Here is a 576,716-nt window from a genome sequence, read left to right on the forward strand (position 1 = left end):
TGTCTACACAGCGGTACCATACAGTGCCCAAACAACATTACTATATAATGTACTAAACTATAGCCCCTCATGGACGCACACTATCTATGTGGGGCTTATTGTAGTAGATTATATGGCCCTGCTATGTAGACACTGTAGGGACAGTACCCAGCTCTCCAGTCCTCTGCTGGTGACATGGGTCCAGGTCATGGTGACAGAAGGCCTGGGTCTCTAACCCAGTCCAAGGGTCCTCACCCAGCTTTCCCAGCCTCCTGAACAGCAGAGGGGTCTCTAGCTAGGCTTACAAGGGCAGCACAACCAGACAGGGCTGACAACCTGTGCTGGGGCTTCCATGGAGACCATATTGGTTGTCACCCAGCTTTCCCAGAGACTAGGCTCTCTGCCGTCAGCACTGCTACATGTGCACAGGTCTGACTCCCAGCTGCTAACTAAACGTGGCTTATAGCAAGTCCTTTCATGCAGACAGCCCTGAGGGAGGGTGGAGAGGGAGGCAGGGAGGAAGGAGTGTGTCTCCTGTGCGGGGGGAGGGGACCAGTGCAGGCAACAGCCGCTCTCACACACAGTAGTGAGACATCCCCGACACTTTATCCGTCAATCAGGCTTAATGGGGTATAAAAGCCCCGTGCAAGCAGGCAGGCAGCGAGCAGCCCAGAAAGTTACCCGCCTGCCCTGTGACCGGGGGGCATCGCACTGACTATGCGTCCGTGACGGTCAGCTGGCCGCAGCCTGGCACTCTCCTGGTGGGCACTGCTGCTGCTGCTGTCATCGACTCCCAGAAGTGGATGGTAAACTTTGCAAGGGACTGGCACGGAGGCATCAGCATGGATTGGAGGTGTCTGGGCAAGCTGCTACTTCTGCCAGTGCAGATAGTCCTGTGTGTGCTGAAGGCAGCCGTCTGCCTGGTAGTGCCCACCCGGCTGAGAGATCTGCGTGGGGACACCGTGCTCATCACTGGCGGGGGCAGGGGCATAGGGAGGCACTTAGCCAGGGAGTTTGCCAAGCAAAGAGCTAAGAAGGTAAGTGGTGCCCATATTACACATAGGCTAGCAGTCTGTATGATGTGTGCTGTGCCCGCTGCGGGGATGAATGCCCAAGCTGGCATGGTCTGGGCAATATATATATAATCACTGCTAGAAGCCCTGGTATGATGAACCACCGAATAGTAGAGAAGTGTTAGTAGCCTGCCCACAGACTGGCATTGTGCAAGGAGCACTGGCATGGCTTACCATTTTGTTGCATAGTCTGCGCAGCACCCGCTTAATGGAAAGCATACCCAGGCTGGCATATGTTTAATGTCAACATAAGAAGCATTGGCATGACCTTGTATGTCAGTGCCTACCAAGACTGTCACCAGTACTTGCAGTAATGCATACCCAGACTGGCACTGGCATTAGGTGCATCACCTTCAGTAACTGCCACCAATACTTACTCTGATGCTTACCCAGACTGACACTGGCATGATTTAGGGATGTTTGGTTTCAATACAAGAGACTGACATATGCATGGCATGGCATACCACCGATTTGCATGGCAGTCTCTGTTTCCTTCACTTACAGTGCAGAGCCAGGTTGGCACAGTTATAAAACTGATGTGATCTGCAACATATGTTGTAATGCACATCAATACTTGCATTAGCTAAGCAGGAATAGGGCACATTGGCACTAGCTGCTACCCAGGCTATTGTCTGCAGATAGCATGGCATTACCTCTAGACCATAACTGTTTACTCCAATGCAGTTTCTATGGCACTGTGTGGGTTAAACTGTCTATTAATAAGAAGAGGGTATAATGTATATATATATATTTTTTTTTTCTTAACCCCTGAAACAGATTCCCATTGGTCATCTATAGCCAACTTTACCCCTGGCATCTGTTGCCTCTTGGCTGCAACCAGCTGAGTTGACTTTGTTGTGTAGACTTTGTTCTCCCATTCTTGACCCCAGCCCAGGTCCTAGAGTGAGCAGACCTGTCTGGCAGCTTGTGGGTTATTCAGTTCTTATGTCTGCTTGGATAGTTGAAGACGAGCCAAGGCGGTCTGAGATCACTTACACCTTCTTTGCCTGTCTTAAGTGGCGTCAAGGTTTAGACAGGAGAGGTGACTGAAGACTGAGGTCATCTGGAAAAGCCCCAAACTGCATTGAGTCTTCAGGGCAGGTTACCACCCTGAGCACTACATTGAGTCACTTTCAGTCCTGCCCCTGTGAAATGTTTGGTTTGCATGTTGCTCGGTACAAGGTCCAGGTTGAGGACGCAACATGATCTCTAGACCCTTATGTTTGATTTCTATCTCTGTACTGAGAATTAACTACCCGCTTGTTGCAGTCAGGTGCTTCAACCTCATGATCCAGTCCAGAAATAGATCTGGGCGGGACATAAGATCTTGTCAGAGAGGAGGACCCAGTATTTAAAGAGAGAACAACCCCAGGCAGTCCTTCCATCATTCATTCATGATAGTCTTCCTATTTCAGAAGAATGTATACCTGACGCCATATGTGGTGGGCCTGCAAGCGTCGCCACAAAAATAGTTTGTCTTCCTTACGTCAATACTTGAGGAACTTTTTGTAGGATTTGGAAGATCGTAGGAGTATTTAGACAGTGATTATTGGTCTTAGGGTACTTTCACACTAGTGTTTTTATAGTTTCCCGCATAGAGTTCCGTCCTAGGGGCTCTATACCGGAAAATAACTGATCAGTTTTATCCCCATGAATGGCGAGCAATCCGTTCAGGATGTCTTTAGTTCAGTCTTTTTGACTGATCAGGATGGAGAAAATACTGCAGCATGCTGCGGTTTTATCTCCGGCCAAAAAAACGGAACACATGCCGGATCCGTATTTTTATTTTTTTTACATTGGACTGTATTAGTGCTGGATCAGGCATTCAAAGTACCGGAATGTAAAAGAATAAATGCCGGATCCGTTTTTCCGGATGAAACCGGAAAGACTGATCTGGTATTTTTAAGACCGATCAGGATCCTGATCAGTCTTAGGCCCCATTCACACGTCCGCAATTTCGTTTCGCATTTTGCGGAATGGAATTGCGGACCTATTCATTTCTTTGGGGCTGTACGGTGTGCGGCCTGGCTCCGGAAATGCGGACCCACACTTCCGGGTCCGCATTTCCGTTCCCAAAAAAGATAGAACATGTCTTATTCTTGTCCGCAATTGCGGACAAGAATAGGCATATTCTATTAGTGCCGTCGATGTGCGGTCCGAAAAATGCGGAACGTACATTGCCCGTGTCTGTGTTTTGTGGATCCGTAAAACACACTACAGACGTGTGAATGGACCCTTAAAATGCCATCAGTTGGCATACGTTTTGACGGATCCAGCAGGCAGTTCCGGTGACGGAACTGCCTGCCGGATTCCTCTGCCGCAAGTGTGACAGTAGCCTTACACAAGCACTGCTTATGGGAGAAAGTTTTCATTTCACCCGATCCTTGTCTCCCCCGACATCACCTGTTTTGGAAGAGGCAGGAGCTTCCCACACGCTTTGGCATGTCGGCCGAACTCCACGTGTTCGGCTGACTTATTTTAAAACGGCACCACACGTCCATAGGTTGTATATGGTATTACAACTCAGTCTAAAGGTGCCCATACACCTTCAATGGCAGTCATCCAAACACTCAGCTGATGGTTACCTTTCCAACACCCCACTACACCCTCTGTTTGACCAAGCCTGAGAGATGAAAGCCGCTGGCAGGCACCTTCAGCATCAGCTTATCTTCCAGAAGAACAAAAGGATTGGGTGTTAAAATTCAACATGCCCTTTTCTTCCCCAACATCATCAGTCAAGCTAGAATCTGGAGCTCTCCATAAACATTAGATTATCGGCAGGTTCGGCCAGCAATAGTTTATGGGGGTCTTAACTCCAGTGCAGCTGAGTTGCAGTATCAGGCACAACATATGGACAAGCATGGTGCAGGTGTCTGGAAGAAAGCAGCCAAGATAATTCTAATTCTGGACAACCCATTACAGTGTCAGGTCTACTTGACACAGATCCAGTTTTACTCTCAGATGTTCAAAGCTTGGCATAGTCAAGCACTGATACCTACTGACTTCAGTGGAGCCCTTGATGGAAATCCATGAGCCGGGGAGTGTGTGCCAGATGGTTTTCATCCTTCTCCTTTGCAGTGACTCAAGTGGTCAGTGCTCAGTGTTTATATCATGTCTGGTTTATGAGCTTCAGAAGCTACATGTGAATGGCCTCTAATGTAACTACAATATAAGCTCTCGTTGCTTTGGCAGTTGTCCTGCTCTTGGCACTTACTTACTAGTTGGGGGCCTTCTGTCTGTAGGTGATCTGATGTCAGGATTTTGGGTGGTAATTTTTGTAAATATCTGCTCAGTTTGAAGTACATATCATTTGTCTATATGTTATAGTGTTGCAGAAGCATCGATTTTCCGATGTATTAGAGCCTCCTGTTTTGGCATTGGGAATTCTCAACTCTCTTTCCAGAATTCTTCTGCTTGTAGATGGTGCAACTTATTCTGGGCATATGATTAGGGGGATTGCATAAATAACAATTCCCTAATTATGGCTTCATTGCAGTCCACAGAGACACTTGTGCCTGGTTACTATTACTATCACTGGGCTGCACAGTTCTTCCTTACAATTTGGGTCAAGATTTTAGGATCCAACCATGTAGACGGCTAGACTTGGTATAATTGCTGTGCTGTCATGATATCTAAACTGTGGTTCTCGATTCATAGGACAGCAACATTTTGGATATCAAAGATGTTTAGCTGCTTCAAGTCAGTGTGACTGACCGTCTCTTCTTGAAATAGCCTGCATGTCTGGATTGGTGGTCTGTGTTGCCAGCAGAGGGCAGAACAGAAATAGTTGCTTTCAGCAAAAATATACAGTGGGAACATGGACCATCAATACAGGGATATAAATGACCCTTCCTTTAATGTAACAAACCTACCCAAGGACATTTTAATTTATCTAGTCACTGATAATATACTGCAGTATGATGACAGGGGCAACTTTAAAGATAGTCATACAGAGTAGATGACTGTTGGCCACTTTCAGCAGGACCAGCTGGCCGTCTGATGTGTATCAGGGGTGTCCTAAACCGCCCCCCTCCTTCAGCAACAAATTCTGGATTTCCTTGTTCTCAAGGGACATAAGCTACCACCAGAAGAGTCTGGTAGTGGCATATTCCTCTCTTCCCATTAAGAACACATGCACACTCAGCCCAGCGACATGTGTATGGGGGAGTCAGGGTAAAGATTCAACAGAAACTGGTGAGGGACATGGTGTGGATGAAGTTGCACAGGCACAATAAGGTATTTGCTGGCAAAACCAGAAAATTGTTAATGGGATGTGCAGACCCTCAAATATCTATTGTAGGTAGCAGTAGACAATATGCAAGCATCAGCTTTCAATGGGGAAAATCTTCTTTATTGGTAGCATCTTGATACATTTGGCCTTTTATCTGCTCTTTTCAGTTTCGAAGGACACTCTTTCATGCTATTGGCAACTTGATGTACTTTTTTATATTATATATATATTTTGTTCTGGAGCCTCAAAAATATTAGGCTTGCAATGAAATTCAGCAGCAAGGAACCATTCATTCAACTGGTACCCTCAACTCAAGAGATTAAACTTCTCATGAGTCTCCTTTGTGGTCTGAAGGAATGCTGCCCAAAAAATATATTTTCCAAGTCTCTTGGATGATATATCACCAAAAATGATAGCCAAGAAAGACGCCAACCAATGTCGTAAATAAATAAAATGGACTTAGTTATAAATCTAGTGTCGTACCCCTTACAGATTTACAGGAAAATCCCTTGAAGAGTGACTGGAACATGTTTTATGGACAAGCATGCCTCTCATTTCATATGTAGGAAACTTCACTCCCAGGAACTTCACACTGGCATAAAGGGGCATTGTTTGAGGCAACCGCATGTGGAGGCAATTATTTGAAACTTGCTCTTGTGATCTTGCGAATCCATTGAGATTTTCTTCCCTTGCTAATGAATTGTAGCACAAGGCTTAAAGAGTTCTTTAGCTGCAGCATGTCGCTTTCCTTGTCTCCTGTGACGAGTGTCATTTTTAACTGCACTTCTATGAAGGTCTGGGAACGGAAGGTGTGAAACGTAACCTGCCATCCTCGTAAATGTACTTTTCTCAGTGAGTTGTGAACAGTCTGTCTTCACAGCTACCAAAGTTATTTTAAGCTGGTGAACACATGGAACCTACACCCGCACTGAAGGATTTTGCACAAACTAAAGAATAAAGTGATCTTTATACTGGGATTTTTTAGAAAATGTGGTAATAGGAGATGGAAATATAAAGGCAAGATCCTCATGGACACCATGATACTTGATATAATATTTATATTTAGCAACCAAGTTGACTGGTTTAGAATTGTTGTTGACTGGCAGCATTAGGGTTCAGGGCTTGAACTCAACAAGGGCAACGTCAACATGGAGGCTGTGTGTTCTTCCAGTGTTTGGTAAGTTCTTCAGGTTCTCACTCTCCAAAATCCATGCCAGTAGCTCAACTGGTCCAAGAGTGTGTGAGGTAGTGTTTAAAAAAGAGTTTTTCTCCTTTTTTCATACTGATGGCCTATCCTCAAGATAGGGTGTTAATATGAGATCGGCAGGGGCCTAAGCACAGCTCAGTACCATTAAAATGGGGCTGACCTGTGTTACCAAGCACAATCGCTATCCAATGGACCGCGCTGTGCTTGGTATGCTACAAGGAGGCCGCGGTGCTCACCAGATCTCCAGTAAGCACCGAAGCAACTAATTGGCAGGGGTGCTAGGAGTCGAAACCCTTCCGATCTCATATTGGTGACCTATCCTGAGATAGATGTATGGAACCTTATATGCATACATACAGTGGCGTACATCACCCATTGGCTCACATGTTAACCCAAAAAATGTTTACTACGTCCTGGACATCTGGCTGTGGGCTGAGTTCCCCACTCTCCCTTCTGTGTCACCAAACTTGTAACTGAAGGGAGACTACAAAGGTATGTAGCTTCCAATCCTTTTATAGAGTTATGTAGTGATCTAGTTTAACTCCAGTACAAGAACATGGAAATATCCTTTAAAACTGTAAAGCTAGCCATACTCGTTAGATGCTATCATCCAAATGAGCCCTTTTGTTGACGGATTTCTGTGCATGCCCAGCCCTAAAGGAAATGCTTCACCAAAAATGTTTTCTGCCAGTTAGGGCCCATTCAGATGGCCGTAGTGCTTTGCGGATCCGCATAACATGGTTGCGGCCATGTCCGGTCTGCAAATTGCGGGACGCACATGGCCGGTATCCATAATAGAAAATGCCTATTCTTGTCCGCGATTGCGGACAAGAATAGGACATGTTCTATCTTTTATGCGGAGCCAGCGGTACGGAATAATGGATGTGGACAGCACACGGTGTTGGTTTAGTAGGAGTTTTTTTTCTCCCAGGCTGTGAGCTCTGCACTGCGATTGGCCAGCGCTACAGCCTAGGGAGAAGGAGACACCCAGGAGAACGAGGGCAGACACCGCCTACTATACCAAGTGGCCGAACATACCGGAGGGCATAGCAGGAGAACGAGCGCCGCCCAGGGATAATAGTAAGTGCAGTGAGATCCCTGAGCGCCGCTGTACAGATCATGACACTTAGTTCACAATGTTTTGCCAGATAAAGGTCTTCTTTAAAGATCAAGTAAAAGTTACTGCCGTTTAAGGACCCGCAGGCATAGCACCTGACCGCCCGCTCCCGCCCGCATAGCAACAAATCAGGCCCGATTATTTGATAACGGGATTCGTCGACAACGAATCCCGTTATGGAATATTATCGATAACTTTGATTAATCGTTGCAGCCCTAATGCTTTGTGCAGAGGTCATTGTACAAGGGAAGAAAAGATAAACTGTGACAATCCCCTATTGTGAATGCGGATCGCGTCTTTTCTTTCATTCTAATATTGTCTGTAATTATATCACCTCTATGTATAGATTAGCAGATAGCTGCTGTAAAGAGATCTGTACAGACCAAGAAGTAGCGCCTAATACTAGGCATAGTGGCCAGTGCAAAAACTGCAGGATTGTATGGTTTTTGTTTAAATATAGATATTGACATGGAAATTTAAAAAAACATCATCAAAAATTCTTAAAAAATATGTTAAACATAAAAATGTGATTTAAACAATAGGTTATTTTCTGGTGACACATTCCCTTTAATCTGCTAATGAAATGCACAAAAGTTTAAAAACGAAACAGGAACTTTGTTGAGCTCAGTACACGGCCAGCTGATGTCAGACTATCTGTAGCTCACAGCCTTGTCAATGAAAATACATTTTCCTGTTATCTTGAATGTACTTCTAAATGAAGAGTATTTGGTTTCAGAAAACCTAAAAATGTCCTTGCATAGACAGGTTCTTGATGTACAGGTGAAACTCGAAAAAATTTGAATATCGTGCAAACGTCCATTTATTTCAGTAAGGCCTCATGCACACGACCGTTTTTTTTTAAGGTCCGCAAAAACGGGGTCCGTAGGTCCGTGATCCGTGACCGTTTTTTCGTCCGTGGGTCTTCCTTGTTTTTTGGAGGATCCACGGACATGAAAAATGAAAAAAAAATCTAAGTCAAGTTTGCCATTGAAATAATAGGAAAAAACGGACACGGATCACGGACACGGATGACAATCTTGTGTGCATCCGTGATTTTCACGGACCCATTGACTTGAATGAGTCCGTGAACCGTTGGCCGTGAAAAAAATAGGACAGGTCGTATTTTTTTCACGGCCAGGAAAAACGGATCACGGATGCGGCTGCCAAACGGTGCAGTTTCCGATTTTTCCACGGACCCATTGAAAGTCAATGGGTCCGCAAAAAAAAACTGAAAACGGCACAACGGCCACGGATGCACACAACGGTCGTGTGCATGAGGCCTAATGCAAACTAAAAAGAATTGCATCAATGCAGCTTAAAATTAGAATTTTGTGAAAAGGTTCAATATCCCCGCCTCAAAGTGTCACACTCTAGACAGCTAATTAATCCTTACCCCCTGAGCAAAGGCTACCTCAAAATTGTGACTTTGGGGTTTTTATAAGCTGTAAGTCATATTCCTCCAAATTACAACAAGTAAAGGCTTGAAATATCTCGCTTTGCATGTAATGAGACTCATATGTTAGTTTCCCCTTTTAAGTTGCATTACTGAAATAAATGAACTTTGCACGAGATTCAAATTTTTCAAGTGTCACCTGTACATTACTTTGAAGACTAATGTCACTGAGTGTAGATAAACCACAGTCTGTGACCAAGGACAGCCAGCAGAATTTGAATGGAATTCTGGATATAGATGGAAATATGCTGAAACCAGAAAACTTATGGCCCCAATACACTTTAGTTTATTCTCGGCCTAAGGCTACTTTCACACTGGCGTTTTGGTTTTCCGTTTGTGAGACTCGTTCAGGGCTCTCACAAGCGACTAAAACAGATCAGTTTTGCCCTAATGCATTCTGAATGGATAATGATCCTATCAGAATGCATCAGTTTGCCTCCGTTCTGTCTCCATTCCGCTCTGGAGGCGGACGCTGCTTGCAGCGTTTTGGTGTCCGTCTGAAGAAACTGAGCCAAACGGATCCGTTCTGACACACAATGTAAGTCAATGGGGACGGATTTCTTTTCTATGACACAATCTGGCACAATAGAAAATGGATCCGTCCTCCATTAACGTTCAATGGTGTTCAAGGATCCGTCTTGGCTATGTTAAAGATGATACAAACTGATCCGTTCTCTGAACAGATCCGTATGTCCAGATCCATGACGGATCCGGCCACCAAACGCGAGTGTGAAAGTAGCCTAACTGGCAAAGAATGTCGGGTTTGGACAACAGTCTAATGTGTGTGGGGAGCTCCCGAGAGTAGGTTGTAACATTGGCTTCTGATCACATCTACTGATAGCTGATGCCATTGAAAAAATATATAAAAAACTGCAATATGTCAGCCTTAAACTTCTCATCCTTTTTGGATCCAATTCAAGTTGTGGCAGGAAAAAAACCTTTAGGTCAGCAAAAGTACAGGAACTTTGACCTGAAAGAGTTGAAATCCAAACCATGGTTCTCCACTTCCAGTAATATCTTCAGCTGTTTCAGAAAGGCATATCATTAGTAAATGGTCTTTGACAATTGCAGGCTCCGATTTACAATTCCTTCCCTTCATTTCCTACATGCTCTGTTTTATCCTGTAGTCGTCAATAATTGTTACTGACAAAACGTTTCATGAAGGTTCCCCTGGAGGCCTTGAATTTGATGACCGTTTTCTTAACTTCCTTTCTTGTCCTTGTGCTCCTATTAACAACCAGTCAGAGAATTGCAGATAATTGTCCTCAATTTAAGATAACAAGGATACGAATGCACCCCCTCTATCCGTCCCCTTCTAGAGGAAAGGGGTATTGAGTTGTGTCAAGGATTTAAGTCCTCCAGTTTTGACAATGATCCAGGACTACGCAGTTCATTCCACGGGGAAAGAAGCTTTGAGCCTTCCAGTAATTTATGGATCCTATTGATTTTTTTCACAGTACATTGAGTTTGAATTATCAAGTGCTGAAGCCAGGCTATTTGTCTATAAAAATACCATTACGGATATTAGTCCTGAAATGGCTTTCTAAATGCCAGTGGGTGCGTTCTGCACAGGAGTGAACTCTGCAGGGCAGCACTCATTCACAACAACAAGGATTTGTGACCTTGGTTTTCATTTAGCATTAAATCAAACTATAATATATATATGTATATATATATATATATATATATATATATGTGTAATCTAGTTATAGCCTGTGATATATTTGTTAACCTTCTACATAGATGTGATTGATGGTCTTATAAAAGGGATTATTCTGTGGAAGACTAATTATCTAGATGCACTTTTCTGAGTTGTCCTGTACTGTTCATTCAGCCAGATATTGTTCCCTTTATAGGTTTAGAAAAACATGGCCACTGTCTTTTAAAAACCACGCCACACCTGTCTATTGGTTGCATTTGGTATTGCAGCTCAGCTGCATTGACGTTAAAGGAGTGTAGCGGGAGTAAAATATTGGTGATCTCTCCTCAGAATAGGTCATCAGTATCTGATCAATGGGGGGGGGGGGGGGCACACACCTTTCATGGACAGTTGTGGAACTATTTCTGGAATAAAGTGGGTATATTTTTTTCTAAACCTGTACAACCCCTTTAAACTGGCCATACGTATAAGGTAAGAAGACAGCTAAATCGTTTTCAGAAGTAGGCTGATGAGTGGTCGTATGTATGGCTGCTTTAAAGAGATTGTCCACTCTCTTACTATTGATGGCCTATCCTCATGATAGGCCATCAATATCTGATTGGCGGGGTCCAAAACCCCTTTCACACCATTGATTAGATGTTTGCGGAGCAAGAACTAGACTTCTCCGTTAATTGTGCAGTCGACAGATCTTGTAACTGCAGCACTGGTCCCATTCACTTCAATGGGAACAGTGTGCACTAACCTGCTCTGCCCACTGCACAACAGACAGAGGTGTGGACTTCCAGCACAGGCTTGACTGAAGCCAAGGGGTGCAGGATGTCAGACCTACTGCCGATGAGATCATGACCTATCCTGAGGATAGGCCATCAATAGTAAAGGCAAGGGCAGCCCCATTAACCACTGGCATAAATTTCTTCATATTCAGCTTCTCTATTCCTGTTCTCTTTGTCTTTGTCTTTGTACATGTTCTATAGGGTTCTTCTAGTTTATTCATGAACCAAGAGGATCAGGATGAAGAATCCGGAAGATAATATTTACATTTTATTGTTTAAAGTGTGGGGAAGTGCATGGGATTTTTGTACAGACCTATAAAATGCAGAATGTTAACCATAAAATCTTCACTTCATAAGTAATTCTGCCTCTGAGGCCACAATTTATGGGGACTTTTCTGGAGTAGCAATTTAACACCCTTTCTTTTTCTTTTTTATTGTTTTGAAAAATAGACTTTCATTCCTTTGAAGCCCCTTTTATTCTATTTTTAGTCTACATCTTTAAGTTGCTAATTTCTTCTTCGCCTTCAAGAGCTTTGCTTCCTGCATAGGAAAGTCCATGGGTGACTTGCTTTCAGTACAGCAAAGAAAGGGAAGCATAGGTAATGAAGAATCAGTAGTGATGGCCTCTCAGCAGTGTGGAGATTTTGTAAACGGTCATTATTGGGCATGAACTCTCCAAGATAGTTTTTAGAAAACTTCAGCTGACATTCAGTGTAAATTAAATAGGAACCCACGGAGTTACATTCTTAATTGTAGATGTGTGTTTCTCCCGTAAAAATCTTTTATATTTTAGAAGATTTGCTCATTGAACTTAAAACAAGTACATTATATCATGATGTCATTACCAATAAAACCTATTACCATAATTTCCATAGACTTCTACTGGTGTGACTATTGTTGTAATGGTATCATAAAAATGGCTCCTTTAGCGAGTGCTATGTCACCAACGAATTAAATCATACAAGGAGTGACTTAATGGAAATTTGGAATGTGTTGTTCTCTTGGTTTCTTAAGCCCCGCACAAGCAGTAGTCTAGTTCTTCTTTTCAATATGTGCACTATTGACTAGTTTTACTTGTAGTCTTTTGACTGTGTCTTTACCTCACCTCTAAAAAATTATCACCTGATTTCAAAGGACTTCAAAAGCTTAGAGGGTTTTGTTAGGCCAGTGTGACCCAAAGATTACAGTCTTATCTTATTTAAAGAGTTGACTGACTGTTTTATAAAGAGGCCTTGAACTCTAACAGCCTTTGATGTTGTCCTGACTGTCTTTATACAGAAAGCAGCTCCCTGTCTCCAAGAGGTAGATGTAATGTGTTAAAACCTCTTGAAGCATTGAGCCATTGACCATTTGGGAAGGCCAGTGTGTAAACTGAACTACTGGCCAGACGGTTGTTAGGCAGCCATGAATGCATTTTAAACTGTCTTCTGAAATTCCAGTGAATTAAGCTGGCATCCTTGCAAGTTCCATGGAAGACCTTGCAAGTACCATGGAATTCTAGACTCTCCTTTGCGGCCTCCTGCTTCAGTGGAACCTAGATGGGATAGGATTGGTTTTCCCTCACATTCTTTTCCTCAGGATAAGTTCATAGAAGAGTTACATGATTGGATGCATCTAAACTTCAGAATGACCTTGTGCCCAGTTAAGATGATGCATATCTTTCCTATACAAACATATGGTACATTGCTGCACATGCTTAACAGATTTTGGATTCTATGGAGGACATTTATTAAGACCGGAGAATTATACGCCGGTGTTAATCCCTCTGTGGAGCCGGTGGATGCGCCAAAGTTATGTAGAGGCGCAGGCCTCTACATAACTTTGGCTCTTGCTGCCGCTGGCCATGCGACATGCTTTAACTTATGCCAGCTCCCTTGCTGGCGTAGTTTTAGGCCATTTTCCATGTCATAAACTGGCATGGAAAATGAATGAGATGGACTGGCCGGCCTGTTCTCTTCCCTGCCACCTTTTCCTGCCACCATGCAAAAGTAGCTTGAGCGGGGTAAAGTCACAGATCTTGTCGCAAAATCTGCGAACTAATTATGCCAAAACTGGCGTAAATGAGATAATAAATGACCACCTATGTGTGTTCAAGTTTAGGTCAAGCGCGTCCTGTATTTTTGTTTATCGACATAGAACTTGCTTTGATAACTTACTGAGGAACTAGTTAAAAAAAAAAAAATCATAACTGAGGGGGCTGTCCACATCCTTACCATATTTGTACTTTGGCAATGAATTCAATTATAAGAATTCTTGAGCTGGGACCCTTACTGATGCCAGGAACAAAGAGTCTTATTATTGCATTAACTGTTAAACCTTGCCAACTGGCTGTTCATAGCTACAGAAAACTGTAGTAGCCCATTGTCTAGGTCTCTAGGACACCATTTTGGGGTTAGTTAGCTCAACTCTACCAATGTAACATGACTGACATACACTCAGATATGGAAAACCCCATTACTAGGATCACAGATATCAGTCATTCAGTCTTAAAATAATACACAGTATATGGGATTGGTTTTGGAGCTGTTGGTATGAAAAGATGTTGAAAGCTTATAGCTGTAGGCCATAATTTATACAGGGCTCATTCCATCATTTGTATAATCGAATTGTGTAGAGTGATTCCAGGAATGATTGTAACAGTTCTCTAGAGTCTAAAAAAAATCTTTCGAATTAAAGGCAATTTTAATTTCCCAAAGGGAAGATGAAAGGAACAAATCATGGCTGGGTCTAATTATTCAGTATCCTGCACTTATTAATCACAGGTTACATTTATACTCTTCTGATAAAGGGATTCAGGTGACCTCTTTATGAAGACTTTTTCTATATTTTAACATGTAATATGTGGTTTTAAGAAGTAGCCACCTAAAGTTGGATTGATGTGTTTATAATTTTCCAGAATAAACACATTTTGCTGCTGTTGTGGTCTTTCGCCTTCTCAATGATGGGTTAATGTCTGGGGTTGGCAAAGCTAATATGTGGTGTCTTCCCACAGTGATCTATTTTAGCTAGTTACCAATGCAGTGCCAGGGGTGATTACACAACATATAATTTGTACCAAGCAGTACCAGATTATATCACATGGTCCAGTAGATTTTATTTTAGCTCTCAAAATGGCTAACGCCCATGTGTCTACTTTTTTGGATTGCTAACACCTAACACCCGTCAACTACTTTTCAGGAACTGAAAGTGTCATTTCCCACCAGTTTTTATGACTTCCAAAAACCTATCCTGTGTCAAATACTTGGTGCGCAAGACACATAAAATGAGGGGAGAATATAAAAGTGCAGGGGCATCAAAGGCTTGCACTGTCTCCATTGTCTCTCTTTTTGTGAAGCTCTTGTGGTTTGGTCAGTGACACTTTAGCCCCTGTGTGAGTCTGCGTAGAGCAGGAGAGAGAGAGTTGGCACCTTCTCATTTACAGCCCAGGGTTCATCGGCAGGTCAGCCAACTCTTAATGACATCACTACACTTGTTTACCACTCTCGGAGGAAGTGCAGCAATGATGGTCTCCAGTACTTAGCAATGACTATGTCTGCACCAGCTTTGCCAGACAGTGCATGGACAAGGTAACGGCACCAGATCTCCTACAACAAATGGCTGGCACCGGTCCAACCCATCCAGCCTCATGATTAGCAAGTTGACTGATGCCTTCTATTCCTCATTTTCTTCAATGACGTATTCTTCTATAACTACTGAAGCTTCTAAGGATTTACAGTGACAGGGTGCTTAGCCATGATGGTCTCATGTGTCATAAAATTACGCTTCTTTAAACATTGCCCCTACAATTATGTATTTAGTTTTACCAGGTTTCAATGTAAGAAAAAGCAATAGACCGGACTATAAAATAATACGCTGGACACACTTATAGCAATAGGCATATCCTACATAGCTGCACTTGCAAATAACTCATGTCCTCTGATTAGGTTAAATCTTTCAAGATTGTGATAAGTTAAAATTTTACTTTTCATGACTGTTGACAGCCCCTTACTTTTACTAGAATAGCCCAGGTTCCAACATGGTTGATGGACCTGATATGGCATCTTTTTATTTTTTTTAAGCTACTTCTGCAGGCACCATCTGAACTTATCGTGCCTTTTCCATGAGTAAAAAATATTCTCTAGATGTAAACATTTTGTTACATTTCTATAACCAAGCGTTATGACTCAGTTTTCAATGGTTTTCTGATGCATGGCCAGCACCATCACACAACTGGTGGATGTAGCATTACCTCCCCATTTGATTCAGTATTACACGTTTTTGAGACCCTGGATACTGTAGGTAGGCTGCACTTTCTGTGACCCTAACCTGTGTTAATAGGATTGCAAAAGTTGACTCCTACTTGACCTTTTTTTTTTGCAAACAACCGACCCACACCCTCAATTGTTTTAATAATTCTACAAAAGAATGGGAATGTGAGGCTTAATCTACACTTGTGCATATTCAGGACTGGTCAATGGCAGGCCTTGTCACCTCCACAATACTGTATTTGGATAACAATGGTCGAGAGAAGTAAGTGCTTTTACAGTGTAGTTGAAACTAATTGCAAAGTGTTAGCAGATTAGTGGTTATTAGCATTAAACCCTTACATTTGCTTTATTGTTGACTGGACCTTACTGATTGTATCATCTGAATGATGCTTATCTATCAGGGTTCTCTAAATGAATCTCGGTAAGAATGTTCTGAAGAAAGCCACCTAGAACATTTTATTGCTCATTTGGAGCTATATCTTTTTATGGTATCAAAAGTCTTTGTACTAAAGGTCTTTATTTTTTAATTTGAGAACATATGAAAATGGCACAACACAAATAGGAGCTCATAGCATCATTGGCTTAGTGACCCCCACAATCACAGGTCCAGAGGCATGTGTTGAAGCCCATCACATTTTTTGACACTGCACCGCTTTTGCCTGATGGCTGGGTCCAGTATAGCAGAGTCATGGTTCATGGCTGAGAACAGTGAAACCACTGAGCAGCGCCATGTCACTCTTCATTTTCATCATCAGTTGAGGTCTTTCCCTCACCTACCCCACATTATAATGGCCTAGACTAGGGAAAGGTATTCAGTGTTAAATGTGCAAAAGGCCTCTAAAAGTTTCATTCACCCTGGCATCGAGGCTTTCATTTGCAATAGGAGCCTGGCATAAATTACTGGATTTGTCATGTGATGCCAACTGGAACCACATTGACTTATTAATGGGTCTTTTTGGTTCTGATGATGTTTCTTGACCTTAAGGACCTCATGCACACAAACGTTTTGGTCCGCATCCGAGCCGCAAATTTTGTGGCTCGGGTGCGGACCCATTCACTTCAATAGGGCCGCAAGAGATGCGACAGCACTCCGTGTGCTCTCCGCATCCGTTCCTCCGTTCCGCTGGCCCCGCAAAAAAAATATAACCTGTCCTATTCTTGTCCGTTTTGCGGACAATAATAGGCATTTCTACAATGGGCCGCCCGTTCCGTTCCGCAAATTGCGGGAGGCACCTGGGCAGCTTCCGCTTTTTGCAGATTCGCAATTTGCGGACCGCAAAAAACGGAATGGTCGTGTGCATGTAGCCTAAGGCCACATGTCCGCATCCGTTGCTCCGTTCCGTGGCCCCGCAAAAAAATGTAGCATGTCCTATTCTTGTCCGTTTTGTGGACAAGAATAGGCATTTCTACAATGGGCCGCCCATTCCGTTCCGCAAGTTGCGGAAAGAACACTGGCGGCTTCGGTTTTTTGCTGATCCGCGGTTTGCATGAGGCAATGAGGCCTAAAAGTAATGGAAACCTCAACAAAACCCTGTGGGAAGCAGTAGTGTGAACTAATTCTTTGTCTATTGACTAAGGAGTAATTGACTGTGTTGGGCTTTTCCTATCCATGCCTCTTGTCTCCAAGATGCAGTAGCGTATCAACCCTCTCACGTTCATAGATTTAGCTTGGATGTTAGGACAAGTCATGGTAGAGATATTATATTAAATATTTTATAACGTAGAATATTCAATACATTGTTTTCTTATTCTTCCATCTAGAAGAGGAATGAAGCTCCTATCACATGGCCACTTTGCTATGAAACAGATCATGTGCTCATATTTGAACAATGTTTAGTACATTTGAGGCAGCGCTGCTCTTTCTAGCTTGATTATGCCAGTATTCTTTTTTTTTTTTTTACTTTAGTCTGGATGGACAGGATAAGATAACATAGTTTCCTATTTTAACTGGCTTCCTGTAGTTGACATTCAGACGGAAGCTGGTGTTAAATTGTAGTCCAGACAATACATGGCTGTCCAGCTAGGAGGAGACCAAATTCATTTCTAAAGCTGAGACACCTGCAGTTATTTAAAATTTTCCTTCTCTTGTGCCAACATTGTATGTAAAAACTAACTTAAAAGACATAAAAATGTAATAGATTTACACTGAAGGGGAAAACTTCTATGTTTACAGCAAATGCTTGCCAAGATGGCCTAATAGGGATAGTTTAAAAAAGTACAGTTTTTAATACACTGCATCCACAGGCATATCTTGAAACGTTTATCATGTGCCTTTTGTAAAATCTTATGATGCAGAGGGGCCTTTAAGTTCCATGGTACCACTGCTACCCCTGCTCCTGCTATATCTACGCTTTTAAAACACTTTTTAAACTGCAGGTGGCCATACACGCTAGAATACTGTCAGCTGAACCATTCGGTTATCTATTGGTTGTTCCAACTTTCCCCTGATGGCAGATGTGAAAAGTTGGATCTTGCATGTTTGATTTCAATATGCCTGGTCTGTTTGTACCCCGGTGGATAAGCCACTGTCAGAGTCATTGGCAGGCTGGGCATCCTTGGACCCACCAGCGGAAATTATTGTTGAGGCCTAATCCCCCTATATCGTCATCAAAGGTTAATAGGTTTTTGAATCAAAGAAATAGACCCTAGTGGCAAGTGACTGGATCCAAAGGAAGCCAAATGTTTATTTCTCTCCTGGACCTTTGGGGCCCACTAGATATCCTCTGCTACTCTTGTGGACAAGTCCATGGTCCCTGGTCAGAGGTGCTTGATATTAGCTTTTTGCACACATGCTTTATCCTCATGACAGATAATGAGATGTAATCAACATCCATGCACAATCCTTATTTATTTTATTTTTTTCATACCGGGTGATTCAATGCATTTGTGCACATTGTGGAGTAGGCCTTGCCCGGTGAACTGACTGACAGTAACTAGAGAAGCTCCATTTGATTACATAAATTCTTCAAAAATAAGATATATAGAAATGGACGTAACTACAGCCAATAATGTGGGTTTTCTGATATATTGTGCTATTTCATACCTTTAATTGCTACTGATGCTTTTTTATTTTTATTTTCCTATACTAGGTGTTTTGGCCCTATAAATTATAGGTATGCCCTTGTATACAGATGAAAGCAGCTTTTTACCATTCGCCATTATATAGCATTTTACCAAATCCACAACCCTATCAAACCAGTTTGTGCTAATTAAAAGAGGTGGTGGAGGAGGGGAACTCTGGGAATAGTTTCAGGTGGCCTCTAGGATCATTGCCATCTACTCCGGTTTGATTATCAGGTGGCTTACATTGTCCACTTTGGAATAATACTTGCACATTCCACCTGCATTGAGGGCGGTTAGCCCCCCTGGGGTCAGTAAGAGGTGACATCAGGGCAGAATGCTTTTCAGGGCAGTCCTGACTCTACAGGGATTTGCCGCCTCACCGGGCCGCTGGCCTAGTCAATTTTCTGGTCAGTAATTATTTGAAAGAAGAGTGTGTCTTGTTCAGTAGGGAGGTAATCAAAGAGAAATTCATCTGGATCTCGTCCAGGAGAAAAGAAGATATCTGTCCATGAACTTTACAAAGTGTACAAAACTTTTTTCTTATTTTTAATTTTAACATATTTTTCCTTTTACCTGAAACAACTGCAGTGAAATCACATTTCCTGTCAACTGTAATGAAACCTTTATTACCGAACGTGCCTGTCCTGTAGGTGACCGGTGTATTGTTCATTTTTACGAGGTCATTCACTGTGTGGTGTAAACGAAAAAGTCTCTTTGTTCCTTTTTAATCCTGGAGCAATACAGACAGTGAACTTTTGCCCTATATGTTAGAAAACATCTGGTAGTTATAATGAAGACATGGTGACCTTCATGTACTGCATGAATGAGGCGGATATGATCAGATTCGGGGGCAGGGAGGTGGCACTGTGATTGCACTGATGATGTTTAAGCACATAGACTTATTTCTAGGTAATTTATCCTCATATCGGGCATGTGTCATGCGAGACATGAAGGACTTCTTTGGTATTAAAGTAGTTGGCCACTTTCTGGTTACTGTTGACCAATGTATTTCACGAATTTAAGATGATTATGTGGCACTTATTAATATAGCCTTTGTTGAAATTCTGTGCCACTTTCTATATTTCCTAAGCAGTGCCCTAATTGTTTCCCAAGTATTGTGTGCTGTTCCACACAAAATTCCATAAAATGGCTGCTGATGGAGGTCATGTGACCAGGCAAATCCCCTTCATGTGATGTCTTCTACATTCAAGTACACTGCATCTGCCATCTGCATTTCACTGTTGGGAGTTTAGTTCAGGTACAGGTGTGTTTGAATGGAGAAGGCTGAGGATGTATCTGGTCACATGACTCTCCGTCAGCCGTCATATTATGGACAGAACCTCTATGGGGACAGCAGAGAACATTTACCCAACATGGGGATATGACTTATAAAGTTATTAGCAACCCTCTGGTTCAAGAAAAAATTATATTAACTGGGGAAGAAGCAAAATACTTACAGTTCTTTTCTGGAACTGGAGGATCACTTTGAGGCCAGGCGCCTTGTTTAACATGGGACATGAGTCTGGTATTGCACAGCTCAAGTTATAGGGACATATCTGTAATACCATATCCAACCTGTGGACAGGTTTGGTGCTGTTTTTGGAAGTAAACAGTCGTGTCCTGAAAAACTCAAACATTTTACAGACAACAGTGCTTTTATTTTACTTGTTGAAGCAGAACATTTCATTTTATTTCAGTTCTTAAAGTATAATACAGTTCCTCATGTCTGCCACTTTCTTCCTAATGATAACTGCAATAAAAGAAATTAACTGTATTTGCCATGAGGAAAGCATTAGCTGAATTATCAGTATATCTATGATCTATGTATAACTTTAAAATCTTTGATTGTGACCTAGCCTTGGGCCAGTTTTGCTATTATCCAGATGCCTACAAATGCAGTAGGTAAGAATGCTATGAAGCTCCTCTGATGGTCTGGATCGCAAATAGCTCCTTTACTGGGTTGATCAGGTTTATAGCATGCTTGAGGCCATGGAATCGTAAACCTACTATATAGATTTGTCTGAAGAGATATCTGCTTTGTGCATTGTTTTACTACAATAGCACAGAAAGTGCTGCTGTAGAACCAAAATTTGCATGCAATAGTATGTCTACGTAGTCTATCCTTACGTTCTTTTTATGGCCACAATAAGGTGGTAATAGACCTACTTGCCTGAAGATAATCAGGAATTTAAATAGTAGTAAACAGGCTTTGATCCTGATCCTGGCCAGAGCACAGTGCCACATGATCAAAATCCAATATGGTCACCTACAGGGAACAAATTGGCCACTGTCACTTCTTGAATCATGTTGACATGTTGGAACAAGCCACACAACAGTACTATTACATCAGAGGTGCCCATCCTTTGGCTCTCTAGCTGTTTCAAAAACTACATCTCCCAGCATGCCTTGACAACTACAAGATGTCAGGATGTGCTGGGAGTTGTAGTTTTTCAACAGGTTTACAGAACACTGCTATAAGAGTAGCATCCTCTAGAGCAGTGGCTCCAACCTGTGGCAAAACTACAACTCCCAGTATGTCAAGTGCAGAAGAGTTGGGAACCCTCCATATGGTCGGCCAGTCCCACCAAAATCGAATATGTATGGCTAGCTTCTTTGAAAGGATCACAGCTCTTAAATGGGTTTTCCAAGATTTCATTACTGGTGACCTATCCTCAGGATAGATCATCAGTATCTGATTGGTGGTAGTCCGACACAGCTGTTTGAGAAGGCACTGTGAGAGCCATGGCTTTCTCTCAGCTTTTCCTAGGCCAGTGACCACATGTTCATCGGTCACATGGCCTAGGCCAGGGGTAGGCAACCTCCGGCTCCCAGCTGTTGTGAAACTACAATTCCCAGCATGCTCCATTCATTTCTATGAGAGTTCTTAGAAGAGCAGAGCAAGTATGCATACTGGGAGTTGTAGTTTTACAACAGCTGGGAGCCGGAGGTTGCCTACCCCTGGCCTAGGCTAAGTGAATGGGGCTGAGCAGGATTAAGCACAGCCTCTATACCAGTGTTTTCCAACCAGTGTGCCTCCAGCTGTTGCAAAACTACATCTCCCAGCATGCCTTGACGGCCTTTGGCTGTGCGGGCATGCTGGGAGTTGTAGTTTTGCAACAGCTGGAGGCACACTGGTTGGGAAACGCTGTGCTTGGTAAGCTGCGAGAAGGCCGTGGCAGTCACCGGAGCAGCAGTGCCTTCTCAAACAGCTGATTCAGTGGGAGTCCCGGGTGTTGAACCCCCACCAATCAGGTACTGATGACCTATCCTGACAATAGGTCATCAGTAAAAAAAAAATCTCTGAAAATCCTTTTAATCTAAAAGTCCTTCATTAGAGCAGAAATCCTCAAAACATCATTGTAACAGTGCATCCACAATGTATATCTAATTTATTATTATATATATATTTTTTTTAAGATCATTTTATGGGGGAGAACAGAAAAATGCCTCAAAGAAACAGCTGAAGAAATAAAGCAAATGGGGGCTGAATGCCATTATTTTGTTTGTGACTGTTGGCAATAGAGAAGAAGTTTACCAGCAAGCAAAAGCAGGTCAGGGAAAAGGTAAGACCCAACGGTGTACGTACATAGAGGCAGCCCATATGGTGACTGGGGGGTCCTATTTCGGGCTTTTCCAATTTAATGGGAAGGAGAAACTTGACAGGGATGTTGTCTCTACAAGGCAAAAGGTACTAGGGTACGTTGTATCGTACCTTTTGTGTGAACCCACCCACTTCACTTCCGAGACCTGCAGAGCAAGTACCATTAAGCTATGTAATTGGAACTTTTTATTGTGACTTTGAAGTAGGCTCATGAAGATGAGATGGGGCATACAAGGGCTACCTTTCTCAGGTGGATGTACCATTCTGGTAGTGTTAAACCGCTCCTGAAGGGTACCTTTTTTAATTGCTATGGGGCTAGCTTCCTCTATATGCTCTGCACCCAAGACCACTGTGGATACCAGGGAATTTCTTATTGGGACCTAACACTTTAACTTATATATGATCCTTCCCAGTGCAGATGCATTAGATTATACTTTCATTTAGCTTGAGCCATATAATAATTTATTCTGTATTTCATGCACTTATTATTATTTTTTAGGTGGGTGATGTCACCATTTTAGTAAATAATGCTGCAGTGGTTCATGGGAAGAGCCTAATGGACAGCGATGACGATGCTCTTCTGAAGTCCCAGCACATAAACACATTAGGACAGTTTTGGGTGAGTTGTTTTTCTACAGCCTCCATTATTAAAACACTCTGGGTGGGGGGATTGTTAAGACCTGATCTTAACCTGTTCCCTGGAGTAACAGTCAACAAATATATTAAGGAGAACACACCTCTTAATAAGTTTGGCACTTCTGTGGGGAGTATGTGCACCAAAGAACCAAATTTGTGCCTGCTGTCAACAAGTGTAGATTTGCGCATATTTTTTTTAACTTGTAAATTATGGTAAATCTGTATGGCTATGGGAGGCCACAAGCCAGGGAGGCTTGTGGCCTCCCATAGCCCCACAGATGTACCATTACAATTTAGAGGGACTAAACCCCACTCAATCTATTTACATTTTTTGGTCACTTAAAAAGTTTCATTTTGAAATCTACTTCAGTATTAGAAATGTACTCTGCCCTGAACTGAATTAGCAAAGCATGCAAGAGTATCTTTATTATTACTGTTGTACATTCTGGAATGTCTGGAGACTGCACACCAAAGGGCAATCATGTCTGAAGATGAAGAAGTGTAGTGAAGAGTCTGTGTATACTTGAAGATAAGTTGGGATTACAACCTTTGAGCATAGATATAATGTGTCCAAGAGACCCAAACCCCCAATAATTCAACTTAGTTTAGCATAGGGTTCCATGTTGATATAAGTTCAGTAGAGTCGTGAGGGGTCTCGATGTCCCACTCATGTATAATGTGCCTATTATACTACGTATGGTTAAATGTTGGGGGAAAATGGTTCAATTATTTTTCTATAGTAATAATTTGGCATGGGTTTGTTCAGTGGACCTATCTGAAATGTAGCCTGCACTATCAGTGTCTTTTTGGTACCTGCTGTGTATAATATAATCTTTCACTGATATTTTGTCTTCTTGCAGACGACTAAAGCTTTCCTGCCACGCATGTTGGAATTACAGAATGGACACATTGTTTGCATAAACTCTGTGCTGGCCTTATCAGCAATCCCTGGTGCCATTGACTACTGCACTTCTAAAGCCTCCTCTTTTGCTTTTATGGAAAGCCTGACCTTGGGGCTGTTGGATTGCCCGGGTGTCAACGCAACAACAGTATTACCCTTTCATACGAACACTGAAATGTTTCAAGGAATGCGAGTCAGGTTTGTGCAGATTCCATATTTTGGAGGCTTGTTGGGTTTCATTCAGTGGAGACCATGTTTATGATGAAGCAGATGGCACGTTTCCACTGCAGAAAAGTGAGGTGAGATTAGTAGGTCCTCATTGAGGGTTGGAGTCTCTTTGAGAACCAACTGGTTAATTTCAAGCAATTTAGTTAGTGCAGCAGAGTAAGCCTACTGACTTTCCTTATGACAATCTAGTGCAGAAAATGAAATGGCTAATCACAAATTGAGCCTTGCTACGTGTACAGTAGACATCAATGCACTTGCTTAGGGAACCTAGGACAAAGATATATTGACTTTTTAAACCATATCCTGTTCTCATCGAGTGATCTAATGACATTTGAGGTCCCCACCTAAGAAATTTTGGGTCCGATCCAGAATAATCATCGTGAGTCAATGCACTGTACTTAATTTACAGCCGCTGATACGTGAGCTCTATTCATTACTGTGATTTGGAGAGTGAGGCAGACATCCAATAAATGTCAAAATGCAAAGTGTTACAGTCACACCCAATAAAATGCCCATGTCCCCTGGATCCTCTTGGCCATGGAGCAGTGCCATGACTCATTATCTTGTTTCTAGTTATGCTAGACATAACTGCATAAATATATTGTTTTCTTATTTTCTAGGTTTCCAAATCTATTCCCTCCTCTGAAGCCAGAAACTGTAGCTAGGAGGACAGTGGAAGCTGTTCAGAAGAATCACGCTCTTGTTACTGCTCCCTTGGACAATGCACCTTCTTGTCATCCTTAAAAGGTAAGGAGACCACTAGTTGTGGTAGGAAGCTCATGATGGGCTCCTCAAGGTCTACAAATTCCTTTATGTGTAAAGTGGTTTCTGCTAGAGCTGTAACCTGTAACCACTGGGGCCCCACTGTTGAACCGAATGGGGGCTCACTATACCAAGACAAAATCCAACAGAAAGAATTCAAGGCATGAAGAGCTTATGATAATTTTTCTTGGTGATTTGGTCTTAAAATTTCTACTGCCCTTCTATGAGCCGCAGTTGTAACTGGTGAATGGAGGTAGAGTTCCTTTTAGCTGCTAAGGCCTACAATTCCTGGCAGTTATGTCCATAATTACCGCACATTAGAAGCTGATTCTCATTATTAAAGCTGTTCATGGCTCGTTAGAACCTCAGTGGGTGGAAATGGTAAAGCCACAGATTTAAAGCCTACCAGGCCATAGTCTGCATCGATCTGGCAGGTGCTCCCATCATTCACATCAGTCTAGCACTGTACAGATGTAGCAGACTTTATTTAGTCATATAGCACTTGGTTTAATTTAGTTCTTGCATTGCAGCTCAAGCTGACTATACGACATGTTAGCATATCCTGCAGATTGTGATGAGACCTTCTGATAATTTAATGCATATAAAAAAAATAATTTAGGGTGTCCTTTAGCTAATTTGTATCAGAGAGTCATGACTCTCCCCAAAGGCATGTTAGATTTCCAGGGGGAGATGAGCCACCACCAGAGGGGTCTGACAGCAGATTTTTAGCCCTCTCCCCCATAAAAAACATGCACGCTTGAACATCTTAAGATGAGCTATAGCAAATTTGTCTCAATTACATTTGTATGATTAGCATATTTGATAGGCCCTTCATTCCCTCTGCTCCTCCTCAGATTACCATGCCTCTTTCTGACATTTTATTTCCTTCACAGGTGTTTTGTCTTCTTAAGTTCTGTTGAAGGCCTCTTTCAGCATCCTGTGTTCTCATCTTATTTTTGTCAGCAGTAAGACCAGTAGCATTTCCTTCCCCTTTTGTAGACACAAAACCACAGGTCGTTTCAGTTTCAGTGTCCTTTCTTCCCCACATCAGCCATGATATAGTTTGTTTATTTTGTGTTTCTGCAGCATTCTTCCCCAGTCGGCACTTGAAGAAATCCATAGGTTTTCTGGATCTTATACTTGTATGAACACGTTTAAAGGGAGAACATAGATTCAGCTGAAGAATAAAGAAATAGTTAATAAAGCAGAAATGGAGACCCCTCCCTAAAAACCATCCAGACCATGGTTGTGAAGCATCGAGTCTTCGGATCTACAAATGCTTTTGAAGCAACGTTGATCTTCGAGATCACAGACATTGCAGTACGGCCTCTGTTCAGGCCCTGATATTGCTGAACTGTAACGTACCTGGAGGTTAAAGGCCGATTTTACGTTTTGAACTTTTTTAATAGAATTTTATTGTTTAAATCGACCAATAGTGTAAAGCTTCACACATCTCTTTTAAAGTTCTGTGTTTTAATTGGGTTATTCTACTGGTCACGTGTGGAATCTCATCTCCACTTTTCAGTCCTCCAAAAATACAATAGTTGATTAGCTTTGCTGTTCCAACATTTTATTCTTAAGTGTGTGTGTGTCTCTTTGGGTATATTCACATGCGTTAGATTTGTTGCATATATTTCTGCAGTGGAAAATGTGTTCCATACATCTAAATGGGGTTGTTTGGATGGCAATTACATGGATTTCCAGAAGCCCCTTTCAGGTGCCATGTGTGAATTCACCCTCATTGTGAGGTTTCTTTTTTTCTGGTATTCCCCTTTCTATATGTCTTTACCTCATCCACTTTGTCACGTGTTTTGTTAAAATATTTTTAGGTGTTTCTGTGTATGTTTGTTTTTGGTTTTTTTCCTTTCTGGTCTACAATTTTACTTTTTATGTTTTTATTTTTTATGATCTGTATATTTTTAGAACGTTTCTGGGTATTTTTGTCTTAAATGTTTTTTCTGTGCTTTTTGTGAGTTTTCTTCATTCCCTCTACAAAGCAATCACTGTTCTACTTCAACTTACAGTCAAGTAGTTTTATTATTATTTTTTTATAACTAACCTTCTTGGGGGGCAGTTGTTTTTTAAGGGCTTGAAGAAGAAAATCAGGTTTTGTACAGTTTTAAGTCCTATTTAAAAATAGCGAGAAGGAACCATTTGTTCGCACTTTGACATTCATGTAGATATAGATCACAAATGTCAAAAATGACAATAAATCTTGCATTGTATACAGCGTTTTCACCAGAGCAACACAAGTGCCACAGTCTGTTTTAGTTACTTGTTTGTTGAATTACTGAAATTAAAATATTTGAAAATAATATTAATGAGGAGTCTCTTATGTTTTATAATGAAAATAATGAAATGATGTGCTGTAAGAAAAATATAGAAATGGTACATCAACATTTTATTGGCCACTTATTTTACATAGGGACATAATTTCATCCAAATTTAACAGAAATATAAATTCTTCCTCTTGATTGTAGTTTGATATACAGAATTAGGGCTATGTATGTACTTTTTTTTTGCAGTATGTTGAAGGAGTTTTCAGAGATTTTGATATTGATGACCTATCCTCAGGATACCAATCCAAAGAAGATACGTGATCAATATCAGATTGGTGAGGGTCTGACACTCAGGACACCCTGTTGATCAACTGTTGGAGGTGATCGCAGCACTCAAGCCTCCACACAGCTTACTAAACACAGCTCTGTACATTTGATTGCGGCTGTGCTTGGAATGATGGCTCAGCTCCATTCACTTGAGTTGTGCCTAGACCATGTGACCGATAGATGTGGCGTCACTGCCTTTAGGAAGTATCTGCAGTGCTCACTGGGGTATGTGGCTTCTTCAAACAGCTGATCGACGGGGGGTGCCAGGAGTGGTACCCCCCCCCACTCCCCGATCTGATATTGATGACCTATCCTGAGGTCATCAAGATTAAACTCTTATAGAACCCCTTTAAAGAGCTCCCCTAAAACAACTGAAAAGGGATGGCAAATTCAGGATCAGTTGACGGATGCATCATGATCAAACAACTAATTCCCATTAGAGAGCACACAGATATTAGACCTTGTATTACATAATGTTGCTGGCAGGCTTTAGCGCTTATGCACACAAAGACTTGGAGCCTCTAATGTAAATCTGTGTATGACACATATGGAGGTATTTTCTGCTGGTTCCTGTGCAGGAGAAACCATTGCCTGCTACATTAGAGTTTGCTTGAACAGATATATTTACCCCTAGAAACTGTACATACAACAGCAGCACAAGTAGGGTGTATGGCTCAATGTGTCCGTGTATCAGCCCGTCTGTCAGGACCCAGCAATACCAGGATGAACAATGCTACTATGTCTCATCTACGAATCATAAAAGATAAGATTAAAAAAAGGTCTATGGATGCCTGCAGCATATTTACCAATGAAGTTGTTATCATTCAATTGCCTATAATATGTTAGTCACGTGTTGCTCATGGAGCTCTTTTTTGTGTTTCTTTACTCTTTAACCCCCATGAAGAGACTGCACATATGATATTGTCCTGGGTTCCAGCAATGACCTAGGTTACCACAAATCTGCTCTAACAGAACACATTCATTTTTTTGCAGTAAGGCCTCATTCACACGTCAGTGTTTCGGTCAGTGATTTCCATCAGTGATTGTGAGCCAATACCAGGTGCGGCTCTAAACACAGAACTTTTGCAGATATTTCCTTTTACCTTCTGTCTGTGGAGGCTCCTGGTTTTGGCTCACAATCACTGGTGGAAATTACTGACCAAAATACTGATGTATGAATTAGGCATAACTCTCCAGGGCTTGAGAGACTGGCAACAGAAAAGCTTCTATTCCATCAGCATTGCATGTCTAAGGCAAAGGCAAGTGCATTTATAATACTGAGGCAGCGTGGCTGGCACATTGGCATCTTCATTCTCTAGCAGATATAATGCTGTGGGCACTGCTGTGTGGTTTTTACAATTTTATGTATAATTCTCTGTGGTAACCATGGTTAGATAGAGAGGTGCATCTCAATAAATTAGAATTTCATCAAAAAGTTTATTTATTTCAGTAATTAAATTCAAAAAGTAAAACTCATATTATGTAGATTCATTACACACAGAGTAATCTATTTAAAATGTTTATTTCTTGATGATTATGGATTACAGCTAATGAAACCCCAAAAGTCTCATATTAGTATCTCTCATAGTATCTCAGAAAATTAGACTAGTGTGAAAAAGTTCAATATTGTAGACTTATGGTGTCAAACTCTAATCAGCTAATCAACACAAAACACCTGTAAATGTTTCCTAAGCCTTTAGATAGTCCCTCAGTCTGGTTCAGTAAGCTACACAATCATGGGGAAGACTGCTGACTTAACAGTTGTCCAGAAGACAGTTATTGACACTCTCTACAAGGAGGGTAAACAAAAAAAAAGGCCATTAGAAGCTGGCTGTTTACACAGTGATGTACCCAAGTATATTGATGGAAGGTTTAGTGGAAGGAAAAATTGTGGTAAAAAAAAAAGATGCACAAGCAACAGGGATGTTATCTACAGTACAGTTGATGCATTATTTATTTTGTACTGTTGCAGCCTGTATTATATGTCAGAGATGCATTCACAATTCTGCTGGTGGTCAACAGGCTTATTGTCACGCACACAACTATCATCTCATGGATGAACATTCATACAAATGCTCCTTATTGGTAGTTGCACCAGTTAAAGGTTCCACCTGATCACCTGACAAATAAGCAATCATGCAGCATCTTTCATGCGGCACATTGCCCTGTGTAATCAGGGATGTGGTGGCAAAAAACAATTTGGGTCGCCCTTGTGCCTGAATTTAAGTGCACACAAGATATTTACATCATCCTTGCCAATGGGGGATGGCGAGGACTAGGTGGGGGTGTAGCAGGGCCTATCAGCCCTGGCAAATTTACCAGCATTTAGACCAGTTCCAAAATGTAAATGAAAACTGAAATCTAATCCAGTCCTGGGCTCAAGTAGGTTTCAATCTAGGCAGGCTGCTGGAGGCTGCTGGAGGATGCACCTAGTTTATGGCAAGGCCTGTGGCTCGTCATAAATTAACCGCATCCATCAGCAGCACAGGGGGACCAGTGTAAAATGCTGGTCTTTGTTAAATGACCCCTAATGAATCTATGTGGGGATGAATTGAGTGGGTCACGGTTGCCTACCAGGTGCTCTCCACAAGGAGAAATAGTAGCCCCCAAATCCTGACAAAGGCCTCTCACTCAGTTAAAGGGGTATTCCTATTACATTGTTATCCCCTATCCACAAGATGGCCGAGCGCTGAACTCGGCTATCTGCAGACCTCCCATATAAATAAATGCATGACCAACCGTTCCATTCATTTTAGGGGGCTGCTGTCACGCTTCGGTGTGGGATGGAAACACCACACTGAGGATAGGAGGGGACAGGGAATCAGGCCTGAGAACCAGTAAAGGAAGATGGACACCTTCTAGTGAAAACCCTAACCAAAATCCTGACTGACTACCGGTATGAACAGACCCCAAAGGTAGGTGAGTTCATACGCAGGAATACCTGGAGTCCTATCTAGCCTTCCTCCAAAATGAAGGACGAACAGGAGTCTCCTTCAGGCCTAACACAAACAATTGGGAAATGCAACACACAGAACCCAAACAAAATACAAAAGGGAAAGGAAAGACTTCAAAGAAGCAATGGAAGCACCAGGAACTCAGAGGAGATCCAACCACAATCTATCCAAAGGTCCAAACAGAAGCTATAAACCGCACAGCATTGTGGGAGAAGCAACTATAAATAGAGAAGGTTAAATTACCCTAATAGCCACACCTGGGGAAAGAAGGTGTGGCAAGCACCAGAAACAACACAGACGTCATTTGATCCAAACGGAAACATGTGAGATCAAACCATGTGTTGCCAGTCTCACGGATCTCCTGCCACCTGTTGAGGGAACGTCCGTTACAGCTGCAGGATGTATGGGGCTCCCATTCTTGTGATTGGTGGGGGGCCCAGCGGTTGGACCCCCACCAATCTAATACTTATCCCCTTTGCACCGATGAGGAGCAGTTACTCCAAAACAGCTGTCTGCAGTTGAGGCACTGGCTTAGCCATTATCCTAAATTTTGTCTAGAGGCCTGTTTAAAATGTAAAAACATTGACTTATAGAACAGCTAACTTACCTCTGGAGGCATAAGAGGCTCAGCCTTCTTTTCTTTTTGGAAAGAGCGCTAATTTATGCGCCTTTTTCCTAGAGGAGCATTGCATGACCTTTAAAACTCCTGATGCCTATTGGGTGCTCTCCACAAAGAGAAATACTATCCCCCCCCCCCTTCCTGGATGATTGGGAACAAACAGTTTGTTTCCTATCATTGCTCTGTGCATCAACCCATGTAAATAAACACTTAGTTTTCCCTTCATTAGATTACCATACAGAGTCTGTGGTAAATATGACAATACCCAGAATGTAAATCGCCAGAATTGACTCTGTGCAAATACTGCACTCTTATGGGAGATTTTAACTGGCATAATTGTCAATGCAGCTCTGGAGAATTATACAGACTTTAGTTCAGGATCCTTATAAATAGTGAAATGTATTTATTTTTAAGTCACTGTACTTTTTATGTAGATTCATTGTTCTGTGGCCTATATTACTTTACAGGGTCTGATCTGTGGTCTATATTTATTTTTGGTGTATGATGAAAGGGGTCATATGTTCTGTTTGTGATTCAGATGCTGTAGAGTAGGGAATGTCCTATATACAGTAAATGGGCATATGACCAAAAATGTTGCCTGGCCCATTGCTTCGTAAGGCCCTTTTCAGAATCTCTGATATCTCTTCTATAAAGTTGAATAAATAGTATTTTCACTTTTATGGCCAGTCTTCCATATTTCACCATACCTACTTGTTTCTTATGAACTGCTTGTCACCCAATTACCTCTTAGATATTTCTGTTTTGGTAGGCCATGCACATGGTCTACTGAAGAATGCCTCATCTCTTTAGATGCTTGGAGGTTGCAAGAGCTTGGAGAAGATCTCATTCATATAAAACATCCCAGAGCTGGTTGATTTGTCGCTCATGTTAATTCCAAAGGAAATATTAAGTTATTATAACCTCCAATCAGTTGTGGTCTTGTCCTCTATAGAATCAGTGGAAAATGTGTAATGGTTCTCAAGTGAGAGAGTTTTCCATCTTATAGTTCTAGCCTTTTAGATGTTACTGTATGAAGTGCTGTTTGTGTGATTCTTCTGACAGTGTTTTATGGCCATTTCTAGATGTTAATGGGTTATATCAACAACATAGAGATGAACAGATAAAAGAGAACATGACAAGTGCACAGATCGCACTGCGGGAATATGCAGCCAGTTGCCCCAGTTGTGGATAAGAATAAGAATTCCTGAGCCTCAATGATAATGCTGTTTTGCTTGCACAGTTATTTTTTTTTATTATTCCATGGAAAGAAGTCAAACAGAAAGAATTCCCTATCGGTTTCCATCCTTGATGTCGTTTTTTTTTTATGTACCCAGGTCACATGGAGGGGGATCTGATGCTGACATGAGCCTGCTGGGGGGGCAAGGGGAAGGGCATAATGGGGGCTAGGTTCAGACCAGGGTTAGCCAAATAGTGGATAAATTAAGCAGGACAAACAGACAGCTCACCTCTCCATGAACTCTTTGCCCAGCTAACCTGCTCCTCACCCGGCCCAGCACAGGTGGAGTACAGCCAGTGCACAAGTCAATCAGCACTCCTACAGCCTGCTATTACATTCACAAAATGTACTCTCCTCCGGGAGACAATTGCTTTTGGCTTCATTAACGCCTCCCCAGGAACAGCCTGAAATATCCAAGGAATGCAAATATCAGAAGAATGCAAAGACAGAATGTAAAATTCAGCCACAACCAACCAAATGTCTAGTTTAATTTTCAGTGCTCAGCAGTAATGGCATTAAGCAGCATGGGGCTAATTCTGTGGAGGACCAGACTATCCTCCATGGGCCCAGATTCTAACAATGTCAGTTCCAGCAAAAGGCAACCTGCTATGAAGCTGACTTTGTCCAGTGGACCATCCTCAGTAATTGACCGCTATGGTATGTCAAGTACATGTGTATGTGTATGTTTGCACTCACACAGAGAAAGGCTGTCAATTGATTGACTCCATCTCCTGGACTCATAAGCCCAGAACCACCAGGGACATCACAAGGTTTATGCAATCTCTTCCCAAAAAGCTATTACCTGTAAATATATATCTTCTCAGCTTGTCTATGCTCCTGTAACTAGGGGCAGGTTCACAGTGACAAGTTCTCTTTAAGATCACTCTACATGTGACCTGATTCCAGTATTAAATGAATTTTCCCGGAGGAAAATATTGATCACCTATCCTCAGGATAGGTTATCAACATCAGATTGGTGGGGTCTAACACCCAGCACCCCCACTGATCATCTGTTTGAAGAGGCTTTGGGACTTCTAAGGTCTGTTCCTAGGCTAGTTACATCACGTTCATTGGTCACATAGCCTATGGGCAACTGAATGGGCCTGAGCTTCAATCCCAAGCACAGTGAGTGACTATGCAATGTACAGTCCTCTGCTTGGTAAGTTGTGAGGAGGCCGCAGCATTTGTCTGAAGTTGCATTGATCAGCAGGGATGCCGAGAGTAAGACCTCCATCGATCTGCTATTGAGGACCTATCCTGGAAAACACCTTTAATAAGTGTTTCTAGTTCATGATCAGCTGAGAATGTCGCTTCCTTGGGAGGGTTTGCAAGCAATTCCAGTGGTAATGGCCCTAGCCTTTCCTTTCTTCATAGATCTAAATGTGACTTTACAAGCCAGAGAAAAGTCAGATGAATCTGGGGACTCTCTCCCAAAAGCAGATGTTGGCAAAAAAGAAAGATATGGCATGTTGGATTTGAACATGCTTGATCCTTTGTTACCATAAGGGATAAGCCAACACCAGATACTACTTTTTCCCTCTCCCCAAAGGTCAAGCCAAGCATATATGTGTATAGGGATGTTGGATAGAATAGCTTTTCACCAAGCCAGTGTTTGTGAGGCCACTATTGAAGATGTATGGTGTCACTGGTAGTTCACATGGAGTCCGGTTAAATTTGAGGATGGTCATGAGTCACTGTCGATCATTGAAGATGGGCTCAGGGAAGGATGTAGCTTCTCATACTGTAAACAGGTAAACAAATGGTCCCAACATTTGTACTACAGCAGCGAATATAATATGATTTCTGGTGACACCAGACAGATCTTTTCAGAACTGAGATTATGTAAGATGTTATTTTATTATACACAATTATCCTCAGAACTTAGAACTAGGAAATTTGCCCAGTGCTAAATTCTTGCAGGTTATGAAGGTACAATTTATAACTTGGCAATAACAAAGAATTTCATACCAGAATAGTCATTTTTTAACAGAAAATCTCTGAAAAAATTAAGTGTTAGTGGGCCAGTTATTATCACTTAGTGATTTTTTTATATTAATAATGTATTCAGAAAGTTCAGAAGGTTAAGGCCTTGTGCTAAAATAAAATAAAAAATCAAGTTTCCCCAAATCAATCAGCACTCAACACCCCATAACGAAAAAGTGCATTTTGCTAATGTTTGCAAATTAACTAAAAAGAACAAACTAAAATTTCATATGGACATAAGTATTCAGACCCTTTGCTATGACACTTGATATTTAGCTCTGAACACCTCCCATTTCTCTTGGTCATCTTTGAGATATTTCTACACTTCGATTGGAGTCCACCTGTGGTAAATCCAGTTGATTGAACATGATTTAGAAAGATACACCTCAGTCTATATGAGGTCTCACAGCTGACAATGTATAACCATAAACCAAGCTGTAAGGAGGAAAGAACTGCGTGTAGAGCCCAGAGACAGGATTGTGTGAAGGCACAGATCTGGAAAAGGGGGCAAAAAAAATTCTGCTGCACTGAAAGTTCACAGGAACACGGTGGTCTCCATAATTCTTAAATAGAATACATTTTGAATGACCAGGATTTTTCCTAGAGCTGGTCACCCCACTGAAATAAGTAATCAAGGAGAAGGGTCTTGGTAAGGGTGGTAACCAAAAACCCAGTGGTCACTATGGTTATGATCTAGAGATCCTGCGTGTAGATCAGAGAAACCTCCAGAAGGTAAACCATCAATAAAGGCTCATGGAAGCCCTTTTGGAGCTTGCAAAAAGCAACTAAATGACTTAGACTGTGAAACACAAGATTCTCTGGTCTGATGAAGCCAAGATTGAACTTTTTGGCCTCAATTTTAAGCGTCGGTTCAGGAGACCAGGCACTGCTAATCACCTGCCCAATACCATACCTAAAGTGAAGCATGGTGGTGGCAGCATCATGCTGTGAGAGTGTTTTTCAGTGCCTGAGACAGGGAAGCTGGTCAGGGTGTAGGGAAAGCTGAATAGAGCAAAGTGCAATGATATTCTTAATGAAAACCTGATCGGGAGTGCCCTGAGCCAAAGGTTCACCTTCCAATAAGACAATTGCCCTAAGCGCACCACCAAGACAACATAGGAGTGGCTTAGAGACCACTCTACAAATGTCCTTGAGTGTCCCAGCCAGAGCCCTGACTTGAACCTAATCTCTGGAGAGACCTGAACGCTCAACGATCATCCCCGTCCAGCTTGACAGAGCTTGAGAGGATCTGCAGAGAACAATGGCAGAACATCCCCAAATCCAGGTTTGAAAACCTTGTGGCATCATACCCAAGAAGACTGGAGGCTGTAATCATTGCCAAAAGGTGCTTTCACTAAGTCATCAGTAAAGGGACTTATGTCAATGCAAGATTTTACTTTTTACTTTTTTTTTATATATTAGGAAAGATTTCTAACTTCTGTTTTCACTTTGTCATTATGAGGTATTGAGTGCAGAATGACGAAAAACTGGAACTTTATTTTATTTTAGGACAAGCCGCACAGTTTGAAGATTTTCCAAATGCATAGTATATGCTCACAGCTAAAATATTTTCATCATGAATTTTATTTCTGGTTAAACATGTACACTTTTGCAACAATTTTTATTGCACTGATGGATTTAACCCCTTCAGGATTTTCCATTTTTGCATTTTCATTTTTTAACCCTGCCTGGAGCCATATCTTTTTTTTTTTTCATTAATATAGCCATATGAGGGCTTGTTTTTTGTAAGAAAAGCTGTACTTTTAAATGGAAACTTTATATTGGGTGGAATTGGAAAAAAAATCACAATTCCACCACAGAGGCAGCAGTTGTGTGGCATCAGGCGAGTTGCAGCATCAGAATAGTGGCTGAAGCACATGCCAGAAGTAACAGGCCATTTTTCACAATGTTCTGGTGTGGCAGTCAGAACACGATGCCAGAATGATCTAGTCTGATGCATCAGGCACCAATGTATGGATATCCTGGCTAATCCATGCCTGATTCATCTTTATAAAAGGTTAATCTTTCAACATTTTGTGTTGAAAGGCGCGTTCTCTTTGGGGTAACTATGCCCCCTGCTGCACTAAACACCCGCTCTGATGCACACTACTGGCCGGGAAGGAAAACTTGTCCAGGGCAAACTCGGACAGTTGCGGCCACAATTCAAGTTTGGCTGCCCAGTTGTCCAGGGGATCTTGGATCTGGGGTGACAGGGTGCACGGCAAGTATGCCACCACCTACTGGTTTAGGTTCTGCTCCATGTCCTGCTGCTGGCTGGTTTCTTTAGTTGGGGGGGGGGGGGGGGTGAAGAAATGTGCTCATCAGAGACTCAAGTTACTGCTGACAGAACAACATATGCAGCGACCAATAGCAGTTGAGTTTATTAACCCCTTTTAGCAGGTGTAAAAAAAGGCTCCCATTTAGGCTCGATAGCGAGGGTCTAACATCGAGTAGAGCCAGTAGTCATTCCACTGCTAAATGGTGATAATGTGGCTGACACTACGCAAGCAACTCAGCATGCATCTAGACATTTCCGCAAGGGAATCAGAGGGACTACATGCCTCCATCTCCACTTAATAATACCAAAGTCTGTTGGGATCATCTGCCTGGTCTTCCTCATTGCCCTCTAGCTACTCATGCCCCTTCTGCTCCTCTCCTGTCACTTGGGCAGATAAACCACCTATTTCTGTACACAATTCATGGGCGTTAATGTCCTCGTCCTCATTCTCCTACTTCACCAGTTCAGCCTCCACAGGGCTCAGGTGGCCATTAGATGTACGGGCAACATTTCCTGTCGCCTGGCCAGCCAAATTTATCAGCATCTGCTCCAGGACATGAAGTAGAGAAATGACATCATTTGTCCCATAGTTCTGGCAAGTGACAAAAAAAGTGGCCTCCTCAAAGGGCCTAAGCAAATGGCAGATTACACAGGGGAGTACCCCTGTCTGCCTGCATCATCAAGAAATCGTTCACGGCCTTCCTCTTCTCATATAGTCGGTCGAACATGTGGAGGTGGAGTTCCAACGTGCGGAAACGTTGCATATAAGGTGATGTTGGGAAACACTATTCTGCTTTTGCAGCTCAAGGAGGGCATGGACAGTAAGAGTGGCATGCACACAGTTTTCAAGACATCTTGAAGTTGGGTGGAAGACTTCAGGAACCGGGTTACAACCAGATTAAAGACGTGCACCATTCAGGGCGGATGGATCAGCTCAGCTTGACGCAGCGCCGACAAAATGTTCTTCCCGTTATTGGTGACCATGGCTCAGATTCTTCAGCTGGCGAGTAGACAGCCAGGATTTTATTTCTTAGTTGATGACGAGGAGCAGTTCCTCCCTGATGTGATTCCATTTGCCCAGGCTGTCCAAGTGCAGAAAACATAAAAACTGCCATGCTCTGCATAGGTGGTATGCTGGAGGACCACTCTGAACTGTGTCTACAGTGGGGGTTGAGGACAAGGTGGAGGATGAGGAGGCAGAGGCAGAGGCAGAGGAGGACATTTGCTCCGGAAACATAGCATGAGAACGCAGAGGCTGCATTGCCATCACCTGGCCAAGTTGCTGGTGTGCCTGTGCAGGAACCACATTTACCCTGTGGGCCATAAAGGACATATATTGTACTTGACCATAGTTATAGCTTCACACGCCGACACTGTCAAGAACTGTACTAGACACCGACAGGCTCAAGGAATGGCCAAACTTCTGCTGTAGGTACGTATGCAGGGCTGGTACAGAATTTTTAGAGAAGTAAGAAGTTTATAGCTTGGTTCTCTCCACTTTGGCTCGGCACAAGCCATCAGTTCTCTGAAATGTGCAGAGTCAACCACGTGGAAAGGGAGGGACTTTAGTATCAGCACCTTGGCCAGGATCACGTTTAGCTTCTGGATGAGTGCACACATACTGTTGTCCTTTTGCTAACGCCTCAGTGATCGATTGCTGGCGCAACGTGTGATGGAAAGAGTAATAGTAGGAGGAGCATCAGGATCAGTAGATGATGGTAAGGAAACAAAGCTCCCTTATGCTGATGTGGTTGAGCCCTGACTGCTGCAGAAGGGGTGCGGGCATCTGGGAGATGCGTTAGGATGTACCACTACATTAGCACCACGGTTTTCCCAGGCCACATTATAGTGACTCTCCATGTGTTGACGCAGGGCCATGGTTCCAACATTGGCACCCTGGCCGTGCTTCACCTTCTGCCCTCAGATCCTACATACGGCCACGCTGACATCCTGAAGCGACTTACGCCCACCACTCTGTGCTGACTGCCTGCCACTGCCTCTATGAAGCTGTGCACCACTAGTTGTTTTGGTACAGGCAGGCTCCTGAGTAGCAGACGGTCTACCCCTGGTATGTTTGGCTGCAAATCTCACACTGCTGCCACCCTGCTGGATTACGGCCACACTTGCACCCTGCTGGCTCAGCTGCACGCTGACACCCGGCCCATCTTCACAAAGCTCCCACATGCGATCGGCTACATCATCATCCACTACTGTCTGCTCATCACTTATGTCACCCTCCCCAGTCTCATGGCCTAATCCCTGACCACTGGCAACACCTTCCCCCACGAGACTGTCACCATCGCTACTTGCACGCCTACAAGAGGAAGCAATGGACCTCTACTTCAAATGTGGGCTGGCCAGTATCTGCTGACTGTCCTCAATAATATCTTCCTAGCTGAAAAGCGGAGTAGAGCCGGCAGCATACATTACTTGCAGAAGGAGCAGCAAAGGAAAAAGGCAGCTTCAGGACAGATGAGGTCACAGAGCTTGTTCCTTGGGACATGCTAACCAAGTGTGGTGTCAGACTCCTGGCTGTGGGTGTCTGATGTCAGTTGAGATGATCCATCCAAAAGGTACAACACAAATGGATAGCACATACGCATTTTGTGTCCGCATCCAGAGCGGAATGGAGGCGGAACGGAGCCAAACTGATGCATTCTGAACGGATCCTTATCCATTCAGAATGCATTGGGGCTGAACTGATCCGTTTTGGGCTGCTTGTGAGAGCCCAGAAACGGATCTCACAAGCGGACCCAGAAAGGCCAGTGTGAAAGTAGCCTTATTTAACCCTGATACAGTCTCCTGCTAATTAAAATCACCTGGACTGGGAGAAGTGCTGACACCCAAATGCAAAGAGCAAAGACTACTCAAATATCCAAAGGGGGAACAGAAATGGATCGCGCATTCACATGCTATGCTTTGATCTAGTAATAACTGCTTCTCGGCATAATTTACAGTTGCAAGGAAAAGTATGTGAACCCTTTGGAATGATATGGATTTCTGAACAAATTGGTCATAATATGTGATCTGATCTTGATCTAAGTCACAACAACAGACAATCACAGTCTTCTTAAACTAATAACACACAAATAATTAAATGTTACCATGTTTTTATTGAACACACCATGTAAACATTCACAGTGCAGATGGAAAAAGTATGTGAACCCCTAGACAAATGACATCTCCAAGAGCTAATTGGAGTGAGGTGTCAGCCAACTGGAGTCCAGTCAATGAGATGAGATTGGAGGTGTTGGTTACAGCTGCCCTGCCCTATAAAAAACACACACCAGTTCTGGGTTTGCTTTTCACAAGAAGCATTGCCTGATGTGAATGATGCCTCGCACAAAAGAGCTCTCAGAAGACCTACGATTAAGAATTGTTGACTTGCATAAAGCTGGAAAGAGTTAAAAAAAAGTATCTCCAAAAGCCTTGCTGTTCATCAGTCCACGGTAAGACAAATTGTCTATAAATGGAGAAAGTTCAGCACTGCTGCTACTCTCCCTAGGAGTGGCCGTCCTGTAAAGATGACTGCAAGAGCACAGCGCAGACTGCTCAATGAGGTGAAAAAGAATCCTAGAGTGTCAGCTAAAGACTTACAAAAGTCTCTGGCATATGCTAACATCCCTGTTAGCGAATCTACTATACGTAAAACATTAAACAAGAATTGATTTCATGGGAGGATACCACAGAAGAAGCCACTGCTGTCCAAAAAAAACATTTCTGCACGTTTACAGTTTGCACAAGGGCCCCTGGATGTTCCACAGCAGTACTGGCAATATATTCTGTGGACAGATGAAACCAAAGTTGAGTTTGGAAGAAACACACAATACTATGTGTGGAGAAAAAGAGGCACAGCACACCAACATCAAAACCTCATCCCAACTGTGAAGTATTGTGGTGGGGGCATCATGGTTTGGGGCTGCTTTGCTGGGTCAGGGTCTGGCCGGATTGCTATCATCGAAGGAAAAATGAATTCCCAAGTTTATAAATACATTTTGCAGGAGAACTTAAGGCCATCTGTCCACCAGCTGAAGCTCAACAGAAGATGGGTGTTGCAACACGACAATGACCCAAAGCATAGAAGTAAATAAACAACAAAATGGCTTAAACAGAAGAAAATACGCCTTCTGGAGTGGCCCAGTCAGAGTCCTGACCTCAACCCGATTGAGATGCTGTGGCATGACCTCAAGAAAGCGATTCACACCAGACATCCCAAGAATATTGCTGAACTGAAACAGTTCTGTAAAGAGGAATGGTCAAGAATTGCTCCTGACCGTTGTGCACGTCTGATCTGCAACTATAGGAAACGTTTGGTTGAAGTTATTGCTGCCAAAGGAGGTTCAACCAGTTATTAAATCCAAGGTTTCACATACTTTTTCCACCTGCACTGTGAATGTTTACATGGTGTGTTCAATAAAAACATGGTAACATTTAATTCTTGTGTGTTATTAGTTTAAGCAGACTGTGATTGTCTATTGTTGTGACTTAGATGAAGATCAGATCACATTTTATGACCAATTTGTGCAGAAATCCATATCATTCCAAAGGGTTCACATACTTTTTCTTGCAACTGTAAATCCCTTCTCAGTGCAAGATATAGTATACAGCTCCCAATGCTGCATGCTATACATGAGGCATTAGTATACAATTTGATCAAAAATGTTATACTAATGCGCGGTGGTGTGGTCAGTGGCTTATGCTTTTTGATCAAATGCTCTACCACTACCATCACCATATCCATTACCAATCCCATGCTCCTCTCAGCACTTCCCCTGCGGGTCACTGCACAGTTGCAAGAAAAAAATAAGTTAATCCTTTGGAATTAACAGAATTTCTGCAAAAGAATCAAACTCACTACACACAAAGTTATACTGTGCATGTATTTTAGTGAGCACATAGAGTCCAATTTTTTTCCCCAGGACGCTGTGGATGATCTTCACCAGTTCTCTGGAATGCTCTATCCCAAGCAATTGGGATAATTAACAACATTCCCAGTTTTAGGTGCTCCCTAAATCACATAGGAATGCTTGTTAACATTTATCTAGCAGTGTAAAAGTCCCGCTGATTACCCAATGAATTAGTTAAACGCTCATTCATCAAGTAATTGGATCGTTTGTGTAGGCATCTAAATCATCGTTTGCTAGCAGCAGATCGTGCTGTGTAAACAGCATCCGCTGCCGGCAAAAAATGAGTCAGTATGGGAAATGCAGACTTCTCCTCCACTGATGAGCAAGCGGGACCGCTTTGTTCCCGACAATTGCATGCTGTATCGTCCTGTGCAAGGGACTTTTCGCAATCAGATCTCATCATATTAGTAATCAATTCAGAAATCCAGGAGATTGCAAATGATTCACTTATTTTTTCTTGTAGATATATGGATAGGTGTTTTCTTTCATCTTGCCTGTGATAATAATGAGATGACTGCTGAAAAATGGTCTCCTCAGAACTGTGGGAGCATGGTCGCTCATTGATAAGCACTGGTGCCTTGAAGCGCTGAGTTCCTACATTCGAATCCGACCAAGGACAACATCTGGATGGAGTTTGTATGTTCTCGCCGTGTTTGTGTGGGTTTCCTCCGGGTTCTCCAGTTTCCTCCCACACTCCAAAGATTCACTGTTAGGGACCTTAGATTGTAAGCCCCATTGGCTCAGCTTGATGCTAATGTCCGTAAAGCGCTGTGGAATATAGTAGCGCTATAAAAACTGAGTAAAAAATAAACAGAAAGTGTCAGCAAATGCATAGGCGTACCATCCAGTGTGAAAATTGCAGCATTTTTAGGATTTTTCTTTACATAACATAAAAACTTGGTAGGTTTCAGGGTTGGTGGGACCCTAATTTTTATGTATAACCATGTACGAATAAATCGAGACAAAACATTTAATAAAGTGCTGCTTAGGATTATCAATATAACTGCAATTATTTCATCAAAAGGGGTTGTCATCCAGCTTTCTAAGAGGAGCTGTGGGGTTTCCCTCTGGTAGACAGGATTAGCGGACGCAGTATAGAGGCAACAACAAGTTCTTTGGATCAAACAGTTCAGTGTTTTATTCACACTTTAGGGAAGTGACAAAACAAGCAGTCATAATAAAGCAAGAAAGATACCTTGTGGTGTTGGTGGTAATTCACACTATGCGGCCATTCTGCCTCAAAGAGTCCTTGAGCATAGCAGCACCAACCTGTTTTCACGCCAAACTGGTAGCAAGCCTTCATCCAGACACAAGGCTCCCAGCTCCCAACACAGAGACCTGGCTTCTGAGCCCAGCTGCCTATTTAAGGACAGCCAGGTGCTGCCAAAACCAGGACCGGCACTTAAAATCTGGTCTGGTATTTGACCTCACCCGGCTCTAAATCAGCCCAGCAGCACATGCTGGGAGGAAAATACCTGTTTTCCCAGACCAAACCTCTCACTGTGTCACAAAGCTTATACATATATTACATGAAACAGTATGCAGTAAGCTCCTAAGCTCCCTCTAGTGGCAGGCTAACAAAAGTTTATAATTTAGCTGTATGATTATGCAGGGGATTTGGAGCTCTGTATCAGAAACATGGACCTCTGACCACTATGAAAATAGAAATGAATCAGCACAGATTCACCTTAAAAGAATATCATAATAATAAAATGAGGAGATCCACTTTGAGGTTACAAGAACATGAAAAACAAGACATTGGGAGAAAAAATACTGCAAAATTGTGTAATTCATTATAGGACATAGGTAAAGAAAGCATACAAAATTCTCATCAAGAACTGAACATATGCCAGTGTAAAACTGTATTAACGCAAAACAGATAAGAATCTGCAACACCCAGGTTTGGGCTTCGTTCGATTTGACTTGGCGTGCACATATTCCGTGCAATTTACTATGAGTCAAAGTAATCTTTGTTCCCACTATTTGGCAAAGTATCTCAGTTCCGAATCAAGAGGGAAAATATCGCCATATAAAACAATATAATGTATTGTAGCTCCAAGCAGGCAGCAATATGGAGCACACTGATTAAATGAGACTTGTTCCTGGTGCACATGACGGCAGATGTTGGACAATAATTATGGGTACTCCAAGCAGCAAGAATCGGGGTGTGCCCGTATTATAGGAGTTTCTGTATGCACTGTGTGACAAAAGTAAGATTAGTCACGGGCACATTGTGACCTCTAATCCTGACTCTACCCAGGAATGTGCTAGGAGGGTAGGGCTCTGAGGAGTGCCCCATATATTAGAATGGGGCTTAAAGGGGATCCCCCATTACAACTTATCCCCTTTCCACAGGATAGGGAAAAAGTGACTGATTGGCGAGGGTCTGACCGCTGGGGCCCCCAGTGATCACAAGAACTGTTTGAATGAAGCAGCGGACATACATATGTGGTTGTACTCGGGTATTCCCTTAGTCCCTTAGAGCTGAATGGAGCGTGGATACACTTGCCTGTCTGCCGCTCTACACCTTGTATCTGGAATTGCATCTCAGCTCAGGTGTGACATTCTTTTTGGAACAAAGCAGCCATGTTTTTCTAATCCTGTACAGCCCCCTCAATGTGTGCCTTCTGTACTTAAAGGGATTGTCTAACTTAATATATTGCTGGCATGTTACCATGGTGGGGTTCAATTGGTGGAGGGAACGTTGCTAAGAAGGCTCCATGTTCCTTTAGTTTTTGCAAAATGTTTCCCACTGGCTCCTGGTATTGCCCATACGGCTCAGGTAGGTGAGTGTTAGGTCCCCGAGCTACTTGAGAAACCTTGGTGCGGAGCTCGGGCTCAGACATGTTCTCCTAGTAGGACATGTTGGCTATTCTCTCAATTTTATCATCAGTTTGAGGGCTTAGTAAGTCTGCAGAGTGCACCTGTCTTTGCTATTATTATATTGTGACAGTGGTGCTAGGAAAGCAACAGGCCATCAAACGCATTGATGGCATACACTACTGATATGGCATCAACTCCTTTAATTTCATGTCATTACACAGCAGTCAATATAAACAAGCAATATTAACCTACAACAAGGCAGCTCTGTCAATTAAGACAGCTATAGTGACCACTTGTACCACATCCAGAGTAAACCAAAAACAAAACAAGTGGAGTATTGTATCAAAAAATATATCATTTATTATAAAATATAAAAAATGGGGAACAACGGAATGTTGTCATACAGTACACGGAGAAGCACAGGGTGAGTCAATACAAAAAGACACCATGAAAATACGCAAAGTCATACGCAATTAGGTACGGTCAAGTGTAGGACAAAGCTAGGGCTCTGGGAAACCAGTAAGGTATTGCATATACTGTTCACCCAATTGAGGGTATGGTACACCCAGTACCACAAACAAGAACTAAACCCAGAGTCGTAGCTGCATACACTAATGATGTTAACATCACCATCAACCCCATATAATCATAAATGATGACTAGGCTGGGGTGGAAGTAGATGTGAATGATACAATAGATGTACATGAATAGTACCATAGGTATGCGCCTAAGTGCATGGGGCCCAGCAAGAACACGTGCAAGGGAACCATACATACAGTCTGAGTCAAGCTAAATGCAGACCGTACCTGAGGACATGGTGAAAGTTGAGTGACAGACCCTGGGCGCGGGACCTCGACGCGCGTTTCACCTCACGGCTTCGTCAGGAGGCGTGAGGTGAAACGCGCGTCGAGGTCCCGCGCCCAGGGTCTGTCACTCAACTTTCACCATGTCCTCAGGTACGGTCTGCATTTAGCTTGACTCAGACTGTATGTATGGTTCCCTTGCACGTGTTCTTGCTGGGCCCCATGCACTTAGGCGCATACCTATGGTACTATTCATGTACATCTATTGTATCATTCACATCTACTTCCACCCCAGCCTAGTCATCATTTATGATTATATGGGGTTGATGGTGATGTTAACATCATTAGTGTATGCAGCTACGACTCTGGGTTTAGTTCTTGTTTGTGGTACTGGGTGTACCATACCCTCAATTGGGTGAACAGTATATGCAATACCTTACTGGTTTCCCAGAGCCCTAGCTTTGTCCTACACTTGACCGTACCTAATTGCGTATGACTTTGCGTATTTTCATGGTGTCTTTTTGTATTGACTCACCCTGTGCTTCTCCGTGTACTGTATGACAACATTCCGTTGTTCCCCATTTTTTATATTTTATAATAAATGATATATTTTTTGATACAATACTCCACTTGTTTTTTTTTTTTTTTTTTTATATAAACAAGCAATGCTGCAGTGTAAAGCCTGAAGGAAAGAAAAAGTACTGCCTGCTGGCGGCCTGCAGGGAGTTAACATGCACATTTAGTATCATGTGGCTTTTTAAATATTAGAGAATCACTCCCATTCATTTTGCTGCACATCAAGTTCCCTAATTCACTGGATGCGGAAATAATGAGATGAATGTTATCCTGAATAATCAATTATTACGCTATTGGTGTTACCCGCCACAGTCATAGCGGATTAATTATTAGAATATGGTCCTATGGTTGATTGTTCAAGTTAGCGTAATACAAGGCGGTGAAGATAAACTGCTGGACATTACAACTGATCACTGATCTTTCACAAGTCACTGTAGCAGTACCTCCCAACTTTTCAATAGCCCAAGGAGGACTTTTTTTCTTTGTACCTATTGTAGGAGAGTACCTGGGGTGGTAGTAGACGGGAGGTACGTGCCACCGGGGGTCCTGGCCCCGGTGGAGTAAGAGCCAGAAAAGTGCATTTTGCAGCGGGTATGCTGTTAACACAGCGGATCCGGGCCGGCTCTTATTGGGAGCAGGCAGATATGCGGGCGGGTGCCTGTCTCCCCACGGTCCAGGCCAGGTTTTGCAGGGAAGGGTTAAAACCTGACCAGCAACAAGGGTGTGGTGTGCAATGTGAAGCTTCTGTGTTCTCTGGCTGTGAGAGTGAGAAGTGGAGGTGACCTGGGCTGTGTGCTGAGGCCTGTGGAGGACTGTGCAGGATCCTGCAGCTGAAACCAGGAGGGATCCGTGTCCTGTGGCTAGAAGCAAGACCCATGGACTTACTTCACCAAGGAGAAAAAGGTGACATTACTCCTGGCTTTAAATAGACTTTGCTTTATGTGACTGAAACAGGCCTCAAGTAGCCTGCAGCAGGGACTTCCTGTGTTTGAACTATTATTTTGCTGTTGTGTGTGACCACCCTCCCTATGAACTGCACCGTCTTTCACAAATATGCACCGTGTGAATAAACAAAGCATCGTGTTTTACACCAAGACCATTCTGTGTTGCCTCTATACTGCACTCGCTACCACTGCCTACCAGAGCGGATCCCCACAATTGGTGGCTTCAGCGGGCAAACGGCAGTGAGGCCGGAAATTGTGTTGTTTGGACTGTATGTCATATATTGAGCCGGCAAGTTTTGTGGCTCCAGATAAGATGGAGGAGGCCATTAGACACTTGGTGCAAAGTAATGAGGAGGCTACTCGGAGACATGAGGAAGCCCTGAGAGACCAGCGGCAGTTGAATAGTTTACTGGCCCAGCAACTGGCGACTATGCAGGAGTCCATGCGTGTGTTACAACAACAAGCCGACCCGGGGGGACCGCAGTCCTACCTGCTGCCCGGGATAAGGTGCGCTCAGCATTAAGAAAGATGGGCCCCGAAGAGGATATCGAGGCGTTCCTGATGGTCTTCGAACGCACTGCGGAACAGGAAAGGTTACCGGCAGAACAGTGGGCCGAAGTAGTGGCGCCATTTTTAGTGGGAGACGCACAAAAGGCCTACTTCGACCTCAGTCAGGAGGAAGCCAAAATCTATAAGAGGCTGAAGGGGGAGGTGTTGGCTCGTCTTGGGGTTAATACCTATGTGCGTGCACATCGAGTCTACCGGTGGGCCTTCTCCGAGTCCCGGCCTGCTCGGTCCCAGGCCTATGACCTGTTACACCTGGTAAGAAAATGGCTGCAGCCTGAGACATTGAGCCCCTCGCAGATGGTGGAACGGGTGGTGGTCGATCGTTTGGTGCGCACACTGCCAAGGGCCATACAGCGCTGGGTTGGTCAGGGAGACCCCGGCGACCTGGATGAGTTAGTAAGCCTTGTCGAGAGGTATGTGGCAACCCAGGACTTGGTGCGGGACTCAACGCAGGCGCAGGAATCCCGTCGGGCTCCCTCTCAGGCTAGGGATCCGGAAAAAGGGACCCAACCACAAAGGGGGGGGAAGGCTAGTCCTACTCCAGGGAAGAGAGACCGGGGAGGGACCACGGGGATTCAATGTTGGCACTGCCACGGCCTGGGACATAGGGCAGCGAACTGTCCTCAAACACCTGAACCCATGGACTGCGGGTTCGCTCGCCGGTCCTCTTTCTTTGCCCGGCCTGTATGTACCGCGGATGCCAGGCCGACCACCGATATGCCACCTCTGTGCCAAGTCTTGGTCAATGGGCATCCGATTAATGCTTTGCTGGACTCTGGGAGCCTGGTGACCCTAGTGCATGAGTCCTTAGTGTCTGAGACACTCCCAGAGAAGCAAACCCTGTCCATTGTCTGTATCCATGGGGACCGCCGGGAGTACCCCACTGCCAGGGTTACCATGTCCGTGTTGGGCAAAGAGGTGCAGCATGTCGTCGGAGTGGGACGCCAAATCCCTTATGCCGCCATACTGGGAAGGGATTTTCCTTTGTTCTGGACTCTATGGAAGAGCAATATGCCTTCCCTTAGGGACAGACGACAATCGGGCCCAGTGCCCGAGGATCCCGATGCAGGGATACCAGCTGTAGGGGTCACCACATCACCTGTAGAGTGTCATCCCGACAGGTTTCCCCTAGAGGTGTTGGCAGGCGAATCCGTGGAAACCCCGTCCATCCCGGACCTGGAGGTATCCCGTGACACGTTCGGGACCGCCCAGCTCCAGGATCCGACATTATTACGGGCGAGGGAAGGGGTGACAGTGGTAAATGGGGTGGCTCAGCACCCAGGGGCCGACTCAGTGTTTCCCCATCTGGCTTTTAACCAGGACCTGCTGTATAGGGTGGACAAAGTGCAGCACGAGGTAGTGGAGCAGCTGGTGGTACCCCAGCCATACCGCCGTGTGGTACTGGACTTGGCCCACTCCCACGTGCTGGGAGGACATTTGGGCGTAAAAAAAACCCAAGAGCGGATTCTGCAAAGGTTCTATTGGCCCGGGGTTTATGAGGAGGTCAAAAGGTTTTGCCAATCCTGTCCAGTGTGTCAGATGACGAGCCCCCAGCCCCACTATCGCAGTCCCCTAGTACCCATGCCCATCATAGAGGTCCCCTTCGAAAGAATAGGGATGGATCTGGTAGGCCCCATAAACAAGTCGGCCAGAGGGCACCAGCATATCTTGGTGGTCTTAGACTATGCCACCAGATATCCTGAAGCGATCCCACTACGTCATACTTCTGCTAAGCTCATAGCTAAAGAACTCATGGGTATGTTCGCAAGGGTGGGGATTCCAAAAGAGATCCTGACCGACCAGGGGACGCCCTTCATGTCTAAGGTGACGAGGGAGCTCTGCAAGCTTTTAGGGGTTAAACGGTTGCACACGTCCGTATACCATCCTCAGACCGACGGACTAGTGGAACGCTTTAACAAAACCCTAAAAACTATGCTTAAAAGAACCGTAGCCAAAGACGGAAAGGATTGGGACCTGTTGCTGCCGTACGTATTGTTCGCAGTGCGAGAAGTGCCCCAGGCATCTACGGGATTCTCGCCCTTCGAGCTATTATACGGTCGACGGCCAAGAGGGTTGCTGGACATCGCTAAAGAGGCGTGGGAGCAACAGCCCACCCCCCACAAGAGTATTATAGAGCATATAGAAAAGATGCAGGACCGTATAGAGACAGTCCTACCAATCGTCCGGGAACACATGGAAGCCGCCCAACTGGCACAGAGCCGGGTATACAACCGGAGTGCCCAGGTCCGGACATTTAACCCGGGTGACCGGGTACTGGTGCTAGTCCCCACCATTGACAGTAAGTTTTTGGCACGGTGGCAAGGTCCCTACGAGGTGAAAGAGAAGGTAGGGTCAGTGAATTACAAGATATCCCAGCCAGGTCGGCGGAAGCCAGAACAGGTATATCATGTAAATTTACTGAAATCGTGGAGAGATAGGGAGTGTCTCATTGGGGACAGCCCAAGCACTGTCTTGTCTGCGTGGAAGATCCCAGCTCCACTCGAGGTCCCGGAGGGCACCTCCGCGGTAAAGATAGCGGGTGGTCTGTCGACTAAACAAGCTCAGGAAGCCAAAGAGTTGGTGAGGAGAAATAGGGACGTATTCTCTGAGCTTCCTGGTCGAACTTCGGTAGTCCGACATGACATCGTCACCGAGCCCCACGTCAGGGTACGGTTAAAGCCGTATAGTGTACCGGAGGCCCGGCGACAGGCCATTTCAGAAGAAGTAAGGTCCATGTTGAGGTTAGGGGTGATTGAGGAGTCAAGGAGCGAGTGGGCCAGCCCCATAGTCCTCATCCCAAAACCTGACGGTACTCTGCGCTTCTGCAATGACTTTAGAAAGCTCAACGAAGTGTCGAAATTCGATGCCTACCCCATGCCCCGGGTAGACGAGCTCATAGAACGGCTAGGGAAAGCTCGCTATTTCTCAGTCCTCGACCTCACAAAAGGATATTGGCAGGTGCCTCTCACGGAGGCGGCAAAGGAGAAGACTGCCTTTGTCACCCCCGAGGGGTTATTTCAGTACCAAGTTTTGCCCTTTGGCCTACATGGCGCTCCAGCCACCTTCCAGCGATTGATGGACGTCATCCTACGGCCCCATCGTCCATATGCTTCGGCATATCTGGACGACATCATCGTGTTTAGCCAGGACTGGGAGAGTCACCTGCCCAAGGTACAGGCCGTAGTCGATTCACTTAAAAAAGCTGGACTGACGGCCAACCCAAAAAAGTGTTCGCTCGGGTTCGAGGAGGTCCGGTACCTGGGATACGTGATTGGGCGGGGAGTTGTCAAACCCCAGGTAGACAAGGTTGAGGCTATCAAGAGCTGGCCCAGACCTCTTACCACCAAGCAAGTACGTTCGTTCCTAGGGATGATAGGATATTACATGCGCTTTATCCCCAACTTTGCCACAGTAGCGGCCCCATTGACAAGACTTTTAAAGGGGAGGAAGACGGTGATGGTCCGCTGGGATGAGCAGGCGGAGGAGGCATTCTCCCGTTTGAAGTCGGCTCTGTGTGGGTCCCCGGTTTTGGTGACACCCGACTTCACACGGGAATTTGTCGTTCAGACGGACGCCTCTGGAGTGGGCCTAGGGGCAGTACTCTCTCAGGAAATCAGTGGGGAGGAACACCCTGTTGTCTTCCTGAGTCGCAAACTCACCCCAGCGGAGACCAGGTACAGCGTGGTAGAGAGAGAATGCCTGGCCATTAAGTGGGCCCTCGAGTCCCTTAGGTACTATCTGTTAGGGAGAAGGTTCCGTCTGGTGACCGACCATTCCCCTCTCCAGTGGATGAGCCGGGCCAAGGAGGGGAGTGCCCGGGTCACCAGATGGTTCTTGTCCCTCCAGAATTTTAAGTTCAGTGTCGAACACAGGGCAGGCCGCTTACAGGGGAATGCCGATGCCCTGTCCCGGGTACACTGTTGTACATGTGTCCAACCCCTCAGGATTGAACAGGGTGTGCAACCCTTCAGGGTTGAACAAAGGGGGGGGATATGTAGGAGAGTACCTAGGGTGGTAGTAGACGGGAGGTAAGTGCCACTGGGGGTCCTGGCCCCGGTGGAGTAAGAGCCAGAAAAGTGCATTTTGCAGCGGGTATGCTGTTAACACAGCGGATCCGGGCCGGCTCTTATTGGGAGCAGGCAGATATGCGGGCGGGTGCCTGTCTCCCCACGGTCCAGGCCAGGTTTTGCAGGGAAGGGTTAAAACCTGACCAGCAACAAGGGTGTGGTGTGCAATGTGAAGCTTCTGTGTTCTCTGGCTGTGAGAGTGAGAAGTGGAGGTGAGCTGGGCTGTGTGCTGAGGCCTGTGGAGGACTGTGCAGGATCCTGCAGCTGAAACCAGGAGGGATCCGTGTCCTGTGGCTAGAAGCAAGACCCATGGACTTACTTCACCAAGGAGAAAAAGGTGACATTACTCCTGGCTTTAAATAGACTTTGCTTTATGTGACTGAAACAGGCCTCAAGTAGCCTGCAGCAGGGACTTCCTGTGTTTGAACTATTATTTTGCTGTTGTGTTTGACCACCCTCCCTATGAACTGTACCGTCTTTCACAAATATGCACCGTGTGAATAAACAAAGCATCGTGTTTTACACCAAGACCATTCTGTGTTGCCTCTATACTGCACTCGCTACCACTGCCTACCAGAGCGGATCCCCACAGCCCCCACACAGTAACAGTGCTCCAAACATAGCAAGAATGCTCCTTTAAAGTGTCAATACTGTAAGAATGTCCTCTTAGTGCCCCTGACACAGTGTGATGACCCCTTAGTGCCTCCCCATACAGTATGATGCCCCGAGTTCCCCCATGCAGTATGATGCCCCCTTAGTGTCCCCCTAACAGTATAAAGTTCCCAAAGCGCCCCCCACACAGTTTGAGTCCTACATAAGTGCCCCACACACAATATGAGGCCCCCATACACAGTGATGATACCTTAGTTTGAATACTGACCTGTCCCACAATGAGCAGTGCAGAGCAGGACTGATCTGTTCTCCGGTCTTGGTGAAGCAGGAGTGATGATGTCAGGGCAGTTTCTAGGTAAAATTACTGCTTAAACTGCTAAAAGTCGCAGGCAGAGTGGTACAGGAGAACTGCAGTATAAAGGAAGGCAATACCCTTAGAAGAGCAGTCATGAAATACAATCATCAATAATGTGCAAAACCAAAAAACTGTCATGTTAGCATTTATTAACTAACTAAAACCCAATCACAGCAGGTCTCAACTAGCACATAGTGTCAATAGTGATCCTTATTAGAAATAATGTCCCCCACAGTGGCCCCCATTTTCATGTCCCCCACAGTGGCCCCCATTTTCATGTCCCACTGTCCCCACAGTGGCCCCCATTTTTATGTCCCACTGTCCCCACAGTGGCCCCCATTTTCATGTCCCCCACAGTGGCCCCCATTTTTATGTTCCCCGCATCGCCCCCCCCCCCCGCAGTGTCTCCTCAGTGTAAAAAATGTGTAACCACATTGCACGGTCACGGTGACGCACCCACTGTCCAGGTCTGTCCCACAGACTCAGGCTCTCACAGCAGGCTTCTTTCTCAGCACTGCTCTGGGCAGGCGGTAACAGGCAGGCAGTGCGGGCGGCGGCGCTCACTCACTGTACGTCACGTGCCTGCGCCGCCTAGTGGGAGGAGCAGGCACGTGACGTCAGTGAGTGCTGCCCACACGTACCGGAGCTGAGTGACTGGTGAGGTACGGACACGGTAATTAAGAGAGGAGCGCAGGTCGCAGGGCAGGAGAGATCTGATGGAGGGAGCCAGGGCGCAGAAGAGTCAACAAGAGGGCGCACTACGCGGTGGCCCTGCCGGCGCTCCCCTTCTGACAGCGCCCCGGCCCGCCCGGTCCAAGAAACGGCCCTGTGTCAGTGTATTGCGCCTACCTGGGTTGAACCACCAGCGGCAGAAGAATAGTGGAGCAGGTAGCTGACGGCTCCCTGCTTCACCATTGTGTTTAACTCTATATGTGCCCTGAAGTCACACATACAGTTGAAGCCGGGACATGTGGCAGCTGTCCCAAGAGCAGCAGAACAGAAGTTGAAATTTGAGACAATCTTGCTGTATCCAGGATAGTTGAGAGGCATGCTGTCATAGATTCTTGCTGACCAGCAGACGTAGCATAGCATGTGATGTGCCCACTGATGTCACTTCCCAGGACCACCTAAAGCCAAAGGTGAAAAATCACCACACTATAGGTTTGACAATTGCTTTCTGTATGAGCTCTTTGGTATGTGCGCATATTCTTCCTCTCCTCTCTGGTTCTCAGTGATTATGCTTTTTCTCTGGGGTTAGATGATCAGACACTTGGATACATTTGGGTGGTAAGTTGTATGACCGAGCAATAAACCGTGATAGTGTAGTGCAGAATTGTAAAAAGTGGTCTGGTCATTAGGGGTGTTTAAGCTAGGGGAGCTGAAGTGGTAAAATAACATAAAATACGTAAAGATAAAAAATAATAATCTTGATCTAGGAGGACCAGGTCCATATGGAGAAGGAGGCTGAGGAGGTGGTGGATGTGGCGGTGTAGGTGGCGGTGGAGGAGGAGGAAGTAGCCTACACTGCTTTTTGGTTTAAAATTTATTTATATTTTTTCAAATTAGGGTACACCCCAAAACATTGGGAAATATAACCCTCCAGTCATGCTAAACACACATTCAGACAATACACTAGCTGCAGGGCAGGCCAGCACCTCCGAGGCGTAAAGGGCAAGCTGAGGCCATGTGCCCAATATGGAGACCCAGAAGTTGCAGGGGCTGACCCCTGTCAGTCAGTTCGTGTAGGCGTGTGCACACTTACTGCCCCACCATGTCGCACGTCCCCGTGATGTTCACAATCCAATTTGATATCTGCTCTGTCAACTTTTGATGTTCTTTTATGCGCCTACCATGGTGATCACGGGTGGCGGGGAATCAGGGTTCCAGGCCGGAGAGGGAGCGTGAGAAAGAGAGACCACATCCAAGGGAGGATACATTTTTTCAAATTTAAAATTAGAGTTGAAATATGGGAAAAATTATTAAAGCATAAAAGTGTGACAACTTTTTAAAGTTTAAGCATTGAATGTAAGGATGTGGTGCGCATTAATTACTGAATAATTTATTAAATTTTATTCCCTGTCACCTATGCATAGCAGGTAAAATTGTATAATGTCAACCCAATAATGTAACAGAAAAATTATTGAAATTTATTAAGCTGTCAACTAGGTAGAGGAGGGGTATATTACACCCAAAAATTGGTGAATTTCACAAAAAAATTTAACTGACAATTTATTTTTATTTTTTTCGGTCTACTAGGTATAGGAGTGGTACATCACACCCAAAAATTGGTGAATTTCACCAGAATATATAACTGACAATTTTTTTTTAACCTGTCTACTAGGTAGAGCAGTGGTACTATACACCCATAAATTTCTTTATTTCACCAGAAAATGTAACTGACAATTTTTTTTACCGTTCCACTAGGTATAGCAGTGGTACTATACACACCAAAATTGGTGAATTTCACCCGAAAATGTAAATGACAATTTTTTTTTTTTACCGGTCTACTAGGTATAGCAGTGGTACTATACACCCAAAAATTGGTGAATTTCATCAGAAAATGTTAATGACAAAGTAGTGAAATGATAAAAAAATATAAAACACGTACAAAAAAAAAAATGGATTTATGAGGTGGAGTTCCATATGGAGTAGGAGTTTGAGGAGGCGGTGGACATAGCGGAGTAGGTGGAAGCGGCGGTGGAGGAGGACGAGATAGCCAACACAGGTTTTTGGTTTTAATTTAATTTTGTAAAATTAGGGTACACTCCAATATCCAAAATACAAACATGAACAATTGCGCTGCAGTATAACAATGGCTGCTTAGTGCCGGTATACATGTCTATTCTGCACAAGGTATGGACAAGTCCTGAGGAATACATGCCTGGTTCATTTTAATGAACGTGAGCTTGTCCACATTGGCTGTAGACAGGCGGCTGCGCTTGTCTGTAATGACGCCCCCTGCCGTGCTAAACACACGTTCAGATAATACACTGGCTGCAGGGCAGGCCGGCACTTCCAAGGCGTAAAGGGCAAGCTCAGGCCATGTGCCCAATTTGGAGACTCAGAAGTTGAAGGGGGCAGACCCGTCATTCAGTACGTGAAGGGGTGTGCACACATACTGCTCCACCATGTTGGTGAAATGCTGCCTCCTGCTAAGACGTTCCATATCAGCTGGTGGTGCTGGTTGTTGTGGCGTGCTGACAAAGCTTTTCCACATTTCGGCCATGCTAATCCTGCCTTCTGAGGTGCTGGCGGTGCCCCAGCTGCATTGGCGACCTCTTCCTCGTCCTCTGCCTTCGCCTTGTGCCCCCGCTGTCAGGTGGGAATTCCACCAGCAGTGCGTCTACCAGCGTGCGCTTGTACTCGTGCATCTTACGATCACGCTCCAGTGACGGAATTGAGGACGGTACGTTGTCCTTGTAACGGGGGTCCAGCAGCGTGGCCACCCAGTAATCAGCACAAGTTAGAATGTGGGCAACTCGGCGGTCGTTGCGGAGACACTGCAGCATGTAATCGCTCATGTGTGCCAGGCTGCCCAGAGGCAACGAAAAGCTGTCCTCTGTGGGAGGTGTATCGTCTGTGTCCTCTGTGATGCACCAGTGATGGCCATGAGCTGGTCTGGATGCCACCTTGCTGTGAACATGGTTCCTCCTCCTCCATCTCCTCCTCCTCCTCCTCCACCTCCTCATCCTCTAGAACTGTGCCCTGGCTGGACAATTGTGTACCTTGGATTTGTGGGTGCAGGAACCCACCCTCGGAGCCACTTGGGAATGACTGGCCGGAAACCCTACAAAATGATCCCTCTTCCTCCTCCTGTGCCACATCCTCTTTCATCATCGCCAGGAGCGTTATTTCAAGGAGGCCTAGAAGTGGGATAGTAACGCTGAGAACGGCGTTATCGGCACTGGCCATGTTGGTGGAGTACTCGAAACAGCGCAACAAGGAACACAGGTCTCGCATGGAGGCCCAGTCATTGGTGGTGAAGTGGTGCTGTTCTGCCGAGCGACTCACCCGTGTGTGCTACAGCTGAAACTCCACTATCGCCTGATGCTGCTCGCACAGTCTGGCCAGCATGTGCAAAGTGGAGTTCCACCTTGTGGGCACGTCGCATATGAGGCGGTGAGCAGGAAGGCCGAAGTTACGCTGCAGCACTGACAGGGGAGCAGCAGCAGGGCGAGAACGCCGAAAGCATGCACAGATTGCCCGCACTTTATGCAGCAGCTCTGACATGTCGGGGTAATTTTTAAGGAATCTCTGCACCACCAAATTCAGCACATGCGCCAGGCAAGGGATGTGCGTCAAACCGGCTAGTCCCAGAGCTGCTACGAGATTTCGCCCATTATCGCACACCACCAGGCCGGGCTTGAGGCTGACACAAACCACTCATCGGTCTGTTGTTGAAGGCCCATCCACAGCTCCTGCGCGGTGTGGGGTTTGTCCCCCAAACAGATACATTTTAAAACTGCCTGCTGTCGTTTACCCCTGGCTGTGCTGAAGTTGGTGGTGTAGGTGGTACGCTGAGTGGATGAGGAGCTGGTAGAGGATGAGGAAGCAGAGTAGGAGGAGGAAGCAACAGGAGGCAAACTGAAGCGCCCCCTGTAATCCTCGGTGGTAGAAGGACATGCGCCAAACTGCTATCCGCCTCAGGCCCAGCCGCCACTGCATTTACCCAGTGTGCTGTTATGGAGATATAACGGCCCTGACCGTGCTTACTGGTCCACCTATCCCTAGTCAGGTGCACCTTGCCACAGATGGCGTTGCGCAGTGCACACCTGGTTTTGTCCCCTACTTGGTTGTGAAGGGAAGGGATGGCTCGCCTTGAAAAGTAGTGGCGGCTGGGCACGACGTACTGTGGGACAACCACGGAATGACAGCATTTCAAAGGCAAGTAATTTAGAAATGCTGGCATTCAGGGCTAGGGATCGCGGGTGGGTAGGGGGGTACTTCCTCTTCCTCTCCAGCGTTTGGGATATGGAGAGCTGAACGCTTCTGTGGGACATTGTGGAGATGCTTGGTGACCCAGGTGTTGGTGTTGCTGGCAGATCCTCTGTTTGCAGGGTGCCAGATGGCACTGTCACTCCAGAGGTGGATGAAGAGGCCGCGACTGCAGGAGAAGAGGAAGCAGGAGGAGCCAGAGACCTTTCTTGGTTTTTGAGGTGTCTACTCCACTGCAGCTCGTGCTTTGCACTTAAATGCCTGGTCATGCAGGTTGTGCTCAGGTTGAGAACGTTTATGCCTCGCTTCAGGCTCTGATTGCACAGCGTGCAAACCACTCGTGTCTTGTCGTCAGCACATTGTCTGAAGAACTGCCACGCCAGGGAACTCCTTGGAGCTGGCTTTGGTGTGCTCGGTCCCTTGCTGCGGTGGGCAGTAGGAGTCGTACTGTCACGAGGACGGCCGCCCCGCTTTTGCACCATGCTCCCTCCTCTGCTGTGCTGGTGGCTCTGTGCGACCACCGCCACTTCCTTCGAACTACATAGGTCACTGGCATGACCTTGATTCCATGTGGGGTCGAGGACCTCATCGTCCTCCACATCATCTTCCACCCAGTCTTCACCCCTGCCTTCCTTGTCGGTCTGCACACTTTCGAAAGCCCCAGCAGTTGGCACCTGTGTTTCGTCATCATCCGAGACGTGCTGCGATGGTCCTCCCATGTACTCATCTTGAAAGATAAGTGGATGGGTATCGGTGCACTCAATCTCTTCCATTTCTGGGGCAGGGCTAGGTGGATGGTCCTGGGAAACCCTGCTAACAGAGTCATCAAAAAGCAGAAGAGACTGCTGCATGACTTGGGGCTCAGACTGCTTGGCTGATTTGCAAGGGGGGGGGGGGGGGTGAAAGACTGATGGACATCGGCTGCAGGTGCAAACTGTGGTCTTTCAGCAGGAGACTGGGTGGGAGACAATGTGAAGGAACTGGATCCACTGTCAGCAACCCAATCTACTAACGCCTGTACTTGTTCAGGCCTCACCATTCGTAGAGCAGCATTAGGCCCGACCAAATACCGCTGCAGGTTTTGTCGCCTAATCACACCTGAGAAAGGGGTTTCACTTGTGCGTGTAGCTGGCACAGATCGACCGCGTCCTCTCCCTGCAACAGGAGCTCCACCAGCAGCACCACGACCTGGGCCACGTCCCTTATTTGACGCTTTCCTCATATTTTTCGAATTTAGGATCTTGCCCTAAATGGGTGTTTAATTAATAGTAGAATAGAACGAAAGTATGTAAAGGGAGTATCTCACAGGGCCTGAACCAGTGTAGGCCTGAAGTAAATATATCTTTGCCCAAAATGGCTGTATTTCAAATGGCTGTATTTCAAATCCCTGAATCAAACCACTGTATGTAGAGGGAGTATCTCACATGGTCTGAACCACTGTAGGCCTGAAGTAAATATATCTTTGCACAAAATGGCTGTATTTCAAATGCCTGATTCAAACCCCTGTATGTAGAGGGGGTATCTCACACGGTCTGAACCACTGTAGGCCTGAAGTAAATATATCTTTGCACAAAATGGCTGTATTTCAAATGCCTGATTCAAACCCCTGTATGTAGAGGGGGTATCTCACAGGGCCTGAACCAGTGTAGACCTGAAGTAAATATATCTTTGCACAAAATGTCTGTATTTCAAATTGCTGTATTTCAAATGCCTGATTCAAACCCCTGTATGTAGAGGGGGTATCTCACACTGTCTAAACCACTGTAGGCCTGAAGTAAATATTTCTTTGCCCAAAATGGCTGTATTTTAAATGGCTGTTTTTCCAATGCTTGATTCAAACCCATGTATGTAGAGGGGGTATCTCACATGGTCTGAACCACTGTAGGCCTGAAGTAAATATATCTTTGCACAAAATGGCTGTATTTCAAATGGCGGTATTTCAAATCCCTGAATCAAACCCCTGTATGTAGAGGATGTTTCTCACAGGGCCTGAACCACTGTAGGCCTGAAGTAAATATATCTTTGCCCAAAATGGCTGTATTTTAAATGGCTGTATTTCAAATGCCTGATTCAAACCCCTGTATGTAGAGGGGTATCTCACACGGTCTGAACCAGTGTAAGCCTGAAGTAAATATATCTTTGCCCAAAATGGCTGTATTTCAAATGCCTGATTCAAACCCCTGTATGTAGAGGGGATATCTCACACGGTCTGAACCAGTGTAGGCTTGAAGTAAATATATCTTTGCACAAAATGGCTGTATTTCTAATGCCTGATTCAAACCCCTGTATGTAGAGGGGTATTGTCACGGATGGTGTTACAAAAAACTAGAAGACACAAATGAAGATCCGACTGACTTGATCCAAAACTAAGGAACAAAAGGGTAAGCCCTGTAACAGCCCTAGCTCTCTCCCTTACTGCTCAGCCTATGCAAAAATCTCAATGGTAGATAATTGCATACCCTCGTTCCTCGACTGTATGACACCTGAACACCCTATAATAGTGAGGGGACACGACCCCCGGCTCCCTACACTTAATACGGAGGGAGTCAGGGTCACCTAGGATCAAGCCCACAGGAAAACAGACTTATCTTGTGGAAGCAGCAGTAACAGCTTCTAGCATCAGCACACTCCAGGAAGTTGTATAAACCGCAAGGTAAGGCAGTATGGGGAGGAGATATATAGGGAGGCAATCACTGCTAATAGATGACAGCTGGGAGAGGAAGGAGAGATGTCCAAACGAAAGCAAAACAAAAGAAGATCATGCAGAAGGTACTGAAGAACGTCTAACAGAACTTCTCAAAGATCTGGTGGTGACAGGTATCTCACACGGTCTGAACCAGTGTAGGCCTGAAGTAAATATATCTTTGCCCAAAATGGCTGTATTTCAAATGGCTGTATTTCAAATCCCTGATTCAAACCCCTGTATGTAGAGGGGATATCTCACACGGTCTGAACCAGATCTGGAAAATACAGTTTTTTGAAAAAAATGTGTGTTTTTCAAACCACAGAAAATGCTGGGTGTATTTCTACCTTAAATTGCACCCTGACTAATACAGATGTTGTAGATTGCCAAAAAAGTATTTTTTTGGTAACAGAATATGAAAGCTGTATATATTAAACTTGAATTTAACACTTGCAGATCTGGAAAATACTGTTTTTTGAAAAAAAAAGTGTTTTTTTCAAACCACAGAAAATGATGGGTGTATTTCTACCTTAAATTGCACACTGACTAAGGCCTCCTGCACACGACAGTATTTTTTAACGTCCCGCAAAACGTGGTTCCGTTGTACCGTGATCCGTGTCCGTTTTTTCTTCCGTGGGTCTTCCGTGATTTTTGGAGGATCAACGGACATGAAAAATGAAAATAAAATCGAAGTCAAGTTTGCCATTGAAATGATAGGAAAAAACGGACACGGATCACGGACGCGGATGACAATCTTGTGTGCATCCGTGATTTTCACGGACCCATTGACTTGAATGGGTCCGTGAACCGTTGGCCGTGAAAAAAATAGGACAGGTCATATTTTTTTCACGGCCAGGAAACACGGATCACGGACGCGGCTGCCAAACGGTGCAGTTTCCGTTTTTTCCACGGACCCATTGAAAGTCAATGGGACCGCAGAAAAACACGTTAAACGGGCCAACGGCCACGGGTGCACACAACGGTCGTGTGCAGGAGGCCTTAGGCCTCATGCACACGACCGTTTTTTTTTAAGGTCCGCAAAAACTGGGTCCGTAGGTCCGTGATCCGTGACCGTTTTTTCGTCCGTGGGTCTTCCTTGTTTTTTGGAGGATCCACGGACATGAAAAATGAAAGAAAAATCTAAGTCAAGTTTGCCATTGAAATGATAGGAAAAAACGGACACGGATCACGGACACGGATGACAATCTTGTGTGCATCCGTGATTTTTCACGGACCCATTGACTTGAATGGGTCCGTGAACCGTTGGCCGTGAAAAAAATAGGACAGGTCATATTTTTTTCACGGCCAGGAAACACGGATCACGGATGCGGCTGCCAAACTGTGCATTTTCCGATTTTTCCACGGACCCATTGAAAGTCAATGGGTCCGTGAAAAAAAACGGAAAACGGCACAACGGCCACGGATGCACACAACGGTCGTGTGCATGAGGCCTTATACAGATGTTGTATATTGCCAAAAAAGTCATTTTTTTTGGTAACAGAATATGAAAGCTGTATATATTAAACTTGAATTTAACACTTGCAGATCTGGAAAATACTGTTTTTTGAAAAAAAAAGGGTTTTTCAAATCACAGAAAATGATGGGTGTATTTCTACCTTAAATTGTACACTGACTATTAAAGATGTTGTAGATTGCCAAAAAAGTCTTTTTTTGGTAACAGAATATAAAAGCTGTAAATATAATAAACTTGAATTTAACACTTGCAGATCTGGAAAATACTGTTTTTTGAAGAAAAAAAAGTGTGTTTTTCAAACCACAGAAAATGATGGGTGTATTGTGCACACTGACTAACCCAGATGTTGTAGATTGCCCAAAAAGTCTTTTTTTGGTAACAGAATATGAAAGCTGTATATATTAAACTTGAATTTAACACTTGCAGACCTGTAAAATACTGTTTTTTGAAAAAAAAAAAGTGTGTTCTTCAAACCTGATGGGTGTATTTCTACCTTCAATTGCACACTGACTAATCCAGATTAGTAGTTTGCCCCCCAAAAATTGTAAATTTGCAATGTGCCAAAAGCTCAGATGCAGTGCTGGTGCACTGAGCATGCATAAAATGGCCGTGGCCGCCACCCACCTAACTAACTAACAGAATTATAAAAGTTTTTTTTTTTGGTCAATGGCCTCAGGGCAGGGTAAAACGATTGTGTCCTGCACCCGCACAACTATTTCTAGGTAGATAGCTGAGTTAGATTCTCTCCTATTGTGTCCCTGAAATCACAAGTCCAGCAGCATCCTCTCCCTACACTTGTAACAGCAGAGTGACATGCAGCGCTACGTGACTCAAGCTTATATAGAGCCTGGGTCACATGCTGCTCTGGCCAATCACAGCCATGCCATTAGTAGGCATGGCTGTGATGGCCTCTTGGGGCAAGTAGTATGACGCTTGTTGATTGGCTGCCGTGCAGCCTTTCAAAAAGTGCCAAGAAAGCGCCGAACACCGAACCCAAACTCTTATGGAAATGTTCGGGTTCGGGTCCGGGTCCGGGGTTCAAAAATTCTAAAGTTTGGTACGAACCCGAACTTTACAGTTCGGGTTCGCTCAACCCTAGTTATGACCACGTTGCTTCCACCAATGGTGGCTGTGCTTATACACAATAGGAAAAGGTGCTGGCCTCTCTCGGGCTTTTTCCTATAGTGTGCAAGCAAGGCCTCCACTGCTGGATTGATTGGAGGTTGTAAACCCTGGAAACGAGCAGTGTATGTGATGGAAAAAATTAATCCAGCCAGCAAAGGAGACAATATGGACAATCACAATACATTAGTAAGTGCTTTGTAATAACTTTGTCTACATGATAAATGCCATTTGCTGAAGTGAGACAACCCTTTTCAGGCAGGGCTACAACCAGACTTTTTATAACACTTGTGAGTGATTTTTATTGAATGACATCTATAGTGCATAGCAATAAATTGACTTGCATGCAATCTTGTGTATGTTGGGTTTGTTGTCTGAAGATGTATAGGTCTGTATGGAGATGTAGACCCAAATCAATAGAACATTTTAAATTTTTAAGACCTATTGCAAATTACGTGGGTCATTTTAAATGCACTGGAACAATTAAATATTGGGTGTGGAAGTATACATAGCCTTTAAAGGGGTTTTCCAGTAGTAATATATTCATGACCTATCTACAAGATAGTTCATCAATATCTGATCAGCAGGGGTCTAAATCCGAACACTGCCACTGATCATCTGTATGAAGACCACGGCACTCTGAAAAACCCCTTTAAGGGTCCATTCACATGTCCGTAGTTTATTGCAGATCCGCAAATTTCGGATCCGCAATACACCCGGACGGCACCCCATAGAACTGCCTATTCTTGTCCACAATTGCAGACAAGAATAGGACATGTTCTATTTTTTTTCCGGAGCCGCGGACCGTAAGATCAGGGGCACGTTCCGGAAATGCGGATGTGGACAGCACACTGTGTGCTGTCCGCATCCATTCCTGCCCCATAGAGAATTTGCGAAACGGATGAGGACCCATTGTACGGACATGTGAATGGACCCTAATGGTATGTATGAGCTGAACGAGAAATACAGTTTACCTCTAAGTTTTGGAGAGTCATCTGCAAATTGTTGGATGTCAAACTGGACTTTCTCAGCCTATTATCCAAAATCCAATGGTGAGGTGGGGCATATTAACCCCTTTACGACTGCCATACGGCTATATACATGTATTTTGCAGATCAGAGTCTGAAATCAAGTGCCATATCCTCAGTGCCCCCAATATGTGAGCCCCCTGCCCCGATCTGTGCCCTCTTCTGTGCGCCCTCCCTCCAGCTTTGCCAGATGTAAACGGTGTATGTGCCAGCAACTTTGCCCGCCCCCGTCTTCCCCCATCCATGTCCCCTGCCCATCTGGGCCCCCTCCGCAGCCCTCATCTGTGCCCCCTGCTGTATCTGATGGCGGTCGCTCTGTTCCTGAGCCGCCACCATCAGCAGCGAGTGTCAGCTGTATGCTGACACTCTGCTGTAACCCCTTAGATGCCACTCTCAGCAATGGCAGTGGCCTGATGGTTGCCATGGCCTTGCAAAGGCGTCCAGTGTTGCCATCTATCAGTGTAAAACTGATAGTATTATACTTTGCAATGCAAGAGCACTGCAAACTATAGTACAGCCATCAGCCCCACTGGATCTTCAAGATCCAGGTGGGACTTGATAAAAAAAGTGTGAAAATAAAAAAGTTAAAAAAATAAATAAAAATGTAAATTCAAAATAAAATAAATTGCCTTTTCCTATATCCGCTAATTTATAAGAGATTACAAAATGAAAAAAAAAATAAACTACACATATTAGGTATCACCGCGTCCGTAACGACCGACTCTATAAATATATCACATGATCCACCCCGTCCGATAAACACCATAAAAATAAAAAAAAGGTGTAAAAAAAGCCATTTTTGTCACCTTACATCACAAAAAGTGCAACACCAAGCGATCAAAAAGGCGTATGTGTCACAAAATGGTACCAATAAAACTGTCACCTCATCCCGCCAAAAATTAGCCCCTACATGAGAAAATCTGTTAAAAAATAAAAAAAACTATAGCTTAGAACGTCAAGACACTAAAACATAATTTTTTTTGTTTCAAATATGCTATTATTGTGTTAAAGTGAAATAAAATAAAAAAAGTATACATTTTAGGTATCGCCACGTTTGTAACAACCAGCTCTATAAAAATATCACATGACCTAACCCCTCAGGTGAACACTGTAAAAAAACAACAACAAACAGTGCCAACAAAAAGGCATTTTTTGTTACCTTACATCACAAAAATTGCAACACCAAGCGATCAGAAAGGCATATGCCCCCCAAAATAGTACCAATCTAACTGTTATCTCATCCTGCAAAAAATGAGACGCTGAGACGACTGGTCAAAAAATAAAAAGCTATGGCTCTCAGACTATGGAGACACTAAAACATTATTTTTTTTGTTTCAAAAATGCTATTATTGGGTAAAAAATAAATAAGAAAAAGCATACATATAAGGTATGGCCACGTCCGTAATGATCTGCTCTCTTAAAATATGACACATGACCTAACCCCTCAGGTGAACACTGAATAAATAAATAAAAACTGTTCCAAAACAACTAATTTTTTGGTCACCTTGTCCCATAAAGTGTAATAATGAATGATCAAAAAAATCTAAAATGGTACCAGTAAAAACGTCAACTCTTTCTGCAAAAAACGAGCCCCTGCACAAGATGATCGGCAGAAAAATAAATAAAATAAGGCGTTCATAAGGCTTTATTATGTAAAACTGAAACAAAGTAAAGTAGACATAATTGATATCATTGCATCCGTAACAACCTGCTCTATAAAAATAGCACATGATCTACTCTGTCAGATGAATCTTGTGAAAAAAATAGAACAGTGCCAAAACAGCCATTTTTTGGTTACCTTGCCTCACAAAAAACGTAATATAGAGCAATTAAAAATCATATGTACCCCAAAATAGTACCAATAAAACTGGCACCTTATCCCTAGTTTCCAAAATGGGGTCACTTTTTGGGAATTCCTACTGTAAGAGTGCATCAGTGGGGCTTTAAATGGGACATGGCATCTAAAAACCAGTCCAGCAAAATCTGCCTTACAAAAACCATATGGCGCTCCTTTTCTTCTGCGCCCTGCTGTGTGCCCTTACATCAGTTTACGACCACATGTGGGGTGTTTCTGTAAACCGCAGAATCAGGGTAATAAATATTGAGTTTTGTTTGGGTGTTAACCCTCAATGTGTTAAAGAGAAAAATGGATTAAAATGGAAAATCTGCCCAAAAAGTGAAATCTAGAAATTTCAACTCCATTTTCCTTTAATTCTTGTGGAACACCTAAAGGGTTAACAAAGTGTGTAAAATCAGTTTTGAGTAACTTAAGGGGTATAGTTTCTGCAATGGCGTCATTTTCGGGGGGTTTCCACTATGTAAGCCCCACAAAGTGACTTCAGACCTAAACTGGTCCTTAAAAAGTGGGTTTTGGATTTATTTATTTTTTTAATTAAGAATTGCTTCTAAAATTCTAAGCTTTCTAACGTCCTAAAAAAATAAAATGACATTTACAAAATGATGCCAACATAAAGTAGACATATGGGGAATGTTAAGTAATAATTATTTTATGAGTTATCACTTTCTGTTTTAAAAGCAGAGAAATAGAAATTTAGAAAATTGCAAATTTGGGATTTTTTCATAAATAAAGGTGAAATATATTGACTCAAATTTATGACTATCACAAAGTTCAATGTGTCACGAGAAAACAATCTCAGAATGGTTTAGATAAGTAAAAGCGTTCCAAAGCTATTACCACATAAAGTGACACATGTCAGATTTGCAAAATTAGACGTGGTGATGGGGGCATCAATGACGCTTGGTCATGAAAGGGTTAATAATACACTGGTCAACTAAATACAACTATTAACTTCAGTCACAATGATTTGGGCTGCTTTACTCCTCTGAGAAGAGTTTTCTTTCAAAAACCATTCTAGCAAATCCTCCGATAAGACTTTTTTCATAGTGTATTCTCTTCCCGTGATCATCTCCTCTGGAGCTCCAGTATCAACAACTTCACTCACATCTGGCAAGAGACCAAAACTTCTCTACTTCAGACTCAAGGTACCCTTGTAAAAATAGGCACCTTGTTTCATAGGTCCTTTCAATGTATTGAGACAGTTTAATTCAGTCTGCTATAAATTGCACCTTCCTGCATCTTTATGTATTTCTAATTCCTTCAGTGTCTCCCTCCTCAAGCCAGTTGTGTTTAATCATTTTTTCCAAAGGTTATGTTCCTGATTCTGCTCTTGTTAGCACTGAAGACATATTCAAAGTCAAGAATATTCTGGACACAAAGAAAATCTGAGGAAAAACCTTCTTCTTGGTGAACTGGAAGGGCTATGGTCCAGAAGAACGATCTTAGGAGCTGGCCAAAAACAATAATACTTCTGTTCTTCTGAAAAGATTCCAGCAGCAATCTGGACAAAAAAAGACAGGGCGTATGGGAGGGTACTGTACAGCGGCAACCATGAGCCTCTGCTGTCCCACTTACCCTGTCCAGTGGCGCAGACCTGCCTCCTGCTGCCCTCTTCTTGGTGGGTCTGGCCACCGGTCTGCTATATCTCTCCACATAGGAACGCTGCCCAAAGCTTCTTAAAGGGTCAATGCATACACCCTCATCTTCACCAGCCAATGGCTGGCAACTATGGGAGACTTTAGACACCTTTCCCTGTTGGAAGGTGTCTGAGCAATAGGTTCCATAGAGTGCTAGTTCCTGCAAAGGTGTGCTGAATTAATTTGTCTGTCCATATACTGACCTGTGCCTGTTTACTGGACTCTGACCCACCACTAACTGGCCGCATTGTACTTGGCTTCTGTATTGACCCTTCATTGCCTGCCCTAATCTTTGGTCATTTACCACATGGGCATTAACCTGGCTGACATTAGCGATGTGCTAATGTAAGGGAACATAACCATCTTAATCCCATCTCACTACGTGCCCCCGTTATTAAGGAAAAAAAAAACTTTTTTATATGCAAATGAGCCTCTAGGGGCTCAGTTTTCCCACCTCTGGCCACACCCTGAAGTGTCACAATTTTAGGGTTTGATGTGTTTTGGTGTAAACTTGTTGATAATAGTCTAGACTGATTCTTCTTATTCCTATGGTTTGTTTTTATTGAAAATAATAATTTCTACAATGTTTTCAAACCATATTCATTTCTATCCTTTACAAATCAATATTGTCCAAGTCTAAATTTCATTTAAAACAGCTGACTGCAGTCCAAAAATTTTCAATCACTTCAAAAATGTTCATTTAATTCACATAAATCAAGATACGAATTTCATCTTATTAAAACCCATCGTAGGCAGAATTAAGTGGATGTATATCATTACCATACAAAGACATTGTCTGCTATTCTATAAATTACCAACCCTAAAGTGGGCATATATCAAAAACTAAAAAGGGGAAAGTGTCCTGGTGGACCGCCATATATTTCAATGAATCCAATTTGTTTTAATTTATTTGTTTTAATATCAGCTACTTTTTGTATTAAACGCTCGATTCTTAAATTTATAGGTATTTTCTGCTCCATAAAAACCTCACTGCCATTTGCCACTTGTGCAAATCACAAAAATGCCACCACTACTGCCTCATCGGCTGCTGTGAACCTCATAGACAAGAATGGAATTTATGTCCTTCCTGAGTAATACGTCACCTATATATTCAGTAACAGGATTGCAGCAATTAAAGGCCTTAAGTAACCTTGCTGGTTATTTATGATCACTTTCCAAAGCCTCGGAAAATGAACTTTAGGAACTTCAGTGCTCATGGTGCGATGGTGAACACTGAGAAAGTCCAGCATTCAGCAAATCCATTGTATTGTGATGACAGGAAGATTCTGTTACACCACACTTCAGCTGCCAGCTTGCTGCAGGCACTCAATTCATCATGGTGGGCTGTTGGATCACAAGCCAGTGAAACTCAGCCTGGCGTGTTATTTTAGTCTTAGAAGACTGTGAGATAAACGGGGCATGAACCGGCCCCCTGGTAGGGTGTCGACCCCTGGCGCCCTCATTAAAGTGTCAATCAAAAAGAGTAATGGAACAGAGGGAAAGAATCCCAGCTCCGTGAACTTCCATTGTTTTCAAACTGTGAGACTTTTACAAGCCAAAATCTAAACAGCTTTTTTCAGAGGGTTTCTTCTCTCACTGCAGAAATTCCATGCCTACTCAGGTTGTGTCACTAGGACATTCCTCCTGGCTACTTTATAGATAAGAGGCTTGCACAGAAGCTCAGACTCCTGGACCTTGGCTACAAAGGATCCACTGCTAGATCCCAGGCCAAAGACTAGTGCCATACACTATTGACTTTTGAAGGCCAATTAGGCTGATTGTTGGCGCCTGTTCATGGCATGAAAGATTACGACAGATGCAGATTGAAAGCAGATTGGAGTCTGATGTGATGAATTTTTTGAGTCTATAAAGGAGACTCTGTTTTTAGGTACTATGTTCTGATGCTAAACTTGTCTGAAACCACAAGTGTGCAGGATTACCAACTTCTGAGTGACCACCAAGTGACTGACATTGCTGACCCCGTACAAAACATACTCTAGAATAGTAAAACTAACACATGGAAAGAGGCCTAAAGCATCTACAATACATACAGTCTGACAGCCCAGGGTGAGTTAGTTAGGCCCCTGGCTGCCATGTATAACCATTGTTCACAACAATTGCTTTGAGAGAGTTGGTGACTCGTAGACAAAGAACTACCATTCCCTTTGGTCAAATTTTTTAGGTTGCTATTGACTGTTGGCATCTGAGAATGGTTGGGAGCAATGGTACATTTCAGCCATTGCTTGAGGAAGGTTGTGGATTATGCGGACACAATTCTGGTGCCATCACTGTGCTTTAAATGTACGGTACAGAGCATAAAAATATACAACCTCAATTCCAAAAAAGTCGTGAGGCCGTGTAAAATGTAAATAAAAACAGAATGCAATAATCTGCAAATCTCATAAAAATATATTTTATTCTTAAAATACATAGCAGATTTGAAACAGACATTTTACCATTTCATGAGAAAAAATGGCAACAACGTAACTCAAAAGTTGGGACAGGGCAACAAAAGGCTATAAAGGTAAGTGATACTAATAAAAAACAACTGGAGGAGCAATTTGCTACTAAGTCCCACAACTGAATATAAAAAGAGCATGTTAGAGATTGTAAGAAGGTGCAAGGAATCAACGTGGATGATAGGTACGTGTTACCGAAGTTCCTGGCCTCGGTGGAGTAAGAGCCGGTTTTTATGTGTCAGCAACAGTTGCTGTTTGACACCTTAATACTTAGTATGGCTGTATAGCTGATCCGGGACGACTCTTACTGGGAAGTAGTCAAAGTGCTGGGTGGGTGACTACTCCCCATGTTCCAGGCCGGGTTTTGCTAGGCCTAAAAACCAGCCAGCACTGCCAGGTGAGGAGGATTACCTCAGTCTGACAGTGAAGCTCAGGAGGTGTGTGTGTGCTGGGATTCTGAGGCTTGTGCCATGCTGGAGGGCTGAGACCCGTCTGTAAGGGAAATGGGCCCCCTAAAAGCCTGCTATGAACTGCTGGAGGCAGAACTGCCAACAAGGTGATTTTTGCTATGTGGACTTTCCATTGTGTGTGAACTAACACCAAGACTGCAAAGTGACGTTTTGTTTTTGCTTTATGTGTGAATAAACACGGAAGTTTGATGTTAGAACTGGTAATTTGCCTCTGTACTGCGTCCGCACACCCTGTCTACCAGAGCGAATCCCCACAAGATGCACAATCTCTCAGTAGCAAATATAGGCAGAGGCTCACCAATCTGCAAAAAAAAACTGCATGTAAAAATTGTGGAACAATTTCTGAAAAATGTTTCTTTAATGTAAAATTGTGAAGACTTTGAATATCCCACCAGTTACTGTACATAATATCAAAATATTCAGACAATCGGCAAAAATCCATGTGTGAACGAGACAAGGCCGAGAGTCAATATTGGATGTTTGTGATCTATGGGCCCTCAGGCAGCACTGCATTAAAACAGGCATGACTCTGTATTAGAAATCACTGCATGGGCTCAAGAACATGTCCAGAAATCATTGTCAACACAGTTCACCATCTAATCCACAAATGAAAGTTAAAGCTATATTATGTCAGTTCCTAGCGCAGTGCCTGCACCCAGAGAAGAGGACCAGGGAGTGGTAACAGGGGCGTACATAGAAATCATTGGGCCCCATAGCAAGAATCTGAATTGGGCCCCCTAATTCCACCCACTACCCATCCCTGGCCCATCCTACCATCTGCCCTTTTGTGTTTTTTTTTGTTGTTTTTTTTTTCCCGTTAAGGAGTTCACCATACAGGTTCTTTTTTTTAATAGTGAAGACATTTTCGGGCACGGCAATACATAATGATTTTTTTTAATTGTTTATATATTTTTATATGTAAAATTGGTGTTATTTAAACGTTTAATATATCAGTGTTTTTTTATTTTATTATATTTTCACTTTATTTTTACTATTAATCTATAAAAAAATTTACTATTAATTGATCGTGGGACCTAAGAGGTTAAATTACTAGGGGGCGGTGCACTGTCCTGAGTCCTCTGAATAATAATGAGCCTTATAGAATAGTGTTCCCCAACCCTGCAGAAACTCTGCTTTCTGCTGCCCTCTTCCCCCCACTAACCATCCCCCCATGACACAGTCCTCTAAATTAGCAATTCAACTGCAGAGCTCATTGGGAGAGGGGAAGGGGGGGGGGGGGGGCTGGAGCACACTCTCCTCCTGATTCCTCTATATAATAACCCTTATAGAACAGTGAACCCCCCAACCCTGCAGGAACTCTTCTTGCTGCGGCTGCTGCCCTTTTCCCACAATACCCACCCCCCACCACACCCTATGAACTTTTTTAAACCTAGAGTCTGTCACTCACTGCTGTGAGTGTGCAACTTACTTTGTCCTTGGTGGCAGATTGGCAGTGGCACACAACAGGCCAGGGGCATGCCAGTGATGCTGGGGGCTGGTTGGAGTTGGGACTTGGATCTCAGTGGAACTGGTGGCAGTATGAGGCAGGTGGTGGCAGTGGCAGCTGCAGCGCGTGACGTGAGCGCGGTAAGCACAAGACTGCCGTCCTGCCCATCCACCCGCCTGCACAGTTTTGCTCTGTCTTCTGAGCCTGCGACTTGCACACTGGTCAATCAGCTGCAGGAGCTTTGCACCACTAAATGCTGATTGGCCAGTGCAGTGCGAGTGCCCAGCAAACAGAGGAGAATGAGCGGAATTGCGGTATGTCACTGGCTGGGTCGGGTTGGGGGGGGGGGGGGCTGAGCAGAGGGGAAGCAGGGCCCGCCCAAGCTTCAGATAGGGACTCGGGATGAATGCAAAACTACAGACATAGGAGCGGAGCCTTCCATGCACTCCGGGCCCCCCCTTGCCAAGGTCCCCATAGCAGCTGCGTGCGCTGCCTATATTGGCGGTACGCCACTGAGTGGTAAGTAATGACAGCACTATACTTACTGCCCTGGAGGCCTCCTTCTGTACTAATCAGTGCTTCCCCAATAGAAGAATTAATTAGTAACAATTAGTTGATTTTGTTTTTTTTACTAAAACAAATTTGTGTCCCTTGCCTAGCTTCGCCAACCCGTGGTCCCAGCCTTGACTGTACTACTGATGTATTACTGCAGATAACAGTCCAAGATCCTGGAAGCAGATTTCCATTAAAGCACCGCCCCTCAGGCCCAGCACTAGGCAAAACTATTTTACCTCTGTACAGTAATGTACCGTCAGGTCTTGAAAATCATGTGTTATACATAAAATACTTTCACTGGCTGTGTGCTAATCTAGTAGTTTTATGACTGATTTGAATAGTAATGCTACCTGAAGCAAGACAATGTCTCCTTTATTCCGCCATGTCCTTCCAATATACCATATGTACAGCTAAGGATTTTGTTAGTCTAGACAGAACTTGTAAACTGAAAGTGTGAAGAATTTTAATATCATCTAAAAGAAAAAAGTACCTTTCATATTACAGGTAATGTAATGTTTACACTATACCGGGCCCAAAAAATTTGCCTGATGGTTGAGAAAACACCATATAACGACTTTATTATACGTGCTAGAAATGACTCATCTACTCATTTTCGGGCATAAGCAGTTTTTTCCTTTTTAGCAAAATACCGTACTGTGTAGTTCCCAGGGCGGCCATAAATTTACAAAGGAGGTTGCCTGTTATTATAAAGTAACTTTAAAACCGCACAATTATAAATTAAAATGCCTGGTTAGAGTGGTCAGACTTCTTGTACTGAAATTCGAGTTCTACTTGTAAAAACATCCCAGGCTGTGGAAATTGAGCTTACAAATTATTATCTGTGGGTTTCAGAAGGAGCTTGATCTAAACTGCTGATTAAAAAATTCCTGTCTCCCATTTTACAGAATATATATAAAGGTAATGTAAGGCTTCGTGTACACTTTTTCTTTTCCCCCATTCTTCATTTGGACCAGTCACTAACTTTTCAAAAAACTTTTGGTATGCCATAGAGACATATCAAAAGTTTTCATCGATGAGTGCTGAAAAACCCACCAATCTCTAGAACAAAGGGAGAGAAGCACGCATATCACTCTCCTCACTGCAGAGGACAGAATCTATGGAGTCCGTTTTGTGCAAAGGAGAAAAAAAGCTGAATATGTGTCTGAGTTTTTTGAAAAGTTAGAGGAAGAGTTGAGGAGCAAAAGGATGAAGCAAGTAGCTGATGGCTGGGTTTCCAAATTTGGCTTGGACTAGAACATGTACACTGTCATACTAAAGTTTCATACAACCCTTATAGATGTAAACATCTATAAGGGCCATACTGATCCATTTTTCTTTATCAAAGCCTCAAGTTGTGCACATTAACTACATAATATCAGGGTTTTCTATTTCCCTCTTGAAAATTATGAATCTAACTAGCCATGAAATATGTACAAGAAGGATATTTGGCAATGATGATGTAGATTACATTCTGTGGTCCTATGGACTGGGTGGTTGAACTTTCATGCTCTGCATTTTCTGCAGCACCTCAACCGTAACATATGATAAATGGAATTAAAGGTTAAGAGGTTGAATTAGGTTAAAGTTATGTTCCCATGATGAAGTCAAACAAAGGGCCTAAGAAGAAGAGCCACATCTCTAAGAAATATTTATAGTTTTGATCGGAAGACAGAATCAATACAGAATCAAGATTAGCCCATAGACTTCTATTGAACCTGGCTTGTGCGATATGCATGCTCTTCTCTCCCCTCCTAGAGATCGGTGGGGAGCTGAGTGCTGAGACCTAAACTTTTGATGTCTCTATGATATATGAAATGTTTTTTTTAAACTTAGTAGAATAAATTAGAGTGGAAGATAAAAGGAGCAGATGATTGAGTTCAGGTAAACTGCCATACTATGGTTTCATACAACCTTGGAGCTGTAGAACTCTATAAGGGCCATACTAATCTATTCAGAGATGGTGGAAATTAGATGTATAGTAGCTGGGCCAGTGCTGGTGGTTTTGGACTACCCACTGATAAATCATCTTGTAAAAGAATCTCTGTCTTTCTGGTTTTCAATTTTATTTTTTAGGGAGAGTATCAACAAATACAGAAAGAAATACAAACAGAAAAGAGTAGCAAGGGAAAATACATTCCATATTATGGGTAAGACTGACATCAATATGACTAGGTGGCATATACAGGGTGGCCCACGAAAAAGTAGCCTGCCTCCAATATCTCCAAATCAAATAGGCAGTTTGATTTGTAGATCTTGGAGGCAGGCTACTTTTTCATGGGCCCCCCTGTAAAAGGTAGAGAAGTATTATGGAGCGAAAGTGAGAAGTTCAAAGAGATTGTGCTTCCTTAAAAAAAAAAGAGTCCGGTTGTAGATAAATTCTAAGCAGAGTAGCAAAATACAAAATACAACATAGAATTTGCATTTGGAAATGGTAAGACTATGATACGATGGGGTAAAGGGTGGTAAGGAGAGAAAACAGGTCAAGGAATTTAAAGGGAACCTGTCACCTCCCAAAACCATCCCAAGCCGCCAGTAGTACCTGCCTCCTTGCTTCAAGTCAAGGTAACAACGCCCCCTTTCCTGCCGCTTCGCTGTGACTGACAGCGCTTATGCAGAGTTCTGACGGCCGTCACAGCAAAGGGGCAGGGAAGGGGGCGTGGTTACCGTGATATGAAGCAAGGAGGCCGCTGCCTCCTTGACTTCAAGCATGTGTGGAGAAGTGCACCGGGCAGGGGGTAAAACAATGTTTTCAGTACTTTTGCTGCATCTGCCTTCAGGAAGAAAGGCATCATCAGAAACATGTTGCTGGCTAGACGCAGGTACTGATGGCAGCTTAGGATGGTTTTGGGAGGTGACAGGTTCTCTATAAGCCCCTGAAGTCAGAAAGGTGCTTCTTGTATAAGGAAGATATGGTTAGCCTTATAAAGCCACAGGGTGGTAGGTTGGTTCCGGTGATAGGGTATCAGAGATTTTGCAGTGGAAGTCAGATAAAGAAACAGTATCTTTGTTTAGGAGGGACATTGTTTAATCTGATGTTAATATCTGGGGTAAGTGTCACAGGGCGGGACAGATTAGTTCAGTTATGGAACGGATATCTTCAGGACAGGACAAGCTCCACCGCATATGTAAATATGTTCTAGAGTGTGTTCTAGCATTTCCAACAGAGATCTGAGCCTAAACATCCCATTTTTTTCAAAGTCTGACAGGTGTGAGGTACCATCTAGAGATCAATCTTGTATGAGTTTTCTTGAAGCTTTATACCACAGGAGATCCGGGATGAGAAGAGGAACAATTGTTTGGTATCCAAATCAGAAAGACACGTGTTTAGGTCTTTCTACCACCTAGATACAAATGGCCTCAGATAGTAGGTGCTTGGGGAGAGAGTGGCAATTATGCTAGCCATTCACTATTCGCATTTGGTCAATGTTTGGACCACTTTGCTAGGTAGGTGATATGGTGTAGTGAGAGCTTTGAGATATTTTTTTTTTGTAGATGGTGGAGGAACTCAAGGGGTGATAAAAGTGAGTGGTACTGTGAGTAATTATCCTGATCAAAAAATGACGTCATGGGGATTAAGAGTAGCGAGTTGGATTTCCAAAGTGTATTGGCATATTTGAGTGAGTAGAGGTCATAGATGTTTGAGATTTTCAGCAGAGGGTAGAGTATGGGCTAAGAGAGGATTTAAATTTATTCCAGATCTTGTTTGTGATTTTCGTGATGTCATTAGCTAAATGGAGATTGCAGTATGGTATTCTCAGATCTTCATAGGAGAGGGAAACCAAAAGGGAGAAGTGTTCAAGATATAACCATAGTTTATTGTAAAGATGCCAGTCTGTCTTATCAGTCCTATGCCACCTCTTAGTTTGTGTTGAGTAAGGGTCTTAAATTGGAGGCATGGTCTTTTCTATTTCAAAAGGTATGTAGTGTTGAGTCTCTGGAGATGGAGGAATTAAGAAGCTAGGATGGGTATAGGAATAGTCTAGAATAGATAATGAATTTTGAGGAAGAGAATAGACTTAAGGAACTTTTTCCTGCCCATCCATGACAGGAAGGAAGGGAGCAAGAATCTATGAATCAAATGTATTTTGGGGATAAGCAGTGTATAATTTAAGGTGTATAAATCTTTCAGAGAAGGGGTTATCTTTAAACTCAAGTAGGTGAAATGGGAGGTGGGCCATTGATATAGAAAGATATCGTCTTAATGTGTTGCAGTTCTGGTTGTGGGATATTTAGACTTAGAGCTTCTGATTCTGAGAACTTCATCTTAACCACTTCAACCCCCCTAGCTGAAACCCCCTTAATGACCAGGCCACTTTTTACACTTCTGCACTACACTACTTTCACCGTTTATTGCTTGGTCATGCAACTTACCACCCAAATGAATTTTACCTCCTTTTCTTCTCACTAATAGAGCTTTCATTTGGTGGTATTTCATTGCTGCTGACATTTTAACTTTTTTGTTATTAATCGAAATTTAACGATTTTTGTTGCAAAAAAATGAAATTTTTCACTTTCAGTTGTAAAATTTTGCAAAAACAACGACATCCATATATAAATTTTTCGCTAAATTTATTGTTCTACATGTCTTTGATTAAAAAAAAATGTTTGGGTAAAAAAAAAAAATGGTTTACAAACTATGGTACAAAAATGTGAAATTCCGCTTTTTGAAACAGCTCTGACTTTCTGAGCACCTGTCATGTTTCCTGAGGTTCTACAATGGCCAGACAGTACAAACACCCCACAAATGACCCCATTTCGGAAAGAAGACACCCTAAGGTATTCACTGATGGGCATAGTGAGTTCATAGAACTTTTAATTTTTTGTCACAAGTTAGCGGAAAATGATGATTTATTTTTTATTTTATTTTTTTCTTACAAAGTCTCATATTCCACTAACTTGTGACAAAAAATAAAAAATTCTAGGAACTCGCCATGCCCCTCACGGAATACCCTGAGGTGTCTTCTTTCCAAAATGGGGTCACTTGTGGGGTAGTTATACTGCCCTGGCATTTTAGGGGCCCATATCCGTGAGAAGTAGTTTGCAAAAATGACCGGTGAAATCAGAAAGGTGCTCTTTGGAATGTGTGCCCCTTTGCCCACCTAGGCTGCAAAAAAGTGTCACACATCTGGTATCGCCGTACTCAGGAGAAGTTGGGGAATGTGTTTTGGGGTGTCATTTTACATACACTAGGTGCAGAATTATTAGGCAAATGAGTATTTTGACCACATCATCCTCTTTATGCATGTTGTCTTACTCCAAGCTGTATAGGCTCGACAGCCTACTACCAATTAAGCATATTAGGTGATGTGCATCTCTGTAATGAGAAGGGGTGTGGTCTAATGACATCAACACCCTATATCAGGTGTGCATAATTATTAGGCAACTTCCTTTTCTTTGGCAAAATGGGTCAAAAGAAGGACTTGACAGGCTCAGAAAAGTCAAAAATAGTGAGATATCTTGCAGAGGGATGCAGCACTCTTAAAATTGCAAAGCTTCTGAAGCGTGATCATCGAACAATCAAGCGTTTCATTCAAAATAGTCAACAGGGTCGCAAGAAGCGTGTGGAAAAACCAAGGTGCAAAATAACTGCCCATGAACTGAGAAAAGTCAAGCGTGCAGCTGCCAAGATGCCACTTGCCACCAGTTTGGCCATATTTCAGAGCTGCAACATCACTGGAGTGCCCAAAAGCACAAGGTGTGCAATACTCAGAGACATGGCCAAGGTAAGAAAGGCTGAAAGACGACCACCACTGAACAAGACACACAAGCTGAAACGTCAAGACTGGGCCAAGAAATATCTCAAGACTGATTTTTCTAAGGTTTTATGGACTGATGAAATGAGAGTGAGTCTTGATGGGCCAGATGGCTGGATTGGTAAAGGGCAGAGAGCTCCAGTCCGACTCAGACGCCAGCAAGGTGGAGGTGGAGTACTGGTTTGGGCTGGTATCATCAAAGATGAGCTTGTGGGGCCTTTTTGGGTTGAGGATGGAGTCAAGCTCAACTCCCAGTCCTACTGCCAGTTTCTGGAAGACACCTTCTTCAAGCAGTGGTACAGGAAGAAGTCTGCAAGGTAAGAAAAACATGATTTTCATGCAGGACAATGCTCCATCACACGTGTCCAAGTACTCCACAACGTGGCTGGCAAGAAAGGGTATAAAAGAAGAAAATCTAATGACATGGCCTCCTTGTTCACCTGATCTGAACCCCATTGAGAACCTGTGGTCCATCATCAAATGTGAGATTTACAAGGAGGGAAAACAGTACACCTCTCTGAACAGTGTCTGGGAGGCTGTGGTTGCTGCTGCACGCAATGTTGATGGTGAACAGATCAAAACACTGACAGAATCCATGGATGGCAGGCTTTTGAGTGTCCTTGCAAAGAAAGGTGGCTATATTGGTCACTGATTTGTTTTATTTTTGAATGTCAGAAATGTATATTTGTGAATGTTGAGATGTTATATTGGTTTCACTGGTAAAAATAAATAATTGAAATGGGTATATATTTGTTTTTTGTTAAGTTGCCTAATAATTATGTACAGTAATAGTCACCTGCACACACAGATATCCCCCTAAAATAGCTAAAACTAAAAACAAACTAAAAACTACTTCCAAAAATATTCAGCTTTGATATTAATGAGTTTTTTGGGTTCATTGAGAACATGGTTGTTGTTCAATAATAAAATTAATCCTCAAAAATACAACTTGCCTAATAATTCTGCACTCCCTGTATACCCATGCTGGGTGAAAGAAATATCTTGGCAAAAGACAACTTTGTATAAAAAAAATGGGAAATGTTGTCTTTTGCCAAGATATTTCTCTCACCCAGCATGGGTATATGTAAAATGACACCCCAAAACACATTCCCCAACTTCTCCTGAGTATGGCGATACCAGATGTGTGACACTTTTTTGCCGCCTAGGTGGGCAAAGGGGCACACATTCCAAAGAGCACCTTTCGGATTTCACCGGTCATTTTTTACAGATTTTGATTGCAAACTACTTCTCACGCATATGGGCCCCTAAAATTCCAGGGCAGTATAACTACCCCACAAGTGAACTTATTTTGGAAAGAAGACACCCCAGGGTATTCCGTGAGGGGCATGGCGAGTTCCTAGAATTTTTTATTTTTTGTCACAATTTAGTGGAATATGAGACTTTGTAAGAAAAAATAAATAAAAAAATAATAATTTTTCGCTAACTTGTGACAAAAAATAAAAAATTCTAGGAACTCGCCATGCCCCTCACGGAATACCCTGAGGTGTCTTCTTTCCAAAATGAGGTCACTTGTGGGGTAGTTATACTGCCCTGGCATTCTAGGGGCCCTAATGTGTGGTAAGTAGTTTGCAATCAAAATGTTTAAAAAATGACCTGTAAAATCCTAAAGGTGCTCTTTGGAATGTGTGCCCCTTTGCCCACCTAGGCGGCAAAAAAGTGTCACACATTTGGTATCGCCGTACTCAGGAGAAGTTGGGGAATGTGTTTTGGGGTGTCATTTTACATATACCCATGCTGGGTGAGAGAAATATCTTGGCAAAAGACAACTTTTCCCATTTTTTTTATACAAAGTTGGCATTTGACCAAGATATTTCTCTCACCCAGCATGGGTATATGTAAAATTACACCCTAAAACACATTCCCCAACTTCTCCTGAGTACGGCGATACCAGATGTGTGACACTTTTTTGCAGCCTAGATGCGCAAAGCGGCCCAAATTCCTTTTAGGAGGGCATTTTTAGACATTTGGATCCCAGACGACTTCTCACGCTTTCGGGCCCCTAAAATGCCAGGGCAGTATAAATACCCCACATGTGACCCCATTTTGGAAAGAAGACACCCCAAGGTATTCAATGAGGGGCATGGCGAGTTCATAGAATTTTTTTTTTTTTGGCACAAGTTAGCGGAAATAGATTTCTTTAGTATTTTCTCACAAAGTCTCCCTTTCCGCTAACTTGGGACAAAAATTTAAATCTTTCATGGACTCCATATGCCCCTCACGGAATACCTTGGGGTGTCTTTTTTCCGAAATGGGGTCACATGTGGGGTATTTATACTGCCCTGGCATTTTAGGGGCCCTAAAGCGTGAGAAGAAGTCTGGAATATAAATGTCTAAAAAATTTTACGCATTTGGATTCCGTGAGGGGTATGGTGAGTTCATGTGAGATTTAATTTTTTGACACAAGTTAGTGGAATATGAGACTTTGTAAGAAAAAAATAAAAATAAAAATAAAAAATAAAATTTCTGAATGGAGCCTTACAGGGGGGTGATCAATGACAGGATGGTGATCACCCATATAGACTCCCTGATCACCCCCTGTCATTGATCACCCCCCTGTCATTGATCTCCCCCCTGTAAGGCTCCATTCAGACGTCCGTATGATTTTTACGGATCCACGGATACATGGATCGGATCCGCAAAACACATACGGACGTCTGAATGGAGCCTTACAGGGGGGGTGATCAATGACAGGGGGTGATCAATGACAGGGGGGTGATCAATGACATGGGGTGATCAGGGAGTATATATGAGGTGATCACCCCCCTGTCATTGATCACCCCCCTGTAAGGCTCCATTCAGACGTTCGTATGTGTTTTGCGGATCCGATCCATGTATCCGTGGATCCGTAAAATTCATACGGACGTCTGAATGGAGCCTTACAGGGGGGTGATCAATGACAGGGGGGTGATCAATGACAGGGGGGTGATCAGGGAGTCTATATGGGGTGATCAGTGGTTCATAAGGGGTTAATAAGTGACAGGGGGGGTGTAGTGTAGTGGTGTTTGGTGCTACTTATTACTGAGCTACCTGTGTCCTCTGGTGGTCGATCCAAGCAAAAGGGACCACCAGAGGACCAGGTAGCAGGTATATTAGACGCTGTTATCAAAACAGCGTCTAATATACCTGTTAGGGGTTAAAAAAATCGCATCTCCAGCCTGCCAACGAACGATCGCCGCTGGCAGGCTGGAGATCCACTCGCTTACCTTCCGTTCCTGTGAACGCGCGCGCCTGTGTGCGCGCGTTCACAGGAAATCTCGGCTATCGCGGGAGGACGCGTATATGCGTCCACCCAGAAGAGCAGGGCCGCCGCCAGGACGCAATCCTGCGTACGGCGGTCTTGAGCAGGTTAAAGGGGTATTCCTATCTCAGACAATGGTGGCATATCGCTAGGATATGCCCCCATTGTCTGATAGGTGCGGGTCCCACACCTACAACGAGGCGGGAAGAGTTGTAGCTGGAGGACCCCGGATTTCATGGGGTCCGTTTACCACAAAGCGCTGCTCCCATAGAAGTGAATTAGAGCGCACTGCTCATGCGCGGCCCATGCTCCCATTCATTTCTATGGGGCAGACGGCAATAATTTCGGAGGCCCTATAGAAATGAATAGAGGGCGGCTGCGCATGCACTCTCCGTTCATTTCCCGGCTCCGGTCTCATTGTAGATGCGGGTCCCACCACTGGAACCCGCACCTATCAGACAATAGTGGCATATCCTAGCGATATGCTCCCATTGCCTGAGATGGGAAAACCCCTTTAAAGTCTGAAAGAGGCAGCTAACACGTTCCTCAGGGAGGAGCATGCGGGCGGACGTACACAGGTAAAGTCTGCACACCCCCTCCGGCTGCATGAGCTCCCAGCCAAGATGGAGCCGGCGGTGCTCAAGTCCTGAAGCCGCTCGAGGTGACGCTCGCTGGCCGCCCTGGAAGCTGCTTTGAGGGAGAGGCTGCTGGTAGAGGGGCCGCATTGAATGCACTGAACGACACTTTGGAATGAGTCCTGCTCCTGCTTTCGATCTGCCTGCCCGGTGCTTGGTATTGCCCAGCCTCCTGCCATCACTCTGATCGAGCTGCCGAAGTGCTGTTTGCTTCTTCCCTGCTACCTGCTGGAGACTGCTTTCCTCTATACCTGAAGTGAGTACACAGTAGGGCCCAGAGATTGGGGACGTGTGAAGCTGTGTAAATGCCAGACGATTGAAGGTGGACTGGGCCGGTTGTGAGTACTTCTTCCCTCCCGCCCTCTAATCCTTGGAAGTGTGGGGAGCTATATGCGGTGTTGATAGAGCCGTGCAATTGATAGCTGAAGTAAATACCGACGGGGTGCGGGATTGGGGGGGAGTTGAGAGGGCCATGATAATAGGTCCTAAATTACATATGGGACCGAGTGGTTCCTCCCCCTCCGTGACCGGCACCCAGAATCTGGAGTACAGCAGAGATGGAGGAGGGTGGTTGGTGGATGACGTTGGGGCCGGCGGTATAAAAAGGAAAGGCTGTTAACCCCTACTAAGAAGCTAACCTCTATGGATTTGGATGACTAAACCTTAATAAACCTTAACAAGCTGTTGTAGTTTGTTAGAGGGGCAAATGGAATCATAAGGTTGTGTGTGGAAGACTGGATAACAGCCTGATATGATATAAACAACAAATTAACCTGACTAACCCAATTAATATAACTAGTTTGGAGTTGCGACTGGTTATTGGATGGCTGGTGAATTCTATGTTATTAAGTACTTGGATCTGTAGAACTTATAAGGAGCAGAATTTTTAATTAACTATTGTTGGTGTACCGTGCTAAAAGCCAAATGATGATTTGTTGATGGTCCATTGCCACATGAAAATGGGTCTGGAAGCTTATTCATATATGATGTAGATTATCGCATGTTACTTATGAGGGCTGTATGTTAAGTTTCATTCTCTGCACTCCTATAAGAGTAAAAATATAGGACTTCTGGGGGGGGGGGGGGAGAGGATGGAGTGACAGGGAGCGGGGAAGAGGGCTAAGGGGCAGCTGGAGCTTAATACTTCAGTTTCCCCTAAGCAAAAAAAAACTTGAGAGATTCAGGCAGCTCTTGTTGACCAACATGCGAGGTCAGATTAGCCCCAGAGAAAAGAAAAGAGAGGAAGCTGCTCTGGGTCAGGAGGGCGAATCTTTTATAGAGGAGAGCCCTGGCCGGGCGCAGCAAAGGGCGAGTTTTCAGTCTGTGGAGAGAGGCAATACACAAATGAAGGAGATAGAGGAAATTGCCTAAAAAAAATGAGGAACAGGCTCCTAGCCTGCAGGACATATTTCAAGAAATAAAAAAATGCAATATGGCGATACAGGACCTCCATCTCCAGACTGGAAACATTAGGGAGTCGGTGGGGCTTCTTAGAGCTGATCTACAAAAGTACAAAGATAAGGCTGATAGAGGTTGAGAAAAGAACTTTGGAAGTGGAGGACCTATTGCATTTAACCGTTAAAGAAAAAGAATGTTTAAAGGAAGAAAATAGGGAATTAAAAAGCAAATTAGTACATCTAGAAAATAAGTCTAGGAGGGTCAACCTGAGCAGTCTAGGAATTCATGAGGGCGCGGAGGGGCAAGACCCCCGCGCCTTCATGCAAACGTGGTTGAGGGAGAAATTGGGGCAGGACATTTCTGACTATAAAAATTTTCTGGAACAGGCATACAGATTGTCAGGGAAGATACCCCCTCCCAGGTTCTAGACTGAGAGTAATCATCCTTAGTTTATTATCAGTTAGGGACAAGGAAGAGATATTACATAGGTCAAGGACGAGAGGGAGGCTAGAATATTTAGGCACACCAGTAATGCTATTCTCTGACTATGCAAAGGAACGGCAAATGAAAGAAGTCGGTTTATTGAGGTGAAAAAAATGCTGAGTTTAAACAACGTGAAATATTCTATGGTGTTCCCGGCTAAGTTAAGGATTGAGTGGGAAAACAAAACGTGTTTTTTTGACACAGCAGAAGCAGTTGGAGAATGGGCTAGAGAAAAGATAAAGAGCTGAGCGACAATTGGGCTGGGGGCGGGCCGAGAGGGGGGAATGCTAGGTTAGAGAACCAGGGCCTAGGCTATCCTGGCTCATTTAGTAGGGATGGAAGGTGGGATATGTGCGTCGATGTGTGGGTTTCCTTAGTTATTTTTTTTTCCTCTCCTCCTCTCTTCCCTCGCTCTCCCTTATCAGGCTCCCTCTCCCTCCCGTCCCTCAGGACCCGAACTTGAAGGCCATCTAGATAATGGATAGACCAAAGGACAAACTATATGAGAATCATTTCGTGGAACATAAGGGGCTTAAGCAGGGGTATAAAGAGAGTTGCTGTCTTTGATGCAATACATAGGTTTCTCCCTGCTATAGTCTGCCTGCAAGAAACACAGCTGACGGGAGAGACGATGACTGGGGTCTCCAGGCCGTGGGTGCGGCACTTCTTCCACTCAGTGTACTCTTCATATGCGAGAGAGGTGAGCATATTAATATATTAATACATCGGGATATAGATATAAAAATATTGCAAGTAGATGTAGATAGGGAGGGGCACTATGTCGTACTTGACTGTATACTGGAAGGTAGAGCATGGATAATAGCCAGTGTGTACATACCACCACCCTTTAAATTGGACGTCCTATTAAAAATACATGATATTGCACTTAAGGCGGGGGATAAATCACTATTAGTGGTGGGGGATTTTAACAATGTTATAGACACAAGATTAGATAGATGTAGAATAGGTAAAACGCAAGTTCTGGGTACGGGATCAAAATAAAAAAATATCACAAATGAGATGGGATGGATTGATATTTGGAGGGTCATGTATCCAAAACTAAGGAAATACTCATGTTTTTCGAAGACCCATAGGAGCTTATCACAAATTGATTTAGCTTTCACTAAAAATAAAATCACAATCCAATTAATATAAACAGAAAAAAAAGAAGAAGAAGGATGAACATAAATATGGGATGGATTACTATGATGGATACACACAGTAAGATCCTAAAGGAAAAAATTGAGTTCTTTGATATAAATGAGGGATCAGCAGCAGTCAACATGGTATGGGAGACCGCAAAGGCCTTTATCAGAGGGATTATTATAAAATATACAATATTATTTAAGAAAGAAATGAGAGAGAAAATAAATAAATTGGAAAAAAAGTATATTGAGAACCCCACAGAGCAAAACTATAATGCCTGGACAGAGAAAGCTTCCAAATTAAAAGATTAACTAGTTTTGTTGGCAGAACACCAAAAAGAAAACTATGTAAGGGATAACTATATTCATGCACATATACCGGGGAAAAAGTTAGCGTCTTTGGTAGCGGCCCAAACAAAAAAAAAACAACTACATTCATTGCTTAGTAGCTTCATCGGGTTATAAAATCACTGAAGAAATGGCTAAAGTAGATCTGCTTAAAGGGGCTCTGTCACCAGTTTCTGACCCCCACTTTTAAAAATATGGTTCTGTGCATGGAGCCCTTGTGATTCCTATTGTGGTCTTATAAGCTAAATCTGCAGGCTCATTTAGTTAAAAAAAACGTTTTATCTAACCTGTCAGTCATTTTGTTAAGGTGCCCAGGGCGTTGCTCATGGCTTGAAGATGCCGCCCGCCGCCGCCGTTCATGCCCAGCTCCTCCTCTGTTCTCATCAGCGCCACCTGAAAATACTTAGATACGCCTCCGGCTCTCCCTCACTCCCCCCTCCTTCTTTTCTAAGATCCCGCGCGTGCGGCAGTGTTTGCGTTATCGGGAGGTTGAGCGAAGTGCCCGCGCATGCGCACTTCGCTCAATGAGGCTGAACGGAAAAGTCTGCACGGGCGCATCAGGCACAGGCCTGTGCGCACGCGCGGGATCTTAGAAAAGAAGGAGGGGGGAGTGAGGGAGAGCCGGAGGCGTATCTAAGTATTTTCAGGCGGCGCTGATGAGAACAGAGGAGGAGCTGGGCACGAGCGGCGGGCGGCATCTTCAAGCCATGAGCAACGCCCTGGGCACCTTAACAAGATGACTGACAGGTTAGATAAAACGTTTTTTTAACTAAATGAGCCTGCAGATTTAGCTTATAAGACCACAATAGGAATCACAAGGGCTCCATGCACAGAACCATATTTTTAAAAGTGGGGGTCAGAAACTGGTGACAGAGTCCCTTTAAAGAATATTTTCTATGGTAGTAAAATAAATAAAAACCTGGCCCAGATACAACAGTTTTTGGATGGAATTATTATCTCCAGGTTAACAATAGATCAAAGTAAGATCTTGGAAGCCCCCTTAACCCCCCTGGAAGTTAACGAAACACTATCTAGGATAACCAAGAATAAGGCCCCAGGAATAGATGGTATCCCATTCGAGGTATATGTCCAATATAAAGAAATTTTGATACCCAAAATGCTTATGATATGGGAGACTTCGAGGCAGATTGGGAAACTGCCAGATACCCTGCGAGAAGCGCTAATCACACTCATTGTAAAACCTGGAAAGGACCCAGTCTTTCTGGAGTCATATCGTCCAATTTCACTAATTAATACTGACAATAAAATATTGGCTAGAATTTTGGCAGCTAGACTAGGGAGGGTGGTCTCGGCTCTTGTCCATGAGGATCAATCGGGGTTCATGTCAGGGAAAACCACAACTGATAATATTATGAGATATTTTGCGAATATCCAGTTTAAACCCACAAACTGCGGAGAACGGTTGATTGTAACTATAGATGCCTCAAAGGCTTTCTACATGGTGGAATGGCCCTTTTTGATTGGTACAATGCGGAAAATGGGCTTTGGCGAAAACTTAGTCTCCTGGATAAAGTTATTATACACTACGTGCAGAATTATTAGGCAAATGAGTATTTTGACCACATCATCCTCTCTATGCATGTTGTCTTACTCCAAGCTGTATAGGCTCGAAAGCCTACTACCAATTAAGCATATTAGGTGATGTGCATCTCTGTAATGAGAAGGGGTGTGGTCTAATGACATCAACACCCTATATCAGGTGTGCATAATTATTAGGCAACTTCCTTTCCTTTGGCAAAATGGGTCAAAAGAAGGACTTGACAGGCTCAGAAAAGTCAAAAATAGTGAGATATCTTGCAGAGGGATGCAGCACTCTTAAAATTGCAAAGCTTCTGAAGCATGATCATCGAACAATCAAGCGTTTCATTAAAAATAGTCAACAGGGTCGCAAGAAGCGTGTGGAAAAACCAAGGCGCAAAATAACTGCCCATGAACTGAGAAAAGTCAAGCGTGCAGCTGCCAAGATGCCACTTGCCACCAGTTTGGCCATATTTCAGAGCTGCAACATCACTGGAGTGCCCAAAAGCACAAGGTGTGCAATACTCAGAGACATGGCCAAGGTAAGAAAGGCTGAAAGACGACCACCACTGAACAAGACACACAAGCTGAAACGTCAAGACTGGGCCAAGAAATATTTCAACAAGGGTCAGCCGGCACTCCGTTTGTAGGCGTGGTGCACGAGTCCAGGGCCGAAGTCCCGGTACAAGCAAAGGAAAAGACCGGCACTCACTTTTTCTTCAAAATTTTTTCTCTTTATTCGCCACACATCAAATGTTCAGTGACGCGCGTTTCGGCTCTGCTGCGAGCCTTTCTCAAACCAATGGCATATAACAAAATCAAACAGTATACGTGATTTAAAGAGGACCTTTCACTACTCTACAAACTAAAAACTAACCATACCTGTGGGCAGAGCGGCGCCCAGGGGTCCCCCTGCACTTACTAGTAAGTCTGGGCGCCGCTCCGTTCGCCCGGTATAGGCTCCGGTGTTTGCGCTCCCTCTGACTGATTTCTTGTAGGAGGCGTGTCCCTTGCTGCACTGCTGGCCAATCGCAGCGCACAGCTCATAGCCAGGCTATGAGCTGTGCGCTGCGATTGGCCAGCAGTGCAGCAAGGGACACGCCTCCTACAAGAAATCAGTCAGAGGGAGCGCAGACACCGGAGCCTATACCGGGCGAACGGAGCGGTGCCCAGACTTACTAGTAAGTGCAGGGGGACCCCTGGGCGCCGCTCTGCCCACAGGTATAGTTAGTTTTTAGTTTGTAGAGTAGTGAAAGGTCCTCTTTAAATAGACCGCCACAGCGGAAATGACATCATGTAGTCATGGTGATTTAGACAAACAAATGGACTAAAAAAGAAAAAAAGAGCAAGAAGGGGAGGGAACAAAAGGAAAAACAAAGTAACAATTTAAATAATCAGATACACGTGAGAAGCGGCCCAATCGCAACAGCATCAATGAAAATGGTAGCAATTATAGATTCTTATAAAATTCTCTAGATAATCGTAGTAGCTTGCAATTCAGATGATGCGGTTGGGGAGTTCCTCACGTTTTCTGTAAAAATACAAGAAGACAAAGTATAAACTTAACATACACTTAAAAAGAACGAACATTTACAGGAAGCTATGGAGATCATACTCCAATATAGGGCTGAAACGATTATTCGAATAACTCGATTAAATCGAGTCAAAAAATTCATCGATGCAGTTTCCCTGCATCGAGGAATCGTTTACATCACGTGATCACGGAGCGGGAGTGAAATTAAGCGTCTCACTCACCGCTTCCGTGTCCTCCGGAGGCCAGAGAGGCAGGACTGAGCCGGCCGGCACAGCTGAGGAGGAGGAGGAGGGAGTCTCTCCCTCCCCACTGTGCGCGGCTGCCGCTGAAGACCAAGTAGGAGGAGGAGGGGAGGGACTGAGTAGGAGGAGGAGGGGAGGGGAGGGACTGTGGCCACTGCGCCACCAATGAATGTGCCGGCCATATCCCACAGGGTCCCCCTCCTCCCCCCCATCATTGGTGGCAGTGTCAGTTCCGATCGGAGCCCCAGCAGTGTAATGCTGGGGCTCCGATCGGTTACCATGGCAGCCAGGAGTCACGCTACTGAAGCCCTGGCTGCCATGGTATGTTAGTGAGCAGAGAGCAGCGCATTATACTCACGTGCGCTGTGGCCGCCGGTCGCTCCTTCTTCTGTCTGTGCGGCGGATTGCTAATGCTTACAGCATTAGCAATGCGCCGCACAGACCTATGAGAAGGAGCGACCGCCGGCCACAGCGCACGTGAGTATAATGCGCTGCTCTCTGCTCACTAACATACCATGGCAGCCAGGACTTAAGCAGCGTCCTGGCTGCTATGGTAACCGATCGGAGCCCCAGCATTACACTGCTGGGGCTCCGATCGGAACTGACACTGCCAGCAATGATGGGGGGGAGGAGGGGGACCCTGTGGCCACTGCCACCAATGATTAATACTGGGGAGGGAGGGAGGGAGGGAGGGAGGGGGGGTTGCGTTACCAGAGGGGGCATATCAGAGGCTGGGGGGGGCAGATCAGAGGCTGGGGGGAGGGGGGAGGCAGATCAGAGGCTGGGGGGAGGCAGATCAGAGGCTGGGGGGAGGGGGGAGGCAGATCAGAGGCTGGGGGGAGGGGGGAGGCAGATCAGAGGCTGGGGGGAGGGGGGAGGCAGATCAGAGGCTGGGGGGAGGGGGGAGGCAGATCAGAGGCTGGGGGGAGGCAGATCAGAGGCTGGGGGGGGGGAGGCAGATCAGAGGCTGGGGGGGGAGGCAGATCAGAGGCTGGGGGGGAGGCAGATCAGAGGCTGGGGGGGGGAGGCAGATCAGAGGCTGGGGGGGAGGCAGATCAGAGGCTGGGGGGGGGAGGCAGATCAGAGGCTGGGGGGGGAGGCAGATCAGAGGCTGGGGGGGAGGCAGATCAGAGGCTGGGGGGGGGAGGCAGATCAGAGGCTGGGGGGGGAGGCAGATCAGAGGCTGGGGGGGGAGGCAGATCAGAGGCTGGGGGGGGGGAGGCAGATCAGAGGCTGGGGGGAGGCAGATCAGAGGCTGGGGGGGGGAGGCAGATCAGAGGCTGGGGGGGGAGGCAGATCAGAGGCTGGGGGGGGGAGGCAGATCAGAGGCTGGGGGGGGGAGGCAGATCAGAGGCTGGGGGGGGAGGCAGATCAGAGGCTGGGGGGGGAGGCAGATCAGAGGCTGGGGGGGGAGGCAGATCAGAGGCTGGGGGGGGAGGCAGATCAGAGGCTGGGGGGGGAGGCAGATCAGAGGCTGGGGGGGGGAGGCAGATCAGAGGCTGGGGGGGGGAGGCAGATCAGAGGCTGGGGGGGGAGGCAGATCAGAGGCTGGGGGGGAGGCAGATCAGAGGCTGGGGGGGGAGGCAGATCAGAGGCTGGGGGGGAGGCAGATCAGAGGCTGGGGGGGGGAGCCAGATCAGAGGCGGGGGCAAGCAGATCAGAGGGCGGGGGCAAGCAGATCAGAGGCTGGGGGGAGGCAGATGGAGAGAGAGTGGTTAATGGAGGCTGCAAGCACCACCTTGGCATGTATAAAGTTATTGGTTTAGAGGGGTTAATGAAGGCACCTCCAAGGTGCTTTCATTAACCCCTTCAAACCAATAGCTTTATACATACCTAATTACGTACGTTACTTTAAGTAGCTTTTTCTTATTAGATTACTCGATGAATCGAGAAATATAATCGATAGAATACTCGATTACAAAAATATTCGTTTACTGCAGCCCTACTCCAATAGGATTCACGCTTCTTTAACATTTTCAATCGATTACCACCTCTTCGAGGTTGTTGTACCTGCTCAATAATTTGAAAGCGCAATTGCGCAATATTGTGCTTACAGCGATCGAAATGGTAAGGGACCGGTAAGAGTAAATTGTTTTTTCTAATAGTGGACTTGTGCTTGGAGAAGCGATCCTTCATTCGCATGGATGTTTCACCTATATATAACAATCCACAAGGGCACTTGAGTAAATATATGATAAAACTGCTATTACATGTGAAGAGGCCTCGAACTGGAAAGCGCTTGCCTGTATGGGGATGCGTAAAATATTCCCCTTTGATTACACTTGAACAGTGTATACACCCTAGGCAAGGGAATGTGCCCTTTCTAGGAGTAGATAGAGTCTTCTGACGCTTCTCAGTTTGAGCACTGCCCACACTACCATATACTGCGAATGTTTTTATTACGTTTGTAACACAATAATGGAGGACTTTTAAATTCCTCAATAGAGGGATAAGCTCTGGACAAAATGTTCCAATGCTTAGAGAAAATAAAACGACACTTGTTAACCCATGGATGGAACTTGGTGACAAATGGTATACGTGACCCCCTGGACTCCTGTTTAGGGGTCAAGGAGGTAACCCTACCCCTCTCACTATCCAGCAGTGCTGTGGGATATCCTCTATTCTCAAATCTCATAGACATTTCATCAAGACGTTTTTCTTTCACTTCAGTATTGGAAACAATCCTACGTACCCTTTGAAACTGGGAATGGGGTAATGCTTTCTTTACTGTAGAAGGATGATAGCTAGAGAAATGGAGAAGGGAATTTCTGTCCGTATTTTTAATATACAGATCAGTCACAATTGACCCACTTGCACCCTTAATGACCAGGGTGTCCAAAAAATTAATCTCATGATCACTATAATGCAGAGTAAACTGCAGCTCGGGCCAAATCGAATTTAAATAATCTGAAAAGGCACGAAGGGATCGAATGCCGCCCCGCCATACACAAAACACGTCATCGACGAATCTTCGCCAAAAAATACAATGGATTTTAAACAGATCATTGCTGTAAATATGTTTGTCTTCAAACCATGACATGTATGAATTTGCATATGGCGGTGCGGCATTCGAGCCCATCGCGGTCCCACAGCACTGCTGGTAGTAGGTATCCTGAAATAAAAAATAATTTTCAGTTAGAATAATTTCAAGTAGCTTCAAGAAGAATTCTTTAGCGCCTTCACTGTGAGAGGAGAAGGATAAAAGCCACTCAACAGCCCGTATACCCTTCCAGTGAACAATAGAAGTGTACAGAGAACAAACATCAAAGGTTACTAATAAATCATCATCCTGTAACACCAGGGTTCCAACCTCACGCAAAAATTGATTCGTATCAAGCAGGAAAGACGGCATATTTTTAGTCAGGGGTGTCATAACCTTTTCAAGTAAAATAGCTGGTGGAGACAAAATAGAGTCAGTCAAAGCCACAATAGGCCGACCCGGCGGCTGAGTCAAAGATTTGTGCACTTTGGGCAGTGTATAAAACACCGGTGTTACAGGATGATGATTAATCAGATATTCCCCCGATTTGGGATCAATAATCTGCTGTGAAATAAATATATCAACCAAAGTACACAATTTCCTTTTAATAATATATACCGGATCGCCATCCAATGGACGATATACATCAGTATTGGCCAGCTGACCCAGAATCTCATTGACATAATACTCCTTGTCCATCAGGATAAGAGCACCCCCCTTGTCTGCAGGCTTGAAAATCAGGCTACCGTCCTCCAATAGGTTTTCAATAGCCTGTCTTTCAAGTCGCGACAAGTTGTGGTTCACATGGAATCCACTTTGTCGTATTTCCTGTAAAGATTTTGACATGTCACGTTGGACCAATAAAATAAATGTTTCAACAGGATGATAGCATTTTGGTGGTTGAAAATGACTCTTAGTTCTCAGTCCAAAGTCCTTCAATGATAAGCAAGTATCACTGGTCGTTGCTGTACCTGCGCATATTTCAACACTGGTAGATTGCAAGCCTGAGAAGTGTGCCTTAAGTCGAAGATTCCTAAAAAAGCGCTGACAGTCCATGTCAAATTCAAAACTGTCCAGCGGACTAGTAGGGCGGTCTATTTAAATCACGTATACTGTTTGATTTTGTTATATGCCATTGGTTTGAGAAAGGCTCGCAGCAGAGCCGAAACGCGCGTCACTGAACATTTGATGTGTGGCGAATAAAGAGAAAAAATTTTGAAGAAAAAGTGAGTGCCGGTCTTTTCCTTTGCTTGGGCCAAGAAATATGTCAAGACTGATTTTTCTAAGGTTTTATGGACTGATGAAATGAGAGTGAGTCTTGATGGGCCAGATGGCTGGATTGGTAAAGGGCAGAGAGCTCCAGTCCGACTGTGGAGTACTGGTTTGGGCTGGTATCATCAAAGATGAGCTTGTGGGGCCTTTTTGGGTTGAGGATGGAGTCAAGCTCAACTCCCAGTCCTACTGCCAGTTTCTGGAAGACACCTTCTTCAAGCAGTGGTACAGGAAGAAGTCTGCAAGGTAAGAAAAACATGATTTTCATGCAGGACAATGCTCCATCACACACGTCCAAGTACTCCACAACGTGGCTGGCAAGAAAGGGTATAAAAGAAGAAAATCTAATGACATGGCCTCCTTGTTCACCTGATCTGAACCCCATTGAGAACCTGTGGTCCATCATCAAATGTGAGATTTACAAGGAGGGAAAACAGTACACCTCTCTGAACAGTGTCTGGGAGGCTGTGGTTGCTGCTGCACGCAATGTTGATGGTGAACAGATCAAAACACTGACAGAATCCATGGATGGCAGGCTTTTCAGTGTCCTTGCAAAGAAAGGTGGCTATATTGGTCACTGATTTGTTTTTGTTTTGTTTTTGAATGTCAGAAATGTATATTTGTGAATGTTGAGATGTTATATTGGTTTCACTGGTAAATAAATAATTTAAATGGGTATATATTTGTTTTTTGTTAAGTTGCCTAATAATTATGTACAGTAATAGTCACCTGCACACACAGATATCCCCCTAATATAGCTAAAACTAAAAACAAACTAAAAACTACTTCCAAAAATATTCAGCTTTGATATTAATGAGTTTTTTGGGTTCATTGAGAACATGGTTGTTGTTCAATAATAAAATTAATCCTCAAGAATACAACTTGCCTAATAATTCTGCACTCCCTGTATACTGAAATTTCTGCTAGGGTGATAGTAAATGGAGAATATTCCAGTAGTATACATATTGGCAAAGGGGTCAGACAGGGATGCCCCCTACTATTCGCTATAGCTATGGAGCCGCATGCTGATATGATCAGACAAGATAACGATATAGTGGGGTTTAGGTATGGTACTTACGAGGAAAAAATTGCTTTATATGCAGATGATATTATGCTGTTTGTGGGTTCACATGGATCACTTTCCAGGATTTTTCAGGTATTTGAACAGTTTGGTAAATATGCAGGCCTCAGAATAAATTGGTCTAAATCAGCATGTGTCCCGATTGATCCTCTGAACAATTTTAGACCAGGGTTTAGACCAGTTAAGTCGCTTAATGAACCTGTCAAATATCTAGGCATTCAGATTACTCCTAAACCTAAGGATTATGTTCAGCTGGTCCCTAAAATACAAGAAATTAGGAAGAAAATAGATGTCTGGAAAAGACTCTATGTTTTGATGGTTGGTCGTATCTCTCTGCTAAAAATGTGTCTACTACCTGCTCTTAACTACATTTTGTGGAATACACCGGTGGTGATCCCTAAAAGATATTTCAAATTAATAACCAGTCTATTAACGGATTTAATATGGCGCGGGAAAAAACCGAGGATAAAGGCACAAATAATGTGTATCCAGGAGAACGAGGGCAGTCTATCAGTACCAGATTTGGAACTCTATTACATCTCCGGTAATATAAAAAATATAATAACATGGGGCAACACGCAAAGATATAAGAGTTTAATAGCAGGGATTAATAAAAGATTGGAGAAATGTTATATTTTTCAAATATTGGAAACAGGTATACTGACGCAACAGGAAGGTAATAAGATATCTCTAATTGATTTGATGGCATACACCTGGAAGGTGGTACGAGACTTATGGCCCCAGAGTGGTATCCATTCTGATACTATACTGTGGGATAATATTTATCTCACAGAATTAAAATCGATTGAACAAAAAATTTGGTGGAAACATGGAATTTATAAACTAGGCCCGGTATGGGATGAAGGGGATATAATTCCCTATGAAAAACTTAAAGACAATTGTCACCTGATAAATACAGAATTTAGGTTTTTTCACTTCCAACTAAAACAGGTTCTGAATAAGACGATAGGAAAAGGAACACAAATAAACGCCCTACCGCAGCCGTTAGTCAATATTACTAAATTAATGCCAGGGAAGAAACTGGTTTCAAGAATATACCAACGCTTGCTACACCAGAGGACAAAGAGAAGAGCAGTGGAGAGTTTAATGAACAAATGGCAGCCGGATTTAGATATTCAACGGGGAGATTTTTGGGATCTGGCCATACAGGAAAAAAATAAGTCTCAAGGAATTTCTCTCATAGAATTATTCAATTTAACATACTGTATCGACCTTATTATTCTCCTAAGATGTTAATGAAGTGCTATAAGTTCAAAGAGTTTAGGTGCCCAAAATGTAGGGAGTTAGGAGTAGACGATATACATGTGTTATGGACATGTGTAAAAATTCAAGAATACTGGGAAAATGTCTATGAAAATATAGAGGAACACCACAAGTTTAAAGTGCCAAGGCAATTTGAAAACTGTATTATGGGGGTAATGGATGGAGTGGAAGTCCCCCAACATCGAGAGATAGCCTCCAAACTTTTATTTCAGGCAAGGAAATGCATTGTTGGGCATTGGGGGGGGGGGGGGGAGTGCTGCTCCCACGGTCAAAGAATGGGAGAGGTCCATCAGAGTCTCGCTTGTTGGGGAGGAATTCCATTTGGTAGGCAAGAAAAAAATGGATTTGCTAGGTTATGGCAAAGCTGGTTAAGTAAAAAATGAGGCTTCGGAGGGTGGGGGGGACGCGGTGAGGTTGAGAGGAGGGGAAATTTCCCTTTTTTTTTCTTCACGGCGTGCAAGGGAGGGGGGAGGGGCAATATATACAAACATGTAAAATGGAATATCAATAATTAGATATGGATGTAAAAATGCTATTTATTGAAAAATTGTGATATGATTGGAAAAAATATAATAAAGATCTATGATAAAAAAATAAAGATTTGGAAAGACAGCATTGTTTATGGAAAAAATGTGTTGTAATCTAGGAAACGCTTATGTAGGATTAGAGAGAATAAGCAATATATCGTCTGCATATGCAGCTGTGTGGTGCGTAATGTTGTGAGATTGAAAGCCTTGAATCTCTGGTTCTTCCCTAATCAATTGAAGTAAGAGTTCAAAAGTCAGGACACATAGAATAAGGGAGAGGGGCAGCCTTGTCTTGTCGCATTTTCAATGGAAAATATTTTGTAAAGATGACCATTGACCTGAAGCTTGGCAACTAGTTTAGTGTACACATAAAACACAGCAGCAATTAATTGGGGAAGGGGGGGGGGGGGGTGTTAAAATGTAGAAGGACTTGATAAAGGTTCAAACTGTGCTACTTTTGTTGTGTTTTGTGATTTGCAGGAGATGAAGGACACATATAGTGTTGTCTTTACCTTCCCTACCCATTAAAAACGACACTTGATCAAAGAGCACATTATCTGGCCAAGTGACCCAACATACATTTTTTTAAGGAAGAATATAGACCTGTAGCTGCCACATTGCGCAGGGTCTTTTCACTTATGTATTAGTGAGAAGTATTGAGCTGAATATTGTTAGGAGGTGAGGCAGTAGTTTAACTTGAAAAGTTTTGTAGTATGTGCTAGGTAAACTGTCGGGAAAGGTGATCTGTCAGGCACTTCGACAGAATAACTGGAACATTGTCTTCTGAAAACAGTTTGAGTAGGTCAGCATGTGTGGACTCAGGGAGAGAAGGGAGGTTGAGGCTAGAGAGAAAGTCCCTAAAATGCTGAGTGAGAATCCCAGTCTTACTAATGCAAATCATTCATGGTGTGATAAAACAGCTCAACATGAGATGTCTACCACTGTATTACAACTACTACTTTGGTAACACAATTCTTGCAATTTTCCTTCAAACCCCATCTGGAATTGTGTCTATGTTTTATTAGTGATTTTATTTGTTTCTTTTTAGTTTTATATTTATGGGTTGGGAAAAAAAATTGCCTGCTAAGGCTAAGTTCACAATTGGTGGACACCAAGAGCACCAGACAGAGCCCATTGACTATTATAAAGTTCGTAGAGTTTCTGCCATTTTTTGTGCACAGATATCCTCTGCTATTACATATTTGAATGGTATTTCTATAGTGCAATAACAGAACCTTTAAAGGGGTTGTCCGAGTTATATCAATATATGTTAAGGTGGCTTATAACAGTATTAAAAACACATTTGTAATTTACTCACAATATTTATTCTGCCGTGTTTCACCATGGCAGATGCGGGTCACGTGACCCCTGACGTCATCCACCAGGCTCCGTTGCTGATGTCTCGTGTACAGGCTTCTCCCTGCTTTAAGGTGTGGCCCGGCTCTGTACACGAAACGTCAGAGTCTTGTGTGCCCGCCCCCCTCTCTCTCCTTTGGCTGCCCGGCTCCTGAGGGATCGAGCATGCGCGATCCTTACCAGTGGCAGCAGCCGTGTGGAAAGATTCAATGGTGTGCACGCTCCCTCTCGGTGATCCACCAGTGTGCCCGTTCCCCTGCCTCTGGCGATCTTTACCAGCCTCAGCAAGTTACCATTTCCCTACTCCACCGGCCATCAGAAACAAAACCTCCCCCAGGAACATCACAAAGTGAATTATTGTCCATCATATAGATATAGCTGTGATATAGCTGTCATATAGCTTAGATACATACAGTACAGACCAAAAGTTTGGACACACCTTCTCATTCAAAGAGTTTTCTTTATTTTCATGACCTATGAAAATTGTAGATTCACACTGAAGGCATCAAAACTATGAATTAACACATGTGGAATTATATACATAACAAAAAAGTGTGAAACAACTGAAAATATGTCATATTCTAGGTTCTTCAAAGTAGCCACCTTTTGCTTTGATTACTGCTTTGCACACTCTTGGCATTCTCTTGATGAGCTTCAAGAGGTAGTCACCTGAAATGGTCTTCCAACAGTCTTGAAGGAGTTCCCAGAGATGCTTAGCACTTGTTGGCCCTTTTGCCTTCACTCTGCGGTCCAGCTCACCCCAAACCATCTCGATTGGGTTCAGGTCCGGTGACTGTGGAGGCCAGGTCATCTGGCGCAGCACCCCATCACTCTCCTTCATGGTCAAATAGCCCTTACACAGCCTGGAGGTGTGTTTGGGGTCATTGTCCTGTTGAAAAATAAATGATGGTCCAACTAAACGCAAACCGGATGGAATAGCATGCCGCTGCAAGATGCTGTGGTAGCCATGCTGGTTCAGTATGCCTTCAATTTTGAATAAATCCCCAACAGTGTCACCAGCAAAGCACCCCCACACCATCACACCTCCTCCTCCATGCTTCACGGTGGGAACCAGGCATGTAGAGTCCATCCGTTCACCTTTTCTGCGTCGCACAAAGACACGGTGGTTGGAACCAAAGATCTCAAATTTGGACTCATCAGACCAAAGCACAGATTTCCACTGGTCTAATGTCCATTCCTTGTGTTCTTTAGCCCAAACAAGTCTCTTCTGCTTGTTGCCTGTCCTTAGCAGTGGTTTCCTAGCAGATATTCTACCATGAAGGCCTGATTCACACAGTCTCCTCTTAACAGTTGTTCTAGAGATGTGTCTGCTGCTAGAACTCTGTGTGGCATTGACCTGGTCTCTAATCTGAGCTGCTGTTAACCTGCGATTTCTGAGGCTGGTGACTCGGATGAACTTATCCTCCGCAGCAGAGGTGACTCTTGGTCTTCCTTTCCTGGGGCGGTCCGCATGTGAGCCAGTTTCTTTGTAGCGCTTGATGGTTTTTGTGACTGCACTTGGGGACACTTTCAAAGTTTTCCCAATTTTTCGGACTGACTGACCTTCATTTCTTAAAGTAATGATGGCCACTCGTTTTTCTTTACTTAGCTGCTTTTTTCTTGCCATAATACAAATTCTAACAGTCTATTCAGTAGGACTATCAGCTGTGTATCCACCTGACTTCTCCACAACGCAACTGATGGTCCCAACCCCATTTATAAGGCAAGAAATCCCACTTATTAAACCTGACAGGGCACACCTGTGAAGTGAAAACCATTTCAGGTGACTACCTCTTGAAGCTCATCAAGAGAATGCCAAGAGTGTGCAAAGCAGTAATCAAAGCAAAAGGTGGCTACTTTGAAGAACCTAGAATATGACATATTTTCAGTTGTTTCACACTTTTTTGTTATGTATATAATTCCACATGTGTTAATTCATAGTTTTGATGCCTTCAGTGTGAATCTACAATTTTCATAGTCATGAAAATAAAGAAAACTCTTTGAATGAGAAGGTGTGTCCAAACTTTTGGTCTGTACTGTATAGCTTAGATAGATATAGCTTAGATAGATACAGTTCTGATCAAAAGTTTAAGACGACCTGAAAAATGGCAAAAAAACATATTTTGCATTGTTGGATCTTAACACGGTTCCAAGTAGAGCTTCAACATGCAACAAGAAGAAATGAGAGTGAGACAAAACATTTTTTGAGCATTTAATTAATTGAAAATAACGATTAAACTGAAATAGGCTGTTTTTCAGCTGATCAAAAAAACTCTCCCTTTTTAAAAGTGGTCGGGTTGTTGAACTGCATAAGCAGGGTCTCTCACAGCGCGCCATCACTGCTGAGGTGGGACGCAGTAAGACAGTCATTTGGAATTTCTTAAATGATCCTGAGGGTTATGGAACAAAATAGTCAAATAGAAGATCCAAAAAAATTTCACCAGCACTGAGCCGGAGGATCCAATTGGCTGTCCGTCAAGACACTGGATGATCCTCGACCCAAATTAAGGTCCTTACTGGTGCTGACTGCAGCCCCATAACCAGACGGCATCTGAGACTGAGGGGCTTCAAAAACAAAAAACATCTTCAAAGACCTCGTCTCCGTGAACGCCACAGAACTGCTTGTTTGGACTTTGCAAGAGAGCACCAAACATGGGACATTCAAAGGTGGAAGAATGTTTTATTCTCTGATGAGAAGAAATTTAACCTTGATGGTCCTGATGGTTTTCAACATTACTGGCATGACAAGCAGATCCCACCTGAGATGTTTTCTACGTGCCACAGTGGAGGGGGCGCCATAATGGTCTGGGGTGCTTTTTCCTTTAGTGGAACAATGGAGCTTCAGGAAGTGCAGGGGCGTCAAACGGCCGCTGGCTATGTCCAGATGTTGCAGAGAGCATTCCTCATGACTAAGGGCCCTCGTCTGTGTGGTAACGACTGGGTTTTTCAACAGGACCATGCTACAGTACACAATGGCCGCAGGTCAAGGGACTTCTTCCAGGAGAATAACATCACTCTTTTGGCCCATCCTGTGTGTTCCCCTGATCTAAATCCAATTGAGAACCTTTGGGGATGGATGGCAAGGGAAGTTTACAAAAATAGACAACAGTTCCAGACAGTAGATGGCCTTCGTGCGGCCGTCTTCACCACTTGGAGAAATGTTCCCACTCACCTCATGGAAACGCTTGCATCAAGCATGCTGAAACGAATTTTTTAAGTGATAAACAATAACGGCGGAGCTACTCATTACTGAGTTCTTGTTTGGAAGTTGGATTTCTGTTTGGGGGGGGGGGGGTGTTTTGGAGGTGTGGTCCTAAACTTTTGATCAGCTGAAAAACAGCCTGTTTCAGTTTATTCGTTGTTTTCATTAAATTGAATGCTCAAAAAATATTTTGTCTCACTCCCATTTCTTCTTGTTACATGTTGAAGCTCTACTTGGAACCTTGTTAAGATCCAGCCATGCTAAATATGATTTTTTTGGCATTTTTCAAGTGGTCTTAAACTTTTGATCAGGACTGTATAGCTGTGATATAGCTTAGATAGATATAGCTGTCATATAGCTTAGATACATATAGCTGTCATATAGCTTAGATACATATAGCTGCCATATAGCTTAGATAGATATAGCTGTCATATAGCTTAGATAGATATACAGTGGGATGCGAAAGTTTGGGCAACCTTGCTGATCGTCATGATTTTCCTGTATAAATCGTTGGTTGTTACGATAAAAAATGTCAGTTAAATATATCATATAGGAGACACACACAGTGATATTTGAGAAGTGAAATTAAGTTTATTGGATTTACAGAAAGCGTGCTATAAATGTTTAAACAAAATTAGGCAGGTGCAGAAATTTGGGCACCACAAAAAATAAATTAAATCAATATTTAGTAGATCCTCCTTTTGCAGAAATTGCAGCCTCTAAACGCTTCCTGTAGGTTCCAATGAGAGTCTAGATTCTGGTTGACGGTATTGTGGACCATTCCTCTTTACAAAACATCTTAAGTTCATTCAGGTTTGATGGCTTCCGAGCATGGACAGCTCTCTTTAAGTCACACCACAGATTTTCAATTATATTCAGGTCTGGGGACTGAGATGGCCATTCCAGAACGTTGTACTTGTCCTTCTGCATAAATGCCTTAGTGGATTTTGAGCAGTGTTTAGGGCCGTTGTCTTGTTGAAAGATCCAGCCCCGGCGCAGCTTCAGCTTTGTCACTGATTCCTGGACATTGGTCTCCAGAATCTGCTGATACTGAGTGGAATCCATGCGTCCCTCAACTTTGACAAGATTCCCAATCCCTGCACTGGCCACACAGCCCCACAGCATGATGGAACCACCACCATATTTTACTGTAGATAGGTGTTTTTCTTGGAGTGCTGTGTTATTTTTCCTCCATGCATAACGCCCCTTGTTATGGCCAAATAACTCAATTTTAATTTCATCAGTCCACAACACCTTATTCCAAAATGAAGCCGGCTTGTCCAAATGTGCTTTAGCCCACCTCAAGCGGCACTTTTTGTGCTGTGGGCGGAGAAAAGGCACCTCTGCATCCCTCTCGCATACAGCATCTCCTTGTGTAAAGTGCGCCGAATGGGTAAACGATGCACAGTGACTCCATCTGCAGCAAGATGATGTTGTAGGTCTTTGGTGCTGGTCTGTGGGTTGACTCTGACTGTTGTCACCATTCGTCGCTTCTGTCTATCCGAGATTTTTCTTGGTCTGCCACTTTGAGCCTTAACTTGAACTGAGCCTGTGGTCTTCCATTTCCTCAATATGTTCCTAACTGTGGAAACAGACAGCGGAAATCTCTGAGACAGCTTTCTGTATCCTTCCCCTAAACCATGAGGGTGAACAATCTTTGTCTTCAGGTCATTCGAGAGTTGTTTTGAGACCCCCACGTTGCTACTCTTCAGAGAAAATTAAAAGAAGAGGGAAACTTACAATTGACCCCCTTAAATACTCTTTCTCATAATTGGATTCACCTGTGTATGTAGGTCAGGGGTCACTGAGCTTACCAAGCCAATTTGAGTTCCAATAATTAGTTCTAAAGATTTTGGAATCAATAAAATGACAACGGTGCCCAAATTTATGCACTTGCCAAATTTTGTTTAAACAATTATAGCACACTTTCTGTAAATCCAATAAACTTCATTTCACTTCTCAAATATCACTGTGTGTGTCTCCTATATGATATATTTAACTGACATTTTTTATCGTAACAACCAACGATTTATACAGGAAAATCATGACGATTAACAAGGTTGCCCAAACTTTCGCATCCCACTGTAGCTGTCATATAGCATAGATACATATAGCTGTGATATAGCTTAGATACATATAGCTGTCATATAGCTTAGATACATATACAGACGTGGACAAAATTGTTGGTACCCTTTGGTCAATGAAAGAAAAAGTCACAATGGTCACAGAAATAACTTTAATCTGACAAAAGTAATAATAAATTAAAATTCTATAAATGTTAACCAATGAAAGTCAGACATTGTTTTTCAACCATGCTTCAACAGAATTATGTAAAAAAATAAACTCATGAAACAGGCATGGACAAAAATGATGGTACCCCTAGAAAACACAGAACATAATGTGACCAAAGGGACATGTTAATTCAAGGTGTGTCCACTAATTAGCATCACAGGTGTCTACAACCTTGTAATCAGCCATTGGGCCTATATATATGGCTCCAGGTAATCACTGTGTTGTTTGGTGATATGGTGTGTACCACACTCGACATGGACCAGAGGAAGCAAAGGAAAGAGCTGTCTCAAGAGATCAGAAAGAAAATTATAGACAAGCATGTTAAAGGTAAAGGCTATAAGACCATCTCCAAGCAACTAGATGTTCCTGTGAGTACAGTTGCACATATTATTCATAAGTTTAAGATCCATGGGACTGTAGCCAACCTCCCTGGACGTGGCCGCAGGAGGAAAATTGATGACAAATCTAAGAGACGGATAATCCGAATGGTAACAAAAGAGCCTAGAAAGACTTCTAAAGAGATTCAAGGTGAACTTCATGCTCAAGGAACATCAGTGTCAGATCGCACCATCCGTCGTTGTTTGAGCCAAAGTGGACTACATGGGAGACGACCAAGGAGGACACCATTGTTGAAAACGAATCATAAAAAAGCAAGACTGGAATATGCCAAACTACATGTTGACAAGCCACAAAGCTTCTGGGAGAATGTCCTGTGGACAGATGAGACAAAAATCGAAGTTTTTGCCAAGGCACATCAGCTGTATGTTCACAGACGAAAAAATGAAGCATATCAAGAAAAGAACACTGTCCCTACTGTGAAACATGGAGGAGGCTCTGTTATGTTCTGGGGCTGCTTTGCTGCGTCTGGCACAGGGTGTCTTGAATCTGTGCAGGGTACAATGAAATCTCAAGACTATCAAGGAATTCTAGAGAGAAATGTACTAGCCAGTGTCAGAAAGCTTGGTCTCAGTCGCAGGTCATGGGTCTTGCAACAGGACAATGACCCAAAACACACCGCTAAAAACACCCAAGAATGGCTAAGAGGAAAAAATTGGACTATTCTAAAGTGGCCTTCTATGAGCCCTGACCTCAATCCTATTGAGCATCTTTGGAAGGAGCTGAAACATGCAGTCTGGAAAAGGCACCCTTCAAACCGGACACAACTGGAGCAGTTTGCTCATGAGGAGTGGGCCAAAATACCTGCTGAGAGGTGCAGATGTCTCATTGACAGTTACAGGAAGCGTTTGATTGCAGTGATTGCCTCAAAAGGTTGCGCAACAAAATATTAAGTTAGGGGTACCATCATTTTTGTCCATGCCTGTTTCATGAGTTTATTTTTTTACATAATTCTGTTGAAGCATGGTTGAAAAACAATGTCTGACTTTCATTGGTTAACATTTATAGAATTTTAATTTATTATTACTTTTGTCAGATTAAAGTTATTTCTGTGACCATTGTGACTTTTTCTTTCATTGACCAAAGGGTACCAACAATTTTGTCCACGTCTGTAGCTGTCATATAGCTTAGATACATATAGCTGCCATATAGCTTAGATACATATAGCTGCCATATAGCTTAGATAGATATAGCCATCATAATATCTGCCATGTAGCTTAGATACATATAGGTTTCATATAGCTTAGCTACATATAGATGTCATATAGCTCAGATACATATAGCTGCCATATAGCTTAGATACATATAGCTGTCATATAGCTTAGATACATATAGCTGTCATATAGCTTAGATACATATAGCCGTCATATAGCTTAGATAAATATAGCCAGGGGCGTAGCTATAAGGGGGTGCAGAGGTAGCAGTCGCTACCGGGCCCAGGAGCCTGAGGGGGCCCAAATACCCTTGTGGTGCATAAGACACCAGTATTATAGAAAGTGCATGCTGGTCAAGTTACACCTCTGGCTCCAGGGGGTGCCGTTTAAATTTTTGCCTCGGGCAGCACGAAGGCTTTGTGCTTCCTGCCCCTGGCCACAAAGCACTAAGGGAAGGGGGGCCCCAATCTGAACTCTTGCACCAGGGCCCATGAGCCATTAGCTACGCCCCTGCATATAGCTGTCATATAGCTCAGATACATATAGCTGTCATATAGCAATGTGACTGGAAGATCTTCTGCCTGTGTGAGCTAGGAGATGATTATGTGACTGTGTTTTTTATGCAAAGTGCAGAGCAGGGGGCGGGGAAGGGCAGATTATTCACAGCCCACAAATATTCATGAGGGAGAGCTCAGGCATTGTTGTTACACTGCCCCCACCGCTTTGCTGCAGCATGTAAACATAGCAATAATAACAGAACCATGCAAATGTGTAAGTATGAGTTTTTCTCTTAAGAAATCAAGCTTAACTAATGTATATGTATGTCCTGATGAGTTTTATAATTTTTATATTTTTTTCCCATAACTCGGATAACCCCTTTAAGTTATTACATATTAAGGAACACAGTTATCCAACACTCATATTAACAAGTAATTACTCATTACTATTAGAACCTGATTTAGCAGCAATAATTGCAACACCTCCCATACACTTCAGTGCAGAGGACGTTCGAATGTATAAATACTTCAGGACCTTCTCTTTATTGAGATAACACTTTTGTGGCATGTCCAAGTAACATCAACTTGAAGTAAAGTTGTGGCTCACTGGGTTGACTATGATTTCAGTATATACAGACTATGCACAGTTTTTTTTTTAAGTTGCAAAATCATATTTCGATCTTGTGCAATAAACAGTGCAATAGTACTCTCCAGAGAGAAATTATTCAGCATAAAGGTCAGAAGACATACAAACAGAACATCTTTGGTTAACCTGCAGGTCACCAATACAGCTGTTGAAGTGGAGGAGACTGTGAAACAAATTGGCATTTGGCCAATGTAAAGAAATTGTACGGCAAAGAGAACAAAAAAAAACCCTCTCATTAACTTCTATCAGAGGAACCTCGAACCTTGACACAGGTTTAAAGTTTATGTTAACTTAAGATAAGCCCTGTAGAATTAACAAAGGAAAATTCTACCTTGTATTGTCATATATTATTTTTTAGGGTGGCCACACAGAGACTAGAATTAGTAGAAATGTAATAAAAGAATAAATGAAAAAGTAAAATATATGATATGCAAAATAATAGGCACATGTAGACACTTTTAGTGATCTCCACATGTGAGGACTCAAGGCTGTGAGATGATTTTCTCTTGCTCCACCTAGAGGTGTACTATGGACCTACAGCTGAACATACAAGGAACTTTTCCTGATCCTACCTCCTAACAAGTCCCTTTTAGTTGGGATTTTTATAATCTAGTAGAACTGTTTCCAAATCTTGCTTGTTTTATTCAGTTTATAGGAATAAAATAAAATTTATTCTATATTTCAATTGTGTAAATCAGATGTATACACTAATGGAGAAATTAATCATATTAACTTAGAGGTTATTATTTGTATAATGAAACTTTCAAACATATCCGTCTGCATATATTTTTAATGGTTTTCAGTATCTCTTCTTGCTGTGATTCAATTGTGAAGTTTTCTACTTCTTTGGAATAAAAAATAAATAAATCCTGTCTAGGTCAAGTGACGAGCACTGGATCGCTGGATCTGTCATCTATTTTGGCACCACTCTGGTACCAAGCACCCTAAGCAAATGCCCGGCAGTCCATAGCTCAGATATATGTCACTGTAACATAGGGATCATGTACGGGTGACATTGTAGCAAGTTGTTAAGCACCGCTGCATTGCATTTACAGGGGTCATGGGATTGCATAATTATTTTTTTTTTAGGAACTCCAGCTTCCATCCCCCACCCTACACATTGCCTATACTGCAAAAACCAAGGTGTCCATGAAAATATACCCTAAACCAGGGGTGGGCAACCTGCGGAACTCCAGATGTTGTGAAACTACAGTTCCCAGCATGCTCTATTTATTTCTATGAGAGTTCTGAAGAGCAGAGCAAGTATGCATGCTGGGAGTTGTAGTTTCACAACAGCTAGAGTGCCGCAGATTGCCCACCCCTGCGCTTAATCTGTGTGTATGTCTGACACCGGCCTGTGAGCACTGGTAGGACAAGGAATGCATGGATTCAATGACTGAAGAATATGCTGGTATGTGAGTACAGGATAGTACATTGTGAAATTGGCAAAAAATTGTGATGTATCTTGTAGACTATCGAAGATGGTTTGGTTTTCTTTGTAATATCATGCGGCCAAGTGAACTCTCACATCTGTGTCTGGTTATTCCACACTTAACTCGACCAAGACATTTCCAATTCTGATTCTCCAACTGAATAATAATTCGGTGGAAATAACGAAGAACTGGTCATTTCTGAGTGATCCCATATGAAAGACATTTATACTTCAGGGTTTCCTGAATCACAGTAACAATTGGGAACTACTAAATCTAATACAGGGAAAGGGCAGAATCCCAAGACAAACCGACACATTGATATAATGAAGAATTTCACTGAAACAGGCTCCTTTTACATTAGAGCAACAAAGGTTAATCCCTAAAGTTGCTGTTGATAGATCTCATTTGAATACATATCTGTATTTAGTACTTTGACTGTACTAGTGCGTACTGCTGTACAAGAGACATTCAATAACTTTGTAATACTTCAGGTAGCTCTGCTCATTACACAGTATCAATAGTGTATTCATACAATAATCAGACTATTTGGATATAGTTTTAGATAATTGTTGGATTTTACTAGTTTATGACGTAAAGTCATTATTTTATGAAAGACACGGAGGCGAGTATTAAGCATAATCTCTCTTTACTGACAGCCACAGCAGCAAAGAAAAAATGAAACCAAATTAACATATTGCCATAGCAACAGTCCCTTCCCACCTTAGTCCCCTATATAATGTCCACCAGTCCATAGTACTTCCTCTTTCTTGGCGAATGCCACTCCAACCGGAACGGACACTGGACATTCCAAACTGAACCTCATGAAACTGGAACCAGCAGAACTGGAAAACCCGGAAGGGACAACAACCGAACCGTCCTCCGGAACACCAGGAAAAGGGCGCACTCCTCTGAATTCGCAACCATCGAACTGGAACAGGAAGAAGCTACCCCACAGGAAAATGGGTGTAACCCACCAGCGGACTCATCCTGCAAAGAGAATAAAATGCATGAAAGGAAATGCTCCATCCGTACGAAACGTGCAAACACGACAAACCAGCAAAATCAACAATAATAAAGATTAGCACAAATGAAACTGCACATAATAAATAAGCAATAACCCAAGGGAGGGAAGACACCCCAGGGCAGGCAATACTCGCCTCCGTGTCTTTCATAAAATCATGACTTTACGTCATAAACTAGTAAAATCCAACAATTTTATTTCATGACACGGAGGCTTCTATTGCAAGTTTAAAGCTGTAAAATAACAGAAGAAAAGGCATGCAGAGAAGGGCGAAACCACACGCCGTGCCACGCACCAACCAGTCCATGATCCCCAGGCCGCTCTATAGGCCCTCCTGGTGCCAGGAGCCCACAATTGCTCTAAGAGTCTTCTAGCTGCGTCCGAAAGATCCTCGCCTTGGCAGAGACGCCCGATATTCTGCAGGCCAGCAGACGGAGAGATCCCTCCAGCAACAGTGGATGTCGCGCGCCTCCGGAGTCTAAGAGAAGTTCTGGGCAGTCTGGGAGAAGCAATGGTGGCAGGATGAGCAGGTCCAGCAGGTGAGGAAACCATGACTGGGAGGTCCAAAACGGCACAATCCACACCAACTCTGCTTGCTGACAACGCACCTGAGTCAGCACCCGGGGAAGCATCGCAAACAGTGGGAATGTGTAGAGGAGAGGCCCGTGCCAATCTTGCAGGAATGCGTCTACCGCCTCCGCGTCTGGATCCGGGCGCCAACTGAAAAAACGTGGTAACCGAGCGTTCAACCGAGAGGCAAACAAGTCGATACAGAATGGACCCCAGAGGGAGGAGATGTCTGAGAACACCAGCCCATCTAACTTCCAATCGCTGCCATCCCTGAGGTATCGAGAGTTCCAGTCCGCCTGGACATTCTGCAGACCAGGCAGATACTCCGCAACCACCGTAACCTCCTGGTTGAGACAGAAAGACCAGAACTCCTTGGCCAAATGAGATAGCATACTCGAATGGTTACCCCTTATGGAATTGACATATCGGACAGCAGACACGTTGTCCATACGTAGGCGAATGCAGGCACTGGCAATGTTCTTGGCAAAACTGCAGATGGCAAACGACCTGGCCAACAGCAACAGGGCGTTGATATGGAGTGAGGCTTCCTCCTGAGACCAACGTCCTCCAAAGGAGACTCCGTCGCAGTGGGCCCCCCACCTGAGCAGGCTGACGTCCGAGTCGATCGTGAAATCCGGATGCAGACCGCAGATCGCCTTCCCATTCCAAGCTTGAAGGTTCGAGATCCACCAACGCAACTCGTCTCGAGTCTCCAAATCCAGCGAGATCATATCCGCGTATGAGGCACCGGTCTGAAGGTGTGCATGCTTCAGGCGCTGAAGAGCCCGGTAATGGAGAGGGGCCGGAAACACCGCTTGAATGGAGGAGGAGAGGAGTCCTATGATCCGCGCCAGATGGCGAAGTGTAATCCGAGGGGTAACCAGCGTCTTGCGCAGTTCCTTGCGGATGGACCGGAGCTTCGACTGAGGAAGGCTGAGAGTTTCCGAGACGGAATCCACCGAGAAACCGAGGAATTCCATAACCCTGGAGGGGATTAACGAAGACTTCTCGTAGTTGATGAGGAAGCCCAATCGGGATAAGAGATCCATCGTTACCTGTAACTGTGAGAGAAGGATAGTGGGATCCTGAGCCAGTAGAAGGATGTCGTCCAGGTAGATGATCAACCTGATCCCGCGACTGCGGAGCCAAGCCACAACCGGACGCATGATCTTGGTGAAGCACCAAGGAGCCGACGACAGGCCGAAGGGAAGGCAAGAGAAACGCTATACTTGTGCTCTCCAAAGGAAACTGAGAAGGTACCGAGACCGGGACGGTGAGATAGGCATCCTTCAGATCTAATTTCACCATCCAATCTCCCTGGAGGAGGAGATCCCTGAGGAGGTGAATGCCCTCCATCTTGAAGTGCCTGTAATGCACAAATCCGTTTAGAGGCTTGAGATTTATGATGGGGCGCATCTGCCCTCCTTTCTTACATACGAGGAAAATACTGCTGAGCAGGCCCTCTGTAGGGTACGGGACCAGCTCGATGGCGCTTTTGTGAAGGAGTTCTGTGAGTTCCTTGTCTATGGCCCGAGACGCGGCCCTGGAGGATGGGATAGGAGGGGGAAAAGGAAGATGGTGTGGGAACTGCACCAGTTCTATCTGGAAGCCCCGGATTGTGGATAACACCCAACTGTCTGACGTGATTGATTCCCAGACATGAGAAAAATGTTGGAGTCTGCCCCCTACACAAACTGGAGAAGAAGGAAGACGAGGGACACTTACCAAGGGAACCTTGGAACTTCCTCTGAAAGGCCTGCGGCTAGGTGCACCTCGGGACGGGAAGAAACCCTGCGATTGCCTGGTGTCCTGGAATGAGGATCGCTGAGTGAAGGGTCTTTGACCGTAGGAGCCTCTGCCCGCACCACGGGCGTGGAATGAAGAGCGGCCGGCCGAACGGCCCCTGAAACTGCCGGCCCTCGAGGAAAAACGGCCCTGGAACACCCTCCTCATGGACGACTGTGCCTTGTCCAGAGCCGTAAAAGCACCAACGAATTTGCCCATGTCCTTTATGAAGGACTCTCCAAACAGGAGGCCCTGTGCCTCTCTCCCGGCCTCTCTTAAATAGAATAGCCTTATGCCGTTCGATTGACAGGGAACTATTCACATTGCCCGCTATACATATGGCCCGTTGGACCCACCCCCGGAGTTCCTCCGGATCCACGGGCGTATTAGCCTCTCTGGCGATTTCCGCCATCTCAAAAATCTTTCTCAAAGGGCCGAAAACATCCAGGAGTTTGTCCTGGCACACTTTTAGGGCCGACTCCAGCCCCCTTCTGGGGTTCCACCCTGACTTCGCTAAAAACTGGACTATTTTGGGATCCACAGACTGAGTCTCGCAAACCTTGTTCGCAACTATGGGTCTTGGGCACTCGGCCTTCAATTTGTTGCGAGCCTCCTGAGGCCTCTTTCACACTTGCGTTGTCCGGATCCGGCGTGTACTCCACTTGCCGGAATTACACGCCGGATCCGGAAAAACGCAAGTGTACTGAAAGCATTTGAAGACGGATCCGTCTTCAAAATGCTTTCAGTGTTACTATGGCATCCAGGACGCTATTAAAGTCCTGGTTGCCATAGTAGGAGCGGGGGAGCGGTATACTTACAGTCCGTGCGGCTCCTGGGGCGCTCCAGAATGACGTCAGAGCGCCCCATGCGCATGGATGACGTGCCATGCGATCACGTGATCCATGCGCTTGGGGAGCCCTGATGTCACTCTGGAGCGCCCCGGGAGCCGCACGGATGGTAAGTATACTGCTCCCCGCTACACTTTACCATGGCTGCCAGGACTTTAGCGTCCCGGCAGCCATGGTAACCACTGCGGCAATGCTCCGAAACGACGTTTAGCTTAAGGCCGGATCCGGATCAATGCCTTTCAATGGGCATTAATTCCAGATCCGGCCTTGCGGCAAGTCTTCAGGATTTTTGTCCGGAGCAAAAAGCGCAGCATGCTGCGGTATTTTCTCCGGCCAAGAAACGTTCCGTTCCGGAACTGAAGACATCCTGATGCATCCTGAACGGATTTCACTCCATTCAGAATGCATTAGGATAAAACTGATCAGGATTCTTCCGGCATAGAGCCCCGACGACGGAACTCTATGCCGGAAGACAAGAACGCAAGTGTGAAAGAGCCCTTAGTCAGAGGGCAACGAACACGCGCTTCAAGGTATTGAGCCACGTGGTCAAGGGGAAGCAATTCGGCAGATCTAGGGTGGTGGAGACTGTCGGGATCGAAAAGGGGTTCCCCTAGAGGATCGGTTAAGACACCAGACGGCCCCTGCAATGCGTCCGAAGACGAAGCGCCAGGAGGCGTCGGGGTGGGTGTTGGAGTAGGGTCAGCAGGGGCAGAATCAGACAGATCTTCCTCGGGGAAATCCATGTCCTCAAACCTTGCCTCCTCCTCAGAGTTGACCTCAGAGTCGATCTCTAATTCAGTTTGTGCTCTGGCACACTTCCAATTCCTCGCCCGTTCTGCCTGGCGGGATGAGGCTCTTTTGCGCGAGGTCGCGCTCTCTGGGGTGGCATTAGACTCACCAATCAAAAGGGTTCTGGAGGCGTGAGCAACAGACGATTCGGGCTGTGCAATGTCACTGGAGACACTAGGGCGAGCTGAGAGGGCATCAGAAATGGATTTGGTGAGGGAGTGGGTTACGGACCCCATAGCGGCCATGATGGCTTCAGAAACAGAGCGCTGGAAAGCATCCGCAGAGAAAACGGTGCCACCAGGTGCAGGTGCAGGAGAAGAGACCTGTGTGTCTCTGCCTGCCTCTAAAACCTGTGAGGGGGGATGGCCAGTTGGGTGAGACATCACTGCAGTTAAATATGCACAGTATGGATGCAAGGATCCGACTATACCAGCCAGAGGGGCAGCCTAATAGGGCTAAACAAATCCAGAGGACAGCAAAAAAAAAAACTGTGGGATATGGCCTAACAGGGACAAGCTAACCTGAGGGCAATAAAAGAAAAAACTCACAGTGGGTAGTCACCCAGCTAGTGAGCAGATGCTAGGAGAGGCAGCCGGACAGCGAGAGGGCGCAGGGCGAAAGGCGTGGCCAGAAACCGGAAGGAGGGGAAAGCCACGCCAGAGGGAAGAAGACAGAGCCAGAGAAAGGAGCCGATAAGAAAAAGACTACAACAAAATGGCCGCCGAAACAACGCAGCCGGCCGAAATCCCGCGAGACTACGGTACAGCGCAGAAGACGGCGGGAAAGCTGGGTGAATAGAGAAGCGAGGAAAGAAACAAGTCCGTAGACCAAGCGCTCGGCCTCCCCACCCAAGTAAGTGGAAAGGGAAAGGAGAAACATACAATTAACCCCTTTGGACCCCCCCCTGCTGCTGTGGCTGTCAGTAAAGAGAGATTATGCAATAGAGCCTCCGTGTCTTGAAATAAAATTAGGTTTTCGTGCGTCAAGGAGTCACTGTACTTCCACACAATTTCATTTCATGTAATAGAGAATGGTGCAACTAGCAAATTTCTAAATCACTTCATTTAAAAAATCTGTTAAAAAACTGTAAAGTCATGGCCACTAGGGGTCTCACGTCCACCTAACTTGCAGTCCACTGCCTGTTAGGTAAGATCTATCTCTAGTAACAGAGACACCGAAAATGGCTGGGGGTGGGGGTGTCAGAGCTAGCTGAGCTCCTGAGCCTGATAAAAGAACTGCTTCTACACTACTTCTGAAGATTATAGGAGCCTCATGTGTGTCTGTGTGATTTTCCCCCTCCGTATCAGCTTTCTGAGCTCCCTAGAAGAAAATAAACATAATGGGAAGTAAGGGAAGTGAGGTTACTGCATATTCTACTGGCATATTACAAAGAAGAGAGACGCTCTCTGCTTTTGAGAGAAATGTATCTAGCTGTGCAGCTGAAGAAGGGAATAATATGGCTGAGGAAGACATGAGGGAAGCCCCAAAAAAAAGACGTGCTCCTTCATAGTTATGTTTCTACAGTGAAACTTTTTTTTTTTGAAAGCTCAAGAACATTTTACGTCGACGTGAACTGTATACTCACAAAGGATAAAAATAAGCAGTAGGATCCATCAACAGCATCGTACGTGACTGTTAACCTATTCCAAACAGTAACAGATTCTATGCTACATTATGCAAAAAAGATATAAAATATGTCATAAGCAGGAAATCAATATTGCAATGTATTCTAGATGAGATTTTTTGGGGTATTATAGAACTAAAATTGCTCAAATGGTAGCAGTACCTGATCACAAGAAAATTATGAGGACACCAGTTAAGGAAAATCCTTGTAATTGTTAGAATTCTGTGATATAAACTAAAAGAACATTTCACTTGTCTTGTCACTTTTCAAAAGTGGCAAGAAAATTGGGTAGGGCTATAGCCAGGAAAGGTTATGGGCTCCCACAGCCCGCTGTACGCCATAGATTTAAATAGGTCTGACTGAATACCAGCATTTATGACAGGTAGTGGCCGGATCCCCGCAGGTTCCTATTCAGTCAGCGGGCTCCAGTGGAGAACGGCCGTATCCAGACAACTGTCACGGACGGTGTACAGGAAACAAGACAAAGCAACATGCATATATAACTCACTGGATCCAAAGCTAAGGAGCCAAAAGGGGGACCCCTGCACAAGACCTGGCACTTTCCCTGGCTGCTCAGCCTATGCAAAGATCCCAAAGGTGGATGGTTGCATATCCACGTACCTCGACTATATAACCCCTGAACACCCTACAATAGTGAGGGGACACGACCACCGGCTCCCTACACCAGACACGGAGGGAGTCAGGGTCACCTGGGATCCAGCAAACAGAAAATAACAGATAAATGTACAGCACTTAACTTTGTAGCAGACTGGGGAACAGGATCAGCATGCACACACACTCCAGGAAGAAGTATAAGCATCCAGTGATGCATTATGGGGCGGAATTTAAAGGGATGCAATCAGTCCAACTACATGACAGCTGAGAGAGGCTAACGAGATGAGGAACTGAACATCACAACAAAGAAAACTCAAGGAGGAAGTTCTGAAAGGCTTCTGTCAGAGCTTCTCAGCTGTCTGGTTGTGACAGTACCCCTCCCTCTACGAGTGGACTCCGGACACTCAGAGCCCACCTTCTCAGGATGGGACCTATGGAAAGCCCTGATGAGACGAGAGGCCTTAATGTCCGTCACTGGGACCCACATCCTCTGCTCAGGACCATAACCCTCCCAATGAACAAGGTACTGGAGAGAACCGCGGACAAGACGAGAATCCACAATCCTAGAGACCTGAAATTCAAGATTCCCATCAACCATAATCGGAGGAGGAGGCAAAGGCGAGGGTACAATGGGTTGAACATAAGGTTTCAATAAGGACTTATGAAAAACATTATGGATCTTCCAAGTCTGAGGAAGATCAAGACGGTAGGCAACAGGATTGATGACAGACAGGATTTTGTAAGGCCCAATAAACCTAGGACCCAACTTCCAGGAGGGAACCTTCAATTTGATATTCTTGGTAGACAACCACACCAGATCACCAACATTCAGGTCCGGACCAAGCACACGTCTCTTATCTGCCACACGCTTATATCTCTCACTCGTGCTCTTTAGATTATCCTGAATCTTTTGCCAAATAGATGACAAAGACGAGGAGAATCTGTCCTCATCAGGTAAACCAGAAGACCCCTCTCCTGAGAAAGTCCCAAACTGCGGATGAAACCCATATGCACCAAAAAATGGTGACTTATCAGAGGACTCCTGACGACGGTTATTTAAAGCAAACTCAGCAAGGGACAAAAAAGAACACCAATCCTCCTGATTCTCTGCCACAAAACAGCGCAGATATGTCTCCAGATTCTGATTGACGCGCTCCGTCTGGCCATTCGACTGCGGGTGGAAAGCAGAAGAGAATGACAAGCGAACCCCCAAGCGAGAACAGAAAGCCTTCCAGAATCTGGAAACAAACTGCGTGCCCCTATCAGAGACTATGTCTGAAGGAATACCGTGCAATTTGACAATGTGATCAATAAATGCCTGCGCCAGCGTCTTAGCATTGGGCAAACCAGGAAAAGGGATGAAATGCACCATTTTGCTAAAACGGTCCACCACCACCAGAATCACAGTCTTCCCCGAGGAACGGGGCAGGTCCGTTATGAAGTCCATGGACAGATGTGTCCAAGGACGGGAAGGAATGGGTAAGGGAAGGAGAGGACCTGATGGCCGTGAATGAGGGACTTTGGCACGAGCGCAAGTCTCGCAGGCTGCCACAAAACCCTCAACCGACTTACGAAGCGCAGGCCACCAGAATCTCCGAGCGATGAGATCCACTGTGGCTCTTGCTCCCGGGTGCCCAGCAAGGACCGTATCGTGGTGTTCCTTAAAAATCTTGTGTCTTAAAGCGAGAGGCACAAACAACCTCCCAGGAGGACAAAGATCAGGAGCCTCTGACTGGGCTGCCTGCACCTCTGCCTCCAATTCAGAAAAAAGAGCAGAGACCACCACACCTTCGGCCAAAATGGGACGCGGGTCTTCAAAATTCTCGCCTCCCGGAAAACAACGTGACAGGGCATCTGCCTTCACATTCTTAACCCCAGGGCGGAACGTGACAACAAAATTAAATCTTGAAAAGAACAAAGACCATCTGGCCTGTCTCGGGTTCAGACGCTTGGCTGACTCCAAGTAGGCCAGATTTTTATGGTCAGTAAACACGGTAATAGGGTGTCTGGCTCCCTCTAGCCAATGGCGCCATTCCTCAAAAGCCAACTTGATGGCCAACAATTCCCTATCTCCCACATCGTAATTTCTCTCTGCGGAGGAGAGTTTTTTCGAGAAAAAGGCACACGGTCGCCATTTGGCAGGAGAGGAACCCTGAGACAAGACCGCACCCACACCCACCTCCGAAGCATCAACCTCAACTATGAAGGGTAAAGAAATATCAGGTTGCACCAAGATGGGAGCGGAAGCAAAACTCTCCTTGATATTAGAAAAAGCCTTACGCGCCTCTACCGACCAAGAAGAAAAATCTACCCCCTTTCTGGTCATATCAGTGAGTGGTTTAACAATAGAGGAATAATTCAAAATAAACTTCCTGTAATAATTGGCAAAGCCCAAAAAAGGCATCAGCGCCTTCTGATTCTCAGGAAGCTCCCACTCAAGCACAGCGCGGACCTTCTCGGGGTCCATGCGAAAACCAGAAGCGGAGAGAAGAAACCCCAGAAATTGAATTTCTGGAACCGCAAACACACATTTTTCCAGTTTCGCATATAATTTATTCTCCCGCAGAATGAGCAAGACCTGACGTAAATGTTCCTTATGAGTTTTGAAATCAGGAGAAAAAATCTAAATGTCATCCAAATACACTAATACAAATTTTCCCATCAAATGATAAAAAATGCTGTTCACGAAATGCTGAAAAACGTCTGGGGCATTCATCAAACCAAAAGGCATAACCAAATTTTCAAAATGGCCCTCAGGGGTATTGAAGGCCGTCTTCCATTCGTCTCCTTCTCTGACCCTGACCAGGTTGTATGCCCCTCTTAGATCTAATTTGGAAAAGACTTTAGCCCCAACAACCTGGTTAAACAGGTCCGGGATCAGAGGAAGTGGATAAGGGTCCCGAATAGTGATACTGTTCAGCTCCCTGAAATCCAGACAAGGTCTTAAAGAACCAACAGCGGCAACAGGTGACTTCGAGGGTCGTATGTGTCCTTTTCTCAGACTCTCAGAGATATAAGCACGCATAGCGATCCTTTCAGGTTGAGAAAGATTGTATAAACGAGATTTAGGCAGCTTGGTGCCTGGGATGAGATTAATAGGGCAATCGTACTCACTGTGCGGGGGCAAATCCTGAACTCCACTCTCAGAGAAGACATCCGAAAATTCAGAGAGAAAAGATGGTACAGTCTTAGTAGCAACCTCAGAAACAGATGTCGTGAGGCAATTCTCTCTGCAAAAGTCACTCCAACCATTTATTTGCCTCGCTTGCCAATCAATGGTGGGATTATGTTTAGTGAGCCAGGGTAGCCACAACACTAGAGGAGTAGGCAAACCGCTAAGGACAAAACATGACACATCCTCAACATGAGCATCACTCACAATTAAACGGATATTGTGAACTATGCCCTTTAATGATTTCTGAGAAAGTGGAGCGGAATCAATAGCAAAAACAGGAATATCCTTTCCCAAAGTGCACACCTGGAAACCATGAGTTATTGCAAATTGATTATCAATGAGATTGACAGCTGCTCCACTATCCACAAAAATCTCACAAAAAATGCTCTTGCTCTCTAGCACCACCCTAGCAGGCAGGACAAAATGGGAACTACAAGCAAACGGAAAACCTTCAATTTCCGCCTCAACCCTGCCAATAGTAACAGACGGAACATTTTTTAAAGATTTTTTCCTCTTTGTTTCTTTATTACTCCCAGAGAACTGCCTGAATCTCTTAGAGGGACAAACATTTGCCAAATGATTTATACCTCCACAACAAAAACAAACCCTCCCATGCGGGCTGAATCTTCTATTGTCAGAGGCAATCAACCCCAACTGCATGGGCTCCTGCTCAGAAGGGGCTGACAGCGACTGAGACCCCTGCGCACAAAATGGGACCGCTGCACTGTCCTGGGACTGAGTATGACAGGAAGGAGAGATCTCTCCTCTCTCTCTAAGACGCCTGTCAATACGAACGGCCTGAGACATAGCAGAGTCCAAGGAAATAGGCCTTTCATGAAAGGCAAACGCATCTTTCAATCCCTCTGAAAGACCATGGCAAAATTGACTTCGGAGTGCAGCATCGTTCCAACCAGTATCAGCTGCCCATCTCCGAAATTCTGAGCAGTATATCTCTGCGGATTGTTTACCCTGGCATAATAGACGTAGTCTAGACTCAGCCAGAGCAATACGATCCGGATCATCATATACAGTCATGTGAAAAAATTAGGACACCCTTTGAAAGCATGTGGTTTTTTGTAACATTTTTAATAAAAGGTTATTTCATCTCCGTTTCAACAATACAGAGAGATTAAAGTAATCCAACTAAACAAAGAAAACTGAAGAAAAGTCTTTTCAAGATTTCTGTAAATGTCATTCTACAAAAATGCCTATTCTAACTGAGGAAAAAGATAGGACACCCTCACATGTATTCCCTCTTAAATTGGCTCAGATCTCACACAGGTATATCACACCAGGTGCACATAATTAGTAGATCGTTACTCTGCATGTTGAATGAGGCTTGCCCTATTTAAACCTCAGACATTTAGTTTGGTGTGCTCCTGACTGTTGAAGTGAGAGTGAGCACCATGGTGAGAGCAAAAGAGCTGTCAGAGGACTTCAGAAAAAAGATTGTAGCAGCCTATGAGTCTGGGAAGGGATTTAAAAAGATCTCAAAAGATTTTGAAATCAGCCATTCCACTGTCCGGAAGATAGTCTACAAGTGGAGGGCTTTCAAAACAACTGCCAACATGCCCAGGACTGGTCGCCCCAGCAAGTTCACCCCAAGAGCAGACCGCAAGATGCTAAAAGAGGTCTCCAAAAACCCTAAAGTGTCATCTCGAGAACTACAGCAGGCTCTGGCTACTGTTGATGTAGAAGTACATGCCTCTACAATCAGAAAGAGACTGTACAAGTTTAACTTGCATGGGAGGTGTGCAAGGAGGAAACCTTTGCTTTCCAAGAGAAACATCGAGGCCAGACTGACATTTGCCAGAGATAAAGTTGACAAAGACCAGGACTTCTGGAATAATGTTCTTTGGACAGATGAGTCCAAAATTGAATTATTTGGACACAACAGCAGAGGACATGTTTGGCGTAAACCAAACACAGCATTCCAAGAAAAGAACCTCATACCAACTGTGAAGCATGGAGGTGGAAGTGTCATGGTTTGGGGCTGCTTTGCTGCAGCAGGACCTGGTCAGCTCACCATCATAGAATCCACGATGAATTCTACTGTGTATCAGAAGGTGCTTGAAGAACATGTGAGACCATCAGTTAGAAAATTAAAGCTGAAGCGGAACTGGACCATGCAACACGACAATGACCCAAAACATACTAGTAAATCAACCAAAGATTGGCTGAAAAAGAAGAAATGGAGAGTCCTGGAATGGCCAAGTCAAAGTCCAGATTTGAATCCCATTGAGATGCTGTGGGGTGACTTGAAAAGGGCTGTACGTGCAAGAAACCCCTCAAACATCTCACAGCTGAAAAAGTTCTGCATTGAGGAGTGGGGTAAAATTTCCTCAGACCGATGTCGAAGACTGGTAGATGGCTACAAGAACCGTCTCACTGCAGTTATTTCAGCCAAAGGAGGTAACACTCGCTATTAGGGGCAAGGGTGTCCTATCTTTTTCCTCAGTTAGAATAGGCATTTTTGTAGAATGACATTTACAGAAGATCTTGAAAAGACTTTTCTTCAGTTTTCTTTGTTTAGTCGGATTACTTTAATCTCTCTGTATTGTTGAAACGGAGATGAAATAACCTTTTATTAAAAATGTTACAAAAAACCACATGCTTTCAAAGGGTGTCCTAATTTTTTCACATGACTGTATCTGACCCAGGGCTAAAAAGAATTAATCCACTGAACGTCGTGCCCCCACTGGCAGCGAAAAGGCCCAGGACTGAGCGTTATCCCTGAGCAGCGATATAATGATCCCCACCCTCCGTTCCTCATCACCAGAGGAATGGGGAAGTAGACAAAAATGGAGTTTGCAAGCCTGTCTAAAACGCACAAAATTCTCACTACCCCCGGAGAACGTATCCGGAAGCGAGATCTTAGGCTCAGAACAAACTCCATGAACGTAAGCAGAAACGGTCACCTCAAACTGAGAGACAGTTTTCCGGAGATCTTCTACCTCCAGTGAAAGACCCTGCATGCGGTCAATCAAGGTTGAAACCGGATTCATGCTTAAGACGGTTTTGGCGGCTTATAATGTCACGGACGGTGTACAGGAAACAAGACAAAGCAACATGCATATATGACTCACTGGATCCAAAGCTAAGGAACCAAAAGGGGGACCCCTGCACAAGACCTGGCACTTTCCCTGGCTGCTCAGCCTATGCAAAGATCCCAAAGGTGGATGGTTGCATATCCACGTACCTCGACTATATAACCCTTGAACACCCTACAATAGTGAGGGGACACGACCACCGGCTCCCTACACCAGACACGGAGGGAGTCAGGTTCACCTGGGATCCAGCAAACAGAAAATAACAGATAAATGTACAGCACTTAACTTTGTAGCAGACTGGGGAACAGGATCAGCATGCAAGAAGTATAAGCCGCCCAGTGATGCATTATGGGGCGGAATTTAAAGGGATGCAATCAGTCCAACTACATGTCAGCTGAGAGAGGCTAACGAGATGAGGAACTGAACATCACAACAAAGAAAACTCAAGGAGGAGGTTCTGAAATGCTTCTGTCAGAGCTTCTCAGCTGTCTGGTTGTGACAACAACTCCTCTGTAGGAACAGTCTGCCGCATTTCTTTAGTGCAAGTGTGAAAGTAGCTTTGGTATATCTTTCCTTGTTGGTAAGCAGGATATTAATTGTTGGTAGGCAGACCATAACTTAATAACAGACATACCACTACTTGTCAGTAGGCAAGCCTTTACTTATTCATAGACCAGCTACTTCCTGTTGGTAGGCAGACCATTACTTGATGGTAGGCAGGACATTGCTTATTGATATTCAGCACACTGTTTGATGGTAGGCAGGCAATTACTTATTCATAGACAGGCTACTACTTTTCGGTAGGCAGACAATTACTTTTTGGTAGGAAGGCCATTACTTATTATTAGACAGGCCAATACTTGCTGGTAGGTAAGTAATTACTTGTTCGCAGGATGGCCATTACTTATTGTAGGAAGCCCATTATTTATTGATTGACAGGCCATTATTTATTGATAGACAACCCATTACTTTTTGATAGACAAGCCACTACTTGTTGGTAGGCAGGCCATTACTTCTTGGTAGGCAGGCGATTAACAACTGGTAGACAGGCCATGTTTAACAGGAGGCAGGCTGTTACTTAAGGATAGAAAAGCTATTACCCATTAGTAGGCAGGCCAATAATTGTTGCTCGCAGGGTATTACTTGTCAGTAGGCAGGCAGGCCTGCCATTATAAGTATTATTATAGTATTTAATCCTCAGTATACTATGTCAAAACCATCAGGAATATGAAGTCCTTGCTCCAGTCTGTGGACACTGTTTATAAATGGAAAAAAAAGTCCCCTTAAATTCCATCTTTTAATCTCGCTGCTGTCCTTTCACTGACCCGGGCATTTTCTGAGGGGAGACACATACTTGCTGTTTGCTTCATACTTTTTATGTGGTGTGTATTTTTTCAAAGGAAAAGCAGAGTAAGAGCACAGCGGGCTGCGGCCAGGGACGCATGGTAACAATTAGATCTGTCAGGAAACAGATTCTTAGGAAAACCAGACAAGGAGGCAATTTTTTGACTAATAGTATTCAGTGGCCTTTAGCCTTCAATTAATCCTAATAGACCGGTTCAAATTGTACAGTAGAGGTATGTACCTCATAGCTCTCCAGCTGCCGCAGAAGTACAAATCCCAGCATGCCTTACTAGCTAGAACGCCACATGTTGCTAAGCTTTGTTGTAATGAAAAATATATGCGTGGACAAGAAGGCCATTTCTAACTACAATACTTGTAAAGGAGAGCTTTAAGACAGCATATGATAGCATTAACAGATAAGGTAGGTCAGATTGCCCGAGAGGCAAATCTGCTTAATAAGACCAATAGCACTGCATGTACTTACCACTCTGTGAAAGCTGTCTGGGAATGCTAAGAGACTGCCCACGTTAGAGTTGTAATTGCAGTTTTGGTTGTCACTCAGAAATAGATACACAGAATACTTACAAAATATTCTAACTTGACAGAAGAGGGAGAGCATGTCATTACTAGATCCAAGGTTATGTGTTAATTCTGAAACCCGGCAGTAGGAGATCTTCTCCACTGGCATCTTCAGTTAGGGCTGTACTTTACTGGACCTCATTGTGGGTGGAACCTGTTGTGATTTCAGAACCCAGGCCAGCAGAGATGCTCTGGTGGGCCAGTTCAAGCCTGGGTTTAATATACTGTACCTATCTCCACAGCAATGATTAAAATGCCCTACCGTAATTCCACCATATGTAAACATTTGTAGGTGCAAGGTAATATTTTACTAACCATATACTACAGTATGCAGGTAAAATCTTGAGCATCAACACCCATACGGGCCTGCTGAACATCTCATTTGATGATCACCAGCAGTTGCTTTTTCTTTCCTGTGCTGCTATAAGCCCTGTTAAAGGCTTTCTATTAGCGTTTTTAATCATAGGTCCAGTTCAAATTCGTTCTATCACAAAAGCAGTCATGTGGTTGGAGATGGTTAGGGTTCAAGTCAAGACTAGTTGAGAGTAGATTGTGTGGGACCCTCCACAAAATTGGATGCTTAGAATTCTCTAGACTGTCCCATCACTGCAACTGAAATTTATAGCCAACCCATGACAAAAAAGCCAAGGACCACTGTTTTCTTCCACAGCACTATGAATCTGATCAGGAACCATTCTTTCATAATCTGCCAAATTTAGATTTGTCTGTTGGACTGCCAGATGTTGGACAACAACAAGCCTCAGGTGGAGTTGTGTAAAGCACATTGGCATCTGGTGATACAGCAATGTGGTTTACACAACTCCACCTGATGCTTGTTGTTGTCCATGTTGACTAGGTTAATGTATGGCATTGCAAACCCTGATTGATAAAGTTCATCAGAAACAGTTCTTGGGCTGATCTTCAATTTTTGGAAACTAAGCAACTTTTACATACTATGCTCTTTGGCATTTGATGGTCCTGTTCCTCAAGCTTGTTTGGCCTACTGCTTCATGTCGGAGATGATTCCACTTCACAAGAACATCACTTAAGGTGGCAATACTAAGTGGAACAATGACGGCAGAACCTGCTGATTTCGACTGGAATGGCCAACCTTTTAATGTTTATGGTGGTGTCTCGACTGTACCAAGACAGCTTATGCCCAATGCTTTTGTTTTGATAGGGAGATTAGTCACCACCAGATGCGTCTGGCAGCAGCTTACTTCCCTCTGAGAATGGATGCACACATGATCAAGCTGTATGTGCAAGTGTGTGGGGCAGTTGGGAGAAATAGCTATGTAAAGTGTATGGCCACATTTACAGTATACTGGGCCTGCTCTATCAGGTCAGAAATCTCATGTACTATTTCTAAAGGCAGATTCCAATGATGTGGAAGGTAGAAAGTCACTAAGCTCTTTAAGAAAGTCTATCTACTGATAATGTCTATGAACCCACTGTAAATTGTGTAAATGTTGTAAATGTGCATACTTGACATGTGCATGCTAAACATTATCTGTCCTACACTCCCTGAATATGGCCCTGTAGGATACCCAGAACCTAATGGCTGCTTACGACCGCCAGCCTCTACTTTGAAGATCATCCAATGACTATGCAGTTGATTGGAATATAAAACTTCAGTCTTTATTGTGTGCGAGTTTTAAATACAAACCAGAGACAATATCATATGCTACGTATAGCACATTCAATATATAAGCAGACATGAATCCCCAGTCATAGGACGTGTCGTTCTGCAGAGTCGAAAAGATCTTGTGCAAGTTATCAAATAAGTTCTATCTGCAACAAATGTGAGGCGTTACACAATGCAGGTTTCATATTTCATATATTTACATCATACCACAGATGTACATATTTACAGGCTTAGCAAAATAAAGGAATTTCTTCAAAATTGGTTCAAAGGCATATATTTATAATTATATTCCATATTAAATAGTTATTACCCACAATATAAATTAGCCCCCCACCCCACCTCCGTATACTGGAAAGGTAGTAGTGTTCTCCACACAATGATAGCAGTACTGTAATCATAGGCATATATATGCTGACAAATTGACCCGGCAACATATGTATACACCTGTATGTTACAAGAGATTGCATGTTCGTGTGAACCTGGCAGGGCGATGCTTGGAGTTCTGTGCTTCTCATTAATAGTTCAAGTCCAAGTTCTCCTGTTCCTCTGTCTGTCTTAACATCAGTTGCTGCTCGTAGTACAGACTCTTTGCGTAATTTATCTCTTGGGATATTTTTACAGCAAGTGCTTCAGATTTTATATGGACCTGAAAAAAGAAAAGCCGAAACAAACGTTAGAGTTGCATATTTTCCCAGAAACTGCACCACTCTTGTGAAAGGCTATGTCTGGTATAGGAACCATTAAAGTGAATGGGGTTATACTGCAATGCAAGTCATGACCCATAGCTATAAGAATGGCTATGCTTCTGGAAAATGAAAACCCGAACACCATTTTCTAATCTCATTCGATCCCTTTCAATCATCATAAACCGACTGCTGCTTGTGATTTGATTTGACAAAAGGATTATGGCTATTGTCCAATGAATGTTCAAAAGATGCAGTCCCTCAAATGCCACACTGTTATTGTATCAACTCATGCCTATTTTGTGACTTAAAGGGGTATTCCAGCTTAGACAAATCTTTAAATTAGGCCAGGACTGCGCTGTATCTAAACAAAGAAATCCACTCGCCCGCTTCCTGACGTTCGGTTCCAGTGCAGAGGTTCCACTCATTGATGCTTCTGGTCTCAGGCCTGTACCCATTTGGACCAGTTAACGTGGGCCAATGAATGGCCTCAGTGGTGATCCCAAGAGGCATCAGTAATGTGCTGGTTGAGTACACAATGCCACCAGTCATTGGCTGCAATGGTGCAAATAACCTGTCTGGATGTGTACATACCTAGAACCAGAAGCATCACTGAGCCTATGCACTGGAACCAAGCAGCAGGTAATAAGTAGATAGGATTTTTGTAAAAATCTGGAATAACTTTTTAATGGTGATGCCCATCTTTGCATCCAATTTTACAAAAAATAAAAAAATAATGTATCTTTGCAAATACTCTTGATTAAAAATTGACAGTTTTGTGCACACAGCTCCTATGCAGACCTATGTGTATCTCTGGTTGTAGACTAGAAACAAACCTTGTGTAGTCTGATCTAAGTAATGGAAGGGACCTTAAAACTTCTAAGCCTTGGGGAACTTAGTCAACAAAAACTGCTGATAATTTCTCTAAAGTTAGCAGCTCTGAAATAATTTTTTGCTAAAAATTAGTGCACAAAAAAGGACCTGTATACAGTCAATAGAAATAACTTCTTACCATGGGTTTCTGGTGTGATGGCCCTGGAATAGCTATCCCACTACTTGTTGTTTCAGCTTTTTTAGTTAGCTGAACATATATTTTCCCATGGTCCTTTGAAACAAGACAGTGGTATAGATCGTCATACTTAATTTCCAAAAAGATTGCATCGCGATCTACATACTCTCCCCATTTAAGAAAGTAGACAGCTTTGGATGAGATGAGCACACAGTAGCTGTCTATATGTTCCACAGCGATGAAACTGTGAAGTAAAAGAAAGAGAATGTGATTCAAACCTAGAAGACCACTCACTTACATAACTGAACAGTAAGACTCCATTTTGAAGCCCACTATCTACAAAAGTTTTCTCCAACCTGCGACTCTCCAGCTGTTGCAAAACTACAACCTCTGGCATGCCACAGCAGCTGCTAGTTGTAGTTTTCAACAGCTGGAAAGTCACAGGTTGAAATCCTCTGATCTACACAAAGACATGTATGCCATTAAGGCCTCATGCACACAACAGTATTTTTTTGCGGTCCGCAAACAGGAGTTCCATGATCCGTTTTTGTTTCCGTGTGTCTTCCTTTATTTTTGGAGGATCACCAGACATGAAGGAAAGTAATGAAAGTAAAAAAAAAAAATCTAAGTCAAGTTTGCCATGCAAATGATAGGAAAAAAACGGACGCGGATGACAATCTTGTGTGCCTCCGTGTTTTTTCACAGACCCATTGACTTGAATGGGTCTGCGAACCGTTGTCCGTGAAAAAAATAGGACAGGTCCTATTTTTTTCACGGACTGGAAACACTGATCACGGACGACAAACGGTGCATTAGCAGAGTTTTCCACGGACCCATTGAAAGTCAATGGGTCCGCAGAAAATCACGGAAAACGGAACAACGGTCGTGTGCATGAGGCCTAAAAGGAATCTGTCAGCTCTAGAACCCCCCCCCCTTCCCCCAAACCAGAGTAAGCGGTGTTTAGTGTAAGTGGTGCTGAGTCCGGTTATGTAATTTTTATCTTCATACTCCCCTCCATTACGACACTGTGCTCCCACAAACCAGCAGTAAAACGCATTCACTGGACTCCTCTTTGACTGTGTTTGATCCAGCCGGCACTAGGTTACCAGTTACTCATGCGCGCATCTAGGGAAGGCTTCCCAAATACACTTATTGCAAAAAGACTGCCACTTGCTTCATGCAGTTAAACATTTTATTATCTTGTCAGTCTGAATACATGTGACCCTTGTCGGCTCAGGCACGAGTATGTTTGGGGAAGGCTCGTGCCTGAGCCGAAAGGTGTATGCAGACAGATAATAAAACCTAAAGCTAAATGTTTTTGCAATAAAAGAACTCCTCTTTGAGTCCTCTCCATTATGTGCTTGGGAGTCCTCTCAAAGCATTTTAATATGCAAGCGAGTATGAAGATAAAAATTGCATGACTGGACTCAGCACCACTTATACTATAGACCACTTACTTTAGTTTGGGGTGGGGGGTTCCAGAGCTGACAGATTGCCTTTAAGTGCATGTTGCCCTGTCAGCAGGGGCAACAAAAAGCCACTTTACCTTGGCCAAAGATACAGGGTCAAGGCCATGATAACCTTCTAAATAGCAAAATATCTCGCAAACACATATAAATAGGAATATGGAAAGAAGACTGGCCATGAGAATTTCAATATGCCCAAACCTTAGTTACCACGTTATATGATAGTGGCTTATCCCTTTCTCTAGGTAGAAATAAACATGCCAGCTCAACTAAGCCATGTGTGCAAGTTTACGGGGGTGGGGGTGTTCAACTTACACCTATCTTATGTAATATTGTTACGGCTGTGCATTATTGCACAACTATGTCCTATAAACCAATGACAGGTTTCTGGTGGGTGTATAGTGGATACAGAATTCCACATTATCATTTATCTGTGAATATGTTGTACCCTCAATAAAATAAGTACCATTCCCCGGCCCAAAAGAAGTTTTTTTAATTTTTGTATTTTTTTTTTTTAGAGATGTGTTTCAGTGGAAAGATGTCTCCTGGCAGATCTCTGGTACTTACAACTCATCCTGGATGCTGTCTGTCAGTCTGAACAACTGCTCCTGTCCCTCAGCTTGAGTTTCGGAGTACCTTGGAAGAAGGCCTTGAGGACTTGTGCAACAGCGTGGCCGCCTTACCCTCTGAACTTGCATCCTACAAAAAGACAAAAATGTTTAGACTATAAGATATTCATTTAGATGAAAGACTGTATGGTGGACACCACCGGACAAGGGCAAAATGCTGTAAACTGAAGAATAGTTGAGCATTTTAATGCATTTTGGAAAGAACCTGAGACTCTGCTGTAAAAAACTGCCAAAGTTTTGTACCTTAAAAGGTTCAGAGCCAAGTTGTAAAGAAAAGCCACCCAACACATACTCAAGAGTTTCCGTAACTGGCTTTTACTACCGGCAAATATGACATTAATCCAATGCAAAGGGGAGAACAAAGAATGCCAATGAACCCTCTCAATGAAATATAACTCTCTCTCTCTCCCCCCTCTGTTCTATTGATTTAAAAGAAAAGGCCATAAAATATATTCTTGCATATGGAATAGAGTTCAATGGGCTCCCGAAAACTTTTTAGTATTAAGTTAAAAGGAATGTATACAGAGTAAACGGGGGGAGAGGGGAAAATCAGGGCCGAGAACAAAGATACTTCTGTATCCAGAAACTCTTGGTAGCATAACTTTCAACTTGGTAATAGAATTTGTCACTAAGGACCCTCAAGTGTAATGGGGTTTTACACTTATTTCTCCAAGTGTTAGACTGAACAGCATGGATTGTCACAGTCCATCACTGCCTGCCAAACAGGTTGGTTTGGTCTGGAAGACGAGCCACATTCCACACTATGTGATATTTTTTTTCTTTTTTTTCTTATAAACTACAGTCTGTTCCGCTGTCTCAAGTTTCTTTCTGTAAATAATAAGGAACACTGATGAATCTAAAAAAAAAAAAAAAAAATTGAAAATTTGAAAAGCAGAGCAAACTGTAGTGTGGCTCACATCTGTGTTACATTAAACGTGCACTCAATAGATTTTCTGATTCTTTTTTAATGAGCACACAAAGGCAATACAAGCCAGAAATGCCCCAATGTCTGCTGGTCGCAGCGGGGGAGAGCATGGCTCAATGAAGAGACAAAAAGAGACTGGGGATGGTGTCAGAAAGTTCAAGCACGGGTACAGAGCCTAACTGTGAAGAAGAGCAAATGTAGAGGCTTCAGCCAGAGACTGTTTAACACAAGTGTCCATACTCCATGGTGAGCACTGCAAAATGTGAGGACAGCAGAAGCCAATGAAAAATCAACATGTTCATTGGAGTTTTAGAAGTCCTCAAGATGACTTATAAAAAATAAAAAGGGAAGATTTTTCTTGATTTTGACTCATTATAGATGTAAAACTTCTGGATTAGATTGTCATACAGAGTCCTGGACATTGGAAGTCTTGATATTTGTGCTTTACCACCAGGAAAAAGACTATTACAACTTCTCAGATAGCCCTACTCCAACATCATGTCATCCCATGGAAGGTGGACCGGTCAAATCTTACTGTATATTATACATATTAAGAGCTCATTCACACGACAGTATCCGTTTTTGCGGATCACAAATTGCGGATCTTCAAAACACAGAAAATCCTCCACCATGACTGAAATGCCTATTCTTGTCTACAAATACGGGCAAGAATAAGACATGTTCTATCCTTTTTGCGGGGCCACGGAACAGACATTTGGATGTGGACAGCATACAGTGTGCTGTCTGCATCTTTTGCAACCCCATTGAAATGAATGGGTCTGCATCCGATCTGCAAAATTGCGTAACGGATGCGGACAGAAAAATATGGTTGTGTGAATGGGCCCTAAGTTTAATATTTTAGAACAGAATACAGATCGACTTACCAAAACAAAAATTATAGGCAATTCCACATCAGGAAAAATTGCAAAGAATTTTGATCACATAAGGGTCCATACACAGGATTGTGCATCCTGCACTCTCTCGTTCTGGAGGTTACAAATGCCTTTCCTTGTCTGCAAAATTGACAAGATTAGGACATGTGATTTTTTTGCAGGCCCGCGGAACGGAAACACAAATGTGGACAGGCCACGGTGTGCTGTCCACATGGTTTGTGGCCCCATTGAAATGATTGGATTGGATGCAGACCAAAAATACGGTCGTGTGAATGAAACCTTAGCTTGTAGATTGTGAGAACCTAATTCTCTGTCACTGTGCTGAAAATTTGTCAGTCCATACTCGAGCAGAAAGCAGGGACTGCCATAAAGCAACCAATGTCTGCTCAAGGGCCATCAAAAAGATTGCATGGAAATTGTGTAATTTTAGTCCTTCTTCTGTATCAGAACACTCCCCTCTTGTACGAGGTTACGTTCGAAAATTGCTAGTCACTAAAATGTAACCTTAAAGGGGTATTCCGGTTGTTAGAAGTTATCCCCTATCCACAGGGGTTAACTATCAATTGGTGGGGGTGCTACTGCTGGGACCCCCACAGATTATGAGAACGGGGGCAGTATAATCCCTGCAGCTCCCCTGAAATGAATGAAGTGGCCAGTTGTTCTTGTGATCAGTGGGAGTCCCAGCGGTAGGACTCCCACCGATCTCATAGTTATCCCCTATCCACAATCCCTCCAAAAATAAGAGATCATAGGATGTCCTACTGCTAGGACTCCCAGGAATCAGCTGTAATCTGTAGGGAAAACTGTCTGCAAGTGTTCATTTTTCTGCAGCGCCACTATGGACAAAATAATGCATTAGGCCACCTTCACACAGTGTTTGGTGATCTTCATCAGTGACCGTGAGAAAAAAAAAAACAGCCGCCAGTCTCTGACACCGAACAGGAGCAGATCTTTCCAGTTTTGGCTCACAATCACTGATGGAAATCACTGACCAAACACTGAAGTGTGAAAGCAGCCTTGCATGGTCAAAACTTACATCAATAGGTTATCACGTTAATGCATGTGAGGTCACTCTGAGATCTCCAATTAATTGCTCAAGATCCTAAATAATTTAGAGTTGCTACTGCTAGAAAAAAACACCACGCAGCAAAAAAAAACAAAAAAACTTTTAGTCTACTACTGGGCAAAAACCATTTGTCCTATACTAAATTGAGTGTGCGGATTACAAATCCGAAGTCAGAATTGTTGCAACACGTAATGAAATTTTGCTATGCATAAGTATGCCTAAATGAATTAAGCACTTGGAAAGCACTGAATAATTTTAAACAGAACAAGTTTTAATCCAACAATTACCTGATCTACATCAAAGTTTGCGTATGTAATGGAATAACAAAAATTTCAAAAAGTCTCGTTTTTTTTTGTTTAAAAGTCTTACTTGAGCAAGGCCCAGTACTGTGAAAAGGGCTTCAGGCATTTGCTTTTGCATTTGTGAACGGTCATATTTTCCCGTTGCAAAAACCAGCAGTAGTCCCCCATCATGTTGGGATTCCAGCGGCTTTGATACCTGTTCTCCATTGTAGAAATATCTTTATGGAACCGCTCTCTATGTTCGTCACTTATGTGTCCCAAATTGGGTGGGAAAAAGTCAAGATGGGAATGTAAGAAATGCACTTTCAATGACATTCGGCAGCCAAGTGGTTCAGATGCTGTAAGCATGTTGTCTACTAATTCAGCATAGTTTGCAGCTCGTCTGTTCCCAAGGAAGTTCTGCACTACGAGCACAAATGCATCCCCAAGCTGCAAGTTCCAGAGGGTTGAGTTGTGTTCTGAATTTGTCATCATGCATTAGTTTGTTGATTTTGGGGCCAATAAAAAGTCTGGCCTTTATTTTAGCATCAGTTTTCAGTGTGCTAAAGTTCTCCTTCAAATACTGGAAACAATTTCCATCACAATCAAGTGCAATTACAAAATCTTTCATTAAACCAAGCTTAAAGGGGTTGTCCAGGTTCAGAGCTGAACCCGGACATACCCTTATTTTCACCCCGGCAGCCCTCCTGAGCCTGGCATCGGAGCATCTCATGCTCCGATACGCTCCCGTGCCCTGCGCTAGATCGCGCAGGGCACAGGCCCAGCAGTGTGTTCGGTGACGTCACCGGCTCTGAGGGGCGGGCTTTAGCTCTACCCTAGCCGTTTTACTGGCTAGGGCAGAGCCAAATCCCGCCCATCAGTGCCGGTGACGTCACCGGGGTTCCTGTCAGCCCCATAGAGAGCCCCGGTACGTCACCGGAACTCAGAAAAATGCCTTTGCCCTGCGCGATTTAGCGCGGGGCAAAGGAGAGCATCGGAGCATGAACTGCTCCGATGCTCATGTCAGGGGGGCTGCCGGGGTGAAAATGGAGGGATGTCCAGGTTCAGCTTTGAACCTGGACAACCCCTTTAATGTAAAGTGGCTGAAGATAAACTTGAAGTGGATCGACCAGTGATTTGTGTTGTGCATTGTACTGACTAACAGTGTGCTCGACTCTGAGAGGCCACTGTCTCATTTTGTAATGATTGTTGTCATCACGACTGTTCCATAGGCACAAGAAACACATATGCTTTGTGTACCCTAACTGTAGGCCAAGCAGCAGTGCTACCACTTTCAGGTCAGCACAAATTTTCCATTTATGTTCTGAGTATTTGATCATTTTCAAAATTAACTCCATAGAAGCATGGGTCTCTTTCATTCCAACTGCATGAGCCAATGGATCAGATGGTTTTTCGTTACCATTGTGCAACAAGACAGCTTTCAAACTTGTTTTGCTAGAGTCTATGACTAGCCTCCATTCATCGGGAACATATGTACCATCTAACTCCATCATAAGATCATTTACATCAGTACAGAAACAGACATCGCTTTCCATTGCATAGTATGCAGCTAAGGCTACTTTCACACCTGCGTTCAGGTGTCCGCTCGTGAGCTCCGTTTGAAGGGGCTCACAAGCGGCCCTGAACGCAGCCGTCTGGCCCTAATGCATTCTCAGTGGAGGCGGATACACTGAGAATGCATCCGTCTGCCAGCGCTCCGCTCAGTGAGCGGACACCTGAACGCTGCAAGCAGCGTTCAGGTGTCCGCCTGGCCGTGCGGAGGCGAGCGGATCCGTCCAGACTTATAATGGAAGTCAATGGGGACGGATCCGCTTGAAGATGACACCATATGGCTCAATCTTCAAGCGGATCCGTCCCCCGTTGACTTTCAATGTAAAGTCTGAACGCATCCGCTCAGGCTACTTTCACACTTAGAAATTTTTCTAAGTTATAATGCAGACGGATCCGTTCTGAACGGATGCAAACGTCTGCATTATAGGAGCGGATCCGTCTGATGAAACATCAGACGGACCCGCTCCGAACGCTAGTGTGAAAGTAGCCTAACTTGTCTGGATCGTTAACACATTTGCGTTTATTCATCTTAAGTTTCAAAACTGATAGCACTATAACAGATCACTTTATCAAAATCTGTCCAGCTTATATACTTACTGCTGACATCAGCCTGAGTGCGTCCGAACAGGTCTGGACATGTCCATTGGAATATCTCCAATATAATGCATTAATACTATAACTGAATAGGCTTTGCATGTTTAAAATCTAGACGTGTCAGCCAAATTCAAAGTTCATATTCGGAATCAGCATGCTCATTTTAGTATAAATCACATGTTTTTCTCTCAGTAGCAAAATCATTGTTGCGTGGTGTATAATTAGAGTTAATAATTTAGAGTTGCTAGAAAAACTAATTAAACCATTTGGAATTATTTGTATTTCTTCATTGTACTAATAAAATGTGATTTGATTATTATCTAATGGCTGGTTTATAGGGGGGATGATCACCCAATGACTGTGCAAAATACTTTTTCATCGGTTAAACAATAGTTTATGCGGACACCTAAATTATCGTTTCTGAGCGGGAGATTATGTTGTCTAAATAGCGATCTACTGCCCTGAAACAATGCAGCTGTATGAGGACGAGTGAAAGTGGCTATCCACACCGTGGAGGCGATTGCTGTATGTAAATGCAGCTCTTCATCCTCACTGAATGAGCAGGCAGTTTTTGGGAAGGAACACTTCTTTCCCGACAAATGTGTGCTCAATCGCTGCATGTAAATGCAGAGTAAGGCACAATTATGGACCTAATAACACCCAATAACAGTTGCATCATTCATGCCTTTTATTGAGTACATTGAATAAACCTCAACAGTGCAGAAAGAAAAAGTAAATTAAACCTTAACCCCTTAAGGACTCAGCCCTATTTCATCTTAAAGACCCGGCCATTTTTTGCAAATCTGACCAGTGTCACTTAGTGGTGATAACTTTAAAACGCTTTGACTTATCCAGGCAATTCTGAGATAGTTTTTTTTGTCACATATTGTACTTTATGACACTGGTAAAATGAAGTAAAAAAATATAAATTTTTATTTATAAGAAAATACCAAATTTACAATTTTTTTTTTTTTAAATTGCAAATTTCCAAGTTTCAATTTCTCTACTTCTATAATACATAGTAATACCTCCGAAAATAGTTATTACTTTACATTCCCCATATGTCTACTTCATGTATGGATCATTTTGGGAATATCATTTTATTTTTTGGGGATGTTACAAGGCTTAGAAGTTTAGAAGCAAATCTTGAAAAAAAAAAATTTTTAGGGACCAGTTCAGGTCTGAAGTCACTTTGCGAGGCTTACATAATAGAAACCACCTAAAAATGACCCCATTCTATAAATTACACCCCTCAAGGAATTCAAAACTGATTTTACAAACGTCGTTAACCCTTTAGGTGTTCCACAAGAATTAATGGAAAATAGAGATACAATTTCAAAATTTCACTTTTTTGGCAGATTTTCCATTTTAATATTTTTTTTACTTTTACAAAGCAAGGGTTAACAGCCAAACAAAACTCAATATTTATGGCCCTGATTCTGTACTTTACAGAAACACGCCATATGTGGTCGTAAACTACTGTACAGGCACACAGCAGGGCGCAGAAGGAAAGGAATGCCATACGGTTTTTGGAAGGCAGAATTTGCTGGACTGTTTTTTTTGACACCATGTCCCATTTGAAGCCCCCTGATGCACTCCTAGAGTAGAAACTCCAAAAAAGTGGCCCCATTTTAGAAACTACGGGATAGGGTGGCAGTATTGTTGGTACTAGTTTAGGGTACATATGATTTTTGGTTGCTCTATATTACACTTTTTATAAGGCAGGATAACGAGAAATAGCAGTTTTGGCACAGTTTTTATTTTTTTGTTGTTTACATCTGACAGGTTAGATCATGTGATATTTGTTGTCAAGGATGCGGCGATACCTAATATGTATACTTTTTTTTATGTAAGTTTTACACAATGATTTCTTTTTTGAAGCAAAAAAAAAATCATGTTTTAGTGTTTCCATAGTCTGAGAGCCATAATTTTTTTCAGTTTTTGGGCGATTACCTTGGGTAGTATAAGATTTTTGCGGGATGAGATGACGGTTTTATTGGCACTATTTTGGGGTGCGTGTGACTTTTTGATCGCTTGCTATTACACTTTTTGTGATGTAAGGTGACAAAAAATGGTTTATTTAGCACAGTCTATTTATTTATTTTTTTACGGTGTTCATCTGAGGGATTAGGTCATATGATAATAGAGCCGGTCGATACGAACGAGGCGATACCTAATATGTATACTTTTTTTTCCCCCCTATTTTTTTTTACTTTATTTGTGGAAAATTACATTTTTGTTTATTTTTACTTAATACTTTTAATTTTGGGGGGGGGGAAACTTTGTTTTTTAAACTTTTTTTCACTTTATTTTTTGTCCCACTTTGTGACTCGAACTTTTGGGGGTCTAATCCTTTACAATGCATTCCAATACTTCTGTATTGGAATGCATTGGCTGTATGAGTAATACTGTGTGTATTACTAATACAGCTTCCGGCCCGTGAGATCCAGGGGGCTGGATCTTATAGGTTCGTCACCGGAAGGCAGCGCGATGCCTTCCTTAGGCATCGCGCTGCCTTCCTTAGGCATCGGGTCCCCCCTACAGCCGCATGGGGACCCAATGGCACGCCCGATCACCGCCGCAGGCACAGGTAAAAGCCTCAAACCACAGGGACCCTCCTGCGCATTTAGCCAAGGTGCCTGCTCAATGATTTGAGCAGGCACCAGGATCCGATCACCGCCTGCCGGGCGGCGGTGATCGGAACAACACATGACGTACCAGTACGTCATGGGTCCTTAAGGACTCGGGGAAACATGCCGTACCAGTACGTCCTAAGTCCTTAAGGGGTTAATTGAATAACGTAGAGATTACTCTTTACTAGAAATCATCTCCACCAAATGTCTTCTGTAGCTGAAAAGATTTGCACAAAACTGTAGAGAGGAATTCAGGACCATTCCTCCCGGCAAACTGGTTTTGGTTCATGAATATTTTTGGGTTACCTTGCATGCACAGGCCTCTTCGGGTCATGTTTAAACATTAACCCTTAAGGTTAAAGGGGTTGTCATGGCTTTTTTTTTCATTTCCCCGACCTACCAGTAAGCCCTTATGCACACGACCGCAGTACTTGCGGCCTGGATGCAGACCCATTTACTTTAATGGGGCCGCAAAAGAAACATCTGTTGCTCCGTTCTGTGGTCCGCAAAAAATATATAACCTGTCCTATTCTTGGCCATTTCGCAGACAAAAATAGGCAGTTATATTAAAAGCTGTCAGCACCATCCGTGTTTTGCGGATCCGCAATTTGCAGACCGCAAAACACACAACGATCGTGTGCATGAGGCCTAACTGTGAAGAGATCTATACTAACTTGTTTCCTGCCACTCTGTTCCAGATCCCGGCTGTGCTCACTAGATTTCTGGTCCCTGTCATTCAACTACTGCATGGAGGAGTCATGTGTGCAGCTGAAGCCAATGATCGGCCTCAGCAGTGATGTGTCCCCAAGCAGCATGTTACTGCTGGGTCACATGCCACTTGGTGACAGGTCAACTCCTAGGTCAGTCATTGGCTGCAGCAGTGCATATGGCCCGTGTGCATACAGAGTTGACAGATGTGGACCAAAAGTCCAGTGAAGATAGTCCAGGAGCTACGGAACTAGAACAAAGTAGGTAAGTGTAGGTCTTACAGGTACTGCTGGTAGGGAAGAGAGCGGGTTTAAAGAAGACATAAAAAAAGTCCTTAAAAGTCCTTTTCTATGCAATGATTAGTTAATTTACGGTACTTGTGTGCTTTGGGTCACTGTCTAGCATCACCCAACATCTCTTCAGCTTGGGATAAGGGACTGTTGCCCTTCCATTCTTCTCTAAAATGTTCGGATACAACATAGAATTAGTTGTTTCCTCAGTGCGACTCACAAGGTGTCCAGGTCCTGAGGCAGCAAAGCAGCTCCAAGCAATGATGCTCCCTCCACCATGCTTCACATATAGGATCAGATTTTGGTGTTGGTGTTTCCTCCAAATATAACATTATGCAATTGTGCCAAAATGTTCCACTTTTGTTTCATTTGTCTATAGAACTGTAGAGGGAAGTGGTAAATTTATGCATATATATGTACAGTACAGACCAAAAGTTTGGACACACCTTCTCATTCAAAGAGTTTTCTTTATTTTCATGACTATGAAAATTGTAGATTCACACTGAAGGCATCAAAACTATTAATTAACACATGTGGAATTATATACATAACAAAAAAGTGTGAAACAACTGAAAATATGTCATATTCTAGGTTCTTCAAAGTAGCCACCTTTTGCTTTGATTACTGCTTTGCACACTCTTGGCATTCTCTTGATGAGCTTCAAGAGGTAGTCACCTGAAATGGTTTTCACTTCACAGGTGTGCCCTGTCAGGTTTAATAAGTGGGATTTCTTGCCTTATAAATGGGGTTGGGACCATCAGTTGCGTTGTGGAGAAGTCAGGTGGATACACAGCTGATAGTCCTACTGAATAGACTGTTAGAATTTGTATTATGGCAAGAAAAAAGCAGCTAAGTAAAGAAAAACGAGTGGCCATCATTACTTAAAAATGTCAGTCCGAAAAATTGGGAAAACTTTGAAAGTGTCCCCAAGTGCAGTCACAAAAACCATCAAGCGCTACAAAGAAACTGGCTCACATGCGGACCGCCCCAGGAAAGGAAGACCAAGAGTCACCTCTGCTGCGGAGGATAAGTTCATCCGAGTCACCAGCCTCAGAAATCGCAGGTTAACAGCAGCTCAGATTAGAGACCAGGTCAATGCCACACAGAGTTCTAGCAGCAGACACATCTCTAGAACAACTGTTAAGAGGAGACTGTGTGAATCAGGCCTTCATGGTAGAATATCTACTAGGAAACCACTGCTAAGGACAGGCAACAAGCAGAAGAGACTTGTTTGGGCTAAAGAACACAAGGAATGGACATTAGACCAGGGGAAATCTGTGCTTTGGTCTGATGAGTCCAAATTTGAGATCTTTGGTTCCAACCACCGTGTCTTTGTGAGACGCAGTAAAGGTGAACGGATGGACTCTACATGCCTGGTTCCCACCGTGAAGCATGGAGGAGGTGTGATGGTGTGGGGGTACTTTGCTGGTGACACTATTGGGGATTTATTCAAAATTGAAGGCATACTGAACCAGCATGGCTACCACAGCATCTTGCCGTTGCATGCTATTCCATCTGGTTTGCGTTTTAGTTGGACCATCATTTATTTTTCAACAGGACAATGACCCCAAACACACCTCCAGGCTGTGTAAGGGCTATTTGACCATGAAGGAGAGTGATGGGGTGTTGCGCCAGATGACCTGGCCTCCACAGTCACCGGACCTGAACCCAATCGAGATGGTTTGGGGTGAGCTGGACCGCAGAGTGAAAGCAAAAGGGCCAACAAGTGCTAAGCATCTCTGGGAACTCCTTCAAGACTGTTGGAAGACCATTTCAGGTGACTACCTCTTGAAGCTCATCAAGAGAATGCCAAGAGTGTGCAAAGCAGTAATCAAAGCAAAAGGTGGCTACTTTGAAGAACCTGGAATATGACATATTTTCAGTAGTTTCACACTTTTTTGTTATGTATATAATTCCACATGTGTTAATTCATAGTTTTGATGCCTTCAGTGTGAATCTACAATTTTCATAGGTCATGAAAATAAAGAAAACTCTTTGAATGAGAAAGTGTGTCCAAACTTTTGGTCTGTACTGTATATATGTCTCCAGTAAGATATATATACAAACCGGATTCCAAAAAAGTTGGGACACTATACAAATCGTGAATAAAAACTGAATGCAATGATGTGGAGGTACCAACTTCTAATATTTTATTCAGAATAGAACATAAATCACGGAACAAAAGTTTAAACTGAGAAAATGTACCATTTTAAGGGAAAAATATGTTGAATCAGAATTTCACGGTGTCAACAAATCCCCAAAAAGTTGGGACAAGGCCATTTTCACCACTGTGTGGCACATCCCCTTCTTCTTACAACACTCAACAGACGTCTGGGGACCGAGGAGACCAGTTTCTCAAGTTTAGAAATAGGAATGCTCTCCCATTCTTGTCTAATACAGGCCTCTAACTGTTCAATCGTCTTGGGCCTTCTTTGTTGCATCTTCCTCTTTATGATGCGCCAAATGTTCTCTATAGGTGAAAGATCTGGACTGCAGACTGGCCATTTCAGTACCCGGATCCTTCTCCTACGCAGCCATGATGTTGTGATTGATGCAGAATGTGGTCTGGCATTATCTTGTTGAAAAATGCAGGGTCTTCCCTGAAAGAGATGACGTCTGGATGGGAGCATATGTTGTTCTAGAACCTGAATATATTTTTCTGCATTGATGGTGCCTTTCCAGACATGCAAGCTGCCCATGCCACACGCACTCATGCAACCCCATACCATCAGAGATGCAAGCTTCTGAACTGAGCGTTGATAACAACTTGGGTTGTACTTGTCCTCTTTGGTCCGGATTTCATGGCGTCCCAGATTTCCAAAAAGAACTTTGAATCGTGGCTTGTCTGACCACAGAACAGTCTTCCATTTTGCCACACTCCATTTTAAATGATCCCTGGCCCAGCGAAAACGCCTAAGCTTGTGGATCTTGCTTAGAAATGGCTTCTTCTTTGCACTGTAGAGTTTCAGCTGGCAACGGCGGATGGCACGTGGATTGTGTTCACTGACAATGGTTTCTGGAAGTATTCCTGAGCCCATTCTGTGATTTCCTTTACAGTAGCATTCCTGTTTGTGGTGCAGTGTCGTTTAAGGGCCCGGAGATCACGGGCATCCAGTATGGTTTTACGGCCTTGACCCTTACGCACAGAGATTGTTCCATATTCTCTGAACCTTCGGATGATGTTATGCACAGTTGATGATGATAGATGCAAAGTCTTTGCAATTTTTCGCTGGGTAACACCTTTCTGATATTGCTCCACTATCTTTCTGCGCAACATTGTGGGAATTGATGATCCTCTACCCATCTTGGCTTCTGAGAGACACTGCCACTCTGAGAAGCTCTTTTTATACCCAATCATGTTGCCAATTGACCTAATTAGTGTTAATTGGTCTTCCAGCTCTTCGTTATGCTCAAATTTACTTTTTCCAGCCTCTTATTGCTACTTGTCCCAACTTTTTGGGGATTTGTTGACACCGTGAAAATTTGAATCAACGTATTTTTCCTTTAAAATGATACATTTACTGGGATTAAACGTTTGATCTGTCATCTACGTTCTATTACAAATAAAATATTGACATTTGCCATCTCCACATCATTGCATTCAGTTTTATTCACAATTTGTTTAGTGTCCCAACTTTTTTGGAATCCGGTTTGTACATATATATATATATTTGCCCTGAACAGCCAGTGTGGGGGTCCCAGTCCCCAGGCTATGTGTGTGTGTGTGTATATATATATATATATATATATATATATATATATATATATAGATATATATATATATACTTTGGTGCCCATGCCAGTTGCTATATGTTGGCGAGACTTCACTAGATTTTAAAACCAGAATAAACCAACATAGATATACTATCCGTAAAAAACGCATGGACCTTCCAGTTCCAAAACATTTTACGGACATGGGTCACAAAGAACGAGATCTGAGGTGCATACTAATAGATCACGTCCCCACTCCTCGTAGTGGTGGCAATAGACATACATTACTAAAAAAATCTGTTGGATTGCCAGACTAAATACATTAAGACCCCAAGGGTTAAATGTAGACTATAAACCCTGGCTATTGTCCTGAGTGGGCATTTTCTGGTTTTGCTTGCTTGCTCCCTATTGGGAGTTTGTTTGTTAGTGCCCCCTGCTTAAACAACAGGGTGATTTTATTAATTTTCTTATATTCTGTTCTTCTCACTTGCTTCTAGAATCACGATGAGGATTTGGCCCTTCTGTAAGGAGTGAGCGGTGGGATACTGGTCAACTGGATTAAGATGGTGCCTGAATGGTTGCACTAATAAATTTAGACGATGTGATTCTGCAATGCTATTTTGGTACTTTTCAGTTATTATGATAATTTTGTACATATATACTTTGGCCCTGGGAGCTACTCTTACGCTACGTGAGCTACATTTCTTGTCCTCACCTTTTATACCACTCGCATGAGGTTTGCTATACATAGCATTGTTATGGCATTTGCTCAGTGTTGAATACATATGATTTGCATTTTGCGGTCGAGTGTCCGGACTGTGAGACATCAGGAATTAGCATGAATTTAAGAGGTTGGTGACACTAGGGGCTTGAGGATGGTTCCTTTACTGTCATGTTAGACGTCCAGGAATGGCAGCTCGCTGACAGATTGGATATTCGAACTTGTGGTTATGTGTGATTAACATGTGCCATATTTGTTGGACTCCTCGTAAGACTAGGGGGTTCTTGAATAACAATAATAATATTGAGTGACTTGTGTATTTACATTGGAGACTTGCGGTACTACCACCATGGATACGCTGTATCCCCTCATTAACACTACGGTACAGCCGTGCAATATGTCACTAATTTGCACCTCTCATGTCCACTGCTGATCCAGTCTCACGGTACCGATGACCGGACCGATGTCTCTGCAAGTTATTGTGTGTTGCTGGATCTAGCCTTATAATGCTTCTGTTTCTTGACGATCCCTTGCGATTGGTTGCTAGGACGCTTGTAGTGAAGCGTGCGCTCCACGGTCCGGTGGAACGCTTGATGCCTCGCGATGGTTCCGGTCACGTGGTCGCACTTGCGATCATGTGCACGATCACATGACCTGGAAGCTCTGAAAGGTCCTATGACATGCGCAATATAATGATCAGTACGCCGGGATCCATGTGGACCACCTCCATCGCCAACTCCAGGACCTGCCTCATCAGTGTGTTTTTAAGGTACACCTGTACACTTTTGGTCAATATGAAGACCTTCACACATGTTTTTTATCGCAATTAGGATAATGAAGTATGAATTTATTACTGTAATGATGAATTTATGAAGTGGCATCGGTGGCCACATCACTATACTGTGTTTTATTACGAAATGAGAATGTAAAAGTATATAGATATTGTTTTTATACTGGTATTTTGGGATAACTGAATTTGATTAATGTAATTGATTTGATTATTACTTAACTATGTAAAGCTGTATAAATAGGCACAATGCACTACCTACTATGTCACTGCTTGAGAAAGACTCAGAAAGCGGATCGAAATGTCGCGGGCCTTTTCTACCTTTTTACGCCTTGGAAGTGCTGTGGAATTTTTTCATTTATCTTCATTGGAGGTGGATCGCCCCCACAGCCACTGGCACTCCGACCGCACCTTACAGACAGCTGTGCTGCCCACACCTTTCTACCTTTATATACACACACATATATATGTCCCTGTATTTACATACATATCTATATATATACTTATATTTTATGCCCCCAATCAAGGGTGTCCCCTCTCCGCCGCTGATGAATCCTCTTGCAGGCACAGGCCAGCGCGCCTGCAGGGGGGAGATGCCGCCCGGATAACTTTACAAATGTGTCCAGTTGCGGGCACATCAAAAGACAGAGGATCAAAGAGATCCTCTGCCTTTTGCTAAATAACTCTGACAAGGCCGGAGATGTTTGGCAAATCAAGGGCAGGGGAACAAAGGGCTCCCCTGCCCTTGTATGCCGCGTACCTCCGGCGCTGTAATTACAGTGCCAGAGGTACACAGTCACTTCAAAGGCAAGAGAATCAAAGCGATCCTCCGCCTGGTAGCGCCCTGGGATGCGCGGGCTGGTGCGGTAATGTCATATCGGGAGCAAGCGCCGCCGGATTTAAATAGTCAGGCGGCGGAGCGCTCATCAGTTGAGCCCAGCAGCCTCACTGAAAAGCAAGAATCATCCCCTGGAAAACGAGCATAAGTAGAATCATCCCCTGGAAAACCAGCCTAAGTGAGGATCATCCCCTAGGAACGAGCATTAACCCCTGGATAGCTGAGTAACCCTTTCCCTACCCCCTAGACCAATGACCATTAAGCCCTGCATTCCCTGAAATCTTAACTAATGCACTAACTATCCCTAATCCCTGAAATATTCACCCCTGCAGTGCCTACCCCTAATCCCTGCAATATATCATTTACCCCTACCTTGCCATATCCCTGTATTACCCTATACCACCAACGCAGTACCCCCTTTTTTTTTTATATCCCATTAATCCTTGCAATACCCGGTCCCTGCATTTACCCCTACAGTGCCCTTACATTTCTCACAGCTACTCATTGCCATTATTGTAATTAACCCCTTTTATCTCGTAGGGTCAGTTTATAGCCAGGTGGAAGGTTGCTGCTGTTATGTGTGTATGTTTAAGCTAGATTTGGGGTGGAATTATAGTTGGGATTGTATCGGATTGTATAGTGTTAGTATAATTAGGTTTATTTTAGTGCTGTTAGTGTATAGTGTGTATAGTGTATTAACGTGTGTATATATCACATTTTTTGTGGTATCCTAATCACAGTAGGAGTTATAAAGACTTAACTAATCCTCTGTTAGGTCATGATCACCAAATGAGCAGCTTTCTGCTCCACTTTATAAATAAAGGTATTGTTTTTATGAACATGCTATATTCTTTTCTATACGCCTAATATTAATTGATGACGTGTCAACCATCCATACTATCAAATTTATTTTTCCTTAAATAGATTTGGGGTGGAATTAAAGTTGGGATTGTATAGTGTTAGTATAATTAGGTTTATTATAGTGCTGTTAGTGTATAGTGTATTTACATGTGCATCTATATATATATAGATATATATATATATATATATATAAAAAAAGGGAAAAGTGTGGCAGCACCAATTCACAATTTGGATAACGGGTGCTATGTCCAGGGTTGTCACTGCTTACCCATGAAATGTAGACGAAAACGGACAGCACATCCAGTAGAAAAAGTAGAAGTTTATTAGGAGTGGCACAGTGAGGCGACGTTTCGGCTCAAAACACAGAGCCTTTCTCAAGCATGCTTGATATATAAAACCATATACGACCCAAGAAGATGTACAACAGTGACTTAAAAAGATTAAAATAGACAAATCGCCGGGACCGGATGGCACACATCCCCGTATCCTAAGATAATTAAGTAATCTCATAGCCAGACTCTTATTTCTGATATTTGCAGACTCTATACTGACAGGGAATGTCCCACAGGATTGGCGCATGGCAAATGTGGTGCCAATATTTAAAAAGGGTCCAAAAACAGAGCCTGGAAACTATAGGCCGGTAAGTTTAACATCTGTTGTGGGTAAACTGTTTGAAGGTTTTCTAAGAGATGCTATCTTAGAGCATCTCAACGGAAAGAAGCAAATAACGCCATATCAGCATAGCTTCGTGAGGGATCGGTCATGCCAAACAAATTTGATCAGTTTCTATGAGGAGGTAAGTTCTAGACTTGACAGCGGCGAATCAATGGAGGTCGTATATCTGGACTTCTCCAAAGCATTTGACACTGTACCACATAAAAGGTTAGTATATAAAATGAGAATGCTCGGACTAGGAGAAAATGTCTGTATGTGGGTAAGTAACTGGCTGAGGGATAGAAAACAGAGGGTGGTTATTAATGGTAAATACTCAGATTGGGTCACTGTCACTAGTGGAGTACCTCAGGGGTCAGTATTGGGCCCTATTCTCTTCAATATATTTATTAATGATCTTGTAGAAGGCTTACATAGTAAAGTATCAATTTTCGCAGGTGACACTAAACTGTGTAAAGTAATTAACACTGATGAGGACAGTATACTACTACAGAGGGATCTGGATAGTGTGCAGGCTTGGGCAGATAAGTGGCAGATGAGGTTTAACACTGACAAATGTACAGTTATGCACATGGGAAAGAATAATCCAAGTCACCCGTACATACTAAATGGTAAAACACTCGGTAACACTGGCATGAAAAAGGATCTAGGAATTTAAATAAACAGAAAACTAAGCTGCAAAAACCAGTGTCAGTCAGCTGCTGCCAAGGCCAATAAGATAATAGGTTGCATCAGAAGGGGCATAGATGCCTGTGATGAGAACATAGTCCTACCACTTTACAAATCACTAGTCAGACCGCACATGGAGTACTGTGTACAGATCTGGGCTCCTGTAAACAAGGCAGACATAGCAAAGCTGGAGAAGGTCCAGAGGAGGGCAACTAAAGTAATAACTGGAATGGGGTAACTACAGTACCATGAAAGATTATCAAAATTAGGGTTATTCACTTTAGAAAAAAAGACGACTGAGGGGAGATCTAATTACTATGTATAAATATATCAGGGGTCAGTACAGAGATCTATCCCATCATCTATTTATCCCCAGGACTATGACTGTGACGAGGGGACATCCTCTGCGTCTGGAGGAAAGAAGGTTTGTACACAAACATAGAAGAGGATTCTTTACGGTAAGAGCAGTGAGACTATGGAGCTCTCTGCCTGATGAGGTGGTGATGGTGAGTACAATAAAGGAATTCAAGAGGGACCTGGATGTATTTCTGGAGTGTAATAATATTACAGGCTATAGCTACTAGAGAGGGGTCGTTGATCCAGGGAGTTATTCTGATTTCCTGATTGGAGTCGGGAAGGAATTTTTTTTCCCCTAAAGTGGGGAAAATTAGCTTCTACCTCACAGTTTTTTTTTTGCCTTCCTCTGGATCAACTTGCAGGATGACAGGCCGAACCGGATAGAAAATGTCTTTTTTCATCCTTATGTACTATGTTACTATATATAACCATTAATATAAATATATATAGTGTGACACAGTGAAGGGTATTGTCTGGGAAAACAGGTATTTTCCTCCCAATGTGTGCTGCTGGACTGATTGGTGGCCAGGTGGGGTCAAACACAGGCTTGGATCTCAGGCGCTGGTCCATGGTTTTGGCAACACCTAGCTGTCTTAAAAGACAGCTGGGATCAGCAGAGGGGATCTCTGTGTTGGGATCTGAGGCTTGTGCCGAGTTGGAGGGCTGAGACCCAGGTGTAGGGGACACAGGCCTCCTAAAGCCTGCTTATGGACTTGTGGAGGGAGAACTGCCAGCAGGGTGTTAACACCCAGGAGATAAGGTGACTTTTTTGCTTTATGAACTTTTCGTGTGTGTGTGAACAAACACCAAGACTGTAAAGTGACTTGCGTTTTGTGCTATACCTTATGTTTGAATAAACACAAACAAGTTTTGCTTTACAAACTGGTTTTTGCCTTTGTACGGCATCCACTTACCCTGCCTACCAGAGCGAATCCCCACATTAGATATAGCAGACATAATTGACTGTAGAAGTGTTATTAGTTTAATAAATATTTTATTATTAAATTATTAAAATACAGCTTATAGTCTTTTGTAGTCACCGCAATACAGCACACGCATTTCAGGAAATAGTTAGAGCAACAGGGAGAATAAGGAAATAGGCGGAGAATAGGCGGAGCTGGATAAGCCTATTTATGAATATTAATTATTGATATTAACCCAAAATAATAATTCATTTTTCCAGAAGTATTGTGGATCATGCAGGTGGTCTTGTGAAAATTTGAGAGCGGCAGCATTGTTTTATTTGGACAGCAATGGCTTTCAGCTGATTCAAACAGTATTGTTTCTCCATTGTGGATGGAAATGAAAGAGTGTGATACTTAGGCCTCATGCACACGACCGCTGTTGTGTTCCGTTCCGCAAAATAGGATTCCGTTGTTCCGTTTCCGTGTGTCTTCCTTTATTTTTGGAGGACCACCAGACATAAAGGAATGTAAAAAAAAAAAAGTCTAAGACAGGTTTGCCATGCAAATGATAGGAAAAAAACGGCCGCGGATGACAATCTTGTGTGCCTCAGCGTTTTTCAGCGGTCCCATTGACTTGAAAGGGTCCACGAACCGTTTTCCGCGAAAATAATAGGACAGGTTATATTTTGAGACAGCAGAGGAACTGAAAAAAATTGTTTTATTGTCCTATGCATTTTTTATGTTCCCAGATACAGATTTAGCTTTGCTTCACTATTTGGGAAAATTATTTTATAATGATTGCTGGAAGCCTGGCTTCCTACACGCCTGCCAATATCAGAAGAATCAGTTATGGCACGGTCATGTTTTAGTTTTGGAAGCCAAAGCCAGGAGTGATTTAAAAACAGGAGACCTGGTTATATCTGTCCTTTATACTTTCTCGCCTTTTGTAGTCCACTCCTGATTTTGGGTTCCAAGACTGCATCAGGAAACCTGACCTAACCCTGCAACCGGAACCCACTTCATGGATGCCTTGAGTCTATCACGGCAGGAGTTACTCTTAGGCTCCATTCACACGTCCGCAACGTGTTTTGCGGATCCACAAAACACGCAAAGCAGCAATGTGCGTTCAGCATTTTGCGGACCGCACATCGCCGGCACTAATAGAATATGCCTGTCATAGGACATGTTATATTTTTTTTGCATAACGGAAGTGCGGACCCGGAAGTGCGGATCCGCAATTCCGTGTCCGGGCAGCACATCGTGCTGCCCCCATAGGAATGAGTGGGTCCACAATTCCGTTCTGCAAAATGCGGAACAAAATTGCGGACGTGTGAATGGAGCCTTACATAGTAGCTTTCTGGCTCATAGAGGGTCCTAAGTAAGGGAACTCCCTCTATGTCATTTTTATAATTTCGTCCACTCCATTTGGTCCACCACTGTATCCCCTTTTGTTTGATTCATAGTCTCTGAGTTTCTAGAGCCAGTAGCGATGACACAGAGGAACCTAGATGTACCAAATGAAGTGGCCCTACCCAGGCTGCACAAAATAAAAAAAATGACAAATTTAAAATTAAGCAGCGGAGGACCAATTTTTGAAAAAATAAGGCAGGGCTATGTTTTGGGGGTCTACTTTAAATTGCATTTTAATTACTTTAAAACTTTTGATTTTGGAGGTGACCAACTCCTTTTAATCTAGTTGTATACTAAGGTTGCTTAGTGCAAAAAAGGGTAAAATTAATACTAACCCTATATTGGGCAAATGATATTTAATTAAATTCCCTAAGGCATCATCATAGGTTCACAAAAGGTAAACCTATGCTTATCGAACAAATATACATATCTTACATAAAAAGAACCTGTTCTACTACATGACGGCACATTATGATCCATGTCAGCAGAGGTGTCTTCATACAGCCTGGAAAATGTAAAGCGTTCAGTTGCATAAGGGAAACTAAAAAAAAATTATCCACTTGAGAGCCAAGTAGATAATTAACACAGCGCTGTAATGAATCATTCATGGCAATATACTTGATGGATTTCATAATCACGACCATATGACACACTGATGGAGAGGCTTCCACTGTATTAATACACACAGTGCCAGAATAGTTCAGCTCCTTATTATGGATTTATCAAGTAGAGAGAAGACTCTCTACAGGGATAAAGATGTCTGGCACAGAAGAGATGTGACCCTGTTTGGACCACACACACGGCACATGTACAAGGTGCTCACCACAACATTCGTTAAAGGCTATGTTGTTTTGAATCTATAAAATACAAAAGCTTTATAAATAGTCTTTTTTTTTTTTATCTGCTGTTTTATGCACACAGATCCTAGGCAGACTGAGGTGCGTCCACTGTTACAGACTACAATTAAACCTTCACTGTCCCACAGGCTACATGAAGAGATGTAGGTTCCACAATTCCTCTGTTCTAGAATTTCCTACAATAAAAGGCTCTGTCTAATTACAGATGCCTTTAAAGGAGCACAAAACCTAGAAATGAAGATTAAAAGGGAACAAGAAATACATCTGATCTCATTGTTCTGTAGAGAACAATGCTGATTTCTTCCATCTTACAGTAGCTGACAGGGGCAGCGCTTAGAAAGTGGAGTCCCTTCTGAAGGTATCGTTCACCAGAGTGCTTAGTAACCAGATTGTTACTTTTACCATACACATGAATAATGAAAGACGAGGGCGGCACTCACCGGTACTTGCAGAGTGGTTTCTTTATTCCACGTGATAAAAGGTAGGGAGCAGACTTACATGCATATGTGCATCAGCAGCGCTTAGAAAGGTGGCGGAGTTGAAAGGCTACGGATACCTTTGAGGCAATTTTTTTCTAATTTTGCGCTCAATTTTTTTTCCCGTTGGAATTTTTTCAGCCATTTTAAAGTTGCAGGGATTAAAAATCAGTCAGTATCACTTATCAGTCCGGTCAGCTCATGGCTTACTAAAGCCTTATCTCTGATTTCAAGCCATATTCTTATTTGTTTGATAACAGTTTAGCTATAATGAGTGTTTATGAGGTCAAGACATCAGAGATAAGGCTTCACATGAGTCATAAGCTCTGAAAATAACCGAGCATGCGTGTCCTAGAGTTAGAACCTGCATTTGGGGATATGCCCTGATAGGAATGTCCATGATAGGAAAATCTCTTAAAGGGTTTTTCCAAGATTTAGATTCACTTCTGTGGAGCTGAGTGCCGTACCAAGCAGAGCGCTGTGCTTGGTAAGCTACGAGAAGGACGCAGCAATCACAGGAGCGCCAATGCCTTCTCAAACAGCTAATCAGTGGGAGTCCCAGGGGTCAGACCACACCCGATCAGATACTGATGACCTATCCTGAGGATAGGTCATCAGTATCAAACTCTCACAAATCCCCTTTAAGGAAATTATTCAGTACAGAGTGTACAAGCTAAACACAACAAGCTGTAAGAAGGACATTCATGTAAACCACTGGTATCCTAAGCTAGGCTAAGAAAAAATTAAGATTGAAGAGATATTTCTTAATTGCCGTTGCTGTGACTAGCCGCTAGTTGTCAGAGTATACTGGGGTTTATATTTCTGAACAGCACTGGTTGGAGATCTCCAATACAGACCTGATTCTGAGAACCTGTGGACTGAATGCCCTGCGGTTCCTGAACACGAAGGAAATAAATTAGATGTCAAATCCTGTTTTATTCCTTTGCGCTCATTATCATGTTACAGTGAGCAGTACATCAGAGCAGAACGTGGCGCTGTATAATTGACTTTTGCCTCATTGCTATTCCACCATTAATGATGAAAAGAAAAAGTGCTGCTCTAAAGAAGGATAAAGTATGTGTCTGTGTGAGATCCTTGACAAATTAATGGAAGCTTATCTCAAAATTTCCATTTTACAGCATATATAATGTCAACCAGAGACTGATCGCCATCTCTGCCGAGAACAGAGACTACAGCACACTCTGCTCCTGCAGGGAAGCTTAACACAAAACAGTCACATCTAGCCTGGATTCAATAGACCATTTGGAAACATGTGAAGCAAATAGTCCTCAGCACTAGAAGGTTTTTTTTTTTTTTGTTTTTTTTATAAAGGGTGTTTATTTTTACCTCTCTATCCATCTGTTTGAAGAAGTCAAGATTGCCTAAGCATGTGGCTCCAGATGACTTCATGTAATGTTTTTTTTGGTTATGGTGTAGACAGTTCTGATTTTAAGGTTCGCGCGTTCGTCTGACAGGTATTCCTCTTGACCTTCCAATACACATGCAGGCTTATAGGAGACATTATCTCCCTTAAAAACAAAGGATCAGACAAGTAGAAATTCAACATATCTGATCCCTTTTCTCCCCTGATATAGGCCAAATGAAGGTCAGTCAAACATCTAATACACATTAGATGGTCAACCCTGTTCAACTAAAGTCACCAGATTCGGCTGACAGTCTAATGTGTATAGTTACCTTTAGGTTTAGCAGGTCAAGCTTTAGCTGGGGCCATTTTAGCATATGCTACCCTCAGAATGTACCTTAACTTTTACAATGATAACCAAGAGTGGGCAAATTAAGGGCTCATGCATGTGGCCAAAGACTCTGTCGACCCATAGAGGTCTATATTATGGACCCCTGTTCAGCTGTGTAGTGGGGCCTCCAAGATGAGAAGGAACATTGAGGTACAGTATAGTCCCATGGAAAATTACAGGATGGGGTATGTCAATATATAACATACACTATTTGTCTTTCCCCTGACAACCACCTTAGGAGGAGAGTCTGTAGGCCCCTATACACAGACAACAGGTAAAATTGGTGGTATCAGATGATTAATATTAAGATGCATAGAGTTGGCTGCTGCACCCTGCCCATGCTGTCTGAGGGGCCAAAAGGCCTTATGCACATAGGAAGACAGGCTTTAAAAAATGCCACATGGTTGGTTTGGGCCCTTTAACCTAGTTGAATTGTATTTGTGAAGTATGGAGCCTCAAAGGGTCTCCTTATCATAGCAGGTAACAGAGGTCTCACCAAAGCCGTGAAGTGGAAATCACTAGAACATACAGTTACAGTATCTTACAGCAGAGTGGATCTCCTACTTGGACACTGACACTGTGTAAAACTTATCTTGTTTTGGGATTTTTTTCATAAGGGGCAGATATACTAAGACTGGTATTACAAATGCCAATCTTATTATAGTCAGTCAGCAATTAAAGGAGTTGTCCATGTTATTTTTTATTGATGACCTATAATCAAATCGGCAGGAGTCTGACACCCAACACACCCGCTGATCAGCTGGTTGAAGAGAAGGCGCGAGCCGTACTAGCGCTGCCTTTTCTTCATTATTTACCTGCTCACCGTGACATTGCAGCGGTGAGCAGGTGTATCTACAAGAAGCCGTCCCATACACTTGAATATTACAGAGCTGTCCCATAGAAATGAATGAGATGACTTCTTGTAATTACCTGCTCACCACAATAAAGAGAAGGCAGTGCTGTCATGGCGCACGTCTTCTCTTCAACCAGCTGTTCGGTGGGGTAGCTGGGAGTCATAGTCCGGCCAATTTGATATTAACTACATATCCTGACGATAGGTCATCAATAAAAATAACTTGGACAACCCCTTTGGGAAAGTTAGCGCATCTCCAGGCAGTCCGAGCGTCAGAAATTAAAATCTATGCCAGCTATGAGCTGGTATAAATCTAAACTATCATTTACGCCAATGTCTAGTGTAAATTACAGTAAATTTGTCAGGCCACGGCCCCTCCCACTAAGGTCCTTCCTCTTTTGAAAAGTGTCGAGAAAAGTGAAAAGTTGTAAATTATAGCCATAATATGTGACTTTTTTTTAATGCCACAATAGAGATGTAAAATGATTGGTAAATGTCCCTCAATGTCTTTGCCTTTAGTAGATAAATTAGAGTAGGTTTTTATACCAAAAAAGCTACTATAGGGGTCCTGACATTCCTGCTTTAGCAATAACTTGCATCCCCCTGTAATAACAATTCTGGAGCATTTTATTCCTGCTAGGGGCTATGTATGAATTGCTAGCAGTTTGCAATGAAGGTACTGCTGGGTGTCACCAGTTGGGGTTGTGTCCCTGCACAGTCTGACCTAGCTGGACCTTCACTACAGACTGCTAGTAATTAATTTATAACTTCTAACAGGAATAAAATAGGAATGGCACAGAGTCATAAGAATAGATATTCCATTTAAGGAGAGGTTACAGGTCCTCTTTAATTATCTACTGTCTGAGATGGTGATGAGCTCTATGGGAGACAGATATCAGTCTTGCTTAAAAAATGTGGAAGAATTTCCAATTTTCCCCTCAAGAGGTGGTAGTACAAGTTGCTGTACACAACCTCCATGATCTTCCTATGGTAATAACAGCTCGTCGTTCCAGGGGAGCAGTGGGGGGTGGGGGTGTTCGGTTTTCATACACGTGTGCCTGATGGTAAATTCTAGGTCTTCCAGGCATATCCACTAGTTGCTCAGCGTACATCTGTATTCCCTTCTCCTCAATAAACCGTAAAGTAGTTGATTCAGAACGAGTTCCCCTGAGTGCCAATTCGTGTTGCTCTTTAATCCACTTGACATGTTTTGCTATTGTTTCTGGCAATTAAACCCTGTTATTCAACAAAGGCACATTTGACCTCCTATCCTTAAGCTTGTTGAGTCACTGGATTGCAGAGGGAGCAGAAGAAGTAGGAGCAGCAAATCCTAAATAAAATAAGATCTCACGTCTGTTTATGGTATGTGCGCATTTATAATATGAGATCACTAAAAAAAGGGAAATATTAACCGAGAAAAACCTTGTAATCATGGAACGGAAATTGAAGGAAGCTTCAGCTGCAAATTACTGGCAGAGTCATTACTGGCCCGTGATGCAAAATTTGCATAAATATACTAAGTGCCATTTATAATACTGGTGTCTTTTTAAAGAGGACCTTTCACGGTTTTGTTTTATTCTAGATAAATACGTTTACTTGTGGGGTACCCCCCCCCCCCCATGCTGCCACCCTGAATGGTTTTTTTTTATATCGCTCCTGCGCCCCCCTGTAGTTTTCCCGCTCAGTATGTTAATACTGAGCATCGGTACAGGGAGGAGGCGATGCCAGGGTTTCTCAATGGGCGTCTCCTTCTCCCTGGCTGTGCCGCAATCCAATCACAGCGGAGAGCGTCACAGCCAGGGAGAAAAAAAAAAAAAACTCGCCTTCTCCCTGGCTGTGACGCTCTCCGCTGTGATTGGACCACGGCACAGCCAGGGAGAAGGAGACGTCCATTGAGGAACCCTGGCGTCTCCTCCTACCTGTACCGATGCTCATGTATTAATATACTGAGCGGGAAAACTACAGGGGGCCACAGGAGCGATATTTTAATAAAACATTCAGGGTGGCAGCATCCTGGAAGTAAAGGTATTTATCTAGAATAAAAATTAAAAAAAACGTGAAAGGTCCTCTTTAAGTTCCAAAGTGGCCTTTGGGTCCCATAAGATATCAGGTCTGGTTGTGACTGCTACCTCTTCACCCTCTACACTTCTGGTTACTGGGCAGATAAAGAACAGTGAAAAACACTAGTTGTACTGTCCCAGCTATGGCTCTCATTTAGCATCCATTATAATTGTATTGTGTTATATTTGTTATCCACTATAATAAGTGTACATTGATGGACATTGGTATATTTGGTTTATGTAAGTTATCTATGATTGTATTTCATTATAACATTCATCTTGAACTCCTTCTCATATCCCGTGTTTGTCAGACATGAATCACAGAGCTGGAGAGAGGATTTTCTTTCAACTTCTATGATTTCTAAGTGATTTCTCAAGTTACATTCGATAAATTATCTAAAAGGCATATCCATTGCCCTCCCTGGCCCCATCCTCTTTATCCAGCTATCTACCCGTCTCACTACTCCCATTCGCATCAAAACTCATAGAACAACATGTCCATCCTGAACTGTCCTCCCACCTCTCATCCCACTCACTTTTTGATCAGATGCAATTCGGGTTCAGACTTAACCATTCCACTGAAATTGCCCTAACCAAAGTTGCCAACAATCTGCTAACTTCCAAAGCTAAACGTCACTACTATGTGCTCCTCCTCCTTGACCTGTCCTCTGCCTTTGACACGGTTGACCACTCTCTCGGCATCAAAGACCTGGCCCTCTCCTGGATCTACTTGTACCTCATCAACAGAGCCTTCAGTGTTTCCCATTCATCCAGCAGCTCCTCATCACGCCCCCTTCTCTGTTGATATCTCTCAAGGCTCTGTCCTAGGGGTCCCCTACTTTTCTCTATTTATACATTTGGCCTGGGACAGCTGATAGAGTCCTACGGCTTCCAATACCACCTCTATGCTGACGACACTCAAATCTAATTCTCTGGCCCAGATGTCACTTTCCTGCTATTCAGAATCTCAGCAGGTCTGTCAGCTATATCTTCATTCTTTGCCTCCCGCTTTCTAAAACTCAACATTCGAGAAAACTGAATTCATTGTATTTCCCCCATGTTACTCAGCTCCCCTACCTAACCTATCTATTACAGTTTATAGCACAATGCTTTCTCCAGTCTTGCAGGTCCGTTGCCTAGGATAACATTTGATTCTGCCCTGTCCTTTAAGCCACTCACCCAAATCCTCACCTCCACCTGCCGCTTACTTCCTCACCCCTGAGTCAACTAAAATGCAAGTGCATGTCCTCATAATCTCCAGCCTGGACTACTGCAACATTCTCCTCTGTGGCCTTCCATCTAGAACTCTCACTCCCCTCCAATGTATTCTCAACTCTGCTGACCGTTTAATACACCTTTCCTCTCGTTTCTCCTCTGCCTCCCTCTCTGCCAATCTCTTCACTGGCTTCCCATTGCCTAGTGAATTCAGTTTAAAATACTAACTACATATAAGACCGGCCACAACCAGTTCCCTACTTACATCTCTGACCTACTTTCTCGATACAACCCCACATGCAATCTCCGATCCTCACAGGAGCTAATTTTCTGTTCTCCTCTCATCTATTCTTCACACAATCAACCACAAAATTTCTCACGTGCGTCTCCTGTACTCTGGAACTCGCTATCCCAGCACATCAGACGCTCCCCCAACTTCCAAACATTTAAAAGTAAACTGCGAAACCACCTCTTCAGGAAAACCTGAATAAGCCACCACACAGCAAAAAGAGCCACATTTACCCCCACAGACTGTGTTCTTCCTCCTTCCCTTGTAGATTGTAAGCTCTTGCGGGAAGGATCCTCTCCCCCCTCTGTTCCAGTCTGTTAATAGTTCTTTGTTTATTGTATTATGCACTTGTAACCCCCTCTTGATGTACAGCGCCATGGAATTAATGGCGCTTTAACATTAATAATAATAATTGCATCTACCTCACTGGAATTCTACATACAACTGGTGTTGCTAATGGAATAATTATAGCAAGTTCACTATCTTCCATTGATTGTAAAAAAAAAATTGCCACTCACACTTATCATAAACTTCTCTCACAGAGGCAGAATACTAGTTAACAGGGTAGTCCAGCAGGGATTTTAGGGGCGCCACACAGGAAATGCCTGTGCAGCCAATCACTGGCTGAGTTGGGTCACTGCTGTGGCCACTATTTGGTTGAACAGGCATGTCTCATGCATTATCAAGAGACTTTTTTTTTTTTTGAACTAGTGAGTCTTTTGCCAGCACATGTATTGTTATGTTAGCTTTATTTTCAAAATCAACAAAGAAAGAATCTAATAAATAAAAAAATAACACACCCAGATAAAAATGTTGGATTGCTGCAAAACTTGGCATGCAGTTATGTCTCAGACAGATATGTAAATGATTACAGGTTTGGTCTTACCACAAGAGGGCATAAAAGTGCTTCCCCCACTGCCCTTTTCAGAGGATATTTTTGGGTAGTGTTTCTCTTGCTGAGAGATCAATGACTGCTATATAGATGCACTCATATTTTGGCAAGTTGACAGACTTTGAAAAGGGGGCATCATTAAACTGAGAGAAGCATGATGTTCGTTTCAACTAACTGCCAGCCTTCTACGCCGTTTTGACCTAGGAAATGTTGGGAGCAGTGGTTGTGTGAGGGCACACACACGGTCCAGAGAGAGCACCAGTAGAGTGGATCGTTGGATCTGCCAACAAGCACGAGCAGCTCCCACAGTTTTGTTGTCCACCATAGAGACACAGGTGGCATCTTCATTACACACCTGTCTCTGTCCAGATAATTTCCAGGCTCTTAACAGAAGGAAATTTGGTGTCATGGTGTCCATTACATGCGTTGCCATTGACAGCCAGCCACTGTCACCTTTATTTGTAATAGTGTCGGGAATGAGAAACATTGACTGTTATGAATGGGAACTGTATAGTCTTCAGCAACAAATCCAGGTTTTGTTTATGATCCGACGACTGTTGGGTTTGAGTATGGAGGCCTTGTGGTGAGAGCTTTAATCCTGTCTTTGCTGTGGAGCGACACATAGCCCCTACTGCTGCTGTGAAGATCTGGGGAGCCATGGCATACGGCAGTCAGTCACTCCTAATAGCGATACGAGGGACAGTAATAGATCAGCAATAAGGGAAGGACATCCTCTCATGGCAGGGCTTTCATCCTGTAAAATGCTGGGTCTTTAAACAGAAACCTGACAGATTTCATTATAGTCAATCAGGTTATTTTTGGTGTTCTGGTGCAGAACAAATGGAAACTGAAGTGCTGGTGTGAACCCATCTTAGGAGGAAATATCGTCACTCATGTTCCAAAAGCTTTCTGGCTGTTACCCATATGTGTTCATTTTAAAATTTTTTTTTTTTTACTTGCATGGGTACCTATAATATTTTACTATATAAATAATATAATGATGGCGTAGCCAGACTGGATTCTGCAAGATGTCCACAAAACAGTCTGAAATCACTACTGTGAAATAGTGCTACTCATAATATCCAATCTGAAACCAGACAGCTCCTTCCACAGGTTCCTTTGGCTAATTTCACATCTTCCTATTCTAATACATAGAAGTTTAGGCATTAACTAGAATCCATTCATGATAGGCATATAACATATAAAACATTAATATTGTGCACAGGGGTGTAGCTAAAAGCTCATGGGCCCTGGTGCAAGAGTTCAGCTTGGGCCCCCCGTCCCTCAGTGCTTGTTGGCAAGGGGCAGGAGAGCACATAGCCTTCCAGCTGCCTGAGGTAAACATGCCAAATTCTTGACTTAACCCCCTCCCTCCAGCCAGAGGTGTTACATGACCAGCATGCACTTTCTATAATACCGGTGTCTTATGCGGCACAAGGGTCTTTGGGCCCCCTCAGGCTCCTGGGCCCGGTAGCGACTGCTACCTCTGCACCCCCTATAGCTACGCCCCTGAATGTGCATAAAGTTTAACCATCCTTTCAGAATAAGCTGTATTTTTTGTCACACTATACTTGGCCATTATATTGTATTCAATACAGATGAGCGAATTTACGCTTATGAAATTATTCACCCTTCATTTGGTGGTAAAAGGTGAATTGCGTTATGGATTCCGTTACCACGGGCCCTAACGCAATTCTATGACTGAATGCATAACGGAATGCCTTTAGAGGCATTCCGTCATAATAGAAGTCTATGGGCTGCATAACTAATCCGTCCCGTTTCCGTTATGCAGGGGAGGACTCATCCTTAACCACTTGAATGGAAATGAGCTGCAATACCAGACACAGTCTATAAACAGGAGTGGCGCTGTTTCTGGGGAAAGAAAGCAAACTCTTTTTTTTCTAATTCTGGATAGCTCCCTTAAATTCTACAAACTTCCTATAAAATAAAGCTCTAATCATAAACTGGATGATGTGTAGACTATCATCCCCATCAGGATCTAACTGTCCTCGGTCGCTGCATGTAAATAATTCATACTTTGCTCCATTTCGAACAGTGTGTTCTGTGGAGAAAAACTACTGCAAACAAGTGGAAATAACACTAAAATCAAGTTTTTTGTGCCATTTTGCAATGGCAGCAAGAGCAAACTAAAAATAAAAAAAGTAACGTAAAAAAATCCCAAAACATAATGTTTTTATAAAGTCACGAGTAAAAAAATAAGCAATTGGGAATGACCGAGGCGAGAGCAGTAGGGGTGGAGGAGGAACACACATGCTTGTCAGTGCTCTCACTGTAATTGTTACTGAAAGATGCCTTTTATGAATTGCTGGAGTGTATATTACATGCAGTGTGAGAGGGTTAAATAGCGCAGCCTCAACTCTTTATAAACTTTTGCCCTTTGGATGTGTACTTATTGGCTGCGGTACAAGTTTTCAGCTGTATAACACGCCTTAACTATATGGTTCAACTGCCGGTCAGGCTTAGGGGCTGGCAGTCGGCCAAACCGCAATCAACGTGACACACATATCCCCCCTCTTCTTCTCAGATCATCCTCAAGCTTTCTAGCTGCATTTCACCTATTGCCCCCCACCACTTCTTTCACTTAGGGGTAAAAACAGAGACCCAAAAGCATATAAGCTGCAAATATTGGCCGTGGCCAGCCCATGCGGGCCTCCTTTGTTTGGCAAGTGAGCGGGCTGCGCTCTTCAGTGGCTTGCGAGGTCCTTAGTTCAGTTTACTGTACTTATTCGTTCTTTGAAAGTTGAAGAGTTCAATAATAGGGCAAAAGGAGAGGACACGTGTAAAATGCTATCCCAGCAGGCACTGGAATCCAATATGCGGCCTCCCGTCTGCTCATGAAAACAGAACATTAAGGCTTAACGCTACGGTATTCTCGTCATAAAGTCAAGTCATTAAGCTTATTAGATGTGGGAGGTCATGAGAAGATTCCAGGAAAACATACAGGGATCGAAATAGAAACATAACTGTGTTTAGTGAGGAAGTCTGACTTCCTTTTAATTCTATATTTACTGCTGCTTATATAGCACAAACATATTCCATGGTGCTGTACAAAGATTAGCATCTTTTACCGCAGTTCCTGTCCCCAGTGGGGCTTACAATTTTAATTCCATATCACACACTAGGGACAATCCCATGGTGTACCAAGTAAACTATAGGTATATTTTAGGATGCGTCAGGAAACCAGAGAAACCAAACATGTGGAGAACATCCAAACTTCATGCAGATGTATCAAATCCAGGTCACCAGTGCTTCAAGGCTAATCAATGAGCCCCCTACAACACATATCAAACTGTAACTAAGAACATACAGTCAAAAACCAAATAGACTTACAGGGTCCTGATAAAAAATTGGGGATGGTCAGGTATGGCATGTGAGTTCAAAAATAACCCACAAAAACAAGTACACTCAACTGCTCTGATCTTCCTGGTTTCCATGGCACGTCTCCGTCCCTGCCTGGCCGTAAGTGTGACGTGCCAATTATCCACACACCAATACCAATCAGTAGCCTCAGAGGTGACGCGCAGGCATAGCACATGACCACGGAAGCCACAGATTGGCCAGCAGCGGTGACATGCAAGGAACTGGCACTTCACATGTATGGGCAGACAGGGAGTGGTGTGGATGGAGGTGCACCGTAAGAACTGGGGTCCTGGTATGGAATCCAACCTGAGGCCACTGCAATATGTCGTTAATGATCATCATTAATTGTTGTATCGTAAGACTGACTGAAAGTCAGTGAATATTTCATTAAACGCGAAGAGGTTAGATTGCTGGGGGTCTTGCCTCTGCAATCCCTAGAACAAAATGGAAAGAAGGTCTGCTCAGCTTTTTCTGGGTGGCTGCATGGTTGGCAATAGTAACTCATCAATTTAATTATATGCCACCAATGTCCAACTGTTGGTGATCCTAGACGATCATTATAGTCTTTGGCAGGGGGCACTTAGGTTGGTCCTCCACTTGAAGGCATATCCTAGCAATATGTTATTAAGAACTATAATGAAACAACCTCTTTAATTTGCCCCAGGGAACATCAAAGGGGTTCTCTGGGAATAATTTTAAATGGTTGCCAGCAACCTGTTCTAGAATATGAGCAGGACTGGTTGTCTCCACATAAAGAGCTGCCTGAGGTGGGGTGAGGCCTCACTATATTGTTCGAATAAAGATGGTAATAATGTGATCCTGCCTACAATATGCCATCATGGCTGAGCAGCCTGCTCATATTCCAGGAGCGGTTGCTAGCAGCCATTTTAAACCATTCCTGAAGAACCCTTTTAAATGCAAAGCGAATGATTCACACAAGGTAAGGTAGTGCAATAAATGCTGGTATATCAACAATCATGCAACTCTTCTCTACATGCGACTGGATTAGATTACTGACGGGCCATTCCCTAGATTAATGCCTTCATCTGCTTTTTCCCCGATTCATCTTTAAATGGCTTCATCTAAATCACTCAGAATGAAATCGTTCAATAGTTCCCTGCAAGGAGGCTACAACTGTGAAATCTTCAAAGTGAAGCGAGTGCGGGAGGGTAAAGGAGCAGGTCCCCTCTGCAGTGCACAAACAGATATGTAGCCATATACTATAAACATGTGTGCACCAGGTTGTACAGTGATACTGAACAAATGTAAGTATTGGTGGGAATGACCATTTAAATCCCTCATCACTACAGGCCAATTGATGGGAGAGCAGGATTCCTCCAACGGCCACACATACAAAGACAAGGCCAAGAACAAGGCAGTGCAAAGGGCCGCTAACAGATGGGTCCTTAATAGGGTATCAAGGCATTCACACAATGTGGACTCTTTTCTATGTTTTTAATATGATGATGAAATAAAGGAATTACTGTTTTATGATAAATTTGGACAGTGCATGATTTGGGGTATCCATACTTTTGTTGTAGGAGTTGTGTTTTGATGTATGTGGCATTTATATAAGTATTCTTGTTCTGCACTATCAGTCTGTAAAATTTCAATGGTCTGGCGCTCAAAAGACAACATCCACTGGTCTGTACTAGAAAACTGTTGGATCCAGTGATGGCTATCCTCCGACACTCCAGCTGTAGTGAAACTACGACTCCCAGCATGCTCCATTCATTTCTATGGAGTTCTGAGAACAGCCAAGCAAGTATACATCTTGGCAGTCGTAGTTTTACCACAGCTGGAGTGCCTGAGGTTAGCCATCACAGGACTAGACCATTCAGGACAGACAATTGGGATCCAGGATTTTGATCCAAGATGTCCTATACGTGGTAGTCACTAGCAAAATCTGATAGTCTGGAATCAACAAGATCCCATTGCAGCACCAAATGCGTATAACAATACACGAGTGTATATAAAAACTGTGTATGTGTAATTGGCGCACTATTGCTCAACAAGCAGGAATGTAGGAGAAAAATGTGACCTCTACCGTCAGTGCAGCACAGAATGATATATGCCTGGTGGCCTGAGCAGAACGGGACACCTCTCCCTGCTGATATGTCCACAGTTTATTGCCAACAAATATAAAACAAAAAATAGAAGCGCCTTTTCATTAGTATAAGGTTACGAAAATATTTTTTTCCTAAAAAGAATGTTAGTAATGACTGCGGTACTTATTCCAGGCCCGGTACGGTACTGTGCGAGGGACAACAAACAGCTAGGAATCTATTTACTTAGAAAGCACATACCAAATTCTTCAGCACAATCTCTGCGTATCTCAATGCATCCATTCGCAGGATGTGCCAATCATAACACTGGGTATTTATGTCTAAGCACATCTAAACTGGTCCGACATTATATGTGGCACCACAAAGTTAAAGGGGTTGTCCGGGTTCAGAGCTGAACCCGGACATACCTCCATTTTCACCCAGGCAGCCCCCCTGACTTGAGCATCGGAGCAGTTCATGCTCCGATGCTCTTTTGCCCTGCGATAAATTGCGCAGGGCAAAGGCATTTTCAGGAGTTCCGGTGACGTACCGGGCTCTCCATAGGGCTTCCAGGAAGCCCGGTGACGTCACCAGCACTGATTGGCAGGCTTTGGCTCTCCCCTAGCCAGTAAAACGGCTAGGGCAGCGCTAAAGCACGCCCATCAGAGCCGGTGACGTTATCGAACACACTGCCGGGTGGAAGCCTCTGCCCGGGAGTGTGTTATTGTAAACAAAAGAGCCCTTGCCCTGCACAATCCAGTGTAGGGCAAGGGAGCACATCGGAGCATAAGATGCTCCGATGCTAATATCAGGTGGGTTGCCTGGGTGAAATATGGGTATGTCCGGGTTCAGCTCTGAACCCGGACAACCCCTTTAAGGTAAAACTCTGGTCTGAGTTTATTGATCAAGCTGATAACAACACATTGACTGGTCAACCAGTGCCCTTGTTGTGGAGGCCATTTACAGACCAAACAGAATACGAGAAAATAATGCTTACCATACGTTTCAGACAGCTATCTCTTATGACCTCCCCCCGCTCATACACATGCATGCTTAGCTCTTCTGAGTGCATGAGATCTGAATGAGGAGATAAGAATAAGCTGCTGCCTGGCACCTCTGGTGCTGGCTAGTCTCCCCTAGAGAACAAAAGGATTGGGTGTGTTGAAGTCAAACTGCCTTTGAGGATGTCCTCATACATACTAGATGATTACTGGTACCAATGAAATTGGCAGGCTCAACAGACATGAATGTAGTGTGCATGGCCAGCTTAAAGAGTTATTCTGGTTTGTATCAACGTCCTTTAAAATAATCATTTATGAAGGTAGCTGTAATTTTGTAATTATTTCTTTAACCTTTATTGCTCCTCTCTTCTGGTCAGGGCTGTTGTCACATGACCATGTCCATGCAGCTCTCATTTCCTGTGCTGTTATGTCCACAGGCGTGGCAAAGCAGCTACAGGTGCAACATCTATGTAACAGGAGTGTCTATGTAACTAGCTGGGTGGGAGGAGCTATAAATTAGCTGGGGCAGAGAAAGAAGAAGTGCATCATGGGTTTGGTTGGATACAGCAACAGGAAGTGCTACATAAATGGATTGCTTTACATGATTGAAAACAGGTAAGGAGAGTCCAAATTAAAAGAAACAAAAAGCATTAGGCCTAGTTCACACAACTTTTTTTTTTTTTTTTTCCCAAGTGTACGGGCCGTTTTTTTGTGTTCCGTATACGGAACCATTCATTTCAATGGTTCCGCAAAAAAACCAGAATGTACTCCGTATGCATTCCGTTTCCGTATTTCCGTTTCGTTGAAAGATAGAACATGTCTTATTATTGCCCGCAAATCACGTTCCGTGGCTCCATTCATTTCAATGGGTCCGCAAAAAAAACGGAACACATACGGAAATGCATACATATGTCTTCCGTATCCGTTCCGTTTTTCTGAGCCATCTATCAAAAATGTTATGCCCGTCCAATTTTTTATATGTAATTACTGTATACTGTACATGGCATATGGAAAAATGGAACGGAAAAAACGGAACAGAAACAAAAAAACGGAAAAACGGATCCGTGAAAACGGACCGCAAAACACTGAAAAAGCCATACGTTCGTGTGAACTAGGCCTAAGGAACATGCACATGGAGTAGGCAAATAGATGAACAAATCTGGTAAATGCTATAATAATTCTGGAAAACCCCTTTAACCACTACAAGACCGCCGTACGCAGGGTTGTGTCTTTGTGGCGGCCCTGTTATTCCTCCTGGACGTGCCTGGGCGTCATCTCGCGAGACGCGAGATTTCCTGTGAACGCGCGCACACAGGAACTGCAGGTAAACTAGCTGATCTACAGCCTGCCAGCGGCGATCGTTCGCTGGCAGGATGTAGATGCGATTTTTTTAACCCCTAAAAGGTATATTAGATGCTGTTTTGATAACAGCGTCTAATATACCCGCTACCTGGTCCTCTGGTGGTCCCTTTTGCTTAGATCGACCACCAGAGGACACAGGCAGCTCTGTAAAGTAGCACCAAACACCACTACACTACACTACACCCCCCCTGTCACCTATTAACCCCTTATTAACCCCCTGATCACCCCATATAGACTCCCTGATCACCCCCCTGTCATTGTTCACCCCCCTGGAAGGCTCCATTCAGATGTCCGTATGTGTTTTGCAGATCCGCAGTGTCCGTGTTTTGTGGATCAACGGATCCGCAAAACACATACAGACGTCTGAATCGAGCCTTATAGGGGGGTGATCAATGACAGGGGGGTGATCACCCCATATAGACTCCCTGATCACCCCCCTGTAAGGCTCCATTCAGACATCCGTATGCGTTTTGCGGATCCGATCCAATGACCACAACAGATAAAATAATTTTGAGACATATTAGGAATCTAAGCAGAGACCAATTCCATCAGGTGCTCGACGTAGAAATGCAGTCAAACACTGATATGGGGGATTTCCGAGCACAGACGGAAGAGGGATTGGCCTAGCTAGCAAAGTCTTGAATGATTTAATTTCAAACATTAGCTTATCACTAGCATATGTTAGGCTCTGTTCACATTGCGTTATAACATTAGATTTGGCATATGCATGGAGAAATCTTACAATGATGTCACCAAACCACTAACCAAATGTACTGTATGGCAAAAAGGTGTCCTTTTGGCTACAGTACACCATGAGATACATGGTGCCATACCTGTTTTGTTTAGTGTATGTACTAACGTACTTCAATACAGATACATTCAGTAAAAAGACTTCACAATGGGACGTATAGGTGAAGGATACTATTCTAAGCCTATGCATATAATACATCTGTCAGAGGTACCGGTATATGCTGGGAAATACTCCTGGTCTAGACCCCCCATACAGAAGACTCAAACATGATTTGAGCAGAGCTTTAAAGGTTTCCATACCAACAAATAGAAAACTGAATTGAAATAACTAAGGGAAGTCATCACACTACCGTAGTGTTTTTTCATATAAAATCTAAATATAAGTCAGGCACGCCTCATTCCAGACATCATGAAGAAGAAAAAACAAATCAACATGCAGAAAATCTCATTAAACTAGAACAACAGAGACATCGAGAGCTAGACAACAAGGTGTTCAGGAATGTAGCAAGCGAACCAAATTAAAGGCACAGAGCCAAGCATACCTAAACCAGCTTGATCTAATATGAGAAGGCGTAACTTTAATATCCGTATCAAAATTTCCATACCATGTCAGGACTGATCTACATGAAATATTATACAGTTACCGTCTAGCCAAATGTCACACGTTTTCTCTGTGATCTGCTATTCCTGGCTCGGAGTCATTCTCACCTGAGCTCTTCATCAGTCTGGAAGGTAGGATAATATAGTGTGAAGAGAAACACTCCTCACACAACTTATAGCTTAATTGCAGGCATTGAAAGAGAGCCCCTAAACCAGGGATTCCCAACCTGCGGCCCTCCAGCTGTTGCAAAACTACAACTTCCAGCATGCCTGGACAGCATACAGCTGTCACGGCGCTGTGTGGGTAGACAACTCCACACCGACCACAAGAGAGAAGGGAAAAGGTACTATGCTGGGAAACCAAGGAAAGCGACCTAGTGAATCCCTATACCGAGCCCTGACTACGATCAGTATGAACAGACCTTGATGGCATGAATGTTCATATGGTGGAACCTAGGGCCCTATCTGACCCTAAGGGGCCCTGGAAATAGTGTCAGGACCAGAGATGACCTGTTCCTTCCCAGATGAAGGAACAGGAGACTCCCTCAGGCCTAATACCAAAGGGTAGGGGAAAACAACAAACAAGAAAGAAAAGGAAAGACACATAACTCCGAAGTATGCGGACAAGCAGGAACTCATAGAAGAATCAACACCAGCACTTACAACATCCAAATGGAGCTATCTACCGCATAGCATGATGGGTGCGGCCAGACTAAATAGAGGAGCTGGAATGACCACTTAAGCTACACCTGAGACTAGAGGTGTGGTCATACTCAGCAACAAACCTTCTTTGATTAGGCTTACTTGAGAAACTCAAAGTTCAAAGCTCGGTGGGCTTTCCTGGCAAAGCATGCTCTATCATCTCCTCCCTTCTCAAACACCAAATGGTGAGATATTTTAAATACAGTTTTCCCTCAAGTTACAATATTAATTGGTTCTGGGACGACCATTTTAAGTTGAAACCATTGTATCCTAAGACTATTGTATCTTGAGAGACCACTCTATCTAGATACCTATCTGGAAACTGCAAGTTGTGAGCGCTGTATAGGCCTCTTCAGACCCGCTACCTTCCATAGCTCCTACAACCATGATGTAATATTGTTCACCGGTTAAAAAATCAGTGCGTGTGTGTGTGTGTGTGTGTGTGTAAGGGCATTTATAAATACAGTCATTTTTTTACTGTCTTTATTTTTTATTTTACACTGCCGATGCTACCAGAAGATGCTCCTGATTTATGACAGGGGTGTGCGCCTTATCGTTAATTAGGCACATTTTTTGTAGTTCTTTTTCACAAGCTGGAAAATCTACGCCAGTGGTTGGCATAGTTTTTCTGCTAATTATTGTAAATTTGCTGTTCCACTACTCCTTTGTGTCGAAGGTAGCATACAGTTGCAAGAAAAAGTATGTGAACCCTTTGGAATGATATGGATTTCTGCACAAATTGGTCATAAAATGTGATCTGATCTTCATCTAAGTCACAACAATAGACAATCTCAGTCTGCTTAAACTAATAACACACAAAGAATTAATGGTTTTTATTGAACACACCATGTAAACATTCATAATGCAGGTGGAAAAAGTATGTGAACCCCTAGACTAATGACATCTCCAAGAGCTAATTAGAGTGAGGTGTCAGCCAACTGGAGTCCAATCAGTGAGATGAGATTGGAGGTGTTGGTTACAGCTGCCCTGCCCTATAAAAAACACACACCAGTTCTGGGTTTGCTTTTCACAAGAAGCATTGCCTGATGTGAATGATGCCTCGCACAAAAGAGCTCTCAGATAACCTACGATTAAGAATTGTTGACTTGCATAAAGCGGTTATAAAAGTATCTCCAAAACCCTTGCTGTTCATCAGTCCACGGTAAGTCAAATTGTCTATAAATGGAGAAAGTTCAGCACTGCTGCTCCTCTCCTTAGGAGTGGCCGTCCTGTAAAGATGACTGCAAGAGCACAGCGCAAACTGCTCAATGAGGTGAAGAAGAATCCTATCCTAATTCTTCTTAAACAGAAGAAAATACGCCTTCTGGAGTGGCCCAGTCACAGTCCTGACCTCAACCCGATTGAGATGCTGTGGCATGACCTCAAGAAAGCGATTCACACCAGACATCCCAAGAATATTGCTGAACTGAAACAGTTCTGTAAAGAGGAATGGTCAAGAATTACTCCTGACCGTTGTGGACGTCTGATCTGCAACTACAGGAAACGTTTGGTTGAAGTTATTGCTGCCAAAGGAGGTTCAACCAGTTATTAAATCCAGGGGTTCACATACTTTTTCCACCTGCACTGTGAATGTTTACATGGTGTGTTCAATAAAACATGGCATTTAATTATTTGTGTATTATTAGTTTAAGCAGACTGTGATTGTCTATTGTTGTGACTTAGATGAAAATCAGATCACATTTTATGATCAATTTGTGCAGAAATCCATATCATTCCAAAGGGTTCACATACTTTGTCTTGCAACTGTAAAACCACCTGAGCAACAAATATTGTCACACAGGCATTTTAAAAGTTGCAAAAAGGGGTCATGTGACAATTTTACACCAAAAAGAGACATAAAACTATTCGTCAATGACCCCCAGCTTCCTTAGTCAGACTTTGCACGTGGACATTCTGTTTAGGATAATGTAAGGCAGGCATCCTCAAACTACAGGCCCTCCAGCTGTTGTAAAACTACAACTCCCACAATGCCCTGCTGTAGGCTGATACCTGTAGGTTGTTCGGGCATGCTGGGAGTTGTAGTTTTGCAACAGCTGGAGGGCCGCAGTTTGAGGATGCCTGATGTAAGGGATCCCAGGTTTTCAGCCCTATCAGGGCTGTTGGAAGTCCTAGGTTGGGTCTGCAGAGTAGTCTCTGACTGTGGAAGCAAGCAGGGGAAGCGCAAATCCAAAACTAAGTCAAGGGTCAGTACCGGAGGACAGGAAGAAAGACATCACAGCCAAATCAGAAGCCGAAATTGCAGATAGAGGCAGAGAGGATCAAATGATGAGAGTACAACAAGTAGCAGATCGGCAGGCAAATGGAAAGTCAGTCAGTCAAAATGAGGTCATAATAGGCATAAATAGGCAAAGCGAATGGAGCCCAATACATAAAAATAGCACAGAAACAAAATATACGTATCAGGTTGCAAACACTCATTGGTACAAGGAAAGACAGTAGAGTGCTAGGCACTCCGATTGGACTTTTAGTTGTACTCACTGAGTGACCATATGTTCTTCGTACACGCAACGCGGCAATACCACCAGCATCAACGGGAAGATTGGAGCAGTGGGGGCTAGCTGGAGCTCCTCTAGATAAGCATACTACACTCAGTCCCTGAGACTCATCTTCTGGAATTGTACATCTAGTGCTGTGCCTTATCAACTTTGTTAAATGGGTTGTCCAGGATAAAAAAAAAAACAAGGCTGCCTTATTCCAAAACAGCAACAAATATCCATGGGTTGTGTCTGGTATTGCAGTGCTGTTTTTGGAAAAAAGAAGCAATGTTTTTGTAATCCTGACGTGGACACCCCTTTAATAGGAAGAAAAAGGCACAATATAATGCAATGAATATCATTTGAATATTCTGCTGTGAACGTCACAGGATGCATTTACAGCACATTAATATGAGCCATTTCTCTCCTTTGCCCTTATGAGAATGTGTCACTCTGCACAATGCAGCGGTCTTATTGAACGTCCTTGGGCTCATCGGGATTACACTGAGTAAAGAAATACAGATGTCTCGCAGGTATTTTGGCAACTGCACTCCAGCCTGAAATGTAGTTCCACCGTCATGTGGGGTTACTGGCTGAACTCTGCTTGAACTGGAGCAGAATATCATTTACAGTACACACAAACAATTGTGCTATGATCACCTGCTTTAGACGGAGGGTTCAAAGTAAGTTCGTGTCCCTGCACACCTTTCTTATTCCCCTCTCTTCACAGTACATTTCCTGAAAACAACCAGAGCGAGCCACAGAAAGGAAATAGCAAGAAGACAGCTATAGAGTCCTGTGCTAGAACTCGGCACCCGCATAGGCCCAAAGGTCCTAGCAGCAAAAATGATACTGGGTCCGCAAACCCATCAGGAGAAGAAATAGGGGGAATTTATCATTATGCTTATGCAAGTTTTCTGGCAAAAAATAAAAGTTGCAAACCCTGTGTTTGTGAGTTTTTAAAAATCACTGTGACAAAATTTAGCCGCAAGTGGCGTTTTTACGCCGCCCTTGCCAGCGGGCTCGGCATGTTTATTTTCTTTTACGCCAGTTTTTGGGTCAGATACACAAAGCAGAACTGAATTCCAGCAGATTTTTACATCTCAAAATGATGTAAGTTTTTTGACGTGTTTTTCAGGTACATTTTTTACTTTATTAAATTCTATAACACTTTTCCCACAAGCGTGTATGAGCACATCTCAAATGGTGCTTCCCATTCATTTGAATGGGAAAATCAGCGCTGATTCTGCCGCATGATAGGGACAATCTTTTTTACACACTTCAAGCAGATTTTTTTTTTTTTACACGTGTAGAATGAATGGGTGGCTGTTTTGAGGGGTTTTGTGGAACAGATTTTGAGGCAGAAATGACCCGTGTCTATTCAGGATTGGAGCCCTGCAAAGTGGTGGCTGGAGGACTCTGGCCCAGCCAAGCACTCTCCCCATAGATGTGAATGGGAGCGCACTGCGCATGACCGGCCACAGCTCCCATTCACTTCTTTGGGCTTGATGGAAATAGCCGAGCCAGCACTCGGCTATTTAAGTGGCCCTATAGAAAATTAATAGAAGACAGCTGCGCATGCGCAGTGCCCCTTCCACCACTTTCGGTGCCCCATTCTTGATATATCCTAGAGATATGCCCCCATTGTCTGTGATGAGACAGCCCCTTTAGGCACATCCTCTGGCAACACAAGAGGATATAAAGACCTGAGTACCACATGGCAGTCTTAATAAATCTCCCCCTGTTTTGTCATATGTGATTATATATAGGATCTTTAGACAATATTATATAACTGGGATCTGGGTCAAGGTTCAGTACAATAGATCCACCATCAGATATGAACTGACTATTATAAAACACTATGATACAGTAAGTTCAGTTCGGGGAGCCATGGTCTGTCCGGGAGACCCAGCAGACACACGGATCATGTTTCCCGGGACAACCACAGTCGTATGTATTTAGCATAAAGTCATCTACTCCTAGACTACCATTTCTGTTGTTACATATCGAGGGGAAATGGGGCGAGAGAGAAACCTATATTTTCAATCCTTTTTTTAATGTCTGAAATGAATCTTAAAAATTACAAAAACTTTTACTATCTACCCCCAAAGCCTATATACAAACATAAGATTAAGATTAAAAAAAAAAACAACACACTTTTTTCTGCTAAATACACTTCATCACTTAGACCACCGTAACGCAGCAGGTTTGAACCCACTGTGCCACTGAATGGATGTGACTTGGGGATATTCTTGAGGTCATTGTCTTGTATTCACTTTTTCAACCCTGTACAGGAATCTGGACCTTGCTGCAGTGGCCACCTGGCCATTATCTCTAGGAGTTGTCTCTGTCCAAAGGCTGTGGACTCAAGCGGGTCAAGAGACACCGATGTGTGGTACCAAGGGGGAGGCAAAGACATAGTCAGAGGGTAAGCCGAGGTCAGCACAGGCAGAAGTCATGTATTATGTTAAACAGGCAATAGGTCATGGAAGGTGGCATTGGGTCAATACAGTGATCAAGCAGAGGTAAGGCATGGAAGGTCAGAATACACAATAAATCCACTTTTGAAGGAAACAGATAAGCCAGGAACCTTTTGCTCAAGCCCCTTTTCATAGGGAAAGGTGTCATATATACCCCATCCCTTTAAGTGCAGGGAGGAACGTATGGGAGTGTGCACCAGTCAGATCAGGAGGAAGGAGGCTGCGTGGCCATGAGAGGTATGGAATGTGGTTCAGCAGGAGGGTTGAGAATTGTCCAATAGAAGAGGGAAGACATGGACCACCGGCATTACAACCACCTTTGTAATGCACCTGGCAAGCTCAGTAAAATTTAAAGGTGGTGCCTACTTTGGATAAATGAAGCATCACACCGTACCCAATAAAATCTAAGAACTGCCACTGAGTGACAGCCCCAGAGTGAGGGACAGTTTTGCAGCCACTCTATGCCCTGGCACAACTTCGGATCCCCCACCCTGAGTAAACAAATCAGTCATGGCACAGGTACTATGGACAGCAATGCCCCTATGTAGCGGATCCTGACTCATCAAGTAGATTTTTTTTAGTTTTAGGATTATTTATGTGGTGTTGAAGCACAGTTTGTTTTATTTGAGGGTCATGTACAGCGATCACATTCAGAACATGTGTTGCTTTTTAAAAAGTCTCTCTCAGGAGAAATATCACTCTTAAAACAACAACCTTAGATGGCAATTAAATACTTTGGGATGAGTTATATGGTACTGACGTGTTAAACGTCTGAAGACAATGTTCATATCAGTGATTCTTTCAGCGGCTCCGGAGCCCTGAGTCAGTATGCAGCTAATGAGGACATGGCGGGATATATGATGAATATGTGCTACATTTAACAGTCCATAAGAAATTCGAATCTGATGCTTTTCACACCCATTCTTGATATTCTGCAGCATCTCTCAAAGCTGTGAAAATGTCTGTGGAGTCGACAACATTAATGTAACGCTATCTTCCTGTGGAGTCTTCCTTATTTGGGGGACGAAAATATAATTAGCCAATTTAGTCCATATTAATGAAACAATGAGAAAATCAGACCAACTTCAAGATTTAGGCTCCATTCACACGTCCGCAATTTCGTTCCGCATTTTGTGGAACGGAATTGCGGACCCATTTATTTCTATGGGGCAGCACGATGTGCTGCCCGGACACGGAATTGCGGATCCGCACTTCCATTCCGCAAAAAAATAGAACATGTCCTATTCTTATCCGCAATTGCGGACAAGAACAGGCATATTCTATTAGTGCTGACAATGTGCGGTCTGCAAAATGCGGAACGCACATTGCCGCTGTCCGTGTTTTGCAGATCCGCAAAACGCGTTGCGGACGTGTGAATGGAGCCTTATGGCAAGGTTCAGAAAGATCCTCAAAGAAAGAACAAATGCCCATCAGCTCTTAGCATACTCTCTTCCCAGAATTCCATTGACGCACTGCCTGGCCTATAAGACTCCTCACGCCGATTAGGTGCTCTCCATAAGGAGATACAGGGGGACATTTATTAATCGCTAAGCTGGCGGTGGTTCTGCCGAAGTTATAAAGAGACGCTGGCCTCCATAACTTCAGCAGATCCTTCGCCAGTTCTAAAAGTAAGACAGCTTACGAGTCTTACATTTAGACCATTTTCTACATCTAAAACAGGCGTAATACTTTTTTAGACCTGGCATGAGTAAAGTGTTGCGCCAAAATCTGCGCCTGAAATACGCCTAATATAGGCATATTACAGCTTAATAAATGACCCCCATAGTATCCCAAAAAAAAGGACAGGCACTGATCTCATCTTGATCCCCTTAATTTTCACCAGGGGCCCGCTGAAAAGCTAGATATGGCTAAGTTGGTCTCCTTGGCAGAGAAGCTGGGGAAGGTTTCTGCTGCAGCAAGCTGCCTCTCAGCTAGATGCAAATAAAATACCGTTATTTCCATTAACCCCTTACTGAACACACTAACACAGAATGGATACCTCCTTGTACACATATAGGAAATGTGCCACTGTTATTTTTCCATGCTTTAGAATATGACGAGGAGCAGAATAATGGATGGGGTACCAGTATTCCTTATTTTCTTGTTTTTATTGCCAAGTCCACAGAATGCAGTATGTGCTCATATAAAACAGTGGCAGAATGAATGAAACCTAACAATCCTAAAGAAACTGAAAGGAGGGGGGGGGGGGGGATGCAGCTGCAGTTTCTTTCTACACAAACTTTTGTGATAGTCATGTTATTACAGGAGAGTGCGAGCAGTAAGGCCTCTTTCACATCAGTGAGTTTTCCATCTGGATGTGATGCGGGTTTATCACAAGCACTGTTTATTACCGATCATCTCTGCATTCAGGAAAAATTGCAGCATGCCCTATATTGTGTGTTATAGTTCAGTTATTATTTTTTATTTTATTGAAAAGTAGAAGTAGACAGCCTTTACGCTTAAAAATGTTTCTTATTGTGCATATGAGTCTGTATCCGCTCTGCCAAGATTACATTCTCAGGGAATGTTCAACTGGGGGAAAAATTACCTTTCCATGAAAGGCATTAAGTATTTTCTTCCATGCAGAGAGACGACTCTTCAGGCAATTGCCAGGATTTAAAACGTTTTTTTCTCAACGTGTTAGACAAAAAGGTAAATTTACTTAGATGTGGATTATCCAGAATGTGGCATATTTTCAATAACCATACCAGGATATGCAGTCTTTGCCTTAGAGAACATATTATATATAGAAGGAGTGGTTGGAATCAAATCGAATCGAATGAAATATTCTATGTGTGACTGTAACGATGATACATGTAAGTGATTACAATATCAGAGGGAATGGAGAAGTTTACTGGGGAAAACTGTACAACCTAAAGGTGGCTCTAGGACCTTGTTGGGCTGCCTCTAGCCTGGATACAAGATGAGATATGGTTGGGCATGGAGCCACACAGGTTCTGTATGGTATCCAGTGGCGTTTGTCCACAGATGTTGCAGCTGGGCCTGTAGATCCTGCACACTCGTAGGTTGCCAAAACTGGCGTGCCAGCTGGTCCCAAAAATGATTGGTTGATGATAAATCTGTTGACCGGACAGGCCAAGGAAGTGTTGTAATCTGGTGGAGACATCCCTGGGAACCCTTGATCTGTGTGGGCGACTATTATTCTGCTGAAGGATGCCAGTTAGAAGCCCTGTCATGAAAAAAACACATGTGGCTGCAGGATGTCCTGCACACATCTCTGAGCTGTTGGTGTCCCTCATATAAATATTGTGACTGACTGTTGCAAGCGATGGCTCCCCAGATCATCACACCGTTCATGGCACCATTGGAAACAAAGGCGATGGTGGCTGGCTGTCAATTGTAGGACATATAATGGGCGCCGTAACACCAAACCTCCTTCTGCTTACCACTTGGAAATGGTCTGGGCAGAGACAGGGGTGTGCAACAAAGGCGCTACCTGTGTCTGGATGGTGGACAACAAAACTGTGGGAGCTGCTTGTGCTGGTGAGCAAATTAAATTTTACTCTCTACTGGTGGTTCGTATAAACCATCCGAAGCCTGTTTGTCGAGTGTGATTGCCCTCGCTAAGGCCCTACTCCTAGCACCGCCTTAACAGCTAGGTCAGAACAGCCTACATGGCAGGCAATTCGTCAAAACGACTATCGTGCTTCTCTCTGTCCAAAGAAGTCCTCCCTCTCAGTCTGTCAACTGGCCAAAATGTCCTTGAGTACATCACAGAGGCCTCTCAGCAAGAGATAAACTACCCAAAAGTAGCATCTGAGAGTCCTTTTACACGGTCTTGGGGCAAGAACCAGTGTCTTGCCACAAGACCACACCATTAATCCTTACCATAACTGCATGCCAAGTTTTTCTTGGTGTGTTATTTTTTGTTGTTGTCAATGAATGTATAGTTACCCACATTCCTTTCTGCTCATTCTGCATCATAAAAACTGAGGCAGCCTGAAATCTAGTCTCAAACTCTCAAGCTCCTGCAGTTTGCCCCAATATTTTACACTAAAGCTCTTCTTCTTTACATTACAGCATGCCGTTTAAAGGGTTTGTAGCCCTAGTAGGTTTTTTTATGTTTTCAACTACAAGATGTATTGAGTGTAGTGTTGATTCGCGAATATTGGCACTTCGAGAATTCACGAAGATTTAGAATATACTGCTATACCTTCGTAATCGTGAATATTCTAGATATTTTTCAACAGTAACCTCCCTTCTTGTTTTTGGGCCAATGAGAAGGCTGCAATGTCTTTGTCTGAGGTTAGCAACATCTCTAGTAACCAATAGGAAAGCTGCCTACCCCTTACTATATAGGAACCTCCCCAGCAGCCATTTTCTGCAGTTTTTTGCAGTTCCGAGAGAGAGAGCAGTGTCATTGCTGTGCTCTGTGATTTCATCTGGATCCTATTCCTTATCCAATTACATTAGATAGATAGCTAGATAGCTGATAATAGAATACAGATAGTGTCAAGAAATTTCTAGCAGCTTGAAATATGTAGCAAAAGTGACCCACGCCTGTATTGCATGCGCATATTACATTGCCGATTTTCGCAATCAAGAAAATAATGACTGGAGATCACGAATTCTAGATCTTGCGAATATTAGGCCAAAAATGTGCGAAATATCACGAAAACAAATATTGCCTATGCTGCTCATCACCAATTACACGGCTGGTCTCAGTCAGCTAGCCTTTTTTCCTATCCCCTATTGAGGCATCTGGACACTATACATGGGAGTCACCCTTTTGAAACTTCTATGAGCCAGAGGGAGAAGATGCTAACTATTAGAAGCTCCCGCTCTGGCAGATCTTGTCCATTTATTACTTGGTTGGCCACGGATATGAACGTACGCCCTGTAATACTACTATCCCACAGTTGCCGCTGCGGAGGTAATGTTTGGCTTTGCATAACTTCCTCTTGCTATAGTTAAGTTGGAAGAACTTGGTTCAACTGTGATCAGCTGATCACTGGGTTTCTGAATATATTTTATTCCAAATTCATTAAATATTGGATTATAATACTTTACAACACATTTTGCCAAAAAAAGAAAGAGAAAAAATAAACCTAGAGAAGATATGGTTGAATCATGTTGTCCCAAGGCACTTCTTCTATTCCAGAAAAATATTATACATTTTATTTTTCCACGGGGACTAAAGAGGTTTCATACTTGGGCTGTAATAAGAACTGTATTGTTCAGGGCTTCGGAGGGCTGGGGAGAATTCAAGAGTTCAGCCAAACAGAAGGAAAAATCCTTTCATTAATGATAAGACTTCCAAAGCCCAAGAAATAGCAAAGTTGAAATAAAGATATTGCCAAGCTTTACTGGTACTAAATTCACAACTCTTGCCAAAAGGTGATGCCACCCATGTTACGCCATAAATAAGGCTTTGAACAGCGTGCGCCAATGGCAGATAATAGCGCATTGCACCGACTGAGCAGGCAACGATTGGGAAGGAACCGATCTAACCCGGTAGCTGCCTGCTCGTCAAAGGAGGTGAGAGCAGCATTTACATGCAGCAACCACCTCCACTATATAAGGAAAAGGGAATCGCTGTTTACAAAAAAACATCTGCTGCTTAGAAACTATGATTTTGGCGTCTGCGTAAACGATTATTTTACCTGATGAACTAGCGTTTATGTATGAATGTTTGTTCCCAGATCTGCCCGTGTAAAGGAACTGTAACAAACGGTAAAGGAGAACAGAAGACTATGTCCTTTACCACAACTGGCTCTCATTACCTCGACTGGTTCTACAAACTTTCTTTAGCCTTTCCAAGAAGACACAAAATGCAAATATCAACTAATTGGGGGTCATTTACAAAGACCGGCCTTATAAGCCGGTCTCTGTTTTCCCCCCTGCACTGACAAAGTAAACACAGCATTTATGACGGGTCGTGTGCCTCGTCATAAATAGGCGCAACTCCGGCAGTCCGTGTGCCTGTAGTAATAACTACTCAAGAAGCCGAAGCCGAAGTCCCAGCCTGCAACTCCCAAGTGGCGGATACGGCATAAAAAACCCACATAAAAAACTAAATAGTGTTGCAGGGACGTTTAAGAGGTTACAAATAGTTGCAACGTCTTAAGTTCTGCTGTGCAATAGAGAAGAAACAAGAGGCTGTGTTTCACAGCCATAAACATTAGATACAAATTAGCTTAAAATGAAGATAATCTCACTTTTAAAAATACATTTTCATTTCAAATAGCCAAGTAAGGAATTCTGAGGCAACTGGGTGAAAGTCTCCCATTTAGGACCCTTATTTATTATCCAGGGTGGCTCTGGAGGGCTCAGCATACCCACACATTACATTGGCAGCCCATAGCTTACAATGGGAACTATGTCATTATTTCTCCTGAGGCGGTGTACCAGTTTCCCCCAAAGAATACAGCTTATTGCATGGGGAGATTTATCATCTCCCATGCGCCTGAAAAGTGGCATTCAAAAAACTGAAAACTATTGGGGTCATTTATCAAACTGGTGTAGAGTAGAACTGGCTTAGTTGCCCATAGCAACCAGATTTCACCTTTCATTTTCCAAAGGAGCTGTCAAAAATGAAAGGTGGAATCTGATTGGTTGCTATGGGCAACTAAGCCAGTTCTACTTTACATCAGTTTGATAAATGACCTAATATGTAATTGTGGCTTTTCAAAGAATCGTTGCATTTCTGGGATTTTACGCCGCCCTTTCCCTAAAGGAGTCCTGACAGGGGCAGGGAGGGGGCTTGGCCAGCCGCTCCGACAAATTAATCTTCATTTACGCAAATGAAGCCAGAAGTCTACAGCCGCTCTGAGCTGACGTAGATTTCAGTCTAGACTGCAGGAGGATGCGCCTAATGCAGGAAACGCTGGTCTTGATAAACCTCCCCCTATGTGATTAGCTTTCTGCTGTTGGCCTTAGTAGCAAATAGACAATGTCTAAAGCCGACAACCATATCCTGACCGAGATCATGAAAAACCTGCCCAAAGTTAGAATTTGTGTTAGGCCTCTTTCACACGGGTGAGTTTTCCACGCGGGTCCAATGCGTGAGCTGAATGCATTGCACCCGCACTGAATCCTGACCCATTCATTTCTATGGGGCTGTGCACATGAGCGGTGATTTTCACGCATCACTTGTGCGTTGCGTGAAAATTACAGCATGCTCTATATTGTGCGATTTTCACACAACGCAGGCCCCATAGAAGTGAATGGGGCTGCGTAAAAATCGCAAGCAAGTGCGGATGTGGTGCGATTTTCATGCATGGCTGTTAGGGAGACGATCAGGATGGGGTCCCGATCTTTATTATTTTCCCTTATAACATGGTTATAAAAGGAAAATAAAAGCATTCTTAATACAGAATGCTTAGTAAATTAGGGATGGAGGGGTTAAAAAATAATAAACAAATTTAACTCACCCCATCCACTTGGTTGCGTAGCGGATCTCCTTTCTTCAGGACCTGGGTAAAGGACCTTAGATGACGTCACTACGCTCATCACATTGTCCATCACCATGGTGATGGACCATGTGATGAGCGCGGTGACATCATCAAAGGTCCTTTACCCAGGTCCTGAAGAAAGAAGAGGAGATCCGCTACATGACCAAGTGGATGGGGTGAGTTAAATTGGTTTATCATTTTTAACCCCTCAATGGACATTTTACTAAGCATTCTGTATTAAGAATGCTATTATTTTCCCTTATAACCATGTTATAAGGGAAAATAATAAAATCTACAGAACACCTAACCTAAACCTGAACTTCTGTGAAGAAGTTCGGGTACCAAACATGCCGATTTTTCTCACGCACGTGTAAAACGCATTAAAACGCTTTGCACTCGCGCGGAAAAATGAAGCATTTTCCCACATCCTATCCGGCCCTCACACGCGACGCCCGGTGAAAGAGGCCTTAAAGTAATAATAGATCCTATACTCATAACCATTTAATTTGGTCTGGCACCATATACAGCTGAGGCCAGTTATTGGCTGCAGTAGTCATAGTAGTAGCGGGGTAACATTCCCACTGCAGCCAAGAAAACATACCGGAGTGACGGATGCGGTGTCGCTTAAATAGGTTTAAATAAATATAGAATCTTTGATGATTTTTTTCCTGCTTTTTTGCCAAAACATCCACCAGCTGTGAACCTAGCCTAAACTGCCTGCAAAAGTTACTCCCCAAGATAATACTCTTTGGTAAATTTGATTTAAAGCATACCTCTCATTTCACTCATTAGAAAAAAAAACTGCCCGAGAATCCCAACTGCACCCACCATTAAGCAGGCCCGCTTTGCTCACCACTATTCTGGGGCCGTCAATGTCTATTTAAATCTTGGCTACCACTTGGATGAGGGGACAGGATCATACTGCAGCGTATACCAGTGCAATGATACCGCTGTCCTCACTTCCGGCCTTACTGGAAACTACAGGGCGAAGAACTCCAAGACCTGTATAGCCAGTGGAGTGACGAGGAGACTGATGAAAATTAGAGTCAGCGGGCAGGCTGAACTTTGGCAGATCGCATGCTGTGGTAAGAAGGAAGAAATCCGTATACACAAAGAACTGACTGGTAGGTAGATTTCTTTGACAACAAAAAGCAGACAGTGGCAGGCATTTATCAAGCGTTTTATGCCTCTGTTGTGGCGTAAAAAAGTCACAAATGATGGGGAGTGCAATATTTGCCCCATAATAGTATTATGCCTTAGTAGGCATAAGGGAAAATTAAGATAATTTTAGAGACCCTTTAAAGGGAACCCGTCACATTGAACATGGTGTCTGAGCTAAAGGCCGCATGTTATAGTGCAGAGGAGGGCTGAGCAGATTGATATATAGTGTTATGATATAACCTGTATTTCATCCATTTACTCGGTGGTTAGGCAGCGTCTTTTGTGTTTTGTTTGAGGCACATTTCTGTTTATTTCTGATTTTACTGCTGTGAGGTTTACCTCGCTGCCAAATAAACAAATGTAGAAAACGTGCTAGAACCAGACGATTTTCCGCTGTAAACCTTGTACTCTGTTTGACTCTGCTGTGGAATTTCAAAAGTGGCTTCTCACTTTCAGCCGGGGCCATGTTTGTGACTTGAAATGCTATTTAGGTTAAAAAATCTTGTGTGACATTTTGTAGGCCCTGTGGGCACTTTATAAATCAAGCTGTTAGAAAACAAGAAAGACCTGGCAGCATCAGCCTTCTGGGAGGGAGAACAAAAAGTGACCGTGGCTTGACAAACAGCGAGTGGAGCCAGCAAAGAGTCATTTGGAGCAGCATTAGAACTGGATTCCAAACCACACATAGCTGAGGAATGAACAAATGCCCCGGGGATTATGGCGCAGCTCTGCCAAATGAAGTTAAAACACTTTGTTGTCCTCCGTTTCCCACCTCCCTGCAGGATCCTGCAGCCATTTAGACTTCTTGTTCCGCCACAGTGAATGTATGCGTGTGGCAAATATATCCAGGGATGTATACAGTAAAATGGCTAAAAGTACAGCCCATAGTTATTAACTGTATCTTTACAAATATACCGGTATCTCTCTTTCAAGTAATACATTCCTAATATGATTTTTACCAATAGTCATTAGATATACAGATTTTCGAAAAAGGGTCAGCCACCCCTACCTCCACCTCCAAAACAGAGTCATGGGAAGGGCATTATCAATTCTCAAGGTCAAGTCCAACTAAATTCTATCTAGGAATTGATTCAAACAACATACAGGTCCTTCTAAAAAAATTAGCATATTGTGATAAAGTTCATTATTTTCTGTAATGTACTGATAAACATTAGACTTTCATATATTTTAGATTCATTACACACAACTGAAGTAGTACAAGCCTTTTATTGTTTTAATATTGATGATTTTGGCATACAGCTCATGAAAACCCCAAATTCCTATCTAAAAAAATTAGCATATTTCATCCGACCAATAAAAGAAAAGTGTTTTTAATACAAAAAAAGTCAACCTTCAAATAATTATGTTCAGTTATGCACTAAATACTTGGTCGGGAATCCTTTTGCAGAAATGACTGCTTCAATGCGGCGTGGCATGGAGGCAATCAGCCTGTGGCACTGCTGAGGTGTTATGGAGGCCCAGGATGCTTCCATAGTGGCCTTAAGCTCATCCAGAGTGTTGGGTCTTGCTTCTCTCTACTTTCTCTTCCCAATATCCCACAGATTCTCTATAGGGTTCAGGTCAGGAGAGTTGGCAGGCCAATTCAGCACAGTAATACCATGGTCAGTAAACCATTTACCAGTGGTTTTGGCACTGTGAGCAGGTGCCAGGTCGTGCTGAAAAATGAAATCTTCATCTCCATAAAGCTTTTCAGCAGATGGAAGCATGAAGTGCTCCAAAATCTCCTGATAGCTAGCTGCATTGACCCTGCCCTTGATAAAACACAGTGGACCAACACCAGCAGCTGACATGGCACCCCAGACCATCACTGACTGTGGGTACTTGACACTGGACTTCAGGCATTTTGGCATTTCCCTCTCCCCAGTCTTCCTCCAGACTCTGGCACCTTGATTTCCGAATGACATGCAAAATTTGCTTTCATCCGAAAAAAGTACTTTGGACCACTGAGCAACAGTCCAGTGCTGCTTCTCTGTAGCCCAGGTCAGGCGCTTCTGCCGCTGTTTCTGGTTCAAAAGTGGCTTGACCTGGGGAATGCGGCACCTGTAGCCAATTTCCTGCACACGCCTGTACACGGTGGCTCTGGATGTTTCTACTCCAGACTCAGTCCACTGCTTCCGCAGGTCCCCCAAGGTCTGGAATCGGTCCTTCCTCCACAATCTTCCTCAGGGTCCGGTCACCTCTTCTCGTTGTGCAGCGTTTTCTGCCACACTTTTTCCTTCCCACAGACTTCCCACTGAGGTGCCTTGATACAGCACTCTGGGAACAGCCTATTCGTTCAGAAATTTCTTTCTGTGTCTTACCCTCTTGCTTGAGGGTGTCAATGATGGCCTTCTGGACAGCAGTCAGGTCGGCAGTCTTACCCATGATTGCAGGTTTTGAGTAATGAACCAGGCTGGGAGTTTTTAAAAGCCTCAGGAATCTTTGGCAGGTGTTTAGAGTTAATTAGTTGATTCAGATGATTAGGTTAATAGCTCGTTTAGAGAACCTTTTCATGATATGCAAATTTTTAGAGATAGGAATTTTGGGTTTTCATGAGCTGTATGCCAAAATCATCAATATTAAAACAATAAAAGGCTTGAACTACTTCAGTTGTGTGTAATGAATCTAAAATATATGAAAGTCTAATGTTTATCAGTACATTACAGAAAATAATGAACTTTATCACAATATGCTAATTTTTTTTAGAAGGACCTGTACATGGAGGCACAATGCATTGTATTGTGTGTGGGGAAAGTTAAGAAGATCCACTTCCTACTTGGACATGAGGCCTGCTTCAGGTAGGAAGTAAATCAATCAATCGTCAAAGGGGTTTTCTGACATTTAAAGAGAACCTGTCACCGCTCCTGACACACCTGTTTTAATAGCTTCATGCGTTCCCTGTGTAATAACAATTCTGGAGAATCTTTTCTTATGTCTGTATGTTGTGCCATTTCTTTATTATTCCAGCTAGACGTTATGAATGAATTGCTGTTGGCCTTCAGTAAGGGTACAGAGGGGTGGTAACCAGTTGTAGGTGTGTACCTGCACAGTCTGAAAATGGCAACAGTGATTGGATAGAGTGAGTCTGTGCAGGTTCACACCCCCAACTTGTTACCTCCCCTTTGTACCCTTACTGCAGACTGCTAGTAATTCATTTATAACTTCTAGTAGAAATAATAAAGGAATGGCACAACATAGAGACGTAAGAATAGATGCTCCAGAACTGTTATTACGTGGGGAATGCACGGTGGAGCTATTAAAACAGACATGTCAGGAGAGGTGAAAGGTCCTCTTTAAATACTAATGAGAGAGGTCATGGAGAGGTCATCAGTATCTGATTGGTTGGGGTCCAAAAGCTGAGACTTCTGCGGATCGGCTGTTTAAGAAGGTACCAGGCAACACATCACCACCAGGTCAAACATCAAACCAGCCTTAGGGGATGTTCACACAACGGAGTTTGAAAACCACTGATTTTCTGCACAGTTTTGGTGCGTTTTTATCAGCTTCCCGTTTTTTAAGCTTCCTATTAATTTCAATGGGAGAATCAGTGCAGATTCTACTCCAAGACAGAACATGGTGCTTCTCTGAAAAAAAAAGGTGGAAAAAAAAAAGCAAGTTCTTCCTCCAATTTAAATGAATGGAAGGCTTATTAGAGGTGTTTTTGGCATGGATTATGTGCAGAAAACAGCGCCAAAAACACTGTGTAGAAAGGTCCTTAGACTGAACCATGCTGCTGATCTGTGTTCACAACTTCTTGGCTAATGAAGAGGTGTTAATGGAGAGAAAGGATTTCCATAATGAGAGAAGGGATGTCCTCAGACTTGGAGATACGTTGGCTACAGCACAGTCATACCCAGGTATGGCCGAGTTCACACTTCAGTTATTTGATTAGTTATTCCTATCAGTTATTGTGAGCCAAAACCAATAGTGAAGCCTATACAGAGATTAGGTACAATGGAAAGATCTGCACCTGTTCTGTGTTTTTGACTTGCACCTAGTTTTGGCTCACAATAACTGATGGAAATAACTGATCAAACAACTGAGGTGTGAACTCAGCTTAAGGGCTCATGCACATGCAAACTGCTGTCCGCAATGCACGGGCACAGACTAGGGCTTCCGTGTGCGGATCGCGGACCCATTCACTTGAATGGGGTCCATGATCTGCATCAAACGGTCCACACCGCAAAAAAGTAGTACATGCACTACTTTTTTGAGGTGTGGAGACACGGACAGAAAACCCAATGGTAGCACTCCATAGTGCTTCCGATCCGTGCCTCCGTTCTGCACCGCACTGCAGCTCCCGGATTGCGGTCCCATTCAAGTAAAGGACCCGCTGTATGTGGGCTGCAATATGGCCACGGCCGGGCAATGGCCCTGTACATGAGCCCTAAAACAGTATGACATGTACACATTTGATTGAATAAAGCCGCTGCTACTAACCTGTGCCCACTAAGAGTGGCCGTATCTCTTACAGCTTGAGCTGTTTCTGAAGCAAAATCCAAGGCACCAGCAACCGGTTTGGTGACGGTTCCAACTAAACCTTTCCCTAAGCCAGAGATGAAGCCGCTGATACCACCTTCATTTTTAACACCTTCCACAGTCGAAGTGATTACACTTGTCAGCCCGCCAATAATTCCTAAAGAGGAAAGAGTTTTAAGAATCTTCAATTACTGGTCTACGTACATATACACTTGAAGTGCACTAAATATCTTTAATTTATTCCTGAAATGTAGGCATCTCAGATACAAGCTCCTGAGGCCAGGCTCCATAACGTAGCAATATGGCTCCATGATCCCAACTAAGGAATTATGCAACCTCACTTGAGAGAAACTATGGGCAATATCTTTTATTCTAAAGCAGGGATGCCCAACCTGTGGCCCTCCAGCTGTTGCAAAATGACAACTCCCATCATGCCTGACAGCCTACAACTACTAGGGTATGCTGGGAGTTGAAGTTTTGCAAAAGCTGGTGGGCCACAGGTTCAGCATCCCTGTTCTAAGGCATCCATAGATAATTTAAAAGTTGTACAGGATTAGAAAAACATGACTGCTTTCTTTCAGTAACAGCGCCACGGCTGTCCACGAGTTGTAGCTGAAAACTACGAAATCATTATACTGAAGCATGTAGATAACTTTATAGACAAATGGAAGTTTTACTTTCATATGGAGTCCAGGAGAAATGGGACTATTTAAAAGTGGCACTATTGAAGGCAACAGAAAATTGCATTAGGCTAGTCAGTAAAAGCAAAAAAAAAGGAAGAGATCACTGTGGTACTCAGCAAAAGTGGCCAAAATCATTAAAAACAAAAAGATAGCATTTAGTAATTATAAAAAAAAAAAAAAAAGAGGATGAAAGGGAAATATATAAGATTAGGCAGAGAGAGGCCAAGCAAGTTATAAGAGCTTCTAAAGCACAGGCAGAAGAGAAATGAGCTCAGTCAGTGAAAAAAGGTGATAAGACATTCTTCAGATACATAAATGAAAAAAAGAAACTAAAACAAGGAATTACCAAATTAAAAACAAAAGAAGGAAGGTATGTGGAAGAAGATAAAGAACTAGAGGACTGCCTCAATTAATACTTCTGTTCAGTTTTTACAAAGGAAAATAAAGGAAAAGGACCTCAGTTAGGGAGGAATGAATCTTTTCATGCATGTGTCTTTACAGAGGAAGAGGTTCTAAGTCAGCTGTCTAAAATAAATACAAAAAAGTCACAGGGGCCTGATGGGATAGAACTAAGCGGTGAACTAGCAAAACCATTAACAGATTTATTTAACCAATCACTGGTAACAGGAGTCGACCCAAAAGATTGGAAATTAGCAAATGTTGTGCCCATTCACAAGAAAGGTAGTAGGGAGGAATCGGGCAACTATAGGCCAGTAAGCCTGACATCAATAGTGGGGAAATTAATGGAAACCATACTCAAGAGAGGATTGTGGAACATCTAAAATCCTATGGATTGAAAGATGAAAAACAGCATGGGTTTACTTCAGGGAGATCATGTCAAACTAATCTTATTGATTTTTTTGATTGGTTGACTAAAATAATAGATGGCGGAGGTGCAGTAGACATCGCTTATCTAGACTTTGGTAAGGCTTTTGATACTGTCCCACATAGAAGGCTTATCAATAAATTTCAGTCTTTGAGCTTGGACTCCCATATTGTTGAATGGATTACGCAGTGGCTGAGAGACAGACAGCAGAGGGTTGTAGTCAATGGAGTATATTCAGACCAAGGTCTTGTTACCAGTGGGATACCTCAGGGATCTGTTCTGGGACCCATATTGTTTAATATCTTTATCAGCAAAATTGCAGAAGGGTTCGATGGTAAGGTGTGTCTTTTTGCTGATGACACAAAGATTTGTAACAGGGTTGATGTTCCCGGAGGGATACACCAAATGGAAAAGGATTTAGGAAGACTAGAGGAATGGTCAAAAATCTGGCAACTAAAATTTAATGTTGATAAGTGCAAGATAATGCACCTGGGGCGTAAAAACCCAACAGCAGAATATAAAATCAGTGATACATTCCTAACCTCAGTATCTGAGGAAAGGGATTTAGGGGGCATTATTTCAGAAGACTTAAAGGTAGGCAGACAATGTCATAGAGCAGCAGGAAATGCTAGCAGAATGCTTGGGTGTATAGGGAGAGGCATTACCACTAGCATTATTAGAGCACTAGTGAGACCTCATTTGGAGTATTGTGCTCAGTACTGGAGACCATATCTCCAGAAGGATATTGATACTTTGAAGAGAGTTCAGAGAAGAGCTACTAAACTAGTACATGGATTGCAGGATAAAACTTACCAGCAAAAATTTAAGGACCTTAACATGTATAGCTTGGAAGAAAGACGAGACAGAGGGGATATGATAGAAACTTTTAAATACATAAAGGGAATTAACAAGGTAAAAGAGGAGAGAATATTTAAAAGAAAGAAAAACTGCTACAAGAGGACATAGTTTTAAATTAGAGGGGCAAAGGTTTAAAAGTAATATCAGGAAGTATTACTTTACTGAGAGAGTAGTGGATGCATGGAATAGCCTTCCTGCAGAAGTGGTAGCTGCAAATACAGTGAAGGAGTTTAAGCATGCATGGGAAAGGCATAAGGCCATCCTTCATATAAGATAGGGCCAGGGTCTATTCATAGTATTCAGTATATTGGACAGACTAGATGGGCCAAATGGTTCTTATCTGCCGACACATTCTATGTTTCTATATAAATTAACCATTAATTCAGCTGTAGATCTGCATTATATAATATGAAATAACTTGTGCTATTTATTGAGTCATACCATGAGCAAGTCCATGAATCCCAGCAACCAAATGCTCCCCACTGGTAGCAGCATGATAACGGATGTATTCTCTCTCTGTCTGGTGTCTGTTGTCCATAGTCTTTCCGAGTCCATCAGAAAGCGTTCCAGCAAACTGCAACAGATAGCACAACGCTATTAGATTATCAGTGTAGGGTTTGAAAAAAAAAAATCACAGCGCTACCATTCATTCAAGGAGACAATAATGACCCAATTCTAATGTCGCAATGGTGTATTTAAATGGGTATCCTGGTAATAAGTTCTCACCTATCCACTGGATAAACGATAACTGCTAGCTTAGTCAGTGTCTCACCCCTGGCACCCCCAACAGTCACCAGAACGGGGATCAAATGTCCCTGTTTGACTGATGCAGTGGTCGGGAAGGGCACTACCATTTATTCACTGTAGTCAACTATCTACATCAGTCCCATTGAACTTGACCTCTGCATGCCTGATCTCTTTTCCATTCATATTTTGGCGATCTGGCTAGGAACCCAGTTATCATCTATCTAGTAGATAGGTGATAACTTATTACTACAGAATACCCTTTTAAGAAAAGAGAAAGGGATCAGGTGGCTGGAGCATTTTGGTGTATGGTGGCCTTAAAGGGGTTGTGTCACTTCGGCAAGTGGCATTTATCATGTAAAGAAAGTTAATACAAGGCACTTACTAATGTATTGTGATTGTCCATATTGCTTCCTTTGCTGGCTTGATTCATTTTTCCATCACGTTATACACTGCCCGTTTCCATGGTTACGACCACTCTGCAATCCATCACCTGTGGCCGTGCTTCCATACTACAGCAAAATGCACCGGCCTCTCTGGTGGTCGGGACCATAGGAGTGCACAAAGGCCATCGTTTTTTTCGTATAGTGTACAAGCACGGCCATCGATGCTGAATTGAATGGTGATTGTAACAATGGAGAAGAGCAGTGAATAATGTGATGCAAACATGAGTCTAGTCAGAAAAGGAGGCAACATGGGCAAATCACATCACATTAGTAAGTGGCTTCTATTAACTTCCTCTACATGATTAATGCTATTTGCTGAAGTGAGACAACCCCTTTAAGGCTATGTTCACACCTTTGCAGTTTCTGACATATTTAATGAAAAGAAGTGCAAAATGCAGCCTTATTTTGCCACTAAAAACTATGGATACCACAACGTAGGACATTACAAGCCAACAGGATGCATGGGGCATTTCTGGCAGCTGTCATATGACGGATCGGGCACTGCATAGTGGGTACTGCGTGGACTGGTGATGTTGTGCTTTCAAATTATTTCTTTTTACATGAATAAAACGGCTCCACCCACAGGCAGTTATGAATAACTGGATTTATTGCCTTATCAAAATTCTTTTTTTAGAACATGTTTTGACGAATGATAAACACATGACGTGGTCGAATAACTAAACCTGTCCACGGAAAAGAAAGTAATGCAGAGCTTAGTTGTTTCCTTAGGCACAGAGACGTAGGGGGGAAATTATCATGACGGTAATATTTGAAGTCAGTTTTGCATAGCAAACCACACTCACTTTCCAACCCATTTTTGAAAACTGTCAAAAAATGTTTGCGCAAGTAATGCAAAAAAGTAGCAAAGCCCTAAACTGTAACATTTTGAAGCCAGAATTGTGGAGTGCAGAGTGTGATAAATTCCTCCCTTCGGCTACATTTTCCCTTCACAAAGAATATGTCACCAAGTTGTAGAACTATTATTTGTAGGTTGATCCTGAGGACCTCCATCGGCCAAGCATAGGGGTCTCTTAATTGTTCTAATTTTGATACTAAAAGAGTGATCTGGTATAGAAAACCTATTTTCAAACACCCTATAAGGGTCCATTCACACGTCCGTTTTTTCTTTCCTGATCTGTTCCGTTTTTTCAGGAACAGATCAGGACCAGATCTGGACCCATTCATTTTCAATGGGTCCTGGAAAAAATCGGACAGCACAATGTGTGCTGTCAGTTTCCGTTGTTCCGTTCCGCATGTCCGTTTAAATATAAAACATGTCCTATTCTTGTCCTGAAAAATCGGATCCTGGTACAATACAAAGTCAATGGATCCGCAAAAAACGGATGACATTCGGATGTCATTCCGTATGTCATCCGTTTTTTGCGGATTCCGTTCCTGGAAACACATAACAATTTTTTTTTAATTTTTTTTTTTCAATTTTTTTTCCAAAGAAATCCAAACAACTTTATTTGATTATTGAAATGTATACATGCTCCCGTTTTTTGCGGATCCGCAAAAAACGGATGACATACGGAAACATTTTCAGGAACAACGGATCCGCAAAAAACGGACCGTTTTTCAGGATGAAAAAAAACAGGACGTGTGAATGGACCCTTACAGTGTTAATAGAGGGTGGCGGGTTCTTGTTTTGGACTCCATTAATAAGCTGGAGTAGAGGGCGGCTACACAGAGTGGCCCAGATTTACCAATGTGTCTAAAAAGTGGCAGAAATAGGGTATCCACAACTTTTTCCCAACTTGCTTTAAAAAATGAAGCTTAGCAGAAAGTTGGGGCTTTGTAGAGAAAGGCGGAGGGGCCTAAGATGCAACATTTCGGTCTCAAAGTAAGCCAACCAATAGTTGGTACAGAGTTAGACCAAAGTGTCTATCCTTACACCACATTTAGCATCCAGACTGAGCCACTGGGATAAATCTGGTGCAGGTCTAGACAGACAATCTAAGCTTACATCACCTATAGGTTTAGTAGATCTGGCCCAGTGTCTTTCACAGTAGGACTTGGACCTTCTGTTAAAAGGGTTTTCTGAGACTTGAATACTGATGATCTATCCTCTGGATACCTATCCCCTGGATAGGTCATCAGTATCTGATTGTGTGGGTCCAACACACGGGACCCAGCCAATTAGCTGTTTGAGAAGGTAATGGCACTCCTGTGAGCGCCGCAGTCTTCTCCATGCTCACCAAGCACAGCACCGTACATTTTAGAGTGGCTGTGCTTGGTATCACAGCTCAGCCCCATTCACTTCTGTGGGGCTAGGCCATGTAACCAATGAACATGTCATCACTTGGGCGAGAGAAGGCTACCGCTAGGCTTGAGGGAATCAACATTCGGATCACAGATCCAAAGTCCGTTCAAATACCGGTACTTACATTTTAATGCTGTATCCTGTACAGCATTAAAGTGTATAGGATCCACGGAGCCAAAGTTTGTTTCACCCGAAGTCGCGCAAGACTTTGGTTAATTCCTACTCTATGCATATCTACGTATTGAAAAATGTAAAATAGCAATCTGAACTGGGCTTTGTTACAGAGGTACAAGCCACTACCAAAGCCCATTTCAGATTGCTATTTTAAATTGTTTTTTCAATACACAGATATGCATACAGTAGGAATTAACCGAAGTCTTGTTCAACTTTGGGCGAGAAGAACAAATCGACTTCTGATCTATGATCTGGAGGTCGATTCCCTCAAGCCTAGCCACGGCGCTACTGCAAGCACTGGTGCCTTCCTCAAACAGATGATCGGCCGGGGTCCCCGATGTCGGTCCCCAGCGGTCATATACTAATGACCTATCCAAAGCTTGATTGCTATCCCCGTGGTTGCTCTGCAAATCAAACACTTGCATACCTGCTGTTGGGATGCCCTGCTAGATTTGAAAAAAATGCTACAACCTCTTTAAAGGGACAGTACTATAAAACTTTTCTTATTAACAGCCTATATGTGAATATTTTGTGTATTTATTTATTTTACAAAAAAACTGATGGATGGTTTTCAGGATAACATTTTTTTAAGCCTCTCCACGTATTCTGCTTCCTGTCCTCTTTCACTTCCTTCTTTGTTTGGACTTGTAAAACTGCATCAGTCTCCCTTGAATTTTTTACTTGGACTATCTCTATGACTCAAGCGCCCTTTACACGGGCTGAGAATCTTAAAGACCATTGGTAACGGGCGTACATAGGAATGATCGTTAGCGATTATCTGGCGGTGTGGATGTACCACCGATTACCCAATGAACAAAGGAAACGCTCATGATCGTTTGTGCACACACAAAAATCGCTGTTTGCCTACCTGTGTAAACACTATCAGCTGTCGTCAAACAACGAGTTAGTAGGGGGAAGAGCGATGGCATTAGCGATCGCTCTTCCCCATACTCTGGAGGAGATTGCTGCATGTACATGCAGTGGTCTTTTCCACCAGCAAGCAGCAGATTGTTGGGAAGGGACAATATAAAGGGACCTTCAGTTAGAGCATCACACATTACAAGTACAAAGCTCTTCTGTGGGCATCTTTGTCTAGGCCTATCCAGAAAACAGAACTGTCATCCCAATTCTTCTATAATCCTAGCACAGGGGTGGCCAACCTACGACTCTCCAGCTGTTGTAAAACTACAATTCCAACCATGCCCTGCTGTAGGCTGATAGTTGTGGGCAGTCTGGGCATGCTGGGAGTTGTAGTTTTGCAACAGCTAGAGAGCCACAAGTTAGCCATCCGTGTCCTACACATAACATCTTTCCCTCATAGCAGCAATAACCTTACAATGGGTTACCTATCTATTTAGAAGCTTTATTTCAATGTGCAGGACACCTTAAAGAAGGACAATATTTTTTATTTAGTTTCCAATGGCACATAAATAAAAAAAATAACCCAAAATGTTCTATTAATATTTCTGACAGAGGTGTCCCTTTAAGTAGATATGAGAGTATCATAGCACCAATCAAGTAAAAAAATTAAATGGAAATTATACGTGTATGAACGGAGAACTCTTGTGGTATTGCTCAGCCCCAACATCTCCAAATTTCTGATTAACCCTTTGTATCCTAATCATTTATATTCACTGATATTAGCATCCCCATGGACGTCTTCCTTTTTTACATGGACACAACGTTTGGTGATCCGTACTCTCCTCAATCATGGGAATCACTCATACAGTTAGCTTGTTTTTGATTAAATGTGAATTAAGGGTAAGAAATGTTCCCACGCTTCCATTACTTCTGGAATTTGTATTTATATCCTCAAAGTCAGTAACAGTAAGAAGAAAATAACTGTACTTTCATGAATTCTAAATATGTAAAAGAGCACTTTTACCCTCAATTTAAAGGAATCACTGCATCTTCTACTCCCTCCCCCCATATCCACCCAGAAACAGGATAAACTGCTACCGTCAAACCACATTTATCACCGTATTAAAGGACCATTAATATATCTGACTTAGCCAAAAGTGAATTTGGACATATGTAAAAGTGGAGTGAGATGGAAGCATAATGATAAATCTGGCCCATAGTATGTATATTTGTGCATGTAGCAGTATGTTTTTATAAGCTGGAAAAATACGCAGCTTTTGGAAAAATGTAAGATTGTGGGCTAACCCCTTTAAGATATGTTCGACTGGAAGTTGACAGAAGAATACAACCTAAGGACTGGTGGCCATAGACGTTGATGAATGTTGGCCGAACAAGTTGATTTCAGTGGGCCTGGCCAAACATATAGGGGGTTATTTATAAAACAGAAATATGCCTAAATTAGGCATATTCCTGGCGCAGATTGCGGAGCAAGGTCCTTTGTGCCGCAATCTGCAACTTCTCCCCTGCTCACGCCAGCTCTAAAAAAGTAGGGTGTGGTGTGGGCAGGGAAGGGGAGGGGCCGGCAGGCTCGTCTCATTCATCATTTTCTACTCCTGGTTTAAGCATAGAAAATGTAAGACAGCGTTGGTGGATCCGCCGAAGTTATAAAGGGGCCTGCGCCTCTTCATAACTACAATGGTTCCACTATCAGCGCAGGGCCTTATTAAGACTAGCGTCTAAAACGCCGGTCTTCAAAAATGTGCCCCATAATGTGTATATGGGTATCCCAACTCCATATACAACTGGTCACAATTCGTGAACCAACAATAGGATCATGGGTGCCCAAGGCTTGTGAAGAGTAATGTCATGCTCGTTTAACTACTTTAGTACAACTTGCTGAAAATTTTAATGTTGACTGTTATAGAAAGGGGTCAGAACACACAGTGCAGAAGAAATGGACCATGGAGAAAATGAAGAAGTTAGCCTGGTCTGACAAATGTTCTCTTTCACATCAGGTGGACGGCCAGGTGTATGTGAGCTTCTTACCTGGGGAAGAAATGGCCCTGGGATGCTACTCTGACACACAGCACCTCCTTCAACATTGCTTCAGGCCAAGATGTTGACTTGGCCTCCAAATCCGCTACACCTCAAACCAATCGAGCATCTGTGGGATGTGCTGGAAAATGAAGTCCGATCCGTGAAGACCCCAGCTAGCAACTCACAGGAATTAAAGGATCTGCTGCTAATGTTTTGGTGCCAGATACCACAAGACGCCATCTGAGGTCATGTAGAGTCCATGCTTCAATGTGTGAGAGCTAACAGATGATTTTTAAAACCCTTACATATCGTCTATACTCTGTAGTGCTCAATAACTTTTTCACATGGCATTATTACAAATGGATTGCTGGCTCTCGGACTGAACTCTGAGTCCTTTCTGAGAAAAGCTAATTACAAACGTTTGTTGTCGTTGTTGTAGTGCACTTATTGGGCATGCCGGCTTTTCAAGACATTTAGAGCTTTGCTTCTTACTAACCTACATAGTGTAGAAGAGCCTCAGACTACAAATAGTATTTGTTCGCAGTCTGTAGCCATGGAGAGAGACATAATTACATAATAGCTGCAAATGCAAAATGATATAGTATACATACCTTGGCTTCAACATTTGTGTTTAACAGATACAGTTCACGGGATCCAGCCTAACTGGATACTGCAGTCCCATTGACTATAATGGGATCCAGGCGCTTTCCGGCATAAGTCCAACCAGATCCCATTATAATCAATGGGGTACTGCGGTGAAATCTGCGGATAAACGTGAATTTGAACCTATCACAAGTGTTAATACTCTGCACCTATATGTTGGTCTAATATTAGGATACCTGCCATCAGGAACATTTGTCTCTTCTTGTGGCACCATATTCTCTGTGTAAGGCTACTTTCACACTAGCGTTTTTGCTGTATCGGGCAGGGTTCAGCAAAAACGCTTTCCGTTGCTGATTATACAACAATCGGCACCCATTATGACTGGATTCGGTTGTATTATCTTTAACATACCCAAGACGGTTCCCTCATGAACTCCATTGAAAGTCAATGGAGGACGGATCCGTTTTGTATTGTGTCAGAGATCCGTCATGACCCACAATGCAAGTCAATGGGGACGGATCCGTTTTGCTTCACATGTCATGCTGCGGTTTGCTCTCCGGTGTGAGAACGTAACCAAACGGAACAGAATGCATTTTGGAGCGTTCCATTCTGTTTAGTTACGTTATGTCCCCATTGACCATGAATGGGGACAAAATGGAAGCGTTTTTTTCCCGGTATTGAGACCCTATGATGGATCTCAATACCGGAAAATCGAAAAACGCTAGTGTGAAAGTAGCCTTACTTATGAAGCTTTTGTATGCTGAGCGTTAACACAAGGAAAAACTTTACAGCTGCCATGTTTTGCATTTCATAGCTGAAGTCTTCTGTGACAAGACAATTTGTCTTAGGACTTCCAGAATATATGTAGTATAAGATAACCATGTTACTATAGAGCATTCCTATAAGTTTCCAGAAAGGTTAAACAGGGGTCGTCATGTGTAAGTGATCTTTGCTGCTGACATTTGTACATTTTAATGCATAGATCATTTTATTCCCATGTCACTTTGCCGATTGCTATAGGCCTGGAAACTCCATTATAAAATCTGCCCCGAGTGACAGAGAGAATCCATTTCTACAACTTTATATATATTTATTGTAAATCATCCTTGTGGAAATCCGGATCACAAAAACAGAAACCGTAAGGAGACCACAGATTCAGACAACACAGTTGTAAGTGGATTTTCCGCTGCGTTTCCGTGGGCTTCTAATTCATGCCTCACACAGCAAAAGATAGGACATGTAATATCTTTTGCTGCACGTTGCTGATAGTGAACCCATTTAAGTCAATGCGTCCGCACCGCAGCACGGAGTTCACGTGGCTGGTGACCATGTATTGCGGACTTGCCGTTTCCCCACATAAAGGCCTACATGCATGGCTGGACTGGCCAACCAGACGATCTCAGTCTCAACAGGTATGCTTTAAGATGAACTCCTTAGAAACTGGACTCCTCTGGTTTCCAAGGCATCAGACCTGCATGGTAATGTGGCCCTTTCAGGGTTTTGCAAAATGGGCGAAAAAAAGGCTTCCAATAAAGAGGGACTCCACCACATGTGCTTATGAATACTTTGTGGAATGTAGTAGTTGAAATTAAAACCTCTAGTTCAGCAATCAAAGGGCATCTATCAGCAGATTTGTACCTATGACACTGGCTGACGTGTTATATGTGCACTTGGCATCTGAAGGCATCTGTGTTGGTCCCATGTTCATATGTGCCCTGCATTGCTGAGAAAAATGATCTTTTAATATATGCAAATGAGCATCTAGGAACAACGGGGGTGTTACCATTACACCTAGAGGCAGAGATGCCCAACCTGCGGCCCTCCAGCTGTTGCAAAATTACAACAGCTGGAGGGCCGCAGGTTGAGCATGCCTGACCTAGAGGCTCCACTCCCTCTGCACTTTGACAGGGCAAGGTGTGATGATGTTTTCACTGTCTGGCCCTGTCAAAGTGCAGAGGGTGCGGCAGTTGCAGAGAGAGCAGAGCCTCTCGGTGTAACGGCAACACCCCTGTTGCTCGTAGAGGCTCACTTCCATATACAATTTTTTGGGGTAAATATGAACATGGGACCAACACAGATGCCTTCAGCTGCCAAGCGCACATGCAACAGGTGAGCCAGCTCCATAGGTGAAAATCTACTGACAGATAGGGGCGGACTGCGAACTTAAAGTGGCCCTGGAAAAAATACTAAAAGTGGCCCTGTTTTGTAGTCAGGTCCAAATTGATGGAAGGCAGGGCCAACAAGTAGGTGGGGCCATCAATACCATATTGTGGCACATTATAACACCCCAACAGAGCCAAAAACCATAGTCCATCACAAAATACTGCCGCCAGCAGCACAAAATACATCCCTAAAAACTGGCCGGCCGTGAGGAGGGCTCAGGCAGCTCCCGGGGCATTGGCTCACTGGGAAATTTCCCTCTAATGTTTATGGCCAATATGCCCCTACTGACAGATGTCCTATAAAGTATTTGAAAGTCTTTTCTGCTAGACAGACTGTGCCCTACTTTACAAAGTTACAAATACACCCCCCTCCCCCAAACATACTAATCTAGTTGGGGTATGGGTAACACCCAGTGAAGGGGCATAATACTTAGCCCCATTGACTGAAACAGAGTTTCAATGCTATCTCTCCAGAGTCCCCATACAGGAGATCACCTTGACCGAGCATACAGGTCTTCTCACTGGGGAAAAAAAAAAATCTTCTAGATCCTCGGGCGGTAGCTTATGTCCCGAAGAAAAAAGGATTGGGCAGTTGAAATTCAATGGCCTACTCCATAGTCGTTGAGGTAGAGTCAGGAGGCCCCATACATATTAGATGGTCAGCCGGTCCCGTCAAAGTATCAAATGATAATGTTACTCACCAGTAGGATGGGGGGGGGGGGGGTCATCACATTTTAGGGGTTAAGATGGCCATATGCATTAAAGTTATCAGAACCCGCTGTTCGGGCAGTACTGCCCAATGATCTTATGTGTATGTGGACATGTTAATTGTTCCCCGATGGCAGACATCCAGTGACAACAAGGACTGAGGCAAGTTGGAATTGAACATACGTGTTCTTTTGATCCCTTGAAAAATAAGCTCTTGCCAAAGGAGTCTCTCCCCACTGAAATAAATATTCAATGCATTAGGAGACCTTCATACAGTCAGTCAGCTGGCAGCTATATACAGATCGATTATATACATTACAATCTTCAATATATTCTCCAGATCTATGCACAGAATGTACCACTTACATTATCAGTGCACAGAAAACAAGGCTGTGAGCAGACCCTCAGTGGCAACCTTCAGCAATGACATAGCAATCATACTTGCTTTTCACATCAGTTGTGCACTGTGGGTGAACCGTATTCTGGGAAGAAACTGCCGTTCTCTGTCCTGGCTTAATATCCTCTAGTGGCCACTTGAGAAGTGCACGCTGGAACGCAGCCACAGATTGTTTCGGGGTCACGCTCAGGTTTTTCAAGTAGAAATTGGACATTCATTTTACATTCTCTAAATTTGATCTAATGTACTTGAGTGCATTTTATCCTAAGGTCAGAATGTTCCCCTGTGTATCTGACCAGAACAGGCATTAAAACAAAAAACACTGCAACAAAAGCCTCGCTGTTTCTCCAGAAGGCAATCTGATTACAAAGGTAATCACAAAAGCATCATTCTACCACGTAAAGAGAGAAATTTACCCCCAAGTTACATTTCTTTTTAACAGGAACTTCTTCATGCATACCTTTTTAGTGGTCTTTTTGGGCTTGTAAATTTCATATGATTTTTTAAATGTGATTTTGGGTTGCTTATTTCTTCAAACACACACCAAATGTAAGTAAAAATGTCACAAAAAATTGCACTCAGGATAGGTCATCAATATCAGACTGGCAGGGGTCCGACACGTGGCACTCCCGCTGATCAGCTGTATAAGGAGACACTGCACACAGTACGCACGTGCCTCCTCCTCAGACAGCTGATCGGCTGAGGATAGGTCCTCAATAGTAAAAGCCCGGACAACCCCTTTAAGTTAACATCTGACCGATCAACGTTAAAGGGGTTGGTTGGGCCATGTACGAAAGTTATCCTTTATCCACAGGATAGGAGATAACTAGCTGATCGGTGGAGGTCTGACCACCCACCTGATGGAGCGGCAGGGGTAGCACGCACCCTGCCACTCTGTTTATTCTCTATAGGGCTTGGCTATTTGGGCAGCCCCATAGAAAAGAAATGGATTGGCGGGGCACATGCTCGGCATGACGCTCCATAAGGATGGCAACATGGGATTCCGCGCTCTTCTATTGGTCGGATTTTCACAGATCAGTTAGCTATTCCTTATCCTGTTAATAGGCACAACCCCTTTAGGAGGAACTCCTTAGAAACTGGACTCCTACCTGCAAAGTAATGTGGTCCTCTCAGGGTTCTGCAAAATGGACCAGAAGGACCCCCCCCCCCCCAAAAAAAAAAAAAAACAAAAAAAAAAAAACACCCCCAATTCTTGCACAACCCCTTTAACATTTCCGGGGTTAGGAAAAAATAAATAAATTAAGGAATGACTTTTTACTTGAGAAACAGCTCCACCCATACCCAAAGGCTGTGTCTGGTACTACAACTCAGTCCCCTTCAATACCAGACAAGGCAAACGTGACACCGTTTTGTGAAAATAAAAATAAAAATTAGATCCTTTTTCAGTGACTAACTGATTATAACTAACCTCTGAGTGATTATAATTAAGAAACAGAAGATTCTCAGAGTCATAAAAGAAACCTATATAAAGTAATTCACTAACCACATCATATGTATAGATCTATATTGTATGAACGCCCCATTACACATTCAATCATTAGGCATCTAAGTGTATTTTGAATATCTGAAGGACAGAAACATCTTCTCAAGGAATGAAGAGACTTCCAAACATTTGCCAGGAACTCTGCTTGACCTCTGGAATTTCAGCCAAGGTGCAAGCAAACAATTAGCCTATAATATGATCTGTTTTAATCAAAGCAATAATTGGCGGTAAAAGGATTAGCAGAGGGGCACTGAGGCAAAATGATCTCTTTCGCTAACAAAGTGTGTACACAGGTGTGATTAGTAAGGCTGGCACCCTGCGGGCTACTGCCGGATTCCTTCTAGCATCTTTCACCACTTTCCCCTCACTCCCGTATTTGAAGGAAAGCCGAACATCTGCTAGCTTACACAAAATCCTATTTAATGGCCAGATAAGGATTGCGTTTTCTTTGTAAACTTCGGTTTGAAAAATCCATATTGTCTGGGTGAAAAGTTCACCTTCCCAAAGAAATTCGACTGCGGATTAAAAGGGAAGAAATATATGAGAACACAAGTTCTCAGGTCGAAAGCCGCACACAAAATCCGGAGTATATGGTGTCACTTCCATCCTTCTGAAGATGCGGCTGGATAACAAGCTCACAAGAGGTTTATGAGGAAAGTTCAGCTAGTTACAGGTGGTTATAAGATGCTCACACACAGCACATGATCTTTTTTTTAGATAAAAAAAAATGTAGGAAAGATAGAAATAAGGTTCTGTAAAAGTATGGTAATAGCAAATGGCAATTGACCAGAAGGGACATCCTCCTCAAACATCAGTCTACATGCGCACAACAGATGACTGTTGGCCAAAACAGATACTCAACCACCAACATACACATTTATCCTGGCCACATTAATAAGAGGATCGGCATGTGAACCGGCAGATTCAAGAGATGCCATACATATAAATAGATGACCAAACCCATTAAAATCAGCAGTGGTACTGTAGATTAAAGTCCACTCACAAGGGCAAATTATCGTGTACGAATGCTCTTTCCCAATATTGGTACATGAAAATGTGCCACAAATCACCAAACTGGCAAAACACTCTCAGGCAGAATGACTGTAGTAATGATGGTTCAACCTCAATTATTCACCGCGGGCAAATGCAATTAATGAAAGGGTTATATAAACGCTCAAGTGTTTACACCACTATTGTGCCATAAAAAGGTCACACATTATGGTGCATGACATATTTGTGCCATACTTTAAGATCCCATTACTTTTTTTTTTTTTTAAACAGTGGCAAAATAATTGGGTGGGGTTTACTTACAGGGCATCGTCTTACATGGCCTGACAGATTTACTATCATGTACATCAGAAAGTGCAGGAAATGATAGCCATTGCTTATAGCTGGTGTAGATCTGAAAGTCTTGCACATGGACTGCCTGGAAATGCGTCAGATTTATTAAGAGGCCTATGTGGTAACTGACTTTACAATATGACTTTGCATATCTGCCCCTTAGTGTTCTCTAAGGGTACATTCACACAAGCGTTATTCTTTTCCGGCATTGAGTTCCGTCCTAGGGGCTCAATACCGGAAAAGAACTGATCAGTTTTATCCCCGTGCATTCTGAAAGGAGCGCAATCCGTTCAGGATGCATCAGGATGTCTTCCGTTCAGTCTATTTGCCTTTTCAGGACGGAGATAATACCACAGCATGCTGCAGTTTTATCTCCGTCCAAAATTCCAGAACCGTTGCCGGAATGCCGGACCCGGCATTTTTTCCCATTGAAATGCATTAATGTCGGATCCGGCCCCAAGTGTTCCGGCAAAACGGATCAATTTTTGCGGTCTGTGAATGCTCAGTTCCGATGACGGAATCCTCGGCCACAAGTGTGAAAGTACCCTAAGGTCTTATTCAGACGTCAGTGGATCACAGACATGTGCTGCCCGTGTTCTCAATGGACAGCACTTGTACCCATTAATTTTAATATGTGTTTTCACACATCTGTGATTTACCATGGTCCAGGGTTACACTATGGAAGCATGCCATATTTTGCCTGTCATGCCTAACATAGTCTATGGGTCCTGTGAAAAAACAGGAACACAACACGGATCGTTGCTAGGAGTTGCTAGATGTTCTTGAACTTAATTTTCAGCCGAGCAGTGTCCGTGGAATACAGATGACACATAGACCAAACACCGACCACTCATGAATATCTTCACAGACCATCCATCACGGACATAGACATGTGAATGAGGCCTAACTGGTAGCTCTCAAGACCACTGCATGTGGCTCTTCATCTGTTGGTGGTTGAAGAGTATGGTATTGAATTGTATTGCACAATAGCAGCATCAGGGTGGTGAAAGAATTTTTGGAACTTGCTACTAGGGTCAAAATCATATCCCTGGCAGTTCACCAGACGTCTTTCCCTTTCGTTGTTGAGTGTTGCTCAGTACCATCTGTCATATTTGAAAGTGGCTTTCTACCAACAAAAGGTTGGGTCTCTTTGCTCTGCTTTAAAGGGAACCTGTCACAGGGATTTTGGGTATAGAGCTGAGGACATGGGTTGCTAGATGGCCGCTAGCACATCTGCAATATCTAGTCCCCATAGCTCTGTGTGCTTTTAGGCCCCATTCACATGTCCGCAATTCCGTTCCACATTTTGCGGAATGAAATTGCGGACCTATTCATTTCTATGGGGCCGCACGATGTGTGGCCCGGATCCGGACCCGCACTTTCGAGTCCACAATTCCGATCCCGAAAAAAAATAGAACATGTCCTAAAGGCATTTTCTAGTAAGTGACGGCTATGTGCGGTCCGCAAAACACACATGGATGTGTGAATGGACCCTTATTGTGTAAAAAACCCTATTTGATACATATGCAAATTAACCTGATATGTGTCCTGTCCCTGAGACGAGTCCAGCGTGAAGGATCCCAGCACCGCCCCACATCCTCAGAATCTCCTCCTTGCTCCCTGACGTCAGAAAGCTGGAGCGCCGTAATCTCACAATGCGCGAGCTAGTGCATGTGCAGTGTCCTCATAGTGTTCCTTCCCTGTGCTGGCATCAGCCTCAGGGAAGGAATTGTGCATGCGCTAGCTCGCGCATCGCAAGATTACGGCGCTCTAGCTTTCTGACGTCGAGGAGCAAGGAGGAGATTCGGAGGATGCGGGGCGGTGCTGGGCTCCTTCACGCTGGACTCATCTCAGGGACAGGACACATATCAGGTTAATTTGCATAATTTGTATCAAATTGTTTTTTTTACACAATAAAAGCACACAGAGCTATGGGGATTGGGTATTGCGGATGTGCTAGCGGCCATCTAGCAACCCATGTCCTCAGCTCTATACACAAAATCCTGGTGACAGGTTCCCTTTAAAGATGAACCTATGGCTTAACAATATAATGTGAATGTCAAACGCTGAAGGAAATCCTATAGATACTAAATACCCAAATACATTTTTTTAATGTTACATAAACCCATAACCACATTTTGTAGGCTGACTCAAGCCGCACCATTTACCAATACAGCAAGTGCTTGTAAACACGCAGCTTATTTTCTTTGCCCCGATCACTGGAAAGTGTTGAGAAGGTTGGTACATAGCAAGATTGTCATGTTTCACACTACTATTAATTGGATTGTCTCATGAAGACATCCATTCTCTGAAATGAAGCTAGAGATAAGCTAATTGCCATAGCTCTGGATCCTGAAAAATTTTACAACCAGATGTTCACTGGGAGAAGTTGTAGTCAGCAATACATTTGTAGTATTACATACGGACTACTTTAAAGAAAGTGAAGGGTACGGCCACACGATTAGGTAGACCAAAACCAAGAGAGGATTCAAAAAAAAAGAAAAGTCCAAGCCATCCTTAATACTTTCTCTCCTTTTATGATCCACTCCTGATTTTGGCTTCCAAAACTGTATCAAGAAACCCGAACTTGAGTCCGCACCCTGATCTGCATAATACATGGATGGGCATAGTCCCACTCCGGGCTCTGGCTCATAGAGGGAGTCCCAAGTGCATACAGGACATATAGTAAAGATTTGTTTTAGGCTCTGTTCATATTGTAGTCTAGTAAACTACTCTGTACAACAAAAACAAAGGTATGCTGATATACAGTAGCCCGACGTATGCCACGCCACAGCAATAAGCTGGATAGGTTAGCATAATAACCAAACATGGGGCCAAAACCTGATGTGAATAGGCCCTCAGCGAGACACCCCCTTCAGTGCTGACCCAAATGTACCAGTTCATTCAGATATTGCAGTTGAGGTCTCAAAAGCCACTAGGAAAGTGAAATGGAAAAAACTGAATTTTTACAGGCGAAACTTTTAAGCTGTATCTGTTTCACCTATGAGAAATGTGGCGCATGCGTTTTTTCCGATGTGGCATTAACTGTACCTCAACCGTCAAGTCATAATTAGGGTCCAGTCACACGTCCGCAAGTGTTTTGCGGTCTTAAAATTGTGGATCCGCAAAACCCGGACACCGGCGGACCGCACATGTCAGGCACTTTAAATAGAAATGCCATTACTTGTCCGTGTCTGTGGAAAAGAAAAGGACATGTTCTATTTTTTTTGCTGAACGGAAGTGCGGATGCGTACAGTACACTGTCCGCAAAGTTGCGGAAGGGATGCGGACCCATTCATGCGGACGTGTGAATGGACCCTTAAAATAAAGGAAAACTGTTCTTCTCTGAGGCCGAGTGACTTTATCTCCACGTTATCAGCTGTAATTACAGCAGCATTAATTAGGCCGCATCCTATTGTTGGCCAGACAATGACACCTTGGCTTGATGGGCTGTCAGGATGCCTTGATTAGCTTAGTTATCCCATAGAGGAACCCGCCTGCTGGTTTTATCTCTGGAAATGCCTGATGAGTTTGGTAGCTTCCCCCCACGGACCTCCTGTGAAGTGCTCCCAGCAGGTGCCCGCTGGCAATAGTTTTGTGTTACAGGGCTGAAGAAGTGATCCCTGCAGGAGCTGCGCGCTGTTTTCACATACACAGAAGGCAGTCAAAAGTCCAAAGCCTGAACTTGGAATGACCCCAACTGTAGAGTCACGACGGGTTCATGGAGAGGGCAACTGCGCTTTATTAAACACAACTAATACTCCTAGCAGATAACTTTCACAAGAGCCAGCTTCATTAACCCATAATCCTCCAGAGCTGCCCTCAGCCAGTATCACCCCAGCCTTTGCCCCCTTTTTTTTATCCTTTGCAAAAATTTAACCCACGGACGCCCCAGACGCAGGGGTAATAGACTCTGACAGCTACACTTTGCTTAGTTGCCTGCAAAATTGTTTTATTACCAGACAAAGGCATATTTGAATTGTCACCCCCCTTTGGTTCTATTACGTCTCCTGATGCAGATTTGTCCTGAATGTTATTTATGTGACTGGGGCCTCATTGTCTCGACCCCTACAAAGGGGGGCTGCAACATTTCCTCCAATTAACCCATGTCAGTTGGGAAGGTGAATACTCAGGCTACTGTATATTTTGTGTGTAATTTGTGTGTAAATATATATATATATATATACGGTATATATACCGCAAACTACATTGCAGACACCGATTCCATGATGATTGGAATTGTTCATGGTGAATACAGTATAATGTTATATGGCAAGGGGAAACAAAATATGGCTGCACCTACATATATAGTGAGAGTGGGCTTCTCTGATACAAGACAGAGGCACTTTAATGGGGATGCAAACCTTTAGGGGGGGGCCTGCTGGTTTGCAATGTCCTTCTCCTAGGCAGATCTGCGAAGGGAAGTAAACTTACCTGCATCCCGGCGCTGGCTCCCAGTATCTGGACTCCTTGGCCTCAGCTGCTGCTTCACTGGGCTCCCTGGATGCAAACATCCTGGTTGATGCTGATGAAGCCAGTCGCTGGCTGCAGCGGTGACCTGCTCCCCTGGCGTCATGAAGAATGGTCATGTGAAGTTTACATCCAGGGAGTCTAGTAGTGGCAAGCGAAGCTGGGCAGCAAAGACACTGGGAGCCAGTCCCAGGAAGCAGGTTTGCCACCCCCCCCCCCCCCAAATCCTTTAATTACAGACACCTATAAGGGTGCTGCCACACATCGCGGCGATGCTGTCTTTTGGATGCGACAAAAAAGTGCACTGCATTTTTGCAACAACATACCAATACTTGCAAACATACGCAGAACCCTAAAGCTAAATGCACAGGAACAGGATTTGCGTGCGGAAAATCCACACCGTAGGTCATGTACATTGTATTCTATGAGAATTTGAAATTCTCATGTACACGATGTGGATTTTTTCAGTGCGGATTTTGACCTGCTGTGTGGATTTTCAAATCCGCACTATGTCAACTTATTTAATTTTTCCTGACTGGATTTTCTCTATTCACTTCAATGGGGAGAGCAAAATCCGCATGCGGAAAATCTGCACCGAATCCGCACCAATTAATGCGGATTGCCTGCACGGATTTCCCTGAGAACACCTGAGGATTTCAGTGCGGATTCTCCGCACATAAATCCTGAATGTATGCATTTACCATAAGGGTCCCATGAAGTGCTATACTAGGGAGTACTTAGAGCCCCTGCCACATCTCTTTCAGAAGCAGAGTTTGGGGGGCTGTATACTGTGTCTGACATTAAGGATGTACATAATGAATGAAGGAGCTCACTGCAAATCTGTGATAACGTCATTTATAGAGATGAGGCACTGGGAGAGGAAACTGAAAATGTACTGAGGGATATAGGGGCACCAGGTATTCCTGTTTTATATATACACTAGCAGAAGGACCCGGCTTTGCACCGGTATATTTCATCTATTTCATTTCATGTTTGTGTGTGTCATTAAAATATATCGACAGTATCCCTCATAACATTGACCTCTCCAGAACCCCGCCCCTTTAAAGGGGTTGTCTGGGTTCAGAGCTGAACCCGGATATACCTCCATTTTCACCCAGGCAGCCCCCCTGACTTGAGTATCGGAGCAGTTAATGCTCCGATGCTCTCCTTTACCCTGCGCTAAATCGCGCAGGGCAAAGGCTCTTTTGTTTACCAACAGTGCTCCGCCACTTTAAAATGGGACCTCCACAGCAGCCCATCCCCTTAACTTTGACCTTCACAGCAGCCCGCCCCTTTAACAGTGAGTTTCACAGCACCCCACTCCCTTGACAGTGACCTCCTCAGGGGCCCATCCCCCTTAACAGTGACCTCCACAGTAGCCCGCTGCCCTAATAGTGACCTCACAGTACCCTGCGCCCTTAACAGTGACCTCCAAAACAGTTGCCCCTTTAATAGTGGCCCCTGCCCCCTTAACAGTGACCTCCCTAGTGTCCGCCCCTTTAACAGTGACCTCCACAGCAGCCTGCCCCCTTAACAGTAACATCCACAGTGAACGCCTCTTTAATGCCTCCACAGTGCCCGCCCCTTTAACAGTGACTCCACAGCGCCCTGCCCCTTGAATGCTAGGGCTACACGACGACATGTGTCGTGCAACATTTTGTCTCAACAATTTTTATAATTATAGTCTATGGTGTCGCACTGTGACATATGACAGGCTGCGACTGCGACACGATCAGTTGCAAAAAATCCATCCAAGATTTCAATGTCACGTGACACATGTAGCAGTGTAGTTCTGCCCTATGTGTCGTGTGACTTATTGTCGCGCGACATGTCATCCGTGTAGCCCTAGCCTAAAGCCGACCTAGAGCAGTGAAGAAAAATGGCTGGGTTGTTATGGAAACCTGGAGTAAAACTGTGTGTATGTGGAGACTAAGGGCCTCCAAGCTTCTATTGGCTGATAAGGGACATGTGACCGTGTGTATGGCAGTTGGGATATGAAGAGAAAGACTTGCGGGCTTGTATTGGCTAATGCAGGTAATTTTTTGAGAATATCTCAGGAACAGTCCGTCCTAGAGAGCTGTGACCCCCACAAGATTTCTTTCTAGGTAGCAAGGAATATGTATATCAAGTTTCGTTGAAATCGATGGCTGCGTTTTTGAGTGATCGCGGAACATACATACATACATATATGCGTTCTTCTTTATATATATAGATCATAACATTTGGAGCAGACAATAATAAAACTATGATGTGACATGTGATGTGGTATCTTCATTATGGACGACATAATATCCAATAAAATTTCAAATGGGAAGGATATAAAATAATAATCTACGGAATGCAGAATGCCTAGAAAAAATATTGCTCACACAGCATACTGTGAAAGAGTAACGTGAACCATGAAGAGGCGGCTTAGCCACTAATTAGCCAAGTCCACAGATGCAGAATTGTTGTTTTAACATACACCTTCTGCTGGGTGAAAAATGAAATGTTATACATTCCTTTGAACGTAATCGAGCGATACTTTGCCCCAAATGGGTCTAATCCTGGATATCTGAACAGATGTTGATTAGCTCTGCATGAGACACATGAAAGATCACTTATCTTCTAATCTCCTTAGTCACACTTAACGCTCTCAGCTTCTAATATGAAACAATATCTTGCGGAGATGAACCTTTTCGCCTTTTATACTGTAGGAAATCTCCAAATCATCAGAATTTACTTAACCAGATTTCCTTTCAATGTGACCCTTGCGAAGACCTTGGCAGTGACTATTGTGCTGCGGTGGGTTGTGCCGGGGCAATGTATTGGGTTGCATGGCTGGAGATTCATACATGGTGGAATATTTCAGGAAAGGACAAATCTAAAAATGACATTTTGATTAGGAAGTAAGTGAGTTGGAGCCTCAGTTTACATCTGCGTCGTAGCTTCTATTTGTAACTGAAGACCCAACGTGGATCAGTCATACAGCGAAAACCAGCAGCGTTCGATGGATGTCATTGAATTATAAGGGATTCTGCCTAGAGGTTGGTCATTTTGACAGGAAAAATGGAGCTGCTGGTCACCACAAATGACAGAATTAGAGATGAACGAATTTCATATTTTGAAATTTTGACGGATCTGTTTTATAGCCCATAGACTTCTATTATGACGGGATGAATAACGGAATGCCTCTAAAGGCATTCCGTCATAGAATTGCGTTACGGTCAGTGGTAACTGAATCCATAACGCAATTCTGCTTTTACCACCAAACGAAGCGTGAACGAATTTCAATTACATGAAATTCGCTCATCTCTAGATAGAACGTGCGACTAAGGCTCCTCGTCAAAAACAATGGAACCTGTGGAGCCCGATGGTTTATTTGGACAGGAAAAACTACACTGCATGTACTGCTACTTTGTCCACCAAAATGTGATAATTTCCATTGGCGTTTTTCCTGTCAAGACAATGGATACCTGTGCAGAACTCATTAAAGTTCACTAAGGGCCTCTGGTGTCCATCATGTGGTTCCTTCACAGAGTTAAAGCCTCAACACAGGTAGGAGCAAAGCCTACACAGAAGACTGAGCAGAGAGTCAGCCAGGAAATGAATTTCTATATATATCCTTACAAATAATTTCATACAGTTATCTATTAATACCCAATTATCCAGAATATCAGATAATCTGGGACCTATCAATTCATGTTCATGCTAGAATTTTACAGCTGATATAGTACACACGTAAAGGGGTTGTCCCACTTCAGCAAGTGGCATTTATCATATAGACAAAGTTAGTACAAGGCTGTATTGTGATTGTCCATATTTCCTTTGCTGGCTGGATTCATTTTCCCATTACATTATACACTGCTCGTTTCCATGGTTACGACCACCCTGCAATCCTACTCCTACATGATAAATGCCACTTGCTGAAATAAGACAACCCCTTTAACAGTCTACTGAAAATCCATGATGAGAGCGCTCAATGGGCCTCACATAGGATTATCATTTTATAATCCCATTACAAGGGCTCAAAATGGTTGCCTCTATCTAAAAGACTTCGGTAGATTTCAGTCTGGCATATCGACTGCTGGAGGATTTGCCAAATCTATGGATGAGGCCTGTGCCTCGCTATATTTTAGGTGCATCCTCCAGCTGCAAAGGGGGGATCAAGACAGGTGAAGAAAACGCTGGTCTTGATAAATGTCCACCATAGTTTATGCATAATTACAGATGTTTTAGGAAACCTATGTCAATTTAAGCTCAAGTTAGTTTATCAGTTATGGCTGCCTTTGCAACCACATGGCTTTCTGTATGTGTGACAACTAATTAATACTAATTAAAATACTAATGAATATATGCTAATTTCAGCTCCCCATTAAGGTAGTCTATAAGTAATGGCTGTCTAGCAACCACCTAGCTTTCTGTATGCGTAACAACCAATTAGCACTACGGTAATTAAAATACTAAGTCAACTATGCTAATTTCATCTCCCTTTTAAATTAGTCTATGGCTAATAATAATAATGGCTGACTGGCAACTAACTGGCTTTCTGTATGAGTGGCCATCATTCTAGTAAAATGCTAAGGGTTTGCATATAAGCAGACTCCTGTATATGCAATGGTCTACCCACAGAAAGATCAACTGGTGTTAAGAAGAAATCATTGAATAAAAACATATAATGGGGAAATTCATAAACAGAAAAATGTCATATGCTGCACATTCATAGAATTTGGAGAGGAGGGGGATGGTACTGCAGTCTTCTCCCTCAGTGTCTATAGGACTGCATGCTGCCAGAGGGGAAGGAAGAAAGACGAGATAAGATGCACCTAAGTTTTAGAGGAGGGAAATGAGAAAAAAGTATTTTTCATCAGAACAGACCCTAAATTGTCATCAGACCCCAATGTTAAGACTTCAGATCGATCCCCCATATCTGACCCTAGAATAGACCCCCATATCAGACGTCAAAATAGACCCCCATATCAGACCTCAGAATAGACCCTTATCAGACCTCAGATCAGACCCCCATATCAGGTCCTTAGATCAGACCCCCATATCAGGTCCTGCGACGAGACACCCATATCAGACGCCTCAGATCAGGTCCCCATATGAAACTTCAGATCAGACCCGCATATCAGACCTCAGATCAGAGCTAAAATAAATAAAATTAGCTTATCTCGTGTGCGCCGATGCCACTCTGCAGGTCTGGCTGTCTCTCCTGCACTCACCGCTCCCTGGTGTCCTCCGAGCCCATGCTGCACTGTGTCCTGACTGCGTACAGCGTCAGGTCATAGTGTGCTCACTGTGCCGTGATGCTGTACGCAGTCAGGACACGAGCAGCGCAGCACCCAGAGGTATACCAGGGAGCGGTGAGTACAGCTAGCACTAACAAAGCTATGCTCACCGCTCCCCCTGTATACTAGTAAGCACTTTCATCATGGAAACGCTCACTAGTATACGCTTTTTAAAACACACTAATTTTCCCCCACTTGTGGGTGAAAAGTGCGTATTATAAAGCAAAAAACATGGCAATTTATTTATAACTTCTAAGAGGAATAATAAAGGAATGGCACAGCACACAGTTATAAGAATGGATGCAAGAATTTGCTAAAATAGACACGTTAGGAGAGGTTACAGGACCACACTGGGGTACCCTTTATAAACTAAAATAGTAACAATAATATAAAAAAAAAATTATTGTATAAATATCTAATTTTGGAGATCTTCTCTATGGGCCTCTTCTCTATGGGTACATCCATAAACAACTAAAGCTCCGCTGCATTTTCTCTACTTTATTTGACACATTTATAAATGGTAAAACACAAAAAACTGTATCCCAAAAAAGTGACTCATCCCCATTGACAGATGAGGATCCAAGTGGAAAAAAGAAAAATGTGAAGCCATAACAGCAGAACAGAAGAAGGAGACAGCGGAGCTGAATCCAAGAAGAGTGAACTTTATTTAACCTGCCGCTGTATGCCAATTTAAATATGCTGAAACTCTTCACTTTAGAGAAGGCATTTTACCCACTGTGTTCGAGAATACACGGAAAAGCCATTACCGGCATAAACAACAGCACTATAAAACTAAAAAGTCATAAAATGGCCAAACCAGATACAACTCATAAACAGCTGATGCCCCCAACTCATGCCGTCTTTTTAAGAGTCTTTTGGTCTTTAAAAGTTAAAGGGAATAAAGTGGGAATGAGAGAAACCAGGGTAACAAGGCAGAAATCTGCCGCTAATGGTAAACCCTCCAAAACCGGGGACAATACCATTTACAGCACATTGGCTACCTCATGAATAGATGGAGCCTTATATATAAATGTAGTTTAGGCTGGGTTCCAATCACGTTTTTCCCATCCATTTAACATATACAAAAAACGTATACGTTAAAAGTATGGCATCTGTTCACCAGTTTTTTTTTTTTTAACTGGACTGTTCAGGATACAAGAACATGATGTGCTGCGTTTTTGTATCCTTTTTTCTAATGTATACGTCAAACGGAGGCATAAATGTGATGTGAAACCACCCTCACAGTAACTTTTTTTAGGTGATGTGCTGTGTAGAAAAAAAAATAAAAAAGTCATTGTAAGAGACTAAAGCATTGCATGAAATTCATGAGAGGACAGAATAAGGCTACTTTCACACCAGAGTACTTGCTGGATCATTCATGGATCAGCAAAAACGCTCCCGTCACGATAATACAACCGTTATGAACGGATCCAGCTGTATTATGTCCTATATAGCCATGACGGATCCGTCAGGAACACCACTGAAAGTCAATTGGGAACGGATCAGTTTTCTATTGTGTCAGAGAAAACGGATCCGCACCACATCGCGGACAGAAATATGCTGCTTGCAGTGTTACTCTGTCCGCGATGGGAGGGCAACCAAACGGGACAGAATGCATTTTGGTACCATCCGTTTCGTTCAGTTCAAATGAATGGGGACAAAAAGGAAGCTTTTACCCCCGCTTTTGAGATCCAAAGATGGATCTCAATAGTGGAAGGGTAAAGCACAGATGTGAAATCAGCCTAAAAAGTAAATGACCTGTTGCCTAACATCAGTCACAACGACTTTTACCACTAATTCGTTTTTGGGTCCAGCGTTCTGTTGGAGTCATTTTTCAATATATTGTTAAAGCAGTTATTCAGATACAAAGCTTGAAGTTAGACAATTAAAGGTTTTTCTGGGGGATCCAGAGGGTCCTGCAAAGACAGTGTAATTAGGAGAACGGTGCATGGATCGGTCGCTCGGAAACCCGACCATGTGATGCTTATCTTCTGAAAATCCAGCTTCTGCTGACATCCTATTCTTAACCAGTTTTCCAGCCTGGGCTATGGATGGGACATCACTTCCGCTTTGGACAGGGCCAGAACTATTTCGCAATCTGGCACCTGCAAACTCCCGAATGCACCTCATGCGCCAGGGAGACAAATAGTTCTGGCCTCGTCCACAGTGGAAGTGATCTGCTGTCCATAGCCAGAGCCGAAAACCTGGCAAAGCACAAAAGATCAGGCGAAGATCAGATCAGAAGAGGAGCACCATGAAACCGGGTACCCACAGAGTTGATCCACGCAAATTCTGAACAGTAAGTATATTACAAACTTCCTCCTACCGGTATGTCCTAAGGTGGCTTTGTGGGGCCCATTAGGTCCCAGAAAACCTTTTAAATTCTATCTGTCTTCAACCACTAGGTGGAGCGTAGCAGTTCACTGTGTAAACACTGTGTGCAACTAGGTCCCAAGCTCTCGAATGTTGACAACCACAATGTTAGCATGTAACGCCAGATGTTTGTAGCTCTGCATCAGAAAAACTGAAATGCTATTAACATATATAAAAAAAATGCTGGACCACTAAAATCCTCAAGGACCCCATTCACTTTAAGCATGCCCTATATCACTTGACCGGGTTGTGCTTGTCCGTATTCAGCACCTCTGCTGACGGTTTTTCACATAGGAGAACTTGGAGGATAAAACAGTGTCGGTCCAGATTTCCTTGGGCCCGCCTAAAGAAATCATTGCCAGAGCCACTGATGCCACCTAGTCTAATAGAATTGTGAATCAACCTATATGAAGTCAACCCTTGTGGCAGCGGATTGTGGGGCTGTCCTCTGTAGGACCTTTGGCACCCATTACTGTTGCAGAGCCTTAGACGTCAGCAGGATCTTCTGCTCGAATAGACACACACACATAGCAGGTAGTGAGCATCTCACTGTGTATCTTTAGGCCAGGGCAACACTTTAGTACATACCATTGTGGTCAGTGGACAATGCATATTATTTAACGTTTTTACTACTTTATAAAAAACGCAGTTTATGACACTGAGCTTGCCTTATTGTTTTTAACTATACGTCCTCGATGCATTCAAACCAAACCTCAACACTGGAATACCTGACCGATAGATAAGGCTTAGGGACACGGACTGGTCAGCATCTACAGGATGTCCTGCTTTTTGTCTTTTCAGCAACAGTTCCCTAAGCAGAACCCTGTTGAAGGACATAAAGATAACTGAACTATTCTTGATGAAGATAGTTCCCTTTACACTGGACAATATAGCAGGCGATTGTCAGGAAGGAAGTATAACTTCCCGGCAAACACCAGCTCGTCAGTGAAGGAGACGACTACATTTAGATACAGCGATCTGCTCCACAGTATGGAGAGGAGTGATGGCTACTGCCATACAGAATCATTGTTTGCAGGCAGAGGAGTGTGCTTAGATGCCATGATCTGCTGCCGGCAAACAATGATTTTGGTGTCCACGCAAACGATCATATTACACAATGAATAAGCATTTTGCTGGTTCATCAAATAATTGGCATTTCCATTAACACTTGGTAGCGATTATCTGGACGATTCTCAGGACCTGTGTAAAGAGGCATTAAGGCTCAGTGCCTCCAACCACTGGACTCATTTGTAATCTTATCCCACAAAATTATATATTAATCTGCTCAGCCTAACCTGCTCTATAATGTGCTGCCTGCAGATGGGACAACAGGTTCAACATGACCAGTTCCTTTCAAATGAGTTTTCCCATCTTATTGCTTGAATAAGCCATCACTTTATGCAGGGGTCCGACCAATGGGAATTATTTTAGTAATCAAGTATTCTACCGATTAATTTAACGATTAATCGAGTACTCTAATAAGAAAAAAAAACTAATTAAAACAATGTTTTCTATAAAAACTCATCAGCCCCCCTGCCATCAGTTGCGCTCCCCCCCCGTTCCCCCTCCAATGCCATCAGTTCCCCCTCCAATGCAATTAGATCCTCCACCAATGCAATTAGTTCCTCCAGCAGAGCCACGAGCTCCTTCCCCAATGCCACCAGCTGCCCCCACTCCCTCTCCTAGCCATCAGTGCCCAGCCGCAGCGCCAGTGAACTAAAATACATACCTTTCCTGTAGGGGCCGCCGACACTCCAGAGATATTCCATCCTCTTCTTCATGGACCTGACGTCACATAGCGTCGTTGTCATAGTGCACGCTTACGTGCACTATGTCCTGAAGAGGTGTATACGTCAGGATCCAGTGCAGCACTGTGCGGGCAGGCGGGTGACCACGGAGCATGAGTAATAGCAAGCTCTTCACTCACACCCTGTGGTCACATGGCACAAATGAATCATCGATGACAAAAATGTGCATTGAGGATTTTTTGGGTGTCAAGTTAATCGATTAATTCGAGTAATCGTTTCAGCCCTAGTCACATAGCTCATAAACCATGACTATGGAGAAAGGGTGGGGGAGCTACAAATATGTCCACCTTGTAGCGTTGTGCAACGCTGAACAAACATGTATTAGTATAAAATAGGAATCTTTAGCTGCAGCCGGGTGTAGAGCGGGGCTTCTATTATGACCTCTGGATTAATGTGAGAATTCGCACAGGAAAAAGAACAGCACTGACTACTGTCCAGAATTTCTGATTTTATAGAAGAAAGGACACAAGGCAACAAGTTTCGATGTTGGCGTCAGATCTTCCTAAGGCCATAAGCATGTGATTACATTTTTTTATTTATTTTTCTCTTCCTTCTCCAGGGTGTTGACCAGGTGAGTAAAAGGGTGAGTGTCTAATTAGGAGAAGTTCAAAAGCCAGTCTTGAGGGCAGCTCAGGAGGAAAAAAAGCAGTCTGGTTTGAGAGCTGCACTTATACAAGCAGACAAACAACGCGAGTTTGTGAGCGTTAGTGTGTTTGATTTAAAGTGTCTGTATTAAGTGTGTGACCTTATATTATGTGACTTCAGATCCAGGGACTTTAGGAGGGGGCTACAGTATAGGCTACTTTCACATATGTGTTTGGTGCCGATCCGTCTTGTATCTGCACAGACAGATTCACACCGATAATGCAAACGCATGTATCCGTTCAGAACAGATCCGTTTGCATTATCATCAACAAAGTCAAAACAGATCCGTCCTGAACATCATTGAAAGTCAATGAGGGACAGATCAGTTTTCAGTTGCACCATATTGTGTCAGATGAAAACAGGATCCGTCCCCCATTGATTTACATTGCAAGTCAGGAGGGATCCGTTTGACTCCACATCGTCAAGCAGACACCAAAACGCTGCAAGCAGCGTTTTTGTGTCCGCCTCCAGAGCCGAATAGAGGCGGAACGGAGTCAAAGCTAATGCATTCTGAACTGATCCTTATCCATTCAGAATGCATTAGGGCAAAACTGATCTGTTTTGGGACGCTTGTGAGAGCATAGCTTTGTTCAAAAAGTGAGCAAATTGCCCTTTGGAATCGCACATCATGTATCTAACCGGGGCGAGTTTCAACACCGCGAAGCAAAGACAATTTGAAAAAAAAAGTTTGCTGCTCACTGAGTTTTCCGAAATACTGCCTGTACCACGAGGCATACAAGAAAAGCAGCGCGAGATTAGGGAGGTTAACAAGTGGCTCAAGAACTGGTGTAGGAAGGAGGGGTTTGGGTTCCTGGAGAACTGGGCCGACTTCTCTGTCAGCTACAGGCTCTATCGTAGAGATGGGCTGCACCTCAATGGGGAAGGGGCAGCTGTGTTGGGGGAGAAGATGGCTAGAAGGTTGGAGAAGTGTTTAAACTAGGGACTTGGGGGTAATTACGTTATAGGATGGGAAGATAGTGCAGACCGGGGGCAAGGTAATAGGACTGGGGGAGGAATGGAAGGAGGGACTAGAACAGTTCAGAAGGAAAGGTGTAGGGTACAAAATATACATAAACCTCTTAATTGTATGAATACTAATGCCAGAAGCCTGACTAATAAAACTGGAGAAATGGAATTAGTGATGTCTGAGGAGGACTATGACATAGTGGGAATAACTGAGACATGGCTGGGTGATAGCTATGACTGGGCAGTTAATGTACAAGGTTACAGTCTGTTTAGAAAGGATCGTCAAAACCGGAGAGGGGGAGGGGTCTGCCTTTATGTAAAGTTCTGTCTAAAGCCCAAGTCCGAGACGATATAAGTGAGGGACATGAACATGTGGAGTCACTGTGGGTAGAAATACATGGAGCTAAAAACAATAATAAATTACTAATAGGAGTTTACTATAAACCACCTAATATACAAGAGTCCACAGAAAATCTACTACTAAACGAGATAGACAAGGCGGAAAACCATAATGAGGTCGTTATTATGGGGGACTTGAACTACCCAGATATAGACTGGGAAACTGAAACCTGTATATCTCATAAAGGAAACAGGTTCTTGGCAATAACCAAAGACAATTACCTTTCCCAACTGGTTCAGGACCCGACTAGAGGGACGACCATACTGGGCTTACTATCAACCAGATGTGCAGGTCAGGGGACAGAACAACAGGGACACCTGGGAAATAGTGACCATAAAGTAATAACCTTCCAATTATCATTCAAAAGAGTGTTTCTTCAGGGATGAACAAAAATACCAAACTTCAAAAACGCTAAATTTAGCCAACTAAGTGGGACAAAGTCCTCAAAAATAAAAATACAGCCATAAAATGGGATATTTTTAAAAGTATCCTAAATCTAATTGTGAGAGGTAAATACCTTATGTGAATAAAAGGTTAAGAAACAAGAAAAAACGAATGTGGATAAATAGAACTGTAAAGAAAGCAATAAATGACAAAAATAAAGCATTTAAATAACTAAAACAGGAGGGTAGCGAGGAAGCACTAAAAACTATAAGGGAAAAAAAAATAGAATAGAGAGATTAATTGCCAAAGAAAGCAAAACTAACCCTAAAATGTTCTTTAATTATATAAATGGTAAAAAGTATAAATCTGAAGGTGTCGGCCCTTTACAGAGTAATGAGGGGGGAGTTGCAGAGAGCCATGAGGAGAAAGCAAAGCTATTAAATATTTTTTCTCCATGTTATTCACTAAGGAAAAAAAAATGTCAGATGAAATGTAGAATGTAAAAGTAAATTCCCCATTAAAAGTGCCATGTTTGATCCAGGAAGAAGTACAGTGGCGTCTTAAAAAAATATTAAAATAGACAAATTGCCAGGACCAGATGGCATACACCCCCGTATCCTAAGAGAATTAAGTAATGTCATAGCCAGACCCTTATCTTTGATATTTAAGGACTCTATACTGACAGGGAGCGTTCCACAGGATTGGCGCATAGCAAATGTGGTGCCATTATTAAAAAAGGGTACAAAAACAGAGCCCGGAAACTATAGGCCCATAAGTTAAACATCTGTCATGGGTAAACTGTTTGAAGGTTTTCTAAGAGATGCTTTCTTGGAGTACCTCAATGAAAAAAAAGCAAATAACGCCATATCAGCATGACTTCATAAAGGATCAGTCATGTCAAACAAATTTAATCAGTTTCTATGAGGAGGTAAGTTCTAGACTTAACAGCAGCGAATCAATGGATGTTGTATATCTGGACTTCTCCAAAGCATTTGACACTGTACCACTGAAATATTAGTATATAAAATGAGAATGCTCGGGCTGGGAGAAAATGTCTGTATGTGGGTAAGGAACTGGCTCAGTGATAGAAAACAGAGGTTTGTTATTAACCCCTTAAGGGCCGGGCTCATTTTCATCTTAAGGACCAGGCCATTTTTTGCAAATCTGACCAGTGTCAATTTATGTGTGAATAACTTTAAAACGCTTTTACTTATCCAGGCCATTCTGAGATAGTTTTTTCGTCACATGTTGTACTTCATGACACTGGCAAAATGGAGTCAATTTTTTTTTGTTATTTATAAAAAAATATCCAAATTTACCAAAAATCTTGAAAAATTTGCAAGTTTCCAAGTTTCAATTTCTCTACTTCTATAATACATAGTAATACCTACAAAAATAGTTATTAATTTACATTCCCCATATGTCTACTTAATTTTTGGAACATTTTGGAAATGCAATTTTATTTTTTGGGGACGTTACAAGGCTTAGAAGTTTAGAAGCAAATCTTGAAATTTTTCAGAAATTTTCCAAAACCCACTTTTTAAAGGACAAGTTCAGGTCTTGTGAGGCTTACATAATAGAAACCACCCATAAATGACCCCATTTTGGAAACTACACCCCTCAGGGTATTCAAAACTGATTTTACAAACTTGTTGACCCTTTAGGTGTTCCACAAGAGTTATTGGCAAATGGAGATGAAATTTCAGAAATTCAATTTTTTGGCAAATTTTCCATTTTAATCCATTTTTTTCCAGTAACAAAGCAAGGGTTAACAGCCAAACAAAACTCAATATTTATTGCCCCGATTCTGTAGTTTGCAGAAACACCCCATATGTGGTCGTAAACTACTGTACAGGCACACGGCAGGGCGCAGAAGGAAAGGAACACCATATGGTTTCTGGAAGGCAGATTTTGCTGGACTGGTTTATTTACACCATGTCCCATTTGAAGCCCCCCTGATGCACCCCTAGAGTAGAAACTCCACAAAAGTGACCCCATTTTGGAAACTACAGGATAAGGTGGCAGTTTCTGTTTTTCTCCCCCTGACATGTTATTTGAATTTTTCTTCTTTACTACTAGTATCAGCACTCCTCCCATTCGGCACAGGTGGTTTTAATCACAGAAGTCTGCATAAAAGTGGTCATTGACCTGTAGCTCCTGATAGCAATGGACATGTTGTGTTAGACAACTGTTCACATGGGTGCAGTACTGCGTGGTGGCCTTTGTTTTTGTGGTGCTGTGCTGGTGGGTTGGTGGGACCCAGTGCCATTGGTGGCATTGTCAGACAGCAGGGTTGCTGTTTGACTCCTGGGTCCCGCCGCCTACTAAGGCAGTGCTGCTTTGTCACCGCATTGCGCTGCGCCTTTTTGTCTTAAGTAGGGGCTCATTTTTTGCAGGATGAGAGGACAGTTTGATTGGGAGAGAGGAGAGGGGAGGCACAAGGAGAGAAGGGAAGGTAATGCAGTAGACAAACAGCACTTAGCCGAGGAATGGAGGGGAAGGGAGGCTGGAGTGGAGGGAGGGACTGCAGAAATGCAGGTGACCCCATGGCTGGCAGGCTGCAGGGGAGCTGAGCCACCCTGCTCCACTTTTGCCTTCTTGGGGGAGGTCGGGCGGTGAGGGGAACCAACACCTGGCCTTTCTCCCCAAGTAAACAGAGAGGTCGGGCATCTCTGTTTCCCATACCTAAAGGGAAAAAAAAGGGAAAAAAATAACAAAAGAAGACGCCCTGCAAAGCAGGGAGGTCTGCCTCCTACAGACACTAAGCTAAAACTGATTAGCTCAGTGTCTGCAGGAGGGGTATAGCTGAGAGGAGGAGCTAACACTTTTTTTTGCCTAGTGTCGCCTCTTAATGGCAGCAGCTATACCCATAGTCTCCTGTTTTCCCCAATGATACGAGCGAGAAAGTATGCTTGTACTGCACTTCCCAGCCCCTACGTGCTGTCGGCAGTTCAGCACACTGAAAACTACTTCAGTACTGTTTAAGATAAGAATATGAATAATGTATACCCAGTACAGATTAAAACGACACGTAAATATATCTGTATGAAGCCTCCCACATCCAATGCCAGCTGTGGTTTCCATTCCCATAATGTCCACTACCTGAAAGCGGACTTTACTGAATTTGTAAACAGGCCTGCTCTGTAATGCTAAAATATTAATCTTCTCCTTCAGGTCGGCTCGGTGAAGCTCTGCACTTCCAGGGCCTGACAACCACATATGTCATGACACATACTCTATAGTCATCCTGTGTTTGCAAACGCCTGAGCCCCATAATACAGATCAGTAAAACAGACATTACATCTCTTGTGACTCCCTTCATAAATTAACCTTGGACAAGTACCTTTGCAGCAGAGTTGGAGACGCCGTGTGTGACATTTCGGATTAAGCCGCCAACATTTCCATACTTTATAAGACCGGATACTCCTTCAGACACATCATTCAGCAGACCCATAGGATTGCCAAGAAAATCTACAGAGCCCAAAATTTTTGCTGCTTGACTGAGCAACTCCTTTGAGACAAATAAAACAAGGAGGTTATTCAGACAACTCTGCAGCGCCATCACATGCTCGTATATGTGTACTTGGAAATGTTACCCAGAAGTGGAGGAGAGAGGTGATGCAACTTGTGCTAAGTGTAGGCTAGAGGTTAGGTTTTGTACGGAAAAACAATACAGTGGAAATAAAACTGTGTTGGGCGGATCCGTCATGGATCTGCAAAAACGGATCCGTTACAATAATACAACCGCATGCATCCGTCATGAACGGATCCGTTTGTATTATCTGTAACATAGCCAAGACGGATCCGTCATGAACTCCATTGAAAATCAATGGGAGACGGATCCGTTTTCTATTGTGCCAGATTGTGTCAGTGAAAACGGATCCGTCCCCATTGACTTACATTGTGTGTCAGGACGGATCCGTTTGGCTCAGTGTTGTCAAGCAGGCAGCGTTTTAGTGTCCGCTTCCAGAGCTGAATGGAGACGGAACGGAGGCACGCGCAAATCCTTTTCCATTCAGAATGCATTAGGTCAAAACGGATCCGTTTTGGACCGCTTGTGAGAGCCCTGAACGGATCTCCCAAACGAAAAGCCAAAACACTAGTGTGAAAGTAGCCTAAGCCACACAAAAAGCCCAATGTGCACCAACAGGATATACGCAGCAATATACCTGTGGTTTGAATATAGTGCTCTTCTCAAACGTGTGCTATATCAAACACTCCATCTGTGAATGAGGATGCAATAACAGAAACGGCCACATAGACAAGAGTGCTGCCGTGTTGCTTCCTGTAGTGCCATGACCACTATGTTAACCAGACTGGCCACCAATGTCAATGAATCAAACATTAGCATGTAAGGCTCTGTTCACATTAAGGCTACTTTCACACTGGCGTTTCTGGGTCCGTTTGTGAGATCCGTTCAGGGCTCTCACAAGCGGTCCAAAACGGATCAGTTTTGCCCTAATGCATTCCTAATGGAAAAGGATCCGCTCAGAATGCATCAGTTTGCCAACGTTTTCACTGACACAAAATGGCACAATAGAAAACTGATCCGTCCCCCATTGACTTTCAATGGTGTTCAAGACGGATCCGTTTTGGCTTTGTTACAGATAATACAAACTGATCCGTTCTGAGCAGATAAGCAGGGGCGTGCGTCCCGGCAGATCAGCTTTTCGTAGAGGCCGTGGCGCTCCAGGAGCACCTAGGCTTTCTTATCCAGTGACCACTGCACATCGGTCACTTGGCCTAAGCGCAAGACAGTCAACTGAATGGGCTGAGCTGCAATACCAAGCACAGCCACTATACAATGTACGGCACTGTGCTTGGTAAGCTGTGAGGAGATCGCAGGGCTCACTGAAGCCCCACTGAGCGCTGCCGCCTCTTAAAACAGCTGATCTGACCTCCTGTTGATGACCTATTCTCAGGCTAGGCCATCAATATCAAAATCCTGGATAACCCCTTTAAGTGACTGAACCTCCAATGAAGGCTCAAACCGTAAATGGGAACAAAGCCTTAACCAAAGGGCCTGCCAATCTTTCTAGCAAGTAGGGATTGTCCAAAGCAGAAGACCCTCTTTAACCTTTATACAGCAGCCTGTTGTATGTGAACGGGATCCAAAGTACAGACTGTAGTCTGCTGACAGGATGAAGCTTGTGACTTCTCAAAGTAAATGCAGCTCACCTCCTGGAAGTGTTTAAGCACATCATTGACGATGAATTCCCGGGATTCATATGGATGAACTCTTGTGTACGGATCCAGATCAATAACAGCATCCTCAAATTTGATTAAAGGAAATCCTAGAGTACTCTTCAAGGCCTACAAAAAAACAAAACTCCTATTAAAGGGATGCCATCGCTATATGATCAGTGGGCATCTGGTCCCGGGAATAAAGGGGACACATTTCTCATGTAGCGCTGTGTCCGATCCAGGTTTTTTGCGCACAGCGGCACTCCAAGCCACCTGGCCATGCAGGGAACGAGTGATCCACCTGATAACGTCTAAAATAAGGAATTTTACTGTGCTTTTTTTGATTTTTAATACTGATGACGTACCTTCCTGGTAGGTCATCTCATCAATATCAGATCAGTGGGGGTCCTACTTCCGACACCCCCACTGATTAGCTGTTTTTGGCACCTCAGTTTAAGGGAATAGGACCTGAGCTGCAGTACGCCAGCACGGCCACTACACAATGGATGGAGCCTTCTGCTTACAGTTCCATCCAGTGGCTGCCGAAAAAAAGATACCTTTATACATTTTGGGGGCATCTTTGTAAAAAAAAAAAAAAAAAATAAAAAAAACTATTTCACCATTGTTTTCAGGGCTTAATTTTTATGGTGTTCTCTGCACGGTACGCATGACTTTATATTAACTCGATTCGGTGGGTCAGTATGATTATGGAAATACATTTATATTGCTTTTGTTATGTTTTACTACTTTTAAAGAATAATAAAAAATTAATAAAAAAAGTTTGGTTTGTGCCACCATTTCTGACATTCATAACTTTTTCATTTTTCTCCTGACGAAGCAGTGTGGGGTCTTGCTTTTTCCGAAGCAAGCTATAGCTTTGATTGATACCATTTTGGGATGCATGCAACCTTTTGATTTTTTTTTATAACATTTTGTTTATTTGATTAAAAATGACAATTTTCTTATTTTTTTTTTTAGCAAAGTTCACCATGCGGGTTAAACAATGGGACTTACTCATGTCTACAGTTTTCATTTATTGTGTTATTATACAGGTGAAATGCGATGTGACGGTATATCAGTGAGCGAGAAGGGGTTATAGCAATCAGGAAATTAAAAATAAAATAACAATCGAGGAGCAGATTTTCTTAGAAATTTGTTGTGCATTTCTCTCTTACTCCTCCCGGAAATGTACGAATAAACTGACAACTTGGCGTTACCTTTCCCTTACGAATAGGACATGATCCTACACTGTCGGGCCAATCTGTCATAACAGCGTCAATTAATTTAAACATGTGCAGGAGGAATAATAGAGTAATGGTATAACGCAGAGATCTAAGAAAAGATACATCAGCAGTGTCAACACAGCAGAGCCGACAGAATCTCTTTTGTGCTGTGCGTTGGAACACACGTTAAGGATATGGAACTAATTCTTAAAGATTGCTGCCAGTGATCCAGGTCTTCATCTTGCCAATAAATGGATACTTACTGGTAAATATTTAGTGATGTATATGCCACATGGTCATAGACATGAAATGTAACATGGCAGGCATTATCTCGACTTGATACTGCCACCTGTAGACAGGGACTTGGAGTTTAATGGAGCAGAACACTATGAAAGTTAATGATGTGTGTGAAAACCCTCTTCTGGGTCACTGGAGTTTTACTTTTGAAGAACTGATGCGTGACGAGACTTTGTAACGAAACTTTAACATCTGTACTCGGAGAACATTATTTGGGGAATTAATTCAATCACATAAGATGACAGTGGAGAAGTAAGACCTATGTGACTGAACCACTGGGAGAACATGCACTCTGGAGACAATGGCAGATCTGTATCGGGGGGCAATGAGCCATTAACACAGCATTGGCCGCCACCCAATGAAAGCCTAGCGCCTTCCTCTGAATAAGTGTCCAAAGCAAAGACTATTATATGGTCCTTCCCTGCACCCCTGAGGGCTCATGCAGACGAACATATTTATTGTCCGTGTCCATTCCTTTTTTTTTACGACCCGTATGTGGAACCATTCACTTCAATGGGGCCACCAAAAAACGGAAATGACTTAGTTCTGCACAAAAGTAAAACGTGTCCTATTGTTGTTCGCATTACGAACACAGATAGGACTGTTCTATTATGGGCCGGCTGTTCTATTCTGCAAAATTTGGGATGCACAGGGCCGGTATCTGTGTTTTGTGGATCCGCAATTTGCAGACTGCAAAAAAACAACGGTCATGTGCATGGGCCCTGAGTTTGAAGAGGGTATATAGGTATATAGTTTGTGTGCCATACATTTGGCCATCCCTACAGATACGCTGTAGGGCTAAAGATTACCCATTCTTCCCACCCATCCCGTTCTGTACAATACTAATTACGACTTCACATTTATTATAAGGGTCGTCTCACTTCAGCAAATGGCATTTATCATGTAGACAAAGGGGTTATCCAAATTCTAAAAGATTCCCTCCAATACCCAGGCCCCCTATACATTATACTTACCTGCTTCCCGGAAGCAGTGTCACTCCGGATCACTTCACTGCCGCCGTTGCATCTCCCTGTCGTGCGCGAAAAAGGAGGGGGAGCAGGCCGCGACGGTGACTTGCCCATAGTAATGAGGATCCTCGGTCACTTGAACAGCATGATGGCTCAATGCTTAACACAATGTTGTCTTGAAGCACTGGAGCCCTGACTATTATTCCACATAGGCTTTGTAGGGATTTTATACTGATAACCGATCCTTCAAATAGGCCAAAGATGGCCCAGGTTTACTAATGCTAAAGATGACCTAAGTTTAGACCGTCTGTCTAGACCTGACCAGATTTATCACAGGGGCTCAGGCTGGATGATAAATCTGGAATGAGTGGGCTGCCTCTGTCCTTCAATGCAGTGGGACTATAGCACACCAGAGATTTCCGAGGAGCCCTATTTCATAGCCCTTCTTCTTTTTTTCAGAATTCCATAAAAGCATATTAAAACTTCATATTCAAGCCAGCTATTTCTTCAAATTTACCTTGAGATCAGGTGGAAGTTTATTGGAAGTAAACACACTCAGCTTGATCTGTGGCAATGCAATTTTCAGATTTTCAAAATAATATCTTTTCGGGGTGGCGGTCTCCTCTCCAGCTTTCTCATGGATATTTTCATCCCACTTTTCAACCTCTTAAAAGAAGAACAAGAATAAATGAATTTTTTATTGACTGCGACACAAGCAAAAAATGATTATTATGCTATGGATTGGCTTAAGAGTCGAATTTGAAGATAAGCTCCATATGTACCAGCATTTAAGAAAATAAATGGCAGGGCATTAAGCCCCCCATGATTACACCCTAGACCATCCCCAATCACCCCCTTTGTAGCAAATCACATAAGTCACTCCCCTTTATAGCTCAGTCCATAACACAAAACAACAAGCCAGACCATCAAGATGAAATCTAGCTTTTGGATCTGAAAAGAACCTATAACTATGACAAACTAGGTCAATAGTCAGCAGGGGTATGGAGACCATACAAGGTCATAAGACATGGAAACAAATATAGACTTAGATCAGCACACCTCTGCTATGCGCTCCAACCCTGGTTAATCTTCTGTAGTCCAAAAAGAGACCAGCATCGAATAACTTCTAAAACATCACCAGAGATCCAGATAAAATCAGCAAAGCAACATCACTTGACCAGGGTGTTTCTGACTTGTGTGGTTCTTACTCAAAGCCATAAGAACCACACAGGTCAGAAATGTGCCAATGAGGTGATGTTGATAGGCTACTGATATACTTTGCTGTTGAGTCTGGATCCTTGAACACTGGCCAATAGAGCAGGCAAGGATCTGGAATGAAGAACTGTTGCTCATTCCTGATCACTGCCCACTCGTTAACTGCATTTACTGTATGTGCAGAAATGATAGGGATGAATGAACTAAGGTCATACAACAGTCTACAGACTTTTGATGGACCTGCATAGAAACCACACATAACCCTAGGGGTTATTTCTGGTATTGCCTGATAATTAAGGCTACTCTCACACTGGCGTTTTGGTTTCCGTTTGCGAGATCCGTTCAGGGCTCTCACAAGCGGTCCAAAACTGATCAGTTTTGCCCTAATGCATTGTTAATGGAAAAGGATCCGCTCAGAATGCATCAGTTTGCCTCCGATAAGTCACCATTCCGCTCTGGAGGCGGACACTGCCTGCAGCGTTTTGGTGTCCGTCTGAAGAAACTGAGCCAAACGGATCCGTCCTGGCACACAATGTAAGTTAATGGGGACAAATCCGTTTTCTCTGATACAATCTGGCACAATAGAAAATGGATCCGTCCTCTATTGACTTTTAATGGTGTTCAAGACGTATCCGTCTTGGCTATGTTACAGATAATACAAACTGATCTGTTCATGACGGATGCATGCGGTTGTATTATTGTAACGGATCAGTTTTTGCAGATCCATGACGGATCCACCAAAAACGCGAGTGTGAAAGTAGCCTAAAGCAAAATGATTGTTAAAGGGAATCTTTAAAGGAGATCTGCTCTTTATAGGGGAATGCTATGAAAAGGATCTTCTGGTATGTCAGACACAGAAGTGTTTCAGCCCTCTTTTTCTAGAAATCAGTGGTGTCCTGAGATCCCAGCCATCCCTAATGTAACCTTCTTATAAGTTTAAGATCATTTTGATTGGATTTCACCTTTAAAGATGTTGTTCTGCTTAGACAAACACTTTCAGGATTGGACTGGGAACCTCAACTGGCCCTGGAAAAAACCCTAAAAGAAGCCTCATGTTGTAGACAGGTCCAAATTAATAGGAGGCAGGGCAACACAAGTAGGCAGCCGGGACAGCAGACGTAGACGGGACAGCAATTGCATAGTGCAGCACAAATTAACACCATAGCAGAACCAAATACTACAGGGCTGTGAAAAAAATACTGCCACCATGCTGCAGTATTCAACTGTATCACCAACCAGGAAGGCACCTGTGGCCACCAGCCAGGTGGATAAGTACCCGATTCTCCTAGCATTAATTAATGCCGAGAGCATCGGTGGTTATGTACCCAGCCAGCGACTGTGAGGAGATCTCAGATGGCGCCCTGGGCATCGGCCCACTGGGAAAAATCTCTGTATGGTCTATGGCCATTTCACCCCCGACCGCTTTCCATATACCCAAGTAGCGTAGATCGATGTCATAGAGGGGGTCCCAATGCTTTGACCCCCCCCAACATGTGCCACAGCACAGAACTGCTACGAAGAGCAGTTCACGCTCTGATGGTCTCAATCTACCTTGTATAACCTGGTCAACCATTAATTTGAGTAGACACCATGTAAAAATATGTCACCCTTGCACGGCTGCATTTGGCTTCCCCTGGTGGTAACAGTTGATCAGTGGGGTCAATGCGGTGCCGTCATTACAAGGATGAATTCCCCAATATGTAGAGTTTCTCACTACCCTCACAAGCTTCCCCGCTCATACAGTTCCTCTGTGTGCACAAATATTTCATGCAGCTTTGAATTCTTCAGAGGTGCTATTGGCAAAGTGCTGAGCGAGGCTTTGTGATGTGCTGGCTAATTAAACGACTAAGCCTTTTTTTTCCGCTCATTCCCCTGAACAGCTTTCCTCCCAGCCTGCCCTGGGCATTCAATGACAGCATTATGCAATCTGTTCTGCACTCTCGCTATTCAAGTCCTGCCAGAACTCTGGCTTAGCAGAATGTCTGGGCTAAATAACAACTTGTAAGGGCTTCAATAATGCTCCTATCTCATGATCCGCAGTCCCCTCAGTTCTAGCGTGCACTTTTCACCTTTTTCCATCTATTGTGCTGCGCTAACGTCAGACGCAGCTCTACAAAAGCAGGAAAGTGCTGGTGCAGCACAGGGCTCTGTGGCATTGTGGCAATACCCTATGAGAAATTCTTGTGCTTCAGTAACGATAACGAACCCTTTCTATCGGGAACAGCTCATTATCAGCAGGGTTCAATTTTTGTTTTTTCAAAAAACAATGCCCCTTCCCTCGTTAGATTTTAGTTTTTGACAGTAAAGCAATATAACATGGACATTTTCCAAAGATTGCGCCATAAAGGGATACATATGCAGATCTGGGACCCAAGAACCACATTCTGATGACCATTCCATAGAATACTGTGATCGTGAATGAACGTATATGACTGCCATCAAGTAAATGACCAAACAGCAATAAAAAATATATATACCTATTTATTTCTTCCAGCACTTTATCAAGCCTTTATTGTCACACATCAAAAACATTTAAAAAAAAAAAGGTTCGATATAGACCCCCCATGTGTTTCGAACAATCAAATCCATGTTCTTAGTCTAGTATCTGAACATTGCCCTATAAACCAGTATGTCAGTCAACACCTCAAGTGCTAATTAATTGGCTCTAACAATTACCTCTCGAGTGGCAAGCTGGATGCACAAAACCTAAAAAAATAGATTAGTATATGAAAAAAAAACAAGAATGAAAAATCAAGAGAAAAAACAAACAAAAGAAAAGTGCAGCACAATACAAAATCAATTAAAAAAAAAAATGAGTTAAATCTGCACCTAAATCTTATACTTTAAGTGCTGGGACTGGGCAGGACGCATGTTGTGCCTTATAGGCTTTACACAAAAACAAAACATGGACTTGTACAGATGGTGTTTCATGAGCAGGGTGGATCTTGAAGGCAAAGCCGAGGACAGCCTGCGTCCATGACCAGATGAATGGAAGACTCAAGCGGATAATTCATTGGGCAGTACCAACAACGAGACACAAAAATTCTCTTTTTTTGTTTTACCAAAATAGGTTCAAAGTTGTGCACTGATTACATTCTTAATATACAGTGTTTTGATAGTAGTGAGCAATAAGCTGGAAATCATAATGTCTGACCAACAGTTACCTCAGCTACATGGCCTGCAGGATCTGAACGTGAATCTCCAGCTTTAGGCCTCTTGCACACGAACGTTTTTGCATTCCGTATACGGAACCATTAATTTCAAAGGATCCACAAAAAAAAACAGAAGGTACTCCGTATGCCATATTTCCGTTCAAAAGATAGAACATGTCCTATTACTGTCCGCATAATGGACAAGGATAGTACTGTTCTATCAGGGGCCAGCTGTTTCGTTCCGCAAAAAATGGAATGCACACGGACATCATCCGTATATTTTGCAGATCCGTTTTTTGCGGACCGCAAAATACTGAAAAATCCATACGGTCGTGTGGAAGAGGTCTTATGTTGTTTCTAGGTATGGAAATCAGTGCTAATAAATTTCTTAGGAGATTTTTATATTGGTTGGAGCTCCGTTTTTCTGCAACTGAGCTCCAATTTCACCATAAACAGAGATTCAAGTGGACGTTGGACCATCACTAATAAGTAAGTGATGCAAGAATGATGCACCTGATGTTGAGCTGAGATCCGTCATTCTTATCTGAATACTTGCTCTGGTTCCCCTACTGTGCACCTGCAGACCACTCACGAAATGCAGAGTGGACGTCTCCACTATCTGCACATGCCCAGGAGTCCTCTCTATGCATTGCACGGCCAGAATATGGGCTCACAGCGGGCAATTGGACTGCTCAAAGGGTACTTACATGACTTCCCTTGCAAGAAAACAACATGGTCCTAAATTTTGGTGTATTAAAGTTTTTTCCCCCCCGAGACTTAAATACTGGATAGGTCATCACTATCTGATCAGTGGGGGTTCACCATCTGGGACCCCCCTCGATTAGCTGTTTGAGAACAAGCTCAGTGCCATACATTGTATAGCGGCTGTGCTTGGTATCGCAGCTCAGCCCCTTTCAATTGTATGGGGATGAGCCACGGCACGATGGCGAGTGCCACTGCCTTCTTCAACAGCTGATCAGCAGGGGTCCCGGGTGTAATCATGTAATGATGCATGATGTAATCTGTAGTTAATGTAATATTCTAACCGGTGAATTATATCCTCCCTTCTGATCCTCAGCTGTGTCATGTGACCAGCACTCAGACTTTCCAGCGGACACAGGACAGGAAGTCAGTTACTTTTCTATTCATTCATAAGAGACTGAAAGTAAGGCTATCATAGGAATACACTGGCTTCTTGTCCACACATAAGTTGCTGTGTTTGGAAAGTCTGAATGCTGGTCACATGACACAGCTAAGGATAGGAAGGGAGGTTATAACTCACAAAGTCACTGGTAAGAAGATTACCTTCACTACAGTTCACTAGTGATGAGCGGCATAGGCAATATTAAAATTCGCGATATTTTGCGAATTTATGGCCAAATATTCGCCATAAATTCACAAATTTGAGAATTCATAATCTTTAGTCATTGTTTACTTGATTGCGAAAATCGGCAATGTAATACATTCGCGATAAATTTGCAATTCGAATATTCAACACTATTCGCGAATACTAATATATTGCACTATATTCTAAATATTCGCGAATTCTCGAAGTGGCGATATTCGCGATTAAAATTCGCGATTCGAATATTCGCGCTCAACACTACAGTTTACATCGTGTACCTTTAACAGGTCAGAGAATAAAAAATGTTGTGGGAGTGCTACTTTAAACGGGTATTCCGGTAAGTAAAACTTATCCTCTGTCCACAGGATAGGGGATAACTATCAGATTGGTGGGGGTCCTACCACTAGGCCCCCTACCGTTCACAAGAATGAGGGCTCTGGGAGCTCGGCTATCTCCAGATCTCCAATAGAAATGAATGGAGCTTTAAGTAATGCTGAGAGCATCAGACCGTTATGTAGCAGCCATGAGGAGTACCAAGATTTGGTTGAAAATTAAGTTAGTATGCGGTATAAACTTAGACTAGACGGTCTAAAGATGCACAAAATGTATCATCCGGAATGAGGAAAAATCACTCAGTGTCATTAAAGATCAGGTACTTCTGAACTGAGGTCTAAGCCTACAGAACCTTACCTATATGTGACCTAAAAAAATGTACAGGAATTCCCCTTTAAACAAGCAATCAGAGGAAAATCAGCTTCTCCGAGAATGGCAATTCACTAAAAAACAAATGAGAACTGTCTCTACATTACCCGGCAGTCTCTTCTGCATCACTAAGGCAGTTCTCATTGTCTGATAAGTAAATGCAACAGTGAGGCGATTGTCCCAATAGATAGATCTCCCCTTCTCAGCTGTCAGGGCAAGACTAATGACCATCGAAAGCGCAGTTTATCTGTAGTAATAATCAGAACACACTATTTTCTAGGCCTCTAATAAAGCGCACTCTGAACAAAACATGTGCAATAGAATCACCCTGGCTTTCTCATGGAGTTCAATAGATTTCGGGTTTGATAAATGTAGAGTTCAGTGGAACATTAGTGTCTGATGTCGGGGACTTCCTCTGAAAGCCGCCATTTACACAATGACATGAATAGACTTTTTTTTCACCAATGCTCTAAGCGCCTGGGCAAAGTGGCGGCAGCTCAAGACTGTTCCTGGGTTACCAACGTTGACATCTTAATGGGCCAAGAAAACTAAAACTAAGCAAGCTGGGACCATTCACACTCATATGTCTGTGAATGTCCCTGGAGGTTACTAGTACAAGTGCTACTGGAAGGAAGCAGGAATCTTCAAGAACTTCTTATCATCAAAGGCAGGGGTGGATTGGCCATTTCCCGGTGGTTCGATTCTTGTCTGGTTTGCAGCGCAGTCAAGGGCATGTACCCTTAGCGTGAGACTCAAACAGTCCACAGGTTCTCTTTCTGGGGTTTTCCTACTCCTCCGGTTGACAGGACCCCTGGAGAACAAGGATAGTACCGGCTATACTGACCGCTGCTCCTGCTTCTTCAGCTTCCACTGGTGTTGTGCCCATTTTGCACAACACAAACTGGTGAGCCAATGCACTACCTTGGAGGGTGACATTCTCTAACACATTCACCCTATAGGCGCCTTTCTCTCTTTGGCCACTTTTTGCATGTATTACAGAAAGATTTGGTTGCGGATTTAGTTGTGGATTCACCACGGATCGCTACATTGAAAGGGCTGAAATCTACAGAGAAACTCTGCCCAAAGAATTGACGTGCTGCAGATTTACAATCTACACCATAGGTCATCTTCCGTGGGGACTTCTTCCTGTAGCAAGTTGATGAGCTTGGTTAAAATCTCATCTTCTTTAGGATACGTTCAAATGGCAGATTTTGCCAATGTCAAAATCTGCTGAGGATTCCACCGCAGAAACCTTTTGTTCTGCCACGGTTTTTCAATTTGTATGCGACAAATCCATCCGCTGTTTCAGCTCCATTACATAAGGCTATGTCTTCCGCAGCAGTCTCCAGTAGAGTCCTGCATGGACACCACACCAATAATGGATGTAATCCATTCTCGGTGGGGTCTGGAGAACCAGGTGTAAATAATACACGATACAATCTCTCATTAAATCCGCATAGAAATCCACGGCCAAAAACCACCACGTGAGAACAGCCTTACTGCTACTGTAATAAGCTGCCGATTTTCTGCTTGCAAATCTGGAAAGAAAATCTGCATCTGCTACAGAGGAGCACACCCATTCCTCTCGCAAAGCCTTACCTTCTTTCGTAGAAGTGTCATGAACAGCAGAAAATTCTTACTATCTGAGACTATCGTACGCCAGAAAAACGTCGTACATCCCTGATTTCACAGACTGTGTGCGAACACAGCGGCACCTGCTACCGCACCCCCAAGATCCAAACCGTGAGCATGATTTTAGCGCTCCTCAATTTTGAAAACCATTCAGCATGGAACAAAACTCTAACTAATGTAAATTCCTTAAAGGAGTTGTCTCACTTCAGTAAGTGACATTTATCATCTACAGAAAGTTAATACAAGCCACTTACTAATGTACTGTGATTGGCCATTTTGCCTCCTTTGCTGCTTGGATTTATTTTACCATCACATTATACACTGCTCGTTTCCATGGTTACGACTACCCTGCAATCCATCAGCGGTGGTCATGCTTGCACACTATAGGATAAAGCACTAGCCTATGTGCACTCCCACGGTCCCGTCCACCAGAGAGGCTGACGCTTTCCCCTACAGTGCGCAAGCACAACCACCACTGATGGATTGCAGGGTGGCCTGTAACCATGGAAACGAGCAGTGTATAATGTGATGGAAATATGACATTAGCAAGTGCCTTGTATTAAAGGGATTGTCTCATCATAGACAATGGGGGCATATCGCTGGGACACGCACCCATATCTTGAACGGAGCCCCACAAGGATTCCGGTCCAGCCACCACCAAGTCAGCTCCCCATAGAAGTGAATGGGAGAGCACTGACCGGCCACTGCTCCCATTCACTTCTATGGGCTCGACGGAAATAGCTGAGCCAGCGCTCAGCTATTTTCACTGACCCTATAGAAAATGAATGGAGGGTGGCTGTGCATGCGCAGTGCGCCCTCCTTCACTTTCGGGGCTCCGTTCTCTATATAGGTGCGGGTCCCACACCTATAAGACAATGGGGGCAAATCCTAGCGATATGCCCCCATTGTCTATGATGAGACAACCCCTTTAATCTTTCTCTACATGATAAATGCCACTTACTGAAGTGAGACAACCCCTTTAAAGTCGTCAAGACCTCTTCCCAATATCTACAGCAAACAGAGATCTTGAAGATGCTGAGGTAGTGAAATGCAGTGTGTTAAAAAGTTACAGAACTTTTCATTATTCAATAACTCAACAGGGAAAGAGCACACGCTGCCCTTGTCCCATAAATGGTGAGGGCACACGGCTGGCATTCTGGCAAACAAGGAAGGAGAATTTGTTCTAAATTGAGATTTAACAGCCTTTAACAGTCACATTGTACAGTGTAGCCAGACATAAGGATCATGTAAACTGTTATGAATATTGTAGAGTGTTTGCGCTTGGCCTAGGGCAGGAAATATTGTATTCCAAATAAACTTCAACGCTTCATACTGCCAGCCCTTCAGTAATAAGACAGTCTGTATTTGCCTTGTGTCCGTTACACTGTGGGACCCTATTATTCCACTAGCTACAGAGGGCTCTTTGCAGCTGTACAAGTCTTGAGCGCCCCCTGCTGGCTTTACGTCTAACGTCCCTCAGTGCATACCTTGTTAACAGCAATTCCGATTTACAAGCCATAACTAAATAACAAATAGGTAGTATTTGTGACTAAGGGTACTTTCACACTTGTGTAAACTTTTCCGTCCTGGCAGCTCAATACCGGAAAAAAACTCATCAGTTTTATCTTAATGCATTCTGGATGGAGAGCAATTCGTTCAGTATGCATAAGGATGTCTTCAGTTAGTCACTGTATGGTTTTCGGACTGAGAAAATACCACAGCATGCTGCAGTATTTTCTCCGTCCAAAATTCCAGAACACTTGCCGGAATGCCGAATCAGACATTATTTTCCATTGAAATGCATTAATGCCGGATCCGGCCCCAAGTGTTCTGGAAAAACTGAACCGGCATGGGCAGACCTTTAAAAATGTGAAAAAGATAAATACCAGATCAGTTCTTCCAGATGACAACCGGAGAGATGGATCCGGTATTGCAAATCCGCATCAGGATCAGTCTACAAATGGTATCCATTTGCATACAGATTGCCGGATCCGGCAGGCAGTTCCGGTGATGGAAGTGTGAAAGTACCCTTACTGAGGATGGATTACACTAGATCATACCTGCTTCTAATTTTCCAAAGCCAAAATAGCTTAGCAGCTTCAGAAGTAACTTTTCCTCGATCTGGACTGTAAATTTCTGAGCGGTAATCAGCAGATGCTATTAAGAAAAAAAAAAAAAGGTGGTTTAAAGGGACTAAAAAGAATAACAATTAGGTGACTCACACTTTGGTCTTATACAAGATTTCTAATATCAGGATGAATTTGGCATACTGTAAATCATAACTCCACTGCTGCCTTACACTTACTGTATGCAAACTTCACTTGCCTCACAGAATGTCTGACAGCTCTCTATCAATATAAATCTATACAGGGAGAGCTGTCAATCCCTGTGTGCAGACAGGGGAAGCAGGACCCACAGGCTCTATGAGTGGGAGGTGGAAGCAGGACCCACAAGCTTTCTTGAGTGGGCGGTAGAAGCAGGACTCACAGGTTTTCTCTATGAGAGGGTGGTGAAAGCAGGACTCACAGGTTTTCTCTATGAGAGGGTGGTGGAAGCAGGACTCACAGGTTTTCTGTATGAGAGGGTGGTGAAAGCAGGACTCGCAGGCTCTCTCTATGAGAGGGTGGTGGAGCAAGGACTCGCAGGCTCTCTCTATGAGAGGGTGGTGGAAGCAGGACTCACAGGCTCTCTCTGAGAGGGTGGTGGAGGCAGAACTCGCAGGCTTTCTCTATGAGAGGGTGGTGGAGGCAGGACTCGCAGGCTCTCTCTATGAGAGGGTGGTGGAAGCAGGACTCACAGGCTTTCTCTATGAGAGGGTTGTGGAGCAAGGACTCGCAGGCTCTCTCTATGAGAGGGTGGTGGAAGCAGGACTCACAGGCTCTCTCTGAGAGGGTGGTGGAGGCAGAACTCGCAGGCTTTCTCTATGAGAGGGTGGTGGAGGCAGGACTCGCAGGCTCTCTCTATGAGAGGGTGGTGGAAGCAGGACTCGCAGGCTCTCTCTATGAGTACTGGCAGCATACGACTTTCTATATAAAAATCCTGAATAAGATATTAGAAAACAATATATCCTAAGAGGGTGGTGGAAGCAGGACTCACAGGCTTTCTCTATGAGAGGGTGGTAGAAGTAGGACTCGAAGGCTTTCTCTATGAGAGGGTTGTGGAAGCAGGACTCTCAGGTCCTCTCTATGAGAGGGTTGTGAAAGCAAGACTCGCAGGCTTTCTCTATGAGAGAGTGGTGGAGGAAGGACTCGCAGGCTCTCTCTATGAGAGGGTTGTGGAAGCAGGACTCGCAGGTTTTCTCTATGAGAGAGTGGTGGAAGCAGGACTCGCAGGTTTTCTCTATGAGAGGGTGGTGGAAGCAGGACTCGCAGGCTCTCTCTATGAGAGGGTTGTGGAAGCAGGACTCACAGGTTTTCTCTATGAGAGGGTGGTGGAAGCAGGACTCACAGGTTTTCTGTATGAGAGGGTGGTGAAAGCAGGACTCGCAGGCTCTCTCTATGAGAGGGTGGTGGAGCAAGGACTCGCAGGCTCTCTCTATGAGAGGGTGGTGGAAGCAGGACTCACAGGCTCTCTCTGAGAGGGTGGTGGAGGCAGAACTCGCAGGCTTTCTCTATGAGAGGGTGGTGGAGGCAGGACTCGCAGGCTCTCTCTATGAGAGGGTGGTGGAAGCAGGACTCGCAGGCTTTCTCTATGAGAGGGTTGTGGAGCAAGGACTCGCAGGCTCTCTCTATGAGAGGGTGGTGGAAGCAGGACTCACAGGCTCTCTCTGAGAGGGTGGTGGAGGCAGAACTCGCAGGCTTTCTCTATGAGAGGGTGGTGGAGGCAGGACTCGCAGGCTCTCTCTATGAGAGGGTGGTGGAAGCAGGACTCGCAGGCTCTCTCTATGAGTACTGGCAGCATACGACTTTCTATATAAAAATCCTGAATAAGATATTAGAAAACAATATATCCTAAGAGGGTGGTGGAAGCAGGACTCACAGGCTTTCTCTATGAGAGGGTGGTAGAAGTAGGACTCGAAGGCTTTCTCTATGAGAGGGTTGTGGAAGCAGGACTCTCAGGTCCTCTCTATGAGAGGGTTGTGAAAGCAAGACTCGCAGGCTTTCTCTATGAGAGAGTGGTGGAGGAAGGACTCGCAGGCTCTCTCTATGAGAGGGTTGTGGAAGCAGGACTCGCAGGTTTTCTCTATGAGAGAGTGGTGGAAGCAGGACTCGCAGGTTTTCTCTATGAGAGGGTGGTGGAAGCAGGACTCGCAGGCTCTCTCTATGAGAGGGTTGTGGAAGCAGGACTCGCAGGTTTTCTCTATGAGAGAGTGGTGGAAGCAGGACTCGCAGGTTTTCTCTATGAGAGAGTGGTGGAAGCAGGACTCGCAGGTTTTCTCTATGAGAGGGTGGTGGAAGCAGGACTCGCAGGCTCTCTCTATGAGAGGGTTGTGGAAGCAGGACTCGCAGGTTTTCTCTATGAGAGAGTGGTGGAAGCAGGACTCGCAGGTTTTCTCTATGAGAGGGTGGTGGAAGCAGGACTCGCAGGTTTTCTCTATGAGAGGGTGGTGGAGGCAGGACTTGCAGGCTCTCTCTATGAGACGGAGGTGGAAGCAGGACTCAAAAGCTTTTTTGTGTGAGGTGGTGATGGAGGCAGGACTCACAAGCTTTCTCTAGAAAAGGATGGTGGAAGCAGGACTCGCAGGCTTTCTCTATGAAAGGGTGGTGGAATCAGGACTCGAAGGCTTTCTCTACGAGTACTGGCAGCATACGACTTTGTATATAAAAATCCTGAATAAGATACTAGAAAACAATATATCTCTGGACAAGACAGCTTCCCCTCTGATGTATGCTAAAATACAAATCAGTGCCTTATAGATGAATATTGGTGAAGAAAACAAGCAGCCTCACCTTGTACAGGTCAGTGAGTGCATTCTTGCTAGGCACGTTCATTGCATTGACCTGTATTGCAGGTCCTGACTCCATCTCTTCAGTCTCAATGCTCTTAGGGGTTACAAAAAGCATGGCGGGCTGAGTTGTACCAATCAACTGGTTATCAACCTGATGAAGAAGAATATAGAAACAGTTACAGACTTAATAATCACCAGGTATGAACTGACAGGAGACATTAGATTTTAGTTAGATCATACCACAACAATCACATTTTTTTCTAAGCCCTACAAGGCAGTGCCCTAATGACTGCAATCAAAGATTTGGACTTTTATCGGTCAGTCGTTTTATTTCCCAGAGATAAGCGGGACCTGATGTGTATGAAAAGCATTTACTGTCTCAATTCTACTGAAATAACTTGCATGTAGATAAAACAGAGCAGGTCCAGAGAAAGGCTACAAAAATAGCCTTAGGCCCCATGTACACGGCCGTGTTTCACAGCCGTGTGCGGGCCGTGGAACCGCGGCCTGGATCCCTCCTGAGAGCAGGAGCGCACGGCGTCACTGGTTGCTATGACGCCGTGCGCTCCCTGCTGCCGGCACAGTACAGTAATACACTGGTATAGACCATACCAGTGTATCACTGTATTGCGGCGGCAGCAGGGAGCGCACGGCGTCATAGCAACCAGTGACGCCGTGCGCTCCTGCTCTCAGGAGGGATCCAGGCTGCGGTTCCACGGCCCGCACACGGCTGTGAAACAGGGCCGTGTGCATGGGGCCTTAAAGGGGTATTTCGGTTGTCAACATTATCCATTATCGACAGGATAGGGGTAGCTATTAGATCAGTGAGTGTCCCAACACTGGGAGCATCACCAATTATGAGAATGGGGACCCTGTACTCCTCGGGATCTCTCGAAGTGAACAAAGTGGAAGATCGGGCATGTGCACTGCAGCTCCAGCAATTTCGGAAATAATTGAGCACTGTACTCTGCTATGTGGCAGTGCTCATGCCCAACTGCCTCTCCGTTCTTTCGGGGAAGGCCCCATGGAGTATGAGGTCCCAGAGATAGGACCCCCACTGGTCTAATAGCCATCCCCTATCCTGTGAATAGGGGATAACTAGTCACAACCGCATATAAGGCATTCTGTCATCAGCGACCCCGTCAAACTATTTGCACAGACACGTAGCTGTGGTTCACATTGTTTTTCTTTTGTAGTACTTTTTCTTAAAACGCAAATTAGGCATTTGGTGCAATGAGGGCGTTACCTTTGCTCTCACTTAACCTAAGCTCCGCTCCTTTCTGTGGTCAGTCGTTCCCTCGCTGCTTTCGCACTGCCTGACTCTGTCAATCAAAGCAGCCAGGTAAGGTCTTGCCACAGAAAGGAGTGGAGTTTGAGTGTAATAAGAGCAACTGTGATGCCCTCAATGCACCAAATACCTAATTTGCATGTTAGGAATAAGTATCATAACTCGGGAATGGAGCCTCAGATCAAGAAAAGAAAATCAGTGGTTTAATCAGACGGACCCCAGCTATGTGTCTACGCAAAGAGTTGGATAGGGAAGTCGCTGGTGACAGATTCCCTCTGTTTGAGAATAGCTCTCACGGGTCTATCCATTGTGAAGTGGACGGAGCTGGTTACTGTGGAGCTGCTCACAATGGAGTGAATGGCAGAAGCGCTGCAATAACTAGCTCCGGCACTACTGCAGACCAGCTGATCAGCGGGGGCCGGGATGTTGGACCTCAGGCCAATCTGTGGATAGCCCATCAGAGGTAAAATTCTGGACAATCCCTTTAAACATATATCTATCCAAAGATAAAAATAAAAACCTAGATAGACCATGTGGTCTTTGTCTACCATCAATCCTCTAGGTTCTTATGCATACTTGGCCAAGCAAATATACCGGCTTATAACTGAGGTTATTTGGATGGTAGCTCCCCTGTAGTGATAGGAGGGATGCAATGGTCACTTCTCTTATGCCTCGTCTTTGCAGTGGCACAAGGTGAAGGTAGATGAATAAGGGAAGCTGTAGGATAGGAGAAAATGGATCTATGTATAGACAAGACACTAGGGACATCAAAAGGCAATGGTTGGTGTTCCTGGGACATTAAAAACCTACAAAGCACATTCAACAAATTGAAAGGAAATTGAATAATGTAGCTCTGACACAAATCTCCTTACAGCACCTGTCACACAGGAAGGTCCCCGGCTTGGCAAACCCTATATTAACCAGAATAGAGTGTCGCCATGTAATGCTTTATTTCCCCGGCAGTGACAGCTGTGCCTCCTACAATACTGATGCCATTAGAAGACAGATATCCTTTTTTTCTACTTTTTTATACTAGGACTATACCCATCTTTTTTTGATACACGTCAAGCTTTTTTGGGACACAGTGCTCAGAGTTCTGTACCTGAACATTTTGTATATGAAGTTCCAGCACCTGACTGGAGGCCTGATGCATGTAATGAACATTAATGCCAGTGAAACTTGCAAACACCAGTTCCTCTGGGAGTTTATTGATGAGAGAAATTCCAATGCCGTCTTGTAATTTTACAGTCACCTGAAAAAGAAGCAAATGGTTACTGGTGCACAACGCGTGGAAGAACTGGCGGCTCCCTGTGATCACATACAAACCTCTAATTCTTGCTCTAGCTCCGGACACTTGAATTTCTTTATCTCTAATTGTCCTAAGTCATCAAATTCACTTGAAAGACGCTCAGCTCTGCGCTGCTGAAAGTCTGTAATCTGGAAGTGGAGAACTAATGAAAGCAGACGCCCAGATGCAGCCACGCACAACTGAAAATACATTTTTAGGCAATGTATGCCATTTAAATTCCCCATTGGTGGATCCTTTTTAGACCTGCGGTATTTAATCAATGATACTATCTGTGGCTGCAATTCAGCTGGACTGTATAATAAAAGTCTAATATCTGAAATAAAGCTCCGGTATCACCATGATGAAAAGACTGCTGCTCTGGCATTCCACCATTCTGTACACTGCAGCTCTGCCTATTAAGTGCAGCTGCTCTCTATCTATCAGGCAAGGACAACAGAAATACAGAAGAAAAATGCTATCACACCAAGCACAAGGGAAAGGTGTAGAAACTGCTATATGCGACCAATTAAATACTAGATGTACTTTTTTAATCGGTCCTATTTAAATCAATAGTACATGCGACCACAATAAACTTTGTAATATATTTATCCACCTTCCCTGCTAATTGCTTTTCAATTAGAAAAATGCCTTGTTTCCCATCCAGAACGGATCATATTACACATGTCAATGCAAGTCTATGGAGGGGGAAGTGAGCAGAAGCTGAGGAGACAGGCACAAAGAGAGACTGTACAGATACATAGGAAGATTACAGCTCAGCACAAGTGCTAAATTCAGAAAAATACAGGTTAGTACTTCTATGACGTATCCTCCATTATCCAGCGGCTGCTTCTGAGTGGCTGTGAAACAGTAAGGAAGCATATTCTCCTCTCCTTTCTGTGTGTGCAGTGAATGGCAGCTAGTCTACACCCGCCATGTCTGGTAGAACTGCAAACTAGATATTCAGCAAGCACAAAGAAAAACTGCTAGCAAAATGACAGATATCAGTGATATAGTTCCCAGATGTAGTGTTACTCCTCATGAACACACACTGTACTATTGATTAAAGGGGTTGCCCCATAAAAAATATTCTACAGTTTTCAAACCAGCACCTGGATTAGAATTCTTTTGAAATTGCATGTAATTAAAATTTACCATAGCCACTGAGTTATTCAATGAGATGTATCTCTAGAGCGCCACCTGCTGTTTGTATTTAATTTTTTTGTCCTGCTCACTGAGAAAGCAGCACATGCTCAGTTTCATCCTTCAACTGCCTCCTTTTGATTGGGAGATCATGGACACACACCCTTATCTGCAGCAGAAAAGACACTCCCCTTGAGCTGTCAGCTTAATATAAATCTAGCAGAGCAATAAATGGGGAGATCTCTGGATCCATGTGAGGTACAGGGCTGGTTCTATGTCTGATTTATTTTTTTTTCCATTAGTCATGGGATAACCCCTTTAATGCAAAGTTTGTTGAAAGCTCAGTGCCGCTTTAAGGATTGGTTGCTACCGAAAACTGATCTACTAGTGTTAACCCTTTCACGCATTTGGACGTTACTGTACGTCCAAATTGCAAGTAACTTACTGCATTTGGACGTACCGTGACGTCCAAACTGCTTACTGGGGCTGTGACACCCCGGAGTCTCCGCTCTCCCTTGCCGGCAAGCGCTCCGATTGGCTAGTCTCTGCAGACTAACAATGTACTTGTTCAAATGAAAACCATAAACAACCTTTGGTAAAAAAAAAAGATGGTACTGGACGAAGAACCACCTTGTCTTGGTGAAACACCAAAAAGGGCTCCTTGTAGGACAGAGCCGCCAGTTCCGGAACCCTTCGAATAGAAGTAATGGCCACCAAAAAGGCCACTTTCCAGGAAAGTAGACGGACGGAAACTTCTCTCAGAGGTTCGAACGGCGCTGCCTGGAGTGAACCGAGAACCAGGTTTAGGTCCCAAGAGTGTAATGGAGGCCGATATGGGGGTACGGTGTGAGCTACTCCTTGTAAGAAAGTCTTGACCGGACCTAGGACGGCTAGAGTATGTTGGAAAAAAATGAACAGGGCTGAGACCTGCCCTTTAAGGGAACTAAGAGCCATGCCTAGATCCAATCCTGACTGAAGGAATGCTAGAACCGTAGGAAGGGAAAAACGCCTGGGAGGAAGAGCTCGTTTCCTCGCAGAAGCGCAAGAAGGATTTCCAGGTCCGGTGTTAAATCCTAGAAGAGGAAGGTTTCCTGGTCCTAATCATGGTTCGAATGACCGCATCAGAAAAACCTATGCGTTTCAACAGAAAGGTTTCAACGGCCACACCGTTAAACGTAGCATATCTTAACTCTGGTGGAAGACTGGGCCCTGGGAGAGCAGATCGGTTCTGAGTGGCAGAGGCCACGGAGCATCTCCTAGCAGAAGAATGAGCTCTGAGTATCAAGCACGTCGAGGCCAGTCTGGGGCGATCAGGATTGTCTTGATGCCTTCCCTCCTTAATTCTGCGTAGGATCCGAGGTAGAAGTGGTAACGGTGGGAACACGGTAAAGGAATGCGAAGCTGTCCCATGGTGCCACGAGAGCGTCCACATCGTGTGCTGTTAGATCCCTTGCGCGAGAGAGGAAGCACGGGAGCTTGTGATTAAACCTGGGGGCCATCAAGTCCACTTCCGGACGTCCCCACCTGAGGCAGATGGTCTTGAACACCTCCGGATGGAGGGACCACTCCCCCGGGGTCCACTGTTGTCCAGCTGAGAAAGTCTGCCGTCCAGTTGTCCACTCCTGGGATGTAGACTGCCGAAATCACCGGAACATGGGACTTCGTCCACTGTAAAATCTTCGCAGATTCCTGCATCACTGCAAGGCTGTGAGTCCCTCCTTGGTGGTTGATATAAGCCACAGCTGTGGCATTGTCCGAGTGTACCCTGATCGGACGACCCTGCAGAAGTTTAGTCCAATGGATAAGGGAGAGACAAATGGCCCGGAGTTCCAATATGTTGATGGGATAGTTTGGACTCCGATGGAGACCAAACGCCCTGGACCGTCTGTGTGGCGAGGACTCCGCCCCAACTGCGAAGGCTGGCGTCGGATTGTAATGACTGGTCCATATCACTGGAAGGATGCGATTTCCCCGCAATCAGATGCGCAGACTCGGTCCACCAACTGAGGGGCTGTACGTGTTCTGATCCGGCGATCCAGAGAATCCGGAGATTTGTCCCAGGATGACAAAATGGCTGGTTGAAAACACCTTCTGCTGAAATTGAGAGAAGGGAATGGCCACCACCATGCCCAACACCCGCATGCAATTGCGGATGGATGTGTTGCAGCAGTTGGAGTAATAGATGTATAGATCTCTGAATGTCCACGCTCTTGTCCAGTGGCAGGCGTACTACGGCTGCACCTGAGTCAAAGTATCATGCCCAGAAACCCGATTTGTGTGGTGGGAGACAAGCAGGATTTCCACCGATTGACTATGCACCCGAAGCGGGATAGGGTGGTCAAAGTGATCTGAAGACTCTCCTCGCATTGGGAGACCGTAGATGCTTTGATCAAAATATCGTCTAGATATGGGAGGCAGAGTAATGCCTCTGGAGCGCAGGAGACCCAGGAGGGGGGCAAGTACCTTTGTGAACACTCTCTGAGCTGTCGCTAGGCCGAAAGGCAGGGCGACGAACTGGTAGTGACATGAATGAATGGCAAACCGAAGAAAACGTCGATGAGAGGTTGCGATGGGAACGTGTAAGTAGGCGTCTTGGATATCTATGGACGCCATGAGCTCCCCCTGCACCAATGAGGCAATCACGGAGCAAAGCGACTCCATCCTGAATCGTTGAATGCGGAGGAAGCGGTTCACTATTTTGAGGTCCAGCACTGGGCGGACATCGCCTTCCTTTTTGGGTACTACGAAAAGGATTGAATAGAAACCCAGTAAATCTTTTGTGTAAGGGGACCGGAATTATCACCCCCCTGTAGGAGAAGGGACTGAACTGCTTGGAAGAAAGCAGCCGCCCGAACTGGATCCTTGAGCGGTTGGGAGAAAACGGTTGGGTGGGATAGACTTGAATTCTATCTTGTATCCTGATGTTACTACCTCTAGTGCCCAAGCGTCCGATATACGAGTCCGCCACAGTTGCTGAAAAAGAAGGAGACAACCCGCCACCTGTAAGGAAGGGACCACCCCTTCATGTTGAGCGCTGTTTCCCGGGAGCGGAACGAGGCTGTTGGGCTCACGGACGCCATGCTGGCTGGGGTTGGAAGGATGGGCCCTTTCATTGGTCCTGATTGGGTGGTCTACATGTGCCTGCAAACCTACGAAAGGACTTGTAACGGTAAGATGTGACTCTAGGACTAAAGGAACGTTTCGCCTTGGGTTGCGGTAAATGGGTGCTTTTTCCCCCTGTTGCTTCCGAAATAATCTCATCTAGCCGGGTACCAAAGAGTCGAGTCCCGGCAAAGGGAAGCCTTGAAAGAGAATGTTTGGAGGATGAATCCGCCGACCAGACTTTAAGCCATAGCTCTCGGCGGATAGATACCGCGAGAGCCCAGGAGCGGGCGACCCCGCGTCCAGAGCCGCTTCGCAAAGGTACTTCCCTGCCTGGGAAATTTTACCGCCAAGGACTGGAGTTCCGTCGGAGGAAGATTGGTCGCAAGGTCTTGGTTCAAACGGAGGGCCCACTCCGAAACTGCCTTGGCTACCCATGCAGATGAGAAGATCGGGCGTAAGGCTGAACCACTGGCTGCAAAGAATGACTTAGATAGCGAGTCAATGCGCCGATCCACTGGGTCCTGGAGAGAGGAGCCATCTGCCACCGGAATAGTCGTGTTTTTTGCGATGCGACCGACCGGTGGGTTTACCTTCGGAGGCGAGGCCCATTTTTTCACACAATCAGTTGGAAACGGGTAGAGCAGGTCTAACCGCTTTGGAACAATGAAGCGTAAACCTGGTTGGTCCTAAGCTTTTGCGACAACAATGGAAAAATCATTGTGTACGGGAAAGGACTTAGGGGTCTGCCTTGCACGCAAAAACTACACTCCCTGGTGGGTGGTGGAGGGGAATTCCTCCTGAACTTGGAAAGTGTCCCGGATAACTGAAATCAGACTATCCACCATAGACGCAATCTGGGAAGACTGCTCCAGGTCCATCTCGTATCTGAATCCGCAATGTCACCATCTGATAGTGCGTCACCTAAAATGGAGGATGTCTGAGACCGGGAACCGGGAGGGGGGGAAAGCAGAGGCGTCAGAAAAGAAATGACGACCTGATCTGGGACGCTTGCTAGGAAGCCTGCTCCTGGTTTGTGCACCTTGCGAAGGTGATTTCTCTACCAAACGACCCAGTAATGAAAGGGTGAAATGGGAGACTTTGGAGAGGTCTTCTACTGCCCGGGACAGGGACCTTGCCCACTCAGGTTCTCCACAGCCAGAGGGGTCTTGTACTCCTGTGGGTTGTGATAATATGGATGGATGGCTCTGTGGGGCCGCATGACATGCAGAGCATAGTGAGAGTGACTGGCCACGAGGGAATTTTACAGAACATGAGGTGTAGGCATAATAGATGGTCCTGCAGGGTGCCTGGGGAGGGGTCTTGGCCGGATTGGACATTGTGTGGCTTCTCTATGCTGGAGGGGTTAGCGATCTCCTACTATTAGAAGTCCCAGGTCCTGTGTCCTTGTGGCAAAAGGAGCGTTGGAGAGGTCTTCCGGAATGCCGCAGGCAGGGAAAATAGGCTCTGCCTCCCCGCGCAAATCGTGTGGAGGAAACGGCCGGGAAGAAGCCCCGCCCCGGCGCTCGCATGTCAGGAGCCGCCATGAGATGGGAAGGGGTTAATATAGTGCCGGTCATGCTGTCTCGCTTATGAAGGTTGAATAGGGGGGAGGCGTGTTGTAAGAGGGAGAGATCGAGGACTGGCCCTCCTTGTAATAAAGGGGCGCTGCAGCCGCGATGCTGCAGACATTAACCCCCGCAGTGCTATACCGCCGCTGAGGATCGCTGAGGATGGAGCCAGCGAACACAGAAGGAGGGAGATCGCTACCCCAGCAGACAGGGACAGATGAGGAGCAGAGGGAGGGGGAGAGGTGGGTAATACTCACCTGTCTTCTGTGAACTTCGCCCCTAAATGTCGTCCCAGCAGAGCCACCCAGTGACCGCTGGCAGAAGGCATCATGGGTCCGGGCAGGGTAGGGCTGGTGAGTAGGTGGCCCTATTGCTGGTAGGAAGCAGGGGAGTGAGGCTGCCCTGGTCCACTTGTCTTCTTGGGGGAAGGGGCAAGGCGGTGGGACAACCGACACCGGCTAGCCTCCCAGGGAGACAGACGCCATGCGAATCCTCCTACGACACTAAGCTAAAAACTGAGATGCTCTCTCCAGGCTGGAGGGGGTATAGCCTGCAGGGGAGGAGCTAACAGTTTTCAGCCTAGTGTCGCCTCCTAGTGGCAGCAGCAAGCTATACCCACGGTCCTGTGTCCCCCAATGATATGAGCGAGAAAGTGGGTTTTAGAAATTCTTCAAAATCTGAAAAAATTTGATTATAAACTTCTAAGCCTTCTAACTTCCTAAAAAAATAAAATGACATTTACAAAATGAAGCCAACATAAAGTAGACATATGGGGAATGTAAAGTAATAACTATTTTATGAAGTATCATTATCAGTCTTAAAAGCATGAGAAATTCTAATTTTGAAAATAGCTAATTTTCGTAAAATTTTCGTAAAATTTTTGAATTTCTTATGCATAAAGGTAAACGCGTCAACTGCAGTTCACCACTAACATTAAGTATGATGTGTCACGAGAAAACAATCTCAGAATGGCTTAGATAAGTAAAAGCGTTCCAAAGTTATTATCACATAAACTGACATGTCGTATTTGAAAAATGGGGCTCCGGCATTTGGTCCAAACTGGCTGTCGCTTGAAGGGGTTAAATTTAAAATTACTGTTAATGACATTCATTAACTTCTAGAATAAAATGTATTTAAGTGGGACATTCTAATGTCAAAACAGGAGTATTATACAGAGATAAGTGGCTATACACAGGCACTGCATCTGTGGCTTTCACAGATCCCAACTGCAGAAAATTCCTTCTCCTATGTCAACCACATGTATTGTTCCTTCTTGCTCTCTAAAAAAAGAGCTTCTTCAGCTTATGTTCCCATTGTTTAAGAATGGCATAATTCACACCTCTGATGCTGTAGGCTTTCTTTACGAAAAGCATGATGGCGTCATATGCAATATGCATACACGTACCTGTAAAACTCTTGTAGGCCCATCAGGGATAACTCTGACAGACAGCACGCCAGAACCTGGCCTCATCTTCTGGTTTATAAACTGCTGCTCTTTGGGGACAGATCCCATATGATCTATCGAAGCATCTGGTCCGAGCACAACCTCAGCTCCATCATATAATCCAGAAACCCCATTTCTCGCCTGAAATAAACACAAGCAGGTCAGGATGTTTGCAGTTGGACATGGCATCAAGGCAGTAATCCATGGAAGATTGCTAACTATAAGAAACGGAATACATTTGCGTACATATGGTTGTAGATAATATTGCATTTAAAATCTTTACAAACCAACCTGCACAACCAGCCCAGGTAAACTGCAGCTTAATTTTCCATCTCGAAAACACCATGTCTGTGTGGTACTCCGTCGTCGATCTGGCTTCCTCAACATCAGTGGTTCATACCTAAGAATACAACAAAACATACTTCTCAGTGGAAATGTAGCATTGAGGATCTGGACTTAACTCTAACCAGGGCAGCACATGTATGTTCTCATTGTGCTTATCTGAGTTTCCTCCCAGGTGACGACCCAACCAAGAAACACACTGAAAGGTCATTGACGTTGTATGTAATTGGCAATACTGTGTGTGAGATGGGGAAACTATCTACACTAGGGACAAGGATCTATCTTCTACATATAGATTTCAGAAGTAGAAATGTGCTGGGGCCGTGCCTGGTGGAAAGAGGATAAGAGAATTCCTGTTCTTCTGTTGGTTAGGAACCTTGAGGTAGGACCCCATCTATCAGATGTTTATGAAGTAATATACTGTACCGATTATCTGTAACAGCTGCTAGTCCAGCAATGTCCAGCACCAAGGAGGACTCAAGAGATCGTGTAGCAGATGGCTTATTTGGGTTATGTGGAGGTGAAGATCCTTCATGACACAGCATACCAGTGCCCGTCATTCTCCAAAGCTGTGACCTCTTACCTGGCTCCTGTTAGAACATATTAAAGAAGCGTGCTGATCAGTATAGTATTTAAACATTTGGACTTGAGTTTTAGATGCACACTCTACACATCATCCGGCAACTAAATAAAATATTGTTCAGTCCATGTTTACCCACATTCAGACACCTGCACATTTTTTCTATACATTGGGTGATTCGCTAAGCCACGATGACTACAAGTCTACTACGTACAACAGATGCAACTGTAACATATCTTGCATTGATGAAGTTGGAATAAATAGATCTGTACATGTGTTATATACATTAGCGGTTCTGAATAGTCACCATGGGCAGAAAGGAACAATTTGCATCCCTGATTGAGGACAATCACTAGAGAGGACTCAGGCTGTCCATGTATTACACAGGATGCCACACTGACTGCCTGCCTGGTCAAAGCAGTCAGACTCCAACATTACAGAGGTGAAATACACGAAATACACCCTGAAAGGGGTAACCTGGCTTCAATAACAGTAAATGGCTAATGAGCATATTAAGGCTACTTTCACACTTGCGTTCGGGGCTCCGCTTGTGCGTTCCGTTTGAAGGCTCTCACAAGCGGCCCCGAACTGATCCGTCCAGCCCTAATGCATTCTGAATGGATACGGATCCGCTCAGAATGCATCAGTCTGGCACCGTTTGTCCTCCGCTCCGCTCAGCAGGCAGACACCTGAACGCTGCTTGCAGCGTTCGGGTGTCCGCCTGGCCGTGCGGAGGCAAACGGATCCGTCCAGACTTACAATGTAAGTCAATGGGGACGGATCCGTTTGAAGTTGACACAGTATGGCTCAATTTTCAAACGGATCCGTCCCCCATTGACTTTCAATGTAAAGTCAAAACGGATCCGTTTGCACTATCATGAAAAAAATAAAATAAAATAAAAAAAATATATATATTTTTTTTTGTTCATGGTAATGCAAACGGATCCGTTCTGAACGGAGCTACCGTCTGCATTAATATGAGCGGATCCGTTCAGAATGGATCCGATCGAACGCTAGTGTGAAAGTAGCCTTAGCGAGCCCAACTGAAAGTAGGGCAATGTCAATAGGATGAAGATTTCATAAATGAATCAGACTTATCATGGTAATAGATCCCCTTTTAATCCATCACTATGGCTATCCATACCTTCTTCTTCAAAATCACTCTGAGCGTTTTCGGTTGGACATCCAGAACCAACTCTGCATAGATGACATTCTTCGACTGTGTGACGGGTAGAACATTTCCCTCTTGCAGGCTGTAAAGAAAAAACATAAGAAACCAGAATGCTTCAGTTCTGGGTGTAAGAACCCATAATTCTTCATTCTGTAAGACTTTGTGACCTCTTACTCTACCAGAGTTCAGTGGGGCTAAACTCCGAAAAATAGTAAAAAGCCACAAATCTACATCACTTCCCCTTCTAAATAGGAGAAAATGGGGGAGATTTATCAAACTGGCATAAAGTAGAACTTGCCCATGGCAACCAATCAGATTCCACCTTTCATTTTTCACAGCTCCTTTGGAAAATGAAATGTCGAATCTGATTGGTTGCGATGGGCAACTAAGCCAGATCTACTTTACACCAATTTTATAAATCTCTCCCAATAAGCTCAAAATGCAATGCAAATAATCCTACCCTGAAAATGTATAGGTGGCAGCAATATAGATGAAATTTTCATAGTAAAGCTGCTTGCTGTCCTGGAAATCATTCATATTGCATACAGTCTCCGAAGAGCCCGCTCCTTTCACAGTCAGTGTAATGTATGATGGTAGAATAGGCTCATCCCATGCGTATTCCAAAGAGTTTGAGGCCTTTCACTTCTGTCCGCAGCCGAGGCTCTGCAACGCCATGCTGCATAAACATAACTGGCACCTGCAAATAGTAAAGAATTACACTGCTAACTATTTATTGTCTGTGATAGTTATGGGAAAATAGGACTTTTTTGTGCTTACCTGTAAAATCCTTTTCTCGCCGAGTTAATTGGGGGACACAGAAGACCATGGGATAGCTGCTGCCACTAGGAGGCGACACTAAGCAAAAAAGTGTTCCTCCCCTCAGCTATACCCCTCCTGCAGACACTGAGCTAATCAGTTTGTACAAAAGCAGTAGGAGCAGCCAAGAGAAGCCAACAGAAAACAATAAAAAGGAAGAAAACCGGAGATGGGTCAGAATCAAGAACTGGAGGGACCCATCAGGTAGAGCCAGCAATGTACTTACGGGGTGGGAGCTGTGTCTCCCAATGAACTCAGCGAGAAAAGGATTTTACAGGTAAGCACAAAAAAATCCTATTTTCTCACTCGTATCATTGGGGAAACAGAAAACCGATGGGACGTTACCATGGAGCAGTATCACGGGGAGGGAACAAGAACAGAACAAATCCAAGGCCGGTCATAAGGCCCCACACAGAAATGCGAGGGAAGGACACACCAGGAACCGTGAAAAGGGACAGGAAGACCCATTCAGCGAAAGGCCAGCCAGAGAGCGTCTGAAGTACGCAGAGGCTCCGGCTGGGCAGAAGAAAGAACAGCCCAGGGAATATAAATCATGGCTTAGGAGACTACAGAAGAAGTGGATCGCACACAGAATATCCACAAGATGGACAAGAATGAAGACAAGTCAGTCACCAGAACAAACGGAGACACTGTGGAAGATACAGGAGAGAGAAACATAGCCTGGATCCAGAACACTTCTAAGGAAGTGATGCCCATGGGTCAGAACCCCAGAAAAAAAACACCATAGAGCCATCAACAGTCACAGCATGGTGTGAGAAGAAAAAAGGAAACCACTTAGTGGAATATTGATTGGAAAAAGACAAACTGAATATGGCGTCTTGATATAAAGGGCTAGAGAACTGCAGATGTGACAAAACTTGCCCCCCATGGAGGAAGAAGTAGGGGTGCCAGAAGGCAAGGCCCCAAACACCATACCAGGCTGCCAGAAGAGAAGAAAACTCCAGCGGGACATTGACAAACAAGGTCAGGTCTAGAGAACCTGGATGACAGGCATAAACATGGCCCGCAAGAACAAATTCTTAAAGGGAGTGAAGAAACTCAATGGGAACAATGAAGTGGAACTGACCCATAATCCAGAAAAAAAAATCGGGGAGTAACCTGGTAGGAAAAGAGTGTCCTCCAGGATCAAAAACAGCCCTTTCAGACCTACGGCCAAGGGATTTGCTGCATAAGAGTGTTCCCCAAGGAGAGCGCCAATGTGGTAAGTAGAGGCGGACCAAGAACAAGAGAGGAGAGAAGCAGTCATATACTCCATGGAAGGCTGCCTGAACTAGCAGACCTAAGTGGAATCAGAAGAAGAAAACGCCTAGGCGAAAGGGACAAAAATATTAAGGTTGTGTAAACTCATCAGATACTGTCGACCGGCACTGAGGAACAACCCCGCCTAAAAAAAGAAGAGAATGGGGTTATCAGAGGAATGGACAAAACGGCCAGACAGGAACCAGAGATGGTATAAATACTGCGCCAGGAAGAGTGTGTGGACACTGAACGCCACGAAGTCTCAGAAAAAAACTGGTAACAGAACCAATACCACCCGCGCAGGCACTCCACAACAACTAGCAACAACTATGGCCTCTAGGGCCAGAGGAGAGGCTCCACCTGAAAATGAGGTCAAACAACAGTAGCCACCATGAAATTGGTGCTAGCGTAATACTCCACCTAAGAAGCAGGAAACTGGCAATGAATGCAGATGTTCCACCTACTGACGGAGCGTGGACGTCGAGCTTGCTAATGACAATCAACAAAATTAGAATGCTCCTCAGCAGAAACTTAAGGCACGAGGAAAGGTATGTGGTGTGTCAACAGCCTGTTAGCTACAGGCCTACCCTGGAAGACAGAGGCTGCCACGTAGGGGCCCGACACCAATCCAAACAATGACTATCTTCCAGAGATAGTGAATCACTCCGCTGATGGAAGAGGTACCCGACAAGATGTACTGGGTCCACTGGTAGTGTAAGCACTACTGGTTGTGCAATTACTCCCCCAATGGAAGGAGGGTAATGCTATTGTTCTGCAACTAATCCACCTATAGAAGGAGGAAATCCGACAGAAGATATGCAGGATTAGTGCAATTACTCCGCCTGCGGAGGGGGTAATGCAACAGGACGTATGGTATACGGTGGAAGTGCAGTTACACTGCCTAAGGAAGAGGGTAATGCTACAGGATGTATAAGATCCAACGGGAGGTGCAAATACCCTGCCTATGAAAAGAGAGTAATGATACAGAATGAATAGGATCGAATTATAAAAGGAGGGTAATGCTACAGGCTGTACAGTACCCAGTGGTGGAGCTATAATAGTATTACTCTGCCTATGGAAAGAGAAAAATGGTATGGACTGTACGGTACCTAATAGAAGTGCTATTAACCTGTCTATGGAAGAAGGGTAACGCTACAGGCTGTACAGTATCCAGAGGTAGTGTCATTACTCTGCCTATGGAAGAAGGATAATGCTATGGGCTGTACAGTATCCAGTGCAATTACTCCACCTATGGAAGAAGGATAATGCTATAGACTGTACAGTATCCAGTGGTAGTACTCCGCCTATGAAAGGAGGGTAATGCTACAGGCTGTACAGTATCCAGTTGTAGTACAAGTACTCCGCCTATGAAAGGAGGGTAATCCTATATAGGCTGTACAATATCCAGTGCAAGTGCAATTACTTCGCCTATGGAAGGAGGGTAATGCTACAGGCTGTATGGTATCCAGTGCAAGGGCAACTACTCTTCCTATGGAAGGGGGTAATGCTACAGGCTGTACAGTATCCAGTGCAAGGGCAACTACTCTTCCTATGGAAGGGGGTAATGCTACAGGCTGTATGGTATCCAGTGCAAGGGCAACTACTCTTCCTATGGAAGGGGGTAATGCTACAGAATGTACAGGGTACAGTAGTAAGCGCACATATTCCGCCTAAGGAAGGAAGGGAATATGACAGGACCCACAGAATCCAGTAGTAGTGAAACAACTCCGCCTATGGAACTACAGGGAGTGCGGTATCCAGCAGTAGTGCAAGGGTTCTGCTTATGGAAGGAAAGTAGTGCCATAGAAACTCTGACTACAGAATTGCGGTGGGAACTAGGACCAGAATAGGTCCAGATAGCTACGAGGGTTAAAAATATATATAAATATACATATGTTTTTTTTATTACATACAGCTCAAATCCTATCAAAACAGAACTAGGGGAGATCAGAACCCCCCAGCCGTCTGCACTAATGACCAATACTCTAATCCTCAGCATAGGGCCAAGTAAGTATCTTCCCCAGCAGCAGTAGTTTTGAGGTAAGGAAAGGGTTAAGCACAGGGGCGGAGCTTATTGGTCAGCTGGTGGGTCAAAGACATGGCGCAAAATTTTCACGCTCTGATTCTCGAGTACAGGCGGGGCCGACCGGAAGAACCGGTTGGGATGACAATGCAGGGAGGGAGCGGGAGAGCAAATGGGGAACAAGGAAGCCGGAAAGGGTGTACCGATGGCCGGAGCAGAAAAGCGGCGGTCGCCAAGGAAACATGCGACCGCCGGAAATCCATCGCATGGCCTGGATTGGGCTGGGGAACGGAGGTGGGACTGAGGGTCGCTGAGACACCTGATAGAAGGAAAAAGGCTACGGTTTATCTACCGCACCCAGGGAGAACAAACATATATTCCTGTGTTTGCTTAAAGAACACAGCAGAAGGGGGGCTCAGGCACAGGGGGGCCAGCAGGGGGAGGCAGGTAATATACTTACCCAGACTGTTTCTGTCCACCCTGGTTCCAGCAGTGTCACCTTCCTTAGTGTGCTGCCCCTTGGGAGGGCGACTACACTGATAACAGGGGGGACTTCCAGGAATAGCAGACAAGGTGACACTGTAGCTGGCGGGTAACAGCGGATTTGAGATCCACTGTTCCTCCTGGTCTTCCAGAGGTGGGAAACGAGCAGCGGGCTTGAGGACCCATTGCCCCCCCTCAAGTGTGTGAAAACAGGTTGTGAGAGCCCACCTGTAGCCCCAACCTGAAAAATAAAAAAGGAAAAAACCTTTGGCAGACCTGCAGAAAAATATGTCTGCCTCCTACGGACATTTAGCTAAAACTGATTTGCTTAGTGTCTGCAGGAGGGGTATAGCTGAGAGGAGGAGCTAATACTTTTTTGCTTAGTGTCGCCTCCTAGTGGCAGCAGCTGTACTCATGGTCTTCTGTGTCCCCCAATAATGGGAGTGAGAAATGTCTGTTGATTACATAGGATTGCAACCAAAAGATCCAAACCAAAAGCATTCCTGGGGTTGTAGCACCAGATAAAGAACCACAAATTGGAAACTACTGTTCTAATATATAATATACAGTGCATTCGGGAAATCTTCAGACCCTTTCACTTTTTCACATTGTCACATTGCAGCCTTGTGCTAAAATAAAAATAAAAATCCCACATCATTCTGCACTCAGTACCGCATAATGACAAAGTGAAAACAGAAAGTTCAAAAGCTTTGCTAATTTATTGAAAAGGAAAAACGAAAATATTGCATTGACATAAGTATTCAGACCATTCACTCTGGTGGACTTAGTTCAAGCACCTTTGGCAGCGATTACAGCCTCCAGTCTTCTTGGGTATGATGCACAAGGTTTACACACCTGGATTTGGGGATTTTATTACTTCTCTGCAGATCCTCTCAAGCTCTGTCAACTTGGATAGGGAGCATTGGTGAACAGACATTTTCAGGTTTCTCCAGAAATGTTCAGTTCTGGGCCATTCGCATAGATGTCTCTAATCCCTCCTGTCTTGGCTTGTGTGTTTAGGGTCACTGTCTTGTTGGACAGTAAACCTTAGGCCCAGACCAGTCTGAGGTCCAGAGCACTCTGGATCAGGTTTTCATTAAGAATATCTCTGTACTTTGCTCCATTCAGCTTTCCCTCAACCCTGACCAGTCTCCCTGTCCCAGCTGCTGAAAACCCAGCATGCTTCATTGTTGGGATGATATTAGTGCAGATGATGAGCAGTGTCTGGTCTCCTGACCTGATGCTTAGAATTGAGGCCAAATGTTCAATCTTGGTTTCATCAGACCAGAGAACTTTTTTCTCACAGTCTGAGAGTCTTTTAGATGCTTTGCAAACTCCAGACAGGTTTTCATGTGTCTTTTACTGGGCCATAAAGCCTAGATTGGTGGAGCGCTGATGGTTGACCTTCTGGAAGTGTCTCTCATCTGCACACAGGATCTTTGGAGTGACAATTAGCCCCTCTCCCCTTATTACTTAGTTTGGTGGGCATCCAGCTGTAGTAAGAGTCCTGGTTCTTCTAAACTTATTCAATTTAAGAATTATGGAGGCCACTGTGCTCTTGGGAACTTTCAGTGGAGCAGATTTTCCCCCCTTCTCACAATCCTGACCCTGAGCAGGCATTTCTTTCCTCCTCATGGCTTGGTTTTTGCTCTGATATGCATTGTCAGCTACAAGACCTTATATAGACAGGGTTGTGTCTTTAAAATCTTGTGCGATCAACCGAATTTACCACAAGTCGACTCATCTCAAAGATAATCAAGAGAAATGGGAGCTAAATGTCAAGTGTCATGGCAAAGGGTCTGAATACTTATGTCCATGCAGATTTATTATTTTAATTAATTTATATTAATTTGCAAAAAAGTTTTCAATTCTGTTTCATTTTCTCATTATGGGGTATTGAGTTCAGATTGATGTGAGAAAATGATTTCTATATTTTAGCACAAGGTCCACAACATAACAAAATGTAGAAAAGTGAACAGGTCTGAAGACTTTGTGAATTCATTGTAGGTCCACCACAAATAATATAACATTAAATGAGAACTGCTGAATATTTTACATTGTATTTTAACTTTCACAAAATGTAATATCTCCGGCTTTACCTTTGAGAAATTATCCACTCGAAATGGAGGAGGCATTTGATCGGTGTTACTAAATGAGACACGGTACGTGGCGCCTTGCAGTGTAATTTCCACCCTCAAAAAGTAACATTTTCCAAGTGTATCCCTAAGATAGAATACATAAATGTTTGATAAGCTGAAAGCTAATAACTGAACCATGTGTATATCTATTAACTATTACAATCCATGCAAAATAATTACAGACTTTGTATCCGTTTTCTGCACCCTGTGCATGTGACTGCAGGTATTACACCCACTACAAGCGCTTTGCATAGGATGGGGACACATTGTATAAGGCCACTGTAAGGGTTACATTGCATCATAAATCAATATAATACTATGTGACCCCGGCAGTGCTGGGAGTTCAGGCCGGATGCCTCGCTGAGAGTCACATCGCCCACTCGTCTGAAAGGGGGCTAACTATGGATGCGACGGGCAGGCATCTTCACACATTGTGAAATTTCACATGTGCCATTATCATGGTCCTCGTTAATTACACAGTACTGCCTTGTTTAGACTGTCCCACTGTTGGACAGATTATTGGGAACAAACGTTTCTGCCAATGCTCAATCCCAATAATATGCCCATGCAGAGATGCCACAGATCACCCAATCTCTGCTTGCAGACACCGCAATTGCTTTTAGGCACTCTGCTACAAAACAATGCAGCTGTATGAGGAGGTATGAAGGCAGCAGCCATCGCTCGTCCTCCATCAAGGAGCAGGCAATTGCTGGGAAGGATTGTTGCTCATCAGTGCAGTGTAAATGGGCCTATTAGTGAAAACCATGGTCAATGTTGGATCCTGTGTTACCTGCCTCCGGCTTCATAAACTGTAATAATTAAAGATTTGATCAGGCATACACACACACACACAAATATATTTATATTTGTAACCTATTCAGTCACAAATGATAAAGTCACATCTGGTAACATCAAATGTTGATCTATTCATTAGATGACATAAATCAAACATTCATTCTTTCATTGATATTTACCTCATATTGATATGAAATGAGTTATTCTTATTAACCTCAAAGCCACCGGACCACGTGCAGTTGGAAACATCCATGAATCGCACACACAGTAACTGGTCATAATCATTTCTTGGCCAATGGAACACAACACTTGACCCAGGAAGAGTTGAGATATAACCATCAGGATTGTTGGTGCCCTAGAGAGAGCAGACACTCATCAGACCCAGTTGTTGGGTAAGTCTGAGGCATATAACCGAAATGTCAGCATTTTTCTACAAACACTTACCTGACCTCTTGCAAACTCTCTCTGTGCAAAGGCAAGTTTGTGACTTGATTTGTTGATTAATAGGTATCGAGGAGCGAAGGTGACCATACAAGTATCTATGTACCTTCCTCTGCCTTTCTTAACATCAATACCTAGAAGAGAAGACATAACTTAAGATGTCATGTAACAAAACCTTTTAATTAGGGATGATGGGTAAAGGGAAAAAAACAACAACAGAAAAGACCAGAAGGTAAAGATGAAGAAAACCAAGGGGGAAAAGGTGATGAACGCCAGGAGAGACTGAGTAATGACAAGTGGAAAAAGGGAACATATAGGAGGAAGAGGAATTGAGTAATGACAAGGTAAATGGTGCCAGCTAATCCAAGTATAGGTAAGTAAGAACAGTAAGTTGCACACATACCAGAAGTGCTAGGACAGAGTAATCTTGCTGTCTTTCTTACCTATATTGTAGATCAGGCCTGGACGGTTCCCTTGCTGGATCACTTTCAAAGCTCGTACTCCACTGCCTCCATCAAGCGAAAATGCCTGACACCAACCTGGAATTCCATCTGGATGGATGCCTTTTCCAACTCTCATTGTGCAACTATGGATTGAAACCAAACCAGTTAAAAGAGAACCAAACTCCCCACAGTAGAATGCCAGTCAATCCCTCACTGGTATATACTTTCCTCATAGTCTCCTACTAATACAGCAGTCTAAGGCTTCTCTCACATTAGCGTTAGGCTTGTCCGGCAGGGGAACAGCCTGCCAGACAACCCTAACGCTAATGTGAGAGAAGCCTAAGTGACTACACTGAGTGTACCGGACCGTCCTAGTGGCTGGCCTTAAGGAAGTTGTCCGAGATAATTAAACCAGTAGAATATCTTAAAATAAAAAGCCAAGTGATACTCATCCGCTTGTTAAGAAACAGCAGCGGTAACGTGCCTGGATAAGGCATGTGACCATTGCTGCCAAAAACTGTTCTGGTATCTACAGCTGAGGACAGTGATTGGCTTCAGCGGTCACGTCTTGTGTCCTGGCCCGTCACCAACCTTGTAACATCCAGAGAGATGTGGCTACATTCGGAGCTTCCCCAATGCAACCAAGTACTGGCCTCAGCTGTAGATTAGCTGAAGACAGTAATTGGCTGCAGTGGTCATGTACTGTTATCGAGGCATGACTCCACTATTTGTCTACAAACAGCACGAGAAGGACCGGACCAGAGCTGCAAGAACAGCACTGGAGAAGTGGGTGAATATCACTTGTTTTTTTATTTGAAGCTATTCTAGGGGGTTGTCTGAAATTTTGAATTATCTCAGACAACCCCTTCAAACATTATGTACTGCCCACTAATGACGAAATTTGAATGAGGAAAAAAGCTAAAACTAAAACATAGAAACAAATCTTGATATCCACCATCAGCGTCTTCTTCTACTACTAAGATAAAACCTATTAGCTTGGTGCCTGTATGCCGAGTATGGCGTGTGAAGGAGGAACCTGTTTTTTTTTAGTGCGAGCGTCCTAGTAGCACCAACTTACACCCATGGTTTCCTGTGTCCCCGAATGTACAAGGAAATATTTTACATATATTTGCAAGACATAAAAGAGAAAGAAGCAATTAATTTGAAGTAATGTTATTTAAAAAGATTGCCGTTTTAATGAACAAGTCACTTACAGGTTTGGAAGCTCCTTATCTGCGTAACAGAATAAGAGTGGACTAAGACTTCTAGCAAGTTCATGTTCTTCAAACTGGCCGGCAGCGTCTGTTTTGGCGTTGTCCTGTCTGAAAATCAATGGCAAACCTACCAACATAACCAGGAGTCTGTAAGTACCTCGAAGTGTTAATTATAAAATGTCAAATACGTCAAACACATCTGCTGCTGAAGCTCCAGTGAGGACTGTGGCGTCATACATACTTCTTAGTATGGACCGTGGCATATGGTTTCCATGACTAGGAATTGTATGCTATAGGCTACAGCAGGACACAGAGATACTTGGACTAGGACTAGATAATAAAAAAAAAATTATAATAAAATAAAATAAGATAGTAATCATGTGGCTTTAGCACTGTATAACTAGTGGACACCACCGGTAGCTGGCGCCTGTTTCCATTGTATCCTGGCTTATCTACAGTACAGTGTTGCCGATTTATTGAAAAGTAGTCTTGCTTGCTGTTTACTGACAGTATCATTCGTTATTTGTGGTCCATGATAGGCATGTGTTGTTGGTACAGTGCCATTACAGGTTTTGTCCACCAGGTGTCCCCGCAGCCCTCTCTAGAGCACTAAAGAAGCACCAAAAATGCATTAAATAATGCTGCTATAGTCTTTTCTCCTAGTGATAATTATTACTTCTAGAGTAATAATGTACAGTAAATATACTAAAGGACATCATGAAATGAATGCTGCATTTTCTGACAATAAACATATAACTGGTAAATGACCTCATCACCAACCTGTTTTATTAATCAGCCAGTAAGGAGCTGAAATAAATATCTTCAAGGAGCCCTCTGCCCTGCACGTGATGCGTATAGTGAGGTTCAGCTGTCTCTTGTTGGAATCGTAAAGTCGCATCCGAACCATATAGTTCTGAGTACCAGGTGGGATCAACAGCTCTTTGCAATGCTGAAAATTTTCCACCGCGATTCCTATTAAAATAGGAGACGCTGTAAAGACATAACTAATGCCAAAAGTGAAAGATATGCAGAACCTTTGTGGAGCTTTTCCCTTTATACTATAGACCTGTCTCCTTCCTACTTCACAAACAGGACGTTCTCATTGTCTGCCATGGTATGAATACAGTGGAGCTGCAGTCCGGTCACAGTCACCGTTTCTAGAAGCCAGACAGCTCTCATTACACTTCACTTTCTCACCCTGCAGAAGCTGCTTGGCCTATTCAGCATGAGAACAGGACTTATTTGCTTGTAATCAGGGTTCATTCACACCAATATCTGTCCAATCAGACCTAGAGTTGGGTTCTTTATCACACACCATCTATTCATCTATCTAAGGCAGCAGTAATGTAGGTCACTGTAAGGTATGCTCTCCCCCATATTGAAAATTACGTGGTGTGTACCCTGCAAATGAACAAGCTAATAAACAGCAAACAGTGGCCATTTTTTAAAACTTCAATTTACACACTAAGGGGCATATTCTAAGCGGTTTTTAAAGGGGTTATCCGACTTAAATAAATCTATTCTAATTGCTTTTATTGTTGTCCATTGAAAGTTTATTAAAGTCACTTTCATAAGCTATCTATCACCATTTGTCCAGTTCAGTTCTGGGTCATGTGACCCCTGACGTCAGCAAGCCTGCTCTGGCTCTGACGTCTCGTTTACAGCCGTCTCCCTGCTTGAGGGAGTGTCCAGGCTGTGTAAACGAAACGTCAGAGCTCTGGTGCCCTCCCCCCTCCAGCTCTCCTCACACTGCCTCGGCTCTGGTATGCGATCTCTCATGTGCAGTACATACCAGAGCCGAGGTGATCTCTTCTCCAGCAGCAGGGTATGTTTGACCCTCCTGCATTCACTGGGGCTAGAGGTGGCAGTTTGTAAACGTTCCCCTCTGCATCTGGGGATCGTTATTACAGCCCTGCCCCCCCCACTAGTACACATTGAACACCCCCTGGGAAATATAAATAAATAATTGGCCATCATATTCATCATCATTATTCATCTATATAAAATCCTTATCTGCCACCAATATATATATATTTATCTAAGCAATATCCATATTGAATATATATTTAAATAATATAGATATTGCTTAGATACAGATAATGCTAATGATATTTTCACACTAGCGGCAGGACGTATCCGACAGGCTGTTCACCCTGTCGGATCCGCCCTGCCGCTATTTGCCCGTGCCGCTGGACGGATCCGTTATTGCAATTCATTTTTAGACGGATCCGCACCTGGATCAGTCTACAAATGCTGTCTGTTGTCACACTGATCGGCGGATCCAGCAGGCACGCAGATCTGACGACGGAGCTGCCTTGCGGATCCGGCATTGCAAAACAACTAAAGGACGGATCCGTCCTTCCGGTCTGCGCATGAGCAGACCATGAAAACTGTGAAAAAGACTGCCAGAGGGATCCGTCCATCCACATGGCAAGCAGATAGACGGATCCATCCTTCCGGTCTGCGCATGCACAAACCAGGAATACTGTGAAAAAGACTGACAGAGGGATCCGTCCATCCACATGGCAAGCAGATAGACGGATCCATCCTTCCGGTCTGCACATGCACAAACCGGGAATACTGTGAAAAAGACTGCCAGAGGGATACGTCCATCCGCATGACAAGCAGATAGACGGATCCATCCTTCCGGTCTGCGCATGCACAAACCGGGAATACTGTGAAAAAGACTGACAGAGGGATCCGTCCATCCGCATGGCAAGCAGATAGACGGATCCATCCTTCCGGTCTGCGCATGCACAAACCGGGAATACTGTGAAAAAGACTGCCAGAGGGATCCGTCCATCCACATGGCAAGCAGATAGACGGATCCATCCTTCCGGTCTGCGCATGCACAAACCGGGAATACTGTGAAAAAGACTGACAGAGGGATCCGTCCATCCGCATGGCAAGCAGATAGACGGATCCATCCTTCCGGTCTGCGCATGCACAAACCGGGAATACTGTGAAAAAGACTGACCGAGGGATCCGTCCATCCGCATGACAAGCGGATAGACAAGGGAATACTGTGAAAAAGACTGCCAGAGGGATCCGTCCATCCGCATGGCAAGCAGATAGACGGATCCATCCTTCCGGTCTGCGCATGCACAAACCGGGAATACTGTGAAAAAGACTGACAGAGGGATCCGTCCATCCGCATGGCAAGCAGATAGACGGATCCATCCTTCCGGTCTGCGCATGCACAAACCAGGAATACTGTGAAAAAGACTGCCAGAGGGATCCGTCCATCCGCATGACAAGCGGATAGGCGGATCCGTTATTGCAATGCATTTCTAGACGGATCTGCACCTGGATCCGTCTACAAATGCTGTCAGTTGTCACACTGAGGCTACATTCACACTTGCATTCGGAGCGGATCCGTCTGATGTCTGCACAGACGGATCCGCTCCTATAATGCAAACATTGGGATCCGTTCAGAACGGATCCGTTTGCATTATAGTTCAGAAAGAAAGTGTAAAAGTTAGTCAGACGGATCCATCCAGACTTTACATTGAAAGTCAATGGGGGACGGATCCGTTTGAAATTGCACCATTGTGTCAACTTCAAACGGATCCGTCCCCATTGACTTACATTGTAAGTCTGGACGGATCCGTTTGGCTCCGCACGGCCAGATGGACACCCGAACGCTGCAAGCTGCGCTTGGATGTCCGCCTGCTGAGCGGAACGGAGGCCAAGCGGAGCCATCCTGATGCATTCTGAGCGGATCCGCATCCACTCAGAATGCATTGGGGCTGTACGGATCCGTTTGGGGCCGCTTGTGATATCCTTCAAACGGAACCCACAAGCGGAACCCCGAACGCAAGTGTGGAAGTAGCCTGACAACGGAGCTGCCTTGCAGATCCGGCATTGCAAAACAACTGAAGGACGGATCTGTCCTTCCGGTCTGCGCATGCACAAACCGGGAATACTGTGAAAAAGACTGACAGAGGGATCCATCCATCCGCATGACAAGCGGATAGACGGATTCGTTATTGCAATGCATTTCTAGACGGATCTGCAACTGGATCCGTCTACAAATGCTGTCAGATGTCACACTGATCGGCGGATCCAGCAGGCACGCAGCTCCGACGATGGAGCTGCCTTGCGGATCCGTCCTTCCGGTCTGCACACGCACAAACCGGGAATACTGTGAAAAAGACTGAGAGAGGGATCCGTCCATCCGCATGGCAAGCAGATAGACGGATCCGTCCTTCCGGTCTGCGCATGCACAAACCGGGAATACTGTGAAAAAGACTGACAGAGGGATCCGTCCATCCGCATGACAAGTGTGTATTTTTTTTTGCAAAGTGCAGAGTAGGGTGAAGGAAAGGTCAGATTGTTCACGCCCAGAAATATTCATGAGGCAGAGCTCAGGCTTTGTTGGTACACGCCCCCTCAGCATGTACTTCAGCATGTAAACACAGCAATAACACAACCATGAAAAGGTGTAAGTATGGGTTTTAACTTGATGAAATCTAGGCTAACCAAATTATATGTATATCCTGATGGATTTTAAGTGGTTTTTTATTTTTTTTATTAACTCAGATAACCCCTTTAAGTGGATAATTGGAGGAATGTATATACATGGTCTGCAAGCACCAGGAATAGTCTGGTTTGGTTACAATGTGTGAGCATAATTATACTAATGTTATTGAACCAAGGAAGCACCATGGACAGCTCTAAAGGTGGATTTACACATACCAATAATTGGCCATATTATCGGGAACGACCGTTCCTGCATACGCTCATTCCCGCCAATCACCCGATGAACGAGCGTTCATCGAGGGATCCTGTCGCTTGTGCAGGCAGCAGATCGTGTGGTCTAAACAATGTTTCTGTGGTGATCCCTCGGCTTCATACGGTGAAGGAGCTCTCCTTCAATGAGTAAGCAACTGACTGTCAGGAAGGAACACTTCATTCCAGACAACCATCGGCCTGTGTAACCATGCCTTAAGGCCAGGTTCTAACAGGCGCTCTTTGGTCAGTATTTTGCTTCTGCATTGTAAAATGAGTGGTCCCAAAACAAGAGGTACACATCTTTCCATTATAGTTTTTCCTGTTAGGTTCCACTCCATTCTTTGAATTTCAAATATTGACGCAAAAATAATGACCCAAATATGCCAAAGTGTCCTTGTAGACTTGAGACTACTTCACACCACTGTGTTTTATTTTACAGGACGGTCCTATAAGTGAAAAGGATAGTAGTAAGAGAGCTCACCAAGTTCAAAGTTCTGGGATGTGTCAGCCGTGTGCAGGGCCATCTCTTTCCCAGATTTTAAAGTTCCTTTAAGTAGCGAACCTTTGACATAAAAGTTTAGCTCACAAGGCAGAAGGTTGCAGATGACTACAGTGGGCAGCAGGAAGATGGTATGGCCTGGCTGTCTGTAGATTTGTTTAGCACTGTCTGAAAAGATATTGGACGGCATGTAATCTGGATAGTTTTCTTTCCTCAAAGCCACACAGAACCTGAAAAAAAATTGAAGGAAACAAATATTGCACTTGACAAATCAGAATCTTACAGGGTACATATCGGTATAACTTGTTTTTGTAGAAATCAGTAGCGCATATATCTTATTAAAGGGGTATTCCCATAACAGGCAATGGGGGCATATCACTGGCATATGCCCCCTTTATCTGAAAGGTGCGTGTCCCACCTCTGCAACCCTGTGCCGAGAACAAAGCGGGCAGAGCGGTAGTTTGAGGACCCCAGGTTTCCCGGGTCCGGCCACCGCCAAGCGCTCTCCCCACCGCTCCCATTCATTTCTCTGGGGCCGATGGAAATAGCCGAGCCAGTGCTCGGGCTCGGCTATTTTTAGCAGCCCCATTGAAATGAATGGAGGGCGGCTGCGCATACACCGTGCGCCCTCCACCACCTTTCCCTACACACCTCTGGAACCCACACCTATCAGACAATGTGGGCATATCCTAGCCTCCATTGTCTGTTAAGGGAAAACCGCTTTAATGGAAAAAGGCATCTTCCTCCATTCCCAGCAGTGTGTTGTCACCATTTTCTTACCTGTATGCCCCCTGTAAGTTTAGAAACCTGCACAGTTCACAAAAAGATGTACATTAACAGAGTAAAGAGTAAACTAGCGTGAGGGGGAGGAGGGGGGTGTAGATGCAGCTTCTCTCTATGTTAACTGTAAGGGCTGTATTACACTGGCTGATGGTCGGCCAGATAATCGTTAACGAGCGTTCATAGAAAAGCTTGTTAGCAATGATCTGGCTGTGTAATACAGCCCTTATAGTGCCGCCGATTACCCGATGAACAAGCAAACGCTCGTTCATCGCACAATCAATTTGCCGGTGGCAGATCAGGCCATCTAATCCAATCTGCTGCCCAGAAACCATGCAGCTCTATGAGGACGAGCGATTGCAACAGCCACGGAAGTGCAGCACTCTCTTCCACTGAACGAACAGCATGAACGCTTCAGGGGCAGAAGTGGGGAGATATCTGATTCAGAGTGCTGTGCACAATATGGGATATGTGGAAGAAACAGCACCAATGCAAAAGTAAAGATCACACCATGGAGAAAAACACTGTAAAAGCCCATTAGAAAAACATCCCGCCTTTACAATTCATCTCACCCAAGCTTTTTGGTCAACCGTGGGCACTGAAGAGATGGGAAATATTTGCTTCTGCTGAAAGTGCCAAAGGCAGGAAGGAAATAAGGATCATAAAAATCAAAAAATTGTACCAAAAAATAAAATGTGGTAATACTGTGGTCCTTCAAGCATGCTTCATCTAGCTGTATACATAGCTTGCTAGCTATATCATGAAGAGATGTGGAAAGCATGGCCAACCGAAACAGGAATAGGACCCATTACAATATTTCAGAAAGCAAGCAGAGATCCTGGACAAATATTGCTCCCACTTATTGCTACCTGAAATATCTGCTGTTCTCTGTATCCATGGAGTGACACTCTCGTTTACTGCTTGAAACTTCCCCGGTCTTAGTAACGTTCGTCCAGTGGATCGGTGTTTTACAGAAGAACACTCCCATCCCTCGGGGTCGAGCCTGCAGTCTCCAGGATGTGAGATGTAATGGAACGGCAAATGAATCTCCGGGCATCACAGCAGGCAGGATCACTGGCTCTGCAAATACACAATTGCTGCCATAGGTAACCGCGCTGTTCTTAATGACCAGTTAATTTTGTCATTTCTGCCAATGCAGCAGCCATGACTTTTTTTTTTTTTTTTTTTCACTGATGTGGCTGTATGAGCCCTTGTTTTTATGCACCAAAAATTGTATTTTTGGTGCTACACTCATTGACAAAAAAATAAAGCACCCAGATGGAAATGTCGGATTGCTGCAAACCTTGGCATGCAGTTATGTCTCAGAAAGATATGTAATTACAAGGGTGGTCCGATTAGACACTGGGTCTTGCCACAATAGGATGTAAAAGTGCATCCCTCGCTGCCTTATAAAAAGGTCTCTCAGAGGCTACTTTTGTGTAGTGTACCTCTTGGTGAGAGATCGCTGACTGCTAGACATATCTATACAGCGCACAAGGTTATGAGCAGTGAATCGACTTTCAGAGGGGCCACATCATTGGACTGAGAGAAGCAGGATGGTCATTTCGACAAACTGTCCAACATCTAGGCCTGTTCTGACCTAGCAGTTAGGTGGTGTTGCAAGGAGTGGTTAAGAAAGGGTATGGACAGACAGCGAACAGGTTCCAGAAGACCCAGACAGATCACATGTTTTGCAGGACCACCTCCAGGTGCTTAGCAGAAGGAAATTTAGTGTCACAGCGCCCACTTGGTGCCCTACCATTGACAGCCAGCCACTTTCCCCCTTGTTTGCAGTGGTGTCATGAATGAGCAACCAGGACTTCTACTGTCTGAAACTGTATGGTCCAGGCTCTGTTTGGGATCCCACAACGGTTGGATTTGAGTATATAGAGACCTTGTGGTAAGTGCTTCAGTCCAGCCTTTGCTGTGGAGTGACAAACTGTCCCAACTGCTGGGGGTGGTGATCTAGGGAGCCATTGCATACGATAGTTTCCCTCTTATAACTACTAGGGTTGACTAACGGATCAGCGATATATGCAGGACATTCTGGGGTCACGTGTGTTCCTCTCCTGGCAGGGCTTCCAACTGGCATTTTTCGCACATACACAGCAGGGGTTTTCCAGGAATGTCCACCAAATTACAGCACTTCCTTTACCTGCCCAGATTTGTCGCCAATCAAACATTTATCGGACCAGCTAGGATGCCAGCTTCAACCTACCTGTGTGCAGGATCTACAGGCCCATCTGCAACATCTGTGGACAAATGTGCTGCTGGATACCATAAGGAATGTGTATGCTTCCATGCCCAACCATATCTCCCCTTGTATCCAGGCTAGAGGTGGCCCAGCAGGGGACTAAGGAGTCCTTTCAATTGTACAGTTTTCCCCAATAAACTTATTTTCTGTCAATGAGTGTATTTAGGGGTACATTACTGTGTAGTGTATATGCTTGCAGCACAAATATGACAAAAAACAACACTTTTCTACGTTTTTGTTCATATTTCACACTGAATAAATGATTCCTTGAGGATATTAGGGCTGGAGGGTTACCTATCAAGCGTAGGTTTAATTATTTTTACATAATGTAGTGTATGTGCAAGAAAATATAATTTGAACTAAATAATTGTGCTTTGTACATTTTTGCATATTTATAGTTACAGTATTTTCTCACTGTTTAAATTCTTTGAAAGGGGTTTTCCGAGTGTTTAAAACTTTTCTATCCTCAGGCTAGCTCATTAGTATGTGATTGGTGGGGGTACAACTCCCGGAACCTGCACCGATCAACTGTTTGAAGGGGCCGCAGCGCTTCACCTCATCCTACCAAGGACAGCACGATCCATTACATAGCGGCTGTGCTTGTAATTGCAGCCTACACCATGGTGACATCACTGGCCTAGCTCTTCAAACAATTGATCACTGGGGGTCGTGAGAATTGGGCGCCCACTGATCAGATACTGATGACCTGTCCTGAGTATAGAAAATTAGTATTAAACACTTGGACAACCCCTTTGAGGAAAAACAATTGCCGCATCTCCACTTTAACACTGTCCTCGCCACTTTTCAAAAAGGATGTGTGGCAAGGGCGGGGAAGAGGGCATGACTAGCCACAGTGACAAATTTATCTTCATTTTCACCAGTTTTAGGGTGTACATAAAGCCAGAAATTTACTGCAGCGCTGGTTAGGCACAAGGACTGCAGGAGGATGAGCCTAATTATGACGAGGCGTGCACCTTGTCATAAATTAGGCGCATGCTCCGGAAGCGCAGGTAATATCAAGACAGGCGCAGTAAGCGCTAGGCTTCATAAATCTTCTGTGTCATTCCCCCCCATGTTGTTAATAAAGTAGATAACAGCCGTAACTACTTACTGTCTGGGGCTGATGGGCTGTCCAGTCGAAGCTCCATAGGGATCTCAAGCTTGTTTTTTACAATCAGAGATGATCGGACAGTTACCACCTTACGAGCACTTCCCTCCATGGTGACAGCAAACAGAACCCGCACTGGAGGCAATGCTGAGAACTGTAAAATGGACAGATAAGTGGAAAAAGCCATTAGGACAGGTGGCCTATAACCAAAGATAAGTGACGGCAGCAATATGGAATAACAATATGGAGGTTGGCTCAGTGGTTAGCAGCACTGGGGTCCTGGGGTCCAATCCAACAAGGACAACATCTGCATGGAGTTTGTATGTTCTCCCGTTTTTGCGTATGTTTCCTCTGGTTTCCTCCCAAACTCCAAAGACGGGAACTTAGATTGTGAGCTTGATGCGGAATATGTCAGCGTAATATAAGTGTGTAAAATAACCCCCGCTGGTCACCAAATTGAAGAGGTTATGCTGCATGGGTGTCCATCCTTCTTTTATTATTCCTCCAGGAAATTTGCAAATAAATTAAAAACTGGGCGCCACCATTCTTTTATCAGGGTGTGACACCGTCAGAAGCGTGTAAGGACCCATTCATTGACAAAGGGAAATGTAACAACCTACATTTGCATTCCTACATTTGCAAAAGGAATACCAGCAGTAGTAATAGCACAATACACACATTTACGAAAACAGACATGTCAGGAGAAAAGACAGGTCCTCATTAAGAAAAATAAAATAAAAATAAAAACAGGATTGTGCTATCAATGTAGCTGTAGGGTGGTATTAGCACATCCTGTAATGCAAGGCCATTCCCAATAGCTCAGCCGAATTGTTACATAATGCTTATTTCCAAGCAAATGTAACAACAGAGTGCTAGGGACTAAGGTCACTCTTCAGAGGTACAATCTGTAAACATGAATGGGGCTGCTAGTGACATTCGCACAAGGAAGGAGAGACATCTGTAAGTATCACCCTGATAGAGAGGACCCTTAGAAATAACTACGCCAACCACTGATAAACCCTCGACTAACACATTATACAATTATTGTCCCATAAACTGCAATTCATCATAACAATCTAAACCTCAGAAAAGAACGGATATGGACACACAAACTATATGGGGGAGATTTATCAAAACTGGTGTAAAGTAGAACTGGCTTAGTTGCCCATAACAACCAATCAGATTCCACCTTTCATTTTCCAAAGGAGCTATGAAAAATGAGAGGTGGAATTTGAGTGGTTGCTATAGGCAACTAAGCCAGTTCTACTTTACACCAGTTTTGATAAATCTTCCCCTATGTGCCTATACTGTATCTCATTTCTGAATAAGACAATTTATAGAGACAAAAAGCAAACATGACTTACATAAACCTGAGGATGTATAATGTTAGTTCTGCTTATAGGGCTCCCAACCTATTAAAAAAAAATATAGTATAGCAGTGCAATGACAGCAAGAGACATTATAATCTGTAGATATATACATATACATACAAGGGAATACAACCTTTTATACACTAACTGGAATTTACTCTATCCACTATTTCTGCCTCTACTCCAGTTTAGAGATATGAAAAATATTAAGGGTAGGTTAACACGGAGGATTTCGGCAGTGGGTTGCAGCACGGATTCTGTGCGGAAAACTTAGCAGAATCTGCGCTAAAACTGACACCCATTGTTTTCAATAGGAGGCAGGGCCCCAGTTCACATGGCCGAGGATTTTTCAAGAAAATGTAAAACGGCAACAAGTGTCTTACCGATGACGAAGATGAGTTTTTATCAGGCGCTGCGTAACGGAAAAAGATCCCGACTTTATCCACAGACACGGGGCTGACTTGTTCCCAGCCGCTGACGCGCACCTGCAGCTGGTGAATCCGCAAGTCATGGGTGTGTCTGCAAAGAAATGCTGAGTCAGTAAGAAAGGAAAGTATGACAGTGAAAATAATCTTTATTCACCACTCCCGCTGTATGCTAATTGGGGGTTTGAAGACAGAGGGTGGCGCCACCTTGCCTGAAGTCAAGGTTACCAGGCCCAAATCTTGCCCATGACTGACGGAATGATATTGCCTGTCCTAGGAAACGTCAATCAGCAGAGAAGGGGCAGGATTCGGGCGTGGATCATGTGCCATGTAGTGGCTGCTGCATAGCTGAGTTGCGAGTGAGTTGCAGCCAAAAGGCACAAGTCCTCACAGTCTGCTAACGAAATAAGGGCAGAGCTAAGTAATGGCTGTTCGTTATCAGTCACACAGATTGTCTGAAACCAAACATGAGGTTAGCACGTATTTTCTGAGCAGACAGGGCAAACTTGTGCATTTTGGCATTATTTCAGCCGCGGTTCGACCATGCGCAAGATGCTATTTGGGACATCCCCGTAAGGTTCCCTGGATAATAACGATAAATCCAGTAAAGTCCATGAATATCAATGTTATGCGTATGTTAGTAATGCAATAGCTTCTGATCATAGACTCATGGCTTTTTTTTTTTTACAAAAATGTCCTAGTTGTTACGGATTTAAAGACAAGGCAAGGATGCACAAGGCAAATCTCTGCTTGAGTCAAGCCATGAAGGTCCTTCCAGAAATACTGCAATGTATGGCGCCTCACCAGCCGGCCCCTCAGCCGCACTGGTCTATCACAGTCATGTTACCTGTGTCTAAGCTTCTCTCTTGTTTCAAATTCAAATGGTATCTCGTCTCCTGGGGGCACCTCTATCCACTGACTCACATTGTGAGCGTCATCCAGGAAATCTCTGTCACCGTCTGAAACAACTTCTGGGCTCCCGCTATGTGACAGAGCAGCCCTGCAAAATACAAGCAGTAAAAGCAATTCAATCATGTTTGTGTGTGTTCTCAGTACAGACAATCTACAGAAAAAAAATGGATGGCACACCCGCATGCTGTGCACGGATTTACTGCTTCTCAGTATCCTTTATAATCCTCTCCAATGATGCACTTTGTATATGTTATGATCAAAAGGCATAGGCACACTCACCACGTCACAGTGGTGTCTTATCAGTGGGTCCCTACTCTAAATTAAGGCAGTGCCACATGGCGACTACAGCCGCAACATAGCACTTGCAGGTGGAGAAACCCAGGAAGGAACACCCATGCTATCAGGCTAAGCCCCCATGGCACTGTGCCCCATCCATTTACAGGCCCAGCACAACAGCAACCATGCAGTACAGGACAATTTGAACAGATCTCAGAGGCCACGCTGACGAGGTGAGTGGGGCTATGCCTCAAGGGAGATATTTATAAATGGTGCTGAGAGGCATTAGAGCAATGTAAGGCAAGTGGATGTGTGATCCATGTCTTTTTTTTCTACAGGCTGATGTTCTCAATATTGTATCTAGGGCTGCAGCTATCGACTATTTTTGTAATCGAGTATTCTATCAATTAAAAAAAACCCACAAAAAAAACTAATTAAAAGAACGTTTTTCTTTATAAAAACTCATCAACCCTCCCCCCAGTGCCATCAGCTTCCCCCCCCCCCCCCCAGTGCTACCAGCTTGCCCACCCAGTGCTATCATCTCCCCCTCCTAGCCATGTCCACAGCGCCAGTACTTAACTTTCCTGTAGGGGTGCTGCTCCACAGTTCCTCCTAATTTTCTCTGCGCGCACTGACGTCACACAGCATCGGGTCATAGTGTGCGCTTACGTGCACTATGACCTGACGATGTTTCAAAATACATTACAGTGCAGCGGTGCGGGCCGGCTGGTGACCACGGAGTGGTGAGTAATAGCAAGATCTTCACTCCTGCTCCGTGGTCACATGACACAAAGGAATCCGATTTTGTTGTGTCGAATTACTCGATTTAATCAAGTAATCGTTTCAGCCCTAATTGTATCCCATCCATATAAGACTCCGTTCACACTGTATATCAGCCCTCTGTGTGCTGTATGCACTAGGAAAGCTCCCGGGGTATACATCGAAGGATAAGGATATCCTCTCTTGACCTCCACTGGTCATACAGGTTAATACTTATTTCCACATGAAATAATAATTCTAGAGAACATGAATTGTGTAATTCCGCTGTTATTCCTACAGCAAACGAATAAGCAGACTGACAGCTAGGCCTTATTATTCCCATTGCCGATGTAGAGTGCCCCTATACAGTCTGCCATCGTCAGCACCGACAGTGCTACTTACCTCGTGGGTGTTGTAGTTAAAGTGGCAAACCACAGGGTGCAGCCTGTATGATTCCTGAGAGCAAATGGTATAAATGGCTGCCTGCGCTTTGGCGTCTTCATTTCAACTGCACATGAAAGAGCAGAGAGCAATACATAAACTGTTACTTCTATATCATATTGCACAGAAGAGAAGCCATGGCATTATACATCCCAACCTACTCCACAGGGGACATACATGAGAGCGATATCAAATGTAGAGATGGGAAGATCTGAAGGGCTGACTCAGGTCACACACGTCAAGTCAAAAACCATGCCGGGTGTTTGTTGGTCACAAAAGGCAGCTGTTAAAGGGGATGTCCAGCGGGATTACGTTTTTTTTTTTTATATTTGGTGCAGAACAGGGTTAAAAAAGCATTACTTACCTCACTGATCCCTACTGCTGATGTTTTGAAACTTGCTGCTGGGTCCCCACTTTCTGGTTCCAGCTCAACGTGCAGGAAATACCTGTTCAGCCAATCACTGGTTGGGACGGGTCACTCCTGTGGCCAGTGATTGGCAGAGCAAGGGTCTATTGCCATTTCCTGCGTGTCAGGCAGGACCAAGAAGTGGAGACCAGTGGGGACCTAGTAAGTGTTGAACCAGCAGCATTTGGACAGATGCGAGGGATGTAATTCTATATTATGCATAAAAAATGTAATCCCAACAAACAAACCCTATAATGGACTATAGTAAATGGTTGGGTTCACGAGAGTGAGAGCTAATCTTTGTGAGCAGTTCTTAGGACTAGCTAATTGGGGGGGGCACAGGAGCGGAGGACCACTTCTGTGACGCCTATATACATAGCCAATTATACGTAGCTCATATGGAAATGGGTGGTCTTGTTGAGTGACTGGCAGATTGCATTTGAAGAAAGCCATCTAGAAGTAACTTTCATACATGTCCCCCTATGATTTTAGTACTGTACCTCTAGCATAGACCTGATGTTCTAGGTTAGTCAGACTGGCAGTGCTCCTAGTTCTAAGGTAGGATAGAGGAAGGCCTTGGAGACAGGAAAGGCAAAGTTAGAGCGCATGAAAAAATGGAAGCAAGGGAAACAGTCAGGAAATCTGCAATACACGGCACATGGGTTAGGAAGGGAACACAGTGAGAAGAGCGTGCATTAACCTAGGAAACCCATAGAACAGCAATTTCATTCTGATTAAAACACCATTCTGAGGCTGGTTTTAAGTAAAGCGGAGATTAGTCTACTTCTTTCCTCCAGAAATAGGGCTAGTCTTGTCCCAGGACCATGTCTGGCATCACAGTATTTAAGTCACTGGGGCTGGCATGGCCTATGGACAAGAGTGGCGTAATTTCAATTGGGGAAAAAACAAAATCTCATATGAAACCTGGTCATGATTACAATAGAGAACGGCATAAATAGCAGTTCCCTTAAATAACGTTATCAGAGATGTTCTATGTAGCCGTGGGTGCTGTACAGTGTTAACAGGCTGGCCCTAAGGGAATATTAGCCCAATGCTGACCAGTCTTTAAAGGGGGTATATAAGGATAGCGGGGAAGTCTGATCAGCATGGACCGTAGTGGTCGGACCCACACCGATGACAAGCCCATGCTCCTCGCTTGAATGGAGCAGCAGACACTTATACGTTCGCTGCTGCATTCAACTCTACGGGAGATAGTTGAACGCTTGTACTGAACTATCTCTAGCAATCTAAAAGAGCTAAATGAAGCAGCAGTGCGCATGTGTGAACACGGCTCTATTTAAACTAGAGAGCATGGGCATCCATTCTTGTGATTGGAGAGGGCCCCGTCAGTCGGACCCCCGTCAATCACACACTTATCCACTCTCCTGTGGACAGGGGTTAAGTTGCATTGGCATTTATCCATGTTGCTTTCTTTGTTGGCTTTCCATCACCTTATACATTGCTTGTTGCCAGGGTATGACCATCCTGTAATCCAACACTATCAGAACAAGCACCAGCCTCTCTGGCGGCCAAAACTGTGGCACAAACCCCGCCGCTTTTTCCTATATTGTGCAAGCATGGCCACTGCTGCTGGATTGGTCATAACCATGGAAATGAGAAGCGTATAATGTGAAAAATGAATCCAGCCAGCAAGGGAGGCCATACATTAGTAACTACCGTGTAATAACTTTCTCTACATTAAATATGCCATTGGCTGAAGTGAGACAACCTCTTTAATGGGTAAACCCCTTTAATGGCAGCCTGTTTGTCATAAAACAGCCTTTGGGGGTACCGTGGGGTGCACACCTGGTCATTCTCTGTGATCTTGGTCGAGGCACTTACCATTATACATTTTTACAATAAACAGCCTTTTTTTCTAAGAGGATTGAGTAAGAGGTAAGAGTTTAGCAGGACACTGATCAATTTATTTTAGGGGTCACTAAGAGTTTAGCAGGTCACAGTCAAATGTGAAACATAGTAACTACATTGTATACTGGCATGATGCCCTTAACCCTTTGGATACAGGAGTTTATATTTGTTTGTTTTTTCTTCCCTATCTGCCTGGAGCCACATTTTTTTTTTTCCGTTCACATATCCATATAAGGGCTTGTTTTTTGCAGGACAAGTTGTACTTTCTAATGCCCCTATTTAATATGGAATACAATGTAGTGGGAAGCGGAAAATAAAATTCCAAATTGGCTGGAATTGGAAAATATTCAATTACTCCACCGTTTTACAGGTTTAGTCCATACGGCGTTCCCTTCGTGGTAAAACTGATCTGTGCCCCTCATTCTCTGGGTCAGTACGATTACAATGATACTACATATGTAGATGTTTTCTATGTCTAAATAGTGTAAAAATAAATTAAGACTTTGAAAAAAAACATAATTTTTTTTTACATCACCATATTCTGACCCCCATAACTTTTTTTATAGTGATATCTACTGAGCTGTCTGGGGGCGCATTTCTTATTGATACAAATTTGGAGTGTGTGTAACATTTTGATGACTTTTTTTATATTTTTTTGATGAAAAATTTTGAATTGGCCATTTTGACCCTTTTTTTTATGCCATTCACCATATTGGAAAAATATTTTTATATTTTAATAGTACTGGTGTTTTTGGATTAAACTTTTTTTTTTACTTTTATTAACTTTTTTTTTTATTCAATATTACCATGTTTGATAGAGAAGCATGATAATGGCTGAATTGCTCATTTCTTATTTTGGCCTGCCACCTGCTGGCCAACATAAAAATTGCAGCTACAATATCCTGGGTCTCTTCAAAGAGACCCAGCGTATTGTTGTTAATTACCGGCATCCTCATTGGCTTCAGAGGATGCTGGTAAGAAGCTCCAAAGCACGCCCTTCTGGGTTTTTGAGCTATTAGATGCTGTGATCACACTTGACTGCGATCGGCATTATATCAGGTCGTGGTCATTACCCGTGGGTCTCTGCTGTTTGAAACCGTGGAGACCCGCCGGCCATGGCACCTGCTCGCACATGTTTGCCATCAGCGCGTAAATGTACGGCGCTGGTAGCAAAAGGATTAATAAACAGATACCCCAGGGTCAGCTCCTCTCCAGCACAAGTGCCTATGAACAGAACAGTGATGTTAATAGTAAAAAAAAAACTCTGCTTCCATGCAGTTTTGTGTCACAATTTGTTTTTTTGCTTTAGGCCTCTTTCACACTTGCGTTGTCCGGATCCGGCGTGTACTCCACTTGCCGGAATTACACGCCGGATCCGGAAAAACGCATGTGTACTGAAAGCATTTGAAGACGGATCCGTCTTCAAAATGCTTTCAGTGTTACTATGGCACCCAGGACGCTATTAAAGTCCTGGTTGCCATAGTAGTAGTGGGGAGCGGGGGAGCGGTATACTTACAGTCCGTGCGGCTCCCGGGGCGCTCCAGAGTGACGTCAGAGCGCCCCATGCGCATGGATCATGTGATCCATGCGATCACGTCATCCATGCGCCTGGGGCGCCCTGACGTCACTCTGGAGCGCCCCGGGAGCCGCACGGACGGTAAGTATGCTGCTCCCCGCTCCCCACTACAGTTTACCATGGCTGCCAGGACTTTAGCGTCCCGGCAGCAATGGTAACCATTGAGAAAAAGCTAAACGTCGCATCCGGCAATGCGCCGAAACGACGTTAAGCTTAAGGCCGGATCCGGATCAATGCCTTTCAATGGGCATTCATTCCGGATCCGGCCTTGCGGCAAGTGTTCCGGATTTTTGGCCGGAGCAAAAAGCGCAGCATGCTGCGCTATTTGCTGCGGCCAAAAAACGTTCCGTTCCGGAATGGAAGACATCCTGATGCATCCTGAAGGACGGACTGTCCATTCAGAATGCATTAGGATAATCCTGATCAGTATTCTTCCGGCATAGAGCCCCGACGACGGAACTCTATGCCGGAAGACTATAACGCAGGTGTGAAAGGGCCCTTAAAGGGTTTGTCCCATCTCACCATTTCCACAGTCCTAAATGGCCGGGCTTATGGAAACAGCCGAGTAGGTCGGTGCTCCACTGTTTCCATAGTTCCTGCAGATACAGAAACACTGGTTCGCTTGGCTGTTTCTGGACACCTAGGGGTGGCGCTGGACCCATCTCACTGAGGATATGGCGAGATGGGATAAACCCTTAAAGACTTTTAATTTGCACAAAAAAGACAGTTGCACAAAAAATGTCACTGACACTGCGCACCAGAAGTTGGAGAAATTGGTGCAAATTTTGGGGTAAATCTAAACCCGTGAGCAGGTGCAAATTACATTTTCTGAGTTTAGGACAGTCCAAAATGTATTAAGAAGACTTTAGTACACACAATTCATGATCTGTTGTTTATACCTTGTCAAATGCTAGCTTGAGAAAGAAATCATTTACTCACTTGGTCCAATGCACGGAGGGTCCACAGAAGAACCCCTCCATTCCTCATTTTCAGTTTCTACCGTGGCCTCTTTCTCCAATTTACAGTAATCAGCCATCCAGGACTCCTTGGTGTTGACATATTGATCTACAAAGAACACACAATGAACATGATATATATCTACTCCGGAAAATACCTGGTTATGTGTCAGGGGCCCTTAGGTCCCTTCAGCTGATTTTGGGCAACTCTACTGCTGGAAACCACTGTGGTTAGCTGTTTTGCAGCAAACTGAATCAGAAGCTGTAGTTTGGACATATTGATTCTTTAGAACAACCAGTGAAAATACTACATTAACGACACAGTGGACCTACCTATCAACACTGAGGTGATATTTATGTCCAAACGTTGCTTAGCCTTCAGATCAACCTTCAGACGAGAGGGGTGGAGACGGCTTGCCTCTTGATGCTGCCACGAAATTGCAGATGGCCATGGCTCAATAAATGGTTCCCAACCTTAAATAAAAATAGGATTATACTGGTAAACCAGAATCACAGGAAGCTTCAAGAGCTCATTGTACCCCCCCTTCCCCTCCTCCCAAACAAAACGAACAGTATACCTGACAGTTCCCGATTGTAGTAATCCCCTGAGAGCATGAATTCAGCAGATCCATCAGGATTGGATACCAAATGTTGGAAAAAGTTCAATCCTAAAAAATAAATAAAAAAGTGACAATGATACCATTTACTCTATTTTGTCTTACTCTGTATTGTTCCAATGCACCACAATATGTATCATAATCCATTCCATGTGTCCTCAACTTCATGCTAATTAGTATGATTTATATTGAGACACAGGTCTGCATAGGAGTCGTATATCCAAAATGGATATTTTTTTACTCAGGACTATTTTCAAAGTTCCTTCACCCGTTCAAGCGACAGCCAGTTTGGGCAAAATGCCGGAGCCCCATTTTTCAAATCTCACGTGCCAGTTTATGTGGTAATAACTCTGGAACACTTTTACTTATCCAAGCCATTCTGAGAATGTTTTCTCGTAACACATCATACTTCATGTTAGTGGTGAATTTGAGTTGATGGGTTTTACCTTTATGCATAAAAAAACCCAAATTTGCTGAAAATCTGGAAAAATACGCAATTTAGAAAATTTGAATTTCTCCACTTTTAAGACAGATAGTGATACTTCATAAAATGGTTATTACTTTACATTCCCCATATGTATACTTCATGTTTACATCATTTTGTAAATGTAATTTAATTTTTTCAGGAAGTTAGAAGGATTGCCAAAACCCGCTTTAAGGACCAGTTCAGTTATGGAGTCGCTTTGTGGGACTTCTACACCCCTCAAGTTATTCAAAACTGATTTTACAAACTTTGTTAAACCTTTAGGTGTTCCACAAGAAGGAAAGCAAAATGGAGGGGACATTTTAAAATTTTATTTTTTTGTGCAGATATTCAATTTTAATCAATTTTTCCTGTTACACGGTAAGGGTTAACAGCCAAGCAAACCTCAATATTTATTACTCCGATTCTGCAGTTTACAGATCGTAACTTGCTGTATGGGCACACTGCAGGGCACAGAAGGAAAGCAGTGCCATATTGTTAACGGAGGGCAGATTTTGCTAGAATGGTTTTCAGGGGCCATATCACATTTTTACATGAGACGAGACCCTGAGGTACCCCTAGAAAGAAAACCCCCAAAATTGACCCCATTTTGGAAACTAAACCCCTCAAGCAATAAATCTAGTGGTGGAGTGAATGCTTTGACCCAACAAGCGTTTCATAGAATTTAGAAACGCATGGCTGTGAAAATGAAAAAATAACTTATTTCAAATATAATGTTGCTTTAGTCCTAAATTTTTATTTTCACAAGGGATAACAGGGGACAATGCACCACACAAGTTGTTATGCATATTTTCATAAATACGGCAACACCATATATGTGGTCGTAAACCACTGTTTGGGGACATGGCAGCATTCAGAAGGGAAGGAGCGGGTTTGGGATTTTCTAACATGTAATTTGCAGAAAGTGTTTTTAGGGGACATGTAGTATATGTATTTGTGAGGGGGCACACTCAAATGGGACCACTAGACGGATGGTATAACCATATTTAATACTTTAAGAACATACCCCTAAAATTTATAAAAAAACATACATAAAACCATACATCACACATATATGGAACGTCGCATGTAACACTCCTATAGACTGGTCTCTAATCGTAGGTCAATGTCACAGTGATGTCCCAATTCAATATACTGTTGTGAATAATGCAAACAATGTCCCAATCAGAATAAAGTAATGGCACTATGGCCAAATGTCCCAATCAGAGTCTTAATAAAATAAAATAATGGCGCTGTGGCCAATTCTGATAGAGCAGTGAAGATTTTATGCCAATTCTGATATAATAGCAATGGCGCGGTGGCCAAATCCTGATAGAGTAGTGATGGTATCAATATACCCAATACCTATATCCGGTAATCTTAACGTTCAGAGTAGGTCGTTAGTGCTGACTTCACAGTGGGACTAACAGTCCGGTTACTCACAGTCTCTTGCAGCTTGTGGTGTCCCCGTATGAGCCCAGTCTTTCGCTTCTTAGCTGCTTATCCGCAGCGCTGGCTCTCCAGGTGGCCGTACACTCGCAGCGTCTCGCGTAGTGTATCCGGCCGAGCGTGGCGTCCCACGTGACCTGGTTGCCTGGGATGCTGGCTGGAAGCTGGACTGACGTCACTGTCGTGCGACTTGTGCTTCGGTTCTATACCGGAAAAGAATCTCGGACCTTCAAATCCTTTAGATATCAGGCTTTCTTGTTTGTACTATGAATCCACGCTCACTCTATTTATGCCAGACGCGTTTCAGGGTCTTACACCCCTTCCTTAGTGGCCAACCGAGTGAGTGGATTCTCACTCCTTATAAACGGAATTTGTTACCCACAATCCTGCTTTTCTATGCTCCTCCTAATCTGTGGGATGGATTGGGTTGCTCTTTGTATCACATTTTGCATTTAAAAATACTTTATAAATACTACACCCAGTATATACTTGTTAAAAACAGTTAATGGAGAAGACTGCACGGTCAGATCATTATTCAGAAGGAAACCGCACCAAAAACGCATCAATGTGAATTGCGTTTTCTATGCGGTTTTCCTTTGATGGTAGTTTTTCTTGCTATTCGGGCCCATATTCATCGGAACCCACTGGTGGATTGTGTCTTGTAACTGTGGTTATTGTAGTAGCTTAGCGGGGCCGTCCAGCAGGGAGGGGAGATCACAGTGTCGGTAATCGGCCAGACTGCGATGTCCCATTCCCACCGGACAACCCCCCCAGTGATTACAGAAACCCGAACACCTCCATCTCGGCGTTAAGGCCCCTGGGAATAATTGTATCATACTCAAAAATTCTGCGAGATTCCTGTCTTGACATGTGTGCAATGTGGTTTCCCCCTCTCCATGCTTTCTTGACTCTTTCAATGGCTGTAAATGTAAGGCCAGTTGGGTCACAGTTATGTTGGATTTTAAAGTGTTTGGATAGGGAGTGTGTTTCGAACCCTTTCTTAATATTTGTCACATGTTCCGCTACCCTTTTTTTTTAGCGTTCTTTTTGTTCTGCCAATATATTGCTTCCTGCACCCACATTGTAGCAAATATATGACATCAGTGGAATCGCAGGTTAGGCATTCTTGTATTTCCAAGCTGAAGGAGTTTACTGTGGATCCTACTTTTGTTGTTTTTTTGGGGAAACTAGTGATCCTACAGTTGGCGCATCTGCCACACCTAAAGAAACCATTTACTGTCAACCAATTACTTTTTAGTTGTTGAGGATTGTCCTTCTTTACGTTCACAGTCGGGGCTATTTCACCTGCTAAATTATTAGCCCTCGTATATGTTATTTTAGGTGCATCACTCAGGAGAGGGCCTATCACCTTATCATATATGTGTGATTTTATGTATGTTTTTTTTATAAATTTTAGGGGTATGTTCTTAAAGTATTAAATATGGTTATACCATCCGTCTAGTGGTCCCATTTGAGTGTGCCCCCTCACAAATACATATACTACAGTCTCTTATTTCAGGTCCTGAGGGTAGGACCGGAGGGTGAGCACCTATCCATACGAAGTAGGGGTGAGCCGCTGTATATCTTTTTACTTTGCAGTTTTTAGGGGACATAACATTTTTATTTCTTATCCGTATCATTGGGGAACACAGGCTTGGCCATGGGTATAGCTGCTTTTCCTTTTTTCTCTTTCTTCTAGTGGGTTACAGGCAGCCTTAGCTACCTGGGTCCCCACCCAGGAGAGGGGAGTCCAGGAGGTCCCCAAGCCCGCTGCTCGTCCCCAGCATCCAGAAGACAAGGAGGACCAGAGGTTCCTAAATCCTCTGTATCCCACCAGCTTTCAGGTCACGATGACCACCTCATGCCAAGTCCCCTTTATTACCAGTGTAGCAACCCTCCCCAAGGGGCAGCATACCGAGGGTGGTGACCCGGCTGGATCCAGGGGGGCAGAAAACTCAAGACGGGTATTTTCTCCTCGGCCCCCAAAGCCTCCTTCCTCGATCCCCCTTCTCAGGTTACTCCATACTTAGGACTGCTTTTCTGCAGCTGAGTCCTTTTGAGGGGCATGTTTATACGGGTATTTTCCCCTGGGCCACCTTCCACTGTACTCCGCCGGGGCCGCCCGTAATCGAGGCCCTGGCTCCTCTGCGGCCTACCTCACATCCTGCTACCACGGCAGATGGCTAGCACCCGGCCGGCTACTCAGTTTGGCCAGGGCATGTCACAGCGCCACCGCTATCTTGGAGGGGAGGGGGTGAGAGCCTTCCTTAGGGTGGCTGTGTGTCTATTCTTTCCCCTGGGAATGGGACGGAACGGGCCCGCGGCACCCCCATGTGATCACCGAAGGCAGACATTTATTCACGGGGGCGGAGCATGCGGTTCTTCCGGCTCCCCCACCTGACGCAAATTCTTGGCGCTTTTTTCTGCTCTCTCCCCACTTCCTCCTTCATAAGGAACTCTGGCACTCATCCTCTCCACTTTTGGACAAGCTATATTGAGGGACACAGGCCGGGTGGGCTACTCCCCCACCCCCTCATCCCATTCCTGGGAATGCTGGGGCGTTTGTCCGCAAGGCAGTCCTCAGATCAGTACGACTCTGAGGATCCTATGGCTAATCCCCAACGTGGTCGTCCTGCAAAACGGGCCAGGTCACCCTCCACCAGTAGGGTGTCTGCGTCCCCCGTTTTTGAGGCTCCGTTTTGAGTCCTCTCTTTCCAAGGAGTGGAATTTCCCAGACAGGCTTTTTACTTTGCCAAAATGTTAGACATCTTATAATCCTTTCCGGAGGATTTACAAAGAAGTAGTCGTCCTCTCCTATTCTGAATCCTCCCGTATCCTGCTTGGCTAAACATACCACCTTGCCTATGGAGGATGGGGCTTACTTTTCCACAGGGATACATTTTTTTAATCCTTTGCAAAGTCATCCTTTGAAGCAGTAGGCACGGCACTGCGTCCAGTCTTTGCCTCTACATGGGTGAGCAAGGCTATGGGTAAGTAGGCAAACAGACTACGCCAGGGCCTCTCATCTGGGGACCACACGGAGGAACTTTCTGATATTGCCCTGCAGCTCTCCCAGGCCAGTTTTCACGTTTGTGAAGCCTCTCTATACGCGGCATGACTTATGGCCTGCTCGTCAGCTCTCTTAGTGGCTATTCGCCATACCCTTTGGCTCTCCTGCTGGGCGGCAGAGAATACCTCAAAACGAGCCTTGACGGCGCTCCCCTTTGCCGGCAGCAGACTTTTTGGCAAATGCCTGGATGAAATCAGCTCTGAGCCTACAGGTGGTAAGAGCACTCATTTACCACAGAACAGAGCACGCTTCAACAGATCGAAAAAGCGTAGGCCTCTTTTTCGTCCCTTTCTGAGGTTTTTCAAGCCCTAAGCGGCCAACCGACAAGGCAATCCCGGATCAGAAGCGCAAGCCTTCCTTCAAACCTCGCCCTTCCTGGCGTCCCCGCCAACAGGGCTCCAAGTCCTATACCCCCAAGATTTCCTCTGCATGACGTGCAGCTTTTAACACCCCCAACCGGGTGGGAGGCCGCCTTCATCTTTTCCATCATGTCTGGCTGGCTCACGTCTCGGATGTCTGGGTGAGAGAAGTCATCTCAGAGGGTTACAAGCTTAAGTTCAGCTCCCCCCTCCACCCCGGTTTTTCCGCTCATCTTCCCCGACCTCTCCCTCTGCCGCTCATTCCTTTTTTTTAGACTATTCTCACCCTTCTGTGGCAGGGATTGATCGTCCCGGTTCCTGTGCAAGACCGTTTTCACGAGTTCTACTCCAATCTCTTTGTGGTACATCCCGTCCCATCCTGGACCTCAAGCCCTCACCCGCTTTCTTCGGCTCTGCCGTTTCCAGATGGAGTCCTTGAGATCAGTCATTGAGTCAATGGAACCACAGGAGTACCTGACCTCGATAGACATCTAGGGCGCTTACCTCCATGTCCCTATTTGCGTCAGTCACCAAAAGATTCTCTGGTTCGCAGTGGGTCCTTTTCACTACCAGTTTGTGGTTCTCCCGTTCGGTCTGACCACAGCTCCCAGAGGCTTTACAAAGGTTCTGGCCTCGATCATGGCTCTGCTCCATGCCAGGGGAATAGTAGCGATCACATACTTGGACGATATTCTGATAAAGGGTCCATCATTCCGGGAAACAGCAGACAGCATGTGCATCGTCCTGGACACCCTGGAACGCTTCGGATGGATTCTGAACCGGCTAAAGTCATACCCATCTCAGCGATTGACTTTTCTGGGCACCTTTGCCCCCTGCTCTCCTGCTTCAGATTCTTCCCTTGTTGCATCTCCGTCCTCTCCCCATTCATTACTGGTTGTGGGTCACATGGTCTCTGCCTTCGAGGCAGTGCCCTATGCTTAGTTCCATACCATGACTCTTCAGCAATACATTCCCCTGTATTGGCTTGCACGTCGTACGTTTCCCTGCTCCGACACAGCGGGCCCTCAGGTTTCCCCGATGCCGACGTCGGGCCGCTCGTTCCTTCCCCTCCGCTGGACGGTATTGACAACGGAACGCCAGCGTCCGGGGGTGGGAGTATCGGAAAATCTCTCTGTTCAGGGCACATGGTCGCACAAGTAACGTTCCCTTCCCATCAACATTCTGGAATTGAGGACGATTCGTCTCCCTCTGCTACATTGGACCGACCACCTCCGGGGACGTCCGGTTCGGGTTCAGTCCGATAATTACACGGCTGTGGCATACCTCAACCACCAGGGCGGCACCTGGCAGCCATGGCAGAAACGGTGCCGATTCTCAGCTGGGCGGAGAACCATGTCCCGGCACTGTCGGCAGTTCACATCCCTGGCGTCGACAACTGGATCGCTGACTTCCTCAGCCGGGAGCGTCTCAATCCCGGCAAATGGGCTCTTCACCCGCAGGTTTTTCTAGCAAATGACTGTGAATAGATGCGAGAGGCGAGTGCAAACACTTAGTCAATTAAAAAAGGAGGGTAATGCTACAGGCTGAACAGCACCCAATGGAAGTGCAAGTACTCCGCCTATGGAAGGAGGGTAATGCACCAGGCTGCACAGAATCCAGTGGTATGAGCTTATAAAGATACACAAAAGCACCTATATGTGTCTGACTGATCACTAGATGATGCCACCATGGACAGCTCTGTTGTTCTGATGTGAATACGAACGTACAGGTCTACAATTTCAATGATTCCTCTTAACTTGCACAGGCATTGCATTTTTTTTTACAGCAGTCTGCATGCTCTATTACAATTTGTAAGGTAGTGCTATATTCACTTACAGTCTGCTCTGCTATTCTTTTGCTCACTAACTTTGCATAATCTGCTGCCCAGCATGTGCAATACAATCCCTTCAGAGGCAGGGGGAGCCAGGGAGCAGTGGAGAAAAGAGCCTTGTGATCGGAGATGTCCTGTACTAAAGGGAGGGAGGAGATAACCATCATGGGCCAGATTTATCATTACACTGACAGCTCACTCCACTTTCACATATGGCTAAAGTCAGTTTTAGCCAAGTCAGATTTATGATCGGCCCTTTAAGACTGTAATAAATGTGGTTTGACGGTAGCAGTATATCCGTCAGTAAGCAGCTTTACAAAAGTCACACATCTTTACAAAAAAGTTGCACGTTCTATTAAAAAGTCTCATAGGATAAGCATGGTCCACACTGGAGTGAAAGTGCGCATTTTTTTGCGACTTTTTAAATAGTCGCAATAGTAAATCTGTCTAGAAATTCATTTACATAAGAAAACACGCCCACTTTCAGAAAACTGGCGAGCATAGTGCAGAGCAGAAAAAAGTTGCAAATTTCTGCGCAGTTTTAGCGATTGCGCAAAAATCTGAGACTTTTTCACTCCATTATTCTGACTTGAGATAATGATAAATCTGGCCCCATGTGTTTAGAGTATGAGACAAAAGCAGAAGATACACACCAGGAGCATGGTCATGGTATGCATGTGAGACTGGCTTACAGAGGAGTCTCAACCACAGACAGTAAGTTAGCAAGTGACTAACATTATTGCATGTAAGCAATCTGCACTAAATATTTCATAGAGGGGCACGCCAACAAGCTACTGAGAGCCATCACATACATCTCAGTAATTAGGTAAGAGCAGATCGGATTATGCAGGTCTTTGATACATGAATGCACTGGTGAGAGTGGTCTCGGTCGTGTGGACCCATTCACTAGCATAGATATAGGACATGATGTACTGCTTAGGATGAATCCTGTACTCTCTATAGGTCCTTCAGACATTTTGATAGGTGTACCAGATATGACTGCATAATATATCTGAGAAGACATTGATATATGCGTATATTTATGATATAGACAAAAAAAATCACAGAAAAAACTAAGATAAAAACATCCTGCACGATATGATACAAATGTGCGGATGTCACTGGCCATATTATTGAAGAAAACCACAGAAATAAGATAATAATGCACTTATTAAAGCAGATGCAAGCACTATATATGGACTAAGTCCTCACTCTGATATGATAATATCTGAGACACTTAGTCAATATATTTTGATCAAAACACATCTAAGCCTGCCTACCGAGGAGCAAGCACAGCCATATGTACCACCTAATTAAGGCGCTCTATTGGATAGGGGAGGGGGGCAAAAGTGCAGAGGAATGCTACTCCCAAGATAATAGGTGCGCATTCACACTTGAAGGTGCCACTCCCTCAAGCAAATACTACATAGACGAAAAAAATCACAGAAAAAACTAAGATAAAAACATCTTCAAGTGTGAATGCGCACCTATTATCTTGAGAGTAGCATTCCTCTGCACTTTTGCCCCCCTCCCCTATCCAATAGAGCACCTTAATTAGTTGGTACATATGGCTGTGCTTGCTCCTCCTCCCATTGGTTGCTTGATGCACATGGAGGTTACTAGGAGCAGCACACCATATGTGCGTCATCTGCGCTCCTGAACATAGAAGCCCAACGGCTTAGGTAGGTTTAGAGTAGGACCGGCCTGACCTGAGACCACCTTGGCGTTCGGTAGGCGGGCTTAGATGTGTTTTGATCAAAATATATTGACTAAGTGTCTCAGATATTATCATATCAGAATGAGGACTTTGTCCATATATAATGCTTGCATCTACTTTACTAAGTGCATTATTATCTTATTTCTGTGGTTTTCTTCTATATTTATGATATACTTTAGATGGTAGCCCATGTACGTCATTATAGTATGATGTCATAGGATTAAAGTGCGCAATCTCTTGTTGGCACTTTATTTGTTTCCACGTCATTGTATGTATGTATGTATGTTTTTTTAATAAGAATAATACATTTTGATATATTTATGGGTATTTTGGTACTTTATTCATTGTGTTGAGAAATATTTGTAAGAAGTACATCCGTGTAAGCTACGCACTGACCATATTGATCTAGTAGAATACTAAATATTTCAAGATTGGCAAACTCATTTAAACCATAACTCTAATGCATATATCATACTACCCTGCAGTCTCGGAGTATGTGAAATGTACTGGATGTATAAAGGAGAAATCTGAGATCACTTGTTATTCCTGTTGAGAAAAAATACTAATGTAAACGCTCTTGCACCATCTATACTAACGTGAAAAGGTGATTTCTGCCAGGGGGACATCACAGTCCATGCAGTCATCAATGAAACAGATACAGATATTGTCTGCCTTCAGCTCCACTCCAGAGATCCAGCGAACGGCTCCAGTCCCACTGCTGTTCTTATTAGGCTTCAGTGGCTCGGCATTCTTAAAAAGCCACGTAGCAGCTTTGTTTAGTTGACCTTATAGGGATGGAAAAGACAAGTATTTCAGGATTTATAGACATTAAGCAGCCACATATGAAGCAGGATAGTTTACATTAAAAGGTAAAAGAAAAGTTACATTACAGGAGTTGTGCAGCGATTTATATTGATGACCTATCCTCAGGATAGCTCATCAATATCAGCTGTTTGAAGAGAAGGCAGCGACCCATGCTGTTCATTATACTGCGATTCTTCTCGGATGACAAGTACTTGCTCCATTTACTTGATTGGAGTGAGTACTTGTCATTACACTACGCCGCCGCTCCACAGGAGACAACACGTAGTGTAAAGACCAGGAAGCAAATCAAATAGCTGATCGTCTGGGGGTGCCGGGTGTCAGACCCCGCCCCCCCATCAGATATTCATGACCTACTCTGAGGATAGGTCATCAATATAAATCGCTGCACAACCCCTTTAAGTGTTTGGTTCAATATGCCCCCTATTAGGGCCCAAAGGGAGTAAGGCCTCTTGCACACAAAGTTTTTTTTCCCCCATTTACGTTCTGTTTTTTGCATTCCGTATAGGGAACCGTTCATTTCAATGGATTCGCAAAAAAAACGCATAACGGACAAGAATACTACTGTTCTATTAGGGGTCAGCTGTTGCGTTCCGCAAAAAATGGAATGCACACGGACATCATCTGTATTTTTTGCAGATCGCTAAATACTGAAAAAGCTATACGGTCGTGTGCAAGAAGCCTAAGCATTAGAGGAACATTATAAAAACTGGACTTAAGGCAATTATCACATTGCTGACGCAGCTTCAGTTTAAGAGTCCATTCACACGTCCGTAGGGTATTGCGGATCTGCAAATTGGGGATCTGCAATACACTCGTCCGGCACCCCCCATAGAACTGCCTATTCTCGTCCGCAATTCTTGCCCCATAGAGAATAAATGGGAACGGATGCAGACCCATTTGGAGACGTGTGAATGGACCCTAAGAAGTGCTTGTCCATTTGAGACAATCCTGTTAAGGGCTCATGCACACAAACGTATTTTCTTTCCGTGTCCGTTTTTTTTGCGGACCATATGCGAAACCATTCATTTCAATGGGTCTGCAAAACAAAAAAAAACGGAAGTTACTCGGTGTGCATTCCGTTTCCGTATGTCATAGAACATGGTCTATCATTGTCCGCCTTATGGACAAGAATAGTACTGTTCTATTACGGGCCAGCTGTTCCGTAAAATACGGAATGCGCATGGATGTCGACTGTATTTTGTGTGGATCCGTTTTTTTTTTGCGGACCGCAAAATACATACGGTCGTGTGCATGAGCCCTTAATGGGTTGTCCCAACTCGCCCTTATTAAGGAGAGATGAGACAGCCCCGACCACCAATGAGCTGGGAAACAGCAGAGCAGCAGCAAGCTACGGTATGCTGTTTCCCGAACTGTGCTACTTTGTTTTTGGAGCTCTCATGCACCGCAACAGGAGCTACTTAAGCAGCGAGCGCTGGAGCACTCTGCTGTTTTCTGGCCGGGAGATGGTCGGAACGGTGTCTCATCTTGCCTTAGTAACGGCGAGATGAGACAACCCCTTTAAAGGAGCATCCCCACTTCATGAAGTCATAATATATCTTTCGAATATGCCATCACTTTATGGTCAGTGGTCTTTTGATCTCTGGGAGCCCCACCGATCATGACATTGAAGGGGGTTCAGTGCTGGTTTAAGTGCTGTGTCCCATTCATAGCCCTCCCTGCACAGAAGCACTCCCAGCCAGATGTGATTCAGTTTCCCTTTACAGCCGGGTGGTCAGAAGCCAGGAGCACTGCTGTGGGGGGAAAGATAGTGAAGAGGCCAGGGGTCTGAATCAGCAGTCAGGATTGTGTGTGGACAGGAAGTCAGTTTCTCTATGTATTCCTATGGGAGCCTCACTCTAAGTCACATAGGAATGAATAGAGAAGTAACAGACTTCCTGTCCTGTGTCAGTTGGAGATCAGAAAGTTAATCACATGACATAGCTGAAGATCAGATGGGAGGTTATAACTCACAAATACAGTCACTGATGAGATGATTACATTCACTACTAGTGTTGAGCGAACTTGTGTTCTAAGTTCGGCGTCGGGTTATCGAAGAATCCCGATATGGATTCCAAATTCCGTTGTGGTCCGTGGTAGCGGAATCCATAACGCGATTCTTCGATAACCCGAACTTTAGACACCGAACTTAAAACACAAGTTCGCTCAACACTATTCACTACAGATTACATCAGGTACCTTTCTAACAGGTGCGAGAATAAACATTTTTGCAGGACTTCTTTAAAGATAGGCTCCACTTATAAGAAACTATTCAGAATACATCTATCAGGGAATATTATAAATCTCTAATATAACGTTATTATTAAAATCACTCTCTTTTAGCTGTCAGAGATATAAGAAAATGCTGAAGGAAATATAAATTACAGAGTCTGTAGTCTCAGGAAGACCATAGATAATATGGACTATCCAAGCAGCATTGACTGAATACAATAAGTGGAAAACTGATAAAAGCTACTACCAAATGCCTCCATGTTATCACTGGCCTGTGGATCACCAAGTAAGACGAGCACCCTTCCTGGCGTCACCCTCACAGTCTGATGGTCCTTACAAGGCGAGGATTCAGCTCAGATGTAAGTATAAATCTCTTATCTACTGCATGAGTTATACGGTTTCCTGCATTACAATGATTTACCTTAATGACAGCAATAAGACAATGATTACCTTGGCAGGCCAGCAATGCTTTACGACAATCTGCTACAGCAAACCCCAGCTCCTGCAGGCGGGCCAGCTGATTTTCTAGAGAGCAAACAGCCATGGTGAGATACAGAACTTACATATGATCATTCCCTTAACAAACCCCCGTGTTTAGCATCTGTAAATTAACCCCAACATGTCTAAAATACTTATGTCAGGTCTTACCCAGAAGGGGATCCATCACATGTCTGTGTACATCTTTCACAACTAAAGCTTCACTCTCCTTGGTGTTGCCTTGACTGCTGCCAGAGACGTCGGAGGGTGCAGACTCTGGGGCACTGGAGCTGGTCTGCCCAGGAATGGATTTTGCAATTGCCAGAAACAACTGCACATCATTGTAGGATAATCTGATGTCCAGGGTCTGTAACTGAATCTGATATTACAAGAGAGAAAAGTCACTACAATATTTCTACCCCAAGCAGATATAATCCAGATGACTATTTGGACAACCACTGTGTGAATAGTTTGATGTATGCTCCAGAACCTTTAAATGTGTAGTCACAACGTTATGTGGACAGAGTAATGTTCTTTTTACAAAACCTTTGACATAATACGTTTTAATTGGGGGTGGCCTCAGTGCCGAGGCGCCTACTGATCACTGGAAGGAGCTGTTCCCTTTTGGCTAGAATAAGTTTTGTTCAGTTGATGCTCAGAGATGCAGGTTAGCAGTGCAAGTGATAAGCTAATGAATCTATTCAGCATTCTGCCTGTCTCTTTAATCCCTTAATATATAATCACAAACGTGTATGTCTTTATGCTTAAGGGGTTGTAGAGATTTGGCTGCTGCGCTGAATCCGCTCCATACAGGGCAGATGCCGACCGTATAATATAGCAGACACCTGGCTGCAATGACTAGGACCGGCAATAATGCCAAACAAGGTCATTTAACCCCAGATGCTGCTGTCAATATCGACTGCAGCGTCAATGAGGCTAGACCCTCCCTCTGACTTCCTATCGTAGCCCCACAGCGAAATCACAGGACTCCGATCGGTTACCATGACAGCCTGGGTTCACAGGTCTGTCATGGTTAACTACCTGTAAAGCTGTGCAAGAGGCATGGCTTAGCAGGCAGTGTCGAAGAATACCATAGACTGCAATAGTATGGGACAAACAAACAGACAGTCCAAAGACAAACGAACAGATCACAGGTTCTAGTCCACCTAAGGTTACTAAAAGTTATGGCACTTGGAATGTAGAGAGGAAAAAATGCAAAATGCAAAAACAATAACGGACCCGGTTCATGAGGGATTAAAGAGGACCAAAAAAGCATCAACCACAGCTGAAGTGGAACAACACTAAGGCCTCTTTCACACGAGCGTGTCCGGATTAGGTCCGGATGCGTCCCAGTGCATTGCGGCAAACCTGTGCGAGTAGGTACCCAATTGCAGTCAGTTTTGACTGTGATTGCTTTCCGTTGTTCAGTTTTTATCGCGCGGGTGCAATGTGATTTGCACGCGCGTGATAAAAAAACTGAATGTGGTACCCGGACCCGAACTTCTTCGCAGAAGTTCAGGTTTGGGTTCAAGGTTGTGTAGATTGTATTATTTCCCCTTATAACATGGTTATGTTTTTTTTTTTAACTCCCCTTAATCCACTTGTTCGCGCAGCCCGGCATCTCTTCTGTCTTCATCTGTGAGGAAAAGGACTTTTGATGACGTCACTACGCTCATCACATGGTCATTCCATTTTTTTATATTTTTTTAACCCCTCCAGCCCTATTTTACTTAGCATTCTGTATTCAGAATGCTATAATTTTCCCTTATAACCATGTTATAAGGGAAACCAATAATGATCGGGTCCTTATCCCGATCGTCACCTAGCAACCGTGCGTGAAAATCGCACCGCATCCGCACTTGCTTGCGATTTTCACGCAACCCCATTCATTTCTATGGGGCCTGCGTTACGTGAAAAACGCACAAAGAGGAGCATGCTGCGATTTTCACGCAATGCACAAGTGATGCGTGAAAATCACCACTCATGTGCACAGCCCCATAGAAATGAATGGGTCCGGATTCAGTGCAGGTGCAATGCGTTCACCTCATTTATCGCACCCGCGCGGAAATCTCGCCGTGTGAAAGAGGCCTAAGGCCCCATTCTTCCAGAGAAGGAATGGTACTAACTGTCTGATTATGGAGGAAGAGCAGCATAACAGGTGAGCGCTTCTTATTTTACCTCTAGAATTGGAGGGAAATCTTCAGTGTTAAAAGCATCCATGAGGCCAGAGCTGTTTTGGTAAGCTGAATTTCCAACCAGTTCTATCTGTACATGAACGGGATCAATGATGGAGAGTGCAGTGTCATGTTCATTCCCCAAGCAACAGGAAAACACCTATTAAAATTATAATAATTAACAACTGAAAATTCAGCACAACCGCTACAAAATATATCTCTCCAGAATTATGTTATTAATTCAAATGTACAAATCATTAAATTGTACACCTGCTGTGACCTCTAGCAATGAGCTGTGATCTTCAGGTAAACATGGTCGCTAGCATTTAACTTCGGCACCAAAGTATTGCACAGTGCCTATTCAAATCAATGGATTGTCTGAGCTCAACTTTCTGCAGGTTTACTGCAGAGACACTGTCAATTTTGGGTTTGTATGGAGATTTTGATAAAACAACAAAGCAACCAGATTACCTCAATCCCAAATAAACTGCCAGAAAACGGACGATCCACTAGTTTGGGTCTGTACGTGAGAACGGTTGTTCCCTTGAGAATTATGGCACTGGTATCAACACATGATGCGTCTTCAACCACCACAAACTCTGTTCCTGTAATTTTAACACACATTATGTGTTAGTAAAATCCAGAATCCGTGGAATAATGAGAGATGATAAGCCTTATGCAAACTACAGAAAATGAAAAATAACACCTGGAAAAGGGGCAGTCCCATCTCAGACATCAATGGTATATGACTAGGATATGCCATCAATGTCAGATGGGTGCGGTCTCCACACCTATCTCCAGAACAAGCCCCCCAAAAGTTAAGCAGAGCGCACTGCACAAGTGCAGACACCCTCTCTTCAGCACTATGGGAGTTATGAAAACAGGTGATCGCTGGCTCTATTTCATGCAGCCCAAAGCTTTGAATGGAGAGTATGTTGCACATGCGCGGTGTGCTCCCTTTCACTTCGGTTGCCCGATTCGGGAGATAGGAGCGGGTCCCAGGCATGTTAGCTGCATCCATCTGACACTGATGACACATATCCTAAAGATATGCTATCGTTCAGGTGGGCAAACGCCTCTAATGTGACTGAGCCGAGACGGACAATGTGAGCACCCTTTAATTTGGGTTCTGCAGCAGGGTATATGTTTAAGCCGGGTCACATTAATACTGCCACTCTGGCATGTAATGGTCATACAGATGCTGGATATCGTACTGTGGTATATCCTTCCAAGCTTCTTCAACCTCAATCCGTAGTTCAGCCAAGGTGGTTGATGACTGTTGTACATGGAAGCCAACAACCACCTTGGCCCTCCAGTGAACTCTAATGTGGCCATCAACGCCAAACAATAGTGTTCTGTGATGAAAGCAGGTTCTGCCTTGATACTAATGATGGCCTCATCAGTTAGTAGGAGGGCTGGAGAGCGACTACTGCCATCATGCTTAGTGTGAAGACACACAGGACCAATACCCCTGCCTCTGGGTGATGGTAGTGAAGGGCAGTGAGTCTCATCAGACTCCTCTCCCTTGCAGCGTTGGCGCTCGGCACTGCCATCACAGCAATGACAGACTGCTCAAATCAGTGGGTCCGTCACCACACCATGCTGCCCTCAGTGAGCTGTCAGGTTCCCTTTATATCAGACATTTCTAAACTGCTGAAAGAGTTTAAAGGGATATTCCCATCGCAGGCATTTATGCCATATCCATATGTCATAAATCTCTGGCCTCCACATGCATCCTACGATTGAAAGCAGAGATGGCCGGAATTGTAGAAGCGGCCGAGCTCACTGTGATATGTGGCTTCTGTAACTCCTGATGACTTCAGCGGGAGTTCTGGAAAAAGCACTGCACAGTGAGTTTGTCTGTTTCTGTAAACTCAGCCCCACCTGGATGGGGTTTATATCATGTGGATGCTTCAGAAATGGAGACAGCTGGGGCTACCAAGGAACATTTCTTCTCTCTAACTGAACTATGAGGGCAAAGCAAACAGGGCAGTTATGATGTGGATGCAATGGATCCTGTAACGGCTGCAACCATAGCCGTTTTTCAAATTACACTTAAGTGGATGTTTACGTTTGCAGACCCATCAGAAATTACTAATTTGACCTTAAAAGGGATCTCAGGGAATTAAGAAAAACGAGATTTTTGTATAACTTACCAGTAAAATCTCTTTCTCGCTCTTTCCTTGGGGGACACAGAAGACCTTGGGTATAGCTCATCTCCCTAGGAGGCGTGACACTAAGTGAAAACTGTTAAGCCCCTCCTCCATCAGCTATACCCTCAGCCTGGAGAGAGAGACTGCCAGTTGCGTGTCCAAGCAGTGAGAAAAGGCAAAGTCCAACCAGTGGAAACAACAAGCCAACTACCCAACGGGTAAACAAAACTCGGAAACCGTGTAGAAAAAAACCAATGAATGGGTGGGTGCTGTGTCCCCCAAGGAAAGAGCGAGAAAGAGATTTTACTGGTAAGTTATACAAAAATCTCGTTTTCTCGCCCAATTTCCTTGGGGGACACAGAAGACCTTGGGACGTTCAAAAGCAGTCCAAGAGGGGAGGGACCACAGCACCAAGGCGAAGCACCCGAAGGCAGCAAGGAATGCCACCTGCAAAAACCAGGCGGCCCAAGGCAGCAACCGCCGCCGAAGCCAGAGTACGCACCCAGGAAAACCTGGGAAAGAGTGCAAGGAAGACCGTGGCCACCCTGCACAATGACATGGCTGAAGCCCATGCCTCCAGCCCCGGAAGCACCAACCGCTCTGGTGAAATGAACGGTGACACCAAAAAAACAGAGCCCTGCCCTTGAGCAGTAACCACAGCAATAGCCATGTGGTTAAGCGGAGGAAAGCACCCAGGAGCCGTGAACCTTGGCGCGGACCTCCTGGAAACAAGAGACCGAGCGTCGACAAGAGCCGGAGATGTCCAAGCAAAAAACTGCAGACACTTCAAGTAACAGAGTCCCAGTCGCAGGTCCAGGCCAGACTGGAGAAGACCGAACACGGGAAGAGAAAGGCAGAATTGGGTGAATGCCCAGCTTCCTAAAGAACCCCAGGGAAGACCCTAAGTCAGACAACAGAACCTGGACGAAGCACGGCCGGGAGCTAACACTAGTGTGCTCGCTGGACTCGTCTGGGCAGACGGGAGGAAATCCAATGCGAGTAAGCGCAAATCAGTGACACGGCAAAAAGGTTGGGAAAACTGGTCCCGTCGGCCCCCGAGCAACGCCGTCCCGAATCCACGCGGAGTGGGGGAGCAGATGGACAAACGGAAGGAACCGAAAGGGACCCGGCCAGTTTCCAACAGACTCCAGGACAAGTCAGGCTAAAGTCCTTGTCGTTGTAGCCACCACAGGAAGGTGTTCTACAGACCCGAAGAGGGGGCTTGAAGGGTAATCTTGACAGAAGAAAGTAGGCACGCCAGGTTACCGAGAAGGTAAAGTCCAAGCAGGACCAGCGCCCAGAATGGTAAAAGTAATCTGCACCCAGCGGGAGGACAGAATGCGGCAAACCCGGTAATAGGCACACAGCTAGTACAGCCAGTGTGAACAATGGAGACAGTACGAGGTCATAAGGAACACCGGGACCATCCATATGAACAACCATGGTCTCCCCAGGGGGGAGGGCAGTGAAGGAACAGCCCCTGAAGCCTGGCCGGGGCAGAAGCCACATCGGAGTGAAACTGACCCAGGAGAAGCCAAAACAGAGCCGTCGAGAGAAAAAAATAGCCGAGAAGACGGATGACACCCTCCAACCGCAAGGAGGAGTGGGCAACAGGGAAGCCACAGGACCGCTCAAAAAGCAGAACTCCGCTACTCCGAGATGTCCGGCTCACCAATTCGCAGAAGGCGAATACCCTAACGAATCGAAAGTGGAGGTCCCTGACCTCGGTAATCGAGCAACCAAGAGAAGTTGGGCGACCTGCTCAAAAAGAGCGGCTAGAACCTGGTAGCAAAACAAACTGAAGCACGGAGGGTGCCAACAGGAAGGACTCAAACCAAAACGCATCCAAGAGGAGGAATGGCAACAGGCGAGGGAACCGTAATCCGGCCAGAGCCAACGTAGACTGCGAGGGACGCTGGAGACAGCGCTCTCGACCATGTGACAGCTTGCGCTGGGAAGCAACGCCACAGGGTAACTAATGGGTACGCATCCAGGAACCACAAACACTCCCCAGACGGAAGGGCCAACGAATATGGTGGATACCGTCACAACGGAAACACCAAATATACCCTCCGAACAGAGAACGGATACCACCCAGCTCGCTGCAGTAGAGAACAATAGAGCCCATCCAGGCCAGGTGAACAGAAAGATCTCCTCAGAGAAGAGTGCCAGGCCGGCGGCAATCACCGTATCCCAAGAGAAAAACGACAAGTCGCAGGAAGAATGGAGGCATACGTACAAGCAGCCCCATAAGCAGTGAGAAAGCCAACCCACCTACGGAAGGAGAAGGCATACACGGCCCAACAACGCACAGAGTAGCAGCCCCCAAGAGTGTCCGCCCACTGCGAAATAGTCATACAGCAAGGAGGGCCAGCCACAGAGCCCCACAGAAGTGCAAAGTGCAACCGGGAGGGGGGACACACACAAGACTAGTATGGCATGCGACGGAGCGCAAGCAGTCTGCCCAGAAGAGAGGGCAATGTACTTGGCAAACAATGCGGGCAGCAAGCGTGCAAAGCCCGCCCAACAAGGGGGTGATGCCCAAGACCAGCACCTACTTCAGAGAAGGAAGACATACCATATTCCACCCAGAAGAGGGCCATGCACATGGCCACACCGCATCCAGCAGGACGTCCACCTAGTGAAAAGGGGACATGCACAGGGTAATCCTAACATTAAGTGAGTGTGCAATAATCCATGAGAGTACAACTACTTCGCCAATGAATGGGGACAAGTACAAGTCCAGCACAGCACATACAAGGACAGGTGTGAGTCCTGTGAGCGTACAAAAAGTCCACCCATGGAATGAGGGGTGGTCACGCACAAGGCCAGCACCGTATCCAATGGGAGTGCAAGCATTTCACCCATCTTAGAGGCCAGCAACGTATCTGGTGAGAGTGCAGTATGCTGCCCAGAAGGGGGAGCCATGCCCATGGCCAGTATTGCAACCAGGGAGAATGCGAGCACCCCGCCATGGATGGGGGTCAGGCACCTGGCCAGCAGCACACTGGCGAGAGAACAAACACAGTCAGTGAGAGTGTGTGTATGTTGCCTGAGGAAAGGAGACATGTCCATGGCCGGCAGCGAATCCAGTAAGAGTGCCGTACACCGCCCACGGAAGGGGGAACATGTATATGGCCGGCAGTGGATTTAGTGAGTTGCAAGCATCCCACCATGGAAGGGGGTCCTGCACGCGGCCAGCAACTTATCAGCGAGAGAACGACCCCAGTCAGTGAGGGTGTATGCATGGCGCTTGAGGGAAGAAGGCATGCCCAAGGCCGGCAGCGAATCCAATGAGAATGCAGCATACCGCCTATGGAAGGGGGTAATGCACATGGCCGGCTGCCCAGCACCATAACCAATGAAGTGCAGTATTCCGCCTAGAGGAAGGGGGTCATGCACAAGACCGGCAGCGAATCCAGTGAGTGCAGCATTCCGCCCCTGGAAGGGGGTCATGCACAAGACCGGCAGCGAATCCAGTGAGTGCAGCATTCCGCCTATGGAAGGGGGTCATGCACAAGACCGGCAGCGAATCCAGTGAGTGCAGCATTCCGCCTATGGAAGGGGGTCATGCACAAGACCGGCAGCGAATCCAGTGAGTGCAGCATTCCGCCTATGGAAGGGGGTCATGCACAAGACCGGCAGCGAATCCAGTGAGTGCAGCATTCCGCCTATGGAAGGGGGTCATGCACAAGACCGGCAGCGAATCCAGTGAGTGCAGCATTCCGCCTATGGAAGGGGGTCATGCACAAGACCGGCAGCGAATCCAGTGAGTGCAGCATTCCGCCTATGGAAGGGGGTCATGCACATGGCCGGTATCAAATCCAGTGAGAGCAGCGATTTCGCCTATGGAAAGGAATCACGCACATGGCCGGTAGTGAATCCAGTGAAAATGCAGCGGTCCCCTATGGAAGGGGGGTCGTGCACCAGACCAACACCGTATCTGGCGAGAGTGCAGAGTCCACCTATGGAAGGAGGACATGCACAAGACCGGCAACGAATCCAATGAGTGCAGCATTCCGCCTATGGAAGGGGGTTGTGCACATGGCCTGCAGCGAATCCAACGAGTGCAGCGTTCTCGTGCACATGGCCAACACCGTATTCGGTGAGAGTGCAGTATTCCACCTAAGCGGGGGGTCATGCACCAGGCAAGCCTGCATCCCGAGAGAGTGCAGTATTTCGCCTAGGAAGGGGTTGTCTGCACATGGCAGTTACCATAGCTGGAGGGCGCATGCACTTGGCCAGCGCTGCATCCCGGAGAGGGCTAAAGAAGGGAAGCATGCACCAGCCGGGGAGTGCGACACCATGCCGCTCATGGAAGCAGCACGCATACAGGCGGCGCTACTGAGATAAGGCTGCAGCGTCCTGCGCAGCGCACAAGAAATCCATTAGCTTAACCATGTTATGCATTCCCAAATAAAAAATAGCCTCACTGAGGCAGAAAGAAGTGCCACCATACAGGTGCCCAGCATAGAAGTAGAGGGGGGGGCGCGCCAGCCATATAGGCCCATCAGCCGAGCAAAACAAACAGAAGCACGGGGGCCGGTACCCGAAGGGTTAACAGCCACCAACCTGGAAGGGAGGAGGAGGCGGCGCCGCGATCCCCTGGGGGCGGGGAACCTCCAGGCGGGAAGAATTCGCGCCCGGAGAAGTTCCCGCCCCCTCCAACAGAGGCCGGAAGTTTGCGGCCTAGCAGGCCGTGAAGCCGGGGCCTAAATTTTCTGCGGCACCCGGCTGACCGGGGCCGCACAGGAAACCGGAGCGGACTGCCTGGACAAACCGGCCGCGGAAGCCCACCCCGCGGACCGGAAGTCAGGGGCCCGGGTGGAGCGCCGGAATGCGGCCCAGTAGGCCGAAGCCTGGACCAAAATTTACGGCGCCCGGCCGGCCGGAAGTCGCCGACGGCCGGCCGGAATCGTTGGAGCATCGTGCTCAAGCCAATGCCGGCCGCGGGAGTCTACCCCGCAGGCCGGAACAGTCGGGGGCCGGGAGGAAGTGCGGCCCAGCTCGGAGGTGCGGCTCGGTTAGAAGCGCCGGAGGTGCGGTCGCCCAAGCAGCACTGCCGTCAGGAAAAGGCCCCCGGTCCAGAGCAGCGCATCGGTGAGGGGATGGGGGGACCCTGAGACCGGGTGCCCGTGAGGATGTGAGCACAGCGTTCCAGGAGGGACGCTGATATGTGAAGGGAGGCGATGTGGCTGCCTATTCGCAGCATTCTGCTGCTAAAATGTCCCATGAGGGCCAGAAGGGAGGGGAGGGAGCAGGGAGTGGAATGTCGCCCCGCAGCACCCCAGGGGCCAGCCTAGGTCCAGCAGTGACCGAAGGGTCCAAGTATGGGGGGTCAAGCACGCAGGAGACCAGGGTGGGGGGTGGGGGACGTAGGGCTGGAGAAGCCACTCTCTCACCATAGTCGTCTTCACCCTCGGTCCATTCCAGCAGGGTCGCCCCTTCAGCTACTGGCACCGTAGTGGCAGGACGCTGGGAGAGGGACTTGGCGTGCGGGCGACCCTTGCGCTGGCGGGATGTAGGGGAGCTGGGCTGCCCTGATCCACCTTGTCTTCTGTGGGGGAGGCAGCAGTGCGGGTGACCGGCACTGGCGCAGCTCAACCCCGGGAGAAACAGAGAGGTCTAGTGCGACTCTGTTGTCCCTGATGATCTGGAACAAAAAGAAAAGAAAAAGTAAAAATCAAAATTTAAACAAGGAGAAAACAGCCCTGCAGTAGCAGGGGGTGTCTTGCCTCCTTGGACACTAAGCAAAAACTGGCAGTCTCTCTCTCCAGGCTGAGGGTATAGCTGATGGAGGAGGGGCTTAACAGTTTTCACTTAGTGTCACGCCTCCTAGGGAGATGAGCTATACCCAAGGTCTTCTGTGTCCCCCAAGGAAATTGGGCGAGAAATGTAAATATTTAAATATTACTTTATTATAAATATATTCCCAAATACTTTTTATCAGTTATAATGGTTTGTTTTGTCTGGGGAGCAATCATCAGGGGAAAAAAAAATGGTGGCCATCCTATTAGTACACACAAATCCTGTCCTAATAACACAGCAGGACAAGTTACTTCAGAACGCGGAGCTAAAGAGCTGCCTCATCATCCGCTCTGCTCTACTTGTTAGGTATTATGATCCTGAATACAGATGATAAGAACTTCAGCTTAATCTGTGTAGAAATGGAGTTTATGAGGAGACATAAGGTACAGAGAGGAGGGTGATGTTGTGAATAATGAGCAGCAGCACTTGTATGCAGTCTCCATTACCTCAGTCTGTCCTGTCCGTCCTCTCTATACTTCATATCTCCTCATGAACTCCATTCCTACAGAGATTCAGCTGAAGATCTTATCAGCTGTATTCAGGATCAGGATTCCTGACAAGTAGGAGAGAAGGATGAGGCAGTTCTTTACCTCAGTGTAATAAAGGAACTTGTCCTCCTGTGTGATTAGGACAGGTTTTGTGTGCACTAATAGGACAGCAGCCATTTCATTTCTTCTAATGATTCCTCCCTAGACAAAACGAGTAATTATAACTACTAATGAAAGGTATTTGGAAATATATTTATAAAAAAATAATATTTACGGTAGGTATTTTTATTTTCTTAATTCCTGGAGAACCCCTTTAACCTAAAAGTGATATACGGACAGGAATACTAATACTGCAACAGAAAATGTCTCACCAGTCACATTGATCTTTACTTCCAGCTGCTTTTCAGGAGTCACCTGTACAGAAGACCTCTTTGTTACAACACCAGACTTCACCGTTTTGGGAACCACAGCTGCTAAACTACTCCTTTCTTCTTCAGGGTCGGGGTTCAGGTATACTTTCTTGGTTTCACTTGGGGTCTGAAGAAACTTTTGCACAAGCAGCAACCAGTCAAATATTAAGAACACTCTAAGGTTGTTCAGGACGACAGTGAAGCAGGAGGTGTCCTTTGTGGACCTATAAAACATAACAAACCAGAGATGGTGTAAGACCAAGAAAGGAAAGACAAAAAACTGATTACAAATATAGACCAGTCCAAGGTCAGACATTTAAGATGGAAGGCCAGACAAGATCAGGGTGTATATGAGGAGAAAGCAAGATTAGTCTAAGGGCTCATGCACACGACCACTCCATGTTTTTCAGTCTGCAATTTGCGGAACGTAGCAGGCCGCCAATGATAGAAATGCCTATTCTTGTCTCTGAAAACGGACAAGAACAGGACATGTTCTATTTTTTTTGCGGGGCCACGGAAGTGGCGGAACGGAGCAACAGATGCGGACAGCACATGGAGTGCTGTCCACATCTGTTGCAGCCCCATTAAAGCGAATGGGTCCACATCGGAGCCGCAAAATATGCGACTCGGATGCTGACCCAAACGACGTTTGTGTGCATGAGCCCCAACAGGGAGGCTATCAATTAAAGCTATTAAATTTGGGAATATAATATATTTAAACAAGGTTTTCACATTCTATGAATATTAAAAAGGTCCTTGGAACAGTCTTCAGGTCGGCCTCCATTAAATCCCATAACGAAAACAGGACGAAGCCTTCAGGGTGAAAAGTGTGTCAAGGTTTTTCGCGTGGAGCTGTATTCCTCCAGTCATTTAACCATGTCTCGGGGTACGTGCGCATTATTATGAGCTGCTGGATGTATCTATGTATGCAATTATACCTGTATGTGTATTTGCTTCTGTTTTATTGAAGTCTAACTGTATTCAAGTTGGTCTTGCCCACTATTTTTGGGTCTATTTTTGACTGGTCTAGTGGAGGCACTTTGTTAGATACTGTGCATACTTATTCATATTATATATACTCTTTACGACCATACACGACAGAGATACATCCTTGTATCATTCCATCTGTCTAGTATTGCTACAGTACACCACTAGATATACAGTGGATATTGGTTATTTACGGAGGGCATCTCCTCGCTTTCTTTGTGTCTTTTTTCCATTTTGCTTTTTTTCCTATTGTATATTATATGTATTATGAATAAAGCTATTATATTTTTGTAGAAATAAGGAGATTTTTGTATAACTTACCAGTTAAATCTCTTTCTCGCTCTTCCTTGGGGGACACAGACCTTGGGTATAGCTCAGCTCCCTAGGAGGCGTGACACTAAGTAAAACTGTTAAGCCCCTCCTCCATCAGCTATACCCTCAGCCTGGAGATAGAGGCTACCAGTTGCGTGTCCAAGTAGTGAAAGGATAACAACCAACAATGCAAACAACAGCCAGCAACCCAACGGGGCGCCAGACCATAACCCTATAACCAAAACACAGAAGGGTGGGTGCTGTGTCCCCCAAGGAAGAGCGAGAAAGAGATTTAACTGGTAAGTTATACAAAAATCTCCTTTTCTCGCCCATTTTCCTTGGGGGACACAGACCTTGGGACGTTCAAGAGCAGTCCAAGAAGGGAGGGACTACAACCCAAGGCGGACCACCGGAGCATCAGGAAACCGCAGCCTGCAAAACCAGGCGGCCCAAAGCAGCATCCGCTGACGCATGCGTATGCACTCTATAGAACCTGGTGAAAGTGTGCAGAGAGGACCAAGTGGCCGCTTTGCACAACTGCTCAGCCGAGGCTCGATGCCTCTGCGCCCAGGAAGCCCCGACTGCTCTGGTGGAATGAGCAGTGACGCCGAAGGGCGGAGCCCTGCCCTTGGCTCGATAAGCCTCAGACACCGCCAGTTTAATGAAACGGGCAATGGCCACCTTGGAGACCGCCAAACCCTTGCGCGAACCCTCCGGAACCACAAACAGGGAATCCGTGCGCCGGAAGGATCCGGTGACCTCCAAGTAAATCCTCAATGCCCTGACCACATCCAGACGGTGCAGTTCCCGTTCTCTGGAGTGGGAAGGAGAGGGACAGAGCGACGGAAGGACGATGTCCTCATTGATGTGAAAGGCGGAGACCACCTTTGGCAGGAAGGCCGGGACTGGCCGAAGCACAACCTTATCCTGGTGGAAGATGAGGAAAGGTTCGGAGCAAGAAAGAGCCGCTAACTCCGACACCCGTCGGAGAGACGTGATGGCCACAAGAAAGATGACCTTGCAGGACAGAAGGCGAAGGGAGACCTCCCGCAAGGGCTCGAAGGGGGCAGATTGAAGCGCCGAGAGCACCACATTCAGGTCCCAGGAAGGAATCGGAGGGCGGTACGGCGGAACAGAGTGAGCCACCCCTTGCAAAAAGGTCTTAATCGGCCCTAGAGGGGCCAGGGGACGCTGGAGAAGAATAGACAGCGCCGAAATCTGTCCCTTCAGAGAACTGAGGCCCAGCCCCAGGTCCAGACCCGACTGGAAGTAGGACAGGATCGTGGGAAGAGAAAACCGGAGAGGTGGGATGCTCCGGGACTCACAGAACCCCAGATAGGACCTCCAAACCCGATAGTAGATCCTCGAGGATACGGGCTTACGAGCACGGATCATGGTGCGGACTACGTCCGCGGAGAAACCCCGTCGCGTTAAGACGGCGGTCTCAACAGCCACGCCGTCAAACGTAGCGAGCCTAAATGCTCGTGGAAGATCGGACCCTGAGAGAGAAGGTCCTCCCTGGAGGGCAGTGGCCACGGAGCGTCTGCCAACAGCAACATTAGGTCGGCGTACCAGGACCGACGGGGCCAATCCGGGGCGATCAGAATCGCGGGAACGCCCTCTGCCGCGATCCTCCGAAGAACCCGTGGCAGGAGGGGAAGAGGAGGAAAGACGTACAGAAGGGAGAATTGGCGCCACGGAAGGACGAGCGCGTCGGCGCCGTATGCCTCCGGGTCCCGTGCCCTGGCTAGGTTTCGGGGAACCTTGTGGTTGAATTTGGAGGCCATGAGGTCCACGTCGGGGCGACCCCAGCGAAGACAAAGGGCCTCGAACACCTCTGGGTGCAGAGACCATTCTCCCGGATCGATGGTGGACCGGCTGAGGAAATCCGCCGCCCAGTTGTCTACCCCCGGGATGTAAATCGCAGACAAGGCTGGCACGTGCGTCTCCGCCCAGAGGAGAATGAGGGACACCTCTCGCATCGCTGCGGGTGCCTCCCTGATGGTTTATGTACGCCACCGCCGTGGCATTGTCCGATTGGATCCGAACAGGGTGGCCCCTCAGTAGATGGGTCCAGTGTCTGAGGGACAAAAGAACCGCCCTCAGCTCCAGAATGTTGATTGGAAGTCTGGACTCCGATAGAGACCAAACGCCCTGGACGGATCGGGGAGGGAAACCCCCCCCCCCCACCCCCGTAAGCTGGCATCGGTGGTAATCACCAGCCAGTTCAGTGGAAGGAAGGACCTCCCCCTTAGAGGGATATGCAACCACCAGCTGAGGGAAGCCCGAGCCAGGGGAGGCAGAAGGAAGGTCCTGTCCAGACTCCTCGGTGATTTGTCCCAGGCCGACAGAATCGCCCTCTGAAAGGTGCGGGATCGGAATTGTGCGAACGGCACCGCTTCGAAACAGGCAACCATCTTCCCCAGCAACCGCATGCTGGATCTGAGGGAAGGACGGTGATGACAGAGAAGGCTGCGAACCGACCCGCGAAGGGCCAGACGCTTGTCCGACGGAAGGCGGACCTCTGCCAGTTCCGTATCCAGGAGCATCCCCAGGAAGATCAGCCGTCTGGAGGGGGTAAGGGAAGACTTGGGGTGGTTGATAATCCAACCAAACCGCGTCAGGGTCTCCAGAGTGAGATCCACACTGCCGGATGCCTGTGAAAAGGAGGGTGCCTTGACCAAGATGTCGTCCAAGTACGGAAGAAGAAAAACACTTCTTGAACGTAGAAGGGCCAAGACAGGGGCCAGGACCTTGGTGAACACCCGAGGAGCCGTTGCTAGACCAAAGGGAAGGGCGACGAACTGGAAGTGATCGTCCCCCACCGCGAAGCGCAGGAAGCGGTGATGACATGGAGCAACCGGAACGTGGAGGTATGCATCCTGAACGTCGATGGAGGCCATGAAATCCCCCTTTTCCAGGGAGGCCACTGCGGACCGGAGAGACTCCATCCGGAATCTCTGCAGGCGGAGAAAGCGGTTCAGGCGCTTTAGGTCCAAGATCGGTCGCACCGAGCCTTCCTTCTTGGGGACCACAAAGAGGTTCGAATAGAACCCCCTGAACCTTTCCGTCGGAGGCACCGGGGCGACGACACCCTTGTCCATTAGTGAGCGAACGGCCGCGAAGAAAGAGGCCGCTCGTACGGGATCCCGCGGAGGACGGGACCGGAAGAAACGGTCTGGCGGAATGGACGCAAATTCGATCTTGTACCCGCAAGATACAATCTCGAGCGCCCATGCGTCTGAGATGTGGTTCCGCCAAACGTTCCTGAAAAGGAGAAGGCGGCCCCCCACCCGGGTGGGTGGGGGCGCACCTTCAGGCAGAGGGCTGCTGGCCTGTGGGAGCCCGTGCAGGCTGGGTCTTGCGCCAGGTAGGTTGCGCCCGAAAAAACGGCTTCTTGCGTCTATCCTGGGTTGGGCCAGAGGAAGAAGAACCGGCCCCGGGTCTAGATCCGGAGGGCTTACGTAAGGACCGAAAGCGGGACGAACCCGCGCGACCACGTGGGGCGCCCTTTGGCCTGGACTGGGGGAGGTGAGTACTTTTCCCACCCGTGGCCTCTGATATAAGTTCGTCCAGGCGGGTCCCGAACAAGCGGGAACCCGTGAACGGTAGGCCGGCCAAGGAGCGTTTGGAAGCGGCGTCCGCCGCCCAAACCTTCAGCCAGAGTTCCCTCCTGACAGAATCTGCCAGGGCAGAGGAACGGGCAATGAGGGCACCCGCATCAAGGGAGGCCTCACAGATAAATTTTCCAGCCTGGATAATTAGCTGGGCTAAGGAACGGAGGTCCTGAACAGGAACGTCCGACCCCAACTCCTGCTCCAGCTGCAAACCCCATTCAGAGACCGCTTTACCAACCCAGGCGGAGGCAAAGACCGGTCTAAGGGCCGAACCAGAGGCAGTGAATATTGCCTTGGAGAGGAATTCCGTACGACGGTCCTCAGCAGACTGGAGGGAAGATCCGTCCTGTACAGGAATAGCAGTGCTTTTGGACAGGCGAGCCACGGGAGGATCAACCTTGGGCGGAGATGTCCAGGTGGTCACAGAATCCGCAGGAAAGGGATAGCAAATGTCCAGCTTTTTTGGTGTAACAAAGCGGACGTTAGGCCGAGTCCAAGCCTTGGATACCACAGAAGAAAAATCTGCATGTATGGGAAAAACCTTGGAGGCCTGTCTGGGTCGGAGAAAGGACACGCCGGCCTGCTCAGAGCTGGGGGGGTCATCGTGTATCTGAAAGGTATCGCGGATACTAGTGATAAGATGCCCCACCGCGGATGACAATTTTGACGGGAGCTCTGAGTCCATGTCCACATCCGAATCCGCCAGTTCTCCCTCAGAAGGCGTATCCCTTTGAGAGGATAGACTTGACTGAGCTCGCACGCATGGCGGAGAGAGCGAAACATCAGGAGAAGATGTGCGCTCAACACTTGAACGTTTCTGAGTACGCCGGGCCCTGGAAGATTCACTGGGAGGCAGGGAATCAGTGGGGGCGGCAGAAACGGAATTCCCAGCGGGTGCGACAGGGATTTCGGCAGCTTGCGGGAGAGGCGGTCTATCCACGAGACGGCCCACTACGTGTGTAAGGCTCTCCACCGCCAGAGACAGAGACCTAGCCCAGTCAGGGGGTTCAGAGACAACAGGGGGCGCAGCGGGAAGCGGGCCCTGCACCGGGGCCTGACATGCAAGGCAATGCGGCTCAGATTGCCCACGCGGAAAAAGTTCCTTGCAGGCGGTACAGGCATGGTACCAGGGTTTGGGGGCACCCGTGGGATCAGACATGCTGACAAGTAGTCGTACCTTGATACAGGGACCACAAGGGGTTGCAGCGGCTATGACCAGGAGGGTTAGGAGAGGGTTAACTGTCCTACCAGTGCCTCAGAAGAACGTCAGGTCAGCTCCCTAGGATTGAAGGTCCAGATCAGCAGCCGCGGAAGGCAGCAATAGCAGAAAGCCAGCGTGCGTCCACAGCAATGCACCAGGAGTCTCCCACGTGTCTCAGCTTCAGTCCGGAGTGAGGAAGCGCGGCAAACTTCAGCAGAGGCGCGGGAACAAGCTCCGCCCCCTCCACGCTTGAATGTCTCCGAACGAAACTCCGCCCCCAATGACGCGCGCGCGCAAAAAAACACACACCCCCTGCTGCCGAAGATTCTCAGGCTTATGCTGTAGAATAAAGGCCCGCAGGCCCCAAGAGCGCGGCGATATGTACTTGACTGAGCTCGTAAGGTGGGTGACCTCCGTCACCTGTCCCTCGTCCCGCCGAACCCGAACCGCCGATGTCGGGCCTAAGCCCCGCCCCCCCGATCATGGCACGGAGCGGGCGGCGGCGGGGAGGTAGCAAGGAGGAGAGTAAGCCGGGCTATCAAAGGTATGCGATGTCTAAACAGCGTGGGGGGACGTCAGCTTGGGGATGTGGAAGCAGCCGCAGATGGGGAGATCTGACAGAGCGCTCAATGAGAAGCGCAGGAAGCGGTCGATCACGGGTGCCCCCCGAACCCAGTGCAAACAGGGACAGGGAATGGGCTGGAAAAAGCCATCTTACCTGTCTTCACCCTCAGTTCCTTCCAGCAGGGTCGCCCCTTCAGCCACTGGCACCGCAGTGGCAGGAAGCTGGAAGAGGGGCTTGGCGTGCGGGCGACCCCCTAGCTGGCGGGATGTAGGGGAGCCAGTGCTGCCCAGATCCTCCTATTGCTTCAGTGGGGGAGGCAGCAGCGCAAATACGTTGGCACTGGTGCAGCTCAACCCCGGGAGAACAGAGAGGTCCAATGCGTCTCTGGTATCCCTAGGAAAAAACAAAAATAAAATAACAAAATTAGAGAAAAATTAAAACAACAAGGAGAAAACAGCCCTGCAGTAGCAGGGGGTGTCTTGCCTCCTTGGACACTAAGCTAAAACTGGTAGCCTCTATCTCCAGGCTGAGGGTATAGCTGATGGAGGAGGGGCCTAACAGTTTTACTTAGTGTCACGCCTCCTAGGGAGCTGAGCTATACCCAAGGTCTGTGTCCCCCAAGGAAAATGGGCGAGAAATTGCCCCGCGGCAGTTTTTTGTTTTGGATATGTACATGTTTTTTCCCCGCGGGCTTGTGTATCTAGGAGATAGGGAGGTTTTTGTAGGATTTACTCCATAAAATCCCAGCCATAGGTATACTTTGAGAATTGGACAAGTTAAATATTGGGCACCATGGACAGTTCTCTGGGATTTAGAACATATCGAATTCATAAAAAAACTGCGAGATACGTAGAATGGATTCAAACGTCTTTCAAATATATACTTCAACAAAATAGAAAGTTCCTTTAATGACTGCGCACTGGGAGTGTATTATCCCCAGACTCGCCTACTTACCGGTGATGTAATTCTATCTGTAAGGAGCCAGGGTTGCTGTTGCTCTTCGATGGTTGCAAGATGCAGTTGAAGACCTTAGGCTTTTGGGAGGTGGGTGGCTTGTGTCCAGTATAACGAGTGTCAAATGCCATCATAGAATGGGAAACCAGGTTAATGGATTTAGTCTGATTTGAAAAGCTCTCAAATAGCAGCTTAGACTTTTTAAAGTCAAACCTGAAATTGAAGAAGTAAATTACAATTATGAGGAGTAACTTCAACTACTGCTCTGAATATTCTTAAGGCCTCATGCACACGACCGTGTGCCTGCTATGCTCATGCTGCAGACCGCAAATTGCCATCCGCAATGCACGGGCACCGACCGTGTGCACACCATCTGCGGAAGTGGACCAATTCACTTGATGGGGTCCGCTATCTGCACCACAAAAAGGTAATGCATGCACTAGTTTTTAGCGGTCCGGAGACAGACAGAAAACCCATGGAAGCACTCCGTAGTGCTTCCATGGGCTTCCGATCCGTGCCTTGGTTCTGCACCGCAACTCCCAGATTGTGGACTAATTCACCCATATTTGCAGGCAGCAATACGGACACGGTTGTGTGCATGACGCCTTGAAGGTGCTGTCTAGGATTAGACAAATAAGGCTGTTTTCTTCCAGAAATACCTGTCCACGGTTTGTGTGTGGTACCGCTCAGAATTTTTACGACCACTGTTTGCCGTTAGTAAAAGGAGAAGAATTATGGCTGCTCTATACAGCTATATGGGAGTTTTAGGTTAAATAAATTTTGGTGATGTTTTAATTTTCTACATTTATATTCAAAAATAGGTCCTAAAATCCTGCGGTTTTCACACTGGTCACTAAGTCTAGTAATATATTAGAGAATGGAGTACCGCACACAGCAAAGACCCGACGGTCATCCAATATGCGGCACACAGAATATTCTTTGCAATTTAAAAGGTAATTTTATTTAGTGATTTTTCACAATAAGAGGTTCATGATCCAGTTTATAGGAAAGTAAATGCTGCGTAACCACTATCCATATATGAGCCGGACGTTTCAGTCCATAGGGACCTTCTTCAGCGGCTTGGAGTTTCTATAGCAAAATAATAGTACATCTATCATGAGGTATCTGAACCCTTTGTAATAAATGGATATATATACACAATTGATTATATACATAATGAGGATAAAGGCCAATATATATAGGATTATATAGGATTCCTCCCATACTCTCTCTTTCCACCACTTTTCCTCTATATATTGGCCTTTATCCTCATTATGTATATAATCAATTGTATATATATATAGATTTTTTTATATATATATATATATATATATATATATATCACAAAGGGTTCAGATACCTCATTATAGATGTGCTATTATTTTCCTATAGAAACTCCAAGCCGCAGAAGAAGGTCCCTATGGACCGAAACGTCCGGCTCATATATGGATAGTGGTTACGCAGCATTTAATTTCCTATAAACTGGATCATGAACCTCTTATTGTGAAAATAACTAAATAAAATTACCTTTAAATTGCAAAGAAAATTCTGTGTGCCGCATATTTATACTATAAGTCTAGTAATAGACGCCACTTTTTGGTCTGTACAGATGACTTTACAGTTATCTGCTTATCATTACAGACAGGATTACAATGATAGATATCATTTATATAGCGATATATCAAATATCCCTGAGATGCCTCTCCCCTGACTCCTCAGTGAAGGCTGCTTGATATAAACCTCCTCATTGCAGTAGTCCCCATTCTAGTGATCAATAGGGGTCAGAGACCCCCAATCTAACACCAACATTAATTATATGTTCAATAGATAACGCAATAGATGTTACCCACTGAACAATCCCTTTAAATGTAGACTTATTTTTTCCATCCTTACCGAGCCAGAGAATGGCTTACTCCATCTTCTGCTTTGTCTTCAAGAAGTTCAAGGCTGACATTAACCATGTCAATGAGGAAAGACACGCTGGTGTAAACCTCCCCACTTAAGACAGTCTGTGGTTAAAAAAAATAATAAAAAATCGATCACATGTAAAGACCGTCTTGACAGTCCGTTATATAAATGTATATCAAAATGTTAAATACTTGCATTGCACTGTAGTTTGCACTGGTTTGGAGAGGTAATTTCCATGTAGTGGTGCGGCAGGAAAATTAAAAACCTACTGCCAGATTTGACCACAGATTACAGCCACTTCTAACAAGCAGGGATTTACAAAGCGGAATAACCCCTTCAAAACAGCTTTACTGGCCCATGCCCCAGTGGTCATAAGGTGCGCATCAATAAAAAAAAAAACAAAAAAAAACACCACCCACCTGTCCGCAGTTTTATCACCGCTGCCCCATTACTGGATAAACCTTTAAAGTTGTCCCATCTTGGACATCCTAGCGATATGCCCCCAGTGTCTGATAGGTGCAGATCTTTAGAATGGAGCCCGCATTGAAATGAATGGGAAGCACGCCAATACTTTCACTGCTCTATTCACTTCTAAGGAGCTCACGGAAATAGCCGCGCAAGCTGGCTCGGCTATTTTCGGCACTCCCATAGAAATTAATGGAGGACGGCAGTGCGCCCTCCATCACTTTGCAGGCTACGTTCTCAGGATAGTTGCGGGTCCCAAAAGTGTTCCTGAAATAGTTGAGCCACACTCCCAAAAAGAGAATGGAGGGTGATTCCTAGCGATATGCCACCAATGTGTGCAAATTACGGAGAGCAATCACACAGCTTAGAAAATACCATCATCCATCACAGAACCTCTTCTTACATGAATCCTTGGATCCTGCAGGTCATATGGCCGCATAAAGTCCTCAACTGGTTCTCCTAAATTATTGTCCAGCAGTCCCCTGATTAATCTGTATTTACTGAGATCAAGCGAGCAGTGTACGGAGGACAGGCTGCCATGGATTGACATGTCAGGGACAGAATGGCTAATTTCTCTAGAAGAAAACATAAAACAAAAATGTTTAATATTTGTAAAACAGACCGCCAACAGGTGTCACACTCCCCTGAATCCAGACATACTTATCCAGGTTCCTCTCTAGTTGTAACTTCAGTCGGCATCGTTCTAGTAGAAGGCTCCCCCCAATCTGCTTGACAACATAAGAGGGAAACAAGAGGTCCGACCGTAATTTCTCGAGACCATCGGCAATACCTCTAGGATGTCTCTCTGCGGCAAAGATGTCCATGTCCTGAAGGTCGATCACAATGCAGTCTAACAAGCAGATGTGCTCTTCTACAACCAAAAAAAAGAGACAATACCAGCCAAAGATAGTATTTCATATAGGGCATTCCAGTGGAAAACATCTATCGCCTATCTTATAGATAAAAGACTGATTTAGATCAGAAGTGGTCTGACCACTCGAACCTCTACCACTAAACAAGACCTTGCCCTGCACAATCTCTTTGAGAAGGAGAAGCAGTCCAGCAGCTCAATTCGACTCCACGGGAGCTTCATAGGCAGTCTAGAGCCGGCACCCGCAACCTCTGGCACTCCAGGTGTTCTGAAACCACAACTCCCAGAATACTCAATTCGCAATATAAAGGGAGTTAGAAGAACAGCTGAGAATGTTTGCATGCTGGGAGTGGTCTCACAGCAACTGCAGTACCGTAGGTCTAGAGAGTAATGCAGGTGGTTGGACTCCCATCAATCTAAACATCTATCACCAATCCACTGGACAGCTGATAAGTGTTACAGACTGGAAAACATTTTTAAAGAGTTTCTCTACTTTCAGTTAAAGGATAACTGTCGTGTATATATATATATATATATATATATATTTTTTTTTTTTTTGGGAGCATTGGATTGTGGCGATTAATATCACCTTGGTGGCCCTATTTCAACTTTTCACTGTGTATTCAGTTACCCCTTAATTCCACAGTTTTGTAGTTTTGTTCCCTGTACTGCCTACTTTTACCTGTGCTTAAAATAGGGTTGCTATGCAGGGTCCGTCTATGTGTTGAAGGACGGAGGACGCAGCGGCTGCGTGCAGGCTCACATTACTGACAGCCAGGGACTGTAGGTAAATGATTAAAGCCAGGTCCTCCCCAGCAGCTGATAACAGTGCCTGGGCTGTGTGCACTTCTCCCTGTCCCTGCGCTTGGCAGACGCTCCCTCACTCAGCAGAGCTGGGACAATGCAGAGTTGAACCAGCGCAGACCAGGGAAGGGAGATCTGCCATCTGCTCAGTGTATAAATGAAAGCAACATGTGGTAAGAGGACCCCTTTGTGCTGCAGGAGATTAACCCTTTAGGGGGAGGGCTCTGGTTACTGACACTTTTGGGGGGCTATTCTTACTGGCTAGTGAGGGCAGGCGGGATTAGCCTCAGGGTGAGGGCAGTGGCGGCCATCTTAGGCCTCTTTCACACTTGCGTTGTCCGGATCCGGCGTGTACTCCACTTGCCGGAATTACACGCCGGATCCGGAAAAACGCAAGTGTACTGAAAGCATTTGAAGACGGATCCGTCTTCAAAATGCTTTCAGTGTTACTATGGCACCCAGGACGCTATTAAAGTCCTGGTTGCCATAGTAGGAGCGGGGGAGCAGTATACTTACAGTCCGCGCAGCTCCTGGGGCGCTCCAGAGTGACGTCAGAGCGCCCCATGCGCATAGATGACGTGCCATGCGATCACGTCATCCATGTGCGTGGGGCGCCCTGACGTCACTCTGGAGCGCCCCGGGAGCCGCACGGACGGTAAGTATGCTGCTCCCCCGCTCCCTGCTACACTTTACCATGGCTGCCAGGACTTTAGCGTCCCGGCAGCCATTCAGAAAAAGCTAAACGTCGGATCCGGCAATGCGCCGAAACGACGTTTAGCTTAAGGCCGGAACCGGATCAATGCCTTTCAATGGGCATTAATTCCGGATCCGGCCTTGCGGCAAGTCTTCAGGATTTTTGGCCGGAGCAAAAAGCGCAGCATGCTGCGGTATTTTATCCAGCCAAAAAAACGTTCCGTTCCGGAACTGAAGACATCCTGATTCATCCTGAACGGATTTCACTCCATTCAGAATGCATTAGGATAAAACTGATCAGGATTCTTCCGGCATAGAGCCCCGACGACGGAACTCTATGCCGGAAGAAAAGAAAGCAGGTGTGAAAGAGCCCTTAACTGAATAGTGAAATTGCAGTTTTATGCAGACTGGTTGCTAAGGGCTGAATCTTATTAAATATGGGGTAATTCAGTCTAATAGTAACTGATTCTGGAATATCATGTTATTAGTAACTACATATATGAAAATTGAAATTAGGGTCTAAATGTGACAATTATCCTTTAAAGCTTATACAGGTTATTATATATATATATATATATATATATATATATATATATTATTATTTTTACAAAAAAATCCTAAATGGCTGTTAAGAGCTGTATTAAAGTAATCTGCAGGGTTTATTGCATAACAAAAATACCTTTTTCATCATATCTGCCCTATGTGCCCACTTGGTGCTGATGCTAACCTATGCTGCTGGTGGCAGAGTCTGGACAGAATCAGTCTCCTTCTCCCTCTGGCAGCTGACAATATAGTCCCCTCTTACTTTACCCTACAGAAGGAGTCTTCTCAACTATGCTGCCATACTCCTTCCCTGACAAGCAGGTCAGAAACAAACAGCACATACCTCAGCAGGCTGATTTGCACATTGTTACACACTTCGAACACCAGGTGGCACCACACTGTGGCAGTATGGTAAATCCCGCAAATTCACTGGATTGTTCTTTTTACAGTATGTAAATGCAGAATAGAGTTTATGAAAGTACAGGACAGGGAGAGATTTGTGCTGCGGATAAACTTGGCTGGATATACTCGTAATACATGGGACCATCCCGTTTTATCCAGAGCAGAGTGTCAAAGCTCTTCATTTCAGCATGCATCATGTAATACCACATGTATTGGGCAGACTAGATGGGCCAAATGGTTCTTATCTGCCGACACATTCTATGTTTCTATCCTGCAGTGGCATTTGTAAACGAAATGAAGAGCTGCCCAAAGCTCCCTACGGCAATGACAACTGACTGCCGGCCTTACTGTGACCAGCTGATTTCCAGAAGAAACAACCCTTTTTAACGAGGAGGTTCCATAAGAACTTGATGTTGTTTCAGCACTTACCAGGATCATCAGGACATTCCGGAGCACTAGACGTTTTTGTTTCCTTCTTAGGCTTTGAGCTTGAAGCCATAACTAGACCTTCTACAGGCTCATTGTCGACACTTGCCCTGAGGTCGCTCCTTTTGGAATACAGTTTGTGCTCTGGAGTAACAATGGGCGATGAAGATTTACCCAAGGTCTAATTGAAGGAGAGAAAAATACAATTAACAAATTAACTTTACTGTTTGGCTGATGCCACAGAATTTCCAACCAGGAGGTCATCATTTCTAAAGATTTCTAATACTACTTTGTATAACAGTTATTTTAAAGAGCTTCTGTTGGCATTATCAACCCAATTAAACCACAAACCGGTGCCTAAGAGCTCAGGCCTGCCCTTCAGGGCTCCAACTAGTTAATCGCATATTAATAAAAATGCTGTTTTCTCATACAGAGATAAACAAGGTATCATCATTGTACCATAGAGGGTACCGGGTTTAATAGAGCTGATCATGCTGACAGATGCTCTTTAAAGCATTCAACCCCAAAAATGCTCGGGCCCCTCATGTAGTACCGGTATGTACTTACCTCTCTCCCCAGCATTGGCGTCACTTCAGATGCCGGCACGGCTGCCGCAACAGGAACGAGCCTCCCTATCATCGTGGCAGGCCGCAACAGTGAGAGGCAACAGTGGCCGTGCCGGCATCAGAAGAGACACGGGTGCAGGGAGCGAGGTAAGTACAGTCTGTGTGAGGGGCCCGGGCAATTTTGGGGTTGGATAATCCTTTTAAGGGCAATGTACTTCTTCATAAGCATTTTATACTGGGCCAAAGCCTTCAAAATTAAAAGGATATTCCCATCTTGGAGACTGACGGCATATTGGTAGGATTTGCCATTAATGTCAGATTGTCCAGAAAGGGCCCCTGAAGTGAAGGGAAAGCAGCCGTGTGTGCAGGGCCACAGTCTGAGCACTGGCTTGACTATTTCCAACAGTCCCAAAGTGTGGAACAGATAGGTGGCTGCTTTTGCGTGGCTTGCTTTCCATTCACCGCTATGGGAGTTCTGAAAGTAGCTCGCTAGTCAATTTTTGCTAGTCCCAAAGCAATAAATAAAGAGCAACCTCAGTCTCTCGCCAGTTATCAATGGAGAGGTGACTGCCCATATGGGGCTCTCCATTCACTTCCATAGGAATTCTGAAAACAGCATGTTCAGCTATTTCTGGAATACTCATAGAAGTGAATGATGAGAGTTGTGCATGTGTGACCACCTCTTGTTTCACGGCAGCTGCAGGACAGGTTTGAGCCCTCCATTCTCAAGAGCGGTATCTGACCCTGATGCGAGATCTGCACCTTTAATGCATTTATGGCATATCCCATTAATATATTATAAATATAAACAAGTTAGGACTACCCTTTTAAAGGGGTTGTTCACCCTTGGGGACCTCTTGTACAATACCCCCAGCATGGCCTGGCATCTAATGAGAATCATACTTACCTGATCCTGGTGACCTTTTCTACAAACTCTCCAGTGTGGCTGGACCTGCGGTGGTAATCGTACCTACCTGATTCTGGCCACAGGGTTCCAGCTCAATTCCTGTCCTGCCAGCTCTGCACGTCTCGGGTCTCCCAGGGTCAACATCACATGACCAACATCCAACCAGAGGCCGAGACGACGGAGCCAGGATCAGGCAAGTGTGATTCCCATTGCACGGCAGACCATGCTGGGGGGTTTGTACAAGAGGTCCCCAAGGGTGAACAGCCCTTTTAAGTCTACTTTCACACTGACGTTTTGGCTTTCCATTTGTAAGATCCGTTCAGGGCTCTCACAAGCGGTCCAAAACGGATCAGTTTGCATTCTAATGCATTCTGAATAGAAAAGGATCCGCTCAGAATGCATCAGTTTGCCTCCGTTCAGTCTCCATTTCGCTTTGGAGGCGGACACTGCTTGCAGCGTTTTGGTGTCCGTCTGATTAAAACGAAGCCAAACGGATCCGTCCTGACACACAATGTAAGCACTGACACAATCTGGCACGATAGAAAACGGATCCGTCCTCCATTGACTTTCAATGGTGTTAAAGATGGATCCGTCTTGTTGAAGATAATAAAAACGGATCCGTTCTGAATGGATGCAGGCGGTTGTATTATCTGAACAGATCCGTCCATGACGGAGCCGCACAAAATGCGAGTGTGAAAGACAGATATTTTTGCTTCCTAAATACTGTACACCTATTGATATAAAAATACCACACCAAGGAGGAGTTGTTAAAATCGAATGAAACTGTGTGAATGTAATGATATTATATTTAAGTGATTACAGTGTGATGTTAATGTCTGTAAAGCGCTGCGGAATATAGTAGCGCTATATAAGTGCATAAAATGAATAAATAAATAATTGGGGAAACTGTCCCCTGTTGGGCCTCCTCTAGCCTGGACACAAGATGAGATATGGTTGGGCATGGAGGCATACAGTGTTGACGCATTGATTGCTAAAGATGTTCCAGTCCAGATTTCTCATTTACGACAGCAGTGCAAATGAAGGCATCGTGGCTGGCTGTCAACGGCAAGACATGTAATGGGCATCATGACACCAAATTTCCTTTTGCTAAGCACCTGGAAATGGTCCAGACAGATACAATGTGTAGTAAAGATTCCACCTGGTCCTGGATGGTGGACAATGAATCTGTTGGAGCCGCTCATGCTTGTCGGTGGATCCAATGAACCTCTCTACTGGTGATCTGTCTGGGCCGTCTCAATCCTGTTTGTCCTGTGTGCGTGCCCGCCCTCACATAACAACTGCTCCCGAAACCTCCTAACAGCTGGGTCAGAATGGCGTAGATCTGTGATCGCTAACCTCCAGCACTCCAGCTGTGATAAAACTACGACTCCCAAGATGCCCCCTTGCTTGCATGTTCTCAGAACTCCATAGAACTGAATAGAGAATGCTGGGAGTCGTAGTTTAATCACAGCTGGAGTGCCAGAGGTTAGCTGTTACTGGCCTAGATGGTGGGCAATTCATTAAAACTGCTTCTCTCAGTCCAAAGATGTGCCATATCTAAATCTGTCAACTGGGCACAATGTTGACTGCTAGACATGCTTCTACGACATACTCGAAGACAATCTCACACCAAGAAGGTACACTACTCAGAAGTAGCCTCTGAAACCCTTTTTATAGGGCAGCGGGGGAAGCACTTTTACACCCCCCTGTGGCAACACCCAGTGTCTAATCATACTACACCTTAAATATCTGTCTGAGACATAACTGCATGCTGAGTTTTCCAGCAATCCAACACTTCTATCTGGGTGCGGTATTATTATTATTGTTTTTTCAATGAGAGTAAAAAACTGTCTAGATCTGTTGTAAAGGCTTTCATTCAGCTCAGTTTTAAAGAAACGTACAATCACACTTTAATAAAGATGACGCAGATTCAGAATTATCCATAATAAAATCAATTTTTTTGACCAATAGGTGTATTTTAGTCATTATAGGTAAAGACAAGAAACCCAAATTACTCCAGCATCTGATCTCCGCCTAGTGGCAACTACATAGTACGACACAACAACCAGTATAAACACCATCAAAAGCATGCAGTATAATAACGGAAACCCATGCATCGCACACAATGGAACATCAGAGGCAGAGAAAATATCACTGACTGTAAGCCCAGAAGAACTGCCATTTCTTCTCTTCAGGCTTCCTTCTCTTTGCTGCTGCTACTTTAGATCCGTAAAGTTTCGGCAGATCAATGCCCAGTGACTCCATCTTGCCTTGTGTCTATAGCCATAGCAAAACTGCAACTCCCAGCATGCTCTGACACACATGCTGAAAGATGTTTTGCACCAGCAGGACCACAGGTTGGAGACCACTGGAGTACTGGTATCACAATACTATCATATACTTTCACCCACTCCCCATGGTTTACACTGCAGCTCAACTTTTAGAGTACAAGCAGAAGTCTGCTGTGCCCAAAAACTGAAATATGGAAGGCAGGACGTCAGCTGCTCAGCTAAGAATATTATAGAAATATGCAGTACAAACAGAAAAGGTTTTAGCAACAGCACCACATATCAGAAGAAAGTGCAGAAGAGTGCTGAAAAAAACTGCAATCCAAACTTATGGGAATTCTTGGATTACATCCTAAAACATGTTCCATTTTGCAGTTTCAATTAGTTTTCATTAAAATGTTAGTGTCGTTTATAAAGTATTTAAAGAGGACTTTCATGGTTTTGTATTAATCATTTTTAAATATCGCTTCTGCGCCCCGGAGTGCCCCCCCCCCCCCTGCAGTTTTCCCGCTCGGTATGCTAATACTGAGCATCGCTACAGGGAGGAGGAGGAGATGCCAGGGTTTCTCAATGGGCGTCTCCTTCCCCCGGGCTGTGCCGCAGTCCAATTACAGCGGAGATCTTCACAGCCAGGGAGAAAAATACTGAGCGAGAAAACTGTGGGGAGGCACAGAGGGGCGCAAGAGCGATATTTGAAAAAAAATCAGGCAGGGTGGCAGCATCAGCGGGGGGGGGGGGGGCAGACAGCTGGTAAAGGAATAGCGACATTATGGGGCAATGTTAACGGTGAAAATGCAGGCACGGTTCATGAGCACAGTAGATTAGAGAAATGATAAATCATATTTATTTAGTGCTTGGGGAAGGGGTGTGGCTAGTTTAACTTTATATCACCTATTAGTTGACTTTCTTTACATCAGAATTTTGCTAAAAAACGTTCTAGCAATTTTTGCCGCAAAATTTTGGTGTAAATTAAGTCAAGTAACAGGCGGCAAAAAACAGGTGTGACAGATTCATCATCCAGCATCAGCCACTATGGCGAAGCTGCTGCGTGTTTAGACTGTCTAATCTAAGACGGAACGGTCTAGAAAATAGACAGTATTAGTAAATCTGCCTGCAGTGGGAACACCTTCAGTGATAATCCATCAGAATTCCATAAGGTTTAGAAAGACAAATCTCAGACTCTTGCCATGGACGCTCTACCTTTAATAACACAGGATCCTTGTATGAAGATCTGTGTAAAATTAAGTCCTTTAGAACAAATAAAAGTTAGAAAAGTCCTTACATTCCTAAAGTAGACAAAACAGCTGTGACACATGTGCTGACACAAGGATTACAGCGCACACAGCGAGCACAATACCCTGGATCTCATTAGGGGATTCTGAGTTAAAGGGCATCTGTCAGCAGATTTGTACCTATGACACCGGCTGACCTGTTACATGTGCGCCTGGCAGCTGAAGGCATCTGTGTTGGTCCCATGTTCATATGTGCCCATGTTGCTGAGAAAAAAAATGAAGTTTGGATATATGCAAATGAGCCTCTAAGAGCAATGGGGGAGTGGCCGTTACACTTAGAGGCTCTGCTCTCTCTGCACCTGCCAATCCCACTGCACTTTTAACAGGACCAGGTGTGATGACGTTTTCACTGCCTGCCAATCAAAGTGGAGAGTGTGCGCCAGTTGCAGAGAGAGCAGAGCCTCTAGATGTAACGGCCATGTGTCCGTTGCTCCTAGAGGATTATTTGCATATATTAAAACTTCATTTTTCTCAGCAATGCGGGCACATATGGGACCAACACAGATGCCTTCAGCTGCCAAGTGCACATGTAACATGTCAGCCAGTGTCATAGGTACAAGTCTGCTAACAGATGCCCTTTAGAGGGGATGTGTGAGAGTGAAAACCCATTTCCAGGTGGCAGGCATAATGTAAATTTGGCAAAGGGGTTTTGGGTCCAGTGCCGAGTTCTGCCTCCACCACTTCAGCTCCATATCAACATGTACGTCACCACTGAGAGCTAGTTAATGGCCTCAGTGGTCATGTGCCATTCCTGACACATCACTGCTGAGGTCACTGATTGGCCCTCAGCAGTGACATGCATGTTGACGGGACGTCACATGTCCAGTCCAGCAGGGACCAGAAGCAGCACAGACAGTAGTTCAGTGCTATTTTAAATATGTGTTTTATTTTGTTTTTGTTTTTTAATTTTTTATTTTACACTGTGTCTGGCCACCTGGAAATTAGTCACTTTCGGACACCCACTTTAGTGGAAAATGGTCCCATGTTCAGACCTCTGCCTAGAGTAAAGAGCAGCTTCAAAAGACAGCTCTCAATCAAGGGGACCCAGCAGTCCATGCACGACACACTAGCCCATTTATCCCAAATGTCACAATGTAATCATTAATTTTACCCGTGCTGGTGTTACAGGGGGACTGACAAATTGGTGCCAGGGTCCTCTGCAGACTATGGGAAGTAATTACGGCATTTTGCAGTTCACTGTAAAAGAGCTGCTTATGAAAAATGTACCTTCTTTTGAAAGTTAATCTCCAGTTATAAATGATGTTTACTGTGTTAATACTCATTAGGCTCTTTACCAGCTCCCCGTAGGGTCACTTTATGAAAGTCGGGAGGTAGAGTACGTGGATCTGTTCCTGGGGCACCTGTACACGCTTGGTGGGCTATGCCGTTAAAGGAGTATTCTCATTTAATAAAGTGATAGTTATTGCTAGGATAGCCATCACTTTATGATCGATATATATAGATCGATAGATATAAAAGTGAGAGGGGATAGAGCTGCTGGGGCATGCACTTCTGATTTTCCCATACACAACTGCGCTCAGAGGTCATAATATTGGTCTGTGCAAGCGTCATACTCTTGTACAGGCAGTTTTACGGTCTCATGCATATTTCTATGCAAGAGACTTTCTTTGCACCAGAGCGCAGCGCAGCCTGTGAGGTCTGTTCATTCCCTGCTGCACGCACCAATAACTCTGCCACTGACAATAGAGACTTAAGAGTTCTCACAGGCTACGCTGCGCGCTGGATGACCGCGAGAGCTCAGCACTGACTGAAGTTTCTGCTGTAACGGCTGACATCGGAGATAACTCTGATGCTGGCGCTTAAAAGGGTTTTCTGCGATTTTTATACTGATTGGTGGGGTCCGACTTTTGGGACCCCTGCCGATCAGCTGTTTGAGAAGGCAGCGGCGCTTACCAAGCACAACACAATACATTGTATAGTGGCAGTGCTTAGTGAGCTGCTCCTAGGCCATGTGATTAATAAATGTGTTGTCGCTCGGCCTAGGAAAAGCAGAGAGAAGGCGGCAACGCTCAAAGGAGTGCCGCAGCCTTCTCAAACAGCTTATCAGAGGGGGTCCCGGGTGTCAGATCCCACTGATCCAGAGAATAGGTCATCAGTAATAAAAATCTTGGAAAACTCCTTCAACACCCTAGATGCTGAAGTCAATAGCAGGGGCGGTATCTAAGCAGTCAGAGGGAGGGGGGCTCCTTCTCTAACCATTGGCCATGGCAGCCAGGGGCTTAATAAAGACCCCTAGGCCTGACACGACTGTACGTCTATTTGACTGTGCTCCACAAAACACAAGCCCTCATACCGCTACATCGACAGAAAAAATAATATTACAGACAGAGAAAAACACCTAAACAGCACTTTATTGTGTACTCCTCCTTGGCTGAAAATACTCTGAGTAGTATTTTTACTCTTCTGGAAATAAATGTAGTGCGGCCTCTGACTGCGCTTCCAGCCATCTGGTCTCATTTACATGAATGGGGCTGCACTAAAGTTCTCAGCAAGGGTGGATGGGTCACCAATGTCCAGCAAAAAAAAAATGTAAGAGGCGGCCAATTACCACTGTGTCCCCTTCATTTTCAGGACTGGAGGTGGTCGGATCATTAAGTGATGGCATATTCTAGTGATATCCCATCACTATAAAAGATGTTTCAAGTACCCATTTAAGGTTCTAACAGCAAGCAGGTCTTTCTGTGGGTACACACGGCACTATCTCCAGCTAGTTACTGTATCACTGGGAACCAGTAAGCAAGAACTATAAGCAAAGGAAGGATCAATCACTATACATCTGAGCCGTCTATTCATAAGTAAATAGGGCCCATGGACATCAGAGAGGTAGTTCCTCACTTGGGACCCTGTTCTTCACATTATCTGGTTTGTAAAATGGAGGCTCCTGGTAACTACACAAGTGATAGTGGCCGACATGATGTATAGCGGACCTCTGATGCATTTGATGGAAGCAGTATATATAATACATTATAACTTTCATTACCTTATCTTTTAAGCAGAACGTGCCTGAAGCTCCCGAGAACAGAAAACGGTTCTTAACTTTGAGTTTCCCAAGGTTGGCAACAATTAAGTTCTTAGATCGTGAGCTCTCTGGAATGAGAAGCACAGGGGCTCCAGCTTCGATATCCAGCAAGATACGAGAGGCCCTCTGCGCCTGGTCTCTTACCTTAAACACAAAGAAGTCATTGGATGAGTAGGAAGATTCTCTCATTACTCACTATAGCACTTTTTAGACTTACAGTTTGGCCTTGGTTCGCCGCCCTCTGCCGGCCGAGGACATCTTGCAATTGTGTGAAGTGCTGGATAAAGGAAACCACTTCAGACTGGAAGCGCTGAGTGTGTACGTACTGCACGGAGGCCATCCTCAGGCTCACGCGCACGTCGTACTCCCTCTTCAGTTTGGGATCAGGAGAGCCATATCTACAGAAAGATTTCAATACACATTCAATGACTAAGCCACTTGCAAAAATAATGCTCACAGGTCAGTTCAAATACCCATTGGAAATTGGATATCAACAGAAAGAAAAATCATACTTGAAAATGTGGAAGATCAATGCCTCATCTCCACTAGTTGTGAAGCGCTCGGCGTACAACTCGCCATGTACAGTCAGGTCACTGAGCGACAGGCTGCCAATGCTCCCCTGCAAGGCTAAATCGCCCTCTGCGGAAAGAAACAGAAGAAAGAATCGATTGTTAATAACGCAGAAATGCTTACACCACTATGTAAACCAAAGGCATACGTGCTCTTCAGAAACCTCTTATTACATCGATTTCCCTGGTCTTTCAGACGAGCACAAAGCATTACTGGAGGTGAAGATCACCGAGGATGAGGTCCATCATGCTCTCAATGCCTCCTTTTGTTCCCCTTTTAGATCGCCTTTATAACGCACTTCATAAACATCAAATTTTAGCAGACCACTTTATGGAATCTCACACAATGTTACTTATGTCATTGCTTCTCAAGTACAAAATGAAGGAACTTTGGAAAGGTTTTTGATTAACGGGAATCTGTCACCAGCGGCCTCCCTAATAAACTGTTTTCATGGACACCTGATCAAAACAATGTTTTTTCTTTTGTTGGTCCGAGGCTCTGTTCCCGAGTTACGGGAACAGGCCTTTGGTGCAATGAGGGTGTCACCTTTGCTCTTGTTACACCCAAACTCCTCTCCAGTGGCGTCGCCAGGGGGGGGGGGGGGGGGGGGGCAGAGGGGGCCCTACATCACGCTGTGCCACCCCCCATGTGCCCCCCCCCAACTAAAATGCCCCCCCCCCACCCCCCCCAAGTGAGCTGCCGCCAGGGCCGCCATCAGGGGGGTACAGCCAATACCCCAGTAAGGGGCCCAGACCCTGGGGGGGGGGCCCGGCCAGTTCCAATGTAAAAAAAAATAAAAAAATAAAAAAAATTTTTTTACCCCCTCTCATTTGTCAGTGACTTGAGTTGAACTTTATTGCATCGCTAGAGGGGGCAATTGATCATTCCTTGCTAGTGATGTCCAGTTCATGAACGAATAATTCATTTGAATCGATTCAGTTCACTGAACCGATCCGTGTGAAGCCGCTCAGTCTGAGTCAGCTCCGTCACAGCACACAATAGCAGAGCCGCTGGCAGCAGGGAGGGACTCGGGAGGAGTGTAATCTGATCCTAGAGTGGAAGCTGCTTCTGCTAGCCCCTCCCCTCCCCGCCCACCAACCAATCAGAGCTGAGGCAAGGCAAGCACTAGCAGCTCTGAGTCTGAGTCACTGACACAAGTATAGGGAGTCTAAGAAAGAATCGAATGAGTCACAGGTTAAAGGGTTTCTACCACATCGTTTTGACATAATTAGCTATCAGACACTAGCGATCCGCTAGTGTCTGCTCTACCAAACAATGCTATTATAATAGCTTTTTGTGCAGCCGTTTCCATAAAAAACGAACATTTATTGATATGCTAATGACCCTCTAGGTGCTATGGGGGCGTCTTTTCAGCACCTAGAGGCTCAGTCTACCTTCACAAAATGCCGCCCAGCGCGTCCCTCCAGCCCGCCCATCTCCTCTGGAATGTGATCCTACCTCTGTCTTCGGTGCATCTGTCTTCGGCAGGCAGTGAATGTCTGACCGCTGCCTGCACAGACATCTCGGTCATCGGCGCAGGCGCAGTGGAGATGTCTGTGCAGGGAGCGGTCAGACATTCACTGCGCCTGCGCCGATGACCGAGATGTCTGTGCAGGCAGCAGGTCAGACATTTACTGCGCCTGAAGACAGATGCGCACGGCGCAGGCGCGAGAATTCGTCCGCTGACTCAGAGGTAGGATCGCATTCCAGAGGAGATGGGCGTGCTGGAGGGACGCGCTGGGCGGCATTTTGTGAAGGTAGACCGAGCCTCTAGGTGCTGAAAAGACGCCCCCATAGCACCTAGAGGGTCATTAGCATATCAATAAAAGTTCGTTTTTATGGAAACGGCTGCACAAAAAGCTATTATATTAGGATTGTTTGGTAGAGCAGACACTAGCGGATCGCTAGTGTCTGACAGCTAAATTTGTCAAAACGATGTGGTAGAAACCCTTTAAAAGAATCTAAAGATCAGACTTAGTTAGAGACTCATTCGATTCTTTGAGTTAAAAGAGCCGTGAGTCACTAGAACAGTTTACACTGAGGCTGATGACCAGGCTGCAGCAGTGATAACATTAAGGGACAGGAGCAGAGAGATAAGAGAAGGTGACAGAGGACTGTGAAGACCACACGATCTGTTGCTCAGAAGCCATGAGATTGTAAGGCTACTTTCACACTAGCGGCAGGACGGATCCGACAGGCTGTTCACCCTGTCGGATCCGTCCTGCCGTTATTTCGCCGGACCACCGCTCCGTCCCCATTGACTATAATGGGACGGGGGTGGAGCTCCGGCCCAGCACGGCAGTGCATGGCGAAAGGCCGCCGGACTAAAAGTACTGCATGTCCAACTTGTTGTGTGGTCTTTGCTCAGGGGTAAAATGCAAAGCTGTTTTCTGGATTATCCCACAGGGCCATGATCCTCCATCATTGTTATTAACCCCTCCCTTGCCAGCCCACCCAGCCCTATTTAGCTTTGTGTTCAGCTTTGAAAAAAATGTTTAGGCCATGAAGGGGTTAATTAAGTGTTGGAGGGGGTGGGGGGTGTTATTGTGCATATTGTGTTTGGGATCCATTTAACAAGTTTGACCAGTTGGGTTTGAGAGTGGTTGAGTGTCATCCACAGATCCCTCATAATAGTGCGTCACCCACAGACCCCCCATAACAGTGTGTCACCCACAGATCCCCCATAACAATTTATCATCCACAGATCCCCCATAACAGTGTGTCATCCACAGATCCCCCATAACAGTGTCATCCACAGATCCCCATAACAGTGTCATCCACAGATTCCTCATAACAATGCGTCACCCACAGATTCCCCCATAACAGTGTGTCATCCACAGATTCCCCCATAACAGTGTGTCATCCACAGAATCCCCCATAACAGTGTGTCATCCACAGATCCCCCATAACAGTGTGTCATCCACAGATTCCCCCTTAACAGTGTGTCATCCACAGATCCCCCCATAACAGTGTGTCATCCACAGATCCCCCATAAAATTGTGTCATCCACAGATCCCCCATAACAGTGTGTAATCCACAGATCCCCCATAACTGTGTCATCCACAGATCCCCCATAACACTGTGTCATCCACAGTTTCCCCCATAACAGTGTGTCATCCACAGATTCCCCCATAACAGTGTGTCATCCACAGATCCCCCATAACAGTGTGTCATCCACAGATCCCCCATAACAGTGTGTCATCCACAGATTCCCCCATAACAGTGTGTCATCCACAGATTCCCCCATAACAGTGTGTCATCCACAGATCCCCCATAACATTGTGTCTTCCACAGATCCCCCATAACAGTGTGTCATCCACAGATCCCCCATAACTGTGTCATCCACAGATTCCCCCATAACAGTGTCATCCACAGATTCCCCCATAACAGTGTGTCATCCACAGATCCCCATAACAGTTTCATCCACAGATTCCCCCATAACAGTGTGTCATCCACAGATTCCCCCATAACAGTGTGTCATCCACAGATTCCCCCATAACAGTGTGTCATCCACAGATTCCCCCATAACAGTGTGTCATCCACAGATCCCCCATAACAGTGTGTCATCCACAGATTCCCCCATAACAGTGTGTCATCCACAGATTCCCCCATAACAGTGTGTCATCCACAGATCCCCCATAACAGTGTGTCATCCACAGATTCCCCCATAACAGTGTGTCATCCACAGATTCCCCCATAACAGTGTGTCATCCACAGATCCCCCATAACATTGTGTCATCCACAGATCCCCCATAACAGTGTGTCATCCACAGATCCCCCATAACAGTGTGTCATCCACAGATTCCCCCATAACAGTGTCATCCACAGATTCCCCCATAACAGTGTGTCATCCACAGATCCCCCATAACACTGTGTCATCCACAGATTCCCCCATAACAGTGTGTCATCCACAGATTCCCCCATAACAGTGTGTCATCCACAGATTCCCCCATAACAGTGTGTCATCCACAGATTCCCCCATAACAGTGTGTCATCCACAGATTCCCCCATAACAGTGTGTCATCCACAGATTCCCCCATAACAGTGTGTCATCCACAGATTCCCCCATAACAGTGTGTCATCCACAGATCCCCCATAACAGTGTGTCATCCACAGATCCCCCATAACTGTGTCATCCACAGATCCCCCATAACTGTGTCATCCACAGATTCCCCCATAACAGTGTCATCCACAGATTCCCCCATAACAGTGTGTCATCCACATATTCCCCCATAAGAGTAAGTCCTCCACAGATTCCCCCCATAACAGTACGTCATCCACAGATCCCCCCATAACACTGTAACAGTAAACCTTGTGCTTTTTTAGTTGTTTTTTTTTTTAAATGTGCCAGGGGAAGATTGCTAGGGCAGATTAGAACAGGTAGTGTAGTTAGTGGAGGGTCCTGCTTAAAAGAGTCTACCTTGCCGTGGTAGCAGGCTTCATATTATTTGGTCAAAAATGAATTCCCTACTGAAATCACTGATTATCACTTTTTACTGTCTTTGTAGTTGTAAAAAAATTATGAAATTGGGGGGTAGGTCCTTGGGGGTGGAGGGGAGGTGGAGTCAGGACAGATCCTAAAGGGGCGGGGTAGGAGGGGGGGCCCAGGCCTTGAGCTGTGTAAGGGGCCCCAAAATTTCTGATGGCAGCCCTGGCTGCCGCAGTCGGGTACAGGGAGATGAGCGCTTCCATTGCGCTCATCTCCATAGTCATTTGCCCGTGCTGCGGCGGGGAAGGAGAGGGAGAGGCGTGTCCCTTCCCCTTCCTCTGACAGGCTGCAGGCACTAGGCCGGCGCAGGCGGCGCGATGACGTCATCATGCCGCCTGAGCCATACAGCGCGGGACACAGGCCGGAAGAGGCCTGCATCGCATCGCTGACATGGAGGTAAGTATAAGTGTTCTTTTTGTTTTTTTTTTACAATAGTTTTACAGGCACATTAGGGGGGCTCTTGTTATTGGCACATTGGGGGGGGGGCTTATTACTGGCACATTGGGGGGGCTTATTAATGGCACGTGACGGGGGGCTTATTACTGGCACGTGACGGGGGGCTTATTACTGGCACATGACGGGGGGCTTAATACTGGCACATGACGGGGGGCTTATTACTGGCACATGACGGGGGGCTTATTACTGGCACATGACGGGGGGCTTATTACTGGCACATGACGGGGGGATTATTACTGGCACATGATGGGGGGCTCTTGTCACTGGAACATTGGGGGGGGCTCTTATTACTTGCACGTGATGGGGGGCTGGGCTCTTATTACTGGCACATTGGGGGGCTCTTGTTACTGGCACGTTATTGGGGGCACTTATTACTGGCACATTATTGGTGGGCACTATAGGGGCATCTACTGAGGCCACAAAGAAGGGGTATTTTATATGGGGGGCTCTGTACAGTAGCATTTTATACTGGGACACATTATCGTGGGTACTATGGGGAAGGGGGGAGAGGAGTACTATGGAGTCCTCTACGGGGGGCACTAAGGAGGGGTATTTTATACTTGCAAATTATGGGGGACACTGAGGGCATCTACTGGGGCACGTTATATGGGGCATTTTATACTGGTACATTATGTGGGGCACTAGGAGGAAGGGGGGAGAGGAGCACTATGGGGGTATTTACTGGGGGCACTATATAGGGGTATTTTATACTGGCACATTATGGGGGACATTAGCTCAACTGGAGGCATTACAAGGGGGTATTTTTTGCATTGTCACATTATAAGGAGAATTATTTCTACTGGGGGGGGGGGCGCATTATGGTGGGCTTTATTACTCCCCCATGGTATGACCCCCTAGTAGCAGCACCAGCCTCTCCATGCTCTGCTATCCCTCTGCCCCTTCTCCAAATTCTTATTATGAAATCTTTCTCATTAGGATAAAACACAACATCAGCTCTGCCGAGCCCCCGGCCAAAGTGTGGAAGTGGCGTCCGAGATCCCCAAGGGCCAAGTCAAGTAACTGTAAGTGTTCATGTGGAGTATGTTTATGTTATACACATATAGCCTACACTGTCCCACAAAATATACAGTATACCTCTACACTGTGCCCCACAATGTACAGTATACCTCTACACTGTACCCCACAATATACAGTATACCTCTACACTGTGCCACACAATATACAGTATACCTCTACACTGTGCCACACAATATACAGTATACTCTACACTGTGCCACACAATGTACAGTATACCTCTACACTGTGCCACACAATGTACAGTATACATCTACACTGTGCCACACAATGTACAGTATACCTCTACACTGTGCCCCACAATATACAGTATACCTCTACACTGTGCCCCACAATATACAGTATACCTCTACACTGTGTAGTCTGTTCTATAAGCACCCTTGTTCTGTGGCGGCGGACAGAAAATAATCTGGAAGTGCCCCTCCCGAGACCAGACTCTGGATCCGCCACTGGTCTGGACCGCTCACAGGAGTGTACATTTCTTCTAAACTGTAATCCGTATGCTCTGACCTGCAGAAATCAGCACTCGCTCGGTAACAACTAACAGGCAGTACCTGTAGGCTGTAGCCTGGCCCTGTTACTGAAGCTAGCCGAGTCGTGTAAGGTTAAGGTACTAGTAGAGATGAGCGGCCGCTTAATCCTGATTTAAAGTTAAAGTTACTGCAGGATATGGATTACGGTTTAGAAATGTTAAATGTACAGTACACTCCTGTGAGTGGCGGGGAGGGAGATCTGTGGATGACACTGTTATAGGGAGGGGGATCTGTGGGTGACACTGTCATGGGGTGGATCTGTGGATGACACATATAGCATAAGATGCTATATACGGTATGTGCCATCCACAGATCCCCCCATAGCAGTGTCATCCACAGATCCCCCTCCCTATAAAAGTGTCATCCACAGGCAACTAGGACATGTTGAAATCTGAGTGATTTATATATTTTTTTAAACCACAGACAGCAGGACTTTTCTTCCCTGTTGCGGTTTTAGGTATTGGCTAAAGTATCGCAGCATTTCTAAGCATACTTGTGTAAATGTATCTTTGTTATAGCTGCCCCCCCCTACTTTTGTCCTGGCCCCCAGTGTGCCCCCCCAAAATTTGAAAGCTAGAGACGCCACTGCCCCTCTCCCTTCTGTGGCCAGCCCCTCCCTGGCTGCTTTGACTGACAAGTTCAGGCAGTGGCAAAGTAGTGAGGGAAGGACTGACCACATAAATTAGCAGAGCTTGGGTGCAACAAGAGCAATGGTGATGCCCTAATGGCATCAATGGTCTAATTTGCATATGAAGAAATATACCAACTCGAAAACGGAGCCTCAGATCAACAGTAGAATTTGTTTTTTAATCAGGTGAACCACAGCTATGTGTCTATGGAAGCAGCTGGACAGGGAGGTCGCTGATAACCATATACATTCTACTAATCTGTGTATACAGCTCCTTTGCAGACATGTATCTCTATGAAAACGGTCTACAAACAGTGTGTACTCTGATCCTGCCAGTCATGGTATACTCCACCTATGCTCTGTTCTCGCTAGCTTATTGTGTACAGGTTAGCGAAAAGCGGGGGTAATACTTGTGTTACCCATGAAATCATTCTGGAGCATCCTTGCATTTCTCCATGGTTATTTCTCCTGGAAAATGTGTGAATAAATTGTCAATTGGATGTTACCATTCCACCAGGACGATCGGGCGCGTCCCTACACAGTCTGGTGGTGTAAGCACTGATTGGACAGTGTGTAAGAGTGCTGCCACACGTCACAGCTAGGCTGCATTTTGGAATGCGGAAAAAGAACACATAAAAAAAAAAAACACATGCAGGTTTTGCAACACCATATCTGCATTTATGCTGCATTTCCTACCAGTAAAGGGGAAAACACTAATCACACATATAATGACTGAATTACATAAATACAAAATATAGTAACATTAAAGGGGTTGTCTCATCACAGACAACGGGGGCATATCACTAGGGTATGTCCCCATTGCCTTATAGGTGCGGGTCCTGCACCTATATTGAGAATGGAGCCTCGAAAGTGGTGGAGGGGCACACTGTGCAGCCGCCCTTCATTAATTTTCCTTTGGGCTGCCAAAAATAGCAGAGCACTGGCTCGGCTATTTCCGTGGAGCCCATAGAATTGAATGGGAGCTGTGGACGGTCATGCACGGTGCACTCCTATTCAGTTCTATGGGGAGAGCGCTTGGTGGTGGCCGGACTGGTGTCCTCCAGCCACCACTTGTGTGATTAAACAACCCCTTAAAGGCAATTTAAGCCTGCAGTATGTTGTCCCTTTGTAGGATGAAAAACGCACCATAAACACAGATATGTTTTCAGATGAAGTTTTTTGCAGCACCCAAAACGCAGAACACCTGCATAATGTGGCGGCACACTAAGGGCACATCCAAACGGTAACACCCAGTGGTCATTTTTTTAAACATTTCCAGAAGGAATTACAGAGGAATGGCACAAATCAGAATTCTCAAAAGAGATGCTTCAGAACTGTTATTTCCTGGCCACTACACAAGTATTTACTACAACAGACATGCCAGGAGTGGCAACATATCCTTGTTAACAATTCAAGTGCAGGAAAACAGGCGCCAGGCACCCTCTCCTCCACACTCACCGACATTCTCGAGGTGGGCAGTTAGCTTCGACACACTTGCTTTCGCCAGTTCACTAGAGGTCTTCTTTAGCACTAGTGAAAGTGAGTGAACCTATAATGACAAAAAATTAGTAATTGTAATTAGTACGTTTCCATCGTGTATAGGACATTATCACTTGCATTTGGCACTTGGTTGCAATTTCATAACTCGATCCCCTTCTTATACCTTGAGATCCATCTTTGTGTTTGTGTGTTCTTGGACAGAAGCGCTGCTGGTTGTGCTCGCCTCTGATCTCACTGACTGTCTCATATCCATGGGTTCAGGTTTAAAAGCATGGTTGTCGGCAGTTGACCCAATTCCAAAAAAGTCTAATATCACCACCCACGTCTGCAGTGTGACCAATACGTCCAGGCAGTTAAAATCCACATTCACACTTCGATTGATGCGTTTGTACTTAGAAGAGAACTCTGGATGCTTTCTATCCACCAGGAAAACATTTATATGAACCAAGGACTCATCAAAACCATCCTTTGTGTACGGTGTCTTTGATCTCTCTGCTGTAGGAGAAGGTGGTGGAGTCAATGGATACTCATCATCATTTTCTTCACTTGGTTTCTTGCGAGAAGTACACGTTGGTCTCTGGTATAACTGGAAGACATTTGGTGCCTCTTCCATGTGAGAAGGTAAGGATCTTGGCATGTCTGGATATTCCACGTGAGACACTAATGGACATGACTGTGAAAGATACTCTTTATGGCCCAAGCTTGACGCTTTAGGTGCTCCCCTTGATACCATGAGGTTCTTGTACTTTGAATCTGGGTTCTTCTCAAGCAGATCTTCCATGAGGAGTGAACGCAATGCAATCTGTATAGCTAGTGTGTGCGGGTGATCTTTATTAAACTCAATGTCAAAGTCTTGAAACTTCAAACTCACTAAGCCTTGAGCACCAAGAGTAAGATCACCGCTGAGCTGAATCTGCAATTCGGAAATACGAAAATTGGCTTGAATCTGAGTAAATGGTGTTTTCTCATGAGTAGAAACAGATTTACTGGACATAGACTTAAAGCTGTGAGTATCAAACAAGTGTCTCTCTCTCTGGTCATTGAAGACATCGGCACTTTTGCTAAGGAGCTTTTCTGGTGTCACAGGACTGGATGGACTGGCAGAGCTTTGAGGAGGTTTGTTCAGATCTTCGTTGTATATCAGGTTATCAAGAGTCTGCAGAACTTGCTCATATACATGTTTTGCTAGAACAACCTGTGGAAAAAAGCACATAGTTCAAAACTTTTCCATATAAAAAATAAATAAATAACTCATGTTCCTAAGAATACTACTTACCCTTTAATGGCCTGCCATATTTACTTATATGGTGGCTATTAAGGGATCTCTTCTACAATGTTGTGTTTTTACCATGCTGTAAAATAAGTCCTGTTTTCTTTAACGGCCTGATGGGTGCTCAGCTGCCTATCTCTGGCTCCAACTGCTGAGATCAGAGACCTATCCTAGCTTTGCAAGCCTTTGATCGCTGCAGTCAAGAGAGACTGCGGCATAATCAAAGTGGGCTTTCTGTACGCCAAGTGCTGCCCTAACAACAGCCTGTGTTATAGTGACAGCAGATAACCCAGAGGAATGTGAATACATTATAAGAGTAAAAAAAACATGTAAAAATAGGATTTTAAAAGTAAAATCCTTTTCTCGCTGAGTTCATTGGGGGACACAGAAGACCATGGGATAGCTGCTGGCACTAGGAGGCGACACTAAGCAAAAAAAAAAAAAAGTGAGCTCCTCCCCTCTGCTATATCCCTCCTGCAGACACTGAGCTAATCAGTTTGTACAAAAGCAGTAGGAGCAGTCAAGAGAAGCCAACAGAAAACAATAAAAAGAAAGAAAACTGGAGATGGGTCATCATCCAGAACCAGAAGGACCCATCTAGGAGAACCAGCAATGTACATACAGGGTGGGAGCTGGTGTTCCCCAATGAACTCCGCGAGAAAAGGATAAAAAAAAATCCTATTTTCTTGCTCGTATCAGTGGGGGATACAGAAGACCATGGGACTTTAAAGAGCAGTACCATGGGGAGGGAACAAGAACAGAACGAATCCAAGGCCGGTCATAAGGCACCGCACAGAAATGCGGGGGAAAGAGACACCAGGAACCCTGAAAAGGGACAGAAAAAAACATTCCCAGGAAGGCCACCCAGAGAGCGGCTGAATACGCAGAGTCTCCGGCTGGGAAGAAGAAAGAACAGCCCTGGGAATATAAGTCACGGCTTAGGAGACTTCAGATAAGTCACGGCTTAGGAGACTTCAGATAAGTCACGGCTTAGGAGACTTCAGAAGAAGTGGAGAACACACAGAATATCCACAAGATAGACAAGAATGAAGACAAGTCAGTCACCAGAAGCAACGGAGAGATTGCGGAATATACAGGAGAAAAATACGTAGCCTGGATCCAGAAGTGTGATAAGTAGTGATGCCCATGGGTCAGAACCCCAGGAAAAAGACACCCTAGAGCCATCAACAGTCACAGCATGGTGTGAGAAGAAAAAAAGGAAACCACTCAGTGGAATACTGCTTGGAAGAAGACGAACTAAAAATGGCATCTGGATATCAAGGGCCAAACAACTGCAGAAGTAGGGATGCCTGAAGGCAAAGGCCCCAAACACCATACCGGACTGCCAAAAGAGAAGAACACTCCAGCGGGACCATGATGAACATGTCAGGGCTAGAGAACCTGGAAGTCAGGCATGAGGATGGCCTACAAGAAAAAATACTTGAGGGAGTGGAGAAACCCAAAGGTTCCAGAACAAGAGAGGAGAGATGCCGTCTGATACTCCATGGAAGGCTGCCTGAACTGGCAGACCTAATCGGAAGCTGCAGACAGGAACCAGAGATAGGAAAAATAGTGCACCAGGAAGGGAGTGTGGACCCCGAACACCACAAAGCACCAGAAAAAAAGTGGTAACAGAACCAACACCACCAGCGCAGGCACCCCACAGCAGAAAGGGGGCATACGAGAACCCAATGGCTATGAACACTGGTTGAGCACGAAGTAACAGTATGTGGGGGAGCGTAACTACTCGCCCTGCGGAAGGGGAGAAGAAGCCGATGCGGCTTAGTAGAAAACCAGCACTTAGGGGTGACAACAAGGGCAGTACGACCGCTCGACCCAGTGAGGGGAGCCATGCAGACAACTCACATATGCAAACTGAATAAGTGCATACCCAAACTCCACAAGGAGGGCACGTTGATGCTGTTACCGTAGTAGATTGTAGAGGCAATGCGTTACATGTAAAAGGAACAAGGCACTAAGCCAGTGCCATAGAAAATCGGTAGGTTATACCAGGTACAGAAAATGTACTAATGCCCAGCAGAAGTGAGCAAACCCCTCAGCCGCAGCGTGTCATGAACAGAACATAAGCAAAGTGCCCCCTGTGGAAGAAGGAAATGTAGACACAATCACAGGTACAACTAGCGAGAAGGCACCATGCCTAGAAGGGGGAATGCTGTGTAGATACCGTCAGAATGCCAGGGCCGATACTCCACATGGAGGAAGGGGATGTGGAGTAAACCATAAATGTAGTGTCACCTGCCCATGCATCATGTAAGCCGCAGTTGAAGGATGGCAGTAGTAGCCACGGAACCGGAGTAGCCAGAATATCTATGGGCAGTGCAAAGACTGCCTCACAGAGGGGAGGCGATAGCAACAACTATGTCCTCTAGGAGAGACTCCACCTGAAAATGAGGACAACAGCAATAGCCACCAAGAAGCTTCCAGTGGTAGTGAAATCACTCCGCTGATGGAAAGAAGGGAACTGACAAGATGTACAGGGTCCACTGGAAGTGCAAGCACTACTGGTTGTGCAATTACTCAATCAATGGAGGGAGGGTAATGCTACAGGACCTATAGGACGCAATTGTGGTGCAACTAATCCCCCAGACGAAGGGAGAAAGCCGACAGGACATATGATATCCAGTATGAGAGTAGTTACTCCACCTGCGGAGGGGTTAATGAAACAGGATGCATGGTATCCGGTGGAAGTGCAATACTCCGCCTAAGGAAGGAGGGTAATGCGGCAGTCTGTACAGGATCCAATGATAGTGAAATTATGGATAATGCTACAGGATCTACAGTATGCGACTGCGCTGCAACTAAACCACCTATATAAGTGGGTAAACCAATAGGACAGATGATATCCAGCATTAGTGCAATTACTCCGCCTGCGTAGGGAGCAATGGAACAGGACGTAGCAGTGCAATTACTCCGTCTAAGGACGAAGGGTAATGCGATAGTCTGTACAGGATCCAGTGGTTTTACTCTATAGAAGGAGGGTAATGCTACTGGAAGCATAGGATCCAGTGGTAGTGCAATTACGCCGCCTCTGGAAGGAGGGTAACGCTACCAGATGTACAGTATCCAGTGGTGGTGTAAATATTCTGCCCATGGAAAGAGGGCAATGCTACCGGACATATAGGAACCAACGGGATGTAAACACACTGCCGATAGAAGATTACTCTGCCCATGGGAGGAGGATAATGCTACGGCCCGTACAGTACCCAGTGGAAGTGCAATTACTCCTCCTACGCAAGGAGGGTAATGGCACGGGCTGTACAGTATCTAATGGTAGTACTATTACGCTGCCTATGAAAGGAGGATAATGCAATGGGCTGTACAGTATCCCGTGGTAGAGCAAGTACACCGCCTAGGAAGGAGGGTAATGCTACAGACTGTACGGTATCCAGTGCAAGGGCAACTACTCTGCCTATGAAGGAGGGTAATGCTACAGGCTGTACGGTATTCAGTGAAAGGGCAATTAATCCACCTATCGAAGGAGGGTAATGCTACAGAATGTACAGGGTCCAGTGGTAAGCGCACATATTTACATATTCCGCCTAAGGAGGGAAGGAAATGTAACAGGACTCACGGAATTCAGTGGTAGTGTACGCATATAGAAGAAGGATAAGCTACAGGGAGTGCGGTATCCAGCGGTAGTGCCAGGATTCTGCTTACGCTATAGGACGTATGTATCAAGCGGTAGGGTAAAGAAATTCTGCCTACAGAAGGTCCAGAAACACCAGATAGCTCCAAAAGTTAATAATATATAAATATCTTTTTTTTTTTTTTTACATACAGCTCAATTCTAATAAATCAGAGCTAGGGGAACTGAACCCACAACAGTCTGTACTAATGACCAGCACTGTAAGCCGCAGCAGAGAGCTCAGTAAGCACTTTCCTCAGCACATTAGTACTGAGGCAAGGAAGGGGTTAAGCAGAAGACAGGGGGGGAGCTTACTGGGCAGCTGGTGGGGTGAAGGCACGGGCGCAAAATTCAGATCCCGTCCCGAAATCACGCTGGGAGATGTGGCCTAGTAGGCCACAGAGCCGGGGCCTTGAGTACTTCCAGTTGGGGATGCGATGTAGGGAGGGAGCGGAATGCACTGGGAAACAAGGAGGCAGGGAGCGAGCATACCGATGCCCCAGGGAGAAAAGCGGTGGCCGCCCAAGGAGACATGTGACCGCCGGGACTGGCTCGCTGGGAGTGGATGGGGCCATGGACCGGAGGTGGGACCGAGGCGGTGAGTCACTAGATACAGGGGCCAAGGTCTAAGAGAAACAACATATATTCCTGTGTTTACTTAGAGAACACAGGAGAAGGGGGGCTCAGGCACAGGGGGGGACAGCAGGGTAGGCAGGTAATATACTTACCCAGACGGTTTCTGCCCACCCTGATTCCAGCAGTGTCACCACCCTCAGTGTGCTGCCCCTTGGGGAGGGCGACTACATTGGTAACAGGGGGGACTTCCAGGAGTAGTAGCCAAGGTGACACTGTAGCTGGCGGGTAACAGCGGATTTGAGATCTACTGTTCCTCCTTGTCTTCCAGAGGTGGGGAACGAGCAGCGGGCTTGAGGACCCGTTGGTCTCCCCCCTCAAGTGTGGGAAAAACAGGTTGTGAGAGTCCACCTGCAGCCTGAACCTAAAAAATAAAACAAAAAGGAAAAAACTTTGGCAGACCTGCAGAAAAAATGTCTGCCTCCTACGGATTAGGAGGGGTATAGATGAGAGGAGGAGCTAACACTTTTTTTTTACTTAGTGTCGCCTCCTAGTGGCAGCAGCTTTACCCCATGGTCTTCTGTGTTCCCCAATGATACGAGTGAGAAATAACAAATCGTTATGACCTGTCACTGAGAACATGCAGTGCAATCTGCAGAATGTTAGAGAGCAGGAGGAGCTGAACAGATTGATATATAGTTTAGTGGGAGAAGATTCAGCAAATCTTTTCTTTTATACATTTAAAATCTTTGCTCTTTCTGAACTTAGAACCGCCCCGGTCAGTGACTGACTGCTATCTCTGTATACACACTTACACAGAGAATGCTATCAGTCACTGATAACACCTCCCCCACATGTACAGCTATCAGTGATTGACAGCTATCTCTGTATACACACTTACACTGAGAATGCTATTAATCACTGATAACACCTCCCCTGTGTACAGCTATCAGTGACTGACAGCTATCTCTGTATATACACTTACACAGAGAATGCTATCAATCACTGATAACACTTCCCCCGTGTACAGCCATCAGTGAGTAACAGCTATCTCTGTATACACACGCTTGACATCTGCGTTAAGCAGTTCAGGCAGGGTGTTCTGGCCTGGGAACAGCCTGCCAGATCTGTTACTGCCAGGTGCTGCCGTGCACTGCTGGAATTCTGTTCGGCTCCATTCACTATAATGTGGACCAGCAGAGATCCGATCGCAACCTACCGCTCTGCTGGAATGGACCCGGATGGAATTCCGACAGCTGTGGCAGTAACGGATCCAGCAGGCTGTTGCCGGCCGGAAAGCCTGACGAATCTCTTAATGCTGATGTGAGACAAGCCTTCGGGTACTTTCACACTTGTGGCAGAGTGATCCGGAACTGCCTGCCGGATCCATCAAAATGTATGCCAACTGATGGCATTTGTAAGAATGATCAGGATCCGAATCAGTCTTACAAATTCATTGAAATGCTGGATCTGTCTTTCCGGTGTTATCCGGAAAAATGGACCCGGCATTTATTTTTTTCACCTTTTGAATGCTGGATCCGACACTAAGGGCTGTTTCACACGAGCAGGATGCCGTGCGTGACATCCGCTCCGTGAATGACAGCCAAGACCAGCTGCGGACTGCAGAGGCACGGAGCATTAACATGATTGATAATGCTCCGTGCCACTCTGTGATCTCTTTACTACGAAATCACAGTGAGATAAAGTTGTCACTGTGATTTCGTAGTAAAGAGGTCACAGAGAGGCACAGAGCATTATCAATCATGTTAATTCTCTGTGCTTCTGCTGTCCGCATCGGGTCTTGGCTGTCATTCACGGAGCGGATGTCACGCACGGCATTCCGCTCGTGTGAAACAGCCCTAATAGATTCCTATGGAAAAAAATGCCGGATCTGGCATTCAGGCATAGTGTTCAGTTTTTGGGGCCGGAGATAAAACCGTAGCATGCTGCGGTTTTATCTCTGTCCTGATCAGTGCAAAAAGACTGAACTGAAGACATCCTGAACGGATTGCTCTCCATTCAGAATGCATAGGATATAAAACTGATCAGTTATTTTCCGGTATAGAGCCCCTAGAACGGAACTCTATGCCGGAAAAGAAAAACGCTAGTGTGAAAGTACCCTTAGACAGAAAATGCCATCAATCACTGCTTACAGCTATGAGTGACTGACAGCTATCTCTGTATACACACTTACAGAGAATGCTATCAATCACTGATGACACCTCCCCTGTGTACAGCTATCAGTGACTGACAGCTATCTCTGTATACACACTTACACAGAGAATGCTATCAATCACTGATAACACCTCCCCTGTGTACAGCTATCAGTGACTGACAGCTATCTCTGTATACACACTTACACAGAGAATGCTATTAATCACTGATAACACCTCCCCTGTGTACAGATATCAGTGACTGACAGCTATCTCTGCATACACACTTACACAGAGAATGCTATCAATCACTGATAACACCTCCCCTGTGTACAGCTATCAGTGACTGACAGCTATCTCTGCATACACACTTACACAGAGAATGCTATCAATCACTGATAACACTTCCCCTTGTGTACAACTGGCTCAGAAAAAGAAGAGATTTAATCCCTTCAGAAGTGTGCCATTTTCTGTATTTTCATTTTTTTTTACTCTTAGCCTTCCTAACTTTTTGATTCTTCCATTCACACAGCCATATGGAGCTTGTTTTTTTTTATGCAAGTTGTACTTTCTAATGGCACCATTTACTGTTGTATACAATGTGATGGGAAGGTGGAAAAAAAATTCAAATGAGATGGAATACTAAAAATATATAAATTATTCCGCCACAGTTTTATGGATTTTGTCGGATCACACATGAAAGAAGGGGATGGTGTTGCCGCTGAATAAGGGTCCATTCACACGATAGTAAGGCCTCCGTGCCTGTGCTGCGAACCGCAAATAGAGGCCTGTAATGCACGGGTACCAGCCATGTGAATCCTGTATTGTGGTGTGGATCCATTGAATGGGTCCGTGATTCACAACATACGGCAAAAGATAGGACGTGTCCTATCTTTTGCGCTGCGGAGGCACGGACCGGATTTCTAGTGAAGATGGCTTCTAAGCTACATGGATGAGTGTTTCTATAATACAGTTCACTTACCTGAACATAATTAACAAAATTTCCCTCAATCTTCAAAATGCTTCCCGCTTCTACAGAATCTTCCATACATGAAAAGGTCAGTTCACAGTCCCGCTCTATATTGAACTTCTCCATTTTAAACTGTATGGTTGTGTTGTGTAGTATATGGAAAGCTGAAGAACAAACAGGTTATGTTACATCGCAGGAAGTTAAATCACTGCAATGTAGAGGTGAGCCATGTTATACAGGACTAGGAAACTCACGCTCAACATTGGGGAAGGTGCAGTCAGTCACACAGATGCAGTATTACATGGGGTCCATTCTATCACATCCTTACAGGTCCTTCTAAAAAAATTAGCATATTGTGATAAAGTTCATTATTTTCTGTAATGTACTGATAAACATTAGACTTTCATATATTTTAGATTCATTACACACAACTGAAGTAGTTCAAGCCTTTTATTGTTTTAATATTGATGATTTTGGCATACAGCTCATGAAAACCCCAAATTCCTATCTAAAAAAATTAGCATATTTCATCCGACCAATAAAAGAAAAGTGTTTTTAATACAAAAAAAGTCAACCTTTAAATAATTATGTTCAGTTTTGCACTCAATACTTGGTCGGGAATCCTTTTGCAGAAATGACTGCTTCAATGCTGCGTGGCATGGAGGCAATCAGCCTGTGGCACTGCTGAGGTGTTATGGAGGCCCAGGATGCTTCGATAGCGGCCTTAAGCTCATCCAGAGTGTTGGGTCTTGCGTCTCTCAACTTTCTCTTCCCAATATCCCACAGATTCTCTATGGGGTTCAGGTCAGGAGAGTTGGCAGGCCAGTTGAGCCCAGTAATACCATGGTCAGTAAACCATTTACCAGTGGTGTTGGCACTGTGAGCAGGTGCCAGGTCGTGCTGAAAAATGACATCTTCATCTCCATAAAGCTTTTCAGCAGATGGAAGCATGAAGTGCTCCAAAATCTCCTGATAGCTAGCTGCATTGACCCTGCCCTTGATAAGACACAGTGGACCAACACCAGCAGCTGACATGGCACCCCAGACCATCACTGACTGTGGGTACTTGACACTGGACTTCGGGCATTTTGGCATTTCCCTCTCCCCAGTCTTCCTCCGAATGACATGCAAAATTTGCTTTCATCCGAAAAAAGTACTTTGGACCACTGAGCAACAGTCCAGTGCTGCTTCTCTGTAGCCCAGGTTAGGCGCTTCTGCCGCTGTTTCTGGTTCAAAAGTGGCTTGACCTGGGGAATGCGGCACCTGTAGCCCATTTCCTGCACACGCCTGTACACGGTGGCTCTGGATGTTTCTACTCCAGACTCAGTCCACTGCTTCCGCAGGTCCCCCAAGGTCTGGAATCGGTCCTTCTCCACAATCTTCCTCAGGGTCCGGTCACCTCTTCTCGTTGTGCAGCGTTTTCTGCCACACTTTTTCCTTCCCACAGACTTCCCACTGAGGTGCCTTGATACAGCACTCTGGGAACAGCCTATTCGTTCAGAAATTTCTTTCTGTGTCTTACCCTCTTGCTTGAGGGTGTCAATGATGGCCTTCTGGACAGCCGTCAGGTCGGCAGTCTTACCCATGATTGCGGTTTTGAGTAATGAACCAGGCTGGGAGTTTTTAAAAGCCTCAGGAATCTTTTGCAGGTGTTTAGAGTTAATTAGTTGATTCAGATGATTAGGTTAATAGCTCGTTTAGAGAACATTTTCATGATATGCAAATTTTTTTAGATAGGAATTTTGGGTTTTAATGAGCTGTATGCCAAAATCATCAATATTAAAACAATAAAAGTCTTGAACTACTTCAGTTGTGTGTAATGAATCTAAAATATATGAAAGTCTAATGTTTATCAGTACATTACAGAAAATAATGAACTTTATCACAATATGCTAATTTTTTTAGAAGGACCTGTATGTCTACAAGAACAGTCAGTCTGGATCGTACAAATCATTTGACTACAATTAAAGGGGTTCCTAGCAGAGAAGTGGGCATGCAGAGATTTATAGGAAGAGATAAATTAGTGCACTTTGCAGTTTCCTTAAAGGGGTTTTCCAGGACTTACTTATTGACGACCAGGGGCCTGTGTAGTGGACATGCCTGGTTAATGCCGTTACCAGGCATGTCCACTATACAGTGTGCGGAGCTGGGTAGTTTCAGGCTGATGCCACAGCTTGTGAAAACAGTTGATTGTCAAGGGCGCAGGTCGTATACTGGCTAACGGAGCCCTCATTTAAGTTGGGAAGGGTTACGCGGCAAGACTGTCCGTTATTCCCCCTGCTTTTTCCAATTGCCCTTGAAGCGTTGACCGAGAAATAGAGGGGTTTCGGTATGGACCCAGAGAGGAAAAAACAGCCCTCTACACTGATGAAATGCCGTTGCTCTTGGCAGATGCATCAGATTCACTTTCATCTACTATGAATATCATACGTACTTTTGGTATCTACTCGGGATTACAAAATAACTGGGGAAAGTCAGTCCTTGTGCCGGGGGATCCTTGGCCACAGGAAAGGGGAAATAGAGTGGGTGAATTACAGTGCGTTGTTTCCTTGAAATATTTGGGTTTTAAAACATCTATGAAATCCAAGGATTATATTCCCCTGAACATACACCCTCTCCTTGAAAAATGGCAATCTAAGATCCACGCCTGGAATAAGCGCAAGTTGTCGTCCGTAGGTACAGCTAACCTTTTAAAAATGATATTTATGCCTCAGATGTTATACCTTTTACATAATGCCCCAATATACATTATTATAGAGGATACATAGAATCTTCCCACTATTGATGTGGAAGGCCCTCTTCTCTAGATTGGAAACAGAAGACTTTCTTAAGGCGGGGGGGAGGGGGGGGGGTGGAGCCTAACTAGGAACATACCGGAGGCTATAACCGGAGAACGGAGCGGCGCCCGGGATAACAGTAAGTGCAGGGGGATCCCTGGGCGCCGCTCTACACTTCTGTATAGTCAGTTTAGATACTTTTTTCTGGTGAAAGGTCCTCTTTAACCACTTCAGCCCCGCTAGCTAAAACCCCCTTAATGACCAGGCCACTTTTTACACTTCTGCACTACACTACTTTCACCGTTTATCGCTCGGTCATGCAACTTACCACCCAAATGAATTTTACCTCCTTTTCTTCTCACTAATAGAGCTTTCATTTGGTGGTATATTATTGCTGCTGACATTTTTACTTTTAGTAACATAGTAACATAGTACATAAGGCCGAAAAAAGACATTTGTCCATCCAGTTCGGCCTGTTATCCCGCAAGTTGATCCAGAGGAAGACCCCTCTCTAGTGGCTATAGCCTGTAATATTATTAAGCTCCAGAAATACGTCCAGGCCCCTCTTGAATTCCTTTATTGTACTCACCATCACCACCTCCTCAGGCAGAGAGTTCCATAGTCTCACTGCTCTTACCGTAAAGAATCCTTTTCTATGTTTGTTTTGTTATTAATCGAAATTTAACGATTTTTTTGCAAAAAAATGACATTTTTCACTTTCAGCTGTAAAATTTGGCAAAAAAAACGACATCCATATATAAATTTTTCGCTAAATTTATTGTTCTACATGTCTTTGATAAAAAAAAAAATGTTTGGGCAAAAAAAAAAAAAAATGGTTTGAGTAAAAGTTATAGCGTTTACAAACTATGGTACAAAAATGTGAATTTCCGCTTTTTGAAGCAGCTCTGACTTTCTGAGCACCTGTCATGTTTCCTGAGGTTCTACAATGCCCAGACAGTAGAAAACCCCCACAAATGACCCCATTTCGGAAAGTAGACACCCTAAGGTATTCGCTGATGGGCATAGTGAGTTCATAGAACTTTTTATTTTTTGTCACAAGTTAGCGGAAAATGATGATTTTTATTTAAATATTTTTTTTTCTTACAAAGTCTCATATTCCACTAACTTGCGACAAAAAATAAAAAATTCTAGGAACTCGCCATGCCCCTCACGGAATACCTTGGGGTGTCTTCTTTCCAAAATGGGGTCACTTGTGGCGTAGTTATACTGCCCTGGCAATTTAGGGGCCCATATGTGTGAGAAGTACTTTGCAATCAAAATGTGTAAAAAATGGCCTGCAAAATACGAAAGGTGCACTTTGGAATATGTGCCCCTTTGCCCACCTTGGCTGCAAAAAAGTGTGACACATCTGGTATCGCCGTACTCAGGAGAAGTTGGGGAATGTGTTTTGGGGTGTCATTTTACATATACCCATGCTGGGTGAGAGAAATATCTTGGCAAAAGACAACTTTTCCAATTTTTTTTATACAAAGTTGGCATTTGACCAAGATATTTTTCTCACCCAGCATGGGTATATGTAAAATGACACCCCAAAACAAATTCCCCAACTTCTCCTGAGTACGGCGATACCAGATGTCTGACACTTTTTTGCAGCCAAGGTGGGCAAAGGGGCACATATTCCAAAGTGCACCTTTTGGATTTCACCGGCCATTTTTTACACATTTTGATTGCAAAGTTCTTCTCACACATTTGGGCCCCTAAATTGCCAGGGCAGTATAACTACGCCACAAGTGACCCCATTTTGGAAAGAAGACACCCCAAGGTATTCAATGAGGGGCCTGGCGAGTTCATAGAATTTTATTTTTTTGCATAAGTTAGCGGAAATTGATTTTTTTTTGTTTTTTTCTCACAAAGTCTCACTTTCCGCTAACTTAGGACAAAAATGTAAATCTTTCATGGACTCAATATGCCCCTCAGCGAATACCTTGGGGTGTCTTCTTTCCGAAATGGGGTCACATGTGGGGTATTTATACTGCCCTGGCTTTTTAGGGGCCCTAAAGCGTGAGAAGAAGTCTGGAATATAAATGTCTAAAAATGTTTACGCATTTGGATTCCGTGAGGGGTATGGTGAGTCCATGTGAGATTTTATTTTTTGACACAAGTTAGTGGAATATGAGACTTAGTAAGAAAAAACAAACAAAAAAAAAAGTATATATTTCCGCTAACTTGGGCCAAAAAAATGTCTGAATGGAGCCTTACAGGGGGGGTGATCAATGACAGGGGGGTGATCAATGACAGGGGGGTGATCACCCATATACACTCCCTGATCACCCCCCTGTCAGGCTCCATTCAGACGTCCGTATGATTTTTACGGATACATGGATCGGATCCGCAAAACACATGCGGACGTCTGAATGGAGCCTTACAGGGGGGTGATCAATGACAGGGGGGTGATCAATGACAAGGGGTGATCAGGGAGTGTATATGGGTGATCACCCCCTTGTCATTGATCACCCCACTGTAAGGCTCCATTCAGACGTCCGCATGTGTTTTGCGGATCCGATCCATGTATCCATGGATCCGTAAAAATCATGCGGACGTCTGAATGGAGCCTTACAGGGGGGTGATCAATGACAAGGGGGTGATCACCCATATACACTCCCTGATCACCCCGTCATTGATCACCCCCCTGTAAGGCTCCATTCAGACGTCCGCATGTGTTTTGCGGATCCGATCCATGTATCCGTAAAAATCATGCAGACGTCTGAATGGAGCCTTACAGGGGGGTGATCAATGACAGGGGGTGATCAGGGAGTGTATATGGGTGATCACCCCCTTGTCATTGATCACCCCCCTGTAAGGCTCCATTCAGACGTCCGCATGATTTTTACGGATCCATGGATACATGGATCGGATCCGCAAAACACATGCGGACGTCTGAATGGAGCCTTACAGGGGGTGATCAATGACAGGGGGTGATCAGGGAGTGTATATGGGTGATCACCCCTCTGTCATTGATCACCCCCCTGTAAGGCTCCATTCAGACGTCCGCATGTGTTTTGCGGATCCGATCCATGTATCCATGGATCCGTAAAAATCATGCGGACGTCTGAATGGAGCCTTACAGGGGGGTGATCACTGACAGGGGGTGATCAGGGAGTGTATATGGGTGATCACCCCCTTGTCATTGATCACCCCCCTGTAAGACTCCATTCAGACGTCCGCATGTGTTTTGCGGATCCGATCCATGTATCCATGGATCCGTAAAAATCATGCGGACGTCTGAATGGAGCCTTACAGGGGGGTGATCAATGACAGGGGGTGATCAGGGAGTGTATATGGGTGATCACCCCTCTGTCATTGATCACCCCCCTGTAAGGCTCCATTCAGACGTCCGCATGTGTTTTGCGGATCCGATCCATGTATCCATGGATCCGTAAAAATCATACGGACGATTGAATGGAGCCTTACAGGGGGGTGATCAATGACAGGGGGGTGATCAATGACAGGGAAGTGATCAGGAAGTCTATATGGGGTGATCAGTGGTTCATAAAGGGTTAATAAGTGACAGGGGGGGGGGGGGGTGTAGTGTAGTGTAGTGTAGTGGTGTTTGGTGCTACTTTAGTGAGCTGCCTGAGTCCTCTGGTGGTCGATCCAAACAAAAGGGACCACCAGAGGACCAGGTAGCAGGTATATTAGACGCTGTTATCAAAACAGCGTCTAATATACCTGTTAGGGGTTAAAAAAATCACATCTCCAGCATGCCAGCGAACGATCGCCGCTGGCAGGCTGGAGATCCACTCGCTTACCTTCCGTTCCTGTGAGCGTGCGCACGTTCACAGGAAATCTCGGCTCTCGCGGGAGGACGCGTATATGCGTCCATCCAGAAGAGCAGGGCCGCTGGCAGGACGCAATCCTGCGTACGGCGGTCCGGAGAAGGTTAAAGGGGTTGTCCCACGAAAAATAGTCTACCGTTTTGAAACAAGCAACTGGATCTGATTTCTTTTGTAATTGCATGTAATTAAAAATTTAGCATAGCCAGTGAGTTATTCAATAAAATGTATCTGTATAGCGCCACCTTCTGTTTCTTTGTCCTGCTCACTGAGAAGGCCGCATATGCTCAGTTTCATCCTTAACTGCCTCCTGAGCTGTGATAGGGAGAGCTGGGACACGCCCCCTAGCTGCAGCAGAAAAGACACGCCCCTTGAGTGGTCAGCTTGATACAAATCTAGCAGAGCAATAAATGGGGAGATCTCTGGATCCATGTGAGGTACAGGGCTGGTTCTAGGTTGTCATGTACTATGTGATGTCTGATTATCATTTTTTACATTAGTCATAGGATAACCCCTTTAGCACAACAAGCTATGCTGATTCTGAGTTAGGGAGACAGCATAGCTTGTTGTGCCACGCTGTTTCAGTAGCTCTCATGTACGGTCAGGCTCGGACTGGCCCACAGGGGTACAGGCGAATCCCCCGGTGGACCCCTGAGGAAGGTTGGCCCCTAGTCTCTCACTTCCTGCACAAGTGGTACATAACACAGTAGACTTTATACTGTACTAAATACATATATTCAATGTGCAGCACCTCAACCAGCCTATGTTCATACATAAAAACTTGTTAGATAATTTATTATATTTGAATGTATCCGTACTGTGGGCCCCCAAAATACATTTTACTGGTGGGCCCTAGGTACCCCAGACCAACACTGTGTACGGAAATGACAGCTATGGAAACAGCAGAGCGCTGGATCCGGGAGGTGGTCGGAACTGTGTCTCATCTCACCTTAGCATGAGATGCAGCGTCCATGACTGAATCACTAAAGGTTTGACTCCGATCGTGTACGGTCAGTTACTGAACAAGCATATCCTGGGTCAGAAGATGTTAGAACATCCTAGTGGATACCTGATGTAGGAGATATATCTACTGATACCTGGGATTGGCTTGGCTGCTTTGTCAGATCCAGCAACTGTCAATAAGCCCAGCATACCGCGTATCTCAACTATATCTGTTGTTACATAGAATTTACCTAATTCCAGTTTTTCTGTACAAGATAGGCGTATGAGAAATTACTCAATGTGTGAGATGTGCTGAATCCCCGACGGACATACTGCCCAAGGTTATCAGTCTTTTGGGCAGCAGTCTTGACAAGGCTTAGGGTCTATGAGCTGTCAATACCTAGTAATCCTCTGACTTGAGTCTTTGGGTAAGTTAATGCCCTTTCTCTGCAGGAAGGCGATAAATTAGCAACAGCAAAGATATTTACCAATACCAATCTAGAAAACTGATAGCATCTCATTAAGAGGATCACAAGTTTGATCCGGTTGGAAAAAAGAATACCTCTTAAAAGAGGGACACACAAAAAAATAAATTACTCTATGGCATACATGGGTAGAATATCACAGGTTGGCAGACTTATGCACCACATTGTTAAAGCAATATGACAAAACTCAATAAAAATTATCTAATTAAAATAAAAAAAAGGGTGCTGGAGGTCCGACCCTCGTCAATTTGATACTGATGACCTATCATAAAGACAGGTCATCAATAAGTCCCAAAAAACGCATTTAACTTCCATTGATTTTTATAAAGGGTGACCATGCCTTCACAGCCACATCTCTGCTAGGAACAGGACTTGGGACACTCATGATTCTGTGTTTACACTGATGTCCAATAATCAGACATTTGAGGCACATCTAGTCGATATAGTGAGAATTCCAATAATATAGAATTCCTGAAACTAAAGTACTGAATTATCCAATATTCTGGACAATGGAAAAACTGCATAATCCACCAGAAAGTTGGGCAGTCGAGCTAGACTCAATAGAATAAGAAATATGCATCCAATTACTGTAATTACCTAATAAGCACCCATTCAGGGGCTTACATTAACTATGAGCTATCTATTGGGTAAGAAAATGTCTGAATATGGATGTGGTGACAATGTGGTGCATCTAGGGCTGTAGCATCTGACCAATACTATCCTTTTTTTTTATCAGAAACCACCAGTCTGCCTGGCATTTTTATGATAATCTGGTATTGGGATTACATGGATTACTGGACCATCAGATGTCAGATTAAAGGGGTTGTCTCACCTCGAATATTGATGGCCAATGGCTAGTATATATCACCAAAGTCACATAGGTGCAGGACCCACAACTTTCTCTAGAACAGAGCACCCAAAGTTCAGGAGAGCATAACTCACATGCACGGCCGCCCTCCATTCATTTCTATGAGGACCGCCCTCAGCTATTTTCGGTAGTACCATAGAAATGAGTGGAGAACGCACCGCTTCATTCACTTCTATGGAACTGCTGGAAACATTGCTCAGCTACTTTCGGCACTCCCACAGAAATGAATGGAAGGCAGTCCCTTATGTGTGGAGGGTTCTCCTGAACTTTGGCAGCTCCGTTCTAGAGATATTGTGCGGAGGTGTCCCTACAGGTGGGACCCGCACCTATCTGACATTGGTGACATATACTAGCAAAATGCCATCAATGTTTGAGGTGAGACAACCCCTTTAATGGAACATGATGAAGGTATATCTTTAAGCATCGTTATACTAGCTCACCTTGATTCTTTTGCAGTGATTCAAAGAAATCACTACGGGTAAAATGTGGTTCCTCCTGACTGCTCACACTAGCAGAGCTGGACATTGGATGCGAAGACGCTGGTTCTGAGCACTGGAACTCCTTGCGTCCAGCAAGATCACTGCTATTCAATGAGTAGAGTTTAATATCTTTGATCTCGACATGTAACCTGTCACTTCTTGATTGCTCTTCATCTGACACAAAATTCTGAATAAATATTTGCCCTAAATGGCCAACCAGAAGCTCTGGACTTCCAGGGCTGCGAGGTATCGACACAACTGGAGACTCAATGTTAATATTTAAGATAAGCTTTACTGTGTCCGTTTTTACGTTGATAGGACAGAAGCCATCGTATTCATCCGTCTCATACTGCATGGAGTCCCGATGTTTACGGGGGGTTTCAAATAACGAAACCATCTCACTGTACTCTGCTGTTTTGGTGGCGAGAACAGAAGACACTTTGGAGGCAGCGGTCTTCAGCATGTTACGAAAATTATCTTCTAGCTCATCCATGGATAAGGTCAGCTCTTTTAGAAACTTAGCTGAATGGTTATAGTGTAAAGAAGCCATTTTAAGGTTCAGGGCAAACTCTTCTTTGGACTGCTCAATAAATGTAAAACTTAAGGCCTCCATTGGAACATAGTTTTCATCTCTTCTCACAAAAAAGCCTTCAAAGCAATCGGCATCACTTCCTTGATTCTCATAAGCTGCTGTATTGCCTATACTGATCACATACTGAGTTTTAGAGGACTCCTGTGCTAGGTCCATTAGCTGGAGGCAACCAAGAGAACCGTTGACAGAAAATCGACTTCCCAAAGACACATTTACCTTAGTCCCACCTATGCTGGCGGTTGCAATTTTCCTCCCACTACTATTAGCATCAGGCAGGGTGACCGTCCTGAAGAGGAGAATGTTTAACCTATTAATGTCAATGGCTACTTGGGTGTTCTGTTCATAAGTTGACTGGTAAGACTCTTGCTTGCTATAATCAGTCTCAAAGTCAACTTTTAATGGCTGAGGACTATCATCAATGTTCTCTCGGGGGAAAGACTTCTGCAGAAAAGCTATAAGTTCTACCATTGTTTCGGGGTTAAGGATGATGTCAAGATTGTTAACCTGTACCGTCATCACTTGCAAGGAGCTGTCTAAATTCATTGATGGACACTCTGAGCTCACAAACTGGTATTCAATCTTGATAAGAGATTCCTGATCTTTTAAGCTGACGTTTTCGAGCGAGTTATATTGATTTTGGTTCATGTACGAATGAGATGGCGAAAAGTCGTTGGTTTCAGACACTGGAGACTGTGCTCGGCTTTCACGTAGACTTCCGGTCGGGGCATCTAAACACAGGTTTTTATGAGAAGCCATCAGAAGATCGAAGTCAGAACCGTAAGTTTGCATAGTGTCCACCATGAGGAGACCATGGACAGTAAGAGAAACCTCTGCATCATAAGGTCTCTTTACAAAATGTGCATTAGAACCAAAGACTTTAAGGAGTGAAATATAGCGGCCACAACTTTCTACACCGAGCTGCATGTAATTAATTTTGAACTCTGCTAAAAGAAGCTTCGACTCCACAAGAACTTCTCTGGTGTGCTGCTCTAGAGTGACAATGCTCTGGGTCAGGTTCCTGACAGAGTCCTGCATCCTTTCATAGTTCTCAGTGTCAATAAAGATCTTCTCCTTTCTAAGAAGCATATTATCTGCTGTCCTGCTCTCAGAACTGGACAAGCTTGTAATGCATTTTCTTAAAGCGAATATCTTGTCCTCGTTGATATGTATTTTCAGATCTGGCAGGGTGCCAGAAAGCACAGCGCCAGGATACTGTGGATCTGAGGTGTAGATCAGTCTGCGCTCAAGTTGTAAATGGACATTGAACTTTTCCACAACGTGGGTTGGCCCAACTTCATTGTCTTGAATGTGTTTCCAATTGTCTTTCACATGTCCAACCATGATCTGCAAGTCCTTAAAAGACAGAGAGTATTTTTCATACATCTTATTACTTAGTAAATAGGCTTCTAACTGCTCTTCAGACAGCTGGGTTCCACTGCTGCTAGATGTGTCCATCCCAGCTTTGACATCCATCTCTGGTGGAGGACTGTTAGTAGGTGTTGCTAAAGGGGTTTTGTACTCATCATCGCTCAATTCGTTTGTTTCTGCAGAGAACTGATCTAAAACTTTTCGGTTGTGATGGTCTGAAAGAAAAAAAAAATTTGTGCTATGTTCTTTTGCACAGATATCCAAACACATAACTTATCTATGAAAATGGCCTCTACATAACTTCTGCGATCAACCACCAGGTATAGGGCATATTAGGACTGCCATCAAAAATGCCAGTGTTAATAAATGTGCCCCATAGTCTTTAAAGAGGGTTGTCCCACCATGAACATTTATCACCTATCCACAGTATAGGTTATAAGTATCTGACGTCTGGGGACCACAATCACTAGAGCAGAGACACCCGATCACACTGTTCTTTCTTACTGCATAACTGTATTGAGTAGGAGTTTGAATGGAGCAGTGTCACGCATGCGCCTTACCACTCTATTTAATGTCAATGTGACTGACAGATGTCCAAGTAAAGTACCCAACAGCACTGCACATGTGTGACCTTTGCTCCAATCAAACTTCTCCTCACTGTGGTAATGCAGTGAAAAGAAATGGGGAGTTTGGAAACCTGTTCTACCACAGAGAACTGAGCCATAAGATATTAATCCTGTGGATAGTTGAGAAGTGTCTTTCATGGGACAACTGCTTTAAAACATGATGCATTAACACTTTCATAAACTGACAGGTTCTCGTGTTTGTTACCTTGAGAATTGGTCAGTAAGATTCTTCCTAAGTCCACCACTACTAGAACTGGATCCTTGCTCAAGAAGTCATCTGGGAAGATGACATGAGGGGCACAGATATCAAGACGTAAAGTCCACCGCCTACTGTTTTCCTGAGAAGTCAGAAATAAAAGAAGTAAAAAAAAATAGAACAGCATTCTTATTTCATGTTTACAGATGACCAACAAATCCTTAAAGGGAGTCTGTCACCACATTTGAGCATATTAGACTGATCAAATAGCGTTATATGTGCCACCGAGAACTTAAAAACGGTACCTTTGTTGTATCTAATGGATTTTTCTTTCAGCCAAAAATGAACTTTTAAAATTCTGTAAATGCGCCCTCTCAAGTGCCCAGGGCGGCGTCTCAATCGTCCGAGCCCCAGGCAGTACCTCCTCAACGGCTCATAACCCCGCCCTCCGTGTGCTTTACTCTCCTCCTCCTCTCTCCTTTTCCACTGGGCCCACTATTGACCGCGCAGCCGCAGTGGAAAAGCAGAGAGGAGGAGAGTAAACGGGCGGGCAGAGGCACACTGAGGGCGGGGTTATGAGCCATTGAGGAGGTGCTGCCTGGGGCTCGGACGATTGAGACGCCGCCCTGGGCACTTGAGAGGGCGCATTTACAGAATCTTAAAAGTTCATTTTTGGCTGAAAGAAAAATCCATTAGATACAACAAAGGTACCGTTTTTAAGTTCTCGTGGCACATATAACGCTATTTGATCAGTCTAATATGCTCAAATGTGGTGACAGACTCTCTTTAAAGGGGTTGTCTCCCATAATTTATTATATTATGTAAAGGATGGTAATGTAATCCACTTACTAATGTATTGTGATTATCCATATTGCTTCCTTTGCTGGCTGGATTAATTTTTCTATCACATTATACACTGCACGTTACTATGGTTCTGCCCACCCTACAATCCAGCAGTGGTGGTCGTGTACAGGAAAAAGCTGTAGACTATACGCACTCAACGGTCCTGGCCACCAGCGAGGTGCTTTTACCTGTAGTGTGCAAGCACGACTACTAATGATGGTGGTTGTAACCATGGAAGCAAGCAGTGTATAATGTGATGGGAAAATGAATCCAGCCAGCAAAGGAAGCAATATGGATAATAACAATTAGGGGTGCACCGAAATTCCGGCGGCCGAAAATATCGGCTGAAAATGGGCCTAATCCATTTCGGCCGATATTGGTACATATCGGCAGAAAATATGGTTGGTTATATACAGGGCTTTTTTTCTGGCGGAACGCACCGGAACGGCGTTCCGCCACCTTTTGACATCGCAGCCTGCCATGCTCCAGCATCGCAGGCTGCGATGTACCAGCGGGGAGGGACTGGGAGGAGGAGCTGGGGGCCGGTGCGTTCACTGTGCTCCGGCCCCCAGCTCCAGTAGTTATAAAATGTGTACAATTAATAAGGATTCTATTCATCAGGCCCCCTCTGCAGTAGAACATTCAATATAGCCACATCCTACTCACAGGGCTGTTATCTTAATGCTGGCCGGCCGGGCAGACGAGCGGCAGCGTCACGACTGACGTCATGTGCCCGGCCTACTTTCTGAATGAAGGAGGCGGCGCAGGCATGTGACGTCAGTCGTGACGCTGCCGCTCGTCTGCCCGGCCGGCCAGCATTAAGATAACAGCCCTGTGAGTAGGATGTGGCTATATTGAATGTTCTACTGCAGAGGGGGCCTCATGAATAGAATCCTTATTAATTGTACACATTTTATAACTAGTGAAAAACAGGAGTTTGAGCAGCTCTCACCTGCCAAGGATTCCACTACTATAGCGCGGACCAGCTCCTCCACCCGAAACAGGAGAAATAGGTATGAGAACGAAAAAAGGAATGGTAGGTCCAGCTTGTATTCGTGGAAGTCCAAAGCTTTATTCAATATTCAATAAAAATCCAGGTACAGGAATGCAGGTCTACATGTTTCAGGCACAATCAAATCCTAGCCCTTATTCATGACATGTTCCAGCACACTGCAGAAAGTTTTTATAGAGAGGAGGGAGGGACCGACTTTCTCACCTGAATTAATCAGGCTGAAGTTCAACCACTCCCAACCCATCTATAAAACAACACTCCATTAAAAGCATACCATACATTTATGTGATGTATAAAAACATAAGAGAAAAACAGTTATAATAACGGAACTGGGAAAGGAAAATAAAAAAGAGATGGAGGAAAACTGTATGATCAATAATCAAAAATCAAAAGATCAATATTGTAGGATGAGGTCAAGTTTTTTATTCAGACCATGAGGTTGGCGACTTCCTAACTGGAAAATCCAGTAGGATTCTCTGTTCAAAAGTTTACGTTTTCTGTCGCCACCTCTTAAGGGTTTTTTAACTTTTTCTATACCTTGTGCTGACATATATGAGACATCCCCACCATGCACTGTGGCAAAGTGGAGACTTGCCGCAGAAACATTACGATTGGCATGGTGCGGTATGTCTGATATATGTTTCCTAATGCGAGTTTTTTATGGCATTTGTTGTGCATCCTATGTATTGCAACTTGCATTTAGTGCATGTTATGCAGTAAATGGCAAAGGTGGTATTACAATTGAGAAATGAATGAATCTTGAAAGTCTGTCCATTGACAGTAGATTCAAAATTCTGGCTGATTTTCATGTATTTGCAACAAATACAAATGGAATGACCACATTTGTAGTTCCCTTTTGTAGATAACCAAGTACTCTGAATAGAGTGAGATTTATCATTTCTAAAAAGGGAAGGACTTACTGAGCTAGCTATGGTAGGTGCTTTTTTAGCTGCACATTTTACACCCTTTTGTGCCATAGCTGCCCATGCCTTGTCGCAAGCCAGAACCGGAAAGTGTTTTTTTACAATATTACAGATTTGAGTATATTCCCTGCTGTATTGTGTTACAAAGATATTTTTTCTTTCGTAATTCAGTGTCTCTCTGGTATTGTAGCTAGATTGTTTTACATTTTATAACTAGTCTGTACTGGAGCAGCAATTGGGGGGGGGGGGGTCTGTGGATGGCACTGTTATGGGGTGGGTGGGGGTCTGTGGATGGCACTGTTATGGGGTGGGTGGGGGTCTGTGGATGGCACTGTTATGAGGTGGGGGGGTCTGTGGATGGCACTGTTATGGGGTGGGGGGTCTGTGGATGGCACTGTTATGGGGTGGGGGGTCTGTGGATGGCACTGTTATGGGGTGGGGGATCTGTGGATGGCACTGTTATGGGGTGGGTGGGGGTCTGTGGATGGCACTGTTATAAAATCATTAAAAAAAAGTATTTTAAAAGTATTTGGGCAAAAAGGCAGTTTCGGTTTTCGGTCAAGGGCATCCTGAATTTTCGGTTTCGGTTTCGGACCAGAATTTTCATTTCGGTGCACCCCTAATAACAATACATTACTAAGTGCCTTGTAATAACTTTCACTACATACTAAGTGTTATTTGCTGAAGAGAGACTATGATTTTGCACTATGGTCTAATAAAATAAAAACCACAACCCTGGATTTGTTAGGAAACACTTACAATAAATTCCCCGACCAGTAAGCGATCAATCGTTTGTCGAATTTCAGCTTTTGTTTGCATTTTTAACTTATTGTATTGTCTTCTAGCAGCTTCGGCCACTCTAAGCTCCAGCTCTGACTGGTACCCAAACCCTGAAAGAGAAAAATAACTCACTATGTACAGTATGTAAAATCAGTGTTCATCACTGATCACTATCAAATAGTATAGCGTCTACCACTGCAATCTATGCAGAGCCTCTCTCCAACTAGTATTATGAGAGACAGAGAAAGCAGGAGAAAGAGAGAGGGAGCTGGAGAGCGTGAGGAGAGAGCAAGAGATAGAGTCAGAGAGACAGAGTGCAAGGGATGGATAGACAGCATGAGATTGAGACCAAGAGATGAAGACATTGGAAGATAGAGCGAGAGAAAAGAGAGAATGAGATCAAGAGATGGACACAAAAAGGGATAAAGAGACTGAGTAACGGAGAGAAATAGGGAGTGAGAGATAGAGAGCAAGAGATAGAGAGTGTAAAAGTTGGAGAGCGAGAAATAGAGAGAGCAAACGATAGAAAATGAGAAATATGAACAGACAAAGTGGGGGAAAGCAAGTGCACCAGAGTGAGAGACAAAAAGAAATAGTGATGGATATAGTGTTAGGCATAAAGGGAGACAGTGCCAGAGTGAGATATAGCGAACATAACAGAGTGGGAAATAGAGAGCAAGGAACAGAGAGAGTGAGGAAAAGAGAGAGTGGAGGATAAAGAAAGCAAAGGATAGAGATAGAAACAGAGGGAGAGAGAGAGTTGTAGAAAGAGAGATCAAGGGATAGAGAGAGGGATAGACAGAGCTAAAGAGAGACAGAGCAAGAGATGAAGACAATGAAAGATGTATAGAGTGGGAGAAAGAGCGAGTGAGCTACATAGAGAGGGGGATAGCAAAAGCATTGGAAAGAAAGAGCGCCAGAGTGAGAGACCCAGATCAAGAGATGAAGAGAGCGTGAGGGATAGACAATTGAAGGATAGATGGTGAGAGACACAGAGTGAGAGAGAGTGAGTTCAAGAGATTGAGAGATAAAGGCAAATATGGAGAGGGATAAAGACAGCAAGGAACAGAGAGGGAGCCAATGAAAATGTGAAAGATGGACAGAATGGGAGATACAGAGAGATGGGAAAAGAGAGTGAAGAACAAATAAAGCATATGCAGAGTGAGAGAGAGCAATAGATGGAGACAGTGTGAAATAGACAGTGAGGGATAGAAAAAAATAGACAGAGAGCGCCAGAGTGGGAGATAGAGAGCTAGAGATGAAGACAGAGTGGGAGATAGAGAGCTAGAGATGAAGACAGAGTGGGAGATAGAGATCTAGAGATGAAGACAGAGTGAGAGATAGAGAGCTAGAGAGGAAGACAGAGTGAGAGATAGAGAGCTAGAGATGAAGACAGAGTGAGAGATAGAGAGCTAGAGATGAAGACAAAGAGAGCTAGAGATGAAGACAGAGTGGGAGATAGAGAGCTAGAGAGGAAGACAGAGTGAGAGATAGAGAGCTAGAGATGAAGACAGAGTGAGAGATAGAGAGCTAGAGATGAAGACAAAGAGAGCTAGAGATGAAGACAGAGTGGGAGATAGAGAGCTAGAGAGGAAGACAGAGTGAGAGATAGAGAGCTAGAGATGAAGACAGAGTGAGAGATAGAGAGCTAGAGATGAAGACAAAGAGAGCTAGAGATGAAGACAGAGTGGGAGATAGAGAGCTAGAGATGAAGACAGAGTGAGAGATAGAGAGCTAGAGATGAAGACAAAGAGAGCTAGAGATGAAGACAGAGTGGGAGATAGAGAGCTAGAGATGAAGATAGAGTGGGAGATAGAGAGCTAGAGATGAAGACAGAGTGGGAGATAGAGAGCTAGAGATGAAGACAGAGTGGGAGATAGAGAGCTAGAGATGAAGACAGAGTGGGAGATAGAGAGCTAGAGATAAAGACAGAGTGGAAGATAGAGAGCTAGAGATGAAGACAGAGTGGGAGATAGAGAGCTAGAGAGGAAGACAGAGTGAGAGCTAGAGAGCTAGAGATGAAGACAAAGAGAGCTAGAGATGAAGACAGAGTGGGAGATAGAGACGTGCAGAACATTTGTTCAATAGAGCTGATGGCTAGCAAACATCCACTATGAATACATCCCAGTAACATGGATGAGGATTAGTTCTGGACCAGGATTGGAGGAAACACAAAAATTCATCATATCACGGCTGAAACAAGCAGGAGTGTGTTACCTGAGCTATGAACTTTCCCTTGGTAAAAGAAGTCAGCCACTTTGGTGATTGCTTGAGGGTTATAGATAATATTCAGCGGTCTCGTGCTAACTTCAAGCCGCCGCTCAAGGACACTGTGAACTGGATTTCTTTCATACAACATTTTAAATACAGGGTCTTCTCCAGTGGTAGCTGTGGAAAAAACAGGTATGAAATGGGAAAAAAGTGAAATAATGGTTTAAACAAACTTGTTTACAGAGTACACCTTCTAAGGCTACTTTCACACTTGCGGCAGAGGATTCCGGCAGGCAAACTGATGGCAAATGCATTGAATACCGGATCCGTCTCTCTGGTGTCATCTGGAAAAATGGATCCAGTATTAATTATTTTTGCATTTTTAAAGGTCTGCGAATGTGCAGACCGGAAAGCCGGATGCATTTTGCTGGAACACTTAATGCCGGATCCGACACTAATACACTTCAATATAAATTAATGCCGGATCCGGCATTCCGGCAAGTGTTCAGTATTTTTGGCCGGAGAGAAAAATGCAGCATGCTGCGGTATTTTCTCCGTCCAAAAAACGGAAGAGGGACAGAACTGATGCATCCTAAATGGGTTTCTCTCCATTCAGAATGCAGTAGGATAAAACTGATCAGTTCTTTTCTGGTATTGAGCTCCTGTGACGGAACTCAATGCCAGAAAACAAAACCGCTAGTGTGAAAGTACCCTAATACACTTACCTTACCATTTCCATTCTGCCCCTCTCCGCTGCTCTCTACTTGTACTCAGTTTTCAGTGATACACAACGCTCATAGCTGTAAGGGTGGGTTCACATCACATTTTTTGCCTCCGTTTGACGTATACATTACAAAAAAACAAATAGGATACAAAAACACAGGACACCATGTTCTTGTATCTCGCACAATCCAGTAAAAAATAAAAAAAAGTATACCTTTTTTTTTTTTTTTTTTTAACAATGGAACTCTACAGTGAACGGATGCCACTGTATGGCATCAGTCTGAGGCATTTGTTTAACAAATACATTTTTTGTATAAGTCAAACGGGTGGGAAAAACGTGATGTGACCTGCTATTAATTTGAAAGTACAACTATGACTCCCAAAACAAAGACGACTAGGGGCCACAGAACAGGAATCAAAGAGATTCAGTAAAGTGAGTATAGTAAAAAAAAAATATATATTTTACATTTTCTGGAAGCTGATACAACACTACGAACATACTCCCCCTACAGTCTTCGAAATCTGCTTCACACATCGGACTTGCAGATGTTACTAGTTTCTATGACATCTGCCAAAAATCTGATTGACTCTAGTAAGGGGGAACGACTAAGATTTCTTAACCTAGTTGCTAACTAAATGCCAGTTTAGTCCCATTCACTTTGTCCTGTGAAGTGCATCTATGAACAAACCCTTCAGCTATACCAGAGACATTGGGGCACATTTACTGGCTTCTTACGTCGGTCTTAGTTTGCCCCTCTGCGAGATGTGAGCTGCAGTAAGAGAGACACAGACACATGCTGCCTATAGACTTCTATGGCGAGGGAGGTGAGAGGAGACGTGAGCTGCTAGAGGAAGGAAAAAAGCATTTTCCTCTGATCCCATATACCACAGAGCTTCTTATATTCACCTGTACTACTGATTTAGGATAGGTACAGTGACCAATAAAAAAAGAATACCCCTTTGAAGCCAGCCCTACAACCTGTGAAGGAACTTACAATTGCTGGGGCTAAGCACGTCTGCGGATGCCATGAATACACTGGACTGCTGGGACCACGCCACTTCCTTTTGCTAAAAGAGAAAGAGCTATCAATGTTTAATGCATTAAGATCAAAATACATACAAATATTACTTACAGATAAAAATAACAGACATGATAGACATAACCTCCATTCACAGCAGTTACAATTACCAGCAATTCTTTATTTCAATGAGTATGCCTGATGACACTAAATATGAAGAAAGTTTCACATGACTGAACGGCACGGTCTGCTATAGACAACTCATCCCCTAACTCTCTATTACAATGGCTGATCAGAATGAGCATTTACAATATGATCCCCCTCATATTAGCTGCTGGCAGGACTTATCAAACTAGACAATCCGGTTAAAGGCAATGTGAATGTTTCGAATATTTTGTCCCCAGGCAAAAAATCAGGACAAGGTGGCGCTTTCCGCCTTCCTGAGCCAACTAGAGAGGTAGCAGTGGAGGTGTAGGAGAACATGTCCTAGACATGATGTACAGGAACAGTACAATGATGCACCCAAAAAGACATACGAACACCAAATTACCTACAGCATTAGGGTAGACCAGTTCAGGAAAAATGGTTCCTTGTGTTGCCAAGTCTCTGAGGAACAATCCGCCTAGCTGAACCAATAAAAGTGATGAATGTCTACGAGGCAAAGACTCCGCTCTGACCGCCATGCCTTCATAAGAAAAGTAAAAAGGAGTCTATGTCAAAGCAATAGCACACGTTACATAGTAAATATGGGACGTATAAACCTCTTAAAAGGATTTTACATCTTACACTGTGAAGGCATATTGCTAGGATATGTGGTCGTCCAACTTCTGGGTACCTCGTCGATCCTGAGACTGAAAGGCTAGCTGTCCTGATTTAGCGCTGCACCCCTTCTATGTCTTCTCTGTACACTGCACCCGGTCAACCAGTTCCATTTCCTGTGAAGGGGACAGCGCATACAGCTGCAAAATAGTCCTCTAAACCCTTCATTCTCAAGATTCGTGAGGGTCCCGTATCCTAGCGGTATGTCACTTGACAAGATGTGAATAACCCTTTAAAAGGTATGCAAATCTTACACCAGTAAAAACCAAAACGAAACTTTCCATTATTCTGTTGGAAGTATACCAATCAAGAGAATCACAACGAAAACAACAAAGGGTTGCAGTCTAAAATATATATAGTAAGCTGCGAGAGCTCCGCAGCTTAATAGAAAGGAGGGACCGTGACTACTATAACCACACTGCTATTTGATTTTATATTTTAGATAACATTTATAATTGTTCTTTGATTTTATAACTGTATTGTTCTTATATTGCTACTTGGCACATCCCTGTCAGTATATGAGAGTGTATTATTGTATACATGAGTGGCCAAATACCAGGCACGATTTTATAAGTTAGAAATAAATAAGATTTTGTTAACTTCTTGTGAGCTGGCCTTTCTTTGTATATTTTTTCTGTCTAGCTATTGGATGGTAGCAGGCCGTGCTCCATTTTGGTGAGCTTCCCACAACTGTTTTGTGTACACTTGTTTTTGATTAAAAAAAGGTTAAAGAGGACCTTTCACCGCACCTGACTTGTCTGTTTTAATAGCTCCATGCATTCCCCATGTAATACCAGTTCTGGAACATCTATTCTTATGCCTCTATGTTGTGCTATTCCTCTATTATTTCTACTAGAAGTTATGACTGAATTGCTAGCAGTCTGCAGTAAGGGTACAGAGGGGAGGTAACAAGTTGGGGGTGTGAACCTGCACAGTCTGAAAATGGCAGCACTGATTGGATAGAGTGAGTCTGTGCAGGTTCACACCCCCCAACTTGTTACCTCCCCTTTGTGCCCTTACTGCAGACTGCTAGCAATTCACTCATAACTTCTAGCTGAAATAATACAGGAATGGCACAACATAGAGACATAAGAATAGATGCTCCAGAACTGTTATTACATGGGGAATGCATAAAGCTATTAAAACAAGCATGTCAGGAGCGGTGAAAGGTCCTCTTTAAACAAAAAATAAAAAAGGCACGTGACTATGGCTGTTATAGGTCATGGCACTTTGTATTACAGAATGTTTACAAGTCTAGCAGAATCTGGGCAGAGACTGCACAACACTCCCAAAATGTGTCAATCACTGAGCAGGAAAATAATCTCACAATACAAACAAGTAAACTAAAATTAAATACATATCCCCTTGAAATCAAAAACTCAGCCCAAGCTGTTACCTACTGACAAGTTTTAGTCAGTCTTCTCTTTAAGGAAAGCTGGGATGACTCCAGCATTTCCAGACTTCTGAAGGGAAAATGGAAAAGCTATGCAGTAATGGTGACGGATACGTATTTTTTGTGTCTGTTAAATGTATAACAAAGACACACCCTTACGTGCCCGATCCAGCACTTCTGTTGTGTTCATTGTTCTGCTCATCTAACAGAGAAGAACAACAGAAATGAATAGTGGTGGTGCAAATGTGCCCTAATAGGTGGGTATGCAAGGGGACCATTACTAGTCTAAATAACATCAAGCAATTATAGTCAAGTAATAAAGTCCAGTCCAATTTTAATGGATCTTCCCTGTACTTTATCACTTAGCTATAATGGCCGGCCTGCATTCACTACAGACATCACAGTGTCATGTATGTAGTGCAGTGCATAATGCATGTAGTGCAGTGTGTGTGTGTGTGTGTGTGTGTGTGCAATGCATGTAGCGCAGTGTGTGCAATGCATGTAGCGCAGTGTGTGCAATGCATGTAGCGCAGTGTGTGCAATGCATGTAGCGCAGTGTGTGCAATGCATGTAGCGCAGTGTGTGCAATGCATGTAGCGCAGTGTGTGCAATGCATGTAGCGCAGTGTGTGCAATGCATGTAGCGCAGTGTGTGCAATGCATGTAGCGCAGTGTGTGCAATGCATGTAGCGCAGTGTGTGCAATGCATGTAGCGCAGTGTGTGCAATGCATGTAGCGCAGTGTGTGCAATGCATGTAGCGCAGTGTGTGCAATGCTTGTAGCGCAGTGTGTGCAATGCTTGTAGCGCAGTGTGTGCAATGCTTGTAGCGCAGTGTGTGCAATGCTTGTAGCGCAGTGTGTGCAATGCATGTAGCGCAGTGTGTGCAATGCATGTAGCGCAGTGTGTGCAATGCATGTAGCGCAGTGTGTGCAATGCATGTAGCGCAGTGTGTGTAATGCATTACACACCCTGCGCTACATGCATTACACACTGCGCTACATGAATTACACACACTGCGCTACATGCATTACACACACTGCGCTACATGCATTACACACACTGCGCTACATGCATTGCACACACTGCGCTACATGCATTGCACACACTGCGCTACAAGCATTGCACACACTGCGCTACAAGCATTGCACACACTGCGCTACATGCATTACACACACTGCGCTACATGCATTACACACACTGCGCTACATACATGACACTGATGTCTGTAGTGAATGCAGGCCGGCCATTATAGCTAAGTGATAAAGTGTGTGTAATGCATGTAGCGCAGGGTGTGTAATGCATGTAGCGCAGGGTGTGTAATGCATGTAGCGCAGTGTGTGTAATGCATGTAGCGCAGTGTGTGTAATGCATGTAGCGCAGTGTGTGTAATGCATGTAGCGCAGTGTGTGTAATGCATGTAGCGCAGTGTGTGTAATGCATGTAGCGCAGGGTGTGTAATGCATGTAGCGCAGGGTGTGTAATGCATGTAGCGCAGGGTGTGTAATGCATGTAGCGCAGTGTGTGTAATGCATGTAGCGCAGTGTGTGTAATGCATGTAGCGCAGTGTGTGTAATGCATGTAGCGCAGTGTGTGTAATGCATGTAGCGCAGTGTGTGTAATGCATGTAGCGCCGTGTGTGTAATGCATGTAGCGCCGTGTGTGTAATGCATGTAGCGCAGTGTGTGTAATGCATGTAGCGCAGTGTGTGTAATGCATGTAGCGCAGTGTGTGTAATGCATGTAGCGCAGTGTGTGTAATGCATTGCACACACTGCGCTACATGCATTGCGCACACTGCGCTACATGCATTGCGCACACTGCGCTACATGCATTGCGCACACTGCGCTACATGCATTGCGCACACTGCGCTACATGCATTGCGCACACTGCGCTACATGCATTGCGCACACTGCGCTACATGCATTGCGCACACTGCGCTACATGCATTGCACACACTGCGCTACATGCATTGCACACACTGCGCTACATGCATTGCACACACTGCGCTACATGCATTGCACACACTGCGCTACATGCATTGCACACACTGCGCTACATGCATTGCACACACTGCGCTACATGCATTGCACACACTGCGCTACATGCATTGCACACACTGCGCTACATGCATTGCACACACTGCGCTACATGCATTGCACACACTGCGCTACATGCATTGCACACACTGCGCTACATGCATTGCACACACTGCGCTACATGCATTACACACACACTGCGCTACATGCATTACACACACACTGCCCTACATGCATTACGCACTGCACTACATACATGACACTGTGATGTCTGTAGTGAATGCAGGCCGGCCATTATAGCTAAGTGACAAAGTGTGTGTAATGCATGTAGCGCAGGGTGTGTGATGCATGTGGCGCAGGGTGTGTGATGCATGTGGCGCAGGGTGTGTGATGCATGTGGCGCAGGGTGTGTGATGCATGTGGCGCAGGGTGTGTGATGCATGTGGCGCAGGGTTTGTGATGCATGTGGCGCAGGGTGTGTGATGCATGTGGCGCAGGGTGTGTGATGCATGTGGCGCAGGGTGTGTGATGCATGTGGCGCAGGGTGTGTGATGCATGTGGCGCAGGGTGTGTGATGCATGTGGCGCAGGGTGTGTGATGCATGTGGCGCAGGGTGTGTGATGCATGTGGCGCAGGGTGTGTGATGCATGTGGCGCAGGGTGTGTGATGCATGTGGCGCAGGGTGTGTGATGCATGTGGCGCAGGGTGTGTGATGCATGTGGCGCAGGGTGTGTGATGCATGTGGCGCAGGGTGTGTGATGCATGTGGTGCAGTGTGTGCGATGTATGTGGTGCAGTGTGTGCGATGTATGTGGTGCAGTGTAGGGTTGTTGCGATTCCAAAATTTTGATTAGATTTCGATACCATAAAAAAGAATTGCGATACTCGACACCATTCAATACCACGTGAAAAAAATAAACAACCAAAAAAGCCAAGTGCATTCCGCATTTAAAAAAAACTGAAAATTGCGCAGTTTTATAAAAAAAAATATTCTGTTCCGGCGTTCACCGCATAGATTTTTTTAAAATATTTTATTAGTTTGGACTTTTTGGGCGTGGCGATATGTTTATTTATTGTTTATATATTTTATATGTAAAATTGGGAAAGGGGGTGATTTATACTTAATATTTAGGTGTTTTTTTTTACTTTTTTTTTATTTTTTACTTATTTAATTATTTATACTTTTGATTTAATAACTATTTCCCCCTAGCACCTAGGATCTTGTTATCCCTTGTCCTATTCACCCTAATACAGCTCTATTAGTGTGAATAGGATCTCACACTGTCCCTGCTGCCCTGTGCATAGTGCACACATCATCAGGGATGTTACCATGGCAGCCAGGGATTCCGAAGCGTCCTGGCTGCCATGGTAACCGATCGAGCCCCAGGATTACACTGCTGGGGCTCCGATCAGAAGCTGCCACTGCCGTCAATGAGAGGGGAACGGGACCCTGTGGCCACTAGGGGGGTGGAGGGGGGCGGGCGCACTGCGCCACCAATGATAATTAACCTTTAATACAGGAAGCGGGAAACGGCAGCAGATCAGCGGCATTAACTGCCGCTGATTGCAGCTCCCTGTCAGAGGCAGGGTGCCGACACCTGCCTCCAGTATTAAAAGTTAAAGACGACCTTTCATGGGTCCGGACTTTGTTAAGTTAGCAGGCTACATAGAGCGGCGCCCAGGGATCTCCCTGCACCTACTATCATACCTGTGGCGCCGCTGTGTTGCCCGCTGTGGCCCAGTTACCGTCTCCTGCTCCGTATGCTAATTACTACTATCAGAGCAAAGGGGAGGAGACATCAGCCTTTCTCCTGGGCGTTCCTTCTCCCTTCTGCGCTGCGATTGGACAGTGCTAAAGTCAGGGAGAAGGAACGCCCAGGAGAGAAGCTGATGTCTCCTCCCCATTTCTCCGATAGTAGTAATTAGCATAGGAGAGATCCCTGGGCGCCGCTGACAGCAGCGTGCTCATGTTCTGTGATACTAGACTGCGCAGCCCAGTATCGAAAAAAATGGAAATCCCAGTATCGTACTGATACCGGGACAAAAGTATCGCTTGGGTATAGAAATTTCGATACCAGCAACAACCCTAGTGCAGTGAGTGATGTATGTAGTGCAGTGTGGGTGTATGCAGTGTGGGATGTACTGTCTGTAGTGCAGTGTGGGATGTACTGTCTGTAGTGCAGTGTGGGATGTACTGTCTGTAGTGCAGTGTGGGATGTACTGTCTGTAGTGCAGTGTGGGATGTACTGTCTGTAGTGCAGTGTGGGATGTACTGTCTGTAGTGCAGTGTGGGATGTACTGTCTGTAGTGCAGTGTGGGATGTACTGTCTGTAGTGCAGTGTGGGATGTACTGTCTGTAGTGCAGTGTGGGATGTACTGTCTGTAGTGCAGTGTGGGATGTACTGTCTGTAGTGCAGTGTGGGATGTACTGTCTGTAGTGCAGTGTGGGATGTACTGTATGTCGTGCATTGTGGGATGTACTGTATGTCGTGCAGTGTGGGATGTACTGTATGTCGTGCATTGTGGGATGTACTGTATGTAGTGCAGTGTGGGATGTACTGTATGTAGTGCAGTGTGTATGTAGTGCAGTGTGGGGTGTATGTAGTGCAGTGTGGGATGTACTGTATCTAGTGCAGTGTGGGATGTACTGCAGTGTGGGATGTATGCAGTGCAGTGTGGGATGTACTGTATGTAGTGCAGTGTGGGGTGTATGCAGTGCAGTGTGGTATGTACTGTATGTAGTGCAGTGTGGGATGTACTGTATGTAGTGCAGTGTGGGATGTATGCAGTGCAGTGTGGGATGTACTAATGTAGTGCAGTGTGGGGTGTATGTAGTGCAGTGTGGGATGTACTGTATGTAGTGCAGTGTGGGATGTATGCAGTGCAGTGTGGGATGTACTGTATGTAGTGCAGTGTGGGGTGTATGCAGTGCAGTGTGGTATGTACGGTATGTAGTGCAGTGTGGGGTGTACTGTATGTAGTGCAGTGTGTGATGATCACACACTGCACTACACACATCGATACATTACACGCTGTCTCCTTGTTCTGCACCGGATGTCCGGGCTGTAGTTTTCCACCACTCCTCAGCTCCACCGCCGCCATGTTCTCTGGTGTCCTTGGGCACAGCACATCAATTCCCCTACTTTCCTGAGCACAGCGCCTGCCCGGGAGCTATCCCCTCCTCCTTACAGCTCCCACCAGCATCCCCTACTGCAGGACACTATTGCTCCGACAGCCCACACAAACCAACCAATAACAAAGATCCTTGCTGTACGGTGCCCTGCGCTGATGAATCATAGAGAAAAGTCTAAGGCGTACAAGTACCAGTTTTCTCAGAAAGGAAAAGTACCTGAAAAGGAGTCTATGACGCTTGTACAGATGTTATTGCGACTGCTGCCATTCAGTATTTCACAGGCTCTCTCCATCGTTGGGCGACGGAAGCAAGACTGGTAGGCTCTCTATGAATGAGCATTAGAAGAACTGGCAAGCTCTCTCTATGTGTGGGCAGTGGAATGGGACGGGCAGGCTCTCCCTATGGGAAAGTGGTTGAAGCAGGACTAGCAAGCACTCGCTATAGGTGGACAGTTGAACAGCACTGGCAAGCTCTCTCTATGGTTGGGTGTTGGGAAGAAGTGTCAGGCTCTCGCAAGGGGTGGATGATGGAAGCAGGACTGGCAGGCTCTCCCTATGGGTGGATGGAGGATGGCAGGCTCTCTCTAGGGGTGGATGGAGGATGCAGGACTGGCAGGCTCTCGTTATGGGTGGGAGGTGGATGCACAATGGCAGGCTCTCTCTAGGGGTGGATGGTGGATGCAGGATGGCAGGCTCTCTCTAGGTGTGGATGGTGAAACCAGGACTGGCAGGCTCTCTCTAGGGGTGGATGGTGGAACCAGGACTGGCAGGCTCTCGTTATGCGTGGACAGTGGAAGCAGGATGGCAGGCTCTCTCTAGGGGTGGGAGGTGGATGCATGATGGCAAGCTCTCTTTAGGGGTGGATGCAGGATGGCAGGCTCTCTAGGTGTGGACAGGAGAAGCAGGATTCTCTCTATGGGTAGGTGGTAGAAATAGGACTGGCAGGCTATCTCAAGGGGTGGGTGGTGGAAGCAGAACTGGCAGGCTCTCTGTATAAGTGTGTGTTGGAAGCAGGCTTTCTATAGGAGTGTATGGTAGAAGTAAGACTGACAGGGGCGGGCCTGACAGTACATGGAGTGAGTCCCAGAAGCTCCTGCCACGATCCTGTTAATTAGCCTGTCCCAGCTGATAATACCGCTGTTGAATCACGCTTATCGCTACCTCCAGCAGGGTAGAGGTGCGGACCACGTAATTCAGTTACTATAATGCCAAAGAAACCCCGCTGAAGACAGAGCGGAAGGAGCGGGCCCAACATGGTGCCGGGGAGGAGGAGGATAGAAGCCTGCTGGCTGCAGCGCGCCAGGAGATAGCGGCGTGACTTGAGAGGTTTGCTCACAAATCTCAAAAGGGTATTCAGGAGAGCTGGGGAGGCTCAAAGGGGGCCCAATCTGCCTCAGATGACAATAAAAACTCCTCAGACAAGGACCATCAGGATCAGGGGTTACAGACTGCTCACAGCCAGCGCAACAGCAAAAATCATAAGGAACAAAGTCAGAGGGGGTGAAAAAGCAGAGCCTACCTTGAAAGATGTAGTAGCAGCAATAGCAAGCTGCAACTCCACACTCAAAAGTCTGAATATTCAATTTGGGAGCCTTAAAGAGGACCTTAGGCATGACTCCCACTAAATTTATTGAAAAGCGGCTAGCTGAAAAGTTCCAAGATAAAAGGTCTCTCCTCTCTACAGGTGAAACTCGAAAAATTAGAATATTGTGCAAAGTTCATTTATTTCAGTAATGCAACTTAAAAGGTGAAACTAACATATGAGACTCATTACATGCAAAGCGAGATATTCCAAGCCTTTATTTGCTATAATTTGGATGATTATGGCTTACAGCTTATGAAAACCCCAAAGTCACATTCTCAGGGGGTAAGGATTAATTAGCTGACTGGAGTGTGACACTTTGAGCCGAGAATATTGAACCTTTTCACAATATTCTAATTTCAAGTTCCATTAATGCAACTCCTTTTAGGTTGCATTATTGAAATAAAAGAACTTTTGCATGATATTCTACTTTTTCGAGTTTCACCTGAATATGCAATTGACCTAGACCGCTACCGCCTGGTCGCCCACCTCGCTCGATCCTTGCAAAAGATTCTACAATACAAAGATAGAGACACTATACTAAAGAAATCCCGGGATCACCCTGGCTCACGATCAATGGGATAAAGATCTCTATCTCTATATTACCCGATTATTCCTCTGAAGTACAGAAAAAGAGAGCTCGCTTTGTGGAAGACTTTGTGGATTGCAAGTACAATATTCTATGATGTTTCCAGCCAAGATGAGGGTAGTAGCTTTAAAATCGATGCCATTTTTTGAAGACCCGGCACTAAAATGGCTGGAAAAGAATGAACGAACCAAAATTTGGACACTTGAAGTATTTACCTATTGTGTGGATTAAATCTAAACCTACTGTTGGGGGTTAAATCTCCTGAAGTGGCAGTTGTGGACTAAGAATGGACTTCTTGGGCGCGTTGCTGGGGATGGTTCACTAAAGGAGCGCGAGTAATGAAAGTTATCTGCACTCTGGTGCTGGTCTTTTGCTTGCAACTGAGCTGGACTGGAGTATGTTGCAGAAAATGTTGGGCTAGGTCTTTTTTGTTAGCCCTATGTTATGAGAGTATTATTGCCAAATCCAGCTATGTTTTAGTTTCTCTAAGGGGGGCGGGGGAATAGTGAGAAGGTACATTCCTGTATCGGCTGATGGTGAATTATTATAGAGGTAGGCTCGTGGGGACACTTGACAGACACTTATGTAAACTAAAGAGTTATAATGACGTCTCTGACCAAAGTGCTTAGTTGGAGTGTGCAGGGAATGGCGGAGGTCACCAAACGGCATAGTAGATTTCAGTACTTATTGAGATATCAGCCTGCCATTTGTTGTTTACAGGAAACACATATGACTAAATCAAGAGTGCAGTTGCTTCAGAAACCTTGGGTTGGCTATTCTGTACATCGGTCTTCTCCATGCATTCCAGGGGAGTTAGTGTACTGGTTAATAAAAACATTCGGTTTGAATGTCTGAGAGAACTTGTGGATTTGAAGGGCAGGTTTATATGCATTTATTGTGTGATAAATGGAGTGAGGATGATGTTGGTGGCGATTTATATCCCTCCGCCGTATACCTCAGTACCTCTGCGGATGGTGTTAAAGTTCATGCCGGAATATCCCGATATTCCAGGCTTGATTGTTGGGGACTTTAATAGTGTAGTGAATGAAGAAATGGACAGATGTAAGGTGACATCAGGAGATGTGATTTGCACAGAAACCCACTTCGGTAGATTGTTACAGGAAGTGGGACTGACGGATGTATGGAGGGAAGCTCATCCAGGGGAGAAACGATATTCTTGCTGCTCGTCCACCCATATGTCCCTCTCTTGAATAGATCTGGGACTGGCAAACTCACTTATGTACCCACTAGTATGCAGGTCCGACTACTTAACAGTACCTAGGCTAGAACACTGTCAGATCACTCACCACTGTGTGTTGAGTTGGACTTGTTGGGGGGGGGGGGGGGGGGGGCACCAGGCCTGGCCCCAGAGTATGGCAACTTAACGCCTTTTGGCTGACACTCATGGGAGAAATAGTGGATATGAAAGCTGCGATAAAGGAATACTTTGAGATTAATGCGGGCTCGGCTTCAGTCCATGCAGTATGAAAGCCTATGTGAGAGGGATCTTAATTAAATCCATCAGTAGGATTAAATCTAGATCTAGGGAAATGGATGTCCGAATGCATGCAGAAATGCAGACAGCGGAGGAAGTTTTTACTCAGGTTCCATCTATAGAGAATAGTGTTAGATTGCGAGTCGATCAGGAAGAGCTGCGATGTCATCTCTTTCAAGCAGCGGAGAGGAAACGCCTCTTTTACAAGCAGAAGTTTTTTTGAAGAGGGGGAAAAAGTGGGACACATGCTTTCTATGATATCCAAGGCACAGCAGGGAACTACTTGTATTACAGGGTTAATGGATTTGAAAGGACAGCTTAGACAGGACACTAGTGGCACTTTGGAGATCCTGGGAGGTTTTTACTAGTCTTTGTATTCCTCAAGGGACGGCTCTCCCGTGGCTATCGCGTGAGGACTACATGCTTTTGGACGCCCCCTTACAATTGGAGGAACTAGAAGAGGCTGTGAAATCAGTGGCTAATAAGGATAAGGCCCCGGGGTTGGCTGGTCTCCCAGTCGAGATATATAAGAAACTTTTGGATGCATTACTCCCTGAACTGTTAAGTGTTTAACTACTCCCTGGAGGTAGGCCGTTTGCCTGCCTCCATGCAAGAAGCGCTAATTGTGGTTCTTCCCAAACTGGAAAAGGACCCAAAACTGCCAGACTCTTATAGACCCATATTCACTGTTGTCCACAGATGTCAAGATCCTAGCAAAGGCCTTGGCTATACGCCTGTCCAAAGTTAAATTATCTGTTATTAATCCAGACCAGACTGGGTTTATGCCCCAAAAGTCCACTTCCATCAATATTTGCAGAGTATTTACTAGTTTACGGATACCAGCGGATAATGTGGGAGATAGGGCCATTTTCTCATTGGATGCAGCTAAGGCCTTTGATAGTGTGGAGTGGCAGTTTCTGTGATGCACGCTTAACCATATGGGATTTGGGCAAAGATTCATATCTTGGGTAAAAGTACTTTATTCCAGCCCAAAGGCGAGAATTAGAGCCAATGGGGGCATGTCCATGAGATTTCAATTACAACGGGGTACTCGACAGGGATGCCATCTGTCGCTGTTGTTGTTTGCACTGGCAAAAGAGCCATTGGCTGCTCCAGTGCGTAAGTCTCATGTTATACAGGGGTTTCGTTATGGTACAGTACACAATAAGGTGGCGATGTATGCAGACGACACCCTGCTGTTTCTGGGTGATACATCTACGTCCTTATTTGCTGTAATGTCGCTCATTGATAGGTTTAACAATAACTGCCACAAATCTGGCACTAATGCTTATAGACGGTCAGCCAAGATCACAAGTGATAACTGACAGGAACGTTCCATGTGTAGAGACATTTAAATATCTGGGTATTAAGATGGTTTCGATGCCGCAGCTTCTATATATTCTTCACAATGCCCCGGTCTGGCTGCCAAAGGACAGATTAATTTGAAATTTAGGGACTTGATATGGAATAAAGGACAACCTAGAATAAAACTCGAGACCTTGCAGTATTCTAAAACGGAGGGGGGCCTAGCAGTTCCCAATCCATGGGTATAAGATCTGGCTGCCCAAAGTCAGCACCTTAAAGGATGGCTAGAATTGAGGGCCACAGATATGACTAGCCAGATTCTTAGGTCTCACCTGAAAGGACAGGATTTAACTGATGCTATTGGAGGGGTTAGATGTGAGATCAGAAATTCCCATACGGCGTACAATGTATTCGGTTTGGCAAAAGATTAAACACCTGAAAGGGGTTACTGGGATCACAGAATATGCCCCAGTCTTGACCGAATTCGGTTCTCTGACAGGGTTTGACGAATCGAAGGAGAGAGGAGTGACAAGAATGGAACACCTCCTGGAGGTCGGAGTGTTTAGATCCTTCACTACCTTTCAGGAAGTTTATGGCATTCCTAGACGTTGTTTCTATCACTACCTGCAAATGCAACATGCTTACTACACTATGATCAAGAATGGTACTCTGGTGTCACAGCGAGATACCGCGTTACATTTTATAGTTTCAGGAGGAGAGGGAGGATATCCATGGTATAACAGGTTGCTGCTTGACAAATACCTAGTTACATCCACTGACCAGGATGCATAAATGGGAACAGGATGTGGGTACAATTTCGAAGGATCAATGGTCTGACATACTAGAAGTGGTACCTTTGTCCTCCTTGAGTGAAAGTGGAAAGCTCTCGCAATTATTTATTACCCATAGAGTGTACAAGACACATCGGATGGGCTTCAGATCAGATGCAAAATGTCCTCAGTGTTCTATGGAATCTGCGGGTCTGATACGCTTGCTATGGCAATGTCCGGCATATTCTGGGATGAGGTACAGATACGTATGCCACAGGATCCCAAGGTGTGCATTTTGGGTTATGTGTCAGAGCTGGGAACAGAAAATATGCTATAGGGCTATAGGTCCCATGTTATATGTGGCTAGGAAGCTGATATCTCTACATTGGATACAGGCTGACCCCCCCCCCCCCCCCAACACTCAGGGAATTTAGGTGCAAGGTTAACAACATGCTTGTATACGAAAAGGCTGTCTTCTAAAAAAGAGGATGTCCCCTCAAATATGGGAAGTTATGGGAGCTGTGGCAGGAGTTGGTGCGATATTACGGGGTAAAGGTGCAGCTGATACCGGAATGGAGGGGGTTGGTTGGGGGGGGGTCGGATAGAAGGGGGAGGAGTTAAAGGTTCAGGGGAAGGTATTACATGTCATAAATATATATGTAGGTATACATGTACATTGATATGTTGAGAATTACTTCTTGATGTAACTTTAACGTATGAGGTTTTTATTCTTTGTATTACGTATTGGAAACTAATAAAAAAAAAAAAAAAAAAGAAGTAAAACTGAAACTCTCTCTAAAGGTCCATTCACTCGTCCGTGGTGTGTTGCGGATCCGCAACACACCCGGCCAGCACCTGCTATAGAAATGCAGCTGCGGACAAGAATAGGACATGTTCTATCTTTTGCGGAGCTGCGGACGGGAAGTTTGGGGCCGAAACCCGGAAGTTCGAGGCCGCGATCCTCAAATGCAGAAGCAGAGAGCACATAGTGCGGACCCTAAGGGTGGGCAGTGGAAGTAGGACTAACGGGCTCCCTCTACAATATCGGTTGGCAATGGACACAAGTCTGGCAGGCTTTCTCTATGGTTGGGCAGAGGAGGCAGGACTGAGATAGCTCATGTGATATTCCATTTGGATCCATTCAGTCCCTATGCTTGGTACTTTTGGGGACTGTTTAGTGGGAATGTTTTGCACCCCCTAGTATAATTCTATTAGGGTATGAACATGATGTTCTTTATTTAGTAGGTCTGTCATAGACAGCATTTTTCACACATGAAAAAAGGACACAAAAAAAAAAAAAAAAAAAAAAAAAAAAAAAACACACAAAAAGAAGCTGAAAATGCATCAATTTTTCTTTACAAGAGGCCAGCTACAGATAAGAAAGCTTTACAGGATCATTTGAAATACCCAAATACCTGAGAATTCCAGTTGCATGAACGCCGCCTCTTTGGCCTGGGAGCCGTTTTTCTCCTTGTGTAGAAGTGTGATGGTGCCACCCTCCAGGTGGAAGTTCAGTTTTACAAATACGTGGTCTCTTTTTGTAAATGTATTCAGATTTGCAGCATCAGAAGTTGGATCAAAAAACTCTTCAGTTACTGGAGAAGATGAATCAAAAATAGATGTGTTGAGAAACTTGCATCTTTTCTTTATCATTCTCCCTGTTCTGAAGAGGTATTCCCACTGTACACGTCTGATAGATTCAAGTTTCATCTGAATCTGTCATCTGGATATCCCTGACCCACATACCGCATGGTCAGCCGTGAACATGACTGGCCACAGCCCCATTCATTCTGTGCAGGTGGGACCTAGGTCAGTGGTCAGCTGTGACGATCGACAGGAATGCCAGGAGTTGGATTGCCCACCGATCTGATATTGCTGACCTATCCTGAGAATAGTCATCAATATGTAAATCCTGGAGAACCTCTTGGAGTCGCTCTATTTATGAGCAGGAGAGATCAAAATAAAACAGAATGGAAGCAAGAAAATCAATTTCCCATCAGTTACTCTGTTGTCCCACAGTATCACAGTCTGTGTCTGCTGTGCTCACGGCAGAATACAGGCTGCTGCAGCAGGCAGTAAGAACTCTGCTGTCAGGTAACTGATCTGACTGCTTTATTATCAGATTAATGAGAAATAGCATAGCCATGTGAGGATTACTTTGCAATATAGACTATTAGCACAGCAGCACAAATACATATGCCCCAGTGCATATTGGGGGATGGGGGCAACTCTTGCTTCCGATTTCTCCCTCGTTACATGTAATATGGTATAAGTATAAAAAAGTGACGCTCTGCCACGCTCTCTTTCTGCACAAGGAAATGTGGCAAGGGTTATTCCATTCTTATAAAGTGATGGTGTATGGCTAGGATATGCCATCACTTTATAATCGTTCTCTGGAACTCCCACCAATCCCGAGAATAATGGGCAGCAGAGCTGTGCCCCATTCCAAGGTTACCCTTCACAGCAGCACTTCTGGCCACCTGCTTGCTGTGTCGGGAACTGCATCTGGAAGGGGGCCACATCGTGGTTCCCTGCACATCAGGTGGCTGGGCGCTGCTGTGCATTGGAAAAACAGTGAAAGGAAAGCAACAATTGTAAGAGACAAGACACATACCTAAAATATCCTCTGGATTCCAAGACTTTTGTTCCTGCTGTTGTTCCTGTGTTAACCGCTCTATATCTTCACTTGCTTCCTGAGGATTGCCATACCACCCGCCCCAGCCTGGGAACCAGGACTGGAGATACTGCAGCATCCCACTGCCCTGGTTGCCTGGGCTTGGCACTGGGGAGCCACTAGAAAAGTCCGACATAGGTTCTCGCAGACTCTGTTCGAAAATAAAGTAGTTTAGCACTCACAGTGAAACTGGAAACTGGAATAACTCAGAAAATCACTTTTTGTTAGAATAAAAGGTTCATTTCTATGTTAGAAAGATTATTCATCCTTGAATTTATACAAATTTACAGAATGTTCATAAGAAAAGTAAATATGTGCATATATGTTACACCTGTGTCTTAATATTAATGTTAAGTTATATATATATATTTTTTTTTATGACTTGTATTTGTTATACCTTATATGCACTGTAATTGAAAATGACAATAAAAAGATTTAAAGAAAAAAAAAAAAAAAGCTGGTCCCTTATTTGCGCTATTATTTTTGAAACATCTAGGTCTAGCCATGAACGACAAAAACCCACAAAGTGCTGCAGCACATGGCGAATACAGATCTCCTATCCTCTGCTGCATCACTCGCCTTTTGAAGTGACATCAAAACTAAAACTGTATGTTTGGAACTTCATGAAATGGGTTCCCATAACCGAGCAGCCGTCTGCAAACCGAAGATCACAACTCCACGTGCTCTTTGGAGAGATGACCCATATTATACATTCGGCAGTCCGATGCATGCACCTGGGTTTCGGGGATGCCCAGGGTACGCTTTCCACTTGAATGCATAGTGTGTCATATAAATTTAGTGGAGGTGGAATAATGGTATAGTACAGGCATGCTCAACCTGCAGCCCTCCAGCTGTTGCAAAACTACAACTCCCAGCATGCCTGAACAGCCTACAGCAGGGCATTGTGGGAGTTGTAGTTTTACAATCAGCTGGAGGGCCACAGGTTGAGCATGCCTGGTATAGTCCATTTCCAGGGTTTGGCCAGATCTTCCCATCTAACATCAGGGCCTGATCTCACAGAGTGGAGGTTGTTAGAGCTGCAAAGGGGGAGCAACTCCATATAAACACATATGGGGAGATTTATTGCTTTCTGCGTCGCCGGAACTGCCTGCTGGATCCGGCAATCCAGATGCAAACGGAGGCATTTGTCAGACGGATCTGGATGCGGATCTGTCTGACAAATGCATTGAAATACTGAATCTGTCTCTCCGGTTTCATCTGGAAAAACGGATCCGGTATATATATTTTTCCCACAGATTTAAATGTCTGCGCATGCACAGACCGGAAGAACGAATCCTTCAGAGCAGCAATTTTAATGTCGGATCCGGGACTAATACATTTCAATAGAAATTAATGCCCTTTCACTAGGGCGAGTATTCCACACGAATGCGATGCGCGAGTTGAACGCATTGCACCCGCACTGAATCCCGACCCATTAATTTCTATGGGACTGTTCCCATGAGCGGTGATGTTCACGCATCACTTGTGCGTTGCGTGAAAATCGCAGCATGCTCTATATTTAGCGTTTTTCACGTAACGCAGGCCCCATAGAAGTGAATAAGGTTGCGTGCAAATCAGCAAGCATCCGCAAGCAAGTGCAGATGCGGTGCGATTTTCACGCACGGTTGCTAGGAGACGATCGGGATGGAGACCCGATCATTATTATTTTCTCTTATAACATGGTTATAAGGAAAAAATAATAGCATTCTGAATACAGAATGCATAGTAAAATAGCGCTGGAGGGGTTAAAAAATAATAATAATTGAACTCACTTTAATCCACTTGATCGCGAAGCCCGGCATCTCCTTCTGTCTTGATCTTAGCTCTGTGCAGCAACAGGACCTGTGGTGACACATCACTCCAGTCATCACATGATCCATCACCATGGTAAAAGATCATGTGATGGATCATGTGATGACCGGAGTGACGTCACCACAGGTCCTGTTGCTGCACAGAGCTAAGATCAAGACAGAAGGAGATGCCGAGCTTAACGATCAAGTGGATTAAGGCGAGTCAAATTATTTTATTTTTTTAACCCCTCCAGCGCTATTGTACTATACATTCTGTATTCAGAATGCTATTATTTTCCCTTATAACCATGTTATAAGGGAAAATAATACAATCTACAGAACACCGATCCCAAGCCTGAACTTCTGTGAAGAAGTTCGGTTTGGGTACCAAACATGCACGATTTTTCTCACGCGAGTGCAAAACGCATTACAATGTTTGGCACCCGCGTGGAAAAATCGTGCGTGTTCCCACAACGCACCCGCACATTTTCCCGCAACGCCCGTCTGAAAGAGGCCTAAGAGTTGCCTGTAGATTTCTGGCTTCATTTACGCAACGAAAATGGCGGAAATGAAGACACATTTGTTGGGGTGGCTGACTACGCTTCGTTCCCCAACCTTTCAGAAAAGTGGCGAGGACAGCAATGTGGGAGATGTAACAATTTTTTTAAAAGCTGCGAGTTAAAAAGTCACTTTTCAGGTGCAAAGACAATGATAAATCTCCCCATGGAGTCCAATGAGCGCATACAGCCAGGTCCATAAATATTGGGACATCGACACAATTCTAACATTTTTGGCTCTATACACCACCACAATGGATTTGAAAATGAAACAAACTAGATGTGCTTTAACTGCAGACTGTCAGCTTTAATTTGAGGGTATTTACATCCAAATCAGGTGAACGGTGCAGGAATTACAACACTTTGCATATGTGCCTCCCACTTGTTAAGGGACCAAAAGTAATGGGACAAAATAATAATCATAAATCAAACTTTCACTTTTTAATACTGGTTTCAAATCCTTTGCAGTCAATTACAGCCTGAGGTCTGGAACGCATAGACATCACCAGACGCTGGGTTTCATCCCTGGTGATGCTCTGCCAGGCCTCTACTGCAACTGTCTTCAGTTCCTGCTTGTTTTTGGGGCATTTTCCCTTCAGTTTTGTCTTCAGCAAGTGAAATGCATGCTCAATCGGATTCAGGTCAGGTGATTGACTTGGCCATTGCATAACATTCCACTTCTTTACCATAAAAAACTCTTTGGTTGCTTTTGCAGTATGCTTTGGGTTATTGTCCATCTGCACTGTGAAGCGCCGTCCAATGAGTTCTGAAGCATTTGGCTGAATATGAGCAGATAATATTGCCTGAAACCCTTCAGAATTCATCCTGCTGCTTTTGTCAGCAGTCACATCATCAATAAATACAAGAGAACCAGTTCCATTGGCAGCCATACATGCCCACGCCATGACACTACTACCACCATGCTTCGCTGATGAGGTGGTATGCTTAGGATCATGAGCAGTTCCTTTCCTTCTCCATACTCTTCTCTTCCCATCACTCTGGTACAAGTTGATCTTGGTCTCATCTGTCCATAGGAAGTTGTTCCAGAATTGTGAAGGCTTTTTTAGATGTCGTTTGGCAAACTCTAATCTGGCCTTCCACCACTCTTCAGTCATCCACCACAGTTGTTTTCTGTGGTCTTCTGGGTCTTTTGGTGTTGCTGAGCTCACCGATGCATTCCTTCTTTTTAAGAATGTTCCAAACAGTTGTTTTGGCCACGCCTAATGTTTTAGCTCTCTCTCTGATGGGTTTGTTTTGTTTTTAAGCCTAATGTTGGCTTGCTTCACTGATAGTGACAATTCTTTGGATCTCATCTTGAGAGTTGACAGCAACAGATTCCAAATGCAAATAGCACACTTGAAATTAACTCTGGACTTTTTATCTGCTCATTGTAATTGGGATAATGAGGGAATAACACACACCTGGCCATGGAACAGCTGAGAAGCCAATTGTCCCATTACTTTTGGTCCCTTAACAAGTGGGAGGCACATATGCAAACTGTTGTAATTTCTACACTGTTCACCTGATTTGGATGTAAATACCCTCAAATTAAAGCGGACAGTCTGCAGTTAAACACATCGTGTTTGTTTCATTTCAAATCTATTGTGGTGGTGTATAGAGCCAAAAATGTTAGAACTGTGTTGATGTCACAATATTTATGGACCTGACTGTATAGCTGTGGTCAGGGCAGGTGTCCACATACTTTTGGCCACACTGTATTTTACTTCACTGTTGACATTAGCTTTGAAGTTACAGGACTAAGGCTACTTTCAGACGAACGTTTTCATTCCAGGAAATACGATCCATGTGTGAGCGCCAATTTCCAGGCTGAACGCTGCTCCTGTGAACGCAACATAAAATGATTTATGATGCTGTGAATTCCAGTCTCACCGCTGATCTACTGAACTGTTATCATGGCATAATGTGATAACAGGACAGCAGATCAGCAGTGAGACAGGAATTCACAGCATCATAAATCATTATAGGTTGCGTTCACAGGAGCTTGGCGCTCACACATGGATCGCGTTTCCCGAAATGAACACGCTCGTCTGAAAGTAGCCTAAAGCTGCACTACAAGGACAGTCTGATGATAAGAGCCCCTTTTGGATTTAAGCATTGTGCAGTGTTATGGAGATTTTGGGGGGAGCTTTCTGGCGATAAAAAGTAGCAAATTCAGGTTTTGTGACTTTTTAAATGGCATTGTGATTTATTTTTTATTTTTTTGGTAGCAACCGGCATTATTATACCGCTCTCGCCAGGTTTCCTAAAAGGGATCGTGGGCGTTAGTTCTGCTAATCGTTGAATGCATGTGACAATGTTAACACAGAAACCACATACTGCCATCTGATTCTCTCACTAGCAAAATGTCAAGCTTTAAAGGGTTTCTGTCATGAGAAATAACGTTCTGTAGCTGACTGACATTAACGATGTGCTGATGTCAGCACTACATAACAGTATGCTTTATAACTCCCTGCCTGCCGCCGTTCTCTTAAAATAAAGACTTTTAAAATATGCTAATTAGCCTCTAGGTGCTACTGGGTCATTGCTTCAGCACCTAGAGGCTCGGCCTACGCACCCTTTGGCACGCCCAGGTCCCGTTGATTGACCTTCAAGTTCTCCTCAGTGTCCCGTAAATCCCGCGCCTGCGCCGTCCCGTTTAGTATTCGGCGAGGCTTAGTGAGTGAAGGACGCGCTCCTGCTGCCGGCTTCCTCACTGCACCTGAGCTGAAGGAAGGAAGCCGGCACCAGGAGTGTGTCCTTTACTCACTGCGCTTGCGCCGAATACTAAAAGGGACGGCGCAGGCAAGGAATTTACGGGACACAGGAGAACTCGTAAGTCAATCAACTGGACCTGGGCGTCCCAAAGGATGCGTAGACCGAGCCTCTAGGTGCTGAAGCAACACCCTAATGGCACCTAGAGGCTCATTAGCATATTTTTTAAGCCTTTATTTTAAGAGAACGGCAGCAGCCAGGGAGTTATAAAGCATACTGTTATGTACTGCTGACATCAGCACATCGCTCATGTCAGTCAGCTACATAACGTTATTTCTCATGACAGAAACCCTTTAAGGTTGCTTTCACATTGCATTTAGTGGTGTGTGGCTGCCACAGGAAATGCTGTCAGTGCATACATGAAACTTATCCAAGGGCCAATGTTCACCCAACAGCGGCCGAATACATTTTCCTTTTGGCTCTATCGGGCTGGTGGACATTGGTATAGTGTAATCTGCCATTGTGTGTTTTCCTTGAGCTATAAGGTGCCAGACCAACACATGACAACATAGCACTTGGGGCAGGTGACCACTAAGCCTGATCAATGACTAGGGAAATACCAGTGCATCAGCGCTGGAGCCATAGGGTGAGTAATGTCATTTTTTATATTTTTTTCAATTTATAACATTTCCTGCAACTCATTTAAAAGGGAACTTATCAACTTGGAAATGCTGTGGGCAGCATGTTCGAGAACAGAGAGATACTGTAGCCGTCAGTCAGTAACTAGAACTGACTACTGGACTCCTAAGCAGAAAACAAGCAGGGATTAAAATTAATATGTTTACCCAGAAAGTTACCCAGAATCTTATTTCTAGAAAGATATACAGGTCCTTCTAAAAAAAATGGCATATTGTGATAAAGTTCATTATTTTCTGTAATGTACTGATAAACATTAGACTTTCATATATTTTAGAGTCATTACACACAACTGAAGTAGTTCAAGCCTTTTATTGTTCTAATATTGATGATTTTGGCATACAGCTCATGAAAACCCAAATTTCCTATCTAAAAAAATTAGCATATCATGAAAAGGTTCTCTAAACGAGCTATTAACCTAATCATCTGAATCAACTAATTAACTCTAAACACCTGCAAAAGATTCCTGAGGCTTTTAAAAACTCCCAGCCTGGTTCATTACTCAAAACCGCAATCATGGGTAAGACTGCCGACCTGACTGCTCTCCAGAAGGCCATCATTGACACCCTCAAGCAAGAGGGTAAGACACAGAAAGAAATTTCTGAACGAATAGGCTGTTCCCAGAGTGCTGTATCAAGGCACCTCAGTGGGAAGTCTGTGGGAAGGAAAAAGTGTGGCAGAAAACACTGCACAACGAGAAGAGGTGACCGGACCCTGAGGAAGATTGTGGAGAAGGACCGATTCCAGACCTTGGGGGACCTGCGGAAGCAGTGGACTGAGTCTGGAGTAGAAACATCCAGAGCCACCGTGTACAGGCGTGTGCAGGAAATGGGCTACAGGTGCCGCATTCCCCAGGTCAAGCCACTTTTGAACCAGAAACAGCGGCAGAAGCGCCTGACCTGGGCTACAGAGAAGCAGCACTGGACTGTTGCTCAGTGGTCCAAAGTACTTTTTTCGGATGAAAGCAAATTTTGCATGTCATTCGGAAATCAAGGTGCCAGAGTCTGGAGGAAGACTGGGGAGAGGGAAATGCCAAAATGCCTGAAGTCCAGTGTCAAGTACCCACAGTCAGTGATGGTCTGGGGTGCCATGTCAGCTGCTGGTGTTGGTCCACTGTGTTTTATCAAGGGCAGGGTCAATGCAGCTAGCTATCAGGAGATTTTGGAGCACTTCATGCTTCCATCTGCTGAAAAGCTTTACGGAGATGAAGATTTCATTTTTCAGCACGACCTGGCACCTGCTCACAGTGCCAAAACCACTGGTAAATGGTTTACTGACCATGGTATTACTGTGCTGAATTGGCCTGCCAACTCTCCTGACCTGAACCCCATAGAAAATCTGTGGGATATTGGGAAGAGAAAGTTGAGAGACGCAAGACCCAACACTCTGGATGAGCTTAAGGCCGCTATCGAAGCATCCTGGGCCTCCATAACACCTCAGCAGTGCCACAGGCTGATTGCCTCCATGCCACGCCGCATTGAAGCAGTCATTTCTGCAAAAAGATTCCCGACCAAGTATTGAGGGCAGAACTGAACATAATTATTTGAAGGGTGACTTTTTTTGTATTAAAAACACTTTTCTTTTATTGGTCGGATGAAATATGCTAATTTTTGAGATAGGAATTTGGGGTTTTCATGAGCTGTATGCCAAAATCATCAATATTAAAACAATAAAAGGCTTGAACTACTTCAGTTGGTGTGTAATGAATCTAAAATATATGAAAGTCTAATGTTTATCAGTACATTACAGAAAATAATGAACTGTATCACAATATGCTAATTTTTTTAGAAGGACCTATATATCAACATGCTCATCTCCTTCTGCTCTATAACATGCGGCTGACAGCTCACACTATAATTACAATATGACACTTTCCCTTTAACACCTTAACTACCCAGCCATTTTTCACCTTAAAGACCTGGCAATTTTTTCAGCAAATCTGACATGTTGGACTATATGGTGTACCGGTAATAATTTTTCAGCACTTTTACTTATCCAGGTCATTCTGAGATTGTTTTTCTCACACATAATAGTGGTAAATTTGAGTAAATATGTTTCACCTTTATTTATAAAAAAAATTCAAGATTTACTGAAAAATTAGCAATTTTCTAACTTTACATTTCTCTGCTTTTACATAGAAACATAGAACATAGAAACATAGAATGTGTCGGCAGATAAGAACCATTTGGCCCATCTAGTCTGCCCAATATACTAAATACTATGGATAGCCCCTGGCCCTATCTTATATGAAGGATGGCCTTATGCCTATCCCATGCATGCTTAAACTCCTTCACTGTATTTGCAGCTACCACTTCTGCAGGAAGGCTATTCCATGCATCCACTACTCTCTCAGTAAAGTAATACTTCCTTATATTACTTTTAAACCTTTGCCCCTCTAATTTAAAAGACTTAAGACCTCATAAAAATAGTTCTGATTTAACATTTCTCTTTATGTTGGCATCATTTTGAAAATGTCATTATATTTTTTTAAACGTTAGAAGGCTTTGAATTTTACAACGAATTTTAAAAATGTTCAAGAAAATTTCCAAAACCCACTTTTTAACACCTTAAGGACCAGGCCATTTTTTGCAAATCTGACCAGTGTCACTTTAAGTGCTGATAACTTTAAAACGCTTTGACTTATCCAGGCCATTCTGAGATTGTTTTTTCGTTGTTTTTTCGTCACATATTGTACTTCATGACACTGGTAAAATGAAGTTAAAAAAAAATCATTTTTATTTATAAAAAAAATACAAAATTTACCAAAAATTTGGAAAAAATTGCATATTTCTAAGTTTCAATTTCTCTACTTCTATAATACATAGTAATACCTCCAAAAATAGTTATTACTTTACATTCCCCATATGTCTACTTCATGTTTGGATAATTTTGGGAATGATATTTTATTTTTTGGGGATGTTACAAGGCTTAGAAGTTTGAAATTTTTCAGAAATTTTCAAAAACCCAATTTTTAGGGACCAGTTCAGGTCTGAAGTCACTTTGCGAGGCTTGCATAATAGAAACCACCCAAAAATGACCCCATTCTATAAACTACACCCCTCAAAATATTCAAAACAGATTTTACAAACTCTGTTAACCCTTTAGGTGTTCCACAAGAGTTGTTGGCAAATGGAGATGAAATTTCAGAATTTACATTTTTTGGCAAATTTTCCATTTTAATCAATTTTTCCCAGTAACAAAGCAAAAGTTAACAGCCAAACAAAACTCAATATTTATGGCCCTGATTCTGTAGTTTACAGAAACACCCCATATGTGGTCGTAAACTACTGTAAGGGCACACGGCAGGGCTCAGAAGGAAAGGAATGCCATACCGTTTTTGGAAGGCAGATTTGGCTGGACTGTTTTTTTTTACACCATGTCCCATTTGAAGCCCCCCTGATGAACCCCTAGAGTAGAAACTCCCAAAAAGTGGCCCCATTTTAGAAACTACGGGATAGGGTGGCAGTATTGCTGGTACTAGTTTAGGGTACATATGATTTTTGGTTGCTCTATATTACAGAGGCAACGTTTTTATTTTTTGTTATTTACAACATTCATCTGACAGGTTAGATCATGTGATATTTTTATAGACTAGGTTGTCACGGATGCGGCAATACCTAATATGTATACTTTTTATTATTTATGAAGGTTTTACACAATGATTTCATTTTTGAAGCAAAAAAAAAAATCATGTTTTAGTGTTTCCATAGTCTGAGAGCCATAATTTTTTCAGTTTTTTGGCGATTACCTTGGGTAGAATATGATTTTTGCGGGATGAGATGACGGTTTTATTGGCACTTTTTTGGGGTGCGTGTGACTTTTTGGTCGCTTGCTATTACACTTTTTGTGATGTAAGGTGACAAAAAATGGTTTATTTAGCACAGTTTATATTTTACATTTTTTACGGTGTTCATCTGAGAGGTTAGGTCATGTGATATTTTTATAGAGTCAGTCGATACGAACGCGGCGATACCAAATATGTATACTTTTTTAATTTTATGCAAGTCTTACACAATAACAGCTTTTTTCAAACAAAAAAATGATGTTTTAGTGTCTCCATATTCTGAGCCATAGTTATTTTTTGGGCGATTGTCTCAGGTAGGGGCTCATTTTTTGCGGGATGAGGCGACGGTTAGATTGGTACTATTTTGGTGGGAAAACGCCATTTTGATCGCTTGGTGGTGTACTTTTTGTGATGTAAGGTGACAAAAAAATTGTTTATTTAGCACAGTTTTTATTTTTTTACAGTGTTCATCTGAGGGGTTAGGTCATGTGATATGTTGATCCAGGGGGCTGGATCTCACAGGCTCTTCACCGTAAGGCAGCGCAGATGCCTCAGGAAGGCATCGCGCTGCCTTTCATGCCATCGGGTCCCCCCCCACAGCCCCATGGGGACCCGATGGCAACGCCACCGCACTATAGAAAGCCGCAAACCGCAGGTCTGAATTGACCTGCGGTTTGCGGCGATCGCCGACACGGGGAAGTCACGGGACCCCCCCGCGCATTTAGCCGAGGTGCCTGCTCAATGATTTGAGCAGGCACCTTGTTCCGATCACCGCCCGCCGGGCGGCGGTGATCGGAACAACACATGACGTAACGGTATGTCATGTGTCCTTAAAGGGGTTGGCCACTCTTTAAATACTCTCCACTACAGTGTGGCAGGCAGGGAAAAAATTAAGTCCCTAATATACTTCATTAAGCACATCTGCCTGCTTCTCTTTCAGTTATAAGCCACGCCCCCTTAGTCCTGCTCTAACTTGCAGCCGAGTTCGTCCATGGCTGCACGCTACAAGGAGGAGCTTGAGAGGAAGCTCGTCCATGCGCATGTGCAGTCTGCTCCTGTCAGTGGTTGGGTCCCTGCTGCCCGCTCCAACTGTGACAGGAATCAGCTGCTTGTTCCCTCTCTACAGACAACTGATTCCTGTCAGAAGCTGGCTATGATAAAAAACCTTCCGAGTCCCTACTGCAGAAGCTACTTAGTCAATCCCCATTCCCCCCTGCACTATCACCACACAGCCGACCCGCTAAGCTACGCCCACCGGTTCCGTTAGGCCACGCCCCCTGCAACCAACAGGAAAAGCAGGACATCTAGCCAGGAACTATGATATATATATATATATATATATACACATATATACATACACTGTATATTCCTGCGTATAAGACTACTTTTTAACACATGAAAATCTTCTCAAAAGTCGGGGGTCGTCTTATACGCCGGGTATGGCGGGCGCTGCAGTGCCGGGACGCCCGAATTATCAACAGAGAGAGCCCGGGCTATTGCCTAGTATCCCCAGCAGCTGAGAACTGCGATGTAACCCACGGCATATGCCCCCCCTGCGCTGTACCTTGTATGCCTCCCCCCTGCTCTGTACCTTGTATGCTCCTTGTACCGCCATCCTCCCGGCCACTCGCATCTCGCTCCTACGCATGTGCGAGATTTCATGCGGCGAGCGTGGATACACGGGATCCTCACGGCCGCTCGCATCTCGCTCCTGCGCATGTGCGAGATCTCCGTGCGGCGTATCTAAGTGCCGCGCATATGTGCATATGTGAATGTGAATATGAAGAATAACATAACAAAAACATGTTCAGGGTATAGGTGGCACATGTTTAGGGTCTGGGAGGCAGGGAGGGAGGACAAGGAAGGTGGTGGGATGCAGGGATGGTGGTGATACCATGGGATGGCGGTGGTACCTAGGGATGGTGGTGGGATGCAGGGATGGCAGTGGTACCCAGGGATGGTGGTGGGATTCAGGGATGGCAGAGGTACCCAGGGATAATAGTGGGATGCAGTAATGTACTGCTGTGTGTTGAAAAAGGGGTAGTCTTATACGGCGAGTATATCCCAAACTCTATATTTTCAGTGTAAAAGTTGGGGGTCGTCTTATACGCCCAGTCATCTTATACGCCGGCATATACGGTACATACATACATACATCTTTACCTTGGAGTGCTGACTGCTTTTTGGAACATATAAATATATATACACAAACATCGCGTCCACATGGGTAAATAATCTTTTTTCTATTTTCATCTAATGAGAGTGCTGTTGTTTTGCTTATATATATATATATATATATATATATATATATGTACAGTACAGACCAAAGGTTTGGACACACCTTTTCATTCAAAGAGTACTATGAATTAACACATGTGGAATTATATACATAACAAAAAAGTGTGAAACAACTGAAAATATGTCATATTGTAGGTTCTTCAAAGTAGCCACCTTTTGCTTTGATTACTGCCTTGCACACTCTTGGCATTCTCTTGATGAGCTTCAAGAGGTAGTCACCTGAAATGGTCTTCCAACAGTCTTGAAGGAGTTCCCAGAGATGCTTAGCACTTGTTGGCCCTTTTGCCTTCACTCTGCGGTCCAGCTCACCCCAAACCATCTCGATTGGGTTCAGGTCCGGTGACTGTGGAGGCCAGGTCATCTGGCGCAGCACCCCATTACTCTCCTTCATGGTCAAATAGCCCTTACACAGCCTGGAGGTGTGTTTGGGGTCATTGTCCTGTTGAAAAAGAAATGATGGTCCAACTAAACGCAAACCGGATGGAATAGCATGCCGCTGCAAGATGCTGTGGTAGCCATGCTGGTTCAGTATGCCTTCAATTTTGAATAAATCCCCAACAGTGTCACCAGCAAAGCACCCCCACACCATCACACCTCCTCCTCCATGCTTCACGGTGGGAACCAGGCATGTAGAGTCCATCCGTTCACCTTTTCTGCGTCGCACAAAGACACGGTGGTTGGAACCAAAGATCTCAAATTTGAACTTATCAGACCAAAGCACAGATTTCCAGTGGTCTAATGTCCATTCCTTGTGTTCTTTAGCCCAAACAAGTCTCTTCTGCTTGTTGCCTGTCCTTAGCAGTGGTTTCCTAGCAGATATTCTACCATGAAGGCCTGATTCACACAGTCTCCTCTTAACAGTTGTTCTAGAGATGTGTCTGCTGCTAGAACTGTGTGGCATTGACCTGGTCTCTAATCTGAGCTGCTGTTAACCTGCGATTTCTGAGGCTGGTGACTCGGATGAACTTTTCCTCCGCAGCAGAGGTGACTCTTGGTCTTCCTTTCCTGGGGCGGTCCACATGTGAGCCAGTTTCTTTGTAGCGCTTGATGGTTTTTGTGACTGCACTTGGGGACACTTTTAAAGTTTTCCCAATTTTTCTGACTGACCTTCATTTCTTAAAGGAATGATGGCCACTCGTTTTTCTTTACTTAGCTGCTTTTTTCTTGCCATAATACAAATTCTAAAAACAGTCTATTCAGTAGGACTATCAGCTGTGCATCCACCTGACTTCTCCACAACGCAACTGATGGTCCCAACCCCATTTATAAGGCAAGAAATCCCACTTATTAAACCTGACAGGGCACACCTGTGAAGTGAAAACCATTTCAGGTGACTACCTCTTGAAGCTCAACAAGAGAATGCCAAGAGTGTGCAAAGCAGTAATCAAAGCAAAAGGTGGCTACTTTGAAGAACCTAGAATATGACATATTTTCAGTTGTTCCATACTTTTTTGTTATGTATATAATTCCACATGTGTTAATTCATTGTTTTGTTGCCTTCAGTGTGAATCTACAATTTTCATAGTCATGAAAATAAAGAAAACTCTTTGAATGAGAAGGTGTGTCCAAACTTTTGGTCAGTACCATATATATACATATATATATACACATACATATACACACACAATATATTCTAACTATATATTTTTTCATTTTCAATTTTATATCTTTAATATTTAGACAAGCAGAAGGACCCGTCTTTGCACGGGTATATTTAATCTATTTCATTTAATGTTTGTGTGTTCTGGTAAAAGATATCGACAGTATCCCCCATAACAGTGACCTCTATAGCACCCTGCCCTTTTAACAGTGAACTCCACAGTCCCCCACCCCATAACACTGACCCCCCTACAGTGCCCCTCCACTTTAAAATGGTACCTCCACAGCAGCCTATCCCCTTAACTTTGACCTTCATAGCAGCCCGCCCCTTTAACAGTGACTTTTACAGCACCCCACTCCCTTGACAGTGACCTCTTCAGGGGCCCGCCGCCCCCTTAACAGTGACCTCACAGTACCCCGCTGCCTTAACAGTGACCTCACAGTACTCCGCTGCCTTAACAGTGACCTCACAGTACCCTGCTGCCTTAACAGTGACCTCACAGTACCCTGCTGCCTTTACAGTGACCTCACAGCACCCTGCTGCATTAACATTGACCTCACAGCACCCTGCTGCCTCAACAGTGACCTCCACAGCAGTTGCCTTTTTAATAGTGGCCCCTGCCCCCTTAACAGTGACCTCCACAGTGTTCGCCCCTTTAACAATGACCCCCACAGTGGCCACAGCGATCATCAGAGGGGACAGCTGTTGTCACTGTGTGCAGTGGCGTTGCTAGGGATGGTGTCACCCGGTGCAGTAGAAAATGGTGTCACCCCCCAAGCCCCCCCCTAGTAGTTATTAACCCCTTTTAGCAGTCCCTTGCTGGGACTGCTGAAAGGGGTTAATTATAACTACTGTGGGAGCAAAAGAGGGAATTAATAGCTACACTGAAGAGGGGACTGAAAGGGGTTAATAAATACTGTTAAGGAGGGACTGCTGAAAGAGATTAATAACTACTGTGAAGGGGCTTCACAGTAGTTATTAATCCCTTTCAGCAGCCCCCTCTTCATAGTTATTTCCCCCTTTCAGCAGTCCCCCTTCACAGTAGTTATTAACCCCAGCAGTCCCCCCTTCACTGAAGGGGGACTGCTGAGTTTAATAAATACTGTGAAGACTGCTGAAAGGGGTTAATAACTACTGTGAAGGTCCTTCACAGTAGTTATTAACCCCTTTTTCAGCAGTCCCCCATTCACAGTATTTATTAACCCCTTTCAGTCCCCTTTTCAGTGTAGTTAATTATTCCCCCCTTTGCTCCCACAGTAGTTATAATTAACCCCTTTCAGCAGCGCCAGCCCAGTAGCCATTCACATACGGTCTTTCCCCTCTTTCAAGTTTAACAATCACAGCAGACTTGTTCCTTGACCTTCCCCCCTTTCAGTTTTAGCAATAAATTCATTCCCTCCCCTAGTCCCTGGCCCGGCCACAGCAACAGCACAGTCTTGGCCAGCTAGTACAATGAGCGAGTCGACTACTACCAGTACCTGTGCATTCGGCACTCGGCAGCGCTCCTCCGCCTGAGCGCTCTGCGCTTTTGAAGACTGGTGTCACCCAGTGCGGCTGGTGTCACCCGGTGCGGCCCGCACCCCCCTCGCAACGCCACTGACTGTGTGTTTACTCACAGTGACAGTTTAACTGCAGAACGAGAATGCTCGTCCTAGTGCCTGAAGTACCTGCAAGTTAGGACGAGCATTCTTGTCCAAGGTCCTGAACGTGTTATCAACTTCCTTTTAATCAGAAAGAATATAGACACGTCATCAGCAGCTTCTAACCTCTGCCAGCTCATGTTGCTTTTTCAATCTGTCATGTACTTGCTGTCTCAAGATTGACAATTCTTCAAAAGACTGTTCTTCTTCGATCCGATCCAACTCAGCCTAAAATAAAATCAGATTCCATGTATATTAACTGGAAAGCAGAGGGTGTCACTGACATTAGTGGATTATTTTGGTAACAGATTGTGTATGGGGTTTTATGTTACAAGGACCTCTATGAGAAGACCGGGGGTCCTGTATCCTCTATTCATCCATTATATGCAGCCATAAGCAGGAAATGATCAAAGGAGGGGTGGCTGTGTTTGCAAGCAGCCATCTCCACGGTACCCTGCTCTTTCAGGAACTCTCACAGAATTCAATGGAGAAAGCTGCAAGCAAGTGTGGACAACTATCGGGTAGAACCGTGTGCACGTGTGTCCGGGGGTTCTGGAGGTGTGATAAAACAGTTTAACTTTTGTTTCCCAAATATTTTTTACAACAAGCTAGCTGACATGGTGCAATTAGTTTCTCCACAATGGAGAAGGTAACAATGCCCACCTCATGCTCAGCAGATAACTGGATCCCCTGCAGACGATTATAATGCTTCTCACAATAGAAAACCGCATCCTGAGCTCGATGGAGCAAGAACTCCAGGCGTAAGCGCTGCCTCTGCTTCTGGATCTCAGACAAGTTTGCATTTAATGCAAAAAGCCACCATTCCCTACAACTGTAAGAAAAATGATCACAGGTTCATATCAGATAATACACAGAGCGTATCTCTTATGTCGAATCTCAGATGGTTGGCGGAAGAGGATTGTGGCTTCTGTTATTAACAGAGATAACGACACAGATGTGAACAGAGCCTAAATGCGGTATTACACCAGCCGATAGTTGGGCAGATTATTGCTGACAAGTGTTCGTAGCAATGCTCTTTAGCGATTATCTGCTTGTGTAATACTGCCGACGATTACCCGATGAAAAAGCAAATGCTTGTTCATTGGGTAATCACAATCTTGCTGCATGTTTAAAAATCATTGCTTGCCAGTGGCAGATCGTTCTGTATAATCACAATCTGCTGCCGTCAAACAATGAGTCAGTATTGGGACGAGTGATGGCATTAGCGTCTGCACAATGCTTACTTTTTTAATACTGGAACTTTTGGTCGCCATTTTCTGTACTTCATCTGTCGTTCTTTTCTATCAAAGTCGTCAACAAATTCCACAATTTGCTGATATTGTGCCTAGATTACAAAACAAAATATTGAACAATATTGCAATCCTGCTTCCAACCATACTTACTCATAATAATTACAAATTGGGACGCTCACTCATCCTAGGAATGCAGGGGCTGCTGCAGTCCTTTCACTGCGCATCCGGGTGACCCAGTGTGCCGATGTTCAGGGAAAGACTGTGAAGGGGCTGCAGCACTAAATCCGCCCTAATTCCTTTTTTCTCAGGATCATTGAGAGCCCCAGAACACGGGCGTCCAAAAATAGTCAATATGGCTGGAATACCCCATGAATTAAAAACTTCCAAACAAAGGGATCACTAATAAACACAGTGCTCATTCTGAACCTACAGGCGCCCATTAACATTAGAGGGAAAATGGCTGAACCTGCTGATTTTGACAGGGCTCGACCACCATTTAATATAAATCCGGTGTCCTGACTTTTCCATGACAGCAGATGTCAGGGGATTGAAGGATTGGCTTGTTGGATTCCAATATGCCCAATGGTTTTGTCCTCACAGAATTAAATTGCCACCAGAGAAGTCTGGCAGTGGCTTATTCCCCTCTACCCACTAAAAGCATATGTATACATGGTCAAGCTTAGCATTAAGTTGTAGGGGAGTTGGGAGACTAAAGGCGCATTTAGATGCTGCGAGGAGCAGCTGATCGTCACAATCGCCTCCACAGTATGAAAACGACCAATAGCTGCTGCTGTCACTCGTCCCCATACAAAATTATTGTTCCTGGGGAGCAGAGTGCTGTTTAGACAGCATGATCTGCTGCTCAAGAACAATGATTGAGGTGTCCGCACCTCAGATAATTTCACCCAATGAACAAGTGTTTTGTTCGTTCATGGGGTGTTCTGAGGCACCTTTAGACAGGCAAATTATAGTAAATGAGCATCCGTAACAGATATCTAAGCTTTCCGCTTAACGGATATCTCAAGTTTACAGGAACCTTATGACTCCACAACAGATCTACTCAAACTACAATACACTAGCCAAAATCTTAAAAGGGGCCTGTCAGCAGATACTCAGTTGTTTCTTATTTGCTTTGTATACAGGGTATTATGATCTGTATACAAAGAAAATTTGAATTGAGCGTAATAGGCGCATGAGCATTACATGCCTGGGGATGAAAATCTATTAGTTATGCTCAATGCCAGATAGGGCTGCAGCTATCGACTATTTTTTTAAATCGAGTATTATACAGATTAATCCAATGATTAATCGAGTACTCTAATAACAATCTCCAGTGTAATCATCTGCCCCTCCCATGCCATCAGCTGCCCCCCCCCCCCCCGTGCCATCAGCAGACCCCCCAGTTCTATCAGCTGCCCCCCCCCCCCCAGTGCCACCAGCTTCCAATCCAGTGCCATCAGCTGCCCCATCAGTGCCATCAGTAAGATAAAAACCTAGGGATAATGAGTGTTTATAATGTCAGAGATCAGGAGTCCGTCTGCTACTGGTCTGATGGAAAAAATGGATTTTTGTACTTACCGTAAAATCCTTTTCTCGTTGGAAGCATTTGGGGACACAGCACCATGGGTATATGCCCAGCTGCCACTAGGAGGCTGACACTAGATAAGAAAAGTGTTGGCTCCACCCAGATGGGCTATACCCGCTACTCTGGTCCGAAAGCAGTAGAAACATCAAAAACCCAGACAAACAGTGAAGCCAACATGTCCTAAACGAGAAAGTGGACCATTATCAAAGGGTCCCGGGAAATCCGGAAAACCTGAATGAAGAAAAAAACAAGGGTGGGATCCGTTTCCCCCAATGCATCCAACGAGAAAAGGACTTTACGGTAAGTACAATAATACATTTTTCTCGTTAATGGCATTGGGGGACACAGCACCATGGGACGAACCAAAGCAGTCCCCGAGGTTGGAAAAAACAGCCAATAGAAGAACCTAGCGCACAGCCGCTTGCAGAACCTTGTGACCCAAACCGGCATCAGCAGAGGCCAAGGAATGAATATGGTAAAATCTGGACAAGGTGTGAACTGAGGCCCAGGTGGCGGCCTTGCAGACCTGGGATGCAGAGGCTAAATGCCGGACCGCCCATGATGCCCCGACAGCCCTAGTGGAGTGAGTGGTCATCCAAAAGGGGGGCTCACGACCCTTCGCCACATAGGCTTTCTTTACAGCCGACCTAATCCAACGAGAGATGGTAGCTTTGGAGGCTTGTAAAGCCAAACCGTGCAGAGGATAGCCACCGAGTTAGCAGCCACCCTACCAGAGCAACGTGACGATTCCAGGGAAGCATCACAAAGGTAACTGGAGGCCTGGAGAAGTTTCGTCCTTACCTGAGCAGAATCCGTGGGTTTGATCCATACCATAAAAACCTTGACCACCCAAGATGCGGCAAATGCGGGCGGATAACGGAACCTGCTGCAACGTATACAGACTTGGACAAGGAGTCCATCTTCTTGTCCAATGGATCAGACAAGAACGCTGTGTTGGCCAAAGGTAGGGTGGTGGCCTTAGCAAGTCGGGCCACCTGTGGATCTACCTGAGAAGGGACAGAACACATAGTAATGGACTCCTCGGAAAAGGGAAAGAGGACGTCCGAACCCTTGGCGGGCTGAAGCTGCCTATCCGGGTGACACCACTCCTTGGCCAGGAGTGCGTCCAGATCTGCATGGTTAGGGAAAACCAAAGTGGGGCGCCTGGAACGGCGGAATGATACGGACTCCTGAGCCGAGGAGGAGGGGTCTTCCTGCGCGTGGAGAGCGTCCCTAACTGCCCTGATGAGATTCTGCATGGCCGCAGACAGGGCAGTGCTCTGCTCTGATCCGGAATCAGAGTTAGAGGAGTCCACCGAGGCGGCAGAAGTTGCGGCAGGGGAGAATCGTTGCCAGCCTCAGACCTGTCCTGGGAATGACCCAAGAATGCCGAGGAGGAGCGGGACATGGTTGTGACAACCCGAGGTCTTTTGCGGGACCTAGTGTCAGAATCAACAAAGAAGGAGTGGTCAGGGCGTCCTGAGAGGTTCTGGGGGCAAGGCACTGCACACAAATGGGCTCAGGCTGACCGCATGTATAATACGACGACCCCGCGGCTGGGCTGGGAGTCTTCTCTGGAAGAGGACATTAGGGCTGAGTGAGAGCCTGAAAAAAAAGAAAAGCAGCCAGCCAGAGGCTGTCCTATCGGACACCAGGTGCTGTGTCCCCAAAGGGGTGCTGCAGCAGTCGCAGGAGAGTGCCAGAAAGGTTGCAGGAGATTGGAGAGCGTCCCTCAGAAGTGCTGACAAAATGGAGGTCCCAGAGGAAGAACTAGCTAGAAGAAGGCAAACTCCACGCTAAACTGGGATAGGAGGGGAAGGAGTCCCCTCCCAGGAGCCGAGAGAAGCAGGGAGAGGCCAAGAAAAAAGCCTGGTAAGGAAGGGCAGGGGACGAGAAGGATGCGACCTAGGCTAGGTAAAAGCCGGGGCCTCGATTAATGGAGCGGTCGGGATAGGAGCGCCGTCGGCGGGAAGGAACCACGGGATACCGGGGGCCCTCCAGAAGGAAAAGAACAGAACAGGTGAGGGGGACTCCTGAGGAGAAGCGACGCCTAGGAAGGGAAAAACCGGGCGAAACGGAGCCCCAGGGGCCCGAGGACAGGGCAGGGAAGATGGGGCCCAGTCCCGAGGCCGGGGACTAAAGTAAAGGAAGGCCAGGGCCAGGGAGAGTCATAGGTGGTTGGAGGCCCAGCTAACCAAAAGGGCCGGTGTTGTGGACTCCGGAAAGAGGGGGGCCCCCTCACAAGGTGAAAAATCCCCCCCCCCCGGGTTAAGTTAACAGTGCAGGGTCAGAAACTAGGAACTTATGGATTGCAGGCAAACACTTTAACCTGGGGAACCACAGGCCATGCTAGAAGCAGGGGGAAAACAAGGGGAAAAGGGGGACCTCACAGGCCCCCCGATATGTGGTGCTCCCACCCTCTGGGAAAAGAGGGGAACTAATGGGACAGGGACGCAGGGAGAATACTCACCGTCCGACGTCTTCAGGCAGCGCAGGGTCACCCCTTTGGCAAACTCGCACATATGTGGGATTATCGACATGCGGCTGCGGATGCAGTAATAGGGGACTGGGTGACTGGCGAGGTACTGAGATCACGTGCCCGCAGGGCGTGCAACTAAAGTGGATATCCATGATGGAGCCCCATCCTGCAGCAGGCCAAGACCTGCAGGAGAAGAAAAAAGAATAAAAAACAAAAAGCAGCAAGACCTGCAAAAAAACAGAGCAGGTCATGTCTGCCGCCTACGGACACTAGACTAAAACTGGTTAGTTTAGTGTCTGAGCAGAGGGTATAGCCCATCTGGGTGGAGCCAACACTTTTCTTTTCTAGTATCAGCCTAGTCATATACCCCATGGTGCTGTGTCTCCCAATGCCATTCACAAGAAAGATAGAAAATCCAAAGGCTGCTACGAGAGAATGTCAGCTCTGTACACAAAAAAGGGATTTCAGATTTTTAATAAAGATCAATTGAAAAAATTATTTTTAGCTCAAACGAAGTACAATGCAATAATTTTAAAAAAATGCCCCCAAAGGTGTACATAGCCTTTAAAAACTTGGATACAAAGTAAATATAACAAAGGAAGGAACTTGTGACAGATGCCCCTTTAAAGGCCACCATACACATCAGTGTATTGTCGGCTGGACCTGGCTGACAATCTAATATGTATGGGGAGCTCCCAACTCTACCCTGACTGATGATATCTGGGAAGAGGAGGATTAGACAAAATTTGTTTTTTTGTCCTATCTTTTTGTTCTCCCAGAAGATGAGCCACTATCAGAGGCTCCTCTTTTCCCATTGAAACAAACCAAAACAATGGTGCATGTGTATGAGATAGCTGCTGTGCGAGCCTGCATTCAGCCAACAGCTATAGAAGGTATACAGGCACCTTAATCTTTTCATGATCTGGCACAATTTACATAATTTTACCTGTGAAAGAGTAAGTGGTATTGTCTTTAAACATATGTCACACTCTATTCGTGGCTGATGTCTTGACCGTAAAGGCTCTTTGGAGCAGTTTCTTTTCAGGAGTGCTGAGCTGCACACAGGTTCCAGGATATACTGATGCTCACGACCCTCCATGCTTTTGTCCATTGCATCCTGAACAAGAATAGACATAAAATTCTACAATGTCACTTGTGCCTGGGGTTACATGGACCTATCTTGGGTTACCATAAAGAATAGCATTATGTATTATTTTGGCCTTCTGTATACCTGTAGTTCCCCAGGAGGTAGGTCACCTAGTAAAGTGCTGTTAACATCCCAGTATATGCTGAAATCTTCAACTTCAAGTTGTTTTTTTCGTAGGAATTTCTCCACCTGTGTTAGAAAGCATTACGTGAAAACTTGTCAGTGCAGATGTACATACCCATAACCCGGTTTAAAATCCTTCAGCCTTTTCACCCACTGCAAACAAGTACATAAAATTAAAGGGGTTATCATGGAAATGATAACCTTTAATCAAGATCGGGAGCTCCCAGCAGTTTACCAAGCACAGCGCCGTACATTGCATAGGGTCTATGCTTGATTCATTTCAATGGGGCTGAGCTGCCACTAGGCCATGTGATTGATGTATGGTCACGTCACGTGGCCTAGAAAGAGGCCGCGTCGCGCCTTTTTCAACAGTTGATCGATGGAGATCCTGGGTGTCGGACCCCCGCCAATCTGATATTGACGACCTATCCTGAGGTCATCAATATAATTTACCATATAACCCCTTTAGGCATAGGGCTGAAAGATATGGAGAAGCCGCTCAGCAGGAAAAATGATTGGCTCTTGGTTGGACCAATGATTGGCTCTTGGCTCTTGGACCATGCAGCATGCAAAAAAGTAGAGAACAATAATCCAAATGTGGATTCCGCGGCCAGGACTCACGGTATAAGTCGCACAGCAGTTTACTATCGTAGCTGCCATATTGTTCTGGAGATTGCTGGTGGTCACATACAGTAGGTCACATCCCACCCCACCAAATGGACATCCTAGCTATATGCCATCAATGTTTGAGTCATTCCCTTTAAGAAAATGTCATACAATGTACAGTGGGGCAACATTTTGGGGGAAAGCACTTCTCTGTTCCAGCGAGACAATTTCTGGTAGAACAGGGAATCCTGTCCATAAAACGTGGTCTGCCGTGATTGTTGTGGAAAATACTTTACTGGTCTGCACAGAGCCATAATCACAAACTCAATAAACTGCTCTGACGGCAGCCAAGTCTTATGGCCGTGACCCAACAGACTTCAATCATGTGCTTGTGCCAAAATGGCAAAACAGTAAGGCCTCTTTCACACGGGCGTCATGTTTTTTGCCCGGATAAGAGCCGGGTGCGTTGCGGGAAAATGCGCAATTTTCCCGCGCGAGTGCAAAACATTGTCATGCGTTTTGCACTCGCGTGAGAAAAATCGCGCATGTTTGGTACCCAAACCGCTTGGGATTGATGTTCTGAAGATTGTATTATTTTCCCTTATAACATGGTTATAAAGATAAATAATAGCTTTCTGACTACAGAGTACATAGTATAATAGTGCTGGAAGGGTTAAAAAAATAAAAAAGTTAACTCACCTTATCCTCTTGTTCGCGTAGTTCGTTCCCGGTCTGTTCTTTGCTAGCTGTGGGCTTGGGCTGAATGACCTGTGGTGACGTCAGATCACATGCTCCAATCACATGGTCCATCACCATTGTGATGGAGCATGTGATCTGATGTCATCAAAGGTCCTTTAGCCCACAGCTAGCAAAGAACAGACCGGGAACGAACTACGCGAACAAGAGGATAAGGTGAGTTAACTTTTTTATTTTTTTAACCCTTCCAGCACTATTGTACTATGCATTCTGTAGTCAGAATGCTATTATTTTCCCTTATAACCATGTTATAAGGGAAAATAATACAGTGAATAGACTGTCACCTAGAACCCATGCGTGAAAATCGCACCGCATCCGCACTTGCTTACGGATGCTTGCGATTTTCATGCAGCCCCATTCACTTCTATGGGGCCTGCGTTGCGTGAAAAACGCACAAAATAGAGCATGCTGCGATTTTCACGCAACGCATAAGTGATGCGTGAAAATCACCGCTCATGTGAACAGCCCCATAGAAATGAATGGGTCAGGATTCAGTGCGGGTGCAATGCGTTCAACTCACGCATCGCACCCGCGCGGAATACTCGCTCGTGTGAAAGGGGCCTAAGAGGCAGCAGAGAGAGCAAGTGGGAGGCCGTATGTTTAGAATCGCACACTGTTCACACATTCCCTTACCGGCTCACGACTGGCATTTTGCACAGAAACGTTTTTTATGCAAACTCCAAAAGCAAATGGATGGGAAGGATAAGTAATACCATCTTCAAATCTTAAATGGACATCCTGAATTTTTAGCTGTAACAGTAGAAAGAAAAGCACACATTAATGCAAGCGCTAAAACCATGCACACAAAGGCTACATTGTCCACATCACATAGACCCAATCATGGTGAATTGAATTTGAATAAAAAGTTACTAAAGTGAAGCTTTACCCGCCACCATGTTTTGGGGCAGGGACATTCCGTGCTTAATAATTTCTTAATAAATCTTTATAGCAGTTGGACTTTCATTTTTGTAATGCAGAGTTTCAAACCTGCTGCACAGACATAAAGCGACATGCTAACATTCTAGCAACCTGCAGGCACCACTAGGGGGAGCTTCAGAACTGAATGCCTACTGTCTATGCATTCAGCTTCAAGGCAGTAGCTGCAGGCAGACAGAATTTTATAATGTGAAGGAGTTATCCCACAATGGTCATGTCTCACCTCTGCACAGAATGGGAGCCCTACTAATCACTACAATGGGGATATTGAATCCCTATTCCTCCTTACTGCATAGCTGCAGTAAGCAGGAGTTTGAGTGGAGCGCCAAGCATGCTCAAGGCCATTGCAATCAATGTCTACGGAGCAGACAAACACATCTGAGTGGCGCAATCTGCTGTTTCAGTCACATTGAATGGAGTGACAGGGAGCATGTGTGACCACCACACTCAATTCAAACCCTTTCCTACTCAGGCTGTACAATGAGGCGGAAAAGGGGTTCTAGTGATCATAGAGGGCAAAACGGGGTACCCCTAACTACTGGACATTTATCACCTAACCTGAGTATAGATGATAAAATGTTCATTGTGGGAGATCCCTTTAACTCTATGGTTAAACAGTAGATGTGGAGCGCTGCACACACAATAATACAGAACACAAATACATATGAACTTCCTTTACACTCACTTCAATGTTGTCCACAATTCTGGTCACAATAGAAGCGGTGACAGAATACCAGTAGGATTCTCCCTTCTGTTCCTGTTCACTCTGCAAAAATCATAAAAAAATCGAAATGCGGTGCAACAATAAAAGATCTGAATGGATTACTAAAAAGTGGACAACTTCATAAACCTCACTTTCACAAACTATACTAAATAAACTGCAATAACTAAGCCAAGGCAAAAGGGAGGAACCCTATCTGGACAACGATGCTACACCATTTATTCACTATGGGACAGTCGGAAATAGCCAAGTGCTGCACTCAGCTATCCACAGCGAACGGATGGAGGGGTAGTGCACACGCTCGGCCTGTAGGATTGGGCAATGTCTCCTATATAGTTAAGGGTGGGCTCACACTACCGTTATGCCATTCTGGTATAGTTTATGTTTATAAAGGAATAGAACGGAATGGCCAGACGGAATGCAAGACGGAAGCCTTTAAGAGGCATTCTGTTTTTCTCCGTCCTAATAGAAGTCTATGGGCAGCATAACGGATCCGTCTGGTTTCCGTTATGCAAGACGGAAACAAAGTTCTGTCAATAGGTCTTTTTTTCAACATAATATACAAAAAATTAATGAATGAACAAAGACTTCAGAATGGAAAGGTCATCAGTATCTAATCGGTAGGGGTTCGACACCCAGGACACCCACAATCAGCTGTGAGAAGGCACTGGAGGTCCTGCGAGTGCCGCGGCCTTCTCACAGCTTTTCCTAGGCCGAGTGACGAAACATTCATGTGTCACGTCACGTTTGAAATTTTATAAAAAGCTGGAAACCCTGTTGTTATGATTACTCCTGACATACCTTCCATTTCTCCTCCAGGACTTTCAGCAGAACTTTCTTACGTGCGTTCTCGAATAACTTTTCCTTTAACTCATCAAAGTCTTCTTGTTTGTCAGGAGATCCAACTAAATGAAGCCTGGAGATCGAAATTACCCAAGGATCCAAATGTGGACGATAAAAAGGGATTTGGATTCTTATCTTTCCAATAAAACCTAATAGTAAAACAGCGAAAAAAAATTACTGAACGGTGACCAAAAATATAGACTTCAGCATTTAACCCTTTCTATCCCAGGCCTGTTTTCACCTTCCCGCCCAGGCCATTTTTTGCTAATCCGACATGTGTCACTTTATGTGGTAATACCTTTGGAACACTTTTACTTATCCAACCCACACATTGTACTTCATGACACTGGTAAATTTGAGTCGATATATTTCACCTTTATTTATAAAATTTCTAAATTAGAATTTATCTACTTTTAAGACAGATAATAATGCCTCATAAAATAGTTATCAGTCAACATTCCCCATGTCTGCTTTATGTTGGCATCATATTGTAAATATCGTTTAATCTTTTAATGATGTCAGAAGGCTTAGGATTTTAGAAGCAATTTTTCAAATTTCGGGCTTACGTAATGGAAACCACCCATAAATGACCCAATTTTACAAACTTTGTTAACACTTTAGGTGTTCCACAAGAATTGAAGGAAAATGGAGGGTCATTTTTTTGCAGATTTTTTTCTTGCAACACAACAAGGGTTAACAGCAAAATAAACCTCAATATGCATTAGGCCTCATGCACACGGCCGTTGTTTAGGTCCGCATCCGAGCTGCAGTTTTGGCGGCTCAGATGTGGACCCATTCACTTTAATGGGGCCACAAAAGATGCGGAGAGCACTCCGTGTGCTGTCCACATCTGTTGCTCCGTTCCATGGCACCGCAAAAAAAATATAATCTGTCCTATTCTTGTCTGTGCTTTGTGGACAAGAATAGGCCGTTATATTAAAGGCTGTCCATGCCGTTCCGCAAATTGCAGAAAGCACACGGACGCTATCCATGTTTTGCGGGTTTTGCGGACCGCAAAAAAACGTTACGGTCGTGTGCATGTAGCCTTACTCTGATTTTGAAGTTTACAGAAACACTTCATATGTGGTCGTAAACTGCTGTCAGGGCACATGGCAGTGGTCACAAGCACATGGTTTTTGGAGGCAGATTTTACTAGAATGGTTTTTGGGCACCATTTTGTATTTGAACAGACCCTGACATACCCCTACAGTGGAAACCCTCAAAAAGTGACTACATTTTGGAAACTACACTGCTCAAAGAATTAATTAAGGGTTGTACTGAGCACTTTGACCCCATAAGCGTTTTACAGAATTTAGAAACACTTGGCTGTGAAAATGAAAAGTTTAATTTCTTCCACTAAATTGTTGCTTTAGCCCGAAATTTTTCATTTTCACAAGGGGTGACAGGAGAAAAAGCATCCCATAATTTGTTACCAATTTTCTCCTAAATATGGCAACACCCCATATATAGTGGTAAACTGCTGTAGGGGCACATGGCAGGACTCAGAAGGGAAGAAGCGCCATATGGCTGTTGCAGCACAGATTTTGCTAGTTTGGTTTACAGGCGCAATTATTTATTTATTTTTTGAGCGATAGTCTTATGTGGCGGTTAATTTTTTGCAGGATGAGATGACGTTTTCATTGGTACAATTTTGGGGTATATATGACTTTTTAATCACTAGATATTACGCATTTTGTAAGGCAAGGTGGCAAAAAATGACTGTTCTGGCACAGTTTTTATTTATTTTACAGCATTCACCTGACAAGGCATCTCATGTGATATTTTTATAGAGCAGGTTGTTACGAAAGCGGCGATACCTAATGCGTCTATTATTTTTATTTTACACAGCAAAAGCATTTTTGAACACAATAAAATCTTGTTTTTGTATTGCCATTTTCTGAGAGCTATATTTTTTAAATTTTTTGAACGATTGTCTTAGATAGGGTCTCTTAGACCCTTAGATAGAGTCTCATTTTTTGCAGGATGAGATGACGGTTTGATTGGCATCATTTTGCGGTACATATGACTTTTTGATAGCTTGGTATTGCACTTTTTGCGAGCCAAGGTGAATGGCTGTTTTAGCACAGGTTTTTATTTTTTTTACGCCGTTCACCTGGCGGCATGGATCATGTGATATTTTATAGAGCCGGTCGATATGGATGTGGCAATACCTAATATGTCTATTTTTTATAACTTAAGTATGGAAAAAGGACGCTTTTTTATTTTTTTTTTACTTTTTTTTATAAAAAAAAAAAAAACACTTTTTTTTATAAAAAAAAAAAACACTTTTTTTTGTCCCCCTATGGGACTTCAACTTTTGGGGGTCTGATCCCCTCTACAATGCATTAAGATACACCTGTATTGTAAAGCATTGGCTTTAACCCCTTAAGGACCGGGCTCATTTTCACCTTAAGGACCAGGCCATTTTTTGCAAATCTGACCAGTGTCACTTTAAGTGGTGATAACTTTAAAACGCTTTGACTTATCCAGGCCATTCTGAGATTGTTTTTTCGTCACATATTGTACTTCATGATACTAGTAAAAAAAAGTCAAAAAAATTAATTTTTTTGCATAATAAAATACCTAATTTACCAAAAATTTGGAAAAATTAGCAAATTTCAAAGTTTCAGTTTCTCTACTTCTGTAATACATAGTAATACCCCAAAAAATTGTGATGACTTAACATTCCCCATATGTCTACTTCATGTTTGAATTATTTTGGGAATGATATTTTATTTTTTGGGGATGTTACAAGGCTTAGAAGTTTAGAAGCAAATCTTGAAATTTTTCAGAAATTTACAAAAACCCAATTTTTAGGGACCACTACAGCTCTGAAGTCACTTTGCGAGGCTTACATAATAGAAACCGCCCAAAAATGACCCCATTCTATAAACTACACCCCTCAAGGTATTCAAAACTGATTTTACAAACTCCGTTAACCCTTTAGGTGTTGCACAAGAGTTATTGGCAAATGGGGATGAAATTTGAGAATTTCATTTTTTTGCCTAATTTTCCATTTTAACCCATTTTTTCCACTAACAAAGCAAGGGTTAACAGCCAAACAAGACTGTATCTTTATTGCCCTGACTCTGCTGTTTACAGAAACACCCCATATGTGGCCATAAACTACTGTACGGCCACACAGCGGGGCGTAGAGTGAAAGGTGCGCCGTATGGTTTTTGGAAGCCAGATTTTGCTGGACAGTTTTTTTGACACCATGTCCCATTTGAAGCCCCCTGATGCACCCCTAGAGTAGAAACTCCATAAAAGTGACCCCATCTAAGAAACTACACCCCTCAAGGTATTCAAAACTGATTTTACAAACTCCGTTAACCCTTTAGGTGTTGCACAAGAGTTATTGGCAAATGGGGATGAAATTTGAGAATTTCATTTTTTTGCCTAATTTTCCATTTTAACCCATTTTTTCCACTAACAAAGCAAGGGTTAACAGCCAAACAAGACTGTATCTTTATTGCCCTGACTCTACTGTTTACAGAAACACCCCATATGTGGCCATAAACTACTGTACGGCCACACAGCGGGGCGTAGAGTGAAAGGTGCGCCGTATGGTTTTTGGAAGCCAGATTGTGCTGGACAGTTTTTTTGACACCATGTCCCATTTGAAGCCCCCCTGATGCACCCCTAGAGTAGAAACTCCATAAAAGTGACCCCATCTAAGAAACTACACCCCTCAAGGTATTCAAAACTGATTTTACAAACTTTGTTAACCCTTTAGGTGTTGCACAAGATTCAATGGAAAATAGAGATATAATTTCAAAATTTAACTTTTTTGGCAGATTTTCCATTTTAATATTTTTTTTCCAGTAACAAAGCAAGGGTTAACAGCCAAACAAAACTCATTATTTATGGCCCTGATTCTGTAGTTTACAGAAACACCCCATATGTGGTCGTAAACTACTGTACGGGCACACGGCAGGGCGCAGAAGGAAAGGAATGCCATACGGTTTTTGGAAGGCAGATTTTGCTGGACTGGTTTTTTTGACACCATGTCCCATTTGGAGCCCCCCTGATGCCCCCCTAGAGTAGAAACTCCATAAAAGTGACCCCATCTAAGAAACTACACCCCTCAAGGTATTCAAAACTGATTTTACAAACTTTGTTAACCCTTTAGGTGTTGCACAAGATTCAATGGAATATAGAGATACAATTTCAAAATTTCACTTTTTTGGCAGATTTTCCATTTTAATATTTTTTTTCCTGTAACAAAGCAAGGGTTAACAGCCAAACAAAACTCATTATTTATGGCCCTGATTCTGTAGTTTACAGAAACACCCCATATGTGGTCCTAAACTACTGTACGGGCACACGGCAGGGTGCAGAAGAAAAGGAATGCCATACGGTTTTTGGAAGGCAGATTTTGCTGGACTGGTTTTTTGACACCATGTCCCATTTGAAGCCCCCCTGATGCACCCCTAGAGTAGAAACTCCAAAAAAAGTGACCCCATTTTAGAAAGTACAAAATAGGGTGGCAGTATTGTTGGTACTAGTTTAGGGTACATATGATTTTTGGTTGCTCTATATTACACTTTTTGTGCGGCAAGGTAACAAGAAATAGCTTTTTTGGCATGTTTTTTTTTTTTGTTATTTACAACATTCATCTGACAGGTTAGATCACGTGGTAATTTTATAGAGCAGGTTGTCACGGACGCGGCGATACCTAATATGTATACAATTTTTTTTATTTATGTAAGTTTTATACAATAACTTCATTTTGAAAACCAAAAAATTGTTTAGTGTGTCCATAGTCTAAGAGCCATAGTTTTTTCAGTTTTTGGGTGATTATCTTGAGTAGGGTCTAATTTTTTGCGGGGTGAGATGACAGTTTGATTGGCACTATTTTGGGGTGCATATGACTTTTTGATCGCTTGCTATTACACTTTTTGTGACGTAAGATGGCAAAAAATTGCTTTTTTTACACAGTTTTTTTTTTTTTTTTTTACGGTGGTCACCTGAGGGGTTAGGTCATGTGATATTTATATAGAGCCGGTCGATACGGACCCGGCGATACCTAATATGTATACTTTATTTTTATTTATGTACATTTTACACAATGATTTTATTTTTGAAACCAAAAAAAATCATGTTTTAGTGTTTCCATAGTCTAAGAGCCATAGTTTTTTCAGTTTTTGGGCGATTATCTTGAGTAGGGTCTCATTTTTTGCGGGATGAGATGACGGTTTGATTGGTACTATTTTGGCGTACATGCGACTTTTTTGATCACTTTTATTACCTTTTTTGGGAAGTAAGGTGGGCAAAATTTCAATTTTCTCATAGTTTTTATTTTTTTATTTTTATGGCGTTCACTGTGCGGGGAAAGTAACATGACCATTTTATAGATCAGGTCGTTACGGACGCGGCGATACCTAATATGTGTAGTGTATTTTATTTTTTTAATTTTTATTCAGTGATAAATGTTTTTTTTTTTTTATCTTAACTTTTTTCACTTTTTATTTGATTTTTTTGACCCAGACCCACTTGGTTCTTGAAGATCCAGTGGGTCTGATGTCTGTAAAATACAGAACTGAACCTATATAGGTTTCTGCACTGTATTTTACTTACACTGAACAGGTCTATGCTTTCAGCACAGATCTGTTCAGCACCATGGACAGCAGGACGCCTGATCAGGCGTCCTGTTGCCATGGGAACCTTCCCCGTCTGCTCAGTTATGGTCAGAACTGCGCAGACGGGGAAGGGTAAGGACGGGGTTCTGGGGGGGCTGTCTGGGGGCTCTCTCCTTCTCCCATCGGGGGGCTGCAAAGGCACAGCAGCCCCCCGATCGGAGAGGGAGGGAGCTCCCTCTTACTGTTAACCTTTTCCATACAGCGGTCCGTACGGACCGCTGTATGGAAAGGGTTAAACGGCTGACATCGCATCAACGATGTCAGCCGTTTATACCAGGGTGCCAGCAATGTGCTGGCACCCTGGTATACCCACTGTACACCAACGATTATGCAATGGGAGGCGGGCGGGGGATCGCGATCCCGCCTGCCGCACCGCCCGCCTCCCGCAACGCCCCCACTGCATGCGACACCCCCCCTGCACCACCCGCCGCCATCAAATCGTGCAGGGGTGCAGGGGGGGGTTAACAATATTGATTTCGGGCACTCTGAAGTTTCTGATCCCCTGAATTGACCTGCGGTTTTCTGCGATCGCCGATACGGGGGGGTCAAATGACCCCCCCCTGCGTTGTTACGGGATGCCGGCTGAATGATTTCAGCCGAAATCCCGTTCCGATTAACCCCAGCGGCGCCGGAATTAAGATTTTAAGTTAGGACGTACCGGTACGCCCTTGGTCCTTAAGGACTCGGGAAATAGGGCGTACCGGTACGCCCTATGTCCTTAAGGGGTTAAAGGGAACCTGTCACTGGGATTTTGTGCATAGAGCTGAGGACATGGGTTGCTAGATGGCCGCTAGCACATCCGCAATACCCAGTCCCCATAGCTCTGTGTGCTTTTATTGTGTAAAAAAAAAACGATTAGATACATATGCAAATTACCTTGAGATGAGTCCTGTCCCTGACTCATCTCAGGTTAATTTGCATATGGATCAAATCGTTTTTTTTAAACAATAAAAGCACAAAGAGCTATGGGGACTGGGTATTGCGGATGTGCTAGCGGCCATCTAGCAACCCATGTCCTCAGCTCTATGTACAAAATCCCGGTGACAGGTTCCCTTTAAGTGTATAACACAGTGTAATACACTTACAGCCTGCTTGCCTGTGAGAGGGGGGCTGGATCTCACAGACTTTGGAAGGCATTGGACTGCCTTCCGAGCCATCGGGTCCCAGTCACCGCATTGCGGGGACCCGATGGGGACAGGGAGGGAGCTTTGTGCCTCCACACACCCCGCGGTCAGCGCTGACCGTGGCACAGCTAGGGTTAATGCGCCACCATCTGTGTTTTCATGGATGCCGGTGCATACAACATGGGCACGGCTGTCAGGAACAGTCGGGCCCCTGCTGCTAATCGTGCAGGCGCAGCTCCTGCACCTGCCCGATCAGCGCGCTGTAGCAGTACGCCACTGGGCGGCAAGTTACTTCCCTCAGCGCTGCACTATTACGGCGCTGGTAGGGAAGAGGTTAATACAGACTAAGTGTGGGGCTTGTATCACACACACAAGGCATAACACAATGTATAGATTTTGGCAAGAATGTTCCTTTAAAGGCTACATACTCCACAGTGAAGAACTGCTTTATTCTCTGCATGCGTACAAAATGAAAAATGAAGTAACTGTGCAACTGGTGTGCTCGGCTATCTCTGGTGCTCCCATGGAAATGAATGGAGCGTAGGCACACTTTTTAGACCAGTCGCCCCATCCATTTCATGGGGGCTCCACAAGGTACAGGGCCCTCGTTGTTGTGATCAGTGGGGGTTAGTGTTGAGCAAATCGACCCGTCTCCGTACAGCATTAAAACGTATGGGCTGAGGCGAAGTGAGTTATCATCGAAGTCTCACTTCGGCCATCAATTTTTAAACTTTAAAACCATTTTAAAACATGGATCTGAAGTCAGCTTCGGTACCGACTGGTACCTCTGTACCGAAGCCGACTTTGGATCCATGTTTTAAAATGGTTTTAAAGTTTAAAAATCAACCAAGACTTAATAATAACTCACTTCGCCTCGGCAGAACCCATACATTTAAATGCTGTATGGAGACAAATCTCCGTACAATAGTCAAACAAAGTTTTGAATAAAGCGACTTCAGAGCTATGATCCAAAGCTCACTTCACTCAACACTAATGGGGGTCTCAGTGATTGGACCCCGACCAACCTGATAGACTGTCACGCCAGTCTTTGAAATTAGGTGCATCCTCTGGCAGTCAGCACTGCCGTTATACTGAAACTCTGTGGGGCTGTCAAAAATAGCGCACAGCTATCTATGGCAGACCCATAGAGTTTGGATGGCATGGAAGCGCACATGCTCGACATTCAGATGAGGATACCAGTAGTCAGACCCCCACCAATCAGACACTAATAGGCTTTGAGCACAGAAAGAAATTTGGAATTTTCCATCAATGTAGAGCGACAATTCAGAAACTAGAATATGAACCTGATGGAAAGCAATCTGATCTGGAGCCCCATAATGACTGGGATTATTAGTCCCTCCAGGTCTTGTCTCATAAGCTCCACATCTTTCACATTTCATACAATACCTGCTTTTACTTCAAACGGTAATTCCAGTTCTTTCAAGGCATCTTTTTTTAATGGCAGGTTCTCCAGTTCCACCGCACCTGTAACACATTGATAGAAGGGTTATGTAACAGATCTAAAAATGTCTCTGCGTTATTACCACACCCTCTTCTTATGTAACAGATCCCTCTTCGTATGCAACAGTCTCAGGACCAGGAAGGGTTAAACCCGAAATGTGATCCATCCGGAATCCGCACATACCGCATATAGTGCAGGCCTGTCTGATAGATGACTCATACACTGCTAATTCAATAGGCGACAGGCAGGTTTCTACGGCAGTGATTTCCCCATATCCTTTTATTATTGAGCTGCGGTGGTGGACTGAAGGGAATTAGGCCAGACCGTCCGGTCAAGCCACGACCACGCCACGTCCACACACGACAGCCAATGACAGCACAATTTTGCAGCCAGCTTATCCAGCTTCTATTTCAGAAAAAGTGGAACAGGTGCTTCATAACCACCATGGCTCGTTCTCACCACCATATTCCTCAATGCATGTACACCACAACACCAACATTTATAAGTCTGTGACTTCTGTCACAGTATTATAAAACTATCTGGCAGATGCCACCACTAGGTGGAGCTCAGTGCATAACAATTTATACAGTTCCATTGACTGAATGGAAGCTGTAAAAATCTCTTTGCACTGAGCTCCCCCTACTGTCTGGAACAGAAGGAATTTAGCAATACCCCCTTCCCTCCAGGCCCTGTAGCTATCACACAGTCTGTCTCCATGGACGTTACGCCGACGTCAATGTACGATTAGTCCAGCCCGCATGAATAGCAAAAAAAAAAAAAATGGGCTGCGAGATTTGCAGGGCAGCCAAGAGCGGTGCTGGGCTGCAATACCAAACAAGGCCACACTCATAAGGGGGTCACTGTGCCTGGATAACCAAGGAAGCCAGTGAGTGCCTCATCCCCTTTGTTCTTCTGATATTCAGGGCCCTTTGGGGTCATGTACAGGATATGGACAGACTATCAATTAAAAGCTTGGAATCCTCATTTAAATGGGTTTACTGACTTATTCATTCGCCTGGATATGTGTAAACACCGGGGCCTCTGACTGACTGCAGCAATCACATACTGGCCGCTTGTAAACAAAGGTGGAAGGAGGTAAGTAATGTTTTCTTTTTTGTTACTTTAAAGAGGTATTCCTCAGAATAGGTCATCAATATGTGATTGGTGGGGGTCAGACTCGCAGCACCAATCCCCCCCCCCCCCCCAAAAAAAACAGCTGTTTGAAAGGCCGGTGCCATGGCCTCCTCACAGCTTACCAATCACAGCACCTTCCATTGTATAGTGGTTGCGCTTGCTATGTCAGCTCAGACCCGGCTGAGTTGTGCCTAGGCCATGTGACGTGATGTCACTGACCGAGCAAGGGGGTGTGTCATGCTTCAGTGTGGGAGGGAAACACCATACCGAGCATAAAAGGGAAGGGGGAAACAGGGAATCAGGTCTGAGAACTAGGAAAGGAAGATGGACACCTCCTAGTAAAACCCTAACCACAATCCTGACTGACTACCAGTATGAACAGACCCCAGAGGTAGGCGTGTTCATACACAGAAATACCTTGAGTCTTATAGGACCCTGGTTCTAATGGCAGGGATGAGACTACCTGTACCTCCAAAAAGGAAGGGCAAACAGGAGTCTCCTTCAGACCTAATACAACAATAAGTAAATGCAACACAGAGAACTCAAACAAAATACAAAAGGGAAAAGGAAAAACTTAACTTTAAAGGGGCTATGGAAGCACCAGGAACTCTCCCGAGATCCACACACCAGCAATCCACAACTGAAACTGAAGCTATAAACCGCACAGCATTATGGGAGAAGCAACAATAAATAAGGAAGGTTAAATGACCACATTAGCAACACCTGAGGCAAGGGGTGTGGCCATTACCAGAAACAACACAGACGCCTATTGATCCACAAGGAAAACCTGTCAGATCAAACCACGTGTTGCCAGTCTCGCCGATCTCCTGCCACCTGTCGCGGGAACATCTGTGACAGTACCCCCCCTTCTACGGATGACCTCCGGACACCCAGGACCGACCTTATCCAGGTAAGACCTGTGAAAAGATTTCACCAAACAACTGGCATTCACGTCAGATGCCGGTACCCACATCCTTTCCTCTGGTCCATAACCCTTCCAGTGAACAAGATACTGAAGAGATCTACAGAGAACTTGAGTCAATTATCTTGTACTTGTTGCCCATATTCATCAAGTTATTTTTAATTTTCCGCCATATAGATGACAATGATGACTAAAAACTTTCCTCCTCAGGGATACCAGAAGTATCAGAACCAGAAAATGTGCCAAACTGCGGGTGAAACCCATATGCCCCAAAAAACGTTGACTTACCAGTGGACTCCTGTCTATGATTGTTTATGGCAAACTCTGCCAAAGACAAAAACTAAGACCACTCCTCCTGGTTCTCAGGGACAAAACATCTCAAGTAAGTCTCCAGACTTTGATTAGTGCGTTCCGTCTGTCCGTTCGACTGAGGATGAAAAGCCGAAGAAAAAGACAGTTATACCCCTAGTCGAGTACAGAACGCATTCCAGAATCTGGAAACAAACTGAGTCCCACAATCAGAGACCACATCAGAGGGAATGCCATGGAGTTTTACAATGTTGTCAACAAACACTTGTGCAAGTGATTTAGCATTAGGTAGGCCCAGCAACGCTATAAAGTGCACCATTTTACTAAAGCGATCAACTACCACCAGTCTTTCCTGAAGTCCATGGTCTGGACAGGATGGGCAACGGAAGTAGAGATCCAGAAGGCCGAGTATGTGTCACCTTAGCACAGGTACTACAGGCTGACACATAGTCCTCAACACACTTACTCAACCCCGGCCACCAGAACCTACGAGAGATGAGGTCGGCAGTGGATCTACTCAAACACCTTGTGACGCAATTCCGATGGCACAAACAGTTTCCCAGAAGGACAAGAATCTGGTGCGTCTCCCTGGGCCTCTAACACCTTCACCTCTAGGTCAGGGTAAAGAGCAGATATCACCACCGCTTCAGACAGTATAGGACTCGGATTTTCAAAATCACCACCTCCAGGAAAACTATGTGACAAGGCATCTGCCTTGGTGTTCTTAACCCCAGGACGATAGGTGACAATGAAATTGAATCTGGTGAAAAACAAAGACCATCTGGCCTGCCTCGGATTCAGTCATTTAGTCGACTCCAGGTAAGCCAGGTTTTTGTGATCTGTGAACACCGTGATCGGATGAATCGCCCCCTCCAACCAATGACGCCATTCCTCAAAAGCCAACTTAATGGCCAGTAACTCTCTGTTACCCACATGATAATTTCTCTCTGCTGAAGAGTTTTGTTTTAGAGAAAAAGGCACATGGACGCCATTTACCAGGTGACGGGCCCTACGATAAAAATGCTCCTACCCCCACCTCGGAAGCGTCCACTCCCACAATGAAAGATTGTGACACAACCGGCTGCACCAATATGGGGGCAGACGAGAAGCATTCCTTAAAGGGAACCTGTCACCGGAATTTTGTGTATAGAGCTGAGGACATGGGTTGCTAGATGGCCGCTAGCACATCTGCAATACCCAGTCCCCATAGCTCTGTGTGCTTTTATTGTGGGGAAAAAAAAGATTTTATACATATGCAAATTAACCTGAGATGAGTCCTGTCCCTGACTCATCTCTCGTACAGGACTCATCTCAGGTTAATTTGCATATGTATCAAATCGTTTTTATTCAACAATAAAAGCACACAGAGCTATGGGGACTGGGTATTGCGGATGTGCTAGCAGCCATCTAACAACCCATGTCCTCAGCTCTATACTTAATCCGATATTATGCACCACTTGAGTTAAACACTTCTGAGCTAGAGGTGCAGAATCAACAACAAAAACAGATATGTTTTTTTCTAATACACTCAGTGATAACCCGTGCATATGGACAAACTGAGCATCAATCAGGTTCACCCCGGCCCCGCTGTCAATAAATACCTCAATCCCCACCGTTTTTGACTCTAGCGCCACCTCAGCAGCCAGGATAAATCGGGTACTACCAGTAGAAGACAAATGCACATTTTCTGACTCTTCTCTCAGATGGGAATTAAATGTCCCTCTATTTTCTTTTTGCCATTGAATGCATGGGCATACTCTGATAAAATGTCCCTTTTATCCGCAGAAAAAAAAACACACTCCCTTCCTATTACCAGTATGCTTAAAAGAAGATCCAGGAGTAGCTCCTCCTAATTGCATGGGTTCGTCCCCAGACATAAACCCAGGAGTAGCTTCACCCAAAGTATCAGAGGAGGACGATACATCATGTGATAGTACGTCCTGAGAGTGGGGGTCCCTAGATCTCTCTCTCAGGCGTTTATCCATGCGTATAGCCAGAGACATAGCAGCCTCCAGAGACACTGGGGTTTCATAAAAAGGCCAAGGCATCCTTCAGCTGCTCTGATAACCCTTGAGAAAACTGGTTACGGAGGGCAGGAACGTTCCACTCCATATCTGTAGCCCACCTCCTAAACTCAGAGCAATAAATCTCAGCGGAACGCTCTCCCTGACGAAGGCCGCGCAGCTTGGTTTTGGCTAGAGAGGTCCGGTCCGGATCATCATAGATAAGACCCAAAGCTTCGAAAAATTCATCTACCGACTGGAGAGACTGCGATCCGGTTGGCAGAGAAAAATCCCATGACTGCGCATCCCCCTTAAGCATCGAAATAACCACACCGACTAGCTGTTTCTCATCCCCAGATGAGTGTGGACGTAGCCTAAAATACAATCTGCACGCCTCCCTAAACAAAATGAAATGATCACGTCCCCCAGAGAATCTGTCCGGGAGGGAAACTTTAGGTTCAAGACAGGCCTGGTAACCACCACTACCAACAGCCTGTGGTCTCTGCATCTACGAGACGGTCGTGCGGAGGTCAGCTACCTCCAAAGACAGTCCTTGCAGCTGACCTGCCAGTGCAGCAATAGGATCCATGGCTGCACACAAACAAAAATGATGGTTTTGGCGGTTTATAATGTCACGCTTCGGTGTGGGAGGGAAACACTACACCAAGCAAGAGGGAAGGGGGGAACAGGGAATCAGGCCCGAGAACGAGGGAAGTAAGATGGACACCTCCTAGTAAAACCCTAACCATAATCCTGACTGACTACCAGTATGAAGAGACCCCAAAGGTAGGTGTGTTCATCACCAGGAATACCTAGAGTCCTATCTAGCCCTACAGGACCCTACCCGTTCCTCCAAAAGGAAGAACGAACAGGAGTCTCCTTCAGGCCTAATACAATAGGAAAAAGGAGATTTTTGTGAAACTCACCTGTAAAATCTTTTTCTCGTCTTTTCCATTGGGGGACACAGACCATGGGTATAGCTTAGATGTATTAGTAGGAGGGACACTATGCAAATGAAAGAGCTCCTCCTCCTCGGGCTATACCCCCAGACTCCACCAGGAGGAACTCAGGCGTTGCACAAGCAGTAGGAGAAGGAGCAAGAAAAAATCATGGAAACCATCGGACCAAGCCATAAGGTCCAACCAGAAACAGAAAAACTGAACTAAAGACCCCTCCTGCAACAGGAATAATGGGTGGGAGCTGTGTCCCCCAATGGAAAAGACGAGAAAAAGATTTTACAGGTGAGTTTCACAAAAATCTCCTTTTCTCGTGCTTTTTTCCATTGGGGGACACAGACCATGGGACGTCCAAAAGCAGTCCATGGGGTGGGAAAAAATACCAGCACCGCCAGGAGGAACGCCCCAACGGTCAAACAGGAACCACAGCCTGCAAAACCCTGCGGCCAAAGCCGCATCAGCCGAAGCCAGTGAATGCAACCGACAAAAATTTGCAAAGGTATGCAAGGACGACCAGGTGGCCGCCGTACACAGCTGAGACGCAGAGGCACGACTGCGTCTTGCCCAGGAAGCCCCCTCCGCCCCAATGGAGAGAACGGCAATTCTAGCCGGGGGAACTCCACCACAAGCGTGACAAGCCGCGGAAATAGCCAAGCAGATCCAGAGCGCCAAGAACGGCGGACGGAAGCAGTAGCCGCGAGACACACCTCCAGGACCCGTACAACATCCAGGGAATGCAGAGTGCATTCCTTGGGGTTAGCCGGAGAAGGACAAAAGGAAGGCAGGACAAGATCCTCATCAAGGCGGAAGGGAGAGACCACCCTGGGCAAAAAGAAGGGGACCGGACGGAGCACAACTTAATCCTGGTGGAAAACCAGAAAGGCTCCTGACAGGAAAGAGCGGCCAGCTCCGACACCAGTCTGACTTAAAAGCTTGTGATGGGACGTGAACTCACAGCCACTGCATAATAGCCCAGAACTTTAATCACTACGCTATGTAGCTGTATCAGAAGCTATGGTCACAAGGAAGTCCAGATGAGAACAGTCAGAGAGACCCTCCTCAAAGGCTCGAAGGGGGCCGCTGCAGAGCGCGCAGAACCAAATTGAGATCCCAAGGAGACAAAGGGGGAACATACGGGGAACCGAATGCGCCACCGCCGAAGAAAGGTCACCACCGGACCCTTAAGAGCAAGGGACCTCTGACGGCCCGCGCCGAAACCTGACCTTACAGGGAACTAAGCGACAGTCCCTGCACAAGCCCAGACTGAAGAAAAGACAGTACCATCAAGATGGAAAACCGAAGGGGAGGGAACCCCGAACCCTCAAAAAAGGATAGGAAGGCCATCCAGGTACGATAGTAAATCCGGGAGGAAGAAGACTTCCCCGGACTGATCATGGTCCTAACCACTGAATCCGAGAACCCCATCTTTATCAGGATGGCGGTTTCAACAGTCATGCCGGTAAACGAAGAGACCGCAAATTCCAGTGGAAGAACGGGCCCCGAGACAGTAGGTCCTGTCCGTCGGGAAGAGGCCATGGGGCGTCCGCCAGCAACCGAGCCACGTCCGAAAAAACCACGCGCGGCGAGGCCACTCTGGGGTGATGAGAACGGTCGGAGTCCCTTCCGCCTCGAACTGGCGTAGACCCTTTGGTAGGAGAGGAAAACAGAGGAGGCTGAAGTCCTGCCACGGAGACACCTGCGCATCCATCCGTACGCCTCCGGATCTCGGGCGCGAGCCAGGACCACTGGGATCTTGTTGTTGAACCCGGACGCCATTAAGTCCACATCCGGACGGTCCCATCTGTGGCAGATTTCCTCGAACCCTTCTGGATGCAGAGACCACCCGCTTGGATCCACCGTGTTGTGGCTTAGAAAGTCCGCTGTCCAGTTGTCCACTCCTGGAATGCAAACTGCTGACAACACCGGAACGTGCGTCTCCGCCCACGTCAGAATTCTCTTCACCTCCTGCATCACCATCCGGCTGCGGGTCCCGCCCTGATGGTTGATATAGGCCACGGCCGCGGCATTGCCCGTTTGAACCCGCACTGGGAGGCCCGCAAGGAGAGAGGTCCAATAGGAGAGAGAGAGCGGAAAAAATCGCCCTCAGTTCCAGAAAGTTGATTGGAAGGCGAGACTCTGCCGCCGACCAAATTCCTTGAACCGTGCGAGACTGGAAAACGCCCCCCCCCAACCCAGGATGCTGGCATCGGTGGCGGCGATCGTCCAGGAGAATGCGAGAAAGGAACTCCCCGACCTCAGGTTCTTTGGGAACAGCCACCAAGGGAGAGCTGCCCGAACCCGCTGAAAGGTAAAGGATCTCCTGTTGCGCCAGGCGAGTGTGAAACTGGGCATATGGAAGGCCTCGAAAGAGGCTACCATAAGACCCAGGACCTGCAAGTATTCCCGAATGGAGAGGCACGGGGAGCGCAGCAGATGCGACACTGCCCCCTGGACCTGGGAGGACTTGAAGGCTGGTAGAATACTTAGGCAGCCGAGGTGTCCAAAATCACCCTCCGGAAGGAGAGCCTCTGGGACGGGAAGAGGCAGGAGTTTGGGAAAGTTACCAGCCAGCCGAACCGTTCCAGGGTCTGAACAGTGATCCGGACGCTGTCCGTGGTCTGCGGTAGAGAGGGGGGCCTCTATCCGGATATCGTCCCGATAGGGCAGCAAAGGAATGCCCCTGGTACGAAGAAGCGCCATGAGCGGTCCAGGACCGTGGCAAGGACCCGCGGGGTGGTCGCCAACCCGAAGGAAGGGCGACAAACTGACAGTGTCGACCCATAATGGCGAAGCGCAGGAATCGATGGTGGGATTCCGCAATCGGGACATGTGATAGGCCTAGGAGCAGCAGGGCGGGCTGACTGGGCCCTCTAGTGCCGGGAAGGCTGGTGCAAAGGAAGGGCTCTTTGCGGGCGACCTGAGACCCCCGGCGGAGGAAGCAGGCGACGGCCTACCAGATGAGAAACGGCAAAAGGCATGCAGAGATGAACTCGTCCAGCTGATCCCCATAAGGTCTGGAAACCCCAAAGGGGAGATTAGCAAGGGAACGCTTGGTGGAGGCGTCAGCATCCCACACCTTCAATCAAATCTCTTCGCGCTGAGTGACAGAGATGGCCAACCTGCGGGCAAAGAGGGAAACAATGTCCCTAGAAGCTTCGCAAAGAATCTTAGAAGCCTGAGACATCTGGAGAACCAACTCCAGTGTGTTAGTAGCCGCATCTCGTACCGCCAGTTCCTGGTGGTGGTGTTGTAACCACACCGAGAGAGCACTGGCTACCCCTGCTGAGTGAAAGGTAGGTCACAGGGACGCGCTGCCAGCGAAAAAAGGACCTGGAAGAGAGTCTATGCGTCTGTCTACAGCATCCTGGAAAGAGGAACTGACTAAGACAGGAAGGGCCACATAATTGGCTAATCCGGCCACCGGAGGATCCACCTTAGGGGGAGGAGACACCTCTCCTCGCCGTCAGCAGGGAAAGGAAAGTATATTCATGCGCTGGGTGGTCGAGAACCTTATTAAGACCACCCCAGGCCCTGGACATGACCGCGGAAAAATCCCTCATGGACCGGGAACATGGTAGTCTCCGACTGCCTGGACGGAAAAAGGGGGAACTCCTGACCAGTGGAAGGAGGAGAATCCCCTTGGAGAATAAAGGTGTCTCGGACAGTCACCACTAAGTCAGCCACCCTGGTGGAGAGCTTAGGCGAGGGGTCCCGCTCCATGACCTAATCAGAGCCGGAAATTCTCCTTCAGACTTGCGCTCCCTAAGGGAGGGGAGAGTCGCCCGAACGCGCCTCTAGACGAGGGGGGGGGGGGGGGGGGGAGCCAGAGCCATCCGAGGAGGGATGCTGCTGCTCACGCTCCCTGTTAGTAGTCGGGCGTCTTCTGTGGAAAACCACTTAGAGAGGTGGTTGGCGTCACAGGATTTGAAAATGCCCTATAGTCCAAAAAGGACCTGGCTCGTCCGAGCCGGATAATTCTCCTTCGGATTACTCTCCCTAGGGAGGGGGAAGAGCAGTCCGCAAGCGCCACCGGCGAGGTGAGGGGGGTGGAGAGACGGAGACATCCGAGGTGTGATGCTGCCGCTCACGCTGCCTCTTCGTAGTCAGTCACCCACTGTGGGGACCACTGAGAGAGATGGAGTCGTTAGCGCCACAGGATTAAAGGACATGGTTGCCTTGGCGACTAAGACCAATTTAGCGGCCGCGCTGGACATGGCAGATGCCCAAGCGGGGACCGCAGGCCCCCAGGGACGTGGAGGAGGGGTGGAGGAGGGGGGTAAGGCAGGGATGCAGGTAATACTTATCTGCTCCTGCAGAACTTCTCCTGCAGAACTTCTCCCTCGACTCCAGGACCAGCAGGGATGCACCTCATCAGGCTTCTGACTCCTTGTCCAGGAGTGCAGTGTTCTGGTGGAGGGTGGCAGCAGGAGACCCAGTAGCTGGTGGGATACCGGAGCTGCAGGTCGAGCCCGGATCCACTTGTCTTCTTTGGGGGGCAATGGAGGCAGCCAGGCAGCGTCCAAGGACGGCAGCGGGCATTCCATGGGGGACCAGGAAGGCGCCATGCCGACCTGTGTCCCCATCTAGAATAATATAAACAATTTTTGAAGGCTGAAAGGGGCTTTGAACTCAGAAAGCCTGGACATGGGGCAGCAGCAGCAGCAGTACCACTGAGCTACCAGCTTGCCTGGCACAAAACGGAGTAGAGTGATGAGGAGCTGCACGGCCATGAGCAAACAGAGTCTCCGGTGTAAGGAGAGTCAGAGCGGCATGCCGAGGCTCCGCCTCCCCGAACGCGTCATTATGGCACGAAAAAAGCGCGCGAAAAATAAGCGCGCGCGCGAAAATATGCGCGCGTGCGAAAATATGCGCGAAAATAAGCGCTCGCGCGAAAATAAGCGCGAAAATAAGCGCACGCGCGAAAATATGCGCGAAAATAAGCGCACGCGCGCGGAAATAAGCGCGCGCGTGATTTAAACAAACACCACGTGGAGGAGCGGCCTGCCGGCGGGCGCTGAGGGAGCGCAGCAGCCAAGGCCCGACGAGAGAAGCGCTGAAGCCCACAGTTTAAGGGGGAAGAGATGCCAGTACTCCAGTGCCAAAATGAAGAAAGTGCCCCATCAGGATCCTTCTTCAAGTTCACCCAGGTAGCCACAGACAAATAGACACAGAGGGAGGGGGAGGGATTGGGCAACACTTATCTGCTCAGCATGCTCCCTCGATGTCCAGACCAGCAGGGATGCGCCTCTTCAGACTTCTGACTCCAATCCAGGAGAACAGTGCTCTGGAGGAGGGTAGGCAGCAGGCGTCCCAGCAGCTGGTGGGATGCCGGAGCTAACAGGTCGAGCCCGGATCCACTTATCTTCTTGGGGGTAAATGGAGGCAGCCAGGCAACGTCCCAAAGACGGCGGCGGGCACTCCACGGGGGACCAGGAAGGCGCCATGCCGACCTGTGTCCCCATCTAGAATAAAAATAACAAAAAGGAGTAGAATCAGAGAGTGTCAACCTCCTTCACCAGACACTAAGCAAAGACTGAGTTCCTCCTGGTGGAGTCTGGGGGTATAGCCCGAGGAGGAGGAGCTCTTTCATTTGCATAGTGTCCCTCCTACTAATACCTCTAAGCTATACCCATGGTCTGTGTCCCCCAATGGAAAAAAGCACGAGAAATGCAACACACAGAACCCAAACAAAATACAAAAGGGAAAGGAAAGACAAAGAGTTTCTGTCACTAGAATTTTCACTATTAAACTGGCTGACATTAGCCAGTTTAATAGTGCTCTCGTGATCATGGGGGTCCCAGCGGTAGGACCCCCACCGATCCAATAGTTATCCCCTATCCTGTGGATAGGTGATAACCTCAAACAACCGGAATACCCGCAACTGGATCTGAATATTTCTGCAATTGCATGTAATCTATCTGTCTAGCGCCACCTGCTGTTTGCTCTTTTTCTAAATTCTCTGTCCAGCTCACTGAGGTTGACACGCATGCTCAGTTTCATCCTTCAACTGCAACCAGCTGCACTGAAAAGGATACACCCCCTGAAAAAAGTGCACGCCTCTCTGAGCTGCTAGCTTGAAATAAATGTAACGGAACAATTGCAGCAAAGATAGGGAGATCTCTGGATCCATGTGAAGAACAGGGCTGGTCCTAGCTTTGTTAGAAAAAGTCTGATAGAGAACTATATGACATCTTACTTTTATTTTTTTATATTACTCACGGGATAACACCTTTTATTTACTTGCATTAACAGTTTTTTGGTGCAGAATCTACACATAAAAATATGCAGATTGTGAAACTAAAAGTAAAGAACATCTTCACTCCTCAAAACTTGTCTAGAAAATTAATTCCACTGCACCCCACAGAGATGGGGGATCAGCCGATCACATAGGAAGTAATGAGCTAATGGCCTGATCTACCTACAGAATACACTGTGTGACTGAGGCAGAGACCATTGGCTTCCTCTGTGTGCGCTCCCTACGAGCTAAAAGGGTAATAGGTGACCCGGCAGATCCCATGCAGCGTGTGCCATACCCCGCAGTCACACCAGGGGTAGAGTGCCAAATAATACCGTGCTTGTTCACCACCACATTACAGAAACTGAATATACATGCTACTTAAAAGCAATACTGCTGTTTTGCTGACACAAACGAAATTGAGGATGAGGGTGCATGTGCAACATGTGGACGTACTTGGCCTCCCCAGCTTCCCCTAAACCAGATTTAACACACGTCGCCTCTCCTGACATGTCTGCTTTAGTAACTACTTGCATTCCCCATGTCTAGAGCACTTTATTCTTCTTGTTCCCCTATTGTTCCTACTGGAAATTACGGTAATTGCCAACTAGATGGTTCTATTCCCCTTGTCAGTGTGGTGTCTCCCTCCACAGACTTTCATGTAACATCTGGCAAAAAATAAAAAAAATCACCCAAAAAAAAAAATCAAGCATTTTTCTAAGAAAAAATTTGACATGAGAGACACATGATACATAGATGGGTCACGTCTGCCAGAGAGGAACCCACTCATACCTGGCAGTGCTCACTGCCTGCGGCTAATAACTGGGAGCCCCCCCCTCCTATATACTCCAGCCACATGCAGTGCATGAGGCCACGTCAGGCCAACCAGCGGCCAGCACGTAGATGAAGCAGCTACATTACATATTCTGAAAGGCCAGGGAAGTGGTGGAGCCTGTATTGAATATTCATGAGCGGCCATATTAATTACCATGCACCTTACCTTTCAGCAGTGCTACAGACAACTGGTCGGTGTTCAGGTTGTTGACGTATTTGCCCAAGTAGGTGTTCAACACCCAGGCTACCAACCCCTCTAACATGGCTGCGGCGGGGGGTTCCTCCAATCACGTGCTCATAGTAGACACCTAGAAAGAAAAGGAATAAAGAAGTATCGTTCAGAGGACCCATTATAATCAAAAACTAAAGCTAGAAAATAAAAATATATTTTTTTAAATCATAAAATTATTCCCAGTAATTTCTCCCGTGATCTCCTCTCTTAGGGCACATTTACACGACCGTGGTACCGCCGTGCCCATGTTGTGCACCGCAATCCACATAACATGGGCACTGGCTGTGTGGAACCACTGACTTCAATGCTTTAGTGATCTACAACAGTGTTTCCCAACCAGCGTGCCTCCAGCTGTTGCAAAACTACAACTCCCAGCATGCCTGGACAGTCTTTGGCTGTGCGAGCATGCTGGGAAGTGTAGTTTTGCAACAGCTGGAGGCACACTGGTTCGGAAACACTGATCTACAAGATGTGGCGAAAGATAAGACATGCTTTTGCGGCACAGAACCACAGACCTGGAAGCCCACAGGAGGGCTTTTGTGTATTTCCATGAGCTTCCAGGCCCGTGCCTCCATGTTGCAAAAGATAGGACATGTCCTATCTTTCACCGCATCTTGCGGATCTCGAACCCATTGAAGTCAATGGGGGAGATTTATCAAAAGCAACCAATCAGATTCGGCCTTTCATTTTTTTAGAGCTCCTTTGGAACATGAAAGGTGGAATCTGATTGGTTGCTAGGGGCAGATAAGCCAGTTTTCCTTTACACCAGTTTTGATAAATCTTCCTAAATGCGTCCGCACTGCAATGCAGCGTTCACACCGCCGCTGTCGTGTTTTGTGGACTTGTGGTTTGCGGTCTGCAATGCGGGCATAGTCGTGTGAATGTGGCCTTATTCTGTCTCATACTTCATCCGAAACTTAGAAACACTTCAAGAATTCTTCTACAGGTGTCCCAGGACAGAGCAGCCATTTCCCCCTCCTTCTTCTATAAATCTTGTGTCTGGCTGCAGAAGGAGCCTCTGCTCAGTGCTATGTCTGCCATAAGGGACATGGAACGTGAAAGGGGTCGTCCAGGAGTAGGACATGGCTGCTTTCATCCACAAACAGTCCCACGGGTGTGTCTGATACAGCAGTCGGGCTGAGCTGCAAGGCCACACACAACCTGCAGAAGGCGGGAACAGTTTTCTAATTTTGGACAACCCCCTTGAAGCCCCGCCCTTAGTTAAACTCCGCCTCCAAAGGCAGTTTGTGAGGGCTAAATGGAAATGAGGACTAAATTATCCTGCATTCCCTCTACAACCCTGTTGGCTGACCGGCTTATTACAATGTCAGACTTAAAGGGGTTCTCCAAGACTGGAAACCACTTTCCTATGTGAAGGGTGGGTGCATAGGTTGCAAAAAATACATAATTCCAGTGCCAAGCTCCTTTCACTTCCAGGCCCTGATGGACGTGCCACAGTATTTACTGCTCTGCCCAATAAGTAAGCCTTTTATTAACCCCTGCACCCTGGGCTCCAAATATGAAAATGGGTTCCTGGTCTCAGTGAAACCCTGTAGGCTGGCCACAAACAGAGGACAGCTTGTTCTTGGTCACTCCTGACCCTGCTTTTCAGTAGAAGAGGGGCAGGAAGGGACTCCGATGGCCGTGGTTTATCTCCCCAAGAACAAAAGGATCAGGCAGCTGAAATCCAACTTGCCCGATCCTTATGTCTCCAGACATAACTTATGATTAAAAAGAAAGGGAAGAATGGCTCGGCTGAGAGATGGGGCTAGCGGTGTAGAGGCGCAGAGCGTTGTCTCCGAGGATCAGCTGAGCAGAGCTGAATCCAGCCGAAGGGATCGCTCAGCCGATCGGTAAGGTATCAGCACCCCCACTGATCCAATCTTTTGACGTGTCACTATGACTTGCCATTGGAAGAAGACTTCAGTCAATCTTACATCAGCTGAGAATGGCCGGTAGCAGATTTCTTGGTCCCATCGGCTTCTGGCCTCCAACTAGCAGGATCACAGCAAATGTACAGAACTGTAGACCCCCCCCCCCCCCCCTTCACCATGTGGACTGGGCAGTAAACACATTGCGCTGTAAAATGAACAATTCATCTTAAGAGCAAAGGGAAAGACTGCAAGACGTCAAAGGCAAGACAATACAACGCTCCAAGTACCCAGGAGAGCATGAAATCAACCTGGGCTACCGGCCGGCAATGGCTGATTCCTCTAGTTGATGGAATATACAGATGCAGGGGCGTTTGGGCAATTACTGAATAAATGTGTTACTATACAAGAGCTTGAGAAAGATGGGTGACAACCAGTGCAGGAGCTGTAGTGGTGGCCATACTGGTTTATTACCCAGTTTTCCCAGAAAAAGATATAACAAAGAAAAGTGAGAAGCAAGATGGCAAAAACTGTATGTATACGAGGAATGTGCCGGCCTGGCTTCTCATGAGGAGCAAATATTATTATTTGCTGACGGCAGATGCGCCTAAGTTATGTAGAGAAGCTGGCCTCTGCATAACTCTGACGCTTGCTGCCGCCGGTCGTGTGGCATCCCTTGCTGGCATAGTTTAAAGGGAACCTGTCACCGGGATTTTGGTCATAGAGCTAAGGACATGGGCTGCTAGATGGCCGCTAGCACATCTGCAATACCCAGTCCCCATAGCTCTGTGTGCTTTTATTGTGTTAAAAAACTGTTTTGATCGATATGCAAATGAACCTCATATGTGTCCTGTATCCGGAGATGAGTCCAGCGGAAAGGAGCCCAGCACCGCCCCGCGTCCTCCGAATCTCCTCCTTGCTGGCTGACGTCACAGAGCTGGAGCGCCGAAATCTCGCGATGCGCGAGCTGGCGCATGCGTAGTTCGTTCCCTGTGCTGATGTCAGCACAGGGAATGAACATGATGCCGACACTGCGCATGCAGTCCTATTATACTATGCATTCTGTATTCAGAATGCTATTATTTTCCCTTATAACCATGTTATAAGGAAAAATAATACAGTGAATAGACTGTCACCTAGCAACCATGCGTGAAAATCGCATAGCATCCGCACTTGCTTGCGGATGCTATGCGATTTTCACGCACCCCATTTACTTCTATGGGGCCTGCGTCGCGTGAAAAAAAAAAAAAAATCGCACAATATAGAGCATGCTGCGATTTTCACTCAATGCACAAGTGATGCGTGAAAATCAACGCTCATGTGCACAGCCCCATAGAAATGAATGGGTCAGGATTCAGTGCGGGTGCAATACGTTCACCGCACGCATCGCACCCGCACGGAAAACTCACCCGTGTGAAAGGGGCCTTTGAGTCTTTCCTAATTTGGGGAGACTGGAATTTATAGAACTCCCAATCCTCACTCGTCACCATTCTCCTCGGTCTTAGAACTGAGGAGTGGTGGTGAATGAAGACGCATCGATGATAAATGTTAGTAATGATATTTTTGTACAATGTGTATTGTTGGATGCCTAATAAAGTGTTTATAAAAAAATATTAAAAAAAGGGAACCGGTCATTAACTTTATGCTGATCTCACTGAGGGCAGCATAAAATAGTGACAGAAATGCTGATGTCAGCGGTGTGTCACTCATGATCTTATAGTAAGTGGTGGCCGAGAACCAGCATCATAATCATTGCAGCCCAGGTCTTGAAAAGAGTCCAGTCTACCTGAGAAGAGTCCTGGTTATACATAATCTCCTGCTCTCTCGCCATCTGCTGATGATTGGCAGATCTCTCCTAGAGAGAAAGGGAGAAAACTAGGTATTAGACTGTCAGTCATCAGCAGGTGGGCAGGAGAGCCGGAATTCATGACTAACCAGGACTCTTCTCAGGTGGCCGGGACTCTTTTCCAGGCCCAGTCTGCAATCATTGTGATGTTGGTTCTCGGCAACCACTTACTTTTAACTTATAAATGACAGACCGCTCAAATCAACTCACCTGTCTGTACTTTATACTGCCGTTAGTATGGACAGCATAAAGGTGATGACAGGTTCCCTTTAAAGGGTGTTGATGTAAACCGGAAAACCCCTTTAAGCAATCTAGTGAGCCCTCTCTTTCTGGAAATCAGCGGTGGTCTACATCAGACCATCATTGTGAGTGGACACCACCAGAAATCCCTCTTGTGACCGTACAGCGTTCCCACCCGTCTGAACCATGGCAGTGCATTTATCCTCAGCAAGTTGCTACTTCACTTTCTCTAGGGATTCTGAAATATGCGCACTGAAATCGGTCTGGTTGCTATAGGCGACCGCGCCATATTTCTCTTGCACTATTCTTTCTTCAGGCTAGGGCCACACGCCCCGGGACATAAACTGATGGAATGCAGTCGCTCTGGATTTCTGGTGGCTGTCGGTGACGGCGAGGCTACATTCACTATGGTCAGTGGTGGAGATCTCCAGCCTCATCTGGGAATATGAAAGGCCACAATAATAAAAGTGAAAGTGCAGCCGCCATATTCCTGTCACTGCTCCAGTCAGGCACCTACAGGTTACAGGGACTCCTGTGACAGCCCGTTCCACCTTACACCCACTAGGGGGCGTCTCCTAAATTCTATCCCCTCCTCTAAAAACACCTGTCAGTTGAGACCACCACCACTCACCGGCCTATAGCACCAACTCGTGGCTCCCGGTGTAGCCGAGGGCGTTGTGTCCCAGCAACAACAGCTGCGCATTCACACCGCCATGTTTGTACTCCGGTGCAGCACAACTCCTAGCCGGACACATTCCACGACCGGCGACAATGCCCCACTTCCGGAGGGTTTGTGGCGTGCACCGGAAATGGGGCAGGCTCGGGCTGTCAATGTCATAGAACGTTGCGATTACAGATGTAACGCTACACCGATGTTCGCGCGCCCTCTAGAGGAGACTGCGCTCGTTACAAGCATTTCCTGTAACCAGGGTCCATGAATTACTGGCAGAGAGCAATTGTTTCCGGGTGAGTGCGAGCGACTTCCTGCCAATGGCGGCGCCCTGTGCTCGTACATGGTTGTAGAGTGAAGGGCAGCCAGCGACACGGTCAATGAAACGTCCTGCAGTTCTTTGAGGAGATTAGTCGGGTATTGATGTAACACGGTTATACTGCTTATTGTATTTCCTGTCTGTTTTATGCTGCAAGTTCTGACATTCTCATCTGTGTTTCTTCCTCAGGACATCAGGATGGTTCATATAAGTGAGTATTGTAGTTCATGTCTGATTGCTTCATGTTTTTGTATTTATTATAATTCATCCACTACTAATCCTGACTTACATCCTGTATTATACTTCAGAGCTGTACTCACTGTTCTGATGGTGGAGTCACTGTGTACATACATGGTATTACTTCACTCCTACTGATCCTGAGTTATATCCTATATTATACTCCAGAGCTGCACTCGCTGTTCTGATAGTGGAGTCACTGTGTACATACATTACGTTACTGAACCGCTTAAGGATCTCCGCTGTACATATAAGTCCGCTCCCTAAACATGGCGCCCGCTCGCACGTGCAGTGGGCGCCATAGCCGCCTGGTTTCTGCTATTTTAAAGGGCTTCTGTCGGCCCACTAAACAGTTTTTTTTTTTGTTAATAATAATCCCTACACTGCGAGCTCCCTATACATAAGCTAAATATTCATTTTTGTTCAGTAGATTTTGTTAAAAAGCAATTTTTATAATATGTAAATTACCTTGCTACCAGCAAGTAGGGCGGTAACTTGCTGGTAGCAGCCGCATCCTCCTTTCATAATGACGCCCCCTCCGCTGTGTGAGTGCTGGCCCTGTTTGAATTCAAAATATCGCGCCTGCGCCGTACCTGTCTTTAATCGGCGCAGGCGTACTGAGAGACGGCCACTCTGTCGGCCGCTCCATCCTCAATGCGCCTGCGCCGGGTGTAGATGTGACGTCATCGGCGCAGGCGCATTGAGGATGGAGCGGCCGACAGAGTGGCCGTCTCTCAGTACGCCTGCGCCGATTAAAGACAGGTACGGCGCAGGCGCGATATTTTGAATTCAAACAGGGCCAGCACTCACACAGCGGAGGGGGCGTCATTATGAAAGGAGGATGCGGCTGCTACCAGCAAGTAGCCGCCCTACTTGCTGGTAGCAAGGTAATTTACATATTATAAAAATTGCTTTTTAACAAAATCTACTGAACAAAAATGAATATTTAGCTTATGTATAGGGAGCTCGCAGTGTAGGGATTATTATTAACCCCAAAAAAAACAACGGTTTAGTGGGCTGACAGAAGCCCTTTAACCACCTCCCGACCGCTGTACGCACGGATGCGTCCGGAAGGTGGTTGATCTATTCCTCCTGGACGCATCCGTGCGTCATCTCGCGATAGCCGAGATTTCCTGTGAACTGAAGGTAAGCGAGTGGATCTCCAGCCTGCCAGCGGCGATCGCTCGCTGGCAGGCTGGAGATGTGATTTTTTTTTAACCCCTAACAGGTATATTAGACGCTGTTTTGATAACAGCGTCTAATATACTTGCTACCTGGTCCTCTGGTGGTTTCTTTTGTTTGGATCGACCACCAGAGGACACAGGTAGCTCAGTAAAGTACCACAAAACACTACACTACACTACACCCCCCCCCCCCCCCCGTCACTTATTAACCCTTTATGAACCACTGATCACCCCATATAGACTCCCAGATCACCCCCCTGTCATTGATCACCCCCCTGTCATTGATCACCCCCCTGTCATTGATCACCCCCCTGTCATTGATCACCCCCCTGTCATTGATCACCCCCCTGTCATTGATCACCCCCCTGTCATTGATCACCCCCCTGTAAGGCTCCATTCAGTGGTCCGTATGATTTTTACGGATCCACTGAAACATGGATCGGATCCGCAAAACACATGCGGACCTCTGAATGGAGCCTTACAGGGGGGTGATCAATGACAAGGGGGTGATCACGCATATAGACTTCCTGATCACTTCCCTGTCATTGATCACCCCCCTGTAAGGCTCCATTCAGACGTCCGTATGATTTTTACGGATCCACTGATGCATGGATCGGATCCGCAAAACGCATGCGGACCTCTGAATGGAGCCTTACAGGGGGGTGATCAATGACAGGGGGGTGATCACCCATATAGACTCCCTGATCACCCCCTTGTAAGCCTCCATTCAGACGTCCGTATGCGTTTTGCGGATCCGATCCATGTATCCGTGGATCCGTAAAAAATCATACGGACGTCTGAATGGAGCCTTACAGGGGGGTGATCACCCATATAGACTCCCTGATCACCCCCCTGTAAGCCTCCATTCAGACGTCCGTATGCGTTTTGCGGATCCGATCCATGTATCCGTGGATCCGTAAAAAATCACACGGACGTCTGAATGGAGCCTTACAAGGGGGTGATCAATGACAGGGGGGTGATCACCCCATATAGACTCCCTGATCACCTCCCTGTCATTGATCACTCCCTGTAAGGCTCCATTCAGACATTTGTTTGGGCCCAAGTTAGTGGAAATTTTGTTTGTTTTTGTTTTTTCTTACTAAGTCTCATATTCCACTAACTTGTGTCAAAAAATAAAATCTCACATGATCTCACCATACCCCTCACGGAATCCAAATGCGTAACATTTTTTAGACATTTATATTCCAGACTTCTTCTCACGCTTTAGGGCCCTAAAATGCCAGGGCAGTATAAATACCCCACATGTGACCCCATTTCGGAAAGAAGACACCCCAAGGTATTCCGTGAGGGGCATATTGAGTCCATGAAAGATTGAAATTTTTGTCCCAAGTTAGCGGAAAGGGAGACTTTGTGAGAAAATACAAAAAAAATCAATTTCCGCTAACTTGTGCCCAAAAAAAAATTCTAGGAACTCGCCATGCCCCTCACGGAATACCTTGGGGTGTCTTCTTTCCAAAATGGGGTCACATGTGGGGTATTTATACTGCCCTGGCATGTTAGGGGCCCGAAAGCGTGAGAAGAAGTCTGGGATCCAAATGTCAAAAAATGCCCCCCTAAAAGGAATTTGGGCACCTTTGCGCATCTAGGCTGCAAAAAAGTGTCACATCTGGTATCGCCGTACTCAGGAGAAGTTGGGGAATGTGTTTTGGGGTGTCATTTTACATATACCCATGCTGGGTGAGAAAAATATCTTGGTCAAATGCCAACTTTGTATAAAAAAAAAAAGGGAAAAGTTGTCTTTTGCCAAGATATTTCTCTCACCCAGCATGGGTATATGTAAAATGACACCCCAAAACACATTCCCCAACTTCTCCTGAGTACGGCGATACCACATGTGTGACACTTTTTTGATGCCAAAGTGGGCAAAGGGGCACATATTCCAAAGTGCACCTTTCGGATTTCGCAGGCCATTTTTTACACGTTTTGATTGCAAAGTTCTTCTCACACATTTGGGCCCCTAAATTGCCAGGACAGTATAACTACGCCACAAGTGACCCCATTTTGGAAAGAAGACACCCCAAGGTATTCCGTGAGGGGCATGGCGAGTTCCTAGAATTTTTTATTTTTTGTCGCAAGTTAGTGGAATATGAGACTTTGTAAGGAAAAAAGAGAAAAAAAAATCATCATTTTCCGCTAACTTGTGACAAAAAATAAAAAGTTCTATGAACTCACTATGCCCATCAGCGAATACCTTTAGGGTGTCTACTTTCCGAAATGGGGTCATTTGTGGGGTTTTTCTACTGTCTGGGCATTGTAGAACCTCAGGAAACATGACAGGTGCTCAGAAAGTCAGAGCTGCTTCAAAAAGCGGAAATTCACATTTTTGTACCATAGTTTGTAAACGCTATAACTTTTACCCAAACCATTTTTTTTTTATCAAAGACATGTAGAACAATAAATTTAGCAAAAAATTTATATATGGATGTCGTTTTTTTTGCAAAATTTTACAGCTGAAAGTGAAAAATGTCATTTTTTTGCAAAAAAATCATTAAATTTCGATTAATAACAAAAAAGTAAAAATGTCAGCAGCAATAAAATACCACCAAATGAAAGCTCTATTAGTGAGAAGAAAAGGAGGTAAAATTCATTTGGGTGGTAAGTTGCATGACCGAGCAATAAACCGTGAAAGTAGTGTAGTGCCGAAGTGTAAAAAAGTGGCCTGGTCATTAAGAGGGTTTTAGCTAGCGGGGTTGAAGTGGTTAACCACTTCAACCCCGCTAGCTGAAACCCCCTTCCAAAAAAAACGACATCCATATATAAATTTTTCGCTAAATTTATTGTTCTACATGTCTTTGATAAAAAAAAATGTTTGGGCAAAAAAAATATGGTTTGGGTAAAAGTTATAGCGTTTACAAACTATGGTACAAAAATGTGAATTTCCACTTTCTGAGCACCTGTCATGTTTCCTGAGGTTCTACAATGCCCAAACAGTAGAAAAAACCCACAAATGACCCCATTTCGGAAAATAGACACCCTAAAGGTATTCGCTGATGGGCATAGTGAGTTCATAGAACTTTTTATTTTTTGTCACAAGTTAGCGGAAATCGATGATTTTTATTTTAATTTATTTTTTTCTTACAAAGTCTCATATTCCACTAACTTGCGACAAAAAATAAAAAATTCTAGGAACTCGCCATGCCCCTCACGGAATACCTTGGGGTGTCTTCTTTCCAAAATGGGGTCACTTGTGGCGTAGTTATACTGCCCTGGCAATTTAGGGGCCCAAATGTGTGAGAAGTAGTTTGCAATCAAAATGTGTAAAAAAAAAAAAATGGCCTGCGAAATCCGAAAGGTGCACTTTGGAATATGTGCCCCTTTGCCCACCTTGGCTGCAAAAAAGTGTCACACATCTGGTATCGCCGTACTCAGGAGAAGTTGGGGAATGTGTTTTGGGGTGTCATTTTACATATACCCATGCTGGGTGAGAGAAATATCTTGGCAAAAGATAACTTTTCCCATTTTTTTTATACAAAGTTGGCATTTGACCAAGATATTTTTCTCACCCAGCATGGGTATATGTAAAATGACACCCCAAAACACATTCCCCAACTTCTCCTGAGTACGGCGATACCACATGTGTGACACTTTTTTGCAGCCTAGATGCGCAAAGGTGCCCAAATTCCTTTTAGGAGGGCATTTTTTGACATTTGGATCCCAGACTTCTTCTCACACTTTCGGGCCCCTAAAAAGCCAGGGCAGTATAAATACCCCACATGTGACCCCACTTTGGAAAGAAGACACCCCAAGGTATTCAATGAGGGGCCTGGCGAGTTCATAGAAATATTTTTTATTTTTTTTGCATAAGTTTGCGGAAATTGATTTTTTTTTTGTTTTTTTTTTTCTCACATAGTCTCACTTTCCGCTAACTTAGGACAAAAATTTCAATCTTTCATGGACTCAATATGCCCCTCACGGAATACCTTGGGGTGTCTTCTTTCCGAAATGGGGTCACATGTGGGGTATTTATACTGCCCTGGCTTTTTAGGGGCCCTAAAGCGTGAGAAGAAGTCTGGAATATAAATGTCTAAAAATGTTTACGCATTTGGATTCCGTGAGGGGTATGGCGAGTTCATGTGAGATTTTATTTTTTGACACAAGTTAGTGGAATATGAGACTTTGTAAGAAAAAACAAACAAAAAAATATATATATTTCCGCTAACTTGGGCCAAAAAAATGTCTGAATGGAGCCTTATGGGGGGGGTGATCAATGACAGGGGGGTGATCACCCATATAGACTCCCTGATCACCCCCCTGTCATTGATCACCCCCCTGGTAAGGCTCCATTCAGACGTCCGTATGATTTTTATGGATCCATGGATACATGGATCGGATCCGCAAAACACATGCGGACGTCTGAATGGAGCCTTACAGGGGGGTGATCAGGGAGTGTATATGGGTGATCACCCCCCCTGTCATTGATCACCCCCCTGTAAGGCTCCATTCAGACATCCGTATGATTTTTACGGATACATGGATCGGATCCGCAAAACACATGCGGACGTCTGAATGGAGCCTTACAGGGGGGTGATCAATGACAGGGGGGTGATCAGGGAGTGTATATGGGTGATCACCCGCCTGTCATTGATCACCCCCCTGTAAGGCTCCATTCAGACGTCCGCATGTGTTTTGCGGATCCGATCCGTGGATCCGTAAAAATCATACGGACGTCTGAACGGAGCCTGACGGGGGGGGTGATCAATGACAGGGGGGTGATCAGGGAGTTTATATGGGGTGATCATGGGTTCATAAGGGGTTAATAAGTGACGGGGGGGGGGTTGTAGTGTGGTGTTTGGTGCGACTTTACTGACCTACCTGTGTCCTCTGGTGGTCGATCCTAACAAAAGGGACCACCAGAGGACCAGGTAGCAGGTATATTAGACGCTGTTATCAAAACAGCGTCTAATTTACCTGTTAGGGGTTAAAAAAATCAGATCTCCAGCCTGCCAGCGAGCGATCGCCGCTGGCAGGCTGGAGATCCACTCACTTACCTTCCGTTCCTGTGTGCGCGCGTTCACAGGAAATCTCGCGTTAGGCGGTCCGGAGGCGGTTAAATAGCAGAGATCCGCGGCACATGTATGTAATTAGCCATAAGGCTGATCGCATACATTTTCCCCCCACATTTGACCACAGTGTCTGATCAGTCAGGAAGCGGAAGTCGGGCTCTTCCGCTCCAGTAACAGCGTTCCCCGACTGAGATCGGGGACCCTGTTGCGTCTCTGAAATAGCCCGAAGCCTCAAGCAGGCTTCGGAGCCAAAATATACCAATACAGGCCACTAGGTGGCAGCATTGTATTATTATATTGTAAATGAAGTCTTCAATGATGGCTATATAGCCATCAATGGGCAATCTAATGATTAAATCTAATGACTTAAAAAAAAGTTTTTACAAATAAAAAAGTTCAAATCACCCCCCTTTCCATAAAATAAAAATACTTAACCAATATAAAAATAAAAAAACATCATAGGCATCGCCGCATGTGAAAATGTCCATACAATTAAAATATAACAATATTAATGGCAAATGGCGTAACAGGAAAAAAAATATAAAAACTGCCAATTTGCCATTTTTTGTCACTTCAACTACCCAATAGTTTATTTTTTTTAAGTGATCAAAAAGTTGCACACACTTCAAATTGGTATCGCTGACAAGAACAGATCGTCCATCAAAAAATGAGACCTCACACAGCCCCATACACATAACTACAAAAAAGTTATAGGGGTCAGAATATGGTTATCAATTTTTTTTTTACCCTCAAAGGTTTCATTTTTTTTTTCTTCAGTAATAAAACGCAAGAAAAATTATACAAGTGTGGTATCGTTGTAACCGTACTGACCTGGAGAATGAAGATAACAGGTCAATTGTACAGTTAAAAAAAAAAACCTTTCAGAATTTCTTTTTTTTTTTTTTTTTTCCAATTCTACCCTGTTTTTGAATTTTTTTTCTTTATTTTTTTCTTTCCGCTTCCTACTACATGGTATACAACCATAAATGGTGCTGTTGGAAAGTACTTGTCCTGCAAAAAATAAGCCCTCATAAGGCTATGTAAATCGGGGGGAAAAAAAAGTTAGGACTATGGGAAAGCGGGGAGTGAAAAACAAAAACGCAAAAATGGAAAATCTCAGGGTCCTGAAGGGGTTAAAGGGGTTGTCTCATCAGACAATGGGGGCATATTGTTAGGATCTGCTGGGGACCTGTCCTGCTCGAGTGCAGGAGCAGGAAGTGTAATGCTGTGTACTGCGGCGCTCTGGACAGAAACACAGCTGAGCGCACGATCAGCTGTGTTTCTGTCCTGCAAGACGGGGGCCACAAACCTTGGCTCTGGGGGCCGCATGTGGGCCATTGGTTGTGTACTCCTGCACTGGAGGGATCCTAGGGGATTACTGCATTCTGATACACATTGCACTCCCTTTTTCTAACCCAGCGTTTCAAATCCCCTGCATAGTGCTATATGTATAGTGAAATGATGATATTTTGGCTACATACAGCCACCACTAGAGGGAAAACAGTATGCCGAAAGGGTCTTCTAGTGGTGGCTGCTGCTAGCCATAATATCATTATTATGCAGAATTATATTTGTGGCTGTTAAAGGGGCTGTAGTTGAAAGTTTTTTTTTTTTGGGGGGGTGCCAAACTGCAGGGAGGCTACTAATGATAATGGAAAAAAAACTTATAATCAGAAAATGATCTGTTTAAATCCTGTTTTTATGTTAGGCTACTTTCACACTCTCCTTTGGTGCGGATCCGTCATGGATCTGCACAGACTGATCCATTCAGATAATACAACCGCATGCATCCGTTCAGAACGGATCCGTTTGTATTATCTGTAACATGGCCAAGATGGATCCGTCTTGAACACCATTGAAAGTCAATGGAGGACGGATCCGTTTTCTATTGTGCCAGATTGTGTCAGTGAAAACTGATCCGTCCCCATTGACTTACATTGTGTGCCAGAACAAATCAGTTTGGCTCAGTTTCATCAGACGGACACCAAAACACTGCAAGCAGCGTCCGCCTCCAGAGCGGAATGGAGACTGAACGGAGGCAAACTGATGCATTCTGAGCGGATCCTTTTCCATTCAGAAAGCATTAGGGCAAAACTGATCCGTTTTGGACCGCTTGTGAGAGCCCTGATTGGATATCACAAACAAACCAAAACGCGAGTGTGAGAGTAGCCTTAAACTTTGTTTTATAATTTTTGGTGATTTATTTTTATTTATTTTTTTCAGTATAGATTGTGACATGGGTAGATAAAAAATAAAAAAATATATGTACTGTATATAATCCTGCAATTTTCCCACTGGCCACAAGTTGTAGTAATAGGTCATGATTTCCTGTTCTGTACCTTTTCAGTAGCTATTATCACCACAGGCAGAATTGTAATATAAGTAACACCTCTATATAGATAATGCAGGCTCCACCATTCACAATAGATATCAGCTTATCTGCCCCCTCCTGACCTCTGCACAGGTCACAGCATGCCTAGAAAACTCTCCCATAGTCAAAGGAGTCTGTTGTCCATTGTGTCTAAGGCTCATGTAGCTGCTCTCAAGACAGGAAGTCTTGCATGTTTTTGGCCTAGTGACCAGTGTGAAAACTGCAGGATTTTACACATTTTATTTTTAAATATAGATAGTGACATGATAAAAAAAATAAATTCTATAAAAAATTTCCCTAAAAAAACATGACGCATTCCCTTCAAACTCACCTTCCCGAGCCTGTACTAATCTAGCGCTGTCTGTAGCCTTGACATATTGTTTTGTCTGCAGCAGTGACGTCCCGTACCACTGATCAGCGCATATCAAAAGATACACGGTTCAGATTCCACGGTGTAGCTCCAGTCTTCATCAATAGTCCAGCTGGACCAGTAAGGTGCGGTGTTGAGTATAAAAAGTCCACATGTAATGAGACCGTAGGCATGGGAGATGTTCAGTTAGCCCCCTTTCTCAATCATGCCTGGGGGTGATCCTATGCATGTTGACACACCCGCAGCCTCCTACTCGCATTAGAATGTTAAAAACATTACAAAAGATATTGCAAAAAAGTAAACTATTGCATCGAGATAAAAACTGCAGATCACATATCGTGGTGCCTGGACTTGCTCCTACAAAATACATCAATCCATTATATTCACCATGACTTAACGACTACAAAGTGGGCACCACGGCCTTTAAAGGGTTTCTGTAACTAGATTTAACCCTATTAAGCTAGCTGACACTAGCGATGTGCTAATGTCGGCTAAACCTAACTAGCCTATTCCTACTTTTATCTAAGCCCCCGTCTGTTACACCAGAAATCTAACTTTTATAATATACTAATGAGCCTCTGGGGGGGGTTGTTCCTGCTACTAGAGGCTCCGTTCTCCCACCTTTGTCGCCTCCCTTCAAGTCCTGATTGACAGGGCCAGGCAGCGCTCGCATCTGTCTGCCAGCCCTGTGCTCTGGTGAAAACTGAACGGCAGCCTGCGAGCGCCTTTCCCTCACCGCGCCTGTGCCGAATGCTGAACGGCGCGAGATTTCACTAGAGCACAGGTCTGGCAGACAGATGTGAGCGCTGCCTGGCCCTGTCAATCAGGCGACAAAGGTGGGAGAACGGAGCCTCTAGGAGGAGGAACCCCCCCCCCCCCCCACTCCTAGAGACTAATTAGCATACAGGGAGTGCAGAATTATTAGGCAAGTTGTATTTTTGAGGATTAATTTTATTATTGAACAACCATGTTCTCAATGAACCCAAAAAACTCATTAATATCAAAGCTGAATATTTTTGGAAGTAGTTTTTAGTTTGTTTTTAGTTTTAGCTATTTTAGGGGGATATCTGTGTGTGCAGGTGACTATTACTGTGCATAATTATTAGGCAACTTAACAAAAAACAAATATATACCCATTTCAATTATTTATTTTTACCAGTGAAACCAATATAACATCTCAACATTCACAAATATACATTTCTGACATTCAAAAACAAAACAAATCAGTGACCAATATAGCCATCTTTCTTTGCAAGGACACTCAAAAGCCTGCCATCCATGGATTCTGTCAGTGTTTTGATCTGTTCACCATCAACATTGCATGCAGCAGCAACCACAGCCTCCCAGACACTGTTCAGAGAGGTGTACTGTTTTCCCTCCTTGTAAATCTCACATTTGATGATAGACCACAGGTTCTCAATGGGGTTCAGATCAGGTGAACAAGGAGGCCATGTCATTAGATTTTCTTCTTTTATACCCTTTCTTGCCAGCCACGTTGTGGAGTACTTGGACACGTGTGATGGAGCATTGTCCTGCATGAAAATCATGTTTTTCTTGAAGGATGCAGACTTCTTCCTGTACCACTGCTTGAAGAAGGTGTCTTCCAGAAACTGGCAGTAGGACTGGGAGTTGAGCTTGACTCCATCCTCAACCCGAAAAGCCCCCACAAGCTCATCTTTGATGATACCAGCCCAAACCAGTACTCCACCTCCACCTTGCTGGCGTCTGAGTCGGACTGGAGCTCTCTGCCCTTTACCAATCCAGCCACGGGCCCATCCATCTGGCCCATCAAGACTCACTCTCATTTCATCAGTCCATAAAACCTTAGAAAAATCAGTCTTGAGATATTTCTTGGCCCAGTCTTGACGTTTCAGCTTGTGTGTCTTGTTCAGTGGTGGTCGTCTTTCAGCCTTTCTTACCTTGGCCATGTCTCTGAGTATTGCACACCTTGTGCTTTTGGGCACTCCAGTGATGTTGCAGCTCTGAAATATGGCCAAACTGGTGGCAAGTGGCATCTTGGCAGCTGCACGCTTGACTTTTCTCAGTTCATGGGCAGTTATTTTGCGCCTTGGTTTTTCCACACGCTTCTTGCGACCCTGTTGACTATTTTGAATGAAACGCTTGATTGTTCGATGATCACGCTTCAGAAGCTTTGCAATTTTAAGAGTGCTGCATCCCTCTGCAAGATATCTCACTATTTTTGACTTTTCTGAGCCTGTCAAGTCCTTCTTTTGACCCATTTTGCCAAAGGAAAGGAAGTTGCCTAATAATTATGCACACCTGATATAGGGTGTTGATGTCATTAGACCACACCCCTTCTCATTACAGAGATGCACATCACCTAATATGCTTAATTGGTAGTAGGCTTTCGAGCCTATACAGCTTGGAGTAAGACAACATGCATAAAGAGGATGATGTGGTCAAAATACTCATTTGCCTAATAATTCTGCACTCCCTGTATTATAAAAGTTAGATTTCTGGCGTAACAGGGGCATAGATAAAAGTAGGAATAGGCTAGTTAGGTTTAGCTGACATTAGCACATCGCTAGTGTCAGCTAGCTTAATGGGGTAAAATCTGATGACAGAAACCCTTTAAAGCGGTTGTCCCACGAAATATATTCTACCGTTTGCAAACCAGCACCTGCATCAGAATACTTTTGTAATTCCTTGTAATTAACGATGTATTATAGCTACTAAGTTATTCAGAAAGTTTTTTTTTTAGAAAGAGGTTGTCATGTACTCGATTATGTATGATCTTCATCTTTTCCATTATTCATAGGATAGCCCCTTTTAAGAAGCATTCCCCCAGCCCTTTAGGGCACCCGCTGGTTATCCAGTGCACTTCCCTGTGTAACAATTTAATCTTCACATATTGTTCATCAGAACCTCCAACTTCCGCAACCATTTCAGGTCCGAAACATTATGTCCTACCTCTACAAAGTTTTTTTGTTAATTTTTCAGACCTGAAATGGTTGAGATTGGAGGAACAATATGTGAAGATTAACTAGTTACACAGAGAAGTGCATTGAATAACAGTGTTGGACGGTGTGCGCCCTGAAGGGCTGGGTGAAGCATACGGTTTTAATGTGTTGCTGTATAAAGACCGCGGTGCCCACTTTGTAGTCTTTTGCAGGGTTAAGACCAGGCACCACGATATGTGATCTGCAGCTTTTATCTTGATGCAATAGTTTACTTTTCGCAATATATTTTGGAATGCCTTTAACATTCTAATGTGAGTAGGCGGCTGCGGGTGTGTCAACATGCATAGGATCACCCCCGGCCTGGTCTCAAAATGTCTGAGTGTGTGGACATACCGACTCTCCTTCTCCCATGTCTACGGTATAATTTCATTGGGACTGAACTGATATTGAAACTTTTTATATTGGATACTGCACTTTACTGGTCCGGCTGGACTATAGATGAAGACTGAAGTTATATCCTCTATTGTGGAAATAAATGCATTGTGCTGATCACTGTGGGGAGTGGAAGGATCTCCAGATACACAAATGCAGTAGTCCTTGAATTGTCGTATAGTCCCGTACCAGTGGCCTCAGCGGTGTGCGGCATGTGACTGCTGAGGCCATGGACTGGCTGCAGCCTTATATGGGATGTCACAGCTGCAGTCAAACTACAGCCTGCAATGCACTATAGTATAATGTATTCATATGATGTTTGTTTTCCAGCATCCCAGGTCCTGAAACGTTACCATGGAGGTTACGTGGTGATCAGAATGGCTCTTGGTGGCTGTGCTAACAGACCCTTTTATCGCATTGTGGCTGCCCATAACAAGCGGGCGCGGGACGGGAAGCACTTTGATAAACTTGGCACATATGACCCTTTACCTAATGTCTATAATGAGAAGCTTGTCAGCCTGAACATCGATCGGATAAAGTACTGGATCGCTTGTGGAGCACATCTATCAAAACCAGTGGCCAAGTTATTAGGTAACTGCACATTTCCAGAACTGAGCTGTGAAGGTTAGGAGCAGGTCCACAGAACGTGGCTGCCAAGCACTTGATGCACATTTTTATGAAGGGTTTAGAAACAGAAGGTGCGACTCTGGTCTTGCTCTCCCCACAATCAAAGATGGAGCTTCCCTTGTTAATGATAGCTGTGTCCACCCGATTAGTAAAGTAGGGGGCACCTCCTGCTGGGACCCCGGCATGCTGCATCTTGATTGACAGATAGAGAAATGATGTACAGTAAGGCTTGTACACTCCCTTATTTTATATGGGCTGAAGTGGTGACAGCTCCCATTTTGCTGGCGCAGGTCCTTGGTATTTTGGGTCTTTGGGACCAGACATGGCTGCCTGATTTCAGGAGGAAACCAGACAAGACAGGACATCCTTTGCTGCTGTTCTGGTTCCCCTGACTGGAATCTCATTACTCGCCTGTAGCATTGACGTCACACCGACAACACATGATTGCTGCAGCCAATGACTGGCCTCAGCGATGCATGTTAATGGTGGCATCACCACTGCAGCCGGGTAAACAGATCCGCGCTGGGAAAACCAGAGCGGCATTGCAGGATCTGTCAGGTTAGTAATTGTCCCTACTTTATTGCAGGTGTATCTCCTGTGACAACCCCTTTAACCCCTTAAGGACACAGCCCTATTTCACCTTAAGGACCAGGCCATTTTTTGCAAATCTGACCAGTGTCACTTTAAGTGCTGATAACTTTAAAACGCTTTGACTTATCCAGGCCATTCTGAGATTGTTTTTTCGTCACATATTGTACTTCATGACACTGGTAAAATGAAGTCAAAAAAATTATTTTTTTTGCACCAAAAAATACCAAATTTAACAAAAATTTGGAAAAATTAGCAAATTTCAAAGTTCCAGTTTCTCTACTTCTGTAATACATAGTAATACCCCCAAAAATTTGGATGACTTTACATTCCCCATATGTCTACTTCATGTTTGAATTATTTTGGGAATGATATTTTATTTTTTGGGGATGTTATAAGGCTTAGAAGTTTAGAAGCAAATCTTGAAATTTTTCAGAAATTTACAAAAACTCAATTTTTAGGGACCAGTTCAGGTCTCAAGTCACTTTGCGAGGCTTACATAATAGAAACCACCCAAAAATGACCCCATCTAAGAAACTACACCCCTCAAGGTATTCAAAACTGATTTTGAATACGTTGTTAACCCTTTAGGTGTTGCACAAGAGTTATTGGCAAATGGGGAGGAAATTTGAGAATTTTATTTTTTTGTCTAATTTTTCATTTTAACCCATTTTTTCCACTAACAAAGCAAGGGTTAACAGCCAAACAAGACGGTATCTTTATTGCCCTGACTCTGCCGTTTACAGAAACACCCAATATGTGGCCGTAAACTACTGTACGGCCACACATCGGGGCGTAGAGTGAAAGGTGCGCCGTATGGTTTTTGGAAGGCTGATTTTTATGGACTGGTTTATTTACACCATGTCCCATTTGAAGCCCCCTGATGCACCCCTAGAGTAGAAACTCCATAAAAGTGACCCCATCTAAGAAACTACACCCCTCAAGGTATTCAAAACTGATTTTACATACGTCGTTAACCCTTTAGGTGTTGCACAAGAGTTATTGGCAAATGGCGATGAAATTTGAGAATTTCATTTTTTTGCCTAATTTTCCATTTTAACCCATTTTTTCCACTAACAAAGCAAGGGTTAACAGCCAAACAAGACTGTATCTTTATTGCCCTGACTCTGCTGTTTACAGAAACACCCCATATGTGGCCGTAAACTACTGTACGGCCACACAGCGGGGCGTAGAGGGAAAGGTGCGCCGTTTGTTTTTTGGAGGGCTGATTTTTATGGACCGGTTTTTGACACCAAGTCCCATTTGAAGCCCCCCTGATGCACCCCCAGATTATAAACTCCATAAAAGTGACCCCATCTAAGAAACTACACCCATCAAGGTATTCAAAACGGATTTTACAAACTTTGTTAACCCTTTAGGTGTTGCACAAGATTTAATGGAAAATAGAGATACAATTTCAAAATTTCACTTTTTTGGCAGATTTTCCATTTTAATTTTTTTTTTTCCAGTTACAAAGCAAGGGTTAACAGCCAAACAAAACTCATTATTTATGGCCCTGATTCTGTAGTTTACAGAAACACCCCATATGTGGTCGTAAACCGCTGTACGGGCACACGGCAGGGCGCAGAAGGAAAGGAATGCCATACGGTTTTTGGAAGGCAGGTTTTGCTGGACTGTTTTTTTTTTACACCATGTCCCATTTGAAGCCCCCCTGATGCACCCCTAGAGTAGAAACTCCAAAAAAGTGACCCCATTTTAGAAACTACGGGATAGGGTGGCAGTTTTGTTGGTACTAGTTTAGGGTACATATGATTTTTGGTTGCTCTATATTACACTTTTTGTGCGGCAAGGTAACAAGAAATAGCTTTTTTGGCAGCGTTTTTTATTTTTTTATTTACAACATTCATCTGACAGGTTAGATCATGTGGTAATTTTATAGAGCAGGTTGTCACGGACGCGGCGATACCTAATATGTATAAAATTTTTTTTATTTATGTACGTTTTACACAATGATTTCATTTTTAAAACAAAAATGATGTTTTAGTGTTTCCATAGTCTAAGAGCCATAGTTTTTTCAGTTTTTGGGCGATTATCTTAAGTAGGGTCTCATTTTTTGCGGGATGAGATGACGGTTTGATTGTTACAATTTTGGCGTACATGCGACTTTTTTGATCACTTTTATTACCTTTTTTTGGGAAGTAAGGTGGACAAATTTTCAATTTCATCATAGTTTTTTATTTTTTATTTTTATGGCGTTCACCGTTCGGGTAAAGTAACATGACCGTTTTATAGATCAGGTCGTTACGGACGCGGCGATACCAAACATGTGTAGGGAATTTTATTTTTTTAATTTTTAATCAGTGATAAATGTGTTTTTTGATTTTTACCTTTTTTTCACTTTTTTTTTTGACCCAGACCCACTTGGTTCTTGAAGATCCAGTGGGTCTGATGTCTGTATAATACAGTACAGTACAATATATATTGCACTGTACTATATTTTACTTACACTGAACAGATCTATGCTTTCAGCACAGATCTGTTCAGCACCATGGACAGCAGGACGCCTGAGAGGCGTCCTGTTGCCATGGGAACCTTCCCCGTCTGCTCAGTTATGGTCAGAACTGCGCAGACGGGGAAGGGTAAGGACGGGGCTCTGGGGGGGCTGTCTGGGGGCTCTCTCCCTCTCCATTGGGGGGCTGCAAAGGCACTGCAGCCCCCCGATCGGAGAGGGAGGGAGCTCCCTCTTACTGTTAACTTTTTCCATACAGCGGTCCGTACGGACCGCTGTATGGAAAGGGTTAAACGGCTGACATCGCATCACCGATGTCAGCCGTTTATACCAGGGTGCCAGCAATGTGCTGGCACCCTGGTATACCCACTGTACACCAACGATTACGCAATAGGAGGCGGGCGGGGGATCGCGATCCCGCCTGCCGCACCGCCCGCCTCCCGCACCGCCCCCACCGCCCGCAACACCCCCCCCTGCACCTCCCACCGGGCTAAAATCATTCAGAGGTGCAGGGGGGGTGATAAATATATATTTTCGCCACACTAAAGTTTCTGATCGCCGCGGTCAGGGACCGCAGCGATCAGAAACTGCAGAAAGCGCAACAAACCGCAGGTCTGAATTGACCTGCGGTTTGTTGCGATCGCGGACATGGGGGGGTCACGGGACCCCCCCGCGCATTTAGCCGAGGTGCCTGCTCCATGATTTGAGCAGGCACCTTGTTCCGATCACAGCCGGCCGCACGGCAGTGATCGGAACAACACATGACGTACCGGTACGTCATGTGTCCTTAAGGACTCGGGAAACATGCCGTACCGATACGTCATGTGTCCTTAAGGGGTTAAGGGTCATTATTGTGTTTGGCTATTGGCAGATTTTTTTTGAATTATTTTTTTTTTTTTTCATGGCCAATGCAGGTTTCATTTTATAAACCTTTTTAGGTTTGTAATTTGAAAATACAAAAGTAAAAACATGCTTTTCCAGTCCATCCCTCATGACAGCACCACTACGAGGTTTTACCCCCTGACCTTCTTGGGACAGGATATGGGTTCTCTGCTTTAAGGATGCAGAATTTTCTTCAAGAGACCCTCAAGTTCTTCTAAGGCTCGGACTGTGTCAGGGGGTTCTGCCTCTCTCTTTCCATTTCTTGAGTAGCCTTGTTAGCGCCTCTCGGTGCAGAGATCCCCCTGGCACCCCCAGAATCCACCTGGCTGTATGCCGCCTCTGAGCCTGTAGGTGGGTTCTCCCTTCTTCATACCCTATGTGGCTGTGCCAGGGCCTCCTGTGTTGGAGTAATGCTTTTGGTTACCTCGCTATTCATGCTGAAGACTCGGATATGCTGTTCATTGTTGACACTCTCAGCTGAACTATGCCAAGTGCGCTAGCAACAGCAGTTTGCAGTGGCCTCTGGGTCTGGCCAGCTGTAGTCTACAGGTGAGTTCTGTCAGTCTGGGTCCCTGGTTTGCTCCTGAGCCTTTCAAGGTAAGTAGTGCAGCTCGCAGTTACCCGTCTGTTGAAGGTTCATGGAGCTCAATTGGCTTCTCCTCTAGGTTCAGGAAGATCGCTCCTCGGTAAAATCCTTCATCTACTTTCTTTTCTTTAGTGCTGTTATAAGAATGCAGTCTCAGTAGTACGAGGACCACAGCTACAAAAGGTAGTTACGATTGTGGTAGCGCAAATGCTAAGTTGTACAGTCATGTGAAAAAATTAGGACACCCTTTGAAAGCATATGGTTTTTTGTAACATTTTTAATAAAAGGTTATTTCATCTCCGTTTCAACAATACAGAGAGATTAAAGTAATCCGACTAAACAAAGAAAACTGAAGAAAAGTCTTTTCAAGATCTTCTGTAAATGTCATTCTACAAAAATGCCTATTCTAACTGAGGAAAAAGATAGGACACCCTTGCCCCTAATAGCGAGTGTTACCTCCTTTGGCTGAAATAACTGCAGTGAGACGGTTCTTGTAGCCATCTACCAGTCTTCGACATCGGTCTGAGGAAATTTTACCCCACTCCTCAATGCAGAACTTTTTCAGCTGTGAGATGTTTGAGGGGTTTCTTGCACGTACAGCCCTTTTCAAGTCACCCCACAGCATCTCAATGGGATTCAAATCTGGACTTTGACTTGGCCATTCCAGGACTCTCCATTTCTTCTTTTTCAGCCAATCTTTGGTTGATTTACTAGTATGTTTTGGGTCATTGTCATGTTGCATGGTCCAGTTCCGCTTCAGCTTTAATTTTCTAACTGATGGTCTCACATGTTCTTCAAGCACCTTCTGATACACAGTAGAATTCATCGTGGATTCTATGATGGTGAGCTGACCAGGTCCTGCTGCAGCAAAGCAGCCCCAAACCATGACACTTCCACCTCCATGCTTCACAGTTGGTATGAGGTTCTTTTCTTGGAATGCTGTGTTTGGTTTACGCCAAACATGTCCTCTGCTGTTGTGTCCAAATAATTCAATTTTGGACTCATCTGTCCAAAGAACATTATTCCAGAAGTCCTGGTCTTTGTCAACTTTATCTCTGGCAAATGTCAGTCTGGCCTCGATGTTTCTCTTGGAAAGCAAAGGTTTCCTCCTTGCACACCTCCCATGCAAGTTAAACTTGTACAGTCTCTTTCTGATTGTAGAGGCATGTACTTCTACATCAACAGTAGCCAGAGCCTGCTGTAGTTCTCGAGATGACACTTTAGGGTTTTTGGAGACCTCTTTTAGCATCTTGCGGTCTGCTCTTGGGGTGAACTTGCTGGGGCGACCAGTCCTGGGCATGTTGGCAGTTGTTTTGAAAGCCCTCCACTTGTAGACTATCTTCCGGACAGTGGAATGGCTGATTTCAAAATCTTTTGAGATCTTTTTAAATCCCTTCCCAGACTCATAGGCTGCTACAATCTTTTTTCTGAAGTCCTCTGACAGCTCTTTTGCTCTCACCATGGTGCTCACTCTCACTTCAACAGTCAGGAGCACACCAAACTAAATGTCTGAGGTTTAAATAGGGCAAGCCTCATTCAACATGCAGAGTAACGATCTACTAATTATGTGCACCTGGTGTGATATACCTGTGTGAGATCTGAGCCAATTTAAGAGGGAATACATGTGAGGGTGTCCTATCTTTTTCCTCAGTTAGAATAGGCATTTTTGTAGAATGACATTTACAGAAGATCTTGAAAAGACTTTTCTTCAGTTTTCTTTGTTTAGTTGGATTACTTTAATCTCTCTGTATTGTTGAAACGGAGATGAAATAACCTTTTATTAAAAATGTTACAAAAAACCACATGCTTTCAAAGGGTGTCCTAATTTTTTCACATGACTGTATATAGGCCCGCTAAATCTTGGTTGTTCAGTTGGTCCAATAAGGAAGTGGATGGTCGTGCACTCAGTTTCTCGATGTTTTGGAGCTGTGTCCTCCTTCCTCTATGCTTCCTATTGATACCAGATTTGGAGCCACTGTGGCAACTTTTCCTTCTCTGCCCTTTTTTTCCTACACATTATCAAATGTATCTTTCCTCCTTATTATAATCTCACATACTTGTAAATACAGTATAATTATACATATAATCTTATACATACTCCTGCATATAATTTCAGTGCTTACTCATGTGGTTAAGAATAGTAGATTTTATACATACAAGTTTCTTGTGATCTGGAGATCTGTAGTTCCAGGGGTTGGTCCTAGATATCCAGATGATCTCCTTCATTAAAACTCCTTTCTCCAAGATGTCTGAATCTGAAATTTGCTGTGCTATGGTTGTTTTCAGGGCCGCACACAATCAGCTTAGCTGCCGGATGAGTATTTATTTATTTATTTTTATTAAAATTGGCAGCAGCCGGGCAGGAGTGGAGATGAGCGCTTCCATTGTGGAAGGGCTCATCTCCATATTCATCTGTATCGCCGTCCTCAGGACAGCGATACAGATGAATGGAGAGGCCGGTGCAGGCGGAGCGATGACGTCATCGCGCGCGCCACCCGAGCCGTACAGCCCGGGACACAGGCCGGAAGAGGCCTGCATCGCTGACACCAGCATGGAGGTAAGTATATGAGTTTGTTTTTATTATTTAATTATTTTATACTATACTATGGCAAGAAGGGGGGTGGGGGTCCTGTATACTGGCATAATATAGGGGGGGTTGGCACTATGGAGAAGAGGGGAAGCACTATGGGGCCATATATACTGGCACAATATGGGGGGGCACTATGGGGCCCTATATACTGGCACAATATGGGGAGGCACTATGGGGCCCTATATATATTGGCACAATACGGGGGCACTATGGAGAAGAGGGGAGCCCTATGGGGGCCCTATATACTGGCACACTATGAGGGGGCACTATGGAGAAGAGGGGAAGGAGCACTATGAGGGCATCTACTGGGGGCCCTATATACTGGCACGCATTATAGGTGGGCACTATAGAGAAGTGGAGGACAAGAGCACTATGAGGGCATTATATAGGGGCATTTAATACTGGCACCCATTTTGATGCCATTATGGGGGTATCTATGTGGGGCAGTCTATAGGGGCATTTTATAGTGCCACATTATGGAGACGGGGAAGGAGCACTATGGGGGCATCTTCTGGGGGTACTAAATAGGAGTATTTTATACTGGCACAAATTATAAGGTCACTATGGGCACCTAAGCTCAACTGGTGGCACTAAGTGTTTTTTGTAGTGGCACACGGTACGGGTCATTGGAACACATGCGGAACACTGGGGACATTGGCCCAGGTACTTACAGTCTAAGTTTAATTCATATGCAAATGAGCACTCGCAAGTGCCCAGGGGTGGCGCTCAGTGTGTAGGTGCCCAGGGGTGGCGCTCAGTGTGTAGGTGCCCAGGCTGCTCTGCCTTCTTTTCACTTTACTCCTCCCCTGTCTCTTCCTTTGCCTGCCCTCCAAGTCACTTGCCTCATCGATGGGGCAGGCAAAGACAGACACTGGGGAGGAGTAAAGTGAAAAGAAGGCAGAGCAGCCTGGGCACCTACACACTGAGCGCCGCCCCTGGGCACCTACACACTGAGCGCCACCCCTGGGCACCTACACACTGAGCGCCGCCCCTGGGCACTTGCGAGTGCTCATTTGCATATGAATTAAACTTTTCTTTAGACTTGCACAGGCAGGAAAAACAAAGCACAAAGGTACCGTTACAATCCTGTATAGGTGTGCTACAGAGCCATGTAAGCACTGTATATGGCCACATGGAGGTGACAGACTCCCTTTAAGTATCTGGGCCACCCACCTTTGATATATAGTGGGTAGGCATCAAGCAGTTAAGACCTATTATATCAGTGGTAGCTTGTCATCAGCCGCTCATGGACCCAGTAAGGATATGGTGTACTCCTAAGATATTCGCCTTCCTATGGATAGCACCACAAGCCCAGCTTCTTTAACCCCTTCACTCACCTGATAGAGTCAGGAAATTTTACTGGAAATATATCCGCCCTTCCCATATCCCAATACCAGCCATATGACATGGTACCCTTACGAATCATGTTGTCTGCCATCACAGTACCAGCTCTTGGGGCTGCTCTGTAAAAATGGGACAACTCCATTTAATATGAAAACCAGATATAAGATTGCATCTGTGATACACCTTAGTAATATCATGTATTTTCCCTCCCATGCTATAGGACTTGCAGGATTTTTTCCTTTGCACCCAATGACTATTACAGAAGCCGAGAGGTTACAAAAAGCAAAGGAGAAGGCGGCTGCGCAGCCGGAGGAAAGCCCGCAGGAGGAGGCAGAAGCCTGAGAACCACTAGATTCTTGTGGATGGAATTAAAGGACATTTTTATTGTATTTATGATTCCTGTGACTTTGGAATTCGGAGAATTGCACCCTTTCAGTTATGTTTATATAAAATTATAAGCAAGAAATGATTTCAATGTAACATTTTGGATATTATTTGGTGGGGGGACTGGAACCATTGCAGAAAAAACCCTTTACTTCTGGCTCTGCCTGTAAGGATGTAGTTATTTGGCTGTAATAACCAGGTCCTGCTATAACATAAAGTCCTTCATTCTGGCTAGTCCTGGTTCTTCATTATTTCAGCGTCCACGTGGCCTGGCCCTCAGCAAGGAGTAACTGGTATCGGGCTGTGCTACTAATGGAGCAGAATTCCAGCAACTAGCTTTTCCATAGGAGGATGCGTTGCTTTAAAGGGAATAGACATATGAAAGAACATTTGGTAGATGTTCAGTCCAAATCGCATCAGCAGGTGTAGAAGACTGCTTTACAAGGCACCAATTCAAAGCATGTAACATATGCAACTTAGGGAGAGTTCATGTCTCTGTTTCATTCTACTGATCCATCAGAAGAACCGAGACAAAAACTAAACAGGATCCTGTGCATCCATTAATACACAGGATATATATATATATATATATATATATATATATATATATATATATATATATATATATATATATATATATATATATATATATATATATATATATATATATTTTGCTTGAAAAAGGTTCTAGTGAAGAACCGAAACGTTGCACCACCTGGGTGAATAAAGTTCACTTGTCATCTTTATCGGAGTGCCGCCTACTTTTCTGGATTATATATATATATATATATATATATATATATATATATATATATATATATATATATATATATATATATATAATTTTTATTTTTTTTAAGAAAAAATGGCCGCACTGGCTCAAAGAAAAAGGTTTGGGTGCATGTCCCAAGGGGATAGACTTCTTACCCCAATAAATGGATCCAGAAAAAAGAGCGGCACTCCGGTAGATAAAAGCAAGTGAACCCTTTATTCACCCAGGTGGTGCAATCTTGTTTCGGCTCTAAACATGAGCCTTCTTCAAGCAAAGATACAACAGCATTATATAGGTGAATCAATCTGCATACCAATCATGTGATCACACTCCACCCAGTGGGTGTGTTACAAATTGTGGCAATAATATAATGAAAAATATAGTGACATATACTGATGATAATGAAAGTGCAAATCAAAAAACAAGAGACATGAACATGCATGTCATATACATTATAAACATAGTAAAAAAAATATGTCGATCAGATACACAGAGCTGATCGAACAGTGTATCAAATGATTATGTGTCATACAGGAGGAGCAGAGAAGTGATATCGCAGACATACCAAAAAACAGGGAGACTCATTCCATACCGCTGTTCGGCGTTGTATACATCTCATTGCGCAGGCGTAGCGCAGCACCAATCGGGGAATGAGGACGAGAGGGGAACGTCCAGCGTCATCTGACTGAGCCGGCGCTCAGACGTCATCCTATACAGCCTCGATGTATTTCTCCAGGCGCATGCCCAGTGAAAAAACGTGCTCATAGCACCATCTTGGTATCTGGAAAACTGCCCATGGACCATGTCACTCGGTGTATCACATCCAACCTACATTAAATCGGGTATGTACAACTTAGAAAGGTAGTGAACTCCCTTAGAAACAGGGTGTCCACATACCTGACCCTGGTGAAAACCTGCCGCAACCACGGGGACCGCGGTTTGTGCAGAGATATCACCCAAGGTACCTAATCGCCATCTCACCCGAGAGGGATCTCCTCTTGTAGGTACATAGATGCCACAGAGCGCAGATAAAATGTTGAGAAATTACACCATCAGGGCTGTTGTATCGGAATAAACTAATCCCACGGTGCTCGCCAATCCAGTCAAAATAAAATGTGAAAAAGATACAATGAGAAATAAAAACTAAATACAAAGCGTGTAGAATGACCCTCTCCTGGACGGTATGCTGCGACCACTTCATCCATACTTTCCATCCCTCCTGGTGTTGAATATAAGTGATCTATGAAAAAGAAAAAAGAAATTGTTAAAGCAAGAAAAAATTTAGCTATACAACCCTCTTAGTGTATACACAGAACACTGAGTTACATCTAGTCTGACATAGGAGGCAAACCAACCCTCAGAACATCACCAAAATTGTACTCTACATTTAGACCATTGGGTTTCAGACTGTGCAACTTATGGATCCAGCTGAGTTCTCTACGCTTAAGTATCCTCGCCCTGTCTCCACCTCGTCTGGGTTGAGGTATATGGTCAAGTATCCAACACCTCAAATCCCCTTCCTTATGTTTAGCTTCAGTGAAATTCTTGGATACCGGTAGATCCAACCGTTTTTTCCGGGTACTCAAGCGATGATTATTGAGGCGGGTCTTTAACTCAGTTGTCGTCTCGCCTACATACAGCAAATTACACGGGCAGGATAGCACATAGACGACGTAACTGGAATCACAGGTTAGATGTGAATGCCAAAAGATGCACCAGTGCTGGGGTGTATGAAATTCCTCCCTTTACGGATGTATTTGCAGTTAACGCAATTCAGACAGGGAAAACAGCCCAGGCCGGATTGCGTTAACGTAGTCTGTCTCAGGGACCCTTTTAAGCCAATGTTGGCATTAACCAACTGATCCCTCAAATTTCTGGATCGACGGTAGGAGAGCAGTGGTGGACATTGAAACTCTGGAATTTCTTTAAAGCATGAGCCTAGCAGACCCCAGTGTTTCCTGAGGATCCTATTTATTGAGGAGCTGTGCTCACTATATACTGAAACAAATGGAATTCTGTCAAATTTGGGGACAGCTTTCCGTTTTGACAGTAATTCGGCCCTGTCCAGACTGCGAACTCTGTCAATATGCTCCTTCAACAGCTGTTTGGAGTAACCCCTGTACTGAAATTTAATGGCCATGGAATCCAGGGTCGCATCCAGTTTTAGTCTCCTCCGACACCACACGTTTAACCCTAAGGAACTGGCAGAAGGGCAGTGATTGAATCATTCTGGGGTGGGAGCTGTTGTAACACAGAAAAGTGTTAGTATCAGTGGGTTTCGTATATAGCTCAGTGTGTAACACCTTCATTTAACACCACTTTGGTATCCAAAAACTGGATCTCAGTTTTGGAATAGATGAGGGTAAATTGCAGATCCGGATCATGGCTATTAAGAAAGCCATGAAAATCAGCCAAATCGGTCTCAGACACAGAATCATTTGATACACTGTTCGATCAGCTCTGTGTATCTGATCGACATATTTTTTCACTATGTTTATAATGTATATGACATGCATGTTCATGTCTCTTGTTTTTTGATTTGCACTTTCATTATCATCAGTATATGTCACTATATTTTTTTTTTTAAACTCGTTTTATTGAGAATAACAACCAAAATTGGTACAGTTATACATATGTCAGTATCTTGAATTACAAATTATCGTATATTCATGCATTGCCATAAATTTGTACAGTGCAAACGGAGCGCAATGCAATCCAATCACGATGACATTAAAGCAGGTAAAACAAAGCACGTGACGTCACTTAGCAAATTATGTTTACCATTCTACCCCTCCCACCCAACATGCATCATGACATACTTAAGCACGCAATTCTATGCATTTCGTACTGAGTACATGTGAGAAGGCACAGCTGTAATTGGTGAAGAGCACCAAGGTCCCCACACCCTCTCAAATTTCTGAGGACATTTCCTATTCCCATACATCACTTTTTCATAGGGCAAAACTTGGTTCACCAGGGCCTTCCATTGGCCTATTGTCGGCGGTCTGTCCGCCATCCAACGCAAAGCTATAGCTTTCCGTGCCAAGAATAGAGACTCTTTTAAGAAAGTGCAAACATACAGGGAGCGGGCATCATTATCCACTATCCCTAGGAGGCAAATTTTAGGACAACAGGGAATCACCTCTGTGATCAAAGTGGACAAAGTATCCACTACTTTCTTCCAGAAGGGTTTCACATACCGGCAGTCCCAGATAAGATGCCAGAAATCCGCATTATCTTGGGCGCACCTGTGGCATCTCGTGTGGTCAAGCCTACCCATTTTGTACAATCTGGTGGGTGTTAAATAACTCCTGTGGAGAATGAATAGCTGAGTGAGCCTGTTGTTAAGAGAGGGTGACACAGTCGATGGCGCACACAAAGCCTCAGCCCATTCCTCATCACTAAGCTGTGGCACCCTCTCCTTCCACCTAGTCTCCACCAACAGGGGTTTGGAGCGAATTTTCAAATCTAAAAGATGTGTGTACAAGGTCGAAATCATCCCCTTAGGCCCCTGTGTTCTAAGTATGCCTATCAATGGATATTTAGAAATGGTTTTCGCGCCTCCCTGAAATTGAGCTTGGAGAGCATGTCTGAGCTGTAAGTATCTAAAAAAATGAGACTGGATCACCCCAAATTTCTCCTGAAGCTGAGAGAATGAGAAGAGGATACCTTTCTCATATAGGTCCCTTAAAGTAAAAATGCCGTAATTTTCCCAAACAGCCCTGCCTTCACAGTGCCGCAGATGAGGAAACATCGGATTGTTCCACAGCACAGTGTCATCAGCAATATCCTGGTATTGTTGGAGCTTGGCAGCTCTCCAGACCTGATGAGCTAACCTATGAATGGGTAACAAGCGGCCCCTTATGGACTGTAAATTCTCTAGAACTGGCCAAAAAGTTGAAAGATCCAGGTGACACCTCAAATAAAACTCAGAGTTAGGTATATGGGACTGCGCAACCCAGGCAATTAAGAATCTCAGCTGTCCCGCTAAGAAGTACAAAAATAAATCCGGCATAGCCGCTCCTCCCTGCTGCCAACCCCTCTGCAGAACATCAAGAGCCAGCTTCCTCCTGTCCCTCCCCCAGACGAATCTCGCTATAGCTGAATGCAGGCGCGCGAAGAAGCACCTCGGAACTGGGGCGCATGCGTGTCCTAGTAAATATAATGCCTTTGGTAATAGAACCATCTTGACAAGATTCAGTCTGCCCATAACCGATAGAGGTAGTGTAGTCCATGATCTGAATTTATCCAAAGCATATGTCTCAATAGGGGCAATATTAAGCAAATGTGATCTCGTTGGGTCCTTAGTGATATTAATACCCAAATATTTGAAATGTTCCACAACTATAAGATTGTGATACACTTGGGGCCAGTCCGGGGACCATAAGGGCATAAGGGCAGACTTGGACCAGTTAATGCGTAGGCCAGAGAAATCCCCAAATTGATCGATCAACTCAATCGCCCGTGGTAGGGATGAATCCACATCGTCCATAAACAAAATGAGATCGTCGGCATACAACCCTAGTCTGTCTTCCCTACCTCCCAAAGACACCCCCTTGAAGATAGCATCTTGACGTATCCTAATGGCTAGGTGTTCAATCGCCACTGCAAATAGCAATGGGGATAGGGGACATCCCTGCCGGGTACCCCGATGTAAAGGAAATGTGGGAGACAAGGACCCATTAATCATAATATTAGCAGTCGGGCGGTGATAGAGCACTTTAATCCACCTGATAAAAATGGGGCCAAAACCAAAACTCTCTAGGGTATATAACAGAAATTCCCATTCAATGGAATCGAATGCCTTGGCCGTGTCTAGGGATGCCAATGCCCACTGTTTGTCATCCGTATAACCCACTTGCGCTACCACCTGGGCCCTCCTAATATTGCTAGAGGTAGAACGGCCAGGTATGAAGCCGGACTGGTCCTCGTGTATTATTGAGGCTATCACCCTATTTAACCTATTCGCAAGGATTTTAGTCAATATTTTGTAATCTAGGTTTAGTAGTGAAATTGGACGATAGGAACCACACTCTAAGGGGTTTTTATCCGGTTTTAGGAGGATTACGATAGATGCGTCATATAGAGAATCCGGCAAAGAGCCCTTCTCCAGGGAGGCAGCATACATCTTGCGCAGTTGAGGCCCTAGTATATCCACATATTTTGAGTATATTTCCAGAGGGATGCCGTCAGGCCCCGGGGACTTTCCCAGATTTAAACCCTTAATCGCAGCTACCACCTCTTCCAGCATGATCTCCTCATCAAGAATTCCCCTGTCCAAGGGGGATAACTGAGGATGAGACACCTCACCTAGATACTCATTAAGCGCAGACAGGGTATACTGGGTTCTCGAGGAATATAATTCACTATAGAATTCTCTGAATCTGCTCAATATCCCGCCTGGATCCTCCACTATGGATCCATCCACATTCTGTATGCGAATGATTGGGGGAGCCATAGTATTGCTTCTAATAACCTGTGCTAGTACCTTCCCCGTTTTACCACCCTGCTTAAAAGCCTGCTGTTTAAGGAAGAAGAGCCTACGATCACTTTTTTCTTGTAAGCATAACATATACTGCCTTCCCTTCTGCATCCAATCTAATCTATTCTCCTCTGAAGGATCGGATACATACGAATTCTCAGCCGCCTTGCATAGTGCACACAGCTCCTCCTCCCTAAGCCTCGCAGCCTTCTTAAGATAAGATATAGATGATTTAGCGCACCCCCTCACAAAGGCCTTCAGGGTATCCCACAATATAAGAGCATCACCTTCCCCTTCCACATTCAGGTCCAGAAACACTTTCAGTTGGTCAGGAATACGGTCATTTATATTCATCAGGGACAGCCAGAATGGATGTATGCGTAGGCTATGAACTCGTGACTCCCCCTCAGACGAAAGCAGGGTCCCCACGATAGGAGCATGATCAGACGGTCCCTGAGGCATATACTTCACGTCAGAGATGGACAGGTAGGCCTGCGCATCACATAGTAGGTAATCAATGCGAGAAAGCGCCCCTCTGGAAGGTGTAAAGCAGGAGAACTCCCTGTTAGAAGGATTCCTTTCCCTCCACACATCCAGCCACCCCAGCTCCGAGATGAACCGTCCAAGCCGCGTGTCACCCGCCCGTGTGCCGTCTGGGCGAGGATTGGCCTGGAATCTATCCAGTGTCTCATTCCCCACCATGTTGAGGTCTCCCAAGCACAATATCTTAGAAAATGGGAACTGGGCTGCAAAACTCGCTGCGGCCTGCAAAACAGAGAGGTTGGCAGGAGGAGGAATATACACATTAAGTATAACATAAGGAGCGCCATTTAAATGTGCGTATACAAAAATATATTGGCCCTCAGAATCCACCACCTCCTGATGCACCTCCCACCTTACTGAGCGGTGAACTAGCAGGGACACACCCCTAGAGTATGTCGTACCGTAAGCATTTTTAACCCATTGCACCCAAGGTTTTCTTAGTCTACCTTCTGTATCGGCAGTGACATGGGTCTCCTGGAGGCATATAATTTGAGGGTTATAAGACCGGATATGCGCGAATACCGCCATGCGCTTCCTGGGACCCCCAAGACCACGCACATTCCAGGACATATATGTTATAGATGCCATATTCGCTGCATGATCATTAATGAGTAGGATGGTCCAGGAAGCACACGAACATCCGCCGCAATACTGCCGCGGCAATGCATGATATAGTAATAGATGATGTACCAGTTAACATACATACATTGAAACAAATAACCTAACAATAAATCCCGGCGTACCGGGCAATAAACATAGATGAAGCACATTACATTAGTGACCATGTTAATGGGGGACCTGCACAGTGCAGAGGTCTTGCAAACAAGTGCAGGTGAGAGCATTGGCTCCCAATATCAATTATAAGCATGGCTAAGTAACCGTAAACATAACCTGAGGCAAATTACTGACATACTCACGGGCCCCTCACACCCATGAGCCATCAGATGAAAGGTTCACGTGTGAGTCCAGTAGTCCTTTAAATGCTCATAATGAAAAGAACCATAGGATGAACAAGTTCCGTCCCGAAACCAAAACTAGAGTGACTGTTGTCATAGGATTGTCCCCTCATCTCTGCGGTGAATTCCTAGGTCTCACTAGTAGCCAGTCCTCAGCCTCCCTGGGATTATTGAAGAAGTGCGATTTCCCGCCATCCAAGACTCTCAAGCGGGCCGGGTAGGCCATAGAATATTGTAAATCCATATCTCTCAAGCGTTTCTTTATAGATGTAAACGTGGCCCTCTTCTTCTGTAGTTCTGCCGAGAAATCCGGATACAAGGAAATATTAGCAGAACCGAGGGTAATGGTTTGCTTGATTCTGGCTTTGGATAGAATGAGATCACGGTCCCGCCAGTTAAGCATGCGAGCAAGGAGTGGTCTTGACGGGGCCCCAGGTGGGGGCATTCGGGCCGGGACTCGGTGGGCTCTCTCCACCGCAAAAGCCGCTGAGAAGGACGCATCTGGGAACGTTGACTTGAACCATCCCTCTAGGAATGTAGCAGGATCAGATCCCTCGGTCCTCTCAGGCATACCCAGTATGCGGATGTTATTCCTCCTCGAGCGGTTTTCTAGGTCGTCACACTTCTGACGCCACATTTCAACCGCTCCCTCCACAGCAGTCACCCTAGCAGCCAGGGGCCTTGTCGAGTCCTCCAGCTCAGACACCCTTTCCTCCGTAAGCCGAACCCTCTCCCTTAGCTGCTGGACGTCATGACGCAAGAGGCCTAGGTCCACTCTGACCTCCTCTATCTTGCCTGTGAGTGACGACTGGCAACCCATGATGGCAGCCATTAGCTGACCGTGGGATACCTGCAAGGTGAGTTCAGGCTCCCCATCAGTCTCCGTCGCTGAGGCCTGTCCAGCTTGTCCCCTGGTAAGCGGTGCACGAGGAGAGGAGGTGGCCGCGGCGCCATGCTGTGGGTCCTGACGAGCGAACTCCTTCAGGCGATCCGCCGCTTGCTGCGCTTTGCTAGGGCCCATGATCGGGACGTACAAGTGCCGCTGCTGCTGTAGCTCAGGTATGAGGCAAAAATCTGCGATGCCAGCTCAGGATGATGCAGGATTAAAGTTATGGAGCCGGAGCTGCTCTCAAACACGTCCGGCCATGTCGGCAGTTGGCCACGCCCCCCCGTCACTATATTTTTCATTATATTATTGCCACAATTTGTAACACACCCATTGGGTGGAGTGTGATCACATGATTGGTATGCAGATTGATTCACCTATATAATGCTGTTGTATCTTTGCTTGAAGAAGGCTCATGTTTAGAGCCGAAACATTGCACCACCTGGGTGAATAAAGGGTTCACTTGCTTTTACTCACTGGAGTGCCGCTCTTTTTTCTGGATCTATATATATATATATATATATATATATATAATATTTTGCTTGAGAAAGGCTCAGTTGTGAGCTAAAACGTTGCTACTGCTTCACATGGGTGAATGAAGACTCAGTTTTTTCAAGTCTTGGAGTGCTGTCCTATTTCTGGTGTATATATGTGTGAATATATATATACAGGATCCTGTAAAAAAAACAAAAACATCCTGCTGCACATTTGGCATCTGAGTCATTTCTATCAGAGATACATTTTTAGGCAGAAAAAAAAACTCCTTTCCGATAAAAACAAAAACTGATCTCAAATTAGAATGTCTCAAACGGATGCCAAATGTGCAACAGGGTTTTTTTGTTTTTTTTTATATACCCTTTAAGGTGCCTTTCACCATATGGTGCCATGTATTAATAGCCAAGGTTTTTGGCATGCTCAACCTGCGGCCCTCCAGCTGTAAAACCAACTCCCACCATGCCCTGCTGTAGGCTGATAGATGTAGGCAGTCTGGGCATGCTGGGAATTGTAGTTTTGCAACAGCTGGAGGGCCGCAGGTTGGGTATCCCTGGTTAAGAGCATTTAATAGATGTACCTTCCTATTGAGGTTGATCTTGACGTTTCGGTATTTGTGCTTTTAACCACTAGATGGCAGCACTAGTTGATTGGACAAAAACAGATTTCACAGCTATGACCTGTGACACCTCACTGATCAGATATTGATGACCTATCCTAAACATAGATCATTAGTATTACAGTCCTGGAAAAACCCTTTAAGGCCCAATCCTGCTTGTTTTAGGAACTTGCTGACTGACAAAGAGTGGGGGAAAAAAGATTATCTCCTACTTACTTTTATCATTTATTTCTAGGTTTAGTTCCTTTAAGGCTACATATGCACATGATCTGATCTGTTTTGCGCAAACCACAGATCCAGTAAATACGGAAGGATACCGTTGTTGTGAAATCCCCATTTTGCTCAGTCCCGTTAATAGAAATTACTATTCTTGTAAAATAGGACATGTGCGGAATTGACATACGGATGCGGTCCCACAAAAATGAATGCGTCTGAGTGCTATCCACCAAAAATGTGGAACAGATGTGGATCCAAAATACGGTTGTTTGCATAAGGCCTAATACGAAGCCCCTGATGTGTAAGGTCCATGTGTTGCCATCAGTATCCAGGGCTCACGTGTAATACTGTCCTGTGTGAAAGTTTCCCTCTGTAGTTTACTGTGTTTATGTATTTTAATACATTTGCTTTTCTCTCGCTTTTAACAGCTGTGCTCATGAAATAGACGCGGCCTCTCCTCTAAGATAAAGAAGTACAACACCTATTCTTTAATGCATTTAGACGAGAACCTTGCCAAAAGTGATAAAACAGACTGAGGCTGGAAAGCAAACTCCTGTAGTTAAAGGGAACCTGTCACCTGGATTTTGGGTATAGAGCTGAGGACATGGGTTGCTAGATGGCCACTAGCCTATCCGCAATATCCAGTCCCCATAGCTCTGTGTGCTTTTATTGTATATAAACACTGATTTGATACATATGCAAATTAACCTGAGATGAGTCAGAGCTTGAAAATATGACTCTTCTCTGGTCACAAGTAAGATATGACTCTTTTATGTTAATTTGCATATGTAACAAATCGGTTTTTTTACACAATAAAAGCACACAGAGCTATGGGGACTGGATATTGCGGATGTGCTAGCGGCCATCTAGCAACCCATGTCCTCAGCTCTATTCCCAAAATCCAGGTGACAGGTTCCCTTTAAGTCTGCAGTGAGGTGCGAGCACTTGTATATGCCATCATCCGGCTGGGAAAACCTTGTCGGAGGTTTTTTTTGTTTGTTTTTTTGCCCTAGTTTGCAGCCTTGGTATACATAAAGGGATATAAGTGAAGAAGGAGATCCAGCTTCCAAACAACATATAGATGCTTTAATGAAAAAGGTGCTAAAATCCAGACATGTACATCAGGTCGACGCGTTTCAGATCAATAAATTCAGGTCCTTACTCTTGACAACATGATGGTGTGAGACACTGGCCTTAAATAAGGGGCAGGTCAAACATATCAGGTGGACACAATCAACACCTAGCTCCACCTCCGAGACATAAAAACCTATGCTAAAAAAGAAAGAGAAAAGAAGAAAAACTTTAAGGGAAACAAAGTACAGAGGTCAGTAATGCAGTTTGGAAGTTCAGGACTACATATGTGATGTTGTCCATTTTCTGCTTAAACCGTTTTTTTCCTACAACGTAACAGCGTTTCCATGGGGAAAAAATTCTCGCCCTCCATGGCTAACCTCTATATGGCGTGGTGGGAACACTGCTATCTTTTTTCAGATCGCAATATTTGGGCCCCCTCATTACGGTGGTATGGCCGTTATATTGGTGACTTGTTGTTCATCTGGTCAGGTGACCATACTGCCATACCACTGTTTGAGGAGTTCCTAAATTATAACACCTTTAATTTGCAATTTACTATCAATTTTAACTGTACATCTATTGCTTTTTTGGCTTTGACTCTGGTGGGCAATGTTGCTGAATCCAACATAGTCACCCGCACCTCCCGCCAGGAGACTGCAGGTAACGGCACTCTTTTTGCATCTTCATGTTTGCAACATTCCCAGAGGCGAATTCATACGCCTCAGACGGAATTGCTCCAGTGACACGGGCTTCACGGAAGAGCTCAATTCAGTTTCTGAGCGTCTTGTTGCTCGTGGATACAGCAACAGTCGTCTGACACAGGCCGTGGCACAAGTCAAACATAAACCACGGGTAGATCTAGTTTTTCCAAAAAAATAAGTACAGCAGTTGTTCTAACTTTAACAGTGAGGTCCCCAAGAACAGAGCCGCAGTTTTCTCTACGAGCTATAGTGTTGAATACAACAAGATCTGTCATATAATCAGAAAAAATCTGTCCTTGCTGCGCATGGATGGACAGTGGTCTGATGTTCTCAGTTCTAATATGAAATGTATTGCTCGTCGAGCCCCTACTTTGGGCCAACGTATCAGTCCTAGTTTGTTTTTGGATGACTCCCAGACACAACAGAGTTGGTTACGTTTTAAGGGAAACTACAAGTGCAGACATCACATCTGCACTTGCTGCAAGCATCTCTCAACTGCCCAAACTGTTGTCTCTGTGTCCAACCAAAAACTTTTACTTTGAAACAGTATATCAACTGCAACACTAGTTTTGTGGTGTACTGTATCACCCGCATGACATGCCGCCTACAGTATATAGGCTGCACTTCCAACAGCCTCAAAACCAGGATCCGCCGGCATATTTCTGATATTCCGCATGCGCAGACTAGGAACGTCTCTGCGGTCAGTTAACATTATGTGGCTTATCATGCAGGTGATATCAGTGGCCTCGTTGTGCGGGGGGTGGAACGAGTTAAATCCCCTAAACGTGGAGGTGATCATAGGAGAGTTCTTTTAAATAGAGAATCTTATTGGATCTTTACTATGAGTACTTGTGTACCAATGGGTCTTAATCGCAGGCATGATCTCATACTGCATTACTGACCTCGGTACTTTATTGTTTCCCTTGAAGTTTTTCTTCTTTTCTCTTTCTTTTTTAGCATAGGTTTTTATGTCTCGGAGGTGGAGCTATGTGCTGATTGTGTCCACCTGATATGTTTGACCTGTCCCTTATTTAAGGCCAGTGTCTCACACCATCATGTTGTCATGAGTAAGGATCTGAATTTATTGATCTGAAACGCGTAGACCTTATGTACAGGTCTGGATTGTAGCACCTTTTTCATTAAAGCATCTATATGTTGTTTGGAAGCTGGATCTCCCTCTTCACTTATATTTCTACTATCGCTTAGTTCCTGGCGAATATCCACGGTTCCATTTCAACCTGGGACCAGATGAGCCTTGACAATTTGAAGATACTTCCATCTTAGATCCTTATGACATGTCCACAGGACAGGACAATGTTTGAAAGGGTCCCATCTCTGCAACCCTCTGTATTGAGGTCCCCCAACCTGCCTAATGAGACAGCTGGCCGCTGCTAGACCCATGTGGAGGATGAATGTATAGGTGCCCACGGATGTCCACAGTTCTCACCATTCATGTCATTCTCTGCTGTTTCTGTAACTCCAATAGAAAGGAATGGAGAGAGCCACACACATCCATGGCCACCTATTCATTCTGCCTGAATGTAGTGTCCACCTCCCAGGTAGGATAGTGGGCTGGATGACCCTGTTCTGGATAATGATGCAAGTCCGAGAGGTGGGACCCACATCTATCAGACATTTATGGTATATGTTGTTTGAATGTTCCTTTAAAGGGGTTGTCCGGGTTCAGAGCTGAACCCGGACATACCTCCATTTTCACCCAGGCAGCGCCCCTGACTTGAGCATTGGAGCAGTTCATGCTCCGATGCTCTCATTTTTCCTGCGCGATTTAGCATTTTCAGGAGTTCTGGTGACATACCAGGGCTCTCCATGGGGCTGCCAGAAAGCCCGGTGATGTCACCAGCACTAATAGGCGGGCTTTTGCGCTGCCCTAGCCAGTAAAACGGCTAGGGCAGTGCTAAAGCATGCCCATCTGAGTCGGTGACATCACAAACACACTGCCGGGCAGAGGCCCTTGCCCGGGAGTGTGTTATTGTACAAAAGAGCCCTTGCCCTGCACGATCTCATGCTCCGATGCTAATATCAGGTGGGCTGCCTGGGTGAAAATATGGGTATGTCCGGGATCAGCTCTGAACCCAGACAACCCCTTTAAGGGAGTGCTAATACAGCTGCAGCACATGGTCTCTTAGAACCCAGTGGTAACGTAAAGGCTATGGACACTTTTGGGGGATTTTTATTTATTTATTTATTATTGCATTCTACTTATTCTGAGCTAAAGTCGTGTTTTCAGTTGGTGTTTATAAAACAATGTCAATGGGTTTTCCTCTATAGCATTCACTTTCATTGTTACATAGTTACATAATTGATTATGGTTTAAAAAACACATAAGTCCATCAAGTTCAACCAAGGGATGGGTGGAGACGCGAATCCCAGAACGAATTGAGACTCCGATTTCTACACATTTTCATAAGCATTAAAGTGGTTGTCCAAGTTATATTTATTGATGACCTATCCTCAGGATAGGTCATCAATATCAGATTGGCGGGGTCTGACACCCGGCACCCCCACGATCAGCTGTTTGAAGAGAAGGCGCGCGCCGTGCCAGAGCCGCCCCCTCTTCATCTGCATCTGCAGCGATGAGCAGGTCTAATTACACCCAAGCCGCCCCATTCATTGGTACAGATCGCTCCTATACAAGTGTATGGGACCGATCCGTCCCATTGAAATGAATGAGACGGTTGGGTGTAATTACACCTGCTCACCGCTGCAGATGCAACGGCGAGCAGGTAAACAGTGAAGAGGAGGCGGCGCTGGCACGGTGCGCGCCTTCTCTTCAAACAGCTGATCGCGGGGGTGCCGGGTGTCGGACCCCACCGATCTGATATTGATGACCTATCCTGAGGATAGGTCATTAATAAATATAACTTGGACAACCCCTTTAATGTCATTTACGTTTTAGAATTCATCTAAACCCTTTTTAAAACTGTTCCTGCTATGACCACGTCCTGAGGTAGACTATTCCACAGATTCACAGTTCTTACAGTAAATTCGGTGTCTTTGCTCTGCCTGACAGAGTTTGCTTCTTATAGTTTAGGGGAATATAATTATATTGTGGCCACTATTACCTAGTGTTTCTCGAACAGTAACATTACCAACAATCTCTGCATCATTAGAAATTACCAGATCCAACAGAGCATCGCCCCTAGTGGGAGCTACTACAAACTGGCCCATATAGTGGTCCTGCAGCAAGTTGAGGAATTTTATCTGCAGACTATTGCTACCACGATCTCAATGAATCTGACAGGAGGTGCTCTGACAGCGTGGTCTGTAGCCCTTATCTCAGAATTCCTGACAGCTCATAAACACCCATTTGAAAAGGTGTTACGGTTTCTCGCTATCGATGACCCATTCTCCTGTGGGTCTATCGGCACCCCGAGCAATCAGCGGTGTAAAGGGGCTGCAGCGCTATTTGGAGAGCTGCTTTGTCACCAGTGTTACCCGGCTCTCTGTATATGTTGAAATGGTGGTGCAGGGTAACCACAGCTTCCTGTCCCATTCACTTGAACAGTTGTAATTACACTTCACCACCACTACAATGTAGACGGCAGATCTCAGAGTAGTGCCGCTGCTTCGTCAAACAGCTAGCAATATTAAAATCACAGAAAACCCCTCTTAGTTTGTGCCACATGGCCAATTACTGCGTTGCAAAACCAGACACGTTTGCTGCACTTATGCAATGCTGCTTTTGCACTAGAAGTTTTTAGAAGTGCAACACATTATTTTATTTTTTTACCTGTAAAAACCAATGGCGTCATTTATCAAACTGGTGTAAAGTAGAACGGGCTTAGGGGCCCATAGCAACCAATCAGATTCCACCTTTCATTTTCCAAAGGCGCTGTCAAATATGAAAGGTGGAATCTGATTGGTTGCTAGGGGCAACTAAGCCAGGTCTACTTTACACCAGTTAGATAAATAACCCCACAATTGGCTAAAAAAATATGTAAAAAACTAACAAAAACACTGCAATTGTATGTGGTTTTGCTGAGCAGTATTTGGCCCTGCAGCACAATTCTGCAACATATAAACCTAGTCTAACCCAGGTATGTGAAACTGGCCTGACGCCTCCTGCACACCCCCGTATGGGGACCCTTATCGCACAGGACACTGTTCTATGTGGAGATATTTTTGTATGTATACAGATGACACTGGAGTGCAATCTTGGTCTGTGACATGGAAATACCTACCGGAGGTGGGCTGCAATACATTGTACAACATGGTTCATATTGCACACTGCATTATTGGTTAAAATACGCAAGCGTGCGCAAAGCCCCAGTGTGCGGTCAGACATAATAACCGCCACATCGCCGATCTGTGATGTGTATAAGAGCTGCAGGTCCGTGCAGCCAACAGAGGTATTACGGTTATTAGCAGGACAATGGCTCATACACTGTGTAGGTGGAATCGTTGTCATGTTCTGACAACAGAAAGAAAATCTTGGCATCTTCTGGACGTTACATCTGTCAGACATGTCTACAATCAGTATAATAGATGCTTATAAGATGACACAACCTTAGATAAGCAGCATTAGTCGTGTAAAGAGAACAATCGCATTCCGTTCACCCAATTGTACAAATTGTGCCTTCTGAGGAACATTGTGCATGGGCAGAACATCCCGATCAGGAGAGGCGCATTGCCATTATCAAAGTCTGGCAAAAGGAATTTCATTGAATAAGATAAGATCCAAATTTTAATAGTATGGATTAGAAATATATGACATTTGCTCGTGGGGAAGTACAAAATACACTTATGCGTTTTGGAAAAGTTCCTTAATCATAGCAAGATACAGAGATCTGTGTTTCAACAGTTTACATTTGGGTTTCTTCCATGACATGTCTCAGATATCGCCCAGAACTCGTCCTCACCGCACATGTTGTATCGTTTATTTTCACATATTTTCAGAAATTAATAATAAATGCGATAATATACAAGATAATAAATTATGTAGCACATTGTATTAGAGAACAATGCCAGCCCACTCAGGACCCCCTTCTATGAGCAAGAACACCAGGCTGCTCTACACACATAGATCCGGTCTGGAGGATGTGAGTCTTCCTTGTATTACAAGCACAGCCCTTCATCTGAATGACTGCCATGGCTTCTCCCAGCAAAATCAGCTGTTTGCCTGGAGCGGGTCCCAGGGTCATCAGGGTTGTCACTTATGGGACAGCCCTTGGAGCCCAAATTCACAAAGGACGTAATTTGCGTTGGAAAAACTGTGGCTAAATCTGCGTGATTTACATGTGGAGTGGCTGAAAATGTTACCCTATGTTTTGCAAAAGATGAAATGCACAGCATAAATTGACTTTAATTGAATTTGAATTTAGAAATAGTCTTTTATTCCATCAGTTTAAAAAGTGCAATACATCCCGGGATGGTAACGCGTTTCAAGACTCAACAAAGGGCTCTTAATCATAACAATAACCCTAGGCCGGTTATAGCAATGGTTGTCCTGCAGGAAGATAAAAGCCATTAGTAAGGAAATTATTTTCTAATCACAGAGAGCAGTCGCAGGCTGTACATAATAACCTAATATTCTTCTGTTACCTGACTCTCTCTCTCTCTCTTTGCCAATGTAATTCTTATTGCATACATCTTTAGTATATGTAAATATATGAAAGATATAGAATATATAGAAATGTATGCAATATACAATATATTATCAGGGCATGGTAGCATCTTTCTCATCTTCCAGCAGCTTGTAGTTGCCTTTTTGCCTGTAGCTCCTCAGTCAGTAAGCAGAATGGGGAGGAGGGGGATGCAGCTGCAGTTTCCCACTCAGAGTTTCGGTAAAAGAGAAGGTAGACATTTGTTTGACTTATAGCACACAGTAAAGTCCTTATAGCACATCTGTTCAGCAGGCATAGAGACTATTTATGTTTGTGAGAGAAGAAATAGAAATTATTCTGTGTGGACACTCTCCTTTTTAAAGAGTCACTGTACTTTCATGTGAGCCGTCCCCTGCTTCTGAGAGAAATGCATCTAGCTGCACAGCTGAAGAGGGGAATAATTAGGCTGAAAAAAACATTATGCAAGCCCAAAGAAGACCTGCTCCTTCACAGTTAGGCTGGGTTCAGACCTGAGCGTATTTGATATGCGCGACAAAACACGCGTTTTTTGCGCGTTTTTGTTGCGTGTTTTTGTCCATAGTCAATGCGCGTAAAACGCGCATTTGTGTGATTGACAGCAGTGTTGTCCAATGAAAATACAGCCCTGTCTATATGAAAGGTGTCTAATGAGAGAGAAATGGAGGTGAGAAATTTAATGTGTGTTGGGAGAGTGGATTGTTTGCAGTCATGGAATTCTCCAGAAGGCGACAAATTGCAGCAATTGTGTCAGCAATCCTTCTCCGACGTTTGCGGCGAAGGAGAAAGAGCAGGCGACGCTTCTGGGTCCATCCTGTCATTGTCAATCGACAGGAAAGGGGACAGTTCTGGGCACTGTACGAGACCCTCCGGGCCCATGAAGACAAATTTTTTTCCTACACACGGATGTCCATCACCAGGTTTATACATATACAATAGTTATAGTAGTGGGGTTTCAATTGTGAAGGTACCAGTTGTAGTTTTTTGGTATTGTTAACCCTCACCATTTTCGTTTTCAACAGCTTTGATGAGCTCCTGGGGTTGTTGGGCACCCGTTTACAACGTCAGGACACCTTCATGCGGGACAGTATACCACCAGCGGAAAGACTGATTATTACTTTGCGGTGAGTAGACTGTAATTGTGGCCTTATAAAGCATTTGCATTGTGTGGTGACTGGATATTAGTGTGGCCTTTGTTATTTTCTACTGGTGGTTGTGACGTTTCAAGTGTTTTTGAGGGGGGGGGGTATTGGATGTGTATGCTTTTTAAATTTGGCATATAGATACCATACATAAATAGTTTACCCACATTTTTCCCTACGGAAACACTCTCTTCGAAATAAGAGGCCCAAAAAGTTTGCAAATGTTTTTATTTTTGGGAAAAGTAATAACATCTTACAGTTCCTCAAAAAATGCGCAAACTGTGTTTAACACAATCAACATAAGTATCGTACTTTTTAACTTAAAATTATTAGGTAATTTTAAGATATTAACAATGAAGGTCGAACACCCCTGATGCACCAAATTATGTATGGTATTTCTCAAAGGTTTTGGTATTGTGGGAATGCAAAATGTGGCTCGGTATCCCGCATGGCCTCTCTCATTCCGCCTGATTGCTGGCCAGGTTGCATTTGAGTGGTGGTGGAGGTGTTGTTGCCCATGCTGGTGGAGGGATAGCTGTATGATGATTGTGGTTGTGTGTGCCATGTGTCGTGAGGGTGTGGTATGTTAGTTTGGGGGTATGTTTGTGATGTGTATGTGTGAGTGGTTGGTGGATGTTGTGGTGGATATTGTGGTGCATTGTTGGGCTGTGTGATGTCATAATGTGTAATGAAGCTGTCTAGGGTCCTTGTTATGGCCTCCCTCGCTTCAGTTATGCGACTTCTGTGAACTTGCTGCATTTTTTCCTCCAAACTTAGTAAGAAATGGGCATCACTAGTGAGTTTGGGTGCTGGATGGGCAAGTGCATTCAGGCTGGCAATTAGCCGGTCCTCCTGGCGATCTGTTCTTTTCCTTTTTGGACGGTGAGTCCGAATGTTTTCGGGTTCCACGACAGGTGGGGCAGTCTGTGTGGGTGTTTGGAATGGAGGGGTGGGATCGGGTGGAGGAGGACTTAGTGGCCCCATAGACGCACAGGCCTCACTGTCCCTGGTGACCTCCTCCTCTTCCTCCTCCTCCTGTTGTCTTTTCGACCAGCTACTATCGATGCTGTGAACATGAAAATATACATAAGTATGTGCAAGATATGAAAGTGAATGCATGTCATACTACACCCTCTCCTGCATGTGTATGCCCTGGACTCACCTACACATTTCAGTGCATGGTATTAGAAAGGCCATTTCCTCTGCATGGACATAGCTGGACCGTGCACTTGGCGAAGCTCCGCTCCTCTGTTCCTTCTCTTTGCGCCGATGAAGAATGAAGGCATCTTTGAGGCTCTCCCACTTGCTTTTTAGTAAGTTTACTATAATTTTAAAAAAATAACATCCATTAATTTTTATCTTTATTTTCTCACATTTTTTTTCAGCTATTTAGCTACAGGCCAATCTTTGATCAGTCTTCACTACACCTTCCAGATCGGGAAATCCACAGCCAGTGTGATCGTGAAGGAAACCAGCAGCGCCATTTGGCAGGTCCTTCATGCTGTTGTGATGGGCCAACCAAACAAGGAGGAGTGGCTGAAAATTGCGGATACTTTTCAAAAAACCTGCAATTTCCCGAACTGTGTAGGAGCAATTGACGGAAAACACATCCGCGTTCTGAAGCCAATGAGGAGTGGCAGTCAGTTCTATAATTATAAAAAATACTTTTCTGTTGTTCTTTTTGCGGTATGTGATGCGAACTATTGTTTCCGTTATATCGATGTGGGTTCCTATGGCAGCAGCAGCTGTTTTTGGGCATTCTGACTTTGGTCAAATGCTCAGTACTAATGTCCTTGACCTTCCCGGGAACACCACACTGCCTGGCACCACTTATCCATCTATGCCATTTGTTTTTGTTGGTGACGAGGCATTTGCTCTAGGTGAGCATCTTATGAGGCCATACTCCAGCCGTAGTCTCTCCATTGCGCGACGTGTTTTTAACTATCGCCTGACAAGAGCACGCAGGGTGGTGGAATGCGCATTCGGCATATTAGCCAACAAATGGCGAGTTCTGCACTCACCCATAAATCTCAAATTGGAGACCGCCATCTCGGCTGTGAAGGCAGCATGTGCTCTTCACAATTTTGTCCGAGAAAGGGATAGCTTCAATTTTGAGGATTCGTTGAGCCATTCCATGGATAGTCAGATTCGCAGCGGTGTTCGTGGGACCAAACATGGTGCCGCCATTCTGGACCACTTCACTGCTTATTTTATGTCACCACAGGGGGAGTTACCTTGGCAAATGCAAGCCATATAAATTTATATTATTTAGTCTTTTGCAGCTGCAAAGATTGTTTCTTTAACTTGTAATATTCCATTTTCTTTGTTTATTGTAATGGCTGAATTAAAAGATTTGAAGTGTGAATTTGTGCAATGCCGTTTTTTCACCTATATCGGGCCCCTTGTAGAAGCCCCAATAGTGCCCACCAATACTCGTCCTCTAACAAGGGAAAACAATGTGGGCGGAATTAGGGGTCCCATTTATGTGCCCAATACTGGTACTATATAGACATACAATCACCTATAATGTGCCAGTGCTGCAATAGCCCACAAGCACAATAATGTTTCAACGTAGACAATATCCATATCAACTTTATAACACAAATCCGCACCACTAATGTAGGCCAACATTTGAATTTAAAATACATTGCCAGATTGGAACAAGTGCAAATTGAGCATACTGGCGCACTACATTGTGCCAGAATGTGGGTGACGGGGAACCATTGACTGGCCATATACTAGAACAGGGATGGTGAAGCTGCGGCCCTCCAGCTGTAGCAAAACTCCAACTCCATGCATGCCTGGACAGGCTACAGAAAGTAAAATACAGCACAGCATATTGGGAGTTGTAGTTGGACAACAGCTGGAGGGCCACAGGTAGAGCTGGACTATTACATATAGTTTTTACACCAGTGCACACAAGGAGTTAGTTTTTTTTACACTCAGAACACACGTCAATACCTTTGGCTTCTTGCACTGTTTTGGATAATGTCTTTCACTGTGGCCAGATGCTTGCTCCAATGTCCTCCCATGCCTGCTGCCTGCTTCTCCTGTTTTTGTATTTGGCATCTTGGATGTCATACAGGCAGCGTTTTGCCTGCACAAGCCTGATCAGTGTCTCACTATCACAGCCTGCTTCCTCCATCTTGGTCAGGCTAGACACCTGCAGATCACTAGGGTGTGGCCTTTTATTGACTGTTGCGATGTGCCAAACGCGTGTTTTTCTGGTCACAAACGCGCAAAATAACATATTTGCGCGTTCCTATGCAATCCTATGGCCGCAAAAGCGCAACAAAACGCCCCAAAGAAGCTCAAGAACTTTTTTGAGCGTAGGGCGTTTTGAACGCGCTGTAAAACGCTCAAGTGTGAACCAGGGCCATAGGGAAGCATTGGTTTTCATGTGTTGAGCATTTTACAGCGCGTTTGAACGCGCTGTAAAACGCTCAAGTGTGAACCCAGCCTTATGATTGTACGCGAGAGCATAGCCATTAAGCAAACATTTTTATTTTTTTTACTCTTTCCTGTGTAGCCACAACCCCTTTTGAGATGCGTCATGCCCCTTTCCATGACATGTTACACCCCTCCTCAGAGCATATATGGGCTGCATAATCATAGCACTGAATACACTTATTGCTCATGGTGGGTTTTTTTCAGGAGAAAGTAGCCCTCCCTGAGCAATACAGCGGATTTTCCAGCACTTCCTGGAGGTCTCCCTTTTTTCTGGAAGTGTCCCAAATGTTTTAAGAGAGTTGACAAGTATGCCATATACCAAAATAGTCATGTAATGTATATTAACAGAGCCACCCTAAATACAGCTATGTTACTAGTAAGTTTAGGTTTCATCATAAGTCTTTCTTTGTATCAGTCCTTTTAATAATTCTGTTTGCTTGTTCTAGGTTTACATTTTGCTATTGGGCACAGTGAACACTTTTACTTTTTAATGGAGAATTAAAGAGAAGAGCAAACATGGATGCATTATGTCAGCACAATAGCAGGACTCTTTTGTTCTCTGAAGAGATGAAACGCTAAGCCTTGAGTCGGTCAAAGTCCGTCTTCATAGGAGTGTCTTCAGGCAGATTATCTGTATATACAGTAATATGATTGCACTGATTAGTTCGGCATCAAATTTTGCCTCTCCAACCCCCTGTCAAATCTATGATTCTAGATGTGGTTCAACTAGCTTACCAATGGATCCTCCGGGGGCCTGGGGCTCTGGCAAAATAATGGTCCCTAAAAGTCCGGTAGAAGACAACCTCATTTGACCTGACCTTAGAACCAATGTCCCCTTGTGCAATAAGATAAATTGAAATGTGATTACAAGTGGTTATGTACAGTCGTGGCCAAAAGTTTTGAGAATGACACAAATATTAGTTTTCACAAAGTTTGCTGCTAAACTGCTTTTAGATCTTTGTTTCCAGGCCCGGACTGCCCCCAGAGGGGTACAGGGGAATCCTCTGGTGGGCCCCTGAGCAAGGTTGGCCCCTAGTCTCCCACCCCCTGCACATGCGGCACATAACACATTAGATTTAGTACACTACATACACATATTCAATTTACAGCACACCAACCAGCTAATGTTCATATAAAAAACTTGTTAGATTATTTATTATATTTGAATGTATCCATACGGTGGGCCCCCAAAATAAATTTTACTGGTGGTCCCTAGGTACCCCAGTCCGAAACTGTTTGTTTCAGTTGTTTCTGTGATGTAGTGAAATATAATTACACGCACTTCATACGTTTCAAATACTTTTATCGACAATTACATGACATTTATGCAAGGAGTCAGTATTTGCAGTGTTGGCCCTTCTTTTTCAGGACCTCTGCAATTCGACTGGGCATGCTCTCAATCAACTTCTGGGCCAATTCCTGACTGATAGCAACCCATTCTTTCATAATCACTTCTTGGAGTTTGTCAGAATTAGTGGGTTTTTGTTTGTCCACCCGCGTCTTGAGGATTGACCACAAGTTCTCAATGGGATTAAGATCTGGGGAGTTTCCAGGCCATGGACCCAAAATGTCAACATTTTGGTCCCCGAGCCATTTAGTTATCACTTTTGCCTTATGGCACGGTGCTCCATCGTGCTGTAAAATGCATTGTTCTTCACCAAACTGTTGTTGGATTGTTGGAAGAAGTTGCTGTTGGAGGGTGTTTTGGTACCATTCTTTATTCATGGCTTTGTTTTGGGGCAAAGTTATGAGTGAGCCCACTCCCTTGGATGAGAAGCAACCCCACACATGAATGGTCTCAGGATGCTTTACTGTTGGCATGACACAGGACTGATGGTAGCGCTCACCTTTTCTTCTCCGGACAAGCCTTTTTCCTGATGCCCCAAACAATCGGAAAGAGGCTTCATCGGAGAATATGACTTTGCCCCAGTCCTCAGCAGTCCATTCACCATATTTTCTGCAGAAGATCAATCTGTCCCTGATGTTTTTTTTTGGCGAGAAGTGGCTTCTTTGCTGCCCTTCTTGACACCAGGCCATCTTCCAAAAGTCTTCGCCTCACTGTGCGTGCAGATGCGCTCACACCTGCCTGCTGCCATTCCTGAGCAAGCTCTGCACTGGTGGCACTCCGATCCCGCAGCTGAATCCTCTTTAGGAGACCATCCTGGCGCTTGGTGGACTTTCTTGGACGTCATGAAGCCTTAACAAGAATTGAACCTCTTTCCTTGAAGTTCTTGATGATCCTATAAATTGTTGATTGAGGTGCAATCTTAGTAGCCACAATATCCTTGCCTGTGAAGCCATTTTTATGCAACGCAATGATGGCTGCACGCGTTTCTTTGCAGGTCACCATGGTTAACAATGGAAGAACAATGATTTCAAGCATCACCCTCCTTTTAACAGGTCAAGTCTGCCATTTTAACCCAATCAGCCTGACATAATGATCTCCAGCCTTGTGCTCGTCAACATTCTCACCTGAGTTAACAAGACGATTACTGAAATGATCTCAGCAGGTCCTTTAATGACAGCAATGAAATGCAGTGGAAAGTTTTTGGGGGGGATTAAGTTAATTTTCATGGCAAAGAAGGACTATGCAATTCATCTAATCACTCTTCATAACATTCTGGAGTATATGCAAATTGCTATTATAAAAACGTAAGCAGCAACTTTTCCAATTTCCAATATTTATGTAATTCTCAAAACTTTTGGCCACGACTGTACATATTCTGTATAGATGGGGGTTAAACCATCACATTATTGTCCTCTGGTGGGCCCAAGGAGCAATCAGGAGATCTGCTTCACCAACAGATCTCCTGGTTTGCTCTATGTTAGCTGTAATAGTAATGCTAGCCATTCTAAAATATAACGATTTTATTTCTGACCTCCTGTACGTTTCTAAAGATGGATCTTTGTCAGATGCCAACCATGATGAGATAGGGTTAATCAGCTGTATAATAAACTTCTGCGTTCCACAGTTGTGTTCCGGTCAAACACCATGGGACATCATCAGTGCCCAAGTCTGGTTCAGCCTCTCGTGAGGCGTTCATTTTAGTGTATAATAAATGTATTTTAAAACCCAAGGTAGGTCCAACTCCTGATGCTCTCCGTCATGCTCATCCCTGCACTGATGCTCCAACAGGCTGGATTTATTGTTGTAGACCTGGCTTATAAAGTATTACTTTGGTGGTGACCATACTGGTAGGGCACTAGGCTGCATTTTGCATGTGCTACTGTGAGCAGCCTATTTGGCCTAAACGTGCTACCATGGCCTGCAGCATCTCTGGACTTGTCTCATATCAAGTACATCTAAGACATCATAGGTCAGCAACTGCAAAAAGAGCTGCCAACAGCACAACAAAACATTCCTCAGACAACCATTAATAATCTCATTGATAGCCTGCCAGGCATGTAAGTGCATGTATTTCTGCACATGGGGCTCATACTTGATGCTGTATAAATCAAGATGTTTTGCATATTTTGTTCATATGCATATCATTAACATGTCTACTGATCATTTGATTTCTCTACTTTCACAACTTTTCCTTCTTAGTGTTGCTGTTTTAACATTGAGCGTAGTTAAAGGGTTTCCCAGATTCCTGATATTGATGACCTATCCTTTGGATAACTCATGACTATCGGATAGGTGGGGCCTGATACCCTGCACCCCCACCGATCAGCTCTTCCTTTTAAGCCTGTAACGCAACAAAAAGCACTTTAAACAGATCCAGAAGAACAGCTCTGTTGGAAGTGTAGTGGCGGTGCCTGCTTAATACAGCTTAGGTCCCATTTCTTCAGTGGGGCTTGAGCTGCAGTATGCCAGTGCTAGATCTGGCACCTGAGGCTAAAGGGAAGAGCTGATTGGTGGGGGGGCTAGTGTGGGCCGACAATGTGGCGGCTGTGCCAGAGCTTGGTCAGCAGATAAATAGTAACAATCTGAATTTACGATCTACATCACAATCCCCTGCAACCAGTATTAATTTTCTAGACTTAAGCCTGTATTACACTGCCCAATCTTTCAGAAGATAATCGCTAATTAGCGATTGCCTGACTATCATCTGGCAATCCAAATCTTGTGACATCTTATAAAATTGTAATTTGCAGGTAGCAGATCTGCCGCCTTCAAACCACTATACAGCATGGTGACGAGCGATGGCATAGCGATCGCTCCTCCCCATGCTGTGGAGGAGATGGATGCATGTTATAGCAGTGCCGCAGCGGTCTCCTCCACTAGCGAGCAGGCCATTGCCGGGAGGGAACGCTTCCCCCCCCCCAATGTTATGGACTATTGATACAAAATGGATACTTGCTTGTTGAGGACTATGTTTAGCTAAGATGGCGGCCAGGCATTCAGCCAACACATATAAACTAGAATCTTACTTTGTGTTTTTTATCATGTCTTTCTTTGTGGTTTCCGTTCAGCTCAAGCAAGCAGTTACAAAGAAAGAAGAAGTAACGGTTTCACCCAGGAGCAAGGGGGGAGGGAGGAGGAATTTCCTCTGGCCGTCAAGGTTACAGAAAAGTATAGAATTCATAGCCAATAGAAAAGATATACTTTATCTTTCACCCCCCTCCCACTCCTTCCTCTCGTGAAACCCATGTATTGTCTGTTGTTTTCAGAAATAAACCAGAGATACTGATTAACTCCATGCAGTGGGTTGTCTGTCTGATCTCTCCGTGCACGTATCTTAATTAATTTGGAGCAGTACATCAACCGAACTGGCAGCTTGGCCAGAACCAGAACAATTTTGGCGCCCAACGTGGGGCTCGAGGATTGGACCCTCTGTTCCCGTACCCCCAGAGACCAGACGAGGAGAGGCGCACTAACGGACACCGGGATCGCAACCCGTGATATGAGGTAGGAAAATTGAGTCATCTTGCCTATAAAGTGTCCCCTGGTGTAGCCTCTTGGTGTTCGTCTGAGGGAGGGGTGCGGAAGCAGTCTGGGACGTCCTCGAGGGCATGAAAGTAAGAACCCCATATGTTTTTTTAAAGTCTTGATGTACTGTGTTGTGCCTATAAGTTGTGAAGACCCTGTTGACAAGTATCACTGACGGAGACACGGAGTTCTCCTGTGTGCCTGTATCGGAGTTCAGCCCGGTGTCTGACTCGAATCTCCATAAAGGGGACGATCACAGATGGGTGGAGAGCGGTTCGCGGTAGCCCAGAGTGTGCTGACCGGGACTCAAAGGTCTTCGCGTCCAGTGATTACTCTATACAGGAGGTCTTTAGGCGGCTTCAGTAGGTACGAGAGATAATGGGAAATGAGGAAAGTGTCCCGAAGGGTTACTGTTCACCTGAACAGTACGTGGCAGACAGGAGAGGCAAACGTTTCATAAAAGGATTAACTAAGTTGGAGAAGAGTTATAGTGTCTGTAAAAGAGGCATCCTATGTATTGCCACCTGGCAAGTGTTGTTAAACGAGAAGTTAGAAGATGATAAATTGACAGACATGGTCCGTGTGTGGTTGGACTGTAGTAAAGAATTTGAACAGACCGGGGGGGAACTAAATTTTGATGAGAAAAGACAGAGATATTTCTGTAAGCCTGGTGTTGCATTGATACATGACTTGCCACCACCCTATAATGGCGCCGGGAAGAAAGCAGGTGGGTGGACCTGCAAAACATGTGGTCAACAGAATCCCTCCTCCCGTGATACGTGCCTTCCCTGTGGGGTTCCCCACCCACAAAACCACACCTTGGTAACTACTCCCCGGCACGTCCCATCACTTCCCGTGTTAGCTACAGCGCCATCTTGTCCCCAGGCAACGCCCATGAACGGACCTTTAATATCATTCGGTCCGGACCCCCCCGTCACTCCTATGTCACCCTTGCCCCTTCCTACTACCTTGTACCCCATGGTTAACCCGGACGGTACATTCATGCTACCCCACTCACCTGCCACCCTTACTCCTATAATGGTAGGGGGGCAACCTGATGAAGCAGAACAGGGGGATGCAGACGGTGGTGCAGAATCCACAATGGGCATACAAAATGCACCGGGTAATATGCAGACTCCTTTGCGGGGTACCCCGACAGACTACGGTGATCTGCCAACTTTACCCCTGGCACCACAGTGGACTGTACCCATGACCGTGCACCCATCACGACGTTCACAAGATCAAATACTGCAGGGTCAGATTACAGAGTTACAAAAGAACTTACAGAAAATTGAGCAGGAAAACCTTGAGACACTGAAAGAAGCCCTAGCACTTAACCGGCCACAGGGACCACCAAAATATGTGTCTTTCACCCCACAACAGTTATTCACCATAGTGAATTTACTGCCTGACCATGAGACCCATCCCATGCCCTTTTTCAGGAAACTGTCCCAAGTGCATCAAACCTATGGGTGCACATGGTCGGACCTGCAAAGTATAGTGGAAAACAAGACAGGTGAATACTCCACACTGATAATGGATCAAATCCACATCCCTGAACTTAAAGGTGCTAACTTTGACCCCCGGTATCATGAGTCTGGAGAATTCTTTATAGAACAAGTACAGAAATGGACAAAAGCTAAATTAGCAGATCATTCCGCCACATTGCAGGACAGCTGCGGGGGATCAGTTGACCCCCACCTTTTTTCTGCCAAGGGTTTCAATATGTGCTAGTAGTGGTAGACTTGTTCTCTGGGTGGCCAGAAGCCTACCCCGTCCGAAATCAGACAGCCACAACAACTGCTAAGAATTTAATGCAGGAAACTGTTTGTAGGTTCGGAGTACCTGAGGTCATTGAGAGTGATCAGGGCCCAGCATTCACTGCTAGATTAACCCAAGAAGTCTGGAAGATGGTAGGGTCACACTTAGCCTATCACACACCCTACAGACCCCAAAGCGGCGACAAAGTCAAACGACTGAACGGGGTACTGAAGTCCAAGATGCTGAAAATGACTGGGGAGACAGGGCTCAGTTGGGTACAATGCCTGCCAATAGCACTATTTTCAGTTAGACACACCCCTAGGCCTCCACACCAAATTTTGTTTAGGACACGGCCTAGGATGGGACAGTACTTCCCACAGCAATTGCAAATGCATTATGAATCTGTAGCTAAATATGTGATTGCCCTGAGTAAACAATTGTCTAACATACGTGCACAAGTTTTCTCTTCCATTCCAGATCCTGACTCCCTAGAGGGAATACACAATCTCAAACTTGGAGAGTGGGTGGTGGTAAAGAAACACGTCAGAAACACCCTCGAACCACGATACGAGGGGCCTTACCAGATGTTGCTGACTACCCCGACCTCTGTAAAACTCGAAGGGAGGCTTACCTGGATCCACACCTCACATTGTAAAAAAAGAGTGAAGGCTGTCCCACCGTCCCAGGAACCATAAGCCATGAGGATTCACATACTGATCATGACTTTGACAGTGGGCATATCTGCAGTATTCACGCCACTGGGTGATGAATGGGACAATTCACTGACACGGCACCATCAAATTCTAGTCCAGGGGTTGAGACACTCAGAGATTGTTGGATCTGTACCCACAGTCCCGTGAGTTCAACCAGTATGCCTTATTTTGCAATACCCCTGGACCTTTCTGAACTGATTGACCTGTCTAATTCTACCATCTTTCTCACTACCATACACCAAGTTAAATCCAGTACACACAAGGACAGGGAAGTAGCCTTACCTGTTGCAGGGTGGGCAGATGCCCCATGGCTCATGATAAACAGATCAGGACCCTCGGTAGATTATAGCTCTACTCCTTGGCAAGAGGGACACTGGGCTAATGTCACATGTTTTCCAAGCTGGACACACTGTTATTGTCTCCAAGTACAAACCAAAGGTATGACATTTAGTCCACACATACACTCAGGTTGCAATGATTCAAAAACAGACAGCCACGTGCAGTGTATTGGTGTAGATGCTGAGAACGGAAAGGATCTGCCCTGTAACAACCGTACTATACAGGATCTCCTGACAGGTATATTAGCTAACGACACCGAAAGTCAGTCAAAAGGATATGAGTTGGCGAAAGGGATACAATTAGCCAAATTATTTACCCAATTATTCAATAGCACAGAAGTTCCAGAAGACATATACTTAGTTTGTGGACACAAAGAGTACAAATGGTTATCCGAGAATGTCACAGGACTGTGCACCATCGCCAGGCTTACTCCTGCTACCTTTATAGTACCACACTCTGAAATTGACATAAATGCAGTACCTAAACACACCTTGTATCGTAGGGCCAAAGATAACACACCCAGACCAAATGGCAAGCCACATGTAGTAGAGATGAGCATTACCAACAAAATTGTTAGTTCCATCTTCATATATCCCATGATAGCGCAGATGTGGGATCATCTGGTAGTAGCAACAGACTACCTGGATGACCAAATATGGGAAGTGATGAGACTTATGAATACCTCAAACATTGTGCAAAACCAGTTAATCATTGTCACCAACCAACACACATTAGTTCTAGATTATGTTACAGCTAAAGATGGAGGTATGTGCCAGGTTGTGGGACCCTCTTGTTGCCATTACATAGACCCGCAGGGTAATTTGCAAGTTAAGGTGGGTATAGAGAAAATGGCGGATTTAAGAGATAAATGGCTGGATGCACATAAAGCTGATAAAGATACATGGTGGTCTGATACCTTCTCTTCCCTTAACCCCAATAACTGGTTCAAAGGTATTGGGGGTTGGCTCATGGGAATTGTCCAAGTAATATTGCAGGTAGCCCTAATAATATTGGTGATATATGTAGTGATTAAGCTCGTTCTTATTTGTGTGACCCGCTTTTCAAAAAGAATGAAGAAAACTGATGAACGACCTATTATGCTCCTCTACGATGAGGAAGGACAGAAGAAAACATCGTTCAACACAGCTCCCCCTCCTCACAATGATGCCTGGCTGAGATAGGGTGAGATGAATCCCAGGGTATTACCACAAGTCCGAGCAACCGGGAGCCTACCTATAAGGGGTAGGTTGTCGCCACTGCGGGTGAAGAGGATACGAATGGTATGCCCAGGGGATTCGCTAGGCGAAGGGAAAGTCTACAATCAAGTCTCCAAGGGGGGACTGTTATGGACTATTGATACAAAATGGATACTTGCTTGTTGAGGACTATGTTTAGCTAAGATGGCGGCCAGGCATTTAGCCAACACCTATAAACTAGAATCTTACTTTGTGTTTTTTATCATGTCTTTCTTTGTGGTTTCCGTTCAGCTCAAGCAAGCAGTTACAAAGAAAGAAGAAGTAACGGTTTCACCCAGGAGCAAGGGGGGAGGGAGGAGGAATTTCCTCTGGCCGTCAAGGTTACAGAAAAGTATGGCCAGAACCAGAACACCAACAATCGTCTGCCACATTGGGCTGTGTAATACAGCCTTTATAGTCAACAATTAACTCATCATAAAATAGGATTAACAGTACATCATACCGAAAAATCACAGCAGATAATACTAATAGTACTAATACTATCTTATCTTGCTATCTCTGTAAAGAATAAATCAAGGCAACAGTACGTCCGGTTGCCTTGATTTATTCTTTACAGATATACCATGACCTGGATAAATGAGAACCTTCACATACTTACCTTGCCATCCTTCTCACACACTCAGAAGCTTACCTGTGGGGAAATTAACTCTAAAAGAAATTGTTCACAACATGAAGATTTTATCAGAGAGACAACAGAAGTTAAAAGTAGATTAAGAGCAGGAGATTATGCTGAACGGCCTCTTAATAGAGATACTTAAATAGTCAAAGAGAAGTCTAGACAAGATCTACTTAAAAACAGCAGAAATATAATGGCAAGTTCAGGGAAACTAAAGCCTGTAGGCTGTATTACACAGCACGATTCTCGAGGCGATTGTAGGGAACCAACAGGGGCGTAGCGTGGGGGGGGCCGGAGGGGCCGTTGCCCCGGGCGCCAAATTGCAGGGGGCGCCAGGCATCCGAAATTTCAATGAGGGCTACTGGAGCCTATGGCTCCCGTCCCCTCCGTTATGCCCCATAGGCTTCAGGCCTAGTGGCCTGAAGCCTATAAGGCAGTAGAGCGATGCAGGACTCGGTCACGATAACCTCACTGTGACCTCCTGCGTCGGGTCTCGCGAGATGACGCGATGACGCGGTGCAGGAAGGCACAGTGAGGCGTTTGTGACTGCCTGCGGCGGGAACAAGCGGGGATGGAGATAGGTAAGTATTTTTTTTTTATGTTAACTTACCTAATTGCAGAGGCTCTGGGGGCAGTATGGGGGGTGGGAGAGGAGAGGACTGGAGCAGAAAGGCTATCCTATTCAATGACATTGGCACAGTAATAAGAGGGGGCGATTATATTAGCAAAGAGGGGGGCCAGTACATTAATAACAAAGAGGGGGACATTACATTAGCAAAGAGGGGGCCAGTACATTATTAATAAAAAGGGGGCCATTATATTTATAATAAAGAGGGGGCCAGTACATTATTATTATTAATGTAATGACCCCCTCTTCATTATTAATGTAATGACCCCCTCTTTATTATTAATGTAATGGCCCCCTCTTTGTTATGAATGTAATGGCCCCCTCCTTGTTATGAATGTAATGGCCCCTCTTTATTATTAATGTAATGACCCCCTCTTTATTATTAATGTAATGGCCCCCTCTTTGTTATGAATGTAATGGCCCCCTCTTTGTTATGAATGTAATGGCCCCTCTTTATTATTAATGTAATGACCCCCTCTTCATTATTAATGTAATGACCCCCTCTTTATTATTAATATAATGACCCCCTCTTTATTATTAATGTAATGGCCCCCTCTTTGTTATTCATGTAATGGCCCCTCTTTATTATTAATGTAATGGCCCCCTCTTTATTATTAATGTAATGGCCCCCTCTTTATTATTAATGTATTGGCCCCCGATTTATTATTAATGTAATGGCCCCCTCTTTATTATTAATATAATGGCCCCCTCTTTATTATTAATATAATGGCCCCCTCTTTGTTATTAATATAATGGCCCCCTCTTTATTATTAATGTAATGGCCCCCTCTTTATTATTAATGTATTGGCCCCCGATTTATTATTAATGTAATGGCCCCCTCTTTATTATTAATATAATGGCCCCCTCTTTGTTATTAATATAATGGCCCCCTCTTTGTTATTAATATAATGGCCCCCTCTTTGTTATTAATGTAATGGCCCCCTCTTTATTATTAATGTAATGGCCCCCTCTTTATTATTAATGTAATGGCCCCCTCTTTATTATTAATGTAATGGCCCCCTCTTTGCTAATATAATGGCCCCCTCTTTGTTATTAAAGAGGGGGCCAGTACATTAATAATAAAGAGGGGGCCATTATAATATACAGGGGGAATAATATTATGGGGAATGGGGGACTATCTGTCTGGCTCTAGCTTAGTATTGGGGGGCAGCAGGATGACAGTGTTGAGATACCAGGAAGGAGAGCATGATAGTAAAGTGAGGAACCTAAATTTTTTTCTGTGAAACTCTGCAGAGACGAGAAGCGGCTGAAAGAAGTTATCATGGTGGTCTTATCTCTGAATGAAGACGTCGAGGAGAGTCTACATCACAGGAGACGTCACTGGATGTAACAGGTATGGTGCGGTATTCTACTGTAATAATAATGTCCATCCACATATCTGTTTCATGGTAGGGTTGGGGGAGAAGATTGAGAATTTGGCCCACACTGCCGCATTCTGGCCCCAGACTTCAGGTCACACTGTGTCCTGAATTCTGGGGCCTCACACCCATCTACTACATTATCTGTACTCAGAGAGTTATCTCTGTGTTATCTGAGGTGTTACATAGGACTGCTAGTGATCTACTACAGTATCTATTAAAAGTGGCGTGTCTGGGGTAGGCGCGGGGGGGGGGGGGGGCGCAATTTTTGGCTTGCCCCGGGTTCTGGCAACCCATGCTACGCCACTGGGAACCAAGCATTCCTCTCTGGCAATCGTCTGCTCGCTAGCGAAGCAGACCGCTGCTATTACATGCAACGATCTCCTCCACAGTATAGGGAGCAGCGCTCTTCCCTATACTGAATCATTGTTTGCCGGCAGCAGATTGTGATTAGACACCACGATCTGCTGTCAGCAAACGATGATCTTCAAACCTGTCAAAAGATTTGGATTGCCCCATGAGCGAGCTTATGCTGATTCATTGTTTAATCGGCGGCAGTATTACACTGTCAGATCATCGCTAACAAGCGTTCATCTGGCAGAAAATCTGCCTGTCTAATACAGGCTTTAGAAAGGCAGATTATGCAGGTTATTGTCTGTTCATCAGCAGACTAAACCACTTCTATTACATGCAGCGATCTCCTCCACTCATTGTTTGTCGGCAGAAAATTATGATTTTTATTTCACATGTTATTGTTATTAAAAGAAAGACAACAATAGACAATATAAACAAGTCAGCCAATTGTTCACAAAATGCAACAGTGGTAATATTGAGGACCATCAGTCCAATAGACACAAGATTCAGTGCAAATTAAAATATAAAGCATCAAAATAATATATAAATATGTAGGGCTGGTCAGCCTTAATTAGTTACCCAGAGGCCAAAAAGAAGAAAAGCGAGGGGGTAGGAAGGGTAAAGGAGAAAAATAAAAAGGATGGGGGGGAGGGGGAAACCAAACAAACAACAACACTAGTGCTGCATAAAAAAAAAAAATAGAAAGAAGAATCCTAAATGGAGAAAGCTACTTGGTTAAGAAATGCTCAAAGTTGGGTATTTTGTAAGCCATATACCCCAACATTTTAAATAGGAGTCATAGACTCCTTTACAAGAGGCCATAGTGCTTTCCGTTGAGCAGTTGTATCCAACCCTACGTACAATATTATTATTATTTATTTTAAAGCACCTTTCATTCCATGGCGCTGTACAATATGATAAGGAGTATACATACATAATACTGACTATTGGACTAGGCATAAACAAGACGAGTTACAAACTGTTACAAAAGGAGAGAGGGCCCTGCCCATGAGGGCTTACAATCTACAAGGTATGGGAGAAGGACACAGTAGGTTCTTATTATCATTATTAGTAGGAACCTGAGCAGAAAGCCAATGCTTAGCAATCAATATCTTGGTTGCTGTGAGAGTATGAAAAGTAATAACCCTATCTATTGTGGGCAGGTCTTCAAGCCCTACATGTAGTAAACAGAAAGCCATGTTTCTGGGGATGGGAAAACCCAATATCCCGTTCAGTGGAGACAATGTCTTTGCAGTCCCAAAATATGTGTTTGATGTCACCTGTGGCCTTCTCGCATCTCCAACAGTAGGCAGACACTTCCGGTCCCGGATATATCTTAGAAAGACGGTGTGGAGTCATATACCATCTAAATAACCCCCCCCCCCCCCATCCCCACCCCAGAAGTTGAACTCTATGGTTCAGTTGACCCATTGTTGTCCATTTGTTGCAGCCGTAATACAGACGGTAAAATGCTCCAATAGCTCGCCCATGTGAAAGCAGAGAGGTTTTCATGTTTTATGTAAATATGCCTTAAAAATAAGCAAGATAAAAGTCACAATTAAAAAACAAACAAACCAAAATCAATGTAAAGAACCATAAGAAGGCAAATAGCGCATAGACACAACCGCTATTGTCTAACCCATTCATTTCTATGGGGCTGAATTTTTGCAACTGTTCTGCAAATTACAGAGCAAGTCCTATTTTTGTTCATACTTTCAGACGATACCAGCCCTTGCAATTGAAGGGTGTAAGAAAAATACAGAACGCACGCAGAAGGACCCCTCACAGCTCATCTGGCCCTGGTCCCGTCTGCAGCAGCTGGCTTCTCCTCTGTGTTGTTCTGGTATCTTCTCTCTGCTTCAGACAATCGCTAGTTTGAGGACCGTTGTTACAATCCTACAGGCTCACCTGAGTCAGAGGACAGCTGGCTGGAGGTGGGAGCCCAGTGGCAAGGACCGCAGGCAGGTTGTAGTTGCAGGAAGTCAGGCAGAGGCGTAATCAGTTGGCAGGCGGTGGGTCAGGGCAGGCGGCAGTGAGCGTGGTCAGACAATCCGGATCGGGTACGGTGGTAGCAGCTCAGTTGGTAGGGGCAAGCAGAAGAGTAGTCGGGGACAATTCCGAGGTCGGCAGCAGTCGAGTTGGTAGCAGTAGCAACAGAGGAACAGCAGTAGATGCAGCAGGATCAAGTCCAGAAGAACAATAACCAGCAGGGATCTGGTGCAAGAGGCTGGGCTTATAAAGAGGAAGTAGCAGGTGCAAGGAATCACAGAGATTAACAAGGCAAGGCTGGAACAAGGTAGATCAAAGAGTTCAGTAGAAGGAAAAGTCCAGAAGGGTTGGTAGTCTAGTGGCTAGAGCTACCGCCTGGGACATGGCCGGTCATGGGTTTGAATCCTGACAGTACTCCCCCCCTCCAAGGTGACCTCTGGGCACCGCAGATGATGGTTTATCGGGATGTCTTTGGTGGAAAGCTTTTACCAGTCTGGGGGCATGGACATTTTCCTCCGGCTCCCAGGAGTTATCCTCGGGGGAATAGCCCTTCCACCCAACTAGATACTGCAGCCTTCCACGGTGGAGTCTGGAGTCAAGGATCTTGGCCACAATGTATTCCTCCTGGTCTTGTACTCTTACCGGAGGAGGAGGGGGGTGGCGGCCTGGGAAAGTGTTCTCAACATGTGGTTTCAGGAGAGAGCAGTGGAAAACCGGGTGCACTCGGATGGAGTCGGGAAGGTCGAGTCGGAAGGTGACTTCGTTGATTCGAGCCGTGATCTGGAAAGGACCCATGTATTTTTGGCCCAACTTCCGGGAGGGAACCTTTGGGCTTAGGTTTCTGGTGGAGAGCCACACCTTGTCTCCTACCTGGAATTCCGGAGCGGGTTTGCGGTGTTTATCCGCTGCCTGCTTGAAGCGGCTCTGGGCTCTGTTGTAGACTTGCAAGACGTTCAGCCACAGCTGGGACTGTGGTGGAAATGGGCAAATGAGGGATGAAGGTTGGGTGTAGGCCGGTGTTAGCGTAGAACGGGCTGTATTGGGTAGAACTGTGCTCCGCATTGTTATAGGCGAACTCGGCCGTGGAGAGGTGGTCCAGCCAGTCGTCCTGCAGATGGGTGACAAAACAGCGCAAATACTGCTCGAGGATTTGATTTGTTCTCTCGGTCTGCCCATTGGATTGGGGGTGGAACGCATAAGACAGGTTCACCTTGATCCCAAGGGCTTGACAGAAGTTTCTCCAGAACCTGGAAGTGAACTGTACTCCCCGATCCGAAACTACATCGTCCGGGGCCCCATGTAGCCGAGTACCAGATCGGCCGTCTGTTTGGCGGTAGGTAGGCCCTTGCAGGGGATGAAGTGGGCCATTTTGGTGAGACGGTCGACGACGACCAGAACGGTGTTCATACCCTTGGAGGGAGGAAGGTCCACAATAAAGTCCATGGAGATTGAACCCCAGGGGCGGGAGGGAACCGGGAGTGGACATAGCAAGCCCACGGGGGAGGAGCGGGGGGTCTTGTTGCGGGCACACGTCGTGCATGAGGAGACAAACCTCTCGGTATCTTTTCTGTAAGTTGGCCACCAGAAGAAACGGGAGAGGAGCTCCTGGGTCCTTCTGATACCCAGATGGCCGGCCGGTTTGGAATCGTGGTTGAGTTTAAGTACGTCAAGTCGTGCAGATTCTGGTACGTACAACTGCTGATCCCGGTACAACCAGTAGCCACCCTTGAGAGTAAGGTTTACAGCTCCAGGTGGGTAGGTGAGGAGGTGATCGTTCTCATACCCTTCCTTGAGGGAACCCAGGAGTTCCCTCAAGTAGGTGGCTCCTAGGATGCTTCTGTCGGGAAGGATACCGGCCGGAGCCTCATTGATCTGAGAGGGTTCAGAGAACATCCTTGAGAGAGCATCCGCTTTGCCGTTCTTCGACCCAGGGCGATAGGAGATAATAAAATTGAATCTGGAGAAAAACAGACTCCACCTGGCCTGTCTGGCGGTGAGTCTCTTGGCGCTGCGGATAAACTCTAGGTTCCGGTGGTCGGTGTATACAGAGATGGGATTGTGGGCCCCCTCCAGCAAGTGTCTCCACTCGGTGAAAGCGTCCTTGATTGCCAGCAGTTCCTTATTCCCGATGTCGTAATTCCGTTCAGCGGGGGACATCTGGCGGGAGAAGAAAGCGCAAGGGTGTAGGAGCATCTTTTCCCCTGAACGTTGAGACAGAATTGCGCCCACCGCAGTGTCGGAGGCGTCCACCTCGACCGTAAATGGTAATTCAGGGTTTGGGTGGGCCAGGATCGGGGCAGAGGTGAAGAGGGACTTCAGTTTAGCAAAGGCCTCCTGTGCCTCCGGAGTCCACATGAAGGGGACAGTCTTTTTTGTTAGTTGAGTGATTGGGGCGATGATTTTCGAAAAGTTCCTGATGAATTTCCGATAAAAGTTTGCGAAACCTATAAATCTCTGGACCTCCTTTTCGTTCTTCGGGGCGGGCCACTCAGTCACGGCCTGGATCTTCCGGGGATCCATACTTAAGCCCTCCGGGGAAATAATATAGCCGAGGAATTGGGTGGAAGTCTGTTCAAATTCACACTTCTCCAGTTTAATATAGAGAGACTGTTCACTGAGTTTCTGTAGAACCCTGCGGACATGCCCACGATGTTGTTCAGGGTCTTCTGAGAAAATCTAAATATCGTCCAGATATGCTACCACAAATTGGTCAAGCATGTCCCTGAGGACGTCGTTGATAAAATGTTGGAAGGTAGCAGGGGCATTGCAGAGGCCGAAAGGCATGACCAGATACTCGAAGTGACCGTAGCGGGTTCGGAAGGCGGTTTTCCACTCGTCCCCCGGGCGAATTCGGACCAGGTTGTAGGCTCCTCGGAGATCGAGCTTAGTGAAGACTTTTGCCGCCCGAAGTCTCTCAAGGAGTTCAGAAATCAGGGGGAGAGGGTACCGGTTCTTCACAGTAACGTTGTTGAGCTTTCGATAATCTATGCAAGGGCGTAGAGAAGAGTCTTTTTTCTCCACGAAGAAGAAAGGGGCCCCTGCAGGAGATGTGGAAGGTCGGATAAAACCTTTTTTTTAGATTTTCGTCAAGGTACTCCTTCAGGGCCTTGAGTTCCGGCTCGGAGAGGGAGTATATACTGCCGAAGGGTATTTCGGCTCCAGGTAGCAGCTCAATCGGGCAGTCATAAGGCCGATGCGGGGGCAGTTTGTCTGCATTTCTTTTGTCACAGACATCCTGGAACTCCCGATATTGAGGGGGTAAAAGCTCCTTGGTGGATAGTCCGAATATGGTAGGTTCTTCGGGCGGAGGAGGGACGGATTCACGTAAACAGTTCTGAGAACAAAAGTCCGAGCGAAACCGTATGCAGCGGGCGTCCCAGTCCACCAAGGGGTTGTGGGTTTCCAACCAAGGGATGCCTAGGATCACCGGAAACTTAGGGGAGGTGATCAGGGAGAAGTGAATGGTTTCCTGATGATCGGGTTTGACGAGGAGTTGAAGATCAGCGGTTTGGTGCGTAACCGGCCCAGAAGAGAGCGGGGTCCCATCGACGGTTTCCAGATCGATGGGGGCTGCCCTGGTTACCAGTGGTATGTTGTTCTCATGGGCGAAGGTCAAGTCCATGAAATTTCCGCCGGCCCCCGAGTCAAGCATTGCAGAGCAGGGAAGCTGTCGTTCCCCAATGGTGATAAGGATGGGTACAATGAAGTGGGACCCGGTACCTGTAATGTCCATGGTTTCAGAGGCCAAGGGTGAGATTGTGGCTTGTTGTAATTCCCGTAATTTAGTGACAGCGATGGTTCGGCGAGTCTTATTGGGGCACTTAATAGCGAAGTGCCCTGGCTCGCCACAGTAAAGGCAGAGGCCTGCGGCCAGTCGTCTCTCCTTTTCAGCAGCCGATAGAGTCTTGCGCAGTGTGTCGACCTGCATCGGTTCGGTGGAGGGTTGGTGAGCCGGCTGAGTCGTTGGAGTGAAAGGGTACGCGGGCCTGTTATCTAAGGACCAGAGTCTTTCTCTCCTTCTTTCCGCAAGTCTCCGGTCAATTCGGATGCACAGTTGGACGAAGTCATCCAGATCGTCTGGGGCGTCTACCCTGGCGAGCTCATCCTTTATAAGTTCGGAGAGTCCGCGGCGAAATTGACTTTTCTGAGCAGCGGGGTTCCAGGTGGTATCCGTGACCCAGCGGCGGAACTCGGAGGTATACTCGGCTACAGAGCGTCTTCCCTGCCGTAGACTGTGCAGCCTAGCCTCGGCAGTCGCGCAGCGGTTAGGGTCGTCGAAGACTTGGCTCATGGCTGCGGTGAAGTTGTCTAGGTTATTTAATAAGGGACTGTGGGATTCCACATATGGGGATGCCCATGCCAGGGCCTCGTCAGTTAGAAGGTTAATGATGAACAGGATCTTCTTTCTGTCTGAGGAAAAGGAGCCCGGCTGCATCTGAAAGTAGATACGGCACTGGTTGAGGAACCCCCGAAACTGGCGCCGATCGCCGTTAAACTTTGACGGGAGAGGCATGCGGGTGTCTGTGACCGCGCCGCGTACGTCCAGTAGTTGACGCTGCAAGTCAATAATTTCCCTCTGTTGGCTCTGGATTGCGCCTTGAAGTTGAGCCATTTCCTTTTGGGCAGAGGTGCCAAACTCCTGAAGTTCGGAGACTTGTTTGCGCAGGGTGGCCATCGCGGACTCCATTTTTAGGCTGGTTATTCTGTTACAATCCTACAGGCTCACCTGAGTCAGAGGACAGCTGGCTGGAGGTGGGAGCCCAGTGGCAAGGACCGCAGGCAGGTTGTAGTTGCAGGAAGTCAGGCAGAGGCGTAATCGGTTGGCAGGCGGTGGGTCAGGGCAGGCGGCAGTGAGCGTGGTCAGACAATCCGGATCGGGTACGGTGGTAGCAGTTCAGTTGGTAGGGACAAGCAGAAGAGTAGTCGGGGACAATTCCGAGGTCGGCAGCAGTCGAGTTGGTAGCAGTAGCAACAGAGGAACAGCAGTAGATGCAGCAGGATCAAGTCCAGAAGAACAATAACCAGCAGGGATCTGGTGCAAGAAGCTGGGCTTATAAAGAGGAAGTAGCAGGTGCAAGGAATCACAGAGATTAACAAGGCAAGGCTGGAACAAGGTAGATCAAAGAGTTCAGTAGAAGGAAAAGTCCAGAAGGGTTGGTAATCTAGTGGCTAGAGCTACCGCCTGGGACATGGCCGGTCATGGGTTCGAATCCTGACAACTGTATTTCTCGCCCTCTTAGACACACCTAGGTTTTAGAGGAGGATAATAAGAAAAAATATTTTCCATTACACCTCAGGTCAGACCACCAATCAGACCCCCAATGTTAATCAGACCTCAGATCAGACACCCAATGCCTCAGATCAGACCCCATGTCAGCCATTAGCCCCCCATGTCCGCCATCAGCCCCCCATGTAAGCCATTATGCCCCCATGTAAGCCATCAGCCCCCCATGTCACATTTCTCCCCCTTCCTGTCACATTTCTCCCCTTCTTTTTTTACATAATCCCCTCTGTCACATCACCCCCATGTCACATTTCTCCCCCATGTCTGCTCAGGTGGCAGAGTAGAACTGTCATTTTTTAGATTATATGAATCGGAATAAAACCGGGCAATAGAGTCTGCGATACCCTTAGGATTGAAAATCGTATCCCCTTTGGAATCATATAAAAAGGATATTTTGGATTTAGCTTGTACTTGAACTTTTAATCGAGAGGCCAGAAGAGAAGTGGATTTATTATTATGCCCATAGTACATAGCTTTATGCCGTCTCATTGCCAGGTCATATTTGCGCAACTGAAGAAGGTGAAGCCTATGATGTAAGTCTTTTTAAGTTCTTGTTCCCTCCCTGGGTCATAAGAATGTTTATTTAGTTGACTAAGTTTAATAACGAATTCAGTAAGCTGCACACTCTGGACTTCCCTTTCTTTTTTATCCCTTGACGCCATACTAATGTAATGACCACTTATAAAAGCCTTATGGGCACACCGAATTAAAGCAATACCCATTTCCCCAACATCATTAAAAGAAAAAAAACTCCTGAAGAGCTTTCTACGAATTGGGGAGATATTTAGAGGAGTGTAGAATCCTGCCATTAATCCTCCAGAGGATTCTGCAGGGAGGAAGGGGGGGATCCAACACTTCCTTAACTTTATGGCGGCCATTATGGTGCATAACAAGTAGTATTTAGTGTTAGGATCCGTCTTATAGAGATCGCCTTGACGTTCGGCAGACGGGCTCAAATGGTTTTGTACAAAATGCATTTGCCAAGCATCTCACTTTCTAAATGAGTGTAGCGTTAGCACTATAATATTTGTGTGACTATTGCATTATTGTACTTTATCGTTTGCAGGATGCTGTTTTATTCCCTTTTTTTCTCTGTTTTCAGCCATGGCAGCGTGCACCTGCGCATTGGGAGGTGCTGACTAACCCCCTTGTCTTTGCAGATAACAGAAATAAGAGCATGATCAGACCATCCTATGTGGCCAATGATACAAGGAGAAACCTTTTGAAGGGTATTATAATCCGCCAAGAAGAGGTCAATTCTGGAATAAGTTTTGTGAGCAGATGAAAAAAACTATAATCCTTTTCCGTGGAATGTGTCAGACGCCAGATATCCAATAGCCCCTCTGTTTGAGTAAGGTGAAATAACTTAGAAGGTCGTGAAGATTTGGGCGTAGCTGAAGAGTCCAGCTCAGGCCACATAAGCAAATTAAAGTCACCCATGTACAGAAGTGACCCTTTCTTTAGTGAATCAACCAGTGCAAAAAGCCTCTTGAAAAATCTAAGCTGTCTTCTATTGGGGGCATATACTGCTACAAGAGTAAGGCCTCTTTCACACGACCGTTTTTTTTCCTGTTTACGGGCTGTTTTTGGCTTTCCATATACGGAACCATTCATTTTAATGGTTCTGCAAAAAAAATAAAAATGGAATGTACTCCGTATGCATTCCGTTTCCGTATTTCCATTCAGTTGAAAGATAGAACATGTCCTATTATTGCCTGCAAATCATGTTCTGAGGCTCCATTCAAGTCAATGGGTCCGCAAAAAAACGTGTATATGAAAATTTTATGCCCAGCCCATTTTTTCTATGTAATTACTGTATACTGTATATGCCATACAGAAAAATGGAATGGAAAAAACGGAACGGAAACACAACGGAAACAAAAAACTGAACAACGGATCCGTAAAAAATGGACTGCAAAACACTGAAAAAGCCATACGGTCGTGTGAAAGAGTCCTAAACAGCATATTATTAAGTTCGCAAATTAGAGTCACATATCTACCCCCCTCGTCTATATAGGAGTCTATTAACTTAAAGGGAATCTGTCACCTATTTTGACCATATAAAACCGTTAACATAGCAATGTGCAATAAAGTACCTTCATTCCAGCATGTGTCTTCTTTCTTTTATTCAACTTTTCATTCAGATGAAAAAGCGATTTTTCTGATATGCAAATAAAGTCTCAAGGTGCCCAGAGGGGCGTTATTACTCTGCTCTAGTGCCCAGTAATGCCCCCCCTGCTGTACTCAGCCCGCCTTTCTTCCAAGCCCAGCACGCCTCCAAAGAAATAAATGTCCTCCCACATCCTTGCCGAACGGCGCCGCCCCCTCCGCACTACGTCATTTAATTTATTCACGGAGTCATCCCTGGGAGGCTTGTTAGAACCTCCCCCTCCTTATGCAACTTTATTGGAACTCCTATATAAGCACAATCACAGTATTAAGCAGTGTGTTTCAGGACACTGCAAGTGTAATACCCCAGAGTGGCATTACCACCTGTTTTGGGCACCCCACTATCTTTGTTGGTGCATCATGTGTCATCTCCTATATTTATTGCCATTTCCTGTTATATGTGTGTATTTTGTATTCCCTTGGCTTTTTCAGTATTTTGTGGTCCACAAAAAACGGATCCGCAAAAAATACGGGTGTGCTGTCCGTTTTTTCCAGAATGGAACAGCTGGCCTCTGATAGAACAGTACTATCCTTGTCCGTTACGTGGACAATAATAGGACATGTTCTATCTTTGAACAGAACGGAAAAACGGAAACGGAAGACATACGGAGTACCTCCCGTTTCTTTTGCGGATCCGTTGAAATTAATGGTTCCACATACGGTCCTTAGGCCTCTTGCACACAAAAGTTTTTTGGGGGCGTTCCGTATACGGACTGTATACGGAACCATTCATTTAAATGGTTCCGCAAAAGAAACTTAAGGTACTCCGTATGCCTTCTGTTTCCGTATTTCAGTTTTTCAGTTTTTCCGTTCCGTTCAAAGATAGAACATGTCCTATTATTGTCTGCATAACAGACAACAATAGTACTGTTCTATCAGGGGCAAGCTGTTCCGTCCTGCAAAAAACGGAATGCACACGGGTGTCATCTGTATTTTTTGCGAATCCGTTTTTCGCGGACCGCAAAAAACTGAAAAAGTCATACGGTTGTGTTCAAAAGGCCTAATACAAATGTTGTTTTCTCCACTCCTTAAGGGCCCTTTACCCGATGAACGAACAAAACACTTATTCGTCAGGGAATTGGAGCGTTTGTGTAGGGATCTAAATCGTGATTTGCTGGCAGCAGATCGTGCTGTGTAAACAACCTCTGCTGTCAGCAGACAACACGTCTGTATGGGAACACTCCTCCCCACGCTGTCAATTTCACTGCGTAGCAGGTGCTTGCTGGGAAGGAACGCTTGCTTCCCGACAATCACCTGCAATATTAGCCTGTGTAAAGGGACATTTAAGCCTCTTTCAAACCAGCAAATTTTCTTTCCAGATGCAATGGATGTAGCGAACGCATACCATCCAGACTGAATCTTGACCCATTCATTTCATTTCAGAGATGCGGTCAGGAAAAATCGCTTTTGTTAGAATACTGTATGGAGCGCGCGCACCGTACAGTATTAGAATGTATTGGCTCATATGAGCAAAAAGTTATTACTTCTCCAAGTCTCACAAGACTTCGGATAATAACTTCAGAAATTAATTTCGACTGTTAAAAACCTTTTACCGAACTCGGTTTCAGTTCCAAGGTTCTTAACAGTAGAAATTAATTTCTGAAGTTATTACCCGAAGTCTCGAGAGACTTCGCGAAGCAATAACTTCCGCTCATCTGAGCCAATACATTCTATTACTGCACGGAGTACAGTATTTTACCAAAGTTTTATACAAATCGACTTCGCTCATCCCTGGTGCTTAGGAGATATAGATTGTTATTCTTCAATTTTTCTTCACTCACGTGAAAAACGCATGAGATCCGGATACAATCCAGACAGAAAACCCTCACAGACTAAATGCCAGAAAAAACTGATTGAACTTGTGCGCAAAACCGTCAGTTTTTTCCTGAACAGATCTTGACACAATCGGTATCATTCATGTGAAAGAGGTCTTATAGTTTGCAGTTCCACAAAATATGTCATATAATTAGGAACTCCTACCTGCACTGTGTGGCCGGTAAAATTAAAATAATAGGCGACATCTTATCTCCTAGCTGTTACTAAAACATCGCTACAACACAAAGGTACTTCTAAATGTGATAACGGATTACGTTTTTTAAATAAACAGTTTATTCATTGTTACATAGTTACAGTTCTCTGGATCAATGTCCATCTTCCTTTTAAGGAAGGGTGAGCCAAAGGGAAAGGGTGTGGAAAACGTGATTTCTATACATTGTCATAAGCCTCAATGTTACCTTTTTTGACGCCATCTCCTGTATTTGCTGTGACCAGCTCCTGCGGCTATTCCAGGGATTCACAGATCATACTGTAAAGAATGCTTGTTGCCTCTTATGACTGAATCTTTTTTCTCCAGGCGTAGGGAGCGACCCCTTGTTTCTAGCTTCTCTCGATATTTTTTGTATGGGGCGTTTATATATTTGTACAGGCAAATTTTAATACATAAAATGTAGTTTATTCAACAACATGCAAAAGTTGTCAGGTCCAATGTGTAGGATGTGTTTAAAATCAGAACTGGTACCCGTCAGATGCAGTGAATGACGATCATAAGAACAAAAAGACACTCAGACATATTTCTACAGTATTGACCATGTCTTACACCAACATGTCGGTTACCCTTCTCATCTATTAGTTCAGGCAGTAGAAAAGTTGGGGGTTTTTTTGCCAGAGAGAGATGGTGCTCTACAGGGACGTTGCTAGGTTAAAACATTCGGAGCCTGGGCCCCTGATGTTTTGTCCCAGGCCCCTAATGTACTGCCTGCTAGATACAACTGTATTGCAAATCTCAGGATGGCAATACAAATGAATCTAATGCCCTGCAAGAGCTGAAGGACCTGTGATGACATCAAAGGTCATGTGATCAGTGCTAAATGCAGTAGCTTAGAAGGACCTGCGATTATGTCAACGTCATGAGACAAGTGCAGTAGAGGAGTTAAGAGAAGTCCTGGGAAGAAGCTGTGGTGGGGTCTGCTACATGAGGAGAGGTAAGTGAAGGGATAGATTACTCAGTGTGAGAGGCAGAGCAATGTTGGGAGTTGTAGTTATTTAACTGGGACTGTATGTTAGGGCTGAAAGGAGGTGAGTTATTTACATGGGACAGTGGGGTGGAGTGATGTTATTTACATGGGACTGAAAGTTGAGGAAGTGATGTTATTTACATGGGAATGCATGTTGGAGGTGGTTGGGGCAGAGTGATGTTATTTACATGGGACCATATGTTGAAGGCGGCTGTGGGAGGGAGTGATATTATTTACATGGGACTGATTGTTGAGGCGCAATGTTATTTACATGGGACTGCATGTTGGAGGTGGCTGGGGGGGGGTTATTTACATGGGACTGTATGTTGAAAGTCACTGGGGGAGGAAGTGATGTTATTTACATGGGACTGAATATTAAGAGGGTGATTTTATTTACATGGGACTGTATTTTACAGGGGCTGTAGATAGAAGGGGATGTTATTTACATGGGACTGTATGGTGGAGGGGCTGAGGAATTATAATTTTTGAGGACAGTAAACGGAGGAATATAACTACAGGAGGCACTGCAGGGGACATTATAAATACTGGGAGGGCTTCAGGGCGAGCATTATAACAGTAGAGGGTATTATAAATACTGGGGGCACTGTGGGGGCATTTTAAATCCAGGAGACATTAGGCGTTCTTATTACTACTGGGGGCTCTATAGCAGGGACTTATAGATCCGCATTATTTCTACTAAGAGCACTGTGGGGGTCAGTAGATAGCTTTATTACCACTGGGGGGGAACAATAGGGGCTTTTTTTTTTTTTTTACTAGGGCCTCTGTAAGGTCATTATTAATACTGGAGGGCTCTTCAACTAATGGGGGCACTCTTGGGGAGCATTATCACAGTTGGGGGCCCTGTAGGGGGCAGTATTACTAATGGGGGCATTCTAGAAGGGAATTACTATTGGTGGGACTATGAGGAGCGCTATTACTATGAGGGGCACTTTTCTTCAGTATAGTATTTGGGGATACAGAAAAATTAGGAAGCTAAGATGTCTGTGTTTCGCACTTTGTAGAGACGAGGCGCGGCTTAGAGAAGTTGTCCGGACGGAATGGAGAAGATGATGACAGAGAAGATCTACATCAGAGGAGACGTCACCTGGGAGGAACTGGATATGAGAGGTACGTGCTGCTGTATAGCTATAGCGGGCTTAGGGGTCGGTTGGTTGACTTAGAGAATTGGGCCATATGCATTGGGGCTTGGGCCCCGGATCTTTTGAGACCCTAGCAACGCCCCTGGTGCTCTACATAGGAAATTTCTTAATTACAAAGCTTTTTTGAATTTGTAGACTAAATACTTGTGCCACATATGGACTAAATAGAAAGCATAACGAAAAGGGGTTGTCTCACTTCTGCAAATGTCATGTATCATGTAGAGAAAGTTAATACAAGCCACTTATTAATGTATTGTCCATATTGTCTCCTTTGCTGATTGTTTGATGCATTATGCACTGCTTTTATCCACGGGTTACAACCACCCTGTAGAATGCTAGGAGGATCAGGCACTCATACTCTTGGCCAGTGGTCGCAAATGCCCTCCTGAACCCCGGACGGTGATAGAGTTGAATACTGCAGCGCGGGTGGCAGTATTTTGTGCTTCTCTGTGGTATTTGGTTTTTCTGGGGATCTATTTTGTACTGCACTAAGGTATTACTGGCATTGGTTTCTGTCCATTTGCACATTCCTAAAGCGTAGGGCCACTTTTAGCTTTTTTTTTCCAGGGCCACTTTAATTTTCGCCCCTGGCCTTCTCCATAGGGAGCCCAGCTGTCACTGACAGCAGACTTCCCGATTCTGCTGCTGCATGATTAGCGTGATCAGAATGGAGGTCCCAGAGTGCTGTTCACATGTGATCGCTCTATTCACTTCTATTGGACTGCCAAATACAGTGTGTGCACTCTCCAGCGGTCCCATAGAAGTGAATGAAGTGGTGGTCACACATGATCCTTTCTCATGGGACACTCAGGGACCTCTGTTCTCTTGATCAGCAGGAGGAGCTCCAGCGATCAAACACTTATACTCTACTTATACTCTACAAATATGTTTTAACTCCAGTTTTGGAATCTCTTGTGTGTCAGGGCTTCTCTCTACTTTTCTGATAGATACTTTGCATTGTTCTGTATGTAACGGCTGTTTTATTGGGAGTGACGCGACCTTTGCTGGGTGATGTATATCTATAGAGAGTTGCTATGCCATTTAGTTTACTGTTGCCGCAAATACAAAGATAAACTTGATGACAAGTACACCAATAAAGATTACACCGCCAAACATTGTAATATAGAGTGCAAACTAATCGGTGTTTAGTAGCATTGCGTGTGGGTATGGATGTGACTAATCCACACGGTATGTTACCACAATCAATGTTTCAGCTTTCTGTATACAATGCAACGTATACAATATATATGACAGCTGCAAGCTCTTAATTCACCAGCCAAAGTCCCCACAGCAACTGTCATATCACTCCTTAGTAATTACAAGACTACAACTAATTAATGAGAAACAAGACTACCGAAGTCTATAAAGATAATTACACCATGTGCCTGCATCTCACCAAACATGTCTGCTTTGTGTCAGGCAAGAACCGTAACAAGCACTGATGATAAAAGTTAGTTTTTCATGGCCATTTTGCATCAGCATGTGCATCCATTTCCTGGCAATGTGACCGTTTTTAATGTCTGTTTTGCATCCGAATTTAGCAGTTATTTCTAGACCCACCCTTCTAAGAACACCAACAGGATAGGATTCCCCCGGGCTAAAATAATGTCCCCCATAGTGTAGCCCTTTTTTTTTTACTGCCCGAGCTTTATTAATGCCCCCCATGTAGCCCACTGAATATACTGTACACATAAATATACACCAGCAGTGATTATACCGCACACATAAATATACACCAACAGTGATTATACCGCACACACAGGGCCGGTGCAAGGATTTTTGCCGCCCTAGGCAAAGATCCATTTTGCCACCCCCTCATGTCACTCATTTACTGACAGACACACACACACACTGACAAACAGACACGCACTCAGACACTCGCTGAATGACGTACACAGAAACTCACTGACAGACACACATACACTCACTGACAGACACACATACACTCACTTACAGACAGACACGCACTCAGATACTCACTGAATGACATACACAGAAACTCACTGACAGACATACTCACTGACAGACACACATACACTCACTGACAGACAGACACACGCTCACTCACTGACATACACCTACCCACTGAAACAGACACACACAGAAACTCACTGACAGACACTCACTCACTGGCAGACAAGCACACACATATACTTACTGACAAACATACACATACTCACTGACAAACACACAGACACTTACTGACCGATTGACATACACTCACTGACATACACACACAAACACTCAATGACAGACACACATACATTTACTGACAGAAAGACAGACATACATACACTCACTCACTCACTGACATAAATGCACAGGCAGACACTCACTCAGTCAAACACTTAAACACTCACCTCCCTGGGGTCCAGTGTGGTGCAGCTCCTCAGTCCTCCAGCGCACCGTTTAGTATGCTGGGGCCGGAATGACGTCATATTCCGGCATCACAGAGGGTGCGCGAGGGAGGAGTGGGGAGCTGCTAGAACAGCCTCCCTTGCCGCCCGCTTCCTCTCCTCCGGTAATTTACTGGCAGAGCAGGCACCTGCCATCAGGGTAAGCAGATGCCTGCTCTGCCATATTTAAGAAGGACCTCAACCTACTGGCCCCCCTGTAACGGCGCTGGGGGCGGCTCAAGAGCCGCTTGCCTAGGGCTGCAGCAGGCCGGCGCCCTAGGTGAACGCCTAGTTCGCCTATATGGTTGCACCGGCCCTGCACACACATAAATATTCACCAGCAGTGATTATACCGCACACATAAATATACATCAGCAGTGATTATACCGCACACATAAATATACATCAGCAGTGATTATGCCGCACACATAAATATATACCAGCGCATGAGCCGGTACACTTCCGGGTAGCAGGAGATGAACAGTTGCTGTTCCTTAAGTAGAGCCTCAGTGTCTGCACCACTACTAAGTGCAGCAGCACAGGCTCAAGACTGTGAGGGCCAGGCAAGATATTCAGCAGTTGGCTTCATACAGTCCTGATCAAAAGTTTAAGACCACTTGAAAAATGGCAAAAAATCATATTTAGCATGGCTGGATCTTAACAAGGTTCCAAGTAGAGCTTCAACATGCAACAAGAAGAAATGGGAGTGAGACAAAACATTTGAGCATTCAATTTAATGAAAACAACGAATAAACTGAAACAGGCTGTTTAGGACAGCTGATCAAAAGTTTAGGACCACACCTCCCAAAAAAAAAACGAAAACCCCCCAAAACAGAAATCCAACTTCCAAACATGAACTCAGCAATGAGTAGCTCCGCCGTTATTGTTTATCACTTCCAAAATTCGTTTCAGCATGTTTGATGCAAGCGTTTCCATGAGGTGAGTGGGAACATTTCTCCAAGTGGTGAAGACGGCCGCACGAAGGCCATCTACTGTCTTGAACAGTTGTCCATTTTTGTAAACTTCCCTTGCCATACATCCCCAAAGGTTCTTATTTGGATTTAGATCAGGGGAACACGCAGGAGGGGCCAAAAGAGTGATGTTATTCTCCTGAAAGAAGTCCCTTGTCCTGCGGGCATTGTGTACTGTAATGTTGTCCTGTTGAAAAACCCAGTCGTTACCACACAGATGAGGGCCCTCAGTCATGAGGAATGCTCTGTGCAACATCTGGACATAGTCAGCGGCCGTTTGACGCCCCTGCACTTCCTGGAGCTCCATTGTTCCACTGAAGGAAAAAGCACCCCAGACCATTATGGCGCCCCTCCACTGTGGCGCGTAGAAAACATCTCAGGTGGGATCTGCTTGTCATGCCAGTAACGTTGGAAACCATCAGAACCATCAAGGTTAAGTTTTTTCTCATCAGAGAATAAAACTTTCTTCCACCTTTGAATGTCCCATGTTTGGTGCTCTCTTGCAAAGTCCAAACGAGCAGTTCTGTGGCGTTCAAGGAGACAAGGTCTTTGAAGAGGTTTTTTGTTTTTGAAGCCCTTCAGTCTCAGATGCCGTCTGATGTTTATGGTGTTGCAGTCAGCACCAGTAAGGGCCTTAATTTGGGTCGAAGATCGTCCAGTGTCTTGACGGACAGCCAATTGGATCCTCTGGCTCAGTGCTGATAAAAATTTTTGGGGTCTTCCACTTGACTTTTTTTGTTCCATAACCCTCAGGATCATTTAAGAAATTCCAAGTGACTGTCTTACTGCGTCCCACCTCAGCAGCGATGGCACGCTGTGAGAGACCCTGCTTATGCAGTTCGACAACCCGACCACGTTCAAAAAGGGAGAGTTTTTTTGCCTTTGCCATCACAACGTGTGACTACCTGACAGAAAATGACAATGAATCCACATCTTTGCACAGATTTGGCCTTTTAAAGGCATGTGGTCCTAAACTTTTGATCAGCTGAAAAACAGCCTGTTTCAGTTTATTTGTTGTTTTCATTAAATTGAATGCTCAAAAAATGTTTTGTCTCACTCCCATTTCTTCTTGTTGCATGTTGAAGCTCTACTTGGAACCTTGTTAAGATCCAGCCATACTAAAAATAAGATTTTTTTGCCATTTTTCAAGTGGTCTTAAACTTTTGATCAGGACTGTATATAATAAACTCTGCGATACATGTTCACATATATACACATAGACACGGAGATTACAGATATATCTGCATATACATTTACACATGTGACACACAAAACACATGCCTGTACACAGGCTTGGACTGGCCCACAGGGGTACAGGTGAACCCCCTGGTGGGCCCCTGAGGAAGGTGGGCCCCTAGTCTCTCACCGCCTGCACAAGTGGCACATAACACAGTAGACTTACTGCACTACATACATATATTCAATGTACAGCACCTCCACCAGCCTATGTTCATATAAAAAACTTGATAGATTATTGAAGAAACTCCCCAGTTTATTATTATAGACACGATCAGAGCTGAGATGACTTTTACATATAGAGGAAAGCTACCAGTGTCCCCTTTTCCCCCGGACCTACCTTCTCAAAGTTGCTGCAGGGACACAATAATCAATCATCTGGTAGCATCTTGCTGCTGTGTGAGCAGGTAATATTTTAATGTATCCATACGGTGGGCCCCCAAAATAAATTTTACTGGTGGACCCTAGGCACCCCAGTCCGACACTGCCTGTACACACACATTACACGTACCATTCCTGTAGATGGCTGGACATGTGTCTCCAGACATCCCAGGAATTCAGTTGAGGTCAGCCATTGGGGAGGAGCACAGGACAGTGTTATTACAGTCTTCTGTGTGTGTCCCAGCATGTGGTTTTTGTCCAGCCGCCTCTAAGCATGTTTGCCATGCTGCAGCCAGATCTTCGGCCTGTCCCCATTATAATGAAGGGGGCCGGAGCAGATTTTCGGCGGCACAAGTGGGCTAGCATTAGTACGGATCTGGCAGGCTGTTCCCCTGCTGGAACAGCCTGCCAGACAATGCTAATGTTAAAGTAGCCTAAGTGAAGAGGACTGCAGCCAGTGGCGCACCTACAGGGGGGGTCCAGCGGGTCTGGACCCCCCCTAGAACAACCAGGCAAAATTTAATTTTTTTTAATCCTTCAGGGCCGCACCGCCGATCACCATAGGCGGCGCGGCCCTGGATGTAAGTGTAGCAGTGGCGGTGGGGGCAGTAGGAGATGAGCGCTTCCATTGTGGAAGCTCTCATCTCCATAGCTGTGCTGCGGCAGGGGAGGGAGAGGTGTGTCCCTCCCCTGTTCTTCTGATAGGCTGCAGGCACTAATGCCTGCAGCCTATCAGAGGCCGGCTCTGGCGACACGATGACGTCATCATCGCGCTGCCTGAGCCGGGCAGCACACAGCAGGGACACGGGCCGGAAGAGGCTGCATCGCATCGCTGCTGGTAAGTATAGGTGTATTTTTTTTATTTTTATTTTTTTTGAGGGGGGGAGCTGGCACTATGGGGGCACAATAAAAGGGGAGACCTGCACTATGGGGGGCACTAAAGGAGAGACCTGCACTATGGGGGGCACAATAAAAGGAGAGACCTGCACTATGGGGGGCACTAAAGGAGAGACCTGCACTATGGGGGGCACTAAAGGAGAGACCTGCACTATGGGGGGCACTAAAGGAGAGACCTGCACTATGGGGGGCACTAAAGGGGAGACCTGCACTATGGGGGGCACTAAAGGAGAGACCTGCACTATGGGGGGCACTAAAGGGGAGACCTGCACTATGGGGGGCACTAAAGGGGAGACCTGCACTATGGGGGGCACTAAAGGGGAGACCTGCACTATGGGGGGCACTAAAGGGGAGACCTGCACTATGGGGGGCACTAAAGGGGAGACCTGCACTATGGGGGGCACTAAAGGGGAGACCTGCACTATGGGGGGCACTAAAGGGGAGACCTGCACTATGGGGGGCACTAAAGGGGAGACCTGCACTATGGGGGGCACTAAAGGGGAGACCTGCACTATGGGGGGCACTAAAGGGGAGACCTGCACTATGGGGGGCACTAAAGGGGAGACCTGCACTATGGGGGGCACTAAAGGGGAGACCTGCACTATGGGGGGCACTAAAGGGGAGACCTGCACTATGGGGGGCAGTAAAGGGGAGACCTGCACTATGGGGGGAGTAAAGGGGAGACCGCCACTATGGGGGGCAGTAAAGGGGAGACCGCCACTATGGGGGGCAGTAAAGGGGAGACCGCCACTATGGGGGGCAGTAAAGGGGAGACCGCCACTATGGGGGGCAGTAAAGGGGAGACCGCCACTATGGGGGGCAGTAAAGGGGAGACCGCCACTATGGGGGGCAGTAAAGGGGAGACCGCCACTATGGGGGGCAGTAAAGGGGAGACCGCCACTATGGGGGGCAGTAAAGGGGAGACCGCCACTATGGGGGACACTAAAGGGGAGAACCGCACTATGGGGGCATTATTTGGGGGGCACCATGGGGGAGAGGAGCACTATGGGGCATCTGGTGGCACTATAGGGGCATTATTTGGGGGCACTAAGGGGAAATGGGGGCTCTAAAGGGGCCTTTATTCTTATTGGCACATTATGGGGGCATTATTGCATCTGGTGGCACTAAGGGGGCATTTTTTTACTGGCACATTATGGTAGGCACTATGGGGGAAAGGAGCACTATTGGGGCATATGGTGGCACTTAGAAGGGGCATTTTTTACTGGCATATTATGGGCGACACTATGGGGAAGGGGAGAGGAGCACTATGAGGGCATTTACTGGGGCACTATATAGGGGTATTTTATACTGGCATACATTATGGGGACATTAGCTCAACAGCAGGTACTAAGCGGGGGTACAATCATTTTTGGGGGACATTATCTTTATACTATTAGTGTCTGGGCGCAGTTATTTTTTTAGAGCACTGTGTGCCAATAATTGTTGAAGGGGGCACTATCTGTGTGGTAGCAGTATTTCCAGGGGGACTGTTTCTGCAGTATAGTATTGGGGGCACAGCGGGCACAGTATTGGGGCACTATCTGTGTGGTAGTAGTATTTCCAGGGGGACTGTTTCTGCAGTATAGTATTGGGGGCACAGCGGGCACAGTATTGGGGCACTATCTGTGTGGTAGCAGTATTTCCAGGGGGACTGTTTCTGCAGTATAGTATTGGGGGCACAGTGGGCACAGTATTGGGGCACTATCTGTGTGGTAGTAGTATTTCCAGGGGGACTGTTTCTGCAGTACAGCGGGCACAGTATTGGGGGTGGCAGGAAAGGGTGTTCAGAAGATGTGAAGATGATGGAAATGTGGGAAACTAATGTCTGTTTGGTAATCTCTGCAGAGATTGGAGATGGCTGAAAAATCATCATGGCGGTCTGGTCTGAATGGAGAAGATGAGGAAAGAGAACGTCTACAACAAAGGTGACATCACTGGATGTAAGAGGTATGGGGCGCTATGTAGGAGAGGAGATGCTCCGGCTCCCCCCCTGCCATTTGCAGAAAGAGGATTCAGAGCTGGGTGAGGACAGCCAAAGGGGGCAGCAGGCAGATGGTGGGGGGAACCACAGGCCTTGAGCAGGATCTGGGGAGGGAGGAGAGCGGAGGAGCTTCCTGGCTGCAGCCTGCTGTCTATTGTATGATGTGAAGCAGGCAGTGCAGCCAGGACAGACCTCCCCCTCTCTCCGTATGATGTGTAGAGACAGGCCGCAACTATAGAATGTCAGCTGTACAGTGTTTGTTGGGAGTGGCCTATTATATGTAGGAGGGGCTTTTAAAAATAGGCGGGGCCCAAAAAATTTGCGCGCCACATTGTTGTTTTCCTGCAGTGCTTTCAGAATCGCTAAGTAAAAGAATCAGTGCAACACGTTACACCCCCGTCCCTGCAGTTTTAAATATAAAGGGGGCTTTAAAAAATTGAATTAGCACAGCGCACTACACATGCCACATTTTTTTGCCTTTCGGACCCCCCCTAGACAAAATTCCTGGGTGCTCCCCTGACTGCAGCCAATTAGGAGTGAGTGGGGGTTGGGCTCTATTCTAGTCCCACTTTCTCTGGAAGAGGAGGAGTCCATATACAGGAGCCGCTCTTCACTGAAGTATATGAAGAACGGTGCTGGTGAAGCACATTCATACATATTTATAGCCCAATGTAACCGCTGCCTGGAGCTGCCTGGAGCTGCTCTGCGCAGACACCGCGCCCTGCTGAAGTCTGTCTATGTATGTCTGCCCTTTGCAGCATCCTCACTAAAAAGAGGGTGGAGCCTGCGTCACATACAGCAGTCTCTCCATCCGGCCCCCTTTCTTATTCCCGCCTCTTGATTCTGCCCCTCCTGTGATGCCCCTGGCCGGCAGCTCCTGTGCACTGACTTGTACATCTACCCCCAGGAGAGCGAAGGCTGTGCAGGGAAGGGCTAGCAGGGGGTACCCGGCATGATGAGGCTGAGCTGAGGTGGGTTGGAAGGCAGGGAGCAGGCACAGAGGAGGCGGCATCCACCGATGTTTATTAACTGCTGTGTGGATGCTGCCCCCTCAAAAATACTACAAACTGCCGCCTGAGGCGAGATTCTCATCTTGCCTCATGGCAGAAATGGCCCTGCCCCAGCTTTAATAATGCCCCAATGTAGGCCCCCAACTAAAATAATGTCCCACATAGTGTAGGAAGTTTTGTACTGCCCCCAGCATTAATAATGCCCCCAATGTAGGCCCCAGCTTAAATGATTTCCTCCATAGTGTAAATAATGCCCCCATGGTGGCCCCCAGTTGCTTTTTTAGTTGATTTGCTAAAAAAAACTCACCTCATCCACTTGATAATACTGCAGCAGTTTCTTCTCTCTTCATTGAACAGGACCTGCGATTACACATATCACAGGTCCTTCAGCAGATGAGGGTTTTTTTAACCCCTAAATGGTCATATTGTGAAAGTGTACCTGCGAGACGGGTGCACTCCTGTCTTAGCGGCGCAGGCGTGAGAATTCCGCGATGGAGGCTGTCAATCTAGAGATGGGCGGGCTGGAGGGATGAGCTGGGCGGCAGACATGGTGAGTAGAAGGAGCCTCTAGGTGCTGAAAAGACACCCACATAGCACCTAGAGGCTCATTTGCATAGCAATAAAAGTTCGTTTTTTAGGGTAATCGCTGCAGAAAAAGGGATTACAATAGCATGGTTAGGTACAGCAGGCACTAGCAGATCGCTAGTGTCTGACAGCTAATTAGGTCAAAATGTGGTGGTAGAAACCCTTTAAAAACAGTCCCATTGATTTCAATGGGGTCCTATTTTTGGATGGACGCTATTCATTGGTGGTTAAAAGAATGGCCATATGAATAGCCCGATAAACTTTCATTGGTGCTAAAAATGGCCGTGCATGAGGCCTTAGTTTTCCACTGCAAAATCTTTTATATATATTTTAATATCTTATTCAGGCATTTTTTTATTTGGAAGCTGATGATGAAATCATAAATGGCTACCGCATGTGTATAGCCAGATGCAGCCATACGGCAGAACTGAACACTTCATATTCATGTCAATGTGGAAAGGCAACCTTCCCTTTTCCATAAATCGTTCCCTGCAAGAATATGCAAACCAGTTCTGTACGACTGTGTAAAAGCTGACCCACGTGAATGTTGATGTATTATGAGAAACTGGAGAGGATGATTGTGAAGTTTCTTCCGTTGGTTTTCAACCATATTAAAATATTCAGTGGTCATATAAAGGTCTCCCTACTTTCTTGTATGTCGTGTATTTACTTTACATTCTGTAAATCGAGGACATGTCATTGATATATTGGCTTCTTGTAAACTTTCTAAGAATGGACATCTGTATTTACAGATCTGTGAAACATTCGCAGCAATCCATCACATTCAACCTCTGCCCATATATTCAGAGGAAAAGTAAGAATGAGTCAGACAACTGGTGGGATTAGAGCAGTGGTGGAGTATGACCAGCACTGGTCAACCCACTATATTATGGAGGGTGGGTGTGGAACACTGCGCCAACTAACCGGTTTCACTTTGGGCTAGATCTAAGGGCATTATACTGACAGTCACCTGGTATTCATGCTTTAGCCGCTAAACATGGATCTAGACTTTGCTGCAGGGGAGCCACCAGGCCATTACTTCATGGAATAGTCCTGGTGTGGTAAACAGCTGACCCCCTCAGGAACTGAAGAGTCAGGAGATACTCATGTTCAAGAAACAAGCTGAGGCCATGGCAGGCAGAATACGTGCAAATCTGTGAAACTAGTATGAGCCCAGGGCAGGCAACAACGGGTCAATACTGTAAACAGACTATGGTTGGGTCAGGCAGCAGAGGGTCAGAATTAGTAAAAAAAAAAAAGGCAGTGGTTGGTACACAGGTGGACAAACAAAACAGCACACCTTCCCTAGGAAGCTAGATAACCTAAAGTTCAGGCACCTTCCGCTGGGGGAAGGTGCCTTTGGAAACCAGCTGTGCCATCGCCATTGGTTGGGGATGACTAAGGTGTATATGTGCTGGCCATTTAAGAGCCACGAAGAGTTTGCACACCCTAGAGACATATTCAGTGATCTATTGTCATAAGACTACAGCAGATGCGTTTTTCCACCTACATGCTATAGATGAATAAAACTTAATTTTTATTAGTATAGGTTATAAGCTTGACTAGTAAATAAAAAAAAAACAAGACTGCCCGAACCCCTGAAGACGCCGAACATTTGGTGAAACATGTCGGGGGGCAGCCTCTGAGAATTGTTTTTAGCACAGGTAGTGAGCGCTATCATAAATACATATAGGAGGTCACATAATAGGTTACAGTCATAACCTATGGGAGAGCTTTAAATTCATATTGAGTAATTGCACTTAACAATTTATTCCTTTAGGTAACAAGTATAAACTGCTAAAATTACCCCCCCCCCCCCCCCATGGTTTACAGCTACTGTAAAAAGGGCAATAAAAGACAAAAAAAGCATTTAAAAAATACAAATCTGAGGGGTCAGCTGTAGCATTTGAAGTTTACAAAGGGCTTAAAGGGACTCTGTCACCACTTTCTATCCCCCCCTTTTAAAACTATTGTTCTCTCCATGGCGCCCTTGTGATTACAAAGGTGTTGTTATAACATAAATTCGCGGTCTCGTTTTGATAAAAATACCTTTTATCTAACCTGTCAATCTTGTGGATAAGGTGCCCAGGGCGTTTCTGAAGGTCTGAAGCTGCCGCCCGCCGCCGCCGTTGGTGCCCAGCTCCTCCCCTGATCCTTTCAGCGCCGCCTGAATGTAAAGAAATCCGCCTCCGGCTCTCGCTCAGTCCCCCTCCTCCTTTTCAAAGATCCCGCGCGTGCGCACAGGCCTGTGCCTGATGCGCCCGTGCGGACATTTAGAATCAGCCTCATTGAGCGAAGTGCGAGCGCTCAATGAGGTATGTTTATGGATGCATGTGGAAGTGTGCCCCTTACAGTGACGGTGTTCGGTATGTTTATGGATGCATGTGGAAGTGTGCTCCTTACAGTGTGACGGTGTCCGGTATGTTTATGGATGCATGTGGGAGCGTGCCCCTTACAGTGTGACAGTGTCCGGTATGTTTATGGATGCATGTGGGAGTGTGCCCCTTACAGTGTGACAGTGTCCGGTATGTTTATGGATGCATGTGGGAGCATGCCCCTTACAGTGACGGTGTCTGGTATGTTTATGGATGCATGTGGAAGTGTGCCCCTTACAGTGTGACGGTGTCCGGTATGTTTATGGATGCATATGGGAGTGTGCCCCTTACAGTGACGGTGTTCGGTATGTTTATGGATGCATGTGGAAGTGTGCTCCTTACAGTGTGACGGTGTCCGGTATGTTTATGGATGCATGTGGGAGTGTGCCCCTTACAGTGACGGTGTTCGGTATGTTTATGGATGCATGTGGAAGTGTGCTCCTTACAGTGTGACGGTGTCCGGTATGTTTATGGATGCATGTGGGAGCGTGCCCCTTACAGTGTGACAGTGTCCGGTATGTTTATGGATGCATGTGGGAGTGTGCCCCTTACAGTGTGACAGTGTCCGGTATGTTTATGGATGCATGTGGGAGCATGCCCCTTACAGTGACGGTGTCTGGTATGTTTATGGATGCATGTGGAAATGTGCCCCTTACAGTGTGACGGTGTCCGGTATGTTTATGGATGCATATGGGAGTGTGCCCCTTACAGTGACGGTGTTCGGTATGTTTATGGATGCATGTGGAAGTGTGCTCCTTACAGTGTGACGGTGTCCGGTATGTTTATGGATGCATGTGGGAGCGTGCCCCTTACAGTGTGACAGTGTCCGGTATGTTTATGGATGCATGTGGGAGTGTGCCCCTTACAGTGTGACAGTGTCCGATATGTTTATGGATGCATGTGGGAGCATGCCCCTTACAGTGACGGTGTCTGGTATGTTTATGGATGCATGTGGAAGTGTGCCCCTTACAGTGTGACAGTGTCCGGTATGTTTATGGATGCATGTGGGAGTGTGCCCCTTACAGTGACGGTGTCTGGTATGTTTATGGATGCATGTGGAAGTGTGCCCCTTACAGTGTGACAGTGTCCGGTATGTTTATGGATGCATGTGGGAGCATGCCCCTTACAGTGACGGTGTCTGGTATGTTTATGGATGCATGTGGAAGTGTGCCCCTTACAGTGTGACAGTGTCCGGTATGTTTATGGATGCATGTGGGAGCATGCCCCTTACAGTGACGGTGTCTGGTATGTTTATGGATGCATGTGGAAGTGTGCCCCTTACAGTGTGACGGTGTCTGGTATGTTTATGGATGCATGTGGAAGTGTACCCCTTACAGTGACGGTGTTCGGTATGTTTATGGATGCATGTGGAAGTGTGCCCCTTACAGTGACGGTGTCTGGTATGTTTATGGATGCATGTGGGAGCGTGCCCCTACAGTGTGACAGTGTCTGGTATGTTTATGGATGCATGTGGAAGTGTGCCCCTTACAGTGTGACAGTGTCTGGTATGTTTATGGATGCATGTGGAAGTGTGCCCAATGTCCAGGAATCAGTGACAAAGCTGAAGCTGCGCCGGGGCTGGATCTTTCAACAAGACAACGACCCTAAACACTGCTCAAAATCCACTAAGGCATTTATGCAGAGGAACAAGTACAACGTTCTGGAATGGCCATCTCAGTCCCCAGATCTTAATATAATTGAAAATCTGTGGTGTGACTTAAAGGATAACTGTCACACTTAGACCCTAATTTCAATTTTCATATATGTAGTTACTAATAACATGATATTCCTGAATCAGTTACTATTAGACTGACTTACCCCATATTTAATAAGATTCAGCCCTTAGCAACCAGTCTGCATAAAACTGCAATTTCACTATTCAGTTAAGATGGCCGCCACTGCTCTCACCCTGAGGCTAATCCCGCCTGCCCTCACTAGCCAGTAACAATAGACCCCCAAAAGTGTCAGTAACCAGAGCCCTCCCCCCTAAAGGGTTAATCTCCTGCAGCACAAAGGGGTCCTCTTACCACATGTTGCTGTCATTTATACACTGAGCAGACGGCAGATCTCCCTTCCCTTGTCTGCGCTGCTTCAACTCTGCATTCTCCAGCTCTGCTGAGTGAGGGAGCGTCTGCCAAGCGCAGGGACAGGGAGAAGTGCACACAGCCCAGGCACTGTTATCAGCTGCTGGGGAGGACCTGGCTTTAATCATTTACTTACAGTCCCTGGCTGTCAGTAATCGGACCCTGCACGCTGCGTCCTCCGTCCTTCAACACATAGACGGACCTGCATAGCAACCTGATTTTAAGCAGAGGTAAAAATAGGCAGTACAGGGAACTAAACTGTGGAATTAAGGGGTAATTGAATACACAGTGAAAAGTTGAAATAGGGCCACCAAGGAGATATTAATCACCACAATCCAATGCTCCAAAAAAAAAAGAGATGACAGTTATACTTTAAAGAGAGCTGTCCATGCTCGGAAGCCATCAAATCTAAATGAACTAAAGATGTTTTGTAAAGAGGAATGGTCCAAAATACCTTCAACCAGAATCCAGACTCTCATTGGAATCTACAGGAAGCGTTTAGAGGCTCTAATTTCTGCAAAAGGAGGATCTATTAAATATTGATTTCATTTCTTTTTTGTGGTGCCCAAATTTATGCACCTGCCTAATTTTGTTTAAACAATTATAGCACACTTTCTGTAAATCCAATAAACTTTATTTCACTTCTCAAATATCACTCTGTGTGTGTCTCCTATATGATATATTTAACTGACATTTTTTATCGTAACAACCAACGATTTATACAGGAAAATCATGACGATTAACAAGATTGCCCAAACTTTCGCATCCCACTGTATATGACACATTGCATTACATTTAAATTTCATATACAAAATTTATATACATCCTCATATTCATTAAAATTCTGATTTTCAAAATTCCTGACGTTTAAGGCTACTTTCACACTAGCGTTCGATCGGATCCGTTCTGAACGGATCCGATCATATTAATGCAGACGGAGGCTCCGTTCAGTACGGATCCGTCTGCATTAATAACTTAGAAAAAATTCTAAGTGTGAAAGCAGCCTGAGCGGATCCGTTCAGACTTTCAATGTAAAGTCAATGGGGGACGGATCCGCTTGAAGATTGAGCCATATGGTGACATCTTCAAGCGGATCCGTTCCCATTGACTTACATTGTAAGTCTGAACGGATCCGCTCGCCTCCGCACGGCCAGGCGGACACCCGAACGCTGCAAGCAGCGTTCAGCTGTCCGCCTGTCCGTGCGGAGGCGAGCGGAGGCTGAACGCCGCCAGACTGATGCAGTCTGAGCGGATCCGCTCCATTCAGACTGCATCAGGGCTGGACGGAAGCGTTCGGGTCCGCTCGTGAGCTCCTTCAAACGGAGCTCACGAGCGGACCGGCGAACGCTAGTGTGAAAGTAGCCTAATCCTAGCAAACATTCCTTTCTTAGATTGGTTAGGATTGGCCCATTCCTCTTGACAGAACTAATGACAGGTTTTTAGGCCTCCATGCTTACACATGGAAATTTTCTATGGGATTAAGATTGGGATTGGCATTACCTGCCATTTTGCAACAACTTTGGAAGTATGCTTGTGGTCATTGTACATTTAGAACGCCTATTTTCACGCAAGCATTAACTTCCTGATTGATGTCTTAAGATGTTGCTTCAATATCACCCCATAATTTACTTCTCATAATGCTACTTATTTTGTGAAGTGTGCAGAGAACTCCTCCACAACAGGATGCTACCACCCACGTACTTCACAGTTGGGATGGTCTTCTTTGGCTTGAAAGTCTGCCCACTTTTTCCTCTATACATAACAATGGTCATTATGACCACAGATTTCTTTCATTAGACCAGAGGACATTTCTCCAAAAAGTAAAGGTATTAGTCCCTATTGAAAGTAGCAAACTGTAACCTTGCTTTTTATGGCAGTTTTGGAGCAGTGGCTTCTTCCTTACTAAGTGGTCTTTCAGGTCAAATGGATATAGGAAACTTTTACTGTTGATATGGACACTTTTTCTGTTGATATGGACACTTTTCTATCTGTTTTCTCCAGTGTCTTCCTTGTTCTTGGATTAATCAGGTGTTTGGAAATTGCTTCCAAGGATTTACCAGACTTTTGGAGGTCCACACTTCTTTTTCTGATTTCTTGGCTGATTCTTTTTTTGAAGGTAGGCTTTAAAATACTGCAACGGGTAAATTCACTGAAATGATGTCAGCCATGGCATCGTTTTCATGTTTTGGAATTTTCAAACTCTTTAGAGGCAACTTGGTGTATGTAAACTTCTGAGCCACTGGAAATTTGATGAAAGAAATAAAGAAGCTAAAATAAATAATTGTCTCTAGGATTATTTTGATATTTCACATTCTTGTAATATAGCAGTCATCCTGACTGACCTAAAAGAAGGAATGTGTACTATGATTAAATGTCAGAAATTGTAAAAAACTGAGGGGGACATTTATCAAACTGTAACCACGTGAGACTGTAACCACTAAGCCAGTTGCACCTTTTAAGACCTTTGTGTCCATCATGCTTGTTGCCTTACGTGAGACCAGTAAAAGCCATTCACCTGAAAGAGAACAGCACTGCAGTAACCTGCTCCATTCCCAACACAATGGATGGAGTTGTGTAGTACCAGCACCTACTTCTGGAGCCAGTGCTACTCCCAAACAGGTAATCGGCATGGTGTTGGGCCACTGCCAATCTGATTTTGATCATTATCAAAAGACTGGAAAACCTCATTAACTCGATGCCTATACCAGGGATTTGATGCTCTGTATTTAAAAAAATTGAGACCTGAAATTATTTGGACCTACTTAGGTAAATAAAGGCAGTGGTCAAACTTTAAGAGCGTGAACAATAGTTTCAGATGAAGAATACAGGTTGTCTGTAGCCGCATTTTAAATGTTCACATCAGCCAATTAACTTTTTATATTTGTGCTAGCCTTAACATATCATTGTTACATGTAGGATGAACCCGCCAAGGCGTAACTAGTCAAAGTATGTTACCATTAACAATAGGTTGAACAGCTGCAGAAACATTGCAGTGTCCATCCCTTCATAGATTGACAGTAACATTACTGATCAATTATCTGTGAAAGTGGTTGGCAGCACCCTTCCAGCAAAGTGCCAAAAAACATTTATGTTGTTGGACAAGATTAATAAAAGCTTTCTTATTATAACAGGTTGTGTCTGTTATAGCAGCTTAGTCTTGCTCACTTCATTAATGCTGAGCTACAATACCAGACACAAGCCATGAACAGGTGAGGCACTGTTTGTGGAAGAAAGCAGCCATGTTTTTTGAAGATTTGTCCAGGGCACTCCTATCCATGACAACCAGTTCACCCCAAACCAGAACTCTTGGTTGCCGTGGGTGAGCTTGGCTTTTTAGATCCAGGACAAAGAAGGCAAATATTTTCCGAATGTAAGTCACATAGGATAGTCTTGTCACAGGTGATAACTAGTTGGATTGAAGTATGATGGGGTCCTGTCACGCTTCGGTGTGGGAGGGAAACACCACACCAAGCATAGGAGGGAAGGGGAAAACAGGGAATCAGGCCTGAGAGCTAGGGAAGGAAGATGGACACCTCCTAGTGAAAACCCTAACCAAAATCCTGACTGACTACCAGTATGAACAGACCGCAAATGTATGAGAGTTAATACGCTGAAATACCTAGAGTCCTATCTAGCCCTATCAGACCCTGGTACTAATTGCAGGGACGAGACTACCTGGTCCTTCAAAAGGAAGGACGAACAGGAGTCTACTTCAGGCCTAATACAAACAAAAGGGAAATGCAACACACAGAACCCAAACAAAATACAAAAGGGAAAGGAAAGACTTAACTTTAAAGAAGCTATAGAAGCACCAGGAACTCAGCCGAGATCCAACCACAAGCAATCCACAGGCACAGAAGCTATAAACCGCACAGCATAGTGGGAGAAGCAACTTTTCACGACGAGGTGTGGGAGGGAACACCACACCAAACACAAGAGGGGGGGAGGTATCTGGCCTAGAAGCTAGGGAGAGGAAAAGGGTCACCACTTAATGAATCCTAACCCTAACCCTGACTGCTAACCGAATGAACGGACATCAGTGGTAGGACCGTTCATTCACTGGAACCTAAAGCCTGACTACCCTGTAATGCCCTGAGGTAGTGATAGGGCCCAAAAACGACCCGTCCTTAAGCTGAAGGAACAGGGGTCTTGACTTGATACCAGAAGGCAGGGAAAACAACACAAAACAAATACAAAGGAATGAGGCACTTAACTCCTGAAGTAGAAGAAACAGCAGGAACACCGGAGGAGACAACACAGACCAGCTCTTCCACTTGCAAATGAAGCTATACACCGCAAGCAGTGAAGGGAGTAGCTAGATTTAAAGGGAACCTGTCACCTGGATTTTGGGCATATAGCTGAGGACATGGGTTGCTAGATGGCCACTAGCACATCCGCAATACCCAGTCCCCATAGCTCTGTGTGCTTTTATTGTGTAAAAAAAGAGATTTGATAGATATGCAAATTAACCTGAGATGAGTCAGAGCTTGAAAATGTGACTCTTCTCTGGTCACACAAGTAAGATATGATTCATTTATGTTAATTAGCATAAAAGGCAGGAAGTACAAAAATGCATAATACTTACTGAATTCGTCTGCAAATGAAATTAAAAGTGTAATTTAAATAGTAATGACCACTATGCTGCACCTGACTAGAGGTGTGGTCATTACCATCAACAAAAAAGTAAAATTAAAAGAGACTGTCAGATGACATCACATGCAGACAGCCTCTCCGACCTTCTAACACCTAGCCTGGGAGTGACTGTGACACAACTATAAAAAAAGGAAGGTTAAATGACCACATAAGCAACACCTGGAGGCAAGGCGTGTGGCCATTACCAGAATCAAAACATACACCTATTGATCCACAAGGAAAACCTGTGAGATCAAACCACGTGTTTCCAGTCTCACTGAACTCCTGCCACTCACTGTCGCCAGGATGTCCGTATGTCTCGGTAAGTCCGTGACAGGGTCATTATGACCCTGTCCGAGATTTATGAAATGTAACTATAGTGCCCTGGAAAACGGGTATTTTGAAAGTCTGGACATTTGACTGTTTCCCCTACACAAAGTCATCAACTCCTTACTTTATTTCACTTTAAAGGGTTAACTTGCATTGACTTATTTTACATGTATGTTGTCATGTATATTCTGCTAATTTAAACTGTATTTGCATGGCACTGTGGAAGAATTAATGAACACAGACTTTTGGGACTTTCTAGCTAATAATAAGAAGTTGGTAATTTTCAGCTACCACAAGGTTTAAAGAAGAGCATGTTTTGGAGGGAAAAACCTGACAAGTTTATCACCAAAACCAGATAGACGGACCTTTTGAATTTCAGGTTTAGCTCTGTGTTTATGTCTAAAAACCAGTTTTTGTCTGGAAAAACTACTGTGTCATTGCTATTGAGTATCATTGAACCGAGAAACATGGCATGGGGAGGCATGACAAATTCCCCCCTTTGAGTTTAAGAAGGTGATCTCTCATTCAGGACCCTTATCAATTAAGCCTGAGAGTGTTGCCTGTAAGACGCTGTAGGTTTATGCATTACATGGACAGCTCATTGATTTAAGTAAATGCTGTGGAAATGCTGCCCGATTCCTCACAAATTACAGCTGATCACTGAAGGTCCCTTTAGTGGGTCACACGTTATCTGTAGTCAAAGGAAGCTTTAAACGCAAAGATATAGTCCAAAGTGGACAATCCATTTATGTTACGGCTAGTGTTGAGCGAAGCAAAGCATTCAAAGCAGAATTCGGTCTGAAGTTTAGGAAAACTTTGATTCACAACTAAGCCAAATTTCCTCGCACTTCGTGGTAACGAATCAGGTTTTCTTAAAATGGCAGCTGCACGTGTTAAAAATTGAAAGTAAGAAGCCTGGGAACATGATATCACCCATAATGTTGTGCAGCCAACCAATCCACAAATAGCCATCCCCTGTGATGTCACAGCCCTATAAAAGCCTCATCCCGCGTGGTCTCCGCCATTGTTCTGTGAGATGTAGCAAGTGCTCATGCACTAGGGACAGTTTTGCTGCAATAATCCGGCTGCCATGATTGATCCATCCAACATCTTTGGCCATTTTGTCTTAACTCCAATAATTTTAAAAGCAAAATACCACTAGGTTCATAGTAAGGAGGGATTCTGGACCTTATAGAGGGATCCATATGGGATTATGGTCATCCTTGTTGTGGGTCCCTCAATTTTATTGCTTTAAGGAAGGTTTCCTGCCTCAATGCTGTGTACCATCTCTGGTACCATCACACAGGAGGATAGGGGCTGCTGCATACACGTCAGGGGGAGCCGGAGCACACCCGGGTGACCTTGGGGACATTAGTGTCGGGTGTCCGCTCTATAAAACAGCAGACACCCGGTGACCATGGGGCACCATTTTTAAATGCTTGGCTGCGAACGTAAATTTACTGTAGGCAGTCGTGAAAGGGTTAACTTTGATGCATTCAAACTAAGATTGGGCCACCAAGTGGGAAGAATATGATTAGACAGAGTGGCCCGGGTATACCTGGTTTATAGAGATTTGTGACAAATTATTTGTAACAAATGGAGTTATGATATTAGTTATGGTGTTAGCTGGCCATCCTGGGGAATCTAGAAATAGCTAATTGATTGACAGCTCACGTAATGTAAGAAATGTTCTGTATGATAATAAATATATTAACAACCGCATCTATAACGTCCCGCGCTGACTTGTAAATATTTGCTGTAGGTGGAAGCTATCTTTATTAAGGGATTAGGACACTGTCACAGGTCACAATGGCTTTCGGGACACTGTTTGTTGTTCAGAGTTGAGTTACAGAGCTAATTGTTTGTTCCCTGGGCCCTGCCCTGGAGTTTAGATGTGGTAATGACTACTTAGTTCAGAGGAAATTGGCATGACACATCGCAATCTGAGAAAACAGCTTTATGTCCTGGGGAAATGAAACTTTTATTATACTGTATACAACTAAAGAAGTTCTACACTGAAATGTAGGTAAACAAAAACTGAAAACTGTGTTTTGTGTGCTAGAGCTAGAGACAGGGGGCCTTCAGTACAACAAGGCTTATACACCTATTCTAGTTACAGAAACCACGAAGGTCGTGGGCCTTCTTTTTACTTAGGGACCTTGTACCGTACCATGGAAATCAGGACATATTAGGACATGCTTCCAATGACCCTAGTAGGTATACACCACACATCTTTTCATTTTATGGATAAGGCAGACTTTCCTCAGAATTGACAATGTACTTTTACTACCCCGGACTATTGTATTCTTCAGCTACATTTTCAAAATTGCAGTAGGACCGAGTGTCAGGCTAGGTTTATTTTGGCCACCAAAGGACATAACTTTGAGGACCTCTCTATGTCTATACAGAACATATACACTTACACTTATAATTAATTGCATTGTAATTTGTAACCATTGTACATGTCATCAATGAGATCTAATAGGTTATTTGTGAATCATCCTATAAGAAATAAACCCTAGTGGCAAGAGACTAGATCCAAATATGGCTGGTTTTTGCTGGACCACAGTGGCTCAGTGGTTAACACTGGTGACTTATAGCAATGGGGTCCTGGGTTCAAGTCTAACAACATCTGCATGGAGTTTATATGTTGTTTCAGTGTTTGCGTTTGTTCCTTCCATACTCCAAGGACATACTGATAGGGACCTTACATTCTGTGATGATAATGTCTATAAAGTGCTGTGAACATATCAGTGCTATAAAATAAATATTACTTGTTTGCCAAGCTTCCCATCTATGGCCCAGTTCAGTTCCAGTTTGAGTTGAAAACCTGAGTAACCAGACTGTCCAAAAATACTTTGACGGGTATTCATCAGGGTAATAAATATTGAGGTTTTGTGTTGCTGTTAATACTTTCTATGTTACATGGAAAATCAGCAAAAATTTTAATTTTAATTTCACTTCTATATCGCTTTAATTCCTATAGAACAAATTAATAAATCACTGCAAAGGTGCACTGCAAAATATGCAATTGAAAACATACAGCTAAACCCTCACGCTAGATGTTAGAATGAGACTTTAGCCAATATATTCCAGTCAAGAACATATCGGAGCCCGCTCACCCTGTCAAGGCATCTCAGTTAGTGCGGGAGCTACGGCTAAACCTACCTCTAGTGTGTGAACACTGTCTGATAGGTGCTAAGGTCCGACTCACAGCCAAGCTACCAAAAACCTCCAAGGTAATTTCCCAAATACAATGGGAAGAGGGAGGAGGCTGTGAGCCCCACCTATGACAGGCTAGTCTGACACAGGCTACCAGGTGCATCAGAATGTTACCAAAGATAAAAAATGGCACATTCCATACATATAGAGACAAATAACTGAATAAAGTGGCCTAAGGCTTCATGCACATGGCGGTTGTTTTGGTCCGCATCCGAGCCGCAGTTTTGGCGGCTCGCATGCGGATCCATTCACTTCAATGGGGCCGCAAAAGATGCGGACAGCACTCCGTGTGCTGTCCACATCCAATGCTCCGTTCCGTGGCCCCACAAAAAAAAAAAATAACATGTCTTATTCTTGTCTGCGCTTTGCGGACAAGAATAGGCAGTTATATTAAATCGCGGAACGCACACGGACGACATCCGTGTTTTGCGGACCGCAAAACACACAGTGGTCATGTGCATGTAGCCTAAATGGGAGGAAATGCTCAGAACCCCAAATACTGTAGCGTATTTATAACCGGGGGAGCAAAACCTCCACATGTGACGGCATCCTCCATTGTATGCATTTTTGCTGGGGATTGCCGTTAGCGGACCACATGCACCACAAAAAAATCTCTAATCAGTTTTGGATAACTTGAGGGGGGTAGTTTCTAAAATGGGTAATTTATTGGTGGTTTTTATTTTGCAAGCTCCTCAAAGTGACTTTAGTAAGAGTTCCAAAAGTTTTGGAAATTTTCATTAAAATTCAAAAAATTGCTTCTAAATTTTTAAGCCTTCTAACTTCTTAAAAAATGAAATGACATTTACAAAATGATGGCAACATAAAGTAGACATATGGTGAATGTTAATAACTATTTTGTGAGGTATCTTTATTTGTCTTAAAAGCAAAGTACCGTAATTCAAATTTAGAAAATTGCTAACTTTCTAAATATTCAGTAAATTCAGGATTTTTTAAATAAATATATGTAAAACATATTAAACAAAATTTACCACTAACATGAAGTACAATGTGTCATGAAAAACAATCTCAGAATGACTTGGATAAACGTTTTCCAAAGTTATTACCACATAAAGTAACATGTCAGATTTCCAAAATTAGGGTGCCTTCACACGCTGAGGATTTTGTTGCAGAATTTTTCACAAATTATGATGAGTTCCATTAATCTGAGTGGGACTTCAAGCACATGGATTTCTGTAAGCCCCATTCAGGTGATGATTTTTCGAAAATTCTTCAACAAAATCCCCAGCATGTGAAGGCACCCTTAGGGTTGGTTAGGAAGGGCTGTGTCTGAACGGGGTTAAAAAATCCCTTGGGCAAAAAATTAGGAACCAGATAACATTTTTAATTAAACTGGCAGCTCTCATGCACACGGCTGTGTTATTGGTTCCTTTTAATTGCAAAGTCATACTTGGGCTGTCCTAGAAATGCATGAGGTCTCTTCCGTACCTATATGTATGCTTGTGATTTCAAATGTGATTAGCTCCATCAGATGCTGTGTGCAACTGAAGGTACATCTAGCGTCCATGCAGCAGTACACAGAGCTGGACACACTCCATGGACCACCACATGGGCTCTATGCAGTGGGCTATTCTGTCTCACACAAGTCCTTCATCTCTGGTATGAGACACTCAGTTTTTAGAGTTATGGATGTATCTGCTAGATAAAAAGAATATTGCACTTATTGAAGCGTGTCATACAATGAATAGAACGACAGAACAGAAACTATTTCCTATGAATCTGTAGACAATAGAAATTGCTGGGGTGTATGAACATCACCGAGATTAGAAATTACCTTTGAGTCATTACCGTTTGGTTTCCATGGAGTGATAATACACACAAATGCTCCATTGTTTTATATGTAAGTAACATGGCGCTTATGTTATCGGTAATTCTGTTACTAAAGTCTATGACTCCTGGCTATTATTTTCTGAATAAGGGCTCATGCCCACGAACGCGTGCTGTCCAGGCCCATGCTGCTTCCACACCGCATCTCCGGGTTTGCGGAGCCATTCAAGTAATTGGGTCCACATCCATGATGCGGGGTGCACACGGCCGATGCTCCGTGTATTGCGGACCCGCCGTATGAGGGCCGCCATATGGCCACGGTGGGGCAAAGCCCATGTGCATGAGCCCTAAGGCTGGGGATACATGGTGATTTTAGCCATTACACCATGACACAAACAAATATCGCTGTGTAGCACTGCAGCCATTGAACCCAATAGGGTTGTAAGTCACCACTGTATTACGTAACCGATTCTGAGGTTATGGTTGCGGCAACTTGCAGGTCAATGTGTAACCCCATTCCATTCAATGGTTGCACTGCTGCACAGAAATTTTGGGTCGTTTGACAGGTGTCTCGGCCAAGTAGCCCAGCCTAAACACAGTCCAAAAGTCCATAGCCCGAAGTACAGTCAAAAAAGCTGAGTTGCAATACTGAACACAACCCATGGACAATCATGACACTTTCCCTGGAAGAAGACAGCTGTGTTGTACTAATTCTACACAATTCTAAACTCAAGGAATAAAGATAATATGGAGTGGTAAAATTTGCAAGTATAAAATACCCCTTCTTAGTGCCCCCTGTAGATGACCCCATAGTGCTCCTCTCCCCCCTTCCCCATAGTTCCCACCATAATGTGTCCCGGTATAAAAAGCCACTGTACAGAGCCCCCATATAAAATACCCCTTCTTTGTGGCCACAGTAGATGCCCCTATAGTGCCCCCAATAATGTGCCAATAATAAGTGCCCCCAATAATGTGCCAGTAATAAGTGCCCCCAATAATATGCCAGTTAAAATGTGACCCCAATAATGTGCCAGTATTAAGTGCCCCCAATAATGTGCCAGTAAAATGTGCCCCCATAGATTCCCCCCATCATGTGCCAGTAACAAGAGCCCCCCCAATCATGTGCCAGCAACAAGAGCCCCCCAATCATGTGCCAGTAATAAAAGCACCCCCCATCATGTGCCAGTAACAAGAGCCCCCCATCATATGCCAGTAACAAGAGCCCCCCAATATATGCCAGTAATAAGAGCCCCCCATCATGTGCCAGCAATAAGAGCACCCCATCATGTACCAGTAATAAGAGCCCCCATCATGTGCCAGTAATAATAGCCCCCCCATCATGTGCCAGTAATAAGAGCCCACCAATAATGTGCCAGTAACAAGAGTCCCCTATCATGTGCCAGTAACAAGAGCCCACCAATCATGTGCCAGTAACAAGAGCCCACCAATCATGTGTCAGTAATAAAAGCTGGCACATTCATATTCAAATTCATATTCGAATTTGCGATATTTCACAAATATTTTGTAAAATATTCGGCAAATATTCGCGAAAGCGAATATTCGTTATATACAAAAAATATATTTTACTCGAAAAATTGGCAATGTAATCATTGCTTAATATGCGAATATTATGCGATCAATACAGGCATGGGTCAAAAAGGAATATATAACACTATATTCGATATAGTGCTATATATTCGTTTTTAGAATATTCGTCATTTTTTTGCATCTAAAGTTATAATTCCTCCCTGCTTAAGTTGCTTGTCAAGCAACTTAAGCAGGGAGGAATCATGACTTCCGATGGAAAAAAAATGACAAATATTCAAAAAATTAATATATTGCACATCGATCATATCATCACTGTGAACTGTTTTACCACTTTGGCAATGAATTTGGTATTAACCCTTAAACAGTGAACCAGTGGGTCACTGCACAAGCTGTTACTGTCATCTCCACAGAATACAAGTAACCTTGCTTGAAATCACTAATTAACCAGCGGGCAGACAAGATCCATCAACCTGGTAACCTAAAGTCTGCCACTTTTTAACTGTGTGGTAGATGGTAAAGATGGTACAGTACAAATGTTCATAGCTTTTTTAGGTTACATAGCATCACAGTGAACTTTTTTATCACTTTGGAAATTAATTTGGTATTAACCCTTTAGCAGTGAACCAGTGGGTCACTGCACAAGCTGTTAATATCATCTCCACAAAATACAAGTAATTGTCATGGCAGAGGGTATGGAGAAGTGCAGCCCTAAACTCCACCCCACCTCTGTCTCTGCCTACTTGCACGGCCCGTCCTAACCGACGGCATACAACTTGGCGGCAGTCCCTCGCTTAGGGGCCTAAGAAGATAACAGAAGTACCGTAACAGAGTCAGACAAGCCAAAGTCAAAGCCAGAAGGTCACGCCCTGCCCCCTGTTCCCCATGGAGACGAGGACGTTTTCATTGAGAAAACATTAGAATTCATAAAAAAAGCTATAAATAACTATAATACAAATGACTAATAAATTAGTATAGATAAATATAAATAATAAATTAAAATCATCTTTTAAATTAATTTAGGCATAACTATCAGCCTATGACTGCCTGACCGGAATACTTATTGATTACATTTTTATCTTCTTATGGTATCTTCTTCATTGCTACATTTTTCATCTTTCTACAATCATAACCCAAATTTCCTAGACACTAGTTTAAAATAGCAGACAAAATAACAGGCCCTTCACTTATCATATGACAGTTTTAAAGAAGCACTCCAGCATGTTTTGCCTATATAATGCAGTATAGGCTATTATTAAAGAATAATTTAGAGGCTCTTGTGTATGCCTTGTATATACCTGTATATACCTGTTTTACTTGATTCCTTCTCGAGTTCAAATACATTTCCCCTAATCAGCTTATAGCTCCCATCATGCCTCTGGTTTAGCAGAGACAGAGGGGTTGGAGTTTCATGCTAAGGGCAGCACGTGATAAATTAGTGAAATATAAATACTGTGCCTTAACTCACACTGCAGAGTCTCAGCATATCCGTTGTAATACAGCTTCAGCCTGTCTTTCCTGCCTCCTACTTGTGATAAGTTTCTCCTTGTGATAGGTTTCTCCCTGTCAGTAGGGCTGCTGTAAATTATTATTATTGATTATTTTTACGATTAATCGAGTATTATAGTAAGAAAAAATGAATTAATAGCCTGTTTTCCTTTATAAAAACTCATCAGACCCCCTGCCATCAGTCCCCAACACCCTTCGTTCCCCCCTGTGTGATCAGCGCAAGTGCTTCAGTTCCCCCTAGTGGCATCAGCTCCACTATCCCCCAGTGCCATCAGCTCCATTCCCCCAGTGCCTTCAGCTCTCCCCCACCCCAGAGCTATAAGCTCTTCCCCACGCCAGAGCCAGCAGCTCTCCCCCCTTGTGCCAGCAGCTCTCCCCCCCTTGTGCCAGCAGCTCTCCCCCACATGTGCCAGCAGCTCCCCCCCTTTTGCCAGCAGCTCTCCCCCTTGTGCAAGCAGCTCTCCCCTTATGCCAGCAGCTCTCCCCCCTTGTGCCAGCAGCTCCCCCCCTTGTGCCATCATCTCACCCACCTTGTGTCAGCAGCTCTCTCCCCTTGTGCCAGCAGCTCCCCCCCTTGTGCCAGCAGCTCCCCCCCTTGTGCCAGCAGCTCCCCCCCTTGTGCCATCATCTTACCCACCTTGTGTCAGCAGCTCTCTCCCCTTGTGCCAGCAGCTCGCCCCCCTTGTGCAGGCAGCTCTCCCCCTTGTGCCAGCAGCTCTCCCCCTTGTGCCAGCAGCTCCCCCCTTTTGCCAGCAGGTCTCCCCCTTGTGCCAGCAGCTCTCCCCCCCTTGTGCCAGCAGCTCTCCCCCCTTGTGCCATCATCTCACCCACCTTGTGCCAGCAGCTCTCCCCTCCTTGTGCAGGCAGCTCTCCCCCTTGTGCCAGCAGCTCTCCCCCTTGTGAAATCATCGCCCCCCCCTGCTCCTCCTGCAACCCGGAGTGCACAGTGTCATTGGTTGCTATGACGCTGTGCACTCCGGGCGCCCGGCCTTAGTCTCACCAACTTACCTTTCCAGCAGGGGCGCTGCCGACACTCCATCATTCCGTGCTGCTCTGCGTCTGACGTCACACAGCGCGTCAGGTCATGGCATGTGTACATCAGGACATCAGTGCAGCACAGGACCATAGATGTGCTGTGGAGTCTCTGGAGGTCCCCTGCTGGAAAGGAGAGTATTGCGGGCCAGCGGGAGACCACGGAGGGGGAGTAATAGCAAGCGCTTCACTCCCACTCCGTGGTCACGTGACACAAAGGAATCTTCGATGGATATTTTGGTGAGTCGAATTACTCGATTCAATCGAGTAATCATTTCAGCCCTACCTGTCAGCTCTATGTAGAAGGAGGCAGGAGAGAGCTGTGTGAAGCTGCATCTTATAGAAATAAACTGGCGGGAACAGACTGGTCATAGGTCCTACAGGGAAATTTCCTCGTGGGCAGATGCCCAGGTGGCTCGCCCAAGCCTCCTTCTTGGCTGCTGGCCAAGGACATAACAGTGTAGTCCTATCAGCATTAACTAATGTTAGGAACATCAGGCACTTATGCACCTGGCCTGTGGCTGGGGTGTCCTCTTGAATTTAACTCAGGATGTTGATACAGTTAAATACTTTAGCGGGGGAGGCACTATTTTGTGCTGCACTGTGGTATTTGGTTTTGCTGGGGCAGTATTTTGTGAAACAGTATTACTGGCTCTACCTACTTCTGTTGTCCCTCCCTACTTGTGTTGGCCCTGCCTAATGGTTTTGCCCCACCTTCTGTCATGGGGCCACTTTTAGTTTTTCGCCAGAGCCACTTTAAGTTCCCAGTCCTCTCCTGTACACAGCACATTCTGCACACAGCACACACACTATATATACGGTTAGTCTAATTACATTGGTACAAAATTACACGTAAGCATGACCCCCAAATTTTTTGCCAGAGTGATTTGAGGCAGAGAAGTCTATGGGCCCCCTCAGGTATCAGAACCTGGGTTTTAATGCCACCTTTACACCTACTATAGGGTTTATGCTCTCTTAAAAAACTTTAATTTGGGGTATATTATGCACAGAAAATATACACAAATAAACCGCAAACCAGCAATATCTCCATTATTCTCCCACTTTCCATTGATCCTATTTTATCTCGTATTGCAACTGCAATTACATCAAAATTAAGAAATATATAAAGAATTCTTATGTTTCACTGAGGATTTGCATTGGAGAAGTTAAGGAGTGGAAGAAGTCAGTACATGGGCCGACTGAGCAGGCAATTATCGAAAAAGAAATGTTCATCCTGATAACTGCTTGATCGTGAGTGGAGGGGAAGACTGCATTTACATGAACCACAAGCCCAGGAGGAGCAGGACGTGGGATGGGAGTGGTAGTGGCTCTGGCTGCAAGAGTTTTTTTTTAATGTAAATCACAGTAGAAGTGCTCAAACCAATGCTTCCCAGGGCTAGGCTGTAACAGGGGGGCACACCCTTTCTTCCCTCAGGGCACACCCTGCTGTTGAGGCCCCTGCCGGATTGTAGTTGAGGTGCCATTAGTGTTATGCATTTTTGTATGGGTGTAAATCAAGAGATATAGGTGCTGTGCCTAGCGAATTGTGCTAGAGTCAGTAACCAGGCCAGTTGTAGAAAATAGACAAGTCTCTCTTTACTAAAGTGCAGAAAGGGAATTTTAGTACAACCAATGATATCAATCACAGTTCCAGACAATTCACAGTGCAAATCTTCCTCAATATACAGGTCCTTCTAAAAAAATTAGCATATTGTGATAAAGTTCATTATTTTCTGTAATGTACTGATAAACATTAGACTTTCATATATTTTAGATTCATTACACACCAACTGAAGTAGTTCAAGCCTTTTATTGTTTTAATATTGATGATTTTGGCATACAGCTCATAAAAACCCAAAATTCCTATCTAAAAAAATTAGCATATCATGAAAAGGTTCTCTAAACGAGCTATTAACCTAATCATCTGAATCAACTAATTAACTCTAAACACCTGCAAAAGATTCCTGAGGCTTTTAAAAACTCCCAGCCTGGTTCATTACTCAAAACCGCAATCATGGGTAAGACTGCCGACCTGACTGCTGTCCAGAAGGCCATCATTGACACCCTCAAGCAAGAGGGTAAGACACAGAAAGAAATTTCTGAACGAATAGGCTGTTCCCAGAGTGCTGTATCAAGGCACCTCAGTGGGAAGTCTGTGGGAAGGGGGAAGGAAAAAGTGTGGCAGAAAACGATGCACAACGAGAAGAGGTGACCGGACCCTGAGGAAGATTGTGGAGAAGGACCGATTCCAGACCTTGGGGGACCTGCGGAAGCAGTGGACTGAGTCTGGAGTAGAAACAACCAGAGCCACCATGTACAGGCGTGTGCAGGAAATGGGCTACAGGTGCCGCATTCCCCAGGTCAAGCCACTTTTGAACCAGAAACAGCGGCAGAAGCGCTTGACCTGGGCTACAGAGAAGCAGCACTGGACTGTTGCATGTCATTCGGAAATCAAGGTGCCAGAGTCTGGAGGAAGACTGGGGAGAGGGAAATGCCAAAATGCCTGAAGTCCAGTGTCAAGTACCCACAGTCAGTGATGGTCTGGGGTGCCATGTCAGCTGCTGCTGGTGTTGGTCCACTGTGTTTTATCGAGGGCAGGGTCAATGCAGCTAGCTATCAGGAGATTTTGGAGCACTTCATGCTTCCATCTGCTGAAAAGCTTTATGGAGATGAAGATTTCATTTTTCAGCACGACCTGACACCTGCTCACAGTGCCAAAACCACTGGTAAATGGTTTACTGACCATGGTATTACTGTGCTCAATTGGCCTGCCAACTCTCCTGACCTGAACCCCATAGAGAATCTGTGGGATATTGGGAAGAGAAAGTTGAGAGACGCAAGACCCAACACTCTGGATGAGCTTAAGGCCGCTATCGAAGCATCCTGGGCCTCCATAACACCTCAGCAGTGCCACAGGCTGATTGCCTCCATGCCACGCCGCATTGAAGCAGTCATTTCTGCAAAAGGATTCCCGACCAAGTATTGAGTGCATAACTGAACATAATTATTTGAAGGTTGACTTTTTTTGTATTAAAAACACTTTCCTTTTATTGGTCGGATGAAATATGCTAATTTTTTGAGATAGGAAATTTGGGTTTTCATGAGCTGTATGCCTAAATCATCAATATTAAAACAATAAAAGGCTTGAACTACTTCAGTTGGTGTGTAATGAATCTAAAATATATGAAAGTCTAATGTTTATCAGTACATTACAGAAAATAATGAACTTTATCACAATATGCTAATTTTTGGAAAAGGACCTGTATAATATATGGATTTAAGCAATGATGGGGATTGTGGAAGGATATATTAACAATGTCGCTCTCACTGCGGTAAGGTCTTTATCAGCCTTAGGGTCCATTCACACGTCCGTTTTTCTTTCCTGATCTGTTCCGTTTTTTGCGGAACAGATCAGGACCAGATCTGGACCCATTCATCTGGGTCCTGGAAAAAATCGGACAGCACAATGTGTGCTGTCCGTTTCCGTTGTTCCGTTCCGCATGTCCGTTTAAATATAAAACATGTCCTATTCTTGTCCGCAAAATTCGGATCCTGGTACAATACAAAGTCAATGGATCCGCAAAAAACGGAAGACATTCGGATGTCATTCCGTATGTCATCCGTTTTATGCGGAATCCGTTCCTGGAAACACATAACAAATTTTTAATTTTTTTTTTTCAATTTTTTTTCAATTTCTTTTCAAAGAAATCCAAACAACTTTATTTGATTATTGAACTTTATACATGTTTCCGTTTTTTGCGGATCCGCAAAAAACGGATGACATACGGAAACATTTTCAGGAACAACGGATCCGCAAAAAACGGACCGAAAATCGGGATATAGGAAAATACTGACGTGTGAATGTAGCCTTATACTTACTTTCTGGTTCTTTCTTTCTCTCTCTGGAGTAGTGATGGACGAACATCGGCCGGGACGGTTCGCGAACGCGATCGCGCAAACACAAAACCTTCAGGCTTCTGCTAGAAAGCTGAACATGAAGAGGAACTTCATCTTTCAGCATGACAACGACCAGAAGCATACATCCAAATCAACAAAGGAATGGCTTCACCAGAAGAAGATTAAAGTTTTGGAATGGCCCAGCCAGAGCCCAGACCTGAATCCGATTGAAAATCTGTGGGGTGATCTGAAGAGGGCTGTGCACAGGAGATGCCCTCGCAATCTGACAGATTTGGAGTGTTTTTGCCAAGAAGAGTGGGCAAATCTTGCCAAGTCAAAATGTGCCATGCTGATAGACTCGTACCCAAAAGACTGAGTGCTGTAATAAAATCAAAAGGTGCTTTAACAAAGTATTAGTTTAAGGGTGTGCACATTTATGCAACCATATTATTATTATTATATTTATTTTTTTCCCTCCCTCTACATAAAATATTTCAGTTTGTTTTTCAATTGAGTTGTACAGCTTATAGGTCACATTAAAGGTGAAAAAAGTTCTGAAATGATTTATCTTTGTCTCATTTTTTTACATCACAAAAACCTGACATTTTAACAGGGGTGTGTAGACTTTTTATATCCACTGTATCTAGCTATCTATTATCATGTTTAATAGAATAATATTATTAATATTTTATCTATTATCTATCTATTTATCGATTTATATACAGTTAGGTCCATATATATTTGGACAGATATATATATTTTTTCTAATTGTTGTTCTGTACATTACCACAATGAATTTTGAACAAAACAATTCCGATGAAGTTCAGACTTTCAGCTTTAATTCAGTGGGTTGAACAAAATGATTGCATAAAAATGTGAGGAACCAAAGCATTTTTTAAACTCAATCCCTTCATTTCAGGGGCTCAAAAGTAATTGTAAATAAAATGTTAATTTCTAATACTTGGTTAAAAACCCTCTGTTGGCAATGACTGCCTGAAGTCTTGACCTCATGGACATCACCAGACGCAGTGTTTCCTCCGTGTTAATGCTCTGCCGGGCCTTTACTGCTGCGGTTTTCAGTTGCTGTTTGTTTGTAGGGCTTTCTGTCTGAAGTTTAGTCTTTGACAAGTGAAATGCTCTATTGGGTTCAGATCCGGTGACTCGGCCATTCAAGAATATTCCACTTGTTTGCTTTAATAAACTCCTGAGTTGCTTTGGCTTTATGTTTTGGGTCATTGTCCACCTGTATTATGAAACGCCGACCAATCAGTTTGGCTGCATTTGGCTGGATTTGAGCACACAGTATGTCTCTGAAAACCCCAGAATTCATCCGGCTGCTTCTGTCCTGTGTCACATCATCAATAAACACTAGGGACCCAGTGCCACTGGCAGCCATGCATGCCCAAGCCATCACACTGCCTCCGCCATGTTTTATAGATGATGTGGTATGCTTTGGATCATGAGCTGTACCATGCCTTCACCATACTTTTTTCTTTCCATCATTCTGGTAGAAGTTAATCTTGGTTTCACCTGTCCAAAGAATGTTCTTCTAGAAGTGTATTGGGTTTTTAAGATGTTTTTTTTTTTTTTTAGCAAAGTCCAATCTATCCTTCTTATTCTTGAGGCTTATGAGTGTCTTGCACCGTGCAGTGAACCCTCTGTATTTACTTTCATGCAGTCTTCTCTTTATGGTAGATTTGGATATTGATACGTCTATATCCTGAATAGCATTGATCACTTGGTTGGCTGTTGTGAAGGGGTTTCTCTTCACCATGGTAATTATTCTGCGATCATCCACCATTGTTGTCTTCCGTGGGTATCCAGGTCTTTTTGCATTGTTGAGGTCACCAGTGCTTTCTTTCTTTCTCAGGATGTACCAAACTGTAGATTTTGCCACTCCTAATAGTGTAGCAATTTCTTGGATGGGTTTTTTCTGTTTTCTCAGATGAAGGATGGCTTGTTTGACCGCATGTTACTTCTCAGCAAAATCTTCAAAATGCAAGCACCACACCTCAAATCAACTCCAGGTTTTTTATGTGCTTAATTGAGAATGAAATAATGAAGGAATTGCCCACACCTGCCCATGAAACAGACTTTGAGTCAATTGTCCAATTACTTTTGGTCCCTTTACTAATAGGGTGCCACATGTGAAGGAGCTGAAACTCCTAAACCCTTTATCCAATTTTAGTGTGGATACCCGCAAATAAAATGTCCATTATATAACTATAACTTGAATATGTTTTAGTAAACAGGTAATAAAAACAAAATTTGTCTCAGTGTCCAAAGATATATGGACCTAACTGTAGCTATCTATCTGTTATCTATCTATTTATCTATTATCTATCTATAATCCTGCTTAATAAAATAATACTATACATATTTTATCTACTATCTATCTGTCTAGCTGTTATCTATTTATCTACCTATTATCCATCTAGCTATCTATTATCATATTTAATAAAATAATATTATAAATATTTTATCTATCATTTATCTATTTATTAATCCATCTATCTATTTATCTATAAAATAATACTATAAATATTCTATTATCTATCTATCTATCTTTTGTCTATCTATAATTCGGCGTAATAAAATACAATAAATATTTTATCTATATATCGAGCTGTTATCTATCTAGCTACCTATTATCTATTTAGCTATCTATTATCATGTTTAACCTCTTACGGACACAGGGCGTACAGGTACGCCCTGATGTCCGAGTCCTTAAGGACACAGGCAGGGGCGGACTGAGAACCCTCAGGGCCCCCGGGCAAATTAAATCAAGGGCCCCCTTACAGTCCCCACCCATGTTCTGCTGCAAGCCCCACCCTTGTCCCGCCTCCATGTCCCGCCTCCAGCCACATTCTTCACAATCTTTAATAAGATTTCAAAGTTAAAGTGACACAAAAGGCACCCAGACCACTTCAGCTCATTGACGTGGTCTGGGTACAGTGTCCCTTTTGCAAATCGAGCTGCAATGTTATAGAGAAACTGCATTGTTTACGTTCCAGCAATAAGTCAGCCTCTAGTGCCGGCAGCCGCCTGAGGGCTTCCTGGATTAAAACAGACCTTTGGTCCAGTATCTGACGCTGGACGTCCTCACACCCTGCATGATGACCTCCAGGGTCAAATTTTTCCCCATAGGAAAGCATTGATTCAATGCTCTCGTATGGGGTGATCTAATCTCAGCGTCCATTAGTGAGCCTCTGTTAGAAGCAGTGTGGGCATAACTACTGTGAAGGGGGCACATCTGGGCATAACTACTGTGAAGGGGGCACATATCTGGGCATAACTACTGTGAAAGGGGGGGGGGGGAGGCCCTTCACAGTAGTTATTAATCCCTTTCAGCAGTCTCCCCTTCAGTGAATGGGGGACTGCTGAAAGGGGTTAATAACTACTGTGAAGGGCCTAGCCGTCTGGGCAACCCCACAGATCATCCCGCCACCCACCTTGTTCCACTGATCCGCTACTTGCGGGCTACATGGGCATGAGTTCAGTCACTTCGGTGCGCAATCCCATCCTGTGGAGTGTGATCCCGCGAGACCCGTGACCTACAGCGGCAGGTCTTGCGGGATCACGCACTGCAGGACAGGATTGCCCACCGAAGTGACTCAACTCATTCCCACGCGCCCACAAGTAGCGGAACAATTACAAGAGGGGTGGGGAATAGCCAAATAAAAAAATATTTTGAACCAAAAGGCGTTATGGGGCTCTGTGGATGGCACTGTTGTGGGGGGATCTGTGGATGACACTGTTATGGGGGATCTGTGGATGGCACTGTTGTGGGGGATCTGTGGATGGCACTGTTGTGGGGGGATCTGTGGATGGCACTGTTATGGGGGGATCTGTGGATGGCACTGTTATGGGGGCTCTGTGGATGACACACTGTTATGGGGGCTCTGTGGATGACACACTGTTATGAGGGCTCTGTGGATGACACACTGTTATGGGGGCTCTGTGGATGACACACTGTTATGGGGGCTCTGTGGAGGGCACTGTTGTGGGGGGGGGGGGGATCTGTGGGTGACACATATATAGCACCTTATGCTATATATGTGTCATCCACAGATCCCCCCATAACAGTGTCCCTGTGAGTGAATGATCCCCAATACACTGCGCATGCGCGAAAAAGACGACTTGGCGCAGGCGCAGTAGAGGTTAACAAAATGCAAACAAAAATAAAGGTTAACAAAATGCAAATATCTAGACCTCTTCAGCACCTCTGTGACGTTTAATTGACAGTATTATGTCTATATTGTGGAAAATAGTTTTAAGGAAATGAAATAAAGATTTAAAATTTTATATTAGTCAGCACTTCAAGCTAGACGTAATGTAAAACTATCTCCCACGATATAGACATAATACTGTCAAGTAAACGGAACACCGGCATTGTGTTGTAATGGCAGCGGGGCCCGGTGCAGTCACTGTATTCTATTACACCGGGCCCCGCTCACTGTAATGCTAATATTCCTATGTGAACAACTTGAAATCCTCTCCGATCCTCTCCCTCTGAGCTCTCTGTACTCATTCATAAAGTGGGAGGAGCAGGCGCGTGACGTCAGTGAGTTGCGCTGCTGCCCGGCCTGCTACTGAGTTTTAGAGATGGGAAGTTCGGATCTTTTTCATGAATCGGATCTTCGGTTCACTTCCTGAGCCGGCAGAAGCAAGTAAACTGAAGATCAATGCGCATGCTCAGTTCATCAGTGGAGCAGACTGATGTAATTACACTGTATAGTTATTGCAGGGATTTAGATAATGGTCTAAGCGTTTATTAGTTAAAAGAATCAAATGAGTAAGAGACTCATTTGATTCTTTGAGTTAAAATAATCCTGTCACCGAGTCCCTGCCAGGCTTCCTGCTCTGCTACATTGCTGCAAGCACCCTGTACACACACAGCTCTGCTACATTGCTGCAAGCACCCTGTACACACACAGCTCTGCTACATTGCTGCAAGCACCCTGTACACACACAGCTCTGCTACATTGATGCAAGCACCCTGTACACACACAGCTCTGCTACATTGCTGCAAGCACCCTGTACACACACAGCTCTGCTACATTGCTGCAAGCACCCTGTACACACACAGCTCTGCTACATTGCTGCAAGCACCCTGTACACACACAGCTCTGCTACATTGCTGCAAGCACCCTGTACACACACAGCTCTGCTACATTGCTGCAAGCACCCTGTACACACACAGCTCTGCTACATTGCTGCAAGCACCCTGTACACACACACACAGCTCTGCTACATGCAATACTATACCACCCCCCCCCGACGGACTTGTCGGGAGACAGGGAGCCGCAGAGCAGGAAGCCTGGCAGGGACTCCCAACGGTGACACGATTCTATGAGTCTCTGACTCATTCGATTATTTAAACTAATAAACTCAGACGATTCTCTTAGTCCCTGCACGACTCCCCCTGTGCTGTGAGTCAGTGCTGGACTGCTGGCTGCCTCTGATTGGTTGGAGGGCGGGGAGGGGCGGGGCTAGCTTCCACTGTCGGCTCCTATTACACTGCCTGCTGCTGAGTTTGTGAGTACAGAGAGGGAGAGGATCGCAGGGGATTTCAAGTTGTTCACATAGGAATATTACTATTACAGTGAGAGGTGTTATGTTATTCTGGGGCGGGCCCCTATCCCAGCCGGGCCCTCGGACCATGTCCGAAGTGCCCGACCGGTCAGTCCGCCCCTGGACACAGGGCATACAGGTATGCCCTGTGTATTTCTGATCACCGCCGCACGGCGGGCAGTGATCGGAACAGAGTGCCTGCTAAAATCATTCAGCAGGCACTCTGTGACAATGCTGAGGGGGGTCCTGTGACCCCACCATATCGGTGATCGCAGCAAACTGCAGGTCAATTCAGACCTGCGGTTTGCTGCGTTTCCGGGTCATTCGGGTCTCCGGTGACCCAATAACCCGGAATAGGATGGTGATCGGTGGTGTGATAATACACCACCAATCACCATCCTTAGATCCTGAGAGGGGCAGTGACATCACCTCTCAGGATCGCATCCTATTGGCTGGACGGGCGGGGGTTAACTTCCCCCAGCTCTGCTCTCCTCCACACTGCTTCTGTGGAGCCAGGAGAGAGGAGCCCATCCGTCCACCTCTGAGCCTAGCACCCCCACATGAGCCACCATAGTGCCATCTGGCACTCAAAAGTTATTAGGGACAGGTTTAGGGAAAGGTTAGATTAGGCAGGGAGACTGAGGGATAGTTTTAGGGGAAAAAAAAGTATTTTTTTTGTGCTTCACCCTGATTGGGTGTCTGGGGTCCACAGCACACTCAGCTGTGCGACCCTAGTCCCCCAAGGGGTGCTGCAGCTTGCCTCCCTGCCCCCCCCCACACACATTTTTTGGGGCGCAATTTTTTATTTTTTTGTGTGCGTGCGCTGACTGTGGTCGGCACTTAGCATCCGGCCACTGTTAGCGCATCGCCCACCCCACCGCTAATCAGCGAGTTTCAAAGTTTTTTTTTTTCAAATTTTTGGGTCTTTCATTTTTTTTGTTTAATTTATTTTTTCTGTTAGGTTTAGGGTGGGTTAGGGTAGGGTATAAGTGAACGTGAACACCCATCCCCCTACACACACGCACACTAAATAAAGTTTTACACACACACACACTCCCCTATGGCCCGCCAGACGTTCTCGGCCGAGGAGGCATACACCCTGATTGTCTCTGACTCTGAGAGCCCCAGTGAGGACGAGGATGACCCCACTTTCCTCTTGTCATCCGCGTCCTCCTCATCATCTAGTGATGATGAGCCCCAAAGGCGGCAGAGACGCCGCCAGGCAGAGCCAGGGGACCCCCATGCTAGGGACCCTGTGGCCCACACTAGTATGAGCAACCCTGGGGCTCGTACTAGATTTCCGGCCACCAGATAAGTTCACCTGAGCCCCCTACCGGTGAACTTGTCTGGTGTACCCCAGAGGATTTTGAGCCCGTGATTCTTGACTTTGTTGACCAACCAGGAATCCAAATTCCCACAGTGGGCTTCACTGAATATGACTTAAAATAATAATAATTCAGTGACCACTTTGTGAATCTGATGGTGGAACAAATGAACTTGTTCGCCCAACAGTTCATTGCTCAACACCCGGGCTCCTTTTTGGCTAGCTCCGGTAGCTGGACTCCGGTCAGTACAGCCGAGATAAGGACGTTTTGGGGCCTCGTGCTGCACATGGGCCTAGTCAAAAAACCCAGTGTCAGGCAGTACTGGAGTGGGGACATCCTCTACCAGACCCCACTCTACAGTATGGCCATGACACGTTCCCGTTTTGAGGCCATTCGGAAATGCCTGCATTATGCAGATAATGCAGCATGTCCCCCCCCGAGGTGATCCTACCTATGACCACCTGTACAAATTAAGGCCGGTCATCGATCACTTCGGGGCCAAATTTTTGGAGGCCTATGTACCTGGAAGGGAGGTCGCTGTTGATGAGTCTCTCATTGCTTTCAAGGGGAGACTCATTGTCCGCCAATATGTTCCCTCTAAGCGGGCGAGTTTGGAGTGAAGCTGTACAAACTTTGTGATAGTACAACAAGTTTCTTGTGTACGAGGGGCGAGATTCCCGTATTGAACCCCCAGAATGTCCCCCCACACTGGGTGTTAGCGGGAAACTTGTGTGGGACTTTATGCACCCACTGCTAGATAAGTGTTACCACCTGTACGTGGATAACTTTTATACTAGTATCCCCTTGTTCCAGTCCCTCGCCGCCAGATCCATGTCCGCTTGTGAGACCATGTGGAAAAATCAATGTGGCCTCCCTACCCACCCCCTCCAGGTACCTATCTCCAGGGGTGAGACCTGTTCCCTTACCAGTGTAAACCTGTTGCTGGTCAGATATAAGGACCAGAGGGATGTCCTTGTACTGTCCACAATTCACGGTAACGGCATCACCCCTGTCCCTGTGCGAGGTACCATGGCAACGGTCCTCAAGCCCGATTGTATCGTGGACTACAATCAGTATATGGGAGGAGTTGATCTCTTTGATCAAGTCCTCAAGCCATATAACGCCATGCGCAAAACCCGGGCATGGTACAAAAAAGTTGCAGTCTACTTGGTACAGGTTGCCTTGTACAACTCTTTTGTGCTGTCCCAGAGCGCTGGCAACAGAGGGAAATTCCTGCAGTTCTATGAGGCAGTCCTCAAGGCCCTGATCTTTTCTGACCGGGAAAGAGTAGGCCTGCGTACCTCGGGAACTGGAGGCGTCCGGATCGTCCCTAGCCAACACTTTCCAGGTGTGGTCCCCCATACTGGAAAGAAGGGACGGTACCCAAAAAAGTGCAGAATGTGTCACAGGAAGGGGATACGAAAGGACACCACCATTCAGTGTGACCCATGCCCCGATCATCCGGGCCTCTACATTGACGGTTGCTTCAGGGAGTACCACACTTCCATTGAGTACTAAATTTATAATCCCCTTCCCTAATTTTAATTCTATTTGGCTACAGACAATCGCCCAGAAAAAAACAATATAACTATGGCTCTCAGACTTTGGAGACACTAAAACCCCAAATATTTTTTTTTCAAAAATGATATTTTGTAAAACTAAAAACTAAATAAAAAAAGTATACATATTAGGTATTGCCGCGTCCATAAGAACTTGAACTATAAAAATACCACATGACCTTAAACCTCAGATGAACACAGTCAAAGAAATAAAATAAAAACAGTGTAAAAAAAGCAATTTTTTGGTCACCTTACATCACAAAAATTGTAATAGCAAGTGATCAAAAAGTCATATGCACCCCAAAAAAGTGCCAATAAAACCATCCTCTCATCCCGCAAAAATTGAGCCCCTACCTAAGACAATCAGTTAAAAACTAAAAAAAAACTGACTCTCAGACTATGGAGATACTAAAATGTTTTTTTTTTGTCTAAAAAAGGATATTATAGTGTAAAACCTAAATACATTTAAAAAAAGTAGACATATTAGGTATTTCCACGTCTGTAAGAATCTGCTCTATGAAAATAACAAATGACCTAACCCCACAGATGAACACAGTCAAAAAATAAAATAAAAACGGTGTAAAAAAAGCTATTTTTTTGTCACCTTACATCACAAAAAGTGTAATAGCAAGCGATCAAAAAGTCATATGCACCCCAAAATAGTGCCAATAAAACCGTCCTTTCATCCGGCAAAAAATAAGCCTCTACCTAAGACAATCGGCTAAAAACTAAAAGAAAAACTGTCTCAGTCTATGGAGATACTAAAATGTTATTTTTTTGTTAAAAAAAGGATATTATATTGTAAAATGTGAATAAATTTAAAAAAGTAGACATATTAGGTATTGCCGCATCCGTAAGAATCTGCTCTATAAAAATAAAACATAACCTAATCCCTCAAATGAACACAGTCAAAAAAATAAAATAAAAAAGGTGCCAAAACAGCTATTTTTGGCCACATTTTCCATTTTAAGTAAGTTTGTAAAATCAGTTTTGAATACCTTGAGGGGTGTAGTTTCTAAAATGGGGTCATTTTTGGGTGGTTTATATTATGTAAGCCTCACAAAGTGACTTCAGACATGAACTGGTCCATAAAAAGTGGGTTTTGGAAAATTCTAAGCCTTGTAACGTGCCCAAAAAATAAATTCCCAAAATGATCCAAACATGAAGTAGACATATGGGGAATGTAAATTAATAACTATTTTTGTAGTTATTACTATGTATTATAGAAGGAAAAAACTAAAGCTCATAAGTGTCCAATAGTGAAAAATAGTATACTTTATTAATTACAGAAAATCAATGGATAATAAATACCATAAAACAAGGCGAATAAGGGAGCACAAACACCATCCCAGCATTACAATGTCGACATAAATAACATCAGCAATAATAAGCATGAAATTGATAAACATGAGTCCTAATATGGAGACATCACGGCAATTACCGGACAATATAATTGTAGCAGGTAGTATCCAGGGGGTATTTCACACAAGAAAACCCGCAACCACAAGCGGTTGTATGAGCCCACTGGAACTATATCCTGCCTATATAACAGAAGCCATGATTGAATATGAAAATGACATGGACTCACCAAAGGATAGCAGCGACCTGAATGCCTGGGATGGCGTTACCCCGACGCGTGTTTCGGCGTACCTTCGTCAGGGGGTAACGCCATCACTGTGGGGATAACTATTTAAACAGCCCCTGGCCAATCCGTATTCTGATAGTGATTAGAGGTACGCCGAAACGCGCGTCGGGGTAAATCCATCCCAGGCATTCAGGTCGCTGCTATCCTTTGGTGAGTCCATGTCATTTTCATCTTCAATCATGGCTTCTGTTATATAGGCAGGATATAGTTCCAGTGGGCTCATACAACCGCTTGTGGTTGCGGGTTTTCTTGTGTGAAATACCCCCTGGATACTACCTGCTACAATTATATTGTCCGGTAATTGCCGTGATGTCTCCATATTAGGACTCATGTTTATCAATTTCATGCTTATTATTGCTGATGTTATTTATGTCGACATTGTAATGCTAAGATGGGGTTTGTGCTCCCTTATTTCCCTTGTTTTATGGTATTTATTATCCATTGATTTTCTGTAATAATAAAGTATACTATTTTTCACTATTGGACGCTTATGAGCTTTAGTTCTTTTGTTTTTTCCTTGTAATTAAAAAATCTTGTCTAGTCATATAGAATGTTGGGAAGTCTATTTATATAGCCACACCACCGTGTGTATACTCAATTGGCTACTGACACCCAAGGTTGTGTTTCGTGCATTTATGTATTATAGAAGTCGAAAAATTGAAACTTTTAAATTTGAAATTTTTTCCAAATTTTTGGTAAATTTGGTATTTTTTTAATAAATAAAAAAGATTTTTTTTTACTCCATTTTACCAGTGTTAAGAAAGAACCGGCACTTACTGTAGTCTTCAAAGAAAAATGGTGTCTTTATTGGTCACATACAATAACCTGACGCGTTTCGACTCTCGTCTGGAGCCTTTCTCAAACGTATTTATATGGATGTGGCACATCCATATCCATACGTTTGAGAAAGGCTCCAGACGAGAGTCGAAACGCGTCACAGATTATTGTATGTGACCAATAAAGACACCATTTTTCTTTGAAGACTACAGTGAGTGCCGGTTCTTTCTTAACATTCGTGCGAGATCGTTATCTCAGGACGCGTGCACCACGCCACTGTTGCAGAGTGCCGGCTGTTCATCATTTTGCATCTACTCCATTTTACCAGTGTCATGAAGTAAAATATGTGATGAAAAAAAATCTCAGAATGGCCTGGATAAGTCAAAGCGTTTTAAAGTTAGGGTGGGTTCACACTAGCGTTATGGAGTCCCTTATGGCTTTCTGTTATAACAAAGTTATAACGGAACATAACGGAATTTATAAGACGGAAGGACGGATCCGTTTTGCTGCCCATAGACTTGCATTATGACGGAATGCAAAACGGACGCCTTTAAAAGGCATTCTGTTTGCTCTCCGTCCTAATAGAAGTCTATGGGAATCAAAACGGATCGGTTTGGTTCCCTTCATGCAAGACGGAAAACAAAGACCTGTCGACAGGACTTTGTTTTCCGTCTTGCATAACGGGACCCAGACGGATGCGTTATGTTTTCCCATAGACTTCTATTAGGACAGAGCAAAACGGAATGTCTCTTAAAGGCTTCCGTTTTGCATTCCATCCTATGAATTCCGTTATGTTCGAAAAGACATAACGGACTCCATAACACTAGTGTGAACCCACCAGTTATTTACACATAAAGTGACACTGGTCAGATTTGCTAAAAATGGCCTGGTCCTTAAGGTGAAAATGAGCCCAGTCCTTAAGGGGTTAATAAAATAATATTATAAATATTTTATGTATTATCCATCTATTTATCTATTTATATAGCTATCTATCTGTTATCTATCTATCTATCTATCTATCATCTATCTATAATCCTTCTTAATAAAATAATACTATAAATATTGTATCTACTATTTATCTATCTAGCTGTTATCTATCTACAGTATCTATCTATTATGTATATAGCTATCTATTATTGTGTTTAATAAAATATTATAAATATTTTATCTATCAACTATCTTTCTATTTATCTATAAAATAATACTATAAATATTTTATCTATTATATAGCTATCTGTTATCTATCTATATATCTATTTATTATCTATCTATAATCCTTAATAAAATAATACTATCAATATTTTATCTATAATCTATTTATCTATTATCTATTTATTTATCTATCTAGCTATTTATCTATTATCTATTTATCTATAAAATAATACTATAAAATTTGTATCTATTATTTATCTGTCTATTTTTTATTTATCTATAATTCTGCTTAATAAAATAATACTATATATATATTGTATCTATTATATAAAAAAAGAAAAACTCCACGGCACTTCCAAAAATAACATGCATATTTTATTCCACCAGATGCGACGTTTCGGTCGTCTCAGTGGAACTTTTCTCAAACAATAGCAGTAATGGTGCATGATACATATATAAATACCACCCCCATGGTGATGAGACAAGTAAGATGATAAACTAATAAAGTGCAATAGTGCTCACAACATTGTATAATAATACATTCATGTGGCAAATAAACACGAATCTTACAATAATATAGTGAATTAATCTATAAATTACATTATAAACATGTTAAAAATATAAAAAAAATATAAAAATAGATATTACACATAATTAACAAATTGCAAAAATTTGTGACATTCCATATGTGCTAGATTAAAAGCCTAATTAATGAATGGAGAAGGGAGGGATTATACCTGGTCAGCATGGAGTCTTGCATGTAACTTAGCGTCCCCATGTCCAGACTGCGCATGTGAGGAAGTGACCGCATCACCGGGGAGCGATCACATGCTCCAACTAAGGCTACTTTCACACTTGCGTTCGGATTTCCGCTTGTGAGTTCCGTTTGAAGGCTCTCACAAGCAGCCCCGAACGGATCTGTACAGCCCCAATGCAGAATGCATCAGAATGCATCAGTATGGCTCCGTTTCGCCTCCGTTCCGCTCAGCAGGCGGACACCCGAACGCAGCTTGCAGCGTTTTGGTGTCCGTCTGACCGTGCGGAGCCAAACAGACCCCCCTCCCTCCCCATTTTTTAATTCATTGGTGGCCAGTGCGGCCCCCCCTCCCTCCCCAGTATTAAATTCATTGGTGGCCAGTGCAGCCCCCCTCCCTCCCTCCCTCCCCAGTATTAAATTCATTGGTGGCCAGTGCGGCCTCCCCTCTCCCCCCCCTAATTAAAATCACCCCCCTCCCCCATCATTGGTGGCAGCGGAGAGTTCTGATCGGAGTCCCAGTTTACCATCGGTTACTATAAGCAATGCGCCGCACAGACCTTTCACTTACCAGTAAGAGGAGCGCTCGGCCGGCCACAGACAGCGCAGGTAACTATAATGCTTCTAAAATTGCTAAGTAACCATGGCAGCCAGGACTGCAGTAGCATCCTGCCTGCCATGGTAGCCGATCGGAGCCCCAGCGATTAAACTGGGACTCCGATCGGAACTCTCCGCTGCCACCAATGATGGGGGTGATTTTAATTAGGGGGGGGAGGGGAGGCCGCACTGGCCATCAATGAATTTAATACAGGGAAGGGAGGGAGGGAGGGGGGCCGCACTGGCCACCAATGAATTTAATACTGGGGAGGGAGGGGGGGCCGCACTGGCCACCAATGAATTTAATACAGGGGAGGGAGGGGGGCCGCACTGGCCACCAATGAATTTAATACTGGGGAGGGTGGGAGGGGGGGCCGCACTGGCCACCAATGAATTTAAAACTGGGGAGGGAGGGGGGTCTGGCCCCTGCTGCCTGGCAGCACCTGATCCCTTACAGGGGGCTATGATACGCACAATTAACCCCTCAGGTGCGGCACCTGAGGGGTTAATTGTGCTGATCACAGCCCCCTGTAAGAGATCGGGTGCTGCCAGGCAGCAGGGGGCAGTCATGTACACAGTTCTTAGTATATTCTAACTTGAAGCGTCCCCATCACCATGGGAACGCCTCTGTATTAGAATATACTGTCGGATCTGAGTTTCCACGATGTGAAAACTCAGATCTGAAAAAGCTGTTATGCAGACGGATCCGTTCTGAACGGATGCAAGTGTTTGCATTATAGGTGTTGATACGTCTGTGCAGATACCAGACGGATCAGCACAGAACGCAAGTGTGAAAGTAGCCTAAGTCACATGACAGCAATCGCCATGGAGACATAATAAAATAATACTACATATATTTTATCTATTATATCGCTATCTAACTGTTATCTATCTATCTATAATCCTGCTTAATAAAATAATACTTTAAATATTTTATCTATCATCTATCTATTATCTATTTATTCATCTATCTGGCTATTTATCTATTATCTATAAAATAATACTATAAATATTTTATCTACTATCTATCTATCTAGCTGTTATCTATCAACCTATTTATTAAACCCCTTTTTATATCTTTTTACATTTTATTTTAGCATTTTCATTTTAACATTAAATTTATTTTATTGTAGTGCTATTTTTCAATATTTTTTGCACTTTATTAAAAAAAAAATCATTTACCATAGCATTAGACTATTCATATTGTAGAACTAATCTTCAATATTTTTTATATTGAAATTTTTATAGATTTTTTACATTATATTTTAGCATTTTTATTTTAGCATTAGATTATGGTTCAAGCTGTAACATGGTCTAGTTATACAAAGATAAACCACCACATTGATTCTAATGTTGCCTTATTAACCACCTCAGCCCCGCTAGCTGAAACCCCCTTCATGACCAGAGCACTTTTTACACTTCTGCACTACACTCCTTTCACCGTTTATCGCTCGGTCATGCAACTTACCACCCAAATGAATTTTACCTCCTTTTCTTCTCACTAATGGAGCTTTCATTTGGTGGTATTTTATTGCTGCTGACATTTTTACTTTTTTTGTTATTAATCGAAATGTAACGATTTGTTTGCAAAAAAAGACATTTTTCACTTTCAGCTGTAAAATTTTGCAAAAAAAACGACATCCATATATAAATTTTTCGCTAAATTTATAGTTCTACATGTCTTTGATAAAAAAAAATGTTTGGGCAAAAAAAAAATGGTTTGGGTAAAAGTTATAGCGTTTACAAACTATGGTACAAAAATGTGAATTTCCGCTTTTTGAAGCAGCTCTGACTTTCTGAGCACCTGTCATGATTCCTGAGGTTCTACAATGCCCAAACAGTAGAAAACCCCCACAAATGACCCCATTTCGGAAAGTAGACACCCTAAGGTATTCGCTGATGGGCATAGTGAGTTCATAGAACTTTTTATTTTTTGTCACAAGTTAGCGGAAAATGATGATGATTTTTTATTTTTATTTTTTTCTTACAAAGTCTCATATTCCACTAACTTGCGACAAAAAATAAAAAATTCTAGGAACTCGCCATGCCCCTCACGGAATACCTTGGGGTGTCTTCTTTCCAAAATGGGGTCACTTGTGGCGTAGTTATACTGCCCTGGCAATTTAGGGGCCCAAATGTGTGAGAAGAACTTTGCAATCGAAATGTGTAAAAAATGACCGGTGAAATCCGAAAGGTGCACTTTGGAATATGTGCCCCTTTGCCCACCTTGGCAGCAAAAAAGTGTCACACATCTGGTATCGCCGTACTCAGGAGAAGTTGGGGAATGTGTTTTGGGGTGTCATTTTACATATACCCATGCTGGGTGAGAGAAATATCTTGGCAAAAGACAACTTTTCCAATTTTTTTATACAAAGTTGGCATTTGACCAAGATATTTTTCTCACCCAGCATGGGTATATGTAAAATGACACCCCAAAACACATTCCCCAACTTCTCCTGAGTATGGCGATACCACATGTGTGACACTTTTTTGCAGCCAAGGTGGGCAAAGGGGCACATATTCCAAAGTGCACCTTTCGGATTTCGCATGGCCATTTTTTACACATTTTGATTGCAAGGTACTTCTCACACATATGGTCCCCTAAATTGCCAGGGCAGTATAACTACGCCACAAGTGACCCCATTTTGGAAAGAAGACACCCCAAGGTATTCCGTGAGGGGCACGGCGAGTTCCTAGAATTTTTTATTTTTTGTCGCAAGTTAGTGGAATATGAGACTTTGTAAGGAAAAAAGAAAAAAAAAGAAAAATCATCATTTTCCGCTAACTTGTGACAAAAAATAAAAAATTCTAGGAACTCGCCGTGCCCCTCACGGAATACCTTGGGGTGTCTTCTTTCCAAAATGGGGTCACTTGTGGCGTAGTTATACTGCCCTGGCAATTTCGGGGCCCAAATGTGTAAGAAGTACCTTGCAATCAAAATCTGTAAAAAATGGCCTGTGAAATCCGAAAGGTGCACTTTGGAATATGTGCCCCTTTGCCCACCTTGGCTGCAAAAAAATGTCACACATCTGGTATCGCCGTACTCAGAAGAAGTTGGGGAATGTGTTTTGGGGTATCATTTTACATATACCCATGCTGGGTGAGAGAAATATCTTGGCAAAAGATAACTTTTCCAATTTTTTTATACAAAGTTGGCATTTGACCAAGATATTTTTCTCACCCAGCATGGGTATATGTAAAATGACACCCCAAAACACATTGCCCAACTTCTCCTGAGTACGGCGATACCACATGTGTCACACTTTTTTGCAGCCTAGATGCGCAAAGGGGCCCAAATTCCTTTTAGGAGGGCATTTTTAGACATTTGGATCCCAGACTTCTTCTCACACTTTCGGGCCCCTAAAAAGCCAGGGCAGTATAAATACCCCACATGTGACCCCACTTTGGAAAGAAGACACCCCAATGTATTCAATGAGGGGCCTGGCGAGTTCCTAGAAATTTTTTTTTTTTTGCATAAGTTAGCGGATATTGATTTTTTTTGTTTTTTCTCACAAAGTCTCACTTTCCGCTAACTTAGGACAAAAATTCAATCTTTCATGGACTCAATATGCCCCTCACGGAATACCTTGGGGTGTCTTCTTTCCGAAATGGGGTCACATGTGGGGTATTTATACTGCCCTGGCTTTTTAGGGGCCCTAAAGCGTGAGAAGAAGTCTGGAATATAAATGTCTAAAAATGTTTAAGCATTTGGATTCCGTGAGGGGTATGGTGAGTTCATGGGAGATTTTATTTTTTGACACAAGTTAGTGGAATATGAGACTTAGTAAGAAAAAACAAAAACAAAAACAAACAAAAAATTTCCGCTAACTTGTGCCAAAAAAAATGTCTGAATGGAGCCTTACAGGGGGGTGATCAATGACAGGGGGGTGATCAATGACAGGGGGGTGATCAATGACAGGGGGGTGATCACCCATATAGACTCCCTGATCACCCCCCTGTCATTGATCACCCCCCTGGTAAGGCTCCATTCAGACGTCCGTATAATTTTTACGGATCCATGGATCGGATCCGCAAAACACATGCGGACGTCTGAATGGAGCCTTACAGGGGGGTGATCAATGACAGGGGGGTGATCAATGACAGGGGGGTGATCACCCATATAGACTCCCTGATCACCCCCCTGTCATTGATCACCCCCCTGTAAGGCTCCATTCAGACGTCCGTATGATTTTTACGGATACATGGATCGGATCCGCAAAACACATGCGGACGTCTCAATGGAGCCTTACAGGGGGGTTATCAATGACAGGGGGTGATCAGGGTTATCACCCCCCTGTCACTGATCACCCCCCCTGTAAGGCTCCATTCAGACGTCCGCATGATTTTTACGGATCCATGGATACATGGATCGGATCCACAAAACACATGCGGACGTCTGAATGGAGCCTTACAGGGGGGTTATCAATGACAGGGGGTGATCAGGGTGATCACCCCCCTGCCATTGATCACCCCCCTGTAAGGCTCCATTCAGACGTCCGCATGATTTTTACGGATCCATGGATACATGGATCGGATCCACAAAACACATGCGGACGTCTGAATGGAGCCTTACAGGGGGGTGATCAATGACAGGGGGGTGATCAGGGAGTGTATATGGGTGATCACCCGCCTGTCATTGATCACCCCCTGTAAGGCTCCATTCAGACGTCCGCATGTGTTTTGCGGATCCGATCCATGTATCCATGGATCCGTAAAAATCATGCGGACGTCTGAATGGAGCCTTACAGGGGGGTGATCAATGACAGGGGGGTGATCAATGACAGGGGGTGATCAGGGAGTGTATATGGGTGATCACCCGCCTGTCATTGATCACCCCCCTGTAAGGCTCCATTCAGACGTCCGTATGCGTTTTGCGGATCCGATCCATGTATCCGTGGATCCGTAAAAATCATACGGACGTCTGAACGGAGCCTGACAGGGGAGTGATCAATGACAGGGGGGTGATCAATGACAGGGGGGTGATCAGGGAGTTTATATGGGGTGATCATGGGTGATCATGGGTTTATAAGGGGTTAATAAGTGACGGGGGGGGGGTGTAGTGTAGTGTGGTGTTTGGTGCGACTGTACTGAGCTACCTGAGTCCTCTGGTGGTCGATCCTAACAAAAGGGACCACCAGAGGACCAGGTAGGAGGTATATTAGACGCTGTTATCAAAACAGCGTCTAATATACCTGTTAGGGGTTAAAAAATTCGGATCTCCAGCCTGCCAGCGAGCGATCGCCGCTGGCATGCTGGAGATCCACTCGCTTACCCTCCGTTCCTGTGAGCGCGCGCGCCTGTGTGCGCGCGTTCACAGGAAATCCCGGCCCTCGCGAGATGACGCGTATATGCGTCGTTGAGCGCAGGGCTGCCGCCTCCGGACCGCACATCTGCGTTAGGCGGTCCGGAGGTGGTTAAAGGGGCCCGGTCACCATGAAATAACAAATTGATAAATAGTTTTATGGGTAAAGATACAGTAAAGCTTATCATTTATGATGGGCGGAGGTTATCACTGACAGCAGGCGCACTGTATACATAGCTATCAGGCACTGCTATGAATGTCTGTCTATACACCCTTTACATATTACACAATACGCTGCATTGGCCACATTGCTAATACACTATATAGAACCCATTGGTGCGGGAATGTGTAATACAATCTAGACCTAGATGCCGTGCATTCAACAGCTGCTGTATGATCTCTACGTTCAGTAGTAAATTAATAAGCGTCATGTAAATATTAGTAATAATTTGTGTTAAAGAGACCTTGTTAAGTTGTTATCTCTCATGAAGTGTCTTTTTTTACTGAATACTTGTATTCTTCATTAAATAACAAGGCTGCTTCCTTTTTTCTCAGAACTCTATATTGTTCCTCTGTTATTCCTCCTAGAAATTAAGATATAAATGAATAACTGACACCTTAATATTTATTTCAGCTGTTTGTCCCTTACAATTACATATTTATAAATAACTAGACATTATGCCCCCGTTCCAATAACAGGCACTAAAATTGGCTGGCGCGCAGCCCAATCAGCACACCACGCTCCACAAGCCGGCCGCACTGCCCACACCTGCTGGCCAATTCTAGCGCCTGTTATTGCAACGGGGCCATAATGTCTAGTTATTTATAAATATGTAATTGTAGGGGAAAAACAGCTGACATAAATATTAAGGTGTCAGTTATTCATTTGTATCTTAATTTCTAGAAGGAATAAAAGAGGAACAATATAGAATTCTAAGAAAAAAAGGAAGCAGCCTTGTTATTTCATGAGGAATACAAGTATTCGGTAAAAAAAGACACTTCATGAGAGATAACAAGGTCTCCAACACAAATTATTACTAATATTTACATGACGCTTATTAATTTACTACTGAACGTCGTGATCATACAGCGGCTATTGAATTCACGGCATCTAGGTCTACAGTATGATTCTGCCACCACCATGTTTCACTGTGGGGATGGTGTTCTTTGGGTGATGTGATGTGTTGGGTTTGCGCCAGACGTAGCGTTTTCTTTCATGGCAGAAAAGTTCAATTTTAGTTTCATCAGACCAGAGCACCTTCCTCCATTCATTTTGGGAGTCTCCCACATGCCTTTTTGCAAACTCACAACGTGCCTTAGTTTTTTGATGAAAGTAATGGCTTTCTTCTGGCCATAAAGCCCAACTCTATGGAGCGTACGGCTTACTGTCGTCCTATGTACAGATACTCCAATCTCTGCCGTGCAGCATCTCCAGGGTTACCTTAGGTCCCTGTGCTGTCTCTGATTAATGCCCTCCTTGCCCGGTCCGTGAGTTTTGGTGGGTGGCCATCTCTTGGCAGGTTTGCTGTTGTGCCATGTTCTTCCCATTTGGTTATGAATACATTTGCAAGGCACTGTAGATAGTAGATAAAATATAGTATTATTTTATTAAGCAGGATTATAGATAGATAATAGATAGATAACAGATAGATAGATATTTAATCGATAACATATTTATAGCATTATATTATAGATAAATAGATAATAGATAAATAGATAGATAAATAGATAGATAAATAGATAAAAGATAAATAGATAATATATAAAATATTTATAATATTATTTTATTAAACACGATAATAAATAGGTAGATAGATAATAGGTAGATAGATAGATAGATAGTAGATAAATAAAATTAAGCAGGATTATAGACAGATACAGGTGAAACTCGAAAAATTCGAATATCGTGCAAAGTTAATTTATTTCAGTAATGCAACTTAAAAGGTGAAACTAATATATATGATAGACTCTTTACATGCAAAGCGAGATATTTCAAGCCTTTATTTGTTATAATTTGGATGATTATGGCTTACAGCTTATGGTTATGAAACCCCAAAATCACAATTTTGAGGTACCCTTTACTCAGGGGGTATGGACTGATTAGCTCAGGGCCGTTTCTAGGGGCGGGCGGGACGGGCGGCCGCCCGGGGCGCTGTCAGCAGCAGGGGGCGCCCGTTGAGGTAAAAAAAAAAAAATCGTTATGATGGTAAATGATCGGGCGGCCGGCCGGCGGCGCCCCTCATGCTGAGCCTCCTGAGCGGCCGGCTCAGTGCTGCGCAGCCTGCCTGCGCTGCAGACTGCTGAGTTATTAGTGTAGCGTGGCCGAGCTCTGTTCGGTCCGGGGTACAGGAGCATTTGTTTCTTGTACCCGGCCGGACTGAAAGGAAGTGCACACTAAGTGAGCACTTCCTGTCAGCCGGGTACAGGAAACAAAAGCTCCTGTACCCCGGACCGAACAGAGCTCGGCCACGCTACATTAGAGGTGACAAGGGGGAGGAAATGAGAGGAGGGGGAGGAAATGATACTAGTGACAAGGGAGGGGGGGAGTAGAATGAGACTAGTGACAAGGGAGGGGGGGGGGGGGAGTAGAATGAGACTAGTGACAAGGGAGGGGGGGGGGGGGAGTAGAATGAGACTAGTGACAAGGGAGGGGGGGGGGGAGTAGAATGAGACTAGTGACAAGGGAGGGGGGGGGGTGAGTAGTAGAATGAGAGTGACAAGAGGGGGGGGGTGAGTAGTAGAATGAGAGTGACAAGAGGGGGGGGGGAGTAGTAGAATGAGAGTGACAAGAGGGGGGGGGGGAGTAGTAGAATGAGAGTGACAAGGGAGGGGGGGGAGTAGTAGAATGAGAGTGACAAGGGAGGGGGGGAGAAGAGAGTGACAAGGGAGGGGGGGGGAAGAGAGTGACAAGGGAGGGGGGGGAGAGAGTGACAAGGGAGGGGGGGGAGAAGAGAGTGACAAGGGAGGGGGGGAGTAGTAGAATGAGAGTGACAAGGGAGGGGGGGGGAGTAGTAGAATGAGAGTGACAAGGGAGGGGGGGAGTAGTAGAATGAGAGTGACAAGGGAGGGGGGGGGAGAAGAGAGTGACAAGGGAGGGGGGGGGGGAGAAGAGAGTGACAAGGGAGGGGGGGGAGAAGAGAGTGACAAGGGAGGGGGGGGGGGGAGAAGAGAGTGACAAGGGAGGGGGGGGAGAAGAGAGTGACAAGGGAGTCCGCAGAGCCAGACTGCAGCCAGAGACCAGATCATCTAATTGTCCTGGTGGTAAGTAGACAATGCAATATGTGTATTATTTAATTGTTTAGTTATTAATACTACATTTTGCGGACCGCACATTGCCGGCACTAAGAGAATATGCCTATTCTTGTCCGTTATTGGGGACAAGAATAGGACATGTACAATTTTTTTTCAGGTTCGGAATTGCGGATCCGGGTCCGCAATTCCGGATCTGATAAAGGGGGGGGCGGGGGTGCCAATTTTTATCTTGCCTAGGGCGGCAAAAATTCTTGCACCGGCCCTGGTCAGACTTACTGACGTCACGCGCCTGCTCCTCCCACTAGGCGGCGCAGGCGCGTGACATACAGTGACTGAGTGAGCGCCGCACTGCCTGCCTGTTACCGCCCGCCCTGAGCCCCTGAGCAGTGCTGATGCCTGCTGTGAGGCGAGTGATGGTCTGGGGGGGCATTAATTACAATGGGGGGGGCATTAATTACAATGGGGGGAATTAATTACAATGGGGGGGGGCCACTGTGGGAGACATGAAAATGGGGGCCACTGTCACTGTGGGGGACATTAAGTTTAATAAGGATCACTATGGACATTATTTAGAATGGAGGCTGCTGTTGGTGTCATTACTCATTATAACTGTATAATGTCTGATAGGCCTAGTCCTGAGCTGAGTTATATTACCCTGCCCATGCCCTGTATAATAATGTACCCATCCCTGATACCCCTAAGGCTACTTTCACACTAGCGTTCGGGCGGATCCGTTCTGAACGGATCCGCTCATATTAATGCAGACGGAGGCTCCGTTCAGTACGGATCCGTCTGCATTAATAACTTTAAAAAAATTCGCAAGTGCGCAAGTAGCCTGCGCGGATCCGTTCAGACTTTCAATGTAAAGTCAATGGTGGACGGATCCGCTTGAAGATTGAGTCAATTGGTGACATCTTCAAGCGGATCCGTTCCCATTGACTTACATTGTAAGTCTGAACGGATCCGCACGGCCAGGCGGACACCCGAACGCTGCAAGCAGCGTTCAGCTGTCCGCCTGTCCGTGCGGAGGCGAGCGGAGCGGAGGCTGAACGCCGCCAGACTGATGCAGTCTGAGCGGATCCGCTCCATTCAGACTGCATCAGGGCTGGACGGCTGCGTTCGGGTCCGCTCGTGAGCCCCTTCAAACGGAGCTCATGAGCGGACCGACGAACGCTAGTGTGAAAGTAGCCTTAAGTTATATTACCCCGCTGGAGTAATATAACTAAGGGGTATCAGGGTACATTATTATACAGGGCAGGGTAATATAACTCAGGACTAGGCCTATCAGACATTATACAGTTATAATGACATCCACAGCAGCCTCCATTCTAAATAATGTCCATAGTGATCCTTATTAAAAATAATGTCCCCCCACAGGCAGGCAGTGCGGGCGGCGGCGCTCACTCACTGTACCTCACGCACTGCGTGACGTACAGTGAGTGAGGTCAGCACTGCCTGCCTGTCTGTTACCGGGGGGGGGGGGGGGGGGGGGAGTTTTTTTGACACTCGCCCTGAGAGAAATTTTACCTAGAAACTGCACTGGATTAGCTGACCAGAGTGTGACACTTTGAGCCTAGAATATTGAGCCTTTTCACAAAATTCTAATTTTAAGTTGCATTAATGCAATTCCTTTTAATTTGCATTACTGAAATAAATGGACTTTTGCACAAAATTCAAATTTTTCAAGCTTCACCTGTAATAGATAAAATAGCTATATTATTATGTTATAGATAATAGATAAATAGAAAAATAGCTAGATAGATGAATAAATAGATAATAGATAAAAAGATGATAGATAAAATATTTATAGTATTATTTTATTAAACATGATTATATATAGATAATAGATAGATAGATAACAGTAAGATAGCTATATAATAGATACAATATTTATAGTGTTATTTTAGTAAGCAAGATTATAGATAGATAAAAAATTGATAGATAATAGATAAAATATTTACAGTATTATTTTATAGATAAATAAGCATGATTCAAAGGACAATACATAATAAAACAAACCAAACAAGTGTAGAGACAAGGCGACATCACCTGAGCAGACTGGCAACAATTCATACTGTTCCACATAATAATAACAGAATAAAGTGTAAGTGCAATTGTGTCAATATGATAGCTCATCAAGGCAGAATATATTACCCATACTGTGCCTCATCTGGGATGGCGCCAACCCCGACGCGCGTTTATACAAACCTTTGTCTGGGGGTGGCGTCATCACCGCGAGACTTACATTAAATACCCCCATTAACCAATCCCAACGCTAGTTGCATTGGTGTGCACACCTGGACCAAATATCCAAATAAAATCGCGGGCCTCTGCTTTGTGACGTGAAGCGTCACATGGCAGAGCAAGTCACGTGATCTTCATCAGGTCACATGATGGCGCTGACACATCCCGCGAGATTACGGAGATGATGTCAGCTTTATAAAAAAAAATTCAATGGTCAATGCACAGGCCTGCATTGCAGCGCAAAAAAAGAAAAAAGAGAGATGCAACAATCTCGTCCAATCAATAATAAGATGTCGCTCAAGAAATCTCCACAAGGGGAGCCGCCTCAGATGACTTCTAAACTTTTCTAGGAAATTCTCAGAATCAACAACAAAAAAGACCTACCAGACAGGGCGGACGGAGGCGATGTAGCTGGCCAGCTAAGACCTGTCCTAGGTTGCTAATATAGCTTATATGTTTATACAGCTAAACCTGCCAATAACCTTAATACAGTTCCTATGTTTGTGTGTTAAAGACAAAAGCAGAGTTATTTAGAGTGACTTCATGTTTGGATGCCATTATATATTGTGTTCACAGAAGCAGAAAAGATAATATGCCTTTAAGATTCATTATCTAATGTAAGGTAAGCTCAATGACACAGCAGAAACAACAGAAAGCATAGAGTTAAACTGTTGTTGCTGGGTAGGAGTTTTGACCAATCACAGCCAGCCTCACACACAGAAAGAGTTTTGACCAATCACAGCCAGCCTCACACACAGCCTGTGTGGGAAATTCCCCTAGCAGGAGCTGCTAGAATCATTACACCAGAGGAGAGAAGCTGACCAGACATTCAGTCCACTAAGAGCTGTGTTTTATGGAAGCAGAGAGGCCAAAATAGGTATTTAAAAAAGTTATATAATGTTCCTACTGTTAATATAGTGATTTGAACTGTATACTGAACCAGTTATATGTGTGTTTACTTACAGTTTCACCAATTGCAAACTACAAAGTTCACAATCCAAATTCAAATTCCATATTGCAATCCAAATTGCATACAACCATACCAGATCATACTCAACTAATCTGCAAATAATTACTGCTAACTGCATACTGCAAATTGCGACCAAATCAGCAAGTAGAACTATTAGTTAGACCTCAGATATACCTCTCAGAGAGATCATAAAGTGCTTAAATAACTTAAAGTGAGAGTACAGATACTGAAGAAAGAAATATATCCACCATTTTATGTTGAATGACAAGATTGAACAGTTGAATCTCCATCTTATGCATACCACCATTTTGTGATCTTTTCAACACGTGTTATGTACATGGACTAAAGTTGAAGTTAATAAAGAAGTTATTTCAAGCATTTGGTGTGCTCTTTAAACCTACTGTTTCCATAGAACGGAGCTAGAGGAATTACAGAGTAATAGACAGTCTGGTTAGACTAAAAAGTCAGAAATATCAGAATTCTTCTAATGCCACAGCGCAAAAGGCACTTCATAGTGCTGTGCCTGCCACAGTGGAACTATTACCCTCAGAGGGCAAAGTGATAGCGCTCCTCAACTTGCACAGTAAAGAGCGCATTAGAGCAGCGGAGTGCCAGCATATACTGCCACACAGCAACTGTTCCCTGAGTGAGCAAGCAAAGACACCTCAGCAGAGCTACCATAGAGGCCATAAAACGTGTGCATTAGTCAAACTGCAGCCGACTCTTAAAGTGGCAGAACAGCAAGGGCAAAATAGTCAGAGAAAGAGCACCAACCCTCCTGCGATCACTAGAGAGAGAAAGAGACGCATAGTGGGAGGCCAAAGTCCAGAGCTAGAGTGCCCGCACCGCTATCCACGGAAAGAGAACGTACAGCAGCCAGATAGTTTCCCGCCACTAGGCCCAAAGCCTGCAAGCAACGTATCCAAGCCAGCTCATCGCAAGTCTGCACAGAGCATCGAAAGTCTGCACAGAGCATCGCAAGTCAGCGCAGAGCATTGCATCATATCAAGAAAAGACACGACTCCTTTAAGTTTGAGATTTGTTCCTGCTCTTCAGAATAAGGTCAGAGCTTTCCTTTTATTACTTATCATTGCATATAGGCTTTGGCATAAAGAGACATTTTTTGCGCTCAGAAATAAGAGACTTTAAAGGAAAAACAAAGGACAGTTTGTAGTATATGGACTCTAAAGTATTTAAAGTGAAAGTAATTTATTGCCTGCATCTATTGCTATTGAATTTAAAGTGAAAGTCATTTATTTCTACATTTTGTAAGTATTGCATTTAAAGTGAAAGTCATTTATTTCTGCATTTGTCAATATTGCATTTAAAGTGAAAGGTCCTTTAATATTCGTATTGATTGTAATAGCATTTAAAGTAAAATGTCTGAGCCTAGTATTACCATGCCACTGTTAGAGGATGCAAAGATAGATAGAGTAGAAGTTGCAGAGCAAGGGAAACTGTCTGAGGTAGAAGAGTCTGATGCAGCATTAGTCTTGCCTCAAACAAATATAGCCCAAGCAGATGAACTAAGACATTCATTACGTGCCAGAAAGCCAACCCCAAAGATGCTGGAAAATGTGGAGCAATAAGCAATACTGAAAGGAAAAAAGTACATTAAAGACATTCGTAAAAAGCTAAAGCAATAAGGTATAAAAGGGAACTTGAGTGATATGGTAGAGACTAGGGATGAGCGAACTCGAACTGTATAGTTCGGGTTCGTACCGAATTTTGGGTGTCCGTGACACGGACCCGAACCCGGACAATTTCGTAAAAGTCCGGGTTCGGGTTCGGTGTTCGTCGCTTTCTTGGCGCTTTTGTGACGCTTTCTTGGCGCTTTTTGAAAGGCTGCAAAGCAGCCAATCAACAAGCGTCATACTACTTGCCCCAAGAGGCCGTCACAGCCATGCCTACTATTGGCATGGCTGTGATTGGCCAGAGCACCATGTGAACCAGCCTCTATTTAAGCTATAGTCACATAGCGCCGCCCGTCACTCTGCTCTGATTAGCGTAGGGAGAGGTTGCGGCTGCGACAGTAGGGCGAGATTAGGCAGATTAACTCCTCCAAAGGACTTGATTAATCGATCGATCTGCAGCTGTGCATCATTGAGCTGCTGAAATTCAATTGCTCACTGTTTTTAGGCTGCCCAGACCGTTTGTCAGTCACTTTTTTCTGGGGTGATCGACGGCCATTTTGTGTCTTGTGGTGCGCCAGCACAAGCTGCGACCAAGTGCATTTAACCCCCAATGGTGTGGTTGTTTTTTGGCTAAAGCCTACATCAGGGTGAAGCTGTCACACCAAGTGCATTTAACCAGCAATAGTCTGTTTATTTTTTGGCCATATACTACATCAGGGGCAAGCTGCGCCTGTCACCAAGTGCATTTAACCCTCAATAGTGTGGTTGTTTTTTGGCTAAAGCCTACATCAGGGTGAAGCTGTCACACCAAGTGCATTTAACCAGAAATAGTCTGTTTATTTTTTGGCCATATACTACATCAGGGGCAAGCTGCGCCCGTCACCAAGTGCATTTAACCCTCAGTAGTGTGGTTGGTCAAGCTGTCACATCAAGTGCATTTAACCAGCAATAGTCTGTTAATTTTTTGGCCATATACTACATCAGGGGCAAGCTGCGCCTGTCACCAAGTGCATTTAACCCTCAGTAGTGTGGTTGGTCAAGCTGTCACACCAAGTGCATTTAACCAGCAATAGTGTGGTTATTTTTTGGCCATATCCCAGTCTAATTCTGTCAGTAAATCCATACCGGTCACCCAGCGCCTAAATACTAGGCCTCAAATTTATATCCCGCTAAATCTGTCGTTACCGCTGTACTGTTCTGGCTGGGCAAGTTATTTAGTGTCCGTCAAAGCACATTTTTTGTTCTGGGTTGAAATACAATTCCCAATTTAGCAATTTCATAATTTAGTGGTTTCTGCTATATCAGAGCTATTTGAAATCTATCCCTAAAAGGGTATATAATATTCAAGGTGCACATAGGGTCATTCAGAATAACTTCACACACACGCTACTGTGCATTTCCAAGTCTAATTCTGTCAGTAAATCCATACCGGTCACCCAGCGCCTAAATACTAGGCCTCAAATTTATATCCCGCTAAATCTGTCGTTACCGCTGTACTGTTGTGGCTGGGCAAGTTATTTAGTGTCCGTCAAAGCACATTTTTTGTTCTGGGTTGAAATACAATTCCCAATTTAGCAATTTCATAATTTAGTGGTTTCTGCTATATCAGAGCTATTTGAAATCTATCCCTAAAAGGGTATATAATATTCAAGGTGCACATAGGGTCATTCAGAATAACTTCACACACACGCTACTGTGCATTTCCAAGTCTAATTCTGTCAGTAAATCCATACCGGTCACCCAGCGCCTAAATACTAGGCCTCAAATTTATATCCCGCTAAATCTGTCGTTACCGCTGTACTGTTGTGGCTGGGCAAGTTATTTAGTGTCCGTCAAAGCACATTTTTTGTTCTGGGTTGAAATACAATTCCCAATTTAGCAATTTCATAATTTAGTGGTTTCTGCTATATCAGAGCTATTTGAAATCTATCCCTAAAAGGGTATATAATATTCAAGGTGCACATAGGGTCATTCAGAATAACTTCACACACACGCTACTGTGCATTTCCAAGTCTAATTCTGTCAGTAAATCCATACCGGTCACCCAGCGCCTAAATACTAGGCCTCAAATTTATATCCCGCTAAATCTGTCGTTACCGCTGTACTGTTGTGGCTGGGCAAGTTATTTAGTGTCCGTCAAAGCACATTTTTTGTTCTGGGTTGAAATACAATTCCCAATTTAGCAATTTCATAATTTAGTGGTTTCTGCTATATCAGAGCTATTTGAAATCTATCCCTAAAAGGGTATATAATATTCAAGGTGCACATAGGGTCATTCAGAATAACTTCACACACACGCTACTGTGCATTTCCAAGTCTAATTCTGTCAGTAAATCCATACCGGTCACCCAGCGCCTAAATACTAGGCCTCAAATTTATATCCCGCTAAATCTGTCGTTACCGCTGTACTGTTGTGGCTGGGCAAGTTATTTAGTGTCCGTCAAAGCACATTTTTTGTTCTGGGTTGAAATACAATTCCCAATTTAGCAATTTCATAATTTAGTGGTTTCTGCTATATCAGAGCTATTTGAAATCTATCCCTAAAAGGGTATATAATATTCAAGGTGCACATAGGGTCATTCAGAATAACTTCACACACACGCTACTGTGCATTTCCAAGTCTAATTCTGTCAGTAAATCCATACCGGTCACCCAGCGCCTAAATACTAGGCCTCAAATTTATATCCCGCTAAATCTGTCGTTACCGCTGTACTGTTGTGGCTGGGCAAGTTATTTAGTGTCCGTCAAAGCACATTTTTTGTTCTGGGTTGAAATACAATTCCCAATTTAGCAATTTCATAATTTAGTGGTTTCTGCTATATCAGAGCTATTTGAAATCTATCCCTAAAAGGGTATATAATATTCAAGGTGCACATAGGGTCATTCAGAATAACTTCACACACACGCTACTGTGCATTTCCAAGTCTAATTCTGTCAGTAAATCCATACCGGTCACCCAGCGCCTAAATACTAGGCCTCAAATTTATATCCCGCTAAATCTGTCGTTACCGCTGTACTGTTGTGGCTGGGCAAGTTATTTAGTGTCCGTCAAAGCACATTTTTTGTTCTGGGTTGAAATACAATTCCCAATTTAGCAATTTCATAATTTAGTGGTTTCTGCTATATCAGAGCTATTTGAAATCTATCCCTAAAAGGGTATATAATATTCAAGGTGCACATAGGGTCATTCAGAATAACTTCACACACACGCTACTGTGCATTTCCAAGTCTAATTCTGTCAGTAAATCCATACCGGTCACCCAGCGCCTAAATACTAGGCCTCAAATTTATATCCCGCTAAATCTGTCGTTACCGCTGTACTGTTCTGGCTGGGCAAGTTATTTAGTGTCCGTCAAAGCACATTTTTTGTTCTGGGTTGAAATACAATTCCCAATTTAGCAATTTCATAATTTAGTGGTTTCTGCTATATCAGAGCTATTTGAAATCTATCCCTAAAAGGGTATATAATATTCAAGGTGCACATAGGGTCATTCAGAATAACTTCACACACACGCTACTGTGCATTTCCAAGTCTAATTCTGTCAGTAAATCCATACCGGTCACCCAGCGCCTAAATACTAGGCCTCAAATTTATATCCCGCTAAATCTGTCGTTACCGCTGTACTGTTCTGGCTGGGCAAGTTATTTAGTGTCCGTCAAAGCACATTTTTTGTTCTGGGTTGAAATACAATTCCCAATTTAGCAATTTCATAATTTAGTGGTTTCTGCTATATCAGAGCTATTTGAAATCTATCCCTAAAAGGGTATATAATATTCAAGGTGCACATAGGGTCATTCAGAATAACTTCACACACACGCTACTGTGCATTTCCAAGTCTAATTCTGTCAGTAAATCCATACCGGTCACCCAGCGCCTAAATACTAGGCCTCAAATTTATATCCCGCTAAATCTGTCGTTACCGCTGTACTGTTCTGGCTGGGCAAGTTATTTAGTGTCCGTCAAAGCACATTTTTTGTTCTGGGTTGAAATACAATTCCCAATTTAGCAATTTCATAATTTAGTGGTTTCTGCTATATCAGAGCTATTTGAAATCTATCCCTAAAAGGGTATATAATATTCAAGGTGCACATAGGGTCATTCAGAATAACTTCACACACACGCTACTGTGCATTTCCAAGTCTAATTCTGTCAGTAAATCCATACCGGTCACCCAGCGCCTAAATACTAGGCCTCAAATTTATATCCCGCTAAATCTGTCGTTACCGCTGTACTGTTCTGGCTGGGCAAGTTATTTAGTGTCCGTCAAAGCACATTTTTTGTTCTGGGTTGAAATACAATTCCCAATTTAGCAATTTCATAATTTAGTGGTTTCTGCTATATCAGAGCTATTTGAAATCTATCCCTAAAAGGGTATATAATATTCAAGGTGCACATAGGGTCATTCAGAATAACTTCACACACACGCTACTGTGCATTTCCAAGTCTAATTCTGTCAGTAAATCCATACCGGTCACCCAGCGCCTAAATACTAGGCCTCAAATTTATATCCCGCTAAATCTGTCGTTACCGCTGTACTGTTCTGGCTGGGCAAGTTATTTAGTGTCCGTCAAAGCACATTTTTTGTTCTGGGTTGAAATACAATTCCCAATTTAGCAATTTCATAATTTAGTGGTTTCTGCTATATCAGAGCTATTTGAAATCTATCCCTAAAAGGGTATATAATATTCAAGGTGCACATAGGGTCATTCAGAATAACTTCACACACACGCTACTGTGCATTTCCAAGTCTAATTCTGTCAGTAAATCCATACCGGTCACCCAGCGCCTAAATACTAGGCCTCAAATTTATATCCCGCTAAATCTGTCGTTACCGCTGTACTGTTCTGGCTGGGCAAGTTATTTAGTGTCCGTCAAAGCACATTTTTTGTTCTGGGTTGAAATACAATTCCCAATTTAGCAATTTCATAATTTAGTGGTTTCTGCTATATCAGAGCTATTTGAAATCTATCCCTAAAAGGGTATATAATATTCAAGGTGCACATAGGGTCATTCAGAATAACTTCACACACACGCTACTGTGCATTTCCAAGTCTAATTCTGTCAGTAAATCCATACCGGTCACCCAGCGCCTAAATACTAGGCCTCAAATTTATATCCCGCTAAATCTGTCGTTACCGCTGTACTGTTCTGGCTGGGCAAGTTATTTAGTGTCCGTCAAAGCACATTTTTTGTTCTGGGTTGAAATACAATTCCCAATTTAGCAATTTCATAATTTAGTGGTTTCTGCTGTATCAGAGCTATTTGAAATCTATCCCTAAAAGGGTATATAATATTCAAGGTGCACATAGGGTCATTCAGAATAACTTCACACACACGCTACTGTGCATTTCCAAGTCTAATTCTGTCAGTAAATCTATACCGGTCACCCAGCGCCTAAATACTAGGCCTCAAATTTATATTCAGCTGAATTTGAATACAATACATTGGGCCAAATAATATTTTTGTTGTTGTGGTGAACGATAACAATGAGGAAAACATCTAGTAAGGGACGCGGACGTGGACATGGTCGTGGTGGTGTTAGTGGACCCTCTGGTGCTGGGAGAGGACGTGGCCGTTCTGCCACATCCACACGTCCTAGTGTACCAACTACCTCAGGTCCCAGTAGCCGCCAGAATTTACAGCGATATATGGTGGGGCCCAATGCCGTTCTAAGGATGGTAAGGCCTGAGCAGGTACAGGCATTAGTCAATTGGGTGGCCGACAGTGGATCCAGCACGTTCACATTATCTCCCACCCAGTCTTCTGCAGAAAGCGCACAGATGGCGCCTGAAAACCAACCCCATCAGTCTGTCACATCACCCCCATGCATACCAGGGAAACTGTCTCAGCCTCAAGTTATGCAGCAGTCTCTTATGCTGTTTGAAGACTCCGCTGGCAGGGTTTCCCAAGGGCATCCACCTAGCCCTTCCCCAGCGGTGAAAGACATAGAATGCACTGACGCACAACCACTTATGTTTCCTGATGATGAGGACATGGGAATACCACCTCAGCATGTCTCTGATGATGACGAAACACAGGTGCCAACTGCTGCGTCTTTCTGCAGTGTGCAGACTGAACAGGAGGTCAGGGATCAAGACTGGGTGGAAGACGATGCAGGGGACGATGAGGTCCTAGACCCCACATGGAATGAAGGTCGTGCCACTGACTTTCACAGTTCGGAGGAAGAGGCAGTGGTGAGACCGAGCCAACAGCGTAGCAAAAGAGGGAGCAGTGGGCAAAAGCAGAACACCCGCCGCCAAGAGACTCCGCCTGCTACTGACCGCCGCCATCTGGGACCGAGCACCCCAAAGGCAGCTTCAAGGAGTTCCCTGGCATGGCACTTCTTCAAACAATGTGCTGACGACAAGACCCGAGTGGTTTGCACGCTGTGCCATCAGAGCCTGAAGCGAGGCATTAACGTTCTGAACCTGAGCACAACCTGCATGACCAGGCACCTGCATGCAAAGCATGAACTGCAGTGGAGTAAACACCTTAAAACCAAGGAAGTCACTCAGGCTCCCCCTGCTACCTCTTCTGCTGCTGCCGCCTCGGCCTCTTCTGCTGCTGCCGCCTCGGCCTCTTCCTCCGCCTCTGGAGGAACGTTGGCACCTGCCGCCCAGCAAACAGGGGATGTACCACCAACACCACCACCACCTCCGTCACCAAGCATCTCAACCATGTCACACGGCAGCGTTCAGCTCTCCATCTCACAAACATTTGAGAGAAAGCGTAAATTCCCACCTAGCCACCCTCGATCCCTGGCCCTGAATGCCAGCATTTCTAAACTACTGGCCTATGAAATGCTGTCATTTAGGCTGGTGGACACAGACAGCTTCAAACAGCTCATGTCGCTTGCTGTCCCACAGTATGTTGTTCCCAGCCGGCACTACTTCTCCAAGAGAGCCGTGCCTTCCCTGCACAACCAAGTATCCGATAAAATCAAGTGTGCACTGCGCAACGCCATCTGTGGCAAGGTCCACCTAACCACAGATACGTGGACCAGTAAGCACGGCCAGGGACGCTATATCTCCCTAACTGCACACTGGGTAAATGTAGTGGCAGCTGGGCCCCAGGCGGAGAGCTGTTTGGCGCACGTCCTTCCGCCGCCAAGGATCGCAGGGCAACATTCTTTGCCTCCTGTTGCCACCTCCTCCTACTCGACTTCCTCCTCCTCTTCTTCCACCTGCTCATCTAGTCAGCCACACACCTTCACCACCAACTTCAGCACAGCCCGGGGTAAACGTCAGCAGGCCATTCTGAAACTCATATGTTTGGGGGACAGGCCCCACACCGCACAGGAGTTGTGGCAGGGTATAGAACAACAGACCGACGAGTGGTTGCTGCCGGTGAGCCTCAAGCCCGGCCTGGTGGTGTGTGATAATGGGCGAAATCTCGTTGCAGCTCTGGGACTAGCCAGTTTGACGCACATCCCTTGCTTGGCGCATGTGCTGAATTTGGTGGTGCAGAAGTTCATTCACAACTACCCCGACATGTCAGAGCTGCTGCATAAAGTGCGGGCCGTCTGTTCGCGCTTCCGGCGTTCACATCCTGCTGCTGCTCGCCTGTCTGCGCTACAGCGTAACTTCGGCCTTCCCGCTCACCGCCTCATATGCGACGTGCCCACCAGGTGGAACTCCACCTTGCACATGCTGGACAGACTGTGCGAGCAGCAGCAGGCCATAGTGGAGTTTCAGCTGCAGCACGCACGGGTCAGTCGCACTACAGAACAGCACCACTTCACCACCAATGACTGGGCCTCCATGCGAGACCTGTGTGCCCTGTTGCGCTGTTTCGAGTACTCCACCAACATGGCCAGTGGCGATGACGCCGTTATCAGCGTTACAATACCACTTCTATGTCTCCTTGAGAAAACACTTAGGGCGATGATGGAAGAGGAGGTGGCCCAGGAGGAGGAGGAGGAGGAGGAGGAAGAGGGGTCATTTTTAGCACTTTCAGGCCAGTCTCTTCGAAGTGACTCAGAGGGAGGTTTTTGGCAACAGCAGAGGCCAGGTACAAATGTGGCCAGCCAGGGCCCACTACTGGAGGACGAGGAGGACGAGGATGAGGAGGAGGTGGAGGAGGATGAGGATGAAGCATGGTCACAGCGGGGTGGCACCCAACGCAGCTCGGGTCCATCACTGGTGCGTGGCTGGGGGGAAAGGCAGGACGATGACGATACGCCTCCCACAGAGGACAGCTTGTCCTTACCCCTGGGCAGCCTGGCACACATGAGCGACTACATGCTGCAGTGCCTGCGCAACGACAGCAGAGTTGCCCACATTTTAACGTGTGCGGACTACTGGGTTGCCACCCTGCTGGATCCACGCTACAAAGACAATGTGCCCACCTTACTTCCTGCACTGGAGCGTGATAGGAAGATGCGCGAGTACAAGCGCACGTTGGTAGACGCGCTACTGAGAGAATTCCCAAATGTCACAGGGGAACAAGTGGAAGCCCAAGGCCAAGGCAGAGGAGGAGCAAGAGGTCGCCAAGGCAGCTGTGTCACGGCCAGCTCCTCTGAGGGCAGGGTTAGCATGGCAGAGATGTGGAAAAGTTTTGTCAACACGCCACAGCTAACTGCACCACCACCTGATACGCAACGTGTTAGCAGGAGGCAACATTTCACTAACATGGTGGAACAGTACGTGTGCACACCCCTCCACGTACTGACTGATGGTTCGGCCCCATTCAACTTACTGGGTCTCTAAATTGTCCACGTGGCCAGAGCTAGCCTTTTATGCCTTGGAGGTGCTGGCCTGCCCGGCGGCCAGCGTTTTGTCTGAACGTGTATTCAGCACGGCAGGGGGTGTCATTACAGACAAACGCAGCCGCCTGTCTACAGCCAATGTGGACAAGCTGACGTTCATAAAAATGAACCAGGCATGGATCCCACAGGACCTGTCCGTCCCTTTGTCCAGATTAGACATTAACTACCTCCCCATAACCATATATTATTGTACTCCAGGGCACTTCCTCATTCAATCCTATTTTTATTTTCATTTTACCATTATATTGCGAGGCTACCCAAATTTGAATGAACCTCTCCTCTGTCTGGGTGCTGGGGCCTAAATATATGCCAATGGACTGTTCCAATGTTGGGTGACGTGAAGCCTGATTCTCTGCTATGACATGCAGACTAATTCTCTGCTGACCTGAAGCCAGATTCTCTGTTACGGGACCTCTCTCCTCTGCCTGGGTGCTGGGCCTAAATATATGCCAATGGACTGTTGCACTGGTGGCTGACGTGAAGCCTGATTGTCTGTTACGGGACCTCTCTCCTCTGCCTGGGTGCTGGGCCTAAATATCTGACAATGGACTGTTGCATTGGTGGCTGACGTGAAGCCTGATTCTCTGCTATGATATGAAGACTGATTCTCTGCTGACATGAAGCCAGATTGTCTGTTACGGGACCTCTCTCCTCTGCCTGGGTGCTGGGCCTAAATATCTGACAATGGACTGTTGCATTGGTGGCTGACGTGAAGCCTGATTCTCTGCTATGATATGAAGACTGATTCTCTGCTGACATGAAGCCAGATTGTCTGTTACGGGACCTCTCTCCTCTGCCTGGGTGCTGGGCCTAAATTTATGAAAATGGACTCTTACAGTGGTGGGTGACGTGAAGCCTGATTCTCTGCTATGATATGAAGACTGATTCTCTGCTGACATGAAGCCAGATTGTCTGTTACGGGACCTCTCTCCTCTGCCTGGGTGCTTGGCCTAAATTTATGACAATGGACTGTTGCAGTGGTGGCTGACGTGAAGCCTGATTCTCTGCTATGACATGCAGACTGATTCTCTGCTGACATGAAGCCAGATTCTCTGTTACGGGACCTCTCTCCTCTGCCTGGGTGCTGGGCCTAAATATATGCCAATGGACTGTTGCACTGGTGGCTGACGTGAAGCCTGATTGTCTGTTACGGGACCTCTCTCCTCTGCCTGGGTGCTGGGCCTAAATATCTGACAATGGACTGTTGCATTGGTGGCTGACGTGAAGCCTGATTCTCTGCTATGATATGAAGACTGATTCTCTGCTGACATGAAGCCAGATTGTCTGTTACGGGACCTCTCTCCTCTGCCTGGGTGCTGGGCCTAAATATCTGACAATGGACTGTTGCATTGGTGGCTGACGTGAAGCCTGATTCTCTGCTATGATATGAAGACTGATTCTCTGCTGACATGAAGCCAGATTGTCTGTTACGGGACCTCTCTCCTCTGCCTGGGTGCTGGGCCTAAATTTATGAAAATGGACTCTTACAGTGGTGGGTGACGTGAAGCCTGATTCTCTGCTATGATATGAAGACTGATTCTCTGCTGACATGAAGCCAGATTGTCTGTTACGGGACCTCTCTCCTCTGCCTGGGTGCTTGGCCTAAATTTATGACAATGGACTGTTGCAGTGGTGGCTGACGTGAAGCCTGATTCTCTGCTATGACATGCAGACTGATTCTCTGCTGACATGAAGCCAGATTCTCTGTTACGGGACCTCTCTCCTCTGCCTGGGTGCTGGGCCTAAATATATGCCAATGGACTGTTGCACTGGTGGCTGACGTGAAGCCTGATTGTCTGTTACGGGACCTCTCTCCTCTGCCTGGGTGCTGGGCCTAAATATCTGACAATGGACTGTTGCATTGGTGGCTGACGTGAAGCCTGATTCTCTGCTATGATATGAAGACTGATTCTCTGCTGACATGAAGCCAGATTGTCTGTTACGGGACCTCTCTCCTCTGCCTGGGTGCTGGGCCTAAATTTATGAAAATTGACTCTTACAGTGGTGGGTGAAGTGAAGCCTGATTCTCTGCTATGATATAAAGACTGATTCTCTGCTGACATGAAGCCAGATTGTCTGTTACGGGACCTCTCTCCTCTGCCTGGGTGCTGGGCCCAAATTTATGAAAATGGACTCTTACAGTGGTGGGTGACGTGAAGCCTGATTCTCTGCTATGATATAAAGACTGATTCTCTGCTGACATGAAGCCAGATTGTCTGTTACGGGACCTCTCTCCTCTGCCTGGGTGCTGGGCCCAAATTTATGAAAATGGACTCTTACACTGGTGGGTGACGTGAAGCCTGATTCTCTGCTATGATATGAAGACTGATTCTCTGCTGACATGAAGCCAGATTGTCTGTTACGGGACCTCTCTCCTCTGCCTGGGTGCTTGGCCTAAATTTATGACAATGGACTGTTGCAGTGGTGGCTGACGTGAAGCCTGATTCTCTGCTATGACATGCAGACTGATTCTCTGCTGACATGAAGCCAGATTCTCTGTTACGGGACCTCTCTCCTCTGCCTGGGTGCTGGGCCTAAATATATGCCAATAGACTGTTGCACTGGTGGCTGACGTGAAGCCTGATTGTCTGTTACGGGACCTCTCTCCTCTGCCTGGGTGCTGGGCCCAAATTTATGAAAATGGACTCTTACAGTGGTGGGTGACGTGAAGCCTGATTCTCTGCTATGATATAAAGACTGATTCTCTGCTGACATGAAGCCAGATTGTCTGTTACGGGACCTCTCTCCTCTGCCTGGGTGCTGGGCCCAAATTTATGAAAATGGACTCTTACACTGGTGGGTGACGTGAAGCCTGATTCTCTGCTATGATATGAAGACTGATTCTCTGCTGACATGAAGCCAGATTGTCTGTTACGGGACCTCTCTCCTCTGCCTGGGTGCTTGGCCTAAATTTATGACAATGGACTGTTGCAGTGGTGGCTGACGTGAAGCCTGATTCTCTGCTATGACATGCAGACTGATTCTCTGCTGACATGAAGCCAGATTCTCTGTTACGGGACCTCTCTCCTCTGCCTGGGTGCTGGGCCTAAATTTATGACAATGGACTGTTGCAGTGGTGGCTGACGTGAAGCCTGATTCTCTGCTATGATATGAAGACTCATTCTCTGCTGACATGAAGCCAGATTGTCTGTTACGGGACCTCTCTCCTCTGCCTGGGTGCTGGGCCTAAATATCTGACAATGGACTGTTGCATTGGTGGCTGACGTGAAGCCTGATTCTCTTCTATGATATGAAGACTTATTCTCTGCTGACATGAAGCCAGATTGTCTGTTACGGGACCACTCTCCTCTGCCTGGGTGCCGGGGCCTAAATATCTGAGAATGGACTGTTCCAGTGGTGGGTGACGTGAAGCCAGATTCTTTGCTATGGGACCTCTCTCCAATTGATTTTGGTTAATTTTTATTTATTTAATTTTAATTTTAATTCATTTCCCTATCCACATTTGTTTGCAGGGGATTTACCTACATGTTGCTGCCTTTTGCAGCCCCCTAGCCCTTTCCTGGGCTGTTTTACAGCCTTTTTAGTACCGAAAAGTTCGGGTCCCTATTGACTTCAATGGGGTTCGGGTTCGGGACGAAGTTCGGATCGGGTTCGGATCCCGAACCCGAACATTTCCGGGAAGTTCGGCCGAACTTCTCGAACCCGAACATCCAGGTGTTCGCTCAACTCTAGTAGAGACGGTAGAAGAATCTGAATCAGAGCTTATGGCAGCATATGTCAACCTGAGGTAATTTACGACACCTTCCCAGGATATTGTAAGGAACATGGACACGTACTGCAGTCACTAAAGATTTTGTAAAGCTCATGAGAGAATTTTCATGTGCAGCTAATTATGATGAAGTTAAAGCAAGAAGTAGAATGAATAAGATTTTTATGAGAGACTATGCTAGGTCCTTAGGGAGAACCACAATCTCAAGTGTGACTTCCTTTGCTAGCAGAAGTTGCCACCCATATATCAGAGTCCTCAAATACTTCAGCCAAAAGAAAGGAATTAGCTGAACAACTTGCTGTCAAGAGAACAGAAATTTAAATGGAAGCTGCCATCGAGGCACAGCACTGTCAAATGGAAGCTGAAATGGAGGCACAGCGCCATCAAATGGAAGCTAAATTGAAAAGCCTGGAAAGGCAAAAAGAAGTTAAGATAATAGAAGCCAGACTCAGAGTACACGAAGAGGATATGAATCAGAGTAGTCATAGGTTCAAATCTGTACTACGTGAAGAAGCAGATTCCTACCTTCCTACATACTCCCAGGAGAATGGAAGGAAATCTCCAGCACTTAGTGAGGAAAACAGTCATTATCCTTCCATCCCTGCTCAGAAAGACAAAGAGAGGCCTAGTCCAGTGTTAGGAAACAGGTGTATGGATTTACCCTCTATCTTTATCAGAAAAGAAGAAGAAAGGGACTCACCTAATTTAAAACTAAGTGAGAAAATAGAACTGGATGATTCTATTCCTAGATGCCACGGCAATGCTCAGGAGAATGTTACAACCACTGTCCCAGCAAGACCACAGAGAACAGTCCTAGCTTAGCTTTCCAGTTCCGGAACCTACTGTACTTTCAGGAGACGTACTAATATTCATAGAGTGGAAGGTAAGTTTTGAATGATCATTGAGCATCATTGCTTCAGTCCAGTCGACAAGCTATTCTACCTTCAGATATACAGTTGCAAGAAAAAGTATGTGAACCCTTTGGAATGATATAACAAATTGGTCATAAAATGTGTCTGATCTTCATCTAAGTCACAACAATAGACAATCACAGTCTGCTTAAACTAATAACACACAAAGAATTAAATGGTACCTTGTTTTTATTGAAGACACCATGTAAACATTCACAGTGCAGGTATAAAAAGTATGTGAACCCTTGGATTTAATAACTAGTTGAACCTCCTTTGGCAGCAATAACTTTAACCAAACGTTTCCTGTAGTTGCAGATCAGACGTGCACAACGGTCAGGAGTAATTCTTGACCATTCCTCTTTACAGAACTGTTTCAGTTTAACAATATTCTTGGGATGTCTGGTGTGAATCACTTTCTTGAGGTCATTCCACAGCATCTCAATCGGGTTGAGGTCAGGACTCTGACTGGGCCATTCCAGAAGGCGTATTTTCTTCTGTTTAAGCCATTCTGTTGTGGATTTACTTCTATGCTTTGGGTCGTTGTCCTGTTGCAACACCCACATTGAGCTTCAGCTGGTGGACAGATGGCCTAAAGTTCTCCTGCAAAATGTCTTGATAAACTTGGGAATTCATTTTCCGGCCCTGACGCAGCAAAGCAGCCCCAAACCATGATGCCTCCACCACCATACTTCATAGTTGGGATGAGGTTTTGATGTTGGTGTGCTGTGCCTCTTTTTCTCCACACGTAGTGTTGTGTGTTTCTTCCAAAAAAACTCCACTTTGGTTTCACCTGTCCACAGAATATTTTGCCAGTACTGCTGTGGAACATTCAGGTGCTCTTGGGCAATGTTTTTTGGACAGCAGTGGCTTCCTATGTGGTATCCTCCCATGAAATGCATTCTTGTTTAGTGTTTTACGTATCCTAGATTCGATAACAGGGATGTTAGCATATGCCAGAGACTTTTGTAAGTCTTTAGCTGACACTCTAGGATTCTTCTTCACCTCATTGAGCAGTCTGCTCTGTGCTCTTGCAGTTATCTTTACAGGACGGCCACTCCTAGGGAGAGAATCAGCAGTGCTGAACTTTTTCCATTTATAGACAATTTGTCTTACCGTGGACTGATGAACAGCAAGGCTTTTGGAGATACTTTTATAACCCTTTCCAGCTTTATGCAAGTCAACAATTCTTAATCGCAGGTCTTCTGAGAGCTCTTTTGTGCGAGGGGGTGACTGGGACAGGAAGATCTTTCAGAAGGAGTGTGAATGACACCGGTTCCGGTCCCAGTCCCCCCGCGGGATTAATGAGAGATTGACCTTCTCTTGTTTCCTCTGACTGTTACCAATAAGCTAGCCGCTGCCCTGTTTTGGCTATTTCTGTCTGAAAGGCTGGGCCTAATGTAAAATATAGTAGCCCTTGGCTGGCCAGATGCGGGAAGCATCTTAAACTTGAATATCATTTTGATTAATGAATATGACTGTTTCATTGTTATCTTTGACACCCTCTGTAATCTAAGGAGGGTGCCCATTGACAGTACTTGACGACGGTTCGACTAATTACTGTTCCTCCTAAGTGTACTAAGCTCCTTCCCTATACCTTATATCATCGATACTGGTCACTCTTTATAATGACATCTACTTATTGCCCCAGTATCCTCCATGTGGTTTGTGTGGTTGCAAGATATCTGTTCTGGGAGGTAAAGGGTAGTCTAGGTGTCAATGGGAGTCTCGATGTCTTAGATTTAGGGTCTGCGCTATATCTTTACCTTCGGTTCATTGCGCTTCACTGACTCTGGTGACACTAAGTTTGTACTTCTTATGACTTAGGATTTCTAAGTATATTGGTGCCACCTTTGTACTCATTGGACTTCTCTGATGTCTATGAAGACTGTGAGTGTTGGTTTCTAATATTGGTGGTCATTGGTGGAGGTGAAACTTTGGAACCTGCAGTGTTCTATACCATACCTTGTTTTTCTCCCCCACAGATGCCTATATGGAAACCTTATGGGATATCAGTCTCTCTATGTTATGGTCTGTATGATGTCCAAATGAGGTTTACCTCCTCCTGCGATTATCTTATGGCCCCCTCAATATCGACACTAATGTATTACGGACGCTAGTATATCACTATTGGTGGTCCGCACCCAAATTGCGGATATCATCATATCAATATTGGTATCCGGTATTTATGACATCAATTGTGTTTACCTACCCCCTGATGATCCCACATAGTGGGGGAAACGCGTTGGAGTATATTTTGTTTTATGTCTATAGGGTGTAATTCACTACATATACCTTGATGTGCTGTGTACCTTGTTGACTGTCATATCACAGTACTAGGGTTGTATACAAAGTCCATCAATTTACCCTATCCTTATAGGGGAGAGTATATTTATAGCATTTCTTTTCTTTTCCACGTATAGGCACCTTTTTTTTCCCTATCACTATGTTAGGGCTGTTGTAGGATTCAGTTAGTCCAGGTTCAAGGACAGGGAGTCCCCACCATCAGGGGACATCCCTGGGCTGAGCACTAGACTAGGGTGAGACTATAGGGACAGCTCATCCCATCCTACAGTATATCTATATAGCTGCCTACCGTGGAATTATCTGTGTGATTTTTTGTTCTGTGTGTCTAATCTAATATTTTAACGATATCCAATTAAAAATGTATTAATTTTAAGGGTTATAATTCATTGCTGGAGTTGGATTTCTGTTCAATAACCCTGATTTAGATCGTATCCTCACTTGCTGGACTAGGATTTAGTTAGAGCTGGAATGACCAGCTTTCTTTCAGGGACCATATTTACTAAGGCCTTGATAAACAAAGCCAAAGATGTTTTTTCAGATAGAGATATTCCGGGACTAGGCCTCACGGCTATGTGTAAACAAGTGTTTCGTGACCTCTATAATTCCTACAAGGATAACATCAAATCTTGGTGGGAGGTTAGGTCCTTTGAAAGCTATTTAGAACACAGGATAGTCCCTAAGGGACTCCGTCTGCGGGTGAGACCTGCGGATAGGATCTCCTCACCTACACTGCTTACCAGGTGGGAGGAAGAGCTTACCCGCAGCTCTCTGACCCTGATGGGTATGCTGTTGGAGGAAGAAAAACAACTGTTTGAATTGACCTCTACTAAACTACAGGAACAGATAGCTGTAGCTCTTAAGCTTAAGGACGACCCGGACTTTGGCAGACGTGAGGCGTCACTACAGACCTCCGTTGAGAAATTTCAGAGCCTGATCAAGAAACGGAAACACAGGCAATTTGTCCGTGACCTTAGTGAGTTTAAAGAAAACAGAGCGTATATACAACAGCAAGAACCTGTAGCTGGTTCTGAGATCTCGACATCAGACGTTGACTCCTCGGACACAGACTCATACCCTAGGCCAGGGGTAGGCAACCTCCGGCTCCCAGCTGTTGTGAAACTACAATTCCCAGCATGCTCTATTCATTTCTATGAGAGTTCTTAGAAGAGCAGAGCAAGTATGCATACTGGGAGTTGTAGTTTCACAACAGCTGGGAGCTGGAGGTTGCCTACCCCTGCCCTAGGCCATACAGAGGCCCATCCTTTAGGGGTTCATTTGGGCCTAGGAGACGAGGGGGAAGAAGATGGTCAAGGGATGGGAACAAAGGAAGAAGGGGGTCGGCACGCGGGACCAACTACCAAAATGCCTCTTCGTCTCCGTCCTTTACCTCCAACAGTGTCCCGCCTCCACAACAGCCCTCTTTTTTAGAGAAGAGCCAGATCCATTATTAGTTACGGGACCGGGGCAGGATGGACAAGGGACAATGAGTGATCTTCAGATCATCAATTTGACCTCTAGGTCTCTTGGAGACCTAGAGTGCGGTGGAGATGGGGATTCTTAAGAGGGGACTCTCGTTTGTACCAACAACAAACTTTAGTCTCTTCACATAGACTAAGGACCTCCATCTCTTCTGCAGGAGACTTAAATGGCATACATTTTTTTTAAACTCGAACAGACAGACATGTGAGAGCCTCGGGTTGGACGAGGGGGATTTAATGGACCTTCAGGTCCTCACTGAATTAAGTGAGGAGAGTGTACGTGGTCCAGGCAAGGGTCCTTTTTACTGCATTAAAACCCAAGAGCAAAAGGATGCCACCCCCCTCTAACTATGAGTATGTGGACATCTTCTTCCAGATGGTTACTGACCTTGACCGTATGGGTAAAGTGGATCCTAAGATGTTTAATCTTTCTCTAGTTGAAATGCAGGCATTAAGGTCATTGGAAAAAGATGACTCTATTATCATCAAACCGTCCGATAAAGGCTACTTTCACACTAGCGTTCAGAGCGGATCCGTCTGAGACACAAAATTGCGGTGTCTACCTTGATCAGGTGTTGAGGCAGTTCGTCGTGTCCCTTCCTGCATACACTAGGGACACGATGGACTTCCTCAACAAGATCGAAACACTCAACTTGGACTCTGACTGCCTATTGGCGAGCATTGAAGTAGAGTCGCTCTACAGCTCCATCCCGCACCACCACGGACTTATAGCCGTTGAATATTTCTTAAGTACGAGAGACATATACTGTGGTTTACACAACATCTTTACCTTACGATTGTTGGAATTTATGCTCACACACAACTTTTTTTTGTTTAATGCACGTTTCTACCTCCAGCGCAGGGGGACGGCAATGGGTAGTCCCTGCGCCCCGACCTATGCCAACCTCTTCCTGGGCTGGTGGGAGGATACATGTGTGTTCCCTGACCAATCGGTCTGGTGGGCTGACAACATTTTATTTTGGACACGCTACATTGACGACATCTTCGTGGTGTGGAAGGGTGGATCGGGAGATTTCAAAAGGTTTGTCGCCGACCTTAATAAAAACGAAATTGGCCTACGGTAAACCTTCGAACTGGACCTCAACACTATCACCTTTCTAGATGTTCGGGTGACAAAGGAGGGTGATAGGCTTGTGACGAACATACATAGGAAAGCCACAGCCACCAATTCCTTGAATAGCCACCACCCTGTCCCCCTGAAACTGGGTATACCCAGGGGCCAATATCTCCGGGTTAGGAGGAACTGCTCCGAGGGTGAGTCCTTCTTCAGTGAAGCAAGAGGACTGCAGGACAGGGACAGGGGATACCGGCAGATGGTTCTTAAGGATGCTTTTAAATATGCCCAGGCAAAAGATAGGGCTGATCTCTTGGTATCGAGATGGAGAACCCCTGAGAGACATCAACCGCTGCGGATTATCTCCACATTTGATGTGGCCAATCACGAGGTTATGGATGTCCTAAAGAAGTACTGGCCTATTCTTCAGATGGACTCTGATCTATCGGATGTTGTCCCTGAGCACCCCGCCATCACATATCGACGTGGTAAAAGTATTAAAGACCGCCTTGTACACAGCCACTTTGTACCCCCAGCCAAAACTGGCACATGGCTGGATCGGAAACCTGTAGGTGTCTTTAGATGTGGCTCCTGTAAGGCGTGTGAATTCATTTTGACTTCTATGGTTATTACGTGCTCTGTGACCAAACAGACTTTCCAGGTCAGGGACTTCATCAATTGCAAGAGTAAAGGGGCAATTTATATCTGCCAATGTACGTGTCCAATGGACTATATAGGTAAAACAGTAAGAGAAGTGATACGGAGGATCCTTGAACATGTCAATGACATAGTGAAGAAGAATTTAACACCGGTGGCACTGCATGTCAATGATCATCATGGTGGAGACCCGAGGTGCTTAAGATTCTCGGTTCTTGAACTGGTACCCCTGTCTCCCCGAGGGGGTGACTGGGACAGGAAGATCCTTCAGTAGGAGTGTGAATGGATATACCGGTGTCACGACCATGGTCATGGTCGTGACTCCTTGGGACCCGCATGCATTTGCCCACGGTCTGGTATTGTTGTCAACCACAGGTGAGGGCTAGTATCTTGCCTCACGTGTGGTTGCCGCTGGCAACTTGTGGTTGTTGGGCAGTGGAGCAGCCTGAGCTGGTTGCTGGGCGGTTCGCTGTCCATGCATGCGGTTGTCTTTGGCAACGTGTGTTTATGTGTGCACTTTCCTTGTCTGGTGTGCACGGGGTTTATTGTGTGTATTCCCCTTTTAGTTGCTGTCTTCCCTTCCCTGGTGTGTGAAGGGTTAATTCCCTTCCTAGTGTGTGTGCACTGGGTGTGTCTGTGTGGGTGTGGCTACATGGGCTATTTAACCTCAGTTGAGACCTGTGTTCTGAGGGGTACTCCAGCCTTGTAGTAAGCTGGAGGCACTCTCCTGGTCCCATATACCATCTGCCAGTGAGGGCCACCCTTGTGGTCATAAATTGTGATTCACGATGTTATGAGGGTGTGTTTGTGTGTTATGCTTTTTCATTGCAACGTATGGTTTCCTGGCTTCCTGTGTGCTGTGTGTGCTCTGTCTCTTGTGTCCTTGTGGACAGCAGCACTTATACTTGGGTTCCAGGCTCTGTGTCTGTGGCAGGTAAGTGTGGTACTAGTTGCACTTACCTGCCATTGCCATATGACTGTTTTCTGTTCCCCTTTCTTTATAGCTTGGCCACTTTAGACACCTGTTTCTCTGCGTCCAGGAGGAACAGGTTGTCTACCCAGCTCCTAGTCCAGGGCCACCCTGAGGGCTAGCAGGGACTATTAGGTTCCGGTGTATGAGCCCTCCTACCATCAGGGTTGGCTCATACGGTTAGGAGTTAGGGTCAGATTAGGGACGCAATAGGAGGTGACCTGCTCCCTATTTCTGTTGTCCTGGCTGAGTATCCATTAACATCTTCTGGCATCGCACGGCTGAGGGTTTTCCCCATCCTCAGCCGTGACAACCGGTTCCGGTCCCAGTCCCCCCGCGGGATTAATGAGAGATTGACCTTCTCTTGTTTCCTCTGACTGTTACCAATAAGGTAGCCGATCCCCTGTTTCGGCTATTTCTGTCTGATAAGGCTGGGCCTAATGTAAAATATAGTAGCCCTTGGCTGGCCAGATGCGGGAAGCATCTTAAACTTGAATATAATTTTGATTAATGAATATGACTGTTTCATTGTTATCTTTGACACCCTCTGTAATCTAAGGAGGGTGCCCATTGACAGTACTTGACGATGGTTCGACTAATTACTGTTCCTCCTACGTGTACTAAGCTCCTTCCCTGTACCTTATATCATCGATACCGGTCACTCTTTATAATGACATCTACTTATTGCCCCAGTATCCTCCATATGGTTCGTGTGGTTGCAAGATATCTGTTCTGGGAGGTAAAGGGTAGTCTAGGTGTCAATGGGAGTCTCAATGTCTTAGATATAGGGTCTCTGCACTATATCTTTACCTTCGGTTCATTGCGCTTCACTGTCCGGAATCACATGACCGGAATTGCATCTGCGGTTCACTGCGTTCCATGTACCGGAATCATGTGACCGGAAGTGCGCATACATACCTCGGATCAGTATGCGTTTCACCAGCCGGAAACACTTTCACAGACCGGAAGTGATGAAAAAGTGTAGGCGATGCGGTCGCATTATCTGTGGGCGGGAATTTTGAGCACTAGGAGTGTGTATAAAAAGGGGGTTATAATTAAGGGTTATAATTAATTGCTAGAGTTGGGCATCATTCACATCAGGCAACGCTTCTTGTGAAAAGCAAACCCAGAACTGGTGTGTGTTTTTTATAGGGCAGGGCAGCTGTAACCAACACCTCAAATCTCATCTCATTGATTGGACTCCAGTTGGCTGACACTTCACTCCAATTAGCTCTTGGAGATTTTATTAGTCTAGGGGTTCACATACTTTTTCCACCTGCACTGTGAATGTTTACATGGTGTGCTCAATAAAAACATGGTAACATTTAATTATTTGTGTGTTATTAGTTTAAGCAGACTGTGATTGTCTATTGTTGTGACTTAGATGAAGATCAGATCACATTTTATGACCAATTTGTGCAGAAATCCATATCATTCCAAAGGGTTCACATACTTTTTCTTGCAACTGTATGTTGGTGGGGAAGCAAAGAAAGTTCTTGAAGGTAACTCTATAGAAAAGACGAAGAAGCCTACAAGCAAGCTTGGGAAAAATTAAATGCAAGATATGGTCATCCTTTCTTAGTACAGAGAGCTTTTATAGAGAAATTGAATAACTGGTCTAAAATAGGTCCTAAAGAACACTTCATACTCCAAGAGTATGGTGACTTCCTGCAGGCATGCAGCAATGCCATCCCACATGTTCAAGGTCTAGAAGTACTGAACGACTATCTAGAAAATCACAGGATGCTAGCCAAGCTGTCTGAAAAAGTGGCTTCTAGATGGAATCGCTATGTGACTGAACAGTTAGATCTAGGCAATAACTTCCAGAGTTTTAAAGAGTTCTCTGAGTTCATCAATAAGGAAGCACGGATAACATGTAATCCAGTAACATCATCTTACGTCTTAAAATCCTTTGAAGAAAGTCCTGCAAGAGAGATAAGACGTGCAAGAGCAACTAGTTTTGCAACCAACACAGCAGCTAAAGGTCCAGATACCTACGAGAGCAAGTTCAAAGTCACTACTGGGATCAGTAGAGAGACAGAACCGACAAATCTTCAGACTACCTTCAAATGTATGTTCTGTGGAGAGAACCACTCCATACACAAGTGCCAACAATTGAAGGAGAAGTCCCCAGATGAAAAGAAAAGATTGGTACTGGATAACCAACTGTGTTTCAGATGTCTAAGATAAGGCCATGTTACTAAGGAGTGTAAGAAAAAGGCCACATGCAGCATTTGTAAAGGATGCCATCCTACACCACTACTTGAAGAACGTCCAAAGAAGGATAAATTCTCAATACCTAAAGATAATGAGGAAGGAAAGAAAGTATCAGTATTCTCTTGCAGAGTGAGCGAAGGAGAAGGCAACGACACATCAATGGTTGTACCAGTG

At 44.7% G+C, this 576,716-nt stretch overlaps 3 protein-coding genes across 3 annotated transcripts; 2 read left to right on the plus strand and 1 right to left on the minus strand.

Annotated features, from left to right (window-relative positions):
* Window positions 1-516: 516 nt before the first annotated feature.
* On the plus strand, window positions 517-27,246 carry DHRS3 (dehydrogenase/reductase 3). Its single transcript, XM_044282180.1, is given in 9 exon segments — window positions 517-1,016; window positions 22,221-22,313; window positions 22,315-22,353; window positions 22,355-22,366; window positions 22,904-23,023; window positions 23,901-24,139; window positions 24,790-24,868; window positions 24,870-24,916; window positions 26,018-27,246. Coding segments are annotated over 9 exon segments (948 nt in total). The 5' UTR covers window positions 517-782; the 3' UTR covers window positions 26,103-27,246.
* A 96,156-nt stretch (window positions 27,247-123,402) lies between these two features.
* Window positions 123,403-426,106, minus strand: VPS13D (vacuolar protein sorting 13 homolog D). The gene is given in 71 exon segments (XM_044282181.1): window positions 123,403-124,077; window positions 125,127-125,367; window positions 127,157-127,288; window positions 183,340-183,535; window positions 186,187-186,319; window positions 218,645-218,812; window positions 220,480-220,614; window positions 223,491-223,639; window positions 233,080-233,176; window positions 235,909-236,058; window positions 238,298-238,447; window positions 238,522-238,632; window positions 245,702-245,881; window positions 246,032-246,140; window positions 246,509-246,672; window positions 247,807-247,915; window positions 248,294-248,463; window positions 248,465-248,530; window positions 254,515-254,638; window positions 255,528-255,703; window positions 255,793-255,923; window positions 256,233-256,375; window positions 257,447-257,573; window positions 258,227-258,418; window positions 262,662-262,909; window positions 264,329-264,539; window positions 266,825-266,975; window positions 268,186-268,233; window positions 268,575-268,710; window positions 269,464-269,616; window positions 270,966-271,071; window positions 271,911-271,985; window positions 275,795-275,920; window positions 276,145-276,285; window positions 276,390-276,479; window positions 285,914-286,102; window positions 288,822-288,896; window positions 289,020-289,227; window positions 291,027-291,182; window positions 291,494-291,627; window positions 299,843-300,105; window positions 307,518-307,730; window positions 309,411-309,526; window positions 310,294-310,465; window positions 310,551-310,761; window positions 313,633-313,810; window positions 321,684-321,866; window positions 321,940-322,120; window positions 322,235-322,361; window positions 330,892-330,982; window positions 331,097-332,128; window positions 339,558-339,709; window positions 348,852-351,065; window positions 351,682-351,814; window positions 355,210-355,340; window positions 357,448-357,618; window positions 359,160-359,232; window positions 359,738-359,868; window positions 373,718-373,897; window positions 374,917-375,127; window positions 390,180-390,281; window positions 390,717-390,885; window positions 391,298-391,398; window positions 396,317-396,487; window positions 396,602-396,706; window positions 398,636-398,752; window positions 399,624-399,704; window positions 400,461-400,651; window positions 408,676-408,753; window positions 421,290-421,431; window positions 425,944-426,106. Coding segments are annotated over 70 exon segments (13,107 nt in total). The 5' UTR covers window positions 421,387-421,431; window positions 425,944-426,106; the 3' UTR covers window positions 123,403-123,945.
* Window positions 426,107-426,274: 168 nt separating this feature from the next.
* Window positions 426,275-448,545, plus strand: MRPS16 (mitochondrial ribosomal protein S16). The gene is made up of 4 exons (XM_044278405.1): window positions 426,275-426,399; window positions 426,491-426,512; window positions 439,171-439,431; window positions 448,148-448,545. The coding sequence occupies exons 2-4, from the start codon at window positions 426,500-426,502 to the stop codon at window positions 448,267-448,269; spliced, it is 396 nt and encodes a 131-aa protein (XP_044134340.1). The 5' UTR covers window positions 426,275-426,399; window positions 426,491-426,499; the 3' UTR covers window positions 448,270-448,545.
* The last annotated feature ends 128,171 nt before the right edge of the window (window positions 448,546-576,716 follow it).

This window comes from Bufo gargarizans, chromosome 2 (genome assembly GCF_014858855.1).
Source record: "Bufo gargarizans isolate SCDJY-AF-19 chromosome 2, ASM1485885v1, whole genome shotgun sequence".
Lineage (NCBI taxonomy): Eukaryota > Metazoa > Chordata > Amphibia > Anura > Bufonidae > Bufo > Bufo gargarizans.

What these genes read in the sequence shown, in the direction of transcription:
- MRPS16 (XM_044278405.1), top strand. An exon ending in ACCAGTGGCCAAGTTATTAG is followed by an intron (nt 439,432 to 448,147) that starts GTAACTGCACAT and finishes CCCATGCTATAG; the next exon opens with GACTTGCAGGATTTTTTCCT.